The 476,116-nt window shown below is 45.1% G+C and overlaps 4 protein-coding genes across 13 annotated transcripts; 2 read left to right on the top strand and 2 right to left on the bottom strand.

The window, feature by feature from the left end:
- Positions 1-12,120: 12,120 nt before the first annotated feature.
- Nlg3 (Neuroligin 3) lies at positions 12,121-408,977 on the top strand. Of its 2 annotated transcripts, XM_076365758.1 has the most exons (11): positions 12,121-14,238; positions 351,333-351,491; positions 366,050-366,247; positions 384,833-384,948; positions 389,511-389,743; positions 391,925-392,137; positions 392,683-392,821; positions 403,701-403,852; positions 404,067-404,149; positions 406,314-406,444; positions 406,573-408,977. In XM_076365758.1, exons 1-11 carry the CDS (start codon positions 13,851-13,853, stop codon positions 407,146-407,148), a joined length of 2,388 nt encoding a protein of 795 aa, XP_076221873.1. In that variant the 5' UTR covers positions 12,121-13,850; the 3' UTR covers positions 407,149-408,977. The 2 variants fall into 2 exon arrangements, with proteins under 2 accessions (XP_076221873.1, XP_076221874.1); XM_076365759.1 differs by lacking the exons at positions 351,333-351,491; positions 366,050-366,247.
- A 4,866-nt stretch (positions 408,978-413,843) lies between these two features.
- Rab6 (RAS oncogene family member Rab6) lies at positions 413,844-420,523 on the bottom strand. 2 transcript variants are annotated; one of them, XM_031982073.2, is made up of 6 exons: positions 420,287-420,523; positions 419,570-419,628; positions 418,342-418,501; positions 418,056-418,261; positions 417,907-417,973; positions 413,844-415,517 (listed from the first exon to the last, which is right to left on the bottom strand). In XM_031982073.2, exons 1-6 carry the CDS (start codon positions 420,354-420,356, stop codon positions 415,444-415,446), a joined length of 636 nt encoding a protein of 211 aa, XP_031837933.1. In that variant the 5' UTR covers positions 420,357-420,523; the 3' UTR covers positions 413,844-415,443. The 2 variants fall into 2 exon arrangements, with proteins under 2 accessions (XP_031837933.1, XP_031837937.1); XM_031982077.2 differs by lacking the exon at positions 413,844-415,517 and adding an exon at positions 416,273-417,546.
- A 297-nt stretch (positions 420,524-420,820) lies between these two features.
- Positions 420,821-423,503, bottom strand: LOC116429167 (protein FAM8A1). Of its 7 annotated transcripts, none has more exons than XM_031981791.2 (6): positions 422,983-423,503; positions 422,309-422,514; positions 422,058-422,215; positions 421,684-421,804; positions 421,491-421,605; positions 420,821-421,432 (listed from the first exon to the last, which is right to left on the bottom strand). In XM_031981791.2, the coding sequence occupies exons 2-6, from the start codon at positions 422,395-422,397 to the stop codon at positions 421,094-421,096; spliced, it is 822 nt and encodes a 273-aa protein (XP_031837651.1). In that variant the 5' UTR covers positions 422,398-422,514; positions 422,983-423,503; the 3' UTR covers positions 420,821-421,093. The 7 variants fall into 7 exon arrangements, with proteins under 7 accessions (XP_031837651.1, XP_031837650.1, XP_031837649.1 ...); XM_031981790.2 differs by lacking the exon at positions 422,983-423,503 and adding an exon at positions 422,803-422,973; XM_031981789.2 differs by having other exon boundaries at positions 420,822-421,432; positions 422,866-423,014.
- Positions 423,504-444,607: 21,104 nt separating this feature from the next.
- krz (beta-arrestin protein kurtz) lies at positions 444,608-466,877 on the top strand. 2 transcript variants are annotated; one of them, XM_031981784.2, is made up of 9 exons: positions 444,608-445,144; positions 447,062-447,275; positions 449,677-450,049; positions 450,585-450,878; positions 452,795-452,932; positions 455,209-455,352; positions 459,794-459,880; positions 460,610-460,756; positions 461,305-466,877. In XM_031981784.2, exons 1-9 carry the CDS (start codon positions 445,136-445,138, stop codon positions 461,366-461,368), a joined length of 1,470 nt encoding a protein of 489 aa, XP_031837644.1. In that variant the 5' UTR covers positions 444,608-445,135; the 3' UTR covers positions 461,369-466,877. The 2 variants fall into 2 exon arrangements, with proteins under 2 accessions (XP_031837644.1, XP_031837643.1); XM_031981783.2 differs by lacking the exon at positions 452,795-452,932.
- The last annotated feature ends 9,239 nt before the right edge of the window (positions 466,878-476,116 follow it).

The following is a 476,116-nucleotide window of genomic DNA, read 5'->3' on the forward strand; positions in this document are numbered from 1 at the left end:
CACTTTCTCCGTAGATATTAACGTCGCAGGACCCGTGTAACTTTCGGTATTACGGGCAGATTACATTCTTTATCTCGAACGCGGGGCCGGCGGATTTAAATGAAATTTAAATGAAATTTTCGCCACGGACAGGGTACACACTCGAACGCCCCCCCAGCGAAATTCCGTGTTACCCGCGCGTCACTTTAAAATCGTTTAAGGAACGTCAAGTGGTCGCGGCGCGCTGCGCCAAGGGGATTTATTAAATCGTCAACGGGAAAATTCGCCCGTGGAAAATTACAAACACCGGCGAAAAACGCCGCCGTCGACGGCGTCGAACTTCTCCCGCGCGAAAGGTGCGATTGTCGAGCGCTGCGACGTAACGTATTCCATGCGCGTTCCATTAAAACACTAGCACGCTTCTGAAGACTTCGATTAACCTTTCGCCTTACCATAAACGCGGTCTTTATAGATCAAACTTCAGGTTGATGTATTCTCCGCGGCGCTCCTCCATCGTCGAATGTTTCGATCCCAATGAAAAATACCTTGAAACCGTCCGAAGAAGAAAAATGTCCTCGATTTTTCCGTGTCAGACGCAAAACACGCTGAAATACTCGCGAACCGGGACCACAGTGAGGCATTCGACGGATCGCGGGGAGCACTGTCAACCGGCGAGGAGAAAAGTGGGCCACGTTCGATCTCGATTCTCGCGAGGAGGCGATGTCTCGGCGAGCAGCGGAGCTGGGGGACGTCGGGACCGTGGTTATCGGGGCGCGGAATCTTGTAAAGTAGGTAAAGTATAACACGAGGCCACGGGGAGCTCGAAAGAAAGCGGCGCTTCCTCCGCGCCCTCGCCGCCCGCCCCGGCGACTCGCGAATTTCGGGTTCCCTGTCGAGATCTCCCATCGATTCCTCGGATTTGAATGCTCGTCAGTCGAGGCACGAACTCCTCGCGTCACACTCCGTCGGCTTTCTTCTCTCGTCCCGTATCTCTTCCCGACCCCTCGCCCTTTGCGGTCTGGCCAGATCCGCTCGAACGTCTCCGGTGTTTTTCCCTCGCCGGGAAAATCTCGCTCGTCGTATCTACGATGTATCAAGAGACTGTCGGTGTCCTCCCGGACGACCTCGATGGGCTCTCCGTGATTAATTCGTCCCCCGATATCGACCCGGGGGAGGAAAGGAAAAGTGGCGGGTCGCCGGGGGCGAGCGAATTTCATTGTGCCGCCGATCGTCCGCCGGTCGCCCGATGAATTTTCAAGCGACCCCGATGATTACATTGCAAATATCCCCGCCGGAAACGCCGCAAATCCTCCCGCCGCTGTTAACCGCGGCACGGTCTCGAACTTGATTTTGTATCTTCGATAGTTTAATGGTCCAACAACGCGGAAAGTTACTCGGACTCCTTCGATGGGGTTCGCGGACGAGATAACCGAACTGAGACTCGCGCAGTGTTATCTCAACAGAAACCCGCCGCGCGAATTTAGATCGCTTCCTAGTGGGATAAACTTTGAAGTCGGGAAACTGGGAAATTTGAAATCCCACGCCTGGAGTTTCCAGTTTTGGAAACAATTGTTATAAATGTGACACTTTTGTGATCGCTAACAGAGGAAACGCGTAAATTTTCTCAAATATTCGAAGGTTGCGTAGTTGAAACTCTCATGTCGAATGAACGCGACTGGGAAACTGGGAAATTTGAAATCCCACGCCTAGAGTTTCGAGTTTTGGAAACAATTGTTATAAATGTGACACTTTTGTAGTCATTAACAGAGGAAACGCGTAAATTTTCTCAAATATTCGAAGGTTGCGTAGTTGAAACTCTCACATCGAATGACACGGAAGTTTCATAATTTTCGGATTGGAAAATGAAATAATAATATTAGGTTCTTTCCGGATAGATCAAGGGGAAGACTTTCGATTGAGATTTTCTAACAGCGACATCTCCAGAGCAAATATCCTCCAACAGAGCAGATAAATAAGCATTCGCGAATATCTGTTCGGTAGGGATTGCGCGACTCCAGCCCCCATGTCGAATGAACAGCACGGAACTCTCGAAACTAAGATTCGTGAACTTGGCTGGGGTACACGGCCAATAAAACCAGCCGGAATAAATGGAACAGGGGGTGCAATCCTGATCGACCCCCGTTTATCCAACGACGAGCTCCTCCCAGCTCGTGCTCACCCCAATTTACGCTCTCCGCTGTGTCTACCCCTCCGCCGTGTCGTCCATCCTTCCTTTGAGATCAGCCCCGACACGAAGCTTCAGCGAACTTTGTTGCCCTCCTCCTCTTCTTTCCCGTTCGTCGGTCTCTTTGTTTTTCCTCTTTCCGTTTCGCCCGTTCACCTGGTCAATCTCGCGAGTTTCAGCGGCATAAACGAGTCCTCCTTGCAGCGGCCGTTCGTCGTTCTTTTGCCGCGTTCTCCTTGCGACCAGCGGCAAACAAGCTTTTTTGCCAGTTCGGTGTAATGTCAAAGGGGCGGATCGCTCGCAACGAGGAGGCCGCCGACGGTAATTCCGCTCGGGCGAGACGTGAAATATTTGCTCGCACCTCGGTCGTTCCTCGCCGCCGCTCCGACCAGCGGATCATTCTCGGAGATAATGGAAAATTGAATCGCGGAATAATTATATAATTGCGAAAACAAATATCCTCGCGGTTCGGTGGCCGTCAAAGGAACGGATTGTTCGCGAACGAAGCGCGAACGACGGTAGTTCCGGTCCGGCTAGACGCGAAACGTCCCGTTCACGCTTTTCCCCTGCCGCCTGCTTTGAGAAATTAACTCTTTTCGGGGCGGCCGAGTAAAAAATTTAATGAGGAAACGGTCCGGCCGTGATTCAGACAGCGAAGATTCGACGGACTTTGCCCGGGGCTCAGTCTTAAAGTAAGAAGATCGGATTTATGAGGGACGGGCGCTGGCAGTTTTTAATAACGCGACACGGAGAGTTGAAAGTTCGAGAGCCGACCGCGCGCCGCGGCGTGTCTTCTTAAAGATAGAGGTTAATTATCCGGCAGCCATCGTCCGCGGTTGCCTTTCCTTTCCCGCGGCCATATTTTATGCAGGAAGAAACTTGCTGCGACCGGACACCGTCCTCGCAGCGAGCTCCGGGATTGTATTATTCAGGGAAGGCGGCGTTCCGCAATTAGACGCACTTAGCGCTTCACGGGGCTGGCTCCGCGAGCCTTTGACGACGCGACTTCTTTCGCGGCTTCTTCCCCAATTATTCTAATTTCAGTTGCCTCCTTTCACGAAACTGCTTCTTTGAAAATTATACACCCGATTGTACCGCGAGTAACCAACGATTCCTGTTTATTAATTATAAAACTGTATATTGGACTTCGAGAAGCTTTCAGGTTCCATCGCTGAAGAAAACAGCCAAAGAATCGTAGTAACTCGATTTCACGTAACGTAATATTCCGGTAATGAATATAATTGCTGTCGAAGTCAATGGAAGGGAAATTACAACGGACACCGGCTGTCATAAGCAAATATCAAAATAAAAATGAATACGACATAACATTGTTCAAGCAACGAACTCGTTTATTTCCATATTTACCATTAAATTCCACGCAGAATTTACAGTGAAAGCAGACAATCCGCAGGCGATGGAAAACGTTTGTGAACATTCGGTACAATGATGCAACGGTGATGCGTTAAAATTGAACAAAGTGTTTGGAACCGGTCTCATCGGGAAATTAAGCTTCTGAATGAATTGAAAGTAGATGGTAATCCAAGATCTGCGTCAGATTCGTCGAGCGACACAAAGGGAATTGAACGATCACGGTTTACGACAGCCCGGTCTTTCATCGAGCATCGTGCCCGCGCAACCGGCAACGGTAACTCGGTAGAAATAACGAAAGCCGTGTACGTAACAGGTAGTATTAAACGGCGGATGATAGGAGGAGGAAAGGCTTTCATTCACGGTGGATTTTTCCGGGATTAGCAGGAGATCTGACCGTATTATTCGCCGCGTATCTATCCGCCGGACCGTTCGCGCGATAATGGCTTCGATATTCACTGTTCCCCGCTATGGGTTCGCCGTTGGCGCAGTGTTTCCCCGCACAAGTGTGTATTACACGGCGATGAGAAGTCACCCGACCGCCTACAATCTGGGACAGGACAGAGGTAAAGGGAATCGTCCATTCGCGGTGCTCGACTGAGCAGCTGCAGCTACGGTATCACCTTTGTTTTGAAACATTACTGTTATTGGTTGCATCCCGCAACAAAGAAGGTGAATGAAACGAAATGCGACAATGCGAGGCGCAGCGGTAATGACATCACCTTAAGGCTTCGCATCCGTGCTTTCGAATTTTTACGGAGTCCGTGATTATTATTCCAGTATCCCGCGGATAAAGGGGCCTTAGTACTGTGCATTACAAGCCTTGGATTCCAGGATTACGAAAATAATGGACTACTTTCCTTGTCCCCGCGTATTTTCAACTTGGCAGTCGAGCAGCCTCTCATCTTCATTTAATACATTTTCCTTGGCGAATACTGTGGAAGGAAAAAAATGAGAATATCGATTTATATATATTTAACCCTTTACAGTATCATCAATATTTTAAGAGCAATAAACTTCGAGTGTAAATTAAGAATCATGAAAATCAACTAGGGAGTCAATCTACAAGCTGACTTTCTTCTGTCACCAGGAGTTGTAATAACGAAATATAGGAAAACAGGTATCGGTGAGTCAGTATCAGAAATTTTTCCGATCGCCAGGTGGTTGTCCCATGAAAAGCGCAGTTTCCACGCAGAGCTCGATAACGGCTCGCGCAGGTTAGATAGCCGGGAACGCAAACACCGTGGGAGGGCCACAGGCAGCGACTCCGCGAGAGGAGAAATCTCGTTTACGATTGTTCTGCCGCGGCAGCGGAGCCGAAAGTGTTTTCATAACTTAAGCGACAGCCCCGTGGAAATCGTTCGAGTCGAACGCCGCTCTAAAGAATGAAAATACTGTTTCCAGCCGATGGGGAACAGTTATCGCGGACCATCGCGGCGAAGTACAGAGTCGCGCGCCGCCCTTCCGGACGACGTGCAATATAGAGTTTTCTTTAAACGATGTCCGAACGGAACGTTTCGCAGCGTTCGAGACGCAATATCGCCGCGGACAGACGTACGGCGCTCTGACTTACTCGCCGAGCCGAGCGAAACCAATTTCTCATGGCTGGTTACAGGCTAGATCCGCGATATCGTAACTCCCGTTTCGAACTCTCGTATCGCGAGCACGGCGCCGCTTTTCCACGGGAGTTTATTAGCATCCGAACCATCGTTCACCTTTACGACTCGTGCCTCGACCGCCTGGATCTCTCCCTGGAAGAGATTACGTCGGAGTCGTTGACGCGAGTCTCGCCGATACTACTTTCGCCGTTGGGAATTCGCAAACAGCGATCGTAAGCGAGAAATTGTTGGTAACGTGTAGTTACCCTTTTCTAATGGAAAGCTTAAAGCATAGAGCACCTTGTAAACTGTAATCAGTTATTTAATAGCAATGATTCCACGGTTTCTAGAACTTATTTTCTTCGCGGATAAGAGAAGAGGAGAATGGAATGTAAATAAGTCTAAAGACAAGCGTTGTCAAGAGCAATATGGCGCCTCTGTTACTTGATAATGAGTTAAGCGTTGGTACATTACACATTACCAAAAACGTACTACTCAATGTAAATATTAAGAAATTATTCTCGATCATAAAAATTTTGGTAGAATAAGAACAGATTGCTTCAACGTTCCTTTGCCACAGACTGTTCGAAGCAACGCGATCGCTTGTCGATCAGAATCCGAACGTGTTCTCGGCGATTCCGAGCTCAACGGGTTCAAAATGAATTTCCTTTCACCAGTCGGATACTAGATGTCCTTTCCGGTCGATCCACTAGCGGACTGATTTATAGTCTCAGATTTTGTCTCGTTCCCCTATCGTCTGCCTCAAACCATCCAAGTAGATCCACGTTCACCGGTTAAGTGTGCCACGGAATCCAGGACACGATTTAAACTTTGTTCACGTGTTTAATTCGAGCCAGGCCGAAATAAAAAATTTTCTGGTTCGTTCAGGATTTTCGAGTTCGTGGTAGAAGCACGGGGAACGGTTTCCTTAGAGAAGTTCCCGTTGCCGGCGAATCGACGGTTCGCTTTCGTCCGGCGTATCTATTTCGTTCCCTGGCCGGACGTCGACGCAACGACGATAAACTGCCGTCGGAAGGAGGGACCGGTTTCGTGGACGCGTTTCCTCCGCGTATTCCCGCGCTGAATCGCGACAAATTTATGAGACAGCCGAGGAACGCTGTCCGATTGAGCGCACGCGACGAAATTAATTTATGTGGTATCGCATAAAGCCGTCCCTCCCGCGGGCAAAAATCAGTGATGAACGGGCCTTGGAAGACTGGACTCCGGAATAATAGCGGAGTGAAGCTGGAGACAATAGCACCTGAGTACACGCTTCCGGGACATTGGGAGCAAAAAACTTCAAGCAAATTCACGTGTGTGTTAACCGGCGTCGATGAAGTGTCAGCTCACTAATACTCGAATCGGAGTTACATGTTTGTCAGCGTTTCTCTGTGTAACTCGAATTCTAGACTTCAAATCGTAAAATGAAACTCATGACACAAAAGTTAGTAGAAGATTCAAAGTTCAGACTTACAAATTAGAACCCTACTACCCAAAACTCGAAACGGAAATTTTCAACTCCGTATTGCAAGCTTGAAACACTGGATCTTAAATCGTAAATCTTAAACACTGAATATTACATTCTACGCTTTAAACCTAATGCTATTGTGGTGTTAATGGAAAATAATTATGTTTTATTTAGAAAAACATAGGAATAGTTAATCGAATAAGATAAAATAAATAGAAACGATATAGCTAGTGTACAGGTCTTCTCTTTCAAAGCCAACGCAACTCTCTCAAAAATCTCTCGCCATCCGCACTAAACACTAGAACTACGTATCAGTCAAAATGACTAGTTTCGATTTTGTTGTTTAGCAATTATTGATATCTTCGAAGCATTGAATATTCAAAATGATTTTGAAAATAAATAGTTTGCATATTAATCGTATTAAATGCTCAGTAGTTCTAGTGTTAAAAATCATTCTCTCCCCCACAAGCATTCTTCTCACTAACACTTCCAACAAACTCTGAACCACACCCTACTCTCATCATCACGCACTCATCACCCTCGCTTACGCATCCCTCGGAAAAACTCGCCAACCCTTGGGCCTGATCTCCATCAGTCCCTTTCTCTCTTATGTCCCTCTTCCTGTCTTTCAGAATACTCGCTGTCCCACTGCCTTAAAACTACAATACTATTAGGTTGGTGTCGGTTTTTTTACATGTGAACGTTTGTCTCCCTGTTTTCATTATGCTTTTGTTTTTGGCATAACCTCGTATATAGTCATAAAAAAATTACACGAATATCAGTTGAATTCCTATCGGTATAAAATTCAAAACAAATAACAAAAGGGAACAGTTTTGAGAAAATTTTCTTTGTTGAAATGTGACTCTGGCAATGGACAGTACGACTATAAACGAGGTTATGCCAAAACAAGGAGACAAACGTTCACACGTGCAGTTAAACCGACGTTTCATATGCATGAACCTAATGCATTATAAATATCGTGTGTTATGTTATTAATCAAGTTTATAAACGTAGAAACAAACAGTAAGCGTCATCAAGGACGTAATGCAGATAACAGTATAACTTTCAGGGTTAATGTCGAACATTTCCGTTGAACAACAACCAGCAATGCCGTATTCACAGTTGTATCAACAGCTACAATGTTCCATAGTCCAGTACACGGGGCTGTTCAATCGGGCGGACTATCCAGCCACATGTAGCACGACCAGAAACTGGCATCGATCGAAACTGCGGTCCGCGAGATGCGAAACGTCGGGACGAAGAATGTCTCGTGTGGAACCGTCCGTTTCTGCGACAGGTCCTTTATCCTCGTGGAAGGGTCGCGGTGGCCTGGAATGAACCTCGTTCAGATAAATTCCTCCGTTCCCACTCTCTTCCTTCTTTTCGGCCGCGACACCCGCCGGACAGGGTACTTTAACGAGAATGAATAAGTCATAACGATTTGAAGCCACACCGGCCGGAATTCCCATCGTCGCGTCGCGTCGCGTCGCGTCGTCGCAACGCGTGCGCCGTGAATCGTAATCACGTCCACCTCCGACCGGATACCGGAGGTCTGTTCGTTTTGTCGCTTTTCGTCCATCGACCCGGCGCCCTTTGTCATGTAAAGCGGTGCTTTTAATTTCTCCGGAGACCAGCACCTTTCACCTCACCTGGCCAGCCGACAACCAACGTATTTTTGATCTGGCCACTTGGCCAGGGACCTGCAGTGACTACTCTCTGATATCAAGAGTCGTTGATCGATAACTGAAAGCAATTCTCTTTCGATTCGACGGGTATAGAGGAAAATTAGGCACATATTTAATCGATGGAAGAACCTCTGAATTTGAAACTTGGAAAAGATGAGCAATGCTTATTTGAACGATAGTCTCGAAGTGATTGCTATTGCTATTGCCATTATTACGCAATGATAGTAACTATAATTGAATTTATTAAGAAATCCTCAAGTATCATCAATCGTTAATCGCTAAGTAATTCGTAGGTAATACGTCGAAATGATCAGAAACCATGTCCGTCCCTTTTTATAATTAGCTAATAAATCCGACAGAGGATCGTGAACGCAGGATCACCGGGTAGAATTTTCGTAGCCAGGAGGTCGAAGCAATCTCGGAAATGGCGGGCGTCCACCGCGAGCCCCGAGCCCTTTATGCGACATTCATTCGCGCCACGTCCATAAAAACCACGCTCCGGGCTTTGAGGAGTCTCGATGACGGCGTTGCTCGCTAATCGACGTGAAAGGGCCCCGGCGTAGACACTGGCTCCTGGATTTATTAGCGCGTCATACGATGCGCGGGGATTCAGCGGCGCAGAAGAGCAGCCAGATTTATCATCGCCGAGAGCGAGCGGTTCGACGCGACCGGCGAGCTTGCGGATGCCGGGTCGTGCGTCGTTATAAATCGAAGTCCGGTCTAAGGGGTCTGTACGTGTCGCAGGAAACGCTCCGCGGGTCCCCGGCCGGCTTCCTAGTGGCCTATAACTGGCCGGGAACTGCTGCCAGGGCTCGGTTTTATAGGGACCATGATTTTTAGTGGCGCGAAAACAGTACGCGCCGTTCATACAGGCTCGAATGCGCGACGTAAAATTTATTACACGTGTGTGGGCTGAACGGATAAAGTATTTCCCAGTGGCGTTTCCCTTTGCGCGAATGCACGAATATTTGCGGCACGCGTTTACACCGAGCACGGTCATCTCCGCGAAATAGCAATCGTTCTGAGCCACAGTGTAGCTCTTTCCTGACGCCAGACACAGTGGTAATTTAATCCTACGCAGCGCTGGTAGTAACAGAGAATGCAATAGCAAAAAGTAGAGGGAAAAGCTAGTAGCTCTCTGCTTGGTGTCCTTTGAACCTTATCGCATTCGATTGTCGATATTAGTTGATCACAGTAGAATGTCAGTTCGGCATTCGAGGTATCACGAAATCTTCGAGAAGGCTATAGAAACCCTTCGAAGGACGCGACTCCCATGCAAACCCATGGAACGCTATCGTATTTCGCTCGATCAATTATCGCGGTAGCTCGATAGCCCAGGGCGTAGTCTCGCCAGGGCGGAGGGCTTGATTGAATTACGCACTGCTTTCGACGAGGAACAACACGTAGACTTCCCACTGCCGGCTGATTAGGGAGAGCAAGAAGTGGCTGACGTTTGCCTTAGGATACAGGGCTAATAGCATTGAGAAAGTTGACGCACCAGAAACGTGGGACGCTCGTTCGCTCCGGGACGATGTTAAATGCGTTACACCTTCGTGCCCGGAAGAATTAAGTCAGTAATTCATGAAGGGTCGTCCAACAGGCACTCTCGGCCTCGTTATCCCGACGTTGAGTAAACTTCATCGTACGGGGTCGGCTTCGCGCGACAGCTTTCGCGATAACACCCATGAGCAACGAGACAATAGAATATTTGAATTCTCGCGATCCGCTGCCTGGAGATCGCCTCCTCCATAGGTCCAGGCGACGATTAAGACGAATCTTATTTCCCTGTTGCGACTGCACCTGACAATCGTTGTCCCCGTTCTCTCGCGTTTATTGTACGTCTTCGATGGATTCGCGGGGGAGGTTTTATGAATTTTATCATTGCAATTACGAGTTCGGAACGACCGGCAACGATATCGAGTAACATCGCCCGATGTTTATAACGGTTTTTATCGATGCGGTTTTATTGTCGGCGGGGCTCGATCGGAGAGGGTGGAGGACGGAAACCTTCTGTTTGTAAGCGTAAGCGTAGCGGACATCGAAGTTTGTTAACGAGGATAACTACGCGGTAAACTGAGGGGACGCAACCGAGTATATCGCGGAACTTTCCGAAGAAACCGACCACGGTTGTAGTCATTCTTCCCTGAAATTCTCGTTATAAAGTTTACCCGGTTTCGGAGGATATTACAATGTTCCTACTCCGCGTCACTTTTCTTCTTTCCCTACGATCGGCCGCGTAATTGCGCGATTTGGGACGATGAGCAGCGAATTTATCTAATAATACCGACTGCGTTAACACTAGAACTACCAAGCGTTTAATACGATTGGTATGCAATCCCTGTAAAAATTGTGACAATAGATTATTTTCGGTTTCTTCAGACATTCGTTATAGTACTCAAGTGAAACTATTTATTTTCAAAATCATTTCGAATATTCAATGCTTTGAAGATAGCAATAAAGCGAAACAAGAAAACCGGAACCAGTCATTTCGACTGTTACGTAGTTCTAGTGTTAAGGATTCAAGGGTAATCTCACGAAATCGACTCTTCGGGGATAGAAGAATCAGGTGTCCTAGGCAAACGGAGCTTCTATAAATCGAAAAATTGTTGAAGCTCGGTAAATGAACCAGTGTACGACTTGTTGTTCACTGGTTTGATTACATTTGATTAGTAATTTTAGTGAGAATTCCATATTTATAGGTATTTATACATTCTATTCGTGAGTTGTGCATGTAAAAGTTGTTTCTTCCAAGAACATTCCTTGTTATTGAAGCAGCCAGCTTACAGTAGCCTTGAAGGCTGATTCGCTTGTAAAGTATACGATTTAGAAATGATAACATCCAGCAATAGCAACGCCGCTCATACGATATCATTTACAAAATAATCAGCGAAAGCATACAAGCAATACCAGACTTTGTTTGCAAACAGTTAAATAGATCTATTTATACTGGTCTAGTTTGTCAGAAGGATCGGCGTGGTACAAACATTGTTATAACTTCGGAAAAAGACGACATCGGGCTCGTATTTGTACCATCTCCGTATATTTTTCTTGATTCGAAGCTATTCCAGCATCTGACTCTGAAATTATAGATACATCGTATGCTTAACCCATAGCTTATCAACTAATTAATTCTCTTATCGTTAAGAGCACATTTCTCCTCGCCGTTTCTCAAAGCCTATTGTAGAATAATCATTTTCACATAACGTTACGCAAGGAAGAAACATTCCTAACACAACCCTTGAAATCCTCCTCGAAACGAAGGCATCCGCACCATTGCATAATGATCGACTAACGATTCCATACCTAAGAAACATAAAATATAATAAAAATGCACACAATACATTAAACAACATCTTACCTGATTAAACATTAATCACGTGAACTAAACCACTACAAGCACCCAAACAGAAATACAAAGGACCAAGTGAGACTCTGCTACCGTCTAGCATAACATCGTTATAACGTTTCTGTGTTCCACAGCCCCTGTATCATTGAGCCGCAATCAACGCGCCCCCGGAAGCCACCCCCGCCATCAACTATTCCGAAATAACTCCAGCAGGCGTCAAGCTAATTGTCTCAATTGTATCGCATTTTTTTGTGGCGGACGGTCGAAGGGGTTAGGGGGAAACGCGGCGGTAGGTCGAGAGGGAAACAGGCCCGCGGGCGGAACACGGTTTCAGACACGAACCAGTTTTCCCTCCGCGATCGATCCCCCCTGCAATATCGACGCGTGGACGGACTTACGCCCATGTCCCGTGCGGTGTGGGCAGCGTTTGCGCGGGGCATGCGCATCTCGGTGTGCTCGGTGTCGCTTGACGCCAGTCTGTCCGAGGTCGAAGTGACGGCAACATCGGTTCCTCTGGTCCAGCGTGTTCCGCGGCCGCGTCTCTTTTTTCGTCTCGACCCGTCTCGTCTTTCCACCTTTTCTCTGTATCTTTCTTTTGCCTCCCCCTTTTCTGCCCCGCCGTTTTTCTCTCTCCGTTCCGGTCCGATGGTACGCGGCGATCGTCGGGGATCGGATCCTCGTAATGCCGGCTCCACGTGACGGAGATCACCGGACGGATCGGGTGTGCAGTGCGTGAGCGAGTGTTCGGTCGGAGCCAGTGTCACCGCGTGTGTCCAACCAGTCCGGCGAACGGGCAGCTGCATCCTCGCGGCCGGGTCCGCCTGGTCGCAGAACCGTGTAATCGACGGACGCGTCCTCTTTCACGATTTCCGATCGATCTCCGAAAACTGAACCTCCCAGCGGACCATCCGAATCAGGATCCAAGCGTTCGCTCTTCTAGGTGCACCGGGTGTACCTGTCGCGGATCTAGGTTGAAGTGAGCCGCCAGATGTAGGACGATGATCCCAGTGCGAGAGTGATTAGGTGTCTATCAGCGATGCTGTAGTGGTGTTTGGATCGTGGTTTCAGGAGCTCACACTCCGAATCACTGGACTAACATTCGAAGGTCGTAGAAGGTACTAGGTCTCCGTCGAATTTCGGAGCTGATGATCATCTTAGTCTTTAGGTAGCTCCAAGTAGAAGAGTCTAGACAGGTCTGAATCCGGAAGAACATTCGTCCGTCCAGAGTATCTCCCAAGGAAAGTGAAGCTCGAGTCTAGCGGATACAGTGTATCCACGGTACACCCGGCGTACCCTTGGAACCACGAGGTAGCGAGCTCGTAAGGATGAAGCGGACCGTTAAACATCCTAGGGGTGGATTTCTGTTGAGCGTCATTAGGGCCGGCGCGTTTTACTTGTACCGGCACATCAAGCATGCCATTAGAAATGAGATCGGCTTCCTGTAACTCGTTCGCTCCGAGGGAAAAGGAACTCGAGCCTCCACCGGTGGACGAGATCGAGATCGAGCGCGGAGCACGGCGCAGCGAGGACAGCGTTGGAATGCTGGATGCGATTGCGAAACCACGGGACAGGCATCCGGAGACGTGACCGAGTCAGGAGACGGGAATTAAAAGCACCGGGACAGGAGCAGTCGCCCCGGCGACCGAGAGATCGGCAACGCTAGGGTCACGGGATACGGGAGAGAATTGCGGCGGAAACGGAGCTCTAGGATCCAGCGGAGATCCGCCGCTAGCGGCTCGACTATTTACCTTTCAGAACGCTGAGTCGGGGCTGCCTGAGACCGCGTGTTGACTTCCCGGCGCAGCGGAGAACCGTCAGCACGTTTCTCGGACGAGGCTGGCTAGTCAAACAGCGCGGCAAGAGGACTCGATTTAAAGAGCCAGCGACCCGCCGGGAATCAATCGGAGTCGCACGGCGGCGCGCTTGATATCGGGTTTTAAAGGGCCCGGCAGGATGACATGAACGCGGCTGCGACGGCGTCCGTCGATGGGACAGTGTTACGTTCGGGTGCGACACGGTCGGGGATCGCGCTGACATCAATCGGGGCGAGCGCTGATGCATCCTGGACGCGCGTATGCTCCTCGTGGCTACGGGGTGAGCAGGCTCGCGCAGTTTAGAGGGTCCGGCGGTGGCTAGGGCCGAGTAATGGACGGCTTGAGGAGGATCGAGTGAGCACCGCCAGGCGTGTGTGGGGACGGGGTTTGGAAGGGCGCGAACGAAGATGACGTCGTCGATCCTGGCGCTGCTCGGCCTCGTCCTGGTGACCGCCAGCGCCGAGCTCACCTCGAGGATCATCAGGACAAAGTACGGGGAACTGTCCGGCGTTATCGTGACCCCCGACCGGCACCTCGAGGGCGTCGAGGTGTTCCGCGGTGTTCCGTACGCGTCGCCGCCGGTCGGGTCCCTGCGGTTCATGCCGCCCGTGAGCGGCGCGCTATGGCACGGCGTCAAAGTCGCGGACAAGTTCAGCCCTGTGTGCCCGCAGAGGCTGCCCGAGCTCACCGACAAGATGCCGAAGGGACGGGCCGAGTATCTGAAGAGGCTGCTGCCCTACCTGAGGAACCAGAGCGAGGACTGCCTCTATCTTAACATCTACGCACCGGTTCAAGGTAGGGAACGTTCTGCGGGAGTCTACCTGGGAAACCTCCGGAGCTCCTCTAGCTCTGAAGCTAGAGCTAATATGTCCTTGGGAATGTAGGTTGAATAGTTTGTGGCCTTGTTGAGGAGCAACCGCTATGATGCTTATAGAATTACTGATAATGGATATTTACTTTTAATTCACTCGCTAAACTGATCTTTTGCTTAGCTTAAGATCGAAGTTTCATTTAAACTGTTGGTTGAACTAGATTGAAGATAGTACATATTGGCTGATGATTTTATTCGAACGTAATGTAGATAGTACGATGTACCCAGAATCTACGATGTAATGAGAATTAGTATAAGTCACGCACAGGCTCCCCGTTATTGGAACACGGGCGTGATAATCTTCTCATCAACGTAATTTCGGTTCGAACACATGTAGCTCCAAGGACTGTAATCACTGAAAAAGTAGATTCAGTGGATCAGCGTCAAACTGCTGTACTGCAATGGAAAAGGAAAGGGAGAAAGGGAACGGCACTCGACGGAACAAATTTATTCTGGTTCAATGAAAAAAAGAATTAAATATCTAGCGAGCCAGGTCGCGCTTGTTTGGACTCCAATAAGCACGGGAAACATCTGCTACGGTATTTTCTGTTTTTTCTCCGGTTTATTCGTTGTTTGGACCGAGCTGTGGTGTATTTGCCGATTCATGATGAAAGTCTGAAGAATCCTCGTGACTCGGTGGACGTCACTGCGGTGTGCCCTTTCGAGGCCAGGAATTTCTTTATACCGTGCAACTGTGTCCACCTTTATTTCGTCGAAACATGCACGGAATTCCACATAGAATTCGCTGCATGATAGTTCGTTGGGCGCAGCGCCCGAACTGGCAAACGAAACTCGCTCCATGTGCTTACCCGTCGTAAGAATTCTGCGCAATACCACTGCTTCCCGAGCCACTTGACCATCTTTGAGGAAATTCTTTTTGCATACACAGAAAAATCCAATTATCTTGTACCGGCGGTACGGTGTAAACAGTCTTTAAAATTTATATACTTTCCCGCTTCGTAACGAACCGTTCGGTGTTTACGACTGACGATAAACCGCTGAAGAGGGTTTTTCAAACTTTTAAAACTTAAATGACATTTATGGCAGTGAGAACTAACGTTCACGAGACGCGATTAAAGCAGTGAATTTATAATGATACTGTGGACGTTTACGTCATCGCAGATTATTATGTCCCAATTCATTGGAACTGGAGTTGTGGAAATATTTTAGAGTATCGTAGATTTCGCCACACTCTGAACAAGATAAAGTCTCATTGAATTTTATCAATGGTCATACCACATTGAACCTCGGATGATCAAAGTCGCCGCATATGCATAAAATCCGCGGTTTATTTGCGGAGCACCAGAAACAAATTAGATCCAGCTGTTTGATTATTCAACAGAATATGTCATTAGCTCCGCGGCCGTGCAGTTGTTCGTGACTCGTTCATCTTTCCGTGCTTCTTTTCCCCCCTTTCTTTCGTTTTCCTTCGAACGTCGTTGGCTTTTGTGCTCCATGGGTGGCACAGAGCCCCTTTCAAACGACAGAAATGTATACCAATTCTTCAACAGCTTTTCATCGATACTGCGCCGCTGTCAAAGGAGACCTCATTGCACTTCCGTGCGTCGAGATGGCGACAGGAATTAATTTCGATATAAAAAGGATACAGCCGGAGGATCTTTTCGGAATTACGTACGTGTCGGAGAACAGCTGTCGAATGAATATGTCACGGCAGTCGGTAGATGAGAAGTAAACGAAAGTTATTGCGATCTGCTTCTGTGCGAGTTCTGCACGTCTGCAGTACGTAGTCGCTTCAAAAAGTAAATCCGAAGATCCATCTCCTATGACTCCGAGTGATAGCGCAAAAAAAAACTAGTACCAGATACAACAATGAAAACTTGCACCGTACCAAATACGAAATAAAAGTTTCCCATTGAATCGAATAACATTACGTTCGTACTAGATTGAATTTATTTTCTGGAGCAACGTGTCAGCGATTCTCATTCCGCGCGTCAATACACATATTCGAGTGTTTCCGTTTTAAATGCGGATTTTTACGAGGCGAAGTTCGATAAGCGAGACACAGGTATTACATTCATTTTCAATCGAGCACAAAGTAGCTACGTCCACGATAGCATTAGTTGTTCGCAATTCCATGGACATTGTCCATGGAAAAAAGCCCTCGACGAAATCTGCGGACCGGTCAACGCGCGTTCCCCGGATTCTGCTCGAACTCGCGCTCCTACTATTTCGGAATAATAACCCGGCACCGAGCCATTGTCGGCCGGCGCAAACAAAGAATCCATGAAAACGACCATTAATTTGCCGATCTGAATGGGAAGTGTTATTTTATAGCCGGGTGTTCGCTTCCCATAAATCCTCCGCGGCCCTGGAATTCACCTGATCGCCCTCTTGCCCCTCCGCACCGACGCATCCCACCGTCCACCCCGTTCGAGGGTGTGTACGACGAACGCGCGGTGTCAATCTTTTGTAATATCAACCGTGCGTTGCGAACCAGACGATTACATCGTGCTCAGATTTCATTTCCGGCGATAACGCTCCGCTGCTTCTGGATTATCCCAAGAAATATTTCCTTTGTTGCGGAACAGCGGTTGGAAAATATAATTGACCTGCGGCTGCACCGTGTCCACATTAGAACCACTCCGGGTACTAATCAATATCAAATATTTACCCCCGAGAGTCTATTTAATTAATTTAATTTCAGAACTTAATTATATTCGTTTCGCGTCGCGCAGGTGTAAAGATGTTAATGAATATTAATAATAACAATAATAATATCAAGGAAAACAATAATGTCTTATTAAAATGCATAATACTACACCGAGCACATTTCATAATTAATACCTTCAAGAACGCATTCAACAATCGCGCTCCACGATTTTAATTAATTTCCCCGGGCGGGCCACCATGGTTCCACCAATAATGTTCGGAACGCAACGCGGAGAAGCGTCGGGAGCGACAAACCGTCCGGATATTGGTCGCGAGTCGGCCGTGAAGCGTCACAGATCCGTCGAAAAACAAACTCGCGAGCGTGTTTGAACGGACCTCCAGACGGGCAGCTCGATAACCTCCGTGCGCGACCTGGAGCACGTGTTTGCGCGCAAACTCTGGTTCGACGGTAGCCAGGAGCCAACCGTGCGCCGCGCCTTACAGAAAACCCGTCCGCCCGGTTCGTTCCGATTCCCGTTCCTGCCCACTTATTTGTACCGTTCACGTTACTTATACGTAATCCCGTCCGGCGATACGTGTTTGCAGATCGCTTCAGTCCGTCCCGAAAATCCATTCGTACAGCAGCACGGCCACGGACGGTACGTACGTACGTACGTAGGTAGGTACGTGCCGGGGGAACGGGTAACACGTTCCGGGCATTTGTTTCAAAGGATCCGCCGGTCGGTTTCTATCTTCCGCGCCGTTCCTCCACGGCTCTCCGCTTATCGCTTACCGACTCGAGAGTGAAAAACGACGCGAACCTCTCTACGGGAAGAAGCTTCCTGCCGGCTGGATCTTTCGCCGGTGCTGTACGTAACCGCGCGCAGCCTGTCGGTTTACCTTTCGGGGTCAACGCGGGGAGACGGGGGATCCCGGGTATCGGTTCCCTCCCGCGGCTTTCCGCGCCGTTTCTCCGCCGCCGACGAGACTACCGAATCAAACTCGAAAAAAGACACGAGAAACACATCGGCGATTTGACAGGGTGATTCGGCAGCCTCGCTCGTGTATTCGAGATTGAATTCGAGTTGGCGATGAGACGTCGATTGGATGTCTGACAATGACGAATCATTTCTATTCGTTGCAGGTGACGCTATTAGAACTAATGAACTGATCGAAACGACTCGTTTATTTCCCTGTATTGTTACTGTTGAAGAGGTAATAACTAACGCGTGAATTAATGTTTAAGTAAAACAAAGTCTCGATGATTCAAAGAAATGGAAATTAATCAACCCGCTCGGTGGTTTCAGCGTGAAATTATTCGACGGATCGCCGACGTCGGTGTTATTCTATTCATTTTATTTTCAATCGGAGTTCTCAAGTCTTCTCGTCTGACTTCTGCGTTCCGCTTCTACTTCGCTGTCAGCGGCACACCGAGAGGTGACACGCGTGACAGTTTGTTCCGGTTAAAAATGCACGGCCGGGGAAACGAAACTGACAGTACCCAACGAAAGCTGTTTCGCGGCGAAACGGATGGAGTCGTGGAGCACCGGGGGAAGAGGCGGAGCGCGATTAATGTGCAAACAGAATTAATTAGCGGAGACGAGTGGAAAGCGGAATGAACCGTGGGGAATCGCGGGATTCTTCTTGCGAGGGCGGCTTTAATTCGAACGCCTCTAATCCGGCCACGGCCAGCACATAGATACCCGCCGGGAGAGCGGATTGCGTATTCACGTAATTTCTTGATCGAGGAAAAGATATTGTATTTAAATGGACCGTGGAAATCTGCGGGGGCGAGCGGTGTTGTTGCATTACGTGCGCCCGGGAATCTTGTTATGCTAATTCGCCCGGCAACATTTTGCGTTGCACCGCCGGCACGGCGGATATCCGCGAAGGATTCTCCGTCGGACCGATCGATCCTACGTGCACGTGCCGCGTTCCGTAAATGGTTGTCCAGTCAGTCTCTTCGTGGAAATTTATAAGCTGCCTTCGTCTTTTCTATTCAGCGTCGCATTAATATTTCATTTAATTCCAAAATGTGTATTGTACAACGAGCTTCTTCCCGGTGAATCATTCTGGAATTTTAAACAGGGAAACCTGGGAATAGTTACCGGGTTTATACGTGTTACGCTATAGCTTGTAGCTTTGAGGAATAATACCGTGGTAGTTTCAGTTTATTTTTACGTGGAGTGTAGGATTATCATAAACGTGTGACGTTGGTAGGGAACGTGTCAATCTCGCGACGTTATCGGTTAGTCAGTAATTCTTACACGGTGGTCTAACCATTGCTGATTTACCTGCTAAGTTATTTTACGGAAAGCAATATCTTTTTCACGTGGCGATAATAAACTGCAATCTATTGAGGACTTTGAGAAGGTCCATGCTAGCATAGAGATATACAAAAGTTTGTAAATTTCTGAATAGGCTGTGACTCGTTTCATTGTATTTACCCTTTGAACCCTGTAGGCTCCAATACTGCACCAGTTATAATATCAAATATTTTAATCAAAGAAACTACCCTAAAATTATTAGATTTCCACGCATCCAAATTTTGTATTAAGAAGGAAAGTGAAAGATCGAAGGAATGTTATAGAATTTTTCATTGTCACTAGAAATACTATAAAAATTAGTTGCAGTTGCCGATAAATTACAAAACCATCTGGAGTGCTAAGGGTTAACCCTTTGAACTCTCTAGGCTCCAATATTGTACCACTTATAATATTGAATATATTAATGAATCAAAGAAACTACCCTAAAATTATTAGATTCTCCATCCAAAGTTTGTATTAAGAAGGAAGATGAAAGATCGAAGGAATGTTATAGAATTTTTCATTCTCACTAGAGATACCATAAAAATCACTCGCAGTTTCCGCTAAATTACAAAACCATCTGAAGTGCTAAGGGTTAACATAGCAACCACGAATCTTTAGAAATTACTATCTCCGAAACATCGTCGGATTTTCAGGAAGCGATGATTCACCCGCGTAGACAATCAGATTCGAAGCGTTTCCGCAATAGGCGGACGGAATCGCGGAAGCCCATCGTCTCATTTGCGGTCGCAGATTTGCAGGCACAATCATTTGGGCGCATGACGGCTGATGAGTGGCGAGATTAAGGCGCGGCCAACCTCGTAAAGGGTCTTACACACCGCGACTAATTATGAAATTTAATTAAACCACCGCAGCGCGTACGTGTGCGGCTTTGAAGGTGCGGGAACCGACGCCACCATTTAGCGGCGCACTAATTCAGCATTCATTTATCTGCCGCGCGGTGAAAGAGAGAGGACTTCGTTCCATTTCGCCCCCGCCTTGCATCGTCGAGCTTTACACTTCCCGGCGCTCGCTCGCTCTGCCTGTCTGTCTGTCTGTCTGTCCGTCCGTGGGGGCTACCGCGTTACACGGGATCCACGAAAAAAACGAAGAAGAAAAAAAAGGAGAACGCGCCCTCGCGCCACTCGACCCTCTAGAAATTGAAGAAAATTCAGATCAAGTGCCCGAGCATTTAGCCGAGTTTAGGCGAGTCCATGGAAATATTTAACGGTTGGCCTTGGCAGTTCTAACGTGGGAACGTGAGACGCTTGCCGATTCACGCGCCGGCCATTCGAATCTTTACATCCCGCGAAGATCGTACTGTTATTTTTCCTATTTCTTTGCGACGATCTTATTTCAGCAGTGTCGAGGGAATTCAATGTCGAGCGTCGAATCATTTATACTTATTTATCAGTGTATCATGTATATTGAAAACTCCATTAACTCTCCTAATGTTCGCATGAAATCAATTTGCGGTGCAATTAATTAAATTATAATGATGATCAACCTGTTCCCGGAAATTCGTGATCGAAATGTTTCTCGAAATTCGCAACGTTCGCAGGAATATCGCCGGAGCACGCATCCGGTCCGTTCGCATTTCCGGGAGACCGCGGTGGAATTTCAGGGATCAGGATCGGATGGAATTCGTGGAATAACATCGAAACCGCGCCCGCAAGGAAAACATGCGCCGTGCCGAGAGCTACCGGGACTTTTCAATTTCGAGGGAGAGCTCGTTTCTGGGAGAATAACGTTGCTTCTTTACACCGCTGCCCGGCAAAGTGTTGGGTTACGCGATGATCCTGTTGCGCGCCGCTATATGTCGGATCATCCGGATAATAGATCCGCCGCGGGTAAACTCGCCCTCGCTCTTTTTTGCCCGGTATAATTTAAAGAAAGCAGCCGGCCATTGTGATCCATCGTGGTTTTTCGCGGCAATTTCCTGGAGAAACGGGCGGGAACGACCTAATGATGATGGATATTCCGGTGAAAGGGAGGAATGTTGAATAAACGGGCCATACATTGGCATTGACTGCGAAAAGCGACATCACTGGCTAATTTGCAGCGCGGCGCGATAAATTCCTTGGAAATTCATTACTCGATCGTCCCATAATCCGAGAAATTGCCCCTAAACACCGTGCTATTGAACGCTTTAACACTAAACCTACCCAAAACCTCCTGATCTCTTCATTTCGCAATTACCAAAAAGACAACAGATGTTCCTCTCATAAATTATTAAAGAAATTGATTTATCAATGCGCAAACTAAATCATAAACCAATTAAAGTCTCAATAAATGCATTCTTGAAATTTCCATACAGGAATTACAAAAAGTCAATTCTGCTCGGTAGTTTTAGTGTTAACGTACGACTGAAAATAACAACACCTCGCGATATCGAGGTTGTAAGTGGAACAGGTCGACCACAGCCGAGACAGCGCTGAAAATTGATACCGCGGCGAGCGTGAAAAATATTCAAGAATGTTTCAACGCTTCGCAGCATTATCGAGGCCTGCCGGATTTATTCGTTACGCTAAAACACGAGCTGCTAAATGAACCGTAGAACGCGACGGTTCAACGGTCAAGGCTCGAGTGCCTCCTTTATTTCGCGTCTCTCGCGTTAGCGAGTCGGAGAACGTTCCACGGTGTTGCGAACATTTTTTATACGAGACATAAATCTTCGGACGGAGGCGAAACGAATTCAAACTCGCCTCGATGAAGCGATGAAAAAGTATAACCGGCTCCGGTACGTTGCGCACACCGAATCAGTCCTCCTAAGGAAAGCAGGGGGGCAGAGAGTGCAGCCACTCCCGGTCCATAATAAAATCGAGTTGACGAGAAATAAAAGAGCTCCCAATCCGCGGATCGATAATCAATTTCCTGTACACTCGTTCACCCTTTCGATCGTAAACCGGAGTGGAGGGTTTATGTTTACTAAGAGACTATAAATTTTATTCCATTCGTGCCCGAGATTCTGGCCGCCCCGGTTTCTTCATCTTTCCCTCGTCGCTATCGCGCGAAGTTCGCGCGAGGATCAGGGGAGCTCAGGAGGAGCCCAGGCTAAGCGACAAACTCGATAACGACGTCCGCGACGCGAACGACGGAGCCCGTCCGTAAATCGGCCGGGTCGAAGGAACAGCCGCGAGCACGCGTGACCCCTCGAAACAATCGAAAAACATACATTAAACATGGCGGCGTGATTTATCGCGAGCGAAACGCGGCGGCGGTCTTCTCGCCCCGGTCGCTTCGCCGCTCGGAACGGCATTTATGTTTCATCTGGATATTGAATAGCAACGGTTTGCGGCCGCGCCGCCGCCCGCTTCTCGACATATCGAATGACGTTGACCCTTTGAAATGTTAACCTTAATGAGCCATCATTTCATGCTGTTTGCGGGATTATGAGGGTGCACCTGGGATGCATTGGCGATAGGGATCAGTCAGAAAACTTCGATACCTCTCGTTTCGACATTTAGCCAGGCGTATCACGTAATTATCCGATTCCGTGTTCGAAGTGTTCGGATGCTGTGTACGTAGTCAATAATAAACTACAGGTCGACATTTCTCGTTGATCGCGTCCAAATTGGGATGATTTTTCATTTATCCGTCGCAGAAACTAAGAAAACCTAGAATACACCGTTCGCTGAGTATCACAAACTGTTATAGCTTCTAGTTTCGGAGCAAACACCGGAGAATCATTTATACACCATTTACGATATTACTTCTGAGAAAGCGGCATCGAAAATAATTGGTTGCTTTAGCAGATGCTTTCCAGGAGGGAGTATCTCACGCGATGTTTAGAATTCAGCGTACCGGAGGTAGCGCGGAGTTTTATAGGAAAATATTGAGCCACTCCGTAGCGCGCAGTGCAAGCAGTTAAGTAACGCTGCACGAGGGAAAGCCCGCGTAGGCGATAATAATAACCTTGCTTAATTTCCCGGCCATTGTCGTGAAACGTTGCCGCTTGTTCGATAACTATTCCGGGATTTGCATTATCTAATGGTGTCCCAAGTATGCAGGGTGGCGGCGTTCGGGTTTTGTTTCTTGAATTGGTAGGCGAGCCCTGTTTCGCTCTCGGCGCCGAGTCGCTCTTCCTCGCTCCGGTGAATCGTCTGGAGCACGGCGCCGCGGAACGAAGCGAGGATAATTAGATCAATTGCACCGAACAGACGGTATTTGAAAGCTGCTACCAATGTTCCGTGCGAGACCGAGGCAGATGCATGTCAGTCACCGAGCGGGACAGAGCTTTTAAACCTGATTGAGCTCACAGCCATTACGATCGTTGACAACGCGGCGACACGCGATTCGACGCAAAATATTCACAGTCGGTTCGGTAAAGTCGAATCGGAATCTATTGAAATCTCGCTTATTCCTTTTTTAATCGCGTTATACGGTGTCCTGCATATCGAGCGTGAGTAAATCCTTATCCGAGGATAAGTCAGCGCGTCCCTGTCTACCAGGCCGGGACAAAGAAGGGGCGCGCTCCTCGAAACAATCGATCCTCGTGACACACAAAGCGGGCGATGAAATCACGGCGCCTTTCGAGGAAAGCGAGGAAAAAAAGGGAAGAAGGGACAGGGCGAGCGAGCGAGCGAGCGAGTGGGAAGAGAAGCGTCGTCGATCGCGGGCACCGAACAGGCAGCTAAGGAATAATTCAAAGGCATTGTGAGCCGCGTGAATTCCAGTCGGGAAGGCTGCTTCTCTTACCAAGCAAGACTCTCCACGGTCCAATCATCCGGCGCGGGCTGATGGAGCTGTCAGCTGCAGAATCGGAGGCGAATGGTTCGTAATGGATTTCACTGTAAGAGGAGAGGCCGCGGCTAAAAGCGTGAAAGGAGTATCGGACAGATAAATATTTAAATTGGCCGAACACCTAACTGCCGCGGCTCCGGAATAGATAGCGCACTTCTCGGGACGTAGCCGGGTTCGCCGAGCCGTTTCGCCGGTTATTTAAAGAAGTTCGCTCCTACGGGGCGGCCCGGCCTCGCCCCGGCGCGGCGCAACGCCACGCGAATCAATCGTCGCGACGGGGAAACTAGTTGAAAGACAATATCGCGGTGTCGCGAAGTTTCTTTGCTCCGCGGACTGATTCGAGATATTGGAAATAGAATTGTCTATATTGCCAATATTCTGTAACAGTTCGAACTCTCCGTTGATTCGCCGGCCTGTCGCGACTTCTTCGAACCCGATTTCCGGGCAGCCGTCGATCGGCGGACCGATGTTTGTTTTGGAATATTTGACAGTTATAAAACAGAGGTAAACGAGTTGGGTGATAAATTTTTTCTGCTGTGGATAGAAATAAATGGAAGACAAACATTGGAAAGCTGATTAATCGGGCAATATAAAGATTGGTACACAGTCAAATACACGAGTGCAAACACAATTTTATATCAGATTTTCGAACCGGTCGTTTACGCGGTTCGCGGTGTGATAATGGTTTAATCCCTTGTCGTACAATGACGAGTGAGACTCGTGATGAAAATTTCTAGACCAATTTTATAATCAATATTGTTCATTACCCACGGATCAAAAGAAATATTTTGCCATTATCAATGTATCATCTTCAAATGAAATTTCTACTTCAAGCAGAATGGAAAATTTCGTTGCGTTTCTTCCAAATTGTCGATAGTAAAATGTTACGAATTGTAAAACACATGTTGTAATGTTACGAAATGTAACGAAAGTAATTAATACCGCAAGGGGTTAAAATTTATTGTTTCTACCATCTACAAGCCTATTACACATTAAACTGCAGGACCGTGTTCGAGTTCACAGTTGGTTGATTTTCCAGTACGTGGGATTATTAATCGAAAGGCAGATAAGCTTTCTAGAGACGGGGAATGCAAAATACCCGATACTTCGTGGCCAGCTAATCGCGTTTAATAGTCTGGCTTGCGAAGCCGTATCCTTTGAAGGGGCAAGTTCGATGAAGCCGGGAGTTCCGACGTGTAAGCTGACTTCCAAAGCACTTGGAGACGGTAGCGGCTGAAAGACAACAATGCCGAGCTGTCGGGGGATACCTTAATCTGTCGATAATTTCACGTCCCACTCAATATCGACGGCTAACGAAGTTTGTCTAGCAACGACACGTGCATACCCCGCGCCGGGGATTTACGAGCCGATGAAGAGTCCTTCAGCCGTATTATTCCGCGGGCTTTTTGCCGTGACGGGTGATTAATGGTCGGCCGAATTCTTGCCCGAAGGCTTCTTTGTGCACCGATAAGGAAACGTCGGCTCGAGGAAGGGAGACGAGAGTCCATAATTTCCGCGCGAACGTCAATCTCCATTCCATTAGAATACGTTAACCGTTTTAATCGCCGTTCGCCGACGCCTGGGTTTCCTTAGACCCAGCTTTCTAAAGTTTTCACGCGACGTCTGGCTCTCTGGCGTGTGACACGAGTTGTTCGTCGGCTTACAGTGACTTTGATAAGCTGATTGTCGTATCGCGATAGGTTCAGGCGTATTTTTTGACGTATTAATGAGCCATCGCGACGAAGTTGCAAGAGGTACTTAAATCTTGAATGATTTTTCTCAATGTTTAATCGGAGCTTACGGAGTAAACAGATAATTGTATCGAATAGTGAATGACACCGTGAATATTGTTAAATATATGGTGTAATATTTTTCCTGAACTTTTGAAGTTTAATTTTAACAATATTGCTGAAGTGACAAGGCAAGAAGAAGGATTCTACAAACTTAACCCTTTGAACTTTGTAGGCTCCAATATTGCACCACATATAATATTGAATATTTTAATGAATCAAAGAAACTACCCTAAAATTATTAGATTCTCCATCCAAATTTTGTATTAAGAAGGAAAATTAAAGATCGAAGGAACGTTATAGAATTTTTCATTTTCACTAGAGATACTATAAAAATTAGTTGCAGTTGCTGATACATTACAATACCATCTGGAGTGCTAAGGTTTAACCCTTTGAACTCTGTAGGCTTCAATATTGCACCAGTTATAATATTGAATATTTTAATGAATCAAAGAAACTACCCTAAAATCATTAGATTCTCCATCCAAATTTTGTATTAAGAAGGAAAATTAAAGATCGAAGGAACGTTATAGAATTTTTCATTTTCACTAGAGATACTATAAAAATTAGTTGCAGTCGCAGATAGATTACAATGCCATCTAAAGTGCTAAGGGTTAACAGGCTTGAAGATATATTATTCCGCCTTTAGCCGGATGAAACGCTTCCCCGCTATGACGACGTTCGGAATTGATTCGAATAGCTTGAACCAAAGCGGAAACCTCAGCATTTATGGGATGGAGTATTCCCTCGACGGGGTGTATCTCGTCGCGGCACTTAACGTGGCGTGTCAAGAACGCGAAAGTACAGGTCGGACGACGCGCGCGTTAAAACGATTATACCTAACAAGAGTCTGATATTGCAGAATGCACGTCGGCTTACACTGTAGCGAGCGGTGATCGCGATGAAGACGTTGTTATCGGTTTCTCGAGCACGCCACGCGACCCCGTCTCGCGTGTAATATGCGCAACTCGAGGACACCCCGGCGAAAATTGATCGTAAGCTGCGAAAGTCGCGCACGTCGCTATTTCCTCGCTTATTCCATACATATACAAATCAATTTCTTCTATACGAACACGGATATCCACGGTTATATTTTTAATAGATTTATAAGAAGTAGAATTTAACCCTTTGAACTCTGTAGGCTCCAATATTGCACCAGTTGTAATATTAAATATTTTAATGAATCTTAAGGAAACTACTCTAAAATTATTACATTCTCCATTCAAATTTTGTAAGGAAAATAAAAGATCGAAGAAATGTTATAGCATTTCTCATTTTCGATAGGAATACTATAAAAATTAGTTGCAGTTGCTGATAGATTATAAAACAACCTGGAGTGCTAAGGGTTAAATAACTATTACTATATTTAACGTGTCAAGTAGATATAGATTGTTAATAACATATTATAGACAATTTTCCAGGAATTAGGTTGACCGAAGAGTTTTGTCACTGAATTTTTTAATACATTTCTATTATAATGTAAATTGAATTCAATTAAATTGATTTGCTGTTAACGGAAATAGGTCCGTTTCTAAGAGTTACAAGTGAAGCAAAATACAACAGAAACCTTTCGAATCAAATTTACAATGCACAGTTTAACGAAGTTTCATTTATTCGAAGTGAAATTTTTGTTCGACCTAATAACATTTATCATGAAAAATAAACAATTCCACGCGAGCTCGGCCAGGCTGCATAGTACGAACGCTGATCGACAGCCCGATCCGCGGAAATTGCGTGTCCTCGGCGGGTTATCTGTCCGTTGAACTACTAGCCTGCTATTTAATTAAAATCCACGAAACGAATTAGTTGCAGGCAAAAGACAACGGGCGCGCGCGCGACCGGTAATAAATTATTCGCGATAACGGCCGAAATTCCTGGAGGTGGAGAGTGTGTCGCGTGAGAGGGTCTCTCTGGAAATGGCAAACAGGAAAAAAGGAATTCTACCGGGCGACCGTGATTCACCGTTCCCTGTTTCGCGACTCTGTACCAGCCCGCTCGTTCCGTATGTTGCACGCCGGGTTAATTAGTCTTGTAGTATTACTTTTCCGGTCCCCATCCGCTAACGAAGTCTAATCCAGTGGTAAATACTTAATTACAAACAGCGTTTGTAAAAGGTGTAGCACTTTTTCGAATTACCTGCTTTCAGGAAGCTCGAAAGCGATGCACAGTGTACCTGGTCGCCCGTTAATTTGTACTATTACCAGGATTCTACCGTTTTATCTACTTCACTTGAAAATTTTCTACATTTCATACAGTCCTCCCTCAAACTATGGTGTAAATTACAAGTAGGATAAAGAGAGAAGCTTACTTGCCTCTAAGTCACCAAATGATTTGGCACAGCAAAACTGTAAACTTTGGTATTTAATATTAAACTTTGTGTGATGCATCAATGTACGAAATATTGAAAGAAAATACTTCTCTTCCTCGATGCATGTGAGATTTTTTAATTTAATCTAAGAAAATGTCGTCTGTATCTCATTAGAATATATTGAATATTTCCGGTGAAAAACTTCTGTAGTGCAAAGGGTTAAAGAATTCTTGCATCGTAAATATCATTGATACTTAACGAAGAGAAGTGTATATAACAAGAATTGTTAACTCGTTAAATTCCACACAATTTCATAGAGCAAAATACGCAAAGTGGGAAAAATATAATATTCAATCACTTGATTGAATTGCATTATTATTATTGGATGTCCATCTAGTTAAATGTCGCCATATTAGATAGCATTGTTTATAATATAGGAACGCTTCCGAATAATCATCGTTTAATTGAATGAACTATAGTAATTCGATTTGGTCGAGGGTCACCGGTGAAAAATATAGATATTGGACGGGTTAAATGTCACCGGAAATTTCACCTAGAATTACCCCATTCGCGAATTTCACGAAAAATTACGCGCACAGCAAAAAATTCGATTGTGAATTCAATTGATTGTGTAATTTAATTTAGTTTTATCAACGCGTAAACAATTACCGCCGCGGCGTTACAGTGCGTATTATAATAAATCGGCACTCATGTTTTTGACAAACGAACCGTGAATATACGGGAAAATGAACGTCGACTGAAAAGTTCTCGTTTCGTAACCGGTTCACAGGAATCTATAATAGTTATTCCCGGGAATTAATACCGCGTCGTGATTTATGGCCGATTGGTATTCTTGGTGCAGAAACTGTACACCCTCAAGTTCTCCATTAGTAATACGGCTTAATTCCGGTTATTAACTCTTCACCCTCGAAAGTTTCCCAGCAGAAATATTCAACATTTGCCAATAAGGTATAGAAGATAAATTGATAATAATATAAAAATAATTAATAATTGTTCCAATTTATCATTGCCACGAAAGAATGCTTATTGAAACTATTTCGTCATTAACAATTTCCATCAAAAAGGATTATCTCTATATATGCAATATTTAAATATTATATATATTTCCAATATTTAAATATTATCTATATTTCCAATATTTAAATATTATCTATATTTCCAATATTTAAATATCATCTATATTTCCAATATTTAACCCTTTGCACTCGAGAGGTGACTCTCAGTCACCGTTTGATTTGATACAACAAAGTTACAAAGTGTTATATATAGTATTAACTTTTTTATAATGCATCAATATGTGAAATATTTATAAAACAGCTTTGTTTCTTAACAGACGTATGTTTGTTCATTAGTTCGCTTCAAATAGTATCGTCTATGTCTCATTGGAAAGTGTCGAATGTTGTGAAAAGCTTCCGAGTGCAAAGAGCTAACAGTTAATAAAAATATCACATTTAATTCAGTCTCAAACGAATATGACATTCCCATTTGCCAACCCCTGTTCGACAATTTCACCGCGACTCCGACACGGTACTAGAAGACAAGGGGTTAACAATCGCAGATTCAGCGCACTGAAAGTTTTCATCTACGCCCGGAGCGAATCAGTTTTCCGCGAGCGGTCCCTATTTTTCGCCGGGCGAATCACTGTCGAATTCACGGACCAATAACACCGGCGCGTTGCCGCTCGAATATTAGAGTCGCTATCCCGCGGCAATTATCCGGGTTCGCAAACGCGATTGCTGATCGGGTATGCGAGGGACGCGCCGGAATTCGTTAATAATCGGCGGGACCGCGGTCCAACTATATCCAGTTTGCGCCCGTAATACCGCGAAACGACGCCTTTAAATAGGACGCCGGATAAACATGCGACACGCGGCGCGAGTTTATCGATTTTCCAGCGGACCTCGGCCACCTCCGATCCGCGGAAGCTGCGAAAGGATCGAAGGGACAGATAATGTCCCGTGGAAGCGATAAATTCCTGTTGCGGCAACATGTTTACGCGTTCGACGTGATCGCCGTCGTAAAAACGACGCCCCGCGCGGACCGCTGCCGCGCCAGCTTTCTACGCTGATGCTCCAAGTGAATGCGCCCCGCCGTTTCAAAACTTTAAAAGCCTTTTACGCCTCGCGCGTTATTTATTCTATTGCACGCGTTAACTAAACACCGATGCGACGCGAATATCGAACGCATAGAGGCTGACCGAATCCGCTTCCGGTCCCTCTTTTCCAGGTTGCAGTTAATCACTTGGGATAAAGTTTTACATATTACAGTCGAACTTCGATAACCCGGAACGGTATAACTGGCAAAGTTTCTTTCTTCTGTTCTTAACTGTAGATACAGGAGCTCTGTAACTCGAATTGTTCGATAGTGTTTAGTATATTGCAACTGGAATACAGGGAAAGCCAACCTTTACACGTAGACCAAAGTTCTACTAATATTACCTATATACAGTAGTAATCAAAATGTGTAATAATGCGATCATCGTAGTACCGTAATAAATATAGAACCACTGACACGGCGATCATCTTGAAACGTCTACAGCTCGAATCTTTGTTTGCCAAATCTCTTCCACTGCGAAATTCAGTAAGTAGGAACCTCTGTAAGTCTAAGATCATTTGCCTTTCGAGATTGAGCTACATTACTAATTCCATAAAGAATGAACAATTTCCATCGAAGCGAAACAGGGTTTCATAATACACAGCAAAATCGTTGGAAATCGGCAGGAGCGAACTGAAAAGAAGTTTCGAAAAGTTGCTGCAGATTTCACGGAGGGGGAGTGTTCCGGGCGCAAATGTAAGTAGCTCGAAAGAGGGTTTGTTAATACGTTACGATTCCCTCCCATCCGAAATTAAGCATAATCCGAGGGAAGCTCCGAGCAGAGCCGGCCCGCCTTCGTTCTTTCATTTCCTCGGAGCCCGGACTCGATCGAGCGAGATGGCTGGCCGAGTTTCGCGCGAATTTAATCTTCCCCTTATTCCTGCTCCGACGGAACGTTCTTTACTGTACGCTCGCGTGTGCGCGATCGCGTAACAGCCTCCACGACGTTCGAAGCGTCGCCCGCGGCTATCCGCCGCGAGTTTTATGATTACACGAAGCATCGACGCGATATCCTGGCGCACCCGGGGCGAGCCCGACCTCCCCGAGGCGCCTCGCCGCCATTTATTCTCCGGGATCCTCTCGTTTCGTTGCTGCGAGTCTCCGGATCATCCCGGAAACCGTCGTTCCTCGGAGGAGCGGCGTTGTCGCCGGTAATAAGCTCGCCGACTCGCGTTCGCAGGCTACGGAAATCTCGAATTCCTATTACGGGAAGCGCCGACTCCGCCAGCTCAGTTCTAATTAAACTTTTTGGCGTTGGACCCGATACACTCGAGCGGTTCGAAAATTCAAACTCGAAATTCTTTCTGTCTTTTGCTTCTGGCGAAGGTAGAACGAGATCGAACCCAGGTTCACAGTATGAACACGTGCGTTACAGGGCTAAATACATGCGATCTGCAATTATCTTCGAGTAATAGAGACAAAGTTCCTCGCGAAAAGAGGGATGAGCAAGTCTATTCTAGCAAAATAACCGCTGCATTTTCCCGCAAACTACTTACGTGTACATGGTCTGAACTGAACGCCGACCAATAGCGTATCGGGCCTTACTTTCCGGCCGCGTCTCCTCGGCCCGGTATCCGTCTTCGAGGCGCGCAAATAGAGCTGACTGCCGCGAAAAGTGTTCCCGTTGGAGTGTCGTCGGAGCAGCTGACGACGAGAAGAAGGCGGCGAAAGAAGAGCACGGGAAGGAGGATAGGCCGCGCGCGGGGAGAGGGCGGCGCACAAAAGCCGGGCAGAAGGACGGGTAGACAAAGACGCCGGGCGAAAGCGAACGACCTCCTCCATCGCGACAGTCCGGTCACATTTTTAATCCGACAAAACTTTTTGAATTACGACCGCGACTACAAAGGGAACGGAACGGAATCCGCGAGGAAAAGAAACGCGGGAGAAGAGAAGTAGGCTGGAGAGAATCGCGGCGCGGCGGGAAGGGGCGGGGGGTGGTAGAGAGTCGGCGGAGGAGGCCATAAGGCATGGGCCGCGAGACAGAGGCTAGGCCAGAGACAGCGTAAAAAAGATTATATTCTTCTCTAATGGTTCCTACTCGCTTTAAACGAACAAGTCTTATAGCCGGTTCCCCCCGCGCCACCCCGGCCGCCGTCCCCGCCCGCTCTGTCCGCGGTCGGACCGGAGAGCAGTCATTAAAAAAGACTTTCCACGGCCAGTGGTCCAGCGAATGAAAATGCCGCGGGACAAGGCAGGAAGCGGTCGGAAAAAGAGCGAGGAGAAGTTCTTTGCCGCGCCACCGCGGCCCGCCTTTCTCCTCCGGTCTCCTTCGGACGCGTTTTTTCTTTTTCATTTTCCCTCCGCCGCTCTCCACCTCTCTTCCCTCCGATTCGACCCTGATCCTTCGCCAGCGCTGGAGGTGACGTTTTATACGAGACCCGGCCTCGCCGCGACCGCGGCGAAAATAATTGCGGGACCGTTAAACCCCCGCGTCCCGGCCGGAACACGCGAAAGCGGCGCGGAACGTTTCCTCGGGGAAAGCTGAGACCCGACGCGACCCGCTCCCGCCGTTGTTGCGGCTCGTTTCGATTAACGCCGTTTTTAGCGGTGACCCCGCGCTTCCGGGGGTCGCGTCCGACCACCGGTTTACGACCGTTCCGCGTTTTAGAATTGATTGCCGACGCCCGGGGGCGGCGAACACGCCGCGACACGCGACGCGGCGCGGGCAATAAAGGGTGGAAGCGATTTGTCGAACTTCCGTGTTGAGTTACCGGCGAGAGCCGCTCTTTGTTGCCTACCTGGGACTGCTGATTGCGAGCAGACAAATTTGTTGCTTTGTGTTTTTTGGTTTAAGAAAACCCTTTGCAGAGAGGTGACTCTCAGGTACCACTTGATTTAATATAGAAGAATTATGAAGTTATATGTAATATTAAGTTCTGTATAATGTATCGATATGTGGAATATTGAAATGAGATAGCTTTGTTTCTTGATTTATGTATGTTCTCTCATTGGTTGGTTTCAAACTGGGTCGTTTGAATCTTATCGGAAAGCGTTGAATGTTGTGGAAAATTTTCGAGTACAAAGGGTTAAAAGTGTAATTATTGAGATTACTACTGATCTATGTTTTAGTCTGCGTATTGCCGAATCGGTTGGTTTATTCGGTAGATATTTAAGTGAATCGGATAGTAATTCAGTCCGGCTATTATCATTTCTAATAATAGTAAGCAGAGTATTTCTATGTCTGAAATTAGTTGATATATAATAATTTGAACGAAGTAGCCTGAAACGTTTGATTTTCATCCACTTGATAGTTTTAGTGACAAACTAGAGTACTACTTTCACTTTACAAGCTTCGCATATTCTGTGTTCATCCTTAACCCTTTGCACTCAGAAGGTGACTTTCACTCACCACTAGATTTGACATAGAAAAATTATAGTCTCATACATAACATTATGCTTCGTACAATGTATCGATATGCGAAATATTGAAATAAAATATGTTTCTTAATTCACACATTTTGTTTGTACGTGTCCAAGATCGTTTATATTTCATTGAGAAACATGGAAGTTTTCAATGAAAAATTTTCGAGTGCGATTAACGGTACTCGCAATGATACACGCGTAGAATGCACGAAGGAATCGAGCTCGAACACAGACGCTCCGAAGTAACGCTAGAAGATGCAACGAGCAAGGACACAGGAAGTTCGCAATGATAACAAAGGGCTTTAACGATGCAATAATTGCCGGTACGCGTGAGGGCGCAGTCGTGCTTCGAGCTAAGGGCTGCGGCGTGATTCAACAATGGCTCGGTTACTGCCGGGGACGACGCTCTTTCCCGTTAATCTCGCGAAACGTGCCGCGGCTTAAAAGGAAGCCAATAGAACCCCGGTCCCCGGCCCTCGTTACTTCCCCTCTCTAATGAAATAACAATGACTATTATAGTTTCATATTACCACGCGCTGCACCCCCTGGACAACCGCGAACGTCGAAAATCGATACTCCCTTGATCGACCCCCAGCTCCCTTTCTTTCTTCCCCAACACAGAGCCGCCGTGTCCGGTCCTAACAGACACGGCTTACGCAACGAACTTCAGCTGAAATCCTGAATAATCCAATCCCCTAGTACCCTCGAACTTTTAAATCCATCTGCCAATTAGGAGCCACTTCTCGCGCAGGAAAACTACAACAGCTTGAACAGACTTTCCCGGAGAATCTAATGCAAATCTCGCCCAAAACCGAATCGCAAAATATCACTCGGCGTCGTGATGCACGCGGGACTCGAACTTCCCGGCGCCGCCTCCTAATTAGGAACTCCTGAAAAATAAAGCGAACGCGGAACTCCCGGAAGTCGCGGCGCCCGTAGCTTTGACCGGCGACCGGAAAACAAAACTTTCAATTACGAACGAGCGGCCGTTTCGCGGGGAGCCGGTTAGCTCCGCGCCACGGAATCACCATTATTTATCCCCGGGGCGGGCAATAACGGATCGTCATTCCGTCAGGAGCTTTCGGCCGACAATTAAGGGGCATTACGAGCGAGTAAACAGAACGGCCGGTGATAAAGTAGCTTCTGCGAAGAATACCGCGGCAGGGCCGGCGGTCACGTCCCTCCGGGGATTCGGGAGATAAAGGAGAAGTCCGAGTGCGGTGCTGCGGATGCGGCCTGGCTGCGGTCTCCCGAGGAGGGGCCGGCATTAAGCGAGAAGTCTCGGGCATGGCCGCGACCGAACGCCGTAGCCGGCTGCTTGTCGCGCTGTTTCCTTGCCCTCTGACGGTCGCATGCAACATTAATCGGCGGACCTCTGATCCGCTTCCGCGGCGGACCGATCCTGAATCTTTCAGGCACCGGCGGCCTCGAGGAAGTCGGAGGTAATTCTGTTTCACAATTTTTTGTTTGACTTTCGGGAATTATACCCGAGGGAGAGATAATTTATCCGGCGTCCCGGGTCCACGCTCTTAATTTATTGAAACCGTGAGAGGGAACAACATACGGCCGCCCCCGCGTCCATTATTCACTGCAACTTTCCGCTAGAATCTTTCAAGCGCCGCTGCTGGGAGGCTAGAACCGCCGGCGTATCTTGTTAGTCGAGTTTCTTGTATTCGTATCGGGAATTATACCCGGGAGAGAGATCATTTTTCGCCGCGCGACTCTTAATTTATCGAAACAGAGAGGGAGACGACGGTGGCCGAGCGCCGGGCTGGTTTCGATTGTTTAATCGAAATCACCGGGACGGCCCCCGTAGGATCGCACGGTGTGTTTGACGCGCGACGAACCGTGCGAAGACGATCATTCCGGGATGCCGAGATGTAACCCAGGCGCGGGAGTCGCGAGGAAACTTCGTGGAAAGTTATTTTGCTTTAAGCGGAACAACGGATTCGTACCGGGGAGTCTAACGTTAAGTAGCTGCCGGGGCTTTCGTAACTGGCGGATGAAGCTGTGCCCTGTAATTATCATTTCCTTTGAGTATTCCGTCTCGCCGACGTCTCGGACCGTTCCTCCGGTATTCTTTGTTATCTCCGAGCGAAGAAACCGTGCTCCTCGTCAATTATCCTTCCCCGCGGGAGCCTCGATCGCTAAATAGATGAACGAATTTCGAGGGAACTCGGGACGATTGTTGAGAGGCGGAAAGAAAAATTCGCGACGAACGGAACACTCGGCGACTGCTCGAAATATTTCGCGACGCTTCGTCTTATAAAGCGACGCCTGTCTTCACTGAGCGACTTCCGGGCCCTCGAGGTACGCTGCGCCGCCCCTGGCGCCGATTTCCACTTAATCCATTGATCGAGATTTCATCTCTATACTTTGAAAGACGATTAGAGAGTCTGAGCTACCACTTTCACGGGGCCTCGGGCGGGCCGAGCCGGCTGAAGTCTTGTCTTTGTTGTTTCTCCATCGTCTTAAACGACTCTACCATCGACGACGGCGAGCATCGATTTAAATAATCGCTTTCTTCTATTGGTGGAACCGCGGGCTAAATCTTCTCGGTGTAATTGAGAGGAAATTCATACTAGGACCTTCTTGAAATTTAAATTTCACCGCTGTTACCTTTTTCACGGTGTCCTTGTATTTATTATCGTCGCTCACATTGAAAAATGTCTGAAAATTAATAGGAAATAATATTTACAGTCGATATTTACAACGATCAGTTTTCAATATTTTCGACAGATTTGTTTATATCACTTCTCGCTATCATCATTGACACTAGAACTACCGTACCAGTAAAAATGACTGGTTCCGATTGTTTTGTTTCACAATTATTAATATCTTAAAAGTATTGAATATTCAAAATGATCTTGAAAATAAATAGCTTTGACTGAATACTATAACGAATGTCTGAAGAAACCGAAAATAATCTATTGCTTGAATTTTTATAGGGATTACATATCAGTCATATTAAATCCTCGGTAGTTCTAGTGTTAAAGGAAATTTGATGCATTTTAAATATTTCACTATTTCAATCCCTAACTATGCTTCGTTCTCCGAACGTTTTCTAACACTAGAACTACCATAGCAGTCAAAATGACTGCTTTCGATTGTTTATTTCACAATTATTAATATCCTAAAAGCATTGAATATTCGAAATGATCTTGAAAATAAATAGCTTTGACTGAATACTATAACGAATATCTAAAGAAACTGAAAATAATCTGTTGCTAGAATTTTTATAGGTATTACATATCAGTCATAAATTCAACAAATTTCTAACGAAAATATCACACACCACCCTCGGCTCACTATTTATCGCAGAAATTCATTTCTAATACTTCCCACGTAAGCACCTCGAATTCCCATTCTCCCCGACTACTGTCGATAATTCACCTGCACGCATCATCCGCGTATCTCGCCGTTATCAATACCGCGTCTATCAATCGCGAGCTCGTGCCGCGTTCCGCGAACGCTATCGATCCGATCGCGCTGCTCCCACTTTTCCGTTGCACGGGAAGATCCGCGGGTTCCGTGAACCTGCGGGCGTACACGCGTGTCCCGACGCCGCAACGAGAGCTGTAACTTGCCGCATTCTCGACGAGTTCGTCGACCAGACGCCTCGATGTGGGGAACGGAATGATGCACAACCCCGAAACGCAACTTGTTCGCGGAAACAACGGGCTCGGAGGCTTCCATCCGTGAACTCTGTCCCGGTACCCAGGCAGCCGGCAGCAGCGCCAGCCCCCGTCCCTTTTTCCCCACTTTCGAAAACCCCCAGTGGCTTTATCCGAAGCGCAATTATTCAGCGACAAACGCGGAATTGAATAAATTTCTGCGCCCGGCCGGGCTCCATTCATCCCAGGATACAGGGGACAATAAACGGCCGTTAATTCCCCGGTAAATCGAATCCTTTATTGAAGGGGGGCGGCGCCCTCATAACGGGAAGAACAAACGCTGGAATTACAAAGTACCATTCGCGAATCATCGCTGATACATTATCCCTGTGCTCGAAGATCCGAGATTCGACCTTTTGTTTTTCTCATTGTAGTAGCTTGACGAATAGCCAAAAAGCTGAATATTCCGATTACACTTCGGGAAGTAACTTAATGATAACGTATCAGTAAGAAGTATTAATGAGTAAATGTTAATATACGAACCCGATGGAAGTAGTTGAATAAGCCGTCAATCACAGGAATTTCTATATACCAAATTCCATCAATTCTGTGACAGATTTCTCCTCTTCTCGATAAAAACCGTTAGGTCCGTTCTCAGTGAATAACTCTTTGTCCGATTTTATATTCCACGTTCATTATATTTCAGTCTCCCCCGAAAGTGGAGACTCGCGGTAATACAATGAGGAAAGAATATAATTTGGGATGAAAGTTTGAAGCATCCGGAACTCCTATTGATTAGGTTCGGCGGTTCGAGGAGGGGGAATCTGTACGAGGGCTCTCCGCGAGATTCTGGCCATCGGTTCGGCGGCGAACAAAAAATTATTCGCGCGGCTCTCGGATGAGTTCTAGATCAACCAGTCGGTTGAATAGTCCCCGGGAAATAAAAGATAACCGAACGCTGCCAGTCCCCGCGTCGACGGCTGCTCGCTCCGGGCCGTCGCTCTCGATATTGCTAATTTCGACGTCGATCGCTTTCGATACTCTCGGACTCTTTGTTTCGTTTCGATGATACCTGACACGGGGGCTCCGGGTTCGCCGCTGTTCAGCTGACAGGGCAGCGCGTGTCGGGTTCGATGTCTGTTGAATTTATGACGTTGAACCGCAGCTTCATTAATTCAGGGAGCGGTTGATCGATTTCACCGGCGCCGTTTTCCAAGTGTTACACCCGGCAACTTTTTCGTCGAAGATTTACGCATTTCGGGATCGACCCGTGACATTTACGAACGCGAGCTGCGCGGAACAATTGTTATCCCTGCCAAACTCTCTTTGTTTCCGAAAACTCCGGCGGAACGATACTGTAGGATTAATTTTATCTCGGTATGTAATGTTCGCTCGCTGATCCGGTACGCAATGTTTCACGTCGTATCCCTCGTTCGATTGTCAGTCATACTCGCATTCGACAATCACGTACATACATGCTCATTTTCGTACATCTCGCGAACCAAGCCAGGCGTTGTCAATCTAACGACCGGATCGCTTTCGGTTGTTCGGCGCCAAGACGCCCACCGCACTCATACTCTACATTCCCCTCTACAGAACTCCAATTTCGAAATAATACAAGAATAAACATTCGAGCCTCTAACAACGAAGAAAACGAAGATATCGAACAAATATACACAAGAGAACACAGTACATAATCAAACTTGATTCTCCCAAGATTCTTACGAATCGTACATGTTTCTCTAGAAAAATCGCGTGTATATTCAATAACGATACGCGACGGTATTCGTGGATGGTATTGGCCGGTCTCCGATAAAGTACAATTCTCTAAACACATTAGATCCGTAACTTTACAGTCGCGATTCTGAAATTACCGTGGACCGGAGCTTGGTAGAATTCCGGAACGCAAGGTTAAAGCCCGGATTATCCGTAGCGAACGGGAAAGACGATATGAATCAGGCAATTGGCCGCAGTCCGCGCGCAAGGGTCGCGGATTTCCATTCCCGGATGAAAGATACCGGGCATAATTTTCCGGGGTCAAAGAAATTATTTTTCTCCGGTCCCCTTTCGTCCGGCACGGCACGCGGCGAACCGCGACGCCGGCGTCGCAGTCGTCGTCGTCCTAGTGTCTGTTTTACATGTCGACCCCGGGAACGTTTTAAATCCTGCCTCTGGATTTACCGTCGCCCCTTCTTGCCCTTTCATTCTTCTCGTCTCTCCGCGCCAGCAGGAAGAAGGATGGGCCGAGCCGCTGGCAAAAAGTTCCGACGTTAAGTGTGTCTGACGTTACTCTCTTGTTTCTCCTTTATTGTGTATAATGCGCCACTTCCCTGCTCGGCCCTCCTCGCCCCGCAGCCCCCGTCCCCTACCGGCCATCTTTGTTAAGCTTTTCTCGCGCGACCCCGGCGGATCAGCATGCAGATTTGATTGCAGATGAACCGCTGCATCCGTTCAAACTTCTGGAATTGTAGTTTGACTTTGTGTAGTTGAACGTTATTTGGATCTATATGGATATGTATAATATATACTCCCTAAATAAACATTAACTGTCACTTGTTCTTTCGTGGCGAAGATATATAGAAACAGTTGTTAATTATTTGTTATTATAATTCTTACGTTACACGATTTGTAGAAGTTATTTACGGCATTAGATATTTTTATCCGACAGTGACACTATAGTTTCAAGCTACCAATATTCTATACGCGCAAATCAATTTAATCGTCCACAGAAGTGTCTTTATCCAAATAATACAGTCATTGTGAAACGGAAATTCCGAATTGATTTACTTTGATCGTTGCAATTGCATTCAATTCGAAAGCGTCGCGGCAATCAGCTCGTTAAAAATAATACCAATTAATCTTCGCCAAGACGGAATAATCAACATACAAAGCATCGAAAGATTCTCATTACAACCGACGCGTCAACCGTGCGTTATGTCTCGCCGCAAAATCTCAACAAGAGAGAACCGGGGACCCGCCTCGGGCAATCCAACTATCCCACGGTCGTTTCATTATACACTTCGCCGTCCGTTCCGTATTTTGCAACGTAAATCCATTCCACTGCCAGCGAATATTACGTATTCTTCTCCCCCCGGCCCAAAAGGGATAGTTTCGGGAGCAAGATACGCGGCGCGTGATCAGCGATTCAAGGCACAAAGTCAAAAGTTCAACCCGCTCGACACACGTTCCGGTCGAGTTGGTCAGAGGGGGAAGTACAGGGGGAGGAAAAAAAAGGCGACCGGAGGGCGCTGCGAGCCGTCCCCGTGCTGGAACTCGACCATTAAAATTCACGCATATCTGCATCCGCGATGAGCTCGGAAGCTGCGGCGGTATCGAGAGGCAGCTTCTCGCGGCGTTTCCTCATCCCGCCGTCTTTCAGGCTCGCATTACCGCGTCATTGTGCGGCCATCGCGTAACATATGGCCCCGGATGAATCGCGAGGGGCGTGGGCGGGAACGAACAAACGATTCCCCCGGAAAGGCGAGCAACGGTTGCGCGGCTCGTTGAAAATCGAGGTAACGAGTCGCATATTCTCCTCCCTGTTTCCCTTCCGACCTCGTTTTCTTCCCCGGACCGTGGCAGCTTTTGGCTTGGCCGCCGCTGGAGAGCCGAGGGCCAGTCCGTCCGACCCATCCAAGTATTGCAACGCTTCTCGGCGGAGGAAACGATCTGCTCGAAGCATTATAAGAACTGGAAACTGGGCCGCCGCATGTATATACAATAATTGTCCGAGCGCTTCGACCGATCGCCGCTCGCCGTGGATAGGTTTTCATGGATAGCCATCGCGAGACAATAGGTTCGAACGATGCTCGACCGGATATACGCCTCTTACTAGTGCGTCGCGAGACCTGGGGCTCGTAGGCTAGTATACGTTTCAATGAGTTTTAATATGGTCAAACTTAAGTTATCCTGGTTATAATGAGAATGCGAATAAATTAAGAAAGACCAAGGAAATGGAATAGTGTTAAAAAGAATGAGAAAGTGATTGAATCCAGTAGATTTTCGACCGAATATATGCTCTTGTAGATTTCGAGATTCTCGATGTTGAACTCCGTTGTCCCCCTTTACGAAGATTCACTTAATTGAATAGCAATCGACATTATGGGATCACTTTTTTTAGAATTTTAGGTGAGCAGATCGCAACGAATATTTAGACGAAGAGTGAAATTAAAAACCTAGTACTCCTACAGTATTCTGAGAATCACGTTTTTTCGTTGAATGTTTAATGAAAACAATTATATGTTCAGCCAATCAATACCAGGGGCACGGTGGAGTTCTATTATCGCGTCTAAATTTCAATTAACGCGGTAACGTGCTGTTTATCTGCCGCTGCATATAAAATTGGAACCAGTTTGTTTTCCGTCGCATTACGCGTGCGACAGATATGAGCAATTCCGTTGAATCGTCGCTTCCAGAAGTGCGAAATCGGCCCGTTTTATGCAGCGAGTCATTCGGTTGTGCACGAGCACTGTCGCATTCTTCTCCGACCCGATGTTAACCGGTGACGCGACTTCGCCGTTGCTCGACATTTCATTAGAACACGGCCTTATTCGCGGTTTTTCGCGTCGACATCGTTTTTCTTTGCCCCGCTTCCGTTCGAAGCTGCACGCGATTGCAGCGGTAACGAGCGCTGAAAAACAATTCCGGACGCAATTAAGCCTGCGAGTTAAATTTCAGCGCGGGTCGCGCGCCCACGGTGTATCGATTAAACTTCCGGTTCAATTGGGAATTTCAACGGGAACGATCCCGCAACGATCATTCAAATTTCCCTCCCTCCCGATGATAATTTTCTGTCGCAGTTTGTCGAAACCGCGACGCTCGTTGAACCATTCCGCTTTGATCATTCCGCGGACGGCCCGTTAATTGGCCGTTGCCCGAAAACGCCGCTCGAAATTCCGAGGAAACTCGATTCGACTCGATTGTCCTTATAATTCCTCGGTCGCGTATCGACGCGGACTAAGCGTCTCGGCGGCGAAACTTTCGGGCCGTTCACCGCGACGTCCGTTTGTAATCGCAGGCGAATCGATAATCTATAAACGGTCAGCCGACCGGGCGAACCCGGCCTCGCCGGACGGCCGCTTTTCGCGACACCAACACGTTCGCCGTTTGTCGTTACGCAGATCGGCCGCGATGATCGATTATTGCAGCTGCTCGACCTCGGAACTGCGGAACACGCTTCTAATTGCGGTGGAATCGCCGATTCCCTGCTTTCAGAATCATTCTTCTCGTAAGATCAATTTCGTCTGTTAACACCCCTTTAAACCTCTACGATGAATATTAGGTGATTTTAATTCAACAATAACCGTCGTCGTATTAATACCTACATACGAAATAAACTGAAAAGGCAAATATAATATTTATTAACGTACGTAATATAATATAATTAAATAACGAGTATAACGTATATTCTTCAAGAATCTTTTAATTATTTCTACGCGACCCGCGAGTATTATATACATATATATGTGGTAATGGATGTATTTGAGTGATGAATGTGTGTGCAATAGATGAATGACGCGACTGTGTGTGAGCGCGTTTTGAATGAATGTTCAAAGCGTTGGAATATGCTAGATTATATTGATTTTCTACATATGTTAATAATGTTCTTTTTTCTAAGAATCTAGAATATTCCAAATATATGTGAAGTTAATGCATGGTGATGAATGTTCTAGAAAGTGTGTGAGTGAGACAAGAGCATCTGAGTATATAAATAGTGTGTGCGTTGTTTAATTTAGTTAGTGTTTTATTGTGAGCTGTGATGAAATAATTATACTGTTTCAAATAAAATTCTCTTTCTCCTACATACATGCAATGATAACACGTGCAGGTAATGATACAGCATTTAACACAGAATTCACTCGTAGAATGTAAATTATATTATATCTCGAAACGGCCAACTGCCATGCGAGGGTTAAAGGATTATCAATATATAATCTCGGTTCCTTTAGTACCTCTTTTATCATATAATTTATACACACAACACTTATCCACGTATATCGCACCGGATAGATACACATTCATGCACGGCGACTTGGACAGAAACGTTAGATAATTCAAGACGAATGGATGCATAAGGTTCCAGTAGTATAGGCCAAGCTTGGTCGGACGTATCGTTCCAAACACAGAGGTGGATTATTTATTTCCAGCCGAGCAGGCTTTGTAGGGCACCAAGTATATTATTACAGTAACTTAAGTAGTGACATATGATGCATAATCTACAACCGTGTCAGTAGCAACGGTCAAGCTCCGATCAGCCGCGTGAAATATGCAGAACGATACACGCGGATAATTACGCGGCGCTCGAAACGTCCAAGCGAACAATTCGATTCCGCGTGTATCGTTGCCGGTCGAAAAATGATTACTCCAATTTGTCTATCGACCGTTCGAACCACCTCTAGAGCACGTCGAAGGCCCTCGAAGTTGCGAAATCGACGGCTGTTATCATAAGAGCTCGAGCCAGCGTTGCACGAAGCTTTATTACGAGCCTAAAGCTTCCCACGCGATGTATACGTTATCCTGACCGTCGCGGACTACGGAAGCCTTATCAGAGTCTGGTAAACGCAGTCTTTAAACCGGATTAAGTGCTCGTACAGACAGTCCGTTAATGTTTAATAATGGCGGTAGGTGTGAATATAATTCCGGGCCGTAAAGCCGATACCGCCGGAGAAAGAACGATAACGCGCGGCAATTATCTTCGTGAAACTTGATAACATTACGCCGCCCCCGTTGGCAATATTTAAAGTCCTCTTTATCACCGGCGCGTGTTCGCCTCGTGTTCGGAAACCGTCGATTCGCTAATCCGCGAACCGAGCCAGATATATTACGCGTATCTTTATTCCGCGTGATACGCGCCGCTCGCCGACTTACGTAATTGCGAACGTTAATGCGTCCCGTTGTTATTAATGACAGCGGGAGCGGCGCGACCGCGGGCTCCTCTCTATTATTTAAACAAAAACGCCGTCTCGTTAACGGCGCAGATAGCCCGCCGCGACGTGTTTACATTAATTGCTTGTCAGATGGCAGAGACGCGAACCGCCGGATAAAATTTATGGGAGGAATAAAGCCGGAATACGGCCGACAAGGCTCGCCGATAAACAACGTTATAAACAATCTGGACTCATTACACGGCCGAGACTACGGCGATCGATTCGCCGGCGAATTTCGAATCTGCCTACCTGTATCCGTATTAATACACGGACGCGTAATCCGCGAGATATTAAATGCGAGCTCCCCCGGCCCGAATTTACCGGATTTTCGCCCGCGCTTTCGCGCCGCGGAAATAATCGGCCGGCGAGAGAGGTCGGAGGAGCGTGTCCCCTGGAACTTATTGTACATTTTTAATCGTCCCGTGATCCCCAGTTTATCCACACATTGGAAATGTTATTGGAGGCGCAGGAACGATGATAACCGGTTTCGTTTCCCTTTTGTCGAATTCGAAAGTGCGACCGATTCAATATTGAATGCTATGGTATTGAACGGGGCTACAGAAACGGTGATGGCGTTGCAAAAATTATGACCCGGTGACGATTTTTATTCCGTTCTTTCGTGGAATTTGTAAATGTGATTGGTAAATTGGTAATGCTGTGAAATTGAAAAGGGGTGAGAAGTATTGTTGAAAAACGATACATTGATGACAATTTTTATATAGTTTTTCAAATTTAAGTGCAAAAATTATGACCCGGTGACGATTTTTATTCTGTCCTTTCGTGGAATTTGTAAATGTGATTGGTAAATTGGTAATGCTGTGAAATTGAAAAAGGATAGAGATGTATTGTTGAAAAACGATACATTGATAACAATTTTCATATAGTTTTTCAAATTTAAGAGTATGAGTGACGAATTTAGAATGCTGCGAATTTGAAGAGAGCTAAAGAAATTGTAACAATGCTGGAAACATTGAAAAAGTGATTGGTTTGAGGAGTACGCAAAGAACACAGCAGAGATAGTTCGACGTTTTCGATTCCGTGAAATTTCTTATGCTGTATAGCTTGTTATTTTTCAGAGAGATGCGAAACACTGAAATGAGATAGGAGGGAAGGCCGCGGAGTTGGGGCTGTGCGTTGGAAAATGTTTATTCGAAACACCACTTCCAAACAACTTTGTTTATACGGCAGCGCAATTCCTGTTACCGGGTTCTCTTTATTTCTTTCTTCCTATTCCTTCTATCTGTCTGTCTGTCTGTCTGTCTATTTATCGGGCCAACTATCTATCTGCCAGCTACTTATACCAACAACGTCGCACACATTTATAAGCTATAATGATATTTAAATTAATTCTTCCCTGTTCCTCTAGAAACGCCAATTTTCACGAAACAGTACTCAGAATGCGAGTTCATAGCAATTTAACATTAGCACTACTGATCAATTATAGTTAGTTATTTATCATTTCTTATAAACATTAGAAGAATATAACTATAATGGTATTTAAATTAATCCTTCCCTGTTCCTCTAGAAACGCCAATATTCACGAAACAGTACTCAGAATGCGAGTTTATTGCAGTTTAACATTAACACTGCTGATCAATTATAGTCATTTATTTATCATTTCTTATAAACATTAGAAGAATGTAACTATAATGATATTTAAATTAATTCTTCCCTGTTCCTCTAGAAACGTCAATTTTCACGAAACAATATTCAAAATGTGAGTTCATTGCAGTTTAATCAACTACAGTTACTTATTTATCATTCCTTATAAACATTAGAGGAGTACACTTCCCAAAAATCATAATACATTTTATCCGTGCAAACATACAAATTTATTTTACATCCTCTCAGAAGAGCATCTTCATGATTTCAACAATTGCAGAATAGAAATTCCCAGGTGGATCACTCTGATTCATTTGGTAGCTATAATTTTAATGAAACAGCAACTGCCGCGCTCGAGATTGTTTTCCGCGTTTCAGACGAGCGGATTAACTATTTTCCCCTCGAACGAATACGACCCGAATAAAACATCGCCGACGAGAACGGATAATTACGGGTCTCCGGTTGATCGCGAGTGATTGGAACAGCAAAATTTAAATTTCGTACGCGGCACAATATTCCGCGAGCGTCACCCGAGGGACAAGAGGTCCCGATAAAAAGGCGGCGCTCATACTCACTGACGTTTCCGGTCTCTGGCGGATACGGTTTTATTGTCGAGGCGATGTATCGAATCCTGGCCGGACGCTCGCATGATGAATTATCAATTTCCATACGGTTGGCCATCGATTGTGATCGCGGATCCGTTTCCGCGGCTGTTTCGATCCGGATCGTTTATTAATTACACCGTTCCAGCTCGGTGGTAAGCCGCGAACTTCCGAATCTGTCAGACGAATGCGAAATTCGATTCGAGCTGGCAGTGATTATTCATGTATTTTTAATATACTGCTCGATCTCCGTGAGAAAATTAAGTGTCCGACAAATCAGAGCAATTATATTAATAATTAATTACAATTAAAATAATTCAAATGAACTCGGTACGGTTGTCATAAACGCTTAAAATGTCTGACTATAAACAGACCTTTACTACTTAATAGTTTCAAATAAAAAACCATTTTAATCGAATACAAAATGTAACACTTCTAATCATAATGAATTACAATTAGGGTAATTTTTAGAAATCTGTAAGATTGTTCAGAAACTTATCAGATAAGATTGCAAACATTTACTAATTAATACTTCAATATTAAAAACGACTTAAAAATTCACAGGTGATCACGATAAGCTCGCAATGTTTCTTCGCAATTGCCCGGTGCTTTTTTATAATGCGTCTTATCACTCGCACGCGTGCTCATAATTTCCGCGTAGATTATCCAGGGGCAAAGCCACGGAATAAACTGTTTTGATATTTTTAATTCGCGGAAAGTAATGGCCGGCCAGATTACCGCAGATATACCGAGACTCGAGTGTTATTCCAGCAACGGGAGAACGTTCTATGGTGGACACCGTCTCTGAAAGCGCACTTTTGCAGTCTCGCGATCCACCGAACTCGTTTAAATGCGGCGGCCGCCGAATACGCGGTGGCAGCTTTATAAGTTCCCCGACTGTGACCGCTGCATGGCGGAACTTTTCACATCCGCAGATATTAAATGTAATTAAATTTGATTTCCTCTTTATCAGTTTCGCCGGGCAAATATCGAACCGCGCGTCGATTCATCGCGTGATGTTCCTGCAAACTTTGAATCAGGAATTTAATATCTCAGGAATATTTTAATAATAATAGTTGTCTCACTTTGTAGACACATCGCCAGTATCAACATAAAATACACTATCCACGTTCTCGCTGTAATTTCCATGAAATTGCAATGTCAATTGGTGTTCAATAAACTTCATCATTTATATTAACTTCGCAAGCATGGAAAGTATTTCGAAGCACCGCGGAAGAACACCGTGTGCTTACAACGGTCAAACGACTCGCCATTCTGGCTGTAAAGATAATTTAATTCCGAATTAAATTTCGCAAGTGTAATTTAATTTCGCAAGAATGTTACAGCGACCCACCGCTCACGATATAATTTTCATCGAACGATATTTTCTTTGTTGCGAGAGTCCATTTCGACGAACCAGAAATATTCTCGACCAATATTTCCGTCGAAATAAATTAGAAAATAATCGCCCATAAGTTGAGCAGTTAACTATGTCACCAGTACATTCGTCACCATAGAACCCAAAGTAATATCAATCCTTTCAACAATTATTTATTCTCTCAAAGATCCAAACCTCCTTCATCTCTCCGTAGTTATTTACTTCAACATACATTAAGCTTATTTGTTCCGCATTCGACGCGCGTGCCCGTCAATGGTTTATTTTCCTCTACAGGAGATCTCGCAACAGAATTCCACTGGCAAACCGTAATTTCACGCGGCAGTAACTCTACCGAATTAAAGCAGCCGTTCTCCGTGTAAAACGTGGAATTTCCGAGCGAAGAATGAGCCGGCTCCGATTGTTCGACGCGTAGATACCGACGTTTCTTCTGAAACATGAAACGCGGCCGGCCGGCGACCGTCTCGGTTCAGCTCGCGGAGGCGAAATGAAGCGGCGGCGTCGCGGGACTCGCCGGGATCTTAGAACAAAGTTCCTCCCGCTCCCCCGCCGCCCTGTCTGGGCCCCAACCCCGCGGTCCATTGTCGATTCCCGGCTGAATGCCGGGCTTAGAGTTTTGAGGCTCGCGTGGACACGGTACACCGCGGCCAGCTCAACGGATTTCGCCGTGTCGATTCGCGCCGAGCGTCGAGTTTAAGCCGCGACACAATGCGGGACCACTTTGAATCCCGACGTCGGCGAAGTTGGAAGGGTGGCGAGCACCCTTCAGCTCTCTTTGACGCGAGCAAAACGGTCCGGCGACGCTCGGCGGACGCCGCGAATGAATCTCTCGCTACTCGACGGCGAATTGCTCATGATACTCGATTAACCGGGACCACCTTTACGGTAAACTTCGCGACGGTGATGAACACCGAGTCAACCGGAATGTTAACTGGAGGGTCTTAGCCGCGCTGCGGAAAGTTGGGAACAATTTGTTTCGAGTGGAGCGCGGCATGCTTGATCTGTCGCTGAGTAATATTACCTCGGGTTCAGTTTTCTGCGATAGTATTACTCTAACCACTTGGCGTGTTACTCGCTATTGAGCTCGTGTGGCAGTTTATAATTTATAGGAAATGTAAGTTTTCTGTTCTACTTTCAGTGGACGTTTCATTTGAAAATAATACACTGATAATAGTAAAATATATCTTTGCTTTGATCCGTGGGGAATGAATATTCAGTTTTGGTAAATTAATCTAGAAATCTTCATCACGAGTGTCACTAAGTAAAATATATCTTTGCTTTGATCCGTGGGGAACGAACAATATTCAGTTTTGGTAAATTAATCTAGAAATCTTCATCATGAGTGTCACTAAGTAAAATATATTTTTGCTTTGATCCGTGGGGAATGAATATTCAGTTTTGTTAAATTAATCTAGAAATTTTCACGAGTGTCACTCATTATAGTATGGCAAGTGGCTAATATTTCTTCTTTCCCTTTGATTGAGGTTTGTTGTATTCATTTCGTACCCTTTTAGTTTGTACTGTATTCAACCGTTTCGCACTTGGAGTTCTACGGTTGAAAAAGACTCTTTTTACCCGTGCAAACATATTCTTTCACGGTTCTATTCGTTTCTACATGAAACGGACGAGAATAGACTTCACGATGAAAAGACTGTTTCGCGTAGAACGTGTACTGTGACATAAAGTCCTTTGGTTGTCCGTCCAGGAACGTATCTCAACTACTCGGGAAACTTGACAGCGACAATCCAGCGCCTGAATATGAGGATACTTTAATAAACGGTTCTCTGAAATCCGGAGCCAGTCAAGAATATTAGTGGTAGAACCTGAATAGAAATTTCTGACCTCGTAACCTTAAATAATGTCCTCGTAAACGCGTGCACACACACGCTTGCACACGGAACCGCTGAAACTTGACAAGAATTCTCTTGGTCCCCTTCAAGACGGAATTTCCCCGGTGGCTCCATATTCCCACTCGATCTCTCGATTAAATCTCTGTTCCAGCGCAGGGCGACGATAGGTTTCCGAGCGCTGCCGGACCCGTCGAACTTCCAAGTCGCCGCCGCAACGAAATTTAGGGGGGCAAACATTGGACTTGTGCAGCTCCACGGAAGACTGCCCTCGGCGTAGGTGGGGCAAAGGTCATCCGGTCGCACCGATCATCGGGGCCTGGTTTAAGTTCTGAATTTATAGAGTATCCCCGCAGATTTCCTTGACGTTGCTGTTGATTTTGAAAACCGCGGTGTTTCCGGGACAACGCTCCGCTCTGCCGCTGACCGCGTCTTAATTCTGTCGTCGATCTTTCCTTCGCACTGGCACATTTGTTCGCGTGTTTGAATTGCAAACGGGAGCGTTCGAACTACGACCGCCTGATCGTGGCTTTGAGACGATTTAGGAGTTTAATTCTGAGTGAGATGGTTCGATCTTATTTAAATTGACAGGTATCTGTATTTTTAATTGTTTCAGTGGTATATTGAATCCTGTGCAGAGATCCTTTTAACTAGGATTCCTATATATTTATCTTTTAATTAAAACTATAATTGCATAACTGCATAAAATAGTAATTGTATTTTGCTTCACTTCTTGAGTTATCTGTATATTTGAAATACTAATTAAAAGATATTAACACATAGACTAGTATACGTTTCAATAAGTTTGAATATTATCAAATTTAATTCAAGTTATAATGAGAATAGTGTTTAAAAAAATGAGAAAGTGTTTGAATCAAGTAGATCTGAGAAATGCAGCATGGTTACTGGTTCATGATTCGAACTGTGCTCGCTGCAGAATTATAGTTTACAATTTGTAAGCTGGTAGAAGTAACGTGAATCTTCAGCGAACGGTCGAGCGTAGAACCTCTAGTCCACTATCATCTATTCGTTCTGCGAAAAATGCTTGAGCTCCCACTAAATTTCTGCGGCAGTGCGGATCTTGCGAGGTCGGAGGCTTCGTTTGTAATTCTTCTGACGTTAACGCTGGCCATTTCTCCAGGGCCCTTTGTTCCGTGCCGGGTGTGCAACTGCTCGTGTTCGTCTCTTTTGTTCGTACACGCGAAACTTGAAAGGGCGGAACGGATTTTCAGCGGTTCATGGTAATTCGAAAGCACTCGATCACGCGTAGACCTCGTCGCGACTGTCCCAAAAACGAGATCGTCGTAAAAATTCGAAGGATCAGCGTGCCGTTAATCTGGGAATTCCGTAAACGCAATGACTCTTCGTTTGGACGGCGTTTAATCCGCATCTTTAAAACGGTAATCGTCACTTGTACCGGCTTCGATAAATATCTACTCTTCGCCAGATGGGACATTAAAAGCGGTTTTAAAACGAAATTAACTATAAAGCCGGCCGTAAAGCTCGAGCTGCGCGCGATATTACAAATAAAACAGCCGTGACGTGAAACCGCTCGAATGATCCGCGACATCGTGGCCGGGATCACGTATCGTGTATCAAACTGTCCGATTAAATTTATTCCAAGTTCGCGCGTGGTATAACGTTCGGTATCTCAATAGTCGTACCCATGAAATCTTCGTTACGGTCGAAGTTATCTCGTCGCGGGGGATGGAGACTGGTTTGTTCGTGGGCCGTGCAAAAAAAAATTTACTCGCGACGAGCGCATTCGCTCGACGTGACTCCGAGTGGGCGCCCGGGCAACGGTTACAACGACGATAGATAAGAAAAAGGCGTATAAAAGGAATTTATGGATTACGGAGCCGATTAACCGCAATTAGATACGTAATCGCGACCGAAAAGTTGGCGCCCGACGATCCCCGTTGCACCGTGCAATCGACGCGTTTTATCTCGTTCCCGGTGGCCCGCCGGCAGATAAGAAACTTTTCCTGAAAAACTGCGAAACTTACTTTTTCCAGCGCGGAGGGCCTGTAGCGAGCGAGTCGAATAAAGCGGACGTTCGCTGGAACTTTCTCCTTACAAATGGCCAACGCTCTCGCCGGGTCGAATCGCTCCGGTCTTCGGCCGGGAGGGCGGCGGAAAAAGTTTTTGTATTTAAATACGGGAGACGGAAATGCAAACGAGACGATACCCTCTCGAATTAATTCTTCGGCCGAACGACTTTTTTTCGGGAAATGGGGGTGAAAACTCGGTCGTCGCGCACCCCTCTCGCGATAGCGCCGCCGTTCCGGAGGTGTCGGCCGGAGAATCTCGTCTCGAAGTGAATGAGTTTAAGTGAATGATAATTCGCCACGGGAAAAGTGGATAAATTAAACTCCTCTATTAGTAGGCGCTCGGAACTTCGTGCTCAGATGTTTCGAATGGAATTGCTTTTTCTGAATGTTTCGACCTGTTGACTGTAACATTTGAATTTCGAATGATTATGTAACATTTATTCTTTCATCGTACAAGTAACCTGCAGTGTAAACGATTATTAGTGATTTGGTATCGCAGCCCTTGTGGTTGTTAAGTATTTCATTCGCCAATCTTCCTATTGCAATTGCATTCAGACGACTCGAAAGCTCGGAAGTAGTTCGAAGATGGATCGAAAGGTTGAAAATAATATATCTCCAATATTAAAGGCTCCGCGTTCGGTCCTCGAAGATCGATAACATCAGACTCAGCTGATCCCGAAGCGGTAAAAGTAGCGTAAGGCGGGATGCGTTCGAATAAGGGACGAAACCACGAATTCCAACGCGGATACGGCGCATAAATCTGAATGAAAGATAGAAGACGCGGCTGAAGGATCGGTATTGCCGCGGTGCATTTCCGGTGACAGGCAGCGACGGGGATTTATTCCCCTTCAAAACGTTCCTTTCACCGATCGGCGAGGAACTAATGGCGAAACGACCCGGCCGGAGGCAAGAATGGAGGTCGGCGCGGTGGACGCGGCTGAAATTGCTCGCATCCATTCCCACTTTAAATCACTTTCGGTGGATTGCTTATAATTCCTTCGCGCGATAAATTCCTAGAGCGCTGACGGTTTAGTTAACGAGAAAACGAACTCGGCCGCGCAACTCGCCGCGGAATTAATAACAGATTGCAGGTTTTCACTTTGTTTCGATCTCGGCCTCCGTCCCCGCTCCTTTTCCTTCCCTCGCGACCGTAACGGGCACCGATGCTGGATATTTATCGCGCATTATCAGCTTACGCGGGTCCGGCGAGCTCTCCGACTCATATTTTTCCCGCGACGAGTTAATTACAAGTTCTGGAACCGGCGCGCTCTTCCATTTCGTTTCGGCGCTCCGACGGTTCGACGAAACTTCGCGAGAACGACTTCCCACCGGTCTCGTTCGCGCCGAACGTTCGCGAGCGTGCCCGCCCGCGAGTTTCGTGCGTCGGTCTCGAGCGGACAGAGACAAATCCTGCGAGAGGCAGATTGCAGTGCGCGATACCCGGGCCTGCCAACAGTTTCCCGGGTGCTCGTGAGTTAATATATTTCTCAGCGTGCCGCGCGGCAAGTTTTTCCTCGTCGTGGCAGCCGACTTCCGAGACAAGTCGCGTTTCACGCAGCTGCGAGCTCCGTCGGGGATCCCGATGCGCCCCGGGCCCGCTGCTCTCCCGTGATCGCCTTAAATTATTAGAAGCATCGGATCCTCCGTTGACGGCTGCCTTCCAATCTTCGGCTATCAGCGTCTCCCATCAATCGCCAGCCGCGTGTAGACTCGGCCGACGCGCGCTATCGATCCTCCGACGAAAGTGTATGCGCAGGGACATTAACCTCGTTCGAAATTTGTATGCCGCCTTTTCGTCCCTCGGAACAGCCGCGTTTAAGATACAGCACCGATTCCGGCGACATTCCCCCCTTATATATGCCGGCAATTTATTCGGTTGAGCCGCGTGTCTGCGGATCGCGGGAACGGCCGACAGAAATTCATTTCTTTCCCCCTCGAAATCGCTAATGCTCCCTTTGATTCGAGGGGGACGCGTCGTCGCCGCGCGTCCCGCTGCGTGACACTGTTCTTTTTTTAAATTGTTCTCGGTAAATCATTCTTTAGTCGTGGCTGTCGGTTCAGTGACGTTCCGTTGGCGATGATGGGTGACGTTCGAGTGGCACGAGCGTAGGAACGCCGGCGTTATTAACTGCAGTCACAGGAACGGCGGTTTCTCTGTAGCTGTTTAATATTCGCGTCTATCAAGCATTCGGAGGAATCAGACGGATGATATATAATTCCAATGTCAATTTGTTACTCGTGCAGTTCTGTGCTACCTAAAATGGTGTAACGACGGTCCTATCGAATGTTCAACGCATTATTATCAACGTTACACGCGTTATATATACGTTACATTTTACAAATTATTAAAAATGATTTCTATATTAAACATTACCTATATACTTCCTATGAGTCCTATATTCAATAGATACTATACAGATTATACGAATATTTTGTATACAACAAATATCATCTACATATTATGGATTCCATATAATAAATGTTACCCATTCTGGATTCAATGTGTAGACAATAATGAAACGTCACGACGCGTAGTCGCGAAATCCACGGCAAAGCACGTTTCGCTGCTTATTATTTAAACGTTTTATCGCTCGTGCGAGCGAAGCTTAAGTTCCGAGCAGAGGCTCGCCCGGAAACGCGCGGCGTGTTCGAATGTCGAGCGATTGTTTCCCCTGGGCAGGATATACGGCGCGCTGTTATCGAGGAACGTGAAATAGCAGGACGAGGTGGGGCGGACTCGTCGTAAAACACGGTGAATTTTTGGTACCGAGCTTTCGAATACAAAAAAGGTTTTGATAAAGCGACATACGGACGCGAGTCGCGCGGTAAATTAACCGCTTCCCGGTCCGGCCCGGAAAAAATATTTTCGAGCTTGCCACCGTTAATGCATTCAGTTCCCCGGCCAACGAAACAACGACGACGACGACGACGACAACGACGACGACCTGTTTTCTTCCTGTTACAGGCCGCCGTATAATCTGCCGCGGAAATTATACGGCCGCCCATCCAAACGGCGCTTAATTTACTGAATTCTTAACGGGGCGAGCATCTCGCGTCGACCGGCCCGCAATTATACGAATATCGCGGGAGCAATCAGCGCATCGATCAAAAGCTCGCCGCCGGTGCTCGCGACAGAGCCGTCGGTATACATAATTAATATCGTTAGAATCGATAAGCCAAGCAATTAAACTATTTCGCGCGGCGGACGGTTTCAATCGCCTATCGATCCGCGTTCGCGCGACCGAAACGTAAGATTGATTCGAAGACATTGGGTTAATCCATTCATTGGATGAATTAATTAAGGATAATGAAGTTCCCGCGCGACGGCTTCCAAAGGGATTCCGCGTAGATTACTCGTGTTTCGTCTGGGGCGCGCTGCCAGCGATCGGTGTACTGCCAGAACCTTGCGCTCCGAGCTCGGAGCGTAATGGTATTGAATAACTTGTACCGGAAAGTATATCCCGATACATGACTCGCGACTGAGGGAACTAGGTGAAAGCCTGAACGGCAGATACAGAGCATATCTGACTAGTTTCGGACTAATTCCACTCGCGCTACTTGCCACTCTCTAGCTTCCATCCACTCGAAACGTATTCCTTCCCGTTTAAGTGGCATTGTGATACAGTTTGCCGTGTCCTCGAACTTCGTGGACATTAATTAAGATATCCCGCTCGCGTTTCCCTGCTTAACGAAATTTCATCATTGCAGAGCGATTCGGCGAAACTTGCTGAATTTTCCACTTCGAGGAGCGTGCATTTCTTCGTCAACGTTTGCAGCGGTACGTGGCTCGCGGCGTTGGTAGGAAGTAGCATTGACCGCTTACAGATGTTTAGGCAATTAAGCCTACCCTAAAGTCTGTAAGTCGGCGAAGATATTTTACACTTTTCACATGTGTGTAGCTGAATATTCTACCCTACCATAAACGCTGCCAGCCATGTCCCGTTAAGGCTTCTTCGGTCGCACGGTAGCGCGGCTCGGAAAAAGTCTCCGAATTAGAAATTCACAATTTCTCCCCTGCCAAAAAATCGAGACGTTGGAGAAGGGAATTAGCTCCACCCTCGAAGTTTCCAAGGACGCCTTTCCGAAGACGAAGATAAATAAAAGGCGCGAGGAAGCACATTACCCGTTCTGCCTCCGAACACTCGTCTAAATAAATAACTTGTAAACATATTTGTCGCGAGTATTCAATAACACTCCGACAACGTTGCTCTTGGAATTTTACGAACACATACGCAAACTGTAGGATTTCCAGTGCGAGTGACGTTTAAGTATAAATCGCAATATGTAAATTATTCAATTACGAGCGTATAACCGATAATTACTTATTCAGAGAATTTCATCGTTAACCTCTTGAACGAATCCATTATTCCGTTGAAAATCTATATAAATTCCCGTTCGCCGGGGAGGAGCCTGCAAAAAACTAATCCCCGCGATGCGTATATTATATCCGTACACGTAATTATCATCTCGCGGAAGCCAGCGGAATACCATTGTCGAAGAGACAGTGATCCGATTACGCGGCACGAGGAGCGAGCACGGGGCTGAAATGTTCCGGCTCCCGGTAGCCCATCAAAATCCTGACGGCGCGGCGGCGGGCAGCTTCAGGAATTCCTCGCGAGCGCCGGCGAATCTCGCGTTCGCCTAACACTTCCTTTATAGTCGACCGGTATCCCGGCACGTTCGCTCGCGGGGGAATCGCGTTCGAGACGAGCGCCGGGAATTGTCAGCTTTACGTTTTCCCCGGCTGCATTCAGCGGGGCTGAGGCCGCGGCCGGCGGAAGTCGGCCCTCGGATAAAGTCGTAAAACCTTCAGCAACGCCGTGACGGCGCAGAATTCCCGCGGCATGCGATCGCGCCCCGACGCACCGCGAATCTATACCCGGCCCGGTGGTGCGCTCCTCGTATTCGAGGACTTCATTTTGAAATTCCGACGGGCGCAACGCGAGCCACGGAAAATATCCCGATGCCGATCATTTCGTCCCCGAGGCATCGGTATCCGGTTGCCGGCCGCGAGGATGCAACGTGAAATGCGTGAAATCGTTGCGCATAATTACGGCGGGAATTCGAGAACGAACCCGAGACGCGGAGAGGGTTGAAGACTGGCTACGCGTCACGGATTTCTCGGATTATACGTTGGCTGCCGGCCAAGCGGCGGCTCTACCCGCAGCCGTCACGCCGCGCTGTAATAATGCGGAAGGTAAACGTACGATGAATCGCGTACGGCTAGCCTATGGAAAGTATTCGGTGCGTTTTGCGCGTTACACTCTTGGCGCACGACGCTTTCGCGCGATGGTTCTCCTTTTGTTTTCTTTTATTTATATTTATTTGTAGTCGCATCGACACTTGGGTCCTTAGCGACTAACAGAGAGTTTACAAGTTGTTCATTAACCTACATGTGTAACATAGCTAATAATTTTATGATAGATTTTTAAATGGTATACCAACAGCTTAACCCTTTGCGCTCGAGAGGTGACTCTCACTCACCTGATTTCATGCAGTAAAACTATAAAATTTGATATTTAATATTATACCTCGTATAATTCATCAATTTAAAAAATATTTCAATAAAATAGTTTTGTTCCTCAATGTACGTATAGTTTCTCTTTGAGTTAGTTTCATAAAATATCGTTTTTGTCTCATCAGAAAATGTTCAAATATTTCCAGTGAAAAACTTCCGAGTGCAAAGGGTTAACGTAATCTTAGCTTCCTGTTTACTTATATTATATCATTGTATGTTCCGATTATATTATATCATTGTATGTTCCGTCAGTTTACCTTTTGTGTGCTGTGTGTTTCGGTTGGTTTTTGGTACTGGGGTTGTTTTAACCCTTAGAATGCTAAGTGGGGTTGTATAGAGAGCCCAGAAAGTATTTTTCCTTAATAATTTTGTAAGTACTTTTATTGGGATTTTATTGATATGTTATTCTTTAGTAACTTTTCATGTAAGCGAGTGGTATGTTTTTAATAATTGAAAAAGTAGTCGGGAATTGGGAATTTTACATCTGGTTGGAATGGTTAAAGTTTCGAAGAAATCAGTTTGAGAGCTTTATTAATTACTCTTTGATCGCGAAAGCATATTTTCTTGTTTCCAAGCAATCGAAACTTCACATCATCCATAACCATGTAAGTCAACATGCTAATCGGATCCCACCACTTTTCTCCTCATTACCATAGTATGCGCACAGCCAACCACGTGCCGCCTTCGCGACTTCAAAAAAAGTGGATATAAACTTTTATTCCACGCAAGGGGCGTTGACGATTTGAATAAAAATGTAATTGTCAGTCGTAAAGGAGTACGCGACGTGCAGATGTAATGCAAGCGGAGCCGGCAGCTAGACGGAATAAATCTGCAACAAGTAAGTTGCATGTATTATGGGTGCAACGAATTCAGCACGGTCGCCTCTGCGTTAGGTCTACATCACTGAGTCCTGGGATCCAGGCAATTTAGTCAGTATTGTCCAGAATGCTTTGCATATTCAGGGAAAGGAAACTCCATATGACTTACATAATTTCAGACGCGCAGAGGCTCGCAGCGGAGAGAGAGGAATATTCTTACGCGTGTTCTGACTTCGTAATTTACTGCTCGAGGCACTCGAGGAATTTGGCCGAGGCTCGCAGGGCGGGTCAGGCGTTGGGACGACCTCCGCGACTCTCTTGATACCGGATAGCCCTGTTCATCGACGGACATTCGCAATGTCTCTAATTAATCTCCTCATCCTTCGATTCCCCGTCACCTATACATCGTTCTTTGCACCGACAGGCAATATTCTTGTATTAACGACCTTGTCGGAAAAATAGAGAGCTCCGTGATCTCGACAAAAAAAAAAAACGTTCGAACCCCCGGAAGCGAGCGATCGATAAAGGTTTCCAAGCAATTCCATGTGTCTCCCGTGCGAATTTTTTCTCTAGCGTCCTTCCATTTTTCCGAAGCAAATAAAAGAGGATGTCCGATACAGTTAAGCCGTAGAAGAATCCCCGGCTGTATTTCACGGCACTTAAACGCTTTATAAATCATTAAAAGGTACCGATACGGGCCGCATTTGTCACGGATCCGGCCGACCGAGAGCCTCCCCATTCAAGTTGCCGGGAACGTTATTAATAACCTTATTATTTCACGCGGCGTTCGCGGTCTCACCGTCAATGAATAATTAAAATCCGCCGGTATTCGTACACAGTATCATTATCAGAAATCGATTATCGGCGAATTGAACCACCATCTCCGCCGCAGCTACGCGCGAGTAATCGGATAGTTGCGATATGATAACGAGCTAATACCTTCCGTTCGAGTCAATCGAAGAGTCGGACGCTACGATTTCCACCGCGAACCTTTTTCCGTTGAAATTATCGAACGAGTGGTAGCGAAGTGGAAGTCAAACTGTTCCTTTTTGTCTCTTCATTGAAATTATAAAGATGACATATTGAAATCCTGTTTGGTTCATAGTTTAGTTCACGAAATTAGCTTATATGCTAATTCTTCAAAGAAACCTTTTAACCCTTTGCAGAGGAAGATTCTTCGAAACATACAAAACCTTTAACATATGAAGCTATATTAGGTATCAATTGATTAATTAATAGAAAGAAAGAAAACTACGTGCTGATCTCTTACTGTTCGACTAATTAGATCATTTTTCCACGACTTAGTCTTCCGAATCTGAACATTATATCTCACCGAGATGCCGACATCCGTCCACAAAGGGTTAATCATTGCAAGAGAAAAAATCAAGAATGACTCCTTCCGAGCTAGTTGGTATTTCCAATGTTAACCCTTTGCACTCGAAAATTTCTCACTAAAAATATTTAATATTTTTTGGTAGGACAAAGACGATATTCCTTGAAACTCACTTGATTGGAAATCACAAATACATCGAGGAACAAAGTTACTTTATTTCAATATTTCACGTATCGAGGCATTATACGAAGTTCAACATTAAATATCAGACTTCATAGTTTCACTGCATCAAATCAAGTGGTGACTGAGAGTCACCTCCCGAGTGCAAAGGGTTAACAACATATTATATTAATACAATTATATTATTAGCAGGTGGAAATATAAGAGTATCTGAAGAATGTTCAAAGAAACTTCCGACCAAAATGATTTCAACCACGAATCGAAGAACAATCGAACCCCATAAATCCCCGAATCGCAAACGCTTCGACTGGCGTTCGTCGAATCGGAAAGCGACCGGCTGACGGGCGAAATTTTACTGGGAGGCAAAGTAATCGCCGGCCGTAATTAGGTTCGTGAATAGTTTAAACCCCCAGCGAGCCATTTCCTTTCGGGCTTACGAGCCAAGCCACGAATCGCGCGGCAAAACGTTCCGCGTCGAACGAAACGCGATCGCGGGAGTCGACACTTCGCGGAATCGGCGGGTTTCCCCGGGAAGACGCGGCGGCTTCGCTCGTTTACGACAGGCGTAAAAGAATACGGATATTATAAATGAAACATTCCGGTTCCGCGGACTGGCAGGACGCGAGGGAAATAAGACAGCCACTCGAGTTCGCCGTTTGAAATTTTCAACGAGCCCGAGACGCCGCGCGACGTTTGTTAACTGTTTACGCTCGCTCGCGCGGAATTCATTTCCCGCCTGTCCGACTGTTTTCGGTTGGTAATAATGGATTGGCCAGTTCCATTCAAAAAGCCATTTCCCTTATCCGCTGTCCGATACACGGGGCTCTTCTCAATCGAATAATACACCGCGAGAAAGCTCCCATAACTTTACCCGTGCGTCTGTTCTTCCTGCAAAGGAGAAAATGTCTCTGTATGGTAATGCACGGAGACGTCGTCTTTGCTGCGAGAATGCTTCTCTATGGTAATATTCAGAAGCGTATACAGCACTGTAGAGATACGATTCAGTGTAATGTATTATGACAATTATTTACAGACTCGTAAAAACTGCGCGTGATTGTGACTGAAGAATAACAACGGAACTACTGTCAGCATGTTATACAGGGTGGAAATTGTAAAGCGTTACAGTCGAATATCTCCGAAAATATTGATTGTACGCAAAAATGTTTCAGACGAAAGTTGTTCAATACCGAGGGGGACGCAAGGTGAGGTGAAGGCCAACTTTCTTTTTTTAAATAGAATGATACGTTTTTTATCCACCATCAAATAGTGCGTTTTAAGATGAATTCGACGACCTATGACTCAAGGTCATTCAAGGTCAAACTTACAGAGAAATGGAGAAAAGGTGTGATCGTTTTATTTGTACTTTAGTTCGTGCCTTTCATTCACACCAAAACATAAAATATGTCAATGTCAGCATTACTCAGGACAACATCAAAATCATTATCAATGAAATGGAAACAAACGTATTTACGTATTACTGTGCTCTTCTGCAAGATAGTCAGTTCACTTTCATTACCATTCGTGCTAAGATATCCTTCGCTGAACGACAGTACTTAAATAAGTGGTGAAAATGGAAATGTATCAAATGACTCGATTGTCAATTTCTTTACCTTTTCGATTACGACTGACAACTGAACGATTGACTTTTTCATCCACAACCATCCCTCTTATACTGAAAAACCAGTTCCCTCTTCGTGCTCGCTTTTCTTTACGTCCTGTGTCACCCCGTCTACAAATCCCTTTCCGAGACGTGTTTCTCGAAACTACATTTAAAGCTACATTATATTCTACAAGACGCTACAACGCGTGTCACACTTCTACGTTTCCAATTCTTTGCATTACGTGGAATCTGAAGGGGCGACGTGGAACGCAGGGGTCGCGAGCAGGTCTGAAAAGCAAATTCTTAAGTCTCCGCGCGGAAGGGAAACTTCCCTCTTGCAACCTTCGCATTCCACCGATCATTTTCGTTTCCCCTGTTTCCGTGACATTACTCGCCGAGGCGTCGTAAAACTGAACCATTCGAAACGCTCGGCTCGGCTCGAACCAATAATAGCAACAATTTAGTGGCAATAACGAGCCCATGTTCGACGCGATTCCGGTCTCGGCTCGCGCTTTACGGTCACGATTATTGTTTCCAGGCTTCCCGGGGAACGCAATCGGCCTCGAATTATTGGGACGAGGCCGGCCCCACTGGCCGATAAAGAATCCACGCCGCGGCCCTTTTCTTCCCGGTTCGCCCGGGACACCGGCGCAGCGGGAGAGCTTCGGTCGAACGGCTCTGCAACCGTGAATTACTTTCGCGTTAATCGACACTTTATTATCATCGCCGGGACGATTCTTTTCGTAACTCCATTATCGGTGCCTTCTGCTCGCATTCTGCTTGAATGAAAGAACCCGCCCCCGTCCCCGCCGCCGCCCGTTGACGCGCGCGCTGAAAGAAACGCGATAAAAGCCGACCGAGCTCCACGTTCTCCCTTTTTAACCCCGCGAAAATTACTTTGGCGCCTGCTTGGCTGGCTAATCTAAAACGCCTTCGGGGCGGCGACTTCCGTACGGCTGGCCGGCCATCGCTGCGCGACTTCGGCCGGGATTTTCCGCGGAAAATCTTTCGGTCGACTCGAATTTCGAGTTCTACGCTCGTCTACGTTCGTTGCTGGACTATCAGGGTAATCGTTAGATAGCGGATCTTTAGGGAAATCAAAATTTCTGGAATATAATCAGAATAGAACTACTGTGGAAAATGATTATTCTTAACAAATATATGGATCACTATACTTCCGATATTTTATTTTTTCGGTTTCCGTGAATTCTGTGCAATTTTGCGTTTCCAGATTTCTCATGAATGCATTGAAATCTGTAGTCTAGTAATCATTTAATCCTTCGCGGACGAATTTCGACATTTTGGCGAGATGAAATATTCATGTTTGGAAGACTAAGTCTCGAATAAGTGATTTAATTGCTCGAACTGGAACAAATTAGCACGTAGTTACCTTTTCTGCTATTAAATAAGCAATCAATATATAAATTAACTTCATTTGCTCAAGGCTTTTGATATTTCTAAACATCACTTAGGCGATACAGTTGCCTAGAGACCGACAATATCAACGAGGAACAATATTTTTGAAATCACACAGTATTAAAAAATTAGCTGTAAAATATTGTAAAGAAATATTTCCTCTGTCACGTCTGTTGCTTGCAGAACAGTGCAATTTTTCATTTCCATGCCTCGCAAATGAAAAGCAAAGGACAAAGAGCTCCGTTTTCAACGAGTTAAAGCTTTGGAGAATAGCCGAAATCTAATGGAAAATTATCCTAATGTTTCTTCATCGTCGTTTTAGGTTGGAAAGCATGAAATATACCGTACCGGATGGTTTCACTGCATTCGCTCGTTCCACGCAGACGCACGTCACTCTCTTACCTGCCCGGGTAACTCACGACCCGCGACTCGAGAGAAAAACGAAAATCCTGGCCGTGACACGGACGAAACGTAAAACTTTCCCGTCGCCGAATCCCACGGAGATTACCCTACGAACAGTTCCCAAAGAAATCCACGCGTCCCGATGGAATTCGCGAGGCAAATCGCGCCGCGTGTCAGTCCCCGTCGTTTTCGTTATCACGGCACGTGACGCCACTGCGAAATCCGCTGGATCCTGCGGCGTTCCCGCGAAACAGACCGCGGAACCGGCTTGAAAGAAACCCGGCGCATCGGAGAACCGGAGAGCCGTCCTAGGGAACATTTTTCTGCGAGCTACCTTCGCCTTCCATTTCTCGGTTAGTCACTTTATATGCATTTTGTGATATTGTACGCGTTGCTCCGGGATGCTTGAGCGTCGCTGCTCAATCACACTCGTGAAACCTGCTTGAGCTTGACGCATGAGTACCTATGATCTCTAGTTCGGAACTCCTGAGTTCCAAATCACTCTAAATCCTCAATTCCCAATTCTTCGAAACTAACACGACTACAACGCAAACTAACGCTTACAAATTTGATCACCAGACTATAAATCTGTACTCACACTCAAATTCTCGAAGATACAATTACAATAGACACAACAGAATCATTTCCTGACATAACAAAAGCCTCTACATCTCGCATATGCATCTACATCATATGCGATCCGCGCAATCTTACAATTCCAAGTTCCCAACAAACTTACACAACTCCGAAGTCCGGCAACGACACGCGTAAAACGAACGTAGCGAAATACACGACAAGCTAATCCCGGATAAGCCTAGTTAGACGAATCCCGACAAACATCGCGCGAGTCGTATCCGAGCGGCGAAGAGCCACGTCGGTTTTTACGATCGTGGAAAGGTTTCGAGAGGTGACGACGGGCCGTGCTCGTTCCCGGAGCTCCTCGGGCCGAGCAATCGCGCGGGCTCGTAAAGACGTCGGAGGGAAAGGCCCGGCGCTCTTACGGTCTCGCGGTCGTCTGCGCCCCGTCGAAGTTCATCTTTTCAGGCGGGCCGCCGAAGCGACCGTAATTCGAGTTAATGGCCGTCTGACGAAGAAAGCTTCGCCCCGGCGAACGGGCGCGACTGATCTTCGGCTGAAATATCGGCCGCCAGTCGGCCCCTTTTCACGATCGTTCCCCTGGCACCCGGGTCCCCTTCACGGGGGGCTGATTAATCGCCTTCCCGGCGAAACTTGGACGAAATCAATGGGCCACACGCGAATCCGAGGAACCTGACGATCGTTTACCCGCGAATAAAAGAAGGTCCTCGGCGCGGGGAGCCGGGGGCGGCGGGGGCGCGTGCACGGGAAGAGAGTATTAAGAGCGACGATAGGGGCCGCGACGTGACTTCGCCGCTGCCTTCGAGATTGGGATCTCCTACGCAGGATTCTCTTTGCTCCGACCTTCCCTCCACTTGGCCCGACGTAATTTACTCATTCCGGCGGAGACTTTCCGACCGTATTAAATTCTTTGTTCGCCGATGAACAGTTTAATCGGGAAATTTCATATCCGACTGTATGAATTGCGGTGGCCCCGGCCGTCGATGTTCCGGATGGACGAAGTTATTTCCCTCGTGAGTGGAATTCACCCCTTCCTCGACGTCGACCCCGACGGAACAATAATTCCGTTTCATCCGTCGTTAATCGCGGGGAGATAAGAGCAGCCACGTGAATTACGCGAGGACGGAAATAGAAGGACCCGGCGGATCACGCCTACGCCTCGGTCGCCTGGTTAATCGAGGCAACCTTTGAATTTCAATTACCTCGGAACGCAGAATCGTTTTCTGCCTTTCTGTGTGTTACGCTGCGATGTTGCGGAATATTATCTTCCCACGTGCTTCGCGCAGAAGTTATCGATTCCCGCCACGGTTATCTGCAGCGGCGTTGTTCCTTAGGAACGCTGTTCGAACGATCGCGGTTCTGTGTAACGCGCTCTCGTTCTGGGAAAACGAATGCGGAATATCACATCTAATGAGATATTAGAAGCGGAGTTCATTTGAGTTCGAAAGAATGGGATGCGGTGTAAGTGGAGGATTGAATGGAATTTAAGTAGTACAGGTCGCGATTGTCCTTGGACTGAAAAGCTGCATTGTTGCTTCGAGAAGACTCCAGGACGTCTTCCCGTGGATCTTCGCAGTGAATTGTGATAATATAATTATTACTTCTATACAAGATCGCAGAATTAAAGGCAAACATTCGAGCGTTTCCCAAGGGAGCATAATCTCGGCATCAACGAGACTCTGGGAAACCATTATTTCTCTGTAGGACAGGATGGAAACGCACAAATGAAGTGTATAAATGCTATAAAATAGCCATGAAAGGTATGCCGGAGCACTCGCTTCTATTCCCTTTCTTCCGTGCGACCGTGTCGACAGCCCAGCCTAAGAACCGTCCCGCGAACACGCGTCAACGCCGATTCGAATGGCGAAGAGCCGACCCGGAGGTTTTGTCTGGAGAGCCTCGCAGGTTCAAGAGGAATGGCGTGCTCGAGGAACAAAGAGCGAACAAGGAGAGGAAAGAGAGAGGGAACGGGGATCGCGGCCGCGCAAAAGTCTCGGATGCCGGGCGGTAATCGTCGCGGTGGAAAGCGGGCTAAACAGCGTCTAAAACTGGCCGTGGAAGTGGCGCCGGGACGCTAATTAGTTCCGGGAACGACGGAAAAATGTCGCAATTAGACGCGGGACAAAGGGGAGCGGCCGCGAGAGGACGGCGCGGCCGGCGATAAATTTTCGACGGCGCGTAATCGCGGCGACCGGTTTCTGGGGCGCGGGCAAAGGCCGAACAACAGCGGGACACGCGGACAGAAGTGGCTGCAAATTGCCGGGGCCTCGTGTTTCGAGTAACTAATAGACGAATTTACGTGCAAATATGCCGGTGGATACTTGTTGCGCGGAGAATACCGCTCGCGAGGGCGCCGGGGCAACGACGGGACACATCCGCGGCCGGGTTTCTCCGCGTTCAGCTCGTCCAGGAATTCTTCGCCCATTCAGAAATTGTTATTCCATGGCGGCTCTTTGCGCAGCATTACGCCGGATGGAACGGGGAATTCACGTCCCGCGACCTGGATCACGCGATTATTTAAAACGGCCGAGACTCGAAATAAATATCGGTCGCGCTTCGTTACGGTGGAGTTTTGTTCGTCTGTCGTGTCGGTGATCGCGAAGCTGGATGTTTACGTGAATTGCAATTGGTTATGGAAAGATGGGTATGCTGATTTTATTTGAAGGAACGAGTTCTACATTTTGATTGATCTTCGAGTGGATTGTAATATAGCTGTTGAGGCCACTTATAGCCTTCCCGTTTCTTCCGGGTCCTTAGATCACAGTTTTAGATTTGTATACATTTTATCTTTCCTCAAGAGTTATTTGTACATTCTTTAGATTTCTTTAACAATAGCCTTCGTCCCGTCGCGACTTGCAACCATCCTTACAGTATTACGAGAAGCCGTGGCAGCCATAAATCCATGAACCCATAAGGATCGCGATTCTCACTGCAGCTTTTCCTTGTCTATTGTCCACATCTGGCGTCCAGCCACCAGCATTTTTAACTCTAGTCCGTCTGTTTTAACGCTTTGAACGCTGTAGGCTTCAATATTGCACCAGTTATAATATTGAATATTTTAATAAATCAAAGGAACTACCCTGAAATTATTAGATTTTCCACACATCCAAATTTTGTACTGAGAAGGAAAATAAAAGATCGAAGGTGTGTTATAGCATTTTTCATTTTCACTAGAGATACTATAAAAATTAGTTGCTGATAGATTACAATACCATCTGGAGTGCTAAGGGTTAGCATGTGTTATTAAGGCCAAATATGGTGCTAACTTTTTCAACGATGGATTATTTATTTTTTGACACAAACATGTAATTCTTCTTCGTTTCGCTTTAGTTTTTCGTTTGGATATATTTTAAGTCCATTTGGCCTGCAATTAACGAGTATTCACTACATTATTTGATTTTATTGCGCGCACGAGAGATTTTTCAAACTAAATTCCAGACTTATGTAACTGGTTAATAAGTATTGAAAACGAAAGGTCAGCGTTACTTTCTCGAAGAATGCAGATGTCCGGGTAAAATTTTAGTCTAGACTTTTGACTTACACACTATGGAAGATCCCTGTGTTTTACATTGTAGAGCTGAACGCTAGGCTGACAAGCGTAGTTCTAGAACGGCAAAAAAGTCTACTCGGCGCATGTGAAAACTCCGGCAAGCCGTAGTGGGTTAAAGGTAAGGACACCTTCGAGGGAGAGAACTTCGGAACTAATTCTCGAGTCCCTCCATCACCGGTGAAATAACCAAGAGGTACGAAACTCGGCGAACGTCGCCACGTGAGGAGAGTAAGGCTCGGTCCACACTATCGGTCCGCTTGCGCTCTACTCGATATTCTTTCATTGTTTATTATCCTCGCTGAACGAAGATAGGACGAGGCTGGCTCGCAATTTCTAGCAAGAGCTAATGGATTATACCACCTTTGCTATCACCATTTGTTTCGATCTTCTCAATATTTTATTAAATTCAAAGAATAATAACGAAAACAGTTCAGTTCCTAGATATACTATTGTATCTTAGAACTAGGCGTCGTATTCTAACACATTTATACAAAATAAATTACCAAAAAATAAAATGAAATTGCATGATAAAATGAATTGAAATTGCATTACAAAATATGAAATTGCAAGGAATACTCACTATACGAAAATATACGTGTAATATTCAAAGTCCAGGACTTTTGTAATTTCAAAGAAACCGTCTATCAAAATTCTACTCCAATTGTATCTTCAAACACTTGAATTTTTATGAACATCCGCAGTATACTTATCACTTTAATTAACAATACCTATATTATTATTTTCATTTTCCCTGCATAAAGTACAAGATTATAGTTACGAATATATAACAGTAACGAACGTAATCGACTAACATTTGATCGAGCCACGAGTGGAGTAAGAACGAAACGAAAGCTGACAGAGTGGCTCGAGCGTAAACGGAAATAAGATAAGCATTAACCGGAAGTCCCCCGGCTGTCCCGTTAACGGGATTCGTTTCTATCAAGCTGAAGGCTAGTCCGGCAGCGATATCGACTCGCTCGCGGGGCGTATAAACACGATCGCCGCAAACAACGAGTCCAGGAAGCGAGGTGCGAAAACATCACGTATCGGTTTCCGGCGATGCGTCATTGTACACGGGCGACGAATAGCCCGTCCCCGATAATTATGCAGCTTGATAACGTTTTATCACTAATTACCAACCGGCGCCCCGAGAAATTCGCGATAATTACGCGCTCAAACAATTCGAAGTATGCGCTCGCGCTCGCGCGCGCACGCGCACGGGCACCATCTCCCCCGCTAATTAGATGACACAGGACGTCAATTTATTCCCTAATACACAGACCCGTTATGCAATTACACGAAATTGATGATAATACCGGACCTGGCTGCCGCGCGACGTTCCCGTGTAACTTCGATCGTTAATTATGGACGCTCGTTCGCGACTAGAAAAGTTTCTATTGCTGTTCTTGAGTTGCCGGCCACCGGCGGGATCGGGAGGGGACGGCGGCGCGGGAAACGGTGAAAGTTGGTTAACTCGTCCGGCGGGAAGTTATTGAATCGCTTGTTCATCGTATCCCTCCGTTTCACAATTAATGCTCTCCGATCGAATGTTCCGGTGATAAACGATGTTTTCTACGATCGTTTCGGCTACCGGCCTTCGATTTAACACCGGAACTATCGAATAGGTCATTACGATCCATTCTCAAATTCGCTTTTCATAATTATCGAAGAAATAGCAGAAACATCTCTGAGATAGAAAGAAGGAAATCGGTTCAGCGATACGCAAACTGAATTCTAAATCGATTGAAGTCCCACGCACCCTTCGAGATTTTATGGAATAATTTAGTAAAGCCGATTCGATCGACCTAGCTGTAACGAGGACTCACCGATCCCACGGGTTCCGCGGGAACTGGAACGGTCTGTAAATTTAGGGATCCTTTTCGCTCGGTTAACAACGTTACACGGGTTCGAACGTTTTCGGAATGACAAGTTAACACTTCATCCGGCGGTCCACGTGTACTCCGAGAGCCACTGTGACACGATACTCGCACTCAACAGACAATAGACTAGAAGCCCATTTATCCAAACCTGACGGGATACGGAACGGTCCGCATAACTGGGACATTCGTGTAACAGTTTACAGTTTCAGTAGTTCGAGTCGTTCATAGTTAGACAGATGGTTCGAATGGGGAAAATTACTGTGTTTGCGTAAGGGGCTGCTGTTTGACAACCCCTCGGATTACAGGGGCCGGGTTAAGGGCTTGGTGGAGCGTTCATTCGGAAAAATCGAGTTCCAGGTTTTTCTTCGAGTGGTAGAAAATGTTAGAACTATCCATAAGTGGAACAGTAACAAAAATATATAGTCTCTACCGTATCTCGGGGTATGAAAATAATTTATAGAACCCTAGTTAACACTAGGTTCACGGAACGCGTCAAATTGACGCATACTGGATTTTAGAAATATTATGTAAATGTTTACCTACTATCAAACCTCCAGTTTCCACAATCTGAATAAACGAGCATCGATTCTTTTAGGAATAATAGAATGAAGTATACAATAAATTCTCATAAACCTAGTGTTGATTAAACCTTTCAATCCCTTTCGAGGAGTCTCTCATTTTTTATGCGTTTCATAAAGAGAATCCGGCGGTTAGTCTATACAGATTGTATGATACTTCACATCGGACGGAAGAATTAAAAAAACCCGACTGGTAGAACAATCAACCGGGCGAGAGAAATGCGGCCGTCGATCAGGCCGCCGAAAGTGCAATATCTAAGTCGAAAAACACACGGACGAACACGTAGGCCACGTACACGGGCTTATACGTCCAACAATAAAGTCCTATTATTCGGCTAGCTATTCGCTGTGCGTGTGGTCCGTGGTTTGTGTTCAACCTCCATTGGCTCGGGGCCAGAAGATTTTTGATATTTTTTGGCAACAACTCATACTGCATATAACCGGCTAAAATGTTTCTCCGCATCTCCCGACCTCCCTCCTCTTCCCTCTCCTTCTCTCTCGCCCTCCCCCCGTTGCTCGCCGCCGGGATCTATCTCGCGCACCGCTCGGCTCGTTCGTTGTATTCTATACACGCTGTCCTTTCTATTTCGTTCCCCCTTTCCCCCCGGTTCTCTCGTTCCTCTCTGTTCCCAGTTCCCGTTCTTTCTTCTTTTATTTCGTTCCCCCTTTCCTTCCTTTTTCGGATCACTCGACTCCGTCCCGTGGAGTTCCGCTCCCTTCGCCGAGTGTCTCCTTCTACGAGCACTGGAGGAGGCGGGAAAGGGCAACAACGTGTCCCTTGTTTGCGGTTTACGGGCACGTATAAATCTCGCGGAACATACGTGTGTTTCGCCGGGCAATTAATTGCGCCGCATTAGGATTTAACCGATGCGAGCGCTGCCGCCTCGTTTGATTACCCATTGCGCCGATTTTTCGGTCAGCGGCTCGCGCGATCGAAATTGTTAGAATACTTGTATATGTGTTATGGGAATACTTGTAATACTTAAAAATACTTCTCGACCATCGCAATGCGTCGGTTATTGAAACGTATCAATGTTTGGAACTGTTAGGAATATTTCGTAATTGCCACCGGAATATATCATGTATCAAAATGTACAGTAGCAATGATTGAACCGCGGAAAGCATCAAAATGTGCAATATCAATCACCACGGCTTCTCCGAGTCGAAGATTGAAAAGAACTTCCGTTCATTTTGAATTTCAATTAACAGTAGCTATATCGTAACACTTCACACGTCTAAATACGCAATATCAATGGTTGAAGCGTGGCTTCCTCAAGTAAATTAAAAACAATGATTGATAGGAACAGAAAATTAATGAAAGCAGGCTGCGCCATCCGATCGTTTGATACTCGAATCAATTTCGAAGCGCGGCTTCTTCCGGTGAAACATTCAACGATTGATCGACGGAATCAGAAATCGAATGAAAGGGCGCCGTTCATCCATCAGGATACAGACAATCCTCGAAACGTAATAATTCCTTTCTGTCATGAATGTTACGACTTCCCGTTACGGATTGCGCCACGACAATTCGATGTTCCGTTTAATTCGACAACGTCCCGAGGAGAAATCCGCAGGAAATTCGGTTTGGAATGAGGCGGAGGAAGCTTCCCGTCCTCGCCGCCTTTCGAGATTCGTGCCAGGAACAGGGGGGTTGGCAGGGATTGGGGGGCAGACAAAACGAGGAGAACGAAAAAGAACAAAGGTTTGTCTATTTCTCGGTGGCGCGCGGTTCCCGCGTATTCTTGACACGTGTCACACGACCTCTCTCCGCCTTTCAGATCCGCAATACCCTCGACACCGAAGGATTTCCAATCTCTCCTTTTCATAGCCGCGCGAGAGGGCACCGGGAATATAGAAAACGCCGCGAAACAGAGGAATTCCGATGTAATCCGGCCACGGAGACGCGACGCCTACGTGCTCGAGAAACTTTTCACCGCGATACGTAGCTCCCCGCGCGTTGTAGACACTCTCGAAATATCGGCAACGCTCGCGTCGACTGGCAACCGGAGCGATCCGGGATATTTGCCGCGCGGGGCTCCAGTGTTTTTTCGGGAAATATTGATTCTGCCGGGTGGATCCCGTTGCGCGACGCTCGGCTCGGCTCGGCGCGGCTCGCCCGTACGCCGAACGATCCCACGGGTTTATTCTCCAATCAATAGACCGCGGGTTTTATGAATTCATGGTATATTCCAGGGAGCGAGTTATCATACAATAAACGGACAGCTTGGGAACACTTTTCAAACGTCTCCGTATTATCTACCGGTGAAGCGATATGTCTTCGCATTCGGAATAAATTATCTATTCGATGCTACCTGTATTTTGTACGAAAATCTTCAATCACTTTAAACTGGACTTGAAGCAGACGAAAGGTAGTTGAACCATATGTGAAAATATGTTTCTAGTGTATTATTCAGTTAACGTAAACTACGAAGGCATTTCTTCGAACTTCGGCAGCTTCAAAATGAAGCAAGAAATTCTCTGCAGAACGTATATTAACCCTTTGCTCTCGAAAGCTTTTCACTAGAAATATTCGACACTTTCTGTAGAAACATATACGACACTACTTGAAACGAAGTTACGAGAAAACACGTAAATTAAGAAACAAAACTGTTTTATATAAATGTTTCACATATTGATGCATCATACGAAACTCAATATTACATGTAACACTTTGCAATTTTATTATATCGAGTCAAGTGACTAAGAGTCACCTCTCGAGTGCAAAGGGTTAAACGTTTGTATTTAGAACAGTCCACACACACACAGTAACCATGCAATAACTCGTTGCATCGGTTGACCCGTTTCAAACTGTGTTAATTCAAGTGTCAGCATCCGAGCGCAAGGATCTCCCATCTATACATGGAGTCCTGAGAAATCGATTTCACCGGGTCAGAAGGAAGGAGGCACGAAAAACATCTCGTCCGCTCCCGTCTCTGTCGTCGAGATCGGTAGCGGGCTCGTGACGAGGGAGACAAGGCTAGGTCGGATCCGCAGGGATAGGGAATTGTATTCATGAGACGGATCGTATTATGCGATAGGGAGGCGGAGTTATTCGAAACGTCTCGGCGTTAGTTCGTATGATCCACGCACCGTCGCGGATGTATCGATCGACCGACGGAATCCGTGACGATGCGACGCCGTCGGCGGAATTCGCGACGATAAATACGCCGGCATTAATGTCAATTTTTCAGTAGCCGGCGCCGCGCGCGGATGCGCCGTTCGGTAAATGTTATCGAATAAAGGGGAATGTATGCCGCGCTCGTGACCCTTTAGAGGGCGAGCGCGCCGTTCGGAATATATTCATTTTCCAGAATAATTCCGACGCGTCCGGCCCGAATGGGAGTCGATTCCCGCTCGAACGACGTTCCCGGAGAGCTCGATGAAATTCAGAGAGGTCTCGTGAATTATTTTTACACGGAACGTGTCGCCGACACGATTGCGCAGCCTCCTTCGTACGCCCCTCCATCTTTTTTCCTCTTACGACGAAAGTCGCGCCCTATTCCGCGTCGTTATTTTCTGCTGTACATGGAGACCATCGTCGACGCCATTGTCTTTCTCGTATCTCCCGTGATGGAAGAAGAATATTGAACAACTTCCCGCCAAGTAATTTCGAGTGTTCACGGTCTCCTTCGTTGGAGATTAACCCTCTCTTCTTCGAAACTTGCATAGATGTCATTCAATTTAATCATTCGTTTGATGCTAGAACTACCGAGCAGTTGACTTGAATTCTTGTATAGAAACGGCAGCTTTGGGAGTATATCTATTGAGATTTTCATTGACTCGTGTTTCAGAGTATTGCTGAGTACTTTAGCTTTTATATAATTGTGGACATACAGCTGGTGCTACTAGTACTAAGTATTAACCCTTAACACTTCAGGTTGTTTTGTAATCTATCAGCGACTGCGACTAATTTTTATAGTATTCCTAGCGAAAATTAGAAATGCTATGACATTTCTTCCATCTTTTATTTTCCTTGTTAGTACAAAATTTGGATCTGTGGAAAATCGAATAATCTTAGGGTAATTTCTTTAAGATTCATTAAAATATCTAAAATTTAGTATTCCTAGCGAAAATTAGAAATGCTATAATATACCTTCGATCTTTTATTTTCCTTCTCAGTACAAAATTTGGATGTGTGGAAAATCTAATAATTTCAGGGTAGTTCCTTTGGTTCTTTAAAATATTCAATATTATAACTGGTGCGATATTGGAGCCTACAGAGTTCAAAGGGTTAAGATAGATGAATAACTATAGCAAAAATTGGTAAAATAGTTGACGATTATAGTAAAAAGGACCAAAGTTTCTTTCTTTAACTTAGCTTCTTGTCAATCATGCTTAATGATCGTCAATACCCTTCTGCTCCTCGCACCTTCATCATTCTCTCCCTCGAGTTTCCCATCTTCCCCGGAACGAAAATAGAATCGTCCATGTAGAGTCGGAACACGATTCGGGTTAACTGCTCCAAACCGAATTCGTTTGTTCGCGATGACAGCGGCGTCTCAGATTCCACGGCGGATGGAAGGGTGTACTTCCGCGAGCGTTTAATTCAATCGATCGCCGTGGACCTCGAGGAGCTCGCCCGCGGATAAATCAAACACGCCGCAAATAAACTGCGCTCCGTCCGGAGATAAACGACTCCGAAACGCTCACAATTAGAACCCGCCCGGTGAAATATGTATCGATCGGTCTCGAGCGTGCAACGCGAAGCGTGCCGGTGAATATTTTTAACTGTGCCCCGACGTGTACACCATTCCCGAATAATTTCCAGGGAATATTGTTGTCGAGAGTGTCGGGGAGGCGTTCGCGGTTCGCTTCGCTTTACGGTCAGAGACGATTGCCGAGACAGATTCGTCGTTTTTGGTCGCGCTTTCGCTCGTGACACTGTTACAGAAGCTCTACAGCGCGATAAACGTTTTCCGATAAATTTGGAAATATCCCGGAGTAGACAAAGGTGCATACAGCTTCACGAATCACGGCCGAAATACAAACAGTTGTTGACACTAGATTCGCTGACATTTATTGTACAGTTCTCTATTGTCCCTAGAAAAAGTGACGTTCGTCAAGACCTTGGAAAATAGAGGTTCGAATATAGACACTTAGGACACATATTCGTGTAACTGTATTTTTATACGATTCAAAATGTGAAAAATAGCGTTGCCGACAGAGTTTCGCGAGATTTCACGGAAGAATGCTCATCCTTACCTGTTCCTCGACACGTACGATTGCTGCCGAACAATAATATCGACACGGAATTACGTCCCAGTATTATTGTTTGCCGATGGTTCCCGCGGATCGCTCGGTTTTACGGTCACAGACGATCGCCGGCTGGAATTGTTCGTTGTCGGACGAGTTTCCGATCGTTGCGAGCTTATAGGAGCTTTATAAACCGATAAAATCATCTGGACAAATTTTTAGAAGCTTCGGATCGGCCGTGTACCACGGGAAACGATCGAATTTTACCGGCGACTCGAAGAAATAGCTGGTCCCATCGTGACTGAGATAACAACTGCAATTCCGAAACCACGAGCCAGCTCTATCTACTTAACGAAGCGGCTCCGTGGATGTTAGAGTCAGCGCGATGGCGGCGAACTGCGAATCCCAAGACGCTAGAACCGTCGCGCGAGGTTCGATCGTTCGTCTCCGCGATCGCGCTTCCTCGATATTCATCCGAGTCCCTTTTCCCGGCGTCGGTGCTCGCCAAGTGTTTCCTCCGACTAAGATTTCGCCCACGAAAATGTCTCGCCGTCGAGAATTTCGGGCGTGTGTTGTTTGAGGATGCCAGCTGCAGCGCTTGCGAAATCTTGAGATACTCCTCCTGGGAGGGCACTCGAGAGCTTCGACAACCGAGATTTCTACGACGCCCGGACACAAGGGTCTTAAATCTCGACCATGAAAATATGGTAGGGATTATTTTTTAGGGAAATCCCGCGTGGTGTCGCAGCGGAGGGGTAAGTAGCTCATGAAACTTAATTAACAAACAGTTTAACGGGAACAGGATTTATTCACCAACATTTTAACATATTGAGCGACGGCAATGTATCGGCCACTTAGCTCAAACGCCGGCTTCGTTCGCTTGTATCTGATCAATGAGTAGCCAAAAAAAATATTCAAGACATTGTACATCTTCGTAAAATAGTACATTTTAATTGCACATTCGTCAAATTCGGAAATCTGCATTATTGCGGGGCCGGCGCTCAAGCGACAGACTCCGAATCCTGCGTTTTCACGGGGCCGGAGCTCAATATGTTAAGCAAAAACTGTAACCTTTCAATCTTGTCGTCCACCCTTATAAGCCACATCCTCTGTATCACTCTCACTCTCTCTTTCTCTATCTGCAGCTCTCTCACTCAACGCACTTTCCGTCGATCACTGAAAACCTCGCGCAAATCTTCAGCGACGCGCCCAGGCCCCTGCATTCGAAACCGTCCGCTCAGTCCAAAACCCTCTTCACTCACGACTAAGTTTCTCCACACAACTAGCCGCACTCGCCGTAATTTATAACGCTCATGCTAAACCAGAAAGAATCGTACAATATCGTTCGATTAAGCTAGGGAGATACACGCGGAAATTTATTAAGAGGATTCGCGCAGCACGCCAACTACGGAATCTCACGCGAGATCATCTCGTCCCGAGGTCGCTAATGCGAAAATCGATTATTAATCGACCGTGAGATTCCTCCCGGACGAAAAAGCTTCGAGCTCGATATAGTTTCCGGCCTTATTCGTGCGAATTCGGCCGTAGGACGGAGCACTTAGCGAAAGACTGACGACGTATTTAACGCTCGGGATTAGGTCGGCCAAGGAGGGAACGCGTTAACCACTCCCGGGAGCCAATTTTTTATTCTTAATCGGCCGGGCTTTCCGCCACCTCGTCCGCCGATTTAAAGGGGAACGCCTTTTCTTTTTAGGGGATGCAAACGGGCCGATGATTATCGCGTCGCCGGCGCGGCTTGCTTACTTGCTTACTTGTTGCTGTCCACGCAGATCCTTTATCTTTTAATGGGCACGCGAACCGCGGTAAAAGCGCTCGTAAACTTTCGTTCTTTACGTCGCCGTATCTCTCGATTATTCCAATCCCGAGGGAAATGGAGAAATGTGTTTCCTATGTAGAAGGAAATAGTTACTCTCATTCAGGTTACAGTATTATGTACCAGGAAATTATGAGAAACGCGTAATTCGTTATTTAATACTTATAGAAAAACATGATCTTATAGGTAAACGTGTCTTTACTTTCCTTCAGTTGCTAATGATGTAGTTTAATATATTCGATTAATATTTCTTCGAACATCTCATTCCAACATTACACATTTTGAATGTTTTCTAATAGCAAGGAACCTTTTTAGTTTCGGCGAAGATAAGGACAGGCAACGATCCTCAATTTTAAGATAACAGAAACAGAGGTCGCAGGAGTGTCTCGAGAACGGGAAAAGTACCCTTTGAAAGTGGAGAGCGCGGAGATAGAAAACCTGCAAAATGGCCGAGTCCGGGACGAAACCGTACCGAAGCGACGAAACAGTGGAACGGACTCGGGCACCGAAAAACGCGTAATGCCGGGCGACGAGCGATTGCATTTCGAGCGGGCGGGGTCGGCGAGCGGAGAACCGTGGTCCGAGAGTGCAGCGGAAACTTAAGAAACGCGTGCACCTGCAGCCGGACGAGGAGCGAAATGCACGCGACTCGTATTCCCCGAACTCCCCGGAGCGCGAAGGGATTTCGTCGACGAGAGACGGATGCAGTTCTCATCGCGTGTCGAACCGGAGGATTCGCCGCGGCAGCAGGTGCATTCAGGTTCTCGAGGGCCTTTTATATTGGAATTCCCGGGATTTTTCTCGGTGAATTCTCCCGCGCTGAGATTCCCCGGCGAGCGCGGGTCGCCCTTTCCCCTTATTCTTCTCCTTCCAACCTCCGCCGATGGAATCGCAGCTGCGCTCCTCCGGCGAACCGAAATCACCGAATCGCTTTAATCCATTATCGGCGTAATTAAATCATTCGTTAGATAAATCGGATCATTTACGAAGCAAACCGGAGGTCCGCTCGGGCGACGGAACGATTCGAACGGACCTATACGGCCGACTCGATGTTTGCGCGGCTGTACGTTACGAAAGCCGATATCGCCGTTGACATTTAATTAATAATTTCGATTTTTCCGTTCGCCGGCGGATGAGAAAATCGCAGCTGCAGCGCGCCGCCATTTACCACGGAGCCGTGTCGCAATCACGAGGGGCTGAAGATCATTTTAATAAATTTTCGAGCCTCATGCAATATTCAGCGCGCCTAATTACACTCGAGAGCCACTCGAGCATCGGATGGACGGAAATAAGGGCGTTTGCGGCAAAACGAACGAACCGAGTCTTGATACCGAAAAAAACATCCCGCGGGACGAGTGCGCCGGGTCTGATGAAAAATTAATTCGACGCGCGGTACGCGGTCTGGTTCGCATATTTTCGCGAGCACGGTCACGTGGCGCGTATGTACACTGCCGGTGGCCGGTTCCCTGTGTTTCTGTAACGATAATTGCACCGGTCGACGATCGCCGGACCACGTTAACGAATTTGTTGTTGCGCTAACAGGCTGAAAATACTCTTCCAATTTAAACCGGGCCGTCCGTTGATCGATATTTTCGAGCATTCCGAAAGCCGTCGAAACGTTTCGAAAGCGCGGAAAGCCCGGCGAATGTTTTCAGTTCCCGCGGAAACAGAGAGCTACCGGGATCAGAAACGCGATACGTCCGGAATGAAAACTAAGCCGGTAATCTTGTTGTCCCGCCCCGCGCCGATCGGATGTCCGTTTTCCCCGGGATTTAGACGCGGAATTATCCCTTTCCATTCGCGGAACCGGCGCGCCGAGTTAATTACGTCGCGAGCTAACACTTATTCATTCCTCATTTTCGTCACAGCAAAATTATTCGATGTGTCGCGGTCGGCGACCAGGGCGTCGCGGAGCCACGAGTATTTCGAAATTTGAGCGCAGCGCCTGGGGACCGGCTCGTTATTACAGAAACAAGAGCCGACCGGTCGCCTCCGCTCCGGGATAAAAATTGCACGCACACGCGATAGACCCGCTCCTGTTTTATTTTCCAGCCAAATTGGCAGATGCGGGCGCGCCAGATTTCCCGTGGAATTATTCGACTCCACAGCGGAAGCTCGTCAGAGCCCGAGATCCCGCGTCACACAAGTTCGCGATTTGTAGCTTTTAAATTACGAACCAGCTATTCCGGCAATCCCCAACGCCGATGGAGGCGGAATTTCGTCGCGGTCGGACCGACACGCGAGCCGCATTGGCCGATTCTTGATTTTATCCGCGAAACGTTTCCGCATTCATCGCGTTCGCTTAAAAACCTCCGATTCAGAGCCATCGGACAAACCAACAACCGACCGACCGGACCGGACCGTCCGGCGTCTCTCGTATCCGAGGGACGCGGTATCGATTCCGTAGCGATTTCGCCCAGTGAACCGTGGCCGAAATCAGGTGAACGTTTGCACAGCTAGCTGGACGAGTTCAAGGTAGGCCGGCTCGTCCGGCGTCGAAGCGACGCGAAATTGTCCTCGAGGTCGGACCTCTGGTTCCCCGTGTTCGCGCGTGTGTGCGCCGCTGCGGCTGTGCGCGTGGGCTGGAATACTTACGAGCGATCTAGAGGATGGTAAGCCCGGCTGAATAGACCCGGAGCCCGGTCCTCCCCCGTCGGCTCTTATCAATGCCGGCAGCCGCCAGGAGATGCGCACACAGACAGCGGCCGCACTTTTCACGAACAGGACCGGATTGTACGTTCCGAGCAACAAATACCGCTCTCAGCTGGCCCATGAGCCCCCCGATTGAATCGTCCGCGGGAATATAAACCGGCCGGACCGCGGCGCCGATGGACATCCGTCGTCCACTTTTAGCCCGCAATAAGTGCTCGTTAGAACGGATTACGTCCGGCCCGGGTTTCATAACGAGCGGACTTTTTCGGGCAGTTTTCTTCCGAAATTGTTGCAATCAGCCATCCGCGGGCCGGGAAGGAAACGACTGTTGACCCTTTAATTCGTCGCTCGCTGCCCCTGTCCGGGGCAATTTCGCCGGGGCGTAATCGTTACTGTTGCGAAGCTTCTCCGCGATTAAGCTTCCTCAATGGGTTCGTCGCGAAAGTTGCTCGGCAGTTCTGCGGGATCGTATTAGCTTCGCTGAGAAGTGATTTTTAATGAACTGTTGATGTTGCTTGAATTTCGAATGTTGCTTCGGTTTTCTTTCTTTTTGCCTGGTCTTGTTGCGTCTTGAGCGTTGCATCTTTCGATAGTGTATTAAAAATTAATATCAATAAAACGGTATTAAATGGATACTTCAACGAGTAAAACGAGATACTTTATCACCTCGTCTGAAGTATAGGAACGGCGCGATCGCGGTTTTATGTGATTTTTTATGTGAAACTAAAAATGTATTATACACTTTTCGAATTGAAACGAAGGAAAAGCGACGACCGTTCGCACGCATTTCCAAAAATTGTACTCTTCCCGTTCCCATGAAGATCGATGTAAAGTTCGACGAAATCCGGCGAACTCGTTTCTAGCGCGGTATGATGTCGGAAACGGGTGGAGTTCGGCGAGCACAAGGTTTTAGCGGAGAAAATACGCGGCGAACTGTAACTAGGAACATCCTTGCTTTGAGAACGATAATCTCATCCCGTCGCAGCTACGGAAGGCCCGTATTCTCTCGGCGCGGCGCGGCGGCGCGCGGAGGAGTGCTTTTTGTCGCGTTTTCTCATCAGGCTGATGGAAGAAAAAGAATCGATTCAGCGGCGTTGATCACGTGACGAGGAAGAAGAAAATGAGGGCGAGGCTTGGGGGAGCCGATAGCCGGCGATTCGATGACGATGAACGAGGCAAATGACGATGAATTCGTTGGAACAGCCGGGACGTGACGAGGTAGACGCGGCTTACGGCGCCTCCCTCCCCCCCGCGGCCCTCGCATCTAAATTCTCCGACGGATTCGACCGAGCGCGAGGAACTTCCCCGGGGCCGCCGGGTGTTCGGTATCCTGGCCGGATTAAGGCGGAACACCGTCTCTGAATCCGGGAATTTTCCTTGGGAACGAAATTTCCTTCCCCGGGAGAGTGGACGCGCGATCACGTTGCTCCATCGAGCTTCAGCCGGCGACGACCTCGAACGTCGCTCCGCATTTCCGGCCGGAAGAATGTAATCACGACCAGCGAGCCTCGCCGAGCCGTTCGAGCGAGCGAGCGATCGATCGTTCTCGAAATAATAATTAACGACTGCGGCCCGGCCGCTTTTTAATGAGTGGAAGTCTACCAAATCTGCCGGCGATAATTGCCAGCCGGAACGATCGGCGGAGTTTCATTCTCGTCGAGCGAAATCATTTCCATGAAACGCGCGGTTTTCGATGGTAAGTTCGAACACCGCGATAACTTCCCTATCGGGTTGAATATTTTTTCTCGCGTTTATCTATCGACGTTACGTAATATTACATTTTCATCCGACATTCACGAAGGTCGCGCCGTTGACGTTTCGCGCGATCCGGCTTCGAAATTGTGTAACGCGAGCGTGTATTTCATTGTTGACGCGTGGAAATTCGAACGCTTACCTCGGCCGACGGAATATCAAAAATCAGGAATGCATTAGTTTGTCAATCAGACCGGTGAGCTGGGAAATTTAATCGAACCGGTCGCTTCATTTATCATTCGGTCGAGGACACCGTTCTGGCGTAATGTGCACGGACGTCTGATCGAATGGAGCGAAATGTGAATTACCGTCTGGATCCCGTCGGAGTTATTAGGGAGCGTGTAGAAAAAGGAATTGGAAAATGGAAATTGAGAGCTCGCGGTGCTTTCGATTGCTAAGAAATACATTCGAGTACGTAAAAGCACGCGTTTACTCGTCCTCGATTAAAAAACCGATTGAAGAATCGTTCTCGATATTAAGAACCCGCCGAGTCCCAGTTAACCACGGGAGACCTGAAGTGGAATATGCGATTCGGGCTCGAACGAGAGCTCTGTGCTATCCACGGATGATCCTGGGTGTTGGCGAGAGGCGGATCTTGCACTGAGTAGCAAAGATCCAGACTGGATCAGTCTCGATAGGGACACGCCGCAGCTGAACGTAACAAGAAATTTCAGCGCATTCCCGGATTCGAATACGTGTGTCTGGTTAAAATTCCTTCTATTATTCTCGCTCTTTTTTGATATTATCATTTCTGACTGCGTCTGAGAACAGCATCGAAAGTAAATCAAAATTAATATATATCCATATATGAATACGAATTAACAATGTATTCAATAGTTTCAATAATTTCATCAAATGAATATATTTTGCAACTTTCAAGTTACAATGACGTTAAACTTTCATGCCTGAGCGTATAACTGATTGCTTAATTTTATTCACCACTTCGAGTGCAAAATGAAATAAATCAACAAGATGCCAACATACTGATATGTGACTTTAAAGTTACATGGGACTACAGAGGGTTAAAAATGAATATCACTGAAAAGGAAAACATTGTTTATTACTTTCTGACGATTAAAAAATGGTTGCTATGTTTCCCATTTACGGGATATTTATCCTATAAATTATTGGTACAGATCAACTATAAACTAACTATAAATTATCTTTCTCTTCAAGCTTCACGATATGTCACCAATATTCTCGTGGAAACTTTTTTCTGTTCTTATTAGTTTGTACTAACGGCTACCACGATTTGTTGAGGAAAGAATTCTCATTTAAGCTCCTTCAATGAAACTCTCTCGTCATAACAATTTGCATCTATTTAATATCCACCAATGTGACAACTGCATTTCAATTAATCACGCGATAAAAATATTCTAGAATTTATTATTGACACTCTATGACACTATGGATTATCATCGTAACGATATGAATCCATATAATCTCCAGCAATGTTACAATCGGATTTAAAATAAATCCTCCACTACTTGTGGATATATTTGAAATGTATTTGACAAGTGATTACAACTTCGAAAGCACTCCGTTTCAAATGATCCAAAGTTAAAGCATTGTCTTCGTGTTCAAGTCTATCCAGCGTCGATATCTCCCAACTGACTCTTTGATACTTAGACAGAAGGTGTGGCTCTCCTAGGAGCTCTAGAGAGTTAAAGTCCAAAGACGAGGAGGAGTCTTTGGAATACCGAAGGAACAGGATTTTCTCGTATACTCCCATCTTAAAGTCCGTGCAACGCAGGGATTCTGGTTGACTGCTGTCTGGTACCTATGGGAAAGCACACGAATCTCCCTCGGTGATCTAGAGTCACGAAGAAATTGGAATATTTGGAAAAAGTACAAGCGAGAGACTTCCCCTCCTTTATTCTTCTATGTTAAAATCCCTCCAGTTCTGATATCCTATCTGACACTTTGTTTTTGTTGAGGCTTAATAAAGTCGACACATGCAGAGTTAAGCTCTCTACAGCACGGGGCAAAAAACGGCTCTTATTGTTTAGTATTTTAACGGCACATCGCGGCAATGCTCATTGGCCTTTTGAAATCAAATTCCAAAACTTTCTTTTCACCCGCATGTGGCAGCCAGCGACGGGTTGTAAATGCATATTTCTGACGGGCGACCAAATGGTATCCTAAGGACACTCGGTACCTGGGGTTTGCCTGGAAGAAATTTGTATCCAAGCTAAAAACATAGTCTCTGCATGTCTTAGGTAGCACCCCACCCTCGTTAGACTAGGCGCGCCAAGGGCGCAGCGACGGTGGGGACAATTCGTTTCGAAAGCCCCTGATTGGGACTTGTCAATTTTGGCGATAACCAATCAGGGTGTTTTCTTAAATCTCGGAGCTGACGATCTGACTCGCAGATCGCCAGCGAAACAGACAACTCAAAACTTTCGAACGATACACCTCATACAAGCTCGTCTTAGTGTTCAGACATAATTGTACACAAAAAATACAGTTCACTAACGAAGAAGCAAGCGCTCTCATTTAATCAGCTCCAAGTAAGGATACTGCTGTGAACACTGAACAGTTTTCTTCCCAGCTTTCATTGATCAACTTCCTTAAGCACATTTGATTTGGCTCATAAAGTTACAGCAGCAATTCTTCCTGTAGGACTGAATTCCCCATTACCATGAGCGGGCAACGGATAAAAGATAATTAGAGGGGAATGTCTTGAATAGAAAAAAATCTTACGAATTTCGGACGGTTCGGCTCATTGACTACACTTAATGAACCACAGCACAATCCAATTTCCCCGTTCACTTTCTCTGGAGTGTTTCCCTTTCTGGCCCGGGGCAGAGCCTGTGGGATTAATTCTTTCGAGTTTCTCTTCCTGCGAAGGGCTCTCGATTTTCCACGTGATTTCCACGGGCGAGCCTAGGGGTGAAGGGCGGAACTTTCCGATCCGAACGTTGGCGGTTCCCCCTTTTAATTATCGCCGCGCTCGTTTCATAAGGGTTTCAATTAATTCCCTTGGCCGAGCCACGGCGGGCATACCGTTGTTAATTATTTAATTCCCCTTGAACCGATTCGACTCGTTTTTGTCCCGTCACGAAGAAAACAGTAATACCGAGGCGGTGGAAGGTCGGGATCCGGTGGTGGCAATTAGTCGCCGGCCAGGGCAATTAAAACAATTGGTGCCCGCCTTTTTTGTATTGCTCTCGATTCCACGGCTTTACCCCGATTAACACTCAGGCCCGGCGCTCCCCGTCTCGTTAGCGACGATCCGCTTCGCGTCGCGCGACACTACTTCCGGTTTCCAAGCGGCAGTCGTTTACAACGCTAAGCTGCTTCCTGCGGGAACTTTTTCTCGTTCGCGACCTGACCGTTTGAATATCCCGCGCGGTTTATTTTCCAGTGCACGACGAACGGTAATTGTCTCTCGCGTCGATGTATCGGTTCATAACGTAAATACGCTTGGATTTATTCGAAAACTCTTTTTTACCGTTTGCTCCAGGTAAACAGTGAAGTGACAGCATTGAATTCAAATACGCCAGAAGTGTCATTTCATGTCCATCAATTCACTTTCAATGAATAATTAAATCAGAATTAGGGCACGTTCATGCTTGCATCCGAGGAACTTTATGTTACCGCCTGATAGATCTCGCGGAACATTTCTTTTTTCTGTCCTCGAAGCAATATTCGAGCGGAGTCTCTTCGAAGTGGAAATTGTCTTGGTAACGGGAGATGACAAAGAAGCAGGCTATCGGGAGATGACAAATTCTGGCCAATATCCTGGAATAAAATTGGCGCGAGGGGAGTGCTCGACAACGGGCCGCCTCCTCGAAACGAGGAAATAAACGGAGGAGAAACGAGAGCGTGAGGAGAGAACGTGCGCGTCATCCGCCTGCGATGGCAGCTTAATATATTAAGTCGCTCAGGAACCAGTTTCCCTTGCCACGAGAATCCCGGCACTCGAACTTCCTTCCAAGAACATCCTCGTTTCTTTCGCCATAAATGAAATTAAGACTGCCGCGCCCATGGAATCGTTACGTTCCCCTCGAATCGCGCGAACTTTGGCTAAGTGCTGTTTGGCGTCTGTTGTCTTCGGCTGGTCTTGGTGCCCGGTTGTTCTTGGGGATTTCGAGCGATCATTTTCAGTAATTGTTCAAAGGAGACGATCCAGCGCCAGTTCAAGACGAACTTTATGCACTAACGAACTTTATTCTAAGTTTCAAATATTCTAAATTTCTAAATTTCTGAAATCTCTAGTTCGTAGGAAAGAAAAACCGAAACGATGGGGCGTGGGGGATTCGGAGGATGTATTTTGGGGAGCGCGAAAGAAGTGACACAGTCTACGGTTTCTCAATCTAATATTTCAATTTCTAAATGTACAATGAATATGCCGGTTGGTCGGTGTACAATATATACCTCTCCGCTAGTGGCGGGGGAGTGACGGACGCGTGGGTAGGATTCCCAAAAATTGGGAAAACCCTACTTCCCGCCAGCGGTCCGTCGGTTGGTTCCGTTAGCCGGAGACTCGGAAATTTCTAACGACCATAGCAGCAACAGCCTCAAGGATCGCCTCGACTTTAAATTACATGCAAGTATAAAATTCGTAGCTATCGCCCACCTTGCGCTCAATCCACGGATTAACTAAAAACGACGAGCAATGGGTCCCTGGGCTTTATTGTTGCTAGGATAGGCTCGCAAAAGGGTTTTTTATATCTAATGCCTACAAGTTCAATCATAGAGAGTGTCAATCCTAGTTGACACATCGACGTAGCTATTACACGAAGCGAGGACGACGTCAGAAGACACTCAACGAAGCCATCAAGCGAAGTCGCCGATCACGTTGGAAGAGCACTCCGTCGATGGAGTGTCCGCCGATTATTCGTAACTGACAATCGCCCGCCACCTGATTACTGATTGCCATTTCACTGACGACTAATTACAGACTGATTGTCGACCGATAGCCAGTTGATTGCTAACTAATATTAGATTCGCCGTTGGCGTACCGCCAGCTGTCAGTTAACCGTTTAACAACTGCTACAGAAGTGGAGGGCTTGGCAGAGAATCGATGCCTGACGTCGCTGTCATCCGGACATATCTTGACAATATCCGTTCTCGATTGCTCGAACGAACACCACCGAGCTCTCGAAGACGCTGCCGGCGTCCAGATGTTTGGCTGGATCTTAATATACTTGGCCAGTCGTTCGGAAATATTTCCGACGGTTCGCAGCATATATTCGCCGGCGTCCGGGAATGGAAATCGATTCGATATCTGAATACCTAATGTAGCCGGCGGTGTTTCTTCGCGCGGGGATACCTCCGACGGCCCCGTCTTCGACGTCGTTAGCCGCGAATCTCGGGATAACGAAGGAGAAATTATTTAAACAAATTCCGATTATCGTCGGAGAAAGTTACGACCCGCCGCCACCGGTTCCTCTTCCCAACCGAAGATCATTGAACTTCGAACTGAACTTCGGACCGACGGAAGAGGGTTCGCAGGGCTGGGCGGACCGCTAAACCGCAACCTTGTTCGGCTCCCGCAGAGCAGCGACGCGGGATACCTTATAATGTGTAGCAACTTCGCGCCGGCAACGAGTTCTGGGACGTTTCTTCATTAGTTTCTTCCGCGTTGCTCCACGTGCAGGCACTTCTGCGAAATCTGAACAGCCTTCGGAGGTTCGATGAGTCGGATATCGAACTTGCGAACCAATTACAGCCGCGTAGTTAGGTGATCGCTACGTCGCTGCGGGGATTTCTGATAAATACCTCGGGTACATTAGCTGTGCGCGCTTGAACGTTGTTGTTGATGGTTACCCGAGCCCTTTGAGGATCATTTTATCGAGTTATCCGTGATTAAGGAGGATAATATAAGAATTTACATGAAACTTCTGGTATATTAGAATCGGTTGGTAACTCCATGAAGGTTATAATCAAGAAAACTTGTAATATATACTATTTACTATCTAATATGTATTAGTATAACCAGAACTCTAAGAAAAGATGCGACTCGAGACTCCCAGCTTCAAGGAGTGTTTCTTTTGACATTCTTTTTTCCGTGATGCACACGAGAAATCCATTAGCGAGAGTTTGCCCTTAAATTATTCAGCGTCACGCCGAGTTTTCTGTAATGTTCGCTATCAAGAAACAGTTCCATATTCCCGTTCCCTTCGCTGGATCTCCCCTTGCGGTTCCAATTACGCCGCCGCCGCGGCTACAACAATGCTGAAGATTAATCCCCGCCGTTGCCTGTAATCGCAGCGGCGCAACAATGCTATCGCCGGCGACCATCAAATATTATTGCCGCCGAGGTGTCGCGGTTTATACTCGCGGCGTTGCGCGCCGCTGTCGACAAAACAGCCGGCCGCTTCCGCGGTGACCTAAGTGGCTTTTATGAGGGCAGCCGTGGACACTTTACGATTCTCCGCTGCCCGGAGCCGTTACCGTGCTTCCTATTCGAGTCAACGTGCCGATAAATCGTTGGATTGGACGCGATCCCGCGCCGGGATTCGGTCTCCCGCGTCGCCAAAAGAATCTTAATGCGCCGCGCATGGAACTGCGAATCCGTGAAAGGGCCGGCGACGACAGACCGTATCGTTTTAACGACGGTCCGTTGTGTTGCCAGCGGAGGAACGCGCGAGTCCTTCGTAAACGGACCTTGGTCGTTGTAGCTTTTAATTGTGCCTCGTTGTTAACGCTGATACCAATCTTAGGTTCGAGAATAATGACAAAATACTTTAAGGATTACGAGTTGGTACTGCGGAAAATGACAAGTTACAATAATAAAATTGGCTGAATAAATGACTCATTAAAATTTCATGATGATCTGTTTTATTCACACAGCCTACTCTCTTTCTCATTTTCAGTCAATCACCTTCTCAAACCTCACTTTCTCTCTTTTTCCTCTTCTCTTTCACACACACACATATAAATACTCACTGATATTCAAGGCCATTCAAGGACTCCTAATCACCCAGGAGCACCTACTAAGTTGCATCCATCCTCCATTTGCACCTAAGATTTCCCAAGAACTCATCTACACTCATTCTGTAACTCATCTCATTCTCTCCGACTCGTGCAGCGCTGTCGCTCCTAATAATATTTTATAACAGCTTGTACAAACTGCGGAACGGCTGTCAACAAGACGGCATTTCGAGAAACGCGGCTCGCCGTCGAAAGTAACGCGCGTTTGCCCTGTCGCAACGGTGCTCGCCGGTCACTCCGGCGCGAATTAACAGAACCGCCGCGTTACGGGCCGTATCCGGTAGAAAATGACCAGCTAATTTGCCAAAGTGGTCTCAGGAGTGTAAGTTATAACGAGGGACGGAATGGATTTGTAAAACGGCGTCGTTAACAAGGCAGCCCGGCCCCGCGGAGACGGAGAAACGCGTTAATAAACGGCCCGTTGACGCGTCGCTGTTTGCGAAACGGCGTATTCGTTAACGTGCAATATAATTACTTGGGAAACACGTCGGGGATAAACAGGCGGGTGCCGACGCGACGGTCCGGCCGGCCGTGCGATTTCCGCCCGCCCGTCGAATGAATATTTAATATCGCGTCCATATTATTCGCCGCGGCTGTTGTTAATTAGGATGGATTTATTTTGATAAACGATTTAACGCCGCGCCTATCTGTACCGTATCATTTCCTCGTTCCGCCTGTCGCTGCGAACAGGAACCGTGCCAGGATGAATATCATCCGAGTAAAAAGTCCCCCGGCGAACGCGACGGGCCCGGATTAACGCGGATCGCTCCACTTAGCGGGAGTTATTTATCTTCCTGTAATTGTAATAATTAGTGTCGCGTGCAAACTCGAGGAATGTAACGCCTGGATTACAGAATAGACTCGCCTTTCTGAGTGAAGTCTGACTGCTGCGCGGAAACGTGTTAACACCGAAACTGGAATTAACAGGTGATCCGGACTGACCCAGTTGAGAATGATACGTTCGTCGACTGTTAAATAACTCGCTCGTATTTGAACAGGCGCAATGGAAACTGCTTTGAATCTAAAGAACTGTATTTTTCTAATTATTCTATAATCTCGACAATTATACTCATTTCCATGATTATCAATCAATCACTCCAGTCGGTAGTTTCAGCGTTATTTGCTCATTAAAACATACTCTAGTTCAGATCTCATCTCATCGAAGATGGAGTCTCGATTCGCAATGTCAACTGGTTTCTAAAGAGGAAAATGAAAACGCAGATTTGCCAGAAGACGAGCCGATCTGCCGGTGGAGCATTTCCATCTGGAAACGTCCGGCTCGCTGCTATTTATAACGGGTCAATCATTACCGAGAAACTCCTGCGAAAGGCTGGGAACCTCCGAAGTTTTGCCTCGAGTTTTCTGGTCGAGGGCAAAGGTTCCGCCAGCTATGAGCAAATAAACTAGGAAACGAGCGAACTACTCCGATCCCCGGGACTGTCCTCAACAGATCGCGAGGATCCCGCCCGGCTGAATGTCAGCGTAATACCGCCGGTGGGAACGTCGCACTTGATCGGAAGTTGGTTGTTACGCAATTCGCTTCCGGTGGGAAGGGACGTCGGATTTCTGAATGGAGGGCCGGGCCGCAGCCAGCGAAGAAGTTCGAGCGCTTAATCGCGGGACCCAATAACTCCCCGATGCCACTGTTTGCCCGAGTTTCAACCTTGACTTCGACGCGTCGACTTTTCGGACAATTAGCCGTTCGCGTTCGAGGAATTTTATCCGAGTCGCGGGCCGCGACTCATTGAACACGGATCAGGGTCACCAAACGAGAAACTCGCCGGTTTTATTCGCGGAACTCCATCCGTGCATACCGAAACTTCGCGACTTCTTAGTTATCCTAAGTCGCGTACGCTCAAATTGTAAATTCGGGCCCGCGACGCTCTCACATGGCGCAAAGTATTTTCCCTTGTTTCGAATTTCGCGGTGCTGTAGAATATTCGATACAGAAGTGTATTCAAATCTTCCGAAGTCGTAGGTGTATTCGTTTCTCCTCTTGGAACACGGTTTCCGTTTCACACGGAAACAATATCATCGGTTTCCTCGGTATCTTGATTAAACTTTACTACACTTTTAATAGCTTCAACCCTGTGCACAGCGAAAGTGTTAACACTCCGCGAGCTTCCACGTTCAAGTATTAAATGCGAAGCTACAGACAAAATTTCATCCCGCGTTCCACAACTCAAAGTTCCTCAACTCGATTCATCATCCGCGAACTCTAACGCAATTCCGCGAGCTCTAAGACTCGCCTCCGCGTGATCCGCGAATAAATTTATTAGCGCGCCGGGTCGGACGGCCAAAAAGTCCGTATTAGCGAGCGGCGGCGCGGCGCGTTCTGCAAATCAAATTACAAGAGCTCTCGCCTTGGCGGTCGCGTAAGCCGGACAAAGTGCGTCCGGCGGCGCGTGGATAATGCAGTGCGAGGGCGTTATGGGGATTCATTAAATTTAATTTCCCTGATACACGGTGACTCGCAGCCCCGCGCAATTCCGCCGATGGAACGCGGGGCTCCAGGTGCGTAAACATTTACCCTCCGCCGAGCTTTGTACACCTTCGCCCTGCTTGCGTTGCGCTGCGCTGCGCTGCGTCGCGTCGCCCGGTTCTATTGTAAAATTACGCGTCACCGAGCGAAACGGGGCGGTTGGCTGCGACGCGAACGCGGGACCTCCGGCCTCCGCCCTCCTGCCCGGCTGAACCGGCTGGCTGGCTGGCTGCCTCCTCTCGACGACGGAACGGCAGCGGCGACGAGTGTCGGGCGCAAACACTGTTCGCGCCTCGGGCGAATGATAATGACGCGACGCGCTCGCCGAAGATTGCTTCGACTTTGCCGGCTCGTTCGGGAAATGTCGACCGGTTTCACCCTGACGAATGGAGACCGGTGTGCTGGACTGGTTACGGGGATGCTTTGGGTCCTCGAGTCTTCTGCTCGCCGTTAGACTGGTTCCAAGATGGCATCTTCCGTGTGAGAGCTAGCTTTATTAATCCCTTGTCTTTCGATTTACTGCTTATGCTTGTAATTCAGAGTTTTAGAAGCATGATGTACGTTCAGAACGATTTTTACGTGCTAGCGAGTGCAGGTTAATTTCCAGAACTTGATAACGGTTGAAATTTTTGTGAACGAGCTTTAGGGAGTAGGTGAGGCTTGTACAAATTAACTGTCGCAAGTTTAAGGGAGTGAATCTTTATTTAACCAGAGACCGCGAGGACTTCGTGTTAATTCTTGAGTATTAAACCTTTGCATTTAGAAGTATTTCGCCGGAAATACTTAACGTTTTCTAACTATACAAAGACGATATTCTTGTAAATGAACTCAAGGAAAAATCACAAGTGAATTGAGAGACAAAGCGTTTTTATCCGAATATTTCACACACCGATGTATTATAAACAGTTCAATATTAAGTATCAAATCAAGTGGTGACTGAGAGTCACCTCTCGAGTGCAAAGGGTTAACTGTTGACTGTGACTGCCTGTCTGTTCGTGACGACTGTCTTTTTATCCTTGCTTCACAGGAAGCTTCCTGGTGGCGTTAACCAATCAGGCACTTCCGGTGATTTTCAATCACTGCCTATTCCTTGCGCCCTTAGCGCGTTTTTTTGGAAAGACAGTGCGCTTTGGTGGAGGAGTATTCTTTAGTAGAAGTTTGGCAACGGAATTTCCTCCAAGCCTCGTGACGTCATTCGCCGAGGATCCTTTGACCATGCTTTGTAGCCCTTCGGAAACTCATAATTTATAATATCTTCAATTAGATCCTGAGGCCGTCTGCAAATATTGTCAAAGGAAAATCAAGCTTGGCCATAATTCTTGAACTGTTTTCTCCAAAGTAGCCTCGCTGACCTTTGCCATAAACCATACTAGCCATTTGCACGCGAAATGTTCCTTTATGTCACTCGCTAGCCACTACAGAGCAATGATTTGGTCCGTCATCAATTTCTTTCCACATTGTCCCCAAGTATCCATCGAATATTCTTTGGTCTACCGTTAAATGGTCGCTTCAATGAGTTCACTATCAAAGCGACGATATTATCTCTGTCTTCTTTGACATTCCTCCTTGTGTCCCCTCCCCTTCCACATTTCCATTTAAAGGCGGCGAGACTTGAAATGTATCGCGGAAATGATCATCGCGGCCCCCGATCTCAATTAAATCGTTCCCAGCTTCGAGCGTATCTGAGAACGCCACGTTAGACCGCCGCCGCGATACGGTCCCCGTCGATGCCGCTGAAACAATGCCTGCGTAAAGACGGGCGAGTCTGTGTTGGGGTCGGAACGTGAGAAAAGGGAGTGCCTGCGAGGCGAGGGCTCGCTGCGCGGTAAGCAGCGGGGCACAAAGGATGTTGCCTCGCGTCCCGATCCCAATTCCGCGCCTTCAGCGAGCCTGACTCTATTCTCCGCGTCCCGACGATGAAACCATTCCTCTGTTCTTCGGCGTTCGTGGGTTCAGGATCCGGAATGCTTCGTTTCCCCTGCAAAAACTGCGCTTGATCAGAGAATGTTCAATTTGTTGAGTGATATGCAGCGAAGAATGTTGCGAAAAAATTTAATTAAAACAGATGGAAATATTGAACCGCCGCGAGCGTAGACGGAGGCCTTTATGCAGCAGTTGATTCGAAAAATAATAGATGCGACGAGAATTCTTCGAATGCAAGTTAATCGAATGCCTTGCTGTAATTCCTATCGATTCCTTTGTAAATTACGAATGATACTACCGTATCCTGAGCCTCTAGTAACGAAGCTTCCATTCCACAAAACAGAAACGTCGTACTTGGGTCCTGTTCGTGTACCTTCTTACAGATAATGGGCTAACAAGACACATACTGGTTCGACACTGAAAACAGGAAACGCCGCGTACATGTCCAATATCGCGAGGCGTAACGAGCTTGCTCGTGTATCAACAGATATGTTCCATTATAATGTGTGCGGACGTTGTATAGAAACAATGAACCGTCAAAATGCCGCGGCCAAATTCATCGCGGTATCCGCTTTTCGACGTCGAACATCCCCTTTTCTGTCAGTCCGCCAGCCCCGTGGAAATTTAATTATATTCTGGCTCTGGTCTCTGTGATTTCTAAAATCTCACCTGTAATTTCATCGTTTTCAACGAGAGATCGAGTTTCTAAATGAAACTCGAGTGGAAAGATTCGGCGAGACTCGACTATTACATCGCCAGTAAGAAACTAAGTCGATCCAGTGAGAAGGGTCGAGAGTCCGAGGAGCACGGAACGGCGAGGATTTTTGTCACGATCTCCTCCGTCGAAGGATGTTTCCCCGATTGGCTTTGTTTCGCTCGACGTGCCGCCGTTAAACGGACGACGCGAATCGATCCGTGGAACCGCGCGGACGAACGTCGGGTAACGAGCACGATGTTTCCGCGAACTTCGCCGTAATAATTCGATGCTGTCTATAATTGGAACGGTTTTTGCGCCCGGTAACGAGCGTCCTTCGGACAGTTGGCCCTCGGTCCTCGATCTTCGGGGGTTCCCCGTGACACGGGCTTCTCGCGCGGAAACTTCGAAAGTCGCCGGATCCCCCGGGATTAATCCAGTGTGTAAGAAGTAGAAATCCCGGGACCGGAGGTCGGAAGCCGCTCGGATAGCGTCTCCATAGGTAGACACCGTAATCTTGTTCGGTGCACGGGGTGTTTGATAACGCGACACTGGCGAGGATGATATAATTACAAAGAAAGTTGTCGCCGCTACTTAAAAGCGAGGATTAAATTACGCTGCAACCGGGAACACCGGAAGTGTTGTCCCTGATACTGGCTGCACAAATGTTTGCCTTATACGAGGACCATAATAAGTTCGTCGCGGACGACGTTCTCGTAAAATTATTCCTTTACACCCCCATAAATTTAATGCTCCAGACGGTATGTAATTTTTAGTGAATCCTCCCGATGCGAGAACACCGGCTCTTGTTTACGATCCCATTCCATCTCGGAAAATGGAGTACGAATGCTCGTCGGGCAAACGCGAGGACGTTGAATGGAAGTCGGCTAACGCGTCTGTTCATCGCTCACCTTCTCTACTTACTGTCAGCGCGAACGCACGGGTAACGGACAAGTTTTCGAAATCGATTTCCTCGAAAGCGGGCCCCTTTGTGGAAACAATTTCATTCTATACCCTCCATATATATTTTTCCCCGCAGGATCAGCTTCTTCGACGCGGCAGCGCTGTTGCGGGAGCACTAAGTGTGATTACAACAGAATTTCGTGTCTTACGCGGTGAACGGAAATGATTAAGAACGGTAAAGAAAAATTCATTTTATCGAATACTTTGACGGAACAACATAGAATTATATTTAATTCCTTCTTTGTGGGACTCATCTCTGATTCGTAATAATTTAGAATAATATTTATTACATTCAGTACACCATGAAACGAGAGACAACCTATAGAGCTGCGACAGATAGAAGATGGAAGGTGTATATTTTTTGACGGTGCGCCCGTAATACAGATAGTGCCAAATGGGATTGGTCATTTTGCTTGATCATCCGCGGTTGATTATTGATAGATTAAATGAATAAATAAAATTAAAAAAATATGTTATGACTATTGGTCGTTTTGCTGTTAAAAATGTTCACAGGGCTTTTTCATATTGAAAACTTTTGAGTATGAGATTTGTTTTGAAATAAATGTTCAGAAATAAATTTCTATTTCACAACATTTCAAGGTGACGATTTGAAAATTCTAAGAAAATACATGACCCACGGCATGCAACTTTTAAGAAATCATAATTTATAATCCAATTGATTATAAATTATTTCATTTATTTATATATCATTTTAACTCTGACAAAAGTTAATAAATGATAGAATAACCGATTCCAAGGAAAAATCGAAAATGTATTACTGTTACGTTGTCGTAACACACGAAAGGATTTCCGTGTGAACGGTTGGGTTCTTCTCTCGATCGGAGAATGACGCACGGCGAGTTGTAAAAGTAATACTTTATTATAACTGCACGGATTTCGAGGTTTCGCAACGTTTCTGAAAATAGCGCGTTTGCGGAGTTGTCTCTTTCGCGAGGTTTCGTAGTGTTCTTCTCGTAGCGTCATGTTTTATGTAAACATGAGTTTCTTGGGATTGGTCAGTTGCATTTCTGAGTGAAGGAAAGTTGTTTCGTCATTGGTCGAGTGTGTCTATTTCGCGTCTTAAAGTGCGAAATTGTCGAAAGTCTAGCTTCGTTTCGTCATCGTCGTGATTTATAACTATTTCTTTAATCTTTACAATTACGGATTTTTTACGGTGACAGCTTGTCGCTGCGTCACACGTGGCATCCAAGTATTTTACGATGCCCATCATAAAAATTAGCAAGATCTCGGAGTGCTCGTGCACCTGGTCTCTGATTACAGGATTATCTTAGGTTTCTTCGCTGTCGATTGGTTCAGAACAAGTACGTCGAACGTAACAATGCATTATTTACATAGTTAATCAATCACTGATCGTAGCTCTACGGTTTACTTCAACACACACGCGTCATAAAACAAAGCACGCATCGCACTGGTCGTCCTTCTAATCGCGCCGTAAGCGCAGCCTCAGACGCACAACTCAATCCAATCGATTGATTTTAATCATCGAGAACGAATCGCACGGCGACCCGTTTGTCCGTCGTAACGAAGTGCCGTTCCTCGCAACGAAACGGCGCGCCATAGCAGTCCGCCGTGAAAAACAGCCTCTCTGGCCCTGGAAAAGCGCGCGCACGCGCGTATAAGGATTCGACAAGGGTGGTACGAGTCCCGGCAGAGTGCTCGCATCAAATATGGATTTGATAAATACCGGAAGCGCCCGGTGTAAGCAAACAACGCGCGTGTCCCGGAAAATTGCGAGCTGGATTAAACGAGGGAGCCCCGCTAACTAAAAACAAAAACAACCGTCGGTGGGGGCGAGGAGGAAAAGAAGGGCGCGAGTGGGGCGGATGGGAAAAAAGGATCCCGAGCCAGGCCGCGATTAATCATCCCGATAACGGCGAGAACGTAACGACTTTCGATTCTTTTTCGTTCGTTTGCCGCCGCGGGACGGCCAAGTGTGTTTGTCGAACGAACTTTCCAGCCCGGAACGAACGCGAGAAACAAAATATCTTGCGAACGAGTTGGCGCGTCCTTCCGATACGTTTTCCGGCTCTCTGTGTACGTTTTCTGTGCGCTCGCGTGACGGCGGGGGAGGGTGAACGGATACAGGGCCGGAGAGTTATACGAGAGGCCTGCCCCATCGAGGACGGACGCGAGCAAAAAGGAACGCTAATAAAATAGCGAGCAGCAATGAATGTCAGCCGGACAAGCACGTTTGAAGTGTGGCCGGTGTAATTCAACGGTGACACCGGGAAATTTTCGACTCCTGGCCCTTTATTTTTCTGCCGCGGACGCGGCTGTTTCCCCGGCGCGGAGCGCGGCCGCTGAATGTAGACGAGAATATTTCCGGAGCGGCAGGCGTAGTTTATTACAAAGAACGGACGTCCGGCGTTCGCCCCCGCGAATTTATTTGTTTTTACGGGCCTCCTTGCCTATGTTAGCGGGCACAAATGTCGGCCGGTGACGCGGACGAGAGAGATGGCGGGGGGACCGGCGACGGTTTAAAACAGTCTAATGGCTGTCTTACTTTGTCTCCGCGGCGGCTTTCAAGAGGCATTTTTTGAGGGAAATGTATTCACTCGGCGGTCGTTGCGGAGACAGTAGAGATTAGGAGCAGATTTATGGCGCGGAGGAAATATTTTATTGCTCATTTTTGTTGAAGTTTCTTTCGCTAAGTTTGGGTCGTTAGTTCTTCGGAGGTTGCTCGCACTTTGATTCGCGTCGCTGATATTGGTACTTAATAGGTGGACCCGTCAGTAATCCATCATTCGTAGTCCTATTCATTACCACTGCGTTCTGTCATGTCGTCGAGAAAAGAAGTCCGCGGATTTTTATGCAAATCCGAATCTCTCTGTACCAACCCAGAAACATCGCCGTTGAACAGTACTCCGTTTCTTCTGCTTCCGGCATCGTTACGGCGACAGTGACGCAAAAACTAGTTCGCAAACGCGAATTCGTAAAATACGCGATCAATTCGTTGCAGTTATGTCGAAAATTGAGATTTCCTCTTGCGGAGTAATATGTTCTCCCGCGGTTGTCTGCCCGATCAACCTTATCCACCCATCGCGCAAAGCGTTCCGGATGTTTCGGAAGCATTATCTCTGCCGTCCGGGTTACCCGGGGATGATAACTCTTTTTCCAGCCGGTTGCCGCGACCCGAAAGGAATATTCATTCCGGCGCCCGGCCGTCAGCGCGAAACCGAAATGTTTTTCGCGGCGGCAACGGTGCGCGAGGAAAATAAAGGCGGACGTGCGAACCGACTGCCTGAGGATCAGAAGAAACCACCGGTGCAAGCACTCGGCTGCTTTAGGAACTTGCCAGACAGTTGTGCCGTCGGTTTTGCCTCGGCGGAGGAATAAAATCCCTATAAAAAGTGAAGTGTGCGTTCCCGCGGTGAACGTTGCTCCCTCGCCCGCTCGGTCGTCTTAGTTTCTTGCATGGCTCGGAGGGACCACGGGGAGGGATGTAACTATCGCGCGCCGGGACACGGAAATCGCAAACCCCACCCTGCGCTGCAACACTCCTGGGAAATTTTTCAGAACGGTGGGGTTTTCGAAACCGAACCACTTGGTCCTCCGTGTTTCGTACCATGTTTCTTCCATGGAGACGTTCGTAACCTACAAACGTTACTTCGCCGAGTTTCCATTATTACACTCGGTCACGGGAATAATGTATGTTATCAGAATCGGATATTACCTCGCGGTCGTTTTTAAGAACCCCGGGAGTTTCGAAGTCGACAGGCTAGGTCCTTGATATATGAACGTGATATTTCTTCTATGGAATTACTTTTAATCTAGGAATTTCATTTCGTCGAATTCTCGTCGTTGAATCAGGTCGCGGGACCGAATAATATATTTATTTTCGAAATCAGATATTACCGCGCAGTTAAATTTAATTTACAACTGTAATTCGTACGACTGTAGCTGCCGGCCGTGATAAACGTCCGCGATTCAACGGATGATGAAATTTTATCATGACCGGCTCTTCGTTAAACGGGAGTAACAAAGGGAAACGAAGTGAACGTAACGGAACGGGGTAACTGAATCAATTAAAAAGCATTGGCCTTTGATAGCTGATATAACGGCGGGTTAATGTAAACAAATAGTGTAAGCGAAAACGGAATTTGTATGGCGCTCGCTGCTCAGTTTTTTCCCACGTGGTGACTTTTTCCGCGCTGCACAGCTGTTGGAAACACAAGTGTTTTCGAGAGTAGCCGTATCCACCGTAATTCCCTGCTCCCCCCTCTCTCGCTCTCTTTCTCCCACGCTCTGTATATTTTTCCTACCTTTTTCCCTACGCGCGGCCATTATCGGAATTTCCTATGATCTTTCAGTGTGCGACGTAATAGTAGGATATTGCAACTAACGCGGATATTTTTCTTTGTTCCAGGTAAGAGCGAAGGGAGGATTGAATTGAAATCGCTGCTACGGAAAACAATGAACTTCCCTTTCGAGTGCAAGGTAGTCGGTTATTTCAGGTATTTGATACAGATATCGAAGCTTTTACTTTGCGTCCGCGATATCGCATTCCTTCAACAGCGCTTTTTCTCTATCGAAACCTGCACTCCTTGATGCATTTAGAACATCATATCCTTGCGTTCTCTGTGAGCTACCGGCTTAGTTTAGTTGCCACTAGAAATATTAAGCGGTCAAATCGATTTGTATTTTCTTATGTAAGCTGTGAGAATGGATTTATTGAAATTTCGATCGATATTTCAGAAAGCGTATAACCCCGAGACATCTATCTTTCTAACCCTTTGCGCTTAGAAATCTTTGAGTAGAAACATTTTTCATGAGTTGCAGGTGACATTGAGACGAACTGAACGATAAAACAGATATAAGTTAAGAAACAAAGTTATTAAAGTTATTAATAATAATAAAGTTATTAACCCTTTGCACTCGAAAGTTTTTCAACAGAGGTATTCAACATTTTCTGACGAGCTATAGGTGATACTGTTTGAAACCAATTTAATGATAATTCATAGATAAATTAAGCAACAGAGGTGTTTCATTTAATTATTTCACTTAGCAATGAAAAATTTAATATGAAATATTAAACATTCAACTTCATATTTCTGCTGTATCGAATTACGTGGTGACTGAGGGTCACCTCTCAAGTGCAAAGGGTTAAAGTTCTATTCCTAAGATTAATATATTCATTTCGCCGCACCTGGTAGTTCCATCAAGCAAACAAGCAAAACCCATCAACTATTTTTCACTTAACGCTCCGAGTCCATCGAGCCACCGAAATCCCGATCGCGACACGATTCAAAACATCGCCGATTCTCTGAACAGGCGTTCGTAACGTGCGCGCATTAGTCTCCCGCAACGGTGGTTAGTCACGAGTCACGCCCCCCCCCCCCCCCGCCCCCGAAACCGTTCCGGAACCGTTCGAATAATTCATTGAAAAACCATTCGGGTTCTCAATTTTTCAGCGGGAACGAGCTGCCGGCGGTTCGGCCGGTATCGAAATCGGGGGATCGTATAATCGAAGTGTCATCCCGCCGCGCTCGTGCCCTCAATTACCCCCACCGGCCGGCGGGCCGTACCAGAGCGTCAGCATCAATTTTTCAACGTTGACAATCGCGCTGAAGCGTTCGCCGATCGTCGGGCCAGCAAATCATGACCGGTGCCACGGTTCAATAGCCGCCGCAGGAAACAGCGATCATGAATATTTTAGTCTATTGCATAATGCATCGATGGCGCGTTATTCGTCATCCGCCGGCGTTATTATTGCGGCTCGCTTATACGTGTACACACGGCGATTCGCACGCGTCGATGCGCGTCCCGCGGTACGTCGATACGACCGGGATATATCGAGTTATCGAAACCAACGCGGGAATACACCTTCTCCCGTCTCTTCTTGTTCCCCCGGAAAATGGGCAAGATTAACGGAAAAGAAAGGTGAAATTGGAAAGAATCTTTCGCGACTCTCGTTTCGCTTCTTCGGTCTTCTTACATCGCTGTACCTTCGTTCCTATTCTTCTCGGCTTCGGTATCGTTGCCTTCTATCCGTCGCCGGAAATTTTCTGCTCCAGAGTTGCGGCCGCACCAGCCCGACCCAGACGCGTCGTCGTTTCACCGCGCTTTGACGCTTATTGAAATTCCCGCAGTTAAAGAGAGCGCGGTTACGCCAAATTGCGGCATTGTGTTGCGCGAACGCGCACCGTAAACGTCTCCCAAGAATTATACTTCCCTCCTCTCCTCCTTGTTTGCCCTCGCGCCCTGTCCCCGCAGCCTCTCTCCGCGTCGCGGCGACCGAGCCGACGTATAATATATTTATAGAGTCCCCGTGATGCGAGAAACATGCATTATTTACCACTCGGCGTGCATTATCCGGCCGGTTTGTATCTGGCCGACCTGGCCGGTCGCCCTGCCGGCTGCATTATACAGCGTCTCGAAACCGAACCCCGCCGACCAGATGAAAAATATCACCGCGCAGCCTGTCGGTGCTTCGCTGTTTATTACGGACACCAGGTCATTTGACAAACTCCCGCTTGACGGCCGACTGATGCGCCAACAATTCATCGGCAGCGGGATGTTCGTTACTTTCCCGCGACGCTGGCAGATTTTCCTCCGATTTTTTCATGAGTTCCTTCGACAAATTCAGAACTTTTGGATCATTCAGCGCTACTTCGTCCGGGGAACCCGAGTCGCGACGCGGGTCGTTCCGGTGTTTTGATAGTTTGATATGTACTGCGTAAACTGGGTGACGGCCGCGTTCCGTCGAAGATTTTCGTCTTTGACGCGGCTGGAAAGGGGACAGGGAGATTCGGTCCGCTGAGAAATCTGCGTGATCAAAGGGGGATACCTTCTTGCGAGTGAGATCCTTCTGGATGATTTCCCATGACTTGGGTCACTCGCTTGGTCTTTTCGTTATTGCTCTTCTTTGTCGCGACCACTGCGTGCTTTGTGCTCGCGAGGAAATCTCTTTCACCGGTGCGCTAAATCGGAGCTGAAATCTGAGTCGACTTTAAAACGCCGAAGTTCCTGCGATTCAAGTGGTGACTTAGAAATATCAAGGTTCACCGGTGTTCATCAGTGAAACGCGACCATTCGTTTGCAAATCCGAAGATACAGCTCAACAGGGAAAATCGAAAACTATTCTATTCCTATAAACGTAGCATCGGATCGGTTTAGTCCGAAAAGGTCCGGGATCCCAGAAATAAACTCGGATCAGCCGAGAATAGGAGATCGAGTTGCAGATGATAGGACACAGCGGTACGCGTGGCCGCCCTTAAATTCTCACGGTTCAACGAGGGGGTAGTTTCGGCGAGGGTGGAGGACGGGTGGAGCTTGAGAAAGCGTCCTGAAGGTTGAAAGATGCCGGCGAGAGGGTGTCGCAGCCCGCGATGAATGCTCGCGGCCCGTCGCTTTCCCAGCGGCTAGATAACCGCGGGAGATGGGAGGACAGAGTGAAAAAATGGCACGGCGCACCGCGACGCAAGAAACGCGCACCCTCTCGCTGGTTTCTTGTTTCCGGTACTTCGATGAGATATCGTCCGGAGCTGCAGAATGGATACTCGCCGCGGGTACGCTTCCTCTCGAACGTGAATACAGGGTGAACCGTGGAAAAGTAGCCCGCCACTGATACCGAAACCACTTATTTCGCTTTCCTGTTTCTGGCTACTTTTCGGGGTGCTTTTAACCTTTATCTATGAACGCGTCTCACAGACCTCTATATAAAATATCGTGAATTTTTAGACCAGTGAAATTTTGTATGTAATTGATACTATTGATACTATAATCCGTTCCACGTGGGTTCGTTTTACGCGAGCGACAATCGCGTAACTAGAGCCTCAAGAGAAGAAATATTGAAGAGAAAAGCTGGTACGAGTTTTAGAAATACATACTTATTTTACATAACTTAACAAAAGAAATATTAATTATGACGATTTAGAAAACAAAAGTATATTTTATTCCCTGTTACTAAATTCAGAGCGCGCCTAAAAACTATCGCGTAAATAGTGTTCCAATTTATCGCGTAAAACGTCCGCGTAAATCGAGGGTCAGGTGTATAAATAAGCACAAACAAGTAAATACAATAAATTTTGTAACACTTGTTTCAAAAGAGAATATTTAACATTAATCGGTGATTTTTAAACTTCCATACTTAAAGGTTAATTTTCTTCGGATAATCCTCGAAGTTTGAACAGGTTTAAAATTTCTCATTTTATCGATGCGGTAAGGTTAATGTGAACAGATGTGAACAGATTTGCCGTTTCCATAATTCATGAGGTTTCGGTAACATTTTCTGTTTAATCCGTCTGCACTTTTTTGTCTGCCTGTTCATCTTATCGTTCTATAATCGAAAGCGAGCTACTTTTGCGTGGACCACCCTGTACATCGTGCGATACCGAGACTGTGTACACTCATCCCGGTACCCCTGGGAAATAATAATGAGAGATTGTCCGCGCGAGCCCTAGCGAAGACGGCCTGTGATCACGCAGCTGTGATCCCGATCTTCTTGCGACGTCGGCCGTTCCGTGGCGGTCCATTAGGCGAGAGTGTAGATTCGGATGAGGAACCTGATATTTTCTCACGCGGACCGGATAACAGAGGCGCCAGGGGTTTCGAGAGGATAGGGTGTATCAGGGGATGGTTTGTCGTAATGTATAGATCGAGTTCTGATTTTGTTAGCATTACAGAATTACTGCCACCGATTCCAATGCAGTTCAAGGGATTATTGTTTCGACGTTCAGTTATCCATAATTCGACATTATACTCTGAAAATAGGTCTGCTTATCATTCCCTTCTATGTACACTTTCACTGCTCACTTTGCCCAAAAAATAGAAAATATTCCAGTGCTTCTTGCTGCCTGCTCATTCAGCTGTACTCTTATTCGCGAGACAAATATCAGCGAAAGAAACGTGTGTGTAAAGATGTTTTATTCGACAGAGAAATCGGTATACAAATTTGCAGAGAGAATTATGCATCACTCGGAATGCTTAATAAACATTAGGAACAGCTTCCTGATATCCCGTGAAAACATTGAAAAGCAATTCCAGCTCTAACTCGCGTTTTCAAGATCAACAGAAACTTTTCATCGAGTTTGCTTTCATCTCGACAAGCGGCCCGGAACTCGCGAGTCGTATGAATCTATTAAGCCCGAGACAATTCACATGTTGCTGCCACCGGTTGATATTCCCCTCCGTACCTCATATTCCCGAAACAAATTTAGGGAACGGCGGGAATATGTTGTGCCGTTTACGTTCTTCTTATCAAAAAGATTTTATTCGCCGGAGAGCCCGTGTCGGATACGCCGGTCCTCGTCGCGGGCGCAATCTCGCGCGGCTCCGCTGCGAGATATTCTCGCATTTTTCCAGATGTACGTCCTCAGACCCCCGTTTCCACGGCGTTTTCGAGGCCGCAGTCTAGCTGCCGGGTAGGGCGGACTGAAATTACAGAATATTCGTATGGGGAAGATGCAATGAAAGTGGGCTTGATCCCGAAGGGGTGTCAGCAATTCCGTTTTCGCAAATAGTCTCTTCGCCTCGATTTGAAAGAAAAATAAGGGTCGAGCGGGGCCGAGAATATTATTCGACGCGTTCATGGTATACGAACGCAAAATCCTACGCATTCTGCGTGTTTTACAGATACCTTCTCTCTTACTGAGAGTTCAACCCTTGGTTCTATTTCTTTCATAACTGGGCTCGTTAGAATAACTCATCGACAATGTATCTGAGACAAGGAATTCCATTTTCATGTATGTCTATGTGTATTTTAACATCACAATTACTGGAGTACAGTGTAGTGTCTAGAATTTTTAGCGTAGGTTAAGGTATTTTTAGGAAGAGTGAATGTAAGAATGAGTGTGAGTGAAGGACAGGCTGTAAAATAGTCGAGGGAAAGTGGCCTGCACAACGTCGCACATTGTGTGTTAATAAACATTCGAGTGTTTATGATGAGTGCGAATGAGAAGAATGCTTGTGGGGAAGAGAATGATTTTTGGGAGAGAATGTCTGTAAGAGAGTTGCGAGAGCAGAGTCGTGTGTTGGCCTCCGTGGCATTGAGTTGTACTTTCTACGTGTTGTCCGTGTTGTTTCCATATTTTATTAAATACATATATTTATTCCTAGTTCTCGATTACTCGAGATCCACTCTTTCATTATCTATAATATAGTAGCACTGTAATATCTATTCAAATCTCGATTGATTTATATTTAAATTTAGCTATTGATAACTCAACTGCTGCATTTCTTAAAGAATCCTCATATTCCGAATAACCGTGAAAAAACGTATCGGAAATTGATCTGAACCATCCGGCAACGTTACAGCATAAATCCCGATAACGCAGAAATGATATTTAATTTAAACCGAAAAAGAATTCAGTGACATTTATTTTCTTTAATTCCCATTCGAGAGCTCCTTCGCGAGCCAGACACGATATTGCATGGCAAGAGGTTAATCCAGCTACAAACATCTTCCGCAGCCAGCCAACCGTCGAAAGGTAGTTCCATTAAAATGCAGATAATTTAAGTCCCTCCAATTTGCGGTACCGCGAACCTGCTTAATCCCCCAGCTCCGCAAAAATATTTCCCCGGCAAGCTATTGGTCCACGGAGCTAACCCATTTGCGTGGATTGCGAGCTCGCGAACTCGGATAAATAAAGAAACATTTCCCGTCGAGGGGCTATCGATCACCTGCCTGCTACCCAACAGGTTTCTTCCTTAAAACTGGCCCAGCTCTTTCCCAAGAAACAGTCACGGTCTGTCAGCGCGCGCGCGCGCGAGTGTGTTTCTTGAAATTCGAGGACGTTCATCACCTCCCACGAGTACGGCGTAGACGGAATTTCTCAAATGCACTCGAATCGCACGCTAAGGAGCAGAGCTATCGAACGGTCGATCCACTAAAGAGAAAGAAATTTTCGAATTCCGGAGAGCTGAATCGTAACCGTTCTCGTTCGACCCAGTTCTTTTCTTCCCGGGGAAAAATTGCTTGTAATACCAGCGCAGAACGGTTCCCGCGACACTCGAAACTGCCCGGTTCTGTTATTCCACCGTATCCGGTCGATGTTATTCAAAGGAATCGTTTTATTAAAGATTGAATCGCAACGATTCGCGTAACAGTGCTTTATTCGCTGTTGCGCTACGCGGACGGTGCTCGTCGATTTTTACTTCCGGAACGATCGTATCGCGTAATTACCGGTTGAGCGTTCCCGATCAATTTTTCGACGGGTGGGAGCTGATGCATTGATCGGTAATTGCGACTACTCGCGATTTATTAAACGACCGATTTGCGATGACACATAAAATGCAATTGCTCCGCGTATCCGTGTCAGAATTACAGTTGAGCGGTAATCACAATAATTACGTGGAATTCGATGTCCGTAATTCCCGATGTATGATCAATTAGTCATTAACGCCGCGTTACATCATCGTATTCTTGATGCCGTTTGCCGGGCTGCGCGGCGCTCGCGAGCATCGCGCGTCAAGGACCGTTTCAATTAAATTCCGCGCCGGTTTCTGCAATCTCGCGGGCAAACGTAACAGAATTTCGAACGTTTGCGCTCGTAGAATTAGTCGCTTTGTAAACCATCAGCGAAATACAGAAAAATAGACGAAGTTCGTTGAACGGGTTATCGTGAATTTCGCCCGTAGCGCACAATGCGCTTTCCTATCCGGCGCGCCGCTCGTCCTCCCTTTTTTAAATGTAAAACTGCAATCACAACGGGAATAAGCCGGTGAACGCAGCTACGCCGAGGATGCCCGTTCAATGCTACGTCTCTGGATAATAATTTCGCGCTCGATATTGTATTACAACGATATATTCGTCATATTTCCGAGAATAATGAAGGAGATGTCAGAGAAATGACGGAACCGGAGCGCGCTCGCCATCCTACATTAGGATCATTTTCACGAAGGAAATATTCCGTTTAATTACTTTCGCGTGTAAACAAGTCATTAATTAAAATACACGATATTTTCCTGGTTGCCCGTTAATGCGCTCGGGAGCATTCATTAACGCCGCGTCCCCCGGACATGTCGAATGTCGATTGAAAAATGAAGCCTTTCACGAAGACAAGCGAAATTAATCAGTAATTCATCAGACGTAGAAAGCAACCTCGCGTTGATATACTTTACCCGGCCGCAAAATTTTCATTCGCAAACTGAATCGCGAAACTTTCTACGCTCCGAATGGACAATATCTCTTAACAAATCTATGCAGTACAAAATTAATAAATATCCACATATGAACGTGAATCAGCAATGTACTCAGTTTCAATAATTTCATCAAACGAACATATTTTATAACTTTCAAGTTACAACGACAACTTTCACGCCTGAACGTATAAAAGTTGAAGTCAACTGATCGCTTAATTTCATTCACCACTTCGAGTGCAAAATGAAATAAATCAAAAAGATGCCACATACTGATACGCGACTTCAAAGTTACACGGGCATATAGAGGGTTAACACAGAAAGCAACCGCGAGTCGCCATCTACTCGACGGAATTTCTGATATCCCCACGAAACCTCGACGCGCGAGCGGAGTGGCAAAACTTGCCGCGTCCCGAGCGGTCAGCTAGAACAATTAGGAGCCGCCCCCGTCGGAAGTACGAAACAAAAACCACGCACGTGCGGGTAATCGCGGTCGAACTGCAACTGCTACGAGGCCGAGCCGAGGCGCGATGTCGCTAAAAACAGCGCGGCCGGGCCGGGCGAGGACGACTTAATGAATTTTTCGTCGGAAGGGCGGAAACTTTTCCTATTCCCGGGTACGCGACGGCGTCGTTAGCCAACAGTTGGCGTCCGCGACGGGCGTGCAGCGTCCCGGCGCTCGGCAGCAGTCGCGACGGACGGAAGAAGGGAAAAAGAAAGTTCGGCAAGTAATATAACGTCGCGGGCTCCGTGGCCTCGAACCGGAACGTCCGAGCAGGCCGATTTATCTCGAAACTTGGACCCCTCGATGTCGGCATCCCTGCTGGGGCTTGACGGCCCGTCGCGCGAGACGCCGTTCTAGCGTGCTGCAACTATTTCGAGGTCGTTCGTGAAATTTCCGCTGGGAAGTTGGCCGCGGGTGAGGCGAACCGAAGAGACACCAGCTCGGAACGAATCGTCCTCGAGGAATTCAGGGAGGCGAGTCTCGCAGCGCAAACTTCGCTCTCTATGGTGACCCTCGATGACTACCAGAGACCTTTCCCTGTAAGGTCACGTGGTCAAGGTGAATCTGTTCTATGATTTGTCAAGACTCGTGAACGATTGGAATTTCTTAACTTGGAATTAACAGTTTGCTGAAAGTTTGAAAAACTTAAGTAACTTTTATTGTATATAATAAAGTATATTCATTGTTTCATCGAAAATCAGCACTGCGAAGATAGATAAAAGGTTAAATTCGATTTCTATTACAGTAAGGATTCTTAATTTCTATTTAATTGATGGAAATTACGTTAGTGAACAGTATTCCTTTATTGCGTATACAACGTACAAACATAGCTTCTTCAATTACTTTCATGCGAAGTTTCCTGATAAAAACCGATCTTCCTACTCCCGACGCGTAAACATTCAGTTCCTTTCGATAATTGAAAAGTTCAGGTTAACCCTGCATAAGTATCGTTGCGCAGCTCGTTAAGCTAAGCGCGGCTAAACGTTTAAATTACAGTGTATCAATTACTCGGTTCATTGTTACGCGAGTCAGCAATCACCAGCAGGAATCTCATCGCGCGGGCGCGCTCGCTCGCGTTCGGGTTTCCCTTGAAAGCAGGCGGAGTCGCTTGTTTCCCGGTCGATCGAACCGGGCACGGCGGTTTAACGAGCGCCTCGTCCTCGAGATTTTAATTTCCGACCGACATCCGGCTCCATTTGTCTTGACCTTAATCGAAGGGCCGGGAACGTGTATCCCGGCCGCGCGTTATTTGTGCCGGATCCGCGGCATCGTTCGCCCGAATAATGACACGTGCGGAAACTTTTCATAAAAACCGGACGGCAGAGCGATTACACGTTTCCGGGCCGCTCCTCCGCCGGCTCGAACGGTGTTTCGGGCCGAGCCGGGCCGGGTCGGTTCGGGTCGGGTCGCGCGTGACTGCGCGGAACGGAAACGGGACGGAAACGCATTTCACCGTCGACGAAAATTGAATCCGGCGAGGGCGACACGCCGGCTTTCCAAGGAGAATGGAAATAAAGTTCGACGCCGCGCGACCGCCCGGCCAATTAATTTCCTCGGAGCTTCCTCCGGAGATTAGACTCTTCAATTGTTTCAAGAGGACATGTTTTATTAAGTAATCCCTCTCCCTTTTCAGCTCCATTTCCTCTCCTCGATCGACGACCGTACCAGCCTGATGCATTCCGTGTAAGAGTCACTTTTCGAAAATAGGGATAGACGCAATTTATGGTGTATGGCGAGAGAAAGGTGTTTTTGAGAAAGCTGTTTGGTTTCTTATCTCTTCTTTAGTTTCCTTGTTAACACTAAGCGGTCGAATGACAGGTTTTAAAATCGAACTTAAATTCTGCGCTCTTTCGTTCATTTAACTTTATATCAATATTATCCGATAGAGTTGTTCCATTTTTGCTTTCCGTTTGTTTCTGTTTTTATTAAGTAATGAAGGCGAAACTTTGACAGAACAATCCCATTGAATACAGCTTGCTCCCAAAGGTCTCGTGCGACTACAAAACTTTCGAGTTATGGAAGCATCGGACCCGCCGCTCGAATAGAAAACACTCTACACGTTATTACCCGAATTACCGGAAGCCGCTTGTTGATCCTAGAAATATCAATACGTCGATGGGCAAGTTTAGCGAATTTTCAGGGCAACGAGTGGAGCGTACCCGCCGCGCGACGCCCGGGTGCGATCGACGTTTCGACCAAGAGTCGGATAAACGTTCATTGTTGATGTTTAGTTGTGCGAAACAAACATCCGCCGTGAAAGAAAACGCTTCCCGAATTGGAAGCGGAAAATTGAATGCAAATACCGTGGACGCGCAGCGACGCGACGCGACGCCGACGACCGACGCTAATTAAATGGACCGCGTATACCTAAACAACGCGAAGCATTGCGGGGACCGACTTGGTCGTTAAACAAACGTCACATTAAACAAATGCGACCGCGTTGTTTCTAGCCGGGTGGAAAGCGGCCTGGTAAACAACACTCCTTATTGACAGTTCGGGACGGACCGTGATCAGAAACCGTAACGGAACGATTATTAATCGAAAGCCGGTGGCCCCGGCGAATTATTCGATGGTAATTTGTCAGCCGTGTCGCGGGAGCGCGTGCGCGGGCGCGCATTCGGCCGCGTATTTATTTGGCCGAAAGGAAACGATATCAAAGAGGTAATTACGTCCGGTAATACGGTTATCTTGTGTGTATCCTGGACGATCCGGGGGACGCGCAGGTATTGGAGTTGTTTCCCGTCGGGCACGCTCGTCGCCGGGCAAGACCGATCGCTTTTTAATCAATTTTAAAAAGCAATTACACGCTCGTTAAGGGCTGGCTGAAATGGATTGAGGACAGGCCCGCGAAATGTCGCGTCCCGGGTTTCTCGCGGTTGTTATTTTTCACCCCCAACCTCGACACGGTTTTGCATGCCGGCGTAACATGATTGATGCGCGCTCCTAAATGACGCGCGGCTTCGATTATTCCCGCGGAGAACACCGTTAAATCAGCTTGCCCGGAAAATTATATATTTTCAATTTGCTCGCGTCCGCCGAGCAAAAATCTAACGCGTTTTTTCATTTTTTCGCCGTCGATGGGGGTACATCGAAAGGAATTTATCGACCTTTATCCTCGTCCCGCAATCGATACCCGTTGTTCCACCTTGCTTTCAACGCGCCGCGTTCTTCTGCTATTTTTCCGCGCGATCCCGTTTTCATACTTTTTAAACGTCATTACGCTCGCGCAGCTTTTATCCCCGTTTCGACTCGTATCCCCATGTTTTTAGAGCTGTTTTATTGTTTAACAGCATTCTCGATCCATTGATACCCGGACGATCGCGCGTTAGCTGAAATCGTGGTTACGTTCGGCGATTACCTTTGGCAGCATATGGAATTCATTTGAACGGCAACGTTCGATAAATGATTGCAGTAGAATATACCGGCACGAAACGCGTAATATTCCGAATCGAAATTAATCTCCGTCGATGTTACGTGACAATGGTTTCACGGGTTTCGGGGGAGACGTTCGACCATCTACCGGTCTGATTTATGATTACAAAACCTCCAGCGAGCGGCACATAGATAGCGACAACGTGACAATCCGTATAAAACACGCTCGGGGCCGAATTAAACTCCATCCACTTAATTCCCGCCTTACTTCTGTCCCGATTTCCAGCCGTCTCGTCGGCTGATCGTCCCTCCTTCGACTTCCGCCGCGCGATCCATCTTCGTCGGACCGCAATCTCGACAGTCGAAGCAGTTTTTACGTTCGATCGACTATCCGGAGCGACGGTCGATCGCTCGGACGGCCCCCGAGCGAGCGACGGGTCTTTCGAGCGACAATTCTACCATTTTACCCGGTAGAAAACGTCTTTCCCAATTGTTTCTCCGCCGCCTCGCCGTTCAATGAGCCCTCCGATATTATTTAATCCACTCTCGCGGATTAAAAGAGGATCATCGTTCACCACCGAGGGTGACGTGAACGACGGCCGACAGATGTTGCTGGAATTCAACGACTCCGACCGCCATTTAGGAAGGCACAGGCCGAGCAGAATCGCGCGAACAGATTGAAAGTGAACGACTGTATTGAATCCTCGGCCCCAGCCGCTGCCATCTCTGCCGCCGCCGCCGCCGCCGAGGCTACCCAATGGTATTCGGAAATGGATGGGCTGGCTCGTTGAAAGGGAAGAATTGGGAATATGACGGGACGAATGAAGAATGCACGTCCACGCGAACGATGACGAAGAGGTGCGTGCTGCTAAGGGATGAACTGGGCCGTTCGTCAGCGAAATCCGAGGAATTTCTCGGGGAAATGTCGGGCGCGTAGTGATGGCTAATTCGGTATTTTATGAAAAATTGTTTGCTTTGTCAGGTTTGTATGTGAAAATAAATATATATGAATATATTGTTCCGCTGGGTGGGTCCAGGTGTGCTCGCGGCATAATTATTTACACAACGTTCATTATACAATTCTATTTACAATTATATACAAATGTTGTACAATGCAGACTTTAGTTCGATACGTCATTTCTTGTTCAAGTTCGCTTAAAGACTACTCGCTTGTCTTCGTTTACTCTGACCAACTCTTTAGCGACCAGTTTCAACCGCCTTCAGATCCTAAGGGTTGGTTCGGAGTGTTCTAGAGGGACGAGTTCGATACATCGCAACCTCGTCAGTTCGATGTATCGCAACAATATGAAAAGGCGAGATTTGTAAAAGGAATTTATTAATGTCTCGTCGAATGTGTAATAAAATCAATCGTAACGATCGCGCACACCGAACGCAGACAACTGCACTTGACGTGTATTAAAAAAACGAGATCGAAGTGGAAAACGATTACCTTTAATCGAGAAAATGAGTAATTGTTGAAAGAATTAATACTACCTCGGGTTTGATCAAAGTGTCGGGTACACTCGTCGAACACGTTTAACGAGTTAAACTGCACTTTTCCAGAGACATATTTTTGTTGCGTCCGCCCTTGCAAAAAGGTCTCACGTGAACACGATAATATTCCTCAGGTCGGCACTCGATCGCACTGAGTTAGATAAAGTTACCGCCGGTCGACGGGGCCGAGAAACATAATAAAGTTTCGAGCAGCGTGTACGTTAACGCGGACACGAAAAAGTTGCGCCAGAAACACCGTCGTGCTCCGCGCAATCATGAAAGACCGGACAACTCGGAAAGTGAGTGCACACGCGCGCGCAGGCAGGAGGAGAATTAATACGTCCAATTAACGGTGATCATAATTATTCCATCGGGCGGCAGCGACGGGAACGTTGAAAGGACTTCTCGCCGATAGATTTCGTTCCCGGCAGGAATGCCTCGTTCGCCTCGCAACAGGGCCGAATAAAATTTCCAGCTGACTTTTGTTCGCCGCGATGCTCGAATTCCTGAGCGTGTTAAAACCATTCCGATGGAGCGAGCGGATCGGTCGAACGGCCGTCTCCGGCGCATTGAACGGGCGTTCCTATGGGTTTTGAAAAAATTCATGCACTGTTTGCGGCAGCCCGGCCTTCCGCCGGATGTAATCGAATCGACGTTCTTTCGTTTCCAACCGCGAACGGGATTACATTCGCGCCTGGGGAGAGGGGTGGGGACAAACAACGCTGCCCCTTACCGGTATTATGTATCATGGGATTTCAAGTTTCGCAGCAAACCTCGCTCGTTTCTTGGCTTCGAGAGTCTCGACCGTGGGAAAAAATTATTCCGGTATCCTCGACCCGGTATTTATTATAATTTCCATTGAAATTCCGCTCGCGCGTCGGCCGGCAATAAGGTGTCAACTGGGGGGCCAGCAATTAAGTTCGGAACGTTCCACGTCCGCGGTCGGCGATTCATTCAATACGCTTCACAATGGAAGTTAATTTCTTAGCGGAGCAGGAGCCATTATTCGGTTATAAAATTAAAATCCTTACAGCGTCCCACTTCGCTCATAAAGAGCATTGGAAATTCGCTGGTTGCCACGTTTGTTCGTTCCCGGTAAATCAGCGGGACGATATATTCGCGCGGCGCGTTCCGATGAAAAGCGTTTAACTCTTTCTTCTCCCGCTGGCGCGCATTGGTCGCGCGTAAATAACATTCGGTAACGACGTCCTTCTGCGGCGGGGACCCGCTTCCGTTGTAAAAATACATTTCGCCAATTCTTTCGCATTGAAAATCGGTGGGAACGGCACGTGAACTGGGTCACAAATTGTCCTTTCTCGCTCTCCGTGTTTCGCCGTACGTTTAGCGGGGCAGCTTTAAAGCTTCTTTGTCGCGTGCTCAATGACAGTGGCGTTCGTGAAACTGGACTGAAAGAAGTAATGCCGGTGGAACAGGAAACGAGGAAATCCTCTGAGCTTCCGGCCTTACGTGGAACAACGTTGCGACACGACAATACCTGAAAAGGAACGCAGCCATCGAACCGGCGCAGCCCATGATTCGCGCGAAATGGATCCGGTCGCTAAAAGAACAAGCCGGAAGTCATCTCTCGCGGGACAGTAAAAGCGCGGGGAACGCCGGACATGGCTCGCTCGGTAATCGACGATATTCCGGGTCGCTCTCGGTTAGGATTCTGTAGATGCTTTGCAAATGAACCATTAGCAACCCGCTAGCGCTCTACGGGCCCGTCTTCGAATCGATTCGTTCGTGTTAATTGCTTTACTAAATGAATTATAGACTCGTGGACTTAATATCTATTAACTCATTACATATACATCACAAAACTACATTCTTTTGTACACTATCATCAAAGTAGCAAACAAATGTTTGTATTTATCTCATTAACGTTTTGTAAACCTAAAGATTTAATTTATTTTCCATACAATTAAAAGTATTTCTATTTACAAAACTCTCGAAACCGTATTGAATAATAAATAAAAAAACTGAACATTATTAATGTAAATATCAATTGTTTGAATAGCTAGCAGTGTCATATGTCTTACGTTTCTACACAAATTAAAAGACAAATCGAAATATTACATTCACCCCAATTTTTCTCGTTAAACGAACCCGCGTTACGGGAGTCCAGCGAATTGTTATAGGGAAATATTTCAGCGCATGGTGCTAGGAAGTTACTAGTATCTCTATGGTTTACACGTTCGTTTAGAAGAATCCCGTAGCCGGCACGGCGTGCAGCCATTGAAGCGAATGGAAGGAGAGAATTTTCCGAGGGAGGGTACGAATAATGTAGGACACGGTTACCGTCGAAGGTACTTCCGCGAAAAAAGGGACCGCCCCACCGGCGTTCCCGTTGTCCCGTCGAATTTTCGCCGGACGACGGCGCCGTAGCTCATCCCCGTACCCCGGCGAGCCGCGCTTCGTTCCGCCGCGGAAAGTGAAATCTTACGTAACGCCGATTACCGTCGGGGAAACACTTATCCCCGCGCGAAGGGCGGCGCGAGGGAAATTTTATGAACGCGCGTCGTTCCCCCGAGCTCCCGGGCAAATAGAACGCGCGCCGCTTCGTCGGCGAAGGGAACCGCGAGATTATTCTCATCCGATAAATGGGAAGAGCCCGCCAGCCCGTACGTGTGCGCGCACGTGCGCGCCGGCTCTGTATTTATCTAGCAGTCCTCTGGCAACTTCGCGAGTTTGTCCTATCAAATATTCCGTTATCCCGCGCGATGCACTTCAAGGATGAAGTGGGACGCGTTTGGCAGAGACGCGCCGGCGGAACGGTGTCACGTCGTTCGAAAGATTCACATCGTAGGTTTGATAGTCAAACAGCTCTCGCGGGATAGAGCGGCGAACGATTACCGAGGGCTCTCGGAACCAGCGGTTTTTGTTTTCCGCGAGAGAACGATTTCTCTTTCTCGCGGGCAGATTCATTTCTTTCTTATGACAGCAATTTCTTTCTTCCTTCGCGACAAAGCTGCTCTTTCACGTTCGCCATAGGGCTATTTATTTTCTCTTTAAGGCAGTTTCTCCATTCCCACGTAACAGAATTACTACTCAAGCTACTCCTGTCCTACGAAATATCTACGTCCATCCGTTGAATGGCAGCCTTTTAGTCTAATTATCTACAATATCTCGTCCGTTAGTCGACTTCCTGTATTTTCTCCGCGTTCCACCTTCCCTGCATTTATCTTAGACAATCAAGCTTCGCGCCCGTTGATACCTTAATTGCCGTCGCGTCTGGTGTCGCGAGACAGCCCCAAAAACTGGCGTCGCCGCAGACGTATTCATTGGTCGCGCAGGGGACGCGAAATCGCGGTGACGAGGTAACGGAACAGCGGCGGCGCAAAAACCCGTGGAAATAGAAAGGGAAGGACCCTCGAGGTGGTTCAGAGCCGTCACGCTTCCGTAATTGAACTACTTCCGGCCAATTATAAAAACCGCTGACTAGCGTGCACTTGTTAGTCGTAGTGGGCAGACGGAAACGCTGTCGGCGTCCTCCTCCCTCTGTAATTCCCGCCGGCCGGTCGGTCCTCCTTCGATCGACCTTTCCGAATCGCCGCTGCCTCCCTTTCTGTTCCACCATCGGCGTCTCGCCGGCCCCCTCTTTCATCAAATTTCCGTTCGCGCCGGGCTATCTTCCTCCTATTCAGCCGCGGCCAGTCCTTTCGAGCGCCCCGGCGAATGGCTCCTTTCGGAACGATTCGCCGGGATATTATCGCCCCGGTGAATGGTTAATCTTCGCTCGCCGGCAAACCGATCGAGCGGGAGGATTCATTGTGCCGACGGGGACGCGTGCACGCGTTTAACGGACAAAATGTATAGGCTTCGCGCTGCAGAGGGTGTCGCGTTACGTTAGAAACAGTTTAACCTCGCATGAACCGGTGAAACATTGACACGTTCGGCACGATTTCACGGTGCGTACGGTACATATTCGAATTATTTAATCGAATCGAATCATTATTGCACGTCTACCTTGCTAAACGTTGCTGGTGTGCGTTACATTGTTCATGATATAGAAATACTTCCAAATAGTCATCGCTGGATCGAGCTATAGTAATTCAATTTAGTTGGTCACTGGAGATCCTCGCATACAGCGTATTAATAATTATTATTCACTGAACTAGTGAATACGTATTGTAGACTCACCTGTTATTCATTTGTACGAAGGAAAATTTACGAAACACGGAGGTTTACGAAAAAAGTCGAACACAATTACAGTGAATTCATAACGCGCCTCGTGTAACGGGCAACGTATTGTACTGAAGTTCGCCGTACTTCCTTCGCTGCTTATAAAATTTTGATTCAGAAAAGGTCGAACAAAACTGTAAACTGGGATAGAACAAGAGAAAGAAAGGACAACTCGCGAATGGGAACGGCGGAACATCCGCGGAAGGTTCGTCCGCGAGAAACCGCGCGGGATCATGGACGCAACGCGCACGGGAAGAGCGACCATGCGCGCGGAGCGCGGGCGAATAGAATTCGAACTGCCGCTCCCGGGGCGGTGCATCGTAGCTGGTTCAATTCAGATAGCCTTTCCACTCGGCATATTAAATTTATGGTATGCAAGCCGCACATAACTCAGCCCAGCGCGGTGCCAGCGCGACACGGCCTGAAAGAACGTGGCCAGCCGAGGACCGGTCCCGCGCGCCCCGCCTCTTCTTTCCTCTCGTTTTGCTATTTCCCTTTTCACGGTTATTTCCGGCCGGCCACCTGAGAGAATGAATCTTTCGCCGCATTTTTGCCGGGCCGCCTCCACGCCACCGCGAATATTTACGACGCGGCCTTTCGGTCGCGATTTTTCAGCCCGGCCACGGATCGGAAGGTGTTTGGGGTGGGCGACGGGCGTAATGCATGAGATAGTTTAAGAGTAACGAAGCTTCGTTCGGACTAGAATGATTTTAATCACTTGCACTCGATACTCAGTCAGCATTTCATTTGATATTACAAAATTATCAAGTAGTACAGGTAATATTAAGTTTCGTGTAATGGATCGATATGTGAAGGGTTCAAGTAAAATGGGTTTGTTTATTCATTTATGTATGTCTTCTCGTTAGGTGGTATCGAAGACAGTCGTCTGTAACTCGTTAGAGAATGTTGAATATTTCTGGTGAAAAGATTTCGAGGGTGAAGGGTTAAAAACGACTCGCTAGGTTCGATGGTACTCGATGGTACCTAAACGAAGTGGACTAAGCGTGTTTGACACTACTTATCGTTGAAAAGTTCCTGGTTGCAGATTACAATTTTCTGATGGGGACGGAATAGAAGGTTAGCGAGCTTGTCGACAGAAGCTTATAGGGTGGTCTTTAGCGAATGTGGAAATGGTCTTGTAGAATGTTTCTAGTTGAAAGAGAATTTCGTCGTTTCTAAACATTTGCAGTTTTATGATCGTCGTTACGATTGTTGACGGTTTCGACTTGCTCAAGTCGGAACGCGATAACAAAGTTTATTGATAAAACTAAAATTTGATACTTTGTGCAGCTTCAATCCTGCATTTCGCCTGCAGAAGGGAAATTGTTTGTCCAGAGTGCACATGTGCTTCGGTGGAATCTTCCTAAGCACAAAGAAAGTCCCATTCTTGAATAATTCATAATTCAACGCCAGAACCTATTCTTGCAGAGGAGTGCACGTCTGCATAACATCATTTAATCTTCTGGCTACCGCGCTTCACATTCACGTGACGCGCTACTTTGTTTCCGCAATATAGCGTCGCACGTATGTGACGCAGATTCTGCTTCACTTTTACGAATGATGGATGATATTTTATTTATTTTCAGCAGAGCTGCTTGCATGGAATACAAGTAACGATGAGTTGCTAGCCACTTAGATAGTCCGGTTGACAGTTTGATATTTCATAAGTTATTTAACTTATTCTTTGCGAACAAGAGTTAAACTTCTAACATTTTTTTCATGAAAACATGAATTGTGCGTCGAGGTTTTAAAAGAAAGAAAGCGCATGTCAGTTTGTCGTTAGTTGAATAATTAAATTATTTATTTACAGCTTTCGATTCTGCCATTACGATGACATTAGACTGTGAAAGGTTAATCCTTTGACATAAAACTTTCATATTTAGAATACGAAGTTCTGAACAAACAATTGATTCGCTCAAATAACAAGAAATCAGTGATTAATTTTCTGTCTCTGACATTTAGAAATTTGTACAATGTAACTTCCTCTGCGAATGGCTCTCGATACTTCAAAACATCCTCGTCCGCAAAGTGTTAATACTGCATAGAGTTAACGAAAAAGATAAAGCGACCGAGGTGAAATACCTACCGACGAAAGTTTCCTAAAATTCCGACAATATGCCCACAATTTGTATCTTCACAGCTGCAAACTTCGTATGCGCCGCGATTCCGTCAATTCGGAAACATTCCCGGCAATTCCACACAGCCAGCACACCCACGCGTCCTCGAATAGCAAGCTGATGGAACCTTGCAATATTTAACACGCTCTCCGCGTTACGGTTTCTCGCGCTTTTCCCAACAAAATTTCCATTACCGAACAGTTTTTAATATTTCTCCCGCAGCGCTGTTCGAAAATTTAAGAACGTACTTCACCTCTGGTCGCTAATACCTATTTTTAATTCAAGCGGTTTTCTCGCCGCTTCGATTACATGTTTAATAACTCTCGATTCAATCGGCGCCTAAAAGAACCGCGTACATTTTTCGGTCCGAGAAGCTTTCCGGATTATTCAGTCGCTAATGGACAGGAGTTTTAATGTTAATCGAAAACCATCGTTACTACAATGTTTTCGAATATCGGACGAACCGCTGTACGAGTTATTAAAAACAAATGAACTGAAACCGCGTTTCGACAAAAATCCTTCAGGAACATTACTTACAAACGATTAATGTCTCTCTCTTTCTCTGAAATGAAACTTTCGTTACTCTGCACTGCATCTCTAAGTTTTCTCCAAGATCGAGTTAATCATATAACCGTGGACGACATGTATGCATATTCGACTTACCTTATGTGGTATTAATGGTATTTAAATATGTTTTATTTAAAAAAAACACAGGAATAGATAATTGAATAAAATACAAATGAATAGAAAAAATATAGCTCACAGTGTACAGGTCTTGGTTATCTTTTCTCAAGTTAACGCAACTCTCTAAAAATCTCTCGTCATCCGCACTTAAAAACCATTCTCTCTCCCACAAGCATTTTTTTTACTCACACTTCTAACAAATTCTGGCCCTTAAAACACTCGCTGTCCCACTGTCTTAAAACTACGATACTACACTTATCAATTTCAACGTGAAATCCACGTAACGTTGAATTAAAGAAAAATTCAAATCCTGCTTTACGTTCTCATGGCATTACGTATGAGGGCATCGAAAGCTAAACAAACTAAATTTAACAACGAAAATACCTTCATCTCCGACTATTTCCCGTGCTTTATTCCTCCATCCCAAATTTCATTACGACCATTCAATACAAGCCATAAATTTCCATCCCGTCTCTTCGGAAAAAAGTCAAAGAACTCCGCGGCTGAAGAGTTAACAACGCACAGTTACGGCGCCATTAGAATTACAAGAGCGCCGTCGAACGATCAGCATAATCACCGGGGAGAATAAGAATCGTACGCGAACCGGCTCATAAATTTCCCAGGCATTCGTAGTCGTCCCAGTTCCGCGGCACCAGCCATCGTGACGGCGAGCAACGAGCGTCGAGACGCGACGCGACGCGAGGCGAGGCGACGCGACTCGCAAGCGTCACCAGTTCCCGCGTCGAATTCCACGAGCGTGCATGCGGGAGTAACGCTATCACGTCGGGAGACAAGCGTTCCTAACGAAACGGCGCGTCTCCTCGCGACGTCCTTAGGGGTGCGCCGACACGGGGACGTACAGTTCTGTCTCCATCCGCGGGATCGAAAGTATAAGTCCGCCCGCGGAGTCCTTGACATCACCGAACCGTACGGCTCCCTGTCCGATCCTCGTTCCCGAATTCCCCTCTCGGTTCGCACGAGTGCGTGCAGCTTCCTCGCGCGACGAACCCGGGATATTTTCGAGGCGGACGCAGGGGGGAATTGGACTCGCAGCGAGGAAAGTGAAGCGTCGTGATACTCGGGGGCGAATCATGCTTGTAATTCTCGTGTGCGTGATCGTTCGGCTGGCGGAGTTTCGATTGGTGCGTTTGATGGTTGTATTTGGGAGAAATTGAGGGTCTGAAGAATGGAGGGCGTGCGGAACTGGAGAAGAAAGGGAGATTGTGCGATACAGCGTTGTGGCACGGAAGAATAGATAGTATAGGGGTTGTCGAAGCTGCGAGTTTTAGGTATAGGGATTGTTAACGTAGGAATTGTTAAGTATACAGGTCTTTGACACGTTAATTGCCACGGATTAACGATGATAGTTCGGAATTGCTCGAGAACAATTACAATATGTAAGATGATTGAGCTAAATAAAAATGTTCAATAGCGTAAATGTTTAGATGATAGTTAAGTAAAAATTCTGATGATAAATGATCAATAATTGTTTCTATTTACGTTTACTACGATGGGATAAGCAACATATGAAACTCAGAAGATTCTCATGACAGTCAACGTATTAACCCTTTGCACTCGGAAGTTTCTCAGTAGAAATATTTGAACATTGATGAGATAAAGACGACATTGTTTGAAACTAATTTAACGATAATTCACAGATAAATTAAGCAACAGAGCTATTTTATTTAAATATTTCACATTGCAATACAAAGTTTAATTTAAAGTAGTAAATATTCAACTTCATAGTTTTGCTGTTTCAAATCAAGTGGTGAGAGTCACCTTTCGAGTGCAAAGGGTTCATAGTCGAATCAATCTGCGGGAAACTGTAAGTTAAAGAGCCAATTGATCTTTTAGTGTTGCAATAAATTCCAAGAATTCCAGTGAATACATTTGGAAATATTTATAAAAGACTGTAAAGCTGCTTCTAAATCATTTTGAGCTGCAGGAAAGGGAAACGAATTCTGGTTTGCCAGAGAAATTCCACGCTGATTCATCGTAAACCGATTTCCATTCCCATGAACAGCGCAATTCAATTTTTTACTTACATATATCTTGAATGTTGTTGAACGACATGACGCACCGTACTCTGTGCCTCCTATCCTTAATGCCAAGACCGCCGGGGAACCCAGCCAAACGCGAAGATCGTTGCGCCAGTTAAAGTGCGGAATCTTGTTGCTCGTCACACGCTAATGCTTAACACCGTACCCTGACAATTTAATGCTCAACCGATACATATTCTCGATGAACAAGAACCAACCGGCGAATCCGTTTTCCAGGATCTCTACAGTGTGTATGGAAACTCATATTTTTCCTGCCAATCATAGTCGAATACTTTCCTCGCCTCGTAAAACACAATTTTTTAGTAAAATCGTTCAAATGAATTCAATTCGAGTTAACGAAAAAGGTTATATAGTGTTACTATCTAGGAATAAATATTTGTATTTAATAAAATATGGAAACAACACGGACAACACGTAAAAAGTACAACTCAATGAAACACTATTTCCTATGCAATCGTGTACTCTAAATCGAGTGTGACAAAACAAACGGATGGAATTACATTCCGAAACACTAAATTTAGAAAATTCGTGATCTGCTGAATCTTTTAAGTAGGAAACTAAATCAGATACCGAACTTTTGAGTATAGTAAACTAAGAAGACCACGTACTAGTCGTTGATTTCTTATATAATTAAACTCTCTGATTACGCCGTTCGATATGCACACGTAATATAGGTATTAGGATGACGCTTGCTGTCAAAGGGTTAATCTAGAGATCATTGTCCATTGTTTCAGTAGCATATGTATAGTGTTACTATATAGAGCATTCCGCGTCGTTATTCCTGGATCCGGCGTAAGGGCGTCCCATCATCGCGCCTTCAATTATCGTCTCGTTTGATCTCCGAACCGAAAGATCAGGTCTGCGTTCCGCGTCGCGCGCTTTGTTTGCGACGGCGATTTACCTGGATGAAACGTCGCGAAAGACGACTCGTTACGTTAATCCGCCGCCGCGAATTCGATGTTTCCAATCGAGTTCCTTTGAAGTCGCTCTTTGATCTCCAGTCGAAGAACCGGTACAATTTGGCTTCGTCTGGCGGTTATTTCGAGTTCGTTCGCACGGTTTCGAAGAGCAGCCGTAGATTATGAGACCGGTAAGCATCGATCAGCGATCCCAGATGATATTGTTCCTCGACGAATTAGTGGCGGCCGAGTCGAGCATTATCATAACAGTACGCAATCGGTATTTGTCGATTATGAACCCTTACACCGGGCCAGCTTATTGGCCGATAGGGGCAAGTAACCCTATTGCTGGCCGAATTGCTGGGTAATACGGATATTAATCGATTGCGTTTAGTACGTGTTCATGATCGCGTTAATGGCCACGAATAATGCAGCTGTATCGCGTGACATCTGTTCTGTTTGGTCCGCTCTCGTTCCCTCGTTTCCCAGAACCCGTGATTCCTTCGGCCCGCCGAAAATACGGGATCTCACAATCGATCATCTCCTTTAACCGTTTCCACAGATTTTCTGCGTCGTTCGACTTCTCGACTTTCAAAGTTCTCTTTGAGTCTCCAGCGAAACTCGCGCGTCTCAGATAAAGACAATCGATATATCTAAAGAAATTGATAAGTAAATACAACAATCAAATTCTTCGCCTTTAAATGTTCAATCGAAATCCCAACGTTGAAATTATCAACTAAGTCTCTAAGTCTCGAAAGTATCACTTAAGTCTCTAAAAAGCTCTATTCATTTCCGATAAAAACAATCAAGAAACCGATATGAATCTCCTTCATCCTCTAGATATTTTCCTATTCACATTCAGCTCCAGATGTCACCTTATTCTCATGCGACTGTCGATATCCTTCTAACTGAAATTAACTTGATCGCCAAAATCCTGACGAAAGTTCATCAGAACTGTGGAGGCAGTTCTAGCTCTCTCCGCCAACAGAGGTCCAACACGCCCTAGGCCTTTCCCAGTCCTAGTCAGTTCCGTGTAAACTTGTATATAAGTATCTACTAAACCTCTTCCACTCGTCCCGGCGTCTAAGGCACACGTCTACTAGGATGCTTCACTGACGAGTCCACTAATAAACCCCGGACGAAACGCCTCATTTCCTCTGTCCTAAACTTTTCTTAGTCTATCCTTTATAGTAAATCCTAGACCGCTTCATAACTTTATCAAATCATAGCAAACTATCTCGGAACAGCTTCCCGACGCGTAGGAGGTCGCACATCCACTGCAGGACGTAACGAAAATTGTCCGCATAATATAGGATCGTGGGACGCGACCTTCGTTTCCTTTGTTTCGACAAAGGCGAAGTGTTGGCACTATCGCTAATTAAAGCGGTCGTGAATTTTCGCGAAGCCGTTTTCCGACCGCCGTCCGCCGATCTCAATCGAGTCGGCCGCTTTTGAATCGGCCCATGCACGCCGACGTTTTAACCCTTTGCACTCGGATGTTTCTTACTAGAAATATTTACCGTGTCTTTACGAGGCGAAGACGATGTTCTTTGAGACCAATTCGAAGAGAAATCACCAGTATGTTGAGGAACAAAGCTGGTTTGTTCCAATGTTTCACGTATCATTATACAAAGTTTAACATTAACCCCTTGGCGTACTATTTACTTTCGCCACTAAGCTCATGTACCATTTTACTATCGACAATTTGGAAGAAATGCAACAAAGTTGTCCACCCTACTTCAAGTGGAAGTTTCATTTGAAGATAATACAATGATAATAGCAAAATAATTGTTTGCTTTCGTGGGTAATGAATAACATCGATTGTTGTTAAATCTAGAAATCTTCATCGCGAGCCTCACTCGTCATTGTACGGCAAGGGGTTAAATATCACATTCTATAATTACACTGGTCAAATCAAGTGGTGACTGAGAGTCAGAAGAAACAGACTTCCACGGGAAGAATTTCATTCCGCGATGGGCAGGCCGACCGAAAACCGAATCGCAATTAACCGCAGCGACTTAGGCGGCGCGGCGCGGTGCGGCGCGACGCGGGAAACGGGAGGCGCGCGGATTAGCCGAGATTAATTCGGCGAAAGGTAATTCGATCGTGAACAAGCTCGCCAATCCGCGAACAGGATGAAACCCGGGAAAAAAGCCCGGACGAGGCGTGAACGCGGGCAAATTTAATTTCATGTCGGAAAATAAAACGGGCGCGACGCGTGCGTGAATGTAATTGCAAATAATACGTGCGGCTGGATACGCGGGCGGCCGGTTGTAAATTTACAGTCGGCGCGGCGATCTGAAATTATTTACCGATGCGCCGGTTAATATTCCCTCCGTTTAAAAGGCCGATATTTACAGTCCCGACTACGGCCGAGGCTAGCTGCGTCGGCCGTTGAACGGTTCGGCTGTTCGATGAGCCGTGATGCGTGCTTCGGTTATTAGAAATTAATGCAGATCGTTTCCGGGATCGTAGTGCGTCCTAAAAGCAGATTAGAAGATAAATAATGCCGAACGTATTTAGGAATTTATCTGCGTCGCGGCTCGTTTGCTGCGTAATGTCAATGCGAATACAAACGAGTCGCGACGTGCAGTTTCTATTACAAATTAAACGTTCGACATCGTAGCAGGTGCATTCAAAAATAGTTTAATAGGCTAAGTAATGCTTAACAGATGTAGAAACTCACTCGCGTCGAGATTCTTCTTTCGATGAACAAAAATGGCGTAAAGGCGATTAGGGAGGGGTTGGAAACCTAGTTTCCGCTGGAACTCGACGTTGCCCCGTCGAACCTTTCCACGGTGCACACTGTCCTCGAATCGGAAGCTGTTCGAGAACTGTCAGGCCGTAACAAAATTAGGAAAGTTTCGTAACGCGGCCGTAATCAGCCGTACACGTAATTGCTTAATTTTTGCGCGACGTCATTCGCATCGGTAATGCCCGGCGTTGGAGCGGCGGGGATTGCTACTTTTGCGGCCGGCTCGTTACGTATTCCCGCTGCCGCAAATCTCGAGGCTCGGCCCGTAACCGTGATAATAACAATAATAGTTGACTCGGCCATTAAGACCGACCGTATTAACCGGATACGAGGTCCGCGCGCGTGTAATCCAAAGTGCGACCGTTGCCGTACTTGTACGTCAGGAAGGGTTAGAGCCGAGCTGCCCCTTCGAGATTTGGTTCCAACGCGGAGGCGCGATAGGGAACCTGTTTCACCGATATATGCGGAAACGATACATGTCGGAATCCACTGCTATCGAACGTTCGGGAATTCATTGATTCCGCCGAGAATCGGAATACTTTCAAGTATTGTGTACTTAACGCGTTCATTGTCGTGAGAATTTCAATCTTTCTACTTATCGATTACTCCTCCGTGGAACAGATGAATGGAAACGGTTACTCAATATTTCGTATCGCGACGCATACATTACACTGTTCTCTAATTACTTACGTTACTAAATATTGTAGTGTTGGGCATAGCGGACGACGTCCGAGCAGATTGCCGAAATCGGCGCTGCGTACTCTGTCGGGGGCCAACGAGACACGCGGTGTTTAGAAAGTGAAACGCACGTGCGGATGCTGAGAACACGTTCACTGCCATGAGAATTTTAGGCATTCTATACAATATTCCTTATTCTTTTATAACAATGACAAATCTTGTAACCCATTCACTGTTAGCAGAAATGTGTGATTTCATTTGTACTTTCAATTTATTTTGCTTTATATTACGATATATTTCAGATACAACCAATATTGTACCAAACTGGCAATCTCTTGCTACGAGTATATTCGTGACTGGTAGTGATTGGGTTAAAAAGGAAAGCTTCTCGATCGCGAGCTCAGTCAAAGTTGAACACTAATCGCGTCCGGTCCAAGACCAACACGATCATCGTTTGTAATAAACTAAGTAACTATCATATTTTATCGTACAATAATTATCAATCATTATTATCTTAGAATATTTATACTCAACGTCAGTTATCTTACAAACTGTAAATCTCAAGAACCTCATAAGGACCGATCATCGCCGACTGTGGTCAACGTGTTAAAAATAACATTCAACCCTTTCGCGTAACCTAGTACAGGGTATTATTTTATTTTTTGATATCTGTAATGCACGAGTGCACTGGTAATTAGCGGAAATTTAAAGAATCCGCGCATGTGCGACAAAACAACAGCGGGAAGATAGAAATCGGCGTCGCGTTCGGAGTTCAGTGATGCAATTCTGCGGGCGTGCTTTGGCGGCAGCAAATTGATACAGAAATGTAAGTAATTGCTTGCCGCGGTGCACGTCGTTTCGGTAGCCGGCGTGATCGTCGAAATTACAGGAATTAGCAGCGCAATCAAATTAATATTGAAGGCCAGCCATTCAGGCGAAATTGAAATATCACATAATATCGGCCACTCGACTAAATTGTTCATTTTCTGGGAGCACGCCTGCGTCCCGGCCATTATTAATTTATTTCTATCGGCCGATTGACTCGATCATCCGCAGAAGCGCGATAGAAATCAGTGCCCCGTATTATTATTATCCAGCGAGTGTATTCCCCATATATTCCGATTCATTGCGCCCGAGAACGTACCACTGCGCGATTTAAATTTCCAACTTCTATTCCCGAACAAAACCGTTTTCTAATTCCACCTGAAATAACGGTGAAATCCGCTTCGCCGATTTACCCGAGCATCGGTGTTCCGCGATAAATATTCGCCCCTCGAAAAATGCCCTGAATACGAGCGGAGCCGTCGGAAACCCTTCCCCCGTGGCATCTTCGCGTTTATCGAAATCCGGCGAATCGGGTCCCGGCATAATTCCCCGCCTGAAATTTCATCGTCCCCGTGAAATCTGCAAGCGATGGCGTTATTCCTGAGCCCCGGTGTCCCGCAGCGCCGAGGCGGCCATTCGCCCCCCTCCCTGTACGCTCGTACGAGCACGCGCGTCGTGGTTGATTCCATTATGCAAAAATATGATAATTCCGGGGGACCGAGTAGTCGTCCAGATAAATGTCCTGCCAAGTCCCTCTGATCAATCCGGCCGAACCCTGGAAACCCTCTCGAGCCAGCCCGGCCGCAGCCGAACGGCCCGGTAATATATTTCTTACGCCGGCCGGGAGACTAAGTACGTCTTCGGGCCGGAGCTGCATCTCCTTTGTAACTGTCCCCTCGAACGCGCTCTCGTCGAACATTAGCGGGCCGAATTTATCGCGCGACAACTGGCCAACTGCTGTCACGTGGCCGGTTAAATGGCGTCGATATTTTCCCCGGCCGGCCGCGCCGGAATTCCCGGAAAATTACCGGGCGCAAAAGTCGCCGCGCGAAGAAACGGTTAAACTCCGGGGACGGGCGTCCCCGAGCCGGCGATTAATCAGTCAACCGACCCGACGCCGCCGCGTTCATTCTCGGTGCCCGGACTCGGGGATCGGATGCATTCTTCGCCGGATTCTGATACAGAATTCCGCGGAGCAAAGTAACCGCGTCAATATTAAACCGAGCCGCTTTTGCGAACGGGATCAATGAACACCTGGAATTTTGCAGGGTTTTCATCCTCGGGGTTCCCCGGGCCCATATTGAAACGGAGTTCGGTCGTGCGCCCCTTTATTACTGAATATAAGAGAATTCCTGCGAGCAAAAATTTGGGTATTAAGCCGCCGCGGCGCACCTCGAAACATCCGGGCCGGATGTATTGCGGGATGCGCTACTGATTTTATGGAGGATGCCTGAATGAACCGATGCTTCGATCGATTTGTACATTGAGCTTCAGATTTCGGTGCATGCGGAGAGCGTTGAGTGTCTGGTTAATATTGGCTTTGAATGGGAACGTTTCTAGCGGACTTATTCTTTATTGCACTACTGAAAATGCAACGTTGTGTTCTTTTCTACCCTCTGGTGTTTCTTTTAGTTAGGATCGTTGACTTTTTTCTCCCTTTCCCTGTCGTTCCTCTTCGCTGAGCTACTCAATTTCCTGTTCCTTTCAATCGCACCTCGTACGCTTATTTTTGTCTGTGTTATTGTTATTATTATTGAAGTCTACTTTATAGAGAATGCATGAATAGAAATTTCAATCGATCTAATAGCTTCCTTTGATATTTTCATTGCAGTTTGTATAATATCAGCTTCTGCTGGAAACAACGTAGGTCGGACTTATTCTTAGTTATACTACTGAAACTAGATTCCATCCAACATATTGTGGGATTGTAAGGTTTTAGCGAGAACAGGCACAGGTGGATTTGTATTTTTATTTAAATGTAACTGGCTAGAGTTAAATTAAACTATGTATCTTAATATATTCTACGCAATACTATGTTGTTCCACGCTGGTCTATTCTCATCTACTATTCTAGACTCTCAAACTACACTGCTCCACGCTATTCCACTCTGTCCTGCTCCTCTCAACTCGCGAAACTACACTCCGCTAAAAAGGTCTTGCAATCCTCTTAACTAGTCATCGTAAAGCTCGACATGATACTAATTCTTTCATGAATTCTTTATCTTTTCACATAAACATGTAATTCTTCTTTGTTTCGCTTTGATCTTCCATTAAAATATACTCTACGTGCATTCGCCCTACGTTCGACGAGCAGACGCTCAATTTTTTTATTTTATTGCGCGCAGAACGAGAGGTTTCCAACTAAATTCCACAGTTAACCTCTTAGGCGCGACGCGCCACTATAGTACGCCGCTACCAGTATATCATAGATCATACCCAATTGTATTACTAATTATTAAAGTAAATTGTTAAAGTTAAATTACGTGTATCATATCTTTAAGAAAAATTATAATTTGATCATCAAAAACTTCATTCCAATGTACTCGCGTAGAGAAACAGCGCCGCGCAAAATTCAGCCGTGCCTAAGAGGTTAACCGGTTAAATACTAATCCCGTCGACACGGGGCATGATTCTGCAGGCCACCATCGGCCGCCTGCGAACCATCTGAGTTCAAGTGGTCTGTTCGCAACGGTCCGAGTATACCTGCGGTATCCGGCCTTACGCGTCGCACCTCACGCTATCTACACAAAATGAAGCTGTAACTCGATCTATACAGCTACTTCCTCATTTACCCTAAATCGAGAGAAGCATATTCTGTTTCCACGCGGTGAACGCATCAATTTTTGGCTCGACAACTTGTTAGCGTAACAATTAACCGCCCCGCCATCCGAAACGAGAGGTCGAAAAAGTAAACAACAGAGTAAGTTCACGACACAGGCAGAAACCCGTGGCGACACCGGCGCGCTTGTCAATCGCGGAGTTGGAAACTTTGAGAATTGTACCCGGAATTTCCGGGGCACGCAACAGACAAAGGTGCAACCCGGCCCGGCTGAAACTATTACCGCACTTGATGCAGCGCGTTCAACTGTCTTCCGAGCGGAGCGACATCGCGCATAAAACGGCGCGCCGCGGCACGACCGAAATATTTCGCGGGGGCGAATATTAACGAGAGCACACACGCCGCTCGCATGCAAACGAGCCCGCAAACACTCGGGCAAACAAGACGCATGAGCCAGCTTGTGTGTAAGTATGTATAAATTGCACGCTGCGCTGCGTTGACACTGATTTTCGGTTGATTTAGGGAAGGTTCGCGTGGAAACGTTGTTTTCTATCATTCTTCCTCTGAGTGACCAGTCATTGCCCCAGGCCTTCGTCAAATCAAAAATTTAAGGTTCTTTGTTCGAAGTTTTTTCAAATGGCGTATTTTATTCGAGAAAAGAGCTTGAAATATCAATACGCTCGAATCATTTATATTGTCGATGGAGAATCCCTTTGCATTCGGAAGCTGACTCTGTCACCATTTGAAACATGGAAATGAAGTAGCTATGTTACTTAGTTTATATGTTTTCTCATTAGTTTCAAAGAATGCCGTCCATATCTCATTGGAGAACGTTGAATACATCTAACGAAGAACTTTCGAGTACAAAGGGTTGTTACAAGACACCGAACTCTTCGTTTCAATAAAAGACTCGGGTATTTCACTGGCGACGGTGTTAATCGAGACAGAGCAATCCCAGGGTTCAGAAAAGTCAGCTTCCCTCGGCCGGCAATCTCTTTCGAGCATCAAAGCGAAAGCTCGATCGATCGCGGCGAGTCCACGGATCTGTTTAGGGTCGGCGAATTAGGTTGGTCCGCAGATCCAGCTCCGATTGCGTCCGTTCGGGACGACCCCCCGGGGGAGCGAACAACGACCGGGCGCGCATAGAAACAGATTCTAAGCAGCATCGAGGAATTATTGACACTGCCGGCTAAAGCTTCCCCTGCAATCTTGAAGAGGTGGCTGTAAGTTTGCCGACTCGCCGTCCGAAAACAGCAATTTTCGTAGCTGCAGCTCGGAAACTCAAACGCCGCTCGTTTGAACAAAGTCTCGGGAGGTCGGAGTCGGACGCAACAGGATGCGCGACGGTCTTGAAGTTGTTTTCCCTTTGAAAAGCCGTGGCAATACTGCAGCCGACAAGGCCCGATGCGACCGAGGCCGCGTTCTCTGCGCGGCGGGTCGTTCACCTGCTCCGTGAACAGGCAAACAGCCGCCGCGCTTCCACTGTCTGCTTACGCGTTCATTGTTCCCCAAGAAAAAGTAACGAGATGCCTGAAGACCTTACCCGGATTAGAGCCCGGGCGACTTGTTTTGACAAGTCTCGACTGACGAGCCGCCGCCCCGCTGTCAAATTAACTGTTGTTCCCCCCGAAATAAGCCCGGCCCGGTCCCGGGCGGAGTTTTTAGCGACCGGTTTAATCAGCGCCTAGCAAGCAGTTACCGACTCTCGTCGAGATCCGCTTCTCCCCTTGTTCCCAAGAAATTCGAGGAATTTCGGGGGATAATAACGCGAAGCCATGACGGGAAAAGGGCGGCGGGACGCTAACTCGCGCTGCGAAACATTAATTCGGGCGCGACAGCCGTATCTCCGGTAACGAGACGGAGGATGCGACGGCAGTCCTGTTATTTCAATGGATTTAATTGCAATCTCCGCCTTCGATCTTTATTAAGACGTTATCGCCGCCTCCCCCCTGTCGGTTTATTATTTAAGTTCCTCGAAGCACCCGTTCGTTCATTTCGACAGCTTCTTATCTCTCCTCGGGCCGCCGGCAACAGAAATATCAGAGGAACTTCGAGATTCGCTGTTGACACGTTTAAAAGTATTTCGCCAATCGAACCACTCGCAATTTAATGAGAAAGGGGAACGAAATTCCTGGTACCCGAAGGCTGAAGTGCTCGCTCTTCATCCGCTCGCGGAAACAGCCGAGTCGAACACGTATCGGAACAACCAATCAAATATTTGCGAGAGTCAGGGCGTCGCGTAATTTCATCGGTACTTCATCCGTCACGAAGATATTAAGAGTCAATATTTATTACCGGAATGACGCACATTTTAATGACCTCAACACGTTTCGAATCGTTATCGATCCAGCCGCAAGTTCAACACTCCGTTCTAACGATAATGTACTAATTGCTTGCCTTCCTCCAATTATCGGCGGCATCGGTAATTAAACACTCCCAGTTCGGAATCATGTTTATCCAGGTCTCCGGCGATCTCTTTGAACCGGCGCGCCTTCTTACGGTAACACTCTGGCGATCGCTGGTCGGCTCGCGGAGCACGGAAAACGGACCGTCCCGGCGCGTCATCGAAAACGGGGTCTCACCCGGTCAGCAAACCTCTCGCAGCATCCTCTCGGCCCTCGCCGGGATTCATTCCGCGACGGAGTCTCTTAAAATTCCGCCCTCGCCCGGTCTAATAAAGCAGTATCCGCGTTGGATCCGAAATTGATCCGGCTAGGTAACCACCGAGGCCGACAACTTTCCGCCGAAGCCGACGTATTCAGCCCGCGTCACCCCTTTCGCTTGGTAATTCCGAAAATTGAATCCGACGAGTCAGCGTTCCGCGAGGAACAGGTCTCCTCCGGGCTGTGACCCGGCGGCTCAGAGCATTCGCGGCGCCCAACGACCCTGTTTATTCCATCCATCAAACGTGCGACTATAAACAGAGAAGCATCGACGGGTCGCGCGGGAATGAGGCGTCCTTCGGAACAGACGCAAATCCGACCCCTTGTTACGTATTCTAAATCCTTTTCTCTCGGAGAATTTCGTTTCGAACGGTGCACCTGTTCTGTCGATGAAACGCCGAGTTGTAACCTGGGCGAACGTGTAGTTGAAATGTTTCCCCCGATTTTTGCTGTTCAACCGAGTAACTATGTATCAGATTCAGCTTAGTTTTAACTCAAAGTCGACTTCTCATTTCAGTGATGAAGTGGAGTAAGAAGAAACTAGTTGAACAGTCTACCATTAGACGCTAAGCTGTGGCTTTACCTAAATTTGTAAAGTTGACGTTGATTTATAGAGCCCTGCCGTTCCAGTTTCGATTCATTCGATGATAAATCGATGAACAGGGGATAATCAAAGACTCTCCGGCGATTCCTGGAGGGATAAGGCATCCTTTCGAACGATGGATGCAAATCCGACCCCTTGTTACGTAGGCTCGCCCCCATTTCACTTGGAAATTCCATTCGAAAGGGCGCGCGGCTTCCGTCGACGGAAAAATTAGATCGGAACCCGTAAAATTCGGGTCAGTTTATAAAATCCCGCGAGTAAAATTCGCAAGCTATCCGCGATCAATAAAAGATCCGGCATCCGCGGCTGCACGAAACGCAGCGATTCCCGTTTCGGTTGATTCGATTGTTTTTCCCGGAGTAATTGGGGATTTTGTTCCGTCGATTGGTAGAAAAGGGAGGCGCTTGTCGAGCTGCGTGCCCGGCCAGCTGAGCTTCCATCGGAACAAGCCGTGAACGAATGGAAAAAAAAAGAACAGGAGGAGAACGAAAACAAAAATTGGATCCAACCGGAAACGGGGAACCGACGCGGGAATGTTTACAGCCGCGCGTCGAATAATTCACGAGGGTACGGCTCCTTCGGACTCGAATTCGGCCGGGTTTCAGTTGCAGTTTCGCGGGGCGAACGACGCGCACGCGGGAGCGTGACAAGAACGAATAACGTTTCTTGCGTCGCGTGCTTAAAATCGCATGACAAATGCCCGCATTTTCTTCCTAAACAGATTTTTCCTTCTGAAAAATTTATTTTCACACGTGCCGCGATAAATCACCGCCGCCGGGGCTCTACCTAAGTATCGGCCTGCGCATGAAAATATATCAAACTATTCGCGGGATACCGTCGATTCGGGCCCGCCGGCTGTATCGACGGAACGCACGCGAGCTCGTATTTGTTTATCGTTGTCCCCGGCGACCGCGATAAATAATCCCACGTCAACTTAACCCTTTCGATACCAGCGCCGACCGCAGTCGACGTTCACGTGTAGTGGTCGCAACGATGTAACGAGCTCGTGCGTTAAACCTTTAAGATAGAATCTGAATTCGTTAAAATCGGTGCTAATTGACGGCGCAGGAACTGTAAACGTGTTGCGGAGGACAAGCTCGGTTCTGGATCCTAATGGATTATATTAACATCGTTTGGAACGTGACACGTTCACTGCCATACGAATTTTAGGCATTCTATACAATATTCCTTATTCTTTTATAACAACGACAAATCTTGTAACCCTTTCACTGTTAGCATGAAATGTATGATTTCAATTTATTTTGCTTTATATTACGATACATTTCAAATACAACCGAAATTGTAGCAAACTGGCAATCTCTTGCTACGAGTGTATTCGTGACTGGCGGTGAATGGGTTAATTATATCTATAGCTATATCTTGACGGTTATTTTAACGAGCTGCAGACGCATGCTACAAATACTCGCGATCCACGTGAAAGCTGCTTTTCTTGTATTGTTGCATCCAAGAATAGAGAAGCTTCAATTATTATAGAACTCAGAGCACATCGATAAAAATAGTTGAGCAACTTCATAAGCACGACAGAAGATAATCCCCAAAGTTCAAACCCATTCGAAGCGCATTTTACAGCGTCGTTAAACTGCGAGCGCACGAAAGTCAAACAGCACGCGGAGAAAAGCTTTAAACACCGACCCCGCAGCGAGGGTGCGAAGCAAACCGCCGAGGGAATTCCTGGTTTCACGTTGAACCGGAAATATCGAGCGATCCGCGCCGTTCACCCGATTATACATAATGGAAACGTTAAGGGGGCGGGCGGCGCGATCGGCGGATCGACGCGCCCACTCGACGGAGACCGCGAAATAATCCGAGGACGTTTAATAGCTCGCAGCGTGCCCGGCCGGCGATTCGCGCGGAGTAATTTCAGCTCGCAGCCAATGTATCCCGCGGAGTTGGGATTCCAGGCGCGAGACTAAAGTTCGCGTTTAAAGCTAGTTAGCGAAGTAATAAAGTCAAGGTGCAGCCGGAGAGTGGCTAAGTGGCCGAGTCAGTGAGCAATCGTTGGAATAAATGAGCGAGAAGGGCGACGGGGGTGGGAACGAACGGGGCTGGAACGGAAGGAATGGGGTTATAATTATCAGCTAAAAGTGTAGGTGCGAGACTCGGTCCGGTATTACAGGCCACTTCGTTTTTTTCCCCCCTCCTCCTCCTCCTACTCCTCTTCTTCTTCTTCTTCCTCCGCCGGCCCGAATGTAGTTAGAGGAGATACCGTTACAAACTCGTCCGCCCAGACTCGATTCCTGGGACGCTTCTCGCCGGCGATATTTACGCTCGCTCGCCCAGACGGACCGTGACTTTTATCAGAATTCTCTATCAATTACGCCCGGCGAAATTGCGACTCCGTCCGGTCGGAGGTCGCGGGCTCCCGGGGAATTCACCGGAACCGACCGGCACGTAGTTTATCGCGATCGTTGCGCTGCTTTCCTGTCAGCCGAGTCTTTTTATTTATTTGTTTGCGGGGATCAGTTTAGCGGCGATTCTCCGGGATTAACAGGGAAAACCAGTTTACTGGCGGAGGGAACGTACTCTAACGGTAAGGATCAATATTTACATAGTTGTCTGTGCCTTCGTTATGCTCGCTCACTTAGTGATTTTCACCGGCTGTCTTTGATTTTCTAACTAGTCTTCAATTCTACACTGATATAATTCTGCGTATTCCTCTCCTTCATAGACATATGCTTTCTCTATATCACTCGAAGTTCCAATACCAAATCTTTCACAATGCTCGTACGAGCAGAGCTGTGGAGGTGATAAAAATGGGAGGACACATGTAGTTTGAACTATTTAACACTAAAACTACCAGAAGGGTCCAAATGACTTCTTGATGTCTCCTTTCTGTAATTATTAAAAAGATAACAGACGTTTCTCTGGAAAATGATTAAAGAAATTTATTTAACAATACGAAAACTGAATTATAAGTCAATCAAAGTCTAAATAGATGTACTCTTGGAGTTTCTATAGAGAAATTTCGAAAAGTCAATTTAACTGCTCGGTAGATCTAGTGTTCGCGCCTCCAAACATTCACGCACTTATACCATTCATCCCCAATCGCTCTTTCCTACTTTCCACCCACATCCTTTCTCACTTGTACCCTGACCCGACAGCTATAGGTAACGTTCGCGCTCGTCATCGCAACATTCTCACGGACCATTCTCAGCCACTCGCGATTCTTTGAACTGAATCGCCCAATTTCCAAACGTACTAGCGTCACCTAGTCGCAAGACACCGACCGCACGCGCATTTCCTAGGCTCGGCGGAGACGTGTCGAAATTTTACCGCCATACTTCGTGCCAAACGTTCTTCACCATGGTTTCCCAAGTATCCAATTACACTTACTCCAATTCATCACATCCCGTCCAATTCACGCTCTCTGACTCTAACAGGCAATCCTACTTGTTCACTTATTGATTAGTGATCATCGTACTACTGCTCCATACTACGAAAGACTGGAGCCGTAAATAAAACGAAAGAAACACATCGATCGGAGCTCAACAATACCAAGTAAATATTTGCACTTTTTACTCTGTCGAGCAACGTTCGCGCCCCGCCTTTTACCGAGCTTCACGGCGAAGAACGTGAGAGAATCCACACCTTCGCGGTTTGTGTTTCTTCGAACGAAGCCGCCGTAAGGGCTTATCACCCTCCCGATTCGACGCGGTCGTTACTAATGGCGCAAAACCGGGGGATCGCGAGCCGGGGCACCATGGCCGACCTGAAAAACTACCGCGGCGGAACTCGGCCCGGCCGGGAGAGTTTTATTACGGCTGCGAGCCGTTCGGTTGGGGGCTCGTTTGCCGCGTTAACCAGCGTCGATTTTTCTCAATTATCCGGTGAAGAGATATAATAGCTTCCTTCCGAGCAGACCGAGTTGTAATTTGATAAACGAATATATATCGAGGCCGCGGTATCATCTTGTTCGGTTAGGGCGGGGTTAATTGAGACGCCGCGGCGGATCCACGGCTACGGGAATTAATATGGAAATACCCTTTGGTGCGCCTCGCCTTGCGTTTAACGCTTTCCTGCGTTTAGGAACAGGGTTCAGACGATTAGCTTATACGGAGACGTATATACTCGGGGAATCTCATTGTGAAACGTTCCTGTGGTGTAGGACTGTACGGGTAGCAATTTGTCTGCTTTTAATTCTTTTGATGTATACTGATATATTGAACAAGCATCAATCCCACCATTATTGTTATTGTGGGGCTACTAAAATAAAAACTAAGTCCATAACTGCCTTCCTCAACTGCTTTTCCAAAAAGGAAAACTCTTCAGTCGACGGCGTACGTGACGCAGGTCATGGTGGTCCCCTTGGTCATAAACTTGTCAACGGACCTGGACCATCTCTCCCCCCAGGTATCGACAAGCAAAAGGTCGAACCGTCTACATTATATTTATCCTTTGCTCACTGACCCCTGCAACTATTCCCAAGAATCTTCCACTGTTCAATTACTTAGTAATCGTAAGATTCCCTAGTAATAAAATAAAATATAAATTCAACGCGTTTATTTCACGATCTCATCATGGATGACATAGACCAACCGTGCTCGTCCGCAAAGTAGCTGGATACATCGCGGCGACGGTTAATGGATACCATCCGAACAAAATTGCATCCACCGACGGGGAACCTATCGAAAACTACTCAAGAGGGTGCGCGCAATGCGCGGTGCAACGACGGAACCGTAACTTGTCAAATGGCTGTCGATCGCCGAATGAAAAGAGAACAGACTTATCTGGCGCGCGGAGGAAACATGGCCGCGGGGCTCGGTATCGCGTCACAATGTTATCGGCGGCGGCGGGTTTACGCCCGGCCGATGAATAAAACAGGCCCGCGACGCGAATAAAGAACGCGGGCTGGCGCACGAGCCCGATAAGGGGCCGTCTCTCCTTGCGGGCCGGCCATTAGATAAACAGATTTATTCGCGGTACACGCGAGGCCGGCCGGGCTCGGCTGCCGAGCTATCGAGCACGAAATTCGGATGTACACTTGTACGGCCTATCGCGGCGGTTCGTCGAGCACGCGTACTTAATCGCGGCTTAACCCGCTCTCAAAAGTTCCGGCCGGATGAACCGGTTGTTCGCCGTAGGAGGCACCGCCCGGCTCGCAGTCGAAGGTAATTGCTCGAAACTGCGATACCCCCGGACAAAATGTCGCCGGTAATTGCCACGGAATCGCGGGATCCGCCCGAAGATCGAACGATTAGTAAACTTAGCACGGTATTGAGTTGTAACGTTAACCTGCGCTGAGGAGCGCCGTAGAGCTCTTCTTGAGTTGTGCCGAAATTGAGAGCGCGGGGGCGCTTCTGTTTATCAGTATTGTAGGGGTTTTTATTAAAATCCCATTGCAGTGGCGAGGAATAAAAAGAAAGAATTAGACTCACTAGATGACAATAACAAATACTTTATTCTACTATAACTCGCAGACTCGCTAACTGTTACTTGCTGTGTTACTCGCTCAAAAGATCACGCTCAACTCAGGTCACGCTTCACAATGTCTATCCGCTATCAAGCACAAAATGTTCCTCGCGCACGCATTCCCACTCGCTTTTAACACGCACCCCCATTCGCTCTGTCTTTCTCACCCTTGCACCCTTCTCACTCGCATCTTTCGTCCATAGTCAAAATTCACGCAGTCGCGTACACGCTTTTCTCACGGTCCAGTCGCTCAGTTCCAGACACTGTTCCTCGCATTCTTTCAGCCACTCAAGATTTTCTAAACGCAGTCACACTATTTTCCAAACATCCCGGCGCCGGTCCGTCACCCTTACGCACGCACAACAAACCATTCATCTTACAGTATCAATTATAATTTTCTTACTGTATTCTTCAAGAAATAAGTCGAAGTAAAGTTATTTGAATAAATGTTACATACACACCCGATCACTTTGCATTCTTGGTAAATGTCCACAAAAGTTGTTTAGCATCGGTTAATCTTGGCCATCAGAGAATCTCACGATGTTATAAGCAAGGTTCTGATACACTGAGCACTAACAGGATATAGTACTTTCTTTTTCATCGAGGCTTGATTGTTATAACCCTTTGCGGACAAAGATTCTTTGAAATATACGAAACCTTCGGCATATGAAGTTAAATTATATATCGATTGCTTAAATAATAGAAAGAAAAGAAATTATACGCAGATCTCTTGCTGTTTGAGTAACTGAATCATTTTAGACTTACTCTTCCAAATATGGAAATTTGATCTCGCCGAAATGTCGTTCGTCCGTAAAGGGTTAAATGACGCGTAAGTCGGGTAGTAAGGTACAACTCGAAAGACATCGTAAAGAGTTTGATTTAGCGTGTAACAGTTGTGATTCAGAAGCTAATGCGGATGGTTCGCAGTAACAACAGCTCGTAATTTAATTAGGACCATATTTTGACTCGGACTTGGAGATTTTTCATTCGGCATTGTTCGCGGCAACTGCAGAAATGCTCCAGCATTGAATTTTTCACGAGTACGCGAAGGAGAGCGAACGAAACCGAATTTCGTGAGGCGAGGGGTAATCACGAGAGTGCTTAACGAGCATCAGGTAACGCGAGAAGGGAACTACGGAAACTAGGAACCGTGCAGTTTCGGTATTGAGATCGGAGGTAGCTCGCGAACACAGTTGCTAATTTCTCGAGGATCGGGTTCATTTCAAGTTGGACTCGAATCGGCATTTTCTTGTTCAGTGAACGCTCACATTGGGCCGCAAAAACCTCGTCCAGTTCGAATATCGATTCGGCCGTAATTTCACGCTTCGAACGATTATGGTGCGACAGCTGCGGAACGTCACACACAACGACGGCACCGCGGCAACCCCCGATATGCGGTCCGACCTGGCCCTATGACTTTTTAACCCTTTTTTCTCTGGAGATCGCTTTCCCGAAAAATGAAACGCTTTGGTCCGCTTCTGACAGCGGAGGGAGGTGTGACAGACAGAAACTGCGGGAAGGTTGTCTGGACTTTAAGAAACTTTTGACGTGTTCAACGTATTAAAGGTGCTTTTCCACCTGAAGCATAGACCTGAAATATTTTCTCCGCAGTTCAGTATTCCACCGTACCATAGGGTACAAAATTGTTTCTTTATATTTACTAATACGTTCGTTACTAGAATTTGCGACAACAATCTTCATGGTTACAACGTTTCGTAAATGCAACTGTTGAATTATTACTAATGCTAGCGAAAGCAAAAATGCCGTTCATATATCTTTAGTCTAAACAAAGATAGAAAGGCAATCAGATGTGTCTGGATTTTGTCACGCGAAGTCAAGGGACTTCCCCAAGCAAGGCTACAAACGATCCTGTAAACAAAAGCGGAGCCCAACTTATTTTTCGGTGTTCTGAATCATTCGCATTCGAGAGCTTGAAAGAGCAAGACGTTTTTCAAAGCCGTTATAATAAAGTCACACTATAAAATATTGTTTCATTATTTAATCACCCATTTCCAATGGCAACAAATCATCGAATGCAAGTAAAATTCGAGAGAAGAATCTCAACTTCCTACACATTGCGCTACGTGTTACGGTTTGAAATCAAAGCACGCGTGAAAGTAATCTAATTTTCTACACGCCATCGATATGTTAATAAATTTTGTTATTGCCGTAGGAGCTGTTTCTCGCGTGGGATGTTTCGCACGTACAAACACTTTCGCGTAAGCGATGCGAGGAGTGGAATCGAGCGAGAAATCTCGTGGCCGATTTTTATTAACACGTCGTACGTAACGGAAGCGTGTCACGGGTCGACATTTATAACGTTCCTCGTGACTGTTCTTGCGTCGTTGAGCCACGAATACCTCGGTCATGGAATTTTATTATACACTTTCGGCAAAATGTGAATTTCGCCGTGTGAATACCAATGCGTTTAGACAATGCGACTTCGCGGTCGGTTATATTTATGGTCCCCGGTGCTCGGCTCCCCTGAACCGTTTCGATTTCTTGTCTGGACGTTCTGCTAGGAATTGCGGGCACGCAGCTGTATCGACAGATGAGCCCGCGAATAAAAAGGAAACTGGCCTGTTTAGACGTGTAAACGTATTACCAGGTAATAAATCGTCTTCCTCGGTACCGAATTAATAGGGCAAATTACTTTTTCGATGATCATTCGTATTCCCTACCGTATACATATTAGAAATACGTTAAAAGACAATTATTATTGAGAATTTTTTTCGAAATTTTCCTAGATTCCTTGTTTTATTCTGCAACACCATAAGGATCGAAATTGTGAACAGAGTCCTTGTAATTTTCCCCGTAATAAAATTGGCAAATATGTACCACCAACCTAAGGGGTAAGCAGTTAACTGTGGAATTTAGTTGCAAAAGCCTCTCGTTCCGCGCGCAATAAAAAAAAATGGAGCTGTAGGTTGTAGGTTGTAGCTGTCTAGTGGTAAAAACAGGAGATGTAGCTACAAAATTTTACGGTAGAAAAGATGATAATACTGAACAACGTTTTTTGTTGAACTTGTATACTATCCAGCGGCGCCAATGTTAAATAGCTTGCCAATCTGTGTAGAACGGAGTTTCACCGATGGGTACATAAAATTGTTGCTGTTTCGAGGACAACGGTGCAACACCCCCCTTCGACGAAATTGACCAGTTAACTGTGGAATTTAGTTGGAAAAACCTCTCGTTCTGCAATAAAATAAACAAATGGAGCTGTACTCGTCGAATTCAGGATGAATGCACGTAGAGTATATTTTAATTAAAGATCAAAGCGAAACAAAGAAGAATGACATATTTATGTGAAAAAATCAAGAATTCATCGCTGAAACAGTTAGTATCGTGTCATACTTTACGATGACGTGTATACTCGTCAAACACAGTTAACTGGTTAAGTTGTTGCTTTTGATATTGGACACAGCTTACTAATCGCATTAATATCTGTACACAATGAAGTCTTCAGAATCGGTTCGAAGAGGTATCGGGAAGTTTAACCTTATGCCAACTAGAATATTATAAACGTTTAAAAACTCGTTCCATAAACAACTGAATCATCCATCCATGTCGTAAGCACTAAAAATAAAGAAAACCACATATCGATCTCTAATCATTCGAATAATTAATCTACTCATTCCCTTTCGATTTTACATATCAAAATCCGAACTCGCCAATGCAGCGGTATGTCATTCGGACCAAAATCACTCTTCCAAACTATTATTACGCTACGCGCAGCGACTAAAATCCACGAGACCAACAAAAACCCATTTCTATTTCCAGTCAATACGTCCCAAAGGAAAACACGCGGTATCGATGTCATAAAGACAAGACCCGTCCCGAACTTTCACTGTCCCGGTGTTTGTTCGAAAATTCTTGTTTCGAATTTCAAAGAAAAAGTTTCCGCCCCGTCCTCGACCGTGGCAACTTCCATCAGCTTCCCAGACTACCGGCCTCGTCCCGCGTCTTCCACTTCAATTTCCCCGAAAACCAACACGCCCCGCGCTTCATCAGCGGAAAAAGTTAACGCCTCGTTCCCGGTGCCGGGCGCGCCTGTTATTTTCAATTTCGCCGGTGATCCGCCGCGAAATTCCCGAGTCGTATCGCGGCCGCGCATCGCGTCTTCCGAGAACCACCGGGAGCTACCGCGGAACACGGGAAACTTCGCTCGCGTTACGTGTCCGCGCTTTTCCGAAAATTTTCCTCGGGCCCACGGCGTTGCCGGGGTATCTTCCGGAACTCGTTCGACTGCGCGCGTCACCGGCGAACGGGAAACGAGCACGCGGAGAAGCCGCGGCGAGGGAGGCGCACCGAATTTCTCGGTTTACCGGAGTTCGGTTCCCTTTGAAATAACACACCGCGCCGCGAGAGCTTCGCAAGTTTACCTAATCGACCGGTTACGGTGTCACAAGCACTCTTTCGACCGTCGCCGTGCAGCGCCGCGGCATTTCGGGCTCCAATTAACCGAGCACCGGCATCGATCTATTGGCTCCCCTCGTTAGCGGCTAAAGACCGAAGATTGAACTCGTCCGGAGACAATTCTCACTCGAAATCTCGCGCTCGGTTCGTCGAACAAATCTCGTTCTGCGCTTCTCCCTTTCAGGAACGAAATTACGAACGTCTACATGGAAGTTTTAATGGAATTATTGGCCTGATGAAGCGTTCTACTGGGATTCTTACCAGATTTGTTTGTCCGCGGTAAAGCAGTCTTCTTGGGAGTTGTGAAGGTTGAGGGACTACGCTCTTTGGTTATCGGATTAGATGCTTCTCGCTGATCGAGGAGAAACGCAAGGATAAGAAAATGCCTATATATTCATTTATCCTATCACTATTGTATTCAATTCTATTATATTCCATCGAGTTATACTTTTCACTTGCTCTTGTTAACCCCTTGCCGTACAGTGACAAGTGAAACTCGTGATGAAGATTAGACTCAATTGACAACAATCAATGTTGTTCATTATCCACTGATCAAAGCACATAACTAGTTCGCTATTATCAATGTATCATCTTCAAATGAAACTTCCGATTGAAGTAGAATGGAAAATTTTGCTACTTTTCTAAATTGCCAATAGTAGTTACACGAGCTTAGTAAAATGAATAGTACGTCAAGAGGTTAATAAATCATTTCTATTAAACTACGATTCTAGTGAGTCCGTCAGTCATCTACGACACCAAATACAATTCCATCATAACAATGCCTCCAACTAATTATCCCAATCATAAAGAAAATTCTTATCAATGATCCACCACATTATCCACTTCTCCCAATCAATACATCTTCACAAACGATGCTAGAAAGCCAATAAGTAACTCGTCATCCAACAATTTCGCCTAGTTACCTAGAATTACCATCAAGCTCGCACGAGACGCGCCGTAGATCGCGAATTATCAAACCAGGATCGATCGCGAGTCTCGTAGTCGCGAGGATCGCAGCGGAGGCTCGCTTTTATCAGCCGTTCCGGGGAATAGAGTCGGTTCCGAGCGGGTTGTCCCGGTATGTCGAAGGGGTTGTTCTACAAGCGCGCAGACTAGTCTCGCTGACTTCGCGGGGAAAGGCGAAGAGTGCATCAGGTGACAGAGCGAGCGCGCGCGCGGGGGGCGACGGGGGCGCGGAATCAGGGCAGAATCGGATGGAGCGTTTCTTGGAGTAAACTTAATTACTGGGTGGCGCTCGGCGCCCTGACATTTGGCAACGAGCCTCTAAATCTCGAAGAGGAACGGCAAACGGGAATGTGCACTGTTCCAGATTGCATTCTCGCCGAAGCAATCATGCGTCGGCTGCAACGTTTGCCGTGGAGCCGAGCCCGTGCTCCATCGTGCCGCGAGACCCCGGCCCTAGCAATACGCGGCCCGGTTCTCGCGGTTTCAGCCAGCCGACAATGAACTACTGCCACCGCCGCGATTCATTTGATCCCCGGGCTGCCATCGCCGCCCGGCCATTCACGGATTTCGAGCAAGGTTATCGAGATCCGGATTAGGTTCATCGCGTCGAATGTCCCGGATCAAGTTCGCGTTTTTCGGATGACGCCGGTGGCTCTGGTTTCCCGCGAATTCATTTGGACGCTTTATTTCCGATGCTGGGAGTCTGTTAACTGGTTTTTCAATGACCACGCTTATCGGCCGATGGCCTGTTCGGACGAATTTCTATGGACCACGCTTATCGACTGCTCGCCGGTTAATATCGTGCTTTTTGGAAGAGAAAGTGGGACATTCTAGGTATTTGCACTTTTTGGTTGTAATTTTTAAATTATGGAGCTTTGCGAATAGGTGTATTGTACTCTTGAGTGATAGACGGAACTAGATGGTATTAGTGATAAATTTGCGTCCGGTTGAATTGGTCATTCGAGAGTTGTGTCGTCTCGATCCACGACATTCGGGATTTAGAGTATAACGGAGGTTGGAGAAGTTGTAGAATTGACTACGGAGAACACGTTTTTTTTTATTTATTAATGGGGACACTATTTTTGGTGACAGACTCGGTTGTCCTTTCATTCACATTTCGGAAATTTTGAAACGGTTCTCCCTTTTCCGGGAAGAAACCTTCCCTTGAATTTCCTCATTGAAGGAGTAGCGATGGAGGTGAGAACTGTGGATTGGCTCGTTTGGATTTTTGAAATCTGCGAAGGGAAGGTGGTCGTTTTATTTAATTGGTCAACGTTTGACGCGAGTCTTGCTAGGTAACCTCCAATCTAACGGTTGTCCTCAAGTAATGCGAGTACCAAAGAGTAACATATTTATGATACTCTCTGAATTTACCAGAACATGCCAAATTGAGGAAACTACAGTGAAAATACTGATCCCAGTATAAAGTAAAAAAGGGGCAATTGCCTCTAGACAGGCTGTGAGGAGGAAAAATGATTTCAATGGTTTTCCAAAGTTATTTCTACCATGGGTCAGCTTCGCTAAGAACTGTTTTTCTGAGGGCTAATTTAAATATTGAATTTATCTTCTAGACGTAACAGTGATAGCGTCGGTCGTGAACGGTGGATAAGGTTAACGAAAAGTACATCATTTGTATGTTGCAGTGAATGGTTCTTGTTTTCGCGAATCTAAATAACCCGAAGTAATATTTTCACTACACGAGACAACGTAGAACGTGTACTGTCCGATGCAAGAAACGCCAGTGGGATGTGTTAATTGCCAGCAAGTTCCTGTGTTTTGCCTGATGGGTAGATTGGACACTTGTTCCTCGTTACTAGTTACACGGAAGATGGAATTCTGTAAGGGCCAGACAACTGTTTATAAGTATCAGTACTTCGCGCGAACTCGCTGCTCGCGTTCACGTCAGAGAAGGAATTTAACTTTTAATTGAATTTCACCGAGCCGGGATGGTACCTGTTCGAGACAGGCCATTATATTTCTCGGTTTGTACTGTAATTTATCGTGAACCGTGGAAAAACCGCCCCGATAAAGGCGACGGTTTTTTAAAGGTCACAGTATTTTCGCTCAAGGTAGTGGACAATCGACCTCGTGTCTATTCAACCGATCCCTCTCGCCCCGCCAGGCTTAATCCGAGCTCAATTCATCAACCGGAAGTTGGTCTGGCCACGTTATCCCCACGTCAGCCTGAACCCCATAACACAAGACCGCGTTAAGCCACGCCAGGTTAACCGAAATCTCTTCTAAGCCTAAAGAGGCTGGACGAACGGAATCGATCGAATTTTCCCTCGTCTCTGATAACGCTCTTTCTTTCTATGATGGGGTGATGAATCACTCCTGTACCATCTAAAACACATTTGGAACCATTTCATCGCATTATCACTATTCCACTTTGATTATGTGCAAAAGATTACCAGAAAACTGATCGACAGAACTTTTCAAAAATTCTACTTACTTGTAATCATTGACTAATACTACTTGCTTCCACGTGAATGGACACTATAGCGAGATACGTACGTCCGATAGCAAATTTGATTAGACAAAATAATGTAGCAACCAGGTATTTAAATACTTTTGTTTCTATACGTAAAGCAATTTGAAAGTGCTGTTGTATACCTAATCATTGACTAGTACTACTTGCTTCCATGTGAATGGACATTATAGCGAGATACGTACTTGTGACAGTAAATTTGATTAGACAAAATATTGTAGTAACCATATATGTAAATATTTTTGTTTCTGTACGAAAAGCAATTTGAAAGTGCGTACATCAGATACTGTGCTCCGTTGTTTAGGGTTAAACAGCCAGCTTGAAATAAAGTAATAATAACCCGCATGTCAGAGCAAACGCTATCTTGATCTACTTAAAAGCAACAATGCCAGAGGACTACGAGTGCCTCTTATCGTTTTTATATTTGAGAGCATCTGGCGACGGTGTGGGAAACCAATTCAGCGGTCCCACTAAATCTCCATGAAAGGAACTGTGGCTTGTGCCAGGACACAGTCCCGTTCCGATGCAGCTTTTACGATTACGCACCTTTTACGTCCCGCCGGGAGTGTTCCCCAGTGATAAGGAAACCGTTCTGGTCGACAGTCCGCCGGCCGCGTCGCGTTTCTCTTTTTTTTTTACGCCGCCCGCCGAAACGAGTTCCCGCGTTTTCGAGATCAAACGATGTTTGCCGGCGGTTTGTAGGACGGCGGCTCAACAGCCTGAAGTTTTACGGTGGCCGACGCTTGATGGGAATATTCCGGTAAAGTGTCAGCGAGCGGGTTTGACGCGTTTCCGATGTGAGGCGCGATAAAGCGGAAAATTGGTCGTCGGACAGTCCGAGCTGCCGGTGTCTTGTTGCTTGATGGACGTGGAACACCTTGGTTAACTTGCTCCGACGTTCGCAAAGTCGCTTAGGCTTCTTTTGAAACGATAGAACCACTAATCCCATCGGTGCATTCAGAAAGCAACAGTAATGCCAATTATAAATGAAATATATAGTGGTTACTATATTATAGACATTGAAAAGGTGGATCTTCGGTAATCGAGAATTGGGAATAAATATATGTATTTAATAAAATATGGAAACAATACGGACAACACGTAAAAAGTACAACTCAATGAAACACTATTTCCTATGCACTCGTGTACTCTAAATCGAGTGTGACAAAACAAACGGATGGAATTACATTCCGAAACACTAAATTTAGAAAATTCGTGATCTGCTAAATCTTTTAAGTAGGAAACTAAATCGGATACCGAACTTTTGAGTATAGTAAACTAAGAAGACCATGTACTAGTCGTTGATTTCTTATATAATTAAACTCTCTGATTACGCCGTTCGATATGCACACGTAATATAGGTATTAGGACGACGCTTGCTGCCAAAGGGTAAATCTAGAGATCATTGTCCATTGTTTCAGTAGCATATATATAGTGTTACTGTAGTATAAATAATGAAAGGATGGATCTTGAGTATTCGACAGCTAGGAATAAATATATGTATTTAATAAAATACTGCAATCTTTGGTACACGACGTTGTGCAGGCCACTTTCCCTCGACCGTTTTACAGCCTGTCCTTCGCTCACATTCTTACATTCACTCTTCTTAAAAATACCTTAACCCACGCTAAAAACTCTAGATACCACAAATATAAATAGATTTAAACGCGTAAATTATGTCGGTAACACGAGAATGCCCTCATCTCCATTTATTTATATTCCTCCTCACTATTGTTCCGCCCTACAAACACGCCAACAACGCTCGACCATTTCCCAGCGCAGTATTCGGTAGCAAATGTAATCGTTCATTGGAGACAAAGCATTTCACGTTTCATTGTCGGAAGTCTCGCCAGTGAAAAGGTCCTGCACGCCGGGACAGGCATTGTGCGTCGCCAGTAGACCGCGTAAACCGCCTAATAAGGCCAAGGCGAATTTGTTTCACGGTCGTTTCGTCGGTTGCGTGGGCGATTGCGCGCCGACGGGACGACGCGGACCGGATTCGGTCCATAAAACAGACGAGGGGCGGCCCGTGAATCGACGGAAGTTCCCAAGGAGGCGCGGACCACTTTCTGAACCCTGTCCGCGAGGGCGGCCGGAGGACAATGGGGGGAATGCAAATCGGGGCCGCGCGCGCGGAATGATATTTCATTCTTTAAAGCGGCGACTCGCGGCCACCTCGAAGCTTTTACAATTGTCTCGGCCGCGATGTCATCCCGAACGACATTCCTCTTGAATTATAAATGTTGGTCATTACGGGAATAACGGCGCCCCTCCGCTGGGAACGTTAATGCCTTTCCCTGTTCCGTGACAGGGGCTTCCAACGGACGATTTTGTCGCTTCCAGCTAATCCTAGGTTAATTTGCCATATTTTACGACGTACTCTTTTTTACGGTTTCTCTTTTCGAACGTGAATCGCTGCATATGTGCAGTGAGGGCTTACAACTTTGTAGATTGCAGAAAGTAGCTACGTTTTCTTTAGGCTGTACCATTGCTACGAATTTTTGAAAACAGCTTCGGTGATCGATATTGATAATACTTAGGAATAATGGATTTCTCGAGCTGTGTTCTTTATTTGTGTTTCTAGTACTTGTATGTGCAGTGAGGGCTTACAACTTTGTAAATTGCAGAAAGTAGCTACGTTTTCTTTAGGCCGTATTATAGTTACGAATTTAAGAAAACAGCTTCGGTGATCGATATTGATAATATTTAAGAATTATGGATTTCTCGAGTTGTGTTCTTTATTTGTGTTTCTAGTACCTGTTCTCTTCATTCTTTCACATAAAACTGCTCACTTTCAAAACACTTCATATAATACAAGCGTTTTAAATAATATATTACAATAATATTAACCATTATTACTATAATACAATAATTATAACCAGTATAATAATAATAACCATTATCATTATAATATCCTCCTCTTCCAGACGATTTTACCGCTCCCCGCAACGGAGATTTCCCAGAGCCCGAAATTTTCGGGAAACTCTTATTACCGTACAATCGTACGTACGACTAACCGCTGACCCATACTACTCCGTACCGTTACTCTCTGTTCCCAGTTAAATATTGAGTAATACCACCGCGAATTGTTCCCCGCACTTCATTCAATCCGAACGAGTTTCCGTGCAAGTTGACGAGTCTAATCAAACACCGGCTGGATCCGCTCGGTCCCGATTCCGCCGCAGCCGTACGTTCTCCCGGTTGATTCTCGGTTCGGATTACGATTCTGACGAGGCCGCAAGTTTCTCAATTTCGCCGGGAACGAACGTCTTTAATAATTTCGATATAAATTCCACGGTGCTCGGGCGTAATCCCCGTTAAACTCGCCCCATCCGGCGCACCCACTCGCCGCGGATTAAGCGCCCTCTTTTCCGGCGTGTATAACGTCGCCGATCCCGCGGCCACCTTTAGGATAATTTTATTAAGAAATTCGACAAACGAGGCTCCGCCCGTGGAACCGGCTACGCGGCAACTTTTCTCGTTACGGGTAAATAGAATTAAGAGAAGAATGAAGAGGATCTTCGTTCCTTGTTATCCTTTAATGTTATAAGATCTCTGGAACCCCGGTGTCCCGCCGGGACGCGAGTGAAGACATCCGACGCGAAACGAGCGGCGTAATTCCTAGCGGAATATCGATTCGGCCGGTGTGTCGCGTTCCGAGCAACCGCGCCGCGAATCATTTCATCCGGTTAACTGGCATTTACGGCCGCCTTATTCCCAGCACGTACGGAACGCTGTTGGTTACGGCGCGGCGTGCAAGAAGCGCGCAACAAAGTGTAACAAAATTGCGGGACACTATCCGGGAATCGCTGCACGGAATTACAATCGTCCGGTGATCGTCCGGCGATCACGCTCCGCCGCGTATAGAGCCACGGCGTCGGGGAAACGCGAGAAATTTAAACTTCCCGCTGGAGGAGGAAGTATTAAAGCTGGAAATCAAAGGATTCTTTTTGGAGTGATGCTTTAGGATGGGGGGTGCGATAAGTTGTAGAATGAGTGAATATAGAGGTTACTGGAAAAACTTGGAGTGGGAATGGAGAGTGCTTGGAACTGGTAATGAGCGAAGGAGAATATAGATAATTATTTATTCGAGTCTTTTGTTTACTGTAGTTTACATCTTGTTTTAACGAGCTAAAACTCTCATTGAGTTTTCCTTCGTTATAACAGCAAGTAGAATTGTTTCTAAAAATTTGGAAGTTTTTAAAAACTAATAATATATAATTTTACACTGAATAATTTCCTAAAAAAGAGTTCTAGAAGCTATGAAGAATCTCTACAACATACTAACCTATCGTTTTCCTATTTTGTCTTAACACTAGAACTACCAAGCATTTAATGCGATTAATCTGCAATTCCTATAAAAATTGTAACAATAGATTATTTTCAGTTTCTTCAGACATTCATTATAGTACTGAAACTATTCATTTTCAAAATCATTTCGAATATTCAATGCTCCGAAGATATCAATAATCGCTAAACAAAAAAATCGAAGCCAGTCATTTCGACTGGTACGGTACTTCTAGCGTTAAAAAAAACTTCGAATACCCAAGACACTCGAATCAATCACTTCTGCATAAACTCATCAGACCCCGGTCATTCCTCCGTAAAACTCCGCGCTTCTGTTTCATTAACGTCACTCTCGTATTACTTCGACGCTAATTAAACTTCTTTCCCGCCATTAAAGTTCCGGCCCATCGGGAATCGGCTCACGCTACTTAATTGTAACGAACCGTTACAACTCCGAGACAGGGAAAGAACAAAGGATTACAAACCGGCTCCATTAAACCGTAATGAAGTCCTCGAACCGTTGACGCCGTGCTCCATAGAACAACAGGCTGGTCGGGAGCACGTCCGTTCCGAACAATTTCCAGAAGATTACATGTAGGTACGTCGGAACGATGACGGGCCGGACGGCGCGGAACTGCCTCTAAGGGGATGAGGGGGGGGGGGGGGGGCGGAGGAGATGTGTTTAAAGCGGGTACCAAGGGCGCGAGGTTGACTTTTCAACTTAAATTAAGTTGATCCGCGGCAAAAGAGCCGGCGTCCGCCGCGACGAAAGGCAAATTTTATACAAATTAGACTGCGGATACTAGCCGGCCGATCCTCGACGTCTTTTCGGCCTCCGAGTGGAACCCCGGCGTGCCGGGGCAAGATTTACTTAGGATACTTTGCAAATTAAGTCCTTATTAAGACGCACACCGTCCCCGCGACCGCGTCGAGTGTTCTCGAGGTTCCTCGAGAAGCCTTCTTCCCCGTCGTTCTACGCCATTCACCGTTATTCACGGTCCCCCTCGCTCGCGCACGCCGGTTTGATAATTATATTTCGACAAAAGCGCAGGAACGCTGCCCGGGAACTCTCGGTACAGCGATTAATTAAGTTAAACGTCCGTTCAACCGGCGCATCGTTTCATTCGCGGAGAATAATCGTCGCGGCGCGCTCTCGGTCCCCGCGATTCCCCCGCAATTACCGTTTCAATATTTCGCTAAATGGGTTTTTATTTTTTCTCTTCGCCGACCGTCCGCCGCGGAGGAGCGGATGCGTTATCTTTAAGTGGCGGCCATTCGTTTCGCTCCGGGTGCCGGAAGAATACCTTTAATATCGATAATCTCGGCGGACAATTTCCAATGTGGAGCGACCCGACCGGAGGTCCCGCTCCTGGAGGGGAAATGTACTTTGCGGCCGGCACGGGGACAGAAGATAATGAAACCGCGGTTTACGTGCACGGATCGTTTCCAAGTTCATCGCCGTTCAAGGTATTTACCGCAAGCCGCGGTATAAACGTTTCTGGATGCGCACCGAGCCGGAAGATCTTGAAGCTGGTCTTGAGCAGGCAACGAGCCACGTCTGAAATTAGGTCGGATCCCTTAATTGAGACGTAATTATCGAACGTCTGCTCGGCCGAGCCGTTACAATATTGATTTGCAATAATTCTTGCGCGCCGGAGACATAACTCCCGCATACCGTTGCTTCCGAAAATTCTGATCGGATTCCGATGATGCTATCTCGACCTGTTCGGATGAACTATGATCGACGTTTGATGCCTGCGATTCTTAATTCGCGTGTATCTAGGGCTTCGATTAACCGAGTCGATATTTTCTGCGATCGTGTCATTTTCCGGAAGCTTTCTTACTCGCGAAATCGATAATTCGGTTTGTTAATGCTTTAGGACTTTGGAAATTTTACAAGCATGCTTCGAAGTATCTGCCTCGATAATCGAGGTTCTATTGTATCTACGATAGTTTGTTTATAGAATCGTAAATGTTAACTCATTTCTCAAACTTCTATTTGAATTTCAATCACTCTGTTTCACAGATATTCCCAAGATTTTTAAATTGAAAGTCCCCGGAGGTTTCGCAAAAATTCTCTAGCGCCATCTCTAATCGAATGATAATTCTCCTTTGTTCCCGCGTTAAGTAGAGTAGAAACGCAGGTGGAAAACCGTTGTCGATCAACCAAACAATCGACCTGGTTTCGCAGTCTAGCCGCAATATCCTTCCTTTTTGCGTTTCGCGTCTCCGCCGCGCCGCTTTATTTACTGGCCCGGTTTCCTCCTTTATCCGCGGCGCGTCTGACGCGCCGTCACCAGGGGATTCTTTTCCTCCCATTCTTTTTGCCGTTCCACTCGATTAGGTACTATCATTTCCAGTTAGGGTGACGGGTCAATATGCCGCCGGTCTGTCCCTAACAAGCTTCCTACGTCCCTTCGGTGATTCCTTATTCCACGAGTTCACAGGCAGCCACCGGCCTGCCCACGCTTCCCTCCGACGACGTCGTCGAAATTTCGACACAGAATTCCCCGAGGTGGCCAGACGCGGTTCATCAAAGGAACGCAAAGGAATTACGAAGAACAACGTTATATCGCATTTCCTGCTTAGCCGTGTGTAGCGGATTATTTTCGGCGAGCCTCTTCTGGTGCTATGGTAGAGAATAAACTCGTAAAGGTCTTTAACACTAGAACTACCGTACCAGACAAAATGACTGGTTTCGATTGTTTTGTTTTAGAATTATTAAAATCTTCAAAGCATTGAATATTCGAAATAATTTTGAAAATAAATAGCTTCACTTGGATACTATATTGAATGTTTGAAGAAACCGAAAACAAACGATTGATGTGTAATCCCTACAAAAATTGTAACAATAAATTATCAATCGTTTTAAATCCGTGGTACTTCTAGTGTTAAAAGCATAGAATATTCGAAATGATTTTGAAAATAAATAGCTTTGACTTGAATACTATAATGAATGTCTGAAGAAACCGAAAATATTCTAGTGTTAACGATATGACAGCTCACTGGTAATCGAGTGACAAGCTATAACAATCAGATAGGCTGAATTGATGAATGAATCTCTATATTCTATATCTATATACTCTCTCTTTATACATTCTCTCTACTTTCTATTTGCATGCACAATAGTACTTTTTATTCCTATACCTTTTATTTTTATACCTTATAACTCTACCGTTTATTTCTGTACTCTCCAATTCTGTACACTGCATTTCCATACTTCCTATTTCTATACCTAGTCTCTATCTCCATAATCTCTATTTCTATACTGTCTATACTGTCTATACTCTCGTCTTGCTTAATCACTGATCGATTCTCGCAGACTTTGACCTTGTTCCTGAATCTTTATCCACTACCCACTCTGTCTTCATTATTCCTACACATACGTTTTTTCTCAGTCATACTCAGAAACTACGTAGGTCGGACTTATTCTTAGTTACACTACTGAAATTAGATTCCATCCAACATACTGTGGGATTGGAAGGTTTTGGCGAGAACAAGCACAGGTGGATTTGTATCTTTATTTAAATGTAACTGGCTAGAATTAAATTAAACTGTGTATCCTAATATATTCTACGCAATACTACGCTGTTCCACGCCGGTCTACTCTGATCTACTACTCTAGACTCTCAAACTACACTGTTCCACGCTAGTCTATTCTATCCTGCTCCTCTCAACTCGCGAATCTACACTCCGCTAAAAAGGTCTTGCAATCCTCTTAACCAGTCATCGTAAAGTTTGACATGATACTAATTCTTTCAGCGATGAATTCTCTATTTTTTCACATAAACATGTAACTCTTCTTTGTTTCGCTTTGATCCTTCATTAAAATATACTCTGCGTGCATTCGTCCTGCGTTCAACGAGTACACTCTCCATTTTTTTATTTTAGTGCGAGAACGAGAGGTTTTTCCAACTAAATTCCACAGTTAACTGGTTAAACACTAATCCCGTCAACACGCGGCATGGTTCACATCACAAAATAGTGATCCACATTATTTTCATTGTAAGAAAAAATGAAAAAGGTGATACTGACGGGAAATTGAGCTACGCTAATGATGCAAATGAGTTAAATTGTGTCACGGACATCCAGTAGTTTCGTAACTTATCACGTCTTATTCACTCCTAGAAAAATCCTACAAATATTTCGTGACCCGACGGATTCTCCTAATTTCAGCGGCTCTTGGTTCCGAATAACAGCAAGAAAAACCAATGATCGAAACAGGAAAGTTTCTGAGACGCCTCGAACGCGGAAATCGGCGGACTCACCGGTCCGTAACGTCTCGAGTTGGATAATTCGGTAATTCGTGACATCAGCGGAGATATATTTCCGTTTCGCCGTTCAGCGAGCTACAAATCTCTTAGTAGAGCACGAATCACTTCCGATGACTTCGGAAAAATTCCGATTTTTGGTGAGCCTCGGCGAACCTGGCGAAGTTTGAATATCGAATTAAGTAGAATTCCTGTAGAACGAGCGTAAACGTTGAAAACACGGAGCTCGAAAACATGAAACACACGAATGCAAATCCTGCGTTATCGTGATAAATGTTAACAATATCCTTTGATATGCAAAACACCTTACAAGAGTTCGTTTCGCGTTTATAACTGTAGGGGAGAAGGGAATTACTTTTTAACCGTATTTTATCAAAGTTTCGCAGGCTGCAAGGAATAATTTATCATCTCCCTTGACAATTATCTCAAAATATTTCCCTCATTACCGTTCAAAACGCTCCGCGCGTGGCTATCGTCGGTTCCCCCACATCGATTATCACTTTTTCAGCGCCGGCAATTAACCGACGCTTGTTTATTGTAACGGAACCGCCACCAACGGCGATTCGCCGATACGATATCGGCGTTCCTCGCGCATCATCGGGTCCGTATTTTCCGTTGTAATCGTTCGTATATTAAACCGGAACTGTAATCATTATCGCGGCCACCTAACTGGTTCGCGCGGCGTCGAGTTACACAAGCCCGTCCACCGAGGAGACCGAAAGACTCCTCGGGAAATTGTGCGGCGTCGGACTCCGCAATTATCCGACCTTTTGTCTCGTACCTGGGGATTCTCGTTAACACGGGATTCGCGGGGAAAAATTAATTGTCTAATAGGTTCGCGTGCTCCCGCGGGCGGAAGCAGGAAATGAAGACCAGTCTGGGGAGACCGGAGCGTCGTAACTTCTTCGGCCGCGAAGTTTCGTCGGGCGCTCGGAAATAAACTTCACGGTTAAGCAAAGTTTCGCAGCCTGCGACGCAGATCGAAGCCAAAACAAATTCGCTGGAACTTTCATTCGATCTATAAGGGAACAACAGTAAGCTCTTTATTCTTTCGGTCATCGATCAGAGAATCGCGTTGCGCCGGAATCCACGGGACAGCTAGCTTTTCGATAGACAGATTTCACGGATTGTGCGATGGAAGATGGGACGACAGATTATGATACGTAATATTTGATGGCTGAGTGCGTGCAACATTTTAAAAACTGTACACGATTGTAACTGAAAAATTTACGATAACGTTACTATTGCTATGAGAATCTTCGACTCGACAATTGTTGAATACTGCTTCTACTTTTAACCTATGACTGCTTCTTTCGTCTGTCTCTGAAACTACTTTAAACGTTGCATCATATTGAACAGGATTGTACGAAAAACACATGAATTATAGAATACTTTCCTCAACACTGTTTATTGGCGTCGCGGAGATTCGTGATGATACTAGCGCGAAGAAAGAAAGATGGAAAAGTAGAAGAAGATCGAGAAGAAGAGAAAAGATTCGAAAGATAGAGAAGAAGAAGGATAGCGATGAAACAGCAAGTAAGGAGATGTGTAATGAAGAGTGGAAAGTTTCCAGGCCTGCAAGGGCCTGCCGTCGAACTGAGCAGTTCCGAGCGAGGCCTGGAAAATCTTTGGAAAATCTGCTCGCCAAATGTGCGATTGTACGAAGCAGACTCGCGCGGAGGAACAGTTACAACGGTAGACGTGAAAAAAAAACCAGTGGCATAAGACAGCTTTTCGCCTCTGTAGAATACAAGTTTATAAAAAATCTACAAAGAAGCTTCTTATCTTCATCGTTGAAGAGCTACAATTTTCTCGTCTCCTTATTTCTCTCAATCTCCACGTTTGTCTCCCAACAATGAGAAACACAGTGGTACATTTTAATTTGTTCATTCAAAGATCCGAGCCTTCAAAGGCTCCAGGTACGAGACGCAGTACACAGAGGAGTCAAAGACTTAATCTCCGACTTTTCTCACATTCGCCCGAAGTGCTGCGAAAACGTTGGTATTTTCTTATTCCCCCTAATCTCTTCAGGGATCGCAGATCGCATCGGTACGCCGGGAGTCGGCCAAGACCTGTAATGGAACGTCACGGACAAGCTTCTCAATTTCTTGGTCGGAGAAAGATAGAAGCGGCCGCCGTTCGAATTCTTTCGAGCAGCTTCGCCTGTGCATTACGAGATTCTTCGCGACGCGAGGACGTACGAGACCTTAACAAATGGACGGCCCATTGTAATGCACCGACTCGGCGTTGCGTCGCGTACCGCGGCGGAGGCTCTGTCGTGTCGTTGCCTGACGACGAGCCCGTCGAGGAATACGTTCCGCGCGAACGTAGATTCGAAAGTCCAAGGAATGATATTCGTGTTCTAAAAATCACAGTTTATTTGAAGTATAACGTTAGCGCTTGCTCGAGGAGTTTCACTATCTCGTGTCACCGGTTATTTTGTAATTAAATATGAAAGTGAAATCCAAATAAACTTCAATATACTTTATTTACACATAATGAATTGAAATATAATTTTGAGTATTTTGCTCTTGCAATGTTCTATGTCAAGTGCAAACACGAGGTAACTGACCGGTCAACAATGTGTTAATGATACTGTAAGAATACTAATACTAACAATAATAATAAGGTTCTAAAAAGTATCTCGATACCCACAAAGTATTGTAATAATAAGTCTAAACAATATCTGTAAATCTCATATCGCTGAGGATTGCAACAAGAGGACTATAAACTCGTTTAACCTGTCATTTTCTTCCTTTTCCAGGTAAGAGAAGAGCAACCGGGAAATCGTAGAATACCGAGTCGAACCGTCAATTTCCGACTGCAATCTTCGACCGATCGAGAGCACGTGAGTGACAAACCAAATATTTGATTGACGATGCCGTTAATAGGTCTGAAGGATCGATTGGGTAAACGTTTCGCGGTTCAGGACTATCAGCCCGAAACCATCGGAATCATGCGAACTGATATACTCATTGGTCCCGGGCAATAGGTTAATTAAAGTAAATTGGTGTTGCGGATGGTCGCGACCCAACTAATTTTCTCGCGGCACCGTAGGACGCGGCCGTTTGAGGAACCCAATTATAATATGCAACGTCTCTGACAATTTCTCTCGCGTTAATTAGCGAGCGGCTCGCGGAGAGTGTTTCGATTCGGTCGTATTAATTATCGGAAACTTGGAGCGCGACACTTGTAAACACTTATAAGCGCGGCCGCGACAGACGCGCACGTGTTCGCGGAACAACGTGACCGAACAAACGAGATGATCGTTCGCGATTATCGGATCGATCGATCGCGAGGCGCGGGAACGCGCGCGCGGCTGCGAACGAGTCGAATAAATTTCCGCGAGGATTATACACAGTCGGACCGGAAACGACGCTATTCATTTCCGGCAGCTGTGACGTTTAATCCAATGGCACCGGGGGAAATCTAGCGTGCGCCTCCCTTCTTCGTTAACCCTCGCCGCAAAGCGGTTTAATGAGAAATAAGAGGCGCTTTGCATCCGTGAATCATTCGAACCGGCGGGCAATTAAACTTCTCATAAAACTAAACCTTCGCCCCGTGTTAATCTCGCGGAGCAGCTGGCTACGGACTAATATTCCCTTGCCGGGCGCGAACGGCGGGGCTTTTTCTTTCGGTTGTCGTGACAATATTTCTGTTCGGAAAGCGGAACCGTGTTCCGAGGAGCTGAAGCAATATTCGAGCTTCTCGCGACTACCTTACGGAAAGACGCGCTCGAAAGGTACTGAGGGATTATACTGCGCTCGTTCTACGATTAACCCTTTGCACTCGAGAGGTGACTCTCAGTCATTTGATTCGATATAACGAAGTTACAAAGGGTTATGTATCGTATTAATGTGGTATTAAAGGTATTTAAATATGTTTTATTTAAAAAAACACAGGAATTGAATAAAATACAAATAAGTAGAAACGATATAGCTAGTGTACAGGTCTTTTCTCTTTTCAAGTCAACGCAACTCTCCAAATTTCTCACCGTCCGCAGTTAAAAATAATTCTCTCCCCCACAAGCATTCTTCTTACTCATACTTCCAACAAATTCTCAAACACACTCCACTCTCATTACCACGCACTACCCACAGTCGTGTAGTTTGATATGGTAACGTTATAAAATTCAGTATCATATTCTATACAATGTAGTCGAAATATTGAAATAAAATATTTCTATCCACGAATTCGTATATTATTTTTATTCACTGGAATCAATAATGTAAATTGCATTCATTATTCTCTAATGACACGTCGTTTAAATTATTGATTCTACCGAATAAAAATAATATACGAATTCGTGGATAGAACTATTTTATTTCAATACTTCGATCACATTGAATAAAATATAATATTGGTTTTTATACCTTTGTGAGTCACTTCTGAAATTCAAAGGGTTAATTCCATAACCTCATTACATCACAGAATTAAAAGATAAAATGTAATCGAAATTCTGTAACTTGTCATTTCCAAAATTGAATAAATTCAAGCGACTTTTGGGACTCACGAGGATTGCACAATTTTTTTGAAAACTGCATCTATCGCAGAGTAAAAGATGGCAGTCCCTTCTTTACAGCAATCCATCGAAACTCGATCCAAGATTCTCCCCGTCACTCTATCGAACCTTGAAGAGTGTTTTCACGACAAATTAGAAGCACAGATCGCTGGATCCCTCGTAATGGAGCAATAAACCGGAAGCATGTTCGCTCTATCGAGAAACGCTTCGTCACCTACTGGCTGCCTTAACGTTCGCCACCGAAAATATGTGGTTCACTCGACCTCCGGCGACAAAAACCTGAAGTCTGTCTCGAGGATTGATGCTCATGCTAATCGGACGAGACTCCGTGGAATCGCGAAGACAAACCACCGGGAGGAAAAACGCAGAAACGAAATGCGAGTGAAGCTCTTAAAGGAGTGATCGATGAATGCCAGAGGAACCGCGATGGCGGACCATTTTCACGCTGTTCCACTGATCTATACGGTCTTCGGAAGTTGGAGGATACTCTATTATCGAATTCGAAGTACTCTGTAACGATAGGATTATTAACCCTTTGCCGTATTATTTACTTTTGCTACTAAGCTCGTGCAAAATGTTTCTATCAGCAGTTTAGAAAAAACAAAGAAATTGTCCACTGCACTTTATGTACAAATTTTCTTTCAAGATAATATATTGATAATAACAAAACAGTTTATTGGTTTGATCCATGCGCATTGAATAATATTCATGTTTATTAAACTAATCCCGAAATCTTCATCATGAGTTAGTTAACACTTCTAGTTAACACTAGAACTACCGTACCAGTAAAAATGACTGGTTTTAATTGTTTTGTTTCACAATTAACACATTGCGTACCAGTAACGAGAAATCTCGTTTTTATAAAGACACTTAGCTATGCAACTTCGCTAATTACCACAGCATTGAAAAAAATATAAAATTTAATTCGAATTAATTATCTATTTAAAATATATTACATAACAATATATCTGAGTTTTTCTATGTATAGTACAATTCAGTTTTCTGAAAATTAGCCAGTACGCAATATGTTAATATCTTAAAAGTATTGAATATTCGAAATTATCTTGAAAATATATAGCTTCACTTGAATACTATAATGAATGTCTGAAGAAAACCTAAATCTATTGTAAAAATTTGTATAGGGATTACATATCAATCACCACTTGATTTGATACAGCAAAACTGTGAAGTCGAACATTTAGTATTTTAAATTGAACTTTGTATTGCTATAGGGAATATTTAAATAAAATAGCGTTCAAACACCGTCGTCTATATCTCGTCGGAAAATCTTGAATATTTCCATCAAAAAACATTCGGGTGCAAAGGATTAATATTGCCAGCACGTACTATACAATAGTGTTTCACTAGCATATTCATACATTACCAGAATCGTGTGCCAGTGTTGATATTCGCCGTACATGTCTCAGGAAAAGGCAGCATTTTTCCTAAGACACACTTCCCAAGCCATTTCGAAGGTAAGCTTGAAACAATTCTGCTATTCAACTCGCAGACACCAAGGCACGTTTCCAGATCCTTACCTTGACATCCGCAAGCTGCGAACTCTTATTCTTCTCACCACTGGAGACCGTGGTCGCTGCAGCCCGTTCACCGCTGGAACGTAAGCCGTAAAAAACGGTCGGAGCGACAATATCAATCGCGTCGCGAAGTTACAGCGCGCATAATGGGCGAAAGAAGTCCAGTGATTACACGGAACGAATTGTGCACGAATTGCCGCGCCCGTGTAATTGCTGCGGAGCAGGGGACTGGAAGCGTCAGGGAAAACTTTTTCTCAATTTTCTTCCCGCCGTGCAATTTTCAAGAGAAATTGTCTCGCAATCGTATCGGAAGAATTCGAGTCCCGCTTCCGAGCGGAATAATTATTTGGTAAATAACGCGGACCGTTCTTTCCCCGGCGCCGTCGGAAATAGTTCCTCGTGTTTTTACTAATTGCACCTCCACCGACGAAGTTTAATTAAACTTACCCCGTGCCTCGATCAACGTCTTCGATCCCGATTCACCTTCGATATTAAATCCCCGACGAGACCTACGCGTGGCGACGGTTTCAAACTCGAAAGAAGTTCCTGAGAGAAACGATTCCGGGGGAAGCAATTAAACAGGTTTTTCATGACGCATGAGTTATACCGGAAGGACTCGTCGGGACCAAGTTTCGAGGAACGAAAGAGCTCGAGTGAAATTGTCGCGACTCGTTGCCCCGCGCCGAATAAACACATCAATCTCGCGTGTTTCAACTAATAACGGAGGTTGTTGAATAAGTACAGCCCCTTACTAATACCGTTGAACCGGCAACCGAGGAGGTTTGAATAAAACTTCGATCTTCCGGCCGAAAGTTTCCAGTTCCCCAAGCGAGCATTCCCTTTTCGCATAATCGCCGCCGAAGTTTGCTTATGAATAAATTTCGCCGTATCATCGTCCTTGGTCTCCCCCCACCCCGTCGACGTCACCGATCCAACCGTCGGCCGCCCCTCGCGCCCCTTAACCGTCCCTTCCGCGCCGACGGTTTATTACTTTCCCCGGTTTACTGCCGCGTTAATTTACTTAGTTCTTCGCGCAAACACCACCGGGGACGAACTTATTAGACGGCCGCGTCAACACTGATCTACGACGAATTCTCGGACGGCTTTCCCGGGCCGCGTATCGATTACCTGTTTCCCGCGGACCCGCCGCACCTACCGTCTATTTCCATGTGACGCTGTCGAGATCGTAGCTGCCGGTTCCTACGTCTTCCGGAACACCGCCGCGGGTCTTTATTATTATTTTACCAAGGATTCCGGAAGCCCTTCCATTTTTGATGTGACACTTCCTGTGAAAGTAATGAAAGAAGTGGAGATATTTATACCTTTTGGAGATTTTTTAGAATATTGAACATCCTCGCTAAAGAGCTAAGTTATATATGGAACTTAGCTTTTTAGCGAGGATGTTCAATATTTTTAAAAATCTCCGTCTAAAAGTTATATATGGAAATTATGGCACTTCGTATGAAAGTAATGAAAGAAGTGAGGATATTTATACCTTTTGGAGATTTTTTTAAATATTGAACATCCTTTACGAAAAGCTAAGTTATATATGGAACTTTTAAATATTAAAAGTTCTCGAGAGGTGACTCTCAATCACCATCTGATATACCAAAATTAGAAAGTGTTGTATATAATATTAAGTTTCGTACAATGCATCAGTATGTGAAACATTTATATAATAGCTTTGTTCCTTAATTTAGGTATATTTTCTCATTAGTTCGTTTCAAATAGTGTCGTCTATGTCTCATCGGAAAGTGTCTGTTTCTATTAAAAAGCTTCCCAGTGCAAGGGTTAAGGAAGGAAGAAAGTCATGCTCAAAGCTTCTGTTGTGTGAATAATTAAGTTAGTTTTCCAATGTTTCGACGTTTCGTTTCAAAGAGACCGTTAACTTCGAATTTGAATTTCAATGAACCCCAACGACGGAAATTGAAAAGTTGAAAATATAAAAAGAATTTCCGGTGCAGCTGTTGGTTCCGTAATGAGATATCGGCATTAAGGAGTAATTTGGAGCGAGTGAATCTTCATTTAGGATAGTAATATATTCAAACGCTGCGCTGGAAATAGCGAAGTAATTTGATAACTAACCGACGCAGCCAGGAATCAGTAGAATAGCCCGAATATAGTCAGCCGTTGAAAGTTTAGGGAAGACTTGTACGTGTAGCTATTTCAACGGCGTGTTTAAGACTGCACTGTAAATTTTTTTGTTGCCTCAGCTCAGTCGCCGACTGTCTTGTCGTGACTGTAACTCTTTGCGACTCTTTTTGACTCTTTAGCGACGATTGGAAGCTCTTTCTCTTCCAGTAATGCCTCCCATCCTCTTCGAATGCGCTCCTACGTCGCGAACGTTCTTGAACGTTCTGAAAACTGGTTCCGCGTGCGTGTCTTGAACAAACATACTCACACGTTCACATAGTCATTCTCGATCGTCAGTTTTCACTCGTACGCTTCGTGTCTGGAATGCTTCATCGGGGAGCGTGCCACATTCTCTTCGAAAATTCACCCTTTTCTTTCTCACTGAATTACTTAGTTGATCGCTACAAATAAAAATCTTTGGAATATCTAGAAACTTGTTAGCACTTGAGTAAAATAATCACCACTATATATAAAACTCAGTAAAATAACGAAGAAGCTGATCAACTATTCATTAGAATAATAATCGCGGCAATTAATCAATGGAATATCAAAAAACTAATCAATTCTTCAGTAGAAAAATGATCACTGTAGACAAAGATCTGTCGCTCGGTCGAGATCACAGTGCAAAAAGATCGGACAATAACTGAATTACGTAATTGATCGCTACAAATAAAAATCTTCGGAATATCTAGAAACTTGTTAGCACTTGAGCAAAATAATCATCACTATATATAAAACTCAGTAAAACATCAAAAAAGCTGATCAACTATTCATTAGAATAATAATCGCTGCAATTAATCAGTGGAATATCAAAAAACTAATCAATTCTTCAGTAGAAAAATGATCACTGTAGACGAAGATAAATCGAACATCCAAAAGCCTAGCCCACAGCTTCAAATACGCCAAAACTAATCCGTCGCTCGGTCGAGATCACAACGCAAAAAGATCGGACAATAACGATTCCCCGAATCTATGACGAACACTCCATAGTTCAGGCTTTCATTTATTCCGTTCTTGTTTCTTCCCCGTTCGGGGGGCGGTTAACGATCGGTCCGCGGGCAATTTCATTTGCGATGCGATCGAACAAGAAGCCCCGTACGATATTAAAGCCGAAAACCTGGGTGCAATTAATTTGAACGGTCTTAATTACCGAGGTCCCTGGTATGCACGCAATAAAGGCTGATTGAAGTTTCGAAGCCCGAAACCGTCAGAGCTTTACCGGGGCACGTGGTACGTCGCACTTCATCGCACCGTAACAAGATATTAAGTAGTATTAAGCACTCAATGTTAACCAAAGTGTTTCCAAGCTGCAGAGTGCCACTCGAAACGTCTGTGGCCGTCGGCATTCGAGCGACGGAGTCTAGGGGTTATTCATATTACAAGATACCCCATTATGACGGCCGATACCTGTCCACGGGCTGAAAGGCACGGCGTTACGCCGCGAAGAGTTACATTATGAAAGCACAGGGCGCTGCCGAGTGTTTACATTCCGCTGTAATATTCAGAGGTTTTGTAGTTTCGCCGTGGCGCTAAGTAGTAAAGGCTCGCTAAACTCGCTGATGCGGCGCGTGTAAAGCGTTGTAAGCTGCTTCGCGGGAGACCGTTAGAAATAGCGATGAAACACGGGTTCATATTTTAAGCATCATCGGGGACGCTGCATTACTCGCGAGTGACAGCGGAGGAGATCTTATTCGGTTAACGTGCATCAGGAACGCTGTAAATCAGACTTACAACTGGTGTAAAGCACTGTGAATGTCACGAGCACTTTTTCTTTGGCAGTCTGCTGCTGCATCAACTTCTTGCCCACTGAACTTCTACGCGCAAGGACTGGTACGGGACGTTCAGGTTTTCGCTGGACGCAGTATGCGGCATACGCAAGATTGCTGGAGCGAGTTTTTCGAATTGTCTGTTTATCGTCTTGGTTGGTTGCGTACAACCGTATCGACGAGTAGCACGTCGGGATCGGTAGTAAGGTGAAGGCAGATGAAAGCTGACTGTAAAGCACAAATCAATATCAATATCAATATAATATCAATATAATTTTGCTATATCAAACCAAGTGGTAAGTGAGAGTCACGAATGCAACAAAGAAAATAAAGCGAAGACGAACAGAAATATCGTGGCGCAATGCTTCAATTGATTTTGCAATTTCCCCGTGAGCGCCAAATAGCGAAGGCTGGCTAAACTCGCTGATATGACGCATGTAAAACGTTGTAAGCAGCTTCGCGAGAAACTGTTGGGAATATTAATGAAACATGGGTTCATATTTTAAGCCTCATTGGGGACGCCGCATTACTCTCGGGTAACAACGAGAAGATACCACTCGATTACAATACATCAGGAACACCGTAAATCAGACTCCCAGTTCCATACAAGCGGCGCACAGATTCTCCTTCGACCTTGCCAAGGTCACGCTATTCTACAAAACTCCTAATCGATACTATACCCAGCCACAATCGATAAAACTAAGCCGAACGAACAAAGAATGTTGATACTTAACCTCACAGTGAAGAGAAACCATAAAACAACGCGGTAAAATTAGTCGAGAGTTTTTTTGGTCCAGCGATACACCGTGGCCAGTCGAACGTTTAAACAACTAACGCTTTCAATGAAGAGGAAAAAAATTGAGAAAAAAAGAGCCGGTGGTTCTGCTCTTTCCGCTCGTTTAATTCCGCCGCCGGTTGGAAACGGGAAATTTGTGTATATTAAAACGAATATGTATTGACGCGTGCGTACGTGTGCGCACACCGACAAGCGGCTCGTGCATAAAGCATCCGACCGAAACCACGTTTCCGCGTGACGAGCGAATATTCCGGCGTGACTTATATAAACATCTCGCGGAAAACGGAAAATTCGCCGATCGCGGTGGCCGGCAAACTTTCCTGGGCCGGGGGCCGAACGGGCCGGCCGGGACGAGGGAATTTCCATTTTGCAACTCGCAGGCCGGCCGACATCCGTTGTACTTGGCCGTCCCGGCGGGTTTCGGCCCTGGAGTCGGACAATAGCGGTGGAAATCACGGGGCTTGATTTTTTTTGCCGCCCTCCCTCCCTCCCTCCCCCCCGCCGTTCGCGTGATGGAAAAACGTTCGCGATGAAAATTTCAATACGAATGCCCGGCTCGTGAATTCCGCGGGGGCTCGACGGCCGGATTTTCGCGAAACCGCCGCGGCTAATTCGACACGAGAGCGGACAGACCGGCCGGCCCGGCGCGAGACCGTGTTACCCACAATTAAACACGGCCGGCAAACAAATTACGTTCACCGGCGGCTGATAAATTAAAAGCGAGATGCGCAGCTTGAATCTCCGCCGTGTCACGATCTCGTTTTTCTGGATAATCTTTCGCTCTATGAACAGCACGACTCGTAGCGAAGATTTTTAGGTTGGTTTAACCCTTTGCACTCCGAACATTTCGAATCCCTTAATAGTTCATTTCTATAGAGGGACGTTCGAGGACCTAAAATTTCGTTTTGAAAGAGGAAAATTGGAAGTATTCATGGACTGACGTCTTTTAATTTTCTCTGTCAATTTCCTGTATTTGAATAGAAAAAAAAATTTTTTAAATTATGTCTCTATGGCAGAGCCAACGGAGTGCAAAAGGTTAACAGAAGTCAATTTTACTCGCGCTTGGGTTGAAGTAAAAGAGTATTCTGATATTATTAACCAGTTAGCTGTGTTTGACGAGTATACACATCATCGTGAAGCTTGACATGATACTAATTCCTTCATGAATTCTTTATTCTTTCACATAAATATGTAATTCTTCTTTGAGTACACGCTCCATTTTATTTTATTCCAGAACGAGAGGTCTTTCCAACTAAATTCCACAGTTAACTGGTTAATGTGTTATTTACAAAGTAATATGGTGCGAATTATGCATAGGAAGACAATTTGAAGAGCATTAGTTGTGAAGATAATCGTAGCGCAGGAGGTTTTCACCGGAAATGACAATGAGGATGAAAGGTGATGGTTGCTGAAATTCGGTGAGCGTTTCGATTTCGTGACAGAAGGAATTAGGACCGCGTAGCTTGTTATTCGGCTGGAATGACAGCTTTATTTTTGATAAGTGTCTCTATAACGTTAATTAATTGTCCTTTTGATATTTGCAATTGTGCAAGCATATAATCGCTTTTCATTTAGAGGTAATTGCGCTTGCAAAATGTTCCATCGTGATAAATGTAAACGCTTCCTCTCGAATAATTCACCGAGTTATTCAGTTTTCTAGAAATCTGGAGCACGGAAAATTATTATTGTGAGTAGCGTCGTGATAATCCTGGCATCGGGGAGGGCAGATTTGAGTTCGGCTGTTTATACAGACGTGTTTGCGAGGATTAGAACGGCATGGAAGAATTGGCTACGTAATCGTATTGTGTAAGTACACTGTTGTGGTCCTTCCGATTCATTCATTTAAATCAGCTTAAAAATTCAAGCTGGATAACTCTGTCTAGGCAAGGATATTAAGGATTCATTTTACATACACAGTGGAGAACTTACGTCATAATGCGAATTTCATCTCTTTTTTGAAGAATTATGAAACACGACCGTTCCCACTTAATTGTTTCTGAAATATCTTCAGTCTTTTCGATTTTCTTCAATTCTGTAATCATATGAAGAAAGGTGTAATAATACCACTATCAGAGAATTTCGATCAGAAATGTTTCAAATTCATTTGCAGACATTACTTAATATTTTTTACTGCGACTCCATGAGTCTTTATTTTCAGAATTTTATGCAATTGTGAAATTTCTGACATTCTTAATTCAGAGTTATTGCAGACATGAGAATTATTTCAATATATGAAAACTATTAATTTTTTTTACTTTCAAAATTTCAGAACCCTGCTAACAGCATTCAGAAAATCAGTATTTTATCAGAAATTTCTATTTTAACGAGAGTACTAACACAGTCAGAACAGAAAAACTCTACTGAAAAATGAAGAAAAATTCATATCCGATCAAGAATCGAACCCAAGATAATTTGGTAAAAGCACGTCACTCTACGCTCTGATCTATTCTGTAATTCCAAGTATTGTTTCATGTTTTCCATACAAAAGTAGTCTTCCGAATGCTTTGCTTATACCGCAGTATATTCTCGATTAGTCTGGCACGAATAATTCATGTCGGGATGATCCCAGGATCTTTCTTATCAGAAATTCGGCCGTGATACCATGCGAAGGAAATAGACTTCGTGCGAGGCTTTTATACCGTGTTTCAAGCGGAAAACTGCCTGATCTGTTGTACCGTGTTCCGGAGGAATCCTCACGATCACGAACGCTTACCCAGAAAACCGGAATATATATTCGAACCAATTACAAATACGGCACGATCTGAAATACGGCGAATAAGACGACGGCAAGATTATTTAATACCCAGCGCACATCTGATACAGATACTATATCAGGGCAAACGGCTCCGTCAGAAACATCGGGCGTTCGTCACCCCGTAACGTCGATAAAACGCTCGTCCCGTAGATAGGAAAGGCACGTTTCGCGACTATAAAATTCTTCGTCGCCCGACTTATCGATGATCACGTTGTCCATCGGTGCTTCGCACGTAGCGCTCGCGACGGTCCCACGACCGGAGAAATTGCGCATCAACCCTCTGTAAATCGGGATCCGCTGTGGGGCGAGGGTCGGTCAAAATTGCTCTCCAGTTTTTGAATATTTGAAAGCGCACCCTTCGGTCAAACCGAGAGGAAACTCGCTACTCTAAAAAAGGCAAGTGTCCACGTGGAAATTTACGAGGGTTTATGAAATTTTCAAGCGTCAACTGCGGCGAAAAATTATTCTTTCATCGTTCGGTCGTTATTCAACGCTGCAGCTACCGAGCAGTTGAATTGGTTTTTCTTCGCTTTTTTTCATGAGGACTATACGACTGCGTATACTGTGATTTTTCGGAAAAACGTTTCTTTCTTCCTCAACTGAAATCACTGTGATAACTATAGCTATACTCTAAAAACTCTAATAACAACACAAATAATACTAGCAATAATAAACAACAATATTGATAAACCACAATCGTAATAGACTCGTAATAATCAAGAATAGGCCACTTGAACTCTATCGGTTCAAGTGTCACCAGTCCCCATTGAAAGCATTCGTAAATCGAAAAAAAAAGAGGGCGACCGGTGTGTCGCGCAGAAGAATTCAATTTCTCCGCGGCGATGGTTATCGATCCACGAGATCTCCGGGGTAAAGAAGCTCGTTTGTTTTGCACGGGTGAAACGAGTGTCATTAGCGAGGACAGGAATTACATTCTTCGTTACCGCAATGCAGGCAACCAGGGACCGTAAAAGTGGCGCAAAAAGCCCGGTTTTAAAATAAAACGGGAAAGGATACGGTGAGCAGATAATCTCTGGGCTGCTCGCCGGCGACGGAGCCGCTCGCTTGCTCGCTCGTTCGTTCGTTCGTTCGTTCGCAGCGCAGAGTAGCTTGGCATCGAGGTTTAGAATGATGGGATTTTAATGGGATTAAATGCGGCGGTCGGGCAACAGTCACGCGGCCCGCGCCGCTCTCGCTAACCAGTAATAATAGTATAGGGGGAAAATCGGCCTTTAATCTGTCGAGAAATCCCCGCGGCCCAGTCTTCATCGTTTTACGATAAACAACCGGCGGAACAGAGCCGTCGTTAATTGATCTACGTACCCCGCGGCCCTCCGATGCCGCCTATACCTTTTTCCCACGGCTTTTTCCGCGACGACGCACGCTTTTCCCGGCGCCGCACCGTTCCGTCACCCCGCGGGCCCGCGGATAAACAAAAACTGCGCGCGACCGACATTTATGGAGTTTGTCCGGGGGAAAAAATAGACTCTCGTTCGTCGACAAGAATTGCGACGACAATTTTTCCCAGCCGAACGGGCCGGCGCGGGACGGGCGTCGCTATTAGCGCGTCGCCCCTCGACCCTTTTTCCCCTCTTTGCTCGTTTTTTCGATGGCAATTCCGGAAACGAGGGGATCGACCGGGATTTTTCTGCAGGCCGGACGCGCGGCCGCCCATCGCCGCACCGCAAATCCTAATTGCCGTCGAACTCGAATCGCTCCCTAAACTGATTGGGAAATTTCGGGGGCGCGACGCGATGGATCCAGCGGCCGCGGTGTGCCGGGAAAATTGAAACCGCGCGGGACGGCTGCGTCAGTCGCGGTTGTTGAACCGGCCGGACGCAATATTAATAATTCAAAATTATATTCGCTGCGCTCTTTGTTGACGAGAATTGCGCATTGCTTAGTGTAAATTTAATTATCTACCTCTGATTCTAACAGATGCAACTAAAGACACTGTTAATTGGATGTGCTTGATATAATATGGAAAATCAAGAGTGTCACATTAGCTTTTCGTTTTCCATCTTGTACCTCGTATTCATTATATTTTTATTATCCTCGTTTCACTCCCTTTTTTACTTTCATCGCTACTTTCCCTTTCACAAATAAACAAATACTCCCTAGTGTTTGCAGCAGAATCATCCAAAATCCCAATCAACGACTTCGTTTCAGCCTACTGTGCCCCGGCAGCGAATAATACGAGCATCGAAAAAAATTTCATTAACGAGCGCTAGCAGACTCGCTGCTGCCAATGCGCCCGTTTTTCCGATTTTCGACTGTCCTCCTCGACAACGATGCCGGTGGAGTTTTTCCCTGAATTTTGAGAGCCATTGTAGCGGAACGAAGTTAGCGAACTATTTTATTTTCGCCGTGCCGGAGCCGGGAGTCGCGAGGAAATTAATGAACGATTCTACGATCTCGCGGCAGCGGATCATCAACCGTCAGACGCGACCCCGTCGAAGCATCGACGGCTCGCCGGAGTGCGTCGGGTGGCGGGCGGCTCGTTACACAATGGATCGATGGACTAATAAATCTCGAGATTCCGACACTCGATGCGAAATAATTGTCGCTAACGAGTCAATCGTTGTTTCGTCCCGCCGCGACCCAATTATTATTTGAAAAAAGTGTTAAGCACTCGTCCCCGATCGCGTTCCCAGCGCGAGAGGCCTCGCCGGAGTGGGTCGAAAAGATACGCGATCGTCGAACGACTCGTTGTAGGGAATATTTCGACCCAACGACGGTCCTCTATTTTTCACGGAGCCGGGGCACCGGCTCTTTTTATCGAGCGAACGCGCGGGTGTGAAATTGGATATGGATCGGAGGAGAGACGTCACTTTTCGAGCAAAGGGAATGCAAATTGGCCGCGTTACTTGAAATCAGACGGGCCGGCGGGGGAAGGGTAATCCGCGTATTTTCAATTTCCCGGAACAACTACGTCGGAACCGAGGAAACGAGGCTTCTTTGCCGTTCCGGTGGGCGCGTCGAACCTCCACGGCGACTGGAGCGGAGCATCGATAAAGGCCAGAAGAAGCGTAACTTAATGCGATTCCGTCTAGTAACCGGCTTCATTTTAACGCGAATCTTTTGTTCCACCCGGTTCAATTTATTTGCCTTCCCCGTTCAAGCCGGAAAATAAATTTCAAAGAGGAGTCCGCGCTGATTGCCCGCTTCCCCCGCCCACAGAGAGCCGTGCCTCGCTGATTTTCGATAAGTGTTTACGCTCCCGTAGAATTCGACGTTACGCTCGATGCTGAATTCATTTCCGTTTTACCTGTGGAAATTATTCATTCACTTTCCTCTGTGGAAAGTGACATTCTGACGTTGCACTTTACCGAGTAAAATTGGCTTCTTGGAATTTTCCTAGAAACTATAAACGTTTATTCATTAACCCTTAGCACTCCACATAGTTTCGTGATATGTCAGCGACTACTACCAATTTTGATGGCGGTCCTGAAAATTAACGATGTTATAGCATTTCTTAGACGTTTCCTTCTCAGTACGAACTTTGTATATTTGGAAGATCTAATAATCTCAAGGTAGTTTCCTTAAAATTCATTAAAATATTTAATATTAGAACTGGTGCAATATTGGAGCCTACGGAGTTCAAAGGGTTAATATTTCAAATGACTTCAGTTTGCGTAATACTAAATCAGCCAGTGTTAGAGAAGCATCCTTGTCGTTTGAGTAATTGTGAAGGAAGAAATCAGGAAAATATTTTTACTTATCTGTTAGTACTATTCAGTTCTACTTCAATACTCTAATTTCTGACTACGTCTCTTAGTCACTCTTAAGTTATCAACTCTAACTCTTGCGTACTCGAATTCACAATAATTCCTTTCCTAACATTTTACAAACAACTTCCATCAGGAAAACCGTATTCTCATTTTTTCACCCGGCAGCAAGTACAGAGCACAGTTTTTAGCAACTCTAGCCCACAGATTCGATTCGACGCGATCACTTGCCGCGCTGCGCAACCTCATAACGTGGTGGAACGTTGGATCGTACGGTGTACGGTGTCAGATTTGGGTGATTAGCGCGCAACGAGGGCCGGTGAAGGGAGGGGACATCAAACACTGTCACCGATTTAACTGGATCCGCAGGAATATCTGCGCCCGCCTCCTCCCCTCTCCACTTATTTGCGAATCCCATAGGGACACGACGCTATCCCGCCGATAGAGTGGACTCGAATAGTCGTTAGCCTGCGCTGTAACCGGCTCTGTTGTGTCACGTCCCGATAAAACAAAGGCGACCGGCCCGGTCTGGAGAGTGACCAATGGTCATCGTGTGTAATCAGGCGCCGTCGAGTGTCGGGGGTAAATGTCGCTCGTAGGAAGGTAACCCGGTGAAGCGAACGTTTCGATTCACCGTCGTTCGAGTGGCCGGTCTTGAATTTTCGTGGGTGTCAACGGGAACGCGCTGGCTGATTGATAACGCGATGCATTATTTACTCGGCGCGATTCGCCCGCCGGTGGATCGCACGGATTGCCGCTCGAGTTTGTTTAAACGCGATTAATCGTGTGTAACGAACACTTAAGGGCGCCATCAAACTTGAAAAGTTTCAAAACTGAGCCAATTTGAATTAATTTTCCTGACGATTCCGACGAGGACGCTAATTAAGGATTAACTTGTACTACTGGAGAACTTTTCAAACAAACTTCCATGTACTACATACTTTTTTCTCATTAACGAAGTTATCTTTATTTTTGAGAACAGATCTCGGAATGTTATATTAAATTATTGTGAGAGAGTGTGAGAGAATTATGAGAGAGAAGGAGACAGTATGTGAGAGTGCTAATGAGAATGATAGAGCAACGGTGTTACCTGCCATGCGCGATCAACCAATGCATTTCGAGGGATGAATGAGAGCAGTTGTAAGGAACTGATTGTACTATCCAAACGCGTCGCTGAAGATTCTAACGTTTTTCGTGTAGAATTAAATATAGTATAAACAAGTTAAGATCTACAGTGATTTTGTTACCAACCGCAGCCATTATCATACAATATTTTCACTGGAAACACTTTTAAATTATGAATCATGCAACAAACTTCTACGCCTTACATACCGTCTTTCCGACAACAAATGTTGACATTGTCTTTTATTATCATACAATATTTTCACTGAAAACACTTTCAAATTATGAATCATGCAACAAACTTCTACGCCTTACATACTGTCTTTCCGACAACAAATGTTAACATTGTCATTTATTATTATACAATATTTTCACTGAAAACACTTTCAAATTATGAATCATGCGACAAACTTCTACGCCTTACATACTGTCTCTCCGACAACAAATGTTAACATTGTCATTTATTTTACTCCTTCCTTTATTATTTAGTTATCCATTTATTATTTGTACTTTATTTATTCATTTAATTATTTTTGTTTGTATCTATTTAATTGTACGTATTATCATTTATAGCCACGATTATCTTAATAGCTAGTGTAACTGCGGCTTGTATATTTATACATATACGATCATCATTACTTTAATCACCCACCTTCGCCATAAAGGCGTAATGTACCTACCGACAACAACGAAATTTACTTCGTATTTAACAATCCATTCTGCAATAGGTTCATTAAGTTAACTTCACTAATGGTACTTTAACCTCCTGCGCAGGAAAAACGTGCTACCGCCGTATTACGCACATCAATAGTCTTATTGGACTACAAATTCCAGATTGCTTTGAACTCTATCACTTTGTACAAAATCATTGAGAAACAAAATCATCGTGATATTTGTATACGATAGATAAAGATAAAATCCTTCGCGTAAAGTCCTGCCGAATCTCTAAATTCGTTGCCACCGCAAGCGGTTAATTATCGGACATCTCTTTCTCTGTTAAAACTTCCTAAACTGTGCGCCTTTTTGAACGTTGACCACAAATGCAGGTTGTTTTCGGGTAAAAACGTATTTCTACGCGCACACGGGGCAAGGTGCCCTATTACTCGGAGAGGAACGCGTGCGTGTCCGTAAGGGGTCGAGTTCGATACCGCGGAACAGTGCGCATCGTCTCGGCTACGGGTGTTGTTAATTGGGTCAACTGCGACGTTGCTTCGGCGTGCATGTACAAGCATCCGCTTGCGATTCCGTTGTTGTCTGCGCAGTCCCTGCGGATTGGACAGCGATTCCGAAACTCTCGCGTTAGCCTGCAGCCCCACGAAACGAAAGCCGCGCGGGGGAACGACCCCCGAAATCACGGCGCGGCGTGCCTCGTTGGACTCGGTATTAATTTGTGAACTAAGTAGCAGCCATTACGGCATTGTTAGCTCGGGCTAATGGGCACGTGTAATAATAACGGCGCGCCAGCTCGCGCCAATTTTCTCCGTGGAATGCGCGTCGATCGCGAGAAACTCTAAAGAAACGAATCAAGGAATTACGAACCAAGAAGGAACAATTTGAACGTTATTCATTTATTTTCAATTAAAACTGTAATTTATTTTCTCCGTTTAAACGAGAAGCCTTTGTCGTAAGAACTGGAAGGGTGACAACTTCATGTTGATAGACAGACGTGAATAATACCGATATTTGATTCGAAGTTTGTGGATGACATTCTATGAAAGTTTGTTCGTTAAAGAGGTAATTCAAGGAAATTAATTACTTGGCTTCTGGGAGTGCACTAGGCGCGTTGAGACACGTCTTGCGGGAGGTTTTAAGAGATACTGAAAAGCTTCTTCTTTAACGAAAATAGGAAATCGATTCGCGAATCGATCACAGAAGGAACAGAACGGGGATCGTTCTAATTGCCAAGTGGCTCGTGAACCGTCTTCGACGACGCGCGACTCGGCCAGCTATCGAAAGCATTTCCTTGTCGCTTTATCGAGCAGAACTAATTGCAGACGAAATACGATTCCTCCGTCAGTCGCAAAGTCTTCACTAAGAAAGAGGGGTTGTATCGGCACGGTATTCGTCCGGTGGTTACCCATTCCGCTTAGGGGTGCCCGAGTCTTCGTTTCTTTCGGGCATTCGGCTTCGATTAAAGGGAGGCTTTCGCGGAAGTGTCTAGAGGCAAAGAATTTTCTTCTATGAACCTTTAATCAACCTAACTGAAATACATGGTCTTAAGAGACAACCTGAGGAGTAGATGCAAGATATCGAAACGAACGAACGTAGTGTCGCTCGTAAAATATCACACCTCTATTTCATTGGATTTATGATGGATGGATTCATGATGGATTATAGGAAGATTCTAATAAAAGATAAAACGTTCATATTTGGAAGACTAAGTCGCCGGCAAATGATTTAATTACTCGGGCAGCAAGAGATTAGCGTATAGTTTCTGCTTTTGCTATTATTTAAACAATTAACCCTTAGCACTCCAGGTTGTTTTGTAATCTATCAGCAACTGCATTAATTTTTATAGTATTCCTAGTGAAAAAGAAAAATGCTATAACATTTCTTCGGTCTTTTATTTTCCTTCTTAGTAGAAAATTTGGATGTGTGGAAGATCTAATAATTTTAGGGTAGTTTCTTTAAGATTCATTAAAATATTTCATATTATAACTGGTGCAATATTGGAGCCTATAGAGTGCAAAGGGTTAATATATAATTTAGCTTCATCTATTGAAGGTCTTGTACATTTCAAAGAATCTTCGCCCGCAAAGTTAATCAGCTAAAATTGAAACATGGGACTAAACTATGAAACAGAAACTACAGAAACAGATTCAAGACGTCGAAATTAACATAGTGTTCTACATTCGATTTCTCGAATCACTGTTTTCGTCATACTGATTAATTACAGAGAGATCGTATAAAACGTTCTTCACGCAAAGAGTCTTCGTTTTCAATGAATAATTAGCCAAGCAGAATTAAAATACAGGAGACCAAGCCGAAAAGTTTTTGCTTTTGCATCCATTTAAACAATTAATATATAATTTAGCTTCATCTATTGATGGTCTTGTACATTTCAAAAAATCTTCGCCCGCAAAGGGTTAATCAGCTAAAATTGAAACATGGGACTAAACTGAGAAACAGCAACTAGATAAGTAGATTCAAGACGTCGAAATTAACAAGCATAGTATTCTACGTTAGATCTCTCGAATCACTGTTCTCGTCATACTGATTAATTACGGAAAAATCGTATGAAACGTTCTCCACGCGAAGACTCTTCGTTTCCAATGAATAATTAGCCAAGCGAAATGAAGGTACAGGAGACCAAGCCGAAAAGTCAGCAACTAGAAGAGCATCACCAAAATCCCGAAGCGGACGGACGTAGCCGCGAGCACGCGGTGTACTTCGGTTAATTTGCAAACAGGATACAACGGTTTATTTTGCGCAACGCGGGACACCGATTACACGGTAATTACACGCGGCGCGAAGCCTCCGTCATCCCTCCGGGCCCCTCGCGGCCCACCCCGAGCGAGGCGTTTCTTTTATTTTATTTTATTTGCAACGCTCGCGTATTTCACACGGCTGGCTCGGCGAACTGTTCGTTAAACAACGGAATGTAAAATAGTGGCGGGCCGCGACGGCCAGCGTTCGCCCTGTAATTTCCAGCGGGCGGAACCGCGGCGCTGATTAATTGACTGATTTTTTCACCCCCCTTTCGCGACCGGCGTCCACTATCGAATTGTATTTTTGAGCGTGCCGCGAGTCGAACGAAACGAAGCCGCCGGTGACCTTGTTCGGGAACCGATGGAAACGTTCGCTGCGGCCTGAGAGCCTTTTTCCACCCTCTCGCGGCGGAAGCTTCCGACCCCCCTTTGAACGGGCCAAAGGACATTCAGAGCGCATTAAGACGTGTATATGTAATATTTTCCATCGGTCGTAACCAGACCGCGACGTGAGCAGAAAAGATCTTGCGCCGCTGATCCTGCGGTCTACGCTTCCCTTTCTGACTAGTTCCCAGTGAATATAAGAACTTGCGAATGAAACGCGTGACTCGGATCATGTTCGCATCATTGCGGACAGCTTGTCTCATGGGAAATTGTGTTCCTCGTTGGCCGCGCCAGTTTGTATAATAGATCTAGTCGGTTGTTTAGTTGTTTGATGAATTGTTTCATTCAGAATATTGTTCTGAGAAACTCAGCATCTAGAAAAATTGAATACACAAGCTTTTATCTTGGTGTGAGAAAGTAGATCGCGAAGGAGATTACTCTAACAAATAACATGCTTGCTTATGAAGATCCTTGCACATATTTCATTTGCATTCCGAGAAACCGCACGAAATTTTCAGTTACCTAATATAAACGCATTAAAAATATTCAATTCGATATATTATTACTCCTCTGAACTGCGTGCAGTCACGTCAGTCATCACACCTCCACGATCTTGATCTTCGGAGTTAGTTTCCTTTTGAAAACTTTCGTATCGCGTCATGAAACGTTCGCATTTAAAACGGAAAATTTCAAATAATTAAAGCAACAAAAAGTTAGAATATATCCTCCTGTTCTACTACTTAAGAGTTCGGTGTATAATTTATCTTTTTCATGTAGAAGTTTTGAATATTTCCAAAAATCTTCGTATAGCGTTAAACCGATCGGGAGACGTGTTTATTTTAGATGAGAATATTGCAGGAAATCCTGGCCGCGGAATATCGGTATGAAATACCGTGCCGCGATCGATGCGGAATAGAATTAGGACGACGCGAGCCGTCTAACGATTCGATTTTCAATAGCTGTATCGCTGTCATCTGTCCTCGAGGAGGAACGGAGCCCGGTGCCGGTCCGCTTGTTCCCCCAATGACTCGAATCGCTTTCACTCCATGATTTTTATATCTCGACTCCGGCAATAAAGCGCGGTATGCGTACTACCGGTTCGATCCTTCTGGATATGTACTTCTAAACGGCGCGCGCAAAACACGTTGACTCGTTTAAACGTGGACGGATGCATCGATGCGTCTCCCCGGTGCACCGTAACATTATTTTTCTACCCCGTCCGGACGTTATCTCTGTTTGTTCAGTTATTTTCGGAATAAATGCGCCTGAATTTTTCAGTGGCCGGAAGTAGCCGCTACAGCGGCAGAAATGATAAACCATTTTTATTGTGAGCGCAAATATTTAAACTATAATAATAGAAACGAATGCGCCGCTGTTTATACGGCCGGAAATTGCGTTAGATAACAGGAGCAACCATAGCGGGAATGGGGTTTATATAGGGGTATTATTAAATCTAATACCGAACAGTTTTGTGGGATTATATGAAACGCACTCTTATATGAAATATCAAAATATCGATTGTCATCTATCCTTTTTACTTGTTGCATTTTCCATTTCGTTTCGAATTTTTCTAACTGTTGAATGTTTATTTGTAAAAATAACTAAAGTTTGCAAAAACCTAGTGTATGTTTATTAAAGTATTACGGTGCTTTACAAAAACTGAAAAAGTTCGCTACGAACTGCCGAACGGCGCGTGCAATAAAAAGATGGCTGTCCTCGGGGAAAACAACTGACTGCAGAGGACTGCACCGACGGATGCTTTGTAGCCATTAAAAATATACTTCATGCTCATTCTCGACACTAACATATACGATGATTCATATTGTGGGAATGGGTGTATTTGACTGTTTGAATAGATATATTAATGAGTGATGAATGTGTGTGCAATAAATAAATGACGCGACAAAGCATTGGAATACTCTAGATTATATTGATTTTCTCTATATGTTAATAATCGTTTTTTTATGAATCTAGAATATTCCAAATATATGTGAAGTTAATGCATGGTAATGAAAGAATGTTCTAGAAAGTGTGTGAGTGAGACAAGAGCATCTGAGTATATAAATAGTGTGTGCGTTGAGTTAGTAGCGTTTTATTGTGAGTTGTCCAGAAATAATTATACTGTTTCTAATAAAACTCTCTTTCTCCTACAATATCGAATAAATTCCGGCGCCAAACGATTAACAATTATCTCCACTTACCTCTCACGAAAGAATAAGTATCACACACACCGCCGAATATTTCCTCGTCGGTTAACCTATCAAAACCGAAACAACACTCGCAACGTCCGTTCCATAATTTCCCCCTGAAAACTAGAAGTGCTCAACGTCCGAGCATTCCTAAACAACGCGGCTGCCCGGACACAGTACCGGCATATCCGAAAACCGTCCCGGCGACTAAACAATTTAGCACCGCCTCGGCTGGAACGGGATACCCAATCGCGCGGCATCGAGCAAGCGAGCCCGATGACAGTTTACATCAGCATAAAGCTGGAGATCGAATTTCCCGGTTCGTTCAATTACGAGGGTGGCTGGAACCGGTCCAATCTCGTCGCGAGATTTTTCATCGCGCGACCGATCCCCGATTATTCACCGGCGCGTGGATCGATTAACAGGTAACGGCGAGCGGCGTTTTCGTCCGCCCATCGGTGATCCCGAGCCGAGCCGTGGGACGGAAATGACGATGCGGCCGTGCGCGGGAGGCGGGGGGCGAGGTGGGCGATGGGACGGGAAGACGTTCGCGTCGTTAACGCTCGTAAATCGTTCGTAATAAAGTCATCAAGTCGACGATAAATCTTGTTAAGTGTTATACGCTGCCGCGAAACCGACTGCTCCGGTCGTATTACGTCGTATCCAAACGAACCTGTTTCCCGGGCGCGCGAATTAATCTCGCCGTCTAATTAATTATTCGGTTATCACGCGACGACTATTCCCGGGAGAATAGGCGGAGAGTCGGTTCGAGTTCATCGTTCGTGTAACCGGCGCTGCGCTGCGCTGCGCCACGGCCAGGTGGTATATACTCGGCCACCGACGAGGTGCCACGCCGTGACTATCCGTCTCCGTCCCCCGCCGCGCCGCGCCCGGCCAGGGAACCGTTAAATATGGCGGCCGGGATGGCCGGGTGATAAATGAAACGATCCTACAGCTGGTTACTCGTTTAATCCAGCCGCGGGATCGACTCGATTCCTCGGGTTTCGAGAGGAAGACCCTCTTCTGCGCGTTTACCGGGGAATCTGTCACTCGGCTGAGAAAATGATCAGCGGCCACCGTCTCCGTAGAAACTGGACGAGGACGGCGTAGAACGGTTGGATCGTAGATTCAGTTAGGACTTTGAACAATGACAGGTTTCGTACGGAAATACCATGCCGGATTATATATTTGATATTTTACGAGCGATTTGCGTCCGTTCCAGTATTGCCGAACAGTTCGGTCGAAACTAACGCCGACGTGCCGTGACATTGGTTCGCCGATATATAAATAAATGGACTTTGTTTAAGCCGACTCCTGGTATTAAAACTCCAGCGAATATTAAATTGCTCTTATACGAGAATCAAGAGTTCGCATTAATACAATGATTAGATTCAGCGTTGTCCGAGGTCTCGATCGAATTAATATCCGAAGTGTTTTAGAAGTTGGCGGATCAGAGGAGCGGAACGATTAAGTAGAAGCCGCCGCGATATCGGAAGTGGTGAATATTTGAGCAGCTGTATTTCCAAGGGGCTAGAGGCGTAGAAGCACGGTAGAAGTTCAACGGGAAACGAGATTAACAGCTGCAGAAGTTCCGAACTGCCGGATGTAGAACTGTATATCGAGATGGTTTCGGTAACTTCGAAATACGCGGGGACTAAACACCGACTGGCGGTTCTTACGGCTACCAGACCGGCGAACTGAACGTCGGCTCAACGGCGGAATTGCGCGTCGTTCTTCTGTCCTCGAGCGCGCCGCTCGCTGCAGCCGAGCAGCAACGAGCCCCGGTTCCCGGGGAATCGTCGCGGATAAGATCAATCGCGACGCAGCCTTCGAGCGGTGGAATAAGTCGGAACGATTCCGAAGTTCGGCAATCGTTCGGGTGTACCGGATCCACGAACGAGACGCTTCGCCCGCGGATCTCCGCCTCGACTCCTTTCCGTTTGTTCACCGGGGTCCTTCCCGCTGCAATTTAACGTCTTACTTCGGCTCGAGCAGTCGGGACGCAATTAGCGGGGACGAGTACCAATTAGATCCTGGTTAGACAGAGGCGCGTCTTAATGAGGGACGAGTTCCTGGACTTAGCCTCGCGATAAAGAAAGAGGCCGCTCGTCTAATATTTTTAACGCGTTCGCGACGATGTGCTGCGGCACTCGGTAAGTTTCATTTGCGGAAATAATTGGGCTTCTTCTTTTATCGCCTCTGTCGCTGAAACTGAAGCCGCTAAATCCAGTAAGTCGCAAGGTTGGAATCAGAGCTGCGTGAATTTTTCAATCGCGAATTGTTTCTTGTAAGCTTAACCCCTTGGCCTGTGATTTCTTTCTGAACTCTGATACGGCTACTTTGTCATTAATAATTTAGTGGAAAAAGAAAAATTCTAAACATATGTTACGCATATCTCCATTTAAGTATAATAGTTGATTACAGAGGAATAATCTTTACTTTGCATTCGAACGAACCGAGTAATATATATATTTGTTGAATCATGTTGAAAATCTTCACGAGCCTCACTCGTTGTTGTAGGACAAGGGTAGTCCACTGTATAAATAAAATTACTAGTTTTCAAATGTGATATCCTTAACTGTTGTCTTAGATTATCGAGTCGGATTCGTCGCGATCCAACGTACATTGTTGGCAACATTCGAGTCGCGATAGGAAACTATTTCTCCAGCATCAACACCCAACTACCACAGTAAACACAAACTCGCAACGAACAAACTCCCATAATTACCTCCTAAACCGCAAAGTAAAGCGATCAAAAATTCCCAGCTCCCGAAATCCTCCCACTTATACGACGATAACTGACATCCACTTCGATCTCGGGGAACAGCTAGTTCCGGGTGTTTTACGATCAACGTAGTCTATGTTTGGGTAACGGCGAGCGTATAAACCCATAAAATCGAGTAGCCCCGTCGCGTAAGAAGCAAAGCGAGAAGAAAACTCGATGGGATCGTCTTCGACGTCGGGTCGGTAGCCAGCAGCAGAGAGAAGCAACACGGGGGAAATAACGACGGACGGAACAATATCGCCTCTCAATGCGTCGGAAGGCTTGTTATCGCCATTTTGTCATCTTTTTCACAATATACTTATCATTCACTAACACATACTAACATCTTCCATTCATAATAACAAAAATCTGTTGCCAATACAATAGAAATTCCGATTTTCTTCGAAGACGCCTCTCAATTGCTATGATTATACATATTTATCACTGCTTTATCTCTTTCCTACCACTACTTCCTATTTCTCCACTTATTCCCAGACACACCCACGCATCTCCTTTTTACCAAGAAAAAACTTGCTTCCAACATTGTCCAGTGAACGACCTGTGCGCTTCGAGGACACCCAGCGCTAACACGCGCACAGCCTCTCTCCTTCATCCCTTCAGCGAGGCACCGAGCGTGCACGCGCGCAGACAGAACCACTGTAGGTACATTTCCATTTTATCTCGACCCTAGAGTTCTAGCTGCCGTAGGGCTTTTGTTTCTTGCCGGTGACAGGGGGCTAAAACAGGACCGTGTCACTTAAACGAAGCGTCCGGGTCGTGCCTGTCCCTTTGCCAAACGGCGGCCGTCCGCGCCGCTCACGGCTAACGGCAGCACGGTTGTTGCCTCCCGACCGACGTTTCAGGCCGGCAAGAAAACCCATGAGCCTCGACCCAATCCTCGGTGTCCCGACGCATCTGGCCGGCTTTTTCTCGCTTTATCTCTTCGCGCCACGGCAAAACGGCGCCCCACGTTTTGGCAGTTATGGCGGTTAAGGTCGAGCACCGCGCCGAGCCGATAGTGCCTCGCGGTTTTTCTTTGGCCGCCCGCTGCTGCATCGAAACTTCTTGCCCACTGAACTTCTACGCGCTCGGACTAGTACGGGACGTTCGGGTTTTCGCTGGACGCATTATGCGACATACGCAAGATTGCTCGAGCGAGTTTTTCGAATTGTCTGTTTATCGTCTTCGTTGGTTGCGTGCAACCGTATCGACGAGTAGCACGTCGGGATTGGAAGTGAGGTGAAAGCAGATGAAAGCTGACTGTAAAACACTGTGAATGTTACGAGCACCTTCGAGTGTACGCTGAATTTTTCTCGAAAGACTACCCAATGTTGGAACTAAATGACTGATTGAATGATATACCTCCCTCAATGGAGGTGTCTGAAGTGGTTCTAACTGGTCTGTTTCTGATCTGACTGATGCTGTTTCTGTCCTGATTATGAATCTAAACTCTAACTGTCTCAAGGGTTTTTATAATCCTTCTGGGCCCACTCCCTTCCTCTCGATATACGAAGGTGGGCCTCAGGGGTGGTTTTCTATCCCTTCCTAAGCATGATACCTACTTCTGTATCATCCCCTTCCAGTATGCTTGTAGCCGGTGTTTCCCTGGAGCGGGGGTGACGGAGTTGGTCGCTGTGGACGAATGTTTGGCAACGCTGAGGAAATTCCATTAGGTCAAGATCCTTGAGGACACTTTTTCTAAAATTCTAACGGACCCTTTGGAACACGACTTTACGATATCTGGACTGAAGTGAAAAAATAGACAATGGTTGATTTCTAAGCTGAACCCTTATGTGCCGCATACTGTCTGCAGGCCAGCCTGCTAAAGTCTCTAAGAATAATTTCCCGTAGAGTAAAATAGTCCCCTTGTTGTCCTAACACTGACTAATTTGACCTGCCCTCCTTTTGCTGATAGGAATCATGTTAAACATTAGTTGTTGAGATGGCTGAACTGAAGAAAGTAGAACTGTTTTAGGAAAATGATTCGAAATATTGGAGACTTGCGAATTGATCTGCTATTTCAATTACGTATACCGTGGAAGTCCATTTAGTGAAAGTTTTAACTTTTATGTTTAATATTTCTGTTAGAAGATTGGATCCTCGTCTATCTCCTATTATCATTTTCTATATTCCATTACCTTCACATCTAATCCTTAACTGTTACGGTTGCTTCACTTTGCAGTACAAGTACCAAGATCGTTTAACTTGGATTGTTTGAACGTTCCTCAAAGAGACGATGGAAACCGAGGTTCCCCAGACGGCTATTATATATAATTCGTATATACGTCCACTCAGAAGGCAAGGAGGACCTTATCCCCCGTTTCGTGGACTTATCGGTACATAGAGGGGGGCTAACAACTCGTAAGTGATCCACGGGAGAGGAGGATAGTGGCGATCGAGTCAAAGAAGATTGCCGGATTAAGGAACAACTGCGCTGATATTGGTCGGCCTTCCTTATTGTGCGGTAATACCACTGGAATATGATTTATCGTTTCTGGTATACACACATAATAGCTGCGATCTCAGTTGCAACAATGTTATAGGTCCTTAAATCACTAGAAAATACAGCCTTCGGAAATCTAAACACGATCGAATTAGTAAACTGTATTTTACATTGTAGGAGAAAGGGAATTTTTATTGAAACATATATTTCATCACATTCATACACAGAACACTTTCTAGGACATTCTCTCATTACCATACATTAATTTCCCGTATATTTGGAATATCCTAGATTCACAAGAAACGAACATCATTAACATAAAAATCAATACGGAGAAAATCAATTTGGTCTAGAACATTCCAATTCGAACATTCATTCAAAACACACTCACACACAGTCGCGTCATTCATCTATTGCACGCAGATTCATCACTCATCGATATATCTATTCTCACACTCAAACACATCCATTCCCGCGATATTAACAATATTCTTCCAGAATTATCTTGAATGCAAGTTATATTTCGGAAGCACAATCTCCCAGTTTCAATTCTCTTTCCTTCCGGCAGAAAATCCTGTCGACGAAACTTGGCCTCGTATCCCGCCGCGGGTATTATAAAAATTCGATAGAAACCTTACCCCTTTTTCGAAAGTTTCATTCGTTCGGTTACGGTTCCTGATAAACAGGATTTCGGTCGTGCCGCACCGACAAATCGGATCCTCCGCTCCCTCTTCGCGCCGCGCGGCAGAGAAACGTGTACAAAGGAAACGTAGAATAGTCTTGGTCCGCCAAGTGTGAAGTTTATGGTTTACAGATAACGGGAGTTAAGTGCAGCCTTTCTATCGGTCTCGAGCCACGTTGCACCGCGCGCCTGGCCCCTCGACCATTCCCTTTCGCCGCTCTGATTTTATAACCTTTCCATTCCCTTTTATTCCTCTCCGTCCTATTGATTCCTCCCCCTTCCGCGAGTTTCCTTTCCCGGCAACGGCTCTGCCTATTCTTTCCCGCAAGTCCCATTGATCGACAAATTAACTCACTGCCCTATAATCTCGCGCTACAGCCGGGAAAACATTTCGAACAGCAGTCGGCAAATGTAAATATCAACATCAACCCTTTGCACTCGGAAGTTTTTCTGTAGAAATATTTGAACATTGTCTGATGAGATAAAGGCATTGTTTGAAACTAATTTAACGATCATTCACAGGTAAATTAAGCAACAAAGCTATGTTATTTAAATATTTCACATTGGTACTAATTCTTTCAGCAATGAATGCTTTATTTTTTCACATAAACATGTAATTCTTCTTTGCTTCGCTTTGATCTTTCATTGAAATATACTCTCCATTTTTTGTATTATATTGCGCGCAAAACGAGAGGTTTTTCCAACTAAATTCTACAGTTAACTGGTTAAATGTGACAACTTTTGAAACTGATGAGGAAACATTTAAATTCAGAAAGGAAGATATTTTACTTGAATGTTTCACACAGTGATGTATTATACAAAGATTAATACTAAATATTTAAGCACATAATTTTACTATATGAAATCAATTGGTTGGCAGTCACCTCTCGAGTACAGAGGGTTCATGTTTGAAGTAAATACAGACACAGGAGAAACGTAGAATTCTTTCTTATTACTAGACGAATTCTTAACGATAAAGTGATCTTAAAACAATTATGGACGAAAGCATAGGACAAAGGATTAAATAGTTCGATTTCCGTGTGAGAGAACAATTTTCCCTAGAACAAGTAGTTACATGAGCTATTTAACACGTCCGCTGGTCAAACACCTGCTACAGAATTCACAAAGAAACAAAGAGCTTCTTTACGGTCATAACGAAACTCAGCTCCCTTTTGAAGGCCATGCAAAGTTGTTCCTTTGGTTCACAAACGGCTGCCTGGTTAATTATACAAGGCGTCTCAGCGATGACACTGCGACGAAAGAGAATGTAATTCTGCGCGTTAAAGTGTATCCGAAGTGTGAGGCTTCAGAGGACTCCCTCCCCGAGATAATAGACTTCGAATATTCTTACCGCGCCCGTTCATCGTTGACCCCTCCCACTTGTTCTGTATTCACGAATCTATGCATACGGAATAAATTGACGAAGTCGATTTTCCCGAGAACGTAGACTCGTAGCAACATATTTCATTCCGTGCTCCCGATTCATTTTTTTTGCGGAAGAAGAATACAAATTCCGCCCTTCAAAATGAAACAGCGAAACAGCAGAAAGCAAATATACAAAACAGCAATAAAAGTCTGCCAGGTTGTGTCCACGTCTGTTAAACGCGCCACGATCTGTGTTTCCATCTTGCTAACTTTCAGGAGCTTTCCCCGTACTTCGAAAAAACGACACGCTTCGCAACAGTCAAACAAACTACAAATCGATTCAGCAATCAACCGCCAATGAATTTAATAGAACACGCCAATTCCCGACCACAGTGTTTTTCAATCACTCTTTCAAACACCGTGCACCGAAATTAGTTTTTCAAACGAGCTTCAGATCATTGCAGCCGCAAAAACGAGTAGTAGAAGCGAATCGTGAAACAGTCGCTACGCGTTGCTAAGGACCTGCTTTCCGATGGACCGAAAATCGTGACAGATCGTGACGAGCAACTTTGATACTTAATATTAAACTTCGTACAATGCGTCAATGTACGAAACATCCAAAGAAACTAATTCTCTTCCTCGATGCATGTGAGATTTCTTAATTCGATCTGAGAAAATGTCGTCTGTACCTCATTAGAAAATATTGAACATTTCCGGTGAAAAACTTCTGGGGTGCAAAGGGTTGAGAAAATTAGAAGCACAGAAAACGAAGGAAAATGACATCAGCAACGCGAACTTCTTTCGGAATCGCGTCTCGGACGCAACAGTCGAGGCTCGGAAGCGGATCCTCGTCAGCCGGGCTGCTCCCAGAAATCCCAATGACTCGACTCAGCCCCAAAACACAATCCCCATTCAGCCGGGCAGCTCCCAATTGAACCCGGCGGTGCGATATCGGCGGGATTACGCGTTCTGCTGGTAACAAGCGTGGAGCTAGGACGTGCATTCACGTCGCGACGCTGTCCCCGTAACAGTCACGTAAACGGTGAATGACTTAATAGGAGGGGTCGGTGGCGGGACGGCCGGCATTGTGCGTAACTCGGCGACGAGACGGTTTATCTTCGTCGTTGCCCGCTCGATAGTCGATGTAATTGTCGGCGGGAGCCGCGTTCCCTCCATTCACGCCGAGGAGAGGACGGTAAAAAGCCGCGGAGCGCCGCCGGGAGGCGCCAGACGCGGAACAGGGGGATGAAGGCATCGCGGATAGTCGCGTTTGCAACGCACGACCGTCATTATTCGCGATCCGTGCGCACATTCCGATATTTCTGACTATTTATGTTGGGCTGGCTCGTTTGGACAATGGGACTGATATGCGATTCGATACGTCACGCTCCGTGCATCGGATGATATCAATGGCGGGACTATTGCATGGCGTAACGATGAAAGAAATTCTTGAACAGCGTTAGGACAACATGGGGACAATTTTACGATACGGGAAGTTATTCTTAGAGACTTTAGAAGGCCGGCCTGCAGACAATATGCGGCACATAAGGGTTCAGCTTAGAAATCAACCATTGTCTATTTTTTCACTTCAGTTCGGGTATCGCAAAGTCGTGTTCCAGAGGGTCTGTTAGAATTTTAGAAAAAGTGTCCTCAAGGATCTTGACCTAATGGAATTTCCCCAGCGTTGTCAAACATTCGTGCAGCATAGCTACCAACTCCGTCAGTCAGATCGGAAACAAACCAGTTAGAACCACTTCAGAAACCTCCATTCAGGGAGGTATATCGTTCAGTCAATCAGTCATTTAGTCTCAACATTGGGTGGTCCTTTGAGAAAAATTCAGCGTATACTCGAAAGTGCTCGTGACAGTCTGAGTGCCTTACAAACAGCTTTGCTTGTAGCAATACGAATTTCGTGGCGGTATGAGTTCCGAGGTACAGGTTTTAATTATTAGAAGAGTTTAGATGTTCTTAGCTGTTAGAAACTATTATTGAAATATTTTTTTGGTAGATAGAATATACCAAATCGCTTGAAACAGATGAATGAAATAAGACTAATGCAAACCCTTTGTTTGAAGATTTCAAATCCAACTGCGATTTGTTACCTTCACGAAACAATTTTCAATCTCAGATCGCAGATTACTGGACAGAATAAAACGGAGAGCTCTAGTTTAGGTTAGGTTAGCGTGTCCCACTCTCTCCAATGGTACCAGTCTCTATCCAGGTGAACTCTCTCCCTCTCGCCGGGTCCAGGAACACATCGTTCCGTTGTAGGATACAGTAGGATTCCCCTGGGGTGTCTCGTGTGTCTTTCAGAAGGAGGTAGCAAGAAAATGGAATCTGTGTCGATCATGGCGGAGTGTCTCAGAGATTTAAGGTACAGCGCAGTTACCCAAAGTGACATCGATCGATCGATCCTCTCGGTTCAACGGTATCAGCGCAGTTGACCGTTCTATCGGTAAAATGTCCGACATACGTTCCTTTTGTTCAAGTCGAATCGACAGAGACGCGCCTCCTCGTCGGTCGAGACTATAAATTATTATTCACCGTTGCAACGGTGACGATATCGTCTGAAATAGTCGCGGGCTCGCAACGCGCGACGAATAACGCCGCGCGTAGGATCCGCCGCCGCGGACCCTATACATAAAGCAACGTAGAATCACAATCGGCCGTGTCTGATTGATTTCCATCAAGGCTCCGTTATGTTTGGATTCGATCCCCGTTACAGTTTCCAAGTTAATTGCCAATATTAACCGAGCAAACGTCCAAATCTAACGTTTATTACGTGTGCTCAGGGATTGTTTCTATTTGCGTACATAAATAACTGACACAAACACGCTCGAACGCGATTGGGTTCGACTGCCGGAGCCCAGGTGCTCCGAACAATGCGGCCCGGCAACGAGCATTGCGCCGCAACAAATATTTGCCCGGCGTTTTCCTCCGGTGAGGCCGGTTCCTATTCGACGATCTTTCCTCGGCGACGCGATCGCGATCGCAGACCGAGGAAGACCTGGCAAACAGATCCTGACCCGCGGAGTTTTATCTCCCTCCCCTTAGCGTTTTCCCTTCGAAACGATCCTATTGTCCTCGTTATCGACCCCGACCAGTACCGTGTCGGGTCGATCCAGGCTCGTTTCAATTTTAAATCATTAACTATTGATGAACTTTGATAAATGCTTTGTAGAACCGCCCATTGAAACGTGAAAGGCCTATAGCGCGTGCAACGAGCGTATTAATTAATTGCACCGATGGTTACACTGGCGGTTTAATCACGGCACGAAATTAATATTTTGACGGTCTGTGGGCACACGCGTCGCGCAAACGTTCCGCCGTGTTAATATGCGCGGAAAAATATGCTCTCACTTTAATTCGCTCGGTACATCGAGATAATTGACTCGTTTTGTCCTGCGAGCGATTCTTCTTTTTAAATTGGAAAATGTTTCTTTCTTATCGAAGAACGATTCTTATTGAATCTTTTATTGAATCTTTTTATACCGATATTAAAGATAGTACTGCTAGTAAAATGGGAGGAAATGAGTCGATAGTCTGCACTGTTAACTGTAATAATTTCTTTAATAAGTTATAAAAGAATTGTCCACTGCTAAATTATTATCCTCCGAAATTACAGTTTCATTTCTCTACGCTACATCGTTGCTTTAAGAACACCCGGTCGATCGAGTGCAAAGTAAACACGTATTGTTATCATTTAGTCGCGAATTCTTCGAGTGTTTACCGTGTAAAGCTTCGACGATGGCAACGATAGAATCAAGGATAAATCCGATTCCAGTTGAAACGTTCGCGGACTTTCGAGAGAGAGGAAGAGCGATGACTCGAGGAATATGCTTTCTTCAATCAGGGAACGACTTTTATCGTCGGGCAGATTTATCCGGCGGTTCCGGCTGAACTTAAAAATAGCGTTTCGGTATCGGGACGAGAGGGATACGACCGATTGAAACTTTCCGCCGCGGCGGGACGGGAAGCGAGTCGAAGAACATTTGTTTGCTCGCCGGCTCGATCGAACGCTTCGCTGCAGCGGAACTTCTGTAAAAACCGGGACAAATGACGCGTGTCCGGTAAACTCTGTCATTAAGCCGAAATTCCGCGCGAGGGTGCAGTAACGGCGAGCTTTAAACCGGGAAACGGACGACGTTAACAAATATTTTGGTTGTATTTTTTGCGTGTATGCCGACGCGATCGATGCTGTACACGTGAATCATTACAATGTTTCACGAAAGGTTAATAGTTACTGTTCCGTCGTGGAACAAGGGGCCTTTCGGGATACCGAGGACCGCGGCACGTCGATACACGGTTCTGGTTTATGACACGGGCGCAAACACGATCGAGCGTTCGGGACAGTTGATCCGGGGCCCGGCTTCGGCCATTGTGCAAGTCAGCCTCGCATTTTCTGTCCCGTACAAAAATCGCCCCTGTCATAAACCAGACAAATTCTCGCGCAGCGGCGAGGATTACCCGCGGCCATGGGTACGTGCCCGTACTTAGGTGGGCACGTGCACATGGGCCCACGTAACGGGGTTTTCGTCGCTGACTAACCGAACGTGCGCGCAACAGCGAGGACTACCTGCGGACAAGGGTGCGTACTCACATCGGGGTACACCCTTGCACGTTCGTCAAGGTAGCGGTATTTTCTCGCTGTTGCCAAATGTATTTTTTACTCGAGACTTCGTCGATCTCTTGTTCCCACTCCGTCAGCATCCCCTTCCGTACATCCGAAGGAGGGGTAAGAAAGTTGACTTGTGGGTGCAAGAGTTCCGACGAAGGTCAGTCATTCATCCGCATTCGACAAGTCAGTTATACATCCGCATTCGACAAAACCTGTTCATTTTCAAAGTTAGTCATCCATCCGCATTCGACAAGTCAGTTATACATCCGCATTCGATAAGACAGTCATACATCCGCATTCGACAAGTCAGTTAGACATCCGCATTCGTCAAGACAGTCATACACACGCATTCGACAAAACTGTTCTTTCCATAGTTCACGACACGCGTTCGACAAATAGAGTTCACGTACAAATTTCTCGATTCGAACAAAACGTAACGCGAACACGCGACCACTGCTCTACCGACGGATCCAGGTGCCCAAGATTAATTTGGCGGGCATCACACGTCGATCGTAGCGTAACAATTTCTGGTTATACGAACCGGATCTGCTAACTACGACACACTACACATTTTTGGTCCGTCGAGCCGGATTTGCTACCTACGATCCCACATAACATTTTGGTCCTTCGAGCCGGATCCTCGGCCTACGGAAGCAGTGCGTGGAACACGAACGAGCCGGAAACAAGCATCGAGACTACATCAAGGGAACCAGGAGGAATCCAGGCTACACCTACAAGGCAATTCGGGAGAAAATCGTCGAGGTAAGCTCGTTTCGAATTGTCGATCTCTCAAATATCCTTTCAGAATCCTCGCTTCTATTAAAATGGCAACGAACGTAGAAGCCAATAGCAACGAACGCATCCGGATGCTCAAGTATAAACAACGGGCATTCAAAGGCCAGGTGACGGTATTTAAAGATTTTATTCACAAGCTACAACCTTCCGAAAACGCGCCGTTCAAACTTCGCGAGCGCATTGAGCGTATACGCAGTCTCTTCGACTCCTTCAACAGGGACCAAGATGAATTGGGGTACCTTGAAAATCTGGAGGGTTTAGACCCCGAACGCATAACAATTACGGACAATTACGACGATGCCCTCGCGGACGCCCGCCGTTTATTAGATAGCCTTGAGAAACCGGCCCGAAACAGCACACCGGTCAACGCTTCCGACTCCTCCTTGATCGGGTCTCCGTCGCACCCGATCACCATCAATTTGCCAAAAATAGATTTGCCAAAATTCGACGGGAAGCTCGAAAACTGGACGACGTACAAAGACGCGTTTCTTACGATGATAGACGCCCATCCAGGTCTTGCAAACAACCAAAAACTAAATTATCTGCGTCTATCATTGTTGGGCCAAGCCGCGGACGCGATCGGTGCATTCGCGATCACAGAGGATAACTATAAAACCGCGTGGACTCACCTCTGTGAAATCTATGACAACAAACGCGTGTTAATTCTCCGTCACGCCGCGTTGCTTATTGATACGCCGACGATGCAGAACGACTCCCCGGAATCCATTCGAGCCCTACGAAACAATTTACAGCTGCACATTAGGTCATTGCAGGCGCTCGGTCGGACGCCAGAAGATATCGGCAATGACCTATTGTGTAGCCTCGCGATTTCGAAAATGGGGAAGGGCACCCTGAAATCGTGGGAACGTACCCTGACCGATACAGAGGCGCCAAAAATCGAGGAGGTGTTCAAACACCTCCACATTGCGGCGCATCAAACGGAAAGCTACGTTTCCACGACCTCGACGCGAACCACGTTACGGAACCATCACGAGGTTCCAAACAAGGAGCCGAAAGGGTCGGGCAGGCATCAGAAGCATTCGAAACCAAGCCCGACGTACTCTCAAGTCACGCGACATCGGACGTACGTCACGAAGGAACGGACGCCACCGTCGTCACCGCGTTCGACATCAACCGCGCGTTCGACCTCATCGCGGGCGTCGACACCGCGGTCGACACCACCCTCGTCGCCTTCAACGCAACGACGACGAATCTCGCGCCCCTCTTCACCGCGACAGGAGGAAAACACGCCGCGTTGCCACCTTTGCAAGGGAGTCCACGCGATGTATCATTGCGCGAAATTTGCCGCGATGACGATAGCCGAGCGAACCGAAGCGGCTCGAAAGGCAGGGTTGTGCCTTAACTGTCTCCGAGACGGTCACAAAACTGAGAACTGTCGATCCGGGACCTGTCGTGTGTGCCACGGACGACACAACACGAAGCTTCACCGTCATAACGAGACAGCTAAGGCATGACTAAGGGTACCTACACAAACCACGTCACGACCAACGGCAACACGAACCGCGACACGAACTCCGACACGAACCGCGACACGAACTCCAACACGAACCGCGACACGAACCGCGACACGAACCGCGACACGACCGACTCCGACACGAACCGCGACACGACCGACTCCGACACGAACCGCGACACGACCGACTCCGACACGAACCGCGACACGACCGACCCCGACACGAACCGCGACACGACCGACTCCGACACGAACCAAGACACGAAAGGTACAACACGTTTGTACGGCCTCCGCGATCGACGTCCCTGCGAATAATCTGCTCGCCACGGCAGTCGTCAACGTTCTCGACCGCGACGGAAGGGCAGTAGAGTGTCGCACGCTGATAGACACGTGCTCCACCGCCAACTTCATGACCGAAAATCTCGCCGCGAAATTAAAACTACCGGCTCAAAAGAGCGCGACAACGATTGAAGCGCTCAATCAAATGAGCACGGTAGCCACGAAATTAATCACGGCAACGATAAAATCTAGAATGGCGAACTATCAGCGTGTGTTAACATTCTACACCATTCCGAAAATCTCGGGTCCAACACCGGATCAACAGATCGACCGCGCAAACATTCCCATTCCTCCGAACATCAGACTCGCGGATCCGCAGTTCCATCGTCCGGGAACCGTGGACATGCTCATCGGCACCGGACCTGCGTTGTCGTGCCTGAGCATCGGGCAACGGAGTCTCTCCCCCCGAAACGGACCGGACATGATTCTCCAAAAAACACAGTTTGGATGGATCATCGGGGGGAGCGTTCCGACCGCGAAATCACGTATCAAGGCCCAGACTTTCCTTACAAGTCTACAGTTCGACTTAAGGAAATTCTGGGAATTGGAGGACGGTCCTCATATACAACATCTGACTTCGGAGGAACGGGAATGTGAAGAACACTTCAAGGATAACGTTACACGCGACAGCACCGGCCGTTACGTCGTAGCGTTACCCTTCAACGAAAAGAAACGGGACATCGCGGAATCGCGATCGCGCGCACTAAACCGTCTAGCAGCACTCGAGCGGAAACTGAAAAGGGACTCGTCGCTCAAACGCGAGTATTCCAACGTTATGAAGGAATACCTCGACTTAGGGCACATGAGCCAGGAGGAAACCCCCGGCACGCACGGTTTCTACCTGCCTCATCACGCGGTCCTAAAAGAGTCGAGCGAAACCACGAAGGTCCGCGTAGTGTTTGACGGGTCCGCGAAATCGAACAGTGGAGTCTCCCTCAACGATGCCTTGATCACCGGACCGACGATTCAGGACGATCTGCTGGCGTTGCTTTTGCGATTTCGTATGCATGCATACGTCATCACAGGCGATATCGAGAAAATGTACCGTCAGTTTATCATACGTCCTGAGGATCGGCCGTATCAACGCATCTTGTGGCGAGACGACCACAACAACATAAAGACATACACGTTGAACACGGTCACATTCGGTTTGACCTCTGCTCCGTACCTCGCGATCCGGTGTTTGCATCAACTCGCGCAAGATGAACAGAACAACTATCCCGTGGCGGCAGATATTCTTCGACGCGACTTGTACGTGGACGATCTCATAACGGGAGCAAATACATACGCGGAAGCATTGAACATTCGCGATCAAATGCTCGGGTTATTAAAACGCGGCGGACTCAATATCAGACAGTGGGTCTCCAACCATCCGCGACTTCTCGGCGGACTCTCCACGTCGCAAATTCACCCGAAGGTTTTTGGCGACACAATGGTAAAAACCCTCGGCGTGTCTTGGGATTCGCGCCGCGACAACATCATTTACGTAGTCGACTCGAACCATAACCAGCGGGTCACGAAACGCAACATTCTTTCCGCGATCGCGAAAATTTTCGACCCCTTGGGATTACTCGCGCCGGTCATCGTCACCGCAAAAATCCTGATGCAGCGATTGTGGCAACTGCAGTTAGACTGGGACGAGTCACTCCCAGCTCTTTTTCATACGGAGTGGACTACGTACGTCAAGGAATTGCCGCGGTTGGAGCACGTTCGGTTTGAACGACACGTGTCTCAACGCGCGGCTAGACGTATCGAGCTCCATGGGTTTTGCGACGCAAGCGAGCGAGCCTATGGAGCTTGCATTTACATCCGCACGATAGATTCCGCGGAGAACATCAAATCTCAATTGTTGTGCGCAAAGTCTCGAGTCGCACATTGAAGACCGCCACTCTCGCTCGTCTAGAATTATGCGGTGCCGTCCTCCTCGCATCCCTCTACACGACCGTACGCGACGCACTGACTTACCGACTCGACAAGACATACTTCTGGACGGACTCGACAATCGTACTAAATTGGTTACAAAAGGAACCAAACACGCTAAAAACATTTGTGGCCAATCGCGTGGCAGAAATACAGAAAAGGACCGACATTGCCGCGTGGAATCACGTACGCTCGAACGACAATCCGGCGGACTTAGTTTCACGAGGACAGACCCCCTCGGAGTTCGCTCGTGCCTCGATCTGGTACCATGGCCCACAATGGCTCAGCCACGACCGTTCGAGGTGGCCTGAGTCAAGGTTCGCGCCCTCCACGGAGGTACCGGAATCGCGGCCGGTGATGTGTCTCGCCACGTCCGTCGTTCGAGACGACGGAATTCTGCGACGGTTTTCATGCATAAAGAGACTTCAGCGTATCGTGGCCTACTGTTTACGGTTCAAAAAGGACTATCGCGCGAACGGACCACCGTCGGTTGAGGAGATTCACCGCGCTAACGAACGCGTTGTTTTACTCGCGCAGGCTTCCGCGTTCGCGACTGACTTGCACCGCCTCGACACTGAGCGCGAACTCAGTCCCAAAAGTAAGTTGCTCCCGTTGCACCCGTTCCGCGACAAAAAGGGAATACTTCGCGTCGGAGGCCGACTACAAAACTCCGACCTACCGTTCGACCAAAAACATCCGATATTACTGCCCAAGGGACACTACATAACCGAACTGATCATTCGACAAACACATATCGACAACCACCACGCAGGACTGAACACGACGTTACACAACATACGACAACGGTACTGGCCCATCGACGGCAAAAATTCGGTGCGTAAAATCATACGACAATGTATCCGTTGCTTCCGCGTCAGCCCACCGAGCACCGAATATGTAATGGGTCGTCTACCCATTACCCGCGTCACCCAGTCTCGACCCTTCCAGAATTGCGGCATCGACTATTGTGGACCATTTTCCGTTAAGGAGAAGAAATATCGAAACCGGGCTCGCGTTAAGGTTTACGTTGCCGTCTTTGTCTGCTTCGCTACGAAGGCCGTCCATCTCGAGGTTGTCAGCGACATGACGACAGAAGCGTTTATCGCCGCGTTGAAACGCTTCATTTCGCGAAGGGGCATATGTCGTAACATCTACTCGGATAATGGCACCAATTTTGTGGGTGCCAATAACGAACTCACCCGGCTCTACCAAGATTTGCAAGGGGATGATGTGTTACGGCATTTCCTTACCGATAAGGAGATGTCATGGCACTTCATTCCCTCAATTTCCCCCAATTTCGGTGGTCTCTGGGAGGCTGCGGTAAAATCTTTTAAACACCATCTCCGACGGGTAATGGGTGACAATTTATACACGTTCGAACATTTCAATACCATAGTAATCGAAATAGAAGCGATCCTAAATTCCCGTCCGCTGACACCACTTTCGTCAGATCCTAATGATCCTTCTGCTCTCACTCCCGCCCATTTTTTAATCGGCAATTCGTTGACGGGCATGCCCGAGACGAGTTTTCACGATGTGCCGAGCAATCGCCTGTCATCCTGGCAACATGCCCAGAAGGTGAAACAGGACTTTTGGACTAGGTGGCACAAGGAATATATCCACCACCTCAACGTGCGACAAAAATGGACCCGAGGATCGCACGAAATCAAAACGGGATCTCTCGTGGTCCTCAAGAACGACCATCTTCCGCCGCTGCAGTGGGACCTCGGACGCATCGAAGCCGTACACCCCGGCTCAGATGGCGTCATCAGGGCGGTGACAGTTCGTACGGCAAACGGCACGTTCAAGCGGAATGTCAAGCAACTCGCGCTTCTTCCGACGGAAGACAACGCTTGACATCCCAGGGTGGACTGGAGCATCCACGCAGTCCACGGCCTCCACGAGAAGAAGATCATCCTCTCGGATCCTCACACGAATTTAGGATTAAGTCTTCGTCGTCTACACGACCCCGTATCGCAACATTGTATATTACATTCGCACATTGTCAACACTCGTACGCAAATTGATCGACAGGGTCTCTCAACGGGGGGAGCATGTTCCGTCGTGGAACAAGGGGCCTTTCGGGATACCGAGGACCGCGGCACGTCGATACACGGTTCTGGTTTATGACACGGGCGCAAACACGATCGAGCGTTCGGGACAGTTGATCCGGGGCCCGGCTTCGGCCATTGTGCAAGTCAGCCTCGCATTTTCTGTCCCGTACAAAAATCGCCCCTGTCATAAACCAGACAAATTCTCGCGCAGCGGCGAGGATTACCCGCGGCCATGGGTACGTGCCCGTACTTAGGTGGGCACGTGCACATGGGCCCACGTAACGGGGTTTTCGTCGCTGACTAACCGAACGTGCGCGCAACAGCGAGGACTACCTGCGGACAAGGGTGCGTACTCACATCGGGGTACACCCTTGCACGTTCGTCAAGGTAGCGGTATTTTCTCGCTGTTGCCAAATGTATTTTTTACTCGAGACTTCGTCGATCTCTTGTTCCCACTCCGTCAGCATCCCCTTCCGTACATCCGAAGGAGGGGTAAGAAAGTTGACTTGTGGGTGCAAGAGTTCCGACGAAGGTCAGTCATTCATCCGCATTCGACAAGTCAGTTATACATCCGCATTCGACAAAACCTGTTCATTTTCAAAGTTAGTCATCCATCCGCATTCGACAAGTCAGTTATACATCCGCATTCGATAAGACAGTCATACATCCGCATTCGACAAGTCAGTTAGACATCCGCATTCGTCAAGACAGTCATACACACGCATTCGACAAAACTGTTCTTTCCATAGTTCACGACACGCGTTCGACAAATAGAGTTCACGTACAAATTTCTCGATTCGAACAAAACGTAACGCGAACACGCGACCACTGCTCTACCGACGGATCCAGGTGCCCAAGATTAATTTGGCGGGCATCACACGTCGATCGTAGCGTAACAATTTCTGGTTATACGAACCGGATCTGCTAACTACGACACACTACACATTTTTGGTCCGTCGAGCCGGATTTGCTACCTACGATCCCACATAACAGTTACATACAACTGATCGCAACTGAAATTATCCCAAAGTGTACGCAATTCGAAAAATCGATAAAAATATATTTGTTTCGAACGTCCATCTGGATTTACGGTAGCAATTCATGTATCCTCTACAGTAAACCGATCTTTTAGTGCCCAATAACATGGAAGATTACCGTTCATACGACACTTAAGCCGAAAGCATCGATATGTTTATAGTGACGCCATTTTTGAGGCCGTCATTAACCTACAAACCGTATAATATTACCGAAACAACATTCGCGTGGACTGTCAAAACGAAAAGCAATCTTATATTGCTCGTATAAAGCTCGAAGACACTTTATTCGTCAACGTTGAGTAAACTAAAGTGTATTAATACCGTCAAAACACTGCGCAACCTTATTCCGACACTCGAAATTCGGTGTCCTAATCCACGATATCGAGTTACAGGAGCGGAGGTGTAAGGGTGACGTCATTCTACCCGTCGCGATGCGAGGAACGCGGCGAGGCTCGAACAAGGGCTGAAACACGAAGAGGGTGCTCGAGGCCGCCGAAATAAAAGAAGCTTAGCGTCAGAGGGACCGGGATTGATCAGATTCCCGACGAAAGGTTTCATTTAATTATGGAACCGGGGATGATCGATCCACAATTAACATTCGTTCCGCGCGGGCCCGCCTCGAAAAACCAATTAAAACGTCGAACGTAATTTCCTGTAGGGTGCACGACAACACGTGTTCCCCTTTTCCCGGGGAGCTGGACGGGGCGGCGGGGGTGTAAACGATTCGCGGCAAAACAGAGGGAGTAACAGGGAAAAATAATTAATGAGAGAGCTAAGCCATTGTCAGGTGGCCGAGAGCTCGTCCGTGATGGATCGCGCCGGGATTATCGGCGGCCGGCTCTCTTTCCCGCGACTCGAGTGTCGGATAATGAAACATTTATGAAAGGACTTTTGTACCGGTCGGCACAATCGGTGACGAGATAACGAGATCGATGGCTGCCGCCGCGGAATCGCCCGATCCGAAGGGATTCGAGCTGAAAGTGTCGACGGGCCGGCCACCGATAGCTCTCGCTCGCGAAACAAGCTTTCCTTTTATCGGGCCGAGTGCTCCGGAGAATGGACGGATCGCGCTGCGGAATAAGTAATTCTCCGGAGGGGCTCGGGTTTAGAATAAACGTCGCCGAGCGTCGCGACGATTCATATCGCGTTGATCCACTTCTTTCGCTGAATCCGCTCGCCGCGTATCTCGTTCCATTTGATGCATGCTCCCGCGGAAGCGCTCGTTCCATTTGCTCCGCGAGTAGATTATAGGGAACCGAAATTCGATAATTATCGCGTTAACAATTCCAACGGTCGATCACTTATTTTACGAAATTCAATCGAACGAATAGGGAACATTGAAACAAATTTTGTAAACACCTGTGTTATTGCGCGTCGAATTTATTTATAATTGATTTAATTAAATTTTGTTGATGCCCCCAGGCTGGCGATGAACGTTTCGATTATCCAGTGTAAATTCTAGGAGCCTACTGTTATTATTGGATTATTACTCCAGTCCTGTTCCGCTCGCCACGCAAAAACAATTGAGAGATTCGCTGAATCTAATCATTGAAATTCGATGAATAACGGTATCGTATTGTTTCCCGGTGAATAACACACGATATCGTTGAAATGTTAATGTTTAACACATACTGTTTAAATGTGTTGAGAGTGAGCATTAAATATATTTTTAATGGCGGGAAAGCATCCGTTCGTGCAGTCCCCTCTCTCGCAGGAGTCAATTGTTTTCCTGTGGACAGCCATCTTTATTGCACGCGTTTAGCGTCTCTTTTTCCTCCGATAATCCGATAATCAAATTTAACACTATTTATTTAAACAGAGAATTAGGGTACACGTTCGTATAATTTCATCAATCAAAACTGACAAACTTTCACTAAACAATGTTTGCATAACATTCATTCGACGGGTTTCGTAATAGAAAACTTCCTGAAATAGAATCCACAGAACTTCAAGCTAAACCGCTGTTGTTGACTTAATACGGCATCAGTACAATTCGTGACACATTTCGATGTTGAAATCCTCGGCAAGACTAACTAATTGACAAATCTGGTAAAACTGTCATAATCCAACTACGTTCAAAATAGTATTTATTTCAAAACTACAAAGCGTTAACAAAATAACGGTGACTTGACCTTACGAAAACGTCACCTCAAAGTCAAAATGTCGCGATGAGAAAATCTGATACCCTAAGAGAAAGTCCTGTCGCTGTTCGACTGTATTCACGCGTTAACAAAACACTTCTCGACTAAGTTGCGGACAGACCGAGTGCCTCATCCTCGGCCTTCCGTAAATCATCGTTAAATGCTAGTGTTCCTAGCAAAGCCGCGGGAAAAGGGATTTTACAGGACAAGGAATAGGAATGCGTCGCGGATGAGCAAAGCTTGTTTGAAGTCAGCGAAAGCTTCGGAGCCGGAAAGTTCGGGTCCGGCCGGCGGATACCTAGGACTAATACTAGAATCTAATCCAGAATGTGTTCGCGTACAACACAGCTCAAAGATCAATGTCCACCGATCCCCGATTAAACAAAGCCAGACGCGCTCCCCGATTACCGAGGACTGAAAGCAAGCCAGGCTCGAAACCCGTGGGGTCTGAAATCCCGGAAATTCCCGACGTTGTATCCAAGGTGACGGAAGCGGATCGTGAAAGCCGCACACCGTCGCGCGGTTTCGAGGCGGCGATGTGCGCGAGAATGAAATTTCACGTGCAATTATGCCGCAACTCCCGGTGAAAGTTACGCCGGCGTTGCACCGTGCCTCGAGTCGCCGCCCACACGCCAGCCCCAGCCCGATAAGTCTCGCGTTATCGAACGATTACGCGCGTCGCGTAACGGCGACGCGGCGCGACCGGTTTTCCAACAGGTACGCGGGGATGAAATATTCGCGGACTCATTGAACAAGCATAATAGGCCTGTCGCGCCTGCGCGTTACTGCTGTGCGTTGTTCAGAAGATAGCGAGATAGCAGAGAGTCAGAAGGAGTATCTCGCTGTGTCTTGTTTATGGTGTTGATTGGTTACGGGTAACTGCGTTGACGAGTAGTAAACTACAGCTGATCCTCGATTTACGCGAAAATCCGTTCCACGTGGGTTCGTTTCACGAGAACGAAAATTGCGTAGAGCCTGTCGGTACAAGAGAATATAAAATGAAGAGAAAATGGTATACATTAACTTATTTAGCTATAAATGAGCGTGGCTATGAGGTCTTTGTTAGGAGGTCTTCTAGATACTACATATTTATTTCACATAGCTTAAAAGAAATAATAATAATGACGTTTTAGAAAACAAAAGTATATTTTATTCGCTGTTACTAAATTATCGATCGCGTAAATTGATATCGTGCGTGAAAGCTACCGCGTAAATAGTGTTTCAATTTACCGCGTGAAGAAGAGGGTCAGGTGTATGAGAAATGAGATGAGAAAAGGTGAAAGCTGATATTGAAGCTACATTCCTTTCAGAGCTCATCTCCTGAACAAAGCACTACCTTCGAGCTAAAAGTGTACAAGGGTAAGGGGAATTAAGGAGTAATGGTTCTTTTTCTACCGTCATATCTTACTTATCGTATTCTGTTTCATTTACGTTCTTTGCTACGCGATTCAGCTAATAAGAAGGATCTGTCAACATCGAATGTCACTGGCGTTGTAATTATTATAGTCTTATAGTAAGTGTATCTCATTGAAAATCCACACAATTCAATTTTCTGATAATTATCCGCTACGCAATGTGTTAAATTTGTGAGAGTTAACGCTTTGAAATCTGTAGGCTCCAATATTGCACCAAGAATAATATCAGATATTTTAACGAATCTTAAAGAAACTACCCTACAATTATTCGATTTTCCACACATCCAAATTTTGCAATAAGGAAAATGAAATATCGAAGAAATGTTATATCATTTCTAATTTTCTCTAGGGATACTATAAAAATTAGTTGCAGTTGCTGATAAATTACAAAACCATCTGGAGTGCTAAGGGTTAATTGGTACACGCACCCTCACCTATTAAAACTAAAAAAGTCACCACCCAACGGTACAGAACCAATCGTCGCCAGTCGACGCCTTTCTTCTGCCCTTGTACTCTTTTAATTTCCAGGTAGTCGGCGCAGACGTGAGTGTCGAATAATCGCGGACGCGAAATCGACGTGCAGTTACGCGGCTTTTTACTGCTCTCGCCGAGGCTCGAGCGCTGTAAAAACGCGATCGCGTGTCCCGGCGATCGCTTTGATTGTCGGCCGTTTTCAGAAGGAACGGTAGCCCGTCGCCCGGCTACGTTATGACGAACAGGTTCGACACCGGGGACGGTAACGCGGCCGTAAACCCGCTGGCCACGTAAGCGTAAAATTTGTAAGTCCCGGCTTGAAATCATTTTACCGGCCGCGCCGATGTGAACCGGGCACCGATCGTTCGACGGCGAATAGGACAACGCCTGGGACATTAACCCTCGAACGATACGAGGATACTCGCGCGGCGCTTTCGGACGGTCAGAATCGACGATCGTTGTGAATGCTGATCGTTATTATTTCGCAATGTCGACGTACGCTTTACCGCAGGTTTTTGCGATGCTGAGTTATGTCCTGTAATCTAAGGTACTGGGTGAATAAGCTTTGTCTTGTCGAGTAAAATCGAAAATGTAATATTCTTTACGAAGGAAAATCGGGAAAGTAATATTCACTGTGAATCAGAATCAGAAACTTAATTCATTTCAGGCCAAAATCGAGAACCTAATCTTTACAGATTATTGCCATAGAATAATCTTGAGACAAACCAGCGCCATTCCGTCGCAAGACGACATCAGCCACCCACAAGCATGTTCAATCATCCATATCCACGGTTATATACAAATTAACGCGGACCTGATTAGGAGCAGGAAAAGCCTAGACGCACACACATTTATATTCGCCATGATTATATATTCCTGCGTTATTTCCGATCGATAGACGCTACAGCATTAACCGTTTCGCATCATTTCGCGTGTCGTCGGCGTGACTCCAATGCGCGTGCACAGTGACGCAGCGACTGATTCGCGTGAAACGGAGGTCACCTGGCGTAGCCGCGAAACTCCGTGCCTCGTATCCGAAACGTATCAACGCTGTCGCCGGGGATCGGTGTTGTTGAACGTGTCGCGCGATAATCATCGTTCCGGCCGCCTCGGTGAATCGCCGACGAATATCGAAGTTTCGAAGCGCAACGAGAAAGAAAGAAAGGCAGCGAGCGCGGGGAGAAATCACCGAAAAACTAATGGAGAACAGAGGCGGAAAATTCGATACACCGGAAAGTGGATAGCGCGGAACGCGCGCCGTTGCGATACGCGACGCGACGTCTACGCTGCACCGTTAATCGGCGCGAATTATTCGTAATTAGCCGGGGCTTCGTTAAAGCATCGCTTGTTCGGGTAAGCGATTTAACGGGTTCGTCGGTGTGCAATTATATTTTACAATTTTCAACGGGCGCGCTGGTAATGGAATTCCATTGTATTTTCGAGCGGCCGTAGCGTGTTCCGCGGAGAGTCGCCCCGAAAAAGACACCGCGGCCGAACGAATTGTTTCTCTTGGCGTGCATAATTCGGGAATTAACGGATGACGCGTTAACAATTCAACTGGCCGGCCGTTCCCTCGGAAACACGCCGTTACACGGAACCTCTATCCGCTGCATCGGCGCCGATGGCAAAACGACCGCGCGGAAGCGCGGCTTTATCGATCTCCGTCTTCGTTCTTACTCGGACAACTCAATTTGCCCGTCGCGCGTGAAGCATTATAATAATAACTCCGAGAGAAACCGTTCGCATCGACTTTATTCTCAATATTTTCCGCCGTTCTCCTATTCCGTTTAATTATTCCCCCGCCCCTTCTCTCCCTCCTCCCCCTCCAATTTGTCCCTTATTTTTTCTCTCCCTCTGTCGTCTGTATTAAATTACATTTCAACAACAACGCTCGTTCATTGAAGCTCGTCCTTCATCGCTGCGCTCGCCCTGTATTTTATTCACCTCGCTCGTTTACCAATTAACCCGCTGCTCCTTCTCCCGGTTCGCCTTTCGGCCTCCGCGCTTTCGATTCGCGACGCCGATCGTTCGTTCGGTTGCCGCGCGATAAAGTCGACGTGATTATTCAATCGAGGGACCCGTGTCGCGCGTTAATACGTTTAAACGTCGGCTCCCGTTGGAGCCGCGCTCGCGAGCGTGAACGGCCGGGTCTCGCTTTAAGAATACGGTTTCGAGTACGAGCGACGCGATCGTTATCGCCGCCGATCGATCATTTATGGCTGGTGTAACGGGCCGAGCGACGGGAACGGCGTTAAGCAAAATAGCGAGGCGGACGAGCGAGCTCTCTAGGAAAATATAAAACGTTCGGGCACTGTACCTTCGGCTCGTGCGAGTTTTAAGGCAGCCGGTGTTACGATGGAAGTCGATTTTGACGAGCGTTGCTCATTGTACTCGGTAGTTGGTTTCTTCGTAACGAACGTTGCTATATGTTATATTAAATCGGCCACGGAGTAACGTTCGGCAATAACATCGGTAACTCTGACCATTGCTGGATGCGCGTCGAACCTTTGATATGAATGTTTCAACGTCCAAATTCTAGATCATTCATTTTAACTTAACCAGTTAACTATGTTTGACGAGTATACTATATATAACTTTCTCAACGATGGATTATTTATTTTTGGAGACAAACATGTAATTCTCCGTTTCGCTTTAGCTTTTCGTTAGGATATATTTTAAGTGCAATTGGCCCGCATTTAACGAGTACACACTTCATTATTTGATTTTATTGCGCAATGAGAGATTTTTCAAACTAAATTCCACACTTACTGGTTAATGAATACTTGGAGCGTATCAATATGACAAAGCAGAGAAACGAAGACTCGTTTGAATCCAACCAACAGAGCACCAACGCAACATCCAACTGTCGCTCATCTTGGCTGAAGAAATAACTGTTATAAGATCGTTGTTTCATGAGGTATTAGAAAAAGGGGATGAAAATTTGCATTAAAAGACACGCAGAAAGATGAAAACACAGTAGTTTTATCGAAATTTCCTTCGAAAGACTCCGCTGTGCCTGATTCATCGCGCAATTAAGCCCCGTCGATGTAACTCGTTCCGCGAATGAACGGGCAACAAATATTTCGACGTGCAAGCCGGGAAGAAAGAAAATTGGACGATCATCGGCGCTCGATAGCAAATGCTCATGATCGCAAACACGAGCGCAGCGTTGATTCGAGGCTTGTGTTGCGCCGTCTTCCTCCAACCAGTCGGCCCCGACCCCGTTTCACGCTTATCTTTTCCAATTTTCCTCGATGAATAGTTCGAAAGAGGCTGGAAATAGATGTTTGCTCGGTACTTCTGGCAATTAACGGGAAATTCGATTCGACCTTTTGACGCGACGCCGAAGCCCTGGGCTACGGGTTGGCTCGATTTACAGTCGATCGCATCTGCCCCCGCTCCCTGCCCCTCGCGCCGCGCCGCCGTCCATATACGAAAGTACAGCAGCGATGATTCGATACGATTCGACGGAGCTCCGTGCCGGCCAGAATTGCTTTTCCCTTTGCAGCAAGTCATTGGTAATCTTCTAATTCCCTGCTACCGCGCGCCGCGACTCGACCGACTTCCTATAAATTCCCCGCTTTACGCCGGATAATTTTCTGATATCGTTATCCCGGAGTTTTTCTTCGATATTTCCTCGAAAGTAATTAGCCGGTCGGTTGCAGTTTAGCTCGCTCTTTATCCGCGGACAAGTTCCTCTCCGTTTTCACTCCGATATCTGATTTTGTACTTGACTGTACTACTTAAGGGACGTTCGATCTTTCGCAATCTTCTCGGGATTCTGAAACTTATGAAACTGAACTCGTTGGATTATTGTGGTATTAATGGAAATAAATGTGTTTTATTTGAAAGAAAACATAGGAATATACAAAATCTCTCGTCATCCGCACTTATCACTAGAACTAGCGAGCATTTAATACGATTGATATGAAATCTCTATAGAAACTGTAACAATAGATTATCTTCGGTTCCTTCAGATATTTATCATGTTATTCAAATGAAACTATTCTATCTAGTAAATTTTTTTCTCGCAAGACACAGTTAACTGGTTAAAGAACAAGAGTATTTTTATACTTTTACAAATAAGAGCATTACACATAATTTCATTCGAATCCCGCATTTCTTCGTCTAACCATCTTATCAACGCAACGTGATTACTGCACTCGCCTTGCGAGGATTACAGAGTATTAGCTTCTGCAACATTCCCGTGCGTAATCATGCATTCGAAGACGCATCGGGAATTCCGTGTCTCTGAAATCCGATTGAATTGCTAAATTAATCAACACGGAGGTGATATAACGTGATAACAAGTGTACGCGAGGCACATGCGTCATACGAAAACACTATCGTTATGTACCGTTATTGATAGATCGCCGATACCATCGGTGGCTCTCGCGTTTCGCTCGCGCGCGGAGGTGGAGCTTCCCCGGAGCCACAAAAATTACAGGTGAACAACGCGAAGGCACGTTAAACAGAGGAAAAAGCAGCCCGCGAGAGGTCTTGCCGGAGAGGAACTTAATTATATTCCAGTGTTTGCTCTCAAGAAGCAAAAGTTCACGGGAACGAATCGCGGGACGAGATTTATTGCGCCCAGCGTATCCCCGATGCACAGTTTGCGCCGGGAAAAAGCTCAGCGAGGACGACGCGGGGGGCGGAGAGCGAGAGAAGGAGAACAGTTTCCTCGAACGCCACGGTGAAATCCGGTTGCCGAGTAATAATTCCGTCAAGGAGCTATCCCCACGAGGAAAACGCAGTTTCAAGCTCGCCGAGCGACGCGTTCAACGATCACACGATTACACGAACGTCGATCGCAAGTTTTCAGAGTTAACCGCGCTTTGTTTGGCGTCGGTCAACGACCTAATTTGGAATTCAGTCGAATGCGGTATCGCGTTTCAGTTTGAACTGACGGATACCGGGATCAACGTTATTCTTTATAGACGAACTTTGTAGAATTTAATATCGAATTCTCAGTTGGGTAAGATATTTTTACGCGATCGACCCGCTACGTGCGACAACCGTAACTGTGCTAGAATTAACGCGAAATAGCTTTGACAGTGATGTTTGAACTAATTACATGTGGTTTGTGGTAATTAAATTAGCTGCGTATTTTCGTGTAGCGCTTGATCGTTCGTAAGGATGGAAGGATAAAATGGAAAATATTGGAGGTACAATTCTCATTATTTCGCAGTAAGCTTGTTCATTGACCATTTATGGAACATTTTGTACATCTGCTTTAAAATATACGTATATCATCTACTTGAAAGTTGAGGATAATAGTCCCGATATTTCAAACTTCATACTTTTGTGTCAGCGAGTTTCGGTCGTCAGCGTAAAACTCATGATTGAATGAATGTATTGCAATCAGAGCACCGCTCTGCGGACACACTCCAATTAAGCGGCAGAAACTTTGCCTCCCGCGAAATCGTCGGATGAAGCTGATTAACATTAGATCGGTGCCTCCAGTGGAATAAACGGCGGGAAAACTGGAACCGGACGGTGTTCCGGCGAAGGCTGGATAATCGAACCGATGCTCGAAAATTCGAGAGCGAAGCGGTTGCTCCAAGATCCGGAGCAATTAGGGACAATGGTCAGCCGGAGGAATGTTCTATAGCTTAGAGCGACATAGCGGAAGCCTCTTGACGATCGAGCTGGCTCCGCGTGGATCCCCAAACCGATCTACGAAGAAAGAATTCGAAAAGAAGACTCCAACTTCATCTTAATCCTCTAATAGTCTGGAAGCTGCTTGTTGATTTGAGACTGTACATTTTATATCCACACTACTAAACCCCCATAAAATAATTCTACAATTTTTTCTTTCATCTCCGTCAGATATTTTAATTCAGTTTTAATTCATATCTCCAAAATTTCTCAAAGGAAAGTAACTTTCCGAGCACCGTACCTTGTGGATACTGTAAAATAATTATAAACGAATCACGACACAGTCCGCAACAAGGATAACTTTTACAGGATGATTTCTACTGGAATCCTAGAATACTCAGAGCTTGATTAGTTCGACATCTCCTCGGCGAGAGAGGCGCGAAATGTTCATCGTCCACGCGTTCCGATTCGCTACGGATTATCCAAGAAGAACGCCAACGGGTGCTCGAGAAAAGAGAAAAAGATAAAAAGCGGAAACGAGGCTTCGGTCGCGCAGCTCGTTGCGCCCTTGACTCTGATACCGCAGCCCTGGATTCGGATGCGACCCAGATTCCCGGCCTATCCCCATTTTTCGCGAACCCCGTTGCACGAACCTTACCTCGCAATTTGCATAACACTGATCTGTAACGTTCCGTCGCGTCCGACGAATTTTCGAGGGTCCTGGAACCAGCGAACCGTTGTGCGACTCGCTGACATGATGCGACACGTCTGCAAGAACATGGATCCGTACGGCGTTTGCTGTTGAATTGTGCAATGAATTTTCGAGACTATTGCAAGTGTGCTCTGCGAGCGTGTAATAAGAAATACTCGTTCTATCTGGTGACATCTGTAATTTCTAATTCATTCTTAGTCCATTTGGGGATACTTGTAACTTAAAATTCATAATAAAAGAAATACTTCCAGTTTGTAATAAGAAATACTCGATCTATCTAATGACATCTGTAATTTCTAATTCATTCGTAGACCATTTGGGGATACTTGTTACTTAAAATTCATAATAAAAGAAATGCTTCTAGTTTGTAATGAGAAATACTCGATCTATCTAGTAACATCTGTAATTTATAATTCATTCGTAGTCAATCTACTTGAGGATACCTGTAACTTAAAATTCATAATAAAAGAAATACTTCTAGTTTGCAATAAGAAACACTGGTGATCAACATTTGGGCAATTGTAGTTCAAGATTCATAGTAAAAAATACTGTAAGTTTATAATCATCAGAAAAACTCATTGTCAATCTATTCAGAGACACCTGTAACATAAAACTGAATGGAAACCCTCCATTAACCGTGACAAATGTCCTCAGAACCCCCGTTCCATAAGTTTCTCACATACTAAAGCGAGCACAGCTCCGAAAGTGTCCTCTTCCCTGGATTTCCATTTTTCCACGTCCCTCGGTTAAATCCTTCAAGCAACCCCCGTGAGAACTTTCCGAAGCGGTCTCATTAAGGATCTGCTGGCGCCCAGAGATGTAATATGAAGCAGCCAGTTCCTGGCACTGCGGCAAACGTCGGCGTAACGACAATTCGCTGTAGGAGGGAAAAAAAAGGAGACGATGAGGGGGGTGGCTGAGCAAGTAGCGAGGGGGCGGTATGCTGGCGACCGGGGGGCGGGGGATTCCTCGGAGGCACGAATTTCCTTGGCAAAACTCGCTCGCGGGACAGTACTTAGCGCGCGGATACCTCGACGACCCAGTTTCCATCGAGACGCAGGACGACGGGACGGGGGGAAGGGGCTGGGGAAGGGGTCGGAAGGTCGAGAGATGGTGGTCCATAGGGAGGAGTGCCAGGTCGGCGCGTTAACTCGGCGAATAAATAATCCAAGCGGGTCGTCGCGGTATTTATCGCGCACTTTCCGCTGCGTGTCGCGGAATCACGACACCCAACCCTCGGGTAATTAATTACTAGACAGTGGATCTTCGCGAAAAATAAAAATGTCCCGGAGTGACGAGGAGAGAGACCAGAGATGAGCAGACGATTTCTTGTCTGAAGGATCTTAATAAATTGTAAATAAAATAATTCTTTAATGCACGGACATTTCTATACTTCATGTTTCGTGCACTCGTGCTTGTTATTAATGCATAAAATTAGTAGTGTACTGATTGGAAACCGCTCGGGAAATATTAGATTATCCCGAAAGTTTCTTCCGTGTCGTTGATACGTATTGGAGGCATAACATTTTATGTTATGTACTATGGTACTAAATGATGGACAATCTATTCTGATATATTAAGAATTTTCACTATTCTAAAAGCCTAATAATGCCACATTTTCAAAGTTGCTATCAGAAATTGCGAGCAGAACACAAGAGATACCGACGGAACAACTTAATATTTCCGGGATTCGGACGTTGGTTCTCGGCTCGAAGCGACACGGTGCTCTATGGCATTGGCTATTCTGATATATTAACAATTTTCACTATTCTAAAAGCCTAATAATGCCACATTTTCAAAGTTGCTATCAGAAATTGCGAGCAGAACACAAGAGATACCGACGGAACAACTTAATATTTCCGGGATTCAGACGTTGGTTCTCGGCTCGAAGCGACACGGTGCTCTATGGCATTGGCTATTCTGATATATTAACAATTTTCACTATTCTAAAAGCCTAATAATGCCACATTTTCAAAGTTGCTATCAGAAATTGCGAGCAGAACACAAGAGATACCGACGGAACAACTTAATATTTCCGGGATTCAGACGTTGGTTCTCGGCTCGAAGCGACACGGTGCCCTACGGCATTGGCCGACTTCCTTGAAAGTTGTTACATGGCTCGATGGCTATTACAGGAACATTTTTTCTCCATTTATTGGCCCGAGAGAGATGGGTTTGTCGACGGGGATAACGGTGTCCCAAGACACGCAACCCTTCAACGCTCGTAAATTCCTCGGCTCCTTTATCGCGGCGGGCTGGAAAAAAAGACGGCTCCGCGATGAAGAATTATTTCAGCGCGATCGTTTACGTTTTCGGATACGCCGCGGAGAAATATGAGCCTCATAAATATCAGCTGCTCCGCGGTGGAAGCGTATTCCTGCTTCCCACGGCCAAAGTAAATTTTTATGTTCTAGATTATCGATTAATTGGCCGCGGCCCGTATAAACACGATATTCCAATATTTTCTATTCCGCTTAAATTTACCGTTTTTCTTCTCCTCGAAGCCGCTGGTAATTCCGAGTGAAAACGGAAAAAGAAGATCAACGAAGCTTCTGATTTCGACGCGTAATGCGATGGCGGGCTTTATAAAATGAAAGGTAACTTTATCTGGCCGGTCGTGGATACGTTTTCAAACGCGGACGACCGTTCGGAATACCGAAAACTATGAATTAATGGAGAGCGTTCGAGCGGAGGCGTAACATAAATTCAGATCGATCGAAACTACCGGTGTAAACCGGAAACCGAACAGGGTGCAGCGACACGGCACTGTTCGCGAGCGAAAAAAAACCGGCGCGCACCGAATATTGAGGGAAAATGGACACGTTTCGAATGTTGTTTAACAGAAATAGCCAGCAATTAAAAACAAATTACATCGAAATTGTACGCGGCTCGCATAGAATTCGGCTCGCGACCGGATTACGCGTTCATCGAAATTGAAATTTTTCGTTCGCCGTAATTGTCCGAGAAATTCCCAGCTCCGCGGGCCACCTTTTCTCAAACTACTCGCAGGACGCAACTAGCACAGCTCGTCACGGTCCAATTACTCAATTTCATTTGTACTCGACGGTTTATCCAACGTTGTCTAGTTTGTCAATGTTTTCGAAAAATTGTTCCGCGACGAATTCTTTCCGCACACTTCTAAACAATTGGAAATGAAAAATGAATACCGCACGAAACATGCGGTTTCATCAAATATTTCAAAATTTTATACTGGAAATACTCAGCGCGCCAAAGAATATTTGACAATCGATAGGAATCGCCTCGCAATGCACGCGCGACAAAGATTTGCCCGTGCGCAGAACATACGTACACACCTCAATTCGTTTGCATTTCTGCGTGGCGTTGAATGCGTGGCCAAGAGAGTGGAGAGAGACATTTTGGTGCGTGATGTTCGAGCGAGACTTTTGAGTGAGACAGTCCGAGACTTTTTGGGCGAAACTGCATAATCGGGGAGCAAGCGTGTAGTACTCTAAAGATCTTGCGACTTGTAAGGGAATATCCTACAACATGAGGACTCTTACGGGATAATTCCTACATTACGATACTACATTATTCACAAATGTATAGATTGTAGATAGACGCTTATTATATATAAAGTTGATCCTACATTCGAAAGAATCCCGATCGAATGGCGATGTGATCGCACAGAGTAACTCTATAGCTTTCAGAATCCCGGTGTAGATCCTCGCGAAGTGTCCTCGAAACACTGGGAAGCTAACCAAGATCCACCCGTTCATTATCTATAATATAGTAACCACTACATTATGCTCCAAAGAAATTTCCCATACAATGCCGATGAAAGACACGAGGATTCGGAGGATGTATCGGAACGTAGTAGCGTGTTGGCCTTATTTCGTTTGATTAACTCGACTCGTCGGTATTCCGGCGATGGTTCGAACGTTCCCGCGAACGTATCGGTAGTTCCGAATCAATAGATGTTTACCTTATTGAATGCCGTTAAGCGCGCGGGCGAGCACGAACTCTTTCGGAAGCGATCGCGCGCCGCAGCCCCAGGATACGTAGGTACGGTGTACGTGGGCTGCATTCGTTCGCGGGATGGAAAACGGATGGCAGTCGTTTCCAGGCCCGGCGCCGGCCGCGCCGAGCTAAATGCCCCGATACCCCGGGCTGCATCTGCATCGGCCTGATAACTGGCGGTGCTCGCGGAGCCTGTCCTCGGACCGTTCGATTCTAGATGAAGAAAAACGTCGGCCGCACTCCCCGGCGCGTCGTCTCGTGAAAATAAAACGTTCAGAGCAGCGCGCTCGGCGCGGAACCGACCAGATAGCAACCAGAATATTAAGAGAACAACGGGAACAATCGTCTGCGTTGTTCCATTGAAATCTGCTCGCTGGAAATTCGTTGAATATCGGCCGCTGGGTCTATTCTACCGATCACACAGGGTAGATTGGACTCGATCCGCCGACGGGAGTTTGGTAATTGTTATTATTGATAATGGGCGAATCGCGAGTAACCGTTCGTTCGAACTGGATATAACGGGGGAATTAATTTGGTGATAGGTCTGGTTATTCGTGCTCTGCGTGTACTTTCACTGCTCGCTTCGTTTCTGAAAAAACAGAAAAGATTCCGGTGCTTCTTTGTGCCTCCTCATTGAACTTTCTCGACATGTCTGTGTCACCTCCCCTGAGGTTACTCAGACTTTCCACTTTCCACTTTCTCTTCCACTTTCCTCCTCGGCGGTTGTTCTACTTTAACTGGAATCAAGCTTTAACGGTAATCGCGTTAACGGAATTTTTATTTTATTGCTATTTCGCGTCGTTAAATGTTATGACAACCGTCTGAGTCCCAAGGGTTTCTGCAAGAATCCGGTCGAAAACTGCCAAGCGACGCGATCACGCTTCTTTCGTTTCAATTCAGAAACTGAATCACACTTTTATAAAAATAAATTTTAAATAATGCGACTGTTACATTTTTCCAGAGACAGGTAATAACAAAAAGTCGAATGAACAATTATTTTCTTCTGGAGAAGACACAAATTACTGTAGTACCGTAGTTTTAAGACAGTGGGACAGCGAGTGTTCTATGGGCCATAAAAGAGAAAGGGACTTCGTGTTTGAGAATTTGTTGGAAGTGTGAGTAAGAAGAATGCTTGTGGAGGAGAGAATGATTTTTAAGTGATGGCGAGAGATTTTAGGGAGTTGCGTTGACTTGAGAGAAAAGACCTGTACACTACCTATATCGTTTCTATTCATTTGTATTTTATTCAATTATCCATTCCTATGCTATTTTTTAAATAAAACCTATTTAAATACCATTAATACCACATTAGCATCATCCGACTACGAACCGATAGGTTGGCACTTTTGGGTAGTGTGTCGCCGCTTGGGACTCAAGCGATTGACTAAACAATTAAACGCTAGAAAAATTGTAGAAAGCGTTATAGCCATCAGCTCGTCGCGTCGCATATAATTACCGTAAAACTGTGTCATCGGGCGGGCCGCTGCGCGCACAACAAGTGCGTGCGCGGTTTCGTTCCGAGGCTGCTAATTCCCCGCGGATAAACGAGGCCGCGGATCGCCATTCCGGCGGCGATGATCCCGCGAAAACGAATTCGACGGATTAATTAAACGGTAATCCGTCGATGATTGACCACGATAGGCCGCTTTTACGCGGGCTTATCTTCCCGTGAACGTGCCCCCGCGGCAACCTCCCCGAGCCGCCCGCTTCGCGTCGATTGTCGAAACAACCGAAACCGCGACCGTAAAGGAATAATCTCCCCTATCGAACAACCGTTGAAAATAAGCTGGGAACGCGCGACACCCGTGACTTTCAAACGCACCGCTTAACAATAATGCGAACACCTTTACACCGCCGTGCCCCGCGTCCGAATTAATCGCGGGATTTTAATACACGGACCGCCCCGGCGCGCGCGGCGCGACCCGGGACGAGACAGTTTCTCGTGCAAAAGTAAATTAGAGCCGCGCGGCGAAACTGTTTCGCGCGTCGCTCCTTTTGTTTCCGGAATGGAATTTAATCAAGTTCGATCGAATTTGATGGGGATAATCATCACTCGTGTTTGCGATTCCAGTGCGATTATTGCTGCCTTGTTTGTTCGTCTGGAGAATCTTGCGTTAAATCATGTTGCAACGTAGCGATGTGTATGTCAAATAATAATTGTATTTCATTTGGAATACGTCGCTTGTTATCTCTATTCATTTGTATTCTTGTGAGTAGGTTGAACTTCGTGTTGGTATACGAACAATTAATTGAAGGACGCTTCGTTGAAGTGTTCATTAATTCCCAGCTCTACTGATTGCACGCGAGGATTCCTGATTGTCCTTCTAAATTCTTTGAAAAAAACACCCTCAGCGCTTGTTGCGTAAATCGTTGCTTTCATCTGCACCGGAACCGCTGAAACACCCTGTACATCGGGGCGTGGATTCAAAGAGCGAGGCTCGTAAGCTTTCAAACAGGCTGGCGCGCGCAGGATCAATCCCAGCGAATCGCGTCGGATTTCAATCGTGAAAGTCTCGCGCGAAACGCTGATTGAAACATTAGCCCGATAAATAAAAAAAAAAAAAAAGAGCGACGGCCAGCATATCGGAGGCGGCAAAGCCGTAGGAACGTGGGAGACTTTAATTTTCAGCCGGTGGCCGGACCGCGCGGAGATCGCTGCCGTCCCCTTGTTTCACGAGGAGACCGATTGAAGTTGAAAGTGACTTTACGTTTAATTGGCAACCGGGTATCGAATACCTGCGAGACTGAAACGCGATTAAATTGCCCCGCCGTGTTCTCTCGCGATTATTCCGACTATCCTCCTTCGCGCGGCGATCCCGCCCTCTACATTTTTCAAACTACGCTGCCTCGGTTTTTCCACCTGGAAACAAATTGCCGGCCGCTCGCGAGCTCGCGATAAAACTACCGATATTTAAGCGCGTGCATGACTAATCACGTTACCCCGCGCGAATTAAAGTCGAATTAAAATTTCGTTTTCGTTTTAATCGTTCTATTAAACCGGCAGAAAATGAGGGTCTCGTTCAAGCCCGGTTTTATCATATTACGACCGACTCGCGGTGAAGATTTCGAACGGAATTTAACGAATGCAAATGCTATTCGCCTGTATCGAGTGCAAATTAAGTATCCTGTGTCCATTATCATGCCGTTATGCTTTAAAGTATATACACATAAAATAAACGTAACTTCCCACTTTTTCCTAATAAAGTATCGTCATAAAAATCGAGGTTAAGGGGTTGAACCGTGATATTGTTATTGTTTCAAAGTGCACGCTGTTCGAGTTGCGATACACGTACGAAATCTGCGATCTATTATTAACGGACAATCGGGGACTCGTTGACATTGTAATTACAAGAACAAGCAAGTCGGTTGTGAAACGTGCAAAAAGTGCTCAGAGCCAGCTCCGTTCTGTCGTGAAGCCGACCCCAGGGGAGGGTTAACGGGACCACTTTCCCCTTATCTGAAGGCCGAGGCAGAGGGTTGCCGTGCCTCTCCTGAACGCGCCAGGCATCGGCGGATTCCATTAATCCATTAAAAGACTGCGCTCTAGGTCATAAACCCGATACAAGTAAATTAGAAATTTATCTGGCATCGGGCTCGCCCGGTTGCTTCCCCGACAAGATCGAGAACAGCCCGAGACGCGCGCTGTATGCACTGGAAGATAGCCGGAATTACTGAAAGGAGATGGATCAGCCGAGGGGCCATGGCCCTCTTTGTATCGCGATCTGTGCCAAAGGGCGAAAGGGGATTCGGCTTGATGCCATTTCGTCGACGGATACGTCGTCCGCTTCCTGGGACGCATTGTAGTTTCACAATGAACTGCATCGCGATTAAACCGAAATTATCGAACTCGACAGCGTCATGATTCGAGACGGAGATTATCAACGACGGATCGACACTGGGAAAAGTATTCGTTCCCGCGTTACAAATTCGCAGGAACGAAACGCTCGTTCGCTCTGCCAGAAGTTTCTCCAGCTGCGATTCGGATAAAACGAGCGTTAAACTTTATGAAACGTTCCGTCGCTTGAAAAAATACGGAGCGTCGCGCGTAAAATTCGCGGGACGTTCGAAAGGAATTGGCAATCAGAGATAACACACTCGGGCGGGCTCATTGAGCGGAATCGGTCTCGCGGTCCCCTAATCTTCCGCCGCAATCAGCGTCCCGGCGCGGCGGAAATTTTTCCTGGAAATTAGTTGTAAAGTCCACGGGAGGAGCTCTTCCGTTTTATCCTCGGCGCGCGTTTTCCCCGGTGCCCGTCGAGGTTTCAGCGCGGTCCCGGCGTCCTGCGCGGCTCCCGTCGTAAAAATATCCCGGGGCTTCGAGCGGAAACATCCCGCGGCGGCGCGGCGTCGCAACAAATACACGAGAAATTATTATGCCGATTTTTGAGCGTAAAAAGACGATGACCCGGCCGCAGCCGAAAATTAAACGGACCGAGTATAAAAAACAAAAAGAGAAGGTCCGCCGGTTTACGAGCCAGCCGCGGCTGAGAACATCGCGGCGGCGCTCTCTTCCGCCATTTTACTCGCGTAAATTCAACCCCGCTGACGCATTTATTTTTCATCCCCCCCTCCCTCGCTCTTCGACGCGTCTACGATGCACCGCGACAGCGAGAGACGTTCCGCCTAGGTTGAATTAATTCCTCGCCACCTTCCAGCCGTCTATGCGAAATTTCGGGTTGACTTTCCCCCGTTCCCCGGCCGCGTCAGTGACCGAAGTGGGATGTCAATTTTGCTCGATTCATTCATCACGGGAATGGTATGCTTTCTTTTAGAGCTTTTTCTCGTGGAATTTCATCAATTCCGTTGGGACCTTTCGTGCTTAGCATAAAAGAACCGCAGATTTTGGATTCCTCGATGATCGAATAATAGAATTATATGGAACACTTAGATGTTAGTAGGGATTTCAATGGTGATTCTGCAGGCACGCTTCATACGGAAGACATAAAAATTCGTACACGTCTAAATATCTACCAACGACAAAGGCGAAGCCTCTTCCACTTCGATTCGTTCCACTTCATCGTCTCTTTAATACCGCCGATTTAATCAGACAACTTGATAAAAACGCCTGGCGTTAGATTTAATTAAAACCCATTGAATCCGGCTCGTTCTCGTCCCCATTGACGGTCTCGCACGCAATGAAACCAAATTATTGCCATCTCTCCGACGGAATTAAAAAGTATTAAGCGTCATTCGTCCGCTTCCGAGCACACCTCGGGCGTTGATTGTACGACGCCATTGTTTCACGGTAAGACGAATGAGGGAAAGACGTCACCGGGTGTGTCTGGTCGAAAATGAAAAAGGAAACTCGTAAAATGAAGAGGAACGCGGGGAGACACGGATCATGAAGCCGCTGGAATTGAGCTGTGCTTCGCGGACGAAAATGAAATTCTCGGGGACTTCTCGTAAACTATTTCACCCCGTTTTGTTTCGCGCTGCCACTCCTCCACATCCCCCCCCCCCCCCCCCACCTTCCTCTTGCTGTCCTCTCCTCCGTGAAACTGCCAATTAACGTTCCGCGATAAAAGTTTACTTCCGCGAGTATTTCCCGCCGCGAAAGGGGTCGATCTTGTCGAGCCGTCCCACGAAAATCTCGGTGAACCGGCGGTTCCCGGATGAATGGAACACTCGAAGGCTCGATTTAATCCGTCGTTAATACGCCGGGAGAATAGCGACGCGCTCTCGACGCAGATCGATCAGTCTCGCCGGAAATTCAGCTAGGTTCGTCGATAATTTGCCTCGGTAATCGATCGCGAAGCTTATAAACAGGGTTATTTTCACCAACGGTGCAAGCCAACGCAGAGCAAACGAAAAAAATTAATCACATTTGAATCAATCGAACGAGCGATTCGTCGGAATCGTTTAGGATCTCGGTTTTAATTCATTGCCGATGTTGATGTTCATTTTTGCATATAGAGAACCTCGAATTTTGTTAGGAAAACATGGAATGACATTCCAATGCAAATTGCTTTATTTGCGATAGAAATGCTACCTTTTCCGCGAGTAGAAACAACAGGTAATAAACGCGTGGTTGGCGCAGGGAATTTTTATTCTACAGAGTGGCCGCACGGTTGCGATTCGAGTTACAGTTACATTTTTCTATCGGTCGCTCTGTTGTCGATAAAATAGCGCGTGAAAGTCGTTGTCTTTCGATTAAATAGAAACGATGTACAACGAACGGACAGTCGACGAGATGAAAGTTTATTTCAGCGGGTCCGGTCGCAATTCCAGCTTAATTTCGTTTCTATTTGATCAGCTGAAATGAACGGTCTTCGTTTAAAGGGCAAAAAAAAATGGCCGCGGGCAGCAGATGTCGTCCGACCATTCTGGATCTCACGGTAGCGATTGTACAGCCCTCGTAGCTCGTGAAAACTCCACGAGGTTCCTCGTGCTTGCAAATATTATCAGCGGAGTGATCGACGACCAGCAAGAGTTTTTCCACTTAAACGGAATTGCAACTCGACCCGATGGACGGCCCCGGGAAACTCACGACCTGTAAACCCTCTAACGATGGCCCTTTTTTCGTCTCTCTCCCCTTCTGCCGTGTTCGCTCGCTTCAACGCCTGGGCGAGAGCAAACGAGACGAAAAAGAGAGAGGGAGAGAGAGAGAGAGAGAGAGAGGAAGAGGTAGAGGAGTGTCTCTTTTTCCGATTCGTTTCTCCCGCGGCTCATCCCCATGCATCGTGAAAAATTATTCGTTCATTAACGTCTCGCGAACGCAGGTGCGTTGATTTAATGACGGTTCGATCGTCGAATAAATTGCGAGCCTGCCTTTTAGCGACGAGGCTCCAGGAATTTCGACTCGGTTCAGCGATGGCCTGCCATGGAGGGGGCCACAGGCTCGAGGAAATTGACATTTGCTGGGTTTCTTGCGGTTATTTTCAACCGACCGGGATGTTCTCCAGTTACCGGTCCTTGACGATCGATTAATAATTCGAATATTCATCGTGAAAACCGAACGATTTTTCACCTTCGTTCAATGGACGGGCTAAAGGTATCTTGTAACGTGGCACTTGGAAGGATTAGTTTAATTAGACGGAATGCAAAGGTGCACACCTCTCATTTTCGATATTAAACCTTAGCACTCCAGGTTGTTTTGCAATCTATCAGCGACTGCGACTAATTTGTATAGTATTTGAAGCGACTTCGTCGCCACGTTTTTGATTTGTTTGTCCGTTGGCGGTTCTCTGTCTTGAACCGGGTATATAACCCCGGTAAAACAGAGGAACGCGGCGGACGGCATTTAAGCATTTCTGGAGCATTTTCGGCGCGTGGTATACAACAGTAGACTAGCGACATCCGATTTTCAATTGGAACAGTAGAAAATGGCATCTAGAGATTCCATTAACTGGAGCATCGCCGACGCGTGCCTCCAAAAAGACATCGTCCAAGCGCGCTGTATAAAGATACGAATAAATAGATTTTGACCTTTCCGCGAACGCAAAACGTGGGTGTGACTTGTGTTTTACTGTCTCCTCAATAACACCTTACATCGTACCAAAGTATTCCTAGCGAAAATGAGAAATGCTACATTTCTTCGATCTTTTATTTTCCTTCTCAGTGCAAAGTTTGGATGCGTAGAGTCTAATAATTTCAGGGTAGTTTCTTTAAGATTCATTGGAATATTTAATATTATAACTGGTGCAATACTGGAGCCTACAGAGTTCAAAGAGTTAATGTAGAAATTTTATCGAAGAAAAGAAGACAGAAATATATAGGAAAATAGTTGTATGTCGATTTATTTAGACAATTCTCTGAATCATCACTTAACTCTTCAAAACCCATAATCACACAATACACATGCACGCGTCCCATTGCCAGTTCCCAAGACGTTCCACCAGCCACAGATATAAAATCCGAGTGTCATCCATTCGTCGGTGCAATCATACGGTAATTAATCAATCCAGCGAGCAAAACACACAGTAAAAGACTGTTCTTGCCCCGGTACCGTTCCATCTGCCGAGCAACGCGGAACCGAAGGGCGGGGGATGAAAAAAGCGAGCTGACGGTTCGTTGAACGCGTCCGGCCAGACGTTTTGGCAAGGACAGAAGCTGAGCGTCGTTGTCGGCGAAGGCTAGCAGTGCATCATGCCGAATAGTCCGCGGCACCGGGATATTTATGTAGCCCGTTCCACAAGGGCGGCGGCGGACGGGGGCGGCAGTCAGTCGATCGCGGGCACAATGTATTGTTTTCAGATATTCTCCGGTTCATTCTCTTTTGTTTCGCGTTCCAACGGCAGGCTATCCACTTGCTACCGCGGATACACGGGGCCGAACAAATAAAGGCGAATTCGGGAGGGAACGGAACCGGCCGCACGCCCTCTTCGCCCCTCCGCACGCCGTCCTCGCATTCCCCTCGGCCGCCGTTCGACCATGAGAGCCCGGCACAGGCGTATTTACATTTTCCGATATCGGGGGCCCCGGCTCTCGGGGATTTTAAAAGCTGTTTTAAGCTGTACGGTATCGCCGGGGCCGGGTGACTTTATCGGGCGCGACGCGACGTCGCGAATCGAACCCCCGCCGCCGGGGGTTGTGTCTCGCGATACGCCGGCCTGGCCCGCAGCGATTGCGAACGGACTTTAACGCGGGCTCAGGCTGATTCGGGGACGCAGGATGGCTCGCGTTAGGTGTGCACAGGGTCTCCTTCGTGCTCGACGAGGAATGAAGCGTTTCGGTGTGTTCTCTTTACATTCGAATTTGTTGTTGCCGGATGGGGAGGTTTTGCCGGAAACGAGCACAGGTGTGTTTGTGTTTTTATTGAAATGGACTGTAAGCGACTGGAATTGAATTAAACTGGGTATCTTACTGTATTCTACACAGTGCTACGCTGTTTCACGCTGGTCTACTCTGATCTACTACTCTAGACTCTCAAACTATATTGTTCCACGCTAGTTTACTTTGTCCTGCTCTTCTCAACTCGCGAAACTACACTCCGCTGAAAAGGTCTTACAATTATCTTAACAGTTTACCGGCCGCTGTCACGTACACGTGATTATCATTCTGATGCTTGCATAGGAATACATATTGATGCTATTTTTGAACAATTGCTTCCAATTTCTCCCTTCCCAATTTACCAGATCGTCTGTTCAAATCTTTTAAGCAGATGCTTCTTCTGTTAGTTTGAAACTCTTTTGTTGCCTTCCTGCGTCACTCGCCCGCGCCAACCTAACGATGCGATAAATGTACGGCCGGCGTACCAGTTAACTGTATTTGACGAGTATACACGTCGTAAAGCTCGATGATACTAATTCTTTCAGCGATGAATTCTTGATTTTTTCACATAAACATGTAATTCATCTGTTTCGGTTTGATCTTTCATTCAATATACTCCACGTGCATTCGCCCCGCGTTCGACGAGTGCGCGCTCCATTTTTCGATTTTATTGCGCGCAGAACGAGAGGTTTTTCCAAGTAAATTCCACAGGTAACTGGTTAAATACTAATCCCGGCGACACGGTGCATGATTCTACAGGCCATCATCGGTCGGCTGCGAACCACTTGAGTTCCAGTGACCTGGTCGTAACGGTTCGAATATACCTGCGGTATCCGGCCTTACGCGTCGCACCCCACATTATGTTACATACCTATTATGTGTGTAGTGTGTCTGAGCATGTGTGGTCTGCAGGGAAGATATAGCAACAGCTGGCGAAGACGAGGCTTGATAATTGGGGCGCGAGAAGAATTAAAGAGTTAATAAGCTGTGGATCCGTAATCAACCCTTGCAAACTTGTCGCTCCTCGTTCACGCTTCGATCGAATGTTATTGAGTTTATCTCTGCAAGTTGCAAACAGAAGAATGACATATAAATTAGAGAAAAGTACTCGTTTTCGGCTCGTCGAGCGCGGATAATCAAACGCAAATGCGCTTCCGTGAAGCTTTGTAAAGGCGGCGCACCGGTTCCCGTTGCGGAACCGAGTCCGCGAGGGTTTCGGTTATCGAGTTATCGCGCAGTTCACGCAGGAAACAAAATTTCATAGCAGTTGACCAGAAATATTCGATTAACCTTTGTGTCCCTCTTTTCTGCGGCTGCCAAAAGTATTTATTCCGTAGACTGCGTTGAGTTACCGTGCGCGGCGCATTGCGGTCGACGCGATTTTTATTAAGAGACCGTACACAGGGAACGTTTGAAGAGGCAATGTTTATTTTAAAGATAATTTAGATACTTAAAACTTTATTTCGTATGTCATCCGGCATTCCCTGCGGGTTTTAACCGGTTAACTGTGGAATTTAGTTGTAACTCTCGTTCTGCGCAATAAAATAAAAAAATGGAGCGTGTACTCATCGAACGCGGGACGAATGCTCGTAGAGTATATTTTAAAGATCAAAGCGAAACAAAGAAGAATTACGTGTTTATGTGGGAAGATAAAGAATTCAGAAAGAATTATCATGTCAAGCTTTACGATGACGTGCATACTCGTCAAACACAGTTAACTGGTTAACTATGTGTTCGATAGTCTTAAGAATTTTATTGAGACGAATATAGTTTGTAACTTTGAAGTTACAATGACGTTGAACGTTCACGCCTGCGTGCATGAAAGTTTATGCTGAGTAATTATTTCATTTCATTGGTCATTTTTCGGCAAGAAATTCAATAAATCAATTTGATCCAGTATATTGACTTCAAAGTCACACGGGTCTGTAGAGGGTTAACGAAAATTCAACATGGAATTTTTAGACGTCGAAATAGAATAACATATTTTAATGAAAGATCAAAGCGAGACAAAGAAGAATTACATGTTTACGTGAAAAAATAAAGAATTCATGAAAGAATTATCATGTCAAGCTTTACGACGTGTATACTCGTCAAACACGGTTAACTGGTTAGCACAGGTAAAACACTTCGAAACCGACGCATGAATAATTTAACACCGAGAGACGAATTAATCGGGCGACGATATAATCTCGAATTTTTTTCGAGAATCAACGCGTCAAATACATAAATTTAGCGCGAGCGGTTTGCGTTCGCAGCGAACAATTTTTTGTCGGCCTCCCTCTCGTCGTTTTTCGGATTCGTTTACGTACACTGTATAAACAGGCGACAGGAACGCGTGGAACAGGAGCGAAAAAACATATCCTTGTGCAACCGACTCGCGGAAAACGTCCCTGTACTAACTCACCGCGGGACGTGTTTACGGCGAATTAAACTGTTTCAGATATAGTCGTACGCGGATTGTTTAAAATATGCAATTTCACTGAAACTAGCCCGCCGGGAGCCGCTGTCGCGCTCGCGGCAGCGGAAACGCGGTTTAATTCATCTGAGAACACGAATGATCAATCATCCGTACCGACGATACACGGCGCCGAGAGAAAAGAATTTATTTCGTCGCCGTTAATGGCGAACGGCCTCGACGATATTTTCCACTTTTCCCCCTGAATGAATGAAGGTCTCTATGTGGCTGCGGCGTTCTATAAATCGAATTTGGAGCCGGTGACCGCGTTATTGTAACGCGGCCCGGCCACCCGCCCGGAACAATTTACGGGTGCGCTTTCGCCCGAGCTCGGAAAAATCTCAGCTGATGCAACGCGACGCGCGAGGACGAATCAAATGAAAACACCCGCAATCGAGCAATAACGAATCACCAATCTCAGCCGTTTACTATCTAAACTTGCCCTTAAGTAAAGTCGCTAAACCTTGTTGCAACCTTAGTTTAGATCGTTGTCTCTCACATCTGATCGCAATCTTAAGCTGAAAGTGTGAAAAGATCTTTCTCTCAACGTCTTCTATTGTACATAATGTAAACTATTCCCACACTACTATAGAACCTATACCGTACTATAAAAAATTGGACTAGGATGTTTTTACTCTATCCTCCAATTACCTACTGCAACTACAAAACAGTTCGCCCTAAATGCTACACTGAAGATTCTTCACAAGCATCACAAAATAAGAAAGCTGAGGTAACCGTTTGCTATCTAAATTTTCCCTTAAGTAAAGTTGCTAAACCTTGTTGCAACCTTGGTTTAGATCGACGTTTCTGACATGTGATCGCAATCTTAAGTTGAAAGATCTTTCTCTCAACGTCTTTTCTATTGTACAGAATGTAATCTATCTTACACTACTATAGAACCTATACTGTACTATAAACAATTGTACTATAACGGTTTTACTCTATCCTCCAATTATACTGCAACTACAAAACAGTTCGCCCTGAATGCTACACTGAAGATTCTTCACGAGCATCGCAAAATGAAAAAGTCGCGCGCAGCTCACGCAGTCGTCGGCTAAATTCCCACTTAAGTGGCTAACTCGAAAGAAAAGTTCCAACCAAGGCGAGAGAAGACGAGAACTAGGACAAGGGACAAGAGACCAGCAGTTAGGGTGCGCTATGGTTGCGAAACCCTGTAGCTGCTCCAGTTTATTTAAGACGACGCTTCAACTTCCAGCCTTAGTTTCAGCCGGCGGATCCGATAACAGGGGATGAAAAGTGTGTAAACAGATACTCGGTAAGCGGATACAGCATTCGAGATAATATTTATGAGGGGCGTTGACAGGGGAAAATGTTGATGAGCGAGTGTCGCGGAGAGGATTGACGGTGCTCGCATTCGAAAGTTCGCGGAGCTGCGGGTGCTGTCGGTTCCCGGACGGATGCTTCTTACCGGGAGTCTGCTCAATTATTTCGCGGTAGCTGCCTGTTCCCGCGAGCCGATCGTTCCCGCGGCGACGCTGTAACGCTTCGAACGGCCGGAAATTCACGGAAAAGATGATCCGACGCTCCCCCTCGGGCGAACCTTCTCATCTGTCTGCGGGAATGCTAACGAGAACGCGCGGGCGGAATGGAATTTTCTACTAGCAACCGCCAGAGAGGATCTCCTTCGGAATAGTAATTTGAAATGCTACTTGGTACTTACCTCCGAGCAACAGTCTCGACCAGGTATTCGTGCCCCGGGGGAAGCCGCAGACCGCGGGGGAACTCAGGTGCTGTAAACGACAGTCGTCCTCGCACTTTCCACCTACTTACCCTCCTCTTAAGCTAACGGACACTTCTATAGCCAGCGATCGGGCCGACGCTTAAAATCTCTTAGTTGGGAACGGTTAAATGCTTAAGTCTCCCCCGACGTCAGATTAAAGCGTCTTTTTCGGCGGGGCTGCGGAATTGAAAAGCCGCCGCTGGATGACCTGCTCCGTTCACCGTGAAATTTCCGGCGCGAACCTCCGGGCTGCGGGAAAACTTACCGAGTTCGGGGGTCGAAGGAAGAAAAGAGTATGGTGATGTAATATGATGGAAAATAGTCTGTATGTTCATTCCTGGAAGTGAAGAGAGCGTTTAGGTGAGAATTGGTGATCGAAATATGAATCTCAGCTGTGAACTGTTTAATTTTCTACGAAAGGCTATTCTTAACCTCTGAAATTAGGGTTAATGTATATATTACAGTATAATAAATAAGCAATAAAAAGAATTAATAAGATAGACGAAGGATTTCATAATAAACTGTTGGCTCAGACATATATTAAAGAGATCGGTACAAAAAGAGATAAAGTTAAACGCAGCGAGGGCGGAACATGAACCAGAAAATTATTGGTGCAACGCAACATGGCGCACGGCGTTTGAAATATCGCGTTCCCTACGTGCGCGGTGGAAGTCGCAGTTGTACCCGCCGCCGGTAGCACATACTTCGAGCTTTAATCACGAATAAGTTGTGGCGGCCGAAAAGCTGCCTTACACCACTGGATTTTCCTCGCTATTCTTTTACCGTTAACGCTGTCCTTCCGCGCGAGTCTGTTTCGTGTCATCGCACAGTTGGCGACCAGACCCTCGCGGGCCTACGAATTTTCCGAAGGTTTCCCAGGCCTCGCTCGGAACTGTCCAGTTCGAGGGGCAGGCTCTTGCAGACCTGGAAACTTTCACCTTTCTTGCAACACTCCTGTTCACTTGTCTTTTCACCATTATCCTTCTTCTTCTTCTCTGTCTTTTGGATCTTTTCTCTCTTTCTCGATCTTCTCCTACTTTCCCATCATTCTGTCTTTCTTCAGACGAGTATATATTTCCCGAGGAGAGTTTAGGAGCGGTCATTTTCGTCTACACCCGCGACCGACGTTATCACGAACCTCCGCGACACCGACCTTTGGCAAACTGTGTTGAGGGCCGTATTCTCACCAATCATTTTCGGTTTAACTTCACCGGCCCCCCCACAAAGTATAAGATCCAAGAAAAAGGCACGCGCAGCGTGGGTAAATTAAATTGCGCACCATCTCCGGCAGGTATCCGGGTAATCACGGGCCGTTCATCTGATCTACAACCGTTTCCCGGACGTTCCCTTAAACGACTTCTGTCCCGGACAGTCCGGTGAATGGTTTCCGGCTGACGAGGCTGTCCTGTCTGCGGCGTTCCCACTCCCAGTCGCTGCTTCGGTTGGCTGTCCGCGATGCCACCGCAACGGGGAACTTCGTAACTCGTTCTTCGGATCGTTTCCGTTAGGCGCGTAATGGTGCGTTTATACCAACTCCCTCGGTCCCCTGTTTGCGTACGGTTTTTCTTTGTCCCTTCGCACTCGAACGTTTATCAGAGATATTCAGTGTTTCCCGATGAGATTCAGACATTTCTTTAACACTAGGTTTACCGAACGCGTCAATTTGACGCAGATTGAATTTTATAAACATTATTTGGCTAAATGTTTCAATCGGTTTTCGTTGATCCAATTACACGAATATGAATCCTGATTGTCCATTTCTACATCTGCAATTTCCAAAATCTAAATGTACACATATCGAGTGAATTTTTTTCTCGCAGGACAAAATCTTAGTGAGCAGTTGCTCTTTCTCGGTGAATGACGCTCTACTGATCTTAGAAAAAACGATCCATCCGACATTTCCGAATGCTCGACGAGTGTCCCCTCGATTCCCGAACACAAGTGCTTTATTCACCGAGTATTTCCGAAACTCCCGGCGACCGTTCGCCCGGTTTTCAAAAACAAATACCTCATTCACTGAATATTTCCGAATGTTGCCCCGATTATTGAATCAACTGCTTTATTCAGTGAATATTTTCGAATGCCCGCTCGATTTCGGAAACAAATACTTCATTCGCCGAATATTTCCGAGTGCTCGACACGTTATATTTTAGAAACAAATGCTTCGTTCACCAAATATTCGAAAATGCTCCTTCAATCATTTAGTCCAACATTTTTCCACCGTGTATCTCCCAACAGCCGATTAATTTTAGAAACAAACGTTTATAATACAGTATAATACTTTCCTTTCGCACGACATAAACGTCCGTTCATACTCGCGATGAAAATTCAATTGACATCCACACGAAACAATCTCAAAAGTAAATGCGCCATGACGGATCAGCGAATCGAAGGTTCATCTCCCATGCCGATCGCCGATGTCTATTCCCAACCGGGTTGACTATGGCTGCTAACTTCGGGTTTACAAACGCGACCGGTTTGGAGACTGGCGGGCTTTAAGTACCGCTAAGTGGGTGGAAAGTCCTTGGCTCGGGTCCTCCCGCAGATCCTCGAGACCTCTTGGCCGAGGTCTCCCGCCCGGCTGCCGCGGTCCTGGTTAACTGTCGGGGCGCGGATCGATCGGCCGATTCATCGACGAGGGTCTTCATCAGCGCGCCCCGACAACGCGGCCACCAGTTCCGAACGAGTTTATCGCTGCGGAAGCGTTTCCATCTGCCACGAATTGTCTGCGAAGATGCTCCCGCGTCCGATGAAACATTCGAACGCTCCGGGCGTCGCGCGTGTAACGGGTGACGGCTCGAAATGCAACGGTTAATCCGGATTTTCGCCGGCCATCTGATGCCTGATTGGACCTTGGCACCGTGTCTCGTACGAAAACGTACGTGTAACTGGATTGTACGGATGGAGCGTGGAAAAGAAGCAAACTTGAAGGCAAACGACGTGTAGGAAGTATTTGCTCGATCCGAGTTGTATAATATAATATTGTACACTGAATTGATCACTGGTGATCATAGGTTGGTACCTTAACTGTTTCCGAGGTCCATTATATCATTGCATCTCGATTGAGATACCAATCTATAATTACCACAGTATCCTTATTCAGTACACCGTCTTCTATGTTAACCCTAATCAGAGCACAATGTGACTTTGAGTCACATTTGAACTTTTTACTTAACACTAGGTTTACGGAACGCGTCGAATTGACGCATATTGGATTTTAGAAATATTATTTTGTAAATGTTCACGCCGATTTTGATTGATGCGATCACACTGACGTGTACCCCAATTGCCTACTATCGAATCTCCAGTTTCCACAATCTAAATAAACGAGCATCGATTCTTTTAGGAACAATAGAATGAAGTGTACAATGCCTGTAAACCTAGTGTTAAAATTAAAGACTTTTTACAGGAAAATATGAGAATGTGATGTAATAATTCTTCAAATAGATTTGATATTTTCGTTTTGAGAGGTTATATAGTTAGAATCCTTCAGATGTGAATTGTGTTCAATACGAAAGGTATCCCAATATTTCGACAGCATTGTTTCATTGTTGCTGCAATAGGAATCAAAAACATATTTTATTATTCAGCTGGACAATTAAAAAATGAGAATGCGGTACTTCAGGTATAATCTAGACAAATAGACGAATTTGTTTAACCCCTTTGCACTTGAGGTGCCTTTCCCTCACCAATTTCATACAGTAAAACTAAAATTTGATACTTGACATTAAACTTCGTACAATGCATCAATTTGAGAAATATTCAAACAAAATAGCTTTCCGAGTTAGTTTCGCGAAATATCCTATCTCATCAGAAGACGTTAAAATATTTCTAACGAAAACCTCCCGAGTGCAAAGGGTTAACAGAAGACGCGCTCCTGAATCATGGTGTTAAGAGGTCGCGCGAATTAATTGCTCGGAGTGTCAGGCTGTCCTTTTTCGTGTTGTCCGAATTAGACGGGCTTAATCCCCGGCGCGTAACAAAGTTTCCGTTTGCTGATACACCGCGGCCCAGGAGGAGCCATGTTTGCGCGGCAAACGGACCTTTGTTGCGTCCTAAATGTGGGAATATTAGTATTCTGTCGGGGCCGGGCTAGGTTCTTAACTCGACCTGTTTGCACGGCTGTTGCGGTGCGCGCCGCCGCGGCGCTGTTTAACTTTGATTATAAACAGCGCGGCTAAGGTGTCCATTAATGCGGCACGTTTGTCCTCGCGACGATAGAACCGCTCCGTGCAACGCGTCGGACGCGCGGGTGGAATTCAACGATAGCAACGAGAGGCGCCTCCTCCCGCGGTGAACAATTCCCGTTACAGGAATTTTGGCGCGCCAGCGTAAAACTCGCGGCGGAACAAGCGAAAGAGGTTCGTTTGAATAATACATGAAAGAAAGTCAACAACAAGCTGCACAACTAAGTTAAACAACGGCCGTGCGCGGGCACCGCGGAGCGTAACGCGTGTAGAATTCGGAAAATAAATAGACCCGGCCCACGGAAAAATCCGTAACCGCGGGATAAATTTTCGGATAACTGCTTAGCCAGCCAGAATTTCGTCGGAATAATTGCGCGCTTTTTCGGGGAAATGTTATACGAAAATTGTATTCGACGATTAATCATCTAATTCAATCTTTGACGATTTAATCGCAGATAGAAGTGCTGACTTATGATTACGAAAGCATCGATTTTCCTATCTAAGATTAATTGAAACACTAATTTAAGGTTCCTTCTTCCACGGTTTCTTAAAAGATGCGAATACTTTGTGAAATTGACGAACAAATTGATTTATATATCAAGACAAGAATCTTAGCTGATGTTTCAATAAATATATCCTTACAATTTTTATTTGGAAATTGCAAAACCATTAGTTCACATGAATTTTAACTAAAATACATATTCAGAACTTGTAAGTTAATTTCGGCGACTCTATCGCGGCTGTAGTAATTTTAAAAAAGAACCAACGGAAAGAACGAGTTACAATCGACTTGCCGAATGCGCAGTGAGTGGCAACAGTCGGATAATAGATCGTGTATGATCAATTAGCGGTTGATGAAGCAGAAATCGAGACGTTGTATTAGAGAATCGCAACTGCCGCGCACGCGCGTCGAACGAACGATGCTCAGCCGCCAGGGATTCGCGAATGCAGTGCGTTGGATAAATTAACGTCGTCGCAGTCGCTGCACTGTAACTCGCGGAACGAATCGCTGTCGCGAAGTATGTTTGCTCGCAGGAGAAACTGGCACACGGTCCGGGTTTTTTAAACACGATGAACAAGTGTTTGGTGTTCACGTTCTCGTCGAACGCGATCGTGTTCACATCTCTCATACATATGGCTGTGAATCATGGTGGTCTACGTCGAAATTCTGAGAAATGAGATGGTGTTTTCTCTGTGAAACGGTCTTCATTTTCTTTCAATTCAATTTCCATGAAAAATGGCATTTACTCTTTACTTACTTTACAAAGGAACTCATATTTATACAGTGTGAGGCACTTAAAACCACCTAAATAACTTGGATGCTATTGGTGATAGGAAACAATCAGACCAAAATTATTTGGTATCGAGAGACTGATCATCTGATGTTATTAGTTTTTTCATAAGTGGAGGCGTCAAGGAGATATGAAGGTCATCTCTGTATTTTTAAACGGAACGGTGTATTGTGTTACTTACATTCTGATAGAGTAGTTCAAGACGAATACAATGACCTATTGGAAAGGTCATTCGTGATTCAGGTGGCCGGTTTTAACTCACCCTGTATATGCCATCAATTGTTAAGGAGCACCACTTGATTGCAATATTTCGCGTATTAACCCTTTGCACTCGAGAGGTGACTCAGTCACCATTTGATTCGATATAACAAAATTACAGTGTTACATATATTAAGTTTCGTATAATGCATCGATATGCGAAATATTTCTATAAAACTTCGTCTCTTACTTTACATATGTTTTCTCATTAAGTTTCTTTCAAATGTCATCTACGTCTCATAGGACAGCGTCGACTGTTTCTAGCGAAAAGCTTCCAAGTGCAAAGGGTTAATGCGGTGTTATCAAATCGAATACCTAACATGAAACTTTACAACTCCTACAGTTATTTCTCAACGACACCTTAATCGCATTATTATACCACCGTACATCTCAAATTTCCGATAACCGAATGAAAACACAATTCCCTGCGCGCCACCTGAACTCCGAACCGTCCACGCGCCTCCCAGAAGCGATCAACCCCGACTACTCGCGGTGCTCGGCATTCAGGAGGTCGTTGTCAGTATTCCAGTCCATTCTACTTAACGGAAATCCTCCGAATATCGATGAAAGTTAAATGGCCCGCTGTTATTCATCGTTTCATATCCAGCTGTACTTCATCCGGCTAAATTCAAGCTCGGCCGGCCCCTGATCCTCTGCGAGGCGGATGCACGGCGAACGAGCCGAGTCGCCGCCGCCCGTCGTTCGCAGGAAAGCTCGCTCGTAAACGAGGGCTGCGAAGAAGCCGTCGAAACTGCGAAACTACCCCCGAAGGAAGGCGCGTAAAGGCGGACGATTATGATGAATAGTCCAAGAGACGACGGCAGCTTGCGAGGAGGGGAGGATTTATCAACGGCGAAACTTCTACGGATAACACATAAACCTTTCGCCGTTCCCGTTGACTAGCGGACGGGACGCGACTGCGGGGCGCGGGAGGGGCGACCGGGACGCAGATGAGTCCGCAACCCCGTATTTTATGCGTGGCTTCGCTCTTTCGCGGTTACGGGACGGGCGGGGTTCATTTTCAGCTCGTCGAGCGCGTTATCTTCAAATATTGAATGGTCCCCTCTGAATCGTCGCCCCGCGAAAGTAGCGGATGTTCCGACAACGACTCCAAGTTGCCTCGAGTTCGCTGGTTAGCAATTAAGCTAGCGATTTTCATGATATCGCGCCGCGAACCTGGTAGTTTGAAGTGTACTTTGCGAGGCAGTTTCGTTCGTTGCGAGAAGCAAGGCGTTGTTGAGCGGAAGGAACGGGATTTGGAAGCGGGCGCTGACTAGTAGAAATGTTAGGAATTTTATAGTTAGCGTGTCGTCGATGCGCTCACTTTTGTGACGACTTTGTTCGCGAAGCGTTGGACAACGAAATGATTAACGGATGAAGTTACGGTCTCGGATGAACGTTTATACCCCGGCTTCGGTAAACAGATTTCTGTTTAACATCTTATGCAATCCTCCGGCGTTACTCGCGAGTTTCTGAAACTTTTTCTGTTACACCGACACGGTACGGCACCGGCTAAATGAAACGCGAGATGAAAGAAAAACGAAAACTCCCGAGGATTCGTAAAACCTGTGCTCGGGAAGCTTAAAAGAAAAACAAACCGGGGTATTATACTCGCTGCTGGGAATACGGCGGAACAATTCCCCGATAAGAAACAGAAAATTTATCGAACATCGTGGATAAGGTAATAAACCTTCCGCTTGAGATTAACGTTGCGTTTACGGACATCTAGTGTGCCGTTTATTCCATTGTTCTTAGGGAAGTTTATGCTCGTTCGTATAGTTCTTGGAAATTGAAAGCTTAGGATGTACCTAAAGATTTACAAACAATTGTATAATTCGATATCCGTCAAATCGACGCGTTCTGTAAGCATAGTTTAAGCATAGTTTACCCTTTGCACTCGGAAGTCTTTGAGTACACAGAGTTTACATTTTCTAATGAGTTATAGTCGACATTCTTTAAGACGAACTGGGCTATAGAACATATATAAGTTAAGAAACAAAGTCATTGTTCCTATATTTCACATCTTTATAGATTACACAGAGTTTAACCCTTTGAACTCTGTAGGCTCCAATATTGTACCAGTTATAATATTAAATATTTTAACGAATCAAAGAAACTACCCTAAAATTATTCGATTTTCAACATATCCAAATTTTGTGCTAACAAGGAAAATAAAAGATCGGGGAAATGTTATAGCATTTCTAATTTTCTCTAGGAATACTATAAAAATTAGTTGCAGTTGTTGATAGATTACAAAACAACCTGCAGTGCTAAAGGTTAATATTATATCTAACCTTTATAACTCTAGTATATCAAGTCGAATGGTGAACGAGAGTCACCTCTCGAGTGCAAAGGGTTAACAGAACGCTAATACAGAAAGTAACGAGTTGATCCGATCACACAGTTGTCTGGTGGTCGATCGAAGTACACGGTCACTAGAGAGCAAGTGACAGTAGCGGGAAAAGCTACACGATCGGAGAATCTTCGATCGTACGGTAACGAACGGAGGGGTTTCCGTAAATATCGGTGATTCCGGTGGCGATCGCGTTCGATTGCAACGACCGCGCCGAGGCTGGCCCAGTACTCGACACAGTCCTCCGTTAATCCACGGGACGAGGATCTGTCGCGGTCATGCGAGCACGCATTAACGTCACCGGCGGCCAGCTAATTGATGACGTCATAATTATTATGCACGATTATGTAGCAGGAGTCGACGGCAGCGGCCGCGGCCGCGCGCGACGTAGACACCGGATCTGCGTACCTGCTCGATATATTATATATACGCGTGCGTATACAGGGTGTGGCAGGGCGCTACCGGGGTGGGGGTGGTTCTGGGTGAAAAGGTAAGTCGAGAAAAAAGAATTCAATTTTCTCGTTTGCAGCTCAGCTTCCAAGAAAATCGTGATTTATGGAGTTCACGAGTGTTTGCAATGTAATATCGCACATCTCGTCAACAGTTCGTGTTGGTCTATATGGTTGAAGCAACTGGAATTTTTAGATTGCTTCAGTATAATCGTGTCTTCGGATTTGGCCTACTTTTAGTCTCTTCATAAAATTCATGTACAATTCGTACTGAGTTTTATAACAATTACACAACTGTTGACGTCGATCTTGATCGATGCAATTATAGGAAAATGTGTCTTAATTGGCTATTTTTAAACTCCCAACTTCCAAGATCGAAATGAACGAATCTTCAATTTTTTAAGGGCTATAGAATAAACTATACTATTATATACTATACTATAGAATAAACTATATTATTATATACTATACTATGTAATAAACTATACTATACTATATTTAAGCTTGATTTTTTCAAAAACGAAGCCCCAAACGCAACAGTTTTATTTTTTTATTTACTTTTGAATGTAGAATCACCCGTTGTAAAGCTGCACCATACATTCCACCACACCCTGTATGTGCAGTCCGATGCACGATTCTCCGAATCGAATTTATACCCGGGCAAATCAAAATTTAGCAGCCAGCCCGTAGTACTTATCCCGGCGTTGCCTCGTAACTCAGCCGGGACGATAATGTGTATCTTGGTGTTGCAGCGATGCGAGGGATGAGTGGTCCGGGCTACGGCCGGCTGTTGCACCGCAATAAATCGATCGGCCGGGATCAAGGCTAGTCGTGTTTGCTCCTCAATGCAGTTTCGGACTCGCTGCATGCCGGCCGCTGCGGCCTGCGGTCGCGTGATGTTTCAATTCAACTTCTTGGGCTTAGGGCGGCGGACTTCCGCGCGGTATCGACCCCGCCTACGCTCCGAAAGTCTGGAATTTCGACGTCTGAACTGGAACCTCTGCGCTCGTAGCTCCTGGTTCGATGATTTTCAAAGCGGAATGGAAATCTTCGTGTTGTAGGCTGTACGAAATTAATTCGACGCGGATCTCGGAGTAATTGGGCCTTTAGGAGTCGCTGAGAAATGAAATAGGTCTCTTAGGACGGTCGACGTGGATATTTCAACATTAACACGCTGAATGGCGATGATCGATGGTCTCGAATTATTCGAGGACAATCGGAATATGCAAGATGATTGATATATACAATGTTCAGTAGCGTAACTAGCTTATACTATAATACAGCAATTATGATGCCAGTTAATCAGTTTCCATCTATCTTTCTTTAATAATTCAAAATTCTCGTAACAACCAAGTTTACGATCTGAAAATTGCAAAGAAAACTGCAATAATTTCAACGCAGGTTCACCAATAATTCGAAGCAGAGTTCCCACGTTCATTTTCACAGCTGCACTCTTCCAGCAACGATTCATATATACGCGCCAGTTGACGCCATATCGATCACCAGCCCCGAAAACAAGCCAGCGCGTGACACGCGCTGGTAACCGATCGCCGACGCATCTCGCGTTGCTCCGCCGAGTTACCGTCGCGCTCGATTTCAAATAAAGCCGGCCGGCCGGCGGAGGGAAACGCGAGCGGCGGTGTTCGCGGTGGGAAAAGAATATTCCGAACAGGGGCGAGATAATGAGGCTAATATCCTTCCGTTGTTCCCAGGACTGGCCCAGGAACGCGTGTACCGCGCTGTTTCGCGATAATAATCCGAAACAATGCTTTTATTTCTCCCGGTGAAGCTCACCTCTCGTCGCTTTTCATGCTCCCCCCCGGTCCTCCCCTCCGCCGCCGCCGTTGCTCCTTCCTTTTAATCCCCTTTCACCTTCGGCCCCGCCCCGCTCCGCGTTCCTCTCACTTCCATTCCTCTCTCGGTCGCCTTTTTTCCTCGCCCCCTTTTTCTCCGGGTCTCGCCCCCCCGTCGCCTTCCGCCCTTCTACATCCGCGCTCTTGTGTCCGGCTTTCTGCCGGCGACAAAGCGTCGAGACGCGTAACAACTCCCTCTCCCCGGCGCGAATATTGTTCCGCGTCAAGCAGCCGCTGCTGCAGGTATTAATTTACACCGTTCACCGGGGGAGCAGAAGGGATTCTTCAATTTCGCGGGAGTGCTCGCTTATCGGGGGACGACGCGTCCTCGCCCTCGAGCCCCCGGAGGGCTCTCCAGCCGAAACCCTTTCACAATACACTCGCCGCCCGCCCGAGCCACCCCCTTTACCTGCTTCCCCATTTTTTCGTGCGCTCTGAGATTGTCGCGCGGCTTCCCTCCTCGTGGCCTCCATTCTGCGAAATCGTTAACCAGTTAACACACTATCGGCGGGTAACATCGTGAGCTTGACTCACACGTGTAGCGGGCGAAAATTAGTTTTTTTTTCTTAAAAATTAATAAATTTAGGACTAAACCAAAAACATCATTCCTGCCCAAAAATTAGTGACAATGAAAAACAAGCATTGGTAAGTGTTTTAACACTTAGCGTACGTTTTGCATAAAAGGTATTAACACCCGATGAGTATAGTCATTTTACACCCAAAATAATGTCAAGTTTATATGGCGATTAATTATTTAGCTTCTCGAAAAAATTCGTCATGGTTCGACCAGTGCGATTTTTGTTGATTTTACTTTAGCGCAGCGTTATTTATAATACAGAGATATTTTCAAGTAATCGCTGCTTAACCCACTATGCTCATGTACCGTTTCACTATCGACAATTTGGAAGAAATGCAACAAAATTGTCCATACTTCAAGTGGAAATTTTATTTGAAGATAATACAATAATAGCAAAATAGTTGTTTGCTTTGATCTGTGGGTAACGAATAACATCGATTATTGTTAAATTAGAAATCTTCATCGCGAGTCCCACTCGTCATTGTACGGCAAGTTAATTGAGTGAATTGTAGAAATTTGATTTAGTAATGATATTCAACGTGTTCACGAATTTTACTTCCTTTAGCTTTATTAATAAACCGTTTCTTCGTTGCGCTTCCTAAAATATTTGCGCGTTACCACGGCCTCACGTGAGATTTAACTAAAATAAATCCTCGCGCTTATTATTCTTACATGCCACCGCGCTCGCGCGCCTGTTACCATGTCCCCGCATTTTCAGCCTGGCCGAAACGACCGCAGGATAATTATATTTATGATAACCGGCGCGATACAGCTTGTCCATTTTTCTCGCGCGACACGTAACAGGCTGCCTTCCTCGTTCTGCCGATCGAGCCGATTCTTTCCGGATGAATATTTTATCTGCCGCGACCGCTGTTTCAATCAGCGAGTGACATGTGTTCGGAATGAAATTTATAATTCACACGTCCATCGGGTCCCCATAAAGGCGCGCCGGTACACCGGCCGTCGCGCTCCCGCGTTCATTGGTTTTTTAGGAGAGCATAGAAAATAGACGAGACCGCGACCCGTTGATTTATGACGGCATTTCTCTTCGGGCGTGCGCATTAATTACCTGAAAAGCTCCGAACATCCATTCCCATCTTTTTCATTACGTTAGCCAAGTTCATTGTTCGCCGCGCAATAAATATCTTCGAAAGGCAAAAACTCTAATAAATATTACCGTTCCGTTGGCCCGGGCGCATGGATATGCCGGTGCGGGCCTGGCTGAAAGGAGCCCGGCTATCGGTGTATTGATCGAGAGAATCAATCCAGAAATTTTCAATTTCTCCGATAATACCACGGCGCGTACGCGAACATTTACTCTTAATTCGATCTCATAGCAGTAGCAGAAATATGAATCGGCGGTTCATCGTACACGGGAATTGATAATATTACTCTACAAACCGGCAATAAACCTACCAGAAATACCGATTATGTAAATTCATTCCGTTCCATTTTGGTCGAGGACTTTCATTAAGCATTCGCCAGTTTAATTCCGTCTTTATTAAGGTAGAAACCCGCCTCTGTATTTTCAATAACGTACGCCGACGTTATTTCGTTCGACATCTCGTCGAACATAGGATCACAGACTTAATTGACGTCCGTGTAATCTCCGGCAGACGGCAATGAGATTGACTCGATGGAAGTAAGATATTTACCAAAAATGCGGAAGTGATTGGCTGTGTATGCAAAAAAATGAATAAGGGATAATTGAGTAATTATCTAACGAAATCACAAATTATTAGAAAAAAATTATTAGAATAAATTTTCTTATTACAAGAAAATATCAAAAAATCTTATTCTTATTACAAAAAAATATAATCTTACTATGTTCTTCAAGAAATAAATCAAAGTAAATCTATTTAAATAAATGTTATAATTGACACTGATAAACAAGCGTCTCCGCGCTCTCCGCAATTTTTCTTCTCTCCTCAGCACTCAAGCGGTTAATGAAAACGATATTAAAACCTTATTCTACTCGATACATGCACTCGACCTACTTGCTATAATAACACAAATACATTCCACTTGTTTAGAAATACAATTCGACATATGTATATCATTCCGAGTCGCTTGGTCCGAACAATTCCCGCTAATCCGATCTAGCCAACGTACAATTAACCATCGCCCGAAACCGTTGCCGTCTTAAGTAGTTCGTGCCTGGATGGCCTAATAGAATAGGGGATCTAGGATTCGTAATCGATGCATCCGAACGCATCAGGATTCACGGCCGATCCACGTAGCTTGATTATTCACGCGGCGTGACTACGGAGCGCGTGGAACGTGACTGCGACACGGCCGGGTGTTGCGCGGTGCGCGCGCGAGACGCGATCGGCGATCGATCGATCGCGCGCCGCTCGGGGAAGGAAGCTTGATCCCGGATCCCCCGTCTATCGGCTCGAATTAGGAGTTCACGGGGAATGTTGCGGCACGTGTGTCGCGGCATTCGCCCGGCCCGCGCCGCGCCGCGCCGCGCTTCGGTGCGCGATAGTTAGCACGTGCCACTCGAATTTATTATTGGAGAAGTTCGCGCCGGGGAAATTTGCGGCCGGCGAAACGCGGCCGGGAAGAAATACGCCTGGGCTCGTTTAAATTACGGTCCCTTAATAATGCAAAGAAGCCCGGATGGAGAAGTTGCCCGGACCCCTCGCGGGATGGAGCGGCAAACTTACTCCTCGCCGGCGGTTTAAACTTTCCGTCGGAAGCGACGAAGACAGCGGATCTATCAAAGATGATAGATTATAAGAGGCTGGAACGGGGTCACTGGAAAAGTGAAACTCCGGGGAACTTCGGCTTTGCGTTCGATCTGCAGCTGGATTTAACGAAGCGGCAAAATGTTGTGATTTATTGTTTGCCTTTAGTTCCTTGAGATCGTTTTCTGAAGTATTCGGAATATTTAGAGAAGCGTGAATTGGGTATCGAAGATCTTAGTGGTGGAGAAAGTGAAAACTACGTTGATCTTTTGTTTGGATAGAAATTATCCGACTGCGGCTGCGTATTCTGGGTGTGGAAGTTTTAAGGGTACGTCAAAGTCCGTCGTCAGATGGTTAATATTAATATTGTAGGAAGAAGAAACGCGAGTTAAACGGAAACAAAGAAGGTACAATGAGGAACGAGTATATTAACGAAATGACGATCACGCAGAACAGAAAGTAATCATATGAAGTAATTCGCGGACAATTTAACGCTTTATATCTCGCGGTAACACTGTATTCGCTTCGCTAATCTTCTCGCTAATTCTCTGGTGGCGCTCGCTCGCTCGCTTTTTATTGGTTCAGCGCCTCGTTCTCCCTTTCTCTCCCTTTCCCTCTTTCTCTCCGGCACTCCCGCGTTTTGGTGGTTTCAAAAACGCAACGAACTTTAGAAGTAGTTCCCCTTTCGGTGTTCGTTGGATTCCCGAGTTCGTTGCCTCTAATAGAAAAACTGAAACGCGGAAAGGTAACGAACTCCGAACGCTTCGCGCTGTGTTGATTGCGCATAATTATGTGCTTTTTAAAGTTGCTTTTTAAACAAAATGCACGATTCTGTTCTCGAGTCAAATTGACTCTTGTCGGTAGGGAGAGGCGTATAAAAAATGTCGGCGAGCCTAGTGTTAAATACAAAATTCCATAATTTTTCTGTATCAATTCGCGAGTCGTCTATCAAGTGCAAACTGTTAAACTTCATCGAGGAAAGTCTGATTTAACCAGTTAACTGTGTTTGACGGGTATACACGTCATCTTAAAGCTCTTAACGCTGCTAACTTTCTCAACGATGGATTCATTTTTTGAGACAAACATCTAATTCTTCGTTTCGCTTTAGTTTTTCGTTAGGATACATTTTAAGTGCATTTGTCCTGCATTCGACGAGTATACACTCCGTTATTTGATTTTATTACGCGCGCGATGAGAGATTTTTTAACTGGTTAATGTGAATAATCAGCTTCATCCGAACTTCATCGAGAAGGTAACCTCGACAACAGTAGGCACAAGACTCATTAACAACGCTCCTCCGCGAGCACAGTTTCGGTTTATCCCTGCGATTCAATCCTCGCCGAGGATGTACACGCTAAGTGGATCAAGATTTAAAACCGTCGAACCACGAACGGGAAACGCAAACGCCGGCCTCACAGAGGAGCATCCGGTTCACCGGCGATCGGGGTCCGCGATTGTTCAAGTCGAAGCATTATCCAGCTTGCCCGGTGGTTTTCAATAAAGTTGAAGTAACCGAAGCGACGTAGGAAAAAAGGAACGTAGAAGGGTAAAGGGAGACGGCGCTACGAGAATCGCTGCGAGGGCACAAAAGGGATTGAGCGGGGAGGCATCCGTGAGCGCAGCGTTCCGGCGACTTGCTCGGCGGTCGTCTTTCGGCCGGGAAGCACGGGACTCTAATTACTGTTACCTCGGTCAAGTGGCGGCCGCGCGAAGAACAAACCGCTCCGCGGTCCGCGGTAATTGAAACTAAATGAATTTTGAAACGTCGTTCAAAGCCAGCGGTGCACGTCGACCGCCGCCGTACATAGCCGGAGCCGGAAAGTTTACTGACCGTAAGCGGCCGCCGTGACCGGCGCTGCATGACCCAATTCGCGGACGACACGGAAAATAACGAAACGGCCGGGAATTCAATTAACGACGCGCCGCCGCTCCCGGGATCCGGCCGAACCTTCCCAGCCCCGGCTCTGAATTAACAATAAGGTAGAAATCGGGGCTACCCGGCTGCCGCGGTCGTTTCTCGTCGTTTATTTTAATTGCCGTTACCCTTGCTCTACTGCCACGGTCGTAACCCTGCAGCCAGGTGAGCAGAAGAGGTTTGTCCCTGGTCAGACGGACGTGGAAATTGCGTTTTATACGTACTAGGTGTTTCTGATATCATAGTGCGACTAGAATGTTCATTATTCTGTATGAAAGGCTCAGTAGAAGATATAAAATAGTATGTTCTCGTGTGAAAGTCGTGTTTGGAAATTTGTGAGGGTAGTGAGCTATTAACCCTTTGCACTCTGAGATCACAGTGCGACTGGAAAATTCGTTATTCTATATGAAAGGCTCAGTAGAATATATAAAATAGTATGTTCTCGTGTGAAAGTCGTGTTTGGAAATTTGTGAGGGTAGTGAGCTATTAACCCTTTGCACTCTGAGATCACAGTGCGACTGGAAAATTCGTTATTCTATATGAAAGGATCAGTAGAAGATATAAAATAGTATCTTTTCGTGGGAAAGTCGTGTTTGGAAATTTGTGAGGGTAGTGAGCTATTAACCCTTTGCACTCTGAGATCACAGTGCAAATGGAAACTTCATTATTCTGTATGAATGGCTCAGTAGAAAATTTAAAACAGTATCTTTTCGTATGAAAGTCGTGCTTGGAAATTTGTAAGAATAGTGAATTAACCCTTTGCATTGGGAAATTCCTCAGTAGAAATATTTAACATTTTTTGACGAGGCGAAGACGATATTCTTTAAAATTAACTCGAAGGGAAAACAAGTATATTAAGGAACAAAGCTGTTTTATTCCAATATTTCACGTATTCAGGCGTTATACAATGTTCAACATTAAATATCATATTTTATAGTTTTACTGCGTGAAATCAAGTGGTGACTGATCATATCTTATCATTTTCACTTGTTGCAAGTGTCAAGTAAAACTTGTGAATAAATTCTATATTTCCGACCCATTCTTTAATATAAACTCACCCTATTCGCGGTTGTATTACAACTTCGGTATCACCATGTACCAGCAATATAAAGTCTTCCATATTACAGGTAGAAGCTAACTAGATTTCGACCGAACAAGTAGAAAATAACATTCTCTGGCCGGACACGCGGCTTCCATTATACAATTTGTATGAGAATTTTATGTACCCTGCAGGCAGAACACCTGGGACTGAACTTCGAGCGCGCGAGTGAACGCGGCACTCGAACCTATTACGTTACACAAATATTACAAAACTTGCGCAGATCGAATACGTAGAATATCCAACACGGAATTATCATTTCTCTCCTAAATAGATTGCAACAACCCCGTCCGAGGCGACTGTATTCCCTAAAATAACCAGCGCGAGCTTCTTCGGCAGGCACGAAGCAACCTCCACCAGATTTAGAATGCGAAAGTGTTCCAGGTCGGGCGTGTTCATTTCGTTACACAGGTACGGAGGTCTTTCGTCGGACGGCCGGGTAGAAAACAACTCGGGAATGAACTCTGAATACACGAGCAGAATGTGACGGTCCCTTGTCAGACGTGTTTATTTCAGAAAGGCCAGACGGACAGGGGAGGCTTACCCGCGCGCCTGTGCTCTGGATGCACCAGCGGCCGGGAAAGTTGCCGGGAATTACCGGCGGACGGTTCCGCGGGCGAGTTTATAGGGAATGCCAGCCGAAAACAACAGGTAATGAACCGAGGAGCCTGACGATTACGCGAAGGCAGTCAGAAGTGGCGCGCCGCTCGAAAGTCGGGGGCCAGAATTAATGGCGGGCGCGGGATAGAACATTCCTTATGCTCCCCCGCTCTGGCTTTCCTACTGACAACAGCCCGGTAACAGCCTTCCTGTACCTCGTCCTTCGCCAGCTCCAAGGAATTATCGCTCTACCCGTTGTTGCAGACGCACGCGAGCAAGCTTTCGCGATGTCCCCGGGCGTCTGGCCGCGTACGTGTGACTCGCGGGACGGTGTGCGCGATGTTTGCGAGCGGAGCTGCGCCTCGCGGCCAGACGGCGCGCGTTTATGTACAGCGTGTTCGGAAACATGCAGTATTGTGTGCTGCATATGCGGTGTATTGGAAGGAAGAGCCTAGTAGCTGTAGAGTGAGGTGTTGCAGGTTTGAAATTCATTTCGGGAATTGATAGAAAAGGAATTAATTTCTTAACCCTTATCGTACCACGTGTTTTTATAAGGAATAGCACGATGTGACTCTCGGTCACTTATGAGAATAAACGGAATGATTAAAATGTTATTGTTTATAGGGCTGAAATTTTATAAGCTCCGAAAAAGCTTTGGAAATGCAATGTGGAATAATTAAGAAATTTAACGCTAGGGTTACGGGCATTTATTGTACTTCATTCTATTGTTTCTAAAGGAATTGATGCTCGTTTATTTAGATTGTGGAAACTGGAGGTTTGATAGTAGGTAATTGGGGTACATATCAGTGTGATCGCATCAATCAAAATCGGCGTAAACATTTACAAAATAATATTTCTAAAATCCTATATGCGTCAATTTGACGCGTTCCGTAAACCTAGTGTTAAGTAAAAAGTTCAAATGTGACTCAAAGTCACATTGTGCTCTGATTAGGGTGAATATAGAATACGTCGATATGCACACGTAATATAGGTATTAGGACGACGCTTGCTGTCAAAGGGTTAATCTAGAGATCATTGTCCATTGTTTCAGTAGCATATATATAGTGTTACTGTAGTACAAATAATGAAAGGGTGGATCTTGAGTAATCGAAAGCTAGGAATAAATATATGTATTCAATAAAATATAACTAATACTATGGTGAAAATATAAAATATGGAAACAACACGGACAACACGTAAAAAGTGCAACTCAATGCCACGGAGGCCAACACACGACTCTCCCTCACCACTCTCTCACAGGCATTCTCTCCCAAAAATCATTCTCTCCCCCACAAGCATTCGTCTCGCTCGCACTCATCACAAACCCTCAAATGCACCCCTGGAAAGCTGGTCCTGCAATCTTGGGTCGACGTTGTGCAGGCCACTTTCCCTCGACCGTTTTACAGCCTGTCCTTCACTCACACTCATTCTCACATTCACTCTTCTTAAAAATACTGTTGCGATACATCGAATTAACGAGGTTGCGATGTATCGAACTCGTCCCTCTAGCACGCACGGCTGAACCAACCCTTAGGATCTGAAGGGGGTTGAAATAAACTGGTCGCTAAGGAGTTGGTCAGAGTAAACGAAGACAAACGAGTAGTCTTCGAGCGAACGTTGACGAGGGTAGACGTGTCGAACTATAGACTACATTCTGTAATAATTGTATGAAATTGTAAATATAAGTGTAAATAAGAACATTGTAAATAAATATGTCGCGGGCGAGCACCCCAGGACCCGCCCAGCGCAACAATACTTTAACCTACGCTAAAAATTCTAGATACTACACATATATCGATGACTTTCATCGAATTCATTACTGTACCCAACACCGCATAAACACAGCAACGTTCCTTCCGAACACCTTGTACACAGGGAGACGCGTCGAAGCCTCGCAGCGCTATGCAACCGTATATTTAGAGCGGCGTCGGTACTTTGTCCGACCGAATGAATGGCCGTACTACTGGCGGAGTGGTGGATGCCAGCCGGCACCGGCTAGTGTGCCAGTATCAGCGGCAATAAAGGACAGACGGGTGCGTGGGCGCGCACACTCACGCGAGTAACCGGCCGGCGAGCGCGCGGCGGCGGCGGCTAGAGGATTAATATTCATTTCGTGGGAAATAGGAGGCCGATGACGGCCGCTGATGCATGGTTTCACTGTTTCCGGGCATGTAAGGCCCGACGGACGTTTTCACTTTACACGGCCACTCGACTGGCCAGCACGACGGAGTTAGTTCGCCGGCAACGGCGTCGCCGGCGTTTTTAGCATGATTGATCAGAGCCCCCGACGAGCCGGCGCGGCTTTTCCGATTCGTTCCGGATCGAACGCCCTGCGCGGACTGTCCCCTGCGGCCGGCGTTACAAGCGAGCTGAATAAAATGTAAAATAAAGCGTCCCGCTCCCGCCTTCGTTATCGAAAAAATTAACTCCCGATTCAATGGCGCGTCCGCCATTGAATGGAAGTCGCTGCCGGTCCGCGCGCGCGGCGCATTGTTCCGCCGGTGAATTTTTCAGAGGCCATTTCCTTGCAAACGGAATATAGAAAACGGACCTCGGGAATATCGAAAATTCGTTTCGCAGTTTCCCCCGCGGTTCTTCGGCGTTCCCGAGCGCCGCGCCGGTTGTTTCCACGGCGCATCCGGCGGCGGCTGGCTGTAATCGAATGGAAAACAGCCGAAGTTTTGCCCCGCCTGCCGAGAAAACCCGGAGCGGCACTCTCGCTTTCCGGCTGTTTACCATTCATTTGCCTCGCATCGAGTTAAAAACTGAGAAACTCTATTCCGCTCCTCAATTACGTAGTCCTGACTACCGGCCGAAACTTTTTCCCGCGGCATATTTCACCTCGCAATCGAACTAGCCAAGTTTCCCGCAGTGAAAACAAACGCCCCGAGCGACGTAACTTTCCACGGGAAATATGTATTTTGTACCGCCGCCGCGAACTTCCGCGGGAATGAACTTCGACGTGGCGTTCGAATTTTCTCCTTAAAAATTAATCCCCCGCCGCCCGCTCCGCCGCGCCGTCGCCCGCCGTTCGACGTTCCCGGCGACCGAAAGTTTCCCCTAATCCCTTTAAACAATCCCCGGCCGCCCGGAGCTTTACGAATTTCCCTGCGAAGCGAAAAAGGGCGCGCCGAACATCCACGGCGAACTCGTAACTCATGGCCGGAGGAGTTCGCGTCCGAGTTTCGGACACGACCGCCGCGTTCCCGGACGCTCGCGACGCTGCCAGCGCGGGGATCAGGCATTTTTCGCGCGGGTATCCACCTGCGAGCACCGACAGCTTCTGGGAGAGCTGCAAGGAGGAAGGGAAACGGAGCTGGAAAGTTACTTTTTCTAACCGAGTCGACGAGCAAGGAGGAGGAAGAGCGTTCGGAGTCTGAGAACAGATATTGAAGCTGTTATCGCTCGCGCTGACGGAAAAATCAAGCTTTGTCCTTACTGTATTTCCTGAAACTACGGACGATACGATATCTCGAACTGGTGGTAAGTTTCGAAGAGGAAAGATAAAAGAAGCATATTCGTCTGGAACGAGTTCTCGAGCTGATCTCCAGATTTCAAAATTTTGATTCCGTCGCTTGGGTGCTCTTGAAGTTTCCTGTATCTGGACCAACGGAAGGATCAACGGTGATTAAATACGATACGTTTTCCGAGGGAAATGGACTTCGGTTTTGAGGAACTCGCCGCCGTTATCGGCATCTACGTCGAAACAAATCAGCGAATGATCTATGCTCTCGATGCTGGCTTCCTGGCCGCTATCAATGCTAGGGAAATCGAAGTTAAAATTCTGCTGCGCTCGTAAATTTTCTGGACCTCTCAACTGTAGAACGCTGTCAAATATTATAGAGTACGCGTGCCAGATACTGTCGGTTACTAGAAGCTACTCTTTATAAGAGAAGTTCGTACAGATATAAATGTTCTCGTTTATAATAGCACAAACGATATTTTTTTGTTGTAACATATGATTCTTTCTTTACAACGCATTCGATACGGATGAAAATTAGTTCTCAACATAAGCGAATTCCAATTTTTTATTGAAGTTTATGTAGTTCATAAAGCAATGTGCAGTTTCTAAAACAATATGTATGTCCCAAAGGAATCTAGTTTCTAAAGCAACCACCGGATTCACTCTCGGAAACTACAGTTCTCAGTGATCCCAAACATATTAATGAATAAATTTTCAGGCAACTCGTAATATCCATTGAAGAACATCAAGTACAGTCGAGCGACGTCGACCATAGCCGAAGGCAGCGGAGATGTTAATAGTTTCTGCGTCAATTTTCAGCGTGTTCCCTGTAAAAGACGGCTTCGCCCTTGTAAACCGTGAAAAACGAGGGCGTGGGTTATAGAGAAGAAGGCGGTGGTACGGAATGAGCCATCAGCGGAGGTTCATTTAACGAGGACGTCGTTCGGGAGGGCGGACATTTGGTAATAAAGATCGACCTTCTCGCTTCCACGGCTCAAAAATTCTATTTACCTCGACGCTACGGCCGGATCGCTCCGCTAAGATGAAGGGACGTTAGCGAACTTGATAGTGGGAGCATCAACTTTAATATACTCGAATGGTCCATGAAGTTAATTCGTTTCTAAGAACCTTTCGCCTTAATCGTTCCGCTTATTAACATGATTCTGATAGAGTTACATTGCTCACTTTCCTGCGTATTAATGCCGGAAGAACGGAACTGGCGAAGTATCGATAAAACCGACGTAACTTCGAGGCAGCCTTAAAATTAAGGTAGAAGTAATTCAGTAATAAATAATAGGGAACAAGAGAAGGCACTGCGCAGTCGGAATATATTACGAACAAAGGGAATTATCACAGTTACACTCCATACACAGCCGCTTCATAGTTCAGAACGCATTACAATTTCAAAGCAAATAATGTGTTCCTTAAGTACGTAAACGTTTCTCGGAGAATATTACCTCGCCACGGTAAGGGTATTTGTATTCTACATAAAATTGAATATTATTATTTTGATGCGTTCGTTTTGTAAGAAAATAAATAATAAGGTAGAATGCATGGATGATAGAATCTTTCGTGAGTTCACCGTCAGGTACCAAAATATTTAAGTATCCAAGCATCCAAGTATCCCAGTATCCAAGTATCCAAGTGCCCAAGTATCCAAGGACCCAAGTATCCAAGGACCTAAGTATCCAAGGACCCAAGTATCCAAGGACACAAGTATCCGAATAGTCAAATATCCAAATATATCAAATGTACAATTATCAAATTTCCAAATATCTAAATGTCTAAATATCCAAATATCCAAATATAAAAATATCCAAATATCCAAATATCCAAATATCCAAATATCCAAGTTTCCAAGTATCCAAATATCCAAATATCCAAATCACCAAACATCAAAACATCAAGAAACCTCCACACATTGTCGATCCCCTAATATCTCCAAGACTCCGATCGACCGAATCCCCAGAAAACTCGATCCCCAGATGTTCCATTAAATCAGCCGAACGCACAGCTCGCCGAGCGTTCCGACGAGTGCATCGCAGCTAGGTCTGTTAAAAGTTCGAGCCGACTCTCCGGCTCCGATTTCACTGGACGGACCGTGAAACGCGAGTCCGACAACTCTTGCTCTCACTCCCTCGCCCTCCTCAAACACACCCGCACACACACACACACACATCTGCACACCAGGAAGGAAACGAAAATCCTCGAGACTGATTTCTAAAAACGTTCCATTTATCGTCCTTACGTAAGCGCGCGGCGCTGCAGCGGCGGGCAGCTGCCCTCACGCGCTGGCTCCGATCCGGATGCAGCTAATCCATTAAGCCTCGGGTATACGCCGCACAAAGGCCGACCGAACCCGATTTCCTTTTTCTCTGCCGTACGTAACACGCTCGGCAACACACCGAGGTCCTGCTCGCCTACCGCCGCGTCAATAACGACTTCGAGCTTCGATATCGATCGGACGGCGAACGCAAAAAAACCGAACAGGTCTACGGACTCGATGTCGACGTCCGACCCCTATCCTCCGGATCCTCTGCCCCTTTCCTCCTCCTTCTACTCCTTTCTGTGCCTCTTCTACCAGCATTTCAGCTTTTTCTATTTATCTTCTTATTTGCTTGCCTCTATTTCTTCCCACTGACCCGCCTCGCTACCTTCCGACCCTTGATTTATTCGTTCGACGCTTCCGTAACTTCGAGGATCACTTTGCTGGTAGCTCCTGAACCGGTTCTACTTTGGAATTGTTTTTTTTTCCCTTGGAACTCTTTTTAGAGTATCTGGCTTCGGGATAGGGACCTGGTGATTGGTATCTTTGGGGCAAGAATCACTCAACTTGGAGGAGGATTCTTGATATCTAACCTGTGATGTGGCGGTGGGTAAGATTTTCCGATCAATGGAATCTTAAACGCATTCTCAAAGAATTCGGTGAACTAGAACATCCATGTTTAACGCGCAAGCTCCTGTATTTGTTCTTAACTAGGGACATCCAAGAGTTCTAGAAAATTGAAGTTGACAATCGAAAGGTGTTCAGTATCGAGGAACGTCTATTTGATTGAACATTTATATAGATGGTTATTATTACGGTATTAATAGAAATTTAAAATGTTTTATTTTGAAAACACAGGAATAGATAATTGAATAAATATATTTTATATTTTCACCATAGTATTAGTTATATTTTATTAAATACATATATTTATTCCTAGCTGTCGAATACTCAAGATCCACCCTTTCATTATTTATACTACAGTAACACTATATATATGCTACTGAACCAATGGACAATGATCTCTAGATTAACCCTCTGACAGCAAGCGTCATCCTAATACCTATATTACGTGTGCATATCGAACGGCGTAATCAGAGAGTTTAATTATATAAGAAATCAACGACTAGTACATGGTCTTCTTAGTTTACTATACTCAAAAGTTCGGTATCTGATTTAGTTTCCTACTTAAAAGATTTAGCAGATCACGAATTTTCTAAATTTACTGTTTCGGAATGTAATTTCATCCGTTTGCCTTGTCACACTCGATTTAGAGTACACGAATGCATAGGAAATAGCGTTTCATTGAGTTGCACTTTTTACGTGTTGTCCGTGTTGTTCCCATATTTTATTAAATACGTATATTTATTCCTAGTTCTCGATTACTCAAGATCCACCTTTTCATTATCTATAATATAGTAAACACAATATATATAAAGTTGATCCGACAGTCGAAAGAATCCCGATCGAATGGCTCGCGATGTGATCACACAGAGTAACTCTATAGCTTTCAGAATCCCTGTGTAGATCCTTTTACGCGCGATCGAAGTGTCCCCGAAACACTGGGAAGCAACAGAGGACCCGAATCAATTTCTGCGAGCCGCGGAAGTCCGTTTCAATCAGTCCGATACCAGCAATCCGGTAACAGTGGACCCGTGAAAACTCTGCCCGGTGTCAATTTCAATATCGAAAAACCTCCCGCGCGATCGGGTGAGATTTGTGGACACTTTCGGGCGGGGCTGGGGGGGCAGCAGGTCGCGGGCCGGTTTTTCATTCCGAACGCGCAGCTGCTGGTTTCCGGTCGTCCGATCAGGCGCGAAATATATAAAACCGATTTTGACGAGAGTCCGTTAATCGAATGCGACTGCGGCTGGCCAAGAATATACCCGTTGCAATTTCGATGAGATACCAGAGGTTCATAGGTCCTCTTGCTCGTAGGGAACAGGCTACCCGATTCTGGGGAGAAATAACCGGCATTTGATCTTCGTTCCTCTGACAGATGGTTTTAATGATATTAAACATCCATTTCAATTAAATCTATTACGGCCGGCTCATTCTTCATGGAATAAGTGGCATCAATCTTTCACTCGGTCGCGTTAATACTGACAGGTCAGACAATGACCGATTACCCAGTCATCGTGAAACAGGTCTACCGTAGGATATTTGTACGTTGTTTAATCAAATATTCTTATAAATTTCGTTACGAGTAATGTAATTATCAATTACACTTTTAACTTTTCATTTTACTCGCCATTCACTGGAATTAAACATTTACGCCCATTGATCGATGGTCTATGCATTATTTGTATACTCTGATTTATGAAAGAAGAGCCCTTGGAGATTCACCTGTCGTTTTGCGGTGTTTCCCGTACTCTCCCGTTCTTTTTTTGTCGCACACGTGTTACCATCATTTTCGCGGCGGTCTTACTTTGCTTCTGTGGCAACGAGACAATTCGTCGATGTTTATTGGGGAACGCGGAGACTCGCGTCGCACCGAAGGAATGGCGGATGACGAGTCGTTCACGAATTCGGGCTGTTTTACGCTAAGAGAAAGGAAAATTATTTATTCAATAGAACTTCATAATAATGCAGTTTTTAGGCATTCACAAACGTAAATATATTTACAATATGAAGCACGTTTATAAAATTTATATAAAAAGTTACCATTTCTTTGTCTCAGTGTAACATTCTTGTATATACTCATAATTTCTTATAGACATTTATCATAATATTCAACAGAATTCGCAATTCTAAAGCACAATACAATATGAATATTAAAAATGCGCACAATATACTTGCAGAATATAACGAAGTTCTTATTGTTCTTCTAACAATTAACCTTTATATCTGGAAAAACCAGGGCTGTTGTCCTATATAAATGTTGTAAATTACTTTCCATGAAATTTTAAATCACTAATCTTTACAGTGCATATTTCGTAGCGTGATTAAATACCGTCTAACAATTTTCCTCGAGCTCGGGAAGTTCGCAATTTTTCGTTTATTTTAATTATGCGCCGTAATAATGAACTTGCTAAAAAGTACACGAGTTAAACAACTCTCTTCGTCCATCCAGGAAAAACATGAATATTGTCTAAATATTTACCTGTCGATGATTACATATTTCACATTTAAATTAAATTATCGCAGTCAATTTAACCTATTATAATCCTTTTAAAGAAAATATTGTAGTAATGAGAATGGTAGCTTCCCAGGTCTCACCACGTGGAGGTTGCTGCGAGCGGAGACCCAGGTGGATGGAAATTGAAACCCATCGACCTGCCCTTCTAACTCTAAATCCTATTTGTAACCCACTTATTACTATCGCACTTAACAATAATCCCACGGTGGCTGTTTTTTTTTCTTGAGTCTGAAATGAAGTATCCCACGGACGATCGACGTGTTCTTTAGCAACCTTAATTCCAACTTAACCGTTTAGATGCTAAACAACTTTTGTGGATATTTACCAAACATGCGGCAGTGATTGGGTGTGTATACAAAAAAATGAATAAGAGTGGTTATCTAATGAGATCACAAATATTGTGTTATTACAAAAAAATATCAAAAACTAATATTTATTCAAAGAAATTTACTTTGATTTATTTCTTGAAGAACTTAGTCTCTGATTAAAAAAGAGCAAAATGGTGGGACATAAATTTAATTTTAACTTAATTTCGCCTTATAAAACTATACATGAGTTGCAGTATACCGAGCAATTATCGGGCCAAGAAGGAAAAGGTTCAAAAAAGAAATCCTTGGTTTTACAATCAGAGAAACCCCAGAAGAAGTCTCTGATTAAAAAGGAGCAAAATGAGGGTGACACGAAGCAAACCGCGATCAGACCTAGTCGGGTCACGAGTTACGATGCTCCCTCATCTACGGATCAGAGGATGGCCACGTGCCAGTGCCAGAATCCTGTTAACTGTCCAACGCCCTGCCCTCAGAGGAGCGCAGACGTTTTACAAAGAAGTAGGATCCCAGCAAAGACGACCGCATGGACGATGGCGAGAGCACCACTGGTAAACACTGTTCAACATTGTCCAATGCTGTTCAATAAAATCCAACTCTATTCAATATTTTCTAACGCTGTTCAATATTGTCCAACGCTGTTCAATAAAGTACATCACTGTTTAATATCGTCCAACACTGTTCAATAAAGTACATCACTGTTTAATAAAGTACATCACTGTTCAATAAAGTACAACGCTGTTCAAGGAAATCCAATGAAGCCCAGGAATGTCCAGTAAGACGCAAGAATCTCGGTGATTGTCTAGGATACCGATTATTATTCTTTTCATTGAATATTTATCTATATGTTAACCACTTGCGCTGGAAATACGTGTTACGCACGTCGTGATGTTTCTGTCCGAAAATTACCAACGACATATTGTACACGTCGACAGTCTTATTGGATTACATATTCCAGATTGTTCTGAAATCTACCACTTCGTACTAAATTATTGGTAAACGACACTTGTGTACATATCTGTATGCAATATGCAAAGACAAAATTCTTCGCGCGAGATCCTGTCGAGTTTCTCAATTCATTGCCAACACAAGTGGTCGTAACGTCAAGTAACGTTAATTTATAAATGAGTAAACAAGTATATATACGTAATTATTTAATGGAATAATTAATAACTCATATTTTGATATTGCTTGCTATTTAGTATTTTAATTATTGCTGATCGAGCGATCGAATCGAACGCTGAATACACGGTCAAAAGTGGACTACCTCCAAGCGATCTCCTTTCATAAATCAAAGTACAGGATCCAAGATTCATTCGTGTAGACTCAACGGCGAGTTTTATTAGCACTATTAAGTAACCCCTCCGGAAATCTCGAGACATCGAAACGGCCGGTTCGAGTCGGCCCCGCTGCAGTCGCGTTCAATATTGAGTGTCTAATCCTCTCGCATCCTGCCCGGGAACGGAATAATGTATCGCGGTCAGGGCAGCGTGATTCATAAATTCCGCTTATGCCCGTAAATCCGTTTTTACCCCGGGAGAAAATTAGATCGCGTCGAAATGTAGCGCAAGGCCGCTGGTGGCCGGTGAATTTTTGAAAGCCGCAAATGAGCTTCGTTGCTTTGGCTGTGCGTTGCCCGCCGGGGGAGCCGCGCGCGCTTTTCCTTCATAATGAACTATTTAGCCGCGGCGTTAACCCTTCGCTTGAATACACAGCCGTCAAGCGGCGCTGCCGCTTTCGTTGGACACTCGTCGACGATTTGGCCCGTCGGCGCCGCGTGTAATGGCGTTCGTTACATCGGCGTTCGCGAATTGTAGCTTGGCGAACGTGCAACGCGAAGGATCAACGTAAAGTGGCGTTGACGAGTCGTGAGTTTTGATCGAGTTTATCTTTATTTTATTTACCTATAGCTGTCCTATATCGAGTCAGACTCAATATTCGATTTTATTGCGAGAAATGTCAAGCGGTGCGATCGCGCTTCTTCCCTTTCGATTTAGAAACTGAATGACGCTTTTCTATTTTGACAAAAACTAATTTTAAATGGTGCGATCGTTAGACTTTTCCAGTTTTAGATGGGCGATAACAAAAATAAAAATGAATAATTAGAAGGGAAAGAAGCTTCATCTGATTCTGCGAACCGATAGACAGCCACTTTTGGACAATGTGACAGCTCGGGACTCAAACGGTTAATAATATTTTCTAATATTCATTTGTGGTAGCGCAATGGTACTATTTCAAGGTACCGTTTCAGTGATCCCACGTATTCTTGAATAATCAGAGCGTCATATTAAGCTGTAATTGAATGAAACAACGTCCGTGTGAACCTCAAAGTGAGAAGCATTTGCACCCTGGGAACGCGATCAAGATTGGTTCATTGACAAGTTTCTAACTCCAGACTTCATCGCGATCCTGAATTTTTATTGTAAATTAATATGAAGATTCGACGTTTGTATATTAAATGGGGCATTATACGTCACTTTTATATTAAATGGGGCATTATATGTCATTTGTATATTAAATGGGGCATTATAATACGTGCCTCAGAATTTTACCAGATTCTTACAGGACTCATAACAATAAAAAATCGAATCTGACCGTAAAAGGTTCATATGTCCCACTTTTTTGAAAAGAACTACTATATCTACTATAGTAAACGTCATTGATACCCAAAAAAATAAATGTATTAATGAAAGCGAATATATACGAAAAGAATGATTCAATAGGCCTCTGTACAAGATTCAGTACACCATTAAAGACAATCGCACCACTTTTATTGTGGCCTGGTTCTCAGAGAACAATGTTCTCTCTTGAGGAGAACTTGCGGGAACGTTTTATTAAACGACCGTAATGCTTTCTTGGGTTTACGAACCGGATGAGGGAAGTACTTTTCATGTCTATATTGCGCTAAATATATTAAGAGGGAGATTACAAACAGAGTCGGGGGAAGGGAAACAAAGAAAGCGATTACTTTGCTTGAGTGAACTGGAATATGAGGTTCAGAAAGGTTTCTGAATATAAGACATATACAGGGTGTCCCGCGACTCATGGTCAATCAATTAGGTCATTCTACATGTAAAAGGGAGTCGAAAAAATAGAATTTTGTCCTGCGAGTCTTCGTTTTCGAGAAAGTCGAGGTCGAAAATTTACTCGATACCTGTACACTCATTACAAAATTTTATTCTATTTTTTCGACACATTTTTACATGTAGAATGACCTAATCGGTTGGCCATGAGTCGCGGGACACCCTGTATGAAGTTTTGACTTGACCTGGAGATCAACCTGTTGCCTTGCGATAACATGTCAGATTTCTGATGAAGATTTCAAACAGAATTTAACAAACAAATATTACTCAACTCTTCTGAAAATTAAATAGTATTCTTCTGTTACCAATTATTGTACTTTAGAGCAAACAGAATATGCCCAGAATTTTTCTCTTTTTTCAATTAATTTCTATTAATAACAAAGTAGTTGTATCGATCATAGTTGAAAAATTTACAGAACAAGGAGTTAAAAATATATGATCAATTTTAATGCAAATTGACGTAAAGGTGAACTTAACTGACTCTGGCTTAAGAAGATCTCCATCTCAAAGCCAAAATTAAATGTCATCCAAATACGTCAGTCTAACTTAAGCAGTACAGCTCCAAAATTCGAACATAAACTTACAATAAACGCAGCAACACTTGACCTTTTTAAACATGCTGACCCATTTCAGCGAAGAAATCAGGCCGAATACTATATCAAGTTTCATGTCGCGGGATAAAACATGTACAAGTACACCTGCAGCAGCAGCGCGCTGGGACCGCGAATATTTCAGGACGTGGTATTTCGAAATATACAGGGGAAACACGTAAGAACTACAGCAGACGCCCTTAAATAGAAAAACGAGGAATAGCTAAAGACTCCGACAAACCGACCGAACAAAACCGCAGGCAAAAATTCAACCGTTAACAGACACCGACACAAAAGTCGAACAAATAAAGGACACGTCTATTTCCCGGATGAAGCTGGTAAAAAAGAAACCAGTCCGCGCGTTGTAAACTGCCACACAATTCACTGCCTCGTCCCTTGGACACCGAACGGAAACCACGTAACGCGGGGAAGTTCGCCGGGGTCTTGGAAACGAATTAAAGCGATCCCGACCGATTCGGTTCGTCGTGAACCGTAATCCCTTTCCAAAACGCGTTTCGCGTGATCTCGAGAGAAAGAGGGACGAACAAGAAAAATAAAGGAGGAAAGCGACGGGGGGAAAGTGGAGAGAGTGATAACAATGGCACTCCGCGAAAATTCAATCGAGCGAAATCCATTTTTCCGCGAAGAACGGTCGCGACTTCCGGCGTTTATCTTTTAATAGCGCTCGAAGCGTCTGTGGCGGACCGGCTCGGCTTTATCGATTCCGTCTCACCTGTCCTCCGTTGCTCTCCGTTGACGATGCGCAGCCCGCTTGTAATAGCCCCGATCCAACCCCTCCTCGGCCGCCGAGCCCACAGAGAATTACCGATGCGTGAATTAAATATTGAATTTCAATCGGCCGCCGTCCCTCGCCGCGCGCAAAACCTCCCGCCATTCTTCCCGGCTCTAACGAACACCCGATCGTGGGTTTTTGATCTCTTAATTAGAAATCGAAAAGAACAAAGCGTATCAACTCGGTGATTTTTCCCGAAGCGAGCGAGGCTCTCGCCCTCCTCGAATCCCATTACACGCGGGGGTCTCGAAAATGAAAACGTCGCGCTGTAATTGCAGCTTTGGACCCGCTCGGGCGCGGGCGAGCGGAGAAATTGATGACGTCGACTCGCGGACGCCGGGTCGATAATACCCGGCAACAATGAAACGAAAATATGAAATAGAATTTTGCTTTTGGCCCGTTCGCCGATCCGACGAGAGCCAGACAACGCCGCGTAATATTCTTACGAGCGTAATGAAAATTCTGTCTCTTGCTTGTGTTGCTCGCCGGGAGCTTTCCGCGAGCGACGCGGACAAAGGGATGCCGATGATTGATGTTCGGCGTGCGTTCCTATCGGACAATCTTTCGCGCTTGGTAAGTTTAGTTGGATGTAACGAGTGTTTCGAATGCTGCTCCTTTTATGTCTGGATTAACCTTTCGAGGACGTTGCATTGACAATGGACTTTTCTATTTGGGATCAGCGGTCGTGAGCTATTGATTTAACACTTTGATTGGATTATTCAAATATGATTGGATTACTCAGATAGATGATCGATACTCAGTTCTGTTTTTCTTCGGTGTTTCGAAGTGCGATGTATAATTTAGGTATTTCTGTCGAAGGTTTTACTTTAGAAGTCTCGTTCGAAAATATCTCGAAAACATTTTTACACTTTATTATTTTATTGCTATCTTTTATTGTCAAGGAATGTCATAAGGAACGTCAGGAAAATGATAATCATGAAGTTAGTGTGAATTATTTATATTGATAGGATCGGTAGATAGTTTCTTACTTTTTGCTATGAGATTCATTCGACGTACTATTTATCTTTCCATAGAAAAAGTTAATATTTTCAGAAAACCCTGTCCGAGGAAGATTAAAAACAACAAGAGCCATTGAATTAATTCAGTGCTCGACCGGTTACCAGGTCTGTTTTTCCACTCATGTGACCGGATATTTCGAGAATATGGGCCACTGTATCATTTCAGACAAATATAATCGTGACATAGTTTCCTCGCGGCGAATGGAATAAAGAAAGGCGCTGTATAAATTGTTTACGATACGAGATTATCATTTCCATTATCCGCGCATGGGAATCGACGGAAAAGCGTCGGTGTTCCTTCGGCTCGAAGGCGTTCCTCGCAGGACAAAGGCTGGTCAGAGGAGAAAAGGAGGAAACGCGGGAGAGCCGTGGTTCGAGCGATCGATCGGCACGCCCGAAGACAAAAGCGCCCGGACGCGGGCCGAGGCTTTTATTTCGAGTCGATGTCCCGCTGAAACGCGAAAGGGGTGTGGTGGGGTCGCGTTGTGAAAAAAGATTGTGCCAATTCCGGTGTATTTCGGTTGCTCGACGCGCGCTCGAACCCCTCGATCGAGGAATAGTAAAGGGACGTTTGATCGGCCCACGAGAGCCAGTCGGTTTTTGTTTTCGGAATCATCGTTCCCTTTCGACATTGATCACTTTACGATCGATAACTTCGCACGTGTGGAAATCGTCCCCAGATGTTACAGGTCTGGCGTTCTGTCAATAGAAATATACAGTAAAGATACAATGAAAGATCTGTACCTTTTCTGTCGGTGTTAACCCTTTGCACTCGGGAGGTGACTCTCAGTCACCACTCGATTTGACACAGTGAAACTATAGAATCTGATATGTAATGTTTAACTTTGTACAATTACTCGATACATGAAATATTGGAACAAAATAGCTTTGTTCCTTAATGTACTTATGATTTCCCTTTGAGTTAGAATATCGTCTTCGTTGTCAAAAACTGTTAAATACTTCTAGTGAGAAACTCCCGAGTGCAAAGGGTTAATTTATGAACTGCAAAAGAAGAATCCGCTAGGACATGCCACTAAAGATTATACAATACAATAAAGAAGAATAATAATATTCTTCGAGATTTACATACACGCGATTTCAAGCGTAATGCTTCCTGTATTGTTCATTAGGAGAAACCATTTTCTATTGATATTATGTTTGCCTAGTTACAATCTCAAACGTTTAAATTCCAATGACCCACAATTCAGTAATAAACGACAAGAGCAACGAATGAAATATGAATTTCTGACGAGCACTAGCGTCGAATCGAATATTTATATCCACCGGGTGAAATGATTGACCGAACTCCCGTTTAACCTATTCGAAACGGCGATTTTTTTCGAACGCGGTCCCCAGGAGCGAAATTCTGTCACGGGGTTTTCCAATTAAGTTTTTTAAAATCTGTAGACGATAGTCATAAAAACTCAATTTTCTTATTGGTCAGCACTTGATTTGATTCGCAAAATTATAAAGTCCTATATATAATATTAAGCTTTGTATGATGCACCAATACATGGAATATTGAAATAAAATATCTTTCCTTCTTAATTTATGTTTCCTCGTTAATTAGTTTCAATCGTCTGTATTTCATCGAAGAATATTGAATATTTCTAGTGAAAAACTTTCGAGTGCAAAGGGTTAATTTAAAAAAAGTCTTATCTCGACTACTTTACTCAGAATAACTGACAAATACTCATTATTCTTATTGCACACGGTGCAACCGGTCTTATAGCCTCGGAGATTAATTGCACACACGGTGTGCAATCGGTCTCGAACGGGTTAATCGGCGAAGAAGCTATTCCCCAAAAAACGCGTTAGTCGAGCAGCGGCGGAATCTCGGATTATCAGAGCGGCCGCGAACATGAAATCGAACATGCCGGTCAGGTCGCCTTCGATTTCCGAATGTTTGCACCTGATGCCGGGCTGACAGCGTGCCGCATTAAAGATTCAATTACTGTTTCCCCTCAATTAGAAGCCGCGCTTAAATATTCATTATCGCCGGCACGGCGAGACAGCGTGTGTGCTCGCCGGGTTTCAAGCGAATCCGGCCGGCCGATTAATTTTCCGTATTTCCGGCGATCGGCTTCGCCGCCGGCTCGATGGCCCGAGAAGGAGCCCGTTCCCTCGCGGACCATTTACGAAATCCGCCGAACTTCTTCCCCCGTCCCCCCGTTTTAAAAGTTACTCTACTTAAGCTGATCGAACGACCGTTTTCAAGAGGGGATGATTGATTTTCCGCCGGAGAAGTCCACTTCGTTTCCCCCGTTTAACCCTTCGAGGTTTTATTAACCGGTCAAACCTCGATTTTATTCCAATTACCGGCTAGATTTTTTTGTAACCTCGCGATTACGTCGCGTACACTCACAGTTTTAATCATTCTCGAGCGGTCCTCCAGTGAACCGGCGCGATATTATTCAACTGTTCAACCCTTTGCACTCGAAAGTATTTCAATGGAAATATTTAATATTTTCTGACGAGGTATAGGTGTTGTTTGAAACTAATTTAACGATAATTCATAGATAAATTAAGCAACAGAGGTGTTTCATTTAACTATTTCACGTAGCAATGCAAAATTTAATCTGAAATATTAACCCTTTGAACTCTGTAGGCTCCAATATTGCACCAGTTATAATATTAAATATTTTAATGAATCTTAAAGAAACTACCTTAAAATTATTCTCCATGATTATGATTTTCTATGATTTTCCTATGATTTGACTATGATTTTCCACGCATCCAATTTTCGTACTAACAAGGAAAATAAAAGATCGAAGAAATGTTGTAACATTTCTCATTTTCGCTAGGAATACTATAAAAATTAGTTGCAGTTGCTGATAGATTACAAAACAACCTGGAGTTCAAAGGGTTGAATATTCAACTTCATAGTTTTGTTATATCATGTGGTGACTGAGAGTCACATCTCGAGTACAAAGAGTTAATAACTTCGACGAAATTTTCTGGTACAATCGCCGGTATTTTATCAGACATTTAATAGGATTTCGTAGAGTTTAACAGGATTCGTAGCAAAAGGCACTCGAACAACTTCCTTTCCAATGAAACTCAACCGAGATTCTTTTTCTACCATTATTGAACAGCGAATTCAAAGAAGACTAAAGGAAATTTCAACAAAATAAACTATTTGACTTTAACCAGAATCACGAGAAGACAACAGATTAATTAAATATCAAACTCAATTCTATGAATTAATCCATTGTTCTCTGAATTTTCTACCAAAAATAACACAAGAGAGATTCGAAATCGAGTCCGAGAGGACTTCACGTTTTCCGGCTGTTCCTCAACAGTTCTCCTGTTAAGGGAGAACCAATAGTTCTCGTGGAATAGACAGCAGCGCAGATCGATCGACCGATCGCGGATGATCGGAGGAGGATCGAGACGAGCCCTGTTTCTTCGGAGTGCACTCCGTCCGCTCCATACACTCTACAGATTTTAGTGCCTCCCGGGGGCTCGTTTTACGGCGCAGTAAAAGTTAGGAACTCGCGGAACTTAAATAACGATTGCGTGAAACGAGTCGCCTGACGGGGTGTGCGTGGCCGATGGAACATCTGGACCGACTGTGAATAGGTGGGAGAGCGATCTGTGAGAAAACGAAGCAAATGAGATGCGGAAGATGAGCGAAGGATACCTGTCAGTCATCGATTTCCTTTAAAGTTTCCTTTGCGGTATATAATATTCATGCTTAACGAGTTTCAAGTAGTATAACCTTCAAACTAGCCAGACACAGAAGTGAATTATACGATAATTAATACATTTACATCGTGCCACGTGTGATGAACACACTGCAAACGTTTAATGAAATCAGATCAACTTAGTAGAGTTTAACGAAACAACAGTTGAATTAGAATTTATATCTACTTTTGAGAATTGTATGAGCTCAGCATGAAATGACAAGCTTCCCGGAGTCTCCTGAGGTTTACTGCATTGCGTATTTCATGCTTGATAATACGTACTCTGAAACTTTAACACTAAACCGACCAGACGGGTAAAATGACCTATTCCTGACGTCTTTTTGCAATTATTAAGAAGATAATAAACGATAACAAGATTTCTATGAGAAATTATTAAATAAATTGATTTATCGATACGAAAGCTGAATTGTAAATCAGTTGAAGTCTCGATAGACGCGCTCTTGGAGTTTATAGAGGAATTTCAAAAAGTCAATTTGACTGGTCGGTTTTAGTGTTAAGACGTTCTCTTAGCTTGCAAAAATGGGATGGTCTGCAGAAACATGTACCGAACAAGTTTTATGAATTACTAATTTAAAAAAAAGCAACGAGAATTATGTGCAACTTTACTTAAGAATTACATTTTAATTGTTAATCGAGAATAAATTAAAGCGCGTGTGGACTATAAAATAAACAGTTGCACAACAGCAGTCAAATTTGTGTAGAATAACGATTGGGATAGATCAAACGAACGCTATGCAATTATCGCTAATTATGCTGACAAATGTAATTGAATCCCGACATCAGGAAACATGATGGAAGAACATTTAGTTATCCAAGTAAGTAGCCCGCTTAAAAATACCTCGGATACTCAATACACGTGCAATCCCAATTACACGCGCATTGAAGCTAACTGAATTCCTTGGCATTAGCATATTGTGTGCTCATCAACTGGGACCTCGGAAACCATCTTCGTCTCGTATTACAATCCGAGGAGCGTTAATTGCTTTCAGCTTCGGACAGAGAAGTCAATTCGAAATCGGCCGCGAAGTACATCTCGAATTGGCCGAGTCTCGCTTCCACACGCGCGCAGCTGTCTCGCAACATTGACCCATTCGCGTCGTATCACTACTACTCGCACAAACTTCTTGTGGCGTACAAATTATTCGATTTCTCGATTAATTTAACAAAAACCAATGTTGCTTGTTGCCCACGGACTAAAGAGAAAAACTATTTTGCTATTATCGATGCATTATCCTCAAATTATCCGCTTAAAGTAGAATGGAAAATTTTGTTGCTTTTCTTCCAAATTGTCGATAGCAAGATGATACACGAGCTTAGTAGAGAAAGTTAATACGTCAAGGGGTTAGCACGTGCCACGGAAATTTCGGTCATATTTTGCTTATGCACTGTATTGATTTTTTAAATAAAATATTAAGTTATATTCAAGTTTCCTTTTTAATTTTATATATTCTGATATCGTTTCTTGATGTTCTCGCTGCTTTGTAACGTATACAGCTCTTGACCATGTGTCCCTTAAAAATATTTTGTTAGAAAAATTAACGTGTACCACATGTGGTGTTAACACGTTCACTGCCATGAGAATTTTAGGCATTCTATACAACATTCCTTATTCTTTCATAACAATGACAAATCTTGTAGTAACTCATTCACTCTTAGCATAAAATGTGATTTCATTTGTACTTTCAATTCATTTTGCTTTATACTACGATACGTTTCAAATACAACCAAGATTCTACCTGGCAATCTCTTGCTACGAGTATATTCGTGACTACCAGTGAATGGGTTAATAAATAAATTCTAATAACCTTTCCCTCTGCCACGAAGAAACAAGCGGTAGATGTACAAAACGCGATAGATGCCGATGCGAGTCGACGCGTTTACGTTCCCCGACCCCGCGTCTTCGTCAAGAACGGCTAGAATAAAGACCACCGTCGTATCGTCGATGCGACGCAAGCATTCCCGCGATTCGCAGACAATATCCCAGCCGTCTCCCCCTCCCGCCGGACCCGCCAGCTGGCTGACTCCTGGCGGCCACCCTGCCAGGCCGTCGGCTTACCGGCTATTTCCTGTTCCGGTCAGTGAAACACTTTTGTTTCGCCTTCATCTCCGGCTCGCTTTTCCACCCTATAATGTATTCCAGGCTGGCCGACCGTTCCCGGTTACAATGGGGTAAAGGGCTCGGCGAGGGCGGCGTCAAGGGGCCGCATGAATTGCACCCGTTACCTCCGTCCACGTATCCCATGGTTGAATTAAAGTTCGTTTCGCGGGGAGCTCGGGGGACGGGGTACATGGAATTTGCATAGAACGGGGAAAACAGTTCGACGATCGAAGACTCGCGTACCGCTGGTCGCCTGCTGCCTTGGTTACACTTTGCGGGGCCGACGATTGTTCCCAACTCCGATGTCTCGTGTCGACGACGCGTGTGTGTTCCGCTCGTTATTTTTCGCCGTTAGCTTTCCGGTTAACACGCTCCGTGCCGCGGAAACTTCGGTTATATTTTGCTTATGAACTGTATTGAGTTTCTCAATAAAATGTTAAGTTATATTCAAGTTTCTTTTTTAATTTTGTATATTTGGATATCGTTTCTTGATGTTTTCGGTGCTTTGTAACGTATATAGCTATTCTTGACCATGTGTCTCCTAAAAATATTTTATTACAAAAATTAACGTGTACCCGTGGTACACGTGAAACTGAACGTGTTAGCTTGTTCACTGTAGGATTTAGTTTGAAAAATCTCTCGTTTCGCACAATAAAATGGAAAAATGAAGTGTGCACTCGATAAACGCAGGACCATTGCACCTAGGATATATTTTACTGAAAAACTAAAGCAAAATAAAGAATTACTCGTTTAATTGAAAGAATAAAGAATTCATCTTTGAACGAATTAGTATCGTTTCAAGCTTAAGATGACGTGTGTACTCGTCAGACGCAGTTAATTGGTTAATATTGTTGAATTATTACTAATGCTCAGCTAGCAAAAACAAAAATGCCTAATGTTCACATATCTTTAGTTTAAACTAAGATAGAAAGGCAACCAGATGTGATTTTATCACGCAAAGTTAAGAGACTTTTCTCCAGGCAAGGCTGTAAACGATCTTGTAAAGGAAAGCGAAGCACAACTTATTTTTCGGTATTCCGTATTCATTCGCATTCGAGAACATGAAAGAGCTAGACGTGTTTTCCAAAGTCATAATAATGTCACGGTGTAAAATATATACTGTTTCATTATTTAACCCTTTGCACTAGAAATACTTTCGTTAGAAACACTTAACATTTTCTAACCAGACAAAAACAATACTTTTTCAAATGAACTCAAAGAGAAATCACAAGTAAATAACAAAGCTTTGTCATCCCAATATTTCACGCACCGACGCATCACGTTCAATATTAAATATCAACTTTCCTAATTTCACTGCATCAAATCAAATGGCGACTGAGAGTCACCTCTCGAGTGCAAGTTAATCACCCATCTCCAATAAATATCGTGCATTGGCAATGAGCGATAATTAAACTGTAGAACTCCCGTTACATTCGTTCCTTCGTTTCGTTCGTTTCTATGGAGATCGACGTTTCGCAGGTGGAGTAATTGAAAGGAACGAAGACAGAGGAACACTTTATTACTTTCGTTATTCCTTCCAGTGGGTTCGAGGTAAAATGAAGCCACGCCGAAACGCCGTGTTGGATTCTCTCGTATTTCGCGGGAGTTTAATAATGTAATAAATTTAATCACAAAAATCTACAGAGTCACGGCAATATGAATTTACCAGCTTCATTTTATGATTAAAAAGCGCCGGCCGACGGACGCGGACCGGGCGAATCGTATTCCATGACACGTACTCGGGAAAATATGGCGATCGAGGGAGTAATCGCGACGCGTTCCGCGTTGAAATTCGAGGTCGAACGAAATCGCGGCGGAATTTTTGAAGAAAGGAGGGACCCCGTGAAATCGACGAATTAAACATTCGCCCGGGCTGTCGCCGGCTTCCTGGGACCGTTCTCGCCGCGGAAGGGATTCTTGAAGCGAAGAGGCGGCGCGAGGACACGACAATCCCGCTGATGGTCTCCCGCGGAAGAAGGAAGGCCGGGTTTCACGTGGAAGTCCGGCGGCGCTCGGGAAATATCAGGAAACTTGCTGTCCCGGCGATTAAAAAATTTTAATTAAACCCGATAGCACTCCTCTGTTTGCCTTTTACGAGATTCCCTCCGCCTGTCTCTCGTTTTTCTTTCCGCCCGGCGAAACTTCGGCTCCAGGGGCGCGGTTTTTTTTATCGGCGAACGCGTCTCGCGAATGTTTGCGGCGTTAATTAATCCACGGTGGCCGGAATCTCACAGTCTTCGGGGTGTTTGGCCGGCAAATACCCCCGCGACCTCTCCTTTTTTTAACGCAGATCCCCCGTCCAGGAATTCGTTTTGCAGCTAAAAGGAAAATTTGAAAAATTTCTAGGAAATTCCTCCCACCCCCGCGGTAGCTTCGCTTGTGAACTCATAACGTTTTCTCGTGGAAATACTTTGCCGTATTTTTTCACGTGACTGCGTAACTCCTGGGACACGTTTCGCTCCCCTTCCGCGTAATATAGAATTCTCCGCAGCGTTTTTGCAAATTTTCTTCGATGCATTCGGTCGTCTCGTAAATAATGCGCTTTCCTTATGCATCTCTTATTTTTAGAATCTCATACGGACGGAACGTCGTTTAATCTAATTACAATATTCAGATGAATAATTCGTAAATAATGCAGAATAGATTTTAGAAAAAATATTTTCTTATCCGAGTTTTCTAAAATAGAAGCACGTAAACACCACGTTATTCACGAAACGACTCAATAAGAATCTAAATCGCCGAGCTCACGGACGGAAACTCGAAACGATCGAAATCGCGGAAAATAGCAGCAGGATTAATCAAAGTCCCATTGTACTTTTTAATTGCGAGCCGACCCTTTATACGAGTCACCGGAGATCGCGACTGTTTTCGCTCAATATTCCCCGGAATCGTGATTCGACTCTATTCCGCGGCGCAGATCCTCGGATCAAGCGGGAACAAGCTGGGAAAATAAACGGGAACTTCCGGCGAGATAAAAGTCGCCGTTCTCCGGCGGCGGTATAACGCTTTAATTAAAATTAACGACAATCCTCGCTCGTCGCCCGGCCCGAAAGCAGCTCGTCGAGGAGCTACCGGGGGACGCGTTATCTCTCTCCCCCCAGATTCGAAGGAATGAAAGTGGCGAGCCGCCACCGACGTCGACGAAACCTTTCGTCGTGCCACGAGAAGATTTCCACGAAGTAATTAATGTTCACCGGCCGCTCATCGAGCACTTCGGATCTAACCGGGATCGATTTCGTGACTCGATCGGGCTTCACCTCCGGATCCTCCGCGGAAGAGCCGGTGATCATTAAGGACGATTAATTCACTGGATCACAGTGACAATTTAATGGGCTATCACGGTATAACGCGACATCGGATCGTACTTATGATCCGGGTTAATGGTTACCGCATCCAAGATGGTCGTTGACGGTTCAATATTTTATTGGGGCTCTCGGAAAACCTCGCTGAGGGAATTCACTGTGGGATTAACCCTTTAATCCGAATTTCTTTTACATTTTTTCCTCGGTAACTCTGTGTTGTTACGATATTTTATTTGAAATGCATTTTGAAAAATAAGTAGTAAACTATTAGCAGTGTAAACGATTCTTATTATTAATAATATTGAAAATAACATAATAATATAATCTATTTTAACCCCTTGCCGTACAATGACGAGTGAGACTCGCGATGAAGATTTCTAAACTAATTTAAAGGACTCAATGTTGTTCATTACCCATGGATCAAAGCAAACAAGTATTTTGCTATTATCAATGTATTATCTTCAATTAAATTTCCGCTTAAAGTAGAATGGAAAATTTTGTTGTATTTCTTACAAATTGTCGATAGTAGAATATTACATAGTAAAATGTTAATGATTGTAAACAGTGGTCGGTGAATAGTGTAGACTAATGACTTGTTCTATAGATTTCTTCATGTGAATGTTTAATCCTTGTTAATACTATGTCGCTTCTAACTCGTAACTATCTCAAACGATAGTAAAAAAAAATAAATATCGCTCAGTCCTTCTGAGTTAAAACTGAACACTATGTTTCTGTTATGAACTGTTATGCTTTAACCCTTTGCACTCGGAAGTTTCTCACTAGAAATATTTAACATTTTTTGACGAGGCAAAGACGTATAAATATTTCACGTACTGAGGCATTATACAAAATTCGACATTAAATATCAGATTTCATAGTTTCACTGCGTCAAATCAAGTGGTGACTGAGAGTCACCTCCCGAGTGCAAAGGGTTAAAATAAACGTGAATATATACGCTTCATTATTTCTAGTAAATCATTAATATAGGATCAATTCTATTTCGGTATGTAACGCCCGCTCGCTCTTTCAATACGCAATGTTCGCTCGCTGTTTCTGTGCGCAAATGTTTCACGTTGCATCCCTCAAATTATACATTCGCATACCTCCATCTCACTCGCACACCTTTCAGAACATTCTTTCGTCGCCGTGCATTAACCTCACGTATATTTGGAACATACATAAAATATTCATTAAAACAAACAACGTTAACATGCAAAGTCAGTATCGTAAATAATCAGTATATTCTAGAATATTCCAAACATCACGGACATCCACACGTTCCCGTATCCACTCCCACACTGGGTTCACACTCTACGCTCTCCTCTGCATTAACGACAAAGCAACTCCGCCCATGAAAGAAACCATAAATCAAGACACGACGAGAAAGTTCAACGAAAATGAAATTCCCCGTTGCCGAAAGCTCCATTCGAAATCTGTTCCCGGCGCGCCGGTCGGCGAGAAACACGCCGTACCGCAAGGGGTCGCTAAATTCGATTTTTCGCGGTGTCGGCTGACCGTAATTGAATTTTCAATTTCGACCACCGAGAGGAGCGGTCTCTGGTCCCCGGCTGCCGGCGAACAGTAACGAAAGAGTCCCGGCGCTGGCGGAAGCGTGCTCCGTTTGAAGCTTGTCCGGATTAGGTTCTACTTCGCGGAACTTCGTCAATGAGCGAGGCAAACTTCCGGCGGCGGGGACGGTTCACCGTTTAATACAAATTCGCATTGAAAACCGTAATGTCCGGCGAAGTCGCGAGCAGGCGTAAACCGTGTACAAGGGGGGGGGGGCGAAGGGGACGCGCCATTGTCTCCCGTCGACGAGACGGGAGAAGGTCCATTGCAGGACCTCGCTTTCTATCCTCCAATGCTGCCGAGATAAATTGCAATTCACAACGACTATTTGCGACGAGCCCGTGCTCCGCCGTGGCTGCCGCTATCGCGCGTATTGACGCGATGCTTTTGCCCGGTTGAACAAAAACGCGTACGGAGAACAATGGTGGGGGCGGACGGGCGGGGGACGGCGGACGACGGTGGGAGGCGACAAAGGGACACGGGCCGGGGCGAAAGAAAGAAGTCCCTGTTGCCGTCAGGTGGGTAGTAATTGCGAAAGTAAGAGGGCGGATCTCTTTTCTGCTCCTTTCTTTTCACTTTTCTTCCCTTTCTCCTCGGCACGAAGATGCTTGCGATGTAAAACGCGAGCTAGGATTGAATCCCTCTCCCCATCTTTATGCCTGCCCCCTTGCTCCGCACCTCATTGTCTCCTTTCTATTAGGACGTATTCCGGTTTACTCCTTTAAGAATGAGCCTGTGCGCCTTTCGATACTGCTCTCTTGACGGGGGACTGTGATATCGGACGCAGCGATGTCCGTGGAGTTGATAGTCCCTTTGCATTGTCATTTACGAACTTGTTACGATTGAGCGTTCTAGAACTGAAGAAACAGAGGATCCATATTTATAATTCATATATTACCACTGATTTTTCCTTAGACACCCGAGCAAGTACACTGCACCATCCACAGATTCCTATCACATTTTCTACCTACATTCCATCGGACATCAAATCTGACATCGAGACGTTATTAAGAGAACCTCTAAAACATCCCTGTACATAAAAGAAACCCAGAGAACTCTATATTCCGCGGCACGTAACGCTCAAACTCGTTCAAACGGCGCGGTTTATGGTGTCCAGACACGGTAACAGCAGACCCACGGCACGGCGACGATGATCACGAGCCCTGCAGTTCGGTCTAGACTCCACCCACGCTCGAAACTAAGGGAACCTTCTGCTCGGTTTAGACATGGATCCGGCGTAGCAGCGGTGGTTACTCTTTCCGTATGAAATACCGGCGGGATCAAGTATTAATGGTAAGAACGCGGTCTCCCGCGGGTTAGGGAGCCAAGGATATCGAGTTGAACCGGGTCGTTTCCGGGGCCGAAGCCCAGGCTGGATGCCCGTGCACACGGAATGACGCATCCAACATCCGGAAACGATATATCCGAAAACGAGCGCTCGTAAAGCTGCGCCCGCCCTCGGCCCAGTCTCGCGATACGTATTCGATCGATCTGCCACCGCCGCTGCTGCTGCTGCTACTGCTGCTGGTGCTGGTGCTACTGCTGCCGCACCGAGAACGAGTCCCTCCTAAGCGAGTCTAACTTGCCCGGATAAGTGAATACTCCGCCGAGCAATTTCGTCGGACGATATTCGCCCGCGGGATGCTCGCTCGACGGAGTTTAATTTGAAAATGGCGATCGGATCGAACTAAATTTCGTCGGGGATATTTTTCCCCCCGGATACCACCCTGCCGCGCTATCCCTTCCATTGCCTCCTCCATCGCTCTCTCTTATCGCTGAGTATATTCCCTAGCTCGGCAACTTTTCTGACGCGGGCACGAGCACCGCACTCGAGCGACCGGGAACTTTCCCTCCGCCTTCCTACCCACTTCGCCGTTCACCCTCGTTTTTGTAACTCGATCCAACGGGAATAGAGGAATCGTTAATCGAGACCGTTACCCGGCCATCGTCTTGTAAACTTTGCTCGCGCGGAGGCCTTTCGCTGGCGAATCCGCGGACTGACGCTGAAATTACACAGGGAACAGTTGCATCTGCCTACTTTGCAGTTGTATTAATGTTTTTAATTTATATTACAGTGGGCACGTGTGAAGTTTTGTAAATAATTTAAGAAAGCATCGCGGACTCTCGAATCTTTTGCAGTCGAGTTTCTTCAAAATCAATGTACTCTTACAGTGAACATTTTCTCGCGTATCTTCCGAATTGTTTAGTGCAAGAATTAATTAGACAGATTTAATCGCGAAGAAGATATGACAGCGTTAATGGGTCATTTGTAATGATCCGGGAGCTCCGACGGTAACTTCTCGTCGAACCTGCCTCGCCGTTGATGCGTGATTTATTTGTTTCATCAAGGTATACGAGTACACGCGCATGCTCAGGCGGGTGGCACCTTTAATGAGATTGTCATAATTATCCGCGACACCGGTGCCGCCGTAAGCGACGTACAAGCGGGTCCAATTTATAACCGGGGGGCCGTTGAAGCCGCCGCGCGGACCGGACGGTCGCGAGACAATAGACGAAAAAAATAGTATGAAATAATGATAACCGGCTCCTAATGATCTTTCCGGGCCGGCTATTGATGCTTCTCGTTAGTGGGTCCAGATTCTTTCATCCGCCCATTCTAGCTTCTCGTTAGCGTCTCTAAACAGCCGACGTTTCCGCGGATTAAATAGTAGCGCCGCTAATTAAGGGCATCGAAATACTGTGTCAATTAAAAGGACAAAGACTACGGCGAATGGGGACAGTGCGATTGACCGTCGTCAATACTGAATGCGCTCGCAGTGTCCGTTGGACCGTGCGACCAGTGCGGTCAGCACGATTTTATACCGGATTCGTCGAAGAATTCAATTAAGGAGCTAGCTGCTCGGAAATCGTCGCACCCATTAGGTGTTAACCCTTTGCACTCGAAAGTTTTTCGCTTGTAATATTCTGTACTTCCTGATTAGATGTAGACAAGATTCTTCAAAATGAACTTAACAAGAAATTATACATAAATTAGTTAACAAAGCTATTTTCTTTGAATATTTCACGTGTTGATGTGGAATACAAAGGTTAATGATGAGTTCCAAAGTTCATAATTTTTCAGTATCAAATCATCTGACTGGGAGTCGCCTCTCGAGTGCAAAGGGTTAATGTTCGTTTATACGAGGTTGGAGGTTGCTCAAATTCAACCGTCATTAGTATATATAATTAACACGGTATTAACTAACTAGAAAGATCTTCTATTTCTCTTACCAGTACGATTATCTTTTATTAATCAAATTATTGCAATTCACTAGATTAAACGATGATTATTTAACACGTCGAATACCGCAGGATTTTATAAAGCAAAATGCACAAAATGGAAGAAATATATTAAATTATTCGATTGAATTGCATTATTATTATTACGTGTTTTCCTAGCTGAATGACAGGAAATTAGCATTACTCATAATATAGAAATATTTCCAAATAATCGTCGCTTAATCCAGTGAACTATAGTAATTCAGTAGTTCAATTCGATTGTAACGCGTTAAAAACATTTCTATATTGTAAATAACGCATACTAATGAGATTAAATTCAAGGTAAACATACAATAATAACAATGCAACTCCGTTGTCAAATTCGACGTCATATATTTCATCTCGTGTACTTTATTCCGTCTGTGTTCGTCCAGAGTTCAATGCATCGAGAAAAACGTTCATTTCTAGTCGCTGGGGCTCGCGAGAATCATTGTCATCAGACAAATCGTATTACCTGTCCTATAGCTAATATCCACGAATCCCAAGAGCGTATATCGTAAAGATCGATGTCGGAGAATGAATTGCCGGCTCGAATTTTATCGTCGGGATCTCGATAAACCGCGTGTTAACAGTCCGTAAAATTTCCCGGCAACGGTCCGCGATTCTTCGCGGAAGAATGGACGACGCCGCAGCGTCATAAATATTTATTAAACGCGGACGACGGGACGGATTAACTCGATCCGCGGCGGGAGAGAAACGAAGGAAACGGGTTCAACGATCACCGCGGATCTCGGGACACAATCGCGGGAAAGTGTTCTCTGACCGTCGTTAATTTACAATACGCTTCCCCGGTGTTTCCCGATCCCCGGGAACTTTCGCGTTCAATTTCCTCGGCGGTAACGAGGTCAGATACTCCCCGGTAAAGAACTGATTCGAGCAATCGCTTTGTCGTAAACTCGAGAAATTACTTTATGAAAAGAAGCAAGAAGTTGCGAGGCACTTTCTCCCGTTCGACACGGATCCTTCGATAAACAACGATAAAAACGGGAAATGATCGATCGCCCTCGGCTCGTCGCAGGGCACGTTTACAGCGGAGCTGCGATGGGAGCTGAAAGAGCTGTGTGTGTCGAACAGAACGGCGTTAAAATATCTTCAGCGCGTTTATAGCGGAGCTAAAATACTGACATAGTTTCAGTCGTTTGAACATTTAGTAGGATGAGTGGTGTATGGAAGACTATTCGTTATTCTATTATTCCCGTTATAATAACTGTAATAACTAAATACTAATATAGTTAATTACAATAATAATTATAATTATAAATGTAATTACTATAATAATTATAATAACAATGAGAATTATAATAATCCCGCGATAGTGTTCCGTGCAGGTTGAATGCTAATTAAATCATTATACTAATATGAATTATATAATCTATAATACTAAGTGTAATGAGGTTATTAGCATTCAAGCTGCGCAAACAGGTACTTCGCGAAAAAAGGGAACGTGAACGTTCTGTATTCCACTACTTGCATTGTTAGTTAATTACCGAACGTAGCTCCGAGCGTAGCTTCGACGTAGGCGCTTCCATTACAAGACAAAGGCATGTATTTCTACGTTTCCCTCGAATCGAGTATCGCAGCCCCGCTGTAAACGCGCCCTTAGCCTGGCAGGCTCACCGATCGAAAGCTTTTCTTCCCGCGGCGAATGGACCGCTTCCGGGCAGAATCCGTTCGAGAGATTCTGCGACTTTTCTTCCGCGTTTCTTCCACTCTGTCCGCGGCCGGCAACCCCGGCCGCTGCGCTGTTTGAACAACGATCTCCGGAAAAATGAGCTATCGGCCGGCCGTTTCAATTACGTTTTCTTTGCCCTCGTCTCGTGGAACGGATCCCCTCGACGCGTAAAGTTTCAGATTTCTGCGGGCTGCTCTCCGCTTCGAAAATCCTGGCAATCTCCGGGAACTCCGCGCGATCGATCCCCCGGCCTCTTTTCAATGGAAACATCGTGTACGAGCGGAACTCCAAGAGAACCAGTAATAACCAGGCAGCGGATCTCTAGGCGAAGCTGAAATTCTCCGAAGTAATTCGAGGAAACAATGAACAAGTGGAAGCTGATAAGTTCTCGTGACACTGGGACTACCAAGTAGTCAACTTCAATTTTCATATAAAAATAATAAATATTATAGCGTCACTATATTATAGATAACGGAAGAGTGGATCTTGAGTAATCGACAGCTAGGAGTAAATATATGTATTTAATAAAATATGACTAATACTATGGTGAAAATATACAATATGGAAACAACACGGAAAACACGGAAATGAAAGGGATTTCTAGAAAATTGTTTATCAAGCTTTAACACTGGAACAACCGAGCAGTCGAATTAATATTTTCAAATTATTCTATAGAGTCTCTAAGGATATAGCTATCGAGAGTTCAATTGACTTACGATTCGATTTTCGTTTTACTAACCCTCTTACTTTAGTAGGGAAGGAGAATTTAGGAATGGGTGAATTAAAATACAATATACATTTACTGAAATTTCGATTCAGTTGTACTTTCATGTAAGTATATTCAAATCAATATATTTAACAATCCAGCAGAATATCTTCTAATAATTATAAACTGTAAATTTCGAAATGACTCATTCTAACCCATGTAGTAGCTCTAACAAACTTTAACAAGTTCAACAGAAAACAACACAAGTTCTTCCGAACAGTCCGTTACTACGAACAAGGAACAAAAATATCCTCCGAGTTGCCCCATAGTCCGGGGACTCGAACTAGCCCCATAATCCATCCCGAAAAAACAATATCCAACATGCCCGACGCGAGGGAACAAATATACTTTTTCATCGACGATATATGGAAACCCTGGGAGGAAAGTTTCGAAGGCGGTTTCAGTCGGAAACGTGGCAACCTTAGCGACTTCTCACCGGCTGTCTGTTCCACCCCCGAACGCCGGCCGCCCCCACGCTCGAGCAATAAAACTTAACAGCCCCCGGGCACGAGGTAAACGCTCGTAAAATCCGGTCGTGTTAATGTTGGCCGCCCGGCGGCGGGGAGAAGGGCAGGTTCTATTATTAAATAGAAAGCAGTAATTCATATCGACCCGTTTTATACCGGGGGAGGCGTTTGATCGCTGGCTCGCTGCCGCGGCAGAGACGCGGGATTCTTTATGACGATTGTCGAGGCTTTTTTGTCGCAGCGTCACGGAATAAACGCGACCGACGCCGGTGACTCGACGTTACCGATTGTTTTCCGGCTGATGGATGGCGGACGGCGCAAAACGTTCGATCGACGTCGTATCGAGACGTCGCGAGTTTTAGGCCGTGGCGCGGGGATGATTCCGCGGAAACGCGTCGCGTGACGGCCACGGGAAGTGGGGGATTCCGGAAGTTTTTCGGCCCGTCGGCTCGTTTGTTCGCGACCGCGGCTTCGTGCTCGATCGGCGGGGCGGTTTCTTTCGGGCGGATAAGGAAAATTACCCCCTCGTGATTCCGTGTCGACGGAACGGTGAATTCATTACGGTCGAATCGTTTGCATACGTTTAAATTTCCATCGATATCCGATGAGAAATCATTTCGAGCGACGCGCGCACGGGCGCACGGTAATTTCTGGCCGTTCTGAATATTCATTCGTTTCCTTCCATTTTTATACTCGGTTGCGGCGCGTCGCTCTGATAAAAGTTAAAGGAATTTAAATTATTTTAGAATTAACGAGCCCGCGCAATTAGCACTGTAAAATTTACATTCGCTTAGCTCGCCAAAGAGACGAGGCCGATTTCCATAGATTACCATATATATTACATCACATATACATGCTCCAACTTTTTCCTCCGATTTTAAATTTTAATTACCCGGTCCGGTTTCTCTGTTTTTTCCCCTCTTTCTCCTTTTTTTCCTTTTTTTTTTGTTAATACATACAATTTTCATTAATTCTTACCTAACCTAGGGAGTAACCTCCCTTTATTCGGCCTCCGGTCAACGGAAACTGGAACGTACGTTCTTCCCACGGAATATCCGTTCAAACCTGCACGACGAGCTAGCCGGTCGACGGTTGAATTTTTAAATAACCGGTCGACGACAAGCGCGAAATTCATTTCGAAATTCATTTAGCTTATGATTCATGGTGTTCGCTTCTAATTAGAATTCTCTTTCGATTAACCATTCCGCGTTCTTCGGGTCTACTCGATCCTGTAGCTTCCTCGCTCTTTTAGCAGCGTTTCGCTTGTTTCGTTTTTGTCGAGTTAATTCATTCGAATTTTATCCGGAATCGTTTGAACTTTTTCAGTATTGTACGAAATTTGTTCACTAGTCTACGTGTTTTTATCTTTTTAACTTTTTGCACTGGATAAGCGACTCTCAGTCGCCATTTACTTTTATATAACTAGATTATAATTCGTATGACGCATCGATACGTGAAATATTAAAATAATATAGCTTTATTGCATATTTTATGAGTGATTTCTCTTCGAATTAGTCTCAAGAAATACTGTCTATGTCTCATCAGACAATGTTAACCCATAGCAGTCCTATGTCAGACTCGACTATTTTATTGCAACCTCCACCTGTTTTAACAATTTTTTCTATATTTATTTGTAGTATCACAATTGTACCATTTAAAGGTAACATTTCAATGACTCCCAAATATTCTTGAATAAATAGAGCGTCATATTAAGCTGCAATTGAATGAACTAACGTCGATGTGAACCTCAAAGTGAGAAACCAAGAGAACTTCGGACCGCAAGGGTTAAATATTTCTAGTGTACAATTTTCGAGTACAGGGGTTAATAATACAGTCGAACCTCGATAAGTGGAATCCCGGAGAAAAGCACAAGATATTCAAATCTCGTCTTATCTAGTTTCTGAACAAAGATTTAACAAATGAAAATTCAATTGATAGAAGTTTCACGAAAACGTTGACTCATATGTAAACGAGAATTTCGATGAGATCGAATTTGCACAGGTTTACTTTCCTCCGAATTCCAGTCGGCAGACGCAAAGAAAGTATTTACGTAACAATTGACCAGCCCGTATTTACCTCGTTCGCATCGAAGTAACCCAACGGCCATTTTCGTTCGCGGTTACAGCCTCATCTCGTCAGACAGACCGTAGCACAGAAAATTAGATCGAACTCGGGATTAGAGGGGTGAATTGTCCAAGGACTCCCGTAAAAACGCCAAGCCGGCGTAGTATCAGGGGACGAAAAAACGGGCGGGCAAATAATTGGGGAAGAATTTATGCGGGAAAATGGCTCTCTGACGTTCCGTCGGACGCGCCGGATGGGGTCGAACCGTTTCATCCCCTTGAAACGGCAAGTTTTTACAGGACGAGTGGCCGCAGAGGGGGACGGGCTGACTGCGAACGAAAAAAAAGGCGTTTGATGAATAACCATACGATGACGAACAGGGTTCGCGGAGAAAGGAAGCATTACCGTTTCAGAGAGGATCAAGTTTTTATCCCGGCGAAAGTTTCGCGTGCGGGGGTGGCTCTCGACGATTAATTCGAGTGTTACGCGGATGAAAGACGCTCGAAACGCGACCGGGCCTGCTTTTTTTCTCCACCGCGTTCCGCCCCGTTGAAAAGTTACCGTCCCCGCGACGCGACGCGACGCGACGCACGCATGTCGCGCCGGTTACGCGAGAGAGCGATTAATCAATTTATTATTAACGACCGCGTTAATTACGCGTGCACACCGTGACGCATCGGCCCGGTAATTAATATGCTTCATTCGTCGAACGTATTGATCGGAACGTCCTGGTTTTATTATTCGGCGCCGAGCGCTGCGTTTCGATTGAGCCCCCTCTGCCCCGCCCCCGCAACTCTTCCGGTAACGTTCGCGCGATTCTTTTATAATTCCTTCGCGGTGAAGTAAATTTATCGACAGGTGTTGGAAACTTTTGAGACTACAGCTTCATCTTCTGTCGTGTGTGACGTGGAGAATGGAAATGCGGAAGGGTTCGTTTAAGGGATGAATCAACCGTTTTGCTGGTCGAAAGAGAACATTTAGAGGTTCATTTTGTTTATAGGTTTATTTATTTCACTTTTCGCCTATTGAAATTATCAAGTTGGTAGGAGTTTCGTTTAACATTATGTCAAAAGTTTTAAAATTTTAACTGTCAATTGTCTTCCTAGTTTAGTCGTATAGTTTACATTGACTTTTCGACTTTTCCAATAATGATCATAGAATTAACTATAGGAAATGTCTGAAATTCAAGAGAGGAAGAATGATTAAACTGAGAAAATAGTTTTAACCCTAGAACTACCGTACCAGTCGCTTTGATACCTTAAAAGCATTAATTTTCGGAATGATTTCATAAATAGTTTCACTTGAATACTATAATGTTTGCCTGAAGATACTGAAAATAATCTGTTACAACTTTTATACAGATTACATTTGAAACGTATTAAGTTCTCGGTAGTTCTAGTGTTAAATTAGAATTTCAAAAGGTATCTTTTGACACCTTCGGTGGAAACAGTGTTAAGGTATGGAACAATGATTTGGCTACAAGAGAAAATTTGAAGGGGCATAATTTTTTTATAAGTCTATTGACATCGGTTAATTGTTCCTCTATCGAGATTACAAAAACAGTAGAATTTTCCTTTAAGGAATGAAACAACCCTTCAGGCGGTCGAGATCTCCGGATGGAAGTCAAATAATTGCACCGGGGTCTGTCAACAACGTTCAACTTTATTCCCTTCGTGCCACGAATCGCGAACACAAACAAAATCTCTTTTGAGGGATGGTACAACCCTTTGGGCGTTCAAGATGAAAAACCCAAATATAAATAACTTTTTGCGCTTTTATCGAGAACCTTCAACTTCATCTCGTTCGTGGCCCGAATTACAAAAATGGAGGAGTTTCCGTTCGAGGGATGAAACTGGAACGTCTATTAACTGAGCCGCTATTTTCCAGGATCTAGATTACCCGGAATCTTAATTAAATCGGAATTCAATAATTTCGATTCTCTGAGTGAACTTCAGAGCATACACGAGCATGTACACTTTTCAGAACCCGATCGTTCAATCCCCGAATATTTGATTTCATTCAAATTGCCAAGCTTAATTACTTAAAATCCGAATATCTGATTTCATTCAAATTTTGTCAGGCTTAATTACTTAAAATCCCACTGTCCGGTTTAATTTGACATTTTTTGAAACCCGACTATGGGATTTAATTTAACAGCTTCTGAAGCTCGGCTCTCCGAAGCACGATTATCCGATCTAATTAAAATTTGTTAATCGGGCAATCGAGGTTCCTTTTAGGTAGTCGAGATTAACAGACAACCGAAGCAAAATAATTAGTCTCGTGTCCACTGCGCTTCCGGCTCGAATAAATTTGCCGGCGAGGCTTGGTCGAATGATAATTTACCGGCGGTCGACGTCATCCTCACGATTCTTGGGCCGGCGCCTTGTGTGCCTGACTCGAATGGCTCCGTACACGTCTGACAGTTACACCTGCACATATGTCTGACTGTCGCGCGCCGCGGCTTGAGACGGTGAGCCCGCCTAGCGAGCCGTTCTTCATCGTCTCCGTGGCCGCAGTTGCGTCAATGGTCTTCCTGCCGCACGCGTGCAGCCGGCCAGCATTAACACTTTAGCCACCGGAAGCCTATTCATCCTCCGTAGACGACGTTTCGCATGCTGCTGAATTCGATATCCATCCCTTAATTTTTGTTTACTGCTCAATTACCATTTGTTTCAAACTTATAGCACTGAAAACAGATATGAACGATATTACAAAATTTAGATCGATTTGGGCAATATTTCTAGGGGTTAATGGTATGGAGAATTTTAGATAATGGAAAGGAATTAGGAATTGAACGTTCTTGAAGATTTTACGGATTCCTCGATGCTTTTGTCAATAGTAATTTTCTTGACTCTACATCACTAATGCTTCGTCAAAATAATTATTGTATCTATTTCGATGGAATGTGGCATAGTTCAGTGATATACGGTTAGCTAATAATTCTGCAAACAATTATCTATTTATTAATTAATTTTCCTCTGACTATACATCACTAAATCTCGTCAAAATAATTATTGTATCTATATCGATAGAATGTAACATAGTTCAGTGATATACCGTTAGCTAATAATTCTTCATACAATTATCTATTCATTAATTAATTTTCCTCTGACTCTACATCACTAACGTTTCGTCAAAATAATTATTGTATCTATATCGATAGAATGTAACATAGTTCAGTGATACACCGTTAGCTAATAATTCTTCAAACAATTATCTATTTATTAATTAATTTTCCTCTGACTCTACATCACTAAATCTCGTCAAAATAATTATTGTACCTATATCGATGGAATGTAACATAGTTCAGTGATACACCGTTAGCTAATAATTCTTCAAATCATTATCTATTTATTAATTAATTTTCCTCTGACTCTACATCACTAACGTTTCGTCATAATAATTATTGTATCTATATCGATGGAATGTAACATAGTTCATATACGGTTAGCTAATAATTCTTCAATTACCTAACGATATTCTCCAGAAATATTCATTACATTAAAATTGTAATCGTTGACATTAGATATCCTTGATTCTTAATCATAGGTTCGTAACGATCCATTGAAAGAGTAAACCCCGCAGAAATTCGAGCCGACCAAACAACGGGACCAAGATACACAGACGCTAAGCACATTTGCAACAGATACCGCTGAGGGAATAATCTTTCTAAGCCGCTAATGGCCACGAACGTTTAAGTAAATAATTGAGTCGATCACGCGGCAATGATGCACATTTCGACCGCATCCGCGCGGTGTATACAGCATGCATGTCGCGCGAGTTTCCGAGCACACGGAATAATTTACCGTCCGATAATGCCGCCGCGCGCGCTAAGGATCATAACAGAGGCGCTTTATTTGGCGTGCGTATTGGCAATCGGTATCCTCTCGACTCGACGATTGGTCGAGGATTAAGGGAGCATTGTCGCTTAACTTGCTGATCTCATTAATTACGCGCGCGCGCGGACAGTCTGATATCTTGGAACGCGATCCTCAAAGAGGCACAATCAACTCGTGGAATATTCAAGAAGTCGGAGCGCCCCGGTTACCGGCGAGTAACGTCTCCGTGCCGGGAACAAAGTTTTAACACGTTAGATTATGTGTGCAGCCGTTTGGACGCGTAGCAACTTCTTCTGCAGTGTTTGCACTTTGTTAGATTATCTCCAGTGGCTGAACTATCAGGAACTTGGAGAGTATGTTAAGAATTATACGATACTATGTACAGTTTTTTCTCTTATGTACCGTGTACGGCGTATACTGCGCTAGTAAAATGAACCCTTTCCACTTGAAAGTTGTTTGTACACTTATAACTTATAGTTTATAGCTTATGTGGTATTAATGGAACTTAAATATGCTACGTATTCAATTTTATTATTTTGTACGATGGAATGTTGTTTTGTAGAAATAATATTATCGCGTGTGGTCTAATTTTATCACATGGGGAAAGCTGAAATATTGTGGTATTAATGGTATTTAAATGTGTTTTATTTTAAAAAAACATAGGAATAGATAATTGAATAGAATACAAATAGATAGAAACGATATAGCTAGTGTACAGGTCTTTTCTATAATGCTTGATATGAAATGCGGAAAGTAACTTATAGAAAGCAGCGTAAACAATCCTTTTCATTAATATTAAAAATAACGTAATAATATAATGTATTTTAAAAATATCTCGACAAAGCACATCTTGTATAAAACTGGTGTTGAGTCACTACACTTATAATTATGAATATATATAATATATAATAATTATACATAATATGTAATAAATATACATAATTGTCTAACGAATCATCGATAAAATTTTCGACTGTTTAATGGAGGTAATACGATTCAAAGGACGTATATTATTTCAATGTTTCCCATGTTATCGCGTTACATCAAATTTGATACTGATTTTAGAATTCAATAATTTTGATAATGATTTAGTTTCGTAATTTTGAGTTAAGCAATAGTACATTACGTTGATTTTTCTATGACAGCACGTAACGGGTCAACGGCCGACTCAACCGCGATAACAGTTTCATCCATGACAGTCGTTGCTACAACTGCGCGTACCCTAATCACGATAATCCTCGGCAGATAACCATTATCGCGCCTTTGTCTAGTTGCGGGACACTTGAACTTTCCGCGCGCGGTACACCAGACACGCCGCGGAACCACTAAAAACTTCTCCCCTGTGTTCAGGCAGTTTTCAAGGCGGCAGAGAGTTGCAATCCTCCAGAAGCAGCTTTAATCCTCAAAGTTGTTGTGTTCTGTAAACCTGAAGAATTGTAAAATTACGGGGAACGCGTTTTTAAACAGGATGATGGCAGAGCGTCCCAGTCCCTAGAGCTGCGGGCGCGAAACTTTTTTACTCGCCATGCACTTTAGGTCTGTAATGATCTGAATGTATATTCGCTCCGTGGCGGACCCAGTATACTGTGAAACGATGTGGATTCTCTGCAACTAAAAACTCATTGCTTCACTCTTATTTCAGCAGTTTACCGCTTCAACGTAAGCTGCCTGAACTCCCTTATGAGTTTCAATTTGCATTTTTCACGTTTCTATCTTCTTGGCCCATGACTTTAGAGTTTGAAATTAAAAACGCGGTTTCACTGACAATCAAGGTTTAACCCTTCGCCGACGAATGTCGACATTTCGCCGGATCAAACTTTCATATTTGGTACACTGAGTTGCGAACGAATAACTGAAAAACTCAAGTACCAAGGGATCAGTACGTATTTTCCTTTTTCTCTATTATTTAAGCACCCGATATATAATTCTCCAGAATGTGCTTTCGTATACTTCAAAGAACTTTCGCAGAAGGTTAATTACATACAATACCTATATCTTTTTATGATGTCTATATGAGTTTAAAATAAAACATTTTAGTTGAAATATATTTAATATTATATTTATGTGACAAGTTTGTATATAATCAGGAAGGAATATTACGGTGAACTTTGTTAAAACATGGCAAACATAAATCTGGTTTATCCACACAATTATTCCAGAATGTTGCAACTTTTATAGTACAGTTTCTTGCCGATTGGGAACCGCATTTTTTAACGTTAAGACAAATCGCAGTAAAAAAAAGTGTCAAATGAGCGCATCAGCAATAGTATTAAGATGCCCATAATTGACTGCAAAATGAATTTTTAAAAAATTCTTCACTTTATAATGATAATACCAAGTGGCTTGAACGGAAAGTTCAGCGTGGGGCGTGAACGTGTTAATTACATCTTACAATCCCAGTGACAATCCTAAGAAACGCTGAATCCGCTCAAGTTCACGAACCGATTCCTTAAAGATACCCCAGCATGCTCGATCGTGCGGCGAGGAAGAATGCGTACAGGGTGGCTAACGGGGAACTCGTCGGGGATAGATGTGACCAACGGAGCCGCATTAACGAAACGCTATCGCCGAAGTTTCCAGACGATCCGAACGAACGGGTTTCGCGATTTTCACACGATTTCCGCTATTAGCAGGGCTCGCAGCCAAGTTCCGGCTCGAGCAATGTTGCGAACTTTCCACGGATTTGCATGAATATCGGCGAGACGCGGTGCGGTTTGACGCCGACAGACACCAATAGGGGCAATGATAATTTGCGAAGGGCCGGGAGTCGATGCTCCGAGAGCCAGCCGGCCGCTGGTGCGAATCGATCCGAAGCCGTAGTCTCAGGGAATTAGCGGACAGTGCGGGGAGGGCGGGGAAGAAAGAGGGTGGCCACGGTGACGAATTAACTGGCCCCGGGTTCTGGGGGAACCCCGTTCCTCGGACGGTTGGATAAATTGCTGATCGATCGGCACCGTCCGCTCGCTGGAGTCTCTTCTTACGTGCATAAGAATGCGCGGGGTGTCCTATAACTAGGGGTGGATTAGGTGTCTTTGGGAACTTTTGAGACTTCTGGAAAGGCTTGTTAGAATTGTATAGTGGTGGGTATCATTATTGATATTGAAAAGGTGGATCTTCAGTAACAGTTTGTTAATGGCGAGATGAGCTGTAATGGAGACACTCTTTGAATAAACTCCCTATGCTTTGATACTCATTCATTGAATGTCACAGATTGCTATCTTCCTCTATTTTTGCTAACCACTCTTGCAACTCTCTCGATCTTCTTCTCTTTTTCTCACTCTAGCGCCTGTTTGGCTATCGAGAACTCCAGGATAACACTAGCAATGCACTTCGTCTCACTTTGATCTGTCTATTCAATCCTAAATACCTATTCTCAACATTTTCAGGTGTCAATGCACACTCAGCCTGCAGTCTATGACATCCACGATGTACCAAACTGGCAATCTCTTGCAGCGAGTGTATTCGTGACTGGCAGTGAATGGGTTAATCTACGCTAAGAATTCTAGATACTACTATAGTGGTTACTATTATTATAGATATTGAAAAGGTGGAAAAGGCCCGTGAAGAAATAATGAAAATGTGGGATGAAGTTTGTTTGAAAGCTAGTTATTGAGAAAATTTCATTTCATTTGGGTAATGGCTAATTAAATATAGATGGGTGTAAAAATTTGTAGGTGAGTATAAACGTTTTTCATGGTAACGTATAGAATATGCGTTACGAAGCTTTTTTAGTTGAGTAACTCGTTTTGTCTAAAACACCGTGTTAGAAAATGTATATTTTTAAATTAGTTTCCCTCGAAACCGTGTTTCCGAAGGAAAAAATTTGTTCTGCATTTTTTACCTGTTTTGTCTGCGTACAATAATTTCCTGTCGATTCTATTCATACGGATTCGGGCGAGTCAGCCAGGTGTATTTCACGAACTTCCAATTTCGATTTCCTCGAAAAGGAAATCCGAAACGTAGCAGATTTATTTTACATTTCCGATATATTTGTTTTCTCGCAAAATCACTCCGACCGTGTGTGAGAAATTCTGACAAAGTCTGATTATTTACACACTACTGAGAACAAACGAATCTTTTAAACGTTTAATTTGTTCCAATCATTATGAATGGTACTGAGTATCCAACAAACTTGGACAGATGATTATCAGACATGTCTGTATAATATTTTGAAGTGTTGTCACTTGTCATCTTAAAATTACTTTATTATTTTCAACGATATTGGTCGACGGGAAGCTCATTAACTTTCCGTTACGAAGGAATCAAAGCGGAAATTTCTAGATTACGTCACAGCAGACCTCTTACTACGCCACGATCGTAATTTGCTACTGAAATGTTGATTCTATAAAGTCAATTAAATAACCTGCAGGAAGCAGAAAGACATCGCGACGATGTAAAGCAGAAAATCGAGAATATAAAATTCCACAAATGAAAATATCAAAGTACAGTTTGTCGTTGCATAAAATTCATAATTTTCTCCTTTCAATTCTCTTTCAATCGCATAAATTATCTCACAGAAATATTTTACTTCGATGTTCCCTGTATTGATACATTATATAAAATTTAATATTGAATCTTCAATTTTACAATTTTCTTGGGTCAAATCAAATGGCGACTGAAAAGCGACTCTTGAGTGCAAAGGTTAACATTCGATATTAACACTAGAACTACCGAGCATTTAATACGATTAATATGTATCAGTATAGAAATTGTGACAATAGATTGTCAGTTTCTTTAGACATTCATTATAGTATTGAAATGAAACTATTTATCTTCAAGATCATTTCAATTATTGAATGCTTTTAAGATATTAATAATTGCGAAACAAAAAGGTCAAAACCAGTCATTTTGACTGCTACGTAGTTCAGTGTCAACACATTGACTGCCACTGTGGTCACCGGTGACAAGCTTCGAAATGACTTGAAAACAATTATAATTCATAAGCCAACCGACGTCGAATCAAAATGTTCCATAGCATAACAGATAACCATAGATGCAGATTCCATAGATAACAGTATAACGTAAGAATTGTAGCAAATTAATAATTGTCCAATTTTTGCTACAAAGGAATAAGTGATACGAAAACACTGATATTTTTCGTTGCAGTCAACGTGTTAAACTTTATTAATTATCTGTATCAAATCAAGTAGCCATTGTGAGAGTCACTTCTCGATTGTAAAGGGTTACCGATGTACCGATTCGGCCGTGTCGCAAAGGAATTCGACGGGTAGATGTAATCAAATTTTAATCACCGCGGCAAACAGAAATTATTTTTGGCCAGTCGGTGGCCGAGGGTGCCGAAACGTTTGGGAATACGTGTTGCTACGTGCTTCCTGCACAGGTTCGGGGCTGTTAGTATACGGCGGCCGCAAAGTATCGATTGACCACGGACGTTAACGAGCGAATATTAATATCTTCTGTTACGGTCCGGCGCGTACACCTGCTCCGGGGTTTTCGGGCTCGCGCTGCTGGACATTCTCTATTTTCACAGCAGATTTTCCCTTTGACGTGATTGGAAGATAACGACGACAATATAGAACAACTTAATTCGCTCCGCTGTAACAAAATAGACGATACGCTGCGTGTTCGCGAGCGCGTCCGCGTCGAGAGTAGTCGTTACTTCGATTTTCGACTTTGCGTTTCACGCTCGGACCCTACTTCTTACAGTGATAGGGTAATAAGGTTGTTGAACTGGTTTTTTGTTTCACCAAAAAAAGATATAATTTCACACTTAACCCTTTGCACTCGAAAGTGAGAGTCACCTCTTGATTTGACGCAGTAGAATTAGAAAATTTAATATTTAATATTGAAATATTGGGATGAAAAAGCTTTGTTTCTCAATTTACCTGTGATTTCTCTTTGAATTCGTTTAAAAGAGACCATCGTCTTTGTCTAGTTAGAAAATGTTAAGTATTGCTGACGAAATACTTCCAAGTGCAAAGGGTTAAAAGTACAATGTTGAATAATTGTAACGATTTCATCAACACAGAGGTTGATTTTGGACGCTTGTTTCTACGTTTGTTGTTGAGACTGGGTGGTTATTGATTACGCGAGCCGATGTTGTTAACTGATGCTCAAGGAAAAAAAGTTGGTATATTTATAGGAAAAAGGAGCATCTACCGAGCGGCCAATTAGTGCGACTTTTGGCGTACGATTGGCCGCCCGGGGTAGCTCCTTTTGTTTCTCACGCAACAGCGACGCTGAGTGTCCTACTGTCATTTTTGGGCGCGTAACACTGCGCGTGAAATATCGAAGTCCATCATCCGTAAATAATATTTGCTACATGATTCTAAGAAAGACGAAACTGGGACGAACGTATGATATTCGCTGTTCGTCCATTGTTGTCGGATAAAATCTGTATTTCCATGCAAAATCCTCGCAATACAATATTCCATATTCTCCCCGTTGTAACTTAATTCATTGTTCGATGGAAATGCGGCAAACAATCGCTTCGAATATAGTTACGGTAATGCGTAGCAGAAATTGATGGATCGGCGGAAGCGTAATAAACGAGGCATCCAGCGGCATTTATTTCGAAAATTCCTCGTCATTCCGCGATACGGATTATTCGAAAAACAAGGAGCGGAGGGAGCTCGAAAATCTCGGTGAAATCCCGGTAGCAAAATAATTTTCGAAATTTCCGGTAGACCTTTCCGAATCCTTTCGCTTTTTCCTCGGTCAACGCGTCTGTTGTTTCGTGTTAACCCTTTGAGCTCGAAAGTTTTTCGCTTGAAATATTCAATCCGTTCTAGTTAGACGTAGACGAGATTCTTTAAAATAAATTTATCAAGAAATCACGCATAAATTACAGAACATAGCTATCTCCTTTCAATATTTCACGTATCGATGCAGTATACGAAGGTTAATGGTAAATAGCAAACTTTATAATTTTCCTGTATCAAAGGGTTGATCTTCGTGCGTGAGGGAATACATTTTTCCCAAAGATCAAGTTACTCGGTGACAATAAATTACACATATAATAGAGGATCACAAAGGTAAAGAATGTTAAGGAAGACAAAGGATACGAATTAGACAGACGTGAAACTTCAGCGGTAAAAATATAAAAAGATCTGGGGTTAAGAACATAATCCTGAGAAGAATCGCAGTGGGTAAATGGTTACAGAATGAAACGATTAAAGAAAGAAGATTTAAAATCAGAAGAATGAACTGATTCCCTGTTCTTCTAATTACAGTTTCCTTATTCCCTTCCGTCTGTTTAAACGCGGTCGGTTATTTTGCATTTTAATTAACGAGGTAATTTCCTCTAGAAAAACTCCAGCTGTTCGATAAAGGAACCGTTGGATAGAAGATTTATTACAGACCATTAATAAGAATCTTCTGTACGTTGAATCTTCGTTCAACAATCACGATGAATATTTCTTCTACTTATCGAAACTTCCAGGCAACGCAAGGAAACAAGGGTCAAATAGAAACTACCTTCTCTCAGGAACTTCAGTAAGTCAAAAGCAAAGCAATATCATTCGTAAATTCTTACAAACGTTTTAACACCTTACAGTCTATGAACTCGTATATCTAAAAAATCCTCTGCACTCGTCGCAAAGCGGATTATTTTATCTTTACTTATAAGAAAATATGCAACGTATTATAAGGACGTGTGAGTGTGTGCGTGTGTGCATTGTGTATTCGAAGAGGGAGACTGCTCTGCGATGCTGTTTTCGAACGAACGACGAAAAAGAAAGAAATGTGCTGACGACGAAATAAATTATTGACCAAATAAATCCTTATATACTAAACGGCGATAAACCGATTACCGATCAAAGTAGAAAGGGATTGCAAAGTGTCGTGCTAGAAATAATCTCTCCGAATTTGTAATAGTAATCTCTCCGAGTTTATAATAGACGGTCTTCTTTGAGAAGTGCTTAAAGCACGTGGCCCAGTAGTGGACCATAAATTAACCCTTTGCACTCCGTAGGCGCCTCTCAGTCGCCAATTGATTTGACACAGCAAAATTATAGAGTTTGACATATAATATTAAACTTTGCACAACGCATGGACATGTAAAATATTAAAATAAAAGCCTCTTTCTTTAATTTACGTACGATTTCTCGTTAAGTCAGTTCGAAAGAATGTCGTTGGTATTTCATTACAAATGTTGAATATTTCTAAAGAAAACCTTCTGGAGTGCAAAGGATTAAGTGTCCTATCGCTGGCGAAAGCGTTGCACTCACTCAGTGACAGCCGAACCATGGCGTAGAATAGATCCTGTATTTTAAACCGTGTCTCAATAAACGTTATTGTAGGGCTACTAAAGTAAAAACTAAGTCCGTAGTCAGGTTAAATATATTTATTACGCGATGCGGCTCTAACGAGGAACGGCGACTAACTGCTTTTCCTCAACTGCTTTAAAGAGGAAAACTCTTCAGACGAGGGCGTACATGACCCAAGTCATGGTGGTCCCCTCGGTAATAAATTAGTCAATGGGCCTGGACTATCTCTCAGGCCCCCAAGTATCGACGCGCAAAAGGGCGAACCGTCTACATTATTTTCCATAGGAATTTTAGTGTTTCCGCCCACTGCACTGATGCAAACCTCAAAATTACTACGCAGAGCAAGGAAGCAGAATAAAAAGCGAAAGGCCAGCAGCGAGGAGGTAAAGAGCGAGGTCGAACGCGGAGGGAAAAGTCGGCCGGAAGGGGGATTAACGCGCGACAACGGGAGCGCGTACCTACATAATTTGTCTAACTGCGCCGGTACGGTCTGATGGTCAACGGGATTGCCGTCGGTGTAATTCGGTAACAGCTTGTAGTGGTTCCGACTCCTATTGCCCGATCGTGTACCACTGGCTGGCCTCGGCGTTCCGCCGTACGCCGGTATTACACTGCGGTATAGCTAATAATCGTTAGTGACAGAGACATCGAGGGGCCTCGTGTCACGGAGATCGGCTAATTAACGAGTCCGATAGAGCGTGCACGGCCGCGGAGGGCCGGCGGACGGGAGACACCGCGAGGGAAAGGGACGGGAAAAGAACGGACCGCTTCCGGGGATCAGATTCGACGGGATTGGTTACACGGTTTTATTATGAAGGCGTTCGCGTTAATTGACTCGGCCCGTCGACTCGGATCGATTAAGTCGTATCGAAGTCCAACGGCATAATTGGTTCGGCCGGCGCGGCGATGCCGACGGCGCCGTCGACGGTGGCTTCGCCAGCCTCTGATTTTCCGAGCTTTATAGAGCGGAAGGGATTCAGCGGCGCGTGTCAATAATTCGTCAGGCTGCCAGCGGATTATTACTTTCTGTTATCATATTTCAGAGTGGTACGGGATTTTTCAAGTGGACATTCCTACGGCGTTCTTTGGAACAATGTAACGTAGTTCTACGTTATTGTGTGTTTCGTAGAAAATGGTCACTTAACTAAGCGCCACGAAAATCTTAAGCGTTTTCCCATAGAGTTTGTCTTTTGTAGCAGAGAAAAATAGGAATAATTATGAATTGTTTGGCATTGCAACGTTACACTATTATCAACTTAGTTGCCTTATTAAACATTTTCATTTCACATCGGTTGTCTTGTATGTTACGATTGTTTCTTAGTCATTCGGAAGCGTCAGTCACCAGTGACTGACATGGCGCTTAACGTGTTAACCTCTTGCGCTGGAAAGACGTGCCACGAACGAGACGTTTGTGTTTCGAAATGGTCAACGATGTCTTACACATTGATAATCTTGTTGCATTACGAATATTAGATTGTTTCGAAATGTATCACTCTATACAAAATGATTAACAGACGAAACTAATGAGCACATCTGCGTAAAATAGGTAGAAACGAAATTCTTCGCACGATACTTCATCGAATCTCTAAATTCATATCCAGCGCAAGTGGTTAATCTTAATTCTTGCTGGTATACTTATGAAATTAATCATGAAGGGGTTAAATAAAGATGAAGACTGTGACAACGCTTCGTTACTTCCTTATCTCTTTTTTTCTGTATTTCTTTTCGCTAATCGCCTCGGTCTCACCGTCCTATAAATTCCTCACGCGTACTTCTTCATTCCCTGGAGTTCCTCAAAAACACCGTTTCTCAAACGTACCGGCGCCACTCGGTCGCAAGACGACGCACCCACACGAACAACTAACCATGCATACCACACATAATGTAATTAGATCTGTACGAAGGATTCCAACTTTCGCTGCAGCCAAATGAAACATCGAAACGGGGAACTGTTCGTGTCTAATTTGTACCGTACTCCGAAGTTGGTTGCTAATGATTCTATAGTAACTTCACTGAAATAACAGTTTATTTAAAAAATATATACAAAGTCTGTTAGAGAGAATGGATGCATACGACTACCGTTACTGTTACGTGTACTTCAGAGAAATTCAGGCGAAAACGTACAAATCGCACAGGAAAATACGCGGAAAGGGAGGAAAACAGGCAGCGAAACTAGACCTGGAATTTAAACAGTATGGGGGCGCGCGTTGTGTCAGACGCCAATACAAGAAACACAAAGTCTTTGAAGGATAGGAGCGCGGAGATTGGATTCGTCGAAACGCGCCACAATGGCGCGCGACTCGTCGCCCGCCTCGAATTTCGAAGCAGGGCGAATAAATTAGGCCGCGTTCGCCGTAGAGAGCGGGTCCCGTGTACTTCAGCTTGCCTCGGTCACAACGTGGAACCATAGTTAGCTTTCCGGCGTGATTAAAGGGATTTGCCTTGCTCTCCCTTTGTACACACTAAATCACCGATGAATTAAATACTTACGAGTAAATTGACGGTGACTCCATTATGGGGTTGCGCGGCGAGGTTCTGTGACATTTAATCCCTCAAACAATAGCGGGTCACTTTCGACTCGTCAATCTTTCACGTCGAATAAACATTACTCGAGATTCCGTTTTATTTGGAACCTAGCACGCCGTTCTCATAGAACGCGAGTTACTCTATGCTCCCAACTGTAGGAAGACAACCGAAACGACGGGGCGTTGGAGATTTGGAGGATGTATTTTGGGGAGCGCGAAAGAAGTGACAGTCTACGGTTTCTCAATAATATTTCAATTTCTAAATGTTCAATGAACATGCCGGTTGGTCGGTGTACAATATATATCTCTCCGCCAGTGGCGGGGGAGTGACGGACGTGGGTAGGATTCCCAAAAATTGGGAATACTACTTCCTCGCCAGCGGTCCGTCGGTTGGTTCCGTTAGCCGGAGACTCGGAAATTTCTAACGACCATAGCAGCAATAGCCCCAAGGATCGCCTCGACTTTAAATTACATGCGGGTATAAAATTCGTAGCTATCGCCTACCTCGGGCTCAATCACGGATTAACTAAAAACGACGAGCAATGGGTCCCTGGGCTTTATTGCTGCTAGGATAGGCAAAAGGGTTTTTTATATCTAAATGCCTACACAACGCTTCCAGATCCAACGAATTACAATTAATCAAATATTCGCGAACGAATCGTCGGCATTCGGTTATGCTCGAAACAAAGGGTCCAAGCGGAAGAAACGAAATTTCAATAACAGCGACGCTGTTGCACAGAAGAAAACCGTGACAATCGGGAACAACTCGAAGCTTGCCAACGTTCGGGGTAGTTGGGAAACTCGATTATAAGCGCGTAACTTCGTCCCGGCCCGACAATGCCGGCCTCCCAGCTGAAATCTGAAAACTGCACCCCCCGACGTCGCCGAGGACATTCGTTACCGCGCTGCAACTGGGGTAGAAGAATTTCCCTGAAAACATCGGAGCTCGGAGCGCGGCCGCCGCTGTTCGAAGCGGACGGTTTCACGGCGGCGCCGCGCGGAAGCGTCGCGACGAGCGTCGAAGCGTTCTTCCACGAGTCGCCCGACCTCCGTTTTCTTCGGGCAGGTTTTTCGAGGTCGCCGGCGACGGCGGCGGCGCGCAATGTGCCGTGAAACGACGCGACCGCGCCCGGAACGACTCGGTTTTGCCGATACTGCGAAACCGCGCAGCTACCGATACAGCCGCACACCATTGTCGTGCGGGATGTCGCGCTGAAAAATAATTCCGCAGCCCGCGCGTCGGAAAAAGCAGAACCGAGACTCGTCTGTTCTCCCTGCTGATCGTTTGACCCGGTTCGACACCTCCGCCGCGTCGATAAGAATGTCGAAACGCTGCGCAATCGGATGTTCGCCTGATCTGGCCGGCGGAAAGTACATTTTGCAAATTTTAACTAAACCGGGAAATTTTTGCTGCTTCGGATAGCTGCATATGTGAGGAGCAATGTAGAAATTTTTGTATCTTTGCAGCACTCGAAAAGTACTGGGTTAACTTGAAAGTTAGAGATTTTTCGACTACGCGTTTTATTTATAAATTTCTCGCAATTTCTATATTCTCGGGTAGTCGGTAGTAATTTGGAAAGTCACTTTTTAAAGTCATTAAGTTTAATACTTGGAGACAAATATTTTTCTTGTAAATTTGTCACTTTCGAGTTCAGTAAGTTTTCGAAAGAAGTATTGCGATTCTTTGATTTTGCTCACTAGTAGAGAATATTTGTAGAAAATCAATAAATTGAACAATTGTATATTATTTATGATGTACTAGTATGTATTATACATTATATTATTGTATATTACTTCATATGATGTATAGATATATATCTTTTTATATAAGTGTATGAAATTATACAGAATTCATATTAATAAATTTATTGTTTTATGCCATATAATTGTATATTATTATATTATATTCTCATATTTTCTTGTGAAAAGTCGATATAAACCTGTCTTTAATTTTCGCCGCTCAGATCAGGCAAATACCCCATTGTGCGCCGGGAGAATTGTGGATCTGATGGTTTCACTATCTAAGAGTAGTAGGTATAGTTATTTGAGACTTCGTTGTTTCCTTCTCTCTTCTTCGTTCTTTGTTTCTTATTTGCTTTGGAATGGTTATTTATAGTGAATAGGAGAATTATTCTAACAACTGTGCAGCTAGGTGATTGAAATATCGGAGGAAAATGTTCCAGATAGGATTTAAGTGAAATCTTGTGTTATTGCTGATGTTATTAAGAGTTTTCAAGACTTCAATTGCTTCCTAGTAGAGGCCAATATCCAAGCTGTAGATACAATTTAAAAGTTACAATTGACTATTTCGCAACTATTTAAATTATGAAGATGCTTTCGTTATTCTAATATTTCAAAATAGAAACAAGTTACTACAATTGTACATACAGAATTCTACAAATCAGTATTAGTCTCCAACTCTCTATCAAACCACTTAACGATAACAAAATCATAACTTTCCTACAAAACAGAGCTTACTCCCAATATCCTCGATCGACCATAACCCGGAAAAAATGTCTTCAGCTCCCGGTTCTCGAAAGGGAGCAGGAAAGAAAGGAGAAGAAACAATAAAACACAGTGAATAAATGGAAGGAACGAGACCTGAAAGTACACGAAACGTTCTACAGAAGTAGCTCGAGGTAGATCTTTTCGAGGAAAGGTTGCGCGGCTCGAAACAAGAGAGCCAAACAATTTTCTATTATTTATAATGTTCTCCGCCGGCTGCGAGCTTCAAAAGGATTCGAAAATTGCGGTTCAGGAGCGTTATATATACATTCGGGAATAGCCTACGTAAGCCGCGTCCTGGAATCGCTGTTGGCGAATTTAAAACGACAATCTGCGAGCTCGTTGCCCCGCGTTCCACCCCTAAATTTCGCCGTTCCACCTTCTCTCCCCCGTTCCTGGCAGGGCTTTTCCAGCCGTCAGACATCTTTATCACGACGGTGCTCGGTCGTTAGAGAAATTCCTTGGATCCGTGGAACAGTTAGGGGAAAGAATAAAATCCGATATACCCGGGCGTTCTGTTATCGGCGGATGGGGTGTTAAAGGCGGCTGACACTTCTGGTTTGAGGAACATTTCCGCCGCAGTGCTTAGGCGGCCGTCGAAGAGTCCCGTTTTTATTCGACCGTACCCGTGAGATCCGGGAACCGGTGAAGATGACAGCAGTCGAGCGACAAACAAGTGTCATAACAATGAAACTGTTATGATCGGGCGAACGATTAGCGTTAGAATTCCCAGCGATGGGGAAAAGTCGCTCGACTCTTTCCACTCGACGATGTTTTTTCATTATAAATATTCATTATTCTCCGGGAAAATATTCGTGACATTTTTCGCAACTAACACGAGGTGTTATCTGACATAAATTAAAGGATAGAACTACTTTATTTCTGTTCCATGTGATCCATTATACGGAATTTAATATTGAATTTGAAATTTTATAATTTTGCTGCGACAAATCAGTTAAGGGTTGTTGTTATATTGAAACTATTTCCATTGCAACAAATTCTGAAACAATTCGTAATAGTTTAACGACCAAAGTTCGTAACAGAAACATAATGTTTAGTTTGAACTCAGAAGGACTGACCGATGTTTATTTCTTTTTACTATTGTTTGAGATAGCTACGAGTTAGAAGCGACATTGTATTAACAAGGGATCAAACGTTCACACGAAGTCATTAGTCTACACTATTCATCGACCACTGTTTACAATCATTAACCCTTTGTGCACCTATGTCAAACGTGACTTATCTGTTTTATTCGCAGATGTGCTTCTTTGTCAACATATATTTAACCCCTTGGCGTACTATTTACTTTCGTTACTAAGCTCGTATAATATTTCACTATCGACGATTCGCAAGAAATACAAAATTTTCCATTCTACTTCAGGTAGAAATTTCATTTGAAGATAATACATTGATAATAGCAAAATAGTGGATAACGAACAGCATTGCTTCTTGTTAAATCAGTCTAGAAATCTTCATCACGAGTCTCACTCGTCATTGCACGGCAAGGGGTTAACCCGCGTGTAGAAAGAGCGGTGACACCGATCGTTGACCGGTGCCGCTGCGAGGACGCCGGGGGCAGAAGCAACGCGGCGTTCGAGACAAAACCGAGACGTTTACGCAAGACGGTACACTTCTCCCGGGCAACGGACCTTTAATTTCTCTGTGCCGGGGAAACTTATTACCAGCGGAAAGCCTCGGCCACTCTGATTCTCCTGCGCAAACAGAAAACAGTAAAGCTCGTAGCTAAGTTTCAGTGTCAGGAGCAATTTGCGCAAATTAGGTGGCTGGAAACCGCGGACCTTTGTCCCGCTCCGGCAGGAATTACTGTTTCGCCGGGGCGAGGGATTCGACTATGCAACGACAACTCTTAAATAGGAAGAGGGAAACGAGTGTGGACACATTCCAAGTTTCTCGCAAATAAACGTTACATTGCGACGCGCCAAGGGAAACGGAAAATTTCTCCCGCGGGAGCTTCTTTCCACGGTTATTACGCGAGAGGAGGGGCCGCTTTTATTCCTGGAACGTAAAAAGCCGAGAGACTTTTAAGCCGCAGGATTATAAACGCGCACCAAGAAAATCTGCTCTTCTTCCCTTAAACAAGGGAGAAGATAGCGGCTCACCCGAAAAAAATAGAATCGTTCAACGCTGAAGATCTCTCTTTCCCTCTCTCTCTCTCTCTCTATTTCTTTTTCTTTCCCACTCTCTCCGGAGAGATTTGAATTGTAAATGATCGCTGAGAGGTTATTGTTTTCGAACAGAAACTCTATCCGGCATCGGCAAGGTAAAAGTGCCATGGATGGATATAACCGGTGAACACATAATTTACACGCGTAGTAAAGTCTCGCGGAATCAATATAAAACGGAAGTTCGGAACGACTTGCCGCCAGGATGTTACGCCGATACTTAAAACATTAAGGCGCGGCGGGCAGTTCGAAAAAGTTTAAATTGCCGAACTTGCAGAACACCGCCGATGTACAGCAATTATTCAGGACGCTTAAACGCCCCGAGGAGTCTAATTAAAAAACGGCCGATCGACTCGCCGCGATCCGCTATCGATCACCCGTGTTTCGAATTTTTGCAGGCTTGGAAAGTTTCGTACTTGTCTTGAAACTCTTGACCCCTTGGGTTATGATATTTTTTAGAACTGTCCTCGACAATGTTTCATTGTTTAATGAAATTCAATGCTCGTCTCGTGTCTACGTTTGTTCCGTAACATCGCAATTTATAATAAAGAAATAATATTTAACCCTTTGCACTCTAGAGTCGCCTCTAAGTCACCAAATGATTTGACACAGCAAAACAGTAAACTTTGATATTTAATATCAAACTTTGTATAATGCATCAATGTACGAAATATTGAAAGAAAATAGTTCTCTTCCTCAATGCGAGATTTCTCAATTCAATCTAAGAAAATGTCTGTATCTCATTAGAAAATATTGAATATTTCCGGTGAAAAACTTCTGCAGTGCAAAGGGTTAATTTGACCTCGAAGGGATTGAGTGAGATTCATATTTGCCGAATTCCTTGACCTTTCCAGAAGTCTCAAAAGATATTATAGGTCAAACGATTAATACAGAATCCTATTCTAAACGAGCGAAATTCTGAAAACAGAATAATTTCCATCTCAGACTCAAATGTTCATCGCCGTCAGCTACCAGTCACTCTTCGAGCCGAAAGAAGTTCCCAAGGACGGGCTGAAAAACGCGGGACGGCGTAAAATCGCGGACGCTCGGTCGGAATAATGTTTGCGGATTCTCAAGCATCGATTTTCCATCGGCGCCCGGAACAATTTCGTGGAGCGCGTCACGTTCAAACATAATACGGGCCCGCGGAGGGTTAATTACAGCCGAAAGTAAATATCAACAGATGGTCCTCGCAACAGATCCCCCGTCATTCGAGCCCCAATCGGCGTGAAGTATTAACTCGCCGGTTCGTTTTCGGGGACCGGCGGTATCGGCGTCGCGCTCCGGCCATTTCCGAAAGGAGCTTTTTCCAGCAGAATTGCCACCCTCGGCTAAACGCGATCCTCTCCCTCCGGGATATCCCGCAAATCCTCCTGAACGATCAGCCGCGCTAAGGGGACGGGATAACGCTGGCTCTTTGATCCACTATTCCCGCTCATTACGTCGTCTGGCCGCCGTATAAAATTTCAAATTACCGTCCACACATCAACGCCCCTCGCGACAGACATTAAACGACGTCGGCCCCGCCCCCTGCCGAAGACGAATACCCTCGATCCATCAAGCGGGACGCTCCTCGAAGGAATCAGTCCATAATGATCGCGCATCATCCGGTGTCCCGCAGCGGCGCTTCTCGAGGGTCCGAGGAGACTGTGTACCACCGGGGAAGGTGGTTTTTCAGCGACCCCGAGCCGGGGCGGGCGCGGTAACAAGCCAGACCCCGGTCGATGGAAAGCTCATTTTTCACTTTGACGGGCCGCGTGACAATGGCCCCGGCAATCGTTAGTTTTATACGGATTTTCGGCGGCTCGGCTGGAAAATACATTATTCATTCGAGTGGTTATTAACTTTTATAACTTTCAACGGAATATACGATCCTGCCTCTCGCCGGGGACCCCGGTGAATCGAATGTTGGTAATTACATGGAACAGGGTGTTAGATATACTATACAGTCATAGCAGCTGGGGGAGTGAATTGATATTAACTGAACTTAGAGCTCGGTATCGCGAGTTTAGTAATTGTCGGAGAGTTGTTCCATTGTAATGATTAGAATTGAGTCTGCAATGAGTTGATTACTGGGAATTATAGAAATGATTAAGGTAACCGATCTCGTTAAGGAGTGGCTCGTATTCCACCCTCATTGAAACCGTGTGGTAACATTTCTTTAAAATCTCAGGGATGTTTAGTCTCTGATTTTCTTCACCCGTCAATCCACCGTCGATGAAAATTATCCAACGGCTCCGCTTATCGCGCGGAAAAAATGGTGGCGTGTAAAAACGAGCGGCGCCATTAACTCGGAAGTTAACTTCCTTCGCGCCAGCCGTCCACGCGATGACGCAGCTCTGCATTGCGGAATTTTAAGGAGCCGGCGCCTCCGCTCTCCGGCGAGGCATTGTCGGGCAGGATAAACAAGATAATTAAAAGATAATTAACCGAGAGCGACGTACGTGACCGTATAAGCCCCGCATGGCTACAATCTCGATGCTCGTTCGGCGACTTCCCGGAGGAACCGGCCGCGATAACGCGGGCCGAGCGAGGCGAGATAAAAGCGGGGAATAGACAGGTGGATGGGGCCGGATAAGGTCGGATCGGCGAGTCGGGGGACGCGGCGGCGAGAAACAGATGGAGATTAAAGCGGGGAACAAGGGAGAGACAGAAGGAAGATGCGATCGGATTGGACGTAAGAGAAATGGGCCGCGGTGGGTGGACGGAAGAACGTGGAAAACACGATGGGAACAGATAAGGGATAATTGGGGTTGGAGCGGCGGGAAACCGGGTCAAGGAGCGTGGAAATTTAAATGAAATTTCGAGCGCGAACCGGAGGCGAGGATGCGCCGCGACGGATGTGACGCGAGCAGATGGGACTGTTGCGGTGATTCTGTGGGTGGAGGGGAAACTGGATCGAGTAAAAAGGTAAACGAACACTTAATCGCCGGAACCGGCATCGGGGATAATCGCGGCACGCGATGGCGAATGGAAATCCAATGGCCCCGCCGGGATGGCGAATCCGGGCTTCTCATTTCCGTCGCGAGAAATCGGGGATTTGCGAGCGTGTAAACCCGCGATCGCCGGGAAGATCTTCCAGCAGACGGTGGAGAAAATTTTGGGAGCGCCGAGATCGAGCCTCGATACCGAAAAATCGGAATCGAACGCGATTGGAACGCTCTCGTGAGGCTCTCGACGGTTCGGATCATGCAGGCTCGCGTCGAGAGTCGAATGTCCAAGGGGATCTTACGTTCGTAAACGTTCTTTATCCGAAATCTCGATTATTAACGGCCGCGTTTCGGATAGCGTGAATACAGAATTAAGGGAACTTTCGTTACGGACTCCCCGTTTCGCGACGCCCTTCGGCGATCATCGAGCGAAACGCCTCGTGTGTCACGGGTGGGGTGGCAAATCACTCGCCATTTTCTAGATCGTCACGTTCGATTGGAGCGTAAATCAGCGTTCGCGAGTTCACCGGGGGCCCTTTCGCTCGATAAATCGTAGCCCGCCGTCGGATTCAATGTCGGCAAGATGACGCACGTGGGTGGAAGCCGGCATCGCGGAAGATGATGAATTTCGGCAATCAACCCGGGCCGGTCGTCGTCGCGCGATACCGGCGCCATTTCGGAGAGCACGCTCGACTGAACGAGTATAATACGCGATCGCTGTTCGAGCGATCGCTGCGCTGAACCGGTGGAAATTTCGTCCTTTTCCAATTCTGTGTCCCAGCGCGGACTCGGTCCTCGCAGCTGGGACCGAAGCTCGGAACAGCGACGGGATCGGCGAAGCTCGCGATCCGAGCGTTCGTTATCGATCCTTCGGCCGGGATAGGTACGGCTCATCGATGAATTAATATCGCGGAGCCATCGTTGATACGCTCGACAGTCGCGTGTGAAATAATTATCGGAGAATAATTATATTATATTTTCGACTGAATGCGCAATTGATTGCGTGCGAAGCGCAGGTGTCGAAGAATGCCAATTTATAGCTCATCCCGCAATTTCGCCGATCGCCGAGGCGGGGGGACCGGCACCGGCGCGCGGAATGTTTCCAAAAATGCCTGTCGCCTCTATTAATCTGTCCGAAAAATTGGCAACATTTAAATTCCAATTGGAAATTTGAATCGCCGTCGCGCACTCGCCGCTGCCGGCGTCGCAGCGGACTGATTTCATTTTAAAATCCGTTCGCGAGATTTTCTATCAATTTTTCGAAACACGTTGCGCACCGTCGACGAGCGACCGGCGCGAATACGGCGGCCGGGTTAGACAAACAATCGCCGTTTAAATTTTCAAAAAGCTGTCAACAGTTTGACAAAATGTTTAAAATGGAACGTCATATCGACAGCGCGGTGCCGCGACGCGGTGTTTGCGCTGTTACTCGGGCATTAATACCGCGGCGCGCGACGAAAAATATCGTTCCGCGGTATTGTTCTATACCGTTGAATATTATATTTAATAAATTCCGCAGCCCCGGCCGGCCGGGGAAGAAAACACGCGACAGGAATTCCAATTAAAATATTCCGGGTCGGCGTCGTTGCACGCCCCTAATCCTCGACGAGCGCGGTCGAAACGCGGTTGTCACGCACCCTCCGCCGGGGACCGCAGGCCTCTATTTAAATTTAAACACAGTTTATTAACCTGTTTCGTGGGCGCAACGTCGGACAATGGAAACACCGGTCTCGCCTTGCCCTCCGGTTCCACGGTATCGATTCCGGGCTCGCTTGCTCGCTCGCAATCGACGTGGTCCCTCCCTTTGAAGGAGCTTCGATTCGGCTCAATCGATTCGCGTGAATGTGGAATCGGGTTTACGAATTGTGCTATTTATTAGTATTAGATTCGACTACAATATCTAAGTATTAAACAGTATCTCTATTTATATCTCTGAATAAATATTTCTATTCGGTCTACTACCCTCATCCCAGATTTTTCTCTTTTACAAAGGAAATCTCTTTACACTCATCAGAAACTATCAAAATCTAATTTCTCTACTATAGAAATCTGACAGTGCCAATGTACCACAGCCCATGGCAAACCCAAAATTTACATCAACTCGCAATGCCGAAATTATAGAAAGAAAACCACGAAAACTACTCCTTCGTATTAGATTCGACTACAAGACCTAAGTATTAAACAGTATCTCTATTTATATTTCTGTAAATAAATATTTCTATTCGGTCTACTATCCTCATCCCAGATGTTTCTCTTTCACAAAGGAAATCTCTTCACACTCATCAGAAATGATCAAAATCTAATTTCTCTACTATAGAAACTTGACAGTGCCAATGCCCCACAGCCCATCGCAAAAACTTTACAACTCGCAATGCCGAAATTACCGAAACAAAACCACAAAAACTACTCCCTCAAACATCTGAAATCATGGGAGACTCCCTCAAAAATCTCTTCGACGTGAATAAATCTCAATAAACCATTGTACACCGAATGTTTCCTCCAGCGCGTCGGTTACGCCTTCCTGTTCACCCTCGAATCCCTCCGCACGATTCCCTCTCTAAGCAAGTCCGGGCAAATCGGCTCTTATCCCCTGGCGCGGGCGCAGCCGAGCACCTGTCATGGGGACGTGAAAAGATTCCAGCAGCCGAGGGGTCGATGATTTGACTTTTTCCCCAGTTGATAATGTACGCTCGAACGGCACGACCTTCGGCTCCCGGGGCTATTCTCGCGGCTCTTCCAGTCCGGCGGCGCTGTCACCGGCAAAAAATAATGGGACGGGTGTTCGACCCTGAGGTTCCGGAGCGCTCCGGAGTCGCCGGTAGGACAGGTTCATTTTTCCGGCGCGTTTCTTCCGATTTCCGGGGGACAGTTCTTCGTTCCGCCGGCAAATCCGCGCCAGAGCCATCAGCTCCGTGAGACATCGCTCGCCGGGTCGTAGGAGGACCCGGTCCCGGAGATCGCCGGGAAGGCGCAGCCGGGTCACCGAGATCCAGGGTCTCGGTTCGATCTCTTTTTGCGGCCGCCGATCGGGATATCGCCCTCTCCTCGCCGCGCGATACGTGAAGGGAACGCAAATAGCCGAGACTTCTCTCGGTTGATTTCGCGCATTGTCACTGAGTTACGGCGCGGCTCCCGTTCCACGGTGAGCGCCGCTGAATACGGGAACGGCTGGGTTAATTCCGTGTTTGGGGCCAAGGAGATTCCGCGCCGGAAATAATTGTCTTTGAATGTCCTGGCCGTTGATCCTCGCCTCCGTGGCTAAGCGATTCACGTGATGAGGCATTGACGGGAGTATTTGCGGAGTATTTATCGCGATGAGGTGATTAAACGATGACTCGGAACAGAGGCGCTCGTAAGATTGATCGGAACGCGGCGAAGATGAAAGGAGATCGGATTGACAATGGTTGGATACTTGCCATGGAACGTACCCGATAAGTACAGCTGTTAATTCCTCGCTGGCAATGATTGTGCATTGCAGGTGTTGATCTTAACCGTCGTCAATGGACGATTCATCTGGAGCATTGACGGGAGTGTTTGTAGAGTATTTATCGTGATCGATGTTTGAGGTCGAGAATAGATGCTTGTAAGAAGAGTTCACTGTGAACCTTATTCGAGTGGATCGTAGATCTGTTGTTCGGTAGTTTGCGCGAACAACGTAACATCGAGTTTCTACAGCTTTTAATTTCCCGCGCGTTCGAACGAAAAAACTATCGGCGAAGGGAATCAGAATCTAATTTGGAATCGTATTTCTGTTCCAGGTAATTATTGGAAACCCATTGACCCGGCGAGTCAGACTATAGGTGGCTGAAATAAATCCGCGGTTCGGTAAGTTAGCGCTCGGCCAGTTCCATGTTTTATTTTGATTGCGAATAATAAAAGTGCGCGACGTGGCAGGGCGAAAAAGCAGCCGTCCGAGCGAGCTCGATACGTCGCCGAATACCGTATCGATTGCAGACATAATAATGGAGCGTTAATGCCCGCGATCGGCGAGAGACATTTTCAGTCCCGGCGTCGCGTCAGCTTCGAGTGACGCGTCGACCTCTCGTGCTCGTTCGGAGCTATTCAAAGAGTCATTAAATATTTCACATTAAATATTTCGGTGTGTCCATCGGCGGACAATCGAGAGGCGACGCGCGAAATACGCGTCCGCGGGCCCTTTCCGATAACCGATAAAAAGCGATGAAAATTGCAGCTGTTATTGGAAACTATCTGTTAAACGGGTATTTAATGTTTCGATTTAGGTTTAAGAGCTTTGGAAATTGGCGCGGTGCTCAATGGAATTTCCTCTCTTAAATTGTTTGCTGTCGTCATACATTTATACGTTTCAACCTGAAAGCTACCCGTGTACCGCCATGCACTTCTACCCTTTGCTTTGTAACATTGATTTGAACTTGCGACGAAGCTTCTATGTAACTACAAACCGTACTTAACCCCTTAACGTACTATTTATTTTCGATAGTAAGCTCGTGTGACATTTTACTATCGGCAATTTGGAAGAAAAGTAGCAAAATTTTCCATTCTACTTCAAGCGGAAGTTTCATTTGAGGATAATACATTGATAACAGCAAAATAGTTATGTGCTTTGATCCGTGGATAATGAACAACATTGATTTTTGTCAAATTAGTCTAGAAATCTTCATCACGAGTTTCACTCGTCATTGTACGGCCAGGGGTTAATTAACTTTTTTTTTTAAATTTTACTATCGACAATTTGGAAGAAATGCAAGAAAATTGTCCATTCTACTTGAAGTGGAAATTTAATTTGAAGATAATACAATGATGATAGCAAAATAGTTATTTGATCCGTGGTTAATGAATAACATCGATTGTCAAATTAATCTAGAAATCTTCATCATGAGTCTCACTCGTCATTGTACAGCAAGGGGTTAATGTAAGTACTTCTTTTAAATCGAAATCGGCCTTACAATGGAATAATTCTTTCTCCACTTAGCCATCAAAGAAGACAAACCTTCAGAGATAATCGCGGAAGAAATCGCGGGGCGAGTAGTCAAACGTATCGAATACGTCTACATCCCCCGAATAAAAGGAGAAACGTCTCTCAAAGGAGCCAACATGAATTACCGGCGAATTCGATCGGAATCTGGGCACTCCGCGATCCTCAATGCACCGAGGCAACAGCATTTTTCCGCGATAGACCGTTCGCCGGCCGCGATAACGTTCCTCCGTGGTCGGGCGGTCGATGGCGGTTGAATGGAGTAAAAAGACGCCGGATGCGGGAGAGCGGAGGTTGACAAATTCGGACACTACGTTCCCGCGGACACGTGAAGTGGCCGGGCACTCGATCGAACGCGAAAAGCCCGCGCGGCGCGTTCAATGGTGACGAACAGGTGCGACGTGATTCCGAAGTTGAGTCGTTACTTTCCGAAGGGGGACGTGCAGCATGGCGGCGGTCCCGGAATCCCTCGCAGAATCCCGGATACAACGTAATTTCGAATGTCCCGGGCGTTTCCGTCGCGATCAACTTGCTGATTAACGACCATTGCTGCAGCTGGGCCGGCTGGAATGGGATCATTTACGGTCAGACAACGCCCGAAATTAGTATTACGGGGATTCTCCGCGGGTCCCGTGGAAATTCGGGATTTAGGTGGCACGAAGGAACCCCGGTTGCACGATCGGCGAAAATCCACGGGAAAATAATCGCCGTGTGTCGATGATGTCCGGCGCGGTGTCGGCTACAGGGTGGCCGAGATATGTTTCACCGACACGAGTTCTGTTTGCGATGCGTAAATTCCGCATAACTGTCCGGCGCAGTGGCCGCGTCGCTGTACATCCTCGAATCAAACCCCTCTTCCGATTCCGTGCCCTGTCCCTGCCTCGGCCGTCATCCCTCGACGCCTTCGTTGTCGAAGTGCAGTCGTCGCTGGGATACGGCGAGCTCGTAAATTTAGTTTTCAACAATGGAGCTACTACCAGATGAGCGCGAAACGTTCTGGTGATTTTTCAGCGATTATTCGAACGATGACAGACGCTTCTCCGAGAAGCGACTCAAGACATTGATTTAACGCTGGAACTACCGGGCAGTCGAATTCTCGGGATTTCTCTATGGAAACTCTAGCGATGCGTTTATTGAGATTTCAATTGATTTGGAATTCAGCTTGTGTATTAAATCGATTTCTTTAGTGAGTTCTCAGAAAAGCATCCGTTTCAATAATTGCCAGAGGAATCCCTTATCCGTTCTAACACGTTCATTGCATCTATCGTTGCTCCATTATTCTCAGCTTTAGAAACGGCTGCAATAAATCCATTACTATCATTACTATTCAAAACACAAGAAAACAGATTAACACTAGGTTTACGAAACGAAATTGACGGATATTGGATTTTAGAAATATTATTTTGTAAATGTTTACGCCGATTCTAATTGATGCGATCACACTGACATATACCCCAATTACCTACTATCGAATCTCCAGTTTCCACAATCTAAATAAACGAGCATCGATTCTTTTAGGAATAATAGAATGAAGTGTACAATATCTCCACAAGTTTTTCATTACAAATACTCAACATTTTTTAATGAAATACCAACGACATTACTTCAAACTGACTTAACGAGAAATCGTACATAAATTAAAGAAAGAGGCTTTTATTTTAATATTTCACATGTCCGTGCATTGTACAAAGTTTAATATTAAACGTCAAACTCTATAATTCCGCTGTGTCAAATCAATTGACTGAGAGGCGCCTACGGAGTGCAAAGGATTAATCTATGGTCCACCTTCGGGCCACGTGCTTTAAGCACTTCTAAAAAAAAAAGTCGAACCGAATCTCACCGAGTCCATTATCGAACATGAAAATCTAAAAAATCGCGAACGAACCAATCAACGCCATCGCCGGCGAACGTTATCCTCCAACTTCCCAGCCCCTCCTGTTCCAATCCACCCCGTCGTCGTATAATTTCCGTAATCGGAACCGTAGACTGTTCAGCCTTCGATTATTTGCGAAGATTTCATCGGCCGCCGGAACGACGACGACGTCTAACGAAGGATTCGTTGGGCCGGAAGGGGAATTGGTAACCCAAGAACAGAGGCGAACGGAGTTATACCGAGGGACAGACCCGGTACAAAGGTCGACCACCCCGCGGTGAAAGGTTACACAGTCTCCGGACCGATTCCGACTGTTCCTTTTTCCTCACAGCGTCTTCCGCGGAAGGGGCGGGACGGCGAGGGGGATGAAATTCCATCCGCGCCGATACGCGGCGACCGCTGGCTGCCGCGGAACTTCGATATTATTCAATCGAATAATCCCCCGTGCGCTCGTCGGATCGAATTCCCCTCCCCTCCCTGCCGCCGCCGCTCTTTTCGCGGCCGGAAGCGAAGGGGGAAAAAAGGAACGAGAGACAATTTTACTGTCGACGCGAGACCAGCCGTGGATATTGCCTTATCGGGGAGCAGGGTTCGATACTCGCTGCTCATTTCCTACCCCGTCGTCGGGATAATTAACGAAGGAGCCTCAGTAGACTGTCGCCTGCCCACCCCCGCCGCCGCCGCGCCGGGGAAGAAATTACGTTCGGCTAGTTGAATATTAACGGCGGGGCGGGACGCGGATTTAAATTGATGGCGCGTGAAAGTGACGTTTCCGCGCGGCGGAATGGACACGTGAAACAATTTCGATCGCAGTTTGATCGCCTGCCCCGTCGATTCACAGGGGGGGTGGGTTCGGCTCGCTTCCTTCTCGAATCGGTCAATTACGTTTTCCACGCAGCTCCTCTACGGTTTCATTAAGGTCTTTCAAGGAGGAAATACCCTGTGCATTGAGGAAGTGGGTTCTATTCGTGGAGTACTTTACGTTCGGATAAATTGGTCGCTGGAATATAGTTACGTAATTTTATTTTGTACGAGGGAATGTTGTTTTATGGAAATAATGTTATCGCGCGTCTGATTGTATCACACGGGGAAAGCTGAAGTATTGTGGTATTAATGGTATTTTAGTATGTTTTATTTTAAAAAGCACGGGAGTAGATAATTGAATAAAACACAAATAAATAGAAACGATATAGCTAGTCAACGCAACTCTCTCCAAATCTCTCGCCATCCGCACTTAACACTAAAACTACCGAGCAGTTAAATCGACTTTTTGAAATTCTTCTATAGAAACTCCAAGAATGTATATATCGGAACATCAATCGATTTACAACTCAATTTGCGTATTGGTAAATTAATTTCTTTAACAATTTCTTAAAGAAACAGCTGTTATCTTTTTAATGACTGCAAGAAAAAAGCATCAAGAACGGGTCATTTTGACCCGTCTGGTAGTTTTAGTGTTAAAAATCATTCTCTCCCCATAAGCATTCTTCTCACTCACACTTCCAACAAATTCTCAAACACACCCCACAAACGGGCCCGGTCTCCATCAGTCCCTTTTTCATCTATGACCCTCAGAACGCTCGCTGTCCCACTATCTTAAAATTAAAATACTACATTATTCACAAATGTATAGATTATAGATAGACGCTTATTATATATAAAGTTGATCCAACATTCGAAAGAATCCTGATCGAATGGCTCGCGATGTGATCACACAGAGTAACTCTATAGCTTGTTACAATACAATAAAAGCGCTTTATTTTCAAAAAATGTTCCCCCAGCCAAAGTTTGGCCTTTATGGCGAAGGCTAAAGTTTCATGCATAAAAATTCAATAGTAATTTTAAAACTTATGTACTAAGTGCATATGGCTACAGATTATAATATGTAGGATGGACGTTAAGGTGACTAGATTTGTAGTAAAGAAGCACATCCCACAATATTGCTACAAGGTATTTGCGAGCTGATTTTTAGGATCTCTAGTATCGCAGTAGAGAGTGAAGTTATTAAAGTTGGCTCGCGACAGAGCTCTTACCTTCGTGTCGCTTTTATCAGCGTATCGTATCAGCTTCCTCTATTTTACGTTCAACAATAGGATCTTCGAAACTTGGTTACTGTTTCATCCGGCTCAGATGAGGCTGCTGAAAATATTTTCCAAGTTTCGCGCGTCTACACCGCGAGAATAAGTCCGGCGACCGGATAACTTATTACGTCCCGGAGATTCGAGTTAGGCAGACAAACGAATAACGAGTTGTTTATTAACATCGGGACGTGGATAATTATAATGAGAATTCTAATCCGTCGCCGGGAGCGAAGGCAAATGGGGAAACTTTTGATGAAGTTTCTTGAAATAACCGAGGCTAAGCCGTCCGCCCGGCTTAGCCGTAAACTTTCCTTCGGATAATGCGCCGGATGTCGCGGCCGATGGCATCCTGTGTACACGGGGAAATAACGATGTATAAATAACGAGGCGGGCGGCCGGATTGCGTCGGTGGATCGCATCGATGCCGCGTCGCGCCGGGAACGGATTTCTAACCCGGCGTAATTGAACGGCCCCGCGGCCGGGGGATTTCAACTAAAGTAATTACGTTTACAAGAAAGTTTCCTCGGATAATTTCGATCTGTCAGGATTACGACCGCCGCGGCGGGTCGGAATTGAAAAACGAGGGCCGCTGGGATAGGAAAACGAATCGAGACACGGAAAACAAAAGTCGATCGAGACTTCCCAATCTTTGCACTCGGAAGGTGACTTTCGGTCAGCGTTTCGAAACAGCGAAATTATGGAATCCTGGAAAATATTCAGTTTCGTATAATGTTCCAATATGAGAAATATTGAAATGAAATAGCTTCGTTAAGTACAACTTCGTTTACGTATGTTTTCTCATTACGAAATGTCAATTGTTTCCAGTAAAAACGTTTGAGTGTAAAAGATTGAATTTCGTCTATATTTGTTTCTTGCAGTAATTAAATATGTTGAGGCTACAGAAGTGGAGCAAGCGTCCAGTTAATATTTCACAGGCTCGAACGGCTCGCGAATAACGGAACATTGAAACGAGAAGTTGGACTGGCCCGATTAATCCTAGCGGAGCAAGTCAGTCAAATGTCAAATACAGCGATCCAGTTATTCCTAGTCTTTTTACGTGCGCAACGTTAAAGAGTCATTCCGCTAACAAGATATATGCTCCGTTAACTGGTCCGGGTGTTATTTATCGTGTATCAAACTATAACAACGTTCGCGACAGGATAAACCAATTAAATCGATGTCACGCGTCCCAAGGAATGATGAAGTTAAACTGCAGCTGGAAACTGGGTCGGGTCTAAGAGCTAACTTGGAACCCATTACCTCATCAATCCTGGAACAGTTAATATTCCCGGAACAGGAGCATCGAATCGGATGCCAGCGCCGATACAAACCAACATTTCATTCTTAACGTTTTATTTGCGTCCTCGCCAAGTGTCTGTTCTCGGGGCACAACCAAGGAGAAGTAAAGATCCACCCCATCAGAAGTGGAAAGGGGATGGTTGGACTTACCACCAGAATTGCTCCAGATTCGGTCCGAAGTCGAACCTCGAGATTGGAGTTACAAATCTCGGGCACGTGCCCCTTCGCGACGGGCTGGCAGTCAAGATAGTGAGAGACACTGGACGCAACCTCCTGCATTTAGGACAGCGACTCGCAACCTTTCTTCCCTCTTGTATCCCTTGATTAGTCTATTCACTCATTCGTATATGAAAATTAATTATGGAGCGTAGCTACTTCGCTTTCGCGTCTCCGACCCTCGCCGACTAGAATAGGAATAAAAATAATTAATTACATGTACGATGGAATAAATTAACACGCTGAATGCCACACGATTCCATAGAGCAAAATACAGAAAACCGAGAAAATATATTATTAAGCAGTTTGATTGAGTTGCATTATTATTATTGCACCTTCATGTCACTGAATGTCACTGAAATTAGGTAACGTTATTTATAAAATAGAAATGTTTCCAAATAATCGTCTTTTAATTGAATGGACTGTAGTAATTTGATTTGGGTTGGGGGTCACCAGTGACGTGTTAAAGGCAGTAAGAAAAAGAGAAGCAAAATAAATGGGCATAAATTAACATAAAGAAATCACACATTACAGACCATTCAAACCTATCCATCTCTGAAAAAGGTTAGTCTTCCTTAATTTTCTTCAGATAGCTAAACGATCCAGCGACAAATATTAACCTAACGACACGTGTACGCTTTTACTCTGGATTTTACGTTTTACAATTAATTTCCATTTTGTATAACGATATCATAACAGAGAATCAAAACAAACGAAGACAGTATTAAAATAATTTATCCAAATTTTGTTCATACTGCTTTCCATAAACTATTTTCCGCATTTCATATAAAACATTACAATAATACAGAGATACCAAGTGGAAAATACAAAAGAAATTCGAAGTGCAAAGGGTTAACTACATTTTCCTACATCTTTCTCTGTCACCAAGATTATTTTCTCCATTACCCCGATACACGCGCCATAGGTTGGCAACCACTGGTCCAAGAAGAGCCACAAAGTGGGCACATCGGAAACGGGCCGGTCAAGATAACGTACGACCTAATATAATATTCTTAGACGGGGTGCGATCCGCTTCTAAACCGTCTTCCCATGTCCCCGAGCGGGAGAATTCGAACGGTCTTCGACTCGCGGCGAACGATGAATAACAATCACGCGAGGCGAATTAGGAATTCCGTTCCGGGTTCCGGGCGGCCGATAGGGCCGGCGAGCTGGCTCACGTGCCGCCACGAGAACCGAAAAACAGCTCGAACACGCTCGTCCGGGGGATTTCCGAAGAGATCGGGAGGAAAGGGGGCCAGCCAGCTTTTACGTCCGACATTTTCCTGGCCGCGGCGAGGGGCCGGGGGAACTGGAACTTCGTTTCGAGAGGTTTTGCAAGCTGGAACGTGCGATAAGCACCAGTACCCGGGAACTTTTGGCATCCGCGTAAGAACCGTAATATATTGAAACAGTTTTGGATCGCTGGCGAACGTCCGCTTGAAATAATAACCGGGAACCGGGGTTACGATTTTGCGGGCGTGTTTTGTTACGCGGAAACGAAACGGTCGCTGGAAACGCCGGGGTTCTTTGGCGAAGCGTCTTGGTGTTGCAGGAAAGTGAAGGGAAAGGTTCGAGTGTTCGTCGAGTGTGTGGCTGTTATGCTTCCTATTTGCCTTCGTTTCGTTTCGTATGTATCTTCGATGCTGTTTAAATTGTAGAGGGATGCGAATCGAAGATTCTACGTTGGTCGTAGATCGCTATTAGTAGAAGCAACTAATAGTAAAACTATTAAAGCTTCAATTCTTTGAATACTATACCAATCGAACTAAATTAACTATAGCTATTATGCTGTTCAACTTGTAGAGGGATGCGAATCGAAGATGATTCTACGTTGGTCGTAGATTGCTATTAGTAGAAGCAACTGATAGTAAAACTATTAAAGTTTCGATTCTTTGAATACTAAACTAACCGAACTAAATTGACCGTGGCTGTTATGCTTTCTATTTGCCTTCGTTTTGCTTCACGTGTATCTTCGATGCTGTTCAATTTGTAGAGGGATGCAAATCGAAGATGATTCTACGTTGGTCGTAGATTGCTATCAGTAGAAATAACTAATAGTAAAACTATTAAAGTTTCGATTCTTTGAATACTATAGCAACCGAACTAAACTGACTGTGACTGTTATGCTTCCTATTTGACTTCGTTTTGTTTCATGTGTATCTTCGATGCTGTTCAATTTGTAGAGGGATACGAATCGAAGATTCTACATTGATCGTAGATCGCTATTAGTAGATGCAACAGATAGTGGGTAATAGGGTCACATCTTTCCCATAATCCCGAATAAAATCACAACCGAAGCATTCTGACCCGCGAAATCCAATTAAAAGAGAAAAGCTGCTCCCTCTCCATATATTAATCAGCCCTCATAACAGTCTTCCTTCCATTTCGGCGCTATCGGCCGTCTTCCCCGAACTTCCCCCTCAAGGATTCGTTTCTTGTCGCGCGAGGGGACTTCGAACAGCAATAAACCGCGTTTATATATCATACCGGTGTAAAGGATCCCGGGTGTTACCGTGGCCCGTCGTCGCGAGTCGTACAAGGTGTGCTCGTTTGGAATGCAAACGACCGAGTTCCTCCGGGCCGATTGTAAATCTTTCAAGTTTAACCAACGGGTTTCGCCGCGCGTCATTCGCACGCCGACTTTAAATTGCGCGATTCCGCGCCGCGGAATTTTCCGGTCGGATTTATTTTCGCATTATGTTAAAGTCTCCTCCCTCGTCCCCGACAGCCTGGACCGCCCGCGGCTCCGCCGGAAGTTTCGCGCAACTAACGAGTGCCCATTCTTCGGCCGCGAACCGATTATATCGCGAGCTCGGTCGCGCGAAATCCCGTCTCTCCCCTGTTCTCCGGCCGCATCGAGCGTTATATCGCGCCGGTCCGCTCGATGGAGCGCCTTTCTTCCCGCGCATTATTCACGGCTGATTTGCCGGCCGAGCAATCTTGCCGCACACGCGCGTCCAAGAAAATTGCCGCCGCGGTTCATTCACGGTTAAAGGAAACGATTTGCATATAAAACTAACTGATTTATCGCGCTCAATCGGCCCGGTCATTATCGTCATGCTCCCAGACCTCCGGTGCTTACGGCTCTTTCGCACGGCTTCTCCTTTTCCGGCTCGTATAATCCGTTGCTTCCCTCGCTCAGGCGCTGCATATTTCACGAAATATCAGCGTGATTTAGCGGAAAGTTCCGTTTTTAAGCCTGGAAACCGCCTGGAAGCCTATACCGCGATTAGTCACTTATTAAAGAGACGCTCGCGGCGGATGCGAGAAAGTCGTGCGCAACGAACAGTGATTATCGTGTTATGAATATGCAGCCACTTTAATCGTGTCATTTGGATTAACGGTGATTTACATAAATAAATTCTCTTCCTCGCGCAATTGTGTGTTCGTCGTTATTAACCCTTCGCACTGTGAGGTCACCGTTGATGTGGAAGTAGTAATTATAACACTACTTTCAAACTGAGCAGTTTGGTATTATGCATTATCTATGGACAAACGTTTCGTTAACACATCGTTGACCGGTCACGAGTTAACGCGTGTTCTCACTGGCATTGGTTACTTCAATTTTTGAAGTGCAGGGCAGTGTGGAATATTAGGAAGCATAATGTTGAGATTTATTTAAAAGATGTGCCCGAAGTTAGGTTTCAATTTATTCGATACAATGAAGATATATTGAAGCTTATTCAGATTGTTTCATTTTCGTGTTTAACACTAGAACTACCGAGCATTTAATACGATTAATATGCAATTCCTATAAAATTGTAACAATAGATTATTTTCAGTTTCTTCAGGCGTTCATTATAATATTCAAGTGAAACTATTTTCAAAATCATTTCGAATATTCACTGCTTCGAAGATATCAATAATTGCGAAACAGAAAAACTGATACCAGTCATTTTGATTTGTACGTAATTCTAGTATTAATTACGGAATAATAACCGGTAACATAGCATAGCTTCTGCGTAAAACCGGTCAACAATGTCTTAATAAAGATCTAAAGTTTCATTGACTGTGAACAATCTTTTTATACCGAACATGACACATCGAAACTAGAAGGTTTATACGTTCACTGAGAATAGACTAGAAAAACAATTGTGAGTTACCAACTTCTTGTAATTTTTTAGACAGCTCCAACGAAATGTGAGTAGACCATTTCTGGAACAACAATCATGTTCCACCTGCAGCAGAATTTATTTACGACTCAGCCCGATATCTACGGATATCGGTATAGGTGGGTGTATAATCAACCAGACGGATCTACGAATTTCAGAGCACAGCGGGTAATTCCGCCGCTGTTGTTCAACTAGCCGAACCATGGAACCAGACAACGTGGGCGGAAATATTCGGGGTTGAATATAGAGAACCGTTGAATAGCTCGAAAAATATCCCCGCAGGAACGCCGAAGCTGTTCCCGTTCCGTGGTCGACCCCTAATATTACCGCCCACGTTGTCTCGGGTGCGCGAGAACGAGACAACGCCGGTCGAGGACGATGTTCATCAGGACGTGGCGGGGATCGATCGGCGGGGAGAAGATGGGTCGTCGTTAGAACGACATCACGGAGCCCGAAATAGGGCTGAATAGAGCACCGCGATCGGTTGTTTTCGTAAGAAACCGACCCACCCCCTCTGGCTACTTTGCAACGACGCGATCGATCGACGCTCGCGCGGCAGCAGACTGTGTTTCGACGTTCCCGATCGCGGTAAACAGTAGTCTAGACTGTGAGATTAAAAGGAGAATACAGTGAAAACATTTCTTTACCGATTGAAACGCTATTTCCTATGCACTCGTGTACTCTGAATCGAGTGTGACAAAGGAAACGGATGGGATTACATTCCGAAACACTAAGTTTAGGAAATTCGTGACCTGCTGAATCTTTTAAGTAGGAAACTAAATCAGATATCGAACTTTTGAGTATAGTAGACTAAGAAGACCATGTACTAGTCGTTGATTTCTTATATAATTACACTCTCTGATTACGCCGTTCGATGTGCATACGTCATATAGGTATTAGGATGACGATTGCTGTCAAAGGGTTAATCTAGAGATCATTGTCCATTGTTTCAGTAGCATATATATAGTGTCACTATAGTATAATTAATGAAAGGGTGGATCTTTAACCCTTTGCGGACGAAGATTTTTTAAAGTACACAAAGCTTGCAACGCATGAAGCTAAATTATGCATCGAATGCTTAAACAGTGGTGAAAAAGGGAACTATACACTGATCGCTTGCTACTCAAGTAATTAAATCATTCGCTTGCTACTTAGTGTTCCAAATATGAAAATTTCATCTATTTGCGTATTACTAACCCACTTTCTTTAGTAATCTCGCAGAGAAGCATCTGTTACCTTTTTACTAATTGGGGAAGGAGAATTTAGAAATGGGTCAATCTGACCCATTTGGTAATTCTAGTGTTAAGTACGGATTGGTCTCTTTCCAGGAAACTGAACGTAAGTGAATCGGAAGATACAGTGAAACAGGATTTTTCGGAAGCATAATTTTTCAAATAAAAATGTTCCATACAGTCTGCACTCACTTTTATACGAGAAGTTACGTGGAATCTAGAAACGTCACGATTTCTCTACAATAATTACTCAGAAAAGGCATATGAATCTTCCAACCCTCTAAGCATTTATAAAAAGAGAATCTTGAAATTTATCTTTGAAATTTTTGAATTATGCGTCTCACTCGTGACACTCTTGCTCCAAAATTGCGATCGCGAGTGAGACATTATGACACACACTCACCAATGCAAACTCACCGATGGTATTATACGTCTATACTAACACCTTATCCATCCTGTCGTCTCACGACACTTTTTCTCTAATTGTAATGCGAATCACTGGCCACGTGTTCTAAGCGCGGCGTGGAGGGCGCGGGAGGGATTATAGGGCGGTCGCTCATCGAAACGCGACATTTTATCCTGTGCGGTTAGCCCCGACGACCCGGCCAGCAATAAACCAAAATTCCGGGGTAATCCCCGCGGTACCGCGATCCGAGATACGTATCTCTGGCACACCGGACGGCGGGTAATTCGAATCTCGACGCGAGAACGCCGCGAGAAGAGGGGAACGGGGGGGCTGAACGCCGACGGCGCGATGGAATTTCGACTCTGACCGCATCTGGTTTGTTTTCGGGAGCTTGTTAGGCGGCAGCGCGCAGGGGCAAGGGTAACGGGGACAGGATTATAAGCGTGTTGCTCGCATAATTCGCATTTGTCCAGGAATGGCTTTATGCCCTTCGATGGCGGGGAGATGTTACCCAGGGGTTTGTCAATTTTCCGTCCACGACCATAAACGACCCTACACTACACCCGGAGCACGTTATTTGCGCAGTACAATAGATCGCGATGATAGCGATGATAGAGGTTGCATCGTGCGTCTCGCCGAAATCGACTGCGCACCGCTTCTCGGAGGAACCATTCGGGTTCTGTAAGGGTGGTTTGAATGACACAGAATTCCGATGAATACTTCGATGATGAATACGGAAGTTTCCGTGTTTTGACTCTCTCAATGCTTTTACCCGCCAAAAAGATGTCCTTTCCCGCTTTTCCGCTCCTTAAGAAGGAAGGTCCGCGCCCCACTTCTTTTTAGGGAAAACCCCAGCGTTGCCGGTTCTCCGAGGCCTGATCGTCGTCGCCCCAAGCGAGAGGAGGTTAGCGCGATCAGGTCCTTTCCACTTCTTACCGCCATAAGGCTCCAAATGCTTGGGCCCCGGTTTATGGCGGTACCTAACGGAACACGGTTCTCGCAGGCTCTTACAGTTCCCCGATGAAAAACGCGCGGGTCGTTGTCCGTTTGATCCTTGCGAATTAGAACGTGACATATCGCTAGCTGTTTCGGTGATTAGACTCTCCGTGGGACGCGAAGCGTCAAATAACAAAGGAACAGTCTCAGGAAACGAGTAGAACGAAACGTTCGCTTTATTAACACTAAACCTACCTAGCAGTTACATTGACTTTTTGAGATTCCTCTATAGAAACTTGAAGAGTGCATCTGTCGAGACTTTCATTGATTTAGAATGTTTATCAGGTTTTAACACTAGAATTACCGAGCAGTCGAATTGATATTTTCAAATTATTCTATAGGGACTCCAAGGATGTAGCTATCGAGAGTTCAATTAACTTACGATTCAATTTGCGTATTACTAACCCACTTTCTTCAGTAATCTCGCGGAGAAGCATCTGTTACCTTTTTACTAATTGGGGAAGGAGAATTTAGGAACGGGTCAATTTCACCATTTTGGTAATTCTAGTGTTAAGTATAGATTGGTTTCTCTCTGGGAAATCGAACGTAAGTGAATCGGAACATATAGTGAAATAGTATTTTTGGAAACCACAACTTTTGAAATAAAACTGTTCTATACACTTTGCGCTCACTTTTATGTCAGAAGTTGCGTGGTGTCCAGAAACGTCACGATTTCCTAGACACGTCAGAAATGAGTTATTCCGACCCATCTCGTAGATTCAGTAACCTTATTTCGCCTACTGACTATTCTTACTAACAATACATCTAATACCGTGTAATATGCAAATCAAGTAACGACTTCGTTCCATTAAATTCATTTTACCCATAGATCATCCCTCTAAATACATCCACCGTACGAAATTCTGCGTACATTTTCAACTGAACATTCGCATTAAATATTATCCTCGCTGGTCTTTGCCGGGGTCTCCGCTGACCCAGCCTTCGCCGCAAGATATTTAAAGCAGCCACGATCCCGCAGCGGCTCGTCGACTTGACAATCCTATATTCCACGTCCGACCGCATGCGTTCCCATACTACTGGCTTGACGCGGAGCAAAATTAGTATTCGCGAGGATGAATAGAGGGAAAGAGAAAGGGAAGTCGTGGCAGCTGGAAGGCGCGAGAAAGAGAGGCGTGGGCGCGGCCTGCGAGGGGTCGACGGAGGAGCGAGGTGGATTCGAACATACGTGTCCGGAGTTACAAACGCGCCGCGCGAGCGGAGGATAAACGGCTTGACATATTAGCTAGTAGTTCGAGCACACGTTGAGGCTGGCCATATCAAACCGGTGTTCCAAACGACTCTGGCCACCGGCTAACTCCCCCGTTAACTTTGTGCCGGGGCTGTTTTGTTTGCGCCCGCTATTTCCAAATGTCTCCGCCAGAAAATGAACACCGACGATCAAATGTACCCGACAGCCAGGTAGCTGTTTCAAATTCTGAAGACTGACGCCGCGGAACATGTGAATCGCTACCGTTAAAACACGCTGTAGGATATTCGAATGAAAAATGAAGTTTATTATTGTAGTGTAGTATATAATATTAATTCGACCGCTCGGGAGTTCCAGTGTTAAAGCTTGATAAACAATTTTCTAGAAATCCCTTTCATTTGCTGTACTCTTCCTACTTTCTTTTACTATACACCTTCCCACAATGAATTTCATCCATTCCGAACCCATTACAATTCCTGAAACAACTTATAACTCACAGGACGTATACTAAAACCATAATGCTTCTCAATGTTTATAATAAAATCGAGCAACTGTAGTATCTAGAATTCTTAGCGTAGGTTAAAGTATTTTTAAGAAGATTTTTGGGAGAGAATGTCTGGAAAAGAGTGGTAAGAGAGTGGCGAGGGAGAGTGTGTTGGCCTCCGTGGCATTGAGTTGCATTTTTCACTTGTTGTCCGTGTTGTTTCCATATTTCATTAAATACACATATTTATTCCTAATTCTCGATTACTGAAGATCCACCTTTTCAATGTCTATAATAATAGTGACCACTATAGTAGTATCTAGAATTCTTAGCGTAGATTAACCCATTCACTACCAGTCACGAATACACTCGTAGCAAGAGATTGCCAGTTTGGTACATCGTAGATGTCATAGACTGCAGGCTGAGTGTGCATTGATACCTGGAAATGTTGAGAATAGATATTTAGGATTGAATAAACAGATCAGAGTGAGACGAAGTGCATTGCTAGTGTTATCCTGGAGTTCTCGATAGCCAAAAAAGCGCTAGAGTGAGAAAAAGAGAAGAAGATCGAGAGAGCTGCAAGAATGGTTAGCAAAAATCGAGGAAATAGCAATCTATGAGATTCAACGAATGAGTATCAAAGCATAGGGAGTTGTTTATTCAAAGAGTATCTCCATTACAGCTCATCTCGCCATTAACAAACTGTTACCCCGTTAAAGCCTGCAACTTCCTATTCCACTATGCGACTTATCAGATAATAATCCCCGTACCCACAATTCGAAAAAACTGCTACGCCAGATAAGTCGCTAAGTGAAAGAGACACGCGAGCGTCGCCAGGAATCGCGGCCGATTGATCGCGCGGTCGTCGCCGCAAGCTGGAATAGCGAACAGGCGTCGGCGATAAGCCGTAGCGGGATTAAAATCGATATCCCCGTGCGCATCATCGAGCTCCGCGAGTCGTCTCGACGATTATCGCCGGGTTTACGGCAACGTTTACCCCCCGAGAGCCGCTCCCGGGGCCGCCGCCGCCGCCGCCGAAAGGGGGAGAGAATCTATTTCGTAAAAAGTTAATGGAGATCCCGGGCTGAAAGTTTGCCGGGATCGTTCGAGAGATCCACTCGGCGATATTGCGTTATTTTCGCGAAATTATGAGCCGAATGGAAATAGCGGGCGCATTAGAGAATGAAAGCCGGCCCCTCCCCGCCCGTTAGCCGTAGGTCACTTCAAAGAGCGAGATGCAGCTCGGATTACGCGGAAGTGCCGATAAAAGGGAACCGAATTATCGGGCGCAGTCGGCCAACATTAAGGCCGATGCAATCAGCGCCGGTTTCTTCGCCTCGGCTCGCTTCCCGCCTTTCTCTTCTTCACCCACGCTCAGCGCGCGCACACACACACACTCGCAGCAGCCGTCGTCTCATTTTTCCTTTCCTTTTTCCGCTCGTCCCGGGCTCCCTTTATTCTTCGGGCCACGTCACCCTCGAAAGTGTAACGTCATCATAAAGAAAGAGGATAGGGTTGATTGACCGAAAGTTTCTTTTCTTTCTGCTCGTCACCTTCGCGTTCACGGTCCGCTTGTCACCGGATTCCACTCCGGGAAGCCTCGCCGACGCCGTGCTCGCGTTCCGACTGATGATCGTTATCCGGACTAGCCGGGATTTCGGGGTCCATGGGTATCTGGCGATAGAGCGAACACGGATCTGATTTCTTCGAGATAGGCATTCAATTTTGTTCTTTTGATTAAAGCCTTGGCGGTCGTTTTTCTCTGGAAACACGCCGTTTGTGTAATCTACTTTGGTATTGGTCGTTCGCGAGTTTCCTGTTCTAGATTGTTTTAGTACCTTGACTTCCGCGTATGCGACAGTAATGGTGTCTATACCTTAATAAATCTTAACACTAGGTTTTAGAATTTTATAAACATTATTTGGTAAACGTTTCAGTCGGTTTTCGTTGATACAATTGCACGAATATGAATCCTGATTGTCTATTTCTACATCTACGATTTCCAAAATCTGAATGAACGAATATCAGCTTCCCCAGGAACAATGGAATAAACTGTACAATAAGTGCCCGTAAACCTAGTGTTAATGAAACACTATAATCTGAACACCTCTTGATCCTATCACCTTGTACGCAAAATATCGATGATATATATAAATAAATGTAAGCTTCTTCATTACTATAGTTGTATTTTTATTACTATGTTAACCCCTTGTCCTACAACACGAAGTAAGACTCGTGGTGAAGATTTTCAACATGATTCAACAAATGTATGTATTACTCAGTGCATTCGAATTCAAAGTAAACATTATTCCTCTCTAATCAATTATTATACTTAAAAGGAAATATAGGCATAACATATGCTTAGAATTTTTCTCTTTCTCTAAGAAATTATTCATGACAAAGTAGCCGTATCGATCAGAGTTGAGAAAGAAATCATAGGTCAAGGGGTTAAGATCACCTTCACCCACTCCAAAGCTGAAAAATTAATACAACATTTCATAAATAACATTTTTCACTGATCCAATCTAAAAATCCTTACCACAAGGCTCACTCGTCATTATACAAGGTAAAAGCACGCAAAGCGGCATACTTAGTGCACAAAGAAACCGTGCAACAGCAAGATGCACGTAATTCGATCAGACCGTCTCCGAACACAAACGCAGGATTTTTATTACATGCCTGACAAGAGACCTGTACCACTCGCATCCGCGTACCTTTGAAGGCTTGTAACCCGGTCCTCAGCGTCCCCCGTAAACATTCCGCCGAGACACAATCCTTTCGGAATATATAACGCCGCGGCTCGTCAAAAGAATCCAAAACAGTCCGCGTAACAATGTCAAAGGCGACGGAGGCTCGGCTCCATGAACTCGAGACATCGAATTCGAGCGTGAGTTTCATAAGTCAGTAAGCCTCTGAAGGATTCCACTGTGACCTGGCCATCCTCTAGACTTGCTCGACCTCTTGCCCCACTACCGTCAACCGAGGATCCTGGTGGGGGCACCGTAATCTTCTTAAGAGCGTGCCGATCGACCGGACCAGGTCCGCATTTTTCCGGCTGCTTGCCTCATTGAATTTCCACTCGCCCGCAGTCCCGTCGGCTCGCAGTCGTCGCGTTTTCTCGCTATGACATCTACTGCCTCGCGCCTGTGTCGTGTACCTTTTTACCTGTTTGCCCCGCGTATCACTGACTACACCGAAACTCTTATTTGTCGACAGTTGAACCCGTCGATGCCTGGAAGTCGCGGATCGACTGTCGGGGGATAAAGTCGAGTTCCAATTGAAATGCTGTTGTATAGTGTTACTGTAGTGTAAATAAGGAAAGGGTGGGTCTTGAGTATTCGAGAGCTGGGAATAAATATATGTATTTAATAAAATATAGCTGAAAGTATGGTGAAAATGTAAAATATGGATCAACACGGAAAACACGTGTCCATTATACTTCCATACTAATACTATAGTGTCACTATAGTATAAATAATGAAAGGATGGATCTTTAACCCTTTGCGGACAAAGACTTTTTAAAGTACACAAAGCTTGCAACGTATGAAGCCAAATTATGCATCGAATGCTTAAACAGTGGTGAAAAAGGGAACTATACACTGATCGCTTGCTACTCAAGTAATTAAATCATTCGTCTGCAACTTAGCATTCCAAATATGAAAATTTCATCTATTTGCGTATTACTAACCCACTTTCTTTAGTAATCCCCCAGAGAAGCATCTGTTACCTTTTTACTAATTGGGGAAGAAGAATTTAGGAATAGGTCAATCTGACCCATTTGGTAATTCTAATGTTAAGTACGGATTGGTCTCTTTCCAGGAAATCGAACGCAAATGAATCGGAAGATACAGTGAAATAGGATTTCTCGGAAGCATAATTCTTCAAATAAAAATGCTCCGTACAGTCTGCACTCACTTTTATGCGAGAAGTTACGTGGAATCTAGAAACGTCACGATCTCCCAGACACCGTGTCGCGGGCGCGTGCACGTGTACCGGCAAACTCGCTCAAAGTTCGCAGAGCTCGATGTCAAAGAGCCTCGCAATAATTGAAAATTTCTACCGAAATTGTCATTCATGGAAATATGCGACACCGAGGACGGGCGGACGTTTGAAGTAGCAAGCAAGCAGTTGAACGGAGTTAGTTAAAGTTCGCTCTCGAGTTTGCACCCCTAGGACACTTAACGTCTATTCGCCGGCGCACAAAACCTTTTGAACTCCGCGCTCGGTTTCGACGCGCGGGAGAGCGCCGCTTCCGCAGGTTTTCCGATTCGTGCCAGCGAGATGATACAGAGGACGCTGACGGACCACCCGATAGATTCGACGTGTTTGCCCGGCGACGGGGACGCGAAAAAAAAGGTGCGGGTTCTTCCGGTGCTGCTTTATTTAAAATAGAAATTCCGCCGACGTTATAACTCAATTTAAATCACTAAATTCCGCGCCGCGAGTCGGATTCGATTCGAGTTCCGCGACACTTCGAATAAGCTTCGCGAACTGTTATCTCTAACGAACTCGTTATTTTTAACGGTCTCTTTCTCCGTCCCCCTTCCCCGGGTTTTATTAGTTTTCGGCCCGTGTCTGTGCGCCGGCACCGCGCCGCCGCGTGTTCGCGCGCGCAACGACGACATTAAATCGGTTTTATTTTTTATTCGTTTGTGCCGCTAATATTGGTTTCATTTTAATTCGATAGCGATGAAAAATGTAGTCGACAGGGAAATTCACTTTGTCTATTAGCACGTGGCGAACGTTTTTTACGCTGATGGCGTGACTGCAATGAAATATTCTGTTTACCCGAGTTTCGTTCATTCTCTTTTATTAAGAGTAGACAGAAATGATTATCGACTACGGGACCGATCAGTTCTGTCTATATAAATAGAATGTTTATATTTGCCTAACCGAAATAAAATATTCTACCCAACGCTTCATTCTTTTTCGACTAGTTAACGTATTCATTCGAATACAAATCTATTCAGTAATATAAATTCTAGACAATACTGCATCACACCGAATTCCCAATCATTCAGAACTATCAGCAATTAATCGTCCCTATGAGAGATTAAGACATTACATAGACAAAGGGTTAAACTTCATTAGCTGCACAAAGACCAACGTCGATTCGTGAAACTCGAGGATCTCACTTTCAGTTACTTCGATTTTGTCTAAATCGTTGGAAGAGCAGAAGCGTTAGGACTATAAACTTAAAACACCGGCGTCAGTTAACGTGTCAACTAAAAGCGACAAATTCACTTGTCCCGTGCGCAATCTAATTCTACTCAACAAACGGAATACCATTTGCGCCGGCGTCCCGACCAAAACACACCGCACTATCCGCGCGATTACTAGAGTGCAACGTTCTACCTGTCTCATCAGGAGCGCCATTACCCGGGATGCCCTGATCATTCGGAGGCATCACGGGTTTCGGATGCGTGCTCGGTGTTCCATTTCGTAATTGTAGGTATTAACGACACAGCGATGGATCAGGAAACGTTCATCAAAGGGTGATCAATCGACTCCGGTCGTCCTCATCCACATAAATGAACGATCGCCGGAGTCAAACGTGCCCTCCCCTCCCCCCCGCCCTCGGTAACGAATGGAACCGCATCCGTGCCGGATGGTCATTGCTTTTTCATTCCCCGAGGATTCGCCGGTTATTGCCGATGGATACCTAAACACCGTCGGCGTCGGCCGAGCGGCATCCAACATCGTTGATGCGGAGGCAGCCCCAATTATATCGAAGTGTTATCCGATTACAAATTTCCCCCCGGCCTGCTGCAGGCGTTGCAGCAATCTCGTGTTTATACGTGGATCAAGAAGGGAGAAGAGAGCTGGAGGGCGGGAGAGGGAGGGACGGAGGGAGCGCCGGAGACAGAGGGGCGGAGAGAGACGGAGGCAGTCTGGCCCCTGCTCCTTTGAGCCTCTCCAGAGACGCGGCCCCGGAATTTAATAGGCTTCACTTTGAAACTACGGCGAAATTGATCTCTCCGCGCGTCCCCCCGAATTTTCCCTTAGCTCCGAGCGAGCGCGCCACACCCCGGGGAGCTGGCCGACTAATTTTGTTTAAGGCTTCTAAGCCCGTAATATTCCCCCCACCGTTTACGGTTTACTGCCTACTGTCGTTCGATCCTCGCCGTTAACTCTCCTAACCCACCGAGGACCCGGCCGCTCCTGATCTACGACTATTGTCGAGAAAACGCCGCGGCCCCCGATCGATCTAACGGCGGTCGCATCGAGGGCAACATCGATATTGTACAATAGTGAGGGATGAGGCTTCGGTGATTTAGTTGTTGACTCGCGCCACTTATACGAGTGATTATCGCAGCATCGCGATACGAGGAAATGGGTGAAGTATCTGTGGTATTAATGGTATTTTCAATATGTTTTGTTTTTAGAGAACACAGGAATAGATGATTGAATAAAATACAAATAAATAGAAACGATGTAGCTAGTGTACAGGTCTTTTCTCTTCTCTAGTCAACGCAACTTCCTCAAAATCTCTCACCATCCTCACTTAAAAACAATTCTCTCCCCTCTCCCAAATGAAGCTAATAATTTTCAAAATCATTTCGAATATTCAATGCTTCGAAGATATCAAGAATTGCTGAATAAAGAAATCGAAACCAGTCATTCGGTAGTTCTAGTGTTAAAGACCCGTAGTTTAGTGCTTCCTGTACATCTAATTGAGTTTCTTGCGTACGTTCATCCGTACTATCTCAAAACAAAAGCCTGCCTGAAGTCCGCGATATGCAAAGAAATCCACCTTCTCCCACGCGTTCCACTACAAACGAGTTCTTTCGATCAACAGCGCGCGAACACTCGCAGAATCCTCGCAGAGTTTCAATCGCACGCAATTTCCGCCGAGGAATCGTTGCGCCCGAGATGCCCGACGATAATCAACGCTCTAATCGGCGCGTCGTTCCACTGCAGGAACAGTGATTAGCTTGAAGTTAAGAGAATGTTTAGACAGCGAGTTCCACGGGAAATTGCATAACCGTGCGAGTTGTTTGAAAATCGTCGAAGCTCGGCGCGTTCGAAACTTCAAACCGGCCGCTGATTGTTTCGAGCAATTATACGCCGGAGAGGGAAAATGAAAATGAAGGTTCGACGCAAAACGCAGGCTGATCCAATTTCCAAGATTTCGTAATTCGCCGATTTCTCTCTGCCCCCCTCCTCTCTTTATTATACTTCCCGCGGAAAGGTGATCGGGAGGAGGAACAGCCTTTTCCCGTTTATCCGAGGGAAAAATCGCGCTCGCCGCCGGCGCGTAATTCGATTTCCCATGATGTCTGCGAGACGTCGGCGCCGCAGGGCGAGACCGCCCCCGCAGCCGAAAATTTAATGGCGGACACAAGAACTTAAAAGCCCGGCCACGGAACGCCGGGTAACATTCTCCTTGGCAGGGTTTTTCCGTGGCGCGCGTAAACGACGCGTTTGGCAGCGGCGGAAGCGCCGTTCTGCCCTCTTTTTCCTCCCGGCCCGTGAAAAAAGATTGACGAATGTCCCCGGCGCGCGGATCGGTGACGCTAAAAACCCGCCTCACCGCGGACGTCGAGACGTCCGGGGCTGCATTAACCCGTTGCGCCGTACGGTGCAGTGAGCGCAGTAAAGCGTAGTAATCTGGAAACCGGAGCTGTACGGCGCAGTAAAACGCGGCGGGGCCGTGATGCCCGTATTTCGCGACGGTAACGCGGTGTTCGACGCTTTTGTTTATCGCTGGCGGCCTCTAAACCCCGCGTGCCGCTTGATGTTTTGTAATTACAGCGTCATTGTTCATATATAATTGCGATGAGAACTTGTGCAAAGCTAAATGGTAATCTTCCGCGATGTCATCTGGGATTTTCCGGAGTTTAACACAGTGTACGCCGGCTGAATTTCAGCTAGTAAACACGAGCGTGATTATACTGATACGTTTTTAAACGTCAATCGAGCCGAAGTTTCTTACGAAAAAGAATAAGGAATTCGATTTTGTAATTCTACTTTGGATCTGTGTTATACAAATCTAAAATGCTACATGAACGTAGGATTAGCAATTAGACGATGGACTAGAAATCTCGCATTATCGCGGGGCGCGCAATGTGTTAATAAGCTTGAAGGATCTCTTTATGCGATACGATTGCTGTTTTCTTTCACGTTATGAGACGAAACTATTTAATATTCCCGTGAATTTACCTCCCTCCCGGTTCGAATTCGTTGGTAATCTTGTTTCCGTGAGTCCTGAAGTTATCGTAAGCCCCGGGCACCGTGCCTAAAGTCTCCGAGACTTAACCCTGTCCTTGCCACGGAACATCCTCTTTAGCGGAGGCGTGATCCGGCTCCGCGTTTCGTGGATACCGCGAATTTCGGCGAATCTCGGAGCCAGAAACGAACTTGGCGATAAATTCCAGCGGTTAACCAGTCTAAACGCTTAACCGCGCAGTAAATCGTCGAAAAGGAGGGGCGGGGGGGACCAATTCGCGCGACATTCCTCCGAAGAATCCCGGTTTCTCTCTCTCCGCTCGGAGGGACGGGATCCCTCCGTCGTTGAAAAAGTATCGACCCGTCGCCGTCAACTTAAAATCCAATCTTCGAGCGGTAAATCGACCTCGCCGGAGTATAGAGAGATCGAGAGCGCGACGGGGACGGTGGAAAATCGCTCGGAATCCAATTACAAAGTAAACCGCGCGCTTATAATTAGATTCCAATCCTTGGGGCTGCGTTCCCTTCGTTTCCGAAACAGCCGAAAACCTCCGTGTTCCCCGAGCGATCGTCTCCGTCGACGGGCGGCCGGGCTACAGAGACGTCGCGAGCGTTAGCGGTAATCCCGGAGATCGAGCGAAAGATTATCCCGGCGGAAAGGCGGCAACGACTCGGAAAATGTTAAGGAATCGTCGCGTCCTTGTTCGCAGCCCCGAATAATCTCCGTTTGTCGCGCGTAGCTGCGCTCTACATTTCAGCCGTGCGCCTTTTACCAACGGTGAAACGGATCTGAATGGGACTGACGGACAAACGGAGAGAGAGAGAGAGAAAGAGAGAGAGAGTGGCGTTCGAAGCTCCGTAGAACTGGAACGGAGAATGTAAACAATAAGAGTCTCGAATCAGAGATACGCGCCGGACGATTTCCGCGAGAAGGACCTGGGAGAGAGTTCTCTCCATCGAGGGTTAATTCTCCGTTAGATCTGGGTTAGATCGGGAACCAACCGCTCCGCCCATTGTTCGCCGAAACTAATTTCGTCCGGTGCACGCTTCTAATTAACACGTCGAATATTACGAGGGTCTCGAGCGTTTTGCGTAATATTGTTTATTCTTTCATATCTGTTTCAGTGATTTGATATCCTTTTCTTACACTATTGTATAGTTACCTGCGTTACTAAATACTTTTCTACATTAATCTTATTGCAATTGCTTCCACGCAATAGAGATTCTCCGAGTGCAAAGGGTTTCACGTCTCTTTCAGTGATTTGATATTGTTTTCTTACACTATCGTCCAGTTATCTACGTTACTGAATACTTTTCTACATTAATCTTATTGCAATTGGTTCCTAGCAATAGGGAAACATCAATCAGAGCGGAATAGGTACATTTCCAATTCTGTATTTTCGAAGCACTATAATTACCGACACTCTAGTTACCAAAGCTTGATGAGCTCAGTACCAGTTAACTCACCCGTTAATCACATATCAAATACAAAGAAAGAAATAACAGAATGTTTCAAAGTACTATAATTACCGACACTCTAGTCACCAAAGCTTAATAAGTTGAGTACCACTTAACTCACCCGTTCACATATCAAATACAAAGAAAGAAATAACAGAATATCTCAACCAATATCCGATGGACTTCTCGACGATCATCTGTCCAGTCGAAATAGAAGCAACCCGTTACCCAGCTCGAACGTCTTCGTGCGTCGCTGCCATCAGCAACGCTGGCCCACTTTCTTATCATAATTGTCCCGCCTTAGAGGCTTTATGATTCGGTAATGCCATCCAATCTGGCGCGATTACTCTTGCAGGAGCCGCGAAATTGAACGAATTAAGGTGCACGTCTCGGGCAGGGGCCGAAGGAACCCCTCGGCCACCCAGACCTCTCCACTCGTTACCGCCCCGCCGGCCGTCTTTCTCATTTACACGCGCGTAACCGGCGCCCGGTCCTCTCGCTCTCCGCGCCCGTGCCCAGGAAAGCTATACGAGTGGCATAAATTTAATACGGTACACGCCAAGGGAGGTGCCATACGTCCGACCCTGTTAAGGCTATCTCTCTCTTACCTTCCCCCGCTCGCTCTGTCCCTCTCTCCCCCCGCCGCACCCCTCTCTTTCAACGCGCGTAGCCCGGCCTGCGCATACTTCAGCCTCGAACCCCTCTTTGCTCCGAGTGCCGTATCCTTCCTAGTGTTAAATTAAATAATTTATCGCGCGTCGACCATAGACAACCCAGCCGCCGGCGCAGCTCTATGATTTACGCCGAATTGCATCGCTGAAAGGACTCTCCGAGGCGAATTTATTTTGATAACTAATTACTCGTCCGGTCCGCGAGGCGCCATCGACTTCTCCGGAGAGGCTGAACCTTGTTCTCGAGGACTATGCTTGTTTGAGCTATAATAGATATGGATTTTTCAGAGTTAAGCTGATACGGCGATCGTAATTGTAGAGCTTTAGCTTGGAACAGTACTTTGAAATAATTGGACACCTCAGATTAATTCTTAACAGTTTGTCTCAGCAATGTTTTCCACGCAATTCACCTTCCTATGACGTAGTCATTGGATCCCTATCATACACGATTATGGATTCACTATGGAAACGAGTAGGTTCCGCTTAACACTTTACCGGCTGCACATTTATCGCGTCGTCGTTAGATTGGCGCGGGCATGACGCATGAAGGCAGCGAAAGACAGTTTCAAATTAACAGAAGTATCTGCTTAAAAGATTTGAACAAAAGACGATCTGGTAAATTGAGAGAACAGTGGAAGCAATTGTTTCTCGAAAAATAGCATAAATATGTATTCCTATATATATCAGAATGATAATCACACGTACGTGACAGCGGCCGGGAAAAGTGTTAATACTTGTTCCCAGGCAGTGGTATTTATTTGATATTTCTGAGTGTAGGTTAATGAGGAAACAATAAAACACAATTCACACCCACGTTTTGCGTTCGCGGAAGTATCAAAATCTGGTGGTTATTCGTATTTTTTATACAGCGCGGTTGTATGGTGTAATTTTCGGAGTAACGCGTCGGCGGTTCGCTGCTCCAGTTAATGGTGGAACCTCGAGATGCCGTTTTTCTACTGTTCCAGTTGAAAGTCGGGTGTCGCTCGTCTACTGTCGTATGCCGCGCGCCGAATGCTCCAAAAATGCTGAACCCCTTAACGTACAGTTTTTTTGAAAAAAACCGGCTAAAAATATCAATTTTGATATACTGCGCTTTTGTTCCATGGAAAAAGGCTATATTTTATTCTCGAATAAATGTTATAGCTTACAATCCCATGCAAATGATAAATATTAATAAAACGATTTTTTTTCTTTGCTTTCACGTTGTTATTTTCACAGTTTGGCCTGTTTAGCGCGCTCGAATTAACTCGAGCGTGCAAGTTAAGGGGTTAAATGCCGTCCGCCACGTTCCTCTGTCCTACCGCTACAAATTTGTTTAACATTCACTCACTGCCAGACACAGGGAACAACGAGATACCTCGCAGTTCGCGCTGTAAGTGCAAGTTTGAAAGAAATTTCAGGCGCCCGGGGTGAGGTGCTCTTAATTTCCCCAGCGCCGAGCGAGTACACGTCTCAGAAATCTTATATCCGCCCGAAGCGAACGACAACCACACCGGAGGGCCGCCGTTCGAGTCTGCTTCATTTCACGATAATATTCCAACGGTGGCGCGAGGGAGAGGCGAAGAACACCCTGCCCTGACCACGATCGATAGGTCGGAGGTCCAAGGGAAAAAGAAGAGCGGGTGAAGGGTTCCCGTAATGAAATTAAATTTCCTCCACCGCGCGGCACCACCAATTGCGCGAGTTACCGCTTCCGTTCTCGCTTCCGTTTCTACGTGTATTTTAATTCCGCCCGCCGCGAAAGGAGCCGGGGAATTAAATAGGAAGCCGCGGCTCGGAACGAGCTGAAATTACATCGCGAACTTATCCGCCCCCATCGCCGCCTCCGCCGGGGAACAACGCGTCTGCTCCTTATCACTATTTTCATCGTTCCTGACGCCGTTCCCCCTCACAGGAGCGTTCGTTTCACCTCGCACGGGTTATCGAGCCCCGCCGACCCGAGACGCCGGACGGAGTCCGTGGAAAACCGTGGCAATCGAGTTTCCCGTTCGTTAAACTTATTCCGCCGTTCCCGCGACGGCTTCGCTGTTGCTTTTCGGATGGAGATTATTTCTCCGTTCTGAAAGAAATATTTTTCCGCCGCGACGAACGTCGACGAATGGGTCGTTATTTATTTATATTTCGAAGCCCTTTTGTCACCGGTTCGAGTTAACCCTTTGAACTCTGTAGGCTACGATGTTGCACCAGTTATAATATTAAATATTTTAATGAATTTTAAGAAAACTACCTTAAAATTATTAGATCTTCTAAATATACGAAGTTTGTACTGAGAAGGGAATCAAAGGTCTAAGAAATGTTGACATTGTTAATTTTCAGTAGGACTATCAAAATTGGCAGGAGTTATCTATCTAGTATTAATTACGGAATAATAACCGGTGACATAGCTTCTGCGTAAAACCGGTCAACAATGTGTTAATAAAATCCTAAAGTTTCATTAACTGTAAACAATATTTTCATACCGAACATGGAACATCGAACCTAGGTTTATACGTTCACTGAGAATAGACTAGAAAACCAATTATACTGAATTACCAACTTCTTGTAATTTTTTAGACAGCTCCTCGAAATGTAAGTGGACCATTTCTGGGACAACAATCATATTCCACCCGCAGCAGAATTTATTTATGACTCAGCCCGACATCTACGGATATCAGTATAGGTGGGTGTATAATACAAGTATCAAGCTACAAGTATCAAGCTTCATGATTTTGCTACATCAAACCAAACTGCACTCGCGAGTCGCATCTCGATTGAAAAGGGTGAAAGTTCCCAAACGAACGGCTCGTTCGTCGCTCTGTTCATCCTGCGCGCCGCGAGTACCCCATCGAAATCGTCAATTTCCATGCAATCAGCCCCCGCTCGGTTTTTTATCCTACGGCCGGGGGCCGCGAAGGAAGCGAATTCCGTTGCCGCCGCGTCGGGAGCGGAAGGGACAATCTCGCGGCAGCCATTAACCGTGAAGAGGGACGCCCGAGGCGGGCCGCGCGGTTCGGCGCTATATCCACGGGACAAAATAGGGCGACATATTTCATTTTTCCCCCGTTTATCCCTTTCGTCGCGGCGGTCTCTCGGTTTAATTAGCATAAGTCCGGCCGGCTCTGGTTGGCGGTCGGCCGCCGCGAAAGGCGCCGCTCCTATCCTCGGGGAAATTACCGCGATTGCCGTGAAAATGCGCACCCCAGAAAACTCTCCTACCCTCCGACGGCCATCTTCCATTTTCCCGGGGCCGCCGCGGCAAGGCGTTGCCGCCGACAATGACATCGCGCCGCAATAAGGAGGAAAAGGGGACGCGCGCGCCGAGCCAGCGCCGGTGTCTCGCGGCCGCTCGTCCTCCATTTTCGGATACGGGGGAGACCGATAAGTCTGTAGCTCCTCGAGGATTCGCCTTCTCGCGGCGCAGGACACCGCCGGCATAAGTGATGTTCCGTGTTGCGTCTTAATCCCGAACAGGCTCAGCGAGTAATCGGTAAGCGCGTTAGCCTTCGTTTTTCATCCCCTTGCGAAGGATGTCTCGTTGTTAGACGAAATCGACGGAAATTTTCTGCGTTAGCTTCATAAGGGTGAGGATAAATGATTCGTTTGGGAATAGAACGTAAATTTTAGTGGAAATAAAAGAGTATTTAGGAATGAAGGAGCATATATAATTTTAGTAGGAATAAGAGATAAATGATTCTAGCAGGAACGAAAGAGAATGAGTAATTTTAGTAGGAATAAGATAAATCATTTTTAGGAGTGGAACAAAAAATGAGTAGTTAAGGTAATTTCATTACGTAGAAATCGCTGGCTTCAGGAAGTCTCGGGTTACCAGGGTTTAACCAGAGACGCTTTCACTCAACAGTTACTCGGCAATTTCCCCGGTAATACGTTTCGCTGCGTTCTTTCGTTTAAATAGCTTCGCCGTTTCTCGGAAGAGTATCTAAACAAGCACGCGAAGTCTTCGAATGAATAACTATCGACACCGCAATAAGCTCGAGGGGGACGCAGTCCGTTCGATTTCCATTTAACGTCACCGGCAACCAGGGCACGCAACTGTAAATCTCTCGGACCGAGACCCGTATTTCCCGCGCCCGTGGAAATTGGCCCCGATCCAAATTTCAAACTCCATCGATTCCTTTATGCGCGACGACCTTTTGTCGGCCGGCGGCCCCCGCCGGCGAATTTCGACGCGATAAATCACGATATAATTCCGAGGTGTACATTTCCGGGGTTCGCCGGCGGCTTCGGCTTCTCGAGGTCTTCTTTCCGGTCTCGAGGTGTCGATTTATCGCGGCTCCTCGATTTAAGGAAGCTCGCCGGAGCGTGCTCGAATTATCGGATTCGTTTTTTTCGAGAAATTCCTTCTTGGGTTTTGTCGCGAGAATTCTAAGCTCGCGATTGGAAAGCTACGAGACCTGTCGAGGGTTGAAAACGGTTATGATATAACTGTCGTAATATAAAATGATAATTGTTACTTCGGTATATTGGTACTTAGCGATATCAGTTCTGTATTGGTATCTGTATCAATTGATACAAGTATGTATTGCAAGTATTTCTTAAAGACGGCGCTTATAGGAAAATGATTATAGGACAGCAACGATTTTAAGATCGATATCGAACAGATGCAATATGTGGAAACCGATAGAGCTTAGAACCGATGTACCTAATTATTTATTTGCACTAAGTTTTTCAATGGAAATATTCGACACTTTTTGACGAGATATAGGTGATATTGTTTGAAACTAATTTAACGATAATTCATAGATAAATTAAGCAAGTGTTTTATTTCAATATTTCACGTAACAATGCGAAGTTTAATTTGAAGTATTAAATATTCAACTTTATAGTTTTGTTGTATCGAATCAAGTGGTGATTGAGTCATCTCTCGAGTGCAAAGGGTTAACTGTTTCAGTTGGAACCGATATATAACAATTTCAAATATTTTCGAGACCCTTCCAATCTCTTTTCCCTCTTCCCTTTCTCCCAATCCTATTTAGTCCTCCAGCGATTCATAAAAATACATCCCACAAACTACGTCACACATCGTCGCATCTCAGGGATCCGTTAATAGTCTTACTGACAGATCCACTCATCCTGCACAAAACGATCCTGTCGAATATTTATTCGTAGAAATAAACAACACAGTTTGAAAAGCTAAGTGTACACTTATTAGCCAGTTAATTGTGGAGTTTAGTTTGAAAAATCTCTGATTGTGCAATAAAATCAAATAATGAAGTGTATACTCGTTAAATGCAGACCAAACGCACTTAAAATCTATCCCAACGAAAAGCTAAAGCGAAACAAAGAATTACATGTTTGTCTCAAAAAATAAATAATCCATCGTTGAAAAGGTTAGCACCGTTAAGAGTTTTAAGATGACGTGTATACTCGCCAAACACAGTTAACTGGTTAAAGTATATAGTACGGTGCTTTACAAAAACAGAAAACAGAACGCTGTTCAACGGTTGAACGTTTGCAACGAACTGCGCGAACGACGCGGAGAAAAAGGAACGCTCAGCGCGTGTAATAAAAAGATGGCTGTCCTCGGGAGAAACAACTGAAACAGAGGACTGCACCAATACCTTGCAGTCATTAAAAATATACTTCATACTCATTCTCAACAGATCCTCTCCTCCGTTCTCTTGAAACGCCTTCCGCCTTTCACTGATGACACCGCGGTATCAGTGTCCCTTCGCGAATAAATCCCGACATGTATGCGTCGGATCGCGCGCGCGCCGGATCCTGCCGTTCGCACACAGCATCGACGAGATTTTTAGCAGTGTAACGACGTTCGCAACAATAACGAGCCTTATCTCGGCGAACACGCTGCCTCTCTCCCATACACCGTGCCCGATCCGGCCGCCGATAAGCGCGCACCGTCATCGTCCTTATCTGCACGCCATAATCCTGGCCCCCGTCACTGCAAGGCTGCAGCATAAAGTACTGCATTACAGCTGCAGCCGACCTTGTTGCTTCGCGGGTCATTATCCGGTTAAACCTACCGTTAAACGTTGCTCCTCGACCGGCTTGCGAATTACAACTCTGCGCGCACGCGCAGAGTTGGGGTGCGTTTGTGCCGTCCGCTTGGGCACGTGACGTTTTCATTGAAGTTCGGACAGAGATCCTTGTGGGTAATAAGATGAGACTACGTGTACGGTCTGCTCCATTTTCCCTTTGCACTAGTTCACGACTGTCACTCGCGATCACAATTTTGGAACGCGAGTGTCGCGAGAGACTCGAGGTCATGATTCTGGCGAAACGTAAATACGAGTCAAAGAAATTTCAAGATTCTCTTTTTATAAGTACTTAGAGGGTTGGAAGATTCATATGCTCTTTCTGAGTAATTATTGTAGAGAAATCGCGACGTTTCTAGATTCCACGTAACTTCTCGCATAAGAGTGCAGACTGTATGGAACATTTTTATTTGAAAAATTATGCTTCCGAAAAATCCTGTTTCACTGTATCTTCCGAGTCACTTGCGTTCAGTTTCCTGGAAAGAGACCAATCCGTACTTAACACTAGAATTACCAAATGGGTCAGATTGACCCATTTCTAGATTCTCCTTCCTCAATTAGTAAAAAGGTAACAGATGCTTCTCTGCGAGATTACTAAAGAAAGTGGGTTAGTAATACGCAAATAGATGAAATTTTCATATTTGGAATACTAAGTTGCAGACGAATGATTTAATTACTTGAGTAGCAAGCGATCAGTGTATAGTTCCCTTTTTTACCACTGTTTAAGCATTCGATGCATAATTTAGCTTCATACGTTGCAAGCTTTGTGTACTTTAAAAAGTCTTCGTCCGCAAAGGGTTAAAGATCCATCCTTTCATTATTTATACTATAGTAACACTATATATATGCTACTGAAACAATGGACAATGATCTCTAGATTAACCCTTTGACAGGAAGCATCATCCTAATACCGATATTAGGTATGCACATCGACCGACGTAATTAGAGACGGTATCTGATTTAGTTTCCTACTTAAAAGATTCAGCAAGTCACAAATTTTCTAAATTTAGTGTTTCAGAATGTAATTCCATCCATATTTTTGGTCACACTCGATTCAAAGTACACGAGTGCATAGGAAATAGCGTTTCAATCGATAAAGAAATGTCTCCACTGTATTCTCCTTTTAATCTCACAGTCTAGACCATTGTTACCATAATGGACCATCATTATTTATACTGTAGTAACACTATAATATCGGGTAAATTAACTTTAGTACGCGAGCTGAGGTCCAAGAGGATCCGAATCACAATAAACGCGCTTTTATCATTTCTACGAGAAAATATAAGACGCTCAGTTTGATTACTCGGTAGTTCCGGTGTTAATGAGAGGGATATCTCCGAGTGTAAACAGGGTCGTTGGATACTCCGCGTTGAATGGGTGGCGGGAAGAAAGAACAGCATGTAGGATTTTAGAAGGAGCGGTCGAAGGGACAGAAGAGGGATGTCCGAACGAGGAAACGATGGAGTGGGGCGCACGATGAAGCGTCGGGGGCGGGCGAAGTTACTTTAAAAGAAAAGAAACGAAGGAAAAAACTGCGCGATGCGAGCGAGACGCTGAAACGCTGGAGGTGGTCAGAGCTAGGTGGTGCTCGGAGATAGCAGTGGTAAAACAGCCGAGGTACCTGGCCAGGGAAGAAAAGAGAAACACGATAGGAGTTGCTAGGTTTAGATTGGGAAATGGAGGATAAGGAACGGAGAGAGAGGAAAAGTATTTGGGAGGCAGAGTATTAGCGAGATAAAAGCAACACGAGGATACGCTCCACGACAAAAGAATAACCAACCTCGCAAATTTAATACTCTAATAAATAAAATTAAGGGGAGGAGAGAACTTCGGACAAAATTATGTTATACGAAACGACCTCGAAAACTCCTACTGTACGAAGCTTTCGAGATTAGAAACTATATTTTCACACATAAGAAAAACCGTCACGAAAATGGACTCGTTTCCGAAAGTAGATTTGACGTTTTAATTTTCTAAGTCGCACATCTTCGCTTCACGTCATATCACTTTGAACAACCTCTAAATAAAAATCCGATCCTGTTCAGTTTACTCTCTAGCACATCATTAACCCTTAATCAAAACTTCCTCGCAAGTTTCACTGTTCCTATCGAGAAACTAACCCACCCCATTTTGAAGCTGGCATAACATTTCCAAATGACAACTTCGTTGATTAACCCTTTGCACTCGAGAGGTGACTCTCAGTTGCCAATTGATTCTACAAAGCAAAATTATAGAGTTTGACATTTGATATGAAACTTTGTACAATGCATCGACATGTGAGATATTAAAATAATACAGCCTTTCTTTAATTTATGTACGATTTCTCGTTAAGTCAGTTTGAAAGAATGTCGGTGTTTCATTAACCAATTAACTGCGTTTGACGAGTACACGTCATCTTAAAATTCTTAATGACGCTAACTTTTTCAACGATGGATTGTTTATTTTTTCAGACAAGCATGTAATTCTTCGTTTCGCTTTAGTTTTCGTTGGGATAGATTTCAAGTGCATTTGACCTGCATTTAACGAGCATACACTTCATTATTTGATTCTATTGCGCGCACGGTGAGAGATTTTTCAAACTAAATTCCACAGTTAAGTAGTTAAAAAATGTTGAGTATTCCTAATGAGAAGCTTCTGGAGTGCAGAGGGTTGATCTAACAGGCAGAATCCGTGGGTCGCAACCGATTCCACGAAAACCGAGGAGAACACTCGAAAATCACAGTCCCGACAAATTACTCGACGCGACGTGTTAAATCGAAGGCCTCCGTCTGTGCGTCGCGTCGAAGCCGTATGGCGTCGCGCGGGGAGGCCGTCAGCCAGAAACTCGATTGAGCGAGGACGGGGGTGGCGAGGATTCAATTCGTTTTGCTTCCCTATCCAGTTTTCTTGGGCGTCGGTGCACGAGATATTTAATAAAAAAGTTGACATTTCCTTCGGGTTCTCTCGTCCGCCCCTCGCCGCTCGCGCCGGCTCGGTCCAACGGAACCGTTCGCGCCTGGAAAGAGTCCCGACGCCTACGACGCGTCGGCGACGTCTATTTCCGTCCGTTCCCCCGCTCGCCCCTCCGCCCGTATAAACAAAATTCTCCAGCCGAGCATTGTTTCCATTCCGTTTCCGCCCCGGCCCGGTTCAATCCCCCGAGCCATCTGTTACCCACTTTCGTCTTTCTCGCGAAGGTCGGGAAAAATCGCGGGAACGCGGCGTTTGATCGATCGCGGCGCGAGAAAACGTGTCCGACGTGTTGCGGTCGCCGAGCACCGGCGTCGCCCCTAATTCTAGGCACCCCCTCGCCGTTTATTTCCCGAGTTTCCGCGCGGACGGTCAAGCAAGCTGTTGATCGGCTGGACGATGTGAGATTGATGCCGCGCAAACGAAGGCGTCTTCGCGTTTTAGGAGCGAACCGGATGATATTGCTGCGCTGGGTGGGTCTAGGGGTGCTCGCCCGCGACATGATTATTTACACAATGTTCTTTATACAGTTCTATTTACAATTATATACAAATGTTGCACAATGTAGTCTATGGTTCGATACGTCCTTTCTTGTCCGCGTTCGCTCGAAGACTACTCGCTTGTCTTCGTTTACTCTGACCAACTCCTTAGCGACCAGTTTATTTCAACCTTCAGATCCTAAGGGTTGGTTCGGCCGTGCGTGCTGGAGGGACGAGTTCGATACAACCTCGTCAGTTTGATGTATTGCAACAATATTAACCCTTTGTGGATGTGGGAATAGGGTTCATTTGTAAAATTATTAACGGCGGCTTCCACGAAGACGTCGCTTCATCCCCACATCTTCGTCAAAGATATGAGAAGCATGGAAATCCCCGATTCCGTTCGGAAAAAAGGTGTTCCTCACGTAAGGAGCTAGCTTGTTTATTTGCTTCATCTGTTTTAGGGCTCGACGATTTAACGCGCCCGCGCGAGTCTGCGACGCCATCCGCTCGGCAAGAAGTTTTCTGCGTCCCGTTATGCCGCCACAGTGGATATTTGAAAACATTAGTAATTTCCATAGGAAACTTGATTAGAGATTGAAGTGCTAGGAAATGGAGAATTAAATAATTCTCTGTTCGACGGTATGAAAGTAGAATTACCATCAGTGAACGTGTTAACGCATTGTAGCCGTCAACTAACGAGCGTGGGAGCTATCGTCGCATAAGATATTCAGGAAACATCCCCTAAGCAACTCGTTAGAATGAATTTAATCCAAAATCAACGGACTAGCTGATGAACGAGAGGCTCCGCCGCCTTTACAGAAGAAGATTTTCGCGGTGAAAGCGAGCTTCAAACGAAAAATCGAATTTGGCAAGCAGCGAGCGGCCCGCGATGACACATAACATCCCCGTTCCTCTTTTGCCACCGTCACAGACACATCGGCCTCCTGCAAAAGTATTCGAATCCCCTAGCAAACGGTGGTCCCTGAACTCGTCTCGTTGGCCCGACCATTTTTCATTCGTTTCAATTCCCGCACACTCATACGCGTTTCATCCCTGTTTCCAAAAATTTGCTCCAATTCCGGCCCCGGGGCTGCCGCGGCAGCCGTTTGAGCGTGGATCGCGTCACGTTTTGTTCCCATCCACCTTTTTCAGTCTATCGATGACTGGAAAAAATATGGAAAAAGAGCGCGCACCCCTTCCTGTCATTATTCCTCGACTGCAATTGAAACTTCTACGATGACCTCGCGATTCCAGCGGTGGAAATTAAAAATAGGGGATTCTACAGTGAATTAATCGACGAAGAGTTCGAAAATCCACTCTAGTTTCCTTTGAAACGCGCTCTTAACCCTCTGCGAGCGAAGATTGTCGAAAGTGTACAAAACCTTTTGCAGATTCTGCTAAATTAAACACTGAATGTTTAAGTGATAGAGAATAAGGGAACTGTGGACTGATTTCTTGCTGTTCGAACAGTTGAATCATTTGTTCGCAATTTAGTATTCCAAACATGGCAGTTTGATCTCAGCAAAATGCAGACGTTTCTGTCTGGTGACTGTCAATCACCATTAACTTTGATATACAAGATTACAAAGTATATATGTGGAAATGGATGTATTTGAGCGATGAATGTGTGTGCAACAAATGAATGACGCGACTGTGTGTGTGAGCGCGTTCCGAATGAATGTTCAAAGCGTTGGAATATTTCAGATTATATTGATTTTCTCTATATGTTAATAATGTTCATTTTTTTCATGAATCTAGAATATTCCAAATGTATGTGAAGTTAATGCATGGTGAATGTTCTAGAAAGTGTGTGAGTGAGACAAGAGCATCTGAGTATATAAATAGTGTGTGCGTTTGAGTTAGTGTTTTATTGTGAGCTGTGATAATTATACTGTTTCAAATAAAATTCTCTTTCTCCTACATATATAATATTAAGTTTCGTATAATGCATCAATATGTGAAATATTTATACAAAACAGCTTTGTTTCTCGGGTTACGTATGTTTTCTCATTCGTTAGTAAAGAGCGTCGTCTACGTTTCATCGGAAACCGTTGAACATTTCCAGTGAGAAGTTTCCCAGCGCAAAGGGTTAATATTTCGGTAAACATTTATCTACTTCTGCCTGGTCCGAACGGAAGAAGGATCTTCCTGGAAGATTTCTTGTTTCCGTCGAGCAGCGACGGGATGATGGGCACGGGGACGGCGCGAAATGACTCTATATTTCGGCGTGGCAACGACCAAGCGGTATGTAGGTCGTCCCGCTGAAACCACCCCCGAGGATTCCGGAAAAACAATCGGCCGGATCTTCCCCGGGGCTTGTCGAGTCGGTGATTCCATCGGCGTCACATCTCAACCGCCGGTTTTTCTCTTTCGATTGAGAAAATTGAAAGGGTTCGTTTTCAGCTGCAGATCGGCCCAAGCTTGATCCGGCTGAGACTGCGAGGCGCGTGTGTGCTCGCGAACGTTCCCCGGTGATCGATGTTCCAAAAAGAAACAAGGAGCGTATCCGACATTGTTCGTAATTATTCGAACGGAAATAAACGTGGAAACGCGAAGTTTGTAATATTAACGTAATCCGTGGCATTTATTTACGTTTGCTAAACGATCGTCAATGAAGTCTCTGACTGTCGCTCGATTCGGCTGAAAGTTAATTACTAAAATACTCGCTTCGACATACTGAAAATCGAGAATGTTTACCCTTATTATTATTCATCGCGTTTCGGATCAGCGAAGGTTCTCGAAAGAAACGAGCTTCGTTGCCTCGCGCTGCGCTGCGTAATTGAATCGATTAAACGAAGTTAATACGTTCAACGATATCAGTTGCCACCGCGCACGTCACGGTTCTTCCGTTCCGCCGTTTAATTAATTATCTCGCGAGCGCGAATTCCTCGATTAAGGGGAACCCGGGCGAACCGCATCGGTATTCCGCGGCCGCGGCCGCGTAAAACTGTGCATCGTTAGAGACGGAGGGGAATCGAGCAATAACGTTTGAAGAACCGCAATAACAATGCAACAGGAACCGGGACGTGCCGGCAAAAACCATTAACCCCGAATGAGGGGCGGAAGGAAAATGAAGGTATCAGCGTTCGCTGTTTTTTAATCTCTCGCCGCCCGCCCCGCGGCTGTTTATATTACCTATAAAAAGAATGGACCGACGGTGCCGTCTGCCGGTCACCGCGGAAAGAGAGCTGCGCGTTTCGTACCCATTACGAAGCCGAGCACCGATATCGACTGCTGTTTTCACCTGTGAAACGGCGGCTCGCTAATGCACAGATTATTTTAACGCATTGCGGACCAGTGGGTTTATTGATAACTTTGCTCGGTGGTTAGGTATGTTCCCGTTGAACGAGTACGAAAAAAAGTTCTACGCGAATGTTAACGCTGGGTCTACGGACGTTTATCGCACGGTTTATTCTATTGTTACTAGGACAATGGATGCTCGTTCGTTTAGACGTTGAAAGTTAGAAGTTTGGAAATAGAAAATTTGAATACGCATTCGTGTGACTGCGTCGAGTAGAATTTATGTTTATTAACCCTTTGCATTCGAAAGGCGACTCCCAGTCAGATGATTTGATGGAGAATCATTATAAACTTTGGTATTTACCATTACCCTCTGTATGCTGCATCGATACGTGAAATATCGAAAGAAAATAGCTTTAGTTCTCTAATATGTGATTTCTTAATAAATTCATTTCAAAGTATCTCGTCTACATCTAATTAGAACGTATTGGAGAATCTCTCGAGTGCAAAGTTAAAAAATGTTTATAAAATTCAGCGTGAGTCGAATTGACGTGTTCTGTAAACCTAGTGTCAAAGGCAAGAGAATTTTCGTAATTCGCAATGCGTGGATGAAAATGCGATGTGTTAACATGGTAAGTTAACACGTTGACTGCCACGGGAATTTTACGAGTTTTATATGTTGCTTATCCTTTGTAACATGTAATTCTTCATTTCGCTTTAGTTTTTCGTTAGGACATATTTCAAGTGCATTTGGCCTGCATTTAACGAGTATACGCTTCATTATTTTATTTCATTCCGCGCACAATGAGAGATTTTTCAAACTAAATTCCATACTTAACTGGTTAAAAAAGTGGACTGTATAGTTTGTATTTTGGAGACCGGCTTAGTTCGACCAGCGAATTTACTTTCATCGATAACGAAACGAGCAGGGAGAATATCCATGTGAAAGGAATTCAGCATTTATTTCGAAAATTAAGCACTCGTTTGTCGAGCATTAAAAATCAGCGGATAAAGCATTTGCTTTTTGAAATCAAACGATCGGTCGAAAATGAACGGCAGATAAAACGTTTCATGGAGCATTGGCAAACATTTTCCGAATGGAGCATTAGTTTATAAAATCGAGTGAGCATCTCTTCAGCCATTCGTTTTCCAGCGTGACTAATTACTCAAAAGTAAAATAATTTTGTGGGATCTAAAAAATATGGGACATCTAATATACTAATTAAATGTTTCAAATTTAAAACATAGAAACGCTCAAAGAATGAAGATCATTTCGTTCTGTCAACGATTCATTTATTTGCGCAGAACGATAACCACTGAACGTATCACTGAAGGAAGAACGATCCTAAACTTCCCTTCTTACATCATTCCGGGGCCGTTTGATAACATCCAGGATCAGATCAAATAAATCTAACGCGGATAATGAAATTTTCATAGAATTTCTATTGCCGCGGTAATACGCATTCGTATCACGGCCAGGAAATTCTTCCGAGCCTCGTAAAAACAACGACCGGGCGAACCCTCGCGCAGCCCCGGGAAGAATAGAGGGAAGGGACCCGCGAGGGTTAAATCTCTCGTGAACCAATAAACCGGCCCCACCCTAGCCCATTAAGAATGACAAGCCGGATAAAAGAATCTCCGGACAAGGCTGTTCCGGCAGAAAAGAAAACAAACTCGCGTCATTTTACATATCTCTGCGAGGAGAAAGTTCCGGGGTTACGCGCCCCCTCGACTCGTAAGAACGGGGGCGGAAAAGATCGGAGCCGAATAATAAGGTCGAAGTCGCGCGAGCGTTGGGACGACGGGAATTTCAACTTTGCGTTTCAGCGTTATATTATGTAATCATTTGTCGAGACGTTTCTGTTGCAAAATTCTTAATAATGTCTTTCACACGTTGATTACAAACTAGAGGAAAATATTATGCTCTAATTGTTCGCTATATAATCAATGAAATTGCCCGGTTCGCAAAGTCCGACGCCATCAACGTATCGACATTCTCAAATTCAATCCAACTGTTTAAACCTGTTTAACCTGTTTCTTTCGAGTCCGCGTGGTTCGAATAATACTCGCGCGGATAGAGGACGAAGGAGAGTAAGGGAGGAGGGCAGAAAGAGAAGGGGAGAAAGGTGGTGTTGGTAGCGGAAGGGTTGGAGGGTAGTTGGAAGCGGAATACGTACAGCAGTTTCAGATTGTTTCCTGGATAAGGGTGGCCACCCTCTCCGCTCGGACTTACAACCGAACACGCAGTTAGCATGCTAAGCAGAATTACATCGTGTTAGTCCAGTTTATATCTCGTAATATTCCCGCGGCTGGATTGTCAGGGCTGTGGCCTGTTCGGCGGGAAAGGACGCGCCGATGAAAGCGCGGCTTGCGGCCTTGCATACGAAGCTCGATTGTTCGGCAGACGGAACGGCGCCGGATAGTTCCGCCATTTACGAAGAGCAACGCTGCGCGCTCTGCTCTATATTTTCGTCGCTGTTTGTTTGCTCTCAGTCGAAGATGAGATTCGAAATTGACCTTCATGGAACATTATACTTTTCACTCTAGCGCACGTTTGTTGAAAACCCTTTGCACTACAAAGCTTTTTGTTGGAAACATTCAACACTCTTTGATAGAGTATAGATGTTTGTTGCGACTAATATCACTAATTCCATTGATAAATTGACGAGAATATTTTATTGATATTTCGCATAATGATGCATTACACAAAGTTCAATATTGTGGGATTGGAAGGTTTTGGCGAGAACAAGCAGTATTTGTATTTTTATTGAAATGGACTATAAGTGACTAGAATTAAACTATGTATCTTAATCTATTCTACGCAATACTATTCTGTTTCACGCTGGTACTCTGATCTACTACTCTAGACTCTAGGGTTTTTAGTAAGAACGGTCGAATTCTTCAGAGAACCAAGTGTTACGTGAAAAATAAAAACAATAGGCAGTTAAAGTTTGTCGTAAAAATAGAGGAGAGTTGCTCGAATATGTAGCTATAAAAGTTTTGAATACTGCGTATCATTAAATGTTTGTAAATGGTGATCAAAGTTTAAAAAAGGGTAGATGCGCGTAGGCACTTGTACTTTGTACGCACTTCTGTTACATTTCTACGAAAACTGGGTTGGCTAGCACGAATTTGCTACGCACCATTAGATTCTGCAGACATTTCTGAAGCGGAACCTCCGCGGGAAGTGTGAGAACGGTTTTTCTTTCGGACAGGTTAAGAAAATCTCCGTGAAGAACGCATGTATGGAACTTTCGCGCCGCACGGCCATCGCTCGCCGGCCATAGCTATTCAGGGCCGTAATTACGCGCTGTATAGACCTGGACCCTGGTCACTTCTTATATGTATATATAATGTTAAATTGTTTCATAAATTTTCACAATAATTATGAGAAACGATCGTGAAAGGCTTTCTCATAATTATTGTGAAAATTTATGAAACAATTAAACCTTATATATACATATAAGAAGTGACTAGGGTATTCACATAATGTACAGCAAATTATTTAAAACAGAAGCCTTTCACGATCGTTCTGTTTTAAATAATTTGCTGTTCATAACGTGAATACACATATACGAGTAATATTATTACGATGATTAACACTAAAAGTATCGAATCAGTGAAGATGGCCGGTATTAATTTTATTATCTTTCGATTATTAATACCTTGAAAGCATTAGATATCTGAAATGGTTATAAAGATCACCTAGTGGCTATTATAAAACAAAAATCGTGTTCCAGAGTGTTATTCGTCAGACAGCTTTCGAATTTGCCGACGCGAGTTTTCCGCGTATCAGGCGAGCCAAGACGACGTTACCTTTCAAAATTAAGCCATCGACCCGCTCGACGAGGGGCGGGAAGTTCGCCCGCGTCCCAGAGATCCCCTAGTTTCGCCTTCACTCGCGGCCTTTTAAGAAAATCTTCTTAGAGACACGTCCCTCGTTTTATCAAGAGACACGATCCCGGAAAAAAGTTCGTAAAACTTTGAAGCGAACCGGTGGGAAAACGTACCTTTTATTCCCTGCGAAATCTTCCCGGGGACGGCAGCTTTTGTTTTCAGACACCTCGGAAGGTTTCTCTATCAGCTGGGAAGCTAAACTAAATAAGAGTCGGAAGTAAGCGGACTAATGAAAAGAGAGAAGAATCCTGGATGCGTTTCTCGGAGATCTTAGATGTCAATGAAACGTGCAGGCGAGATTGCCATTGGAGTTTCGATGAGATTGTGCCTTGATTACTAGAACAACCACATGGATTAGAATGAACCATTCTTGGTTTTCTTTCTTTTCGAATTATTGAGACTGTTAGGTACTCGTGATTACCGCAATCACCTGGTTCGTTATTTGTTGTCACGACGGGACCTCGTTCTTCTTTTTCCTTCGGGCACTGGGAAAAGGCGACGCTGGTAATCGTTCAGAGGAATGGGGGTTGGCGTAGGAGTTGATCCTGAGTTGTAGGAATTTTATAGTGAGACTGTATCGAGAGTATTTCGGATCGGGATTAACCTTTTGCGAGAGAAGGCTCTGAGTGATTGGACGTAGCGAGATTAGAAAGCTACAAATTTAATGTTAGATTCTGGCGAATATTTCAGGCAGAATTGGAGAATACAGTGTTGTGAGTTTGAATGAAATTGCTAGGTACTCGTGATTACCGCAAGGTGTTCGAGCTTTGTAGGCGTTTGCACGTGGTGTGACTTGTAAACTTATACTTCTCGAAGGACCACCCGAATGATCGGGAACAAAACTTAGGAAATGAGTAGGTGCTTAGGTAGACTTGGTTCTTGTGGTGATTTGTTACGTTCTAATGTACTATCTGTGATCAATTACCAAAGAAATTGATTGACTAATTTGAAAACTGAATATACACACTTCCCAATTAAATGAAAAAAGTCAGTTCAACTACTCGCTAGCTATATCATTAAAATACAATTCATCGCTCTGAATATTCTAGAAACAGAGTTTGCCTTCACATATTACTTCAAATACAATTACTTAACATCTTACACTCTTACAATGAATTCCACTATTACCATAACACAAGTCACAAGCGGAAATCCAACGAGAACCGCGGAAACGGCCTCAAGAGATTTCCTGCTCGACTCATTAGCCGAACGTGAGCCGCCACGCCATCACCGTCGTCCAGCGATAAGAAGAAAATTAGCAGTCGCGATATCCTCGATCGGTAGACGCCGTCGGATGATCCGACGGCGTGGAGGGATCGCATCTCGCGCAGACACGTCCCGGAAATAAAGTGATTCGACGATGGCAACGGAACGGCGAGAGGGTTACGTACTTCTCGTTTACCATCTGCGATCAAACTGCGGAGCGCGGCTTTATGAATATGTAAAGTCCGTCGGAGGCGTTCCCCGGCACACGAAACTGTTTGCACGTCGTATCAAATATTGACAGTGCTCCGGCAAATTTATTCACCGGTTGAAATAATGTATCGTGCACGCCCGATAAAATCGAACGTCCCGCGCCTTAACGCATCCACCCCTCGCGGCCCCGCCACCGGCGTCGCACGCTCGGTCCCGCTGAATTTATCATTCGCCGGGATCGTCGTCGCAGCCGGCCGAAAATTTCGATCGAGCAAATTTGCACACCGATTAAATTCCTTCCTGCCGCGGCTCGGCCCGCCTTCTCTCTCGCGATAACGCCGCTCGCTGTTTCCCCTCCCTCTTCCCCCTCCTCCGTTCGACCCGAATTTCCGCTATCCGTCGGAGAAATCCCTGTTGATGAAGGCGACGTTGTACTGTGTTGATCGAGGATATCGTGACCCGACGCTGTTCCGAACCGGAAATCCGAGGCGAAACGTTTCGCGCATGAAACGCGAAGGCGTCGCCGTCTCGGATGATTAATTCCTGACAGTTTCGAGAGACCGTGGGCGCACCGAAGTTTCTTGTTCTCGTGCTACACTTTCACTTCAGTATTTTTCAGTGAGGCAGATTTTTCACAGCGTTTGGGAGAGATTGGTGTTTTATGCGATATGGAACATGCTAATCGAAGATTCTCGAAGTTTCGTTTGCGACGTGGAACAGACAGTTCAATTTTGTGCTTATTTAATATGTTCGAGTTTCATTTTCTACGACCGACATTTTTACCGTCGCGACAGTAGAGTTTATTTTAGTTAATTTGAATTGAATAGAATAGTCATAGAATTTCGTCTCGTTCGTCTTAACTTGTGCTGGAAATGAATTACGAAATTTGGCAGTCTCCTGTGATGAATTCTGTTTTTACTAGGAGACTGGTTAAATCATTTACGAATTTACCATAAAAGCAACTGTGTCTTTTCGATAATCACAAGAAAGAAATCAGAAGCATTTTGACTTGTTCGATAATCATCTAAGAACTCTCTAATAATCTACCTCTAAGAATTCCTTCAAAATTTCCTCATACAACTCAACTTCCCAAGCAAAGATTTCGACTCCCATAAAAGATCATCGTCCCAAGCCGTCAAAGACGACTACAACAACGCGCATTCACGAGTTCTCAGTTTCCTTTAATACTCCAAATCCACACGGAGCTGTCCAAATTCTACCTTACCCCCATCCCTCGGTCTTAATACACTCTCCGCTCGCGTTTCATTTCGCAGATGCAGAGCGAACGTAAAAGGGCCGTCTAGAGGAATTCCCTTCTCGTAAACCGGTTCAACGACGAGCGCGTGGAATAAGTGACGGAAAAAAGCTCGGCTTTCCCGTCGGTCCAATGAAACACGAGACAAAATTGGGAAAGGGCGTATTCGGGGAGAAGTCTCGCAGCCCGTTCAAGCAGACGTTACGCGCGCGCGCGGTTCGCGGTTCGTGGAACGTTCGTGAAACGCGGCAGAATAAAGGGGACGAACGGATGGACGGCGAGATGGGCGAGGAAAGAAGGCGATTTTAAAGCGTGGAACAGAAGAAACGGTGGAAGGAGGTAGATCAAAGGGAAACTCGAGCAACCGGGGAAGCAATCAGAAGGAAATACACAGCGGCGAGCGGCCTCGGCGGGGGTTGAAAGCGGAACTTCCGGCCGGAGCTAACTAGGAAATAAGGATTGAGAAATGGGCAATTACAGATATGAAAGATAAGTTATCGCGGGGACCGTTATTTCATTAGAGATTCTTATTCGGACGAGTGCGGCCGCTCCATAACGCGCCGCCCCCGTCCCTCCTCCCTTCCTGTTTGCCCGCTTTCGAGAAAATGAACTGTTTGCGTAATTATTCGCAAAACGGCGACTCCCTCTCCTCGCGGGGAACACTACAAAGGAAGAGTTCGCGTCGGTTCTCCCGTGATATCGTGCTTCCTTGGAAGGCTGGCCCAGTTTTATTAACCGTATTCCCTCTTTTTTCTCCTCCGAGTAAATTGATAAGTTAATAAAGCGAAGGGAATCGGCGGGAGGACTATATTAAATATTTAATCAAGGCTGCTTCCGTCCGGCTTCCCGACACGGAACTTTTATTCGAGGAGCGCGAAGGTGGACTCGGCACGTGGTAACCCCTCTTTACGGCTGACTTTCCGTTTCGCGAATGTAAAAGTGGGCGGAGGCGACGCGCGACGAGCGGGACGAGCTCCGCGGGGGCGCGAGAGGACGCCGACCGGCATAGGGAAAGCGAGGAAATTACGGAAAGTTCGGTGAAAGGGAAGCAGTTCTCCGTTACGCTCTGATTGTGATATTTCACAATTTACGCTATCAAAGAGTCTCCCATTGATCGCTTCGAGCGTCTTGTGAAGTAGGAAGTAGCACTGCCACCTCGTAATCCTGTTATACCGATTTTAATAGTTATACCAGACGATGAAGAGAGCTTCAACGGAGCTCTCTCCCAACGGCGGGAGAGATGGAACCGATGAAACAATACAAAATCGCGTTCCTTGCTCGTTATAATCACGTTTCCGACGCTGAACAATCCGAATGTGGACAAAGGCTGTTGTACCGTGTTATGGAGATCCTGTGAACACTTCAGAGTTGTAAAACGTTAAACTACAAATTACAGAAACCGATAGAATCGCGTTCTCCAGGTTGTTATAATCATCTGTCCAATGTAACGAGATTATGAACGCAGATTATTTGATCAAGAAATTCTGTTGTAAAAGTCATTGAATTATGGAGTATTCGGTGGACGATCGAAAAACAGGAGAATATTGTGTTCCAGAGTCGATTTAATCACCTGTCAACTCCAAGTTTGATGAGGTTATACAGGTGGATTATTGAATCGAGTTCAAAGTGCACTAGAAATGTTGTCGAACTATAGAATGTTAAATTGACGATCAACGAAGAAGAAAAGTCGCGACTACAAGCCAGTATAATCACCTGTCCAATATAAATTAATGAGACTACGAACACAAATTACTGAATAAAGCTATAAATCTACCGTAATCTACTGCAAAAGTTATGAACTTGTATCATATAAGACCAACGATCAAATTAAAAAGAGAAAATCGTTCCCAAGCCACTATAATCGCCTGCCTAACATAAATCTAATGAAACAGTACGAGCACAAATCCTTGAATAAAGCTACAAATCCACCGTAATCTACCGCAAAAGTTATGAAACTATAGAACATAAAATCGACGATCAACAAAAAAGAAAAAAATCGCGACAAAGTTCGCTGCAATTACGTCGCCGACTCCCGACGATCGCGGCGATAGAAAGATAACACCGCGCAATCGATGCAATTCAAATAGTGGATGCTGAGGCAACAAACTTTTTTTCCCTCTCTCCCCCGGCGTTGTTTCCCTCGCGTCTTGTTTACCGCGGCGAAAGTAAACAGGATGGCATCGTATGAACAGCATTGTCGATAGAGGCGGCGGTAACGCGTGATTTGTTGAATTATGACCGAGGCCGGTGGCGGCCGCAGCGATCATGCTCGCGCGTGTTCCGGCTCCGTATTAGCATACTAAATCCGATTGACGTACTCCGCTCGCGTCCACCGGTCCCCGTTTTAATTACCTCGAACGCGATACGTCGCGTGTCGCCCAGATAATGCTCGTCCGGTCCTGTTCGAAGGACACGATCGACCGATCGAATGTCCTCCACCGAAAATACCCTAACTAGAGGGTCGTTAATGGTACCCTCCTTTCGCCCGCGATGGCTCGCGGTGAGCGCGGCAAACGAGTGGATATTTTAATTAGACCGCGGCTCGAATTAACTGCAGCTAACTCTTCGCGAGAATTCGGATATTTCAGGGGATAATGAAAAAATTAAAATTAGCGTGGAAAAAGATTTTAAATTGTTCCATAATCACGGGGAAAATTTAATATCGTTATTCGCTTATTTATCTCCTGCATTACGAAAACAGAATCGGTGAAACGAATACATGAATCACAGGTTTTTATTAGCATTTATCTTTATGTTTGTTCCAAATAAAGAAGTCTGTAATTAATAATACTGACGCCCAGTTTAGAAACTGTCGAGCGTACCAGCTGAATCTAAAACGTTGTCGACTGTTAAACTGGAATGAACTCGGCTAATGGCAGCCGTTTTCTGTTTCCGATCGAAAGGGTGCAGGACGTGAAAGTTTTCAAGAATCGGAGACCGTGCGCGAGTTAATTAATCGGCAAGCCGGTCTTGTGCCAATTAATTAATAGAATCCCCTTTTCTATATTCGATATGTCATCAATTTAATGCCGAACATTTTTTATCAGATTCCGATAATACGCCGGAAGTCTACATTCAGCGAAAATTCCAGCGTAGAACGACCCGGCCAATAATTTTCCTTTGCCCGGGTCCGTATTCTAAAGAGCCGCGATCGTATAAAAAATTTTAACGTCGAACTCGGCCAGTGTGAGAACCAGCTGGACCGTGAAGCTGCGAGGGTCCCTCTTTTCTTATTATTTCAAATTCATTCGCGCATTGTCGACCGAAATACGGTGAAACGACGGAGAGAGCCAGTCACGCAGTTCGCCGATCAATATCCCGCGCCATCGATGCGATGCGATCTCTCGAGTGGCCGTCTTGCGCTCGACTCGATGGCCCTCGAACGCGGGAATCGTTATAATTATCGTCGTTATTATTATTAACGAGAGGGACGCGTCATAACGCCTGCAAAATATCGAGAAGAAACCGCTGGCAGATTGAATCGGAGACAAGGAAGCTCGTCGAAGGGGATTACTCGCGTCAAGAATGATACGGGTAATGCAATTAATTCGGTGAATGGAAGCCGGTCCCCTCGGAATTCTGCGGAAGCGTTCGAAGGACGTTTTCCGCGGGCGAGTCGCGTTCTAATTGGCTTCTCGTTCGAAATTATTAGCATCGAAGAAGCAAATTCGTGGACGGCGGAGCCCTCATTAGAAGCACCGGCTGCAAAGACGTCTTGATCTTGAGATCCGGCGTAAGCACCCTTAATGACCAATCACGGAAATGGCGCATAAAGCGACACTCCGCGGACAGAGGAGAGAAAGAACCGTCAAAGGGGCTTAATAACCAGTGTCACAATGCCGCCACTCCACTTTCAGCCGCCGACAGAACCGTGAAAAATAAATCGACATTCAAGGGTCGATAAATCGACACTCGTCGGATCAAAGGGTTGAATGGGTCGGCGGGCAAGAAAAGCCTGACCAGCGGTGAAATAATTCTCCTCGGGCCCGCACGTTCAGACGGTATTCATCGGAACGCGTGGGAAATTTAGCGCGCGTTCCTCGCGGCTCGATGCTGCGACAATGTGAAAAACCGTCGTCGATCGGAGGCGACGTTATAATCGTGACACTTGTAACACCGTGAATCACAAATTAACCTTTCTATTAGAAAAGTGACTCAGTGCAATTCGATATAGCAAAATTATAAAGTTTGATATTTAATATGAAGCTTTGTATAATGCATCGATACGTGAAATAATGACAAAATTACTTTCAAAGAATGTTATCATCAGAAAACGTTGAATACCAATGAAAGAATTTCTATATTTTAACCCTTTGCACTCGAGAGGCGCCTTAAATTGAAAATTCAATATTAAATTTTATATAATGTAAGAATACATGGAGCATCGAAATAGGTTCTGTCACTTAATTTATGCAAGGTATTTCTTTATGTGAATTGCAAAAATATTAATTTCATCAGAAAATAATGAATATTTATTGAGAGAAATATTCTCGAGTGCAAAGGGTTAAATATAGGTTAACTAGGTCTACGGAACGCGTCAAATTAACGCATATTGGATTTTAGAAATATTATTTTGTAAATGTTTACGCCGATTTCTCCAGTTTCCACAATCTAAATAAACGAGCATCAATTCTTTTAGGAATAATAGAATGAAGTGTACAATAAATGCCCGTAAACCTAGTGTTAAGTACGTTACGAAGAAGGTTATGTTCTTGACTCGTTAAATGACAAACATTCGAAACGAAGCAGGCATTATCATTCAAACGCGAAAGATCCTCTGTCTAGCAATCAAGCGTACACGCGTCTTCGAGTTGCGCGGAAGTTAACTTTCGATTCCGGTACGAAGTTCCGTGTTCGTCAACTCGCGGCGAACATCACGCGGGAAATTAAGTAGCGCGTTCCGAAGCCATAAAGACTGCAGTTCCACAAAGAGAAATCAGTGTAGCAAAAGTTCCGGGGGCAACGCGGTGTGGCGCTCGAAGCGAAAGTGCCATTATTACTCCGGCGCCCCGTCGCGAAACTATGTTTCTCATTACCCGCCGCGGCGAAACTGTTGAGAAACACTGGGCGCCGCAAAGGCGTCGCGAGCGGGGGGCACGCGGTTTCGAGCAGGACCTCCGATAATTTGTTGGCCAAATAGAGCAACTATTCGGTCGGCGCAGCGCCGCGAGCCCCACCGAGCTCCGCTGATAATCCTTTACGGCGCTGTCAAAACTTCGCAGAGCGACGCCCCTGAAAAATGGCCGTTTAAGGATGCGCGACGGGAACTATCAAGTGTCAGCGGTGCCGATCGATCACCAGATAATTTTATTGATTACAGCCGGCGCGAGGGACGGCGGCGGAAGGAGATACCCGGTGATCGTGTTCGTGCACGGCGAGAGCTACGAATGGAGCAGCGGCAACCCCTACGACGGCAGCGTGTTGGCCAGCTACGGAAGTGTCGTTGTTGTCACCATCAATTACAGACTCGGCATCCTGGGTGAGTAATTCCGCGCTACCTTCGATTGGTCAAGTATCCGCCGTTCTAATTGCTTCCAATCTTCTTCAATCTTTAACCCTAACGCTCGCGGAAGATCGCCTGGCTCTCGAATTAGAAGTCTCTAGACCTGCTCTTGGTGGGCTAACAATCTTTGGAAAATTATTTTTTATACATAGAGACGATAGTGTGATAAACATATGTAAGTTAAACCTCTGTAGGCCCATGTAACTCTGAAGTCGCTTGTTAATATATTGGAATCTTGTTGATTTATTTCATCTTGCACTCAAAGTGGTGAGTAAAATTAAGTAATCAGTTAACTTTTATACGCTCAGGCGTGAAAGTTTAACGTCATTGTAACTTGAAAGTTAGAAAATATACTCGTTTGAAGAAATTATTGGAACTATTGAATACATTGTTAATTCGTATTCATATGTGAATATTTATTAATTTTGTACTGCATAGATTTTGTTATAATCACAAACAAAAATTCGGCCCATAGAGGGTTAACAGATACCGATATTCAACTGGACTTAGAGTCACTTTAACTTTTCTAACTGCAACTCTGCTAACCATCACAACTAACCTTTCCACTATAAAAGGAGGTTTTATTCTGGTGTCTAAAATCTAGGGGAATTTTTGGAATTTTAGAGTTTCACAGTTAACACTAGAACTACCGTACCAGTCAAACTGGTTTGAATTTGTGTTTCGCAGTTATTAATATCTTAAAAGGATTGAATATTTGAAATGCTTTTGGAAATAAATAGTTTTACTCGAGTACTATGATGAATATCCAAAGAAACTGAAAATAATCTATTGTTACAATTTTTATAGAGATTACACATCAATCGTATTAACCCCTTGGCCTATGATTTCTTTCTCAACTCGGATCGATACGGCTACCTTGTCATTAATAATTTATTGGAAAAAGAGAAAAACCCTAAGCATATGTTATGCCTATATTTCCTTTTAAGTATAATAGCTGATTACAGAGGAATAATATTTACTTTGAATTCGAATGTACTAAGTAATATATGTATTTGTTGAATCACGTTGAAAATTTTCACGAGTCTCATTCGTTGTTGTAGCGCAAAAGGTTAAATGCTCGGTAGTTCTAGTGTTAAGGATAGCAATTCCTGTTACATGCACGGTAGAAGACACTGATCGTAATATTCAACGTAGAAGAATCTGTTAGCGTGTATCACGAATGAGAGGATATCAACGTCGAGACGGCAGGGTTGCGAGCACGGTTCAGAGTTCACTGCCGAGGAAATTATTATATCACTGTGACAAATTCGCTGGAACGAGATCACAGAAAGAGATTTGAGGGAGCAAGGAAGGAGATAATCAACGCGTTACCGTCCCGGCTCACATATCAGAGAGTTCCATCAGGGCACAATCAAGAAATTCCTCGGCCCGCGATGAACAGCTCCCAATTATCCCACAAAGAAGGGTGGAAAACCTGGTTAGATAGCCAGCGACGACGAAGAAAATCCTGTTTCCCGCCCCAGCCCCGTGGAGCAACAGACAATATTCCGGGGAGAGGGTCTTAATTTCGATCCCTTGACGAACGCGAGCGAGTTAAACTTTGTCGCCCGGTTTCTGGAAATTCAGCCCGCCCGGCCGGGAACCAGACACAGAAGCTGATCGTTAGCGCTTCGAACGGTGCCTTAATTACGTGCGTAGAGAACTTGATGTCGGCGGGGTGCGAACGCAGCTACAACCCCACCCTGATGGGACGAGCGTAGTCATTAGCATGGCGGCCGTGTATCCCTACGGAGTCAGGTGAAATTAGTTACTCGTTTCGCGTCAGCTACCCCCGTAGCCGGAAAACATCTATCCTTGGAGCATCGCCAGCGAAAATTGCTCGTTTAGTCGGCTGTTTTTAAACAGTCGCAACAGTGTTCACCTGCTGCCAGTGTCAAACGTAAACACGATTTCCGTGAACTTCGTTTTCTGTGGAAACCGTGTGTCTCGGCGACATTTGGTAGTCTGAATCGTTTAGTCTTCGTCATACTCAAGCTTACCTTATCAACCGATAAGGGAGATCTTCTGTTTGTCTTGATGACGCGTTTTCTGACTTTACCTTCTTCCTTCTAACATTCTCTTTGTGTTCGTTTCATTAGAATCTAGTTATAAACGAACGCATTTTACGTGAGCCTGTAGTAACCTTTTCAAGTTGACGCTCTCGTGAAGTATAGAATACTTTTTAAACGCAATGATTGAGTAACAGTGATCATTTCAGTACAATCTAATTATAAACGATCACTGTTATTCAATCATTGTTCAAAAGTATTCTATACTTCACGAGAGTGTCAATTTGAAAAGGTTACTACACGTTCACGTAAAATGCGCGATCAGTATTCAGAATTCTTAGATCACACCTCAGAATACGTACGATCGAATCTTACAAGCTCGAAACCCTATTCCTTAGAGTCTCCCCTTACCTTATCGAGGGCGCAATTAAATCGAATAATCGTGGTTCCACGGTATCTCGCGGAAGGAAGCGTCGCAACGTGAAAAAAAGCGTCGCGTTGAACGTCGTAGGTCCAGGTCGAGGGATCGAAAGTTCCAGCACAGTTGCCTGGCAACCCGATCGACCAAATCTAATAGGAAACTCATTACGAGGAGGTCTTCCGTTTCAGCAAACTAAATTCTTGACTCTGCCTCTGCTTCCGTGACAGTGGCTGCCACGATTCTGTCTGCGCCGGCAATATACACGGCTCGCCGGGCGGCAGCTTCTTCGTGCTATGATATATTCGTGTGACGTCAGCGCGATTCTTCGACGTCTGAGAGAGCGAGAGGGCTGAGAGGGCTGCGCGCTGTCGGCGACGGGACACGTATTTCTGGAAATGAAGCCGACGCTTCGTGCACCGCGCGGAGATTAATCGGGACTTTGTGCGCAGCCAATTGTCGAACGGAGGTTAACGTCTTGTAATCAACGGGTCCCGCTTCATACGAACAACGGGAGGAATTCGAAGAGAAGGGCCTGCGAAAGGTGGAGTCGAATTTCAAGGAAAACTGAAGGAACTGGCAAGTGGAAAACGAATTTCGCTTCTTTGGAGATTGTTGATTCATCGAATGATATAACGTACTATTAAATAAAACAGAGATAAAAAGATTTATCGTTAGATCAGCTACGAGACATCTAATGTCGTCGATCATCGAGGTCCTTAGAAGGATCGTCAACTCCCTGCCTTACAATGTCAAAAATTAACAACGCGAGGAATACGAAGCGAAGGGCCTGGCAAAAGGTGGAGTCGAATTTCAAGGAAAACCGAGGGAACTTGTAAGTGGAAAACGAATTTCTTCGCTTCTTTGGAGATCGTTGATTCATCGAATGATATGACGTACTATTAAATAAAACAGAGATGAAAAGATAAGGTGTATATTTATCGTTAGATCTGCTACGAGAAATCTGATGTTGTCGATCATCGAGGTCCTAACGTCTGAAATGAAATATTCTCCTGTCGCCAATCATTCTACTTCAAAGCAACATAGACACAGAATATACACAATTTTCCTCTTATTCTCAACGAGTTGTTAACGACAAAGCAGTTGTGTCGAGTACATCAGAGAAATAAATCATCAAAAGATTAATCTCCCTCTCAAGTAGAAAGGTATTCGCAAGCGCATGCTCGCCCGTAAAGTACGAAGAACAAAAACAAAACCAAGTATTCCGGATGTCCCCTGTCTATCCAGATCCGAAAAGTCGGTTTCATCGCTCAGCGGTCGTCGAGGACGCGGGTTTAAACCGTATTCGGCAGTTCGAGGGAGCAGATTCACGTTCCCGAAACGTAATTTCCAGAGAAAACAGCGTGCCGGGCCGCGCCGCGGCGGGCGGATCCGAATTTTTAAGCTTGGCCGCCGTTAATTTTACATGGAAATGAAGCGGAATCCAGTTTCACGATGTCACGAATCCAGATTCCGCTCCCTTTTTTCGCCGGTACCGCATTTTCGTCCGTCGTCCGTTCGGCCTGTTAAAGCGGCGCGGCCGTACGCCCGCCATGACCGCTGTAATAAGGTTCCGTTTTTTGAATTACATTCCCCGCATTTTGCACAACATCGGACTCCCGCCTCGGCCGCCGACCCCGTTTACGTTTCAGGTTAGAATAACGCGAGACTTGTCGCGAAATCTGGACCGCTCGGTCGGGACGAATTTCCCTGGAAATTTCAGAGCCGACGCTCGGCCGGCCGGCCGTGTCTCGCGGCGAGCTGCGCGGCCGCGCTGTTTAATTTAATAAGAGCATTCCGTTTTCTTCAATGTCGCATTCCTCGTTAAGAATCTCACGGAAAACGAAGATAGCAACCGTCGCGAAAAAACCGCGCGGAGGAACGACGGCGATCTCGATATGAAGACCCGAAGGAATTCGCGGCTCGGGCATTCGCAATGCGCAATAACAGGTGAAGATTCAAAATTTGAAATAACGTGGAATATTATTCGCAGCTAAGCTGAGAACTCGGTGAACGCTCCGCAAATCGGTCGTCAACCGCGTGCTAAGACAAGTTATTTCTCTAACTCGCTGACGCTGGAACTTGTTAAGAGAATTTCCACGCAAACTGAACTTACTACTGAAATCGGATACTACCAGAGCTGTTTTTCCATCTTAGCACTAGGTTTATATTGGATTTTAGAAACATTATTTTGTAAATGTTTACGCCGATTTTGATTGATGCAATCACACTCACATGTACCCCAATTACCTACTATCGAATCTCCAGTTTCTACAACCTAAATAAACGAGCATCAATTCTTTTAGGAATAATAGAATGAAGTGTACTATAAATGCCCGTAAACCTAGTGTTAACACTAGGCAACCGGTCAAATGAGAATGGAAAAACGGAACGATCGGTATTCACAATTTCTTAACACGCTGAGTGCACGATTTTGCTGAGAAAAATATACAAAATGAAGATAACGTAATATCAACTTATATAATTGAATTAGGTTGTTATTATTGCAAGATTGAATTGTTGAATATCAGTGTATTCAGTAGTATTACTTACAATATAGGAAAGTTTTCAAATAATCATCGTTTAATCGAATAAATCATAGTAATTTGAGGTCACCGGTGACCCCATGGCATTCAACGTGTTAATGTAAAAATGAAAAAACGTAACTTGCAAAGGCTCGCAGCACTGAATCGGTTAACCCTTTGCACTCGGAAGGTGACTCTCACCACTTGATTTCCTACAGTGAAGCTATAAAGTCTGATATTTAATATTCTACTTCATATAATGCATCAATCTGAGAAATATTGACGTAAAATACCTTTGTCCGTCAATTCACGTGAATTTCTCGTCGAGTTGATTTTACAAAACATCCTCTTCATCTCATCAGAAAACGTTGAAATATTTCTAGCGAAAAACTTCGGAGTGCAGAGGGTTAATATTTGTATCGAGAGCACAGTAGAATTTCGAACAAGCGAAAAATTGCCAGATCAATTTACCGACACGCAGCTCGAATTACAATTCCGGTGATTCCAAGTTTCGGTCAATCTCGAGGGTTGCCGACCAATAAATTGACTAACAGCGCTGTAAAAACGTTACGGCCGCGGACAGGGTATTCGAAAAAAAGAGAAGAAATGGACCGACCGACCTGCCAGGGGTCAGAGGCATGGAAAATATCGAAATTTGATTCCATCGTTACTCTGGTCAAACGGAAGGGGCTCGGTTTCAGGAAGCCCGCTCCTCTTGCGGCCACAATTTTCGCGGTGTTCGTTTTTCTCGTTTTCACGTCGGGCCTCGCAAAAGTGACGCGGCCGCTTTGTGCCGCCGACGAAGAGCGTGCTGCTGGCCGGAGGACGCGCGCGCGAGGGGGGCGGGACGGGGGTGTGACGGCCGGCGATATCCAGAGCCGCGGCTACGCGCGGCCATGTACCGGAAAATTTAAATCAACGAGTAACGTTCAGCAGTTCCATTGTAGCGGGAAGAATAGGAGACACGGAAGCGCGGCACGACAGATACTCCGGAGGTTGAATATCAAATGGGATATGACCGGTGGTGGTTTATTTCTATTCTAGTTTCGCGCGTAACCTCCGCCCTCCGCCCTCCTCGCCGCCGCCGCCTCCGCGCTGCATCGACCAACACCTTCTCCCCCGCCGCCGTTCGTTATCTGGTTCGTTATTTGTTGTCGCGATGGGACCTCGTTCTTCTTTTTCCTTCGGGCACTGGGAAAGGCGACGCTGGTAATCGTTCAGAGGAATGGGGGTTGGCGTAGGAGTTGATCCTGAGTTGGAGGCATTTTATAGTGAGACTATCGAGAGTATTTCGGATCGGGATTAACCTTTTGCGAGAGGAGGCTCTGAGTGATTGGACGTTGCGAGATTAGAAAGCTACAAATTTAATGTTAGATTCTGGCGAATATTTCTGGCAGAATTGGAGAATACAGTGTTGTGAGTTTGAATGAAATGTTATTTTTCTGGACAGAGATAAGTGGCGATCATAATAGTTCACTAATACTATTTTACGGTGAGCATAAAGATTGAGATGCTTCGCGAGAAAAGTGAATTAAAGGATGAAATAATCGACTGATGCACAGGCTGGGAGAAAAGTCACGCGAAACGTGAATGAAAGTCACTCGTATAATTTATATGGGGACTAAAAGCCAGTCATATTGACTGCTCGTAACGTTCCAGCGTCGAATAACCGCTTCAGCCGGCCTCCCGCGGGTATAATTTCTAATTAAAAGTGTGCTGCATTTGCATCTCTAATCCCTGCGTCTGCTGTTCCCCCGTGTTCTTGTTTCCACGTTCCTTTTTTCCATTTTTTTTTTTTTCGGACGATGCGTTCGCGTGACGCGATTGCGTGCCCGCTGCATGTTTGGATGCGATCCGTCGAGCACGATAGCGGTCGCGAGAGGAAAAAATAACGAACGCGATTTTATCGTTAATGCTTTATGCGTAGGCGTGGGCGACGCGATAGCCGACGCCGGAAGTGTAATTAGGAGTGGCCCTGATCTACCGCCGTACGCGAAGAATGTTTCGTGGATTGTGTACTGTCGAATGGGGATCGACAAACGTGTCTGTTCATGAATGGCATTTTCTACTTTCCCTGGAGAGGATAAGTTCATTCAAGAGGCAACGAATGATTCCATTGTGAAATGTAGTTTAGTCCAAGCAAATTACCAACGTAAGCTTATCGTCTTAGTCATAAATCCGATCATAAATTAAAGTTGAAGGTAAAGACTATGTAATTGATTTGAAAATACTACCATCTCACTGACGTAGCTTTATCAAATGTCAATTGAAGGTCAACTATTCTACGTGATTGATCTTGTCTATTCATCGATCTTAATATTGCACTGCTGGAAGACGCTACCCTTACGGTAACGTATTTAAGGGTAGAACTTAGCAAAAAATGCCTAATCTTTAACTAAGAATTCCACAAGCGAAACGTATCGACCTCCGACGAGTGTCTACCTTATCGAAACAACCACTCAATTCAACTAAATGCAATCTGCTTATCACAAGCATCATCGTTCCACCTTCAATTCATCAAAAACCTCATCGTTACAATCAGGCTCAGCATCACTAATCCGAAACTGAGACAGAGCATTCGCAGTATCTACTGCGAAGCTCAACAGAGAATAAACAATAAAAAAAGGTGTGAATATTGAAAAATGATTTATACATATATTTTAGGAGAAGTCGTATAAAGTCGATTCAATTACGTTGTCTATAGGAAATTCTAATCGAAATTTTGAAAACAGTCATTTGACTTGCGGTAGGAATAGTGTTAAGTCCATCCAACTGGCTGTTAGTTGCGTTAATCCTCTGTAGGCTCATGTAACTTTGAAGTCACGTGTCAGTATATAAGCATCTTGTCGATCTATTTGATTTTGCACTTAAAGTGGTGAATAAAATTAAGTAATCACTTAAGTTAAACTTTTATACGCTCAGGCGTGAAGGATTAAAGTCATTGTAACTTGAAAGTTACAAAATATATTCGTTTGATAAGATTATTGAAACTATTGAATACATTGTTAACTTGTATTCATATGTGGATATTTATTAATTTTGTACTCCATAGATTTTGTTATAATCACGAACAAAAATTCGGCCCATAGAGGGTTAAGCATCTCGCCCTTACGCACGGCGATCATTCTTATCAGCGACGAAAAGCACAGAAACAGAACAAGTCTGCGCCGACGATCTAATACACGGCGGACGCATTCGAACGGAAGGAAGCCGCGGGACGCGGGACGCAACGCGCGGCGCGCACGGTAGCCCGGTAATATGTCTGAAAGGATCATCAATCACGGTCGATCCGAAAACGAAACGGGGAGCCCTAGAAAATTGCAGCGCGATATATTATCGCGGGAAATTGAGAATCGCGCATGCATATTCAACGCGGATTGTTTAGAACGCAAGCGTTGCTTTAAACCTCGTTTTCATCGATCATCTCGCGCCGCGCCGAAAATTGAGCGTGACGGGTTCAATGTACGGGAGACTGATGAACGCCCGGGATATTTATTAACATATTCCAACGGGCAAATAAAACGTTCCGGTCACCGTTTTTCTGGACACGCGTTAATCACATCGCGTTCATTCCCTCTGTCGGCGTTCAATGGAGCCACGTGCGCGCGCGCGCATGACAAAACCGAAGGCGTAGTAATCGGTATCGCTCGTGCGCAACGATGAATATTTTTTTTCCCCGTTGCCCGCTCCCGGCGAAGCAATAAAATTTCGGAAATAGAGAGAACGCCGGGAATGAAGAGCCCGCCTCTCTTCCATTGTGTATTATGCGCGGAACGGAACCGGCTTTGATAGCATCCCATGAACGAAACGTTTAACGAGAATCGGTTGGCGCCATGTTTTCAACGAGATACGGTCTCGAACCGACGTTTCGACTTGAAACGTTGCTCGCTTTCGCGGATCCCGCTCGAATGACGCTCCGACCTCCTATTAATTTCAGTGTAAATCGTTCGCCCTCTCTACTTTCCCTTCGCCCTCGTCCTATCCGTCTTTTCGACCTTTTTCCGCCTCGCTGTCTTTTGACGGATCGTGGAGAAAGTCTGGACTAGAATGATCGTGCTCTAAAAGGGATCAACTTGCTGTTAGCTGGCACGTAAATGTTTACAGTTCAATTTGCGACACAACTTTTAACGCTAACCCCTTCGCGAAACTGTATTTCGTATACCAAAATATGGATGAGTTTCGTTCTGTAGTAGTGGAACCTCGATTATCTGAATTCGGCAACTGACGATCGACGTGAGTGAGGACTCTAGAGAAATTTCTTCGAAGCGCCTTTACAAAGGTCGATCGTGCATATTCCGAGGCAAAATCTGAGAATCGGAATTACTGTTTGTGCACCGAGATTTTGAAGGATTTAGATCGTGAAAGACAGTGACTCGGTTAATATTATTGGACTCATTGCAATATGATCTCTTGTAACCAGTTAACTGTGTTCGACGAGTATATACGTCATCTTCAAACTCTCAATGGTGCTAACTTTTTCAACGATGGATTATTTATTTTTTGAGACAAACATGTAATTCTTCGTTTCGCTTTAGTTTTTCGTTAGGATATGTTTTAAGTGCATTTCGCCTGCATCTAACGAGTATACACTTCATTATTCGATTTTATTGCAATGAGAGATTTTTCAAACTAAATTCCCCACTTAACCGGTTAAGTAACTTAAGTCGATGCCTATAGCAGTCAAGGCGTTAACCCTTTGCACTCCAAAAATTTGTCACTAGAAATATTCAATTTATTTCTGTCAGATACAGACATTTTTTGAAACTAACTTAACGAGGAATCTATTCGCAAAATAAGAGGAACAATGGTACTTCATTTCCATATTTTACTTGACAGATTACTCAAGACTTAACGTTAAATACGAAATTTTACAATTTTCATGCACCAACCGAGTGCTGACTGAGAGGCACCTTTGCAAAGGGTTAACACTAGGTTCACGGACAATTATTGTACACTATTCTATTATTCCTAAAAGAATCGATGCTCGTTTATTTAGATCGAAACTGGATATATGATAGTAGGTAATTCGGTTTAGTTTAAAACTAAACTCCCATAATCTTCCAGCAAAACGAAAACGACGAATTTAATCATTTCCTGCGTGTTCCTCGTGGTTCGAGGAGCCAGCCCTAATACTGAAAAATCTCCGTTAACTCGTTCAGCGAGACGACAGGAGGTATAAACAAGACGGTGGTCGGACGGATGGTGATCGACGAAGCAATCTTCGAACGCCGGTTAACGTGTTCCGAGTATACGGAATTCGTTCCGAAGTAGACGGACGTACGGATAATTGGCGTGCCCGCTGGAAAATTAATTTGTCGGGTGCCAGGAATATCAGGCCGGAAATTCTCATCGTCCGGCGGCAAAGAAACCCGCCGCGTCCTATTCTCGCGCGACTTGTTCCACCGGGCAAGCATCCGTTCCGCGAAATTAAATGTAAATTTCTACATTATTCCCGGCAATTCCGCGCGATACCGCTGTAGTCCGGGTCCGTGTACGTATACACGCGCGCACGTGTGCCTGTGTATCCCTCGAATTATACGGCGGGCATCGTACACACCGCGGGGTGCAGCCGCTAAACATGCCGGCATTATTAGGTCCGCTCGGAAAAGTCTACCTCCACTTCCGGCGTTCCGTTATTCCGAGCAACGAGGAACGCCCGTTGATTCGCCCGCTAACAATAAGACCGAGAACGGTTTAGCCGAAGGTGGCCCGGAAGCGGAGGCTCCGCTGCCGCGGTAAATCGTTCGTATCGGTGTGTTCAACGATGTAATCGATCCCAAGGAACAATACACGGGTATTGTTAACGAAATATTGCAACGCGCTTTATGCTCCTGTAATTACTTTCGGTTATTCTATCGTTTTGTACGCGAAACTAATTGAACCGGCTCATACAAATATCAGTTCGCCTATTATCGGCGGCGCGTTTCAAAAGCGAGCCGATGCTAAACAATTCAGGCTAAACTAGTTGAGCACAAACGTTGGTTAGTCCGTGCGATTGGACATTAATATACGGTGGTCAATGTTTAATGTTCAGATTGAATGAGAGCGTACAATGTGCGCGGCATTGTTTCGAATTTCCATAACGGACATAATAGAATCCTCGCGGCGAGGGCCGCGCGAAAAATGGTGGAATAATATTCGATCGGCTTCGGGTCGCCGGCGTTCGAGGCTCCCCGGGGAGAAACGGGAGCGGAAGGGCGCACGGAAACGCGGAGAATGATCCGTTCTTGACCCAGACCGCGACGCAACCTCGTTCCGTGCCGGATTCCCTCGGAACACCCTGTAAACACACTCGTGGACGCATCTGAACGAATACAGAAAGCTCCTCGCCGGCGCGGGACGGGAAAGAAGGACAAGCGTCGGGGCCGGGCCGCTCTCTCAAAGGAAATGAAGCCAGCTCGCGCAGACGAAAGACACTCTCGAGCGAGTAGCTGCGCCGGTTTCCGGTCCCCCGCGCATCCGCCCGCCGTAAATACCGTTTCAATGGGCCGGGATCGATTGATAGCGATATCTCGCGGCGCGGCGCGATATGCAAAATGGAACACGGGGACCGACGGAATAAATCGCGCGATCATTTGATCGCCGTAACGCGCTGGTCAGATTTATCTGCGTTTAATTGGACAGTTTTCCGGGTTAACTGCACACCTTTTTTCCTGCTCGTTGATGTTCGACTCGAATGTTTCCGGTATTCTTCGTCGTCGCGACCGAGTCTGCGCGAATAGAATTGCGAGAGAAGACCGAGCTGTAAGGATTTCATTTTACGATTTCATTCGCGGAGGTTTCGCGGGATAATTGGAGAAGCTGTGGGATCGATGTTGCATTGATTACAATCGGAGGTAACAGTAACGGAACTGTAGCTGGAATGTAAAAAGTAAATTTCAACTGTTGGAAAAAACAAACGCCAAAGGCCAGCAGTTTGGTTTATTCAGAGTTTTTGTGCTTCGAGTTATACAGGTTTTCAAGTTGCACGAGCTTCGGAGTATAATTGAAAACCGGAAACTCGTGGGGGTAGGACTTCCTGCGAATTCGAATCGCACGGGTGAAATGAATGCTAAAAAGGCGGATTGATCAGTTTCAAGTCGTGCAACTTTGATTAATAAAATACTGTATTATTAAACTTTCCGGGTGAATGTCGGCGTTCGGGATGAAATTTTCGTATTTGAAGGACTAGGGGGCGAACAAATGATTTAATTACTCAAACAGCACGTGATCAGCGCGTAGCTTCCTTTGTTTGTATTAATTAAGCATTCATCTGCTGAAGCTTTCGCATATTTCAAAGAATTTTCGTCCGCAAAGGGTTAAACTATTACTAAATATTATGTAATTATATGTAATAATTGGGTAATTAATTATACATTAATTTTATATATTATTATCTATAATAATTTGGCAAACATTATGTAATAATATATAAATATTAGGTAATTCAGCTCCATCTGCTGTAGCTTTCGCATATTTCAAAGAATCTTCGTCAAAGGGTTACTATCACTAAATAATGTTTAAAAAATCCAATATCCGTCAAATCGACGAATTCCGTGAACCTAGTGTTAACTAAAGTTCCAATTCTACTACAAATCCGATGTCCACAACTTTCTAAAACCTCCGGAACTCGAACGAAGGTTACTCGATTGCATTTTCACTTGTATTTCAAGTTCGATCGAAGGTGCAACGTTCGAAGCGGAGATAACAGAGGAGACGCGCGAGAGAGCGGCGACCGCATTGAAAAAAAATTGCCGGATCTTACGGGGTATAGTCCGGCGGCTGTTCTCGCGCCCTCGATGTTCCCAGCCTCTGGCAATTGCTCGTTTGCGCGACGATAAACGGGACGACCCGCCGCTCCGAAATTCCTTTCAAACCCGGCGCCCGGCGTTGTTCGGGGGCCGCGCGCATTTTTCGACGAGTGTCGACGAGCTTTCGAAATTATCGATTTGGCAGCGGTTCCGGCGAACAGACAGCGCAACGAAGTTGACCCATTTTCGAACAGTAGAAATGCCGCCCTTGTTAAGACTGACGCCCCGGGGGCTGTGTGTACCGAACCGCCGCTGCGGAATCATTTAATTTGACTGAAAAAGGGGAAACGCAACCGCACGCGTCCGCCACAAAAGACTTTATATCCCAATGGTAAACACCATGTATACATGCACGTTGCGCGGGATCCTGTCCGACATATGCGGCTATTCAAAAGATTCGAATTGCAGGATACCGTCAAAGGAAAGAAAATGAAACGTAACGGACTCAATATTTTTCAGCGAGAACCGAACGATTCAACGTCGTCCGTGTATTTTTCACTCGCGCATTACCTATTAACGAGAGACACTGCTGTGGCATTAGAAATGCTGAAAAACCCTGGAGAAATCGGGAAGGGATTCAGAGGATTACGGTTGATTGTAGGAGGATCTACGAGGTTGGCAATGGGTCCAGGAAAATCCAAGAAAGGTCGCGGTTGATCACAGGAGGGCCTGAATGGTCTTAGAAGGTCTTACGGGTTCTTAAAACCTCTGAGAATATCCTGTAGGATGTCAAAGGGTATTCGAGGTTCCTAGGTGGACTTACAACCTCTTAATAAGTCATGCTACATACGGAGAAGCTTGCGATCGCTGTTGAAAGGTACAGAGAAGTCTTAAAGGATCTTACAGAATCTTCATCAATACTGGCAGTCTTTTAAATTTCCTGATCCTAAAGTGTTCTACGATTATCTCAAAGTCCCTAAAACTAGGATAACATGTTCCAGATTAAAAAATCCGAAAGGAAAGTGTAGCGGTGCGTGGCTCGCAGCGTTGGTAGGAAATAGCATTGACCACTTATAGATGTTTAGGTATAGGCAATTAAGCTTACCCTAAAGTCTGTAAGTCGGCGAAAATATTTTACACTTTTTATACGTGCGTAGCTGAATAGGCTACCCTACCATGAACGCTGCCAGCTATGTCCCGTAAAGGCTTCTTCGGCCGGCTCGGAAAAAAGATTCCGAATTAGAAATTCACAATATTTCCCCTGCCAAAAATCGAGGCGACGTTGGAGAAGGGAATTAGCTTCACCCTCGAAGTTTCCAAGGAGTAACGCCTCTCCGAAGACGAAGATAAATAAAGCGGAACCCGTTCTGCCTCCGAGCACTCGTCTACTTAAACAAATAACTTGCAAACATATTTGCCGCGAGCATTCAATAACGCCTTACATCGCGACGGACAGAATCTTCCATACACTAGTACAGAATTTTAGCGTTTCCTGAACGATGGACTTTTAAAATATTCTAAAAAAATCCTCGGATAGTCCTGAAGCGTCCCGAAAGGCCATCATCCGTTCCCTCGGGGGAATAACGAGCGGAAACTTTGAGCAGTATACCCCACATCGTAAATAACCGGGCCGCCAATTGGCCAGAACGATCCGTCCGAAGAAGCTCGTAAAGAATAATTTACAACCGGCGAGCGGTAATCCAACGGGCGCACCGTCGAGCCATCCGCAGATTCGAATTAATCCCGATTACGACGGGCCCCTGTAATTTCGGGCCGCGGTTACGGTGCCCGGCGCCGATAGCGCGGCCGGGGATGCCCGCAACGACCATAAGCGGGCTTGTTTTGATTACAGGCTTTCTAAACGCTAACACGGATTCGCACTTACGGTCGCCGGCGAATTACGGGCTGATGGACCAAATCGCGGCGCTGCATTGGGTGCAGGAGAACATCGGCTACTTCGGCGGCGATCCCGGCAACGTGACGTTGATCGGCCACGGGACCGGCGCCGCATGCGTCAACTTCCTGATGACCAGTCATGCGGTACCCGACGGTGAGTGTCTTTCACCATGCTCTTCTTGTTAGTGGAATTAAGTTCTAAAATGTTTATTGCAAATATGACGGGAAAGTTGGAACAGACTGTTGAAGCGTAAGGAATTGGAATGACTATGGGAAATGCATGAAACTTAGAAATTCAAATTAATGTTTCATATCAACTTTGACCTACAAATTGGAATTTAACCAGTTCACTGTGCCCGACGGTGAGTGTTTTTCCCCATGCTCTTCTTGTTAGTGGAATTAAGTTCTAAAATGTTTATTGCAAATATGACGGGAAAGTTGGAACAGACTGTTGAAGCGTAAGGAATTGGAATGACTATGGGAAATGCATGATACTTAAAAATTTACTAAAAAATCCAAAGTAAAATTTACAAAATCGAATTCCTTATTCTCTTCCGTAAGTTAGAAATTTTGGTTTAATCGATGTTTAAAAATGTATCAATATAATCACCGACGCTCCCGTTTCTAGTAGCTGAAATTTAGCCGGCGTTCAATGTGTTAAGAGAAAAATATTACTGTTTCATGGTAGAAAAGAAAATTGTTACCGAGGCATTTCCATTACGACGATTAAGGGAGATAACGCGTTGACTGTGTTGTCAGCTGTATGATCGATAGATTTTTACCGAAATTTCAACAGCAATTTTCGTAATTTTTATCGGTGTTTACATTTGAAAAGATTTCTACAGGCATCGGTTCAACTGACAACGTGATAATCCTACAAGCGAGATTCGCGAGGCTCGCGCGTTAGAAAACAATGCTTACCGTTTCAGATAACCGTTACGTCAATATTTTCAGTACCGGGTGGATCAACGTCGACAGTTAATTAAGAGAAAGGTTGTTAAAAAATCCGAACACTGTACGAGCCGGTGGAATCTGCAAAAAGTTATTTGTTATTCTCCAATTTGCGTTTCGTTTGTGAATCGAGAATTTAGCATTGTACAATTTATCTTCTGATGCCGGTTATAACGGTTCGAATATATAAATTCCAAAAATCATTCCTACCACTTCGATTCGCGGAACTTTTAGATTCGGGCTGATTCAATTTGTGCCCCGTTGAGTTTACAAATTTAACGTCAGCGGGAAGCATTTCTGTTTTAAAAAAATTCCTTCCTCAGCACGGGGAATGTTTCAGCGATTCGGCGAGGGCAGCGGGGTAGCCCGGGAATCGAATCAAAAGAGGTTTATTTCAATATTTCAATACTAAAGGCACCGGCGCGTCGCCGTACGCCAAAGCGAATGTACATGAAAAATGCGGGATCAAAAGAATTCCTTGGTCCGACAGAGAAGCCGGGCCCCTTTAATCGAGTTACAGGTGATTCGCCCCACCCGGAGCGTGTCGGGGACAGGCCGCCGCCGTCGCCGCCGCCGCCGCGCCGGCGTGTATTTTATTTCTGTCGTGTGCCGGCCCTTGGAATAATTAACGTCGGGTCACGCTAACCCTTTTAATGGCCGCGTCTAGAAATAACTGACGGAATATTCAAGATTAAAGCGTTAGATGTAAACGAGGGGTGAATAGAACCCGAGCGGGCGGGGCGGCCGGCCGATGGCGAGCCACAAAAACTGTCGCCAGCTTCCGGCAGTCGTTCCGAACGCGACTCGCTGTGCTCAGATTCGTCGACAAAGGGGTTCAAGGAGGAATTAAAAGGGGGCTGTTTTTCAGCGTTCAACCTTAAATCACTACCGCGGCAGGGTTTACTATAAAGTTTAATAATACAGTGATTTTTATTTACTACTGTTAGATGTTTCTTTGAAAGTAATTGCATCGAGCGTTGTTTAGGAAATTAACACGTCGATGGTCACTATCTCGAGCGTTTCAAATATCACGTTATTAATTATTGCAGTTCTTAAATCACGATATTATACGGTTACTTGAGGTAGAAAATATTCTAATCGACGTCGGTTGTCTTTTGTATACCAATTATTTTTAACCAGTTAACTGTGTTTGACGAGTATACACGTCATCTTAAAACTCTCAATGGTGCTAACTTTTTCAACGATGGATTATTTATTTTTTGAGACAAACAGGTAATTCTTCGTTTCGCTTTAGTTTTTCGTTAGGATATGTTTTAAGTGCATTTCGCCTGCATCTAACGAGTATACACTTCATTATTCGATTTTATTGCAATGAGAGATTTTTCAAACTAAACTCCACACTTAACTGGTTAAGCAACTTAAGTCGATGCCTATAGCAGTCAAGGCGTTAACCTTTGCACTCCAAAAATTTGTCACTAGAAATATTCAATTTATTTCTGTCAGATACAGACATTTTTTGAAACTAACTTAACGAGGAATCTATTCGCAAAATAAGAGGAACAATGGTACTTTATTTCCACATTTCACTTGACAGATTACTCAAGACTTAGTGTTAAATATGAAATTTTACAATTTTCATGCACCAACCGAGTGCTGACTGAGAGGCACCTTTTCAAAGGGTTAACACTAGGTTTACGGGCATTTATTGTACTTCATTCTATTATTCCTAAAAGAATCGATGCTCGTTTATTCAGATTGTAGAAACTGGAGATTCGATAGTAGGTAATTGGGGTACATGTCAGTGTGATCGCGTGAACATTTACAAAATAATATTTCTAAAATCCAATATGCGTCAGTTTGACGCGTTCCGTAAACCCAGCGTTAATAGCTGATAACGTTTCAAGGAAACTTGATTAAAACGTTGATTAGGCCACAGCGAAAGAAGACGGATCACGCGTGAGACGGTAACTCGATTCCGTCAAACTGTAAAATATTTAAATTATTCCGCCCAGACTCGCCACCCCATCCCTCAACGCCCGCCCGATCGCCTCGCGAGACGGTTTCGCGACGCGAATATATTTTCCCCGGCGAAGTTCGTGCCGGCGTATCGCGGGATGAAATTAATAACCAAACCCCGATGAAAATCATTTCTCAAAGCGGTCCGTAGCGGCGCGACAGTCGCGTGAGCGGAAACTGTTACGGGGCTGTTTCAGCACGCGGAAGACAGATCGATCCCTCGAAGGGGCAAAAAACAAAACAAGTGTTCCGGGGGGGCTTATCGTTAACCCGACCGAACGATAATTCACTACAGCTGCGGGCTGTCAATGGGAAGGGCCGGCCAGCTGATTCCACGGTAATTTAATGCGTCCGCCGAACCGTCTCCCCCTACCCTCTCCGCTCGTTGTTTCTGCGCTACGCGCGGATTCGCGTCGTTTAGAGGCGGGATTACGCTTAATATCGCGCTTCAATCTCAATCAATTGAGCAGCCGTTTTGTTGCGATCGGCCCGCTCGATCGCATCGATCACAAAAATTAATGTTCCTTTTTTTCGGGGACAAGAGAGTGAATTGGAAAGGGGGAACCGGGCCGATTTATCGATGCAACAGGTCCGGGGACTGCGGCCGCCGATAACTAATTCTGGATTAAGGGCTCGCCCGGCAGAGAATTATCGATTTAATTTATTAGCGGGCGAAAACTCTTGCGGAACGACTCGGTCGATGCTCGCGAATACCACAGAAGGTCCGATGAATTTTTAAGTCGACGGATTATACGTTCGCCGTGGAATTTAACACTAGGTTTACGGAGCGCGTCAATTTGACGCGTACTGAACTTTATAAACATTACTTGGCAAACGTTTATGTCGGTTTTGGTTGATGCAGCTACAAGAATACGTATCGTAATAACCTAATTTTAAATCCCTAATTTCTAAGATCTAAATGGTCGAACATCAATTTTTCTAGGAACAATAGAATAAACCGGACAATAAACGTCCGTAAAACTAGTGTTAATGTTCGATGAGGAAAAGGTTCCATCGGCGTCATGGAAGTCAATCGTTTACAGTAGTCGCGAATTCGAGGGACAAAGCAACATTATTCTGGTATGATTGGTTGCGTGCGGGTGATCGATATCATCTTCTGATTAATTAGCGCCGGTATGTTCGGGAAATGAGGTGACGTTCCAGGAAAATTCGAGTGGTTGACGGAACGTGAAAGACTATTTAGGATTGAATGATTAACCACTTGGCGTACTATTTGCTTTCGTTACTAAGCTCGTGTAATATTTTACTATCGACAATTTGTAAGAAATACAACAAAATCTTCCATTCTACTTCAGGTGGAAATTTCATTTGAAGATAATACATTGATAATAGGAAAATAGTCGTTTTCACGTATCGAGGCATTATACAAAGTTTAACATTAAATATCACATTCTGTAGTTTTACTGTGTCAAATCAAGTGGTGACTGAGTCACCTCTCGACTGCAAAGGGTTAATAATGTTCGTTTCTTTAATAAATCCAGAATATTCCGAATATATGTGAAGTTAATGCATGGTAATGAAAGAATGTTCTAGAAAGTGTGCGAGTGAGACGAGAGCATCTTTGTATAAATAGTGTGCGCTTTGATTTAGTTAGTGTTCTATTATGAGTTGTCAAGAAACAATTATACTGTTCCCAATAAAATTCTCTTCTACAAAATTAATCTTTAAACTCGCGTCCCCTTCGCCGCAGGACTAACCGCCGAGATTCGCCTCGGAGAATAAAACCCGACGCTATCCATTCTTCACCGCTTCTCCGCAATCAGAAGTATGAAACTCATCCGAATCCCAGAATACTCGCAAACCCTGTAGCAGATCAGCATTCACGAGACCATCGGAATAATGCAATCTCCCGCGAAGACATTAAAATCCGCCAGTGATTACATATCGTAATCCTTTCACGCTGCCGCAAGAAGTGACCTGGTTCTCGCGTTCCCTCGGTATTCCGAGGACAACAGGCAGCGCGGATCTCGGCGTTGTCCGCGACGCGGGAGGGAAAAGAAGGGTGTGCTCGCGTCGCTCGTTGAGCAGCGGCGAATTTAATCGTCCTGCTCGCCGTCGCGTCGCGCCGCGTCGCGCCGGGCCGAGCAACGTCGAGAGGCATTACGGAACCGAGGGCTCGTCTAATGAGACCCGCAGCCGCGCAAGTGCCACGCAACGCCGCCATTTCTTTCCTTAAAATGCGCTGCGTAATTTACGCTGATGGCATCAGCGATGAATGACGGCAATTCTGTGTCCGTCAGGGATCGTTTTAATGGAAAAAAGCGTGCTTAACCACTGCGTGTTCGCGTTTCACCCCCGCGCCGCGAATCACGTAATGGGTGTACCGCAGAGGTGCCACACGAACCTAGAAAGTTCCATTCGTAGACGGTTCGCCCTTTTGCGTGTCGATACTTGGGGGCCCGAGAGATAGTCCAGGCCCATTGACTAATTTATGACCGAGGGGACCACCAGGACCTGCGTCACGTGCGCCCTCATCTGAAGAGTTCTCCTTTTTAGAAAAGCAACCGGGAAAAAGCAGTTAGTCGCCGTTCCTCGTTAGAGCCACGTCACGTAATAAATATATTTAACCTGACTACGGACTTAGTTTTTATTTTAGAAGGTGAATCTATCGGATCTTTCCAATTCCATCCCTCTATCCCATACGACAGCGATTATTTTCCAGTATTATAATTATCCGGCTCTCTATCCGCTCGTTCGATCGGTTTACGAGCCGACACACATTCCTCGCGTTTGTTTTTTTTTTAATTATTCCGTGAACTTGCATGCCGACCGTGCTTTAGGTATGATAGCTTATCGCGAGTCGTTTTTCATGCCGTTTTCGCGTGATTTATGTACCGCCGGAATAATTCTTGATGCTACGTCGCCCGCGGAACCATTGCTAATGACACGCGAGTCGTCTTGTAATGCCTTCTGCTGTGCTTCGCACAACTTTGTTCTAGGGATTTGGCTTTAAATCATTGAACTATGTATACTCAACTAATAGTCACTTGTTCTGTAGATATAACTAGGTTCGATATTCAGTTTACCGATAAATTAGTGATTCAAGTTGCTTTATCTTCGCGTTGTTCATTTCCATTCGCACTCTATCCCTCGTCATTCACTTTTACGACTCAATTTCATACACACCTTTATATATCACTATTCCTACCGCGACCAGTCAAATGACTTTTTAAAATTTCTCAAGGAAAAAAGGTCGGCATATTTATAGGAAAAAGGAGCATCTACCGAGCGCCAATCAGTGCAAACTTCGTTTGTTTCTCGCGCGACAGCGACGGGGAGTGTCTTACTGTCATTTTTGGCCGCGTAACACCTATAATTGCAACGTTGTTTCCTAATTTATTCGCTACTTACTTTAAAAAAAAACCTGATCCATATCTCAAACAAATCAAGCAAATCAAACACCGATTCGAAAACTCTCGAGCGCAAACTTTAATCCACCGGCGAGAGCACCGATCGAATCGGCAATTCCACGGGAATAAACGTATCAGGTTCCGTCTAGACGACGTCGAGTATTTATGCAAAGTCTGTCGCGAGAGCAAGCGGCTGGGGCGGGCGAGCGGAAAGAGGACGGGTCCTCTTTGGCGGATCGCGGCTGATACTGATTCTATTTGGTCGACCGGCACGCGATAGAGAGAGAGTTCGTAACCGCGGGCATTATCCATTCGGATCCGGCGGTCCGCGTAGATTAAATTCGACGCATTAGATCCCATCAGAGGAACGACCGGTTAAAGGACACAGCGCGCTGCGGGGCCGGGAGGGGGCGGGCGCGCGCGACAAGCGGGACGGAGGGATGTGATTTCGAACGGCCGGCTCGGGCTACGTTAACGTCGCGCCGAGGCATTTTAGTAATTGCTACCGAATGCCACGGATACCTTCGAGAACGTAAGTTCCGGAAAGGGCTCTTGATAAATTTCACGGACCGGGCGGGGTGGGGCGAGATTAACTACGCCGGATTTAGGCGACGTTTCGACGGGGACCCGCGGCATCGACCCTCGGAATTAATTGTTTAACTGTTGCCCAGAGATATTGCGTATAATCTAATCCCGGGTTTCCCGTCCCCTGTTTGCTCCGGCAGGGAATGGCGACCCCATAGGTCCGCAACGAAATTAATTTTCACGTTCCGATCAATAACTAGAAATACGCGGGTGTCATTTACCCAACGAGTTTCGGAAATTAATATTCGCCGTCGGAGGGTGGGAACGAAGCTACGCGAAGCGTTCGATTCACCGTCTTCGCGCATTATTCTTCGGAGCTGAGATGTGTTGTACGTTTATTTTTCTGGATCTTGCTGTAAGAAGTTGAGGTGTAACGATGGAGGTAGGATTCTTGGTTGGAAGTTTTTCGGGAGGAATGTGGAAAATGAGAATGAGTTGACGAACGCCTCGGAAGTCTTAGCACTTCAGGTTGTTTTGCAATCTATCGGCAACTGCAACTAATTTTCGTAGTATTCCTAGGGAAAGTTAAAAATGCTGTAACATTTTTAACTTTCATTCTTAGTACAGAATTCGGATGTGTGGAAAATTGAATGATTTTAGGGTAGTTTCTTTAAGATTCATTCAAATAGTTAATATTATAACTGGTGCAATATTGGACAGAGTTCAAAGGGTTAACCCATTGTACTCCGAATTTCTTCCGCATTGTTTTCGATAACTCTGTATTATTAGGATATTTTATTTGAAATGCATTTTAAAAAATAGATAATTTGTGAAGAGCAGTGTGAATGATTCTTCTTACTAATAATATCGAAAATAATATAATATTATAATTTATTTTAAAAATATCTTGACAAAGCACACCTGTGAATAAAACTGATGTCACGCGCGACATAGGAGCGCAAAGGGTTAATACACTCAATTCTGCAATCCTCTTTTCTATTCCAGCCGAATATTGTCTCCTTATCACTAGGAACTATATTGACGATTTTGCAAATGTTTGTGAGTGCATTAGGAGTAAGGAAATCCTTCAGCATAAGTCGTATACCAGCAACAACTTCGACATTTCCGAAATCAAAGAAAATATTGCTCGCTGCAGGTGTTTCAGTCCGACTGTCTTAAAACTATACTACATATCAATTAGACCAAAAGCGTAACAGCTAAAAGAAGCCAGATACTCCAACAAGTCCAGCCTCGGAAGTCACGGAACTCCGAGGAGAATCGATCCACGAATTTGTCAGCCAATGACGATTTATCTCCCCGTGGGTTTCAGCCGACTTTCCCCGATATTCCGTGGCGCTGAGGAATCACCTCAATTCCAGTAGGTGGGGACGCTCGACACCGGTACCGATTCGTCTGGCGAACTACGGCCGTTCGAACTTTAAACCGTTCCGGAGCCTCCGTTCTTCCATGGAAGCCGGGTGAAAGGGTTGCGGCGGGTTGTGGACCGTGGCGGTCCGCCGGTCCCCGGAGCATCGAAAGAATCTCGCGGCTTAAAACTTCCTCCTCGAGTCGTCGGTGATCGTCAGGCGACAAAGGCGCGGATCAAATCGCTCCCTTAACGAGGTCATTTCGCCCCTCTCTCTCTCTCTCCCCCTATCTCTCTCCCCCTCTGACCGTGAGAGGGAATCTCCCCGTGTCGCCGACGGCGAAACGATTTCTTTCTTTCCTTCTTTTCTTGGTCGAGTGCCGGCTCGAGCGAGGAGAGCACTCGCGCGGCCCGGCCAACGAGCGTATTCAATAAAACATGAGCGTGGAATCGATGTTATCGGCCCAGTTTCGCCTCCCTCGATTAACCTTTCCCGCGGGAGATTCCGTTCGCGACGAGTGCCCTCCGCCCCTTCCCCGGGCCGGCCGTCGGGGTCATCGATCCGCGCTTCCTGAGATCGATACTCGAGACTAATGGCATTAATCGGGGCGCCCGGGGGCTCGGGAGCCTGCCAAGATCCAGCACGAACACGATCGTGGATCTCGCCGCGATCGATAAGGAGATTTCGGATTACGGTGTGTAACTTCGGCGCGCGGAAATTGGGGCCGAGGAATGCGATACCGGAAGTTTGATGGCGTGTATCGAAGGTGTTCTGTTTTGTTTTTCAGGGAGTCGGTATGCAGCGTGCACCGGGTAGCGATGAATATTAACTCTTTGCGTTTCGGAGCTGATTCTTACGTGTAATGTGAAGTTTCGCGCAATAAATCGATACGTGAAACAATGGAATAAAACAGCTTCGTCTGTGAATTTATGCTTCGGATTTAGTTTGAAAGAATGTCTATATATAATTGGAGATCACTGAATATCTCTAATGTAAAACTTTCGACTGCAGAGTTAGTAATAGACGAGGACACGAAGCATTAGTTTTTATTCAAGTTCGACTAATGACTAGGTTATACCAGCCGCTGTTCCTCGAAACTTCGATTACTCAATCTCAATCCCGAAGTTCCTCGCAACGAAACTCCGCGCCGTTTTTCGACGCAGTTCAAACTCCCGGTTGCTCGATATTAACGAATAATCACGGGCGAACTGATAAACTACCAACTCCTCCGCTGTCTAATGATCGACCCGCGTTTCTTGCCCGGAGAAGTCTCAATCGCCGAGTCCCGGGAACTTTAAGCTCGCCAATCGCGATTCTCCTCGAGAGAATGGCGCATTTAAAAATCCCCGATCTTGCTCGGTTCAATTGTCCACGGCAGCGAGGCGACTTCCGGCGAGTCAAAGGCGCCGAGGTGGACGAGGTCTCGCCAGAAGTATGAATGGGATCGCGAGGAGCGAAACAAAGTTCTTCTGTTATTGGATTCGACGAGTGTACAGCGAGCGAGGGACGGGGGGGGGGGCGGGGGCGAGAGGGGAGGATCTCGACGGTGGATAACTAGGGAACAAGGGTGGCGCGGGAAAAGAAAGGGGACGGGGTACAAAACAGCATCGAGTTAACGACGCGGACAGAAGAAAGGCGATTGTTGGAAAAAGTTGGGGGCTCTATCGGCAGACGCCTGCGGGCACTTTTAAACAGGAAAAGGCGAGAGGACGGTGGATGTGGAGGAAACGACGGATCGATATTGCTCTCTAACGTTCGGCTGCCCATTACCGCGCCGCGGAATGACGTACGGCAGCCAGCGCAGCGCCAGACGCACACGCTGCCCCTCTGTACGTGACCGCGCGCACCTCACGCGTGTGCGACGCGCGGAACGCCGCATGCGGCCTCCTCCGCCGCCTAGTCATCGATTCTCATGGCCCAGCCTCTTTAACGCTTTCGCTGCTGCGTAAACACTCGGCGAATCTCTTATGCTGAAACTGTTTTCTTAACCGTTTGCACTCGGAGGTTTCTCAGAAATATTTAGCAATATCGTGGGATGAATGGTTCGTTACGCGGGAGGCCGGGTCATGTTCCGGGTCATGCAAATAGAGTGACTGCGTTTAGAAAATCATGAGTTTCGAATCATGGCTGAAGGAATGCGATGAACTGTTTTGAACGGAGCGATTGGATCGTGAGAAATCGTAAGTGATCTCACTGAAAATTCCCACCCGAACGATTCAGTTTTCTGAAAAACTGCCCACATATCTAACAATAGACCGCTCCATTCGATGCGCAATCAGTAATGAGATTATTTCGATTAAAACAGTGGTAGTATATTATTCTTCTTGTGGAGACAGGATCAAAGTAAACAACTATATTGCTATTATCAATGTATTATCTTCAAATGAAATTTCCACCTGAAGTAGAATGGAAAATTTTGCTGTATTTCTTACAAATTGTCGATAGTAAAATATTATATGAGCTTAGTAATGAAAGTAAATAGTACGCCATGGGGTTAAAGTCTGAACAGATGCACTCTTGTTTCTATAGCGAAATTTTCAAAAGTCAGTTGAACTGCTCGGTAGTTTCAATGTTAACGCCGCTAATACCTATCTCTGGATATTGTTTATTCAATCGATTATCTTCAATTATCTCCTTTACGATACCAATTTCCTATTGGTCAATAGGCTCAGGCGTAACCAATCAAAATCACAAACAAAACACACAGAGGAAGATACCGCCTGTTACTGTACCGTCCAACTGATACCGATCAGATGTTCCGAATCAGCTCTGCGATTCTCATTTGCATTGCTAAATCCGAGAAGCTGATACTTTCAGAAGTAGCTATTAGGAGTCTTGAAGCTTTCATTGTACGAATACTCCGAACTACCCGAGAAACTTTGAACTTGTGAAAAGTTTCGCAAGTTTGATTGATGGCTCGTGCAAATGCTTGTTTAATTTCAGCCTTTCTAAATTGCCCTGCGAAAGTTTGTATCTTTACAAAAATTTCCTATGTAATTACAGCAGTTTTTTATTCTTTGCTTTGCAACACTTCAAACAGAATGCATGAAGAATAGATACATGTCCGACAAATCCTCGACTTGTACTACTTATGAAATAACGTATTCTTTGTTCTCTGCGCTCTCATCCAATCTTTAACGCTAACCGTGAGACACAAGCCGATTTCTAAATTGCTCTGCGAGAGTTTGTATCTTTACAAAAATTTCCTACGTAATTCGAGCAATTTTTTATTCTTCGCTTTGCAACACTCGAAAGAGAGTGCACGAAGGATACATAGATACGTGCCCGGCAAATCCTCGACTCGTACTACTTACAAAATAATGTATTCTTTGTTCTCCGCGCTCTTTGGACGTTTATTCGCCTCTCATCCAATCTTGAACGCTAACCGTGAGACACAGAAGCCGCGGACAACGCGGCCAAGGCAAAACAACGCCGCTGTCCGCTTACACGGACGACTATTTTTCGCGAGTCATGCTCGCGGAATGCACTCAACGGGAGGGACGAGCCGGAGGGGCCGCTTAATGCGCTGCGAAACCGCGAACAGTCGCGCCGGAGATTGTGTTTATAACCGCGAAGAAAGAGGAAAAACTTGTTCGAGTGCCCGGTTAATTTAAATATCGACCGCGTATATACATTTCGGCGGAAAGCCGCGAAAGAAGAGGACTTTAAGCCGCTTGCGACTTATGAATATTGCCGCGCTGCGCGAGCTTTTACTCCCTCCTGCTTTTCTCGTCCCATCTTTGCCCTTGTCTCCCCCCGGCGACCGGGGAAGCATAACAATTTCAAGGAACAGGAACTTCATTTTCAATGGAATGAGAGAATAATATACATTGGCCTGGAAGATCACTAAATATTGTAGTATTTAGGCACTAGTGTTAGACAAGTTCTAATATAAGAGCCACACTCAGATAGAGATGTGAAAATAGTGACACACACTATAGATTAATATTAATTATTTTGCCTTCGCCATAAAGACGCTACTATGCATCTACCCCCGGTTGGACATTGTAAGGCCGGGGGAAAATTTTTTGAAAAGCAAATCACTGTATTCATCTGAACTGACGTTAAATGTCCCTTGTTTCATTAACAATTATTAAGATTTATCGTGAACGCAGATATACGATAAATATAGAAATCTTCTGTTTCGTAATTCTATTGATATTAAATTATAACAGGCGTATTGTTGTATGTAATGTAACAGGATGTATAAATAAGAAGATAATAACTCCGATGAAAGTAGATATAAATAGCCAGTGTAACTATAAATGTCTGTCCCAGCCAGTATATTCCACCGACGTCTCAGGTAATTTCTACGTGGGAGACTGTCGTCTGATGGCACGGTCGATAAGTTGATAAACTTTGCCTGTACGAGAGTATCGAGCGGGAACTTCGGGGACGTGGTCAATGATAGCAAGTATTTCGTGAATATTCGGTGTATAGAAGCCGTATGAATGGTTAGAGAAACAATGGGGAAGAATTCGGGACAGGTACGGGGCTAAAAACGAACCGAGTGGAATGAGAACGTTTCCGATCGGACAATGGAGTTTTTAATGAACGGTTTAATTACCGAATATCTCTCGTGAATTAATATTTGGAAAAAGTACGGTATTGTCGTTGATAAAATAAAAATATACCGCGAAAGACGATAACGTCTGACTAATGCCGGAGCTATACCACTTAGAATCGTTTCGTCTTAACAGCGAGACGCGCACCGCGTAAAATATTGAAACGTTAACACACGGCACCGCGAAATTTATGGCGCAACGTTACTCTGTATGTTCCGCCGGTCGTTTTTATTTTCATTCAGACACGTCGTTTTGAACGAAGCCCGGGAAATTTGAAGTACGCGTAATAATAATACGCGTTACATTCGCTCGCTCGCTCGCTCGCTCTCCGGCATTTCTCTGTGTCATGTAGGTTATCAAGATAATGTATGACATGGAAGGTAGTTATGAAATGTTACGGCTTCCTTTTCTGTACATCTATGTCACGCGTACGCCAACAATACACACAAAAGACCACCCGAATGTGTATTTAGTGTACAGCGTGGTGGATGCGCCGCGTCGTAAACAAAATGAAAAGTCGCGGCAGTAATTAAAATATCTCTCGAAAATTATTTTTCCTGGGTCGCGAATGGGACACTAAATGGAGGTTTACAAGGGCATTCGAAGTATACGTTAAATCCTTGAAAATGAATTTCGTTATTTTAACGACAAACTTTTGTAGCTAGAATAGAAGGTTGCGAGCAAGTAGTTGCTCGAATAGAAGATCCGTGTATAGTTTCTTTGTTTTCTAGTATTTAACTATTTAGGGACGAACGTCGCCATATTAACTAACTTTGAAACCCAAAACAGAAATTTTCAAACAAATCATTTGGTTATTTAAACAGTGCATACCTCGTTTTTAGTGTTCATCACTCTAACGTATAGTACAACTTTCTACGTTTAGTTATAGTTTTCTTATTTTCTAGTATTTAACTCTTCAGGGATGAACGTCACCGTATTAACTAACTTTCGAACCTAATATAGAAATTTTCAAACAAATCATTTCGTTATTTAAACGATACAATACCAGTGTATACCTCGTTTTTAGTGTTCATCACTTTAACGTATAGTACAACTTTCTATATTTAGTTATAGTTTTCTTGTTTTCTAGTATTTATCTCTTCAGGGACGAACGTCGCCGTATTAACTAACTTTCGAACCTAATATAGAAATTTTCAAACAAATCATTTCGTTATTTAAACGATACAATACCAGTGCATACCTCGTTTTTTAGTGTTCATGACTCTAACGTGTAATACAACTTTCTACAATAAAAGTTTCAAATACCATCTTCTCCAAAGTGATTAGGTGCACCCAGCATCGCACAGTAAGCGCACGACCGCTAATTAAAGCAATCGATACAGGCGAGTCGCTAATCGCCTCACGAAAGATAGCAGCGCACGCATTCGACGGTCATCGACGCTTTTAAGGGTTTACGAGGTTATCATTGATCTAGGTTAATTGGTATACTGGCCAAAGTGTGTCGTACTCTTAGGTGACGGATGTTGCAGTGCGCCATCTTGCCTGCTACCAACAGGACATATGCATATTAATGGGTGAGCTGACAGGTTAATTTTCCCATGACTGGATATCGAGCAACTCCGGCCGCACAACAGCGGCACCGACGTGTATTGCCCCGACAGAATCTTCAGCAGCGTGGACAAATGAAGTCTGTCGGAAACGTTTTTCCACTTCTCCATCCGCGTAGCCTATCCATAATTGAACTGTTCCGTTCAATTGAAGCTGACTCATTGATTCTCCGATAACTGCCGGCCGGCCGGAGGGGTGGAGCGAGAAAAAAAAAATAGGGGAGAAAGTAATCGATGCGGCGGTGGTTGTTGTTGTTAAAATTAATTTCTGCGCTTTGATCGTCGCCGAAGACGCGTGACGCAACGTTGTCGCAGAGCGCGCGGGCATTACAGAAACACGCGTTAGTTAAGGGGGAAACCGTCAGTCAGCGTCCGTGCGTTGAGTGACAGATACCGGGACAGCAAAGGGGCGTCGTCCGAACTGCTGCTGGTGCTCGGACATTGATGGTGACTAGAGCTAATGGCTCGACGCATCTTGGCTCGCGATAAGTATCGTGTTCCCCGCAAGATTCTCGAATACGTATCGACAGGCTTCATCGCGACAAAACCATCCGCCGAGATTGCTCCGGGCCGCGGATCGATCGAGATCTAACGGCGAGGTCAGCCTCGCCTCGAATCAATCCATCCACATTGCGGTCTTTGTTTCGGGAAATAGGTGACACGCAGATGATCTGAAATTCGTTGCTTGGTATGGAAATAAATGGATTTTTCTTATAAATTCCGGTGATTTCTTGTTCTCGAAGAAGATAGATGGACTAATATCTTTTCTCAGTTCTGAATTTTTAGGTAGGCTAATGACCGGTTAATAATTTGCAAATCCAACAGTTCAAATGAGTTCAAGGAACTTGGCACTGGGTTTACGGACATTTATTATACAGTTCATTCTATTGTTCCTAGAAAAATTGATTTTTGATCATTTAGACCTTGGAAATTAGAGGTTTAAAACTAGACGGATCAAAATCGACGTAAATATTCATTAATCAGTTGCGAAATGCTGTTTATCTAATCCTATTCAGAAAAATTCAGAAGACCTACCATACCTGCGCGTTCGTAATCAAAGTCGCGATCGCCGAGCTTATCAAATTCCTCATCCTCATCGAACTGTCGGACAATGGGTCGCAGTCAATGCAAAAATATTTATTTTGTATTAATCGAGCTATTATTTACAATTAACACTAGAACTACCGTACTCGTCAAAATGACTGGTTTCGATTATTTTGTTCAGCAATTACTGATATCTTCGAAGCATTGAATATTCGAAACGATTTCGAAAATAAATAGTTCCATTTCAGTATTATAATGAACGCCTGAAGAAACTGAAAATAATCTATTGTTACAATTTGTATAGGAATTGCATATCAATCGTATTAAATGCTCGGTAGTTCTAGTTAAACAGTCCTTAATCGATTACACCAAATTTTCCATAACTCTAATTACTGAAACACAATCCACTTAAGAAAGAATTTGCGTAAGATTCTCCCACGACAATTTCGAAGTTGCAAAATAGCCAGTGCCTTAAAGCACCGTATTATCAGTCTCGGCTCACTTCATCGAACGATGAATACAATCGCCGCAAGATCTCGGGGCGAGTCGTTCGGCGTCCAATATGAAGATTAACGACTCCCAAGTTCCCGATTAAACGGGGGATCGGGGAAAACGGCGGGCGCGGCCGCTTTTGTTTCGAGCCGCGAAAACAACGTTATCTTGATCCGCTAACGAAGCCAACCGAAACCACGATAACCGCGCGCGACCGAAAATCTTTGATATCCCGGGCCGCCGCCCTCGTCGACGTCGTTTCCCGTGGAAATCCTTCGGAAATCCGTTCTCAAAATACACGCCGGCGTCGTCGAGCGCCGCTTTCGCTCGGATAATGATGTATCGTCGTAAACCGCTGCGATAGGATTACTCGTCCACGATGAGGACCGCCACCAATACCGAAGATTAACGACGTCTGTGATTTAAGTATCATCGGGATCGCAGTCGCGGCTGAAACTGGCGTACCAACGCTGAAACGTCGAATCATGAGTCACGGGGATAATCATTTCATCGTCGTTTGTTTAACATTTTTACTGTTGTTCCATCTGAATTTGGGATGATAATTATTTGTAGAAAGATATCCACTATTTTTGGATCTGCAAGATATAAGAGGGTTGAGAGAATATGCAGATTTTGATTTTTCGATTTCTAAGTTGTAGACAGAATTGCTTCGACTGTATATTTCGGTGAATACTGATTAGTGTGAATCCTTTGCACTAGACTATATATTTTATCATAAATATTCATTATTTTCAGATGGATTGTCTTATTTCAATGTTTATTTATTAACCCTTTGCACTCGAAAGTTTCTCGATGGAAATATTCAACGTTTCCTGACGAGATATAGGTCGTATTGTTTGAAACTGATTTAACGATGATTCATAGATAAATTAAGCAACAGAGGTGTTTTATTTAAATATTTCACGTAGCAATGCAAACTTTAATTTGAAATATTAAATATTCAACTTCATAGTTTCGTTGCATCGAATCACGTGGTGACTGAGAGTCCACCTCTCGAGTGCAAAGAATTAAGTATTGAATTTCAAATTTTATTTTACTGTGTCGAATGAAATGGTGACTGGAAGTCACCTTTCGCGTGCAAAGGTTAAGTTCCACAATATACGGTAGGAACAGAGTAGATCGAACACTGTAGATATTTTCCTCGAGAGATGTTTCGAATATTCCAGGAAAGAAAGACAGCATTTCGCAGAGACACAATTTCGAGATTCCTCGATTCCCCTTTCTTCTTGATTTGTAACCGAGGAAGTGGGTGCTATTGGCAGAGCGGAGACTCGCGCGAGGTCACAGATTTCCGTGATCATTTAGAATCCTGTTCTTAAACCGCGACGTATGCCACTTCCATGCCAACCAACCGGATGAATTTCCCTCGCCGCGGACGACCTGTCTCTCCATGAGCTCCGTGTTGGCCGGTGTACTTGATTTTTCCGCGATACTGGTCCCACAGAGACCGAAGTAGCTGCACTTTACTCCAGCTGAAGATTTATTTCAACTTTCCCGTTTGATTTTGCTGGATAGCTCGTCGAGCGAACCGGTTTCTCGCAGGTGGATTGGTCCCTTTTCGCGTATCAGCCACTTCCGCGATCATGGGCACGCCTCTGAAGTGTGGATAACGCCTTAACCCATTTGCATCATTCGAAGAAGTGTAAAATTGGCCCATATCACCAAAAATCTGTTCTATTGCATCAAAATAAAAGTGGTTTGAAACGTATAGAAAATTATAAACAGAGTGGTGCAAACAAAGAAACGTGAGAAATAAAATGTGTCTTCTTTTTCTTGTGATCTTTGGAAATGGATGATTAAATAACGAAACAGTAGATATTTTACAGTGTGACTCTATTATAACGACTTTGGTAAACACGTCTAGCTCTTTCAAGTTCTCGAATGCGATTGACTCGGAACACCCAAAAGTAAGTTGGGTTCCGCTTTCCTTTACAAGACCGTTTATGGCCTTGTCTGGAGAAAAGTCTCTTGACTTCGCGTGAGAAAATCCAGATACATCTAGCTGCCTTTCTATCTTTGTTTGGACTAAAGATATATGAACGTTGGGCATTTTTGATTTTGCCAGCATTAGTAATAATTCAACAGTGATATACAATCCACACGTTTGCGAGTATTCTTCGATGAACTTATATCGATGACTATTGGAAAATGTTGACCAGCAAACCTTTATAATAATGATGGACATGGTGTAACTGTTTGTGTTCACGTTCATATGCGCTTATAATGTCCCGAAAGATGGCGCGAATATATGCGCTTATGATGCGAGAGAGTTAAAGTAGAATTTAAAAGTACTTAGTCAAGCAGGATCCGTTAAACTGTCTGACTTCAGTGAAATATGCGTGCATCTGACTATTGTACTACCGTTTGCCTACTACATCTTGCATTTCGAAATTCCTCATGTACTAGAAGGGTCAAAATCTACTATTAAACACGTTAACTGCCACGGAAACCTCGAGCGTTTCATTACACTATGATCAACTTACGTTATTAACACTAGATTCACGGGGTTCGTCAATTTAATGAATATTGAACTTTTTAAACATTATTTCGTAACAATTCTCGATTTTTATTGACGCAATTTTGTGAATACTCATAGTAATTCTCTGTTCTTGAAACGCTAAGTTTCGCAAGCTATATAAACATATATTCTTCTAGGAACGATAGAATGAAATATAGAATACATCTCCGTAAATCTATTGTTAAACATGTTCATCGAACACCAATCATCTTACATAGTAGAATTATTCTCAAACAATTTAGAAACATCGGTTATCGGTGACTATCGCAGCAGCGAACGCGTTGAAAGAACAACAGCAACACCGAACCACCACTGAAATATCATTCTTTAATCATTCCAGGTTTGCTGTTCCATCGCAGCGTGCTGATGTCGGGCAGCGCGCTTTCTCCGTGGGCGCTGGTGAGAGGAGCCGCAAATTACGCTCTGCAAGTTGCCAAACATCTAAATTGCTCGTGGGTGAGTGCCGGCTGGAGTACATTACATTAAGGTCCCAGTTCGGTGACAACTCTGAAGCGAATAATTCGGTGAACGGCTTTTCCAGCGAGCGAAACTATTTCCTCCGTGCTCTCGAACAATGTGGACTCCACTATTTCACGATTCTTTAAACGCTAACGCGAACTTTAGGCTATCCAATTAAAATGCTCGTCGCGGGAATCGATTCCAGTTTTCGAACCGCCGCGAAGACACGCCAATTTCGCGTATCGCTGAAAACAAACGATTAGTCAGCTCGTTCGGTATCGCCGAACGTCGGATATAATTTTAACTCCCCGTATCGCCATTAGTTCAATTCCGTTCGACGAGAGGATATTTTCGTAACGCGTATTACTCCCGTGAAAACACGAGCTAACTCCCGGCGGGCGAATAGCGCGTCGTCCCGGGCGCATATTAGCTTAATTGAAACGCACCGTTAATATAATTGGTAGTGCGTAACTAACGGACGTAAAAACACCGTTTCCGCCGGTTTAATCTGATAGTTTAATTTATGTCCGGCCACGCTACGTCCCCGTGTAGCTGTCCCCGGCGCTGTCGGCCAGGTTGTTTTGTAAATTGTTTGCCCGCGGAATGGGAATTCCCCCGCGTGCGAAAGTCGGCCACGCGACAACACTTTCGGACCGGTCGAAATTTCCCGCGCAACCGATACACGATTCCCTATGGCGCGTCGATGCGTTGCACGGCGTAACGCGAAAAATGCTACACGTATAACCACGGCGATGATATACATTAATTGCAACGGTGCAGGGTAATGAGTGGTGCTTGAACAGTGACGCAAAGTGGCGCGTAGTCTCCAATGCTGCATACAGACGGAAATGTTACGTCCCAATGGTATAGTAAACAAGAAACGTGACTTCAGAAGCCTGAACGAAAATAAAATTCCAGTTTGTTGGCAAATGTTTGTTTGAGAATCTTCGCAAATTTTGAAGAACATATTCGGCTAATCTTAATTGAAAGTAGACAACGTCTGTTTTATTGGTCGAGAATGTCTGACATGCAGAAGGGATATTATTCGACTAACACTAGGTTTACGGAACGCGTCGAATTGACGCATATTGGATTTTAGAAATATTATTTTGTAAATGCTTTTGATTCTATTGATGCGATCACACTGACATGTACCCCAATTACCTACCATCAAAACTCCAGTTTCCGCAATCTAAATAAACGAGCATCGATTCTTTTAGGAATAATAGAATGAAGTACAATAAACGCCCGTAAACCTAGTGCTACCCTCGAAAGTCATAGTGTAGACGGTTCGCCCTTTTGCGTGTCGATACTTGGGGGCCTGAGAGATAGTCCAGGCCCATTGACTAATTTACGACCGAGGGGACCACCATAACCTGGGTCACGTACGCCCTCGTCTGAAGAGTTCTGTTTAGAAAAGCAGCTGAGGAAAAGCAGTTAGTTCCTCGTTAGAGCCATGTCACGTAATAAATATATTTAACCTGTCTACGGACTTAGTTTTTATTTTAGCCCTACACTAATTCTCTAAAGTTTCTAAAATTCTTTCGAAAATTCAAAGGCTTCAAAGCATTCAGTTAAAGTTCCACCTCCTTGGAAAAGTGTTCGCGAGAGATCATCGAAGATCCGTCTAGCAACGAAGAGTCAACATCGCGACAGAGATTACACCATCATCTCCCGTTTAGGTACGGACGTCTGACTCATGAAGGAGCAATACCACTTAACGCGTGTTTCCTTGAGAGCGGCAATAGCGTGTTTTAGGGGACGCGGAGCGTGTATGGCGGCGCGGCGCAGCAGCGAAAAATCGAAAACCGATACGGGCGGCTGAAGTGCCGCGTGGTCCTTCATAATTTCCACGATCCTCGTCCTGCAATTTCGTGTTTCTAACTCGAAGGATGTAACGACATCGCGGGATACGTGGTACCGACGGTATCGCGATCGAGCTTTTTATCGAACGATATCGAGAGGCAATATCGATGGGCGTCGGATGCTTACGAGCACTCCGCCGTTACCCGTTCCGCGTAGGCGAGCCTAAACAGCCCCTCGATTTTCAGCCGATTGAAAATAACGATTAAACGCGGGATCGGGCTAAACGCGAGCAATTGTTCCTCCTCCCCCCGCCCCACCCCCCGCCTCTTCCTCTTTCACTCCCCGTTTTCTCCTGCCGCCTCGCTTCCGTCGAGCGGAAAAAAAAGTGGATTCGCTCGAAATGGAAAACGAAATGGAATCATGCTGTAGCGGTGGATAGTCGCGGCCGGGATTGATTGAATTTGATTCGCGAGAAAAATGACGGAATTAATTTCGCCCCGAAATCCGGCAGATCGGTGCACGGAATTAGACAGAAGCGCCGTGACGGGGGATCGGTAACGATTGCGTTTCGAAAAGGTAGATCCGCGTTACTGGAAATCGACGACAATGTCGGGAATGTTGTTCTCTGTTGTAGGAAACTCGACGCGAGATTTGTAACTGTATAATTTCGAAGATTCTATAGATAAATACCGCAATTACGACTACTCAGCTGCGGATTTTAAAATCACATAGAATCAAGCGACCGGAGTTCCGAAAAGTGTAAAATAACTTACGACCGCGTAATCGGTATTCACCTAAAGAATTTCAAATGCCTGCGTCACAGGCTTCGAACGGGTTAATATTTAAATTTTCAATTTGCAACGACTGAATCGCGATTCTCCGTGTATTCGGAGCAAAGTAGCAGACGCTGAATAAATTCCGGAATTCGAAAATATTGGGCAGAAAGTAGAGCGCGGATTCAACATGTTTGCTCTCTTAACAGAAACGTTTATCGAGTCCTGCGAGTTTTCTGATTCCTGTTTCCATCGATCAGCGTTCGAACAGGCGCGTCCTCGGATAATATTCTCGTTCGACGATGCTCCGTTTCCGAAGGAAGTGAAAAGTGCGGGGAAAGGAAGAACGAGCGGATCGTCGGTAGCGCGCGGCTAGGCGGCTGAATCCAATCCCGGATACAATAACAACGGGCCTCCAGTGTTCAAACGGAATCCAACCGGCTAACGATTTCTCCCGGAATTCCCGGCGGGGTCTCCAGCGAAACGTACACCCCCGAAAAGGGTTAACGAAGCCCCGGTAAACGGATGTTCCGCGCAATGGAACTCAGTGACGCCGCACGGGCCGATGGGCCGATTGACTTTAATTCGGCTGCACGCAAATGAATTGCTTTAGCGTCCAGCCAGTAATCGTCCCTGGAAATCCTGGCCGGCTGCTAGACGGAGGCCAGGCCGCAATCGAATGTCGAACGCTGCGCTTCGTGGCGAGGAAATGCTTCCCTGAGAACCGTTGCGAACGCGCGATGCGAATCCACGCTCGACGACTCGATTAGTACGTCCTTTGTCCGCCTTTCTTTTGACCCTTGGCAGTCCTACGTCGAGTCCTATTCTATACGATGTTCCTTGTTCTTTTATAACAATGATAAATCTTATCGTTTATCAAAATCTTATACTTTCAAGTTATTTTGCTTTATCTTATACGTTTCAAATAAAACCAAGATTGTACCAAACTGGCAATCTCCTGATACGAATATATTCGTGACTGGCAGTGAATAGGTTATGCCAGTTTTTCATTGGAAGTGTGAAACGTTTTCTGGTAGGGCATGGACGACGTTCTTCGAAACTAATTGGGAAATATACGTAAATTAACCCTTAGTAGTCCTATGTCGAGTCAGACTCGACATTCTATTTTATTGCAACCTCTACATTTTTCAACAATTTTTTCTATATTTATTTATAGTATCACAATTGTATCATTTAAGGGTAACATTTCAATGACTCCCAAATATTCTTGAATAAATAAATAAAGCGTCATATTAAGCTGTAATAAGTTTCCTTATTTTATTAATTGAGCAGTTGATATGTAATTTAGCTGCGTATGCTGAAGGTTTTCTATATTTCGAAGAACCTTCGTCCGCAAAGGGTTAATACTCGTTGCGTACTTCTAGCGCAACCTTCGGGTTGCAACTGTAACTTATTTTCTTTGTATGAGTTTGATTCTGAGATTTTTATTACTGCGCGTAACGAGAATTATGGGCCGTTTAGATTGTTTAGCGTATTTGAATACTATGTGTGTAATAAAATGCATGGTATTAAAAGTCTGAACTAGAATTGTGAAGTTATGAAATTATGAACCTTTGAACTTTCGAAAATTTGAAAAAGTGAAGTGAAGCTTTGAAACTTATAAATGTTGAGGACTGTGCTGTGGATGTCAACTGTTTCCGAACCAGCGGCAGCTAGATTGAACAGCGCACTTTAAACGCGATAATTATATGATCAATAGAGTGTTCAACGAGCATAATTAGAGTGAAACTTCATTATACGTACCTGACGAGCACACTTGCTACTATGTAGATCAATCTTTCCCCGATAAGTGTAACAAGATCTATTGAGTAGAAATTGTTTCAGCGATCGACCGTTGCTATTGCGATTATATCGATAAGATCTCAAAGACAAACGGGCTTTGTGAGCGAGGGTTACTCGTAAGCTGAACAGTGGCCGGAGATCGTATCGGATGCAAACTAACGTGTTCTGTTTGTTCAGACCGCAGGTGATCCTCAGGCATTGCTTAGATGCCTGAGAGAAGTGCCACTGAACGCGCTGGTCTCGGTGCCCGTCAAGGGCCTGGAATTCGCCCCCGCGTTTGGCCCTAGTATAGACGGCGTTGTGATCGACCCCGGTGATCCAGAAGATCAGGACTTCACCCTACAAGTAGACACGATCAATACGCTGAACAACATCCTGCTACGGAAGGACATCGTAGCCAAACTCTCGAGGTATTTGCAGCAAACTTCCCGCCAATCCTGTGCACTCTGTTGCGCAACAAACCAACAAATCCTTTCTGCTCTTCTCATTCTACTTTTGTCTTTAACCTTCATCTCATTTAAAACAAAACAGAAGCAGATAGAAGCATTGGATTACTATATAAATTTCAACTGTTAAATTGAAGCATCCAATTTTCCTAGTTTCATTAAAAGATTAAAGAGAACACCCCATAACACCCCAGTGATACAAGAACGCAACAAATCAGACGTTCAATCTTCAAAGATTACAACATTCCGCTCACCTATCCCTCATATCGTTAAAAAAGGTGCTAAACCAATTCCGTTTATGAACGAGAAGGAAAATATTACTCGAATGTTCAACGAGAACTCGTTATATCGTTACCATACGCGTCGAGCGCGAATAATTGATATCCACCGGTGATTCCGCGTGCTCCCCGCGTCGTTACGAAGTAATATTGTCCTTTTTCATTAATACCGAACCCCGTGCTTCCAATACTTGCCATTATACGTTCACCTTGCCGAGTGTATTTCTTCCATCGTGCACGCTCACCACCTTCCACCGGTGGGAAGCACACGGAACGTCGCGCAGAAACGGGGATCGGTTAACGCGTGCTGGAAACTCATTACTGGACTTCGGTTAAGGGCGGAGGCCGGCGGCGAGAGGTTGCTTTCGTTCGACGCGGTGATAAATAGAACGTTTTCGCGAGCCCCCCTCCCCGTTCCCCGCGTCCTCCCGTGGATTCCTTCTATTCCTTCGTTCCGCCATCGGCGCGCGTCCTCCCCGCAGCCAGTCCTCCCTTCGACCCCTTTCAGCCCGAGCCTCTCACCTAGACGACACCCGTCGTAAACTTTTTCGAATACATTGTCCCGCTTCCCCCTTTCTCGGTCTCCTCTCGCCCATACCGTCCATTATCTTCGAGCTCTTTGTACCCACACCCCGGCCCCTTTATTTCTCACCCTTACATTCGAGCCGCGCGTCCTGTCGCGCTCCTGCGACCCCCTCCGACGCCGACTCGATCTCCTCTCGTTCCGCCCTCGTTCGAACCGTTCGTATTATTCCTCTCTTTTTCCGCCCCCCGCACACCTTTCTCCCTCCCTTTCCTTCTTTGTCCTCTTCCTTTCCATTTCGCCCCCGCCGCGATCGTTCTCGCCGCCGCACTCTCTCGCGGTCCGCCCCCACCCCACGCGCCGGATATACTACTTTTAATTACTGCGTTTTTGTCGTGCTTCCCCGGCCCCGGTTCTTCCCGTTGCCAGAAACGAGCGGCGCTGGCGAGAGCTCGTCCTCTCCTTCTCTTGTTCCCTTTCAGTGTTTTTTCCCCTCGCTGCCGCCCCTGTTTTCGAGACACTGATCCCACCAGTTTGCGAAAGTGATTCAACCGGCGCGACGTATTAAACGATTCGACGCGGAGGACGGTTCGACCATTCGTCGGGTGGTGTGGGAGAAAGTGTTCGCGAGGGAACTGGAGATGTTGAGCTTCATTCGATGAGTTAGGACGAGACCATTGAGGAACGTTCTTTCTTTGGGAATCGTGACTTGGAAAAGGGGAGACGCTGAATTGATTAAGATTAGAATCGATTAGATTGGATGAGATAGAAGACAGGATGTCTTTTTTCAAATTGATATGTATGGATAGAATGAATTTCAGGCACATTTAAATCGTGAAATAATAATGAAATATAGGTTATGAAATATTCATAAGTATCGAGTTGTTCATTTATTAATCCTGTCAATTTCATTATACCGTAGAATATACCATTGAACGATTATGGATATTCCGAAATCAACCGTGGTGTTTTAAAAGGTTTTCTGTATCCACAAATAATTAACGGGTATATGCGATACCGGTTAATATTAACGAAGTGCTATTTACCATTGAATATTTATGAAACATTAGCCGCGTCCGCACAGCATATTTGCTCTATGGTCCCAACTCCAAATTCCATACTCAAACACGAGCCAAGTTAACCATGATGAGCATCGGTTGCTTTGCCTCCATCTGTCAACGGGGTATTATTAACGGTATAAGCCCCGATCGAATTATTGATTGAAAATGTCGATATTCCGAAACAGAAATCTAGAACTGTTTGCGAAGCGGGTTCTCGTTTGACGTGTTTAGATGCTCAAAGATAGCGAACAACGTGTTCGATGCAAAATCTCGGTTTCCTCAGGTACGATCTGATGATCGGTGTGGTACGATCGGAAGCGTACTTCTCTTTGACTGCCCACGATGCGCAGTACGGCATCGAGGACGACAGGAGGACGAAAATTCTCAGGGAGTTCGTTCGCAACACGTACACGTATCATCAAGCTGAGATATTGGCAACAATCATCAACGAGTACACGGACTGGGAGCGACCGGTGCAGCATCCGGTGAACATAAAGTAAGCCTGGACTTCTCGATCCCATCGGTTCGAAAATATAAACATTGTTCCCGTTTCACGGAACGTTGAAAACAATATTATTCATTGTCACTGATATCTTCGATACTGACATTTTTTATGTCCTCAGTGTTGATATTTTTTATGCTCCAATATTGATATTTTCGATACCTACGACAATAATATTTTTTATGTCTCAATATTGATATTATTAATGTCCTCGGTATTGATATTTTTTATGACTTAGTGCTGATACTTTTTATCCCTTTAATATTGATACTTTTTACGCTTCACTGCTGATAGTTTTTATATCTTCAATATAGATTTCTTTTACATCTCCGTTTCGAAATTTATGTTCGAATATCGGTGTTTTTGATTTCTTCGGTGTTCATACGAAGAGCTCGTTTATTTATCGAAATAAATGATTTAATCTCGAGTTTATTCACCCTCTGGAAGTGTCGATCTCGTTCCCCGACGCTCGCGATAATAATAGAATTCAAGCTTCAATTTCCGACACCATCTAGAAAGATATCTTTCCAATTTTCCAGGGACGAAACGCTGGAAGCCTTGGGCGATGCGAACACAGTGGCGCCAGCTACGAGGACCGCGGACCTTCACAGTCAATCCCACCGAAATTCTTACCTCTATGTGTTCGATTACCAAACGAAATTCGGCGACTACCCTCAGGTACGTCTTAGAAGTCGTAATGAAGTTTCCCCCCACTGAATGGCTCCGCCCCGTGAAAGAGAAGGTGTAACGCGCGGGTCGCGAGGGTTGAAGAACCCTCGAGAGCAATGGCATCCGCGAATGGAGGCCACGAGTTGTCTGTTATTTAATCAGAAGGACGGTCGTTAACCCACATCGCGCATATTTTATAACTAACGATGATGCATCGCGTTGTTGCCTCACAGAGCCGCACCACTCTTGCCGCGCGTTCGCCTTTGAATCCCATTCTTCATACGTTTCCGCCCTAATGTCTCCCCGTCCGGTGCAAGTCGCATTTTTCATCGCGGAGCGGGGCTTAATTAAAGAAATATCGCCGCTCGACGGATAATTAGTTCCTCGATAAACCCTGTGTATCGTGCAGAGGGAAGATTAGCCGGCTGCTTCGCCGAAAGCGAATCGGGAGGAAGGAATGTAATTCGAAGCCGCGAGAATGGTTTTAATGAAATATGAAAAAGTTACGCGCTTGTCGGGGCCGGGAGCCGAAGTTTTATAAGCTCCGCGGATTCGCGTATGAAATTTTAATACCGTTATGTTCGTGCTGTCGCTGCACGGAATTACCGGAGCCGGGATTACCAAGAAAACCAACGATTTGCTTTTCGACTTTTCTTGACGTTCCCCGCTCGAAAGAAAATGATTTCCAACTCTCGGGGAAAGTGTGCGATCGTTTAAGGAGGAAAAAATTATTTTAGACGAATCGTCGGCTCTTTTTCGTCGATCCTTGCCGTCGACGGGATTTTCATCGCTTAAGGATGGGAAAGTAATTTTTATCCGGCAGCTCGATGCCAATTCCGAAATCGAATAAGTTGAAATTGGCTGAAGAGGAGGGGAAGAGCAGAAGGAATAAGTTGTTCAAGACTCCCCGGGATTTTTCGAAGGGGCGGCTGCGCCGTTTTCGCGTCTAATATGCCGGAGGGCGTACTTTCCCTGAGAAATCGTTACCGCGAATTTTTATAGAGCGGTGGCTGGGTTATTTTCCGTCTAATTACCCTTCCCTCCCATGGAAAGTCTTTAATTCTCGGCAGCCTGCGGCTAAATTCTTTGCTTTGTCGCTTGGCAATAATGATTATGGTAAAACCAGCAGAAACAAGGAAAGTTTTCACATAAGCTCGTTCTGTATCTACCCTTTTTACAAAATCTTCTTATTCAATTATGAAAATAATAACGTTGACATCTTATTTCAAAGTCATTTTTCTTCAATGAATTTTCAATATCAAACTCAATCATTGATATTGCATAAGAATCTATAAAGAACAATAATACAAAAACTTGTCTTATTAATAAAAAAATATTTGAAATTTTCCAAAAATCATTCCACCAAAGTAGGAAAAGAATTCTCCAACTGCTCAGACATCAGAAACGTTTGGCAACTTTCCAAAATACTCCAAGGCAAAATAATCTAGAAAAGAAAGCTCTTCGAAGTTTTTCTCATCATCAAAATAGAGGAAGTATCCCAAATACACTCATCAAAGATCGAAAAAATATCCACCGATTTTCCTCGTGGAATTCCAAGGAAAAAAATACACTCTGACTGTGAATGCAGCATCAGATGAATTTCCCTAGAAACCGGGGATCATTATTACGGTGCAAACGGCGGTGTATATTACGCGGTAAATCTTGCGCGCATCGGTTCGTACAGGAAACCGGATGCGCGAGGGGAAATTGTAAAATTACGGGGGAACACGATCGGCGGTTGTGTGTCACGTTAGAACTCCGCGTTTCCGTCGGGAGTTTCGGTTCGCCGCGGATGTCCCGGTTATCATCGACGATAACGTTACGATTTCCTGGAAAACGCGTGGCGCGCGACCACACCCCCTCCGTCGGAAATTACCGAGATAAGGGAAGGAAAACGGAGAGAGAGAGAGAGAGAGAGGGAGAAAGAGAAGGACTTGCTTAAAGCCGGATTGAAAAAGGAAACCGCGGCCACGGAGGACGGTCGGCGACGTTAATTGCGAAGAAGCGGCGGAAGGGAGTGGTGGATGTTGCAGATAGCGACAAACCCTGGTAACGGAATTAATTCCGAATCCGAAGTTTCCGGATTTTCGAGTGGGAGACCCAGTTTCCGAGGACGGAGTTTTCGAAAACTCTTATCAAATCTAGCTCGACTTATGATTCATTCGGCAAATCCGCTTTTGAACTTGCGGCTGTAACTTCGAATATTTGAACTTTCTAAGTAGAAATGCCGGGCGGAAGTTGGACGGCATACGTTAGAGCATAAAAGAAACTTAGCGATATCGAATCCCGGGAAAGATTCGACGCTTTACGAATGGTTTTCAGGTATCGACCGGCTCGCGAAACACAGAAACACCGAAGGGAACTGCAATCCGGGACTGATTAATGTCCAGCTGAAATCGCCGGGAAAACCGTTTCGTCGATAAAATCTCTCACGGGCTCGCGAAATGAAACATAGATCGATTGAAGGACCGGTGGAAGGGGCGGATCGAAGCAGCTGGAGAATGTTGCCGGGCTGGTTTACAAGTCTGGCGTCCGATTAATTAAAATCGGGGCCATTGGTGGGATCGGCGAGCGGCCGAACCCGGTGGCTCGTAATTAGAAAAAGCCCGTTTTTCACGGCCGCAACAACGGTTGCACAAGGAAACTCCTCGGTTCTTTGCAGTGCCCGTTTCGTCGCCAAATTAAATTCGTGAATGGAGAATCGAGTTTCCGCGCGGAGAGGGTGTACGACTTCGCCCGCTAAACTGGCGCACTTTGCACGCGCGAAACGGAGGCCCGGGGAAATGGCTGCGAACGTGAAATGACTTCTGCCTGAGCCGAATACGCGTTTCGTTCAATGGACCGTAAGATGCACGATGATATTTCTGCCGATTCTATATGGATAAAGCTACAATGCCGAGCAAAGTTTCGAAACACTTCAACGGCTAACCGGGAGCCGTTATACGCGACGAATGAACGAGGCGTGCGCGCGGCTGAATATTTTATAATATAACATAATGCAAGAAATAAATTCATTTAAAGTATTCATTGGATTTTCAGCGGTGGCGGCGGTACGTTTTCTATAGTTAATGCGGAGAAAATGGCTGCTATAGAATAGAGGAATGTATACAATTATTACTGAAAGACAGCCGAGTGAAAATGGTCTTTCACTCGTTTCGCGTCCGGCGCAACTAACTCTCGCAATTACGAGTATTAACAGGATTAAATCCTCGCCGTTCGTACGACGATAAATAATGTCGGGACCAGGTAGTTACAACGGTGTATCAACGAACAGGACGGATTAGTGATTTTTCCAGGGTGTTTCAGAGACCGGGAAAAATTGGCTAACGAAGGAAGCGACGTCGACTGAAAAGCGGGGTCTCAGGGTCTTCGAGTTTCCTTTTTCTCCGTGAAAAATTTCCGTCGGCCGCGCGCTGAATGCCCAAAGCATCGCGCGCCGCGCCGGCTGTGTGCGCGTTACCGTCAAAGCAGAGCTGTGCAAAGACTGGCTGAAAGCGGGATTTAGATTAAACTTCCGTTTGCCGATTGCGCGTGTACACAGAAAGCCTGAAAGACCGCCGGTAATTGGGGGGACACGCGAGGAAAAGTTCTGCGATTCGCACCTATGCGGCAGTCGCGTGGCCGCGAATTAATTGAAAAAGAAATAAGGGAACGCTAGGTTTTGCTGGAAAATTGGGAACTTTGTAATGTAAATTGCATACTACAGTGCAGTATAGTTCGACCATATTTTTCATAAAGTTCCATGTTGGAATTAACACTAGAACTACCGAGCATTTAATACGATCAATATACAATTCCCAGAAAAATTGTGACAATAGATTATTTACAGTTTCTTCGGACATTCGTTATAGTACTCAAATGAAGCTATTTATTTTCAAAATCATTTCGAATGTTCGATGCTTCGAAGATATCAATAATTGCTAAAAAATCGAAACCAGTCATTTTGACTGGTACGGTAGTTCTAGTGTTAAGCTTGTAACTTAATCACAATTTTACAATAATTGTCAATGTAAGTTGAGTCGTTCCTTTCACTTGAACGAGTCGCAACGTAAACTTTTACACTTTCATTTATCTGATAATATCAATATGGATGTATTTCCCCTTGTGCTCTCTCCATCCCGAATTCATAATACACAGTACGAAGTAGTTCCCAAAGAAATATTCAACTTCAAAATATTTTCCTAACGCCGTAGACTTTTATCGTTCCGCTATCCAAAGCGAGTTACACGCGAAGATAGCCGACCGGAAAGAAACCGAGCGGCAAGAAGCGGAAGACGAAGAAATAAATAGAAGACGAAGTCGTCACCGGTGACAAGAATGAGCCCGAAACTTCCCCGGGAAGCTCTTTAAACTTTTATGATCGCTGAAATTTTCGTCAGCGCGGAATATCTGACAAATTCTGGCAAGTTTTTCCGGCATGCAAATACAACGTGGCGCGGCGCCGCGGCGCACCGGTTATCGGACGCGGCGAAAGAAAATTGCGTCTTGCCCGGCGGGGAAAAAGGAAAACAGAGAAACAAGCACGCGACCTTTCAGTCCGCGGCTGGAAGCGGCAACTTCTGAATGGAATCGCGACGGTCGCATATTCATCGCGCGCCCGCCGCGTTCTCGAAAATGTTCCTCGGGAAGAATTTCATTAACCTTTTCAGCTCGGAATTAGCCGGCTGCCCGCCCCCGTGCCGGAACAAGGCTCGGGGGCCGAGGCAAATTTTTCCTTCTCGGTCAAAGTTTTCGAATTTAAAAAGGATCCGGCGGGGCGGCGTTTTCGCGCAGCGGCTCGCCGCCCCTTTTCAACAGGAAACTTTGTGTCGTCGTCGCGCTTAAAGTCCCGTATAAAATAAAACCCGGCCCAGGACCGGGAGAAGGAGAATGAATTCCGAAGCGAGGCTCTCGCGAGGAGCAAACTTTTTAATGCGAGCGAGCGAGAGGGCCGCGTCCCATCGCGCGGCGCGGTCCTTTGAAAAGGATTCGCGAACGACGATAACGAGTGACAATAAACTTAATTATCGTAACAAACCGGGCATCACCGGGGGCATAATGTAATCGGAGAAATAAATGAACAGAGCCTCTGGCAGACGGTGTTTCGACCGAGGCCAACGGAACACGTCGACGCGAACGGTGATCCTTTTAGCAGCGTAAATGCAACCAGACGCCTCGGCTGCCCTGCCGTCAGGTTTTAATTCCGACCGCCGAAAGGAACCTCGTAATTCGCTTCGATAATCATTTCGAAGGATCCCGCGGTCCGAAACGAGGCTCCTGTGAGAATGGGGGTTACAGCGGGATAAAGGGAAAGTCCTGTTCGTGCAACTGTGGGGAAAGTAACTGTAGTTACCTTTAACCCTTCGCGGACGTCGACATTTGAACGAGATCGAATTTTCATATTTGGAGCACCGAATAGAATAGAGTTACGTAGTTTCCTATTTTTCTATTGTTCAAGTGATCGAATAATTTAGCTTCTGTCGAGGGTTCTGTCTATTTCAGAGAATCTTCATCCGCAAAGGGTTAAACGCGTGATTATCGAGTGTAAAACCTAGGCATTTGTACTACTATGTTATTTGTTACACGTTAATTACCGTCCCATTTTGTTGCATTTTAATTGGTCAACTTTGTTATACTTTGTTACTCTAACTTGAAAACGTTGTTGCGCTTCAATTTAGAAACGTTGTTTGCTTTCCACTTTGTTACACATCAACTTCTGCCGAAATATGCCGCGTCCCAACATCCGCAGCAACGGCAACCTGTTCCGCGGTGTGGTTCGATCGTCGGCGCTCGTCGCGATCCCGTGAAGGATGCTACCGGAGGAACAAAAGCTTCGTTCCAGGACGACGACCCATCCCAATATTATTTCCCGTCGCGCGTACCGCGGGGAATGTTTTTCTGAGTGAGAGTGGCGCGAGGCGATGCGGGCGCGGAAGAGCGAGGCGCGGCAAAAGGAAAAAAGCCGGCTGCGAGTCTGTCCCGTTTACGCGCAGAGGAACATCAAAGGCGGCCGGGAGACGTGTTTGAATTTAAATTTAGATCATCGATTGCACGTCGCCGGAACCGTCTCGCGACAACCCGACCGACCGGGGTTGCACGTTCACGCCTTTCGATACAGCGACGCGCGGGGGACGAGGGTTCAACGTCTTCGTCGACTTCCGTCTCGACGATACACGGCAGACGGGGAATCACGGTCGATCCGGCCGTTTTTCAGCCGCGTCGCGTAACCGACGATCGCGTCGGTTTCGCTAATTAACGATCGGATATCGATCGGCGGCAGTGCCGTCGCTCCGGCAATCGTCTGTGTCCCCGTCGTGACGTTTGACGCGGGCTCGTTTCGCCGGTCGCATTGTCGGTGCGGAAGGTTCGCTGGAAAATTGCGAGTCGAACGACGCTCGATCCGCGCTGGCAAAGGAACTAGAGAAAGAGAGATAGAGAGAGGGACAGGGAGAATGAGAAAGAGAGTGTGAAAGGAAGAAACGGAGAGAAGAGAGACAGAGAATGAGGAAGAGTGTATGAAAGAAGGAAATAGAGAGAAGAAGAGAGAAAGGAAGAATGTATTCGTATGTAAAACGGAGTGGAGATGAGAAAGGAAGGGGAGACGGAGCGAACGGGACGAAGCCGGTGAAAGGAAGGGTTGAAAAAAGGAACGAGAAGAAAGGACGGCGAGGTAGGAAGGGAGCGCGGGAACTTATTCAACGGCTTCTGACGTGGAAAAGGCAACAGGAGAACGGCAACGGCGAGCGCTAATGCCATCAAGGCAACGCTCTCCCGCCAGCCCGTTCCTTCGAGAACGCGAGCACGTCGAAAACGATCGCTTCCACGGGCAATTCCGGCTTAATATTCCACGCATTCTGAGTATGAAACATTGGAAAAAGGAAAACGAAGGCTGACCGTGTAACGCGGAGATACAAGCCTCCCTACCCTGCGTCGTCTTTCTCGGCTGGAGAATCTAATTTCTGCTCGAGGGAATCCATTTTTTAAAAGCGGAACATGGCGGAGCCGGGCTTCCGCGCAGTTATCCGAAAGTCTCGCGGGATGTAACGCTAATAAAATCCTCTTTGTCGCGGCCGGCGCATAATAAACGCAACGAAAATGACAACGGGGGAAATATAAAAAAGTCATGTCGAATATGAGAGAGGGACGGAGAGGGAAAGAGTGAGAGAGGGGGGGGAGAGAGAACTGGAGGATATAAATAACGCGTGAAATAAAAGCAAATTGGAAACAAAGGTAAACATGGGTGGGGTTTGGCGGGTAACGAGCGCTGTTGTTCAACCTGACCCAGTTCAAATATAAACCGCGCGGTGGTCCTGAACAACAGCGTCGTGCGCGAAAGGATTAATTCGTAAGAGAAATTTAAGAGAAACCGCGTCGCGGATGAGTGCAGCTTCAAACTGAGCGTTACGAGCATTCGATTGTAAATAAATTACAAGTAAATTGTAAGGTATTCGAACAATCGATCTATTCCAATCACAGACTCAACTGGTTGGTCTCAACGCTCAAAGAGAATCAAACTACAGTAAATCGTGCAACTGAACGATACTAGTTCGTAAACTTTTCAACGTTCTGGTCGAAGTAACACGATGATATTCTTCAAACACGCAAAGGATCACATGTAGACTTAATTAAATAATTGAGTATTATACATTTCCAATTGCGCGCACTTCGCCCCGTGAAAGTCCCATCGTTGAACTAGCCACGCAACGGCGACGCGTTAATTCTCGAAAGCTGTCTCGCGGTTTCGAAAACCGAAGGAACAAAGTGGAAAGTTGGTCGAGCTCCGACACCGCGGAAACTTGCGGCGACCAGCCGGCAGGGAGAAAAACCAAAGCTGCGAGCGGTGGGAATCAGATTTCCGAATCGTGGATTCGGAGTTTCGCTCCTGAGACGTTGTAGGATCTGCATCGGTCGTCGAGAGGGATCCGATGTATCGATTGCAGCCGGGCTCGCGGCGTGCCCGGAAGAAAAACGAAACCGGGAGAGACTCTCGGGAAGCCAAGGCGGAAGGAAGATCCGTTCCCAGGCCGCCGCCATTGCGTGGATCTGGCCGCGACAGAGAGAGGAAGAGGAGAAGAGAAAGGGAGAAAGACAGAGTTAACTGGAAAAATAAAATTGAATCCGACAACTCGGCGAGAGGGGTAAACAATGGCGATTCGTAATTAAAACGGACGGAGGAGCACAGAGTGGCGAGGCGAAGATGAAAGCGGCAAGGTAAATAGAAGGCCGGGTTGTTTCGTGGCATAATTAAGCAGTCGGCCTGTGAAAGCGGCCGAGGAAAGGAAATGTAAAATTATTTAATAACACGAAATGTCCGCGGGAGAGGCAGCCGAACCGCAGAGGGGGAATAAGCGGGGGAGAAAATAGGAGAAAAAGTCCCCGGAACACCGTGAAATTATCCTGTATATTCGCGCGGGAGAACGGATTCGGTGATAATTAAGGGAACGGAAATTAATACGTTCGCCGCGTATCAACGCTGATCAGTGTTTCAACTTTTACCTCTTGGCTTACGTAGTCGACGTTGTTATTATATTTGCGTTCGCTGGGTGAATATCGACTGAATGTATTCTGATATTTCTTTTCATTATTTATTATTGATAATTAGTTGATCAATACGTTGACTGGAGAAACACAATTCTGCTAAAAAGATAACTAGATAAATAATTCGATAATAGTATAACGTAAGAATTGTAATATTTCACAGTCAATCATTCCTTTATAGTTATCTCTGCTATGGAAGGATAAGTGATATGTAAAATCCTCGAAATTCTCGTAACAGTTAATTCAGTAGTTCCACTGCTCACACCGGAAACAATTCTCGATACGCCGCGAACGCGTTAAGGAAGACAGCACAGATCGCGGTGACACCGTTCGATCTGTCTTCGCTAACTCTCGGCTCGTGATATCCTTGCCACACCTGTTTCCATCGGTGCTCGTTGATAGATTTTGATCCTCGTCAGGGGAGCCACAAGTTCCTAGAGCTGTGAACTGTTCGCAAAGTTCAAAGTTCTCGCGGAGTGGCTGGCGCGTCAGCAATTTCATCGAAGACAGATGCGAGACTCCGGGACGCCTGGATATCAATCGGCGACATTGACGTTTCACCAATTTCTGAAACCTGATGGATTAATGCCGAGAAACGGAAAAAAGAAAAAACCGTTTAACATTAACCACCGAACAATCGAGTTAACAATTGAAAATTTGTCTATAAGAACTCTAAGAATGCATTGCTTATAATTTAGTTCGCCGATTAAATAATTTCTTTGGAAATCTCTCAAAGAAGCAACCATTATCTTTGTACTAATTATAAAAGAATAACTCAGTAATGCGTAATTTTCAGTAGTTTCAAACAATAGCGTAAAATAACAATGTTTTTCACGAACCTCGTTTACCGGAGATCGCGAAACGAATGAAAATAACCCGGAGTACACGATGTTATGCGATTTCGAAAAGACGCCGCCAATATTTGCATAACGAATCGATAAGAGAAATATTAAGAGAGGGAACGCCGATGCCGCGAAAGATGCAGAAGGTCTCTATTGCGAGCGCGCTCAAAGAGAAGTTTGCAGCTTCAATCTTGTCGGGACAAATCCGTCCTCTCCCTCTTCCATCTTGGTTCTCCGCGTCGCTCTCTCTCTCGCTCTCTCGCGACTCGAGCCAACCGAAAACGCGATATTTGATCGGGAGAAAATCACCGTCGAGGTGGAGCGAAACAACGCTCCGTCCCTTTGTAAATTGAAACTACAAACGTCGAGAGGGCAGGCGGAATTTTCGCGGGGAATTATTTAGTATTACATCCTCCGTCCCGTCCCCCTCGAAATTTCTCTGATAAACATCCCGACAGAATTAAAGCACCGCATCTACGCGTCTCGGCTTCCCCCTTTATCAGCGGGACGAATCTCGGGCTCCTTTCAACTTTCGTTCCGAGCCAGCGACGAACCCTTTGGCGCTGGAGATTCCCAATTTTTCGGGGGGATACAGAGGTCCAGCTAGCAGCGGAGGAACCGCGCGCGTCCGCCCCTTTCCCCTTCACGGAGGACCGAATCTCTCGGATTTAACGAAGAGGTTTCGAAGGGGGCCAGCCACTCGCCCGCCCCTTTCCCAGGCCGAAGTCGAGCGTCGAAAGGACGAGAGTAATCTCGAAACTCGGGGTCGAGCACATATCATGCCGCGTGCTGCTCATCCAGCCGGTTCCTCCTCAATATCTTCGTGCCGCCGGAACAGCCTTTCTCCCGTTTGAAATACGAGCGACGTCCTGCGTCGTTAAAATGCCATCAATACTTCAGCCGGGGACCACCTTTGCGGATTCTTCGTCGTTTCTTCGGGACCGTTGCACGAAAAAATATTATATTCCGACGTTGCCCGGTGAAATTCGAAGAAATTCGGTTAGGCGCTTCGAGGATACGACTGATGTTCGTTCCCTTTTGGATGCAACGAGTGGATATGGCGTAGTAACCCTTTGAACTCTGTAGGCTCCAATATTGCACCAGTCATAAATATTTTAATAAATCTTAAAGAAACTACCCTGAAATTATTAGATTCTCCACACATCCAAATTTTGTACTAAGAAGGAAAATAAAAGATCGAAGAATATAAAAATTAGTGCAGTTGCTGAAAGATTACAAAACAACCTGGAGTGCTAAGGGTTAACTCGAGAAAATATTGAGTGCTTTATGTATCACTTGTTCTTTGACAGCAAAGATAAATAGAAAACGGTATTAATTATTTCGCATTGTAATTCTCACTTTAGACTATTATTTATAATAGTTGCTCACGTTATTAAATATTTTTATTCGACTGATCTTTACTGAGATCACCAGATCATTGATCTGAATTCACTCTAGCGAAATTGCATTTCAACTTTGACGAGTGTAGAAGTTGAGGAATTTTAGTTCAAAGGATGTTCTGCTTTCAGAGGCAAGGCTGCATCCACGGCGAGGACCTGCCATATTTTTTTGGAGCACCTATAGTAGGCGGCCTGTCGCACTGGCCGAAAAACTACACCAAAGCTGAGATCGCGTTATCTGAGAGCGTGATACTGTATTTGACGAACTTCGCGCGTACAGGGTGAGTCATTAATGAAAGAAACATTTTCTACGTTTAGATAAGATAATCAGTTTCCATTTAATTAAAATGCAGAAATTTATGTAACAAGCCACAATCTATGTAAATGTACAAGTAAGGGAATACTTTTGACTGAGAGCTGCGTTTTCAACGTATCGGAAACCTTACGCTTATAACGAAGGAACGAACGATCATGTATCCATTGTTTTTCCGACAGGAATCCGAACGAAGGCACACGGAAATTGAAGAACATCGATTGGATCGCGTACGAGGCCGTACACAAAAAATACCTGAGCATAGGTAAGGGTCGAAAGAAAAATTAGTATCGCGTCGCGACTGCGCAGCAATTACGGAGTCCGTTAAAATCCCTTGAAATTCCGAACACCTTTCTCTGACGCTCGTTACATTCCTCCCCGGATGAGTGACTCGATAATGGCGGAAATTTTCAGGGAGTCGGCGACTTTAAAAGGGGGATACAGTTCCCCGTCGACGAAGACAAACATTTGAAACTCTCGTCGGAGTACAAAGAACTCGTTAGGGAAGTGTGAAGCTATTCTCGGCGGAAGTTAAGCTTCAGACTTCGCAGCTTAGCGTTAGCTGTAGGGCTCGGACAACGATGTAAAGCTTCTTCGGCGCCGAAACCGAGCGGTCCCGTTTAAACGCCGAGCGAGAAAAAACTCTTATTTGTGTTTTCGACTCGATCGAGCTTTGACCTTAATGACTCCAATGGTGTCTGATGAGCACTTTTCAAATTGCTTCTATAGAGACAATACGATTTAGGAACTTCGTTGCTGTATCATTTCGTCTAATATATCGTTCTCGTTAACGTAGTGATACATTATACGAAGTTTAATATTAAATATTAAATTTGATCATTCTTCTGTTTTAAATTAAACGGTGACCTCCGAGCGCAAAGGTTTAATAATTTTCTACAGGTTAGTCACTGCACAAAAACATACTGAGTTGTTAAGGGTTAAAGTAACGCGAGGGTTGCCTCGTTGAACGGTCGTAGCCGCGTCAGCGTCGCGAATACGCAACCTCTGGCAGATTTCCACTCGGAGAAATCGTTTTTCGTCAGAGGATCTGCGCGGAAACGTTTTGAACCGGAACCGGGAATTATTATTTAATCCGATTACGACCTAAAGTGAGTATAATGAATCTAGTCTTCGTGAGCTCGCACGCATTTCGTGCATGTAACTAAGAGGATCAGGGAAGATTTATTTGCATAATTCTCATTCTGGAGAAGAGAGAGGAGAATGGCAGTTCGTCAGGAACGACCCGCGAATCCCGTGCAGTAGTTCACTTCTGCTCGCGGTGTTTCGTTCCTCCAATTGCGCCGCAACTTCGAAATGAAAAGCCGACGGCGTCGCGTCACCTGCGAGCTCCTTTTGTCGCCGACGTATCTAACGAATATATTCTCGAATTAATTCTCCATTAACTACCTCGCGACGCGTGTAAACGTTCTTATCAACGTCGAGCACCGTCGCGAATTCAGTTCTTGATGTATCTTGGAATCTAATTTCCTTTTCTCCCATTTCCTTTCCGCTAACAAATATATTCCCGAAATAATTCTCTATTAACACTGGAATCACCGAACAATTGAATCGCTTTCTCTTAATAATTTTTATACAAGTCTCAAACGCACATCTACCGAGATTTCGACCGATGTGCAATTCAATTTGCGTATGATGAAAACAATTTCTCCAATAATTTCTCATGCAATCATCTGCTACCTTCTCAATAATTGTAAAAGAAATCAGGATCCGGTGATTTCGACCCATCCGACCCACACGAACGCAGTTCTCGCATCTTCGAATCTAATTTCTCTTACGCTTTTTTCTCTCGTACGCGGCATCTTTCTCGCAACGATGATCCTAACGCGACAAGTAACCCCCGGGGGCTGGACGAGAAAACCCAGTCAGCGGCACGAGCAGAATAACGCCGGTGCGGGGGAAAGTTCGCTCGCACTCGAGTGCAGTGCAGCTCAAACTATGCCGCGTCGTGGTCGCAAGTAGAAAAGTCGGGGCAAAGCCAGCCCGAGGGTTAACCGTGTTCTCTCTCTCTCGCTCTTTCTCTCACTGTTACCGTCTTCCTTGGCGTTGCCCCCGCTTGCCGCCGGACGGCTCCAGCTCGCTGCCAGTACCCGCCAGTTTGGAACTTTGAGGCGCACTGACTAACGAAGCTGCCTTCTGTATGAGATTACCACGCGACAATAATTAATTACCTCGCTGTTAGTACGAAAGGGCTTCGTGGAAAACCATCCTCCAGAGGTTGACGTGCGAGTAGCCCAGCTGCCGCTGGCCGTGGCCGCTGTCACGTTCCCTCTGAAAGGCGACCCTGTGCTCTTTTCTTTTCCTCCTCGATCCGTTCTTTCTTTTTCCCCTCCTTCCCCCTCACCCCTCTGCATCTTCTTCTTTTTGTTCTTCTGTTTCTTCTCTCACTGAGAAACCATCCGTGTTTCCAGAACTCAAGTCGAAGCTGAAGAACCACTACAGAGCGCACAGACTCTCCTTCTGGCTGAACCTAGTCCCCGATCTACATAAGCCTGGCTCGGACGACGTTCCTAGGTCGCATCATCTACTCGACGTTGAACAGGTACGCTTCATCGGTACTCGAAGAACAAGAGGTCGAAACTGTTTCGAGTAGAGCTGTCAATAACTGTTCGACAGTCCTCAACCTCTCAGGCTCGAGCATTTCCCAATTAATCGATGTAACCCCTAAAGGTGCCGCCGAGGTTCATCCAGAGGATACCAACGACGACCAGAACGACTACAGCGGAGGTGACCGTCGCAGAGAAGACTCCGAACGTGACGACGGCCATACCCAGCGAGCTGGCGTTCGAGGACACGACGACGCAACCGGAGGACGGGTTCGCGGCTTACTCGACCGCTCTCAGCGTCACGATCGCGATCGGCTGCAGCCTGTTGATCCTGAACGTGCTGATATTCGCGGGCGTTTATTACCAGCGCGACAAGAGCAATCAGCACAACTGCTCGAAGAAGAGGCAGGAGAACGGTCAGATGCCGAACAACATCTGCGGCGACCTGGAGACGAAAACGGCGGAGAGGCATCACATTCAGCACATACCGCCGCCGGAGTTCGCCGATCTGCAGAACAACAGCTGCCACGTGCCGATGCCACCCCCGCCGCCGAAGAACACCAAGCCCGGCAAGCAGGGGCAGAACCTGATCATCAGCCCCAACCAGCTGCAACAGGAGAGCATGGCGATGACTGGGACGGGGACGCTGAAGAAGGGCCACAATCATCAGCAACAGGTCATGGACGAGCTGAGGGTCTGACTCCGGGAGAAGCTTGTAGTCGCTGGTGAACGAACAATCGACAGTTCTGCGGACGGTGGTGGTGGCGGCGGCGTGTTTCATCGTCTTCTCTGCGAACCGCTCTATCGCTTCGTGTACGCCGGATCGGAGGGAGGAGGATGGTGGCTGTGTGCGCGCGATGAATGTTTGAAGCGTGGTCGAGGGAAGATTGCGGAAGGATTCGGTGTGGGTAGGGGGAAGTTTCGTCGTGGAAATGTTAGCGACCCCCCGATGACGAGCGCGTCCCTGTTCGATCGTTGGGAATTTCGGGGAGGGGAATCAATTGCCTGCGGAATTATGGAAAGCATCTCGCTCGTTCTTCCGCGGGGATTATCGGGACGTCAAAGTTTAATCTTAGGATCTTCGATTTAACTTTAAACTCAATTGAATATTATCGCGTGTAAGACACGTCGCGGGCCAGCGTGTTCATTCGACGGAGCGCGCGGGAAGGTGAACGAATCGAGGTCTCTTGGCGATTCTCGACGATCCCCTGAGAGATCCTTGAAAATCTTCAAGAACGCGCGGCGGAAATTCGATCGAACATCGCCACCCCCGAATTCCTTTCCGGTAGAATCACTTAAGAGACTTAACGTTCGAATTTGAACCTCTGAGCGGTTCGGGTGAATCCTGAATCCTCGAAGGATGGTGTAAAAGGTCTCGAAAAATACTATTGTTTTCTACTGATTGCGAAAGAACGAACACTGACGCGACCAACTGCCGGAAAATCGAGTAGTATTCGATACTTCATAGCGTGACGTAAGTAAGACCGAGCTCTGTTTCTTCCAATCGGGACACCTTTATCGACAAGGTTGTATTCTCCGAACCTTCGCGGTCCGACAAACTAGTTTCTTGTTTCGTGTCGTAGGCTCTAAGTTTAATTTCAAATCAATCCGAAGGCGATTCGATCGTGACGAAGGATTGCGAAGGGGTATCTGTTTCGTTTATAGGCGGCAGCCATTTCGATATCACAGAAAAATAATCCATTTATCACGAATATCTAAATAAAATGAAATCTTTTCACACGTGTATACTTGGTTACCTATGATTTCTTTTCGAGACAATGGCTGACGTCTGACGAGGAATATCAGAGCCTCGGATCGGCCCGATTCTGACAAAAAGAAGTCGGCGTGAAATCCGAGGCGCTGTCGATCGCCTAAATGCTCAATAAAAAGACGAGAAAAGGGAACGAGTGCGAGAGAGAGAGAGTGTCACCAACGAAACGACGGATCCACGATCTCGCGATCGTAACGAACGGTAACTCATTTTTTTACTAATGGAGGAAGAGACGTTCGAGAAGCGAGATCGGTCGCGCGATCGACAATTTATCGTTCAAAATATCTAACAGCATACTGCCATGCGATTCGAAGAGACGCTTAGCCATCGTGGCCAGTCAATACGAAGCGTTGTCGCTTCGGCGGCGATCGATTTGCCGCGAGAAATCGCGGATCGCGTTTACGATAGTTTAAAATGGCCGAGGAAGAATGCAAGAGAGAAACAGAGCGAGAGAGGAACTGAACGAACCCGTTGTTTTTAATATGATTTGTTTAGTGTGCGGATCGATGACACGAGAACGTGGCAAGGACTCTGGTCAAGAGCGGGTTTAGACTGTAAATAACGAATAATTACATTTAGTGGTTCGTCGAGTCGCTGATATTGATCTGCCGAAAGGATGACAAAGCGAGTGCCGGAGAAACTGACTGTAACTGTCGAATAATGGGATGCTGTGTGACAGATTAGAAGCACTGGACGTAATTTTAAATTTGTATATAATTGACATTACAATAAACTATGTAAACAATTACTATCGAATGCGTTTCGCCGGAGATTTCTGCTGGCGAATACACTTTATCGAAGGGTACAGGTGAGTAGTTCTCAATCCTTAACACTTTGACTAGCAACGTCGCGCATCTGTGACAGTCGCAATGACTTTATATGAATAAAATAAAATTAATACTGTAGATATTGTACATTAAAGTTACAAGGTATGACATTACATTTAGAAACTCAATATCACATTTTAGTTTCAATTTCTCAATAATTTATTTAGATTTGTCAAATTTAGTAGAATATTGCGACAGATCATCATGGAAGCAAATAATGGTCGCGAATATGTTAACACAAATCAAAGAACGATTCACGGATACAAACCTTCATTCGATTCCATAGAAACTCCTCCAATTATTTCTAACGAAGTAAACGCAATACACGGTTGTATAAATTATCACGAAATCTGGTTGAACGTTACTGGTGATCATAAAACACCGTTGTTAATTAGAGAACTAATTGCGAGTTCAAGTCTCTCCAATAACTCTCCGGATAGTACAACGCGATAAAAGCTCTTTAATTCGAATCCCATTAGGCTGAACATTTCTTCTCGTATTAATTCGAACTAGCAGGGCTTCTCCCCTATTTTTACCCCGCGAGAATCTGCTCCCGGAGCGATAAAGTCCCATCAGCGTTGCTTTTTGTTAATTCGAGCTCGTATTTCGCCCGGGCGATCTCACGCGTAGATTAATACGAGGATTAACGAGAGACCCGGCTATATTTTCCGGCCCTCTTAATGTATTTTTAATAATCCTCTCTCGCGCACGGATTCTCTTAAATTCGAATCTTAGCTGCAGGCCCTCGTCGCGAATATTCGGATTAGTCGAACGCTATCGCTCGTATTTTTCATCCGGCCCCTACAACTTCGCTTTTAATCGGCGATATTTCACCAACTTACCCAATTATTCGCTCCGTTCCACTTACCAACACCATTCACCCTCGCGCGGAGAAAGTTCGAGTCGGAAAAAACTGTTCGCGGAACGCCGGCCTGATTATATTCCGGTTTCGATTGAAATTACATTAAAACGAAAAGAACGGAGTGACGGGGGGCGGAGGTGGAGGATTAAACAATCGTAGTTTTCGCGGAACTTCTCGCAGCTGCCGTACCGCGAACTTCGATGCTCGAATTTTCTATTGAAGTTCACGGATCGCTCCGCTCAGAGGTCGGAGTACAAAACTCGAGCGAAATCCATCGCTTCGAATGGTTTCTCGTTGTTAAATATTGGATTGAGGAATAATTGCACTGTGTTTGAAATTTGAAGAGAAGAAAATGTTTTCGTTAATATTATGTGCCATTCCAAAGCGAAATTTTCCCCCTATACGCTAGTGTTCTCGGATTTTAGGGTTGATTTTATTTTTATTTCGTACTAAATTATTAAAGTCGAATGTCAGGACAAAATGAGCAGTTTCGATATACAGGAATATATTTCCGTCGCGATTGAAGGTGAATAACAGCGAGTGTCGAAAATGCTCATTTTTTTCAACTCGACATTCCATTTTAACGACTTAAAACGGAACAAAAATGAAATCAACTCTAAAATCCGAAAACATTAGCGTGTAGAAGGAAAATTTCGCTTCGGAATGACACATAATATTAGCGAAAACATTTTTTTCTGCTTTTCAAATTTCAAATAAACGGCAATGACTTGTTCCTCGACCCAACAGAGAACGCGTCGTGTGCGTATTTATTCCGCAATTGCGGGAATACGGGCCGGCAAACACACCCAAGGTGTTTGATGTTGCGCGGCTACCCTGAATTTCGTTTACACTGGCAGTCCTGGCTGGTTCGAAGACAAAGACGCGGCGGGTGCGGCCTTTGAGAACCAACCGTGACTATATCTCCGATAAATTCCATTTAAATGGATTATGAATGGAGGATCGCCCACGAGGTGGGATTAAACCGCGTCCTCGCCGTGATTGCACTGCAAAGACGGTGTCACTGTTGACTACCTATTACATCGTTACGGCATTGTGATGGAAATGTCATTGTACCAGTGATTAAACGTCACCATCAATCGATCGGGCTACTACATCCCGATTCATATTGCCTAATCGAAATTAAATCTACCCTGAACCCATTATCGTCTTGCTCTGATTAAAGAATGACTAATCCAATCGAGGCTGCGCGACCGTAGTAAAAAAGACTCGATAAGATCCGGGGATCTCGCTTATCTCGCCTCTGTACTCAATAAGGGAACATAGCAACGGAATTTCGATAGGAATATCTTGTTAAACCAGGTCAGATCTAATTGAAATAGATCAAATCTGAAGTACCATTCCCCGTGCCTCTCTCGGAACGCGAATCGTTGCAGCTCGGACAATAGAATCAATCCATGCATTCGCTGGAGGTATGCAGTTCGAAGATAAACGATGATATCACGATCAGTATCGGATATACCGTTCATTATTGCAGTTATCGTAATCAAGAAAAAATAACAACAGTCGGGTGGTGTATTTTTTATCCAGATTTTCTTTTCCCATCAACGAATTCGATCGACAGGCATACATGATACGCGTGTATTTATATAATATGTGAATCATAAATGCACTTTAGATCCCGATCCAGTCGGAACGTTCGCTCCCGCACGAAGAAAAAAAGGGATTGGAAGCTTGCTTTCGACCTCGATCGATATTTCCGCTTGCTAGTCGAATTTCAATCTGTCGATTGTACAGCGAAATAAAAATGTCGACGTTCGCAATCGATTCGACGAGAGCGAGGAGCGTCGAATTATCTCATGTCGGTATCCTGAAGGAACAAGGTCTGTGAGTTTTATTTTCAATTATATTTCTGCAAGATCTCGTTCGATGACGTTAAACAAAAGCGTACATTAGTTCCTATTTTATATAATGTATCGGAAACTTAAAGCCTTGACGTTCAACCCTTCGAGCCTCGAGTTCTTAAACGAACGGGACTAAAGCTACTGAAAACGGCGCGCTTTTACAAACGATACAAATTATCCGCGTTCACATCGAAGGTATAAAAAGTATCACAAATCGAAGTTCTTCTCTCTTATGCGTTCCGCATCTGGGATCATGCGAAGGGTGTTCGATGAGCAACAGGAATTTGAAGAAAGGGAGATACGATTGGCAGGGTTCGGAAGGGTCATTAATCGTCGAAACAGCTCGTCGAGACTCCAAAGGTTAATCTTACAATTAATGAATATCGCACCCTACTGCTACGTTAAGTTTGACAATTTAATTGCAAAGAGACGATACAGCAAACACCTCTATTCAACTAAGAAACATCGGCTACAATAACGTTACCACAGAACGCGGCTGCCTTGCAAATTACATTCACAAGAGTTCCCTTCGAAATGCTACAAATCAGTGTCGCTATCATACTATTAAACCACCATTAACCCCATTGCTACGGGCAACTATCGCAGAGCAACACATAACGCGAACGAAATTCTTCTCTTTCCGACGAACGAAACCCGGCAACGAAAGAAATCGAAAAGCGAACATCATCGTGGATTTTGTATCTGTCCTAAATTCAAGCGGATTATCCCGTTTCAAACGCGACCGAGTGACACTTAAACGTAAACCTGTCAATAACCGCCACCGACTCATCGACTTCCCCCTGGATCTCCGCCATAGCAAAGGGGTTAAAACCGCAACGGAAAGGATATTTCAATACCACTGCGCCCTCGGAAAGCAAGCACCGTGGATCACTGAACGACCAACGCGTCGATCGTTCCGACTAGATCGGTGTACTTCGATTCGTCAGCTCCGCCGCCGCGAAGGAGACCGGACCTCGCCGGCCTCGCGAGAACCGCGACCGGAACGATGCCTCTGGCCGTGCGAAAAGTGACGCGTCCTCTTAGGCGTGAGTCTTACAATAGGCGTTATATTAAAGATTAGCGATTTACCCTCGGTATGGAAAGTCGTAAAAGATCCCTATGTGCTACGTAGAACTACGAGCGCGATTCCGGTCGCACGGGGTCGCGAGCGCCGACGAGCGTCTCCGTCGCGGGCGTGATCGAAGCGAAGTGAAAATATACATTACGCTTCGCGTGCGTGACCTCCGAACCCCTAATACATAGTTCTCGAGGCTGTACATTAAGCGTGAGGAATCCGAATGCCGAAACTGGCGCAAGTCCACTGAAGAAGTTTCATCGGCTTTGGCTACTCCGCACTGGTGCAGAGAGTACAGTCTCTATTAGCACAGTAATTTCATTAAATTCGCTCGTTAATGTTACCGTATTTCTTCGTCGTTGAACGGTAAATCTATTTCCGTGTCTCGTAAGATTAAATTGGACGAGTAATTGAATGCGGACTGGCGCCATTAGGCCAACGAGATCCTCGCGCGTCGCGATACATCACGGCACGAATCGACGCTACACGACACGTTATACAGAGGGGCTGGCGCTAGAAAGACAGTTTAACGTTCGGAAAACGGTGGTGCTAGGGCGACGTAGAGTTCACGTTTAAGCACGGCGGATTAATGAATTATAACGTTACGACTTTATCTCCGTTCTGACTCATTCCGTTTTACTGCCTTCTTCTTAGTGTCGGTTTTCTCGGGAAAAGCCTTATCACATCAATGTACAACGACGACACTAGGGAAACCTTCGCCTCCTCGCGCGTCTCGCGAGCAAGCGGAGCTTTCTCAACCTCGCGCGTTCTCTCTCCCACAGACGCGTCTACTGGTCTCTAAGTTCTATAATCAGCATCTGCTAAATTTTGGCCCGCTTCTCGTGGCAACCACTACCGGGAACGCGAATCCCCGGATCCGACTACTAGCCCCCCCCCCCAGACCTTTTTCGTTTCAGCCCCCCTATTCCCATCCCCCAAGGCGTTCCTCGTTGTACCTCGCCCAGTACAGGTCTTACAGATCGCTCGAGTTACCTCAATTTCGTTTAATTAATTACATATTGGCGTACTAGAAGCGTTCAGTCTCCTCGATGAAACACAAGACCGGTGTTTCGTCGCTCGACGCTCGTCGCGGAGCGTCGCACGAGACACGTTCATGAATTGACGCGCGCGCGTCCTCGCAACGATTTTCTACAATGCTTTCTTTGTTTGTTTGTTTTTTTTTCGTTCGTCGATCTTTTCCCGCTTAATTAGTAAGCGCTAATCACGCATTCACCGCGTGCCCACCCTCAGCCGTGGAGAACACAATATTGCTTAGCGATTTCGTTGAAACGAACAACGCTTTCGGACAGCGGACGACGCCGCTCGCAAGAATCATTGCATCGCCGAAGTATCCCTGAATTATAGTTTAAAAAATCAATACAAACGCACAATACGGACTCGTCGAAACGATTCGTACAAAATGGCGAGTGAGAAGCAATTTGAGCACTTTCCAATGCGAAATCGTCGTTTCTATTCTTTGTATTGTTGTTTCGTTTTTTTTCTCTTCTTCTTTTTCGTCCTCTTCTTCGTTTTCTCGTCGAAACCGCGCGTCTTTTCTTCCTCAATTTATGAACGGATCGCGTAACAAGAGTCGTTCTCGCTTATTACCAAGAAATATCGAAAAAACGTCTATAAAGATTGTAATTACGATTACATTATAAATCTCGAACAATTCACCGCCAAACAAGGCTCGCCAATAAACGCGCTCTACGAATTACAATTTCCCACTTTTCATTACGCGACGGGACTTTTGCGGTCGCTCGATCGTTTGATTCTTCGAAACTACTACCAGAGTAATGATGGGCTAATATATTCGTTTTACTTTCAGTCGTTTTCTCGTGATCTCGTGTGTGTACGTGTGGTATGTCTAAGACTCGTTTCAAGCTTCTCGGTGTTTTGTGCGTGTTGCAATTGGTAGATTCCGCGGTCGAAGCCGCGATTCGGAAAAGGAAACAACGACGGTAAAGATGAGCTAGAGAATTGGCTGACAGTTAGGGGTCGACTTCCGATCGAGTGTTCGAAAAATAAGAGATACTCAGAGGGACAGGTGAAAAGTAAAAAGAAGGATAACATCGAGAAATCGTGATATGTACGGAGTCGTAGAAAGCTGGTTTGCTGCGTATTGCTTCGATCGCCTGGTGTATTACAAAAAGGGGGCCGCCCTATCATCGTGCTCTTAAGACGTAGGCATTTACATTGATGTAATCGGTCGATCCGCAGGTCGACGCCGATTTCCGGTTCGCGACGCGGCGCGAGATCGCAAACGTTCCTGTTTCAACGTGCAACAACGTAACGCGCGCGCGCTATAACCGCACGAAGCCTCTCCCTGGATTAACATGGAATAGCAACGAATCCCGCTAGTAACGACTTAAATGATTACGGCAGAAGTAGTCGATAAGAACGGTGTTTAATGAAAAAACATTGTTTTCTGTTGTGCCTTCCTCGCGCGCAAACATACACGGGCCACGATGGTCGACATCAGAAGAAGCCAGCATCTTGTTAATAGTATGTGGATGAATCGTTTGGTTCTCTCTCGTGTCTGAATTGTCTCAAAGGAGCTAGCATTTATTAGCTGCACAGTGATAAACCACCAACTCCCTAGCAAATGCAGCCACTCTCCCCTTCGGACTCGGAGCCGTTCTGCATCGGTGATTGGTTCTGCAAGTCGACAGCTGCTTTCGTGTGTTAAGGTGTTATCACAGTGTAAATGCGACAATAAATTCAATATCTTTGATATTTTCTTTTCCTTTCTTTTCTTTCTCGAGATCGCGTTTTTCTTACATCTCGTATATTATTCACGTGATACATCGAACACCGCGTTTAACACTCCCTCTGTTTCTCATAGAATAAATTAGTTCTCGGTATTCGCGACGATATAGCAATGCAAATTTGACAATGTTTACAAGTATGTGATGCAATGAATACTTTTAGGCCATAGAATCGATACCGTGGCATTTGAATTATTCCTTGCGTTCAGGCAACGTAAATAGATTTGACACCACACAATTGAAGTATACGATTAGAAACATTGCAGTTCTTAAATGTTAATTGTAGAATTTTTTATGTTCGTTTTAGAAGCTAGAATAGCTGTAATTGAAAAGCGTATAAAATTTAAACAGTTCAAAAACGGGACGGAGCATTCCCTAATATTAATAATAGTGAGAAGTTTTACAGCCACGAAGCACCTTAATTAAAATTATACATCGAGTGCTGTTTTGTCACAATTTTTACAATGCCATACAATGTGTTGTATGCGTATTAATTCTACTTAAAAAGTATCGTACAAACACGAATAAAAATAAGTCTCATAGCAATTTTGAAATCAGGAAATATATGTGCGTATATGTATATATATAATGTATATATATACATATACAAGGAAAAATGGCAAGAAAAATTGTGGACTTTAAGAAATTAACATAAAAAATAATGCTATTCGAGGTTTTTTATATAAATTAAAATATTACAATAATTATTAACAAAAATGTCATAATATTAGGTATAATAGCATTCTGTCTATCCATATCCCAATTTTAAGTTAATATGTACAAATTCGAATTTGTGAGAATCTTTTTGCTTAATTTCACTATCTATACGTTTTTCTTCCTTCCTTCTAAATGAGTCTAATTCAGTTCAAAATGTATAAATAATACTCGAACAGGAAATGCAATATGTTATTTTATGCAGAGGTTATTCCAGTACTTGGAACAACCCCATACGTGAGCAATATTTTCTTAAAATATTCGTAAAAAATGAGATAACATTAGCAGCTAGTTTTTTAAGTCGTTGCAATTCATTTCTTTTTCTTTTTCAATATTTTTTTTCTCTTCGTAATAGTCCGCGATACGCACGCAGGTACATTCTGTGTACAAGGTTCCATCTTTAGCACATCACTATCAATTGAAATAGATTGGATTCGTAAATGTAAAAGACTCTTATTGCTGATAGTTGCAATCACTTTAAATCAATGGACTGTTGTTGACTATCTCCTTGACTGCATTTACGCAACACGTAATTTTATGGTCTCACCGATCAGTGGATTCGGCTAGCAACTTATATATACATAACTCTACATACATATATATATATATATATAAGTATACTGTATCATGCAACTGCTACACCGATCATGCACACGACTAGTATTTCGTTAAAAAAATTCATTTTTTTCCAGAATGCAAAACATATGAAATTCCATCACTTAAAGTTAAAATTACGATAAGTACACGCGCTAAACAAAATATTTGTTAAAAAAAATTTATTTCTCGGAATTAAAAAATACTCGATACGTCATCTATGTACGATAATTATCAACCATTGACACGTTAAAAACAGAGCAAGCAGCATTGATGGAGAATTCGAGGTTTTAAATAAATTGGATTATGTTGATGCGTTGATGTACTGATACACACGAAACACGTTATTGTGTAAAAGCAGTCTGCTTAAGCTACCGTGTGATATTTATATTTTCATGAATACAGAATTATACCTATTCAGTACTGTGCTATTGCTTTCCACACTTTAAACTGTGAAAAGAACACTGGCTGAATATGTCACCGTCCTAGCGTCGAGAGTTTAATTTATTAAATTAACTTAAAGAAGTGTTTTGTCTACCGTTAAGCTGATCGGTGGTTTAACATGCACAACTGCTCTCCGTTGCTTTCAGTTCAATTGGTGTGTCCTTGAGAACTACTTCTTGCACTACAGGTTTAGCAACATATTAAGGAAAACACAAAAAGAGAACGGAAAAAAAGTAAATTGTCAATAATATTAAATAATAAATATTAAAAAATAATATATTCGAAATGATGTTTAAAAGATGGGCAATAGTGATGAAAGATTTTAAAATGATGAATTTAAGGTTTAAGAAATATTTTGTAACTTAATTAATATGATTCCTGTAAAATATATAATTAATTGTGTAACAAACACAACCGCTATATGTATTGAGGGCCTAGGATATGCTTCTTACCAGTATACTCTTAGAAAGAAAAATACCTGAAATACGATTATGTATGTATCATGCAAGTGTGTACATTACATATCTTACAGAAAGGATACTGTCTTCAGGAGGCTTATTTTCAGTGGAGTCCATGCCTGGTAGAGCCGCTGCTACTCTTCTAAACAGCTAAAACATAAAGAAAATGTAGTCGGCACTTTGAAATACTAGTTGATAAGATAAAAGTTTTGACAGGTATTATGAAACATACCTGTTTTACATTATATCCAGCTTTAGCACTAGTTTCAGTAAACATCACATTCAATTCTTTAGCTTTTCGTTCTCCTTCTTCTGTTGGAACTTGCCTTTTATCACTCAAGTCTGTCTTATTACCCACTAGCATAATAATTACATCACTTCCCCTCTCAGCCCTAACATCATCAATCCACTTTGACGTTTGGTGAAATGAGTTTGCATCTGTATAAATAATTCAGTTCAGCTGGTATAACAAGGTTAGACTAATCAACAGGATCAGTCTTCCTATAAACTACACTTACTGGTAATATCATATACGACAACTGCAACTGTAGAATCTCTAATATAACTTGGTATCAAAGATCTAAACCGTTCTTGGCCTGCTGTGTCCCACAGCTGTAATCTTACAGTTCTATCCTCAAGATACATAGTTTTGCTTAAAAAATCTATACCTATTGTAGCCTGTAACAAATATTATATTTCCTTACTATAACATTTATAAAACCTTACTTACCAATACATGTACGATACATGTACATGCACTTAATTCAATTCTTAGTATTATGTTAGAAAAAGTGATGTGCCTATATGGGTTTCCGTACTGTACTTGTAACACTTTTAACACTAAATGTACAGAGAGTGGTCAAATGACCAGTTCTCAAATTTCATTAAAAATTCTGCATTTTTTTTTTGTCCATGTAACTTCATATCAGTTTTTATATTGTCCAGTCAATCAATTGTTTAATTTATATTTTTCCTTCTGTTTCTATTTTCACTTAGAAAAATTTATCGTTTAATTTGTTTACCTTCATTTTATAACCAGTTATTTAACTGGTTACGGTAAGAATAGGTATATATAAAGTGTTGGTATGTTTAGTGTTAATGATAACCCTTTTTCAACATCCTTGATATATATTTAAATAAGAAAAATAAAAAATTTATTTCCATGAAATATAGTGAAATTATGAATAAGTGTATAGTAAATATTCATATAAATATAACAAATGCATAAAATAAATATATAATAATATAATGTTAAAATATATTTTGTGTTTCGTTTCTTTGAATCTGTCTATTAGAAAAAGTCAATATCTTGTCTTTGTACTGTCTCTCCTACTAGCATTTGCCCCTGACATGTAATATTGACCACTTTAAAGAATGAAGATATTCTGTTTCTTATTTTAAAATCATATGAAGAATCGATTAACTAGAGTAGAAAGCATGATAGAATTATAAGATTATTATATCCCCATAAGGTCATTGGAAAGTGTGCCACTAGAATATAAATGATCTCACAAGTTTTACGTGTGGGATGTATGACAAAGTGTATAAGTTCTGGTATTCAAATTTTTACAGCAGAGCAAATTTTAATAAATTATTTCATGTTTACATATATAATATATATACGAGATCATAAAATTATGCTTTTGACAATAGAATTATTGTATAAACAGATGTACAAGCATTGGTGATATTATTTAAAGTGATATACAAGCATACATATACATCAGGAAATTGTTAAGTACATACCTGATACGTGTTGTCAAAGCTGTCATACATGAACCGTGTGATAAGAGATGTTTTTCCAACTGTAACATCAAATTATACGATCAATTTAAGAAGTTAATTTTTGGTATTTAAATTAAATATCAAATAATAAAATCAAGAGTATCAAAGTTTATCAATACATAGATTTCAAATTCGTACAATAATTTTTTATAATAAAATATAAATAAAATTATTGAATATCTCTTCAAATCGTTATTAGTTCAAATATTATCTTAGCAAGTACAATCAAATATAATCTAGTATTTGTAGACGCAGCATTATAACTGTAATAAAAATGCTGATAATCGGACTTGACCCGTAATCATTTAAAAGGAAACAAATATACCGGATAGCAATCAAAGCTAAACGTATAAATGAAAAATTTCGACGATAAATGAATATTTCCATCATTATAGGCAAGGAATGATAATTTCTAATGCGAAGTACGTACAGTATTAACGATAACGTTAAAATTAAAGGCTACATTGAGACGGTGACAACAAGAACGACGCCGAATTCGATCGCAACGATTATGTTGCAAAGCGAGCAGAAATATTGATCTATAACCTAGAACGGCCATCAGAATTCGAATAAAATTCTTATCCGAAACAGACAAGAAATCGTTAATAAGGTGAAATGTATAGATACATCGGCAATATTGATCGAAAATCAACGGAAGTATGTACAGAAAATACTTACCGCTCTGTTCGCCGAGAAAGACAAGCTTAAATTTACGTAACGGGTTTCCAAAATCACCCGAAGACGACATTTTCTTTGTATATCAGAACTACTGCACGATGAATTATCAATATTAAGCACACAGAAACAACTTAATCAATGCGACAAGTCATCAATTTTCACGAGAATTCATTTAACTTGACAGATCGCAAAGCCACTCCTTCCTTCTGTCGTGAGGCAGCCACGTTTAACTGGGAAGTGACGTCATTGGTTAGGTACTAGTCTTGTCAGTTTCTAGCCATCCTCTTTCAGATGGCGTGCCGAACTTGTAAAATAAATCTGTATGAAATTTGAAACGCGCAGATATATTTAAAATCATTCAAATATCATCTAAAAGCATAAAACAATGAAGTAATTATATGTGAAGTGCGGCGAACTAAAATAAAAGTATTCCGTAACGCAAAAGTGACACACAAGCATGCTTATTAAAGGGTAGACAATAAAATTCTGCGAGAATAAATCGGTAACTCAAAGATCAATTATAAAATGTTTTATTAATAACTACAATAGTTATAATCTGTACAAGTTGTGCAGACTTTAATTTAATTAAGTTTCCCTTCTTAAATAACTTGTACACGTTTATTATGCAGATATTACATAGTCTTTTACTTTATACTTTACAGTGGTATGCATAGAAACCGTCCTAAACTTTAGAAAAATACTTCGCAACGTCGTTATGTTTAATTTATACATATATATACATATTACATTTTCCCACATACGCATATGCAAATTAGAGACATTTTGTTTCTCTAATGGAATATGTATTCATTGTTGAGGCAATCTATTGTTATTCAAGTTTCTGTACGGATCTTCAACCACGATAGAGTTGCAGAGTAAATCGTGGAAAGCTCTGTTAAATCTCAAAAAGAATAACGCAAAGCATATTGGAAATAAGAACGCGAAGATTAAGTTCTTTGCCACTGATCTTCCAAGCGCGAGAGGTAAACCTAAATCTGTTCCGGGTGAAACGAGTACAACATCCGGATCATCAGGTCTTTCGACAACTGTAACGTTGCGGCACTGTACAACCCGCAATCCCATCATAGATTTTCCAGGCGTTGCTCCGCCAACACGACCATTTACACCATGTTGCAGCCAGAATGCCTAAATAGTAATATTTGATAAAAATAATATTTGTGTTACTTTCAGTATCAATGCTTACCTCAAAAATGCACACTATCGCACAGTGAATCATTTCCAACACTAACACTCCATACGTCATTTCTAAAGCCATTTTATAATCGATTCTCAAATTCATCCTCAAATCATCTATATCTCTATAAAAAATAGAATACACGTACAGATAATTATTATTTACAGATGTTACATCATTCTGACGTGTTGATTTTACATACATGAAATCAAAAACATCAATGGCAACGAAAGCAATAGAAAACTTCAACAGAAATAACATGGTCAAATCTATAAATTCAGCAGCAAATCGTTTCCATATCGGTGGTATACGATATTCAAAGCCTGAAATAATGATATCCTAAGATTTCAATAAATACAAGTAACTTTGTGCCATATGATTATGATGAAGATGTATAGATCAAAAACACTGCATTTATGAGACCAAAAAGTTAATTTTTGTCCAAGGATATATAAAGTTCAATAGTATACAAGGAAGATGTGAAATGCAATATTTTTGTATCAAAAGCTCATATAGTACTAGCTGAACCTCTCTTGGAATGTGATGAACTCAGGAGTTATCGTTATGACCTTCTACCTTCAGCTCCAGGAGGTTGAAATAAAGGTCCCATTGGCTCTTGACCTCTTCTTTGCCTAAGTGGATCATTCTGTTGACCATTTGTGCCAAGTATTAATCTCTGTGTACCTGCTGCATGTGTTGTTGCAGATGAAAATGGTGATACATCTGTAATTATTCTATTTTATAGAATAATTTTGTTATGTTAGCAAAAGATAACGTATTTACACATAGCTGAAACATAAAGATATATAAATATATGATAATCCTACCTGATGATGGATTCAATATTTGACGAGACATCAGGTAGTATGGAAACATTGCAGCCATGCTTTGCCAAGCATACGCTTCGTGTAACCATTTTTCTAATTTTTTAAAATACTCTGAACGTTCCTCAGCAGCTGTTATTTTTGAACGTTCTTTAGTTTCCTTGGACTTTTCATCTTTAGCTTCCTCATTCATATCATCTGCCATTATGCTATTTGCGAAATATTATATCTTAAAATGCTGTTTCACTAACATGATCCAATAACAGAACTGAGTAAAATATGTCCTTTAAATGATACACAGTGTACAGGTTATTTCAAACCTAACTCTCATACACTGCAATGAAAACAATCCATAACAAATGAAATCATAGAAACGATACAAGTTTTGTACATTGATTTATTAACAATCACTTTGAGAAACGCGGATTTAAACGAATTTTTTACACAATCCTGGTCAAATTTTACCCAGCTCTGATCGGTAAGTCTGATCTGTTTGCCTTTGGTTCGACTTTACAAGTATCCATATAATTTTCATGCAAGGGTGTTTCCGTAAAACATACCAAAATTATTAAAAATTTATAATGCGAAATAAGTTCACTAAGATAAAAACCAATCACTGTACACACGTCGCGTCGATTTTACGGAAAGGAAAGGTTCGAACGTAAACAAAAAATTACTGTTTACTGGCTGGACTGCGGCTGGTCGGGTGGGACAAAAAACCCTAGATACAGCCAGTGTTTCCTAACCAAGAGACGACGTACGGCAGTTCGCACTGCGGCGCTAGCTTCTCAGGACATGACGTACTCGGGGCATTCGTGCAGTGATCACAGTCAGTGTACGTTTCTGACGACTCGCTCCTTTGTACTTTTCGCGTTCTCGAAATAAATAAGAGTAAGAGCGGGCGGGTGTCGTGAAGCGGTGTGTCGCGGCGAGTACCTGTGTGCAGCCGTGGGCGTCACGAGTGACAGTTGGTGTCTAATTCTTGAAAAGGGTGTGGGCCACGACGCCAGGAAACATTAGGTAAGATCTTATTACACTGATTGTACTATAACGTTTTCGTTGTTCATGCGTTTCGGTAGTGAAACCGGAGGATGTTCAGCTCCTCAACGGTATCGGTGTGGTCTCGCGGCGAACGAATGAAACCACGAAAAGAAGTACATTTTTTACGCGCGAAAATCGTGCAGCGACGTCGCGTTCACTCTTGTCATACACGCGTCAATTCGATGGAATGTCGCGCTCGAATTCCGGGAATACGATGTATCGCGTTCCAAAAATCGAATCTCCCACATTCGTCGTCGTCACTTGTAAACAATCGATTCGCGTTAGAAGTCGCGTATGCGATCGAGATCCGTGGAATCTTCGACATCGTATCGACAGGGAGATCGAGGGACCGGAAAATCGAAGGCTAGAGTCCTACGTTGCGATTCCGAAACATAGGTTAAGTATTTGTCAGGCTTCAAAACATTTTCGCTTCGTAGTCCTCGCTGCGATCCAGTTGCGAATATCGCGTGAGATGTTGCACCAAGAATATTTAGTGGATGCTCGAAACACTGTGGGAAAGTTGAGGCGATACCACATGCGCTACAATTATGAAAACTAATTCATAATCCACGTGCCATCACGGTACGTGCGTGCACTCCGGGAGCAGGATAAAAAGGCCGCCCATGGTACGGGTGTGCTTTGACGCATTCGTAGCGTGACGAGCGTGAGACGGGTGCGTCAATATTTTCGTGGAAAATCATTTCTATCGAGATTCGCCGGAGAATCAGTCCCTCGCGGGCCGAAACGAAATGAACGCGGGCCTCTCTGCTATTCGATCGATCCGCGTTCCTTGGTACGCAGTGTCTGCGAGAATATCTAGAGTATCGCCGGAACGCGTGACTGACGAACTCATCTTTTTTTGGGGAACGAGCGGCGGGAGGGTTACAGCAGCGGTTTTCAAACCGTTTCACCGTGACCGACTGCGGGAACCGCGTTTTGTATCGTGACCCAGTGTAAATATGATAAAACGAAGACTTTATATCAATTATTGCGTTCATTTAATCACTGTTCAGCCGCTGCTGCGCGTCTACAGTAGCTGGCAGATATTTCATTACTTAACGTACTCGTTTCTACTGAAACACAGCTACGTTAAGAAAACGCAAAAACGAAATCATAATCACAGTCAACACGCTTTGAGGAAAGTTTCATTTTATGAGCGCTACAAGCCACACTCCAAACATTTTCTGCATTCTCTCTTGCCCGGCACGACCCATTTTATTTACTTTGCAACCCATTGAAGGATCGCGATCCGCCGTTTGAAAAACCCTGGACTGAGGCATCCATGGGACTCAGCTGCGCTCCCTCGGGAGGTTATCTCGGGGATGTTGATATCCGCTCCACGACAGCGTGGCATTTTTTATACCTCCACGAGCAAAAAAGGAAGTCGAATCTGCGCCGGAGATAGCGCAGGATTAAAACTTCCAAAAAAACCTGGGGGCATATCCAACTGTTCCAAACTCGCGCGCGGAAGAAAGGAGACGGCGATTCTTCAGTTCGAAGGGGGGAAAAGGGAGAAGAAAAAGTGAAACGATGAACCGAAGAGGGACGTTGGGGAAGAGAGAGAGAGAGAGAGAGAGAGAGAGAGAGAGAGAGAGAGAGAGAGAAAGAAAGACAAAGAGAAAAGAGAAAAGGAAACGAGTGGGTATCACGTTGGACGCGTTACATGGAAAACGTTGTCGGTCCGCACGGGAGGATGCGTACGAATAAAAGCTTAGGCCCGTGGCCAAATCGCGGAAGGTGAATGGCCGCGGTCGCGCGGAGTCCCATTCACGCGTTAAAGGCACCTCTCCACGGTTTTCGGAACCGGTTGCACGAAATCCATGGGAAAATGGCCGAGCACCGTGGGAGCCCGGGAACGCGTGTATGCGTGCCGGAGTCGGAGCGCGCGGGTCTTTTACGTTGGTTTTCTTCGGGCCGGTGCGCCGCGGCCTATTCCGTTCCCTTAATTTGACATGGTCGAACGCAGACGTAACGACAACGAACGCCACGACGCACGCCGCGTCGCATACTAATTTCCGCGGCGGCTGGCCGAATTAAATGCGCCTCTGCACGCGAAACGTTTTCCGGTTCCGTTGCTCGTCGATATTTCGACGGCTCGCGGGGCTTGCGTTTCTATTTCCAGCGTGGAATATTGAACCTTCTGAATCGATTCTGCGAGACGCATCGGGGATTGTTATTATAAACGTATAATAATGATAATAATAATGATAATAACCCCTTACAAGAGCCGGGTAAGAGTGCCCCTGTAATAACCCCGGCCCGTAAAGTGATCCAGGTAGCTCCGAAAACAAGTAGAAGCGGTTCACAAAGTATCAAAGCCGCGGGTTTCCCAAGTTTGATGGATGCGGTCCGCGTACAATTGTAAAACAACAGTGACTAAAGCGAATTATACACGGTAATAACGTTATTACGGTTATTATTAACCATAACAGCGATTCAGCGTCGAGATTAAGCGGTGTATATGCGCACGCAATCATTTACTTAGCGATAAGTAGTATCTTTTAAGGTAAAAACGATTATTCGATGGTAATCTTGGCAACGTAAATGACATACGTTACATTCCCTTTTTTGTTGACCCGAGGAGAACATCCCTCCGTGTTTTTAGGGCTGATATTATAAATAGGTTGTAGCGATAGTAGTGGTAACCATTGGTTCTTGTTTCATTGCATTCTTTCTCGATTGCGCGATGTCACTCGCGGTTTTCCGTTCGCGTTAACCAGCACAAGGAGGGGAACCCCTATGATAAAAGCAAATTGCCCCGAGGATGTATCGCGACCGGCACCGCCATCGAGATTGCGCGCCTCCTAATCCCGTCGCTCGGCGGAACATAAATACGCACCGGTTAATCGTAAAACTACACGCGATTATTCCATCCAGATCCGATCAATCCATCAGGTACGGGGGATTTTTATTGCGCGGCTTTCCCGCGGAATGAAAAGTTCCGATTGGCCCTCGTAATTGAACCGTGTAACCGATGCATTAATTTCATTCAGCATTCGACATTCAACACCATTCGAATCCGTTCAAGTCGAAAAATTGCGTCGAGAGTTTTGATTTTCATTGTATTCGGACTGCCCGCTGCGCGCTGCCGTGCAAAAATTCGTGAAATTTAATTTCGATATTTCAATCCTGCGTTTCGTGCGTATGAAGCTCGGAAAATGCGCGACGAAAGAAACAGTCCGACTCTGCATGAAAATATCGCCCGACATAAACAGTTGATAACACAATATGTATCAGAAATGTAACGCGATTACGCACCAACGACGACGATTGAAATGTTATTATCGCTCCGATTGCGGTCTATATACTTTCAACAACCGTTGATTGATAGAGACCTACAACTTCGAGACCGCAACAATTACGACGACCGACAATTAAGCACCGTAGAACGTAATCTCACAATCGAATCAACGGTACCATTTCAATTGTCTTTATCGACGTGTAATCAGATTACATTCCGATTCGGCCGATACGTTGGAAGTCCCGAGTACTTGTGCAAGTATCGCGAACTAAAAGCAAAAGACACTCGCGGCGTCGATACTATTTCCTATCATTGCGGGCACATTAGTATCGCACGAATAAGCGGGTCGTAATTGCGCCGCGATGTTCCGCGCAAGGCTAGGTGGCTGCCGTTCCACGTGATCACGGAGAAAATCAAGCTGAATTTCTGTTTCTGAATGAGAATTCATCCGACGCAATTTATCGAGGTAGCCTCGGTTGACGGGACTCGACCGTGCCGTTGCGATTCACCGGCATGGAATTCCAATGGAATCCGTTTATGCCGCGCGGACGCTGTTTGTGAAATTGCGCCCGGCGATTCGCGGGGAAGCCTTTTCCCTCTCTTCCGGGCCGACGCGACGCGGCGACAGGCAGCCCGCGGGAACACCGCTCGCCGATGCTTCTACGCGCGTGTCGGCCGTGGAAAATGGTTTTACGAGCCGTTTGCGAATCACACGGCACTAGACCAATTACGAAACTTTTTTCGCCGACGATCGCGATTCTTTCGGTGTTTCGTCGCCCGGTGTCGCCGGAAATCCGCTAACACGTCGATCTTTCACCGCCGATCGAAACTCGTATCGGAAGTCACGCGAACCGGAGAGTCGAATTCACGAACGGAATTTCGGGAATTCCCGGCAGAAGAGGGACGATTCTCGTGGTTTCCTTGCGCCGCTTGAAACAGGAAGCGACGCGGCTTCCGCGCGTACCAATTACCAGCCAGGAATGCGCAGCGAAAAACAGAGTGTTTCTTTTCCAATACGCCGCTCGTTGGGTTATTGTTACAGTAATGATAATGGTGTCTTGAATGGACTCGCAACGGAATGAAATACACGCGGCTGGCAGTAAAAGGTTTCGTCAGAAAAGTCAAATAAAGATGTAGGAAAAGCAAGAGTTAATTAACAAATGAGTAGGATCAAATGACTTTGGCGAAAGACAATGCCACGCGCGAGAACGAGATTCAGCGAGTGAGAATTGTTGTTAAATTTCTCTGAGAGCCGAGCTGCTGGGAACGAGAGAGGAAAGAGAAGAGTTTATTACAGTTTTTACGATGCCGCGTTTCGTAATCGAATGACGCAGGCGTCTACGATTATCTGCATTTTACCGTTAACAATGGGCGGCGATCGTGCTCGATCATTTTCCCCGAGGATCTATGATGCAGAAACGCGGTAACATCCGCCAGCGCGGCCACTTTGTAATCCGCGGGAATGAATTACAGTCGCACAGTTAATTATTGGACACCGGTGCTGTCCGCATCTGTTTACGAGCCACGCGGAGCGATGGAAGTATTAATTCGCGAGCGGATCGCGCGGATATAAGCGGAACTTGTCACTCTTCATCCCCGGCAATTATTAATAATCGATGATCGCGAATAACCACCGATACGGGGACAGAGTGCGTGCTGTTGCTCGCGGCAACGTCCCGTCTACGCGCGACCAGTGTAATTAAACGGGAAACGTAATAATGAATCGGTATGAACAGTAATAATAGCGGGGCAGGTGTTGCAGGAAAGTATGAATGGCGCTGGCTCGAAATGGTACGCTCGACACCGCTCGAACACTAAAACTACCGGGCAGTCGAATCGACTTCGTGTAATTTACTTGTTGAAACTCTGAGATTCCGTCCATCGAAATTTCGAATCGTTTGTAACCCAGTTTGCGCCGTTGAATCAGTTACTTCGGTAACTCCCCAGAGAAGCATCGATTAACTTTCCAAGAATTGTAGAAAAATATCTAATAGTTAGCGTTAATCTAATTGACGGAACGAACGATGCGATAATCGAGCGGGGAAAAAATACAGGAATCGTCGAACGTTATCGGCCGCCTGAGATCATCGCCGCGAAAGTCGATTTCGTCAGAAAAACGGGACAAGTCCACGGAAAAGTTCAATCGTACGAATCAATTTATAGCGTCCGGTTAAGGGGACGCGATCGCGATAAGATATATATATTCGGCGAGATATCGTCGGACGTGGCATCGATTCCACAGAAGAGCGGGAAACGAAACTCTATTCCGTGAAAAGCCGGCGACGCATTTTCTTCCGGTTTACGATCAATAAAACTGGCGCAGGAAAATTTGCATTTTAATGCATAGAGGCGATGTCTCTTCGCATATTGCGGCCGCGCGCGAACAAGATAAGCTAGATCGAAAATTGCGGTCCTCCCGTGCGCGCGCGCATTCGCCGGCGCCTAGCTCTTTGTGCTCGGCGGATGCTAAACGCTTCTGAAAACAGGAATTTAGTTGCAAATTTTCCTACCGTTGTCCCTCCACCGGATAGAAGCTTTTTGTCCCGGCCGCGGTTCGTTCGGCCCGCGGAATTTTTAACCGCGCGACCGGAATGAAATTCGCGTTGCGTCGGGAACACGCGATATTGTACCGAAATAGTTCACGCCTTGCCGAACCGACCGCACTCGCGAGCGATGAGCCGCATTGGATGTTGCGTAAACCGCGATAAGTGCTTTTATCGAGACGCGTGCGCACACGAGCGCGTGTACACGCTCTCGAAATTAAATAGAAAAGTTTAAACTCGATGAGAGCTTCGGTTCAAAGGCTACGTGGCTTGCGTCATTTCGCAATAAACGTTGGTATTCTACGATCGCGATCGATGTTGCCGTTGATGATGCTACAACGTTCCGTGGATAATCTATTTGCGCGGAAATCAGTGGAATTCGGGCGAAAGTAGGAAACCGCTTTGGCGATCGCCGCTTCTCTCAGTTTTTTTCCGTCGGGTTTCCATGTTTCGCGGGAACAAAGAGTTCCTGGACGGTTAGCGCGTGCAATTCCTTGATGTTCCATCCTCGACTCCATCGGCGATCGATGACGAACCCTTGTCGAGGGTATCGCGGTCGGACAATAGGCCTCGGAACTTCATTGTACGCGTAATCGGCGATCCGTAGATCCTTCGAGACGCGTCGATCTCGAGATACTGTTCCGCGGACACGTGAACGGGCGATCTGCATCACGGAGCGTGTGATTCATTCGCTAATTGAAAGGCATTTCAGGAATGCCAGTCGCTCAGAACGAAAAGAAAACGTAGCCTACCGTCAAATCCGTCTTCTCCGCGGAAATATCTGGCGCAGTGTACCGATAACGAGTATCAACCCGTTCGGTGGATGTCGGAACACGCGAACAGACCTATCGGTTTCGTTGTTTTACGGCGCGTTAACTGCGCTGCGTTGCTTCATTACAATTCATTGTCATTGGTCGTTCGCTACGGTTCGTCGCATTGTAGTTTTCAGGGAAATTGCGGCAGTTTATATAAGAACACGTCATACGTGTCATCGCAAAAATGTTGTACGATTATATTTTCCGAGAACGCTATTTCATATCGTCGTTGCTATCGTTATTATCAAACCTGTTTTTAAAAAGGAATGTACATTTTTGTACGTATAATTAACGATGCAACGTTCTACAAATAGGAGGTCCACGTGTCGATTGATTGCAATTAAAAGGCACCGGAGGAAAAATGTCTGTTAGCTGCTAGTTAGCGACATTCTCGCTGGTGAAACCCGGCGATTCGAGTCGTGGAACTGGTTAAAAGGAACAGATCCCGTGTCACGGAATCTTTGTTCGCTTTTCCAAATCGTCTTCGCGCCCCTTTGAAACGGCTCTTTTATTCGGGGAGGTTTGCGGAGCACTGCGAAGTCGCTTCTCAGAATCTAGAAAGTCGTTATCCCGTAATGCATAATCCCGGTTCTTTCGACAAATCGCTCTTACATTCGCTTTGACGTGAAATGTTCATATTGGTCGTGGGTTGGTGCTGGCTCGGACACTGCCCGAAAATTACAAAAGTTTCGCGAGCAATAATGACTGGTCTCAGTCCCCCCGCCCCCCACTCCTCTCTCTCTTTACGTCCCTCTATCTCTGCGGAGCAGAGGTTGCAGAACCTGGAAGACTTGTCAGCTGGGTGCAATCGGTGGAAACAGCGTGGCAAAGGAAATTAGACATCTCTATCGATTTAAAATTCTAGTACAGAGGGGAGCGAATTAGAGGAAGGGATGGCGACCGGACCAAAGGTTCCCGCTTCAGGGACTACTTTATCAATTAACGCTTTGTAATCGATGCCAGAAATATTCATGATCGTCGCGCGGTAATGAACACCTGACTCGTGAACAGTCGGAATGTACGATTCTTTATTTCCGTGATCATTCACTGTTTAGCTACTATATACCATATTGACTTTCGTGTATCATCGATACAGCGCTATTGTCTGGAAGGAATTTTAGAAAGATGGCATTATCAAGCTTCCGAAAATATGAAAGAAGGTAACAGATCAGAATGAATTGTGCAGAATTCGGTAACAGAATACAAAACCTAAAATGCTGAGCATCCATTATACATTAATAAAACAGGAAACTTTTGGAACAACCTACTAATTGCGCAGTGGAAAATTCTGGCAGTTTCAAACCACAGTGCTACATTTATTAGACACGTTCCGCGTCAATTTTTGCCGGAGGCATAGCTCCGCGGTCGGTCCCGCCGTTTCTCTCCGGCGTCTGCGGATCAGTTCGATCGAGTCCGCTCGGGGAGAACGACACCAGCCTCCGGGGGTTGTTGGTCGTTTTCGAGGATCTCCTAAAGGGGATGTCGCTCGAGACGGCGCATGCCCACGCCGCCACGGCCACGGAACCGTCGTAAACTGGGGCAGATAACGAGGCGGGTTCTGTTATCGCGCCGCGGACCGAAGTCGGCCGGCTGCTAGATAAGGCTCATTCATTCGCCGGGATACGTTTCACGACGTCGTGGACCATGGCGTTGCGCCGATGGAAACCAGATCGATTGACCGACTCGACCATTTATGACTCGCTGAGTCGAGCCCCGTCCCCTTGGCAGTGGTTTCGCCGGGGACTAGATAGGGACGGCGAGTGTCCTTTGAGCTCGGAAAAGATCCAAATGGCCGCTCGGCTGTGCCCAAGCCGCGGAAACGCGTCCCGAACCGACGCGATCCGCTGAATCAGCCCGAACTTCTTTTCCCCTACGGATTCGCCCGCGTTCTTCGCCGAATCTCTTCACGACCCCTGTTTATCCCTGAACGAATCGATCCACCGTTTGATTATTATTATCATCTAACCCCTTTAGTACGGGGAAAGGAACTTCTGCCTCGGTGGAAAAATTTCGATCGTCCAGGGTATAAGAACTATAACGTACCCCCATTAAAATGCAAATGAAATTCAGTCCGAGGGAAACCTAGATCGAACGGCTGACGAGTGCTCCGCGTTTGGAAAAAACGAAGAAATTGGGCTAGGCTAGTTCTCGCTACCAAGCGCTGAACGTTTCGCGAATTTCGCCAAGAAGGTGAGCAAGAAGGAACGTTCAGTTAGACGATAAGCAACGCTGAATAGTCTATATCCCCTACAATTTTCTGTCACGCGAGTCGCTCAAGGTCTCCTATACGAGCCGTCGCAATTTTACAAGTGGAACGCTTCGATTAACTTCGCTTTTTATACCTGTTACTCGAATCGCTACGTGTCTGTTAGAGGGAATCCATTAATAACCAGATAACAGACATTTTTACAAATGTTTTGTCGCCCATCGATACCGATGTTTAGCTCTCCGGGAAACTTCGATGTTTAATTCTCTAACAGACAGATCTCTCTGATCTGTGTTAATTGAATCGATTCGTGTCTTTGTTTCCCGCTACAAATCTTACCATTAATCTTGCGCGCGTCCGACGAAGATTAACGACTTCGAAATCGAAATTTGCGAGACGAGGAACAGCAACAACAGGGATCTCGTGTTCCTCCAGCGTTTAAACAAACATTTTAGCACGGTCGCTTCACCCACGTCCGTTCGTCGTTCCCCCCGGCCGACCGCCACCTGTTTTCACGAGCAACGCGCCTGTATTCAAAGAGTCGGCGGACCGAAAGGCGATCGTCGATCTGGCCGGAAGGCAAGTCAGCGCCGGAAGATCGTGTATGGCGATGCAGTTAATTAAGATGGGATCGTTCCGTCGCGCTGTTCGCGCGGCGAACGCCTCGGACGTTGCCTACCGTTTCTAACATCCCTGAATTGATGTACTCGTAAACCGAGACAATGGCCGGGCCTTGTTACTTTTCAGATCTCCATCTAGAAGATAGGGGTGAAATGGAAACGACCTCGTTTCTTCCGAATCGTAACGCGGAGAGCCTTTTTCATGAAAACTTTACGACGCCCTGGTAAAAAACAACGTAATCCCTCGCGGAATACGTCGCGGCGTATTTTCTGTGTACGGGATCCGCTGAATCTCTGCTTGATTGAAGCTCTCGTCCCTCATCGCTGCGACAGTACACAAAAACAAGGAATTCATCCTTCAAGTCGAAGCTGACGTAGACTTTTTGACTTTAGAGGCAGAATTTTGTTTTTCTATTGTTCCCCGTCTTCTTGTTTCCTTCCCGCTAATTTTTAGATGAGGAGGAAACAAGTTTTTGCTCTCAGAATCTCGCCTGAAACGCGCGTACCGCGAGAAGAACTAATTCCAACCATTTTTCCTTTGGAAACACGCCGGCGCAAGAAGAGAATCGTATTAACACATTCTTGTGGTTGGGGAAGTGTTAAGATCGCCAACACGAGTATCTTCGTTGTTTTAAATGTACCCTGATACGAAACGAAATGAATTAAAAATATAAATTCCATATGTGAACGGGTTAGAATAAGATTTATTGTTGTAATGAAGTAATAAGTAATATTGTATGGAACTCTAAAAATTTTCATAGCAGTAAACGTATCAAACGGGAGAAACGAAATTACCGTTTCAGACGGACGAGCGTTCGATCCCCGATGTTAACGGAATTTTTCATAATATTTCGTCGGTGCAAAGGGAAAGGCGCGCTAAAGGGAGAAAAAGAAAGCACCTTTCACACAGCGACCCGTTCGACCCCGACTTTCTGCTCGCTGTATTAGCGGAATTTTCATAATAATTCCCGTCGCGAGATACAGTCCACGCTTTTTATCGATATCGCTCGTTCCAGTTTTCCCGGTTCACTCGAAACATGGGGAAAAGTGTTTCGTGACTGGATCGCGCCATTTGCAATGCAAATACACCGTGGCCCGTCGGCCGCGTAAGAAAAACCGTCGGACGAGGGTAACGTTACGATTTTCCGTATGGTGTGGTACCATAGATCGCGCACGGAATAAGTTGTTTGTCTCGCGTGAACCGAATCGTCGGATCGAATTAATTAACCCAATTTCGCGCTCGGAGAAAGAACGATGCCGCGTTTGCACGGAACTCGAGTTTTCGCGGTGGGAACGTTATCGACGGGAATTCGTTTGAATGGCTGAGGATATCATTATTTTAAGTGATCCGGCTCGCGAGGAGTCGGGAGATTCTCGAACTGATTAAATTGCGTGTCCGTCGATTTTTGGGCTTCGATTCTCTTCTGTCTACTATTTCATCAAAAAATGGAAAATGGTGTTGAACAGACATTCGTTTCACCTGTGACAGTAATATTGAATTCCTAATTCATATTTTACCGTGTCTCCTTCCTTCTTGTTTGATATAACTGCAGCTACATTCATATTGTCATTAGACTTCTAACTAGATATTCCGTTACCTTGTTCTCAATTTATTAAAATTCTTATGGAAAGAAATTATTATACTAGCAACCGAAACGTCTGCGTCCGTTTGAACCTTAATGTTGCAATATTCTTGCATAAATTTTTCATTTTCAAAGCACAAAACGAAAAGCATAAATTGTACGGAAGAAAATTGAAATATAATTTCGAGTTACCAGTTGCTAACATAAAGATTAAAGTCGGGAAGATTTTATTTTTCTTAAAGATCAGCTGTCTAGTCATATTCCGCGACTCGTGGGTTGACTAGCGTACAGCTCGGATCTCCTAATGAAAGAGTCAATATTTTTCGCTGATACCCGGATGAAACGGGGAAAAGCATCCGGCGGAAAGCACGAATTCGCTTTCGCGGATACGCGGCGATCATTGCAAAACCGATCATTGCAAAACCGATCAAGGACCTCTGGCTGTGCGAACCGGCCGGCCTTGAATTACTAGGTATTCGATGACTGACGAACATATCGTACCGGCGGCGGTGCACACGTTCGTGATCGTGGCACAGAAAATCGCGGAATCGTGTCCCGGCTGTCCCTGCGAAAACCGTTCCCACGTGTATCCGAGAATCGCCGATCCCATTGAGATGCCATTTTCGAGGTTTCACCGGAAACGGTATGATCCTGAATAAACCACCGATCTCATGCACATTTGTTTGACAGGATCGATTGCAGATAAGATTCTGAACAAAATAATCAACCTTTATATTATTCAACGACGGACGAAACCTTCAACTCTCGTGCACTATACAGAAATAATTCTTGCATCAATATTTTGTAGATTAAATTGAATGACACTTGACATTCGATCGAAAGAAGTTCCCTATTCGATCGCAATGTATAAATTCTGGATATTAAATCGATGCTCACAGTTCCATACCATGAAACACAACAGGAAAAATGTCCATTCCTAAAAATCTACTTTTCCTTGCATTTACTTGCTGCGTAAATGAATTCCAATCGAACTGACGTTAACACGTTGAATGCCATATGAAATTCCGCACAATGAAGGTACAATGATAACAACGCGATTCAGTGAAATAATTGAATATTATATTTTTTCATTCTACATATTTTTCTTCGCGAAATCGTGCGGCGTTCGATGTCTTAACCAGAAACAAACGGATATCGCGCGGAGCCTGGTAACGTGGGTCGATCGGTGTTCGAGCATTGTCCTCGATCCGCAATCCACCAGGAAACAGTCCCCGAGAAGGCAATAACGATCTCCGATTGTAACAGATGACGTCCTGCGATGAAGATACTCGATGTCTCGATATTCGACAAGGATTGCCGAGATCCTGAAAAATTCATGTTCCCGGGAACGGAGACGCGAGCGGTCCCTTCGCTCGAAGCGCGAGCCCCGGCCATGTTTGCGGGTGAAAATTTTAATAGCCCACCGAAAATAACCCCACATAACGAGTCGGTATTCCAGCCGCGGCGTGTTTAACGTTCGAATCCGCCGTTAAGATTCCTGGAAGTATTCCCGCTATGAATATAACAAGCGTGTATACGTACCACAGCGTGCGTCACGAGGAAATCACGTGTGGTGCACGATGACGTGGGGGGATGCCGATCGTCCGGCGAAACGATTTTCGGTCTTGCAATTGAAATCAATCGACGGAGAACGTACGTTCCGAGCGCGAAAGATCCCTCGATCGGAAATTGCACCGGAATTGTGCGATCTCTGCCGTTGTTCTTTGACACTATCTTTACGGACACTTATCGTACAGTTTATTCTATTGTTCCTGGAACAATCAATGTTCATTCATTTGGATCTTGGAAATTAGAGGTTTCAACGTAGACAATTGGGACGTGTATTCGTGTAATTGCAGATTCGACTTGAACATTTATTAAATAATGTTTATAAAATTCAGTATGCTCAAATTGCGTTGATTTATAGGAACTACCACATGCGTCAAAATGACTCATTGTTGATTACTTGTTATAATTATTGAAAAGATAAAGTTGCCTACTGAGATTATTATCCCTATTTGATCCAATCACTCATTTCTTTAGCAAAAGTTCGTTCGCTTAATTTCCTTCGAGTTAATCATATCTTTCTTGTGCGCGATAATTTCAATTTGAAAATATTACGGAAAATGTATTACCAATCTATCTGTTCCTATTTTGTTAATGATATTTCAAACGTACGGATGAATTGAAGAATATAGCAGGGTGGAGTGAATCGATACAACAAAACTGAAACGAGAAACCGGTCGAGGTATCGGTAGATGCGCTTTCATAGTTTCTATAGAAAAATAAAGACTGATCAATTCAAGTGTTCGGTAGTTCTGGAGCTGGCGAAACGTCCGAACAGACTAATGAAATAATCCACGCGAATCCCTGCAACAGTTTTCAGCTTGTACACCTCGCGCGTTCAAACGGTTTTCCCATTGGATCGATCGAACGATAGCCTGCAACCTTGTACCGGGTATTCGCTGCGTCGGACTGTTTCTGGGTTATCAGGGACTGCGAGCGAATTTCTGATCGGGGAAACTTTTTGTCCTTGCGCATCCATACACGGACCGTGGAAAACCAGCCGATTGTCTGTCGGACTTTTTAACTGGAAGTTTACTTCGAAACTATGACATGTATCGAAGCGCTGCAGCGTACGAGACGACTGTTTGGCTTTCTGTGTCGGCTAGGGTGTTCCAGTAATCGCGGTGGAAATGGGAACGCGGCGGTTCTTCGCGCAATAAAAGCGAATCGAAACTATATACGAAATTACTTCATTGGACGGTTTATTCTCACGATAATCGGATTTAAGGTGTTTCTATTCCGTGGAGGATATACCATCGTCGTCTGGTGTGTCTGTTCACTGTTCGCTATTTCTACTTACCGCTATCATTGGACTGAAGGGACAGCGAAACAGATTTTTATCGGTGGAAATCCACAGAAAGTAGTACCGAACGAATAGTCGTTTACTTTATTCGAAGTTTCGTCAAGTTCTACACGAAATGAAAGCCCTGTTGTATATTAAAATTAGATTTACGCGAGTATGGTTCTAATTGTTTACTTTTAAACCAATTTTTAAAATCTAAATGAACGAATATCAATTTTTTAAGAACGATAAAATAAACTGTATAGCAAGTGTCCGTATATTTAATGTTAAAGTTTTCACTTGGTCAAATTTTACCTTTCAAAGTTTCGAAAGAAATGTTGCAATACACTTCGGACGCGTTGTTTTCTATAAAATATCAACCCTTTTGTTGTTTTCTCATGATCATTGAGATAGCCTGCATGCAAAGTCTAACCTTTCCAACGAGGTAAGGTGTTCTTCGGAATTCGAGGTGACCGACGATGTGTCATTGAAGATCGAAAGGGCGCGAATACTCTAAGAGAAATTCATACCATCTCCTCTCCCGCGCGACGCGCAATAATGGATCGTTCAAGTTCTCACTCACCTACACATGTAACTCAGGGTTAGTCACGTTCGAGGAAGTCGAACTTCGACCAGCGATGTAAGTAGGTGGCCAGAAATTCGTTTAGAATAACGTGCCGATAGAATCGATAGGAACACTGTTGCAATTCGATCTCAGTCTAACCGAACACATCGTGAGGTTGCTTGTTAACAAAATCACGACTTTCGATAGTAGAAAAGTTACACTTCATTTTAATACAGAAGAATATTACTATCACTTAAGTTCGTTAATTATTGTTCGGAACTTTCATAACATTTCATTATTATCAAATAACAGCCTTCATGCATTTACAGCAAATAAGATTGTAAAGAATATAAGATAGAGGAATCTTTTAAAAAATTTAAGAATAATGTTACTTCAGTTTCAAGCTACCAATATCCTTAAAACCAAGAAATCATTTTTCCTCCAACCTTTGATTTTCCAAATCACTTTTCGAAACGTCTGCTTTCCATGAAGCTCCACTGTCTAATTACACAAGAGGTTAGTCGATTTCCGGCACGTCGATAGTTCCAGTGTTAAGCGTTCTCCTTTCCTTTTCCAGCGCGTCTCGGAGGGTGAACGCTGTCCGCGCGATACGGCCGTGACGCTCTTCTCACACGGAGAATCGGAAATGCTTTATCCACGGAATCGGTCTGGATACATGCGACCGGTGTAATTAACAGAATTAATAATTCATTTGCACGCGAGGCGTGCACGATTTTATCGCGGCGTTTCCTCTTTGTGCCTGTCACGTCTCTCGTAAATGATTCAATTGTACATTTATTAAAAAAGAGGAACGTTGAACCGCGCGCCGCGCCGCGCCGCGCCACGCACACGCGCATCGTCCGCAAACGGAAATTGAGCAATATTTGTTTGCGTATGTTTCGAGCGGTGTCAAACGAATTCCCGGTAATCTTTTCTCCGCCACGGCGGCCTCCTCCAATAATTGATGGCCTGCATCGAACGCCCTCATAGGAAACTCTTTTCCGCTTGTTACTGGCGCTACGTTATCTGGAAATCGTTATCGGGCTCCGGCAATCAATTAGAGTGATAAATTACCGTGCAGATAAATGGGACGGCGATACGGAGAAAGTTGTGTAGATGTTCCCTCTGATCGGACAAAATGAGAGGACGATTTATGCATTTATTTATTTATGGTACGAAGCCCATCCGATGTGCTGTGTAACAATCGTTTTACCTTAACAGCCTGGCGATACGAAAACATGACGTATAAAGAATATAAAGATATAAAGATACGAAGAATACAAAGGAAGTAATTATCTGGAATAATGTATAATACAACTCTGGTAGAGGGATGTTTGATACACGAAGAGAACGAAAGATTTTCGAACAACGGAATTGAATGGAGTTTACGCGGTCAACAGGTGACGCGCAAAAATTTATGGGCGCCGGTATTACCGCAGCTTTCGGTCGACCCGTCGCGGAATTTTGCTACGAGGGAATCATCCGATCACCTCTGCGAGACCCATGGGAACGCTCCTGCGCTATAGATAGCGGAGATCCATCCGGAAATCCAGCACCATATGGACTTTAACACAGGGGAGCTTACAGAGTGAAATTGATGTAACGATAAACCATTCAGAATGGACCGCGGAAATTAGCCCTCCGGCGAGCCCCGAGTTATCCAATATCAGAGGAGAATTAGCGGAGGGCAGCCAGGAATAAATCCAGGAGATCAAGACTGTGTCTGGTCGGACCTTATTAATTACGCAATTATTAAAAATGGTTATCCTCTTCAGTCGGCCTGCTTCTCCGGTGGAAATAGGGAGATCAAAGAGAAATTAACGGTGCGCTTCCTTTCTTCGAGATTATTCCGTACACCTAGATGTATGGTAGTTCCATAAAAATAATTGTTTTCAATGGTATACTGAATATCGTGTAGGAGTCCATTTAACTACAGTATTATTCTTATGTTTTTTTCTTTTATATATATATGTTTCTTCTCGTTAGATATCAATATTTACGATGTAATAGTTCTTTTTAAAAGAGCCGACCGTCTCTCACCTACTGACTCTATTCCGCAATCGACAATCGAATTTCCAGCATCGCGATACCGGCGCAGCTTGTAATATGTCTCGTTTTTCTAGGACAATCGCAGTCTATTCGCGCTTCGTTCGGCATCGGATTCGATTCTATTTGCGCGACGATTAAGATTTTTTCGTTCGGAGAGGTACTTCGGCCGATAGCAGGCGCACCGGCAAAACTGAATACGCCGGAGTTATTGGGAAATCGATACCATCCTCGATACCAGATATCGTATGACTCATTCCTCTCCGTATTTACCGTGACCGGTATCTTCGTAGTCGAAACGTAACTGCTCTCTTTTCTCGTTTTCGAAAACGGCGAAACATTGGTCGCTTGTTCCCGTAGCCGCCCGAACGACGATGCACAATGGTGCTCGACGAAAAGCTCGCCAGAATTCATAGTCTCGTGGGATTTCCATAAAAATGATCTCTATATTCCTGATATTACTGAATTCAGATATTTTATGGATAATGCAAAATTTCATTATACGCTTTATGATTTATTACCATATCTTATTATATGGTACTCAACATTTCCTTCCAAAAACTTGACACAACAGCGTTTTCAATTTCCCCCTGCCAGATCAAGTAAATATCCCACTGTCCAGCGGGCAAACAATCATTCCCGCGGCGAACCCCCTGGAAATTGTATACCTAAATATTGACGGACACGAAAGTTGGTCAAAGTTGAGCGTAGAAATAATGAGGTTTGCCGTGGACGCGATGTAGGTTAAAGCAGTTTCGCGGCCAGTGTACACAGCTGTTTACGGGGGCGTGCAGGTCGTTTAATTATCACCGATCGATGGCTGCGTTGTCATCGATCCCAGCCGAGGCGTTCGCTCGCGCGTCATCGATCGCCGATTCTCCGGGCAACGGACACGTGTCACGGTGGAGAAAGAACACGATCCGCGGATTGAATCGCCGCGGGATTAAGCTCGATCCACAGTGAAACACGTTTCACGAATTTCGCGGTCGAATTGCGCTTTTTACGCGCGTCGCGGAAACCCGCCGGTTCCATTGTCCCTTTTTTTCCGCGGATTTGTTTCAGCGCGGCGTCGCTCCGCGCGAAACAGAGAGTACGCCGCGCTCGTTTGCCTTCGTTCTTTTTCGCGCGCGCGCCTTGCGGAATATAAAATCGCGTCGCCGCCTGCCGAATATTAATTCGCGACATTGAGATTCAGAGAGAAATGCGCGATGTTTATTCGATTGTACCGCGAAGAGAGCGATGTACAAATTGGCCGGCGATCCTAATGCGCGTTAACGTCCCGCCGTTCCTTTTTTGGTCGCGTTCGCGGGACAAAAATCCGAAGCCGTCGTCCGTGGGCGAAGTCGCGGGCGAGGTATCGGGAAAATCGGCGACGGGAATATTAAATTCGATGGAGAACGCCCCCGGCCGCGGAGCCTCTAGGAGGCCGGTAGTCCTTTTAGCGCTTTTAAAGGAGCTTCTTCAACATTTATAAAATCCAATTCTACGGAACTTGTCGCGAGAAAGTTCCCCCGCCGGAATTAGTTAATTCCTTAAGGTATTCCGGAGTTTCATTAATTTCTCTTTTTACGGCTCGGAAAAGAGTTGGCGCGTCGGGTAAAACAGAGACACCGGGGAAAGAAGAAAACCGGGGGAAGAGAGGCGAGCGGAATCCGCTCGCAATCCCGAACAGATTTTCCGTTCCCGCGTCCGACGAGGTAAGGCCGCGCGTTTACCGAGCAATTTAAGTGATCTCCCGTCGCCGTTTTACGCTTTGTGCACCGTGCACCGTACGAACGGACTGTGACGGGTGCGCGCATGTTCCCTGATAATAACTAATAAATTCTGCAATTTAGTATAGTGGGACGTCCATTACCTCTCTCTGCACCCTCATTCCGCGTGCACGTGTACAAAGTGTCGTCGTAACCGTCGCATAAACTTCGACGCATCAAAGCAGTGGAAAACGTGTCTCTTTCAGAAGGGAAATCGCACCGTTAACACGGCAATTTTCTTGCCCCTTGAAACGTAATTGAATGGCCGACGAACGCGCGCTCGCCCCCGGCCGATTCGTCTCTGCGATCGCGGTGAATTAAAGTTCCACGCCCTGACTCTTCCCGTCTTTCTCCGCTGTTTCGTTACGACTGCGGAATATTCCCGCGTGAACGATCGAATTGAAACTCGGATTCCAGCGTGCGGGTAATAACGACGTTTAATGCCTTTAAATAATTCTTCGCCGAATAGCGTGCGACGAGACGCTTGCGACGAAACAGAAAGGGCTCGGGAGACGATGAAGTTGGTATAAATTAAATGTACAATAGAGTGCGACGGCTGTTGGGGACGAGGTAGGGAAGGGGGACATAAATTAACCCCTTAAGAGCTTCTGTATTCTAGGCAGGTAGCTAGAATCCTACGTATCTCGTTTAGGCGAGAAGTCAAATGTTCGACGAAGATAGAGGAGGCAAACAGTGAAAGCTCATGTGCGAGAGAAGAAAAATGCGCTTACGGACTTAGTCCTTTTCAATCCAGAGATGAGATACCCTGTTATAATGTTAAGCTTCGATACGTGAAATCCTGAGATAAAATAGTTTTGTTTCTTAATTTACGTATACTTTCCGATTAATTTCAAAGAATACCGTCAGCGTCTCGTCGAAACATTTTGAATATTTCTAGGGAAAAACTTTCGCATGCAAAAATTTAACGGCGAAACGCTTCGTTGCGATGCAAATCTAGCGTCCCGCTCTTCTCGGGTTTTCCCACGTGACTCGGGCCAAAGTTGATTACTTCGGCGACACAGTTGCGGCACGGTCGCGTTCGCGAGGCCTCGCTACGGATATGAAATTATAGTCGTGACGTAATTAGTACGAACTCGTAGAACCGTGTCCCGTGAAAATGATGCCCCGGTAAGCGAATTCCCATGATTTATGCGGATCGAGCCGAGTGGCAGCGTGATTGCGTCGGGTATAATTAGTTATGGTTAGCAACCGTGGTCTCGCCGCGAGTGCGCAAACCGGCTGTCACGCCCACGTATCCCCCGCGAAACGAAGAAATCTCTGTACTCCAGACTTTTTTCTTACGAAACTTCGAGGCACGAACATTGCCAAACTCACGGTAGGGGAGACCGAGGGAAATGGGGTCGAAATAACAATCCACTCCACCTTTGTTGTATCGCAAATCACGTTTCCCGTCTCTCATTTGCAAAGGAAAAGTTCATACGTTCCTTTCCACTTTTTATTGTTGACCATCCGACTGTCGATCTCAACGGCGTTCCCACGAAAAACAATATTAAACCTTATTAATTCCTTTAAATTCAGGATTGCGCTTTGGTTTCTCCATATAAACGAAAAGCTTTTGTCGCCTAGAATTGAATGATAATTTCATATTCACGAGCAAATTGGAACAGGACTAATACTAAATTCTAAGTTTCCGAGTAATACTGTTTACCAAGAAAATTTGACAGTTAAGAGGTTAACGTCCGAGGATTTTTACTTCTTCGCTATCGCACAGGACAAGATCCGATTCGCTTCGGTCCACTCTACGTCGTAGATTCGTCGCTGACCGATCGTCGCGCGGAGCTCGTCATCCAGGAGAGTTGATTCCCCGTGTCGATACGTTTTCGAAACCGAGAATCTATTTCCGAGCCCGCAGCGGACCTGCATTTCGCTCCGAAATCGCCGCCAAGAATAGCCAATTTATCGTCGCTCGTTCAAAGTTTCCCGATCCCGCCGTCCCTCATTCTCCGGGCACTTCTCATCGATTTCGTGTCTCGTCAGTGATTTCTTTCTCCTTTTTCCGCTCCTTCGTCGTCGGCGAAGTAGTCGCATGGTTTTGCCAAGAACCGTAAACTCGAGCGACGTTCCAGAAACGGGGAAGAAAAAAGGAACGGTTCGGGAAAAATGGATTCCTCCCCTTACCGGTAATCGAGTGAAATCGACGGCTTATCAGTTTTAGCGATTCTCCCGCGCCATCGCGCTCCGCTCCGTCCCGATTTAATTTCTGTCGCGGGTTCCGGATGATTAAATTAGTCGAGAGCGTCGAAGGAGCAGCGACTTTCGTCGCAGAAGCAGCTCACTGTAGCGGTGTGATTCCGCGAAACGACTTGCGCAATAATTTACACGACTCGCTCGTCCGTCCGTCCGTTGATTCGAGATCGATCTCCAGCGGAAATCTGTCCGCGGCTGGAACAAAATCTCCGGCGTGATTCAGGGATGAAGTCGTTCGCGGACGAAATATTCGCCCGTTTATAAAAAAAATTTTTCCGTGATTACTCTGAGAAATAATTTTTTAACCTTGAACAGAAGGCAAATTTTCTAGTCTTCATTAATAATTCAAAATAAGAAGATGAGTTTTTCGCAGAGATCATAGCGTTGAAAGTCAGAAGATAATTTATTAACAACCTTTCGACCGTAATGTTAAAACCGAGAATTAAGCAGTGGAATTCAGCTTGGCTTATAAAAATTGAATATGAGGGAACGACCAGGCATAAATATCAGATAATCGAAAGATATTCATTGCTAATGTACTCAAAGGTGACATCAATGATGGCTCTAATTGTTCGATCAGGGTAAATTAAAAGCTGTCGATTCAAATCAATTTTCTCCCTCCAGTTCCCTCGAAGGAAGACATATTTTTTTTGTTTCATTGAAAAATGATTTTTCCAAGCCACAAAGACGCGTGTATTAGTTAAATCCCGGTCCAGAAGTGGCACGGAACTTGGCCGCGTGCTTGCACGCACCGGCGCGCACGGATCGGTCCATAGATCGCGCTAAGAATTACACGAGCGTCGATTGAAATTGACATCCATTTGTCAAGGCCTGTTTAGTCTGCGGCCGTCGCTCGCGAGGGTTGCGCTTTGTTGCTGAAAAGCTGGCTAGTTGTCCCGCGAACGCGCTGCAGTCAGTTTCTTGCTTCGACAACGTTTTTCCGTCAATAAATCGAAAAGAAACTTCGATAAATTTGCCGTGTTACGTTTACTCGATCGTGTCTACGAAGTGTCGAATCCAACGAAAATGCCGCAATAATATTCAACGAAAACGCGAATATTCGAAGCTGCACCGTGTCCCGTGTCGCGCACAGTTCCATAATGAACGTTGACGTTGCCGGCTCGTTGCGCGATAAAAAATGTCCGGCAATGGGGCGGTTGCACGTTCGCGAAACGTGAAATCAACGTTTCGCGTGAGGCGGCCCCGATAATCAGATTATACGGCGATTTCAACGGAAGGGAACGCGGCTTTAAAACACGATTACTCGGCCGTGCTCTCGCGATTAGATTATTTATCGCGACGCCGGCGAAGCAGCGAGAGAGCTAGAAAAGTATCGGTGGGAAGTGTCTCTGGCGTCGTTAGCATGGCAAAGGTGAAGAACCTTGATAAATGTTCTCTGTAAATAGATCGACTATACTGCGGATATTTGTGTAAATTCATAAGCACCGATCGATGGGAAGAGGAACTAGGAAATGCGCTACGGCAGACACCATTACGACGTGCCATTTCAAGTTTAAACATCGCCATTCATTCAGTGCTACATTTTCTACGTTTACAAAGGTCCACTGACGACACCCCAATTCAGTTTCATTTAACAATAGCTTCATTCTCTACAATCCTCTTTTTCTTGTATGCTCACTTTTCTACTGCATGTAAAAAATAATAGTAATTATTCTCATTTCATATTTTCTCCTTATATATCCACAACTGCTTGTCTACTGTATATAAATAATCATTACTCATGCTTCGATATCAACCCTTTTCCGCATTTAATACAGACGCGTGATCAAACATCTCGATGTTTCATCCTCCAGCGTCACGAGGGTGGTCAGGAGGCTTCGACAGAAGTCTCGAAAACGAGTCCTCGAAGACACCCTCGCGCGCCTTTCGCCAGGAATGGGAGCGAAAGAAACGTATCATTGACATCCCCTTTTTGATACCGGTTCCCAGCGTTCTCGTTGGCCGCGCTTTGACGGCGCGGCGATCAAAGGGGTCGTTTCACGGACGCGCCGCGCTCTCAAAGAACGACGATGAACGTCCTTTTTGGCGTGCATTACTCGCGCGGTATGCAGCCGCGCTCGCTTTTGTCGATTCACAATGCGTGCGGCCGGTGCGTGCTCGCTCGGAAGAGAGTGCCGGTGCAACGGGAGAGCCCGATGGAACGCAAATGTCGAGAAATCGACCTCCCGCGGCCGCGAGTCGCGCGGAGCGGTGAACGCGACCCTTCGGCTACATTTCCTTCCATTATTTCTGAAACTTCGGGGGGAGGTCCGACTCGACCGTCGCGCCGTGCAATTACTTTCTCCATCTGTTCCTGACAAGTCGCAATTCCGGAGGGGAAAAATATTTTCGACGGTCACACTGATTCGAGGGACAAGGGGAACGTCGGGTCGGTCGTTTTCCCTTAAAAACAGCGTGTATTTACCTGTTAAGGCGTGACTCGTCGATCAGCGCTGGCGCTATGAAAGGAAAGTAAAAAAGATCTGGTCCGGTTCGTATCGTAACAAGACCGTCGCGACAATTTTCAACGTTTCACGTTTCTGAGGACGAATGTCGTTGTTTTGGAGACTTTAAATCAAGTTATCAACGTATAATTGAATTCTTTAAATAACAAACGAGCGATACGTAGTTCTATCTTTCTTCAGTATTTGGAAGTTTCATGTATAATTAATACAGTATTGTTTAATTACTTGCGTTACTGAGTATCAGTATTCCACATGAATCTTCTTACTGTAATCTTTTCCAAGTAACTCGTAAACTCGTCACCGGCAATCACCGTAGCAGTCAACGCATGAATCGTGTTTTCACGATGAATGTTCTTATTCGAATCGAATAAGAAACTAAAGAGTATCGGTAGAATAAACGTAGAATAGACCGATCAGTTAACTGGATCCTTTTGGATAACAAGTTAAAAGAAACTAGGGTAGTTCTTGTAACTGGTAGAAAAATATCGAGTCAGGGTAGTTCGATAAGCCAAGGGAGAGGATTCGTTTGAACTAAGGGCGGCGCGGCACTTAGCTGTTAACAAATTCAGGAACGACTTCTGACTTCGCCATTGGCTCGGCGAAAGTTCGAAATGTGCGGGGACTTTGTCGCGTCGCGTCGCGGTTCCTCCCCGATGAGCGTTTCCCCTGGAGTGGCCGAGGAAATGAAAACATTCGCTCGATTTCTTCGAAAGTTTGGAGGCTTTCAAGTCCTTTCGGCGCGGACGAGAAGTCTTTCCGTGATCGATGTTCGAAGAAGGAGGCAGCCAGGGCCACGCGATAATCGAATTCTCTTCTCTGCGTAGTGGGACAGTTCGGAATCCGAGTGCTCGGAGGCGGAGGACTCAAATGAGTTAGGGGCCATCGTCAGCCCCGAGATCTGCGCGATGGACTCTGTGGACAGTGCCAGCAAGCGGCAAGCTACTCGTGTCTTCAAGAAGTCGAACCTGAATGGGAAGATCACGGTGTACCTCGGCAAGCGGGACTTCGTCGATCACATAACCCACGTCGATCCAATCGGTAAGGAACACATCCCTTATTAACCATCTATGGTACATGCGAATTTTCGTGAGGAAATATTCATGCGAGACGTACTCCTGCTTATGGTACTTAATCTTGTAGCAACTTCGCGGAGAGAACTATTATAAAGAAACTTATAAAGGTACTATAGGTTCGATTGAATTTGTGACAAAATTATTTTGGTCGTGACACATCGTTAATTCTTTTAATTTAATTAATCTTTAATAATACGATTATACTCAAAGTATTAGGCAAATTAGTGGCTTAGCAATCGAGTTGCATCAAGTCAATCTGAGGAAATACAATGAAATTCAAGTGGCTACGAAGTTTCCTTCGTTTCAAACTTCGATGGTAAGTAACTATAGTCACATTTAATAACTGGAGGTTCAACAGACGCGACATTTAATAATTTGACTGACGAAAATCGAAATGTCTCGACACCGTTCATCTCGCTCGAATATTTGACAAATTTGTCGCGGTCACTCCGGAATATTTAGTTAAAGTTTCCAGCGTAGACGCCTGCAGGAAGTGGGTCAGTCCTGTAATAAAACAGCAGGCCAGCCGGGTCATACGCTGACATTTTCCAGACTCGGTGAAAGTCCTGGAAAATTTAACTCACCCTTGATGCAGTGGTAGCGCTATACTGTTCCATACCGGAGGAAACAGTGCTCACCCAGAACTTTACCATTCTTAGTTCCGAAACGCAGTCTTAGTACTTGATTCATAGTTAAAATCTATTGTACCATTGTCTCGAGTTTTTATTTATGCGGGCAGAGTAGTTTCGTGGGATACAACTTGAACCTCCCACTATTCGCGATGGTAAAAATAACGGAACGAATTCATGCGTCGTAGGAAGTATCAATCTTCTTAGTCATCTTTTATTGCAGTGTTCGCTGGTCCATTATGTCAAACTTGCCAATGCAGCGTCTTTGCCGCGTATGCGAATCGATTATTCGAGTGCAGAGAGGATTTAAATTACATTCTCAAGTTACTCGATAATTCCGTAAAAAAAACTTCGCCCTAAAGTGGGCATTTAATAATACAGGTAAATTATCGATTCTCCGGCACTTGTACCGTATGCACTCCAGAAGCAGTGGAGCGAGCAAAGGAGGCGGTGGTATAGAATCCGACACTTATCGTGGATGATTTTGTCATCAGACTGAATGAATGAATACGTTGTAATGGTGGCTACTTGAAAGACACGTTTATTAAATAAAATCGCTACAATAATCTACGTATAGAAAGCTCTATACGATAAGAATATCTTTTTCCATTCTATTCCATTATGTTGCTAAGTAAACTTGACGAATTATCATAATCACGTAACCGCACTGTACTTCGGTAAAACGTAACGTTGTAAGTGGAACGATGATTATAGAAATCTAAATTAATATTTAACTTGTTCTTCGCAAAGCGATTAACCCCATTTTTCAAATGTCTTTTTTAACGTTAAGACACTTAATTGGTCCTTTGTGTAGAGAATTTCACGGAATGTTTTTACCTTTTATTTTGAGCAGTTAATCACTTTGGCAAATGAATAGCTCATTTATCGGAACGACAAAAATCGTCCCGAGCAATTGCATTACGTAACGAGACGTTTCGCCGTGGTCGGCCGGGGCAGAGTTAATCTTGAATACGGGCTAGGCCATTGAGACGATTCATTCAGACGCGTCCACTTGACACCCAAGGAATCAATGGTCGCCTCGAAAGACTTCTTCCCCCCCGTCGTTCCGATTGGGAAATTCGATTTACGGGACGACGGGTTGCCGTTTAATCCGGAGCTGGTTAGCAGCCACTTAACACTAAAACTATCGACCGGTCAAGCTCACTGGCTTGTATTTCCTTATACAAGTCAGTAATGCTACTTATTTACTTTAGAACGCAGCTTAATTATAATCCTAGCGTTTATTTCTCAGCAAAATATTTCTATCTTTCTGAGTATTTTTAAAAGAAAACCATGAGTGGGTCATTTTGAATCATCTGATAATTCACTAATGCTACTTATTTACTTTAGAACGCATCTTCATTATAATCCTAGCGTTAATTTCTTAACGAACTACTTTTATCTTCCTGAGTGTAAAGGTAGAAACCATGAGTGGGTCATTTTGAATCATCTGATAATTCACTAATGCTACTTATTTACTTTAGAACGCATCTTAATTATAATTCTAGCGTTAATTTCTCAGTGAAATATTTCTATCTTTCTGAATATTTGTAAAAGAAAGAACCAAGAGTGGGTCATTTTGAATCGTCTGATAATTCTAGTCCAAATAATTTCTTAGCGAACTATTTTTATCTTCCCGAGTATAAAGGTAGAAACCATGAATGGGTGATTTCGAGCCATCTAGTATCTCTAGCGTTAAATTCCCTCTTCTCACCGATCGCTGTTCAATCGTTACAGACGGGATCGTGCTGATTGACCCGGACTACGTGAAGGATCGCAAGGTCTTCGGCCATGTTCTGGCCGTGTTCAAATATGGCAGGGAGGACCTGGACGTTCTCGGCCTGTCGTTCCGCAAAGACCTCTACCTCGCCGCCGATCAAATCTACCCGGTGGGGCCCGGCTCGCAGCAGAGGGAGTTGACACGGTTGCAAGAGAGGCTGATCAAAAAGCTCGGCAGCAACGCGTACCCGTTCTACTTCGAGCTGCCACCCCATTGTCCCGCGTCGGTCACGCTGCAGCCCGCCCCCGGTGACACCGGCAAACCATGCGGCGTCGACTACGAATTCAAAGCGTTCGTAGGTGAGACGCAGGACGAGAAACCGCAGAAACGGTACGAGAGCCTCGATTATCGCGGTATCGTCGATTTCACACTTTCTCGAGCCAGCGAGCAGCGTCGAGCCACGGGGAATTCTTTGGACTTGAAATACAGTGGTGCTCGCTAACAAGAGAAGCCTTGCCTCCCGCGGCTTTCAATGGAATTTCGTAAGAGTTTTCCGAGGAGAATACGTCTAAAGTCGTGAAAGATTCGAGGCTTCTCTTGTTAGACCCGAGGCTGTATACTCCGAGTGCTTTGGAGGTCGGATAGCGAAGTTTCTTTGATATTCTAGTGATCGATTGAACATTACCCAACTAGTAATTGGATACTATTGTACATAGCGAGATAAGATTATTTATCATTTCATTGAAGTGTACGCGAGATAACTGCGACAAAAGCCAACGAAACTATCCCCTAACTCTGTACAAGTGTCCTAATTTGTAACTTGGAAGCTCGTAGCTTCCCCTCTGAATGAGCGTGAAAATGCCCCAGCCCGATCGCAGTCAGAACGGTCTCGGCACAGTTTCACGGTCCCGGTCGTCGGTTGCAGAGATTTCGTCAGGCTGGCGATACGAAAGATCATGTACGCGCCCTCGAAGCAAGGCGAGCAGCCTTCCGTCGAGGTTAGCAAAGAGTTCGTGATGTCGCCGAGCAAGTTGTACCTGGAGGCGTCCCTCGACAAGGAGCTGTACCATCACGGCGAGAACATCGCCGTGAACGTGCACATAGCGAACAATAGCAACCGGACTGTGAAAAAGATCAAAGTGTCCGTGAGGCAGTTCGCGGACATATGTCTGTTCTCCACGGCGCAGTACAAGTGCACGGTCGCCGAGGCGGAGAGCGAGTGAGTATCATTCAAGTCATCATTCTTTCAGAACCCGCGGTCGACAATGGGAAGCGCGGGCCGTCGCGGACGCTCGCCGGCGAACGGATCCATACGCGACCCGTGTTCACTCGCGGCCAACTGGTCACATTGAAATCGTCGGTGCAGCTTTCGTTCGATACTTTTTCGACCAATCAGAATCCGTTGCAGCGGAGGCTTAACGCTAGGTTTACGGAACGCGTCGGTTGAACGTATCTCGAATTTTGTGAACTTCATTTGGTAAACGTTCACGAGTTTTATTGGTGTAATTGCGCGAACAAGCGCACTAATTGACTACATTTTTATATACATATATATATACGTATCCTAGTTTCCAAGATCTAAAGGAATGAGCATTGACTATTCTTAGGATCAGTTGAATAAACAGTACAATAAATGTCCGTAAACTTAGCGTTACAGCTAGTTTTAGATTTCTTTTGTTACAATTATTGGGAAGATTCTTTTCCGAGGAATGATCGAAAAATGGATTCAGTGATACACGAGCTGAATTACAAATCATTTGAAGTCTCGATAGATGTACTCTGAGTTTTTGTAAAAATATTGAAAGCAACCAATTCGACTGTCCGATAGTTCTAGTGCTAAAGCTAGGTGCCCATTTCACAGGAAAACTATCACGAGTTTCTCCCTGGTATTGCGTTGAGAGCGACTATCCGAGAGCATCGTCAGAACTCATCATCACTCTCAAGGCAATATCCATTTGCGAGAAATGCTCTCAACAGCAACTTGCGATCATTTTACTGTCAAATGGACACGTACTTTAGCTCGCAATTTCAACTCTCTACACTCGAAAGTTTTTCACTGGAAATATTCAACGTTTTCCAACAGAATCTAGACCACGTTACTTGAAACTAACGAGGAAATAAACGTAAATTAAGAAACGTATCTATTTCAATATTTCACGTATCGATAAATTATACAATACCAATACCTCGTGCACAACACTTTATAATTTTGCTCTATCAAATCGAACAGTGACTGAGAGCTTCTCGAGTGCAAAGGGTTAACCAACAATACGTGTTCAACTTGTACGCAACGTCGCGTCGTACGCAAATATTCAGATCCGCCGATAACAAAATGGTAACCATCGGACGGTGATCGTTGAAGTCGAAACAGTATCGTATGCGAGCGCCAAGTTTATTCTCTTAGTTCCGTCGTTGTTTCCTCTAATCGAAAGTCAAGTCACTCGAACGTCTCGCGAGAACGCCGTTCGCCGTCGAGCAGCTCGAAGACCCGTCTCCCGTGGCAGCTCCAACGAAAAACGTGTTCAGGTCTTCGCGACGAAATTCAATTTCCCGCGGCGATCGCGGTCACGCCCGCCGAGGAATCCCCTTTTTCGCGTGAGCGAGGGAAAACAGTGGCGTGCCTGATCACGGTTAACCCGTCCCACCCGGCGGAAAATCCTGTTAGACGACGGTAACGCGAGACGCTCCGGATCGAGCGACGTTGATAGAAAACTCGAAGACGCTCCCTCGTCCTTTAAATTGCCCTGCGACGGTCCCAGGACGTTTTCGCGCGCCCTTCCGCGCCGGGTTACCGGGAATTTACGAGTGATGGATCCCAACCGCACCGTGACTAGGCACCGAACTGGCCGAGATCAATCGGCGCCGGCCGCGGGAAGACGTAAATCGCGCGGCGACGCAATAAATTTCGCTACGGTCCGGTATATCTGCACATCGTGTCTCCCCCGTGTCGTGCAGTTTCTGCACGGCGTATTGCGTAACTTGGTTTCTGCGCTCCGAAAGCAAAGCAAGGCAATGCGCGCGCGTGCGTGCGTGTGCTAGGTGCATTTTACGGCTAAGAACGCGATGAATTCCGACGCAAGCGAAGGATATTGCGACACGACGATTACACGGAAAATAAGATGATTGCACTGGCAGTATAGGGGTAGCGCCAGGATTCACCCTGAGCAAGGTCTTTTCTCTAAGGCCGACGCTCGCTGACAACAAAGACAAGCGAGGTCTTGCTCTAGACGGTCAGCTTAAACACGAGGACACCAATCTAGCATCTAGCACAATGTGAGTGCTCAAACATTGCCTGTATCGTGGTCTCTCTTTCTCTCTATCTTTCTCTCTCTCTTTCTCTCTTTCTCTCTGTCTTTCTTTCGCTCTGTTTTTCTCTCTGTCTCTCTCTTTTTCTTTGGCAAGCGGGAACCGAAGACTGGAAACGGGCCAGGCGTATCCCGGGGAAACTGTCCAGCTTCCCCTGGATTCGTTTCGAAAACCGGATGCTCCGGGATTAACGCACCCTTTTTCTAACTTCTATTATTTTCGTCCCTTATTTATCGAGCAAGTTTTTTTCGTTCCCCCTTTTTTTTTGGCTCCGGGATCTTTCCTCTTTGTTAATGCATTGTCAAACTTTCATAACGGTCCCCGCGGAAAATAGTAGACGCAACCGTGTGTTTCGTGGTTTGCGTTGGCCACGCGAGCGGCAACTTTTCCATTACATTTTACGACGGGATTCGCGGGACGCGGCGCCGGCCCGTTTGCAGTCTCGGTTGACGACCATCGCTGAAACGAACTGCGATATTGTATGGGAACGCCGTTCCAAAATGGAATGCTAGTATTTTTCTTGATGGTTTTTTTTGCTGGGGACTTTTTATGGATATGAAACTCCAATATCGGTGGTGGTCTCTAACCTGTCTCTCTTCTCCTCCTGTACAAAGGTCACGATCGTCCAACCCCCACACACCCCGACCCCCTAAAAACTCACGGTTTACTTTGTTTTTCTATTATCTCCACGTCTGTGTCTTTCCACGAATGATATGCTGATCGATGAAACGAACCCTGGAATCGTCCCCTCACACCTCCCTTCACCCCTTACGTAGCGATGGGCATTGAATCCCAATTTCGAGGCAACTCGATGTTTTCTGGACTAGCAAAGTCCGAATCGCTTCAAGCAGGATTCGGTACCCTACAATTCTGAATGTCCCGAAAGTTTCTAACTCTTGAAGTCTTGAATTTTAACCGGTATCGGTTTCGCGATAATTCGCAATACATTGTTACCAACGCCACTGGCGATCGACTCATCAAGGCCAAGACTGCTCGAATAAAAGACTTTTAAGACTTCGAGGTTTCTCAGACGTTTGAAAGTTGAAGGATATCGAATCCTATTCGAAACGAAGGTACGACTGCCGATAAAGTCGTCGATAAATATCAGTGGTATCTGAAAATGATCAATATATCGTTAAAGTATGAATAAGATATCGACAATTTATCGATAAACGATTCGAAGTCTTGACTACCCATCACTACCCCTTTCGTTCTTCCTCTTTTTCTGTTCCATCGTGTATATCGTCCGTACAGCCTGTATTGCAGTGTGACGCACAAGCTGAAATTTCGTGTATACACGCAGAGACACGCGCGTGGGTGTACGGTTTACGGTTGTCGCAGCCTGGGTGTCACGTAGCTTATTATCCGCGGTCTCAGTCGGCGGCTCGAGGCCGACGTGATCGAGGCGACTCGGGACCGCGACCGTCTATTTCGGACACCGTCGAGATTCGGGGTTGGTGTGCTCGGTTCGACGGGTCCCGCGATAAAATCGAATCGATCTTTCGATTCCCAGAGCCGAGCGCGATCCCGCGACCGCCGGTGGCTCGTTGGCGTGCCTCGAGCCTGCGGTTCAAGAAAATTTCAATTTCAAATGCAATTATCTCGCGGCAAGGTTCGCGAGGGAAACCGGTAGCCGTCGTGAATTTCGCCGGGGAAGAGAAAATAGGCTAGCAGTAACGTTGTTGCGATTAGCACGTTAACTGCCGAGCCAAGATTCTTTATTCCGATTCCCCTCTCAAGCTTCTCGAGTCTCGTAGGCCCAACGAAATTCAGTTCGACGTTTCACCGAGAAATCTCATTTTCGAATGTATGCGTATTCTGTCTCCGAAAAAGCGAGTGAATTAAAGTGTCGAGCCAGGTGTTCATTTGAAAATAAAACCATTGAAGGCTGCACATCCGAGAGTATTTCTTACAAGTGAATACTGTGTTGCCTCCGTGTCGTCGTCTTCCTCGGCACAGTGATTGCGAGAAGTACTTCCGACAGCGATTCGATGGTTGCATTTTGAAATGAACGGCCAGCTTCAGGGAAGTCGGCGAGACCCCTTGACTAGGTCGCGTCCGCGAAGAGGAACGGCGGAGCAGAGGTCGAGACGAATACACGCAGAAACCAATTTGTGAATGCGTACCGATAATATCGCCGGTGATCAGGCCGCAGCCGGTCGAACACCCCGGAACACTCCGTGATCCGGATCACGAGGCCTGTGGGCACGTTTACCTTCACCCTTCTGCTACATGTTTGTCAGGGAGGGGTGCCCGGTGGGGCCAGGTTTCACGCTGAGCAAAGTGTTCTCTCTGACACCGCTTCTCGCCAACAACAAAAATAAGTGGGGGCTAGCCCTCGACGGCCAGCTCAAACACGAGGACACCAATCTGGCGTCCAGCACCCTGTAAGGAAACCGCCGCTTGTCGATGGAAGTCAAACAAACACGCCTGGATATATTGACACGACACGCCGATCGAACCTTTGGACACGCGGACCCCCTTCTCCTTGAATACTTTCATGAGGGCACTCGTGTAACGGTATCATCGTGTCCACGTCAACCCTAATAATCTTATTATCCGTTCGAGTACAGCTCGCCGGTGAAAATTGCGGGAGAAGTCAATTTTTATCACCCTTTATAGAATAATCGTTACAATTAGTATCTCGCAAGCAAATTTTGGTGATATTGCGATTCCTCAAAATTAATTAAGGTCAACTTTATCGCGATGGCATTCATTTACTTCCACTTCTTCCCAGTTTTCGAGTAATTTATCACCACGATCGTACGAACCCTATATTTTTCCTCAACGGAGAAAAAGCTCGACGATCTCTGCAACGCGTAAAGTAATTCAGAGTAAACTCTCGATTCGGGTCAGATCGTCCCGCAGCGGTGCGCGCGAGAGAGTCGAAGCTTCCGTTCGTCGGTTCGATCGCGTATCGGGGAACCCCGGTGCACGTTGTTTCCAATGGCCCAGTTCGGTTCGGTCCAGGAATCGGATGATCGATCTAATCGCCGCCGGGAACGCGGACACCCGAATCTTCGATCGGCGCCGCGTGTACATACATAAATACGTGCCTCTGTTTCTCTTTCTCTCCTCCTCTCTTTCACTATTTATACGAGCGTTGCGCGGCTGATCACGCGTTCAATCACGATCTCGCTGTTTCTCGCGCCGCGCGAACCTGCGTGCGCCCGAAATTGCGGTCACGAGCGTGCACATAGGTATTTACGTGGCCGCGTGTGCGCGCGCCAGGGAACCTGTAGCTCCGCTAGGCTAACGCCGATGTTATCGATCCACTTTTTGGCGCCAGCTCGTTGCCGAACATGCGGCGCGCGTTCTCTGTTTTATTTATTTAGACGTAACGAATCCCTCTGGATCGAGCGAAGCGTTGCTCTCGATCCAGAAGATTGAGCTTCGTCAATTTTTCAATGGTCCCCTGTTCGAGCTCCGAGCCACGTGTTTTCGGTGGGAAACGGTCTATTATTGCACCCATCAGACAAAGGCACTTGATATTCTGGAAAAAAGCTACAAGAGAATGTTCCCTAGTCTCTGATATTAACGATATACCATTCGTCTTGTCTGGATGTTTATAAAAATCCGTTTAGCGTAGCGTATGTCACCGAAGTAGCCATCGGAGTGGAAATTTCGATTAGCGAAGGTATTTTCGAGCAAATGTAAGCTGATTAGGCTTTTCATTGAACAGACGTAAGACCGGCAAATAAGATCCATCTCTTGTCTTCTAAACGTGACACGAGCTCGGCCACTTTGCGGGCTTCTCTCGGAAGCTCGAATCCAGACGCCGGTAAAGCTTTCTATTTGTCTGCAAACGGTATCCGCTATTTTTAACGTCACGCGGATTATCTCTATCAGTGTCGGCCGAGTCACTGACGCTGATCAGATCCTCGCGATGCCACGAGTGGTTGCCATGGGCAGCGAACTCGAGGAAGAGTCGCGGTTCATGGGGATCTCGGTAGAATCGGTTCGTTTCCACGGACGGGGGCCAGACATTTTCGGTCGCACGCACGTTTCCACGACGTAAATCTTGCGTAATCGTTTCCGTCGGGAACGTCTTCCCGTTGTCAGACGGGAGGAACATGTTTGCGACGCGGCGGGGACTGGGCGAAGCGCTCTAAATCTTCCGGAAACGCGATTGTCTCGACGACGTGTCTCGCTCGGTCGAAAGTAACGGGGATCGGCTCGTTTCCGTCGCATCTTCCGCTCGCGTGACTATAAAGAAAACCGAAACGCTCAAATTTTTGCCTTCCCCTCGCTCGCCGGATCGATCCGATCGCGCTGTACTTGTCTCGCCTTTCAAACACGTCCGAACGCCTCGCCCAGTCCCGGCTTCAGTTACGAGCGTTCGCAGAATTATGGTACGAACGATTCCGAACATAAAATCTTCCTGGTCGAGGTATAAATTCAACGGAAAATATAAAAACTAACGTTGCTGCGTATTTGATCTGTCGGAGGGTTTTTTTCTTTTTTTTCGATCGTGAAATTTCATAGGTACACTGTTAATCCTTTGCCTTTTAGTATCGTGCGCCATATATGTATGAAGTACGATGATTGTAAACTATAATTAAAAAATGGGAGTAATATTATTGCCTCCAAGTCGAAGTTACCGCTAGATTTACAAGCATTCGGTGTACAGTACTTATGCATTTAGGCCTTAAAGAGTAAAAATCCAAGAATAGACGATTAGGATGCATATTCGTGTAACAGGATCAATGAAATTAACGTGAACATTTTCCAAGTAACATTTATGAAGTTCAGTACGCGTTACATCGACGTGTCCCATAAATCCAGTATTAATCTAGTAATTAATAAAAAATAATGCTAACTCTCGGTTAGGAAATTAAAATCCCCTGAAACCCGTTGACAGCGGAATCGAATATTTCCCTCGGTTTCCCGGCAAAGGAATATTTTTCAAATTTCCGCCGCAATTTCGTAAAATCCACAAACGCGTTTGATTCTGTTTCAATCTCCAGTGGCGAAGCGTATCGGTTTTCCGATCGGTTCGCCAGGACGCATCGGTTTTTGCCTTTCAGCGGACGGATCGAACGTCTCGACGTGTTTCGAGCGTGAAAACAACGGGCGGCGCGTGTTGACAGGCGTACGCGTATGATTGCCGGTTCGTTGTTTCCGATAAAGCAATAAAGATACAGCGGTAACGGCAATTACACGGGAATTATGCAAATAATTACGGCTAATTCACGATAACGGGGACCATAATTCTGCGGAGCGACAGCCGTGGAAGTCTACGATGACTGCGGCGCGCGTTCTACCGTGCTTCGTGGCACGTTCTTGTCTCGAATCGTCTCTTTCTTCTTCTTCTTCTTCTTCTTCTTCTTCTTCTTCTACTTCTCCTTCTTCTTCTTCTTCTTCTTCTATTTCTTCTCTCTCTTCTTCTCTTTTCTACTCTCTTTCTGTTCTCTTCTATTCATGCGACATGGCTGACGTAGCGGATTGGCACGTTTAGTTACCGATACATTCACGAGACGGGAATTTTAGGCACATAGCGTTGGCTGCTTGATAGAACACTTTTAGTGCGTACACTCTCTGATCACGATCTCCTCCACGCTGCGCCGTGGATGTGTCTCGTTGTTGGATCCCGCGGACCGTGGACACGCGAACACAGAGAATTCTCGTTCGCGCATGCCGCGCGCGGCGGTGTCGTGTTCAACGGTACCTGAAGTTCTGCTTCGTCCACACTGCTGACTAAAGAACAAGACCCCGAACGCTGTTAATCCGTGGAGAGATACGACGAGACCGGACGAGATACGTTTGACGAGCGAGGCGAAGAGGATCGTCGATCCAAGCGAAACACGCGGCACGGATATCTTTCTCTTACGTCGCGTTTCTGTTCGCGGTACACCGCTCCAAGAACATTCAGCGTGACTCTTTCCGTGGTCTCTCTATAGCATTGCAACCCGTTACCCGCCGAAGAAGAATCGACTCGTTTCCACTTGATTTCATTAACCGTGTTACACGGGGGTTTACTATATATAGTTCGGGGCGGGAATTTTTCAAGTAAAGTTCGCAGATTTTCTTTTGAGATGAATATTAACAATTTCTCAAATGTATTCGAATTGCTGTACAATCTTAGGTTCCTTTTATTCATTTGTCTACATATTCTTTCATTCGATCACGTGAATATATTCGCATAAGTTATTTTTCACACCTTCCGTTAGTTGAACTACATCCAGTTTTCCTTATTTCACCGAAGAATCGTATTCGCACCAGGATTTTATGAAATTCCATGAACTTTTATGATAGCCGAGCAATATTTTACGTTGACTAATACCGAGCATGACGCTCCTCCCATTGCCGCACTCGTCATTCAAGAGAAATTGAAATCGGCCGAATTCCAAAGCGTGTGAGCTTGGACAGAATCGATATCCCACCCCTCCGCTTCTTCTTCTTCTTCTTCTACTTCTTCTTCTTCTTCTTCTACTTCTACTTCTTTTTCTTCCTCTTCTTCTTCTTCTTCTTCGTCTTATTCTTCTTCCTCTGTTTCTTGTTCTTCTATGCCGCTTTGTACTTGTTGCATCACGACTGCATGATAACCGCCTCCTTACGCTTTGAAATCTACCTCCGCGATCTTAGATATCCGCGTGTGCTTCTTCCAACGGCTGCTGCTGTCTGTAATCTCTGGAAGCTCTCTGTAATCTCCGGAGTCTTTCGTATATACACATCCAGCTCACGTTTTCTGCTCCTTTGATGTCTCTGTGCTGTACACGTTTCACTTGGCGCAATTAATTGCTAATGCTAACCGGTGCATGCACGGCTTGGTGAATTAGTTGTTGGAACGGAAGTCAGACGAGGATGGTTAATCGGGTTGTTTCGCAGCGTGGTGGATCCCTCGCAACGCGAGAATCTCGGGATTATCGTCCAGTACAAAGTGAAAGTGAAGCTCTGTCTTGGGGCGCTCGGAGGGTAAGTCGAATTATTAAGCCGAAGTTTACGGGCCTGATGAGCGAGACATAGGACGGACTCGTGAGGAAAATTAGCTCGAAGCAAGAAGACCGGTAGCGTTAACCCCTTGCCTTGTAATAACCAGCGAAACTCGAAGATTTTTAGAACAGTTATCTCATTCGCTGATGAATTTCATTACTTCGTAGTTCGTTTACGTCGCATAAATAAATTTTCTACTTCATCGAATAACATCCGTACTAACATAAATTATGCAACATGAAGTCTACCATTGTATAACGTTCAGTATAATTTCAGTTTCAATTCAAGATAAATATTATCTATCGTAGGTAGAAGTGAAATATTTCCTGTTCTGTTTGAATACCTCTTGATCATCAAAATTCCTACTTTCGAAGTGAATTTCCATTTGTAACGAAATTTCTTTGGTTTCTCGCGGATGATGATCGGTAGCGAAATAAATCTGACCGGTTTAATTGCGAAAATTGCGTGGGCAAGGAGTTAACTGATCAATATGTAACTTTAGAGGATCTAATCAGGCTGAGCCCGATGTCTGAAATCCAATTTCCACGGGAGCCGTGTCAAAGTTTCGACACGCGATACCGGTCGAACATTGAAAATGTTGTTACAACCACCGATAGGATGTTTACGAGTCCGCCGTATATCTCGACCGTCGGTCGTAAGCGCCGTTTTATAGAATCGAACGTTGCACTAGCCTCTACGTATCGTTAACAGTGAATTAGTGGCGGAGCTGCCGTTCATACTGATGCACCCTAAACCGGAAGAAGAGCAATCGGCGCCATCGACGGCACGGCCGAGCCCGACGCAGAAGGCGGACAGCGGCGAAATACCGCTCGACACGAACCTCATTCAGCTGGACACGTACGTGATCGATATTTAAGTACGGTAGCCGATCTATTCACGTCGCTTGAGAACGTTCCGATCGTTTCGACGCAGATGACGTCCATACGAGACGGACAATGTGTCTCTTGTCCCGCGATCTGCTCGCGTTAGAAACGGATACGCCGCGGATCTCCATGCAAACTCGAATTTTTCACACTAAGTCTACTAGACGAGTCGAAGCGACCCATTATTGATTCCTTCCTTAGAAGTACTGAAAAGATAATAGACGCTCCTTTGAGAATTCGCTGAAATTAATTTAGTAATACACAACGAACTATAACTCGATTTAACTCTTAAGAGATGCACTCTAGTTTCTATAGAAAAATTAAGGAAGATCAATTTGGATGTTCGGTGATTTTAGTGTTAAGAATTACAAAAGCAATACACTTTCGATACGTTGATTCATCTACATCGGGTGCATCCTGAGCAGTCTTTCACTCTAATTTCCAATAAACGCGTAAAACCCTTGATCTACGTATAGAGAATACATTTATCGTGTCTGAAAGATTGATCGTTTACGATTGCAGAGAGGCGGACGGCGACGACGACATAATCTTCGAGGATTTCGCGCGTCTCAGGCTGAAAGGGTAGACGGAGGCCTGACCAAGTCGTTCCGGCACTATCGACCTGTACCAAACAGCGAAACGTCCAATGTTCCAGAACTCTGTATCGCCGATGAAGCTAATTTTATAAGAGTATCACGACTCGATGGGGAGGAGGATTCAACCAGGGAACCGTACCATCGGAATGGTACACGCACGAGCATCGCGAGAGGCGAGATCGAGGATCGATCGGGACCTACCGCTCCACGCGTCGCGATCGCTGTTCGTTCGGAACGTTGTCATTTTCCAAACGATCGTTTCTTACCCGACACGAGACGACAACACGCTTAGAATGGTACTAATCGTTGCACAAAGGAGAACAATTGAAAGAAAAAGGAAAGCGGTGGCCGGACATTCGGAGCAGAGATCGGCGAACACTCGTCGCGACGGAGCTACTTTACGCTTTGACGCATTCTTTCGTGGCAAGTAACGAGGCATCAAAGACTGAACACACCGTTGCAAGAGGATACACCGAAAAATGAAGAAAACATAGCTGATAACGTATTTATTCTAGCTGTAATCGGCCGCGAGCGGCGGATCCACGTTTCGGGGACCGTTATTCGTTTTTAGAGTCGATGGGCGAACACTATATTTTCTCGGGGCAGCGGAGCGAAGTCTCTGAATAGGGGACTATAAACCGACAGTCGTTTCTGTAACTTTAATCACATGGCCAGTATAGAGCGTAATCGCGCAGCCAGTGTTACACGTTGAAAATTTATCCATGTCGACCGTAGACAGTCGCAAGTTCGGTGAGATCATTCGGGGAAAACAGAAGATGGCCGTCTCCTTAGGGCCGGGCACGACTATTATTTATTTGTTGTCCTAGAACTGTTGTAGTTTTATTTCGTTGTAGACCATCCTCCGGATGAGCGTACACTTCGTGCGTTCCCTTTTCCGTTCACTGGATTCTTTTCGTTGTCCTGATGGATCAAGGTCAGCGCAGGTACTACTCAATTAATCTGTTACTCGGGGGACAGCCCCCGACGAACGAAGTCGAATTAAACGAACGAAATCTATTGTAATCGGGACTGATGAAAGAGTTTCTCTCGCGCGGAGACCACGCGCCCGTAGTCCTAGCCGCGCGACACTGTAAAAAGATGATCGCGAGAGCCTTCGAAGGTTTCACGAATTTCTAGTTAAGAGCGTCGTTCGAGCGAATCGGTCGCAATGTTCGATCCTTTCGACCGACGTTCACGTTTTTTCGGCCGGTGAACGGTCTAGCGACACGGTCCTATCAGCGACCAGCCGAGAAGGGTTGTGCGGCCGATCTTCGCATTTCAATAATTGTCGGAACAACGCGTCGCGTCGATCCTAGACGGGTCTCAAGCGTTCGACGTTTTTAAAACGCGAGGTTCGCACGTTTCGAGCAGGGCCGTTCTTTTGTATTAATCGAATTAACGCGCACGTCGGATTGCTTTTCTGCGAGGCATCGCAACAAATTCAACGAATCCTACTTAAACGTTACGATAAATGAATGTACACGACACGCGCATTACACACACACACACACACAGAGAGAGACACATACACTCAAACACATGCGCGCGCACGCGCGGATACATGTATATGTATAGATGTACGTAAACTTTGCGTCATATGCTTAACGATGAATTAAGCAGTGTTGGTTATAAAAAAAAAAGAAATAATACACGAAGATTAGGTAAAAAAATTCCAGCGGTTTTAGCTTTTACACGTTTATATACCGAGGTCGGGAAGGCATTGGGTTTTTGCTAATCGTACAACTTTTGTATTCCCTTTTTTATTGTATCGCACTTTTTGTACCGAAGAAGATATCATAGTGCCATCGTTATTACTTGGATTACCGTTGGAACGTTCTTTTTACCGAGGAAATTTTTGGTCGGACGAGGGAAAATGATAACCGGTGTGCCGCGATTTCGAAGTACAGACGGTGTCGGGTCGCGACGATTTGACGCGGGGCATCATGAGTTCTTCTTAAATCGTTTCGAGTTTCTGTTACAACAGCGTGGTTCTCTTGTCGAAAGGCGTAAGGCGGGACACGACTAATCGAGCAATTCCGAGGCGTAATCGAAAGAAAGGGATCATTCCAGGTGTACGTGATTCATGTGTAATGCCTTTAGGAACAGACGTGGATTATTAACGTCGTCCTTGAGTTGCAGACCAGGCTCAGTGGCTCGTCGAGTCGCTCTCAAGCGATCTAACTGTTGTAAAGTGTTCAACGATTTCAACATTATATATATATATATCGTGTATATATATTGTTCGACGATTTCTCTTGTGTAATATAAAAGATTTCGAGAGCCACGAAGGGTGGACACCGCGGATAATGAAACAAATTCCTCTTCCACCCTTCGAGTGATAAAAATAACTGATCCTCCGAGCGTCGCGCCTTGTGCGACTCCGTCACTGAGATCTGCAACTTAGGAACGCTCTATGTATGTTGTACCAGCACGAATAGAGCGTGTTAAGGCGTCCGCTGTCAATTAATCGCACCTATATTGAAACGACTAACAATTACGGAGCACAGTGGCGACAGCGAGCGCGTTAATCAAAGCAAACCTCCGCATCGTGCCGAAGAGTGTAACTCACGATTAGCGTAACTGCGAGTCCCATCTGTCGGGAACCGACTACGACGGCTCAGAACTGAAGAGACCTAGTTGACAGTGTATTATTTTTTAAGGGACGTCCGCCGTCGACGGTGACGTTTCGCCGAATCCACTTAGGAGCTTCACGGCGGCCACGAACGCCACGTTTTTCTGTTTGCCGATAACGAACGAAAAAGAAGTCAATTGAACAGACCAAACGAACGGTAGACCTTGTCATTCTCTTCGATTCTGAACCACCGGCGGAGGGGAAGACGATTGCGAAACAGCCGGAGCAGCAGCAGCAGCAGCAGCGACGCCGACGGAAATCGTGCTCTGCCGGTGTTTTAAACGTGCGCATTATAATATTGTACATACAGATGGAGGTAATGAAGAATAGTTATTTTTTATCGATTTAGCATTTACAGACGTGTATTTAGGAGAGACTATATCGATTATACCAAAGCCAGCATCTCTCTCTTCGATGTTTTATAGGCGGAGAAGCTTCTGGGCGATCTGGGTAGGACGAGAGGGGCGGTAACGAACATAGTTTTTCAGGATCAGAGTTCACTGTAAATGTCCAGTTAGCGTTTAACCTAGCCGAATGTCGAAGCGCGACACTGTCCGTAGGTTTGGGGTCGTTGAACGACTCAGGAAAAATATACCCACGCGTGATATCTCGTTTATTCCCCTTCCGAGAGACAGAACGGACGCTCGACGGTACATTTTCCAGGATCGATGCGAGACGAGATGCGTTCTGAAAATCGTAGTGGGATAAATTCTCTTGATGGCCTCGGCGAGTAAACTCGTTCTGCGACTAACGTAGACACTGCGAGCCACTCCTTCGTCTAGAAAATTACCTTTCTGTCATTAAAAGAAACGTTGTTGATGACGAGGGTAATAGAAGACGAAGATAGAGAGAACTAAAGATGATACAGGGACGACGAAAACCATTGGCCCCAAACTTACCGGATCAGCGGGAAAAGGGAAATTATTAGAAGAAGGTATATTTTATATTCGAGCGCGCGGGTGCACGCGAATATTTTTTGTATGATACCGAAATCGGTGAATGTAAGGAGAGGAACTCGGCGGATGTCGGACGAACGGAGATCGAAGCAAACCGGGTGTATCCGATTGCACAAAAATTTGCGACGCTACCGTTGCTCGCGGAGTCGATGACGAAGCTTTTGAACCATTGAATCGAACGATTCAATAAGGCTATCCTCGAGATTCTCTTCTTTTTCCGTTGCACAGTAAAACACAAATGATCAGGCACACGTATAGTAAGACGCGCGCGCGAGTCGAGACGTAATCGTTGGGTCCTGTGTCGACGTTCGTTAAATTTGTCACTGCAAGCCCGAACAAGTGGTGGTGCGCTAAAATATAGAGACGCCGCGTATTATACGGGAATGAGAGATTAGTTGTTTACAAGATAAAATTCTATAAGGGCGAAGAAGATCGTCTGTTCGTGTAATCCTCTAAGACTGCGGGACATTTGAATGATTATTACAAAATTCGTAAATCAAGTTAGAAACGTAGAATCTTAGGATACGTGCGCATTTGAAAGTAAAATTATCGCTGTTATCCACTATAGTTCCTGATCAAGAAATCATGGCCTCTATTGGTGTCACTCGAGATCAGCAATGAATGTCGTTTAATTAATGGGATACTTATATCTGCTCGTTTCCTCATTAACTTCTTATGACACAAGCTTAATTTTCTCACTTAAATCTCTGTCTTAACATTGCAATGGAAAAATGATTCTTAAATTACCTTTCGGGCTTCTAATACTTTATTATGAAAAATATTCACCCTTTGCAATCGAGAGGTGACTCACAGTCACCACTTGATTTGATACAACAAAACTATGAAGTTGAATATTTGGTATTTTAAATTAAACTTTGTATTGCTATGTGAAATATTTAAATAAAATAGCTTTGCAGCTGAATTTATCTGCGAATTATCGTTAGTTTCAAACAATGTCGTCTATATCTCGTCGGAAAATATTGAATATTTCTAGTGAAAAACTTTCGAGTGCAAGGGGTTAAAAACTATAGGTGGCCCTAATTTGTCAGGAACTGTAATTATCTCTCGAGTTGGACGGCATTATCCTACAATTATTCTCAACGTTTTCTCAAATAAACTCTTAGCTTTACGCCAATGTCACTTTCCATCGCATCATTTCACTTCGTCACATTTGTTACACGATTTAACAAATAACAAGAGTACATCAAAACAGAGGCGTCACTGTCGCTGTAATTCCTCAATCGAGCATCACAAACGATTCTCTTCGTCCTGTCTCGTTTCATCTTGCAAATCACCAACTAATTACTCGTATCCGCGTAATACGCTCGCCGCGAATTGTACATTCTGTACGGAGTCCGACGATCGCGTCGATCGCGCAGGGGCATGATTAGCTAGTTAAGGTACAGGCGTCGACGAGGAAAGGGGAAAGAATAAAAGAAACTGTTTCGTCCAGCAATTAATGTGTACGTACGTAGTCACAGTATTCGATTTTGCGCGCGAGCGTGTCTGCGAAATTGGGATTCGGGACGGGGAGGGGGGGTGTATGCCGAGGGGGATGAGAATCGCGACCAAGGCACGAGCAGAGTGCTATTGTTACGTGTAAATTACGCGTCGAGCGATTTAATTTATTCGCCGCGGTTTGGTACAAGGATGAATCACGGCGGAAGCGAACGAAAGGAATTGGAGAGTTTAAGTGCGCGTCATCGGAATAAATTCATTTTTGTATGAGGGTGCGAGAGGGAATGGGACACAGAGACAAAAAAAAGCGTATTAAGTAAGAGAATGTATAAAAGAGAAATTGAAAGAAGAGAGTAAATAGCGAGATACGTAATATATTATAATGTACATGTAAAAATTCTGTATTCTCATATAATAATAGCTGTAATAATTTAATAAATCCTGTATATCGGACACCGACGGTGGTCACTGATTTGTATTTCGCTTGTTCCCCGAGGCACGCTGCGCCGAGCGTCCGGGGAAGCATTAGCGGCCGCTGCGGGCGGAGGCTGATTAATTGCGAAAATTTCCGATGATGATGGTTCGTTCATTTTCGTGAAAGCATCGCCGGTCAGAAATTTCGGGCCGCCCTGCATAATCGGAATCGAACGACTCGCGCTCGGTTAATCTGCTTTGAACTTATTCTCGTTCGCCAGCATCCACCGGCAACAAGTATTTGACTCGGTGCCAAAGGGATCGCCGGTTTCTAGTTCATCTAGATGTTAGCGAGCGTATCGCGGCCCTTACAACGCGGCGCGCTGTCGATTTTTACGATATTGCGAAGCAGATGCTCTTCCGTTGATTCCCAATTAATTAGACGACACGGGTTCTAATCGAATCGATTAACCTTGTTTTAACGAGAGTCCGTAGCTTGCGGAAAGAACTTTGCATGCACCGATGATTGAATCGAATTACCAGCGGCTGCGGCGAGTTGCATCGATACACGCGTAGGCCGTTCGATGGACACTCGAAATTCGGAATTAAATTGCACCCACGATCGAAAGTTTGTTCTCAAAAGAGAAATTGCATCGAGGAGCCGCGGAACTTTGTAATTAACGCGCGCCCCTTAATCGTCTTTACATTGACGCTAATTAAACTCCGGCCAAATTCGGACTATCGTTTAAAATTCCCGTTCGTCTTTAATAAACCCTCTGAGGGATTAGGTAATTCGTTTCGGGGTTTCTAGAGCATAAGAGAGTTTAACGTCGCAAAGACTTACGAGGTAACACTTTTCACGCGTTCTATCGGCGAATTAGCGTAACAGCTTACTCAAAACTAATTAAAAGAATTATTACACGTTACCAATGATACAACGTGAATATTTGAAATACACAACCCATGAAAAAGTTGCTGCAAGGTAGGATAAAAACTGTACAACCGCGAAGATCCATTTTGAAGTTCTCAGTTGATCAAAACCGATCACATTTCGATTCCATAAATCAATTGAACCTCGCAGCGATTCATTGTGCAAACCGCGTCGCGTGTTCCTCAAGAGAACAAAGGTGTTCACGGGCTTTTCGGATCGTCTGTCCGTGAATATCGCGCGGGAACAGAAACACGCGTCGCTCCGCGCGAGCTTTGTCGAACGCGATAAATCTTCGGGAGAATACGAGCGCGTCGAGGCGCTGCATCGCTCATTATTCGCGTCAAGAATTCCTGCTCGATGATAAATTGCACCGTCGCAGATGTTGCCTGGCTGTAACACACAGCCGGAACGAGATCAATGAGATCAATGCTCGCGTGGCCATTCTTTGCTAGACGAAGATCGCGTGACAGAGAAATTTAGTGGAGTGACTTCGGGACAAAGGGAAGCTTTTTAAATAAATAGTAACCCGACGATATTTATTGCAGAGGAAACATTAGTATCTGCCGCTCTTGTCTCGGTGTGCTCATTGCTGGGATTTAGTACATTTCATAAATTCATGGAAAATTAATGCATAGGATATAAAGTAGACAAATGTGCGTAATTTAAAAATATTTATTAAGTTACTAAGATTCTTTGAACAACAAACTTTCACAATTCTTTTTCTTAACACTACGACTACTTTAGTTCTGTTACAATTACTGAAAAGATAACAGATGCTTTTCTGAGATATTACAAATTGATTTAGTAATTCGTACACTAAATTACAAATCATTTGATCTCGCGATAGATATACTCTCAGTTCCTACAGGAAAGTTGTAAAAGGTCAATTTGAGTGCCAGATGATTCTGGTTAAGTTATATTAGATAACTTTTATTTTGCTCATAGACTGCAGTCGTTACATTCGTCAACACTAGGTTTACGGGCACTTAATGCACACTTCATTCTATTATTCCTAAAAGAATTGATGCTCGTTTATTTAGATCGTGGAAACTAGAGATTCGATAGCAGGTAATTGAGATACATGTCAGTGTGATCGCATCAATCAAAATCAGCGTAAACATTTCCAAAATAATATTTCTAAAATCCAATATGCGTCAATTTGACGCGTTCCGTAAACCTAGTGTTAACACTAGAACTACCGTACCAGACAAAATTACTGGTTTCGATTGTTTTGTTTCAGAATTATTAAAATATTCGAAATAATTTTGAAAATAAATAGCTTCACTTGAATACTACAATGAATGTTTGAAGAAACCGAAAACAAAGTGTTAAAACCCTTGTATCACCTAAAGTATTCAAATCGTACCTACAAAAGAAAATTATAGTACGCAACCAGTCGAAGTTTAACAATAGAACAGCCTGATACTTCCTATTCGGAATGAGATCCGATCCGGACACAGGAAAGAAGAAAGAAACACCTCGAAACTCGTCGAGAGGACTTCCCGACAGTTCCAATTATGTCGGGGAAGAGCAGCCATTTCGTGTTCCGCAAATGAAATACAAACTTCGAGAATCGAAGTTCGCCTGTGCTCCGGTTCCTTTGGGCCCCGCTTCGATTCCGGCTAAACGAATAAAATTAATTAGCCGTGTCCACCCAGCCGGCCGGCGTTACTTTCGAACGCGGACGAGAAAAGCTTCGCGTTTCCGTCGACGTTCAATCTCGTTTGTTTATTGCGCGCCTGAAATTCCAATTTAATAGAAACCGATCGATCCCCCGTCGACTCACATCATTTACGTTTTCGCCGATCCGAACAGAGGCCCGATTGCGAGAGCCGTTTCCGTTCTAACCGGCGACTTTGCGATCTATAAATCCCGTTTGCTTCTTTGTTTATCGGCGAGCGGGAACGTCGAACGGTTCGGCGCACAATGAACAAGATCGGAGCTCACCAAAAGTCTGTAACGTTTGAATAAATGGAGTTGGTTCTCTGGTAACGATGAAATGTTAGCGATTCCGTAAAAGATTGATAGTTATTTTATATAAAGTTAATCAGAATCATTGCGATTGCTATTTCAAGTTACAGATATCTATTGATATTACCTATCGATAATAAACGTAATAAGTTTCTTAAAAAGTACGAAATAAATATAAGTAATAATCAATGTTAACACTAGGTTTACGGAGAGCGTCAATTTGACGCACATTGAATTTTGTAAACATTTGGTAAATGTTTCAGTCGGTTTTGGTTGATCGACACGAATATATATCCTAATTATCTATTTTTAAATTTGTAATTTTCAAAATCTAAATAGGCGAATGTCAACTGTTCTAGGAACAATAGAATAAACTGTACAATAAATGCCCGTAAACCTAGTGTTAAATTATTATATATGATTCACTCATAATATTCATTATCCCTCACATTTATTCGTTATTTCGCAAGAAACTTATATTCGGTATCGCAGTAGATATTTCGCTTTTAGCCGAACAAATGAATCCACTTCTCCAAGACCCCCGGAAAATTGATTTTTGTCCATCAATATTTTCCCATCGCACATACGGCGCTGAATTCGACGGACGCGCGTGGATTTCGCTCAGCGTTCCCGGTAACGAAGACCCGTGCAACGATCGCGGTTGCCCGAAATTCCCCGGAAAAATTCGGCGAGACCGCTCCACGGGAAATTTCCATCCACCGCCGATCCGCACGCTTCGTTACCATTGCGATTATTTTCCGTTCCCCTCTCAATTTTCCCTGAAACTGCGCGATATTACGTCGAACGTGCCGGGAAGTTTTCATTTAACCTGCGAAACTTTCCAGCGGCGGCACGGTAAATCGCGAAAGTGTATCGTTAAGATGTAATGGGACCCTTCGTGGCTCACCCTTATAGGTACGGCCCGCGGACCCTAAATTATTCCAGCCACCCTTCACGCCTGCGAAACGCGAATCCCACGTATCGTCGATCCGCTAAGTTCACGGGCGAACTTGCGTCGTCCCCCGTTACCGGGGACTCTGCAAATCCTAACTAGCACTCCACCCTGTACAGAGTGTATTCTAAATGATGATACAAGAAGAAATATGCCAGACGAAAGTGAATCTACAGATAAAAGAGAAAGAAACATGGGACAAAATTTTCTTACAGGACACTTCATTTCTGACAATTATAGTGGTTACTATATTATAGATAATGAAAGAGTAAAATAGTTCTGTCTCTTAATTTATAGAAGATAATCAATTGTGTTAGTTGCGAAAGATATCGTTAATACTTAGTCAGAAAATAATGAATATTTTTAATGAAAAATATTGTCGAGTGCAAAGGATTAATGCATCACAGGAAACTTGACATTAAATATTACACTAATTTTTCTGTGCCAAATCGAATGGCGACTGAGAGGAGCCTACGGAGTGCGAAGGGTTAACAAGTATCCCATTGATGTTTATGGAAATTGGAAATAAGTCATGGATGCACATCAATTGATTTCTATTGAATTTAATATGATTTGATTAAATAACAATTCGATGAATTCCATGGGAAAGCTACTGATCGACGAATTTTCAAACATTTATTTCGAAGAGGATTTTTATTTTATATCTTCTACTCGGTCCTTTCCGTGGGATTGCACTTCCAATTGCAGAACGTCTGAAAAACATCCTATGTATCAAAATCCCGACGTTCACAGGTAGCCCAGAGGCAGATGTGACGTTCGGAGGGCGATAAAGAGTGTTTATCGAGGTCTTTATTAAACGTTACGATCGACTGCACTCCGTGGTCCGTATATTGCGCAAGTTCTCGAACCGCCGGAGGGAGCAGAGGGTGGTGATTTACAATGCCTCGGAGAATATCGAGTGCAAACATATCGGGGGACGACGGCTAATCTTCGCGTGTAACAACAGGTTAGGCGGAATCCTTTCAATTTCGCCCTTGATCCCTTCTCGATCGATCGAAAAATTCGATCCCGGGCGTCCGCGATTCGTCAAAGGATCGTTGTGTACCGTTCGCGGGAACGTAATTAACCGAGCAAACAGTGTCCCGGTGCAGCGGGTAGAGCTCGTTTCCACTTAAGAAACGAATAAACGAGTTTAACACATATCCGTCAGGCATGTTTCGCACCGGCATCGATCGAGAGCCGGCGTTTCCTCGAAACATTGCTCTTCAGTGATCAGGCATCTATCACGTGCTTTTTTCCAGAAAAATATCTCTGCTCATAGGTGAGTCACATTTGAACTTTTCCAAAAGTTTTTTGAGCTTTCAAAATTTGGGCCCTATAAAAAAAACATTTTATTCTTTATAGGGCCCAAATTTTGAAAGCCCAGAAAAACTTTTGGATTAAAATGATATTGTTTATCATTCCTTTCATTCTCATAAGTGACTGAGAGTCACATCGTGGTATGATTCGTTATAAAAACACGTGGTACGATTGTTAACACTAGAACTACCGTATCAGTCGAAATGATTGGTTTCGATTTTTTAGCAATTATTGATATCTTCGGAATGATTTTGAAAATAAATAGTTTCATCTGAGTAGTATAGTGAATGCTTGAAGAAACTGAAAATAATCTATTGTTACAATTTTTATGGTAATTGCATATCAATCGTATGAAATGCTCGGTAGTTCTAGCGTTAAATTTATTTAGATTCGAAAACACAACTACCAAATGAGAAATTTTCGTTACTTGAGCAACACTGAATGTTTGTGAAAGAAATTTTTGCCATTCGGCTGAGTGTATGTCAATTTTTCGATTAAACACGGAGGAGATGAAAACTGTCGCGTTGCACTTTTCAATTTCGAGAATTTTAACGGGTGACGGTTTTTCGGAGTTGCCAGGTATGACTGTAACGCGTCGAAATTACCAGCGGAACGAGTCCCGCTTCAGAACGAACAGCTTGCCGGCCGAACTTCTGCGAACTGCATTTCAAAGTGCGTTCCCAACCCTCTACGGGATACACCCGGATCCTCTCTGCATATTGTTTCGGTTTCGTTCCTTTCCTCGCCTCTTCCGTCTTTTTAGGTTGCATCTGCTGGAAGGATTGTCGGTAGATCACAAAAGTTTATGCAAATTCCGTGCTGGATCTTCTGCGGTACAGGTATTTGATCTGCTCTGCTTTTTATCCGAAATGAAAGAAATTTAACCCTTAGCACTCCAGGTTGTTCTGTAACCTATCAGCAACTGCAACTAATTTTTATAGTATTCCTAGCGAAAATGGAAAATGCTATAACATTTCTTCGATCTTTTATTTTCCTTAGTACAAAATTCGGATGTGTGGGAAATCTAATAATTTTAGGGTAGTTTCTTTAAGATTCATTAAAATATTTAATATTATAGCTGGTGCATTGGAGCTTACAGAGTTCAAAGGGTTAAATTTTCCATCATATAAAATTTTCAATTCAATATTAAACCTTGTGTAATGTATCAACACATAAAACATCGAAGTAAAATAGTTCTGTCTCTTAATTCACATAAGATAATCAATTGTGTTAGTTACAAAAAATATCGTTAATATTTAATCTGGAAGTAATGAATAGTTTTAATGAAAAATATTATCGAGTGCAAAGGGTTAATAGGTAACAGCAACTTTGGGTGCAATATTGGAGCCTATAGAGTTCAAAGGGTTAATATGACCTTTATTTCCTATACTTTTATAAAACTACAGTAATAATTAATGAATCATTATATCAAGGGTGATACAATTCTTTTCATTTCATTCCACGAATCTTCAAGTTTATATTTATCCGTAGTTTATATTTTCCAAGAAGAATACAACGCGGTTACGAAGAATCTGAGAAATGAATCTTCGTCCCCGTTTCCGCGGCCACAATGGGAGAATCAACGTGATCGCGGCCCGTTCAAACGAATAAGGATATGCATTAAAGAAATTAGTTCCATCGGATGTTCGTCTTCCACAAGTATCACGGCGGTGTGTGTTTTTCGTTCGTATTCCACGCGCTCGTGGGTCTCGCGAACTCTGAAAGTTTCCGGCGGAGTCGGAAATTTCGCCGTGGATTGAAATTTATTATTCGATGCTGCCAGGAATTTTCGATACCGTAGTTATTGGATGTGCTATTCAGTTATCCACCGGCAAGTATTCTCGGGGTTAATATCAAACGTGACTCCGGGAAGAACGTAGCAGCGAGGTTTGCAAACCTCCCCCTCCTCGACTCGTCGCTATTTACCAACCTTTCATACCAACAGTGACACTCGACGTACGCATCAAGAAAATAATAATATCAATGCATACACAATTATTGAAAATAAGGTAGAATGGAAGAATATCTGATAGGAACAAAAGCTACTGAACAACATTTTTCTCTTGTATGCAAATACGATTCCTTTACTTCCACGGATCAACCCCTAAAAGGGATGATTAGCCTCATTGCTATTTACCAACCTTTCATACCAACAGTGACACTCGACGTACGCATCAAGAAAATAATAATATCGATGCATACACAATTATTGAAAATAAGATAGAAAGGAAGAATAAAAGAGAACATTTTTCTCTCGTAAATTGCGTAAAGTAAATTGAGTTAGTATGAAGCTTATGACAATTGGAGAAAATATATGAGAATTTCAATTCCTTTACTTCCCCGAATCAACCCCTAGAAGGGATAATTAGCCTCGTCGCTATTTACCAACCTTTCATACCAACAGTGACACTCGACGTACGCATCAAGAAAATAATAATATCGATGCATACACAATTATTGAAAATAAGATAGAAAGGAAGAATATCTCATAGGAACAAAAGCTACTAAAGAACATTTTTCTCTCGTATGCAAATACGATTCCTTTACTTCCTCGGATCAACCCCTAATAAATACGCAGAACGAAGATTTCTAATTGAAAAGTAAATTGCGTTAGTATGAAGCTTATGACAATTGGAGAAAATATACAAGAACTTCAATCCCTTTACTTCCCCGAATCAACCCCTAACAGATACGCAGAGCGATGATTTCTAACTGAACAGTAAATTGCATTAGTATGAAGCTTATGACAATTGAAGAAAATATACGAGAACTTGAAAAATTAAATGCTACTAAGACTAATATGCTCGGAGTAAGAATTATCTCCGAAATAACGGAGAGTATTAGCAGCGCGACAAGGGGTGGAGAAAGAGTAAACTGCGAGCTGGACGACTGAGGTACCGGAGATATTATAAAACGGTTAAAAAGAAACAGGAAACCAGGGGAAGGATATAAGGAGACCTGAGCAAATAGATTAATCCTTAACTGCCTTACCCAGAAGGAAAATCTGCGGGAACTGGAACAATTTATTTTCCCCTCCATGTACGGACCCTGTGATTCATTTCCTTCTTGGTGGAAAATAGAGGAATGAAAATTGTTCGATCGTGAAAATACAATACCAAATGTTCAATATTAACATTTTTAATTCTACTATCTATTGTTCACGATCTTTAGAAAATATTCGAGTAACCCTCCCACGAAATACAAGAACACGAAATGTCTTGTACTATAATTCTAGGTTTAAAGTTCTAGATGTAAATTTTAGATACAAACTGAAACTATAAATGGAACTGTTCTCGCAGATGTAAATTTCAGGTAACAACTAAAACTATAAACTCTAAATAAAACTGTTTTAAGCACGCTTATAAACAGCTTCCGTCCGTTCTCCTCTCAGAGAGCAACGCGCAATATTTGAATTTCGAAAGGCAATGGTAAGTGCAGGATACACAATACGATATCGTTATTGCAAACCGTTGCATTCCAAGGTGCACTTAGATCCTCCTTCACGCTGCTTCGTTTAAAATGGTTTCTCCGATTCTATATTTTTCATTGATTCACTTTAGCGCCGCTTTTTAAACCGTTATACTCGCATTACATGTTACGAAACAAAATAAAAGAATAGTATATTTTACAAACTTCTCTAAGATACTCGCATTCCCATTAAATCAGGGATGTTTTTCAATTTGACAGTAGTACGAGAAAATTGTAACTACACTATGCATGTCTACTTTTCTAATAATACGTCAAATCTATAGAAAAACTGAGGTCCACATCAGGGTTAACGATTCATTCAGCGTTTGGTTTTTTGAAGAAAAAGAACTGCCAGATAAAAATTATCCATTTCTAATTTCCCTTTCACAATTATCCAAAAGGTAGAAATGCTACTTGAAGAAATTACATTACTTAACCCTAATCGGACCACGATGTGACTTCGATTCACATTTGAACTTTTCACTTAAATCTTTTAATTATTTCATATTGAATCTCCAAAAGTTTGGGCTTTTAAAATTCGGGCGCCATAAAGAAGAACAATAACATTTTAATCATCCCCTTTATTCTCAAGTGACTGATAGTCACATCGTATCATTTGTTATAAAAACACGTGGT

This window comes from Nomia melanderi, chromosome 3 (genome assembly GCF_051020985.1).
Source record: "Nomia melanderi isolate GNS246 chromosome 3, iyNomMela1, whole genome shotgun sequence".
In the NCBI taxonomy this organism is placed as follows: Eukaryota; Metazoa; Arthropoda; class Insecta; order Hymenoptera; family Halictidae; genus Nomia; species Nomia melanderi.

Excerpts from the sequence above, each read along its gene's own strand:
- Nlg3 (XM_076365758.1), top strand. The coding sequence starts at position 13,851 with ATGACGTCGTCGATCCTGGCGCTGCTCGGCCTCGTCCTGGTGACCGCC. Across the intron at positions 14,239-351,332 it reads CATCTACGCACCGGTTCAAG|CCGGCGCGAGGGACGGCGGC; the intron begins GTAGGGAACGTT and ends TATTGATTACAG. Across the intron at positions 384,949-389,510 it reads AACATCTAAATTGCTCGTGG|ACCGCAGGTGATCCTCAGGC; the intron begins GTGAGTGCCGGC and ends CTGTTTGTTCAG.
- Rab6 (XM_031982073.2), bottom strand. The coding sequence starts at position 420,356 with ATGTCGTCTTCGGGTGATTTTGGAAACCCGTTACGTAAATTTAAGCTT. Across the intron at positions 418,262-418,341 it reads TGTCGTATATGATATTACCA|ATGCAAACTCATTTCACCAA; the intron begins GTAAGTGTAGTT and ends TTATTTATACAG. Across the intron at positions 417,974-418,055 it reads CTGGATATAATGTAAAACAG|CTGTTTAGAAGAGTAGCAGC; the intron begins GTATGTTTCATA and ends TTTATGTTTTAG.
- LOC116429167 (XM_031981785.2), bottom strand. The coding sequence starts at position 422,840 with ATGAAAATTATATGGATACTTGTAAAGTCGAACCAAAG. Across the intron at positions 421,805-422,057 it reads TCAACCTCCTGGAGCTGAAG|GCTTTGAATATCGTATACCA; the intron begins GTAGAAGGTCAT and ends TCATTATTTCAG. Across the intron at positions 421,606-421,683 it reads ATTGATGTTTTTGATTTCAT|AGATATAGATGATTTGAGGA; the intron begins GTATGTAAAATC and ends TATTTTTTATAG.
- krz (XM_031981784.2), top strand. Across the intron at positions 447,276-449,676 it reads AACCCACGTCGATCCAATCG|ACGGGATCGTGCTGATTGAC; the intron begins GTAAGGAACACA and ends CAATCGTTACAG. Across the intron at positions 452,933-455,208 it reads AATCTAGCATCTAGCACAAT|GGAGGGGTGCCCGGTGGGGC; the intron begins GTGAGTGCTCAA and ends CATGTTTGTCAG.